General features: G+C 36.9%; 18 protein-coding genes, 2 long non-coding RNA genes and 2 pseudogenes across 37 annotated transcripts; 14 read left to right on the top strand and 8 right to left on the bottom strand.

The window, feature by feature from the left end:
• Positions 1–85,930: 85,930 nt before the first annotated feature.
• Positions 85,931–87,491, top strand: LOC131548607 (CD209 antigen-like protein C). Its single transcript, XM_058790047.1, has 5 exons — positions 85,931–86,142; positions 86,223–86,477; positions 86,766–86,893; positions 87,115–87,218; positions 87,330–87,491. The coding sequence occupies exons 1-5, from the start codon at positions 85,998–86,000 to the stop codon at positions 87,478–87,480; spliced, it is 783 nt and encodes a 260-aa protein (XP_058646030.1). The 5' UTR covers positions 85,931–85,997; the 3' UTR covers positions 87,481–87,491.
• A 1,528-nt stretch (positions 87,492–89,019) lies between these two features.
• Positions 89,020–89,966, top strand: LOC131548743 (CD209 antigen-like protein A; annotated as a pseudogene).
• A 15,318-nt stretch (positions 89,967–105,284) lies between these two features.
• LOC131548346 (uncharacterized) lies at positions 105,285–109,173 on the top strand. Its single transcript, XR_009273123.1, has 7 exons — positions 105,285–105,389; positions 105,466–105,530; positions 106,598–106,635; positions 106,720–106,771; positions 107,115–107,216; positions 107,312–107,367; positions 107,562–109,173. It is a non-coding gene; the product is annotated as an uncharacterized LOC131548346 (long non-coding RNA).
• A 1,656-nt stretch (positions 109,174–110,829) lies between these two features.
• LOC131548742 (C-type lectin domain family 17, member A-like) lies at positions 110,830–149,364 on the top strand (annotated as a pseudogene).
• Positions 149,365–150,889: 1,525 nt separating this feature from the next.
• Positions 150,890–305,488, top strand: gbe1a (glucan (1,4-alpha-), branching enzyme 1a). Its single transcript, XM_058790245.1, has 16 exons — positions 150,890–150,987; positions 167,554–167,723; positions 180,362–180,477; positions 191,313–191,438; positions 195,652–195,787; positions 200,716–200,806; positions 203,485–203,694; positions 236,522–236,637; positions 238,092–238,219; positions 239,217–239,315; positions 252,460–252,570; positions 252,718–252,889; positions 269,116–269,300; positions 273,008–273,138; positions 286,135–286,252; positions 304,404–305,488. The coding sequence occupies exons 1-16, from the start codon at positions 150,890–150,892 to the stop codon at positions 304,464–304,466; spliced, it is 2,070 nt and encodes a 689-aa protein (XP_058646228.1). The 3' UTR covers positions 304,467–305,488.
• A 4,722-nt stretch (positions 305,489–310,210) lies between these two features.
• Positions 310,211–322,620, bottom strand: inpp5kb (inositol polyphosphate-5-phosphatase Kb). Of its 3 annotated transcripts, none has more exons than XM_058789340.1 (14): positions 322,485–322,620; positions 321,776–321,830; positions 319,794–319,898; positions 317,929–318,037; positions 317,243–317,359; positions 314,774–314,949; positions 314,574–314,685; positions 314,316–314,425; positions 314,142–314,168; positions 312,431–312,638; positions 312,125–312,262; positions 311,918–312,001; positions 311,635–311,739; positions 310,211–311,551 (listed from the first exon to the last, which is right to left on the bottom strand). In XM_058789340.1, the coding sequence occupies exons 2-14, from the start codon at positions 321,820–321,822 to the stop codon at positions 311,483–311,485; spliced, it is 1,407 nt and encodes a 468-aa protein (XP_058645323.1). In that variant the 5' UTR covers positions 321,823–321,830; positions 322,485–322,620; the 3' UTR covers positions 310,211–311,482. The 3 variants fall into 3 exon arrangements, with proteins under 3 accessions (XP_058645323.1, XP_058645325.1, XP_058645324.1); XM_058789342.1 differs by having other exon boundaries at positions 314,804–314,949; XM_058789341.1 differs by lacking the exon at positions 314,142–314,168.
• A 985-nt stretch (positions 322,621–323,605) lies between these two features.
• Positions 323,606–345,650, bottom strand: pitpnab (phosphatidylinositol transfer protein, alpha b). The gene is made up of 12 exons (XM_058789343.1): positions 345,455–345,650; positions 340,910–340,940; positions 332,511–332,656; positions 331,826–331,917; positions 329,942–329,949; positions 329,627–329,701; positions 329,458–329,541; positions 329,307–329,384; positions 329,052–329,162; positions 328,069–328,191; positions 327,373–327,457; positions 323,606–326,624 (listed from the first exon to the last, which is right to left on the bottom strand). The coding sequence occupies exons 1-11, from the start codon at positions 345,469–345,471 to the stop codon at positions 327,410–327,412; spliced, it is 813 nt and encodes a 270-aa protein (XP_058645326.1). The 5' UTR covers positions 345,472–345,650; the 3' UTR covers positions 323,606–326,624; positions 327,373–327,409.
• A 1,177-nt stretch (positions 345,651–346,827) lies between these two features.
• Positions 346,828–356,717, bottom strand: slc43a2b (solute carrier family 43 member 2b). Its single transcript, XM_058790432.1, has 13 exons — positions 356,558–356,717; positions 352,836–353,130; positions 352,618–352,673; positions 352,434–352,510; positions 350,679–350,771; positions 350,461–350,594; positions 350,174–350,367; positions 349,944–350,087; positions 349,295–349,427; positions 349,041–349,173; positions 348,521–348,594; positions 348,285–348,408; positions 346,828–348,198 (listed from the first exon to the last, which is right to left on the bottom strand). The coding sequence occupies exons 1-13, from the start codon at positions 356,715–356,717 to the stop codon at positions 348,037–348,039; spliced, it is 1,779 nt and encodes a 592-aa protein (XP_058646415.1). The 3' UTR covers positions 346,828–348,036.
• A 3,837-nt stretch (positions 356,718–360,554) lies between these two features.
• Positions 360,555–369,001, bottom strand: hephl1b (hephaestin-like 1b). Its single transcript, XM_058790397.1, has 19 exons — positions 368,819–369,001; positions 367,204–367,448; positions 366,905–367,117; positions 366,088–366,276; positions 365,685–365,939; positions 365,144–365,315; positions 364,900–365,039; positions 364,653–364,784; positions 364,357–364,562; positions 364,049–364,193; positions 363,269–363,481; positions 362,574–362,775; positions 362,366–362,505; positions 362,152–362,277; positions 361,852–361,958; positions 361,441–361,660; positions 361,073–361,212; positions 360,786–360,948; positions 360,555–360,685 (listed from the first exon to the last, which is right to left on the bottom strand). The coding sequence occupies exons 1-19, from the start codon at positions 368,983–368,985 to the stop codon at positions 360,612–360,614; spliced, it is 3,249 nt and encodes a 1,082-aa protein (XP_058646380.1). The 5' UTR covers positions 368,986–369,001; the 3' UTR covers positions 360,555–360,611.
• Positions 360,586–362,580, top strand: LOC131548828 (uncharacterized). The gene is made up of 4 exons (XR_009273245.1): positions 360,586–360,725; positions 360,825–360,933; positions 361,080–361,141; positions 362,109–362,580. It is a non-coding gene; the product is annotated as an uncharacterized LOC131548828 (long non-coding RNA).
• A 1,900-nt stretch (positions 369,002–370,901) lies between the features above and the next one.
• LOC131548815 (E3 ubiquitin/ISG15 ligase TRIM25-like) lies at positions 370,902–381,944 on the top strand. Of its 2 annotated transcripts, none has more exons than XM_058790408.1 (6): positions 370,902–371,527; positions 372,161–372,256; positions 372,375–372,491; positions 372,801–372,954; positions 373,105–373,164; positions 380,366–381,944. In XM_058790408.1, exons 1-6 carry the CDS (start codon positions 370,949–370,951, stop codon positions 380,893–380,895), a joined length of 1,536 nt encoding a protein of 511 aa, XP_058646391.1. In that variant the 5' UTR covers positions 370,902–370,948; the 3' UTR covers positions 380,896–381,944. The 2 variants fall into 2 exon arrangements, with proteins under 2 accessions (XP_058646391.1, XP_058646390.1); XM_058790407.1 differs by having other exon boundaries at positions 372,375–372,608.
• Positions 381,945–382,228: 284 nt separating this feature from the next.
• On the top strand, positions 382,229–394,024 carry paxbp1 (PAX3 and PAX7 binding protein 1). Its single transcript, XM_058790431.1, has 18 exons — positions 382,229–382,650; positions 383,099–383,227; positions 383,542–383,724; positions 384,006–384,224; positions 384,434–384,538; positions 385,139–385,361; positions 385,794–385,983; positions 387,575–387,698; positions 388,513–388,615; positions 389,335–389,450; positions 389,541–389,740; positions 389,834–389,984; positions 390,079–390,200; positions 391,026–391,102; positions 391,246–391,312; positions 391,421–391,567; positions 391,700–391,854; positions 393,272–394,024. Exons 1-18 carry the CDS (start codon positions 382,371–382,373, stop codon positions 393,387–393,389), a joined length of 2,709 nt encoding a protein of 902 aa, XP_058646414.1. The 5' UTR covers positions 382,229–382,370; the 3' UTR covers positions 393,390–394,024.
• A 1,406-nt stretch (positions 394,025–395,430) lies between these two features.
• Positions 395,431–419,679, top strand: slc7a1a (solute carrier family 7 member 1a). Of its 3 annotated transcripts, none has more exons than XM_058790402.1 (12): positions 395,431–395,609; positions 403,222–403,716; positions 403,944–404,102; positions 404,335–404,503; positions 405,091–405,224; positions 407,080–407,302; positions 409,500–409,639; positions 415,182–415,284; positions 415,368–415,573; positions 415,654–415,805; positions 416,752–416,860; positions 417,074–419,679. In XM_058790402.1, the coding sequence occupies exons 2-12, from the start codon at positions 403,344–403,346 to the stop codon at positions 417,256–417,258; spliced, it is 1,953 nt and encodes a 650-aa protein (XP_058646385.1). In that variant the 5' UTR covers positions 395,431–395,609; positions 403,222–403,343; the 3' UTR covers positions 417,259–419,679. The 3 variants fall into 3 exon arrangements, with proteins under 3 accessions (XP_058646385.1, XP_058646388.1, XP_058646387.1); XM_058790405.1 differs by lacking the exon at positions 409,500–409,639 and adding an exon at positions 409,943–410,079 and having other exon boundaries at positions 395,436–395,609; XM_058790404.1 differs by lacking the exon at positions 395,431–395,609 and adding an exon at positions 400,937–401,262.
• Positions 419,680–419,751: 72 nt separating this feature from the next.
• On the top strand, positions 419,752–495,218 carry mtus2a (microtubule associated tumor suppressor candidate 2a). Of its 4 annotated transcripts, XR_009273244.1 has the most exons (16): positions 419,752–420,086; positions 452,844–454,907; positions 455,212–455,479; positions 458,958–459,164; positions 473,445–473,606; positions 481,171–481,269; positions 484,566–484,840; positions 488,249–488,315; positions 488,413–488,627; positions 488,710–488,815; positions 488,900–488,973; positions 489,055–489,153; positions 489,239–489,358; positions 490,305–490,405; positions 491,248–493,384; positions 493,475–495,218. XR_009273244.1 is itself a non-coding variant. In XM_058790395.1 (15 exons), the coding sequence occupies exons 2-15, from the start codon at positions 453,123–453,125 to the stop codon at positions 491,594–491,596; spliced, it is 3,924 nt and encodes a 1,307-aa protein (XP_058646378.1). In that variant the 5' UTR covers positions 419,752–420,086; positions 452,844–453,122; the 3' UTR covers positions 491,597–495,218. The 4 variants fall into 4 exon arrangements, 3 of the variants coding, with proteins under 3 accessions (XP_058646378.1, XP_058646377.1, XP_058646379.1); XM_058790395.1 differs by having other exon boundaries at positions 490,308–490,405; positions 491,248–495,218; XM_058790394.1 differs by having other exon boundaries at positions 491,248–495,218.
• A 905-nt stretch (positions 495,219–496,123) lies between these two features.
• On the top strand, positions 496,124–501,945 carry LOC131548818 (solute carrier family 46 member 3). 2 transcript variants are annotated; one of them, XM_058790415.1, is made up of 7 exons: positions 496,124–496,239; positions 496,381–496,576; positions 498,010–498,669; positions 499,971–500,217; positions 500,312–500,395; positions 500,640–500,729; positions 501,762–501,945. In XM_058790415.1, exons 2-6 carry the CDS (start codon positions 496,394–496,396, stop codon positions 500,702–500,704), a joined length of 1,239 nt encoding a protein of 412 aa, XP_058646398.1. In that variant the 5' UTR covers positions 496,124–496,239; positions 496,381–496,393; the 3' UTR covers positions 500,705–500,729; positions 501,762–501,945. The 2 variants fall into 2 exon arrangements, with proteins under 2 accessions (XP_058646398.1, XP_058646397.1); XM_058790414.1 differs by having other exon boundaries at positions 500,573–500,729.
• A 123-nt stretch (positions 501,946–502,068) lies between these two features.
• On the bottom strand, positions 502,069–508,248 carry stoml3b (stomatin (EPB72)-like 3b). The gene is made up of 7 exons (XM_058790427.1): positions 508,155–508,248; positions 506,632–506,735; positions 506,108–506,180; positions 505,730–505,812; positions 502,907–503,110; positions 502,665–502,799; positions 502,069–502,528 (listed from the first exon to the last, which is right to left on the bottom strand). Exons 1-7 carry the CDS (start codon positions 508,207–508,209, stop codon positions 502,340–502,342), a joined length of 843 nt encoding a protein of 280 aa, XP_058646410.1. The 5' UTR covers positions 508,210–508,248; the 3' UTR covers positions 502,069–502,339.
• Positions 508,249–509,357: 1,109 nt separating this feature from the next.
• proser1 (proline and serine rich 1) lies at positions 509,358–518,705 on the bottom strand. Of its 2 annotated transcripts, XM_058790400.1 has the most exons (12): positions 518,161–518,705; positions 517,961–518,026; positions 517,814–517,882; positions 517,621–517,715; positions 517,433–517,526; positions 517,213–517,323; positions 517,029–517,112; positions 515,769–515,847; positions 515,491–515,583; positions 513,117–514,557; positions 510,514–510,661; positions 509,358–510,359 (listed from the first exon to the last, which is right to left on the bottom strand). In XM_058790400.1, the coding sequence occupies exons 1-12, from the start codon at positions 518,203–518,205 to the stop codon at positions 510,234–510,236; spliced, it is 2,451 nt and encodes an 816-aa protein (XP_058646383.1). In that variant the 5' UTR covers positions 518,206–518,705; the 3' UTR covers positions 509,358–510,233. The 2 variants fall into 2 exon arrangements, with proteins under 2 accessions (XP_058646383.1, XP_058646384.1); XM_058790401.1 differs by lacking the exon at positions 515,491–515,583.
• On the top strand, positions 518,206–528,263 carry vps36 (vacuolar protein sorting 36 homolog). 4 transcript variants are annotated; one of them, XM_058790422.1, is made up of 15 exons: positions 518,206–518,310; positions 519,110–519,197; positions 519,440–519,508; positions 519,639–519,709; positions 519,808–519,922; positions 520,132–520,221; positions 521,569–521,655; positions 521,999–522,031; positions 522,136–522,213; positions 523,583–523,717; positions 524,432–524,497; positions 525,405–525,469; positions 525,790–525,874; positions 527,348–527,424; positions 527,513–528,263. In XM_058790422.1, the coding sequence occupies exons 2-15, from the start codon at positions 519,138–519,140 to the stop codon at positions 527,592–527,594; spliced, it is 1,113 nt and encodes a 370-aa protein (XP_058646405.1). In that variant the 5' UTR covers positions 518,206–518,310; positions 519,110–519,137; the 3' UTR covers positions 527,595–528,263. The 4 variants fall into 4 exon arrangements, with proteins under 4 accessions (XP_058646405.1, XP_058646406.1, XP_058646404.1 ...); XM_058790421.1 differs by lacking the exon at positions 518,206–518,310 and adding an exon at positions 518,852–518,870; XM_058790423.1 differs by lacking the exon at positions 519,110–519,197 and having other exon boundaries at positions 518,267–518,310.
• Positions 528,264–528,396: 133 nt separating this feature from the next.
• Positions 528,397–535,047, top strand: LOC131548811 (thrombospondin type-1 domain-containing protein 1). Of its 2 annotated transcripts, none has more exons than XM_058790399.1 (5): positions 528,397–528,868; positions 529,645–529,764; positions 531,037–531,996; positions 532,620–532,778; positions 532,868–535,047. In XM_058790399.1, exons 2-5 carry the CDS (start codon positions 529,707–529,709, stop codon positions 534,304–534,306), a joined length of 2,616 nt encoding a protein of 871 aa, XP_058646382.1. In that variant the 5' UTR covers positions 528,397–528,868; positions 529,645–529,706; the 3' UTR covers positions 534,307–535,047. The 2 variants fall into 2 exon arrangements, with proteins under 2 accessions (XP_058646382.1, XP_058646381.1); XM_058790398.1 differs by having other exon boundaries at positions 529,640–529,764.
• A 36-nt stretch (positions 535,048–535,083) lies between these two features.
• Positions 535,084–538,496, bottom strand: fgl1b (fibrinogen like 1B). 2 transcript variants are annotated; one of them, XM_058790424.1, is made up of 9 exons: positions 538,361–538,496; positions 537,099–537,236; positions 536,808–536,878; positions 536,472–536,706; positions 535,993–536,152; positions 535,784–535,881; positions 535,622–535,710; positions 535,357–535,547; positions 535,084–535,267 (listed from the first exon to the last, which is right to left on the bottom strand). In XM_058790424.1, the coding sequence occupies exons 3-9, from the start codon at positions 536,862–536,864 to the stop codon at positions 535,084–535,086; spliced, it is 1,014 nt and encodes a 337-aa protein (XP_058646407.1). In that variant the 5' UTR covers positions 536,865–536,878; positions 537,099–537,236; positions 538,361–538,496. The 2 variants fall into 2 exon arrangements, with proteins under 2 accessions (XP_058646407.1, XP_058646408.1); XM_058790425.1 differs by having other exon boundaries at positions 537,117–537,236.
• Positions 537,939–544,596, top strand: tpte (transmembrane phosphatase with tensin homology). 3 transcript variants are annotated; one of them, XM_058790411.1, is made up of 20 exons: positions 537,939–538,542; positions 538,734–538,775; positions 538,996–539,072; positions 539,258–539,335; positions 539,421–539,468; positions 539,625–539,786; positions 540,153–540,272; positions 540,365–540,464; positions 541,440–541,503; positions 541,685–541,749; positions 541,837–541,897; positions 542,013–542,094; positions 542,190–542,278; positions 542,359–542,420; positions 542,503–542,583; positions 542,679–542,784; positions 543,742–543,839; positions 543,960–544,055; positions 544,158–544,228; positions 544,320–544,596. In XM_058790411.1, the coding sequence occupies exons 3-20, from the start codon at positions 539,023–539,025 to the stop codon at positions 544,420–544,422; spliced, it is 1,536 nt and encodes a 511-aa protein (XP_058646394.1). In that variant the 5' UTR covers positions 537,939–538,542; positions 538,734–538,775; positions 538,996–539,022; the 3' UTR covers positions 544,423–544,596. The 3 variants fall into 3 exon arrangements, with proteins under 3 accessions (XP_058646394.1, XP_058646392.1, XP_058646393.1); XM_058790409.1 differs by having other exon boundaries at positions 538,634–538,775; XM_058790410.1 differs by having other exon boundaries at positions 537,939–538,775.
• Positions 544,597–545,827: 1,231 nt separating this feature from the next.
• smpd1 (sphingomyelin phosphodiesterase 1) lies at positions 545,828–551,011 on the bottom strand. Its single transcript, XM_058790406.1, has 6 exons — positions 550,521–551,011; positions 549,092–549,867; positions 548,287–548,458; positions 547,727–547,803; positions 547,260–547,405; positions 545,828–546,882 (listed from the first exon to the last, which is right to left on the bottom strand). Exons 1-6 carry the CDS (start codon positions 550,743–550,745, stop codon positions 546,485–546,487), a joined length of 1,794 nt encoding a protein of 597 aa, XP_058646389.1. The 5' UTR covers positions 550,746–551,011; the 3' UTR covers positions 545,828–546,484.
• Between the last annotated feature and the right edge of the window lie 1,983 nt (positions 551,012–552,994).

Raw genomic sequence — 552,994 nt, 5'->3', positions numbered from 1 at the left:
ATGCACTCACAAATCTGAGTCAGAGTCCTAAAAATGCCTTAATAGCCCACTCATTTAAGCTATCTTCAAAGTGCAGATGTGAGGAGGCAAGGGACCTCGCTTAAGCCACATTTTGGAACTTGTAAAACTCAGACAAGGGTAAAAACCAGATATGTATCCTAGGATTCAGAGAAAATTAGGATGTAATTGTATATAAATAATGACCCAGCAGTTTTATGTATCTCTGAGAAAGCATATACTGTATATAACAAACTTTTTCCAAGTTTTTTCTACAATAATTGTTCCACTGGAAGCAAACAAGTAACTACAGTAGGAGTACTTCAACAGACGCGACATCAGTGCCGTGTTAAGCCTTCGCAGGGGCCCTGGGCTAATGCAGCTTTGGGGGCCCCCCTAACCCCCCCTCCGTTACATGCCAATCAAAATAAAAAATGCGATCAAACACTGTATAAAGACGCGCGCAATATACTATATTAAACAAACTCAATGCGCACGTCAAAAGGCAAAAAATATTGTACATAAATTAAACAATATTATCGAGTAATAATCTTACAAATCAGCAACAGCCTAGTAAATAAAATTAAATATCACTCACCACTAAAAGGGCTTCTTCCTACTCTTCTTATAATGCGCTAGAAGTTATAGACATTTAAAAAGATTTATCATTTTGTTTCTCTATTTTAACAACAATAACTTACAATAGTGAAAGACATCTTCCCTCAGGTGTTTGCTTGTATTTGTATCTATTAAGCACCAATAAACAGTGCTGTACAAATAAAAAAACAGTAAAAAAAGAATAACATCAGTAAACTCAAAAGATAATTTAACATACAAAGTTTAAAAAGCCAAAGTAAGAAAATAAGATTTAAATTTAGTTTTAAACTCATAGACAGAATTTGAAGCTTTCACAGATAAAGGAAGGTTATTCAATAGCCTCGCTTCAACTATTGTAGTCAAGTCACCTTTATTTATATAGCGCTTTTACAATACAGATTGTGTCAAAGCACTTAACAGTATCAAATTGGAGGATAGAGTGTCAGTAATGTATAATGATAAGATTAAACACTCAATTTTCAATTTTCAGTTAAAGGCATTTCATTATTGAATTCAGAGATGTCATTGTCTAGCTCAGTTTAGTTTAAATAGTATCTGTGCAATCAAATCGGCGATAATCGCTAGAAATTAAGTGTCCCCAACTGAGCAAGCCAGAGGCGACAGCGGCAAGGAACCAAAACTCCCTCTGTGACAGAATGGAGAAAAAAAAACCTTGGGAGAAACCAGGCTCAGTCGGGGGGCCAGTTCTCCTCTGACCAGACGAAACCCGTAGTTCAAAAGTTTATATTTCTATTTTAATTTTGTTGCAATTTCTAACAATAGTAGTATTATGTAGTTAGGTATTTTATTATATTTTTGTTATTTTGTTATTTTTGGTTGATATATCTGGGGATATATCTCTGGGGTCATCTGGGTGTCCTGGTCTCCGCTGACGATCAGGGCTGTAGACATCATCTCTTGGTGCTGATCCACCATCTGATCGGATACGGACTGAGAAACAGACTAGGAAAGAAACAGACAAATATTAGCGTAGATGCCATTCAACTTACGATGTAACGAGTACGTCGTGTGTTATGGGGAGTGTTCCCGGTTCCGGTTGATCTAATTAATGCAGCCTAACAATCCTTTAACGGATTTGAATAATAGAAGCGTATTAGTGTGTTCGTGTAAGCCAGGCTAAAGAGATGGGTCTTTAATCTAGATTTAAACTGACAAGAGTGTGTCTGCCTCCCGAACAGTGTTAGGTAGACTGTTCCAGAGTTTGGGTGCTAAATAGGAAAAGGATCTGCCGCCCGCAGTCGATTTTGATATTCTAGGTATTATCAAACGGCCGGAGTTTTGAGAACGCAGCGGACGTGGAGGACTATAATGCGATAAGAGCTCGCTCAAGTACTGAGGAGCTAAACCATTCAGGGCTTTATAAGTAATTAACAAGATTTTAAAATCTATCCGATGCTTGATAGGGAGCCAGTGCAGTGTTGACAGAACCGGGCTAATATGATCATATTTCCTGGTTCTAGTAAGGACTCTAGCTGCTGCATTTTGGACCAACTGTAGTTTGTTGATCAAGCGTGCAGAACAACCACCCAATAAAGCATTACAATAGTCTAACCTTGAGGTCATAAACGCATGAATTAACATTTCTGCATTTGACGTTGAGAGCATTGGTCGCAATTTAGATATGCTTTTGAGATGAAAAATGCAGTTTTACAGATGCTAGAAACATGGCTTTCAAATGACAGATTGCTATCGAACAGCACACCTAGGTTCCTGACTGATGAAGAAGAATTGACAGAGCAGCCGTCAAGTGTTAGATAATGTTCTAGGTTATTACATGTGGGGTTTTAGGTCCGATAATTAACACCTCTGTTTTTCAGAATTTAGCAGTAAAAATTACTCGTCATCCAGTTTTTATATCGACTATGCATTCCGTTAGTTTCTCAATTTGGTGTGTTTCACCGGGCGAAGAAATATAGAGCTGAGTATCATCAGCATAACAGTGAAAGCTAACACCATGTCTCCTGATAATATCTCCCAAGGGTAACATATAGGCGTGAAAAGTAACGGCCCTAGTACTGAGCCTTGAGGTACTCCATACTGCACTTGTGATCGATATGATACCTCTTCATTCACTGCTACGAACTGATGGCGGTCAGATAAGTACGATTTGAACCATGCTAAGGCACTTCCACTAATGCCAACAAAGTTTTGTAGTCTATTCAAAAGAATGTTGTGGTCGATAGTGTCGAACGCAGCGCTAAGATCCAGTAGAACTAATAAAGAGATACAACCACGATCAGATGATAGAAGCAGGTCATTTGTAACTCTAATGAGAGCAGTCTCAGTACTATGATACGATCTAAATCCTGACTGGAATTCCTCACAGATATCATTTTCTCTAGGAAGGAATATAATTGTGAGGATACTACCTTTCTAGTATCTTTGACAGAAAAGGGAGATTTGAGATCGGTCTGTAATTAACTAGATCTTTGGGGTCAAGTTGTGGTTTTTAATGAGAGGCTTAATAACAGCCAATTTGAAGGTTTTGGGGACATATCCTAATGACAATGATGAATTAATAATAGCCAAAAGAGGATCTATGACTTCTGGAAGCAGCTCTTTTAGTAGTTTAGATGGAATCGGGTCTAACATACATGTTGTTGGTTTAGATGATTTAACAAGTTTATACAATTCTTCCTCTCCACAGTAGAGAATGAGTGGAATTGTTCCTCAGGGGTCTATAGTGCGCTATCTGATGCGATACTGTAGCTGACGGCTGCAGGGATACAATTTTATCTCTGATAGTATCGATCTTGGAAGTGAAGTAGTTCATAAAGTCATTACTGCTATGCTCTTGGGAAATGCCAACACCTGTTGATGCTTGATTTTTCGTTAATTTAGTTACTGTATTGAATAAATACCGGGGTTATGTTTGTTTTCTTCTAGAAGAGACGAAAAGTAATCAGATCTAGCAGTTTTAATGCTTTTCTGTAGGATAGGTACTTTCCCACCAAGCTAAACGAAATACCTCTAATTTAGTTTTCCTCCAGCTGCGCTCCATTTTCCGGGCTGCTCTCTTTAGGGCGAGTGTGCTCATTATACCACGGTGTTGGACTCTTATCCTTAATCTTCCTTAAGCGTAAAGGAGCAACCGCATCTAAAGTGCTAGAAAAGAGAGAGTCCATAGTTCCTGTTACATCATCAAGTTGTTCTGAGCTATTGGATATGCTGAGGAACTGAGATAAGTCAGGAAGATTATTTATAAAGCAGTCTTTTGTGGTAGAGGTAATGGTTCTACCATATTTGTAACAAGAAGTTGGCTTTACAGCTTTAGCTATATGGAATATACAGGAGACTAGATAATGATCTGAGATATCATCGCTCTGCTGCAAAATTTCAACGCCACTGACATCAATTCCATGTGACAGTATTAAATCTAGAGTATGATTTCGACAATGAGTAGGTCCTGACACGTGTTGTTTAACACCAATTGAGTTTAGAATGTCTATAAATGCTGATCCCAACGAATCTCTTTCATTATCAACATGGATATTAAAATCACCAACGATTAGGACTTTATCTGCAGTCAGCACTAACTCCGATAGAAGATCAGAAAATTCTTTAATAAAGTCTGTATGGTGCCCTGGTGGCCTGTATACAGTAGCCAGTACAAACATCACAGGGTATTTATCATTAACACTTGTTTATTTGGATAACGTTATATGAAGCACCATTACTTCGAACGAATTATACTTGAAACCCAACCTCTGAGAGATACTGAAAATATTTCTATAAATTGTAGCAACACCTCCCCCTTTACCTTTTGGACGCGGTTCATGTTTGTAACAGTAATCTTGGGGTGTAGACTCATTTAAAGTAATGTAATCATCTTGTTTTAGCCAGGTTTCTGTCAGACAAAGCGCATCTAGTTTATGGTCAGTGAACATATCATTTACAAAAAGTGCTTTTGAAGAAAGGGATCTAATATTTAATAAGCCAAGCATTATCATGTGTTTATCTGTATTATATCGTTTTTTTATTTGTTGAACATCAATTAAATTGTTACTATTACTTTGGATGTTTTCTGTATTTTCTAGTTCGGGGAACAGACACAGTCTCTATAGAGTGATATCTAGGTGAAAAAGTTCCTATGTGCTGAGAGTTAACTGACTTCTGTGGCGTGAGGCGGCTAGCAGACGGTCGGTTTAGCCAGTCTGTCTGCTTCCTGACCTGGGCTCCAGTTAGTCAAGTACAAACTCTAAGACTATGTGCCATATTTCTAGAGAGAAGAGCGGCACCACCCCAGGAGGTATGAACACCATCTCTTTTCAACAGGTCAGGTCTGCCCCAAAAATTCTTCCAGTTGTCTATAAAGCCTATGTTATTTTGCGGGCACCACTTAGACATCCAGCCATTAAGTGACGACAGTCTGCTATGAATCTCATCACCCCGGTAAGCAGGGAGCGGACCAGAACATATTACAGTGTCTGACATCGTACTTGCAAGTTCACACACCTCTTTAACATTATTTTTGGTGATCTTCGACTGGCGAAGTCGAACATCATTAGCGCCGACGTGGATAACAATCTTACTGAATTTACATTTAGCATTAGTCAGCACTTTTAAATTTGCCAAGATGTCAGGCGCTCTGGCTCCTGGTAAACAATGGACTATGGTGGCTGGTGTCTCTATTTTCACGTTCCGTACAATAGAATCGCCAATAACTAGAGCACTTTCATCAGGTTTCTCAGTGGGTGCTTCACTGAGTGGGGAGAACCTGTTTGATGTTCTGATCGGAACGGAAGAGTGGTGTTTTGACCCGCAACTATGCCGCCTCACTGTCACCCAGTTGCCCTGCTGCACGGGCTCAACCGAAACCGAACAATGTACAGGACTCCCTGAGCTAGTCGCATCCAAAGCAGTATCTACAGCCCTCACATTCTTACTGTCCTCAATTAAAGTTTGGATGTGTGTCTCTAGTTCTAAAACCTTCTCTGTCAGCCTAACTATTTCCCTGCATTTATCACATGTGAATCCCTCGCTGCTGACAGAGACAGATAAACTATACATGTGGCAAACAGTGCAAACAACAATAGCAGGAGAAGAAGCCATTACTCACCGTGATTGATGAATGATACCAACTTAACTTACCACTTACCACTGTTGTTTGATGAGCTCGTGAAAAACGGAGCGAGGAAAAATTAAATAATAATAGGCGAATAGAATGCAAATGGAACCGCGAGTGACAAGCTAACGGGCTAACAAGCTGCACTCGCGGTTTTTAAAGGCCAACGATCAAATTAGTTAGATTAGTTTGAAAGATAACACCAGAAATATGGTGGGAATTAAGTTATATATTATCACTTTAGACAAAAGGGATTGAAAGTAAGGTAGAGATTCAATAAAAAGCGAAGGTACACGGAGCTACAAACACAAACCTCTCAGCAGCACAACAGACTGAAGCAATCGAACTCAGAGAGAAGAATAGTATTGTAAATAGTAAAAGGTAGATAGTATGTTTTCTAGCTGTATGTTGTGCTTACGATCAATAATCACGTCTTTGCATTCAACCAAACTGATTTGCAGAAATCAAAACATGAGTCCCACTCATTGTGAAGCGGGAGCGACTAGGCTTCTTAAAGCTTTCCTTGAGAGGCTACATTCGCAACTCAAACAATGCTTTGAAAAAATAATAATTTATTTGTTATTTTGTATGGTCTAGGTGGTCGTATGGCGTATGTTTGCAAATACGGCACAAACCGATGCCTTAAATACGGGACGAGTCCGTATTATACGGAACGGTTGGCATCCCTATACAAAATGCAAAAGAGAATTGACTCGGAGGCCCCCTAGTGTTCGGGGCCCTGGGCTGCAGCCCATGTTGTCCATAAGGATAACGCGGCCCAGCGCCACATTAGTATTCCAAATTAGTGTAGCCTATTTAGGAAGTCAACTAATTTTAATTGCATAGCAAATGGACCATAGCTTTCCTGTATTCCCTGGTCTTCAAGCTGCTGATATTTACTGCACAAGTGCTGGACAGCCATTGCAGTGGATTGGGGAGATATGTTTTCCATGTAAGGAAATGTACAAATTTAGATTCTAGATTTTGTAAATAGGGATTCAATCAAGATTAAGCAGACTTATATTTGTTATTTGGAGTCTGGAGATGAAAGGATACACTTTAAATATCCACAGTCGTAGTACGTTCTTGCAGATGGCATTTGTGGCAGTGCAGTGGTGTGATGATGAGCTACAATGTACTTAAAACGGTAAAAAGGCACAGGTTGAGTTTAATTGAGAATCCTTTTATAAAGACTTTCATGATAATACACAACAAGACAATAGAAAACAGACAACATAACTGAGATATGAAATATGTATATGTACAGTAAAAAATAGACAAATGTATTAGAGCCTAGTTTTATTCACTGATGTGACAACGTTGTGTTGTTTTAAAGCTTTAATGATTCAAGAAACATCAAGGGATTCTTTACCAGACTTGAACTTATGTTAATAATGGATGACATACATTCATAAGATTTCATCACAGTAAATTTAGCAAAATCAAATCAACAACAATATACCAAAAACTAAACTACATCCACTAAAAATACAGTTGGGCCCATTCGAAATAAGGTGATATGACCTGACCTGAATATCAAACACAGTTTGATCCTGACCGAAGGGATGACAAAACTGTGAAAATTCTACTTTATCATTACACACTTCCCACATTCTCCTCACTGCACAAACACATACATTGCTCATCAGCAATCAGCACTCTTAGATTCAAATCAATTTCCTTCAAATAGCTATATAAAAACAAATGATGAAGAAATCACGCCCATTTAATCCTTTTCTCTGCGATTCCTGGAGTGTTTTTAAGCCATGCCAAATGCCTTGAGGCAATTCTTCAATGCAATTTGGCAGAAAGGTGCTGGACATCGATGCTGGAGCTCGGTGTGAAATGATTGGTCTCGCTAAAAAAATAACTTGCTGATGAACAAGGGGAGGAAATGAAAGATGCTTAAATGGTGTTTGGCAGGATGAGTGAAGGGTATAATGGGGGGAATGGGCTGATCTGGGCAGCTCTCAGATGCATAAGTGGCCACTCAGTGGCACAAGCACATGGTGAGAAACATATCTCCGTCCACCAGCTGAACTCAGCCCAGTTTTGCTCCTACCATGACTACTTAGTTTGTGCTGAATAGTTACGTAATGAAATTATCTAATAATTTCATTTTTTGCCATTTTAACACTCTAAAGCTAAAAAACAAAACAAATATAGTCAGTGGATATTATTTCTCAATATGAGATTTTAAATGTCAGCTCCACACTATGAGCCAAAAACATTCAAAGAATCCTGATTACGTAATTGCAACTGCATTTATATGAATAAATGACATACTCATCTGCTATTTGAAAGATAGTTTCCGCGCCAATGACGTCACCACACTGTGCAAAAAAATAAATAAATAAAAATACTAAACAGGTTTCACACACATTCCTCACTATGCCACTGACTTGACAAACAGATAGTCCTGCCTCTAGATTCACCCACTGGTTGAGTCAATGCCTTGTCAGTTGCTGTCAGCTTTGTTGTACACTTTTTTCAAGAAATCAACCTAAAAATACCTTACTTATAGTCATACATTACATTTGGATAGATATTTTAGTACACACTATGCCTTTAAAACTTACTGCTGTCCTATGTGACTGAAAATGCCTCCCATTCTAATAGATTCGCCTCCTCCTCAAACAAAAAGATGCTTTCCAAAATGAAAGTGATCAATCTGTTCCTTTATTCTATCATTTAGATTCCAGAACTGATGCAGGAACAGTACGCCTCAGTGATAATATGACCCATTTGTGGTGAGGGAAGCCGGCCGTCCTCCATATTTAACGAGCCAGCAGTGTTTCCCAGAGCAAAAGTGCCGTGCCAAGCAGATGGAACAAAGCTATGACTGAACCCTCCCAAAGTTATCGCCTACCAAATGGCAAAGCTAATGAATTCTCCTGACACCGTCAGGCTGTTCCATACTATCCTCAATATGCGAACCACAGCAATGTGGCATGAATTAGCCAAACTGCTAAACAGATTTCTCACTTAAGCTACAGACTGACTAAACATGTACTCTGCAGGTTGTTAAATGCAGTGTATAATATTCCATAAATAGCTAAATATGATCACTTTCCACTTGCTCTCAGCCGCAGTTTCATGTGGCACATAGCACAATGTGAGAAATAAAGTCTGATGGGGTCTATAGCACGTTGCAATGAGCTCTCTCTGCGTGCTCTTCTGGGACGTGTGGATATAAAAGCGTGACGGTCCACAGCTGGGGCTCAGGCGAAAGACCACAGCAATGGGGACTCTCCGTTCATTTCCCGAACATATACCGAGGATGTTACACTCGGTTTAACATTCTTGGCGAGTTTCATCTAGTTTTGCCACCATTGCCTTTTCTCACTTCTATATTATCTGCCACTGAAATGCCAGACTGTCCACCATATCGTCCCCTAAATGAGCTTTCTGTACCCCATGACACGGCAGTTCTAGTCTGCTGCTTCTGTCTACCTGAACGCAGCAGAAGTTGGACAATGGGCAAAATTGGTGTTCTTTCCATGGCTCTGCTTCATCTACCCTCAGAGATGTGTTGGACCTTAAATAACCCTGTAATCCTGGGGAAATGATATCAGATGTGAATGCCTCTCTGGACTGAATATATTCACCTTGCCAGTGTCCCTACTGGACTATACAGGCAAGTACATGTTATATCTTTAAACAAATTGGAAAGGATTTGCTATCTTTCCTAGTTCATTTTCAACACTTTGAGATTCTGACCCCTGGTACTAAGGGTTTTTGACGATCAGATGGACAAAACTGTGTAAACCTGTTCTGAAACATTTTAAACTTGTCCACCTTTGACCAGAGGTAGTCGAAAATACATTTTAACAGATTGATTTTGTAGTGTAAACGCTCATGTGGCTGAATGCATTTGAACAGTCACAAAAGATTGCCTTCTCTCTGCCTACTGACCTAATTCTTAAATGTTATGGGATGTGTTGTTGAAGTGTTCTGGCCTGACGGGATTTAAATTTTGCCATCTAAAATCATAAGTTTGACTTGAAGGTAAAAAAATATGTAAAAAGCCAATGTTCTCTTAGTCCTGATTCTAACACAAACCCACAACATTCAGCATAGTGTTATGGCTATCAGAGCAGAAACAAAAGCATTAAATATACTGTTTATGGTAGTCTTCTTTTGAGTTCATGGGTAAATTGTGTGAGCTTTCGCAATGTTAGAATGAATGATCAGCCCATAAAGCCCATACATACACATGCCCATAGACCCTCTATCAAATAAAATCAAGAAAGTTGTCAAAAGTGGACAATAGCACTAAAACACCAGGTGTGAATGGGAATGTGTCTCCTTCGTCTACTTATTTTCAAAATGACCAACATGCATTTTAATATCAGATGTAAACTGGGCCTTTATTTCTTCTTTGGTTCTTCTGTTGTCGTCAATACATTGAAAGTCATATTTTAAATATCCTCTTTTGTGGAAGAAAATGTACCTTTGTTGGTAACAGCAGCTTGTCACTGGGGCAATACTCTCAAAGGAAAATATTTGTAACATATAAGGGTACATACAGTATTACTCTTTACACCTCTAATATGCACCTATTAGGGGTGGATAAGGTACCTTTAGGTGCACTGCCCAAATGACAAGCTGCTGTACCCCCAATATAGAGTTATTTTTATTTATTTTTTTTTGACAATATACCACAGAAGAAATACAGGCATTCAGGATTGGAACTATCGCAGAATTCATATCCAGAGCCTCTGGTTAGCCAAACAGCAGGTGATTTATAATGCAATTATTACTAAGGTTGTGTCCAAAACAAACAAACAAACAAAAACCTTAAATGTAACTGGCCTTCTCTGGAAAAGCAAAATATAATTTACTATCAATAGTGTTGGTGTGCATTTACCCAAATACCAATATTCTCATAAAAAAATAAAATAAATAAATAATAAAAAAAAGAGTCTAGCTCAGCATTGTGCATCAATGCTTCTCTCACTCATTGTACTTCAAGACATGATGTATGGAAATGAGATGTGAAGTTTATGCCATTCAGGCTTGATGGAGTCTCCAGGAGCTAGTTAAAGCTGAGGCATGCATGAACGCTGTGTGAAGTACACACATCTGAAGCGCTCAAGAAGGCCTTGATGAATCCAAAGTACTTTTCAATACTGTTAGTTAATATTTCAAGGCACGACTTCCCGATACCTGTTTATGAGGCTCACAATGCCTGTATTTTTAATGCTTGAAACTCACTTCATCTCTGCAGGCCTTCTTCTGCTTTAGACAGGCCTAGTACATTTAATGCTTGAAACAGATTAAATAAAGAGTATAATGGTGCATTCCATTTAAATAGACACAAGATCTTGTTAAAATAACTTTCATCTTTTAAAGTCATGGACATATATTCCTATAGGCCTAGGCTATATGTTTATTTCTTTTTTTAATCAAGCAGTTAAGGTATGGTGATTGCAGTGAACTAGTCTAGACTGCTGATTGTCCTTGAAGCCTTCAATGTTAAAATACTTCCTCTTAACTACTGACTTTATATGCAGACTATAAGCAAACCATATGTTGGTTGATTTCCCCATAAAGTATGAACATTCACTGCATGAAAAGAGCTGTATACGGACCAGTAAACTCATGTACACACCGCAGAATTTCAGACAAATCTGGGAGTATTACTGACCAGACACGGAAATACCATGGGTCCGTATACTGCCAGTTATGCACCAATTCGGATGTATGTTACTGATGTATTCTTCCATGCAACAGCCATTTGTTGTCATGGCAAGTAATCCCCTAAATGAAGGGGGTGTTCACACCTTCGTGGCACTGTTTGCCCTTCCCTTTTGGTCATTCATGTTTCTCTATGGCGCAATGAAAACTTTGTAATGTTTGTTTGAATATCTGGACCAGCCCAACACAGCAACAGTGGCTCAGCCAATGGCATGAGCTTGGAGGCCTGGCTATCTGTTTGTTCAACCAATGGCAGATGGGGGAGTGTTTATGAAACCTGTTTGAAAACAAAAACCTCAACTTTAAACATTACAATACGAAGACCCTTTACTCCATTGGTCTTTTCTCTTCTTTACTTGCTAATTTGACTCCTATTCAGTACCCATTTCTTTCACTTTTTCTCTGACTCTTTTTTTGTCTTCTCTTCCATCTATTTTTAATTCATCATTTATTCTGTCTGCCCTCTGTACTTTCTTTTATTCTCTTCCCTGCTCTTTTTATTTTGAACGCTGCATGGCAATCAATTCTCTAGTCACAGGAGGGCTGTTCATTCCCCTTTGCCCGGAGAGGAGATTCATTGGTCTGTCAGTTAAAAGAGTGGCATAAATGTTCTCTCCAGCTCTCAAAATCCCTTTGCCAACTTAGCCTAAAGAAATAAATGCATGTCCCATCAGGAAACCTTTACATTTAATACCTGAGTATAAGTGAATTAAAGGACAGATGGACGGTCTCATCCATGCTTTAAAATGGACCTGTTTGTAATGGCTATCCTAAGTTATTAAGTGATTAATAAACGTGTGAACGAAGAATTCAGACCTGTTTTGTAGACTGGATCAAATGATTCATTAAATAAGATCTGACTCAAGAGAACGGCTCATTCATTCATGCAGTCATTTTATATGACTACTTTTCACATGAGTTCTCATGTATGTGCAGAGGAGAGCTAAAAAATCCCCAAGAAAATAGAAATTTTGATAGAAAAATTAGAGGAAAAAAAGTATTTAATTGGTAGAAAAAGTGCAAATACTTTAGAACATTCTGTTATTGATTTAATGTATATATATATATATATATATATATATATATATATATATATATATATATAATAAATACACTTAGTTTATGTAAAAAAAAAAAAAAATCAGTCGAATATTGTTTCAGACAATGAGAGAGATTGGAGTCCAAATATCTGAGAACCACCCTTTAAAAAATAAAAGAAATCAAGAGACAATATTCATGCAAATGTTGTTGTCAGTTTTCATATAGCCTACTCTAATGTCTTTGGTCTGGAAATATTGGCCAAAAATAAAAGAAAATTCCAACATCTGTGCCAAATCCACGCAGCGCTGCACAGATGACTTTTACCTGAAAACGTAATAAACAGAAACACAGCATGTGTAAGCCTCATTAATCTGATAACAGCAGAGACTAAACATGGCCATCCAAATTAATCCCATGTTACCTCACATCATAAGCCATCTGCTAGAGTCAGAATCATAACGCTGTCTCCTCTTGGCTGGACCTGTGCACATAATCGCCATTAGTGGAAGCCGAGGATCTAAATGTTTAATAGTACATTAGAGTCCCCATCGACCCTGCGGATGTGCTGAGAAAGACACTTTCCCTTCAGGCAGGCTTGAGGGTGAAAGCACAGGCTGTCTGGAGCAAACCTGTGGAGAATTTGTATTAAAATGTCGATACTGAGGTGACCGATGCTCTTTTTTAACTCTTTTGCTCTCCAAAGTGCCTTGAAACCTTCTTAGGTCCAGCCGAGGTAGAAAAACGGGAAAAGTCTTCTCTTGTAATGCAATATTAAGGCAGTTCTGAACCTTCCATGAACCGACACATATAAAGCTATTTTTTATGGATGCTGAACATTGGATTAAATTCTATGCTTACTCGAGGGTAATGCTGTCTATAGAGCTTTGATGTAAGAATTAATTAAATATTATGGAATTTAGTCATTACAAAATGCAACCATGCGTTTCTCTATGTAAACATACATTTTAGCATTTAAGTGGAGAAGCACCACGATATTGTATTCATTAACCAAGAAGAAAATTAATAACATTTATATAAATTAATAGTCATGCATATTTAACACCCATCCTTTAAAGAAATGTCTCATCCAAAAATAAACATTTAGGCCCAATCCCATTTCTACCCCTTAGCCCTTCGCACATCCTGATTTTGCCAAGTCCTAGTTGTCCTGAGACCAATATTTTTTATGATGACCTTGGGACAACAACTGCCTCAGCCAATCAAAGTTTATAATGTCATCACTATGTTCCCCCCCTGCAGAGTCCGCCAAAAAAAATAGTAATGCCCCTCTTGCAAATTAAAAAAAAAAAAAAAAGTGCACCTGTGAAGTTACCAGTGAAGAGCGCAAGTAAAAAGGTAAGACAATGGCTTTTTATTTTCTCCTATCAATTTACAGCAGTGTATTAATAATAGTAAAATTCATATTTGTTTTAGATTTGCATTTTTTTCCATCTCCGAAGTTTTAACATTAGTTTGCATTGGCAAGTTAGTCTAATTAGCTGTTCCTACCAGCCTAGGCTGATGTACTGTTAACATTCTGGCTCCAGTTAAAACAATCTAATAAATATTGTTTTGAAATTGATTTTTTAAATTTTTTAATATGTGCCCCTTTTCCCTACCCCTCTGTTTTGCGCATTCACGTGAAGAGGTGGGGGTGTCTCAATTCTCTTTTGGTTGCAGGGGTAGGGGTAAGGGGAAGGGCCAGATAGCCCTTCAAACGAAGATTTTTCGGTACAGCAGTTCAAATGAATGGGTATGGGCATAAACCAGCTACAGTGACAACATGGCTGCCCAAGTGAACAAAATACATAAACGTAAGCGTAAATGGCATTAATAAAGAATTTAATAAAGTAATCATTTGTTTCATGTTACATTCAATTGTGAGTTCATATTTATGGTCATGTTATTCAAAGAAATGTTTGCAAAAATCGCTAAAATTGCTAACGTCATATCATTACAGACTGCATGATAGTGCCACAACATATTTTCATATTTGATCAGGGCGATAACCACCGCGTAGACATTAAAGGGGGCTAGTTCCCCCTATAATTCGAAATTGCTAAACCTTTTTCTCAAATACTGCCTAATCAAGAGAGAGAGAGATGAAAGTTGCTTGTATACACGTCTGTGCGTATCTCTTTACAATGAGTGAGTTTACTTCAAAAACAGCGATTTTATCCTCTCCTTGCTGGAAAATATAATCAGTATTTAAACTGTTATTAATAAAAGTCGTGGGGCAGCGTTGACAAGTTTCTTTGCTCCTGGATGTGAGAGCTGTGCGATCTCTGATATGTATGTGTGTGTGTGTGTGTGTGTGTCAGTAAGCAGCGCATTAATATAGAACTGTAAGGCTCTAATGTACACCAGCACACCAGTATAGGTGTGTTTTTTGTAGGAGCTAGACGACATATGATGACATGTAACGGTATAGTAGTGGTGTCCCAATACTTAGGGAAATATTTTCACCCCTACCCCTTGACATTCTGTTTCAAGGGACAAGGGGAAGAGGTAGGCAGAGGGGTAGGGGAAGTTGTATAAAATAGAATTGGGATTGGGCCTTAATCAAACTCATGAGTGTCCAAAGCCAAAATTTTATATGCAATGAAAGTGAATAGTGACCATGGCTGTCAAGCACAAGTTTCAATGAATATTGACTTTGGTTTGTTCTTCACACAAAGCTCTTATGTCACTTCACTCAGTTTGAATATAGTGCACATAGTCATATGGATATGGCCCTCTCATTGATCCAACGTTAAAAAGAGAAGCTTGGACATTCTGTTTATGTCTTCATTTGTGTGTCACTGATGAAAAATGAAGTCATATGGATTTGGAATGACATGAGGATAAGTACATGATGATAGAACTTAAGACCTTTAGGTGAAATGTCCTTTTAAAACAGAATAATTTCCATTTACACTTGACCACATAAACGTGTCTCTCCAAAACGAATATAAATCTGACCTTCAGTTTCTGTACTCTACAGTATGCAAATTCAATGAGTTCACATCACTGAAAGCAAAAATGATGTGCTGCATTTTATTTATCATTAGCTGATTTCAAGATCAAAGACCGCAACAGTTGAGAGAGCATCACCTGCACTGCTGAAACATGGTAGCGTTTACTACTTTTAATGAAGATGACTGTTTTTGAACATGTGAAGATGCCACAGAATGAAGATGCAGTGAGATTCATTTGTGTTGATTTGCATATGCTTATTAAGAAAAGATGCTTATATCTGTTGGGCAATATCTCTCACACCTTTATTTTTTGCCATTTTGGGAGGAACAGTAAAATTTACATGAGGCTTCAACTGTAATGGTTTGTGGCTATAGATAAGCGCACGATGCAGGAGATATCCAAATCAACAGTCTTTAATTCAAACTTAAACTCAATAGACAGGAGAATAACCAGGAGAACTAACAACCACAAACACATCAACTCAAGATAATACGGGACCTTTCTTCTTGGTTTTTAATGGCGGCTGGCAACCAACGTAAATAGGTGCATTACCGCCACCTTCTGCTCCGGAGTGTGGAACAGAGATTTATATTCTATTTAGCAAACCCGTCTCTCTAATAAAATCATAGAAGGCTTTATTATTTACTTCACTTGACCATTTTATTAAAACCTTACAATTGAACTCCTGAATTCCATTTTTCCTTAATTCTTCTATCATTTTTCCTCTTTCTTGTTCATACTTCCTACATTCAATAAATACATGAGGTATTCTTTCTTCAACATTACAATGTGACCAAGGAACTCAGGAGAACACAGGGCTTAAATAATAGGAAACCAACGAGATAATTAACCAGACACAGGTGGAACAGAATGAACTAATCAGGGAACACAGCAAAATGACCAAATATGGAAAACCAGGAACAAAGACAGGGGTACAACAAGGAAAAACAAGTCCAAAACACTGACATCAACAACTAGATGCATTTACACTTGTGCATTTGTGTCTGGAATGCATCTCAAACCACCTCCTTAAAGTAGTCTATGCAAATGGTTTGCAGTCCACCTCAAAGGGCATTTACACCTGGCCTCTTCGTGATGGGATAGCTATCTGATCAAAGAAAACACATAAAGTGGCCAAGTGTAAATATTTGAACCTCATTCTTTATCTGATTCCTACTGGAGTCTTTTTCAGGAATTCCCAATAGTATGTCCTGAAATTCTGTAAAAATGAATGACTGTGACAAATAGTGAACGAGAGAGAGAGAGAGAGCACAACATCACAGGGTAATTCCTTGTATCATTGCAGTGAAACACTGACACTGCTGTTACTACAGCTCTACAGCACCAAAGCAGTTGTATACATGAGACTGAAACAAGACTCCTAAAATGGCCACTTTTACATCTACAGCCAGGATCTTGACCTTTAAGACTGGAACACAAATGTGTTGTTCAAAGCATAAATTCTGCAGCACTGAGCTGAAGGGTTTCTATTCAGAAAGGTTTTGGATCCGTAAAGTGTGATAGCATGGACTGGTGAATGATCTGAGGAGTATATGTGGATTAATGTCTTTAATTAAAGAGCTAATAATCACGTAATCCTTCTCTAGGACATTCGACTGACCTCTCAATAGGGCGGATGCTCCCATTTAATATTATGGTCAGAAAGCACGTACCATCTAATCTGTGCTTTAGGTCCCAACAGCAATTTAATTTCCTAGAATAGTCTGCAAGCCAGTTTAAATCGGTTTATGCAGTAACTTAAACAATGTGGGAGCATTCAAAATTGGTTTAAGACAAAGATATTATTTAATATGACTGCATCAGTCTGCCAATATCAGGTTGAAAAATAAATATAGCTTTATCTATTTATTTATTTATTTATTGTATATATATATATATATATATATATATATTTATTTACTGTCAGGATTTACTAAAGACTCGCAGTGAAGAATTGGCACTGAAAAGGCGTGTACAAAGTTATTTTTGCACCTGACATTATTGAATATGCATTTGTAGGAGTTTTGCTTTCAGATGCTAAATTTATGGGAGGGGAGTATTAAAATGAATTATGCAACGTGATTTACCAATGTTTGCTCTTGTCAAATTACTGGTATTTGTGCCTTTTTTGAACACCCCAAAAAAGCATGTTTTAAGCTATTTTGCAGCTGTTTCGTAAGTAGATGACCCGCACCTGATGAGCATCTGCTCTGCTATTTTTGCGACTATGCTAATTTGCGCTGGACTTGGTATGTTTCGTTGGTTGTTATGTACATGAGATGTTGCATCTGTGCTCTTTAAATTGAAATATTTCCATGCCCATCGGTACCAATTTGTAGTGTTTAGTAAACCTGGACCATATAATTAAAAAAATTTAATAAGTATATACAGTATTTTATTACATTTGTAAATTTATTTGAATTTTTTAATCAATATTTTTTAACATTTACAGTATTTATTATCATTTATTTCTGCTTTCTAAAGACTGGTTGGACATCAGAGATCAAAGGAAAAAAGTTAAAGAAATTTCAGATCATATTTTACACATATTTACAAGTTTTGTAACATATATAATATTTTATCACTCTTTAAATGGGTCTTTAGGAATAAGATCTACTGCATCTAATCATGCAATTTTACTCATTGTTGGCAACATTATCAAAAATATAAATGTAAAATATCCAATAAGATGCATTGTTTTGCCAGCCAGGTGGTCATTTCACCTGTCAAATTTTGTTTATGGTTTTTCCTATAACGTTTAATGTGATTTCTTGGTTGTTGCTAAACTTTAAGTCACAACAAACCAAGATGAAATCTCATGTGGAAACTAACAGAGGTTTAAAGCAACCACATCTCAGCTTAAATGCCATGTGTGGAATCATGCGCATTATTTTCAATGTTTCTCTTGGCACTGAAGTGACTTGTGGCTTATGTTTGTAGCTCTCTTGTTGCTTCAGGCAACACAATCAAGCTTGTTGACTGAGGCAGCATACCTGTGGCCTTATGTCTGCCTTCCCTGTGGCTATCAAAATGCTAAGACAAATACCAGAGCTGCAGTTTGACTGGCCTGCGGGACCAGAATATCCTGTAGCTAATTAAGTGACAAATAGCAGCCACGGAAAGCCAGGGGCTAGAAGGTCGTTCCCAGCGGACAGACATATTCTGATCATTTGCCATATAATAATAATGAGATGCCAGACTTATCATTCACTCTTGACGTGACATAATCCATTAACGGGGGACACCATGACACATGTGTGTGCGGTAGGACACAGCGTCCAGCTGCCTGTTATGCACATTTAGCTTGCTGCTGGTGTCCTCTCGCTTCAGGAAGGTTAAATGATATAAATCTTTGCTGCTTTTCCAAGCCCCAGAAAGATGTTCAGAGGTGAGCTAGCCTGAAGGCTGAAATTACCAACTGCACATTCATGCCCGTTAAAGTCTCTTGAGATTTGAATCCCAGTCTTCACAAACCAAATTAGATGACTCACTTCCTGGCTTTTTTTTTTTTTTTAGTAGATATATCACCTGCAAAGGTTTTCACATTTTGTGAAAAAGTGCCGTTATATTGAACATATATTGAAAGTTGCTAATATAGTTGAAAGTTGCTTGACATCCCGATAGCAATCACTATGTTAAGTGGTCTAAATGTCTAAATGTAGGCGTAGGACCATAAAATGTTCATCCAATCACATCCCTCGGTCTGAGGGCTATGATAGGCTGTTTTACCTGCCTGTCAATGTCTGTATTTGCATACCTCTGCGCACCCTGTTCACACAGACATGATACATCATTAGCACATTCCATTACGCTATTGCAGACTAGTGAGAAATGAAGGCGTTATTATAGTATTAAGCGATTTGTACTGCAATGTTTTCTCATTAGTGATTGAGAAATGAGGTAATCTGGCCACATTGCATTCAATCCTCCACCATCGCTGTCTCTCATTATGTCGCTGGTCAGCTTCTGGTCTGTTTGTGCGTGTTCATGTGTATTGGAGGAGGTGTGGCTTTGGAGAGTAATTATGCAGGGAGGGTGGGATCTTATGCAGTCAAAGCTAGCTTGCTATTGCAAGCGTCTCCAAAATCGCCTACCCTACCTTTAATATTTTCTACAATTTTGCATTAGTCATTTAATGGTTCATTGAAGTATCATCTTTGTCTCAGATAATTCTCTTAAAATCAGGAAAAATTAAAATAAACAAATGAGACAGTATGTATGTTTTCTGTATGTACAATGGCTAAAGTTATAAAATTAAATTATTATTAAATCACACATATCTTGAGGAATCAGATGGGAAATATTGATGGCTCTTCTTGACATTGCCGATTTTGACTGCAAGCTTTGGCATCTTTAACATTATTTTCTGGAGTTTTGGAAAGGAAGAAAGAAAGAATGCATGAATGAATGAATAGGGTTCCTATGAACATGGAAATGTGGCAATTGTTTTAGAATTAAAAAACAAAAACAAACAAACAAAAATGAAATATACATTTTTTTTTCTTCTATTTTTCCACTCAAATACTTCATACAAGATATTGACATAATTGTAGCATTTGGACCAATCAGACACACAATTTTGCATTTGATTTAACAAATCAATTAGTTATTAGATTAACAAATGGTCACAGACCCCTCACCCAATACACATACCTGGAGCCAGTAGGACTGTCAAGGACTTCAGGCCCCCCCTGGACCCATGGCAACCCATCAGATAACACTAGTTTTATTGCTCAAAGGAATGCAAATGGCTGAGCAACACTCACTTCATATCCCCTTTAAGAAAAAGGCATTATGCCATAAAATGGACTCTTCTCTAATTAATTCATAGAAAACCCTTTCTTTGAATGAGCACACATATCATTAGGTCATTGTGTATATTATTACTGTTCTTGTATATGTTTTTGTGTATTGTATACCGTTTTATGCATGCTTATAATAGATCACTAGTTAATATCACCCTAACTGTAACATGTTTGGTCTCTATCAATTCGTCTTCGGATGATCTAAGTGAGAGTGAATATTACATGTTGATACCTATGCAACATATTAATGTCCTAAGAATCTTTAATGGTTTGTATAACAACTATTAATCCAACCCCTTTGCAAATTAACATGCTCTCAGACAAAGAGTCATAAACCCCCCCCAGTACTCCCGCTTGGAAATTCAGCCTTTCTCATTGGTCAAGCCCATCCTGAGAGGCGTGACTTTTCTCACCTTAAAGGGCTCACGCACAGTTCCACCTGCGCTCTTCTGCAAAAACTCTACTGCCAAATCTCCGGACTGCTGCCCGTGTGGAGAGCCTGAGCCGGTACCGGCGTGCCCGGTGGGCTCCAACATATCTTAGTTTTGCGGTTCTGTTAGATCCTAGAAGGATGTGAGCTAGAACTCTTCTGAAACTAAGTTTTGCGCCAGGCCTTGCGGCCTTGACTTTCCATTCAACCAAAGCTCCGCAGATCTCAGAACCAGAATAACCTCTTTGGAATTCATCACTCTTCAACCTGAAAGAACGTGATTGCGAGTCCAAAACCTCGAAACCATCATGCATTTCAGATACACGTCAACAGCCGTGGAAGTGCAAGTATGGTACATCTAACTAAACTAAACAGAGATTTAGTATAAGTTATAGACCCCGTTATAAACGGCGCTGATGGTTTAACTCAGGTGGTTAACTGACTCTTTCCATAACTGCATTCTGTTTTCTCTAATGGCTTCATTCATCCACTTTAGCTCCCCTTTTGTATATACACGTGAGTGTATGTATGTTTGTTTGTTTGTTTGTTTAGATTAGTTTTGTGTGTTAGCGTTTAGTTAATAAAAGTTGTGTGCACAAATTACATGAGTTTCTGGTTCTGCCTTGCAAATTAATGTCCCTTTACGATTTTGACCCTCGCTACATGCTCTAATGCATTAATACTTAAGAAAGTATTTTCTGTGGCCACGAAAATATCCTTTCTTAGAGTTGATATGAACTTACACTGAATGGTCGCTGGACGACCAGATCAGCTGATGGCAATTTAATTCTGCTACAGTTATCACTGTCAGCCAATATAAATAATTGTAATTAATCAAAATTAATTGTAATTATTTATATACAATTCCCTTTTAAGCTAATTTGCTACATAATTATGTCTAGTTTGTGAGTAAATCACTTGTTTGAGTCAGTTATGTTCAATTATTTGGTGAATTGATTCACAAATCAGTCTGGGGTGTGTTTCCCAAAACCATAGTTAGTTAACTATAGCCGTTAGGTAACATTGAACTATATTGGTAATGACAAAACTTGCAACCGTAGTTGCTTTTGGGAAGCGCACCCCAGAATGATTGATTGCTGAATAGATCAAAACAAAACAAAAAAATCTTATCCAGTAATCACAATCGACTTGAAATGTCATTGAAATGTCATTGCGGTCCCAGTCCCTGTGATGAGGAGTGTGATAAACTCCATAGTTTATTTTAAAGGTGCCATAGAATGCATTGATACAATATTTTAAATTGTTCTCTGATATCTACATAGAAGGTATGTGGCTTAGGTGAGGGCAAAAATTCTCCAGAAACGGTTTTACTTGTGCATTTATAACCCTAGGATTTCTCCCTAGAATGAAACAGTCTGTTATTGACTTATTTGGAAGGCTCATGAATAATAATGTTGAGCTCTGCTCTGATTGGCTGTTTCACAGTGTGGCTCATTTCAGTAACTCACAGCAGGAAGGAAACACAGGGAAGAAAATGTATATTTCAATACTTTCTCTCGCAGTTATATCGGCAGGTAATTATACTGTATATAAAATGCGGGCATCAGGGAGCCGCTATTAATATGTGGGGCACTGAAACTGCTTTCGTATGCACAATCGCTTTTTACTTTCACTTTTGCTTTCGAGATTCGCAAGCGCACAGACTCTGTTTATACTATGGAGCGTCAGTACTTACCACACATTTTACAAGATCAGATGCTTATCAGTGGTGCTCAGGATCTGTAAATCATTCGCCATCATCCTCAGTCATCTCTTCTTACTTTGTTTATGTGGTAAGTGAAATCTTATGTACTGCAATGTAACAGGCTACAGCTAACCAGCTAACCATGTCCCTTTAGTGGCTCGTGTTATTTTATTAGAAAGCGTTATTTGCTTTCCGTGCCTTTCTGAATACAGACACCAACCCATCCCTGCACTTCACATCCCCTGCACAGCCTGGAACATAACATTTATTCCCATGATCTGCCATTTTCGCTGTTGTCCTCGCTTGTTTCTTCAGAACTTCTGATGGTTTGGCTGGCAGCTGGCCTAGAACAAGGGCGGGTATATGCAAATGTTGGGGGAGTAACTATTAGTGATCCCGACTGTTACGTCACAGTTGGTGTTATGTTCTGATTTGCCAATTTTTCAGTGGTCTTTTTTATTCACAAGATTTACATAAGAAGGAGGAAACAATGGTGTTTGAGGCTCACGGTATGTCATTTCCATGTACAGAACTCTTATTATTCAACTATGCCAAGGTAAATACAGTTTTCCATGTATCTATGGCACCTTTAATTGCTCCTGATGGGTGACCAGCCAAAACACATATATGTTTAAACTAGTCACAAGCTGAACTGGTTTAGCTGGTCCCAAATATTCAGTATTTGAGTTATATAAACATGTTTCTCCTTGCATCTCCTGCATCAAAGCAAGTGGCTGTTTTTCAACTGATGTCCATACTTTTGATTTTGGCTCTTGTTCAAATCTTACACCAGGGGAGAGTATCAGTTTCTCCGTATGATCTTTAACTGATATTCTGAAGAGGTTGTTACTCCTGCTGGTGGCCAAAAAAATTTCCTTCCCCCCCGTGTCTCTCTTCCTCTGTCTTCCTGCATGTTTGAGTGAATGAGTGAGTCTATGTTTAACCACAGGGGGGTATGTATTGCCATAGCAACGCTGCAGGTTCATCAAGATCTCTGTGAAATTCTCTGCAGAAGTTTCCACAGCATTTGAACAGCTATTATTAATTGTTTATTTCTCCATCCTCTCCATCTGGTGTCAGAGAACAGGAAACGAATGCCATGTTTTGAGTGGAGAGTGGTCTTGAAGGAGTTAACTATTGCTCATGTTCTAATAAAAGGAATAGTGCACCCCATTAATACACTGTAGTAAAAAAAAAAAAATAAATAAATAAAATAAAAACGTAGCTGTAAATAAAGATTATTGGAGTACATTTTACAAGAAAATACTATATTTCTTCATCCTTCTGCTTTTCAGTTTCACATACTTGAATGGTACATGCTTTTTCTTTGTAATTATTTGTGTAATTTACTAGCAATTTCTGAGTGAAAATTGTTCCAAAGCAAATCCAACATCTCTTTTTAGCACCTTATTTCAGTGTACATGGAAAAATAGTTTGTTCGTTTATTTATAGAAAAACCAATTCATATTGTTTCCTTTTTCTTGCTGACAATTTTTCCATTGTTAATAAAATGAAAAAAAAAAAATTACCCCGTATGCAACATGAATGTTTTACATGCAATACAGTCTACTTCACTAAACTTCCTTCACGGTATGTCTTATTAACAGTTTATCTGGTTATCTGTCTGTATGGATCATATTATAAGTTACAACCCTTATAATCTTTCCTTGTTTTGACTCTACACTATAAAATAAAACCCTGTAAAAACAGGTAAATAGCGTAATTTCATTAACTGATATAATGTTAATATACCAACCTATTGAAGTACTGAAATCTATTTTGTACCTTTGAAATACACTGATAACCACCAAATGCAGGTGGTGATGAGAAAGTCACATGATGAACCAAAACCCATCACAAGCAGCTTTTAAGTAATAATAATATATATAAGGTGAACAGTGTCATTTACACAAACACTAAACACCATCATGATGAGATTCATTAAACTGAAATATGCAATAAACATTAATTTAACAACATTGGATGTAACATACAACCCTAATAAACATAACTGATAAGAAAAAACTACGAAGAAATATAGTTATTTCAAAGAAAAATCTAATTCAAACAAAAATTTGAAATGCAACGTAGGGAATTCTGGGAACGTCAATTTACGGTTTTACCCTTTAAATTTTACATTCTTCTTCACTTCTAAAAACAGTATTTCACCGTAAAATTGTCTGAAATGTCTATTACAGTTTTTCACCGTATATATTAGGGGAAGTTACCGTTAACTATTTAACAGGTTTTTACTGTAGAATTTTCACAGTTTTTTACAGTTAAAATCACGGTCATTTTTTACAGTGTACCAGCTCTATTTATACATTACACAAAGAAACATGTATGCACACACAGGTATACAAAGAGTGAAAGAAGGAAGAAGATATAATTTAAAGGTGCAGTAGAAAATTTAGAAAATGCTAACTTTAGCCTGATAGCACTGAAAGTGAACTTCCCACCCTCCCTGCAAATCGCCGTCCAAAGCTACACCCCCTGAACGCTCACAGATCAGACGATCAGAGACAACATTACTACAATACATCATGTGTCATTCACCGGTGAGAAAACTTATAGTACAGTTAGCAAAAGTGCTACAATACCAGGAAGGAAGATTAGGTTGTTGGTGTTTGCCTGCCATTCCCGCTCTGTCTGCATAGCATATGTGAACGATGACGTATCCTGTCTGCACAACGAGAACGTGTTGGTCTGCGCGAACCAGGTGCGCAGAGGTATGCAAATACATATGTTGACAGGCAGGTAGGAAAGTCAATCAAAATGCTCGTTCCGAGCATTTTGATTGGACGAACATTTCTTGGTCCTACGCCTTCCACAGCATATTTAAATACATATAAATACATTTAGACCAATTAACTTAATGATTGCTATCGGGATGTGAAGAGAATTTCAACCAGCATGACAAAAAATGTTTCTGAAGATAATCACCTATTGCACCTTTAATGTTATGATTCAAACTTGGTCTTACTACTTGTTTCTATGGTGGCCCAGTAGTGCACAACACAACAAAATCTCCATAACACAAAAGAAGCAAGCCGCAAAACAACAAAGTTAGCACAACACAATGAAAACAAGTCGCAACACAACGGAAACAAGCCACAACACAACAAAACCATGCCGCAATACAATGAAATGAGCACAAAACAACGGAAACAAGTTGCAACAAAACAGAAACAAGCAAAAACACAACGAAAACAAGCTGCAACACTTTGAAATTAGCACAATAAAATGGAAATAAGCCCCAACACAACAAAATTAGCACAACACAACGGAAACAAGTCGCAATATGATGGAAACAAGCCACAACACAATGGAAACAAGCCGCAACACAACAAAATTAGCACAATACAATGGAAACAAGCTGTAACACAATGGAAACAAGTCACAACACAATGAAAACAAACACAACTCAACAAAATTAGCACAACACCACAGAAACAAGCTGCAACACAATGAAATTAGCACAACATAATGGAAACAAGCTGTCATACAACGGAAACAACTTGCAACACATTGAAGTTAGCACAACAAAATGGAAACAAGCTGTAACAGTCTCGACACAGCGAAATGAGCACAACACAGTAGAAACAAATCGCAACACAGTGAAATTAGCACAACACATTGGAAGCAAGCCACAACACAATGGAAACAACTCACAATGGAAACAAGCTGAAACACATCAAAGTTAGCACAACATAATGAAAACAAGCTGCAACAATGAAATTAGCACAACACAACGAAAACAAGTGGCAACACAGTGAAATGACCACAACACAATGGAAACAAGCTGCAACAATGAAATGACCACAACACAACGGAAACACCATATGTTTCAGATGGTTCAGTATAAATTCATGTAATGTTCAAATAATGTTAAATAATGCAAAAACAGGTGGTCAACACATGACCAGTATGAAGTTTCATCTTTGTTCATTGTCTATGCTGTTTCTCTCCAGAAGTGAGAGAAAATGTCTTTGTACGCTTTTAATCTAGAGTTGCGAGAAAAATGCGTAAGCACAAGCATAAAAAATTAAGTGTGCTTTAGGCTTAAAGGAGTTCCAAGCTTTAGTGAAATTAGACAGACTGTGCAAACAACAACTACTAAAAAATGTCGCATGACATCTTGCCATAAGGTCTGTGGGAGAGACTGAAGCCAGTTGGAAGAAAGTTACATGGTCTGATGAGACCAGAACTGAGCTATCAAACTAAAGTATCATCAGAAACACAACCGTCATGCTGTGTGGACGCTTCTACAGCAGGCCCTAAGAGGCTTGAGATGGTAGAGGGTGAATTCAGTAAAATACAGGGAAATTCTGAAGGAATATCTTGATAGGGTCTGATTTGGGAGAAGATTTATAATGGTGAAACTAAACAGGAATGGGTTAAAAACAAAGATCAAAATGTAAAAAGCAAATATGTATTTATTTAGTCATTATCCTCTATGATTCAGTGCTGTTGAACATGAAAACATCGAAGGGGGCAAATACTTTTAATAAGTACTTGCTACATGTTCAAGCAATCAGAAGGAAGTGTGAATACAGAAACATCTAATTTATGTATTTTATGCTGGTTTGTAATATAGAGACATCTCCAGTAGCTTCAGCACTATAATGTAAACATAATTAAGGTCCAGCAGTTACAGAAAGTTCACTAAGTAAGCAAACGACACTAGCAGAGATGTGAACGTGGGGCACTTGACCTCTCTCTCTCTGTGGAACTGCACCACAAACATGCTAATAAGCTAAACATGTTCTGTTTTCAGCGAGCTAAATTTGTTACTCTTATTTGCTGCTTGAGTTGTCGTCCTGCACACCATGTAGTGGTAGTAATTTATAATGCCTATTTGCGTCTTCCTCTATGAGTTTCCTGAGACAATGCACCTGGGGAATAGTAAACGGGCTCGTAAACTTTTACATGCTAGCGTGTGGGGGTGTTTTTAAAGCATGTCATTAATGACAAGCTCTATTAGTGAGGGATTTAATGACTAGTTTGCTTCCTGTTTGATGGGAGTACTCCTCACTGCATTATGAAGGAAAGGCGTAGTACCATTTTGGAGCACTTCATGCTTCCTTCTGCTGACCAGCTTTTTAAAGATGCTGATTTCATTTTCTAGCAGGATTTGGCACCTCCCCACACTGCCAAAGGCAACAAAAGTTGGTTAAATGACCATGGTGTTGGTGTGCTTGACTGGCCAGCAAACTCACCAGACCTGAACCCCATAGAGAATCTATGGGGTATTGTCAAGAGGAAAATGAGAAACAAGAGACCAAAAAATGCAGATGAGCTGAAGGCCACTGTCAAAGAAACCTGGGCTTCCATACCACCTCAGCAGTGCCACAAACTGATCACCTCCATGCCACACCGAATTGAGGCAGTAAAGTGGTGCGTGGACCACGGCTGATGCCTGTCACTGACTTACATTGATATCACTTCTGTGAGCCCATCACGGAATTTTCGGCGATTCCTTGATGCCACCACAGATTCGGGGGTTAAGAGTCCGTGGTCATTACACGGAATTCTGTGAGATTAGGTTGCAATGAACATACTTTCCAGAAGGCCAACAATTCACTAAAAATGTTTTTTTTTAATTTTTTATTGGTCTTATGCAGGGCTTAATTTGTGACGGAACAAGCCGGATCCGGATCCGGCACCTCGTGATTTCTACCGAGGGGAACGCTAGAGCCCTGCATTCCCTGGGCTTTGATCGGGCCAATTTTCACGTCATAGTTCAGACGCGGGCCGAGCCTCGGGCCTGTTTTAGGCTTCTCCTTACTTTTATATTTTAGACATCCATCAATTAGTGATGAAAAAAATTGTTTAGAGTCCCGCAGCAGCAGAGAGAGCGCGCCGTCAGCGCAGCTGAAAAGTTCTGCCTTCAAATGCACGCAATAGGCTGAAGCTTGCTGCAAAGCCCCAGCAAAAGTACCATGAATGTGTCGGGGGGAAATAGTAGATATTTTAATTATTTACTAATAAACTAGTGTTTTCTGTGTCAGTGTCGCAAAGATGAAGATGATGATCCTGACTCGCCGTCTCCTCATTAGATGCGCCTTTAGAGAGAAGTGGAATCTTAACGGAGTTAATGAAAGAGTTTTTGTTTTCGATTAGATTTATTTCGTTAAGTAGTAATTTAAAGATTTCTATAGATATATTTATCATGTCTGTGAGGCATGTATTCGCTGACTTTCAGTTCATGTTTGTGAAGCGCTCCTGTTCAAGACGAGACGGCGCATCATTGTTTTCTTTATTTTATAAAACTATTTTATTTATTTTATAAAATGTTTTTTTTTTTTATATATCGTGAGTGCACACAAATAAAAGTAGACCCTTTACAATTCCGAATGATGCATTACTCTTACCTTTATGAGCAAAAAATAAGTTGTTTCCATTTAAAAAAATGCAATTGATTGCGCTGGTGCCTCCATGTCCTGCGCTTTAACTTCAACTCTCTGCACAAACTAGGATGCAGCGCACATTTATCTAGGTTTAACGTTTAAACATTGTTATATGCTTGAACTGTTTTAGTATATCTATAGATTGTATTTTAGGCGAGTCGTGATGATTTGAGAAGGCTAAATTGATCAAACATGGCTAGGATCAGCCTGCCGGTCTGCCGCTGGCTGCTTGGTCATTACTAAGAAAGAATAAACGTATTTAATGAACAAAAAAATGCTCCAAACGTTTTTTTAAATTAACTTAATAAAAAAACGAAACGAAATTTCGAAAACTTGCCATAACATACAAAACTGAATTATTTTAATAGCTGAAACAGTATGACGCGATCGCGATTTCAACCGAGGGGGATTCTACCAGAACGTGATCTGTACGGAGGGCTCGAGTGAATATGCGGTCCAGGGGGCCCAGGATCCGTAGCGGCACCCCTGGCCTATGCGTTTTCTTTCTCAGCTGTTCACATTTACTTAAGAAAAAACCAACAACAAACTACGAAAAATAACTCAATATGATACTCGCTAGGCGGCTTTGGATGTGACTGTGAGCCCTCAGCCTTGAGACCGCCTCTGGAGCTCGCGAGTACCGATTAGCTTAAAAAGACGTGCATTTTTGTGACAATGCAACAATAACCCGATTAAGCAAGTGACAATTCTGTCAAGTGTCCCGGAATGCGAGCGAAAGTCTTGGATCAGCGTCGGCGTGCAGCAGCTCGTTGTATTGCAGACGAGATGCGCTGATGTGAAGCCGCTTTGAGAGAGTGAAAGAGAGAAGACGCGGTCCAGCTGAATCACTCACGCTGTTTTCAAATAACTGATTTAATCTGCTAGTTTGTGTGGATTTATTTACCCATATAACCTACTTGCTATATTGAATAAATGTTTGCAGGAATTTCCCTCATTATAAATTTGAAAGCTGCGGGGATTAGTAAAACTATGTGATATACACACAATCCCCCACGAAATTCTGGACAGGATTAATTATAACTCTATTACAGAGATTTGTGAAATAAAATTCCTTTATTTTTTTATTTTATTTTATTTTTTCCCCCAGGCCTGAAAATTTCTGTTTCAAAATTGTATGGCTTTTTCAGTTTTTTTTATGTACGAAACATAATACAAGCAATTTATGCACGCTGTTAATCACTTAAACTGGCCCACCAATGTGTTCGTGAGATTGCTCCGTTACCTCTCCCTCCTCTAATCACATGCCGGATCCGTCACCCCGCTTTGTTCCGGGACCTCCAAATTTACAAATTGAGCACTGGTCTTATGAAGTATTCTAATTGGTTGAGATAGTGAATTGGTGGGTTTTTGTTAAATGTGAGTCAAAATTATCACAATTAAAAGAACCAAAGACTTCAGTCTGTGTTCATTGAATTTATTTAATACATGAGTTTCACAATTTGAGTTAAATTACTGAAATAAATGAACTTTTCCACGACATTCTAATTTATTGAGATGCACCTGTATGTGCTGTACACCTTCCCATGAATTCCCATGAATAAGGCATATTTCTTTATTTATTTTCAAAATAAATAAAATATTTTAATTGAATTATTTATTTAGTTAGTTAAATAAAAAATAAAAGTCAATAATAAAAGTTTTTTAAAAAAGTCAAATAAAATAAAATTATTATTACGTAGGTCACCTAAATTCAACAGTCACTCAGTAGGGACTAACTAGATTGGAATCAAATGTTGTTTTGTACACTGTAAAAAAAAAAAAAAGTTGAGCCAACTTAAAATTTTAAGGCAACAAACTTTAGCAGATTTTTGAGTTATCTCAACTTGTTGTTTTAAGTTTATACAACAAAAATTTGAGAATCTCCCACAAAAACAAGTTGAGCAAACTCAAAAGTCTGCTGAAGCTGGTAAAAAATGTTTTTTTTAAGTTCGCTCAACTTTTTTTTTTTTACAGTGTAGTATCCAATAAACTGGGAAAAACATATTTCCCATATATTAAAGAGAGAGAGAGAGAAAAAAGGTATTATTTTTAATACTCTAATATTCAAAGGTTTGAGGTTGGTAAGATTTTCAAAAAAGTTTTTAATGTTACATGATTCTTCAGAAATCATTCTAATATGATGATTTTGGTGCTCAATCATTTTAAATTATTGTCAATGGTTAAAAAAGTTATGCTGCTTAGTATTTTTATGGAAACCGTGATGATGGGAACCGTTTACAGGATTCTTTGATGAATAGAAAATTCAAATGAACAGCATTCATTTGACACACAAATCTTTTGTACCATTATAAATGTTTTTACTGTCACTTTTGATATTTAATGTATCCTTTCTGAATAAAAGTGCTAATTTATATTAGAATTTATATATGTATAATATATTAAATGCTAATTTACATCAAGTGCTAATATACATTTACCTTGTTAACAGGGCTAAATTGTTGAGCTTTACAACACAGCTATATGTGCAACAACTGAGAAAAATGATCTACTTCTGCTCCCATAATGCTACTGAAAAGTTCCAAATGATGATGTAAAATGCACACAATTAAGCACTGTTTTTAGTAATTAAAATTCATTCATTAAACAAATTCATTCATAATATATAAATAACTAAATAAATCTAATTTGTGCCTTATGCTTTTAAACAAAGTCAACAAAGTGGACCCTATTCGTGGAAAGTGCCAACACTGTCAGTTAAAAGTCATTGCAGTGCCCTGCTCTGAATGAGCTCTGCACCCCACGGTCGTACGTGTGAAGGCCTCGTCCACAGCATATCTCAGGGGTACAGAAAATAATTACAGTTAATCGAACGCTTATGAGGCTTTTGTTTTGGCCAGAGACAGCGCTGAGTGGATAAACACCTATTATAGCAGTCAATGTCATACCGAGAGACATCACATGGCAGTGGTCTCCCTGGAGGCAGCGGGGCTTTGGTCAGGACAGGCTCAGCGATGAAGGTATTCTTACTCTAAAGTGTGTGCTTTATGTTCTGCTGTAGCAGAGAGATAGTCTCTATTGTGAGACAAATACAGTGTCCTGTCAAAGAAGCCAGTGTGTTCAGCGTCACCTAAACCATTATCAAACTCTAGTTTTTCAAAGACACAAAAAGGTGGCTCAGGTGTTTCGCTCTTTTAAAATGTAAACTGTCCCTTTTGTGACTCATTATGACCTTAAAAGGATAATTCAAATCATGTCACCTTTATTTATATAGCGCTTTATACAATATATCTTCAAAGCAGTTTAAAGAAATAGTTTAGGTAAAAAAAAAAAATAAAAAAAATAAAAAAAATGATGAAAATTTACTCACCCCCAGGCCATCCAAGCTGAGATTGTTTCTTCATCAGAACAGATTTGGAGAAATTTAGTATTACATCACTTGCTCACCAACAGATCCTCTGCAGTGAGTCAAAACTGTCGATAAAAACATGAATCCACATGACTCTCATTCTGACGGTACCCATTCACTGCATAGAAACTACCAGTATTGGTGAGCAAGTGATGTAATGCTAAATTTTTTAGCAAATTTTCATTTTTGGGTGAACTAACAGTAATAAACAGGAAAACAGCAATCAGTGATGCAAACTTCATCAAATATAAGACAAATTCAAATTCTGCGAAATAGCAGTTCTAAAACAACAGTGCTATTATTCAGCTTAGGTCGGTTCAATTTTGATTCAGTTCAGTTCAAAAGTTCATTATTTATGAAACAAGTTCAATTCAGCAATAAGCAGAAGACAATAGTGTCATTGTTCAGCTTGAGTTGGTTTAATGTTCAGTTCAGTAACAATGCTGTGAAATTAATCAATTATGAAACCAATTTGATTCAGCTAAAAAGCAACCCAACAAAAGACAACAGTGCTATCATCTTGCTTCGATTCAGCCAAAAGTTAAAATTCTGATATAATTTATTCATCATCACATTTGAAACCTATGTTCATTCTTTCTTCTGATATTTTGAAAAACGTATATTTTTTTTCTCATACAATGAAAGTCAAAGGAATCCAATGTTTTATTGGACTCTATAACTGTACGTCCAAAAATAATGACAAAAGAAGAAAGTAAGTCATACAGGTTTGGAACAATAGTATTTTTTCCAGATCATTTAGCTTCTCAGCCTGAGCAACTGTACAAATCAAATCAGTCAAAGATAGTAATTTAACTGCATGTTCTTTCAAGGTTTTCCTGAGAATACTTCATATGTCGGCACTGAGGTTTTCATTAATTATTAATCACCTGAGTTATTTGTGCGCTCTAATCCTGAATGACCATTTTGTTGGCAAAATGCTCTTGCCAGATTGTTGTTTGATCTGTTTGCAGTAGGACAACCGCTTCACATTCAGGCCGTGTTAGCGACAGATATCAACAGACTGCAAACACCTTGTCTAGCCATAGCATTTGCATACACGATAGTACGTGTCAAAACGTTTAAGAATTTTCTCCTTGAGATTATATGAACAGCCCCTGTTGCGTTCACCTTGTCTGAACAGTCTTTTAGTAAATTACACCCACACCCCCACACACAAAATCATCATCAATGAACAAAGAATAGGATTCGAACAGTTAATAGGCAGGTGAATGTCTATGAGTGCAGCTATTATAAATCGCTCTATATGGTGAAAAATGAATAATGAAGGTATCGATTGCAACCGAGGTCTTGGATTTCTTTTACACAGGTGAGAGGCTCGCTTTGCAGATTTTCAATTACATTCTCAAAAGCCTCCTGTGATTACAGATTGTTATGAACCCCACACGCACAGCACGTGAAATAAAAAGCTTCAGACGCACAATTACAGTGGCCGTGACTTTAAAGCCCCAAAGTCCCCGCATGTTTCATTGCCCAGGAGTTTTTCAGAGCCCAGGTCCCCTTCCCTTTCAATTAAAACACATGAAAGAAAGGAATTCAGCCCTCATTCACTCCTGGGAACGCAAACGGTCCTCTTGCTCTTATTCTATACAGGGTCTTAATTACCTGAGATAATTACTTTGTACATTGAAGCAATTATTGCCATTTCTGCTGGGACATGCGGGTGAATCTGAGGGAAGCGGCGGAGAAGAATCCAAGAGTAGAGATGTGAGGAGATCAGCTCCATGTGGTGGCTCAGGTATAATGGCTACAAAAAAGAACGGAAAAGAAACCGATTGCTAACAGTGCTAATTGCTACATATTTAGCCTCTGTGTGCCATTCTCTTTCTCTTTCTCTCTCTCTCTTCTGAGGATGGCTCACTTTTGGGTGTATTAGTTCAAATTGTAGATAAAGAGAGCTGTTCGATAACACCTCCAACAAAGCTCCATAAAAGTTAAATTAGCTCTATTAGCTGCTTAAAGGGAATGTAAGACCTCGACAGGCATCTCGGCCTCTTGTGTGTGTACCTCTGGAGACCGGCTCCCGCTCCTCCTCAAAGTGAGATGGATAAGTGTGTACTTTTAATACAGTGAAGAAAGCTCACTCTTAATGATCGCAGATAAATGGCAGAGGGATGAGTGTCAAAAGCAAAAGCATCAATGAATGGAGTGTTGGAGGGAGAAGTGGTGCGCCTGCTGTGTGTTGGTTTAGTGTGTGTGTGTCCTTCAAGAACAGATGCTGTTAGGTTTCTTTCACTTACAGGTGCCAGTGATCAGAAATACAACAGATCTCTCTCTCTCTCTCTCTCTCTCTCTCTCTTTCTCTCTTTATTAGTATTTCAGCATCAGCCATTTTAAAACCCATCCATTCATTCATCCATCCACCCATCTGTCCACTCATCCATCCATTTATCATCCATCAATCCATTTACCCATCAAACTTTCCATCCATCCACCCATTTATGCATCTATTTTATTTATGCATCCATCCATCCAGCCATGCATCAATGTATCCATCCATTTATCCATTCATCCATCTATCCATTCATCTATCCATCCACCTATTTATCAATCCATCCATATCAATGCATCTATCATCCATCCATCCATTTCCTCATCTATCTGTCCATCCATCCATCCATCCATCCACCCATTTATGTACCATTTCATGTACATACCCATTCATTTATCTGCTCATTCATCCACCCATCCATCTTGTTCATCTATCCACCCATGCACCTATCTTTCCATCCATCCATTAATTTGTTCTTTCATTCTTTCTTCCATTAATCTGTCAATTTATCCACACATCCATCCTTCCATCCACCCCTATCACTTCAATTGTCCATTAATCATCGATTCGTTTATCTTTCTGTCTATCCATTCATCCATCCATCCATTTATCCATCCGTCCATCCATTTATCCGTCCATCCATTTATCCATCCACCCATCCACCCATCAATCAATTCATATAAAATGACTTTATGAAAATATTAAAAACTTCAAAAGGTGCATGTCCTTCTAAAATATCAATTTATATGAAAATGAGGTTGTACTTCCAAAATTTAATCAAAAGATAAATCTAAATACTTGCAAAACATCAGTGAACATCTAATAAAGCCTTCATCTAATAAACAAATTACTAATTCAGATAAACTTTGCTACAAAAGTATTCTCAACTACAAAGGGCCAGAAAATCTTTTGGCAAACCTAAAAGAATGCAAAAAAGCAAAGACTCCAGGTGGTTTTCAAACTATTATTGTTCAGAATAAAAGAATGGGGAAAAAAACCTGTTGAAACTCTCACAGGCTGTGTATGTTCAGTGAATTTAATCCACACTGATGTCTGCTGCTATTCAGGGCACACACCCCATCACACTGCGCTTGTTCTCCCAGACCAAACAAGAGGCAGGTCGCCTTTGAAACCCGTTCTCCCTCCGAACCCCCCGTCACGTCCCACACCATCCGCACAACGCCATCAAGGGGCATATTTTATTGGGCTTCAGAAATACCACGTGTCATTAATATGCACACATGGGAGAGGCACAAAATGTCACGCACACAAATGCAGTCCATTCAGTCCCTTTGAGCTGTTGAGTGCAGGCACACAAAAGACATTCAATCCACTTTGTGATGTAGCACACACACTCATACATGCATCAGTCTCATGGTAAATGCTGCATTCCAATAGGAGTTTGATTCAGAGAATGTGGCAACATGAATTTCACAGAGGACCAAAGAGTGCTCGTCCGTTGCTTTCCCAACACGAAACTGTCAGCTGCACGCCAATCCTTGCCAAAACTTCAAAAGCGATCCGTCCCCTAAGATCTTGATTCGTACTAATGAGCCAATGTTCAATGTTCAATGTCAGTCAATGTTGACCAAGGGAAAAGGATTTAACAGCAGTGCCTGTGAGCATTAGGGGATATGGCATTTGGAACGGAGGGACTTTTTTTATTTATTTACTTCATGCCAGCTTTGGCACTGAAGAAAATGAATGCCGTTATTCTGCTGACTTTGAGAATGAGAATCCTGTGGTTTTATCACACGCCTCATGCCATGACCTTGACTGGATGTTCTTCGTTCACCAAAAAGGTCCTTTTGTGACCAATGCTTTTCCTTCCCTGTGAGAATGTGATGATGCCATTTTCATTCATTCACATTTCATTCATTCAGCCTATAGTTTATACAAGTTTGACTATAGACCTTATGCATCAGAGAAACAAGTGCACAGCCAACTTTTGGAATTTTGTCTTTGAACTTCCGTCTTTACAGTAGCTCTATAGCATCGCTGTTAAAGAGTAATGGAATGGAATGAAGTGGATTTACTTATTATAGAGTTAATGAAACTAAGTTAACATGTGCACTCTAATGTTTGAAGCATATTTCGTAACAAAGCTCAAACGAGCGGCTGATTCATAAATTCGTACGACCTTACCTTCATTCTGTGGAATGATAAACAGAAGACAGAAGACAACAGGTTCTGCACTGAAAAGAGCGGAGTTACATAATGTCTATACTTGTGAGATCCAAATTGCTAATTTAGTAATATCATGATAATCAACTTGTAAGGGCATTTTATGTTTTTTTTCTTTTTTCTTTTCATTTTAATGATGTGCTCGGGTTTCTTTGAGGGATTTGTTAGGGTAAGGGTCGGTTAGTACAGTACATAGAAAAAAAACCATTAACCTGATATAAAAACAATGGAAGTTCATGTCCTTACTAATATTGTCAAACAATCTTGTGCATGTGTAAGCAATATCACGCAAGCAAGACAGTGTGATTGCAAGTGTGACTTTTTAAAAAGTTCAATAAACAAGAAATTAGTATTGAGTTACTTACATTCTAACAATATTGCCAGTTATTTTATTTATTTCTGCTCAACCAAAGAAAAAAAGGCCACACAGTAGTGATGCTTCCTATTTTGCCATACTACACACTAAACTGAGTAATTGAGGCCTACCCCCCCCCCCCCCCCCCCTTAGTTACTGTTGCTATGTTCGACAAGCCATGCCGCTCTCACTCCACACATCATGTTCATACTCAGTGAAAAATACATTGCGGAGCAACGAGGACACTGACAACACACCGACTTTATGTCGTGTTAGATCGCTGAAAAGCCTCAGTTCAAGCAGCACATAAACCAGTCTTTTCGTATTTACTTAAAGCACGAAATAAACATGAATGAATATCAGAAGCTATTTTATTTCAACAGCAGAAGGACATCCATACACAGCATTTTTCAAGTTTATATCCGCCAAAATCTACTTTCCTGATTTGTTTGTCAGACAAAACAGCAGATTTCAGTGGCGGAGGGTCAGTTGTGTTCTTTAATATAAAATTAACAATATTTTGGATTTATTAGATGTAGATCTTTTCCTTGACGAAAATTGACCAAGCATAGTATTTGTCCAAGTGTAGTAACCATGTTTTTGAGGAGGATTGACTACCATTTGTACAAACACGGTTTTACTGCAAATATCATGGTTAAAATATGGTTAGGGCAGCAAAACCATGGTTAATTTGTGGTTACCATCGTTTTTTGTTTTATTTGTAGTAAAACCATGGTTAATTTTCATAAGGGATCTTATTTAACCGTAATCATGATATTTAAGTGTCGCATCTCACCCAACTTATACCCGCAAACAACCATGTACAAAACACATCTGAGAATTTTCTATTTCTTAAACAAAATGAAAAAACAGAAATCTAACCATTTCTCTTTATTTCTTTTTAAAGAGAAAATCAAATGACCAGAAGGTTACACTGACCTTTTTTTCGAGCCGCTGAAACCTGTCATTTAGGTTCAGAGGTAAACACGAGCGAACTTGAGTTGAGCACGAGCTTAAACTTACGTGTCAATAGCCTACCTGGAATTTGCCTTCTCTCTTTCCTCTTGCTCTGTTTTGGACAGGAATTCATTTTACACATTCAGTTTTGCTGTAAACAAGGCTTGAGGATAACAATTGAAGTGTCAATCCTCCAAGACAGCAGAGCTTCTTCCTATTATATCGGAAATACAAACATGATAACGGTCACAAAGAGAGGATTAGGACCCAACAAAGAAAAGACTGAAAGCTGACATTGGTGAAACTGACGTCGTTGAGACGGAAAAGAGGAGGGAGACAGTCGGAAGGAGGTTTGGAGTCGCCAGTTATTCAGTTCAATAAGGTTTGACGTGAGGGGGGTAAAACCACTTTGATTTGCACTGTCCAGAGTGGCCGGCCCTTTTGTTGAGTGTTAGAATAGCACAAAGGTATTGTGGCCACTTCGCAATTCTCTGCAGGCTAACATTTGTCACTGTAATCCTATAAAATGAAATATAGCCCACAGTACCGCGATCATATAAGGCCGCTCGGCAGTCACAGCGGGATAATGGTTTAAGCTGAGAACAATCAAATCACACCCGAGCAATAACTGAGTCAGTTCTCCATTTCTTTAAATATCTTTGTGTTTTATTATGTTGCTGTATATATACAGTGTATAACATTACTAACTGGGGTGGTATTGACACCCGCTGGCTATGTATTTGGGATTGTGGTCTATTTCACATTTAATGTGTCAATTAAGCCCCAATTAAATTTAGAAGTACGTGTGGACAATGTTAAATCTGTATGTGAATGCTTAATTAAATATTCCCCTGTGGTGTGAATTATTGAAGATGATTTCAGAAAATTTCCCAAGTAATGCCTTGGGCTACAGTTGTTTAATGTTTCTACATCTGTCAGTTTTCAGACTGATTAAAGAAAGTACAGATTTTACATTGGACATCAAATGGTAATCCAACATAGCACCAACACATCCTTTTCCATATTATTTGACCTATACAATGATATATTTCATTGTCTGATTTTACTTTATATATATATATATATATATATATATATACAGTTAGTTTGGTTTGTGCTTGACACAAACCATGTTTATATTCACTCTAAGTTTATGGGCTGTATTGTCTTTTACTTTGCATAACTGTCATGGTTTTTGAAGATGATGGCATGTCACACAGCCTGTCATGTTGGTACAGTATCTGGATATTTTTTCTTGATATTGTTTTGTGGGTATCTGATTAGTTGCACTGTATTTTTATTTTATTTTTTTGCATTTACAATTTTTTTTTCCTGCTGTCTGCAATCACAACAGTCCTGTGATCCATTTTTGGTTTGCAACTCGCCAACTAAGAACCTCTGATCTGGACTGTAGAATGAAACCACTGAAAATAGACTTTATCTATAACTTTGCAATGACTAACCTGTCATTTATTTTAGTTTCATTTGGTTCTTTCACAAGATGGCACAAAAAAACTATAGGTTTATTAAAAGAGACGCCTATAGAAATGAATTCAGCTGTAAAAAGTGTCACAAAATCAAAGTGATCTTACTGAGAGTGTAGCACTCACACTGGACTGGTCAAAGATGTTTTTTAACAATGAGGTCCCTGAATCCAAATAAGTCAAAACCAGACACAATGTTTCTCACTTTGAAGTGCCAGATAAAAACACACTGTGTTGACCCTTAAGGTAATTTTGCATTTACAAGCATTTGCATCAGCTAATAGAAATAGCAAAAACACATTTCAGCAGACACATTAGTTTGTTAGACAACATACATTTCTTTAAATATATTTTGATTTAACCCATTTGAATGGTCTTATATAATTCATACTGGACTTCTGTCCATAGTCCAACGAACTTTCTCCATAAAAAAACCTTGTGAACTGATACTTTACTTGCATCCAACACTGTAATATTAGCATAATGTTAATCATAATCACTAGTACATATAATGATTTCCTCTTATGAAGGTACAAAATACCTCCTACAACATGGCAGACTGTTTATCTCTCTCTGGGAATTACTGAGAGATACTGAGAAAAAAAGTTCTTAGCAGCAGTGAGAACAACTAAATAGAAAAGCACATTGAATGTGGATGTTTTCGCAAGTTAGCAGCTGTGAGTTGTCACTAAAAGCGTTTTAACTAATTATAGTGGCTAATTAACCTTATTAAATTTAAATCTTCTAGGAGTAATTGAAAACCGGGCCCAGCAGGTGTTCTATTTTGCTCTCTGTCTTTCTAGCACTCATTTCTCTTTTACCTTTTCCCTGTTCCCACATCATGGCAGTTTGTTCCATGCCTGAATGAGAAGCTCTTCCCCACCTTCCTCCTTTGGGTTCTGGGTGTGTTTTTTGTGCCTAAAGCTCCGACAGTGTGATACACGCCAGAGAGAAACTGAGGGACTTGGAAAATCAATGCTGGCCTCTCTTTCTCACGATCCTACTTAGTTTGTGTGTTTTTCCCCCTCAATAATTAATTAAATTGCCAGATTTATTCTTGCTCTCATTCCGAAAAAATCTATAAAAACCCAGTGTCTTGAAGAAATATTTTTTTCTAAGTTTACTTGTTATATAATTTATATAATTGTTATAATTTTTATATGCATTATTTCAGTTTTTTTTTTTTTTTATCTCTAAGAACATTATTTGTTTATTTTATTTATTTAAGATCAATATATTTGGCCTGTTTGTCAGGACCTCATAATTTTAAAATCCTTACAATCTGAACACATTAGACATTTTTAAATACTTTTTGCACAAGACCTCTCTGTAAACCACCACGACTAGAAGCAAAATTGTTGTCTTAGGTCCTTTTTGGCCGTTTATTGTTTGCATGAGTAGCGTGCCAAGACCAGCCCTGGGAGATTTCTCTCTAGTCACCGTCTCACTCACATCAGCTCTTTATTACAGACAGTGCAGGTGAGGAAGAAGCTAGAATACAGGACACACTGCACCTGTTTTGAAGGTTTCTCTTGGGCCACAGTGTGCCAGAGCTGACAGCTTTGTTCTCATTCAAATGCTCTCATCCTGTAAAACATGATTAGGCATGTTTACTCAAATTATTTATGGCCTAATTGCGCTCAATACCACAAATGACTTAAAGTAGTCATTTCACATCCAGCATTAATTTTTTTTTTTTTAAGTCCTTACAGTGACTGGGTACATTAGCGACAAGAGCTGTCAAGCTCATAAATGATCAAGCACTCTTACATAATCAGCAAAATGGATTACAAAACACTGCATTTTCAATATTCAAATTGGACTTCATTATTCACTGTTTTCAATGACCTCTCTACAAGAACCTGAGAGACGTATCTTTTATGAAATTACTGTTAATTAGTGGTACTTTGTAAGGCAAACATCACTATTATTATTGCTCATACTTTATAAGCCATTGAATGTGTGATTTTCACCTGGCAGACAATAAAACAGGCAAAAATACTATAGACTTATATTGAAGAGCCATATAGGGACCAGCATGACATAAAGACATCCACTGTCAACCACTTAGTAAACTCTTATAAGATATTATTTTATTCATTTTACTGGAAATTACCCCATTTTCAGACGGAACATGCCTACTGATTTGTGTTTCTTTAAAGGAATAGTTGAATGAAAATTTGCTGAAAATTTACTCACAGTCAGACCATTGAAGATGTAGTTTGTTTCTTCATCAGAACAAATTTTGGAAAATTTAGCATCACATCACTTACTTACCAATGGATACTGTGCAGCGAATGGGTGCCATCGGAATGAACTGCTGATAAAAACATCACAAAGTAATTGACAAGAGTTCAAACTAAATCTGCATTTACGTAATAAACAAACACATCATTGCTTTTATGTTTTTAACTTCAACCTTCTGCTTCCAGCTAAAATATGAGTACTGTATCCATAATATACATAATATTCTTCTCCAAAGAAAAAAAAAAAGAAAAAGAATCAGTCTGAATTAGGAGTAAAATATGCACAGATCAAACACTATTTTACGTAAAGAACTTTGAATTACCATTGTGTATGAAATGTGCTATATGAATAAACTTGCCTTGCCTGTAAGTGAAAACAGATTAAAACAGTTCTAAACAGTTCTTGGTGGATTTTGATTTTGAAGAGCACAACAGGGGATGGACTTTTTCACTGGAGGAAGTGTTATTATGGATTATGGACTCAAATTTTGGCCAGAAGCAATGGTTTAAGCTAAGTTCTAATGCCTTAATGTGTTCTTTGTTGCAAACATGAAGCTTTTCACTTCACAAGACATCAATGATGGACTGAAGTCGTGTGGATTATTGTGATGCTTTTTTATCAGCTGTTTGGACTCATTCTGATGGCGCCCATACAGTATACTGTAGAGGATTCATTGGTGAGCAAGTGATGTGATGCTAAATTTCTCTAAATCTGTTTCAATGAAGAAACAAACTCATCTCGGATGGTCTGAGGGGGAGTAAATTTTCAGCAAATTTTAATTTAAACCATGAAGTCTTTCAAATGCTCTGTCTTAGTATACTGGCCTTGCAAAGGTCATATTCAGTAATGCCTACTGAAATTAACACGTATTGAGGAGAAACACTCACTAGCTATGGTAATATAGTCAATAAACGATGTAATCAGAATTAATCTGGAAAGTGTAGCTGTTGTAATGGGACTGATTTGAAAATATAAACATTATTATATAAATTACCTATTTATTACTGGGGCCCTCAGAGTTTAAATTGGAGCCTCCTTTGAGATTGGATGAAACCTGGAGGCTGGCCAGTCAAGCGAGCCAATTTGCGTGTTGTCACATCCTGTTTCTGTTGTTTCAGCCAGTAATTAAATAAGATGGCAACGGCACAGAAGGAAGACCTTCTCTAAGAGTGATTCATTCTGACAGATGTTTTGGACTGTACAGTAGGGACAGGGTTAGACTGATATTTTACTCCAGTCATCTTACGAAGTGATTATAATATCCAATTCAGAGTAGGAACTGACTACAAACCTCAATTGAATTCACTGATGAAATTAGATAATCATGTGTGCTGGTCAAATGGCCATTAAAATGAGTTCTTTGACCACTTATAACATATAAAAACAATTTTGCAGTGCATAATTGATTATATTATTTACTGCTGACCAAGGGCATTAAAAAAAAGAAAAAAAAGAAAATGCATTTATGCATTTTGCAGACATTTTCAGAATAATAAAAAAAAAATTCTGAAAATGTCTACATATTGCTCATACTGCTTGTGGAAATGCATCTAAGTTATGAGAAATACTGTAAGAAATCACAATCATAAATATTACAATAATGACAAATAGTAAAAATGTGAGATGTAAAATATTTAATATTTTTCAGAACATTGTAACTAGTATTTAATGTGAAAAAGTCATAATTATGTGTTGGAAAAGTGGTACAATTACATTATATATATATACAGGTGTATCTCAAAAAATTTGAATATCGTGAATTATATTTCAAAAAGTCAAACTTTCATATTCTAGATTCATTACATGTAAAGTAAAACATTAAAACAAACATTACATTGTTTGTTTTAATTTTGGTTATTAGAGCTTACAGCTCATGAAAATCAAAAATCCAGTATCTCAAAATATTATAATATTTGCATTTGAGTTTCATTAAATGACCATCCCTACAGTTTAAATTCCAGGTATCTTGTTCTTTGAAACCACAATAATGGGGCAGACTGCTGACTTGGCAATAGTCCAGAAGACAATCATTGACACTCTCCACAAAGAGGGTAAGTCACAGAAGGTCATTACTGAAAGGTGTGGCTGTTCACAGAGTGCTGTTTCAAAGCATATTAAATGCAATGTTGACTGGAAGGAAGAAATTGGGCAGGAAAAGGTACACATGCAACAGGGATGACCGCAAGCTTGATAATACTGTCAAGCAAAGTCAATTCAAAGACTTGGGAGAGCTTCACAAGGAGTGAACTGAAGCTGAAGTCAGTGCATCAAGAGTCACCACGCTCAGACGTCTTCAGGAAAAGGGCTACCAAGCCACTTCTGAAGCACAGACAACGTCAGAACACAATGGATCAACACCAGCAGAGAGATCAGGAGGACATGGCGGAGCTGGTCCACTCGGCCCAGCTACTACAGCCAGAACCCTACTACCCTTCCCCAAAAAATCCTTGGGGGAACTTATGGGGTTGGACTCGGGAACTGGAGCCCTCCGCGGGTTAAACACAGGAACAGGAGCCCTCTCGGGCTATCCACAGGAACAGGAGCCCTCTCGGGCTATCCACAGGAACAGGAGCCCTCTCGGGCTATCCACAGGAACAGGAGCCCTTCATGGACTAGGCTCGGAAGCTGAGGCCCTCTCTGGGCATGACATGAGGTCCACAGCCTTCCTTGGGCTGCATGTGGTGACAGGGGCCCTCTCAGGGTTAACTCAGGAACCGCTTCCATAAAAGCAACAGGAGAAGCAGTTCTCCTCTGGCTAGACGAACCTGCAGTTCAATTCCAACTGCAGCAAAGTCAGATTGTGTAAAGGACTAATTTGATTCCTGTGGTCTTGTCCCGATGGCTGTCTAGGGGCCTGTTTACACCTGGTCACTTCATGCGTTTTCTCTGATCGGAAATCTATCTGATTTGTTCAAACGTTTCCAGCTACACTTGGCCACATATATGTGTCTTCGCAAAACGGATAAAAATCTGTTCTTATATTCCCACGCTATATAGTTCACGTCAATGAAAGCAATACATAGGCGCTGCATTTTATTAATTATCAGCTAATTTCAATATCAGAGACCGCAACAGGAGAGAGCGCGACATCAGCACTGGAAAGATAGGTTAGTCTCACTACTTTTAATGAAGATGTTGTGTGTTGAGCGTCTGCGACTTACGTTCAGTTTCGCGGTATAGTTTGCGTGTCAGCTTACTGAAGAGATGCTCAGCTCATCCGTGGTGACGCTTGTTGCATTAGCGCTGTCATATCTGACTAGAACATGCCATATAGCCTATAAAACGCTCTCACACGTTTATTATTTTAATATTTTGGGAGGAGTAAAATTAGCATATATGATTTCAACAACCCGATGCATTTACACTTGTCCAGTTTCGTCTGGAATGTGGTCCAGACCACCTCCTGAAGTGGTTTGAGCGATCGGATTTATATCCGTCTCGAAAGCATTTCGGAAGGCATTTACACCTGGTCACTTCATGCGTTTTCTCTGATCGAAATCTATCTGATTTGTTCAAACGTTTCCAGCTACACTTGGCCACATATATGTGTCTTCGCAAAACGGATAAAAATCTGTTCTTATATTCCCACGCTATATAGTTCACGTCAATGAAAGCAATACATAGGCGCTGCATTTTATTAATTATCAGCTAATTTCAATATCAGAGACCGCAACAGGAGAGAGCGCGACATCAGCACTGGAAAGATAGGTTAGTCTCACTACTTTTAATGAAGATGTTGTGTGTTGAGCGTCTGCGACTTACGTTCAGTTTCGCGGTATAGTTTGCGTGTCAGCTTACTGAAGAGATGCTCAGCTCATCCGTGGTGACGCTTGTTGCATTAGCGCTGTCATATCTGACTAGAACATGCCATATAGCCTATAAAACGCTCTCACACGTTTATTATTTTAATATTTTGGGAGGAGTAAAATTAGCATATATGATTTCAACAACCCGATGCATTTACACTTGTCCAGTTTCGTCTGGAATGTGGTCCAGACCACCTCCTGAAGTGGTTTGAGCGATCGGATTTATATCCGTCTCGAAAGCATTTCGGAAGGCATTTACACCTGGTCACTTCATGCTTCCATCTGCTGACAAGCTTTATGGAGATGCTGATTTCCTTTTCCAGCAGGACTTTAGCACCTGCCCACAGTGCCAAAACCACTTCCAAGTGGTTTGCTGATCATGATATTACTGTGCTTGATTGGCCAGCCAACATGCCTGAACTGAACCCCATATGGAATCTATGGGATATTTTTAAGAGAAAGATGAGAAACAGTCGATACAACAATACAGATGAGCTGAAGGCTCAATAGTGCCTCAGCAGAGCCACAGGCCGATCGCTTCCATGCCACACCTCACTGATGCTGGAATTTGTGCTAAAGGAGCCCCGACCAAGTATTGAGTGCATAAATGAACATACTTTAAAGAACTTGAACTTTTCTGTTTTGCAAATCCTTTTTTGACTGATCTTAGGAAATATTCTAATATTTTGAGATATTGGATTTTTGAGCTGTAAGCTCTAATCATCAAAATAAAAAAAAAAATAAAAAAAAAATAAAAACTTTTTAAATGTTTTACTTTACATATAATGAATCTAGAATATATTAAAATTTACCTTTTTGAAATTAAAACTTTTTGAAGTTACAAAAAAAAGAACTTTTTCATGATATTCAGATTTTTTGAGATGCACCTGTATGTATGTATGTATGTGTGTGTGTATATATATATATATATCACGGTGCACACAGCGGGGAGGAACACGGAGACGTAGAATAAACTTAAATAAGGAGGGGAAAGGGGGGGGGGGCGTTCTGGAGTTCAGGACAGACATGGACAGGCTACAGGACAGGGGCCTCCAACACGGAACAGACAGTTCTGGGCGGTGCAGAGAGATCAGGAGGGCATGGCGGAGCTGGTCCACTCGGCCCAGCCACTACAGCCAGAACCCTACTACCCTTCCCCAAAAAATCCTTGGGGGAACTTATGGGGTTGGACTCGGGAACTGGAGCCCTCCGCGGGTTAAACACAGGAACAGGAGCCCTCTCGGGGCTATCCACAGGAACAGGAGCCCTTCATGGACTAGGCTCGGAAGCTGAGGCCCTCTCTGGGCATGACATGAGGTCCACAGCCCTCCTTGGGCTGCATGTGGTGACAGGGGCCCTCTCAGGGTTAACTCAGGAACCGCTTCCATAAAAGCAACAGGAGAAGCAGTTCTCCTCTGGCTAGACGAACCTGCAGTTCAATTCCAACTGCAGCAAAGTCAGATTGTGTAAAGGACTAATTTGATTCCTGTGGTCTTGTCCCGATGGCTGTCTAGGGGCCTGTTTACACCTGGTCACTTCATGCGTTTTCTCTGATCGGAAATCTATCTGATTTGTTCAAACGTTTCCAGCTACACTTGGCCACATATATGTGTCTTCGCAAAACGGATATAAATCTGTTCTTATATTCCCACGCTATATGCAAATTTAACGGAGTTCACGTCAATGAAAGCAATACATAGGCGCTGCATTTTATTCATTATCAGCTAATTTCAATATCAGAGACCGCAACAGGAGAGAGCGCGACATCAGCACTGGAAAGATAGGTTAGTCTCACTACTTTTAATGAAGATGTTGTGTGTTGAGCGTCTGCGACTTACGTTCAGTTTCGCGGTACAGTTTGCGTGTCAGCTTGCTGAAGAGATGCTCAGCTCATCCGCGGTGACGCTTGTTGCATTAGCGCTGTCATATCTGACTAGAACATGCCATATAGCCTATAAAACGCTCTCACACGTTTATTATTTTAATATTTTGGGAGGAGTAAAATTAGCATATGTGATTTCAACAACCCGATGCATTTACACTTGTCCAGTTTCGTCTGGAATGTGGTCCAGACCACCTCCTGAAGTGGTTTGAGCGATCGGATTTATATCCGTCTCGAAAGCATTTCGGAAGGCATTTACACCTGGTCTTTTCAGGATCGGATAGCTATCCTATCAGAAAAAACGCATGAAGTGACCAGGTGTAAACAGCCCCTAGGTGACGACGTCCTCACTGGGGATCTGTCTCTGAGGATCATCTAGGTGTCCTGATCTCCGCTGACGTTTAGGGCTGTAGAAGTCATCTCTAGGTGATGATCCACCATCTGATCTGGATACGGACTGGATCCGGGTGACTGCAGTGACCATCTGATCTGGATACAGACTGGATTGGGTGGCTACGGTGATCTCGGAATAAGAAAGAAAGAGACTAATATTAGCGTAGATGCCATTCTTCTTACGATGTAACAAGTACATCGGGTGTTATGGGAAGTGTTCCCAGTTCTGGTTGACCTAATTAATGCAGCCTAACGATCCTTTAATGGATTTGAATATTAGAAGCATATTACTGTATTATGTGTAAGTCAGGTTAAAGAGATGGGTCTTTAATCTCGATTTAAACGAGAGGCGCGAGATGTAAACGCCCACATCACCTCCGTGTAAAGTTCTTCCCGGCTACTTTCTGTTTCTGGAAGAAAATCTGCTGAGAGAAATATTTCAGAGAAATATTCCCAAAATTTCAAAATGTTTTATTGTTTTATTTCCTTCAGAGCACATAAACAATATACACTATGGAAATGCCAGGTATGTGATGTTCATTTATATATTTTAACATGACACCCTACCAGTCAAATGTTTTTGAACAGTAAGATTTTTTAAGTTTTTGTAAAGAATTCTCTTTTGCTCACCAAGCCTGCATTTATTTGATCCAAAATACATAAAGTTATATTTGCTAAAGCAGGAATATTGTGAAATATTTTTACTATTCAAAATCTTGGAGTCAGTATATATAGAAATTAAAACTTTTATTTAGCACACAAGTGATGATAAAGACATTTATCATGTTACAAACGATGCTGTTCTCCTGAACTTTCTATTCATCAAAAAAAAAAAAAAAAATGAAATTTAATGAAAATTAATGAAATTAATGAAATCCAACAGGGCAAGACAAGGCAGGGCTGAGACATACAGGAACACAAGGAATGTAATGAGTAGACTAGAACAAAACTAACTGAACAGACAGGAACTTAAATACACAGGATGGAACTAGATAATTAATAACACACAACTGGAACATAATTAACTAATCAAACTAAACAAGGACAGGAAAATAACCAAATAAGGAAACAGGAAGAACTAAACACAAGACACAGGACTGACAATATATACAGTACATGCATACACACACACACACTTGTTCCTGTCTGTTGTTTATGATGATCAGATCTGATTTAGGTTTGGCATGAGGCGCTAAAAGCTCACAAACTGTGAGCTGTTACTGAAAAGTGTAAAGTCCACCCATTTTTTCTCTTCTCTATTTTTTTGACCAACTCTAGCCATACAATACCAATCCTCTCTTCTCTCTTTTATATGATTGAAAAGAGAAGGGAGTGTGACAAGGATTCTGTTCCTCATAGTGTCACATACTAAATACAGCTGTTTTGTTGCACGTCGTTTCACTTCAGCTGCTATTTGATTCTACTTTTAAAACAAAAACATGAAACTGCTCGAAGGTTTGACACCCGGTCCAACTCTTTAGTGAAAAACATTTAGTCAATTGTCTGTTAGACAAAGTGGCATTCCTCTGTGATTTCATATCACTTCTCACAGGAATTTCTTAAATAATTTAATGAAGAAAGCTCTTAAATAATTTTTTAATGTTACATGCAGCTAAAGGTAGCATCCATTAACTGAAGGCACACTGTTTGCTCCTTATGTGTTGACAGCTTCAATGCTGCAGACCATTTAAAAAATGTTACATACACAAATAAAATTACAGTCTTTGCTCAGAACGAACCAAAATGAAAAACAGGTTCCAGGTTCAGGTGAGTGAGTCTAATGAAATATCATTAACAAGGACAATCAGCCTAATGGCTCTTGTACAGCGTAACATAATGCTGAATGTTTTTCCTGTGTCGTTTCCTGTCCATGTTTGTGGTTTTTTGATTCTATTTTAAACATCAGTTAAAACAGCAACATGATACTAAAGTGAAGTCAAAGTGTGACTCTCAAATAATGTGACATTCGTGCCACTTTAACTCTATAGAGCATGTATCTGGGTAGCTGACATATAATATGTTGATAAACCTATTTTTATCAACAAAGATTTTACTGTAAATAAAACATGAATGTATAAGAGAAATTTTGTATTTGTGTATATCTTGTTTACTGGTTGGCCATTTATATGTTTTTTATTATTGTTTTCACCGTTTTAAATCACCTTTATATTATTATTAGTGTTGTCATTTGATTAAAAAATAAATAAAATGAATCCCACATTTTTCTATAATTAATTATGATTAATCTAACCTATACATTTTATTATATTTTTATATTGTAATAATTCCACATTGAATATCCAAATTAATGTCAAAATAACAAAGACAGTATTTTAAATATTTGTTTAATGTCATTTCTTTACTAAGTACTATGAAGGCCAGTATCACCAATATCAATAATGCTACTGTTGCCTCTTAAATTATTATTATTTTTTCTCAGCTTCTGGGGATGAAATGAGAATAGCCATTCAACATTACAGTATAACTGAAAATCATCATTTTTTTAACACTTAATAGGCTTTAAAAATGTCATCACTAATGGCATGTGTCTTCATTTCATGACATCTAAACAGAGTTTCACTATTTATTAGTAATACTCTATTGAATATTTGATGCTAGTACACTCTTAGCTCCTTTAGTCTTTTTGTTAAAGGGATAGTTCACCCAAAAATGAAAATTCTGTCATTAATTACTCTCCGTCGTGTTGTTCCAAAACCGTAAGACCTTCTTTCATCTCCAGAACACAATTTAAGATATTTTTGATGAAATCTGAGGGCTCTCTGACCCTCCCATAGACAGCAAGGGAACTACCACGGTCAAGGCGCAGAAAAGTACCAAGATGATGGGCAGAGTAGTCATGTGACATCAGTGGTTCAACTATAATGTTACGAAGGTACGAGAATACTTTTTTGCACAAAGAAAACAAAAATAACGTCTTTATTCCACATTTTCATCACTACTGTGCCACTTTTGGATACACGTTCATGATAGTACCATGACTTCAAGTTCAAGTTCAAGTTGAGCTTTCTTGTCATTCTGCTACATGTGTGGACATATAGTGGACCACAGTGCTACATACTAGTTAAACATGAGATAAACATACAACAATGCAAATATAGGAAAAACAATAGAGCTATACAACAGTTTAACCATTTGACTATACATATACTATAAATACTATAACTACTATACCTAGTTGACTACACATACACAAACTGAGACTTTACATAAATACTTTACATGAAATTTTGCTAAAGAGATATTTGTACATGAAATTGTGCAGAAAATATATATTTTGTACATTAAATTGTTCAGAAGAGAGATTTTGTGGGAAGCAGTGCATAGTGCAACAGATTTAGAAGTGCAATGCTCAAGTAAACATATATTATCTTATTGAGTCTTTGTAGCAGGGAGTGTTTATAGAAAGCGTCTAGTGTGCATATAGTGGGACGAGTGCGTTACTACAGGTGGTTTGTATAGCCTACTCACCTGTGTGTAGCACACTCAGAATTGCACTTAGGAAAATTGTCAATAGTTATTTGTGAGTTGGGGGGCTGAGGTGTTCATGGTTTCAGAGGGGGGACAGGGAGATTGGAGTTAAGAGCTTTCACAGCCTGGGGAAAGAAGCTGTTGAGCAATCTGACAGAACAAGCTTTGATACTCCGGTACCTTTTTCCTGATGGCAGGAGCTGGAAGAGGTTGTGGGAGGGGTGGGTGGGGTCCTTTACAATGCTGGAGACCTTGCTCAGTGCCTTGTGCCTTGTGCCCAAGTGTGCTGCACTAGTCCTCAAAAGTGAAGCCATCTTGTCTCGATTGCCCCCAGTCCCAGTATAGGTCCCAGTATAGGTCTCGATACAGAATTTTCATTTTTGGGTGAACTATCCCTTTAATGGCATTTACATGACTGAAAACAAGATAACAAATATGATACATTTGTAAGTTAGTCACTTCAAACCTTTGTTAATAAAAATGAGCCTACATATCTTGTAGCAAAAATGCTAAATGACAAATGTCATTCCACCCTGATGAAAAACACATAACACAGTTCTCTCTACTATTTCCATTGGGCTCTCCAGACCTCCAGGGGCCTGTACCATGATGGTGGCTGAACAAACTCAGGGTTACAGGATTAGTTTTGAGTTAACAAAACCAAACCAGTCCAATCCGGCTTTGATTGAATCATCAACTTTCTCTGTCAACTCAGGCTTGATCTTGAGTTAATGGAGCGCGTGCACATGTACGTGTGACATCATTAGTGAGCAGCCAATCACATGCCTTGAAACTGTGATTCACTTCTCGTGAGAGTCAGTGCGATTCACTACCAAAGATTAAAAGATTGAACAAGAATTTAAACACATTTACACAGCAAGATGAAACGATATATCCATGAAAGAGGAAAACTTGTCTTACCATATAAGTGCAAGTAAAAGTAGTAAAGTTTATAATATTTATAGATATAAGACTTAAAAATCTAAACTCATATGTAGTCATGGTTACAGCTATTGATTCTAAAACTTATTTCTATTGCATATTATCTATATGTTTATATTAATTTAAAATAAAAGCTTAATAATTACTTTTAAACTAAGCTGGGTTGCGTAATGGATTAAGGGTATAATAATTATATAAATAATCATCTCTAAAAATCAGATGATTTTATCTTTAAAAATGTCTTACTATGCAGCGTCCTTTAATTTGGAGTAAGAGAGACTGGAGGAGTGGTTTATTGCTTCACTTTACTTGAAGCTGATTGCTCAAATTTCGGTTTGAGATCTCTAAACCAGAACATAACCTTCCCCGGATCAGATTAGCTGTGGAGCGTAAGTTACTATGGCGATGAACACTGCTAAAAGCCAAGCCACTTTCATGGTACCTAAAACCCAGAGTTGGCGCAAACTAAACTGAAACTTACCTGGCTAGCCAGCTAAACCAGCTTCATGGTACAGGCCCCTGGAGCTGAAACAGATCAGCATTAGATGTTCAGTGCTGCTTTCTGTGTGATATGATACTGTCTGTGAGAATCATTTATTAGATAATAATCAGTGTTCAGTTCAAGTTCAAGTTCAAGTTCAGTTCAGTGATTTCTCACCCAGAGGTCAGTGTGCTACCATTTCCATCTGCCCTCAACGTCACTGTCAGTCAGACCAATCCAGACTCCAGAATTAACAGACTTTTTCATAACAAAATTCTGACAAGATAAAACAATAACACATTTGTATCATAGCAGTTAAGATGATTTCTTCTCACATAGTCTCTCACTCTCTCTCTCGTGCATGCTGGGAGTGAGTGGGCGGAGCGTGGTGAATGTGGATGAGAGTGGTAGTGGCTGGTAAAAGGTCTTTTTTTTCAAACTTTTTTTCCTTATAAGTGTTTTGTTTTGTGTTTCTTTTTCATTTTGTTGTATCTTTGTATGTGGATAGTCTGCTTCCAGCCTTTCACTGGGAAGTATGACGACTCCAAACACAATGGTTTTTGAAAATTTAACTTGGCGTCATGGAGTTAAAATTGATTCTAATGCCAGCGTGGAGGACGTATGTTTGGCTGTGGGAGACATTGTGAGTCATGAAAACGTTGTGTCGACTTCGCGAATGAAAAATGCAATTGGGCTTTTTCTTAGCACTATTGAGAAGGCTAATGAAATAGTGCAAAATGGTGTGGTAATTAAGAGTACTCCTGCCAAGAAAATAGTACTTTCAAATGTCCCGCCTTTCGTGAAAGATGAGGTTATTGTGCAAGAACTGTCACGATATGAAAAAATAGTTTCTCCCATCAAAAAAATTCCACTCGGATGTAAATTGCCTTTAGTGAAGCATCTTTAGTCTTTTAGGAGACATGTGTTTATGATTTAGAAAAATGGTGAAGACGAACTTGATCTGGTTTTCAAATTTAAAATAGACAGCTTTAATTATGCTATCTTCGCATCATCTGATACAACGATGAAATGTTTTGGCTGTGGAGAAATTGGGCATCTTATTCGTAGTTGCCCTGATAAAGTAAATAAGAACACAGTGCCGGTTGATGCAGATAAAGCGGGGAGTGCTGTTGCTGAAACCAGTGCATCCGTGGCTGCTTCGCTGGAGGTTGGAAATGGCATAACTGCGAATGTATCACTTTAAGGGCCGGTTGCGGGAGAAAGCAGTGCGGAGAAGTTGATGTCTGATTCTCCTCTTGTTTATGGAGGTGTTGCGGTAGGGCCTGTAGCGGCAGAGACATTGGTAGGATTGAGTAAGACTATATCTTCCGCATTTGTTGAACAAGACAGAGAAATTGTAAATGAAGATTTGAGAATGAATGATTGTGAATTGAACAAGTAAGTTGAATCGATCTTCAAAGTTCCTGTTAAAAGGAAAAAAAAAACTCTAAATGATAAAGTCAGTAAACTTTTTTTCAGTGAAGATGAAGTCATGGCTTCGGATGATGATTCTGATTCTAATACTTTGGTGTGTTCAGAACTTTCTGTTTGTTCTCAAAATGAGAATGTACAGGTTTTGTATGAAGCTGAGGACATTAGTCTCTTTCTTCAGAAAACAAAAGGGCTAAAAGGCGTAGAGGTTGAGCATTATTTTCCTAATCTTGCGCAGTTTATGAAGGATAACAGGTATTTGATGAAAGAAGGGGTTTTCTCTGATCTTGAAGTGCATCGTTTACGGAAGTTTGTGAATAAGAAAAAAAAAAAATCAAAAAAAATCTTAGAGATGAGACGAATGCCATGGTTTAAATCCCTACGTTTGTTTTTGGGGTTTTTTTGGACCATATGCATAATCTTAGTTTTTTTCCCCCCTCTTAGTTTCTTGTGGAACTTAAATAATACTATGAGTCAGCTAAAAATTGGAACTTTAAATTTAAATGGAGCTAGAGATGTTCGTAAAAGGATGATGTTGTATGAGTTTATAAGCCAGAAGTCTGTTGATATCATGTTTATACAAGAAACACATAGTGATAAAAGAAATGAGGTGGACTGGAAAATAGAGTGGGGAGGTCAACTTTTTCTTAGTCGTAAATCCTCTATGAGTGGAGGTGTCGCAATTTTATTTTCTTAAAATGTGACCCCAGTATCCTATGAATTTGTTGAAATAGAAAAAGGTAGTTTTTTTTAAAAGTTATAGTTAAATTTGAAAACATTGTTATTGTTTTTATTTATATATATATATATATATATATGCTCCTAATAATGGAGCGGAAAGGGTTTTGTTTTTTAATTTAGCCTACACTACTCTGAAAAGCTTAAATACGGATGATTTTTTAGTTTTAGTTGGTGATTTTAATTGCACTGAGAATGATAAAGTAGATTGTAACCATTTAAAACCACATGTTGCATCTCAAAAAGTTATCAAGCAGTTAGTTCACACTTTTGATCTTTGTGATATTTGGAGAAATATGTATAAGAAATGAAGACAATAATATTAAGATTAATAATAAAATCGCTATATAGGCGCATTTCAAGTGTTTATGAGGAGTGTGGGAGTATTATCGCGCTTACTGTATGATATGGAGGCGCCTGTGCAATCCCTCGCATTTTGGGTTTTTTTTCCCCCTGCGGAAATAACTTTTTTGGATGTGCCTTTTGTCGTCTCATGCAGCCTCCGTGAATAGAGTACATCACAACAATGAACCGGCTCATAGACAAGAAATAAATAAGAAAGAATCAATTTAATATAAACATGCAACTAGTTGACTAGGAAAAAATCTTTAAAAAAGAAAGTAGAAAAAATGAAAATATTACCAGCACAAACAAAGCACAAATAAACAAGATTATTTGGGGTAAATTTGGAGCATGACCTCAGAATGATCACTAAAAATATCTAAAAAACCGAAGCAGCACAAACAAAAAATTTTACGGCACAAAAAAAGCACAAATAAAACACAAACAAACGAGACTGTTTGGGGTAAATTTGGAGCATGTGGGGGGCTAAGAGTCCTCAGAAAATGACCATTAAATATTATTTTAATATCTTAAAAACTAAAGTAGCACAAAAAAAATAATAATAATAATTATGGCACAAACCAGCACAAATGAAATACAAACAAACGAGACTATTTGGGGTAAATTTGGAGCATGTGGGTGGCTAAGAGTCCTCAGAAAATGACCATTAAATATTTTGATATCTAAAAAACCGAAGCAGCACAAACTAAAGTTTTTATAGCACAAACCAGCACAAACGAAGCACAAACGATTGAGACTATTTTGGGTGAATTTGGAGCATGTGGGGGGGCTGGTGACGTCATCGCCTATAATTCAGTGTCTAATATTTTAAAAACCGAAGCAGCACAAACTAAACTTTTACTTGCACAAACCAGCACAAAGGAAGCACAAACAAACGAGACTATTTGGGATGAATTTGGAGTATGTGGGGGGCGGAGTGACCTCAGAATGACCTATAAATATAATTTTAATATCTAAAAAACCAAAGCAGCACAAACGAAAATTTTTACAGCACAAACGGAGCACAAACGATTGAAACTATTTTGCTGACGTTTTGCGTTGGGTGGGGGGCCAACTTCACGGAGGTCTTGAACCTTGAATACTTTAGAGACTGAGATAGTTGACTTACATAGTTTATCTGCATCTACAGGAAAAAAAGAGCATATTGAATCTCTTACAGCAAAGAAAACGTTATTGGCAGATTTGTTGGGCATCAAGGTTGGTTGGCTCACGCTTCCAGAAAGTTACACAAATGGATGCACCTTCTAAATTTTTCTTTAGTATGGAAAAAAAAAAGTCAAAGCAGAATAATTCATTCCTTGGTTTCTGATTCAGGACAGGAATTAAAGAAAACTTCTGAAATAAGACAAGCTGCTGTACAATTTTATAAAAGTTATATACAGCTGATTTAATTGAGGAAAAAATATTAAATACTAGTAGTTTGTTTGAAGGCTTGCCAATTCTTGATGAAGAAAGTAATGAAGATTTGAAATTACCTTTGACAGTGCAAGAACTTTATACAACATCGATGAGCATGGAGAATGGGAAATCCCCTTTAATTGATGGGTTACCCATTGAATTCAATAAAACTTTCTGGCCAATCTAAGACAAGATCTTCTCTAAGATTTCTTCCACTCAGTTGTAGAAGGGCGGTTATCACCCTGTTGCCCAAAAAAGGTGATCTCCAAAATATAAAAAATTGGAGGCCTGTTTCCCTTTCGTGGATTTTAGTATAAAATCCTCTCCAGAGTTTTGGCTACAAGATTAAGTAAAGTTGTAGGGAAAGTGATACATTACGATCAGACTTATTGTATACCAAATAGATACATTTTTGATAACATAACCCTAATAAGAGATGTGTTGGAAGTTTCAAAATTATTTGGTATTAACACCTTATTTCTTTAGATCAAGAGAAGGCCTTCGATCGTGTTAAACATCTTTATTTGTGGCATACATTACACATTTTTGGGTTTAATTCTGTTTTTATAGATATGATAAAAACAATGTATTGTGAAATTGAGAGTGTGATCAAAATGAACGGTAGTTTGTGTACCCCTTTTAAAGTACAGAGAGGAGTAAGACAAGGTTGTGCTATGTCTGGAATATTATATGTCCTGGCTATAGAACACCTGCTTTTTAGGTTATGAAATATGTTAAAGGGTTTGACATTGCCACAGTGTAATACTACTTTTTATTTATTTGCATATGCTGATGATGTTATTGTTTTTATAAATGACAATGATGATGTTCAAAAGTTACAACAAATTGTTAATGATTTAAAAAATATTTCATCAGCTCTTGTAAATTGGAGAAAAAGTGATGCTTTATTGATTGGGAATTGAGAAGGAGGAAATACCATTCTACCAGGGGGTTTATTATGTAAAAGAGATGGTTTGAAATATCTGGGTGTTTTTTTAGGTAATGATTTTTTCATGCAGAAAAATTGGGAAGGAATGGCAGATAAAGTAATAGGACGTTTGAAAAAATGGTTGCTTCCTCAGTTGTCTTTCAGAGGACGCACACTAATTATCCACAATCTTGCAGCCTCTTCCCTGTGGCATAGACTTGCATTTTAACAAAAATTCAAGCAGAAATAGTGGACTTTTTTTGGGACAATTTACATTGGATCCCTCAGAGTTTTCTGTGTCTGGCCAAAGAAGAAGGACGCCAAGGTCTAGTGCATTTGGCAAGTAGATGTGCTGCTTATCGTCTTCAGTTTTTGCTAAAATTTTTGCTGGGATCAGAAAGACTAGTATGAAAACCAGAAGCTCAATGTATTCTACGAAGAGTAAGTGGACTTGGCCTGGAAACTGTCTTGTTTTTAACGGACCCTAAAAAACTAGATTTTAGAGGAGTTCCTGTTCTATCGAAGCCTCTTTAAAATATGGAGTTTGTTTAAACATCAATGGATGGAACCATTAATGTCCTTGTAATGGCTTCTTGAGGAGCCCATTGTGTTTGGTGCACATCTTGATGTTTCTAGCGAAGAAATACCAGGTATCAAGGATTTGCTTTACAGAAGTGGTTTTCAATTGAAACATATTATAAATAGTATAAAGTAAAGTCTGTGCGATTCATTAAATGTTTTTTCGATAAGCTGCAAGGGGCTGTGAATCTACAAGAATTTTTTTTACTTGAGGAGTTCAATAAGAAATGTGTATTTCCAGATTGTGGAGATTTTTTTCCAGATATATGTATTGTACCTGATTCTATCTCATCAAATTACATTAACCCTTTGTTGAAGAAAGAAAGTGGTGAACAAATTGATTTTTTTAGGGGTGTCAATGTTAACGCGTTAACGCATGCGATTAATCTAAAAATTTTAACGTGTTAATATTTTTTTAACGCAAATTAATCATTTGATAAGGTTTGACCCCAACTTCTTGCCATCATCGCAGAGCGGAAGGTTATCTATCATTGTGTGATGAGGGTACAGTGAACCAGTGTTGCCAGGGTAGCGGCACAAGTGGGCTACTTTGAAAATACAGTCACGGGAAAAATTACAGAGCAGTGGGTTGAGGTTTTTGGGATACTTTTATAATGTACCATTGCCACCCAAGGTGTATATAGACAAATAAAAATGAAAATAGATCATTTTACTAATGTGTATTATACTTGGAATGTATCCCAGACAACTTAAGAACAGAGAGACGGTTATAACATCACAAACAACGTGAGTTTCAGCCAGATCATACATGTTAAGGCTTTTACACAGCAGAAATAAACTTGACAACAGCCACTATAGATTATATAAGTGTAACAAAGTTCGAAGAAAGGAAGGAAGAAGTCGGAGTTGGCGTGACTGAGAAACGTCCACAAAATAAAGTTTGTGCACTCAGGCACTTTCAAATAAACATAAGTTCACAGCACTTTGGTGAGTCTCTGATCAACAGCGATCGGTTGCCTCCCGAGTCCTCAGTCTGTCGCTCTCTCTCCCACTGTCCGTCCCTCTGTGGCTTTTGATCTCTCCACACCAATCACTGAAACGAGAAGCAGGTGAATGTCATCTTGTACTTGACCCACTTACTCACCGCTCGTTCTCCAGTCTCTCTCTCCCGCTGCAGATTCTGCTAACCACGCCCCCCTCGCCACATACCCCCACCGCCCGACTCAGGCCGGGAAGCTCTCCGGCCTGCAGCCCCCATTCCTGGAGAGGAAGTCCGCTACAGCCATCTGAGTCCCCGGCCTGTGGATTTTCACTTTCATGCGGTGGAGCCACTGCAGGGGCACGTGGTCCGAACAAAGGGTGAACTCCCGTCCCAGGAGATAATAGCGGAGGGTGAGAACAGCCCAGCGGATCGCTAAACACTCCTTTTCAATGGTGCTGTACATCGTCTCTCTCTTAGAGAGCTTATGACTGATGTACAGCACCGGCCGTTCTTCACCATCTATTTCCTGGGCCAGGACGGCCCCAAGCCCCCTGTCCGACGCGTCTGTCTGCAGCAAGAAGGGGAGAGAAAAGTCAGGAGAGTGCAAAAGCGGTCCGCCACACAGAGCAGCCTTTACCTGGGTAAAAGCCTGCTGACACAGCTCCGTCCACTGGACCAGATCTGGCGCTTCCTTTTTAGTGAGGTCAGTCAGCGGGCTGGTGAGGTCCGAATAATTAGGTACAAACCTTCTATAATATCCCGCTAGCCCCAGGAACTGCCTCACCTCCTTCTTGGTCTCGGGCAGGTCGCAACCGCTGCGGTTTTATTAATTTGGGGACGCACCTGCTCGTGGCCCAAGTGGAAGCCCAGATACCTGACCTCCACACGCCCAACCGCACACTTCTTCAGGTTAGGCGTCAGTCCGGCCCCCCTCAGCGCTCTCAGTACGGCCCGCAAATGCCCCATATGCCGCTGCCAGTCGTTACTATAGATGATAATGTCATCCAGATATGCAGCGGCAAATGCTGCATGCGGCCGCAGAATTTTATCCATGAGGCGCTGAAACGTGGCCAGTGCCCCGAATAACCCGAACGGAAGCGTAACGAATTGGTGTAATCCGAACGGCGTTGTGAAGGCTGTTTTTTCTTTGGATAAAGGTGATAAGGGGATCTGCCAATATCCCTTAGTTAAATCCAGTGTCGAATAAAATCGAGCTGTACCTAGCTGATCAAGCAGTTCGTCGACCCGCGGCATTGGATATACATCGAATTTCGACACAGCATTCACCTTGCGATAATCCACACAGAATCGTACAGAGCCGTCCGTTTTAGGTACTAAAACTATCGGGCTCACCCAATCGCTGTGGGACTCCTCTATTACTCCCATCTCTAGCATTACCTCTAATTCTGCCTGAACTACCTTTTTTTTGTGTTCAGGTAAACGATATGGCCGGCTGCGAACCACCACCCCCGGCTACATCAGCTTGGCTACATCAGCGAGCTGCGAGGGAGAGAGGTGGTCACCGCCAAGGGCCAGAGCGAGAGATTGTGGCTTGGTGCTTACCTCTGGCCCGAGATCCTCCTCTCCACTCACTACCGTCGCTAGCATCACTGACTCCGCCTCACTCCACTTTTTGAGGAGGTTGAGGTGGTAAATCTGATGTGCCCCATTCCTGTCGGTACGAATTACCTCATAATTAAGATCCCCAATTCGCCGTGTGACCTCAAAGGGTCCTTGTCACTTGGCGAGTAATTTAGAGCTAGACGTAGGAAGCAATACAAGTACTTTTTCTCCCGGTGCAAATTTATGTAGTCTGGTCCCCTGGTTGTACAGCCGGCTCTGCCGGTCCTGGGCCTGTAACAAATTCTCCATTGACAGCCGCCCCAAAGTGTGGAGCTTTGTTCTCAGGTCCAGCACATATTGGAATTTCATTTTGGCTATCAGAAGGCCCGTCCTCCCAAGTTTCTCTCAGGACGTCCAGCACCAGGTCAACTTTGTTATGTGTGTGTGCAGTTCCCATTGTGGATTAGCTCCTGAGTTTCCTTGATTAAAGACTATTGAACATTTACTCGTACCTCCTGCTTGCTTCCTCGACAACAATTGTGACAGAAGACCCGACCAACAACAGTTACCTCCGTGTGTTCCCTCCAATTTTGTTTCCGTGTTTTCTCAGTGTTTTTTCTTTCCATTGTGGTTCTATGGATCTCCTCACACGTCCAGAATTCCTCCTCCTCCTGATGGAGCAGGGGGACAGATCTCTCATACAAGACTGTTCCTGATGCTAGCTAGCGCCACCAGATACCCGGACGTCGTGCTCTGCTCATTCTATGATGCAAGTTTGTCATGGTCCTCGAAAGGATTTCGCCGCCTTCGTAGAGTGGACTCTTGCGAGAAACGGATCACCACCATCTGCCCCGAGGATAATCTCACCAGATCCACTCCAGACCCAGAGCCCACCCCACCAACTCCCTGCAGTGCGGAGCATCACCCCGAGCCCACTGGTGACGGAGAGACATTTCCCGCTGTGATCGACGAGCCAGGACAAAGCCGAGCAACTGAGCAGAAGATCGCCCCAGAAGTTGAGCTCAACATGTCCGACCAGGTGTGAGAGCCGGCGACAGTGCCCATGCCGTGGACGGTGAGAGCGCGGAGTGAAGCTCCACCACCTACATCGCGGCTGAGGGTGAGCTGATAGTGCATCTGGGGCTGCTGGACTTGGAGGAGGATCTGGAGGCTGACTTTCCCCCTCTCCTCTCTCCGTCGTCCCCACTGGTCCCATCCAGCCCTCCTTCATCTCCACTGGTCTCGGCCAGGGGTGCGTTTCCCAAAAGCATCGTTAGCCAACTATGATCGCAAGTTCCGTCGTTATCAGCATAGTTCAACGATTTGGTGTTTCCCGAAACCATAGTTCAAACGAAAGTTCGCAATCAGCGTCACAAACTTACGTGGTTGGAACTGCAGCTCTCGATCTGTGGTTAGAAGCATAGTTTCTTGTTAATTCTTAAATAAATATGCTCTTGGGCACAACACACAAGCTATCTTCCATTCTATCTAAATATAAAATGCATTTTAATTATGTATTTTTGCGCGTCCTTTGTAATCACCATTTTTGAAAAGTGCGCATGTGCAAATACCTAAGGAAACCCCGGAGTATGACGTATGAAGGAACCTGCGATTAATCAAACATCAAATAAAGCACAATGACAGGGAACAAAAAAATTGTAAATTAGTCAGTAGGTGCAATACAGTAGCATCTTAGAGATCTCTAATCAGTTAAATAGCATAAGTTATTCCTCCACCACATGCGTGTGATGTCATTAACAATGGTCCTATGTTGCTGAACCAATGTGGTTCAAACGACGGAGATGCGACCGTGTTTGGGAAACAGTCGCGACTTGCTAGTTCGTTTTCAAAACAATGCATCGTACTATGGTGGTTAATCAGCGAGTTACGTCGTTGTTCGGGAAACGCACCCCAGCTCCGATCCTCCAGAGCCCACGCCTCCAGAGCGCCCTCCAGTGTCGGCTCCCGTTCCTGAGTCCATCCCTGGAAGCCCGGAGGCTCATAGATGCCAGCCCTCCCACCCGCTCCTGCCTCCTCCACTGCTGTCATCTGCCGGCCCCTCAGCTCGCCCTCAGCCCCCTATCTGTACGGTGCGAGCCCCACGGGACTGCCATCTTCCAGCATCACCGGGACTGGAGTATCCCACCGTCTCCGTTGGGCTCCTTCCTCCCGCCAGCTCTACCTTGGTCCTTAGTCGCTCCGCCTCCGCCGCGGATCTCTGCCTCGGTCGCCAGAGCCCTCGGCTCCACCCTGGCTCATTGGCTCTCCTTCTCTGGCTCCTCCTCCACCAGCTCCGCCACCGTTGGTCGGCCCCTTGGAGTCGGCGGCCATTTCCTTTATTAAAGACTATTGAACGTTTACTCGTGCTTCCTCAGCAACGATTGTGACACAGTGGTGTTATAATTTTCTTTTTTTTTTTTCTTTTTTTTTGTACTGTGGTGGAGGAGGAGTTTCTTTGATCTTGTGTGGAGTTGAAATATTTATGTCTCTATGATTGAATAAAGTTTATTATTACATTTTTTTTTTTTTAAATCTCCTCTCTCACACACACTCTCACCTGTTCCTGGATTGATAGTAAATCTATCCATCTATAAACACAACCAGATTAACTATTAGCAGATTAACTAACTATTCCTAATCACATAAAATTAGACATTACGCAACCTGTTTGTAAAGGTTGTATGCTATTCATCAAATGTTGAGCTTTTATGTCATTTTTATGTAGTTCATGATGACCTGTTTCATTGAAAGTCTTCAACAGCTCATTTTTCTCATGTATGAACTTTCTATAACTTTCTATTGTTTCTTGTATTAGGTTGGCATTACTGGTTAATATCTGTTTTTTTTCTCTTCTGTAAGGTTGGTGATCTTGGTCAGTAGCTGGTGTGTCTCTTATGTGTAGTTTGTATGGATGTGGACACACAGTACTATGACTGCAGTCAGCAGAAGAACACACAGCAGCACCAAAAAGCTGCTCTGTAGTTTCTGATCTTCACTGAATCACTTCCTGAACAACACAGACATGTTGTTAAATGACTGAACATGTGCAAACTGTAATGTTTTATCCAAGAACTGAATGTGATTACCTGCACGCTGGAGTGGTTGGTGTGTGCTTGTCTCTGTCCTGAAGTCATGATCTCTCACACAATCTGCACTTGTTACAAATATGGTAGAACCATTACCTCTACCACAAAAGACTGCTTTATAAATAATCTTCCTGACTTATCTCAGTTCCTCAGCATATCCAATAGCTCAGAACAACTTGATGATGTAACTGAAACTATGGACTCTCTCTTTTCTAGCACTTTAGATGCGGTTGCTCCTTTATGCTTAAGGAAGATTAAGGATACGAGTCCAACACCGTGGTATAATGAGCACACTCGCGCCCTAAAGAGAGCAGCCTGGAAAATGGAGCGCAGCTGGAGGAAAACTAAATTAGAGGTATTTCGTTTAGCTTGGCGGGAAAGTACCCTATCCTACAGAAAAGCATTAAAAACTGCTAGATCTGATTACTTTTCGTCGTTTTTATTCTTCAATACAGTGACTCAATTAACGAAAAATCAAGCATCAACAGGTGTTGGCATTTCCCAAGAGCATAGCAGTAATGACTTTATGAACTACTTCACTTCCAAGATCGATACTATCAGAGATAAAATTGTATCCTTGCAGCCGTCAGCTACAGTATCGCATCAGATAGCGCACTATAGCTCCCCTGAGGAACAATTCCATTCATTCTCTACTGTAGGAGAGGAAGAATTGTATAAACTTGTTAAATCATCTAAACCAACAACATGTATGTTAGACCCTATTCCATCTAAACTACTAAAAGAGCTGCTTCCAGAAGTCATAGATCCTCTTTGGCTATTATTAATTCATCATTGTCATTAGGATATGTCCCCAAAACCTTCAAATTGGCTGTTATTAAGCCTCTCATTTAAAAAACCACAACTTGACCCCAAAGATCTAGTTAATTACAGACCAATCTCAAATCTCCCTTTTCTGTCAAAGATACTAGAAAAGGTAGTATCCTCACAATTATATTCCTTCCAAGAGAAAAATGATATCTGTGAGGAATTCCAGTCAGGATTTAGATTGTATCATAGTACTGAGACTGCTCTCATTAGAGTTACAAATGACCTGCTTCTATCATCTGATCGTGGTTGTATCTCTTTATTAGTTCTACTGGATCTTAGCGCTGCGTTCGACACTATCGACCACAACATTCTTTTGAATAGACTAGAAAACTTTGTTGGCATTAGTGGAAGCGCCTTAGCATGGTTCAAATCGTACTTATCTGACCGCCATCAGTTCAAGCAGTGAATGAAGAGGTATCATATCGATCACAAGTGCAGTATGGAGTACCTCAAGGCTCAGTACTAGGGCCGTTACTTTTCACGCTTTACATGTTACCCTTGAGAGATATTATCAGGAGACATGGTGTTAGCTTTCACCGTTATGCTGATGATACTCAGCTCTATATTTCTTCGCGGCCCGGTGAAACACACCAAATTGAGAAACTAACAGAATGCATAGTCGATATAAAAAACTGGATGACGAGTAATTTTTTACTGCTAAATTCTGAAAAAACAGAGGTGTTAATTATCAGACCTAAAAACAGCACATGTAATAACTTAGAACATTATCTAACACTTGATGGCTGCTCTGTCAATTCTTCTTCATCAGTCAGGAACCTAGGTGTGCTGTTTGATAGCAATCTTTCATTTGAAAGCCATGTTTCTAGCATCTGTAAAACTGCGTTTTTTCATCTCAAAAGCATATCTAAATTGCGACCAATGCTCTCAACGTCAAATGCAGAAATGTTAATTCATGCGTTTATGACCTCAATAAAGCAATTACTATTGTAATGCTTTATTGGGTGGTTGTTCTGCACGCTTGATCAACAAACTACAGTTAGTCCAAAATGCAGCAGCTAGAGTCCTTACTAGAACCAGGAAATATGACCATATTAGCCCGGTTCTGTCAACACTGCACTGGCTCCCTATCAAACATCGGATAGATTTTAAAATCTTGTTAATTACTTATAAAGCCCTGAATGGTTTAGCTCCTCAGTACTTGAGCGAGCTCTTATAACATTATAGTCCTCCACGTCCAATGCGTTCTCAAAACTCTGGCCGTTTGATAATACCTAGAATATCAAAATCGACTGTGGGCGGCAGATCCTTTTCCTATTTAGCACCCAAACTCTGGAACAATCTACCTAACACTGTTCGGGAGGCAGACACATTCTGTCAGTTTAAATCTAGATTAAAAACCCATCTCTTTAGCCTGGCTTACACATAACACACTAATACGCTTCTATTATTCAAATCTGTTAAAGGATTGTTAGGCTGCATTAATTAGATCAACCAGAACCGGGAACACTCCCCATAACACACAATGTACTCGTTACATCGTAAGTAGAATGGCATCTACGCTAATATTTGTCTGTTTCTTTCCTATTCTGTTTCTCAGTCCGTATCCGATCAGATGGTGGATCAGCACCAAGAGATGATGTCTACAGCCCTGATCGTCAGCAGAGACCAGGACACCCAGATGACCTCCAGATGACCCCCAGAGACATATCCCCAGCGAAAACCTCGATTAAATACAATAAAACTAAAAAATATAATAAAATAACTAAAATATAATAAAATACCTAACTACATAATACTACTATTGTTAGAAATTACAACAAAATTAAAATCGAAATATAAACTTTTGAACTGTGGGTTTCGTCTGGTCAGAGGAGAACTGGCACCCCGACTGAGCCTGGTTTCTCCCAAGGTTTTTTTCTCTCCATTCTGTCACAGAGGGAGTTTTGGTTCCTCGCCGCTGTCGCCTCTGGCTTGCTCAGTTGGGGACACTTAATCTCTAGCGATTATCGCCGATTTGATTGCACAGATACTATTTAAGCTAAACTGAGCTAGACAATGACATCTCTGAATTCAATAATGAAATGCCTTTAACTGAAAATTGAGTGTTTAATCTTATCATTATACATTACTGACACTCTATCCACCAATTTGATACTGTTAAGTGCTTTGAAACAATCTGTATTGTTAAAAGCACTATATAAATAAAGGTGACTTGACTTGACTTGACTCTCATAGATATCCACTGTCATCTTCACTCTCTCAGACTCAGTTCTGATCACATCGTCATAAATATCACCAGACATTTCTGCTTCTATAGTCCAGGAATAATTAGTGGTAATGTTCATTGTTTTTCTTCTGTAATTTTCTTCACATTGCCAGTTCTCCCCTGCTTTCAACTCTTATACTCAACTAAAATGGTAGTGAAAGTCTTTCACAAGTTCGGGGTTTAGCATGAGGCGGTAAACGCTGGTTCCTTTTCGATACTTCACTTGTACTGCGTTGCTAGACGCTTATGGGGAAAAACTCCTTTTTCTCTGAGGACTGAAGACTTTCCAATCACACAGAGTAACTTCATGGCCATTGGTTAGTGCAGTGATAAAACTGGTGCTGCACGAGCCTATGGTGGAGAAGCCCGCCAGAATGGACGGGACATCTGGCTATATAAGCGGGCATTTCGCCATAGGATACCAGATCAGTTCTCCTTCAGTGTCGACGATCATCATCCCTCGCTGACCTCGGGACTGAAGAAGCTCGCCATTGAAATGCCTTCGCTGTGGATTGAAGCTGCCTTTTTTCCTGTGATTGCCGCTCCACCTGCTTCCGGCTGCCTCGGCTAACCGTGCAGAAGCCAGCTTATCCCCTGCTGCCATCCGGCAAGCACTAAAGAGCAAATTTCTTTCTAAAAGAGCAGTTGTTGCAAATGCTGCGCCATCATTACACATCATGCAGTATTGCACTGCACGATGGTGACGGCCACTCAGAGTACGTTTCCTGCTTGGGCAAGCCCCACGTGGATGCTGCTCTGACCGAGATGGATCATTCACATTGCATGAACGTGAGTCTCACCACTCTACGCGCTTGGATAGCTTTCTTTTTAGAGAACGAATCCGTCCCTCGTGCCCTTCCGTTTTCTTCCTCCCAGGGACCTGAGAGGAAAAAACAGCGGGGCAAAGGGACAAAGTGATCCCGCACATCTCGCCCCCGCCAAACAGAGAGTATTCTCCCGTTCTCTTTGAGCACACGGACCAGCATCCCTCAGCTGAAGCGAACGATATGGTCTCATTTGGTGCCGTTGAGAATGAGCTGTTAGATGACATCATGTCTCTAATAGCATGAGACGCAGAGGAGATGTCGGGCTCACGAAGTTGTGGCGTGCTCCATATTCGGCCTACCTTCGCTCTAAATCTTTTTCTGCTCTCTCCTCAGTGGATGGCGCCGAAGAAAAGGGTTACACGAGGATGCCCCGTCTCGACGAGGCAGTAGCTGTGCACCTTTGCCCGCCTACTGCCATTGGATGGAAAGCGAAGGTCGCTCACCCCTCCAAACCCTGCAGGACTACTTCTGCCCTCGCTGGACGAGCTTACTCCTCCGCCAGGCAGGCCGCCTCAGCCTTACTCCTCCGCCAGGCATGGCCGTGCTCCAGGTCTTCCAGGCCAAACTCCTCCAAACCATGGATGAGTCAGGACCTGACGATGCAGCCTTCAGGGACCTGCGCAGCACCACAGACCTGGCTTTAAGGGCTGCCAAGGCCAAGGCACAGGTCATAGGGAGGTCAATGGCCAATCTAGTGGTTCTGGAGCGCCACTTGTGGCTAAACCTCACAGAAATTAAGGAGGCTGACAAGGTTCCATTCCTTGACTCTCCAGTCTCCCCTTCGGGGCTGTTTGGGCCTGCCGTCAAGGGATTTGCACAGCGAGAGCGCTCACGTTCTGCGAGCCGAGGTAAAGAATTTGCTGGTGAAAGGAGCTGTAGAAACACTTCCACCAGCTCAGAGCAAGTCAGGCTTCTACAGCCGTTACTTCCTCGTCCCCAAAAAGGATGGTGGCCCGCGACGCATTCCCCATTCTCAGACGTCTGAGCCAGGGCTGCATAATAGCCCTGACCCCTTGGAAAGACCCACAGTGGTTCAAACAGGGCGTGACCATGGGATTGATTTACAGAAGGAAGGTTGTCTCGACAGATGCATCCAACACAGGTTGGGGAGCTCTGTGCGAAGGCAGACCGACCTTCGGCTCCTGAGTGAGCGCGGAAGGCCAGCTACACATCAACTGCCTCGAAATGTCGGCAGTATGTCGAGCTCTTCAGACCTTCTCGCCAGTCCTGAAGGTCCTCTAGGCTCTCAATGGGAATTGGTAGATCTCCCTGAGAATGTCCTAAGTACTGTCTCACAGGCTAGAGCCCCGTCTACGAGACGCCTCTATGCCGTTAAGTGGTCTGTTTACTCCGCCTGGTGTGCATCCTATGGGGAGGACCCAGCTACGTGTGACATATCAGTGATATTGTCATACTTGCAGGAGCTGTTGGACAAGGGCCGTTCACCTTCCACGCTCAAAGTCTATGTGGCAGCTATAGCAGCTTCCCACAGTCCTATAGCAGGACAGTCGGTGGGCCGGAGCAACCTAGTTGTCCGTTTTCTAAAGGGATCCAGGAGGCTCCATCCGCCTCGGCCCCTTACAGTCCCTAAGTGGGATCTGCCCACGTTCCTGAGAGCCCTCAAAGGCTCCCCCTTTGAGCCACTGCAGTCTGCAAGCTTAAAAATGCTGCTGCTAAAAACCACCCTGCTATTGGCACTAGCATCGGTTAAGCGAGTAGGCGACTTGCAGGCTCTCTCGATAAATCCTGCCTGTCTTGAATTTGGGCCTAACGACTCCAAAGTCGTCCTAAAGCTGAGACAGGGATATGTCCCCAAGGTGCTCTACACACCGTTTAGAGCCGAGGTTATTACCCTCTCTGTGCTTCCTTCTTCAGAGGAGGACCAGGAGTTGGAACAACTCTTTGTATGCTTTGGTGGCCGCACCAAAGGGTCCCCGGTCATAAAGCAGAGGATCTCTCGATGGTTAGTAGACGTTATCGCGCTAGCTTACTCCTCCCTGGGCCTTCGGAGCCCCATAGGAGTTAGAGCTCATTCCACCTGAGGCGTGGCCTCGTCCTGGGCATGGTCTAGTGGTTTGTCCATAGCAGACATCTGTGTGGCGGCTCGCCGTTCACTTTTGCCAGGTTTCATAACTTGGATGTTCCAGCCTTACAGGCTCGGATCTCATCTTATCTTTGCCTGACTCTTGGGAACGCTCTCGGCCCTGTTACCAGTGCCGAGACTGTACACATGACCGTTGGAACGATTATCAAGGCTGGGCTGACCTCTAAGAGTTCACCCCTCTTGCCTCCTCTTAACTTGGTCCCTATGAGCCTCTGTTGCTCAAAGCCAGTTTATATCAGTCGTTGCTCTCCATGGCACGGCAGGATTGTATTTGTTCCCCATAAGCGTCTATCGACGAAGTACGAGTGAAGTATCGAAAGGCAACGTACTCGGTTACTTACGTAACCTCGGTTCCCTGAGATACGGGAATGAGTACTGTGTTCCTTGCCGTGCCATGACGCTGTACGACTCAGTGTCATCGCTTCAGTCGAATTTGACCTGATATCCTATGGCGAAATGCCCACTTATATAGCCACCATAGGCTCATGCAGCAGTGGCTTCCGAGCCATTGGTTCGTTTTTTTATCATTACACGAACCAATGGCTGTGCAGTTACACTGCGTGATTGAAAAGTCTTCAGTCCTCAGAGAAAAGGGAGTTTTACCCCATAAGTGTCTAGCGACGCAGTACTCGTTCCCGTATCTCAGGGAATCGAGGTTACGTAAGTAGCAGAGTACGTTTACTCTCACACTGAGAGGTGTAACGGCCGCCCATTTAATGAACTCACAACGGGAACACTTTACGATAAGGTGTCATTTGTTAACATTAGTTAATGTATTAACTAACATGAACAAACAATGAACAATGCATTTATTACACTATTTATTAAACTTTGTAAATGTTAATGAAAATACAGTTGTTCATTGTTTATTCATGTTAGTTCACAGTTCATTAACTAATGTTAACAAACACAACATGTGATTTTAATAATGTATTTGTAAATGCTGAAATTAACATTAAGATTAATAAATGCTGTAGAAGTATTGTTCATTCTTAGTTCAAGTTTACTAATGTTGTTAACTAATGAACCTTATTGTAAGGTGTTACGACATAGACTAATATTTTTCTATTTTATTTTTGCCTCCTTACTACAAAGATACAGTAAAAATGGGACAGGAAATGATTGAAGAGAGAAGGGAGTGGGACAGGGTGTAAAGATTCAGTCCACTGAAGGCGAGCATAATGAGAATCCAAATGCAGTTTATTTACAATAAATTTACAATTTATTGATCCAAACAAAGACTTGACCAGACTTGACATGGCATGGACAAACTAGACTCACCGACAGCGGGTTACAACTTCAATACATGACAAGGAACAATGACAACAAGATGGCTACTTATAGCAAACAATACAGGTAACATGACAAGAATCAACCAATGAGAGACAGGACACATGACTAAGACTACCAATCAGAACATGACACATAGAACAGAGGAACCAATAGCAGGAATATAAGAGGGCAAGGGAAGCATGACACTAACAGCATGAATCTATTACAAAATAAAAGACATGAAAACAGAACATGAAACAGAACCCCAAAACAGACCTTACACAGGGATTCTGTTCCTAGTGTCATATAGGCCTACTAAATACAACAGTGTTGTTGCACAGTCATACATTAGTATGTCACTGCACTAAAGCTGCTATTTAATTTAATATTTTTAACACATACTTCATTAGAGTGACATGAAACTGTCAGTTTAAAGTGTGACACCATGTGACATCCAACTTAGTGCAAAATATGTTTAACCAATTTTAGCACTTTTTAAAGGTCCAAAAACAGTTTCAGCAATGATTTTGTGTTAGTTTACATTGCATCTAATTACAAATTAATTTACAGTGTTTATGTTTACTTAATATTTAATATGCATATTTGCATGCATGTGTCAGGAGATGACCATCTGCGTAAACTCTTTTCACACTTAGCTGATCTCACTATTCTATGACACTGGTTGCCATTTCAGATTTCATAAAGAGGCCATTTCCTGAATGTCTGTCTAGTTCTTTCAGTTTCATAAATAACTGTTGCAGTGTCCAGATGCTAGATGAGACAAAAGGCTGGAGATTTATTTGTTGGTAAATCCTAACATAAAGTGTGATTTAACAAAATCATTCTTATTAATTTTTTGCATTGATGAAGCTGGTGCCTGTGGAATACAAAAGAAGATATTTTGAAAGGTTACATAGGGTACTTGGAATTTTTTAAATTTTTTTTAAATTTATTTATTTTTTTGTCATGAAGTACATTGAAAGCCAGTGGAGTCCGACGTCACTTGGACCCAAATGCTCTTCAAAATATCTTATTTTTATGTTGCATAGAAGAAAAAAGCCATACATTTTTAAATGTGGCACATGAGTTTATAGCAAATGCAGGCCTCTCAGACTAAGCTTATCTTGTGACAGATGGCTTTTGTCCAGATTCAGAGACAACAGAGTTTAAAATTGATATCAAATCAATCAAAATTCAACAAATTGCATTTGTAGGGCAGATTTGTAAAGGCTCAAATGAATCCACAGACAAATTAAAAACATTCCCCCTTAAACATCCACAGAATGTATACTAGTACCTTTTAGAACCCTTTCAATTGTATTAATATGCCCTAGTGACCTTTTTCTCTCTCAGTTAGTGTACAAGAGATCCGATTGGGACAGTACAACTTTCCGCTGGATGTATTCCTGTCTTGCTTGCATAGTTTGTCCAGTGTTTTTGAGGGGAGCGGGATGAGGCGGTGTCCAGTTCCTGGCATGAGTCCCGGGAACGGATAGAGGAAAACACTGGCTGGCATATGTGAGGTGTTTGGCACCGGGCCACACAGAATTGAGCATGTGAGTACTAGCACCTCGGACGCTGACCCATTCAGAAGCAGACAGGAAAGTGACGAGGCTGTGAAAGGCACCGGAGCAGGTGTCCTCTGACGGAGCACTCCACAGCAAAGTCATTTGTTTCTACATGGCCTCTGCAGTCAAAGAGACAAGGTGCCCCTCGTGTCCTTCACTAACTCCGTTTTAATTGCCTGGGAAGTTGAATGCGGAGGATAAACACAGAAGCTTATCTGAGAGGACAGAACACAGGAAAGTCAGACGAGTCAGACTTTCTTTTTGCCCCTGAAAGTGTAAAATATTTTGCATGTCTTACAGACAAAAAGCACAGGACAGTTACTTATAGCTTTTTTTCAGGAATAGTTTATCTTCCTGTCTCTCCTGTTCTCCTCCATGACATCATGGGTGATAGATTTCCTGAGCTCTGGTTTCCGGGAGCATTATTAACCTAAAAATATGTTCTCTTCATCATGACTTATTAAATTCAATTTATTCTCTTTTGATGTGGGTTAAGCTTGTAATCAAGGCTTACCTCAGTCATCTTGTTTCCTTGATTAAATTTGTATGGTAGTATAAATTATGCAATCTCATGCATAATGCAGCATTTAAATGCATGTTTTTTAATTTTCTTTTGATCAGCCTTTAAAAAAACAAAGTTTCTAACTTTATAACCCAGCATTTGTTCCTTTATTTTGTACATGTACACGTCAGGCTCCTTCCTGGGACAAATGATAAAAAGTAATTTTAGATTATGTTAATTATTGATAATTAACTATGTTTTATTCAGCATCTAATCTGTCATTCTTTCAAAATTATTCACTTTATATCTGTTGTGCTACATGCAATTATGGCTAAATGTATAAGCTTTGAGATCAGCTATATGCTACATTTTTACTTTTTAGCATTAGCATCCAGGAGAACAGAGCAGAAATATTGATGACTCATCCTGCACTGCACAGATTTTTTGTCCAATCAGATATTCTCTAGAATTAAAATGTCTTGCCCACTAGAAAGTAGCAAATGAAGTTCATTTTTTTATTGATTGATTGATTTATTGATTGATTGGTACATGTTGAAGTAAAGGATAGTTCAGCCAAAAACTGAAAATTTACCACTTGCAAATCTATATGACACAAAGACATTTTGTAGAGTGTTAGTGTATACCCATTAGGGGTGTGCAGCGGGGGCCATTATTTGTATCTGTATCTGTATCTGTGACAATCTCAAAATTATTTGTATCTGTATTCGGATAGATCCGGAAGTGGTCGTGGCTTAAACCGGAAGTTTGTCAAATTACATGAAATATTTTTTCTTTTGTATTTTGAGAGAATTTTTATTTATGCAATAATTATGATCAATTTGTCCCATTGAAAATAGTACAACATTTTTCCCCCCTAATATTTTTCAATTTATTCAGTATTTCTGATGAAAATAGACACTAGAGGCCCTATTTTAACGATCAATGCAGGTGCATTTCTGAATCCACTTTTGCTAGTATAGCGATGGGAAAAACGGTCAGCATGCCCGGCATGGTCTAAAAAGGTTGTCCCTATTCTCTTAATGAGTAATGGGTGTGTTTTGGGGCATAACGTGCAATAATCCAATCAGAGTCTCATCTCCCATTCCTTTTAAGAGAGAGTTGCGCTCGAGCCATGGCGGATTTGCTATTTAAAGCACTAGCGTAGCCAGAAATGTTTAAGTGGGTGGGCCTACATAAAACTGGGTGGGCCAGGTGTGTAGCATATGAAAACTGCATGTCAAATTGCCAACAAAAAATACAGCACCAAGGTTCATTACACGGTACTTCTAAAGCATGCATTAACATTAGTAATTTGTTATGTTAATGTTCATTTCAAAATTTACTAATAGGACATTATTAAAATTAAAAGTTGTATCTGTTAACATTTGCCTGAGCTGGTTAACAAAGATGAATAAACACGGTAACAAATGTATTGCTAATGTTAGTTAATGCATTAACTAAAATTAAGTAAAGGAAGTCTATTAAAAAGCATTACCTCAGTGTGAAACAACAGGGCTTTGCTGATGATTTCATAATCAAGCATCTCTGTCAGTTCACGCACATCGAGGACCGCAGAAATGTGCAGCTGCAAATTATGCAGTTAGTTGTGGCGACCAGGATCTAACACAATGTTTATGTATTTCTTTCCACAAAGGACGCATCTGTTTAGCGGATCAAACACTGCACCTATGCTAATATGATGTTTCAAACACTCTTGGTTCAGAAGTTTCCGATCGATAAATCCAGCACCCTCAGGTGGTCTGTCGGGTTTCATTTGTAGACGGTCCGGATTTGACTTTTAGTTTTTAAAAGAATTGATCTGATTTATGTTTGCTTCACTGGGCTATTTTCAAATTTAACTTCACAAATGCGCGCATTTTACTATTATATCCTTACGTCGTAAACATAAAATTGTGGGTGGGACTAACAGAAACGGACAAATCATCATTTTGACAAGCGTATGATGATATGCACCTATAGAAAGGAACTAAGAAACGACCTGTAATTGACCATGAAAACAAACATTTAATATTGTTAATAAATAAAGTTACAGTGAAATAAGACGTGTATTAGTATAATTTGATAAATTACATCCATTTTGAAAATTACAAACTTCTCAATGGGTGGGCCACAGATGAAAGTGGGTGGGCCCGGGCCCACCCAGGCCCACCCGTAGCTATGCGACTGATTTAAAACATTCTCAAAGAATACTTTTTGTCAAGGTTTATATATTGTTTGCATTATTATTATATAGGTTTTTGCATTATTATTGCTACAGACAACCCTGAACACAGAAAGCATTTTGTTACACAAAACATTAAAACTCTACAAAAATGTAACAAATATGAACAGGAATGCTTTATCAGAGCCTAATCCTTCTGGGTCTGATCTGATTTCAACCTCTTATTTCAGTCATTTTGGCTATATGGTTATAGCCATACCAGTTAATTTGAGTGTGTATAATTGTGTATGTGTGTGTCTGTGAGTTTGTGTGAGTGGATGTATCTGTTTTACACTTTTGATGTTTTAGAGTATAACCCATTACTTGCTGTCCACTTTTTTACTGCATTGTAGTTAAATTATTGATTTTATTTTACATATTTGCTGTGTTAAAGGTACACCAGTTCATAGGGGTGTGTGTGTACAAGTGTGTGTGTGTATGTGTGTGTGTGTGTGTGTGTGTGTGAGTGGATGTGTTGATTTTGTGTTGATTTTGCACTCTAAATGTTCTAGAGTTTCACCCCTTCATTGCTGTGCATTTTTTTTTTCTGCATTGTTGGGGATTTGTAGATTGTACACACAAAACATTTCTGTATTTTTTTCCCCCATTTCCCATTCATTTCCTATGGTCAGTCATTTTTGACTGAAGACCATGAGTGTGACTTTTTTTTTTTTTTTTTAAGACCACTTAGCTTTTTCAAATCATGCCCTCAATTATTTTTTATTTTTTCACATACCAAGTGCCATAAAGTCACAGAGTTTCACACCATTCTGGTGAAACTACGATTTTTAAAAATTCAAAATGTAAAATTCTCTGGTCAGAAATGACCGAAGACTGCACAAGCGTTAATTGTGTGGATCAATCAATCAATCAATCAATCAAGCTCAGACATTTCTCAAAATATATTTTTTATTATTCACAGATTATATATATATATATATATATATATATATATATATACAGTTTATATATTAATTTAAAGGTATCGAACAAATGTAAGTGCTGCACATTCAATGACAAAATGCGATGCTGTTGTGCATTCTGCTCACAGTTTCAGAACAGTTTCCAAATACACAAACAAACCAATAATAAATAAATAAATGAATAAATAATGTGTGTGTGTGTGTGTGTGTATATATATATATATATATATATATATATATATATATATATATATTGTATATGTTTGTGTGTATGTGTGTAATCTACACTGAGATATACATCAACAGGATCACATGCGGACGAAGAAGTGATATTCATTATACGATAGGTATACAGGTAATTCATAAGCTACAAATCATCAAACATATTAATAAAGTAATGAAATCCCTCTTAAATCTCTGAAAATGAGATGTACGATATTCTCGGCAGAATTTGATTTAAAGGGATCTGTAAGGAAACTTAATGAGACTGAATAATTCTTGATAACTATTCAACTTTTACACTACAATTTATTTATTTATTTTTTCATAATGCACAAAACCCTGAAAGTAGCTTTATGATTTCTTTCCACACCTTTTAAAGGTCAAAGACTTCATATAAGGCTTAGCACTTCATAACAAATCACAAAGATGTACTTTCACATTCTGCATCTGAACATTTATAAAATATTTTTGTTTCATCATAAAAACGATTTCCTGTGCCATTTGTGGAAAGCAAGCGCGCTGGCGGGTGTCATGCTGGCTGACAGAGCTGTTTGTATGGATGACGTGTTGGAGCGGAGCAGAAACATGGACAGGCAGCTTGACATTTGTTGCTTGTGAGGAAGCAGTGGTGTGCTGGCCACTCTATGGGCCAGGCCTGGTGGGAGACCAAGCCCTCATGCTGCTCCACTCACCCCCTGCTGCGCCTCCTCCACGAGCCCCTCCATCTGGAGGACCAGAGGGCCTCTGCTGGGGCTCTGCTGTCTGCTCCCAATGCGGACTCACGCTGGCTGCTGGTTGGGTGTTTCATTGGGGATTAATTAGGCACAGGGAGGCTTACTGGAACAGGGCCATAAATAATCTGTTTGGTACCGCTTTATTTTGCGCAAGTTCTCAGTTGCCACTGAGAAATTTTGGCGGTGAAGTGTTGTGATGTTTGTTTTATAAATTTTGCTGAAATATGGTGTCATAAATCTGCTCAAATAGTTCAGATTACTCAGAGTGATGGGGTTGAATTCAGAAAAATCGAGACTGGTTCAAGTACTGCAAATTAAGCCAATGATTGGTGGAAAATTGCGCCCAGCTAGATTAAATGGTCTTGTACTTCGTCATATCCTGATTTTTAATATGATTCCTATTTCATGGTCTCATGGGAGTAAAGTGTCTATTTAATGCGGACTTCAGAATCTTGGCTGAAACAGTAGGTCATCCGGGTATTTTATTATTTTTATTTTTTTACGAATATAATGTATTTTACAAGCCAGGCTCATTGGAAATATGTGACTCTGCCCACATTTCTACAAAACCTGAAGTATGTTACTCCGGGTACATTTCACTGCACTTTTTAGATGACACATTCACAAGAAGCGCTATCTTTTTTTTTTTTCCATTGCAGATGTGGATTTATTAAACAGTACAGTGGCATGAAAAAAAAAATCCATGTGGATACAAAATACTTGTTAAAGCTACAGTCCATAAGGTTTACCTCTTTGTCGCCATCTCTGTTTTAAAACCTGGAATTGCAGCTGCTTGCAGAATTATCTTCCTTGTGTGGGCTGTGTTCCGGCACAGCTCCATTGTGGATGAATCTAATGTTTTGAGGAGTATGTGTGGCAGTCAGTCACCGCACCGGTGTGGATGTTTACTGTACTTCGTAATCACAGATTCTAGTCTATGTCTTGGAATATATGACCCAAATAAGAATTTTCACAGTATATTGTCATCTGAACAAGTAAGTAACAAGTCTGCCACATTTGTTATGACCAACTGAGGAAAAAAGCATTACAATAAATCGCGCTACCAATGTTGATTAAATCTAATGATCAGTTAGCTCATATCACATCAAACCGTGCAAATTATTATTATTGTTATACTTTATTCTCAAATTATTAATGTTAACAACATCAGTGTTGCGTGACTATGAGTATAGTGTGTATTAATGTGTAGATTTCAGTTTCTGTACAGTCTAATCTAATTGTCATGCCATTCAAATTTCACATAAAGAAATTATTTTAAACCAAAAAGCAAATTATGCTCCCTTCGAACTGGTTTTCTTTAAAATATAAATCCTGTGTAATCCCAGGCTATCTGTAATCAGAAGCACATTTAAAACTGGAATATGATTTAATTTTATTCACATGCGTTTCATAAACACATAATCCTTTCTGGATTACAATTCACCATCCAAATTATACATTTAAATATTCTAGCTGCTGTGAGAAAAGTCTATAAACGATCCGCCACCTGCAGGATCCACACATGCAATAGCCTATTAGCCAGGACAACTTCTTTATGTTTACAGACGTGACGTAATGATGCAGTGCCATGCTTTTCCAGCGAAAGCCTACCCATACCACTCAAATTAGAAAACATTATTATAAGCTAACCGTTGTGAATCGGCCTAAAGTAAGGCGATAGTTTTGAACTCTGGCTGGTTATGTGCTTGCTCAAATATTGATTTTGGGTAATTTTTAACCAAAAGAAGTTACGGACTGCGGCTTTAAATTATATTGCGGTGCTTGTAGCTCATTTCACGGGAGTATTAAAGCAAAATATACATTTACCCATTTGCTGGAGCCACCATGCCATTTTAGCTTCATCATACAAGACTTTGAGCTCTTTTGTGGAGTGTCATTACTGGTGTCACAAGACTTGTACCAGAGCGCTTCACATTGCAAGTGCTATGTACCTGTACCAGGTGAGCAACCGAGCATGTTTACTATGTTAGAAAAGCTATACATATTGAATATGTATATGGAATGAATCGTTATATAGAATATGGCTGATTATGTCATGCAAATGTTAGTTTACAATTCATGCATTATGGTAAAAGTGTTTTGAGCTCATAACATAGCATTGTGGAAGGAACCACAAAAAAAATAAGCCTTTATTCATTGATAATGTGCCCCTATAACTATAATTTGTGTGAAAAGGAACAAAAGTTGTTGGTGGTTTACCACCTGGAAACTGCAGTGAAATGTATGTATAGGTAAGTTTTAGCAGTTTTGCAGAAATGAAGGCAGAGTCACTTATTTCCAATGAGGCTGCTGGTATTTGAAAGTACTGCTAATTTCACCACTAATACACTACTGTTCAAAAGTTTGGGGAATTTATTTATTTATTTATTTTAAAGACATCTAGTGAAAGCTGCATTTGTTTGATCAAAACATAAAATAAAAAATGAAAACAGTAATATTGTTATGTTTTATTACACTCTTAAGTAACTGTATTCTTTTATATATATATATATATATATATATATATATATATATATATATATATATATATATATATATATATATAAGAATACATTGTCTTATTCAACAGAAATGTGTTGGGAAATATTCACTTCGGTCTCGGGAATTGCCATACTCTTTCTATTCCATTTGCCAGAACTGAACTGGGGAAAAGGGCTTTTGTATATGCAGCTCCATTTGATTGGAATTTACTCCAAATGAAATTGAAATTACAAACTTTGGTGTATATGAGACATTTTAATTAAATCTAATATTTGGTCACTTGAAGAAGACTCAATGAGGAAGAAGACTCAATGAGGTGCAGTTGTTATTAGTTGTTTTAGTTTCTTGCTGTTTTGTTTTGTGAGTTTGTGATTGTAACTGCTGCCTATTCTTGGCCGGGAGTCTCCTGTGAAAGAGATTTTTAATCTCAGAGAGATCATCCTGGCTAAATAAAGGTTAAATAAAATAAAAATAAAATAAATGTCAATTAATTTTCAGCTGTCTTTAATCCAGTCTTCAGTGTCACGTGATCCTTCAGAAATCATTCTAATATGCTGATTTGCTCGAGAAACATTTCTATGTTGAAATCAGCTGTACTGCTTAATATTTTGTTGTGGAACATGTGATACATTTTTTTTTTTTTTTAAGGATTCTTTGATTAATAGAAAATTCAAAAGAATAGTATTTATATTAAATAGAAGCCTTTTGTAACATTATACAGGTATTTTTTCCAGTTTTGATCAACTTATTTATTTATTACTGAATACAATACAGTATACACAACATGGCTATACTGATATTTTGACCTGATGGAAATCATGAAAGCAGAACATTAATTAATTGTCTTACAGTTCATAAAGAAATGATAACAGCATATGTTATCAGATGATACATGAAAACATATGCGTTTGTTGAAAATACATCTTGAGACATAAGGAAAGAACTGCATTCCCACGCAGTCATCAAAAGCGATAAGACAAATATTTGTGCGGTTGTGTGGGTGCATATATACACTTGATCCAAAAAACATTTGGCCACTCAAGCCACACTCAAAAATATACAAAAGTCATTGCATTACATAAAAACAAGCACATTAAGCAAAATATTTCACACAAAAAGAAATAAGATGTTGCTCAAAATAGAGAAGTATTTGGACATTTCCTGGTTGCCAAGAGTGAACTTTTCGTACATCCACTAAAATCACTTTAAAACCAATAGGTTAAAAGTAAATGAAAAAAAGCAGTGCCCCGCTGTCAACAAGCTTTATGACCTTTATGAGGTCATCTAGCAACATTAAGTGACCAGTTTTAACTACTTTCAATTGAAAGATGTTGGCAACACTGGTCAGTGTTTTTTATTTTATTTTAATGGTTTAAGTGAAATGTGGTGTAATAAAAAAAAAATTAAAAAAAAATCCACACATCACTTTTGGCCACTGTTGTGTTTTGTGGGGTTAGTGCCACAATATGTAAGACCCTGCTTACTGTGTCATCACTGGTGCATTGCTGCAGTTTTCCAATTTTCCAGCCCCAAAAAAATTTCATTACTACTTTCATTTCTGCAGTTAGAGCATTGATTTGTAGAATACAAAAAAAAAAAAAAAGACTATCATGACGATCAAGTTTGTATCATTTTATCAACTCCATATCATCATATACTGTAACTCCAATACATCATATCTTCATTGGAAAGTGTGTGTCTCCTCCTCTTTGCTGCCATCTTGTTACTCCTAACTAGGTTAGGAGACCTCTCCAGCTCTCTTAAATAATTTAGGTGAGATCTAGTCTTAACACTTAGGAACCTTTATGAATCACTCTTATTCTTAAATCTAGGAATGAGAGTAAAATTACATCATTCTTAGAATTTTGACACACTTTAGATTAAAATTTTACTTTATACATACGGCCTCTGGTACTTAAGTAAAAAGACAGGCTTTTATGTGTAGTTAATAGATTACAGTATTAGGCTATACTTTGCCCATCGCCGATTATAGATCAACTAACATACGGTAGCTAATCTATAAAGGTGCAAAATGCATTTACTTACACACATTTGAGAATCGAGATATTTCATGATGTATTCTGGGGATATATTGAATAAAAAATAAAAAATAAAAAATAAAAAATAAAACCCCTGCTGAAAAAACCCCCAAAACAATAGACACCATTACAAAATTAGTAATGGTTTTACTGGTTATAATGGGACTTGTATTGGTTTTACTGGAAACTATATATTGTGGCTGCTGTGTGTCACATGACAAGCATGAGAGCCCCCAAATATATGAGTGCATGATGCCCCTGACACTACAATAAAAAATGATTTGTCAAATAAATGAAACATTCATTTTAGTTGAAATTTGTATAGATTACCTCTAGAGATTGCAGTGATACATGACATGGTGAAAAGTGACTGAATTAGTGACGTGACATACAGCCAAGTATGGTGACCCATACTCAGAATTCGTGCTGTGCATTTAACCCATCCAAAGTGCACACACACACAGCAGTGAACACACACCCAGAGCAGTGGGCAGCCATTTATGCTGCGGTGCCCGGGGAGAAGTTGGGGGTTCAGTGCCTTGCTCAAGGGCACTTCAGTCATGGCACTGAGGGTGGAGAGAGCACTGTACATTCACTCACCCAACCTACAATTCCTGCCGGTCTGAGACTCAAACTCACAACCTTTGGATTACGAGTCCGACTCTCTAACCATTAGGCCACAACTTCCCGAGGAAGGCAGTCATTTTAGCAAAGGGAGGGGGGTGACAGCCTCGTCTGGCAGAGGAGACGAGAGCATCGAGAAAAATGGCAGATGGCTTGATGTGTTAGGGGAACTCATCTGCAAGTGATTCAGGGGAGGTCCAACAGAAGCACACACACACACCCACTCATGGAGGCCAGTGGGTGGACAAAGAGGAAAGTAAAGTAAAAGAGGCATAGAAAGACAGAACAAGGGAGACTGAAAAGATGGCTTGGGAAGTGGACCAAGAAGAACTTGCCTCAGGATATTTCAGTCAGAACTGAATAACGAGGGTAACCACCAAGGGGCTGACAGGAAGAGAGAAAAAATGAAAAGTAAGAGCACATGGAGTGAGGCATTGCAATTGTCATGCATTTACCTATAGCTAGCCTATGTATGTATAAACATGCCTCTGCACACAGAGGGATCTTACTATGGGTCTCATAAGTGACGTACTACGAATATTGAATCATGTGACAAGGCACACCCACAAGTGGTGACATCATGCTTAAGTCAAGTGAACATTTCACCATAAGCTATGTAATAATCAAAATTGAGCATGTCATAGTTCCTAAATAAATAAACAAAACATAAAAATTTATATATTATATCATCAAATAATATCATTTACATTTTTATACATTTTATGTCTGGAAAGTTCAGCATTTGAAAAAGAAGAAGAAGAAGAAAAAAAAAAAAAAAAACTTAACTAACCCCAAACTTTTAAACGCTAGTGTATCCGTGACTTCTGAGAGAAAACACATACAGGTTATACAGACCAATAAGTGTGCACTTATAGTTAGAGAGATCCAGTGGCACACATCCATATAGAATGTGAATTTCAAGTATGGAACATTCTCAGTTGACTATACAGCGGCAGATATAATGGCAGTCCTTTGATCAGATGTGTTTTACCTCACCGCACACCATTCTGTGAACTCATTCCATATATGTTACATTTTATATGCAAATAACTGTATTATGCTAGATCGCCTGAGGTTCAATGCAAAAACACACATTAGTCTAATGAGACATCATGGTTACGCAGCAGGTGGTAGTAGTACAGAGACTGGAGCTCAGATCAAAGAAGGACTGGGGAGGTCGGACAACTGGAGATGGAGAGAGAGAGAGAGACATTTCTTTGCTGGAATGGTGATGGAAGTATCCAAGGGTCAGGACTGAGGGCTAATGATGCTACTCGTATGAAAACTAAGAGCGACTGATGAGGCAATCTATTTTTTTTTTTTTTTTTAAATACAGTGTGAATTGCAGTGTGTAATACTGATACACTGCAATTCAAAGGTTTGGGGTAAGTAAATAAGTATTATTCAAATGTGTGTATGTGTGTGTTTAATTAATACTTTATTCAGGAAGAAAGCATTAAATTAATAAAAAGTGACAGTAAAGACATTTATTGTCAGACTGTGTCTCAGCGTCTTGTGTTTTCCCCTCCTCTTGTGACCTTATTTGGAGTTCCTGTTCCTGTCCTTGTTTGTCACGACCATTAGTTAATTCGTCCCCAGCCCTGTGTCATTAATTATCTCGTTTACCAGTGTTCTTAAGTCCTGTGTTCCCTCACATCAGTGTTCAGTCTTACATTGCCATTTTGGTATGTCAGTTTGCTGGTAGTTTGTCAATAAAGAAACTTGTTCCATGTTTCCATGTCTCTGCGTTTCCCTGGGTCACGACAAACACGTGACATTTATAATGTTAGCAAATATTTTTATTTCTTTAAGTTCTTTGGAACTTTCTATTCCTAGAAAAAAAAGTATAATGTTTCCACAAAAAAGGCTGAAAACAATTGATAATAAATGTTTCTTGAACAAATCAGCATATCAGATATTTCTGAAGCATCATGTGACAATGAAGACTGGAGTAATGATGCTGAAAATTCAGCATTGAATCATAGGAATAAAATGCATTTTAAAACATTCAAATAGAAAACATTTTTTTTTTTTATAAATAGCAATAATATTTCCACAATTGTTAATATTTCCCACCAAAAAAAAAAACTGTTTTTACTGTAGTTTTGAGCAAATAAATGCAGCCTTGGTGAACATAAGAGAAAACATGAAACAATTTTACTGACCCCAAGCTTTTGAAAGGTAGTGCATCTTCCATGGAGGCATGTTTTCACTTTAGAATAATATGGAAAAATGGTACAACTACCTTTAATATATGTATATGTATGTATGTATGTATGTGTGTGTGTGTGTGTGTGAGAGAGAGAGAGAGAGAGAGCGAGAGAGAGTTGTCAGAGAGTTGTTTTGCAAACGTCTGGTATTTCTGATGTCTGGATTGATCTGACTTACATTGATGAAGAGGGCAGATGGAAATGGGTTGATGGCAGCACACTGACCTGTATAATAAACAAACAAACAAATAATAATAATTACTATTGCTATTATTATTATTATTATTTTCATTTTATTTTTTCATGGCACAAACATTTGTCTCACTTTATGACTATAGGCTATAGTTTGTGTGTAACAGGGAGACAGAGGCGTGAGGCATGCGGATCCATCTGCATCCATCCATCTCAGTTCTGATCACATGGTCATAAATATTTTAAAACATTTCTTCTGTTTTAAAGGCCAGCAATATTAATTTGTGCTAATGCTAATAATTGTTCTCTTCACATAGACTGTTACTATTAATAGTTTAATAATAATATAAAGATGATTAAAATGTATATAAAAATAAATAAATAAATCGTCAACTGAACATGAAATACACAATTTCTCTTATTCATGTTTTACAGTAAAATCTTTGTTTATAAAAATAGGTTTATAAACATTATGAGTCAACTACTCAGATACATGCTCTAGAGTTAAAGTGGCACAAATGTCACTTTATTTGAGATTCACACTTTGACTTCACATCAGTTTCATGTTGCTATTTTAACTGGTGTTTAAAGTAGACTCAACGAACCACCAACATGGGCAGGAAATGACACAGGAAAAACATTCAGCATTAGTATATGTTGCTACACAAGTGCCATTAGGCTGATCGACCATGTTAATGATATTTCATTAGATTCAATCACCACAGACTGAACCTGGAACCTTTTTTTTTTTTTTTTTCATTTTGGTTCTTTCTGAGCAAAAACTGTAATTTTATTTGTGTATGTAACATTTGTTAAATGGTCTGCAGCATTGAAACAGTCAACACAGGTGGCCAAATAGAGTGCCTTCAGTAAACGGATGCTTGAATTTTTCTTTCTTTTTTTTTTTTTTTTTTTGCATTAAAGAGTTGGACATCACATGGTTCATGTTGTTCTAATATAGGTGTTAAAAGTAGAATTAAATAGCAGCTTCAGTGAAGTGAAATGACGTGCAACAAAATAGCTGTATTTAGTATGTGACACTATGAGGAACAGAATCTTTGTCCCACTCCCTTCTATCTTCAATCATTTCCTGCCCTCTCTTCACTGTATCTTGATAGTAAGAAATCAAAAGCACAGAAATAAAATAAGAGAAAATTTGTATTGTATAGATTGAGTTGGTCAAAAAATAGAGAAGAGGAAAAATGGGCGGTCTTTACACTTTCCAATGAGAGACCACAGATGTATGTGAGCTTTTAGCACCTCATGCCAAACCTGAATGAAAACTGAAAGTAGAGAACAGTCTATGTGAAGAGAACAATGATTAGCATTAGCACAAATTAATATTGCTGGCCTTTAAAAGAGCAGAAATGTCAGATGCTATTTATGAAGATGTGATCAGAACTGAGTCTGAGAGAATGGAGATGATGGTGGTTACCTATGAGAGTGCAGATTTTGTGAGAGATCATGACGTCGGGACAGAGACGAACACACACCAACCACTACAGTGTGCAGGTAATCACAGTCATTTATTTTATAAAAATGTTGTGGTTTGCACACATTCAGTCATTTAACAACATGTCTGTGTTGTTCAGGAAATGATTGTGTGAAGACCGGAAACTACAGAGCAGCTGTAGTATGTTTGGGTCTGCTGTGTGTTCTTCTGCTGACTGCAGTCATAGTGCTGTGTGTCAACATCCATACAAACAACACAAGCTGCACAGAAGTGACAAAACAGCTTCTAACCAAGATCACCAACCTTACAGAAGTGAGAAACCAGCTACTAACCAAGATCAATAACCTCACAAAGGAGAGAAACCAGATGCTGACCAATACTACCAACCTCCCCGGTGAGAGAGACCAGCTACTAACTAACAACAGCAACCATATTCAATTAAACAAACAAACAGTTAAATCAAGTGAAAAATGAACTGTTGAAGTGTTTAAATGGAATGGGTAATCATAAGATACACTAAACAAACATTCAAACTACACTATACAAACATTTGATATTTGAAGGATAAACTATATATTAAATTGGTACAACAGTAAAAAATAGGTTGTGTAATTTATTTATTTATTTAAATTTTGTGTTAATATGGATAAACAGCTAATACTTGAACTGTTTGTGTTTACAGATGGATGGTTATACTATAAATTTAGTTTTTACTACATTTCCTCTGAGAAGAAGAGCTGGACTGAGAGCAGAAGATACTGTACAGAGAGAGGAGCAGATCTGATCATCATAAACAACAGAGAGGAACAAGTGAGTGAGAGATGAGTGTGTGTTGTGTGTCTGGTAATACTTGTATATTGATTTATGAGAAGAGGTAAAATGCAGTTTGTACAGTATAACAATTATTATTATGGAATGTCTGCATAAAATATGGAAAGTGTGTGTGGTGGTGTTTATTATTATTATTATTATTGTTATTTACATAAGAATTACCTTAAATTTGTAAATTTTATGATGCAAATGCTTTTCAGAATTTTTTTGAGACAGTGCCAGTTTCAAGATTCTGGATTGGTCTGACTGACAGTGATGTGGAGGGTAGCTGGAAATGGGTTGATGGCAGCAACATGACCTCTGGGTGAGAAATCACTGAACTGAACTGATTATTATGTATTAAATTATTCTCACAGTTAGTATAATATCATACTGAAAGCAGCACTGAACATCTAATGCTGATCTATTGATGCAGGTTCTGGACGTCTGGAGAGCCCAGTGGACAAAGAAAAGAGAACTGTGCTGTGTGTTATCCATCAGGGTGGCGTGACTATCCATGTAACACAGATTTTAAATGGATCTGTGAGAAGAACATTTTGGAAAGAACATTTATATGTAATGCTTAATCACTTAAAGACCAGGATCATTTTGTCATTTAGTACTTTTGACTAGTTATTTATTATATTGTAGGTTAATTTTTACTATTAAAGCTGTTAAGTTAACATACACATTTGTAATATGTGTCATCTTACTCTCAGTCGTGTAACTACCATTAATGAAGTAAAAGTTTTTCTAATGTCAAATATAAATAGTGAAACTCTGATTAGTGTGTCAGAAAATGAAGACGTGTGCCATTAGTGACGATGTCCTTCAGAGAAGCTTTAATAGGAATAAATATACAGGATGAACTGAAGCAGAAGTGAGTTGGAAGCTGCTGTGTTTTCATCTGATGGCTGCATTCACACAGCAGCAGAATACTAATCATACTAAACACGGTTTTGTTCACACAAAGTTCAGCTATGAAACTGAAGTCACTCCCTTGAATTTTCAGGACTACAGCTGAATTTTTAGAGTGAGTTCAGTAAAACTGTGCTGTGTGCAGGGGTGCAATTCAACATACAACAAATGCAGTACATTGCAAGTGGGCGCCACAGAAAGTAACATGATCAAATGTATTGAAGGTTAGTGAGTTGGTTTTAGGTCCAATAACATTGAAAGATATAGACTAATGAAAAAAAGTTTAGAAATTGGTTGTCATTTAATTGTATATTTATTAAGATTCCATCAATACATTTTGGACTTACAGTGCACGACTTTTGCCCAGATTTTTAAGTCTGCAGGAGTTTATGCTAGTTGCCGAAAGTCAGAGCCAATCTACAGATTTTGGGTAATCAGAGGTGATTTTGCAGAAAAATGCGTAGTGTGGCTATATTGGCACAGAGACAACTTTCTTGGCTTTAGATTTTGATCTCATCCAGTTAGAGAGTATCAAACATAAATCAATCAAATATAAAGAGATCTTTTAAGGCGATTGTAGAACACATATTGCAATGCGGTGCATGTTTCTGTGTGAGTTAGCCGCATTCTGAATGAACTGAACGTTTTTTCTCCATAACCATTTACAAAGTTGGCAAGTATATGATGCCTAGTGTTTTAAATTCTGTTCAAATATATGAAAAAGTCTTGTAGTGTATAACAGGAAAAAAAAACAAAAAACTAGCCAAAATACCCTAGCTAGAACACAACATCCTACAGCAGCAATGGTTAGCAACCACACATAGAATATGCATGCATGCAGTGAAGGTAAAAAAGTTATTAAAAACAACAAAAAACATAAAGAAATGGTGAAATGCACATGAAACACTCAATTTCTCTAATAGTCTTCTGTAGTAGTTTTCTGTACAATTTTGAAATAAATAAATAAATAACATTCATGGATGTAATATTTTAACGACCCAAGTATATGGCCACTATAAAGAAATGGCATGGATGCTTGAGGATCACATCCTTTTAGACTTCAAGCTTTGACCTCGGATCAGTTCTGTTTTGTTGTTTAATTCTAACTGATTAAAGCAGAAGGAAGAGCAGCTAAAATTGCAAAGAGAACTACACAGGAAAATCATTCAATACTAGCACAGCTTGTGTCTGACTGTAATTGAGCAGAAATGTCTCATGATATTTATGCCAATGTGATCAGGACTAAGACTGGGGGAATGAAGAGAAAGAGATGACAGTGGGAATCTATCAGAGTGCAGATTGTGGGAGAGATCATGACTTCAGGACAGAGACAAACACACTCCAACCACTTCAGCGTACAGGTAATCACATGCATTTCTTTGATATTAATATCATGTCTGTGTTGTTCAGGAAATGATTGTGTGAAGATCAGAAGCTCCAGAGCAGCTGCAGTGTGTTTGGTTCTGCTGTGTGTTCTTGTGCTGACTGCACTCATAGTGCTGTGTGTCAACATCCATACAAACAACACAAACTGCACAGAAGAGACCCCCCAGCTGCTAACCAGCATTACCGACCTCACAGAAGAAAGAGATGAGCTGCTAATCAACCTAACTCAATTAAATGGAGCATTAATTTAAAAAAAACATGAATTGTTAAAGTGCTTCAGTGGAACAGGTCATCATGAACTACAGTATGTAGAATCCACACATAAATTCAGTGTTAGTAAGATAAAATACATTTTTGTAATATAACTTCTAAAAATAAAAGTGAAATTAGTGTGAATAGCTGTATTAGTAGTAATTAGCTGTAATAGCTGAACTGGTTGTGTTAATAGATGGATGGAAAATTAACCAATCCAGCTGTTCCTTCATTTCCTTTGTAAAGAAGAGCTGGACTGACAGCAGAAGATACTGTACAGAGAGAGGATCAGATCTGATCGTCATAAACAACAGACAGGAACAAGTGAGTGAGAGATGTATGTGTGTGTGGTAATTTATGTGAGGTCAGTTCAAACTTGTAATTATTATTATATAAATGTGGTCAGAATTTTGTTAAGAAAATGTCTGATGGTGCTAAATTCTGGATTGGTCTGACTGACAGTGATGTGGAGGGCAGATGGAAATGGGTTGATGGCAGCACACTGACCTCTGGGTGAGAAATCACTAGGGATGGGTACCGAGAACCGGTATTTTTTTGGACCGGTAATTGGGTCAATACCGGACTTCAGGACAAGCTTCAGGACAAAAGATACTGGTCTCGATACTTGGGTTGTTTTATCTTCATATTCTTCAATGTTAATGACGAATTAGAAGCTGCTGCTTGTCATTTTCCTTCACTGAATGATGTGGCCGACGTTTGCTCGATGTGCGTGTGATATCCGTGTGCATGCGCTGTGTGTGTTTGCGGCAAGAGTGAAACATTCGAAAGTGTGGGCTCACGTTACAAAACTAAGCGACACCATTGTCAGATGCAATATACAGGTGCATCTCAATGAATTAGATTGTTGTGGAAAAGTTCATTTATTTCAGTAATTCAACTCAAATTGTGAAACTCGTGTATTAAATAAATTCAATGCACACAGACTGAAGTAGTTTAAGTCTTTGGTTCTTTTAATTGTGATGATTTTGGCTCACATTTAACAAAAACCCACCAATTCACTATCTCAACAAATTAGAATATGGTGACATGCCAATCAGCTAATCAACTCAAAACACCTGCAAAGGTTTCCTGAGCCTTCAAAATGGTCTCCCAGTTTGGTTCACTAGGCTACACAATCATGGGGAAGACTGCTGATCTGACAGTTGTCCAGAAGACAATCATTGACACCCTTCACAAGGAGGGTAAGCCACAAACATTCATTGCCAAAGATGCTGGCTGTTCACAGAGTGCTGTATCCAAGCATGTTAACAGAAAGTTGAGTGGGCAGGAAAAAGTGTGGAAGAAAAAGATGCACAATCAACCGAGAGGACCGCAGCCTTATGAGGATTGTCAAGCAAAATCGATTCAAGAATTTGGGTGAACTTCACAAGGAATGGACTGAGGCTGGGGTCAAGACATCAAGAGCCACCACACACAGACGTGTCAAGGAATTTGGCTACAGTTGTCGTATTCCTCTTGTTAAGCCACTCCTGAACCACAGACAACCTCAGAGGCGTCTTACCTGGGCTAAGGAGAAGAAGAACTGCACTGTTGCCCAGTGGTCCAAAGTCCTCTTTTCAGATGAGAGAAAGTTTTGTATTTCATTTGGAAACCAAAGTCCTAGAGTCTGGAGGAAGGGTGGATAAGCTCATAGCCCAAGTTGCTTGAAGTCCAGTGTTAAGTTTCCACGGTCTGTGATGATTTAGGGTGCAATGTCATCTGCTGCTGTTGGTCCATTGTGTTTTTTGAAAAGCAAAGTCACTGCATCCGTTTACCAAGAAATTTTGGAGCACTTCATGCTTCCTTCTGCTGACCAGCTTTTTAAAGATGCTGATTTCATTTTCCAGCAGGATTTGGCACCTGCCCACACTAACAAAAGCACCAAAAGTTGGTTAAATGACCATGGTGTTGGTGCACTTGACTGGCCAGCAAACTCACCAGACCTATGAATCTATGGGGTATTGTCAAGAGGAAAATGAGAAACAAGAGACCAAAAAATGCAGATGAGCTGAAGGCCACTATCAAAGAAACCTGGGCTTCCATACCACCTCAGCAGTGCCACAAACTGATCACCTCCATGCCACGCCGAATTGAGGCAGTAATTAAAGCAAAAGGAGTCCCTACCAAGTGTTGAGTACATATACAGTAAATGAACATGCTTTCCAGAAGGCCAACAATTCACTATTTTTTTTTTTTTATTATTGGTCTTATGAAATATTCTAATTTGTTGAGATAGTGAACTGGTGGGTTGCAACCCATTCTCACACCCAACTCGTCACACATTGAAGCTTGGTCAGGACCACTTGGCGTCGCTTTTTGACGCTCAAGGTACCCCTTAGCGTCATTTTTCGACTTGCAGGGTCCTCCGTTGCTTTAAATAGGAAACCCTTAGCGTCAATATGCCGACGCCAAAATGGGAATTTTATCGTCATAATTAAATTATATATTGGGTAATAACATTGCCATTATTGCATATATGTTGGGGTGTGATTTTTCAATGTAAACAGCCACAACAGTTTTATTTATATCTTACACATTTGTGAGCACATAACCCAACCCCTGCCCCTAAACCTACCATTTGTCAATAAAACACAAGATATAACAGGCAGATACAACTACCGTCATAATTTATTTAAAAAATATGAATATTCCAAGTCTTCCGAGGCAAAACATTTGATTTGTGAGAGGAATAAGCGCGATTTCCGTCTCCGTCCGCCGTTAAGCTCAGCCTGTGTGCTGCAGTCTGTGAGCGAATTCAAAAAATGCCGCCAGAAGAAGCCTTACGTCAGCCTTTGTTGTGAAATACTATTGGTTCTTGTGTGTCTCGTGACCGATTGCGTCATGCTGTTCTGACAGGCTATTGGCTCTTCTGTGTCTCGTGACCAATTGCGTCATGCTACGGGACTGGAGTATCTTATGAATGAGATGCTAGCGCGTTAACAAGAGCGGGATCATTTTCAGCGATTAAAACCTTGTTTTGCTCTCTTCTTCTCACAAAGACTTCGTATGGCTTCAGAAGACTTGGAATGCAACATGACTTGTTTGTAATGCTTTTATACTGCTTGTTTATGGTCAGTTTTTGCAATAAATACCTGTGACTGCACTTATATTTGCCTGTTACGTGTTTTATGTTGTTCAGAAGTGGGTAGGTTTAGGGTAGGGGTGGGGTTAGGTGCTCCAATAAAAGTATAAATGTATATAAAATGATTTATAAATTTTTTACAAATGCATGCAAACCATTAAACTAAGACAAACAACTGAAAACAACGGAGGATAACGTGTTGTCATTTTCCATAAGCGTCTTGACCTGACGCATAAAGCAAGTAACTGAAAGCAATGGAGATCCTATTTTGTCATAATGGGTTGTGGGTTTTTGTTAAATGTGAGCCAAAATCATCACAATTAAAAGAACCAAAGACTTAAACTACTTCAGTCTGTGTGCATTGAATTTATTTAATACACAAGTTTCACAATTTGAGTTGAATTACTGAAATAAATGAACTTTTCCACAACATTCTAATTTATTGAGATGCATCTGTATGCAGTAGTGTAATAGTGAACAAAGGAGGCAACACTAATAATATAATGAAACATTTACTAACAAAACAACATCTTCCTCAATCAATGTGCTGTATTTACTATGTCTCCCGGCTCCGACTCCAGCTCCAACTGCAACTCGCGAGACACATTGAGAATAGCTATATACCTATCATATATCTTGTGAACCCGTTGTTTTTCACCTTCATGTTTGGTATCATTTTAAAGGTGTCTGTGTGATTGGTAAAATGGTCTCAATTTCACAGTAGTCACTTATATTATGGGAAATATTGGAAACTTAAGTGAATTCTGTACCTCTGTTGTGGGGCGGTCTCCTTTCAAAACCTGATAAACATTGCTCTACAGGTGTGACCATTTGGGGCACGAGAACAGCTCCTAGAGAGGTTTCTCATCCCCCATACACAGATCTAATCTGTTTTGGGGCAGAGAATAAATGTTTATGGGCCTTTTGTTCTGGTAGTATTTAAGGGAAAGTTGTAAATCAGTCGATTCTGCAGCCAGATCAGCCCTAGTGTGGAGTATGTTTCATATGCTCCATTCTACGTATTTTCTTGAAGTCAGGTATACATTTTTACTCTTAGATTCATCTTTGAACAACTGATGTTATGTATTTTCTTATTTTTGAATTGGCTTCTTATTGTTTTATGTAATTGGCACGACACATTTACCTGACTAATAATAAATTGTTATATTTGATTTATTCTGAACTGACTGTGAGGAGGCTTTTGTTACCACAAATCTACGGCCAGGATAGGTCAAAATGAAGGCTCATGAATGAACGGAGCAGTAGGCACGTCATCGGAGACCTCAGATTTCTGTCTATCGCCGATGTTGGCAAGTTGTACGGGAAAAGACTAAGTAAACTACACTTTTGTCATAAGCAAGCAGTTGGCGGCAGACGATTAGGTATTAGTCTGCCTACATCCTCTGACTAACGGACTGGCGAATTTATGATTGTGAGACCGGCGCCTTCGGCCGACGCTATAGGCTCAAAAGAGACATTAGGTCCCCAGTGAACGGATAATTGAAAGTATGGGATGTCGAGGATAATCAAATATCTAAATTAATATATAAGCAATATTTGTGATCAGATTTTAATTAGAAGTACAGTCTAAATTTGATGATCACTTGGAATTGGAGTCAGATCAGAATTGGAGCTAGATCAAAATTTAAACTAAATCCTGATGAATTCAGAAGCGCAAGTAAAAGACCGAACATGCATTAAACATTCGAACAGGCCACTGGATTCCATTGTTTGGACTAGCAGGTGGATCCGTGACTGTCCCTTCCGTGATCTCCTGTCGGCGAAGGGTCTTTTCAGCGCGACATTCAAAAATGCTCAGAAAAGAGGTTTGAGCTTTTCCTTTCTTTTCTCCAGCTGCTGCGGTGAGTCAGTTCTTATTTACCTTTTTATAATTGTCGAGGGAAAGTTTAGACGCACCCCATATAGACATGCTTTTGTAGAGTGAGTCGGAATACTCATCATAAGACCGGAGACCGTAGAAATCCGGTGGGGCTTATAAGAATTAGATAAAACCACATGAACTGACAGGGACATGATAGCGGCAGAGTAGATGAGGAATGAAGTCTCTTGAACCAAAAGTAAAATTGGAATAACATTATCCAAATTTTATTCTGGTGCTCAACAGAGGGCTGTAAATTGCAACCTAAATTCTGATATTAATAATTTCCTGTCACTATTGTTTACTGGCTTTATATAACTTTGCCACATTTGAAAAGCAAACATTTATGTGCAAAGAATTTAAGAGAAATTGTGATTAGATGAACTAAAAAGATAATTAATTTCTCACTGGAATCTTTTGTATGTGAAAGTGAAGTTGGGCAAGATAGAGCAATGAAATTAAAAATTTGAGAACTTTAAAAGAAACCATAATCTGGTAAAAAACTATGTCTCAGTCTCAGAGAACTACTGCTGCCAAGCAGAAGTCCCAGTGACTGTGAATTAAAAGAGGAGACATTAGAAATTCAAAATCTAAAACTGTAATGCACATAATGGCAATTTTGATGATGCTTGTAACCAGGCCTAAAGGTGAAACCCATTTCAGAAGACATGCACAACTTCTCCTGGAGGAGAATTAGTCAAATAATCAAATTAGTCAAATTAAATGTATTGACAATCACTCAATAGTAGTAAAACCTCTGAGATCACAAGATTTGGCTCAACAACACTGTTCAAAGCTCAGTCTTAACAAATGCAGCCTATAGCTTGGTTTTATTTTAGATTTTACAAAAATTACTACACATTTGCTTGATTCTCAGTCTTTGTCTTTAAGCAGACAAACAAACATGAAGAGGCCATAAATCTAAAGCAACATGTGTACTTTGCATTTGCATTTGTTCTGGGTTTGCCCAACCCCCAAAACTTTCTTATACTCAAAGAGATTCTCAAAAGAATTAACTTAGTGATGTCTTAGCTCATAAACATAAGAAAATTGTGTTCAATCCCACGATTGTAGTCACAAAAATCTTCAGATTGAGCAATGATTTGACCTGTGCTCTCGGTATGTGCTTGCAGTTCACTGAATGTTTACAGCAGCAAAACCTATAACTGGCTTCCAGTTTGGCCTGCTGCTGTGCACACAATGCACATGTCAGGACTGCTGTAGCCACAGGACCAAATCAAAGGTGCGTCTTCAAAGAGATCAATGAGATGATAACCAGTCATTCTAAACAAGTTGCTCAGAAAGCCCTCCAGAGACCAGTTTTAAACGTATTTTAATTCATACTATTTTTAATGTAATATAATTCATATTATAACAACCTTATAATATATTATATTACAATGGCCAGGAATGGCCTTAATCTCATGATGATTCGACATTAATTTAGAGGAAGAAAGAAAGTTGTAGGAGAATAAGAGGAATGATCAGAATGTAGAAAGAGGGAATGTGTACGTAGAAAGAAGTTGGGAGCACTATTAGTGTTGGAAAATTGGAAAGAGAAACACAGAAGGTGATGAGAAGTAAGAATTGTTAGAAAGGAAAATGAGAGGAATAATGATCAAAGTAATGAGAAAGAGCTTCTTTATCTTCTATTTGTGTAAGAATCTTCAATGAGAAAAAAATAGCACGTCCAGAATTTGCTAATCTGATTGCAATATCTTGAATAGGCCAAATCCATCCAAGGCCATCAGATGTTTTAAATTTGATCACTGGTGTCAAAAGTATTCACATTCATTACTCAGGTAGAAGTATAGATACTAGGGTTTAAAAATACTTCTGTAGAAGTTGAAGTATCAACTCAAGCTGTTTACTCAAGTAAAAGTGTAAAAGTACTGGTTTCAAAACTACTTAAACTATAAAAGTAAAAGTAATGTAAGGAAAAAAATGCCATTAAGGACAAAAGCTTAGGCCGCGCCACAGGGGCCTATTGTGCACTACCCCACCTCCTCAAAAAAACATTTTTCTAAAGGCCATAATGCCTATAATGTTATATTAAAATGTTAATGTTGAAAAATTTGGGATGCACTAGGCTACCTGTTTCAGCCGCATATATGCCCATTAAAAATGAACGCATTTTAGTACAATGTAAATACATTAAAGAACCATATATGTGTACTACTGAGCATTAACGTGTTTCATGGAGTGGAAGATATGATGACTAGTTGCCTATAAGTATTGTAATGTTGCAAAAAGTCAAACTTCAGAGGCATGTCATCAATAACCTTTATTGGAATGTAAATGTACACCCAAGCTTAGCTGCAGGAATCTGTGAGGGCAACGGACAAGAAAATTGCTGTACCCAGGGCAGGCTTAGTAACAATTACCCTTGTATGGTTGTCTATATACAATAAACATTAGTGCTGTCAAAATGAATGATTAATCCAAGTGATTAATCAAAAAAAAAAAAAAACTCAATCCTGATACCTTGTACTATGCTCAATTCTATAGCTAATGGCAACAATGTCACATTTAACTAGAAGATGTAACAAACATTTTGGACTCAATCCTGTATGTACAACAACAGGGTAATCTACATCAGTTACATTTCGCTCGTGTTCTCTTCTTGAGTCTCTGCCACGGACATCTTCGTACTTGGCTACATACGTCTGCTATGTCCAGTGTTGGGGGTAACGAGTTATAAAGTTAGTATAGCCTACTTATGACAACATTGTCAATCGCAAACGCTAATTTATTCAAACGTCTCTCTACCGAACTACTTACTGTAGCTTAATTTGCGGAGGACGAAGAGAAAGCACCCGTTTGATAAATGAGCCAGTAGTGGAGAAATAATAACTTTTAAGAAATAATCTTTTTTGAGTAATGACCCCAACTGGCTATGTCCTTGCTGGAGTGTGACGTGATTTGTGTCATGTGCAGGTGTGATGGATCGCGTACAAATATGTTTATACTTCTCATCCAACCACAATCAAATTCACTCTATCCGGATGGTGAGATTTATCTGGATAGGTTTTTTTTTTTTTTCGTTTTTTTTGAACGATGACAAGCCGGAATGAAAACAAGCTGAAATGAAATAGGAGTAACGAGGCTATTTTTAAAATGTAAGGAGTAGAAAGTACAGATAATTGCATGAAAATGTAAGGAGTAGAAGTAAAAAGTCGGCTGAAAAATAATTACTCCAGTAAAGTATAGATACCCAAAATTTCTACTTAAGTAAGGTAACGAAGTATTTGTACTTCGTTACTTGACACCTCTGAATTTGATTTCATTGATTTGCAACCCAGTAACAAGGGAAGGTATAAGTTTTGTCTTTTCCCTTGCAACAGAACCACAAACACAGTGGCGCAAGTGTTAGCAAACTAAACCATTCCTCTCTGGGATGGACAGCGCATATGGAATCTAATCAGAGAACTCATTTTTACTGGACATGTGATTAAAGTTGTGTGTAATGTTAAAATCAGACAGAAATTCACAAGTCTTTACAGACTGCAGAGACGGAAATGGTCAAATTTATGAAGAGAATAGGAAACTATTGCTAAGCTAACAGTACAGCACCAAAACTGGCAAACTAATTCTCTGAACACAGATCGGACTAGTGTAAACAGTATCATTTAAAAGGTAAATTTCCCAGCAGATCTGGGTGCCGTGATGCCTGTAACACAGCAGACTGTGTAAACTCAGCTGTAGCAGCCGCTTAAGGTGCAACATGCTTAGATGGTGCTGAAACACTAGCTTCTAGATCTGACCATTAACACTCAGTTTATTTTGGCCTTTTGTTTAAAAGACATGATCATGATAATGATATACATGTATGTGTAAATTAAAACAAATTTGCTCCTGATATGCAATCACAACCATATGAAACAACTGTATGGCTGTGGCCATTACAGGAAAATTAAGATCCACCAGTCTTCAAGCAATTTGTAAAAAGGCTCAATATTAAGCTGATTTTCTCTCTGCATGTTTCCCCTTCAGATCAACTGCTGCAATTTCTGAGGGACAAACTCCACAAGGGTGCCTGGTCCCACCTACACCAACTTGCACACACACAACAAGGAGATGAGGATGTAGATACTTCAAGGGGTCATCCACAATACACACATAGTTACATGACCTCCCAGTGTAGTGCCGGAACTAAATTACACAACACAAATTATGGTAGGCCAGACATCACCCATCTCCTATACACAAACATACAGAACACACTTTCATTATTGCAACTGCACAATATACATACTTGGAATTGAACATAAGGACATTCAGGTCTAAATTACTCACATCATTCAAACCTATCAAGCATTATTGACTTCATACATATAGGTCAAAGGAAACATTTTTTTATAATTTCATTTCAATGATGGCAAACATTTTTGCAATTTTAAAACCTTGTGAAAATTGTATGGTCTTATGAACCACTTTTATGTAAATACTGTAATGTGCATAGGACTTGCATGGCTACAGTCACACATCAATTGATTCAAATTATGTTTACAAATTCTAAGATGAGACCTATTCAGCAATACAGCTGGTCTCTTAGGACAAAATATTTATCATGTCCAATCATTGGCATTGTTGTGAACTAGGGCGCCCACTAGTTTGCAGCATATGTCTAATGGCAATGCAAATTTATCTAAATAAATAAAATCTGATATGAACATTCAAACCTACATTATCAAGTGTGACGTAGTCTGAACATCAAATGCACAGAGAATGATTGAAAAAGTTGAACTACAGATTTTAAATCTCTATTTCTGTTAATATTATTCTCTGATTAACCTAGTTGAAACCTTAGGGGCTGCATTAATGCTTTGCAATTAAAACACTTAATATAGGCAATTTTATGATGGTAATTATGAAATTGTATATTTCTATATTTAATTATGTGACATATTTTAATTATGCATACCACTGGTAAATATACTGGTTATATTGATTTTGCTGCTTCCCTTTTATTTAGTGGTAGTAAACAATCTGGCAACCAAATGAGACCTGCCCACTAAATATTTGACTCTCACACTTTTCACATGATTGTTATTATGTGTATTTTTGTTTATCTTATAATCCTCTTTTCATCCCACAACATCACCAAAGTCATCAGTGTTTGGTTATTGCATGGTCATTCAGAAGTTGTTTAGATGTCTCGCACGCATTGGAGCATCGTCAGTGAAATGATTCCTTCGCCTATGGAGATCTGACAAGTTCGGCAAATCACACCCTCTACCTGAAGGTGACTGAAGGCTTCTCAGTGGGTCAGATAAATATCCTGGGGAGGACGGCACTGGACACAGATGTTTCCCCAGAATAGAAGGACACTTTCAACTCGCTTGATCTACTCAAAGCACCTGATACAACAAGTAATCCTACCGAGTGATTACCATCACAGCCAGTGCAGGTGGAAACACACCTGACCAAAAGACTGCAGCAACACAGGATGCCTATGCTCAAGGGACTGGGCGTGTCAATGATGTATATTTTGCAGTGCTTTCCTCAACCTGTCTTAATGTTGTCATTTCAGGTGACCACTCTGCTCCTGTATGCATCAACTAGTGCTGCCCGCTCTGCAAAGACTTCTTTGAAATCATCTGATTATGGTCCCTTAGGTACCACTCAACGTTTGTCCCAAGGCACCAAGGGAAGGACTGTAGGGAGCAAATTTATTTCCTTATAGAATTAATTCTGAGGCCAAAACTCAGGAACTCTCCCAAAGACAGATGCCATGCAATAAAGCCATGAAACTAACCTGGAGAAGATATCTCCAAAGACAACGAAAGATCTCCAAAGAGAACAAAATATCTTCAAAGAGAACAAGCACCACCCTGACCAAACTTATCTCGTTGATCACTTACGACCCCATTCTCCCCCTGCCCTCTCTGCCTCTCTCTCAAGTTCATTGAGAATAGCTATATACCTATCATATATCTTGTGAACCCGTTGTTTTTCACCTTCATGTTTGGTATCATTTTAAAGGTCTCTGTGTGATTGGTAAAATGGTCTCAATTTCACAGTAGTCACTTATATTATGGGAAATATTGGAAACTTAAGTGAATTCTGTACCTCTGTTGTGGGGGCGGTCTCCTTTCAAAACCTGATAAATATTGCTCTACAGGTGTGACCATTTGGGGCACGAGAACAGCTCCTAGAGAGGTTTCTCATCCCCCATACACAGATCTAATCTGTTTTGGGGCAGAGAATAAATGTTTATGGGCCATTTGTTCTGGTAGTATTTAAGGGAAAGTTGCAAATCAGTCAGGGCGATTCTGCAGCCAGATCAGCCCTAGTGTGGAGTATGTTTCATATGCTCCATTCTATGTATTCTATGTACAACTGATGTTATGTATGATCTGTAGCGCTGACGGTCAAGATGCGGAGAAACTCCGCCTTTGTTCATAACCACTCCTCTAGTCCCAGTTGGCCCGCTTTGGCCCAAGGTTTTCGTCGGGCCAGAAAACCCCGGCCGTTGGCCCTGAGGAAGCACCGACAAGGCACGTCAAGCCCCGGAAGTGACAGTGGAAACGCGACTGGCCCTGGCACGCACTAGCACGCCCGCTTTTGGCATTTGCCCACTTTTGGCTATTGACATCAAATGTTAATTCAGCAGTAGAGTTACACTCACGAGCAGTGTTGGGCAGTAACTAGTTACTAGTAATTTAGTTACTGTAATAATATTACTTTTTGCAGTAACTAATAGTGTAACTAATTATTAATAAGATTTCAGTAATAATATTACAGTTACTTTCCATAAAACAGCTTAGTTACATAGTTACTTTTGATGCCTCAACCCTGCTGATTTCAAATCTGACACTCAGATAATTCCTAGATTTATTTTCATAATTTTCACGACGCGCACATGCATGTGATGTCCCCAGTGCAGCAGGCAAGCTTGGAATATGGAAAAGCTTACATTCAGCAGATAGAAATATTGCATTATATTGATTTTGTCAGGAAAATAGATCTGTTGTGTAAGTTGTGGCTTTACTTTACTATGGCGTTGCATCCCTCTGATCAGCATGTGGTACATTATATTAATATAATTAAAAATATTTTTGGAAAATTTAACAGTTTCTTACAAACTCATGTGATTTGATAAAATGCATAACGAAATTTAATCGCATATGAGTAACAGAAAAAATACGTCAAGCTACACTTGACAATTAATGAGATTGTATGAGTTTGGTCCCCCTCAGCTAGGGGTGGGCAATATGGCAAAAATATCACGATTTTTTTTTTTTAAATATCACGATTCACAATATTATCACAATTCTTTGTCATGTTGGATTTTCTATTTTGCAAGCTGTTTGAGCAGTACAGCCAGACTAATTTCCCTATTATAAAGACAAAGCCTTTCAAGGTAACAAAATATAAAAAAGTATGGCGGATATTTAGGCCAAAGTGGGTGAAGATAAAAATCGTTGTCATTATTTTATCTTTGTTATTAAAAAATGAGAGCAAAGATACACATTACAAATACACATAATATACAAATAAAATAAACAGTGTTTTATTGTTTACAGCTTTCCTGTAGCTCAAATAGTAGAGCATGGCGCTAGCAACGCCAAGATCATGGGTTCGATTCCCAGGGAAAGCAAGAGCTGACAAAATGTAAAACTGTAACTTGAATGCAATGTAAGTCGCTTTGGATAAAAGCGTCTGCTAAATGCATAAATGTAAATGTATTGTAGTCTACAATAGGTGTATTTAGCAGGAGCATTCAAGAAATTGAATGAACAAATATAAAAATAAAACACTATGTAGATTGATTCCTATTAAAGCAACTGTATTAAAGTTTTTCAGTCAAGAGTAGTGAGTGATTTTTCTCTTTGTGTTTGGTGTTTTATTAACATTAAAGGAATGATTCACCCCAAAATTAAAATAGACTAGTGTTTGATTTTTATACCTTCATTTACTCACTCAAAAGTTGTTTTAAACCTGAACGAGTTTTTTTCTGCTGAAAATAAATGCTATTTTGAAGAATGTGGAAAACCAAACACTTGCTGGTCTACAGTGACTTCCATAGTATTTTTTTTTTCCTACTGTTAAAGTCAATGTGAACCAGCAACTGTTTGGTTACCCACATTCTTCAAAATATCTTCTTTTGTGTTCAGCACAAGAAAGAAATTAATACAGGTTTGGGACAACATGTGAGTGAGTAAATAATGACAGAATTACAATTTTAATAACTATCCCTTTAATTACAGTCGGTAGCATGTTTAGTACTGTCCCTTTAAGACCTGCACGCATCTAATATACAGGCACGCATGCGTTTCTCTCAGCTGTTTACCTTCATTTTAGACATAACCAACTGAGTCTATACATAAACCTTGTGTGTTTTGACAGTATTAGCACAAAACATAACTTAGTTCAGTAATCAGGCGCTGTTTGACGGGCTTTTTAGAGCACGCGCTTTGGGTGTATGTGCTCAGAAAAGGCGCTCGTCAGAACAGAACACTTGAGTGACACATTTAACCAGTAAGTCTTAGAAGCAGATGCAGATAATGTACTTTTGTGACTGCGAATAAGTGCAGTGTCCCGTGAGAGTAACTCTACCGCTGAGTTAACACTGATCTGAATGTATGTGGCGTTGTACAGTATATAGAGACGGCGGCGCCAGAACTGCAGCTGATAGAATGCGCGCTGAAGTACGATACTACGATATTTCTTCAAAAAAGCAAATCGTGGAGACATTTTTATAGTCCACGATCAAAAATCGTCATATCGAACACCTCTACCCTCGGCAGAAATCGCAGACCGGGGGCACCGGACCTTAAGGGCACTTTACCGTCGGACCTCAAAGGGGCAGGGGCAGGGGCTCGAGAAAAAAGATATTTTGAAGAATGTGGGTAACCAAACAGTTGCTGGTCCTCACTGACCATTAGGGGAAAAAAATATGGAAGTCACTGGGGACCAGCAACTGTTTGGTTTCCCATATTCTTCAAAATAGCTTTTATGTTCAACAGAAGAAAGAAATGCATTCAGGTTTAAAACAACTTGAGAGTGAGTAAATAATGACACAATTTTCATTTTTGGGTGAACTACTCATTTAATGTTAATAAAATAAAACACAGAGAAAAATAACTCACTGCTGACTAAAGAACTTTAATACAGTTGCTAAAATTCAGCAGTATTAAAATAACTTTTCACATCATATCTTTTAGCACCAAATAGTATCGATAACAGTATCGGTATCAGTATCAGTATCAGTATCAGTATCGATAAAATGTAAACGATGCCCATCCCTAGAAATCACTGAACTGAACTGAATATTATCTAATAAATAATGCTCACAGTCAGTATCATATCACACAGAAAGCAGCACTGAACATCTAATGCTGATCTGTTGTTGCGGGTTCTGGGGTTATAAAGAGTCTAATGGAAAAAGAGAGAACTGTGCTCTGAGTCACAAGTCATGGTGGTATGATTATCCATGTTCAGAACCTTTTAAATGGATCTGTGAGAAGAATATTTTAAAATGACTTTATTATATGCAATACATTTTTATTCTGAATATTAATACCTATCTTAGTTTTAGATATATACCTAAAATACTAGGATCTTTTGTCAGTCATTTTGACATTTAACATTTAAATAGTATTTATAATGTAATGGTTATTTTTATTACTAAAGCCTTGAAGTGATTACATTACTTACATGTGTACTATATTTAGCATCATGCTCCAGGCTAAAATAAAATTATGTAACTCCTCATATGACCAGATATAGAGATACATTAAATATTTGTACTTTTATGAATCCATCTGTCACTCAATGAATTAGTAAATGTAAATAATAATGAAAAGCTAGAGCAACTTGAATATGTGTAAACTGTGTTCATATACATTTTAAATTAACATTTTGAAAATTAACGTTGATAAAAAAATGTCATTTAGGTTGTACGGCATTGGGTTACCCAGGTGAAAAAGACGTAGTATTAAATGTATTAAAAATATACTTGAAATTCAAGTAGTATGTTTATAATACATTTGTATTCCCAACATGCTTATTTGAAGTGCATCAAAAATATATTGAATTGCATTTTAATATATTTCTAAAAAGTATACTAGAAGTACTTTTGTATTAAATATATGTTTAGTTATACTTCTAAGAAATATGCTAAACACAAGCATATTTTTAATTTATTTATAAAAAAGTATACTAGAAATATGTTGGTAATAAATATATGCTTAATTACACTTTTAAGGAATATGCTAAACAAAAGCACACTATTACTATATTTCTAAAAAGTATAGCAGAAATACTATGTTAATAAATATATTCTTAGTTACACTTTTAAGGAATATACTAAACACAAGCATACTTTTAGTGACATTTTAGTGTATTTACAGAAAACATAGGCTATGTTACCCTTACTTAAAGTATATTTTATGTGTACTTTGTGTAAGAACATAAAATGATTACCCTTTTAGTAGGTTTTTAATGTACTTTATATTGCAGTAGGCCTACACATGGTTATATTTTAAATATTTATGTATTTATAATTTTAATATTTGGAAAAGTACAATATTTTGAAAAACATTTTTAACATTTACAATGTACAAACCTTTGTTAAATATTATTAACCATTGCAATATTTAAAATATGTTGCTTAATATGGGTTATGCTACTTTGGTTGATTAGGCTGTTGTTCAGTATGATACATTAATTGTTATGAGCTAGGTGTTTTTAAATTTGTTCAAGCTTGATGTCTTTATTTTCTAATATATATGTAATGGGGTGGAGGTAGTATTGGTAGTGGCTCTATATTAAGCTTGTTTAGGACTACAAATGAGTTGGACTACAAATCCCATGAGTCTAGTTACTATAAAGAGGAAATCAAAGTTTATGGTCTTCCTCTTTGTGGTACCATGTGCTAAGCAGGAGAAGCTGTGTGGCGTGTTTTAAGGCTGTGTGATAACTGAAAAAAAAAACTAGTTACCTTGTGAGCAGTGTGGAAGTAATTTGTGGAGGTAAGGGTTGTGATTCTTGTGGTTATAGTAAGCGTGTTTGGTTTTAATGTGTTTGTTTGTTTGTTTTTATTTTTAGTGTGTTTTCTGGAGATACACTGATGGGTGTTTCAGAGAATTGAGTAGAGGTATTCAATTACACAGGTACCTATTTTAATTGAATTATTGGAGTATTTGAAATTATTTTTTTAAGCTTTGTTATTGTAACTTGTGTTATGTTTTATTGTCAAGTGTTTTGTTTCAATATTTTAACAGGGCAATCATGAATTGTATTTTCTTTGTTTTTACAGATGATGCATGATTGCCGTTTACTTTTATTGAGAATATTGGTGGCTTTATGTTGGGTCTCAAGATATGACTTTAAGTGTTACATTGTGATGAAGTGGCTTGAATTTATTGTGAGGGTGTGGTTTAATGTATGGTTTTGTTTATTTGTTTTGTTTAAACCAACAAACAACATTGGGGTTCCCAGTTTCTTGGTTAACTCCGCTAAGAGGAGGGGGAGTAATTTGTAGTGGTTTGAGTTAAGTGAGTGTTGGGTTTTGACACTTGTAGTGATATTTGGTTTTGTGTTGTGATTGAGTGTATATTCTCTTTTTCACAGAGGAATTGCCATTTTTATGACTGGGGAACCCTATGGTTGGTAGTGGGTTTAACCTTATTTGTTTTTTCCTTTTGTGTTTTTGCCACTTCTAATTATCTGTTGTGCCCAATAAATTGTTGTATTTGCAAGGAAACACACTGTGGTTGTTGCCCTTCTTTTATATCCTCCCCATCACTGGTGAGGTTACATATATTTCTGAAATTCCCACAAGGATTTCAACATATCTGAGAAAAAGCAAAACAAACAAAAAAAACTTTTATTTGTGTTTAAATTCAAACAACACAGACTAAACCTGATTGGTTCCAGAGCCATTGAACGGCTCTGATTGGTTCGTATGATAATAAGCTCGCAGCAGAGAGTTTAGTAAATCAGATATGTGCGTGCAAATGTCCCTTGAATGTGCATATAAGTCTAAATTTATTATATAGAGCGATTGTGTCTCTTTAGGGCGCTTGGAGGAAACCACGCAATTCATATGGATTACTTTGGCGATTGTTTTTTTTTTTTTGCGATTAACTTTTTGAAACGTGAACATCTTTGAATCTTTTCATCGGAGGAACATAAATCTCTCAGACTTCATTAAAATATCTCTGTTTTTCTTTCGAAGATGAACGAAAGTCTTAGATGGTTTGGAGCATCTTAAGGGTGAGTGATGACATAATTCAAATAGTTTTGGTGGAACTATGAAATTAATTAGAAAATATAGTGGTATGTTCTTATTTTTACCAGCTTCTGCAAGCGTGTGTGGCATCTGGCTGTTGGAACCTCATTGTGACTTCAGGTAAGATTTGTATTTAATTAACGTTATTTGTCTGTACCAGTCGTGTTTTTGACAAATGCATTGGCAGAAAAAAAAAAAATTAAATAAAATTATTCATTATAACATGTACAACATTAACAGTTTTTATTTGCAACGTGAAGTGTATTTATTTCTGATTTCCTGAACAATTTGGCTTCATTGTAATGAGGTTAATGATCTTTGAAAAACCATGATTATGAACATACAGTTACTTTGTTTTGAGCTGATCACCCAACTGTGGTAGTGTTGGTTGATTGGCGTTTATATTTGTTCAAGCTTGACAACCTTATCGACTTTATTTTCTAATATATATTTCTCATTACAGATAAGAACAAAGATTAAATTGTAAGAAGGGCTGCTTGTAAGAGCATACAGTACATCTGAAACTGCTGAGGCTGGGACGGTTTTTGGCTATATTTCCAACCAGGTACATTGTTCTGTCATTCTTAAATAGAAAACAAATCACCAGTCATTTGCCCCTTGTTGTGCGTGTGAGAAATATTGACATTTGTTGTTTTTCAGATCAGCTGCTATAGAAGACCAACTGAAATCTGAGTGCAGAGACAAGCAAAGGAATAGTAAGTATATTTTAATATCGTATCACCTCTGTTATAGAGATTTTTGAATCAGGCCTAATGGAGGATGATTCAGTCAATCTTGGAAGAAAAATGTTAGAAGTGTGTCCATTCCAGGTGGCTAATTTGTGCTTCCTTTCAGTCATTCATGTACAAATCCATTATCTAATTTTGTTTCGGTTTTGTTTTTTCTAAAGCTGCAAGGTACTTGTGCAAAATATTGTATGCCAGGACTACTAGGCTATGCCCAGGTCTCCGGAACCTGCGACGACACTCCACTCCATCAGCCCTCCATCTGCGCCTTCGGATCCACCAGCTCTGTCTCCATCAGTCGGCCCCCAGATGTCGGCAGCCACACCATCTACATCTTGGCTCCTCCCTCCCTCGACTCCACCGTGTATTGTCAGCACTGGGATGCTCTGGGTCTGTGCCATGTGCCAAACTCCATCCAAGCCACCAGGGCATCATCGTCATCCTCCCATCACCATCCCTTCACCACATCCTGCCATCATCCCGCACCTTTGCCTCTCACCATTCCTACAACATCTCCTCGTCCACCTCCAAAACCCCCTCCATCCCTCCCTAATTCTGTTGCTTGAACTTTATCATCTTCAGTCTTTGCACACACATCTATTCACTTCTGCACTTAGTTTTTCTGTAATTTTTTTTTTTCTTCAGAAAATCGCATTGTAATTTTTATTTATTCACTGATGTAAAATTCTTAACTTTTCAGTAATACAGGTATAACTGAAATGTTCTACAAATGGATAAGAGAGCTTTTCCTTAGCATTTCTTTTTTTTCATTTTTTTTTTTTGTATAATGTTTGTAGTAATAAACATTTCAAGTACATTTTTAATGCATTTAATAGTATGTTTTTTGTTTTTCAAAGTATATATGCTGCTGTACTTTTTTAATGTACTTATGAATATTTGTAATGTACACTATGTAATACGTTAAAGTTTTCTAGATGTCAAAGTGTACGTGTATATACTGAAAAATATGCTAATGCATTTCTAATGAGCTGAAATACAATATTTGAAGCACATTAAAACGATGCTTCAAATATACTCTACCTGTACTTTTAATACTTCATAAACTACATTTTAAATGTATTTTAAGAAATACACTTAAATTGCACTAAATATACTTAAAGTGGTTACAATTTAACACAATTTCAATATTAAATATATTACAAATAGGTTAAAATTGAACTTATATCTTGAAATACACTTAATATACGTAAAGTTGTTTCAAAAATAATACATTTAATATGCACTTAGTATAGTGATGGGAAGTTTGGATCATTTTACTGACTCGGACCTTTGAGTCTCGTTCAGCAAAATGAATGAATCTTTTTTTTCGAGTCATTTCGTTCATTTTAGCAAAATATAATTAAAATGTTACGTGCTACTTCCCTAACACATCTACTACTTATGCAAACGTTGATCCCACTACAAACTATAATGCTATAAGAAACCGCAAAGATTCATCGTTTACCTGGGTCTTGATTAGCTCACCTCACCTCTTATCTGACAAGTCTTCAGGTTTGAGTCGTGCGTTCATCACGTGACAACCCCATAAGCTAAACCAATGCAGTCAGAGCCGGAAAGAGAATTGATTAGTTCACCTGTTTCGAGTCTTGGGGTTTGAGTCGTTCGTTCTTTTGTCATGTGACCACTTGCCGGATCAGTAAAATACTATAAAGTAAAACTGTATTTTTTGTATGTTGGATCACATTTAAGAATTATCATAAAATTATCAAAATATGTGTAATAAGCATTTTCCTAGAAATAAAAATGGTTTGTTCACTTCTGTCAATGTTTTTGTTACTGTTTCTTGAGGATCTGTGTTATTTTATAAATAAATAAAACCCTCTTATAAATAAAATATTGATTGATTTGTCCTTTCACTGTCTTTGTCTATCAATAAACATATAATATAACTATATAATAAAAAATGCAAGCCTAAAATTACAAAGCACTTATAGTTTGTTCATTTTTACTCCAATTTTGACTTTGCTGGTATAATTGTGTTTCCTAGGCAGACTTGACATATTGATCTAATATTTGTATAAGAAGATTGGTCAAAAAGGACACAATGACATAAAGTGAAAGCAAATAACATTTTGAATATGAATGATTAATGTTAGTTTAAAATATTAAGGTTATGATCTGGCTCTGTGGCTTTAGTATATTTTAATTTTCTTGTATTTTTTATTTAAATAGTTTTCATTCATTTTGGAATAGTTATCCTCTTTGCTAAAGCTTTTTCTGGCACAAAAATAAACAATAAAAAAACAATTCAAGAGTGTGTACACAGTGTTAATGTCTAAAGTGTCATATGTTACAAAAGTATAGTAAGTAGCACTATAGTCTAATCTAAAGGGTTAACTCAAAAGACATAAATACAACAAGGTATTGTATTTTATGAAGATTAGATTTATAATTTAAATTAAAACATAACCAACTCTTTATCATCTTTATTACTACATTCAGTATTATGGAAAAGAACCATCATGACAGAAATTAAAAGCAATAATTTGAGACCAGAAATGCATCACATAACTGTACGAGTAAATAATAATAATAATAATAATAATAATAATAATAATAATGACTATGCACCCGTTTGTAAGGAAGGTTGTAAATTAACTAATTTCTCTGCCAAAAGCTGTCACATCACGTGACAAAAGAACGAACGACTCAAACCCGATGACTCGAGAGGTGAACGAATCAATTCTCTTTCCGGCTCTGACTGCATAGGTTAGTGTATGAGGCTGTCACGTGATGAACGAACGACTCAAACCCGAAGACTCGAAACAGGTGAACTAATCCCATTACAGAACCTATAGGATGTTGCGCATGCGCGACTGAACGAATCACTCCCTGAGACGACTCGTTCTTCCCGAGTCACATTAAAGATTCGTTCAAAAAGAACGAATCGTTCAAGAACGACCCATCACTAGTATAGTATAATATGAATATATTAAATGTGTCTGAAAAAGCACAATTTAAATATATTTCTTATTCACCTATTATTCAAATAACGTTAATTGTGATAAGACAATCAGACAAGTCAAAGCATGTCAATATACATTTTTTCTTAGAAATTCACAAGTTTTTAACCTAAATGGTGATAAAATACTCCCCACATACACGAACTCTATAGTCATAAAATGGGGGGGGGAGAAGTTTGTGCCATGGAAACATTGTACTTGATAGATGGATGTCATTTATTTTGAGATTCACACTTTGACTTCAGTTCAGTTTCATTTGTTGTTTTAGTTGGTGTTAAAAATAAAATGCATCAATATGGACAGGAAACTACACCAGGAAAAAACATTCAACATATGCACACTCACTCATTTTTAATAAACAATGCAAAGCTTTTCACGTACTTTCTTGTTTAGACTGTAAACTTTAAACTCAAATCAGTTCTGCTTTATTGTTTTATTCTAACATGAGATGAAAGTAGACAGGAGAAGAACAGCTAAAATAGTACAGAAAAGTACACAGGAAAATCATTCAACATTAGCGCAGCTAAAGTAGGATTAATTGAGCAAAAATGTCTGATGCTATTTATGCCGATGTGATCAAGACTAAGACTGAGGGAATAAAGAGAGAGAGTGGAGATAATAGTGGAAATCTACGAGAGAGCAGATTGTGTGAGAGACCATGACTCACGAGAGATCATGACAAAGACAAACACACACCAACCACTACAGCATACAGGTAATCAAATTCATCTCTGAATAAATAAGGAGAAAAGCATCAAGAGTTTGCACATGTTCAGTCATTAAACATCATGTCTGTGTTGTTCAGGAAGTGATTCAGTGAAGGTCAGAAACTACAGAGCAGCTGTAGTGTGTTTGGTTCTGCTGTGTGTTCTTCTGCTGACTGCAGTCATAGTTCTGTGTGTCAACATCTATACAAACAACACAAACTACACAGAGACACACCAGCTGCTAACCAGGAATACCAACCTCACAGAAGAAAGAAACCAGCTACTATCCAATATTACTAACCTGGCAGAAGTGAGAGACCAGCTAACCGAGATTACCAACCTTACAGAAGAAAGAGTCCGGCTAATAACTAAGCTCACTGATCTAATTCAACTAAATGGAGAGTTAATTCTAGAGAAACATGAACTGTTCAAGTGTTTTATTGGAATAGGCAATTGTAAACTACATAAAAATTGCATGAATATTCAGTGCTAGAAAGATTAACAGATGGATGAAAATTTTACCAATCCAGATGCTACTTAATTTCCTCAGTGAAGAGGAGCTGGACTGAGAGCAGAAGATATTGTATGGAGAAAGGAGCAGATCTGATCATCATAAGCAACAGAGAGGAACAAGCGAGTGAGGCATGCTGTATGAGGTGGTTTATTGCTATATGAAAAGAGGTCAGGTTAAATTTGAATATATTTATATTTCAACTTGTCAGAATGTTGTTAAGAAGATTTCTGCTAATGATGCAGTCTGGACTGGTGTGACTGACAGCGATGAAGAGGATCGGATGGAAATGGGTTGATGACAGCACTGACCTCTGGGTGAGAAATCACTGAACTGATTATTATCTAATAAATGAATCTGATATCACACAGAAAGCAGCACTGAACAGGTTCTGGAGAGCCAAATGGATATAGAAGAGAGAACTGTGCTGTGACTGTGTCATGGTGGTATGATTTTCCATGTAACTGTGTATGTGAGAGGAAAATTTTACAATAATTTTATTGAAAGCAATAGGCTATGTTTATTCTGAACCTAAATATCTCTACAAAATGTTTTTGACAAACATATTTGTCTGTCAAGAAACCCATCAAAATGTAATGCTAATTTTATTATTAAAGCCTTGAAGTGATTACAAGTCTTACATGTGTATCGCATTTATCATCTTGCTCCCAGGCTAAATAAAGTCAGTCCTAACATTGTTCCCTAAAGCGCGCCACTTGACACACACTCAGAGAGGAACTGTGTAAGGCTGAGAGCTTCTTCTTTGCTTTTTTTTTTTTTTTTTGCGTAGTTTAAGCATAAAAGATTTACACCTCACTTTGTAAAGATGAAATTCCCTCAGCTAATTCACTTTAACAGGGAAGCCAACAATTGCCTTTTCACACAGAAGATGAGATATTCTTACACTTAAAGAGGCTCCTTCCACTCTTTGTGAGAATAATCACATTAAAAATGAAGGTGATGGGCAGGAAAGTCGAATTGTTTGGACGTTGTATTGAATCATAGAAGTCTTTGTCAGATTAATTGGGCTGGTTTTTATTTTAAATAATTTAGTTGATAAAGTAAGGCTGCTTTTTTCTAATATTTTTCTGGGAAAGTATTAAATTATCTTCTGTGTGAAATATTAAAATGACAGATTTTTTTGCTGAGCGGTCATTAAAGCTTAGGCATGAATAGGAAGCTCCATGTCTTCTCTTTGCTTGAGAAATTAATAAATTGGCTGAGGTTTTGTTATTACATTATTTTAATTTAGGCGGCTCTTGAATCTGAATCAGTCTGTTGTCTCATATCGCCGATTCACGCGCTCTGGTTACATACAAATGCAACTGACAGCATTTTGCGTCTTATTTTTTTGACGATAGTTAAAATGACCTCACAAGAGTTTAAGAGGAAATTAATATCATTGTATACAATATGCTGCAGTCGTTTTCTTCTAGATTGTCCTTAAAGTGTAATGGATAATTTTCCTTAGAGGGGCCTTGCAGGTAAGATTATAAAATAATTTGAACTATCTCTTACATATCATATAGATTCACATAAATAGTGTTAACATGCTAGGGGCTATGATGTAATAATACAATTAAAAAATATATATATCAGGCAAGAGGGCACCTTGGCCCATAAACCTAAAATAGCAGCAAGAAAACGAGCTTCTATGCAAGAAATCAGGTCTATATAGTATTGGGAATTGGCTGTGTGTTCACGTAGCTCTGGTGCAGGAGACAAAAGGAATAGACAGCACTCACAGAGTCATTGGTTTGTAACTTCGGTGACTTCCCGTCCTCCTCAGGATTCATACAAACAGAAAGCCAAGCTTATTTTCCGTTTCGGGAGGGCACTGTTTTCTTCGTTGCTATTTATCAGCCTGTCACCCGGCAGGGATCAAATTTTCCCTGAAGACACCGTGAAATTACACATACTTTCCCCCCTTCCCTCAAGACCTCTAGGATAAATATCACAGTTTAAGCCTCTGGAGCCAGCTGAGCTGTGTGGCAGATAAAAATTTGACCTCTCCGTTCGCCCTGTTTGTCCTGACTATTGAACTCAGTGAGGAACTGCGTGATCTGTCACCTCTAATACACTAGACTCAAAATCCTTTTCTGCTGTTTTGTCTTTTCATTTTTAATATATATGGGGAAAATGGGGAAAGTTGTCACAATTTGAGGCCAGTTAATTCCTGAGGTGGGCTTATTTTTGAAAGTAATAGTCATTGCGGAACATGTTGTTGTCACACAATATGGAGGAAGTTGCAACAATGAAACCTTTTTTAAAGTTTTTCAGCCATTTTAATATTTTTATAAAAAAAAAAATAATAAAAAAAAATAGAAACTTAACTGTTTGGCCAACAAATATTGTATTTAGAATAAAATGTCTTCCAAAGTTCAACTTTTTGGTCAAAATCTACCTTTGTAGTCAGAATATAATAATACATTTAAACATCAACCATTGAAAAAACATACCTTGTGACCACTGACCACAGATATTATTATTATTTATATTACATAATATTACATATATATATATATATTACCCTTACCCTAACGTTTAAAAAAAATAATAATAATCATAAATAAAAAATAAACTGGGTTTGATTATGGACTGGATCAACCGGATTATCAATTATGGTGGTTATGGCCTTATATTCATATTTAAACAAGTATTAATATTGAAACACAAAATGGGTGGGTCCTATTAATGTCTATGATGATATGACGAAATAAAATAAAAAAAATTAAAAAATGCATATTTTCCATTTACAAAAGTGTTTACATTTCATTTTTTTCAATTTGATATTGGCACTTCAGTGTTTCTTGGCATTAAAGGGTATATTTACTACCGCCTGGCTCTTTGTGGTAGCAATATGATATATGATTTTATAAAAAAAACATCCCACCAGATCAAATTGTCAAGAACTTTCTCTTCGAAGTACATTGCATTTTCACCCATGAGAGGAAGGGTGCAGAAATAATATTCAAAATGTCACGACTTCTGACTCCGGATGTGGTGTTATGGAGGAGTCAGTTTCTTCACAACACTGGTAACATAAAAATGAAGCCGGATGCAATAAACATTACATTCAAAAAGTGCCATCTCTTTAAGTTTCCCTCGGTTGGCCTTATCTGTCCATTTTCAGAATGAGCTGGACATTATCATGAGTCAGCATTATTATCAAACAGAATTACACACCTGGATAAAGTCAACCGAGAGTGAGGCGACAGGATTATTTCCATATTTATTAGTATCTAATCTCATTCCCTCATTTGGATGCTTCATTCCGCTAGTGCACACTGTCTCAGACTTGTCTATGCAAAAAGACGTAATCAAAAAATAATTCTGTCCCCCGAATATCAAACACAAGTTTTATATTAGTTTTTTTTTTTCCTTCCTCCGCTCTCTTTTCAATGCCATATATAGCGGTGTGGTGGAAAACAATACACCCACATTTATAAGCAAATTCTGTAGGAAACTGCAAATACAGTGTCTATATCAAAGCTGTAGAACAGTACTTAACGCCTTTCTTAAAATAATTTCAGTTTGTGCTTACAGCTGGTGTTTATACAAATCATGTGGCAAAAAGTTCGAGAGAGAGGATATTTACATCTGCTGGGTTGTTTGCTGTTGCGCTTCTTAGTTCCCTATGACGTGAATCAGCATATAAACATGAACTCAAAAACTAGCAAAGGCCTTGATTCTTTAAACATTGGAGAACTGATGACTGACGGGGACACACATTAAAATGTAGCTGGTATTTTGAACAGAATCGCTAGGAAGCGAATTGAGACATGAGGGTGGATGGATAGGGAGTGTCTTTAGTGGTTTCCGTAGCGCATTGATTGAAAGGAGAGGGACATGTTGAATGGTTTGTGTTGTGACTGAGCCTATGTCCTTGTGTACATCCATATGTGTTTGTATCTGTGTTATATTTAGACTGGACCAGCGGGTCTCGCTCGGACGACAGCCGTTATCAGACATCTTTAAGACCGCCAGGGACCCAATTAGTAAGCGATCTATCTGATGACAAAAAGTCTTTGCTTGCTTCTATTCTTCTTTGTGTGTGCTTGCCAGACAGAATAAGAGCACAAGCAGTTCTGGGATCTCTTCTCTCTCAGCCTTTTTATTAGATCTCGGCCTCCATCTTTGAATAAGTACTTACTGCCGGGTTCATTGTTGCACAACCAAAAAAATATGCTTTCATTGACTTTTCTCTGTCTATCATCTGTCAAAAGTTTAAAGAACAATATATTTCTTTACTCTGATTTGATTCAAGCAGCTGGTGTTTGTGTGTTTTAGCCTTTGGTTGAATCGTTTTCCAATTTTCAAATTGCAATTGGTACAATTACAACAAGCAGCCCATTATAAATAATGAACTAAACTGCTAAAATAATCATAAAAGTATCCACCATCTCTATAGTTAGACGCATAAACTTGAAATATAATATTATGGCTGTTAATAGAAGAAAATTGTCATGATTATGTTAGAGAAATTATTTTAATTTAATAATTTAATTTAATTTAATAGTTTAATTTAATTTCATTTAATTTAGGTCATTTTGATTCAGAAAGGATTTTCTTTTTCTGGAAAATGCTAATGTTATCACACAGACCTAAAACTTTTGCTCACACAGCGTTTAACAACTTCCCAAAACAATTTGCATATTTTTTCTTCTTTTTTATGATTTTTCCGGCCATCTTCTTAAGGTGTCCCAGGTTAAAAACGGCCAGCCTTTCAAAAACTGCTTGTAAATCGCTCATTATGCTATATTATTACCAAATATTGGTTTCAAATTCTAGCATAAAGTGAGATTTACAAGCAATTTTTAAAAGGCGATCATTTCTGACTGGGAAAACCAAATTAGGTCGATGATCAGCACAACACAAGAACTAAAGGGATAGTTCACTCAAAAATGTCATAATTTACTCTCATGTAGTTCCAAATCTGTATATGTTTCTTTCTTATGTTGAACATAAAAGAAGATATTTTGAATAATGCTGGTTATCAAACGATGGTCCCCATTGACTTCCATAGTATTTATTTCCCTACTATGGAAGTCAATGGGAACCAACAACTGTTTGGATTTACACAATTCTTCTTTTGTGTTCATCATAAGAAAGAAACTCCTACAGGTTTGAAAAGACATGAGGGTGAGTAAATGAAGACATTTTAATTTTGGGTGAACTATTCCTCTAAATTAAAAACTTAATTATAATTTTACTGTACACCACTTTTTCACTGACTTCCTTGCTTTACATGGGCTTAAGTTTTAAAAATTCTGTATTAGACTATACTCACAATGATGATGCAATCATACCAAAAGTATTATGTGAAGAGACCTGAGGGACGGAACTATGGTGTTTGTTTTCCTTTAATTGCTAGTAACTAAACAAATGTTCCTTTGAACAACAAGCCTACATTTAATCTCCAAGTCGATACACACTGTTTCTGCCATTATACGCCTTTCAGATGAGTCATGTTGTTTCATTTCCTTTTTGGCTTGTGCCCTTTCTTCTGTGACACTTCTGCAGACCTGACCGCTTGCACTCAGCATGTTAAACAGTTTTTGATTTTGCAGACACTGCTCAGTGGCTTCATCCCTGAGACCTTTGTAGGACACCGCATGTTTGGAACCGCATTGAAAGATGCACAATAAGAGGCCCAAGGGATGGCACGGCATCACACCATCTGTGAAAATAAACAGGGCGCACGGTTTTGTGAGAATGAACTTGTGACTGGTGACTTTGATGCTGTTGTAATTGAATCAGTGTGGACTTCCCACAAAGGACTTTTCTCCATGTCCATCAATGGCATTGTTAAACGATCAGCATACTCAGTGATCTGATTCTGACACCACTTTCCGTTCAGACTATTTCAAGGGCTGAAGTTCAGCTGAAAGTTTGTGTCATTGCCACAATGTAGGGTAAACAGAGGCAGTGATAGCGAGGCAGACAGACAGAGCGAGAAAGTCTTGGCGTTTCCGTACACTCAGTTTGAGATGATGACCCTCCGGCATGGAGGGCATTGAGCACAGATGGTTCTTCTCTTTGGCTGGCTATCCGTCCCGAGGACGGCCACAGGTCGGGTCCGGTGGTGGCGGGGCCCATATGGCTGTGAGGGCACCCCGCTCTGCCTCTCTCTCTCGCCCTCTCCATGCCCTCGATGCCACCTTCCACCTTATGGAGCTTTCCCTCACCAGCCCTGGCACAAGGATCAACAACCCTAAGCTACGTTTTTCTCTGGATTTCTGTCTTGGATAAAGCAGAACTGCTGTTCTAGCACTCTTAAGAAAATTATGTATAGCGAGCAGGTTGTGCTTCATGTACACATTAAGTATACCATATATATTCCACTTCAGTTACTGAATTTCAATCGCAAGCAAACTGTATTAAAAGATCAATCAAAAGATTGACAGATAAACAAAAGGAAAAGACATAAACAACAATAGAACGAACGACAGATAGATAGACTGAAAGGACAACAGACCAATATATAGACAGAAAGAACGAACAAACGATAGATAGATAGATAGATAGATAGATAGATAGACAGACAGACAGACAGACAGACAGACAGACAGATAGACAAATAGACAGATACTTCCAAAACATGGTCTCTGAAAATTTCCTTGGTACATTAAAGGTGCACTAAGTGATTTTTGAAAAACGTTTTTTTGACCACAGTCCCAAAACACACTTGTAGCCAATCAGCAGTAAGGGGGCATGTCTTGAAATGATAGAGAGAAGAGAGCGCTCAATTTGAGTGCACAGGACAGATATTAGCAGATCGACTATAGATAGAGATGATAATTAAAAAAATTTAAAAAAGAGGAAAATATCAGGCAAGAGGTAGGACCCGCGTAAATATCGGAGCAGCTTTCCAGCGGTGGAGAGAAGCTCAAGGAGCGGGAAGGGCTCGAATCGGATGGCGAGGTTGCCTTGTTTTTCTTCTTGATATGCGAGTAATGTTGATTTTTATTTGTTGCACAACTTAACTGTGTTGGCTTTTGTTTGAATATGCTTGTGTGTCATCTTCACTTGTTTCCACGATCGTCGTTGCCATGGTTGCGTATGTACCTGTGGGGCGGAGATATCAAAATAGGGGCGTTTTCGTTTTGATTTTCGTTTCTCAAAAATCGCTTAGTGCACCTTTAAGCAGGTGTAGAAGAATGTGTAACATAGAAAATGACACACTTTGTCTTTAAACTAGAATTGCTAATGTGTACAGGAGGCGTTTTAATTCCCCTGATAATATTTCAACTGATGCTAAGGAATAAGACAGTGAGTTAGATGCATTTCAGTCCATTTAACAGTCCACTAACACCATATCTAACACCATATCTCACCCAGAATCTGAGAGGCTCCTAGACCGCTGAGAGCTCTAAAAGAAGTTTTATCCATCTCTGCATCCTCATCTACTGAGATTACACTTTAAAACAGCTTGCGAACACCAACGCTCTTAATTTCAACTCTCGACTCATTTCTGGTCTCTGTCTCTCGATAAAGTGCAACGAACGCCTCCACACGCCATGGTTTTATGGAAGGCATACACTAACGTGATAGGAGAGCTGAAGTAGAATATATTTCTCTAATATTTTTTTTTTTTTTTTTTTACAAGTAAGCACTGCACTGGGTTCATTCTAACAGATGTGATGTGTGGGAAGCTAGCGATGTGATCGGCAGTGTAACAGCTACTGTAGATTTCACAGAAGAGATGTTGGCAATACAGCAGACTTTATTTTTAGACTTAGGTGAGAAAACAGCTCCTGTACTTCAATTTAAGGTTACATTGGAAAAGGTTTCTATGATGAACTTCTGTGATTTGGGACAAATTTTTCACTCAGAAAATGTAAAAAAAAAAAAAAAGCTGCAGCTCACTGATTGGCCCATAAGCCAAAGTAGTGAGTCTTTTCAACTGTAATTACAGTCCGTCAATTTACACTAATTTGAGCCATTCATTCATTCCAGTTCCCCAGCTTGTAGAGCATAATGTTAACGGCAGGTTTTAGTTCCCAGGAAACCCATGTACTGTTAAAATGTACTGCTAAAATACACCGTCAGTTGCTTTGGATAAAAGTGCCTGTAAATATATATATAAAAAAATGGTTAGGCAAGGCAAGTTTATTTATATAGCACATTTCATACACATTGGCAATTCAAAGTGCTTTACAAAAAAGGAAGTAAAATAATCATAAAAAAATAATCACAACAATAAAACAAGGAATTAATTTTTTTTTTCAAATGATTTAAAACTTGATTTAAAATTAATTTAAAACAGTTAAAAATAGAAAATGATTATACATAAATGCAGTGCATTCAGTTCGGACGTAGCACAGTGCTCATTCAATAAATGCACTGCTAAACAGATAAGTTTTGAGTCTGGATTTAAATGTGGCTAATATTTTAGCACATCTGATCTCTTCTGGAAGCTGGTTCCAACTGCGGGTGGCATGAATAAGAATACAAGAATAAGATTTTGAGAATAATTGCAAAATATGCCTTTTCAAAAATAAATAAAAATTAGGAGAATAAATTAATAGCATTACTTTAGCATGAATCTCATTATTCAATGACTTTATTCTTGTGAATTTATTCTCATTATGAATTTAAAGTCATCATATGAGAATAAAGTCCTTACATTATGAAAGTCACAATATTATGAGAATAAAATTGTAGCTTTATGAGATTAAAGTCATTACATTTTAAGAATAATGTCTTAAAGGGATAGTTCACTAAAAATAAAAGTTCTGTCATTAATTACTGTCATTACCCTTATGTCGCATGCATCATGATGTATTCAAAAATATCTTAATTTGTGTTCCAAAGATGAACGAATGTCTTACAGGTTTGGAATGACATGAGGGTGAGTAATTAATGACATAATTTTCATTTTTGAGTGAACTATCCCTTTAAAGGAATTTTTTACCCAAAATATTTTCTGAAAATGTATCCACCCTCATGCCAAGATGTAGATGAGTTTTTTTCTTCATCAGAACAGATTAGCATCACATCACTTGCTCACCAATAGATCCTCTGTAGCAAATTGGCTTGCTTGACTGGCCAGCCAACAGTATTTCATCCAATTTCAACTCTGAGGACCCCAGTAATAAAAAGGTAATTCATATAATAACGTTTATATTTTCAAACCAGTCATAACAGCTACACTTTCCAGATTAATTCTGATTACATCGTTTATTGACCATATTACCATGGTTAGTAAGCGTTTTTTTTTTGTTTTTGTTTTTTTTTTTTTTTCAATAAATGCCCATTTCAGAAGGCGTCACTGAATTGCAAGGCGAGTACACTTGACAGAGACCATCTGAAAGACTTCAAGATTAAAATGGAAATTTGCTGAACATTTACTCACCCTCAGGCCATCTGAGATGTAGATGACATTGTTTCTTCATCAAAACAGTTTGGGAGAAATTTATCATCACATCACTTGCTCATTAATGGATCCTCTGCAGTGAATGGGTGCCATCAGACTGTCCTAATAGCTAACAAAAACATTGCAAAAAAACCACAAGTCTTCTGTACATCATTAACGTCTTGGGAAGCAAAAAGCAAAAAGCTGCATGGTTGTAAGAAACAAATCCATTAAAGCGTTTTAACTCTAACAAACCATTGTTTCTGGCTAAAATAGTCCTCAATCCATAATACTGCTTCCAAATTTGTTCTGATAAAAAAACACATTCCTCTACATCTTGGTTGGCCAAGGTATATTTTCAGAAAATTTTCACTTTTGGTTGAACTATAATCCTTTAAGGCAGGGTGTTGTGGATAGGGTCTTTAAAACAGCTCTGTTCATTTATACTGTTATCAGCACGTGTTGAAGTAGAGTCGTCTCTTGTCTCTGAGAGAATATGCGCTGTTAATGCAGCGTTAGAATACTCCGTCAGTTTTTTTTTTTTTACTTTCACTTTCTTTAAGACTGAAGTTAAGACGTTTACCAGCATAACTATTGCGCAAAGTTTGCACGTTGCTTGTGTGATATCCATTGGCTCGCTTTCATGGTTTAAAACAGAAATATTTACAGTATTGCGACGTAACCGCAAACCCCCATGCATATATATCTTAAACGCAGGGATACATGAAAGAGGAATCAATTCGGTATACCGCACTGTATACCGAATTGATTCCTCTTTCATGTATGACACACGTCTCTACGCTTGTGTGTGCTTCGGGTGTGTGAGAGTACAGCGCGCAAGTAACGAATTGAGCTCTGTTTCGATTCTTCTTGTGGTTTTAAATAGCTTGAATGTGAAAATTGGCAAATTAATCTGCGAATCACATGCCGAACGGACCTGGTCCGTATATCACGGATCAACTACGATCCGTTTAAGCCCTAATAGCCATGACAGATCAGAGCAATCTTTCTCGCGACCCGGTAGGAATTCTTCCACGGCGGTAGTGGGTCGCGACCCGGTGGTTGGGGACCTCTGCTTTAAGGACTAGAAAATGTTAAAAGAACTAAACAACCAAAAAAAAACAAATCAATAAAGTGTACCATTAAGAATAAAGGCCTAAAATAAACAAAATAAATAAATATTATTTTATTTTTACATTGTAGCACTAAAAGAACAATCACAAAAAAAGATGTTGCTTCACTCAAACTAGCTTAAACTGTTAGAAAGTGTAGCTTTAGAAAAATAAGTGATTTACACATGATTTGATCTCATATTTAGTAATATTTGCTTATTTTTTGCACAGTCACTTATTATCTCATCTGAATTTCTGTGCAAGCACTGGCATCTTTGGCACCCTAGGGGACGCTGCTGGTGTCTCTGTACTGATATCAAATTAGAAAGTTCAGGGTTGCCTTTATATTAACATCTAAATAATTTGTCTTCTCCCCACATCTCCCGTGAATCTCCTGAGAGTGTTTTAAACCAAAAGGCTGCAGCAGGTGTTCAGAAAACGGAGCTTATTCCCTCCCTCAGATCTTCAGCCACTCCGAGGTTTCGACTTCACGGAGAAGCTGCAAATCTAATGTACTCAGTGCAATTTGTAAAACTGATTACTGGGCAAAAGCGTACACAGAAGGAAAGACTCAAACGTTCACCTGGAGAAAGCAAAGCAGTACGTCTGCGATCGGGTTCAGGTTTCATATAGTCCGTGGTCACAATAAGCCTCTCCATCCAGAGCCAATAGCACAGTGTCATAACACAATAAAAAGAGATAAGAGTTTTTCATATCAACTGATATCAGCCTCTGCTCACAAATAAGGCCACTAACAGCTAGCCGGCTACATTCCCAAAATGCACCAGGATAAAAGTGGTTTGAAAAATACGTTTGAAAACGTCATCTATGGAAGCATATGTGTAGCTAAATTCAATTTGAAATGTAATATGCAAAATGGCAATGCAATATGTAAAATGGCAAATTTCTGTATTTAAATTTACATTTTCCCATACATATATGCAGGGTCGTAGCTTGCGGGGCCCCGGTGCAGGTTGTACCAGTGAGCCCTGTTTGAAATTGTTTAATTTGTATGTTTGTTCTATTTATTTCTTTGTGCTACTTACACAATGTTTAAGTTTTTTCAGGTTTGTAGGTTTCCAGGTACAGAAACTGAATAATCAAATGTAAAACAGCACTGCATAGTCTTCACTGTAAAAATTAAATATACAGTCAAATCAAAATTTATTCAGACACCTTCAATATTTCTCACATTATCACAGTTTGTTTGCTATAGTTTAGAAAATGGTAATAAAATATGACAAGAACTCAGAGTTAAACTGTGTCAGAACAAATTCATCTTGATAATGTCAGATAACTTTGATAGAAAGGTGTAATGGATTACAATCAACCAAAAATTCAGACAGCTGTTAGTATGACAATATTTAAACAACTATCAATACTTTTTTGACCAATTACCAAGCAGTGCTTCATTTTGTTCAGTCTGTGGTGTAAAAAGGTCTCATTGGCAATTAAAGAAAAAACACTTAAGCAAAACATGGTCAGGTCAAAGTGTCTCGATAATTTTTGGTCCCAAATTTTTTTAAATCAATTTTATAGTCCACTGTATGAGAATTTTGTTTCCCCAATTTCTTTCTCAACTGTTTACTTTCACTTAAGACATAATCGCTGGGGGGGCTCCCTCAGCCGTGGGCCCCTATAATCGTCACCACCTTTCACCCCACTAACAACGGTCCTGCATATGTGCAACATTTAGTGCAAAATGAAAATGAAAATTCAATTATATAACTTAAATTTGACATTTTCTACACTAGTTTTAATATGCAAATTAAAAACATATTTTAAAGCTTTATAAGTTGCAAAATGAAAATGTATTACCAAAATTGATTAGATATGTTTAACATGTCCAAGCAAAAACTGTAGCAAAATTAACATTTAAATGCTGTTTTTCCTAAATGCATTTAGACTTAGGGGTAGGACACTTGGGATTGCATTTTCATCGTGATACCGTGTGATAACTGTAGCAAAATGTAGTGAGAATTTCAAAATGCATTCTGAGCCAAAGGTGCAACAAAAGGGTAGCAAAATGGTGATTTAAATGTCTTTTTATTTTTCTTAAATGCATTGACACTTACATATGACGTTTCAATTTTATTTTCATTAAATAATGCATTCCAAGCTGAGCACGCCCCCTACCTATCAATCACTACATCAAGGCGGGGCTCGCCCCCTACCTGTCAATCACTACATCAAGGCGGGGCTCGGCAACAGGATGCACGATAGGTCAATATTCACCGTTAACCAAATGCTTCCCACCTGCCACAACATCTCTCACTGTTTACAGCCATCGAACACCGTGATTGATGCCCATGATTCTTACCTTGGCTGTGGCATGTTCCGTGACAGCTGCGCCTAGATCTGACTGGTGAACTGTCGTCTGGGGCAGGCACAGTGAAAGTGGCAGTGTTTTCTGTATGGTAACGGGCATCAATCGGAGTGTAAACAGTGAGAAATCTTGAGGCAGGTGCGATGCTTATGTGTCACGTGCGAGAGGAAATAAGTCAAATATGTCTACACCTGACGCGAGCGGCGTGGCAAAAGACAGCATTGAACCATTATAATCAGTGATGTTATTTACAATGGATGTGGCACGATGGACGTGACAGTTGTCGTGTCGCAATGTAGACACTATGCAAGGTGGCAAATAGGTAAATAAGTGTAGAATAGCACTGTCTGTTTGCTTATGTGCATCAATTGACCTATCGTGCGTCCTGTTGCTGAGCCTTGATGTAATGATTGACAGGTAGGGGGCGTACTCGGCTCGGAATGCATTTTTTAAATCCACAATGACATACTGTAAACTATATCCATAGAGGGGTATTTAATGAAAATGCAATGGAAACGTCATATATGTAAGTGTCAATGCATTTAAGAAAAATAAAAAGACATTTAAATCACCATTTCGCTACTCTTTTGCTGCACCTTTGGCTCAGAATGCATTTTGAAATTCTCACTACATTTTGCTACAGTTATCACATGGTATCAAGATGAAAATGCAATCCCAAGTGTCCTACCCCTAAGTCTAAATGCATTTAGGAAAAACAGCATTTAATGATAATTTTGCTACAGTTTTTGCTTGGACATGTTAAACATATCTAATCAATTTGGGTAATACACTTTCATTTTAATTTTGCAACTTATAAAGCTTTAAAATATGTTTTTAATTTGCATATTAAAACTAGTGTAGAAAATGGATAATTTAAATTATATAATTGAATTTTCATTTTCATTTTGCACTAAATGTTGCACATATGGTATGGGAAAATGTAAATATAAATACAGAAATACATTGCCATTTTACATATTGCATTGCCATTTTGCATATTACATTTCAAATTGAATTTAGCTTCAGATATGCTTCCATATTCATCAGGTGTAATACAGATGCTAAACAAGACTGAATACATAAATAACACTGAATGCCAACCAATCAGAATCAAGTATTCCTGAAGCCAACTAAAAATTAATTAGGGCTGAATGGCAAATTCAACTAATGGGTTGTCATATCAAATCTCAGTTTCTCAATCTTAAACTGTTTGTTGTTTTGTTACTCTGAGTTTGTTTTTACCCTGTAAAGTTCTGTGACTAACGGGAGCAATACTTTACTTAATGACTATGAAAATGTTACCGAACTTCAAAGCTAAATCTCCATAGAGTGATTAATAATTCAAAGCCAGACAAATAAATAAACACAGAGTAGAGAGGAAGAGTACTGGTTATTTTGGCTCATTAAATATGACTGGCTGTGCAATTTTAAAACAGGGTAGGGATGATGAGATGTAGCGTTTGAATGCAATCAAGGTGTTCGATCAGGTTTTAGGCATCGTAAACTTTCCCTCGTCCCCTGTTGTAACGAAATTACAGATGCATGTCTAACGTCTAACGGGAGAGAGAGGAACGATTCCCCCATCCCCACAAGGAGCCACTACCCGTGGCCCAGACACACTCAAAAGCCACAATACACATAGGAAAGGACATTGGCTCCATTTATCCACAATCAAACTGTTCCAAAATGTATATAGTGTATTCCTGTGTTGTATGCATGTTCCTAGGTTACAGTAGCTTAGTTATAACTCTGTAGTACTGTACTGAAGCTCCAATTACTTGGATCTAGACATATGAATGTATCACTGCCTTAATGTTTCCAAACCCTGGCATGTTAGGTATCAAAATGACCGTCTTCCGATTCCTGGATTAATGTATATTATGTCACCATAATTTGCACCATGCTCTTTTTACCATACTTTGACTTAATATTGGACAAATCCTCCAGACCCCCATAAACCATGCAAATAAGACAAAGGAACCTCTCCCGCTCAAAATTCACACCTCTACATTGGTCAATCTGCCAAAGATGGGTGTGACCAGGAACCGTTAAAAGTCCCTAACCCAAACCTATCATTGCTCATTCCCTTTGAGACACACTCTCCAAGACTCATCACCCTTGAGTCGGACCTTCCAGCAGTTTTTTTATCTTCAAGTAACTTTGTCGATTCACTGTGGACACTCTGATCTTCAGAAGAACCCGACGAAAGCCTCCAGCTCACTCCTACTGAACCTCTGTTGTCTACCGCATCTGGACACTTGTTCAGTAACAAAGCCAATGCAAGAAACCGTTTCCAACTAGTTCGATGTGTGTCTAAGTTTGGGCCCCTTTGTTAAGGTGATTTTTGGTTCTCTGATGATTCTCACTAGATTGTGGTTAATTGATGCTAAATACTGCCATTCTTTGTTATTCTCCGTCTCTCTTTCCTTACTTTCCTTCATTCTCTATATATATGTTTTGCTTAGTCTAGTTGTATGTTAGCTGTAGTTTCATTTATAAAATTCATTATATTCACAAGTGATTGCCTCTGTGTGCTGCTCACAATTCGGAGTCACTGAATGTTGATCTTGCTACATGCTTAATGCTAGTACTGTATGAAGTAGGAAAGTTATTCTTTCTTGGCCAGGAAAATAATCTTTCCTAGAATTGATAAATGATTATACTGTCGGTGGACGAACAGATTAAATCACTGTAATATTGATTCTGCTACAGTTAATTCTAAGATCTTTTGTAAATATTCATAGTTAATTATAACCAGTTATTATTAATTATAAATATTTCTCTTTCGAGCTAATTTGCTACAGAGATGAAGGCAATGATGAAAATTATAATTTTGGCAAAAATATTTGCTTGCTTGACTGAGTAAACATTTGATTTTGATTTTGCAGAAACACGTAAATATAACAGTGTTACATAGAGGTACTCTAGAAGATGAACTTCTTATTTTAGACATGAAATATTTCCTAAACATCCAGACTTTTGATTTTTGAATTATCATGTCTGGTGAACACTGTATGAATTTTCCACTTCATCCAGATACCTTAGCTTGGACAATGCATTAAAAGTATACATATATATACACACACACACACACACACACACACACACATACATATATTTATATATATATATAGTACAATTTCAGTATTTCAAAAAGCAATACTTTAAACCAGATTATTATTCAGGTAGCAAGCTATAAATATCTCGACAGTTTAACTTTAACTCAAACTTCAACTTTGTGCAGAATACTGAAGGCTTATTAGCAGAGATTTTCAAAGTTAGTATTAATCCACAAGGATAAGTATATGGCAAAATATTACCATGGCATATAATTGCATAATTACATCCCTTTATTGCATCCTTGCATAATATAATTATATCCTAAACACAATTGTATGGTTTTTCCTTCATTATGTCTTCCTGCTGTGCCATACAGTGTGACTGAATAATGGATCGTATAAAATAATGATTGTACTTTAATGCAATATAGGCTTCCTAGAACTACCAACATAATATTCACATTTAAAGCCAACCTAGGCTTTGACTTTTTAAGCTTTGATGAGAGCAGACACATATATGTATAACGTTAACGCATGCGATTAATCTAAAAAATGTAACGTGTTAATATTTTTTTAATGCAAATTAATCGCTTGATAAGGTTTGACCCCAACTTCTTCCCATCATCGCAGCGCGGAAGGTTATCTATGGACCTTTCTCACATTTCCGGGTTTCTCAGCAGCGGAAGTCGTCCTAGCTGGGTAAAATCCGACAGCAGTGAATGAGAGGGTACCACAAATATAAATATATTTGTACATTTAAATATGTAAATGTACATAAATTTTTTAAAATCAAAATATAAAAAACTTTCAAGGATTTATAATGATGATGACCGTTGAATCGCGTCATCACAGTCTTGTGAAAAGGGTCCATTATTGTGTGATGAAGGTACAGTGAACCAGTGTTGCCAGGGTAATGGCACAAGTGGGCGATTTTGAAAATACAGTCGCGGGAAAAATTACAGAGCCGTTGGTTGCAGTTTTTTTGGGCTACTTTTATAATGTACCACGGCCGTCCAAAGTGTATATAGACAAATAAAAATAAAATAGATCCTTTTACTAATGTGTATTATACTTGGAATGTATCTCTGGCAACTTAAGAACGGAGAGGCGGTTGTAACATCAAACAACGTGAGTTTCAGCCAGAGCAGCAGAAATAAACATGACAACAGCCACTATAGATTATATAAGATAATAAACACACGATTACGATAGATATGGTCTGTATGTGATTTTCTTGAGAATGTGTACATCTGAAATGCTCATTTGTGCAGCGATATAAAAGGCTATAAATAGCATATTTTAACAACAGTAAATGACCAAATTCCACATGTGATCGCAAAAGGAAGTTATTACAAACACTTGATGGTGGTTTGAAGTGAGTTCTGAGTAAAAGTGTACTATTAATCTCATAAATTGTCTTATGAAGCATGATGCTAATGTTAGCTCTAATGCACCTGCAGAACAGGTCCAATTCTTCTTCATAATGCATTTTGTCATAATACTTCATGTAAGGTCGCAAGAAAATGTTTTGTTGTATTTATTTAGAAATACTTTTGGTAATAGTTGGGTAAATGTATACTGGGATTGAATCGATGTGGCTTGGTAAACGTTTTATTACCAGTATAAAGGCTGATAATGGCTGAATAAAAACAAAAGAATAATGATAAAGAATAATAAGGATTATGTCTCATACCTGGCGGAAGTGTGAAAGGTTCTGTTTCCGTTGTTCCTTAAACTAGTTTGTCATGCATTTCTTTTTCAACTCATTTACAGGTAAATCCTAGTATTTTAAATTTGTGATTAATCATGATTAATCACAGTCCATGACTGTGATTAACGCGATTAAATTTTTTAATCAATTGACAGCACTAATATATATATATATACTGTATATATGTGTGTGTGTGTGTGTGTGTCGATCTAGGATACATTATCAAATACATTCTATATGTAGCATTTGGACCAATCAGACACACAATTTTTCATTAGATTTAACAAATCAATTAGTCATTAGATTAACAAATAGTCACAGACCCCTCACCCAATACACATACTGGGTGCCAGTATGTCTGTGAATGACTCCAGGCCCCTGGTTACCATGACAACCAGGACATTTCAGCCAGACCAGATAAACTTTATGACCTAATGGCATGTTGAGAAGTCTCCCTCACACCATCTTTGAACCTTGGGAAAGACATTATGCCATAAAATGGACTCTTCTCTAATTAATTAATAGAAAAACCTTTCTTTGAATGAACACACATATCCTTCAGGTCATTGTGTATATTATTACTGTTCTTGTATATGTTCCTGTGTATTGTATACTGTTTTATGCATGCTTATGATAGATTTTAATACTAGTTAATATCACCGCACTTATACCATGTTTGGTCTCTATCAATTCGTCTTCGGATGATCTAATTGAGAGGGTATATTATATGTTGATACCTATGCAACATATTAGTGTTCTAAGAATCTTTACTAGTTCGTATATCAATTTCTGATCCAGTTACATATGCAAATTACCATGCTTGGAGACAAAGAGTCGTAAACTTTCCCTCCAAAAGTTCAAGACATCATTGGCTCTTTGACACACGAAATGAGTGACCTCTATAGCAGATAAAGCTCTCACATCAGTGACCCGCCTCCAGTCTGTGGTTCTTTTAGATCCTAAGAGGATGAGAAGGATGCAAACTCCTCAGCAACCCTTAAGCTTTTGCGCCAGGCCTTGCGGCCTTGACTTTCCATTCAACAAAAGATCCTCGGATCTCAGCAGATCTCTTTCTTAGCTCTTTTTCACTTTCTTCCTGGGAAGAAACTCCCAATCACCATCGAGTCAGTACATCTTTGGAATTCATCACTCTTCAACCCAGAAGAACGTGATCGCCAAGTCCAAAACCTTGAAATTATCAAGACTTTTCATCCGGACACTCATCAATGACCAAGGCAATGTAAGTATCATACATTTAACTAAACGAAACAAAGGTTTAGTATAAGTTATAGACCCCGTTATAAACGGCACTGATGGTTTTACTCAGGTGGTTAACTGACTCTTTCCACTCTTTAGCTCCCCTTTGTATGTACGCGTGAGTGTATGTTTATTCGTTTGTTTGTTTAGATTAGTTATGTGTGTTAGCGTTTAGTTAATAAAAGTTGTGTCCATAAATTACATGAGTTTCTGTTTCTGCCTTGCGAATTAATGTCTCTTTACGATTTTGACCCTCGCTACATGCTCTAATGCATTAATTGGAAAGTATTTTCTGTGGCCATGGAAATATCCTTTCTTAGAGTTGATATGAACTTACACTGAATGTTCGCTGTACGAACAGATCAGTTGATATCAATTTAGTTCTGCTACAGTTATTACTGTCAGCCGATTTAAATAATTGTAATTAATCATAATTAATTGAGCTGATTTTCTACATATATAATAATTTAAAACAAAAATCATGGGATTTGTTCCTCTAATGTTCCTCTAATGTTCCTCTAAAACAAAAGGACTGTACAGTATTCATGGAAAGTGCCAATTGCTATCTGCTAGTTGTGCTGTTTGCACTGTATTTCTGAATTTGTGAGTGGATGCTGCTCTTGGCCTGTGTGCTAAAGGCCACAGACTTTTCCCTTCCCTTCGCTGCCCTTTTCAACAGGTGCCACAAAGGGGTCTGCAAACACAAATCAATTAGATAGTTCTTGATGGAGAATTCTGACATTTGCACTAGATGGCTCAAGCCAAATGCCATTGTGCTTATCCAGAGAGAGAAACTCTGATATAACGCGACTTAAAGGGACAGCTCTGTCCGAAATGAAAATGCTCATTTAGTCAGCCAAACCCGTATGACTTATTTAGATGACAGAATTGTTATTTTTGGCTGAACCATCACTTTAATGAAACAGATTGCTTGCCAGTACCTGCTATTAAATAACACCCACTTCCTTACATGTTTTATGTCCTTTCGCTATGCCTGATCGTTTTATTCTCAAGCAGAAATTGTTGAGTTTGCAGGAAGTTTTCATAGAAAATGAGAAAAAGTATATCTCTTGGAAGATTGCCTTCAAATGATACTCTCCCAATAGAGTTTTACTTAGCATGTGAAGATAAAACTGCTCTTTGTTTGAGTGGCAGAATTGAAAAAGTTGAAGACAGTGTTTACTTTGCAGCATGTCATACTGTAAACGACTATGAATTTTGTTCACTTTCAAACGCTATCTAGTTTTGATTTTTCAGTGTGAAAAAAGAAAGCCACTATTTCCAATGCATAATGTCTTTGTGGGCAGTTTTCTGACAGTTTTAAAATTCTGCAAATGCACAAAACATCCAGTGCTGTTTAATTAAAAAATGTACAAGGGTTATTAATAAACAATTGAACCTGAAATTTTAAGTGGGAGGTAAAAACATAAATCCTGATTTCGGCTGACTGTCTCTCCTTCTGAGAAGGAGTCAGTGACCCAAACAGACATATCATGCAAATGAGCTCCTTTACTGCACTGACGATACCACACACAGCTGTGGTTGTTAACAGTACTAATAACGCATGTTACATCAGCATGTAGTTGTGGCAAACTGGTGCATTAACATAACAAATGTTATTTGAAAGCCCTTAATTAAGAAAAAAAAAAAAAACTGAACAGGTTGTGAGTGGCAATAAAATTTCTCTATCACGATAATTTGCATTTAAAATGTATTAGCAGTGGTTTAATTATATAGAATGTTTAGCCAGTCATACATAATCAAGTGAAGCAGTTCAGTTCTAATAACTAAAGCACAGCATTCAAAAAGATTTGAAACATCAGAAAACTTAATTATTCAAAACAGACTGTGAGCTAATCATTTATAGAGGTATTAATAATCTAAAATAAGGTCTTTGAGGTAATGATTAATTTTGTTTTGATATGGGTCCATCACATAAATAAATCTCATCAACCATGCCTATTCAACTTAACTTATCAATATACAGCAACATTTGCACTGCTTTCACTTGATGATTTAGGCTATTTAACAACTTTTATTTATTAATTTATTTGACATCAGCTGTTGGTGGAAGCTAAACTACTTAAAGGGTTCATTGTATGCCCATTTTCCACAAGTTGATATGATTATTTAGGGTCTTAAAGAAAAGTATATAACATACTTTGGTTAAAATTTCTCAATGGTAGTGTAAAAAACACCTTCTTTACCCTGTCAAAATCAGCTTCCATGGAGTGTCCAGCAGTGCTGTTTACTTTAGCCGTGAAACTGTTATTAGGAGAGGTGGAAAGTAACAAATTACATTTACTCGCATTACTGTAATTGAGTAGCTTTTTTGTGTACTTCTACTTTTTAAAGTAATTTTTAAAATCTGTAATTTTACTTTTACTTAAGTATATTTTGTTTGAAGTATTGTACTTTGCTACATTTTAAAACACATTAATTACTGATTAAAAAAAAAAAAAAAAAAAAAAAATCGTTCCCTGGAAACTACTGCAGTAAATAAAGAGCAGGAGAACAAACTGGCGCTAAAATCAGAAAAAGACAAAGACGGACAAGACAGGCGTTAATGGTGCAAACCCAGCTGAAAACCAAACCCCGTCGTATTCTGCTGAAGTTGAACTCGAAGGAAATGAAGTGAACCCCTGGCCATGTTTATGCACTATTATGCAGTGTAAGCTGTTTGCCTAGGGAAACCAAACTAGCAGCTTATAAATATCGACATCAACCCTTCGCAAGCATGTAGAGGTAAGTATAAATACTTGCATCATTGCATTGGTGGTTAAAATGAAGCTTTGGCAGTTTAGCAAAAGGTTTTGCACAAATTAGCCAAAAAGACAGTGGTGCAAGGGTATGTGATATATCGTCTGCGATAATATCGTAATTGTTGTTCTAACGATGTGCAATTTGACATTATCAGTATTTAGCTAAAAACCAAACAAAACACTCCTACAGAGTGCCTTGAAGTCTAGTAGACCAGTGTGCGCGCGCATTTAGAGTGCGTTCTTTCACTGCGTGATTCAGTGTGTTAAAATGCATTTAAAATGATCACGGAATATTTATATCATTTCATATAGTAAATCAATATCACACGAAGAGTGCCGTTAAAATATAGATTTTTCTTCTTCATTACAACAGTTCAATAAACAAGAAGTTAATTAAGAGACTTGCGTTTTAGACACCATATTGCCTGTTTTAGCTCTATTTCGATAACAAAAATAACCCCAAACACAGCCACAGCACTATTTTGCGTCTCTGAGCAACATGAGGGTGTTTCGTTCCTGAATTAATCAACTGTTTAAATGATTCGGTTCAGTCTCAATGACTCACTTATTAACAGTTACTTTTTAAAAAATATATAATTTCAAATGAGTATTCAACATTTTATGTTATATATCAAAACATTATTTCTGCATTTGTAACTGCAGGTTAAATGCATTCATGTCCTGCATTAAACTGTGTAAATACATCTAAATGCCACTTCAGATGAAGCTTCTGTGTTTCCTTTGCATTGCAAAGATGAATTTTGCTGATATTGATTTAATTTGCCTGGTAACAGCCCAAATGTCTTATTATTCTAAATAACTGATTCCTTTAATTAAAAACAACTAGTTTGAGATTTATAGGCCTATCCCAGGGGTGTCAAACTCACTTCCTGGAGGGCCGCAGCTCTAACGAGTTTAGTTCCAACTCTGCTCCAACACACATACCATGTAGTTTTCAAATAAGCCTAAATGATTAGATTAGCTGGATCAGATGTATTTAATTAGGGTTATATCTATACTGTGTAGGGCTGTGGCCCTCCAGGAACTGAGTTTGACACCCACTGTTAACAAGTTAATTTTAAATTAGCTACTTTTTACTTTTACTTGAGTAGATTTTTAGACTGGTACTTTTACTTGTACTTAAGTAAATTTTAATTAATGTAATGGTACTTTTACTTGAGTAAAATATTTTCGTACTCTTTCCACCTCTGGTTATTAGGAAAGGCGATTTGCAAAGATTCATAAAAAACTGTTATACTCACTTCTTCTGTAGATGAAGCTGGATCATAAATGATTCGCACGAACTTAGACGTATTTAGACAGATCGGGATTGGCGCATTCCCTTCTAAACGAAAGTTACATTAATCCTCTGCATCTTCAGTGGCTCAGATGTCGCGAGTAAATGACGACTGCTATATTCATTATTACATCCAACAAAACACTTCAATCGCTCAATCTAAGACATTCCCCTGGACAGGAGTCGACACAATGGTGACTGATGACAGCTCTCTCAGGGCGGGTCTAAGGTAAAATGGTCTTGTCAATCAGTTATCGTGGGAGTGGTCTGTACAGAACTACGTCATTCTGACAGAAATCTCAGAACATTTGATAAAGGGGATTTTAAAATAGGGATTAAAAAAAAAAAAAAAAAAAACACTTGGTGGATTTGTACACACACTTCCAACACACATTTATGTTAAAAAACTTGAAAAGTGAATTTTGCATCCGATGACCCCTTTAATTTCCTTGTCTACCAAGAGAAGTCTCTTTACGGAAATGTTGCTGGAACGACTTTTGTCCTGCACCACCAAAAAGATCAAAAATGTCTGAAAACTTTAGATACTTTAATGAACTACACAAAGCACAAGGTGGGTGTAAAAAATATTGGGGAAAAGTACCTTGGACATTCTGCTAAGCTTCTGCTAAGAAGAATGTCGGTCATACATGTTTTAAACAACAGAATAAAATAAAATAAAATAACTCTAATCTTAAACCTAACCATATATTAAGTACATGTAGTTAATTATTATTACTCAGTACTTTAATGTAACAAGGACACCATAAAATAAAGTGTAACCGAAAAAAGATAATAATAATAATGAAATTTTCAGAAACAAGTTGAAATTGTTTATGTTGAAAATGCTTATGTTACGTTACGTTTTTCTCATGAGATTGGGTTGGATGTTTATCTAATAAGTGGGTGGTGGCCCACAACAAGAGTACCTTCTTTTTACTGTCCAAAGTTACAATATATCCCTATGAGGATAGCTTAATGAGAAGCGACCGTGTGCTATAAAAACTGCAACGCAAGCTAATTAATACCCAAGAGAAATGCACTCCTTTATATCAGTCTGTTAGAACTGTAATATACTAAACGGACATAACACAGCGCACATATACAGCTACATACATAAATCCAGACAGATAACACACTACACACATTATAGTAGATACTTAAAATTGCAGAGAATAACCATTAAAAAAGGTTAAAGATAATTATAGATAAACAAGAAAATGCAAAAGAAGAATTTCAAAGAAAAAGTGCCAGGTAACTGAATAACACCGGATAAAGCTTTTAGAGTCGATCTCATAAAGCCCTTTTGAGAGATGAGTTCTGTCAATGGCAGTACAATGACAGACTAATACAGAACAGGCAAAGGCTATTTGGAAGAGCAAATAATTGCTAGTGCTAAATCTTAATGAATCATTTACATAAATTCAAGATAAAAATGATTTTCAATTGCTCGCGGATAATTACATCCATTATTTTACCCAATATAGCCATATTAGAGTGAATGAATGGGGGTCTGAAGTATTCCAGTCCATCAACAACCTTTCTTTTCATCTCCTCATAATTGATACTCTCAAGCATGAACTCAAATCTATAATTCAAATACCTGTAAATGCACAGGCATTATGTTGTATTATTGTGACGTCTGAGTCTGAATAGTCTCATTTTGGTAGGAGTGAAAATTTTAGTTCTACATGATCACAGACTGAATCTAAGGTAATAATAGCAATAATGAAAATTAAAGTATAATTACAACCATTGATTTGTTACCTGTGCAAGTATCATGAATGTGATCAAATATTCAGGACTGCAGGACCAAATGTAAGAATTTAAAATGACAGTTCACCCAAAACTGAAGATTCTGTCATTATTTACTCACCTTCATGTTGTTCCAAAATTGTAAGTCTGTATGTATTTTCTTTCTTCTGTGGAACACAAAAGAAGATGTTTTGGAAAAAAAAAGTCTTAAAAATAAAGCTTCCAAAAGAGGGTTTTCGCACTGATGCCATAGAAGAACCATTTTTGGTTCCCTAAAGAACCTTTCAGTGAACAGTTCTTCAATGAACCATTTTTGTTTTTAGTGTGAAGAACATTTTAATAAAAACCTTTTGTGAAATTGAAACATTCTAAAAAAAGTATCTTCTCAGAACCATCAATGCCAAAAAAAGAAACTTTATTTTTAAGAGTGTACAATGAAAGTAAATGAGAACCAAACCCAAAGCTGGAGCTCTGCAGCTCTGATTTTTCTAGAACTTTCTTCATCCAAACTTTGCCTTTGTAGCCAAAGCTTTTGAGTATAAAAAATGGAGAGTAACCACAAAATTTGAGTAAATTTATCCTTTTTCGCAGTATGCATTCATTAGCAGTAGTTCGTCGGCTTTTGAGAGACATGTACGTATAGACATTAGGGCCCAGCTTGGGTGGATAACGAGGACAAAAATCTCAATTAAGGAGCCGAAGCAAAGGGGACCACAGGAGATCAAAACTCTGTGATGGCACTTTTAATGATGGCAACCTTTGACCTATGAATACGAAGCGCTCTGGGCAGAACGGCCCTCTCAGCACAGCTCTGTGGGCAGCAGACATTACAGCCACCTCCTGCCGAGAAGAAGGGCCTTCAGCTGGGGAAAAAAAGTTCAACAAGTTTAACTTTGGAATGAATAAGATATTTATAAAATGTAGTGCTCAGTAACTCTTGAGCCTTAGCAAGGTGAATTTGAGCTCTCAAATCCGTGTCGTACATTTCGAGGTCTCTGAGCTCTTCTTAATTAACACCGTCATCATCATACAAGTCAATTTAAACCCAATTAAGAAGCTCTTTTGATTGTGTATAATGTCAGAGCATGTAAAGAGGGTGCTGTAGAGAAGACTAGTTATTTTAAAGTTCACAAGGGACAGGACTGAGGAGGACAGAGAACAAGGTACGGAGAGGCAAGGGCATACAAGGCAAAAGGCATCTCAACAGGAAGCTGCTCGACAGAAGTCTTTGTGAACAAACAACAGAGATAGAAATCAATACATCTCCAGTCATCTAATGAAAATTACTCATTTGTTGGATAGAACCTGGTACTCCATAGGAATTTCTAAGGTAGTTGCAACTCTGATTGCATTTAAAAGCCTTTTTATCCATTTGAAATATTTTCAAGGTTTTTGTAAATAAGTTTGAGGCTATTTGCTCTTGAAAAGTTCCTGGAACCTTTTCATCTATCCTTTTTGTAAGTGCCGGAGAAAAGATATAGTTTGACTCCCTCCCTAGTGAACTTCATATAAGTACCATCTGCAAACCGCGGTTCTGGTGAAATTGATTACAGCTTGTCAAAAAGAAAATGTACACTAGATCTTCTCAAGAGACTTTTGCATTTGCAAAGGTAAGCTTTCAGTTATCTCCAACGTATAACACACCCCTGTTTCCATCGTTTCATTGACCAGAACTGACAAAGGACGCCTGTTTCAAAAGATCTGTAGATCTGAAATGGCTAATTTTATCCGCATTGTCTACAAGAACAATGCAAAGCCTAAGATGAGAGACACAACCAGTGTGGCCATTGAATTCAAAGATACTGGATTCATTTCATGAGACAGAATAACCTAAGGGAAATTCACTGCTAGATCAGCGGTGATTCTATTCCACTGTTTGTGCTTGGAGACTGACTTCTTTGATGTCCATATAAATGTCAGGAAGCTAAAAGGGGTTAATAAATATTTAAGATGATCTTTAAAATCTTTGAATTGGAGTGTTGGCTTTGTCTTTCACCTCTCAGATCTAAGCATCTGGAGAAGAATTTTGCCCTGTCAGGTTGAAAGTCCCTTTATATATATATATGGCAATCTCTGAACTGAACAAGGGGACTTGGACTCCTGTCGGTCTGTGGAAGGGGTCACTCTTACATCTGAAAGAGAATATATCTTGGAAAAATAAAGGAATATGGTTATTATACTTTGTGTGGTTTCTGATGTCATGGGTCATTCATTGCCGTTTTGGACAAAGGAAAAAGCATGCATTGAAAAAAACCTACTAAATTATATTCAGAACATTTTTTGTGCTAAAACAGTAGTATTTGATTTTTCTTTACCATTTTACACCCTCTCCCTTACCCTTTCAATTAAACAGTATTTTTATTTTTTTCTCACTGCTGTGCCTTAAAGAAATGCCTTGTTTGTATGTAAAATGGTTAACTGGAGCCACTCGCACATGGCTTGTTGTCAGATACAATATAAATATCTATCCCATGCTTCTTTGAACAGCTTATACAATACATGACAGCATCATACAACAATCTTCAGTCAAATGTACTAAATAAATAATTAGGATAAGAAAAAGGGAAGTTGTTAAAAATGAACGTCAACCACATGTCTTAGGATCCTTTGGAAGAATGTGCAGAGCAGCAGGTGTTACACACATACAGGAACAGGAAGGACAAATTTAAGTTAAATTAATTTCAATTAATGCTGATGTTTTTTGTTTTTTTTACTTTAAGCAAGCTATAAACCAAATAATTTGTGATATGTTTCAAGACTTTAAAAAAAGTCTGAAAAATACTTTGTTGTTACATTATTGTCAAAACAGAAGATTTATAGAATTTAAACCATCAACTGATTCAAACAAGAACTGGATTGTAGGATTAAGCCAATACTGTATACATAAACAATAAATAAAAAAAATGTTAGCTTTTAAATTCACATTTATTTAAAGCTGTCGTCCGTAACTTTTTTTGGTTAAAAATTATCCGAAATCAATATTTGAGCAAGTACATAACCAGCCAGTGTTCAAAACTATCGCCTTACTTTAGCCCTATTCACAAAAGTAAGCTTATAATAATGTTTTCTAATTTGAGTGGTATAGGTAGGTTTTCACAGGAAATTCGAGCATGGCACTGCATCATTACGTCACGTCTGTAAACATAAAGAAGTTGTCCTGGCTACTAGGCTATCGCATGTGAGGATCCTGCAGGTGGCGGATTGTTTATAGCCTTTTCTCACAGCAGCTAGAATAATTAAATGTATCATTTTGATGGCGGATTGTAATCCAGAAAGGATTATGTGTTTATGAAAAACATGTGAATGAAATTAAATTATATTCCCGTTTTAAATGTGCTTCTGATTACAGATAGCCTGGGATTGTATTTTAAAGAAAACAGGTTTGAAGGGAGCATAATCTGCTTTTTGGGTTAAAAGAATTTCTTAATATGAAATTCGAATGGTATGATAATTAGATTAGACTGTACTATACTATACACTATACTCATAGTCACGCAATGCAGATGTTGTTAACATTAATAATTTGAGAATAAAGTATAACAATAGTAATAATTTGCACGGTTTGATGTGATATGAGCTAACCGATCGTTAGATTTTATCACCATTGGTAGGGCAATTTATTGTAATGCTTTTTTTCCTCAGTCAGAACAAACTTGGCAGACTTGTTACTTACTTGTTCAGATGACAATATACGGTGAACATTCTTATTTGGATCATATATTCCAAGACATAGGCTAGAATCTGTGATTGCGAAGTACAGTTAACATCCACACATTCACCTCAAAACATTAGATTCATCCATGCTGGAGCTGTGCCGGAGCACATCCCACGCAAGAAAGATAATTCCACAAGCAGCTGCAATTCCAGGTTTTCAAACAGAGATGGCGACAAAGAGGCAAAACTTACAGACTGCAGCTTCATTTGACAGGATCCAAATTTTAAAGCTTGATTGAATGCCAACAAGTCTAAAAAAAGAGCTAAAGAACATTTAATATCTAGTTTTATTGTTGACGAACTATATAATTGAAATATAAGAGTCAAGATTCATAAAAACTTTATTGTCTGTCAACCAGTGATAGTACAGCATGTGACAGAACAGATGTAATATTTCTCCATTCAAATATATAAACTGTAGTTGGGAGTTTGTTGCTTGCATAAAAAATAGCTGCCTGGAGGCATAAACAAAAAGTGAACAGATTTGCCTTAAGGGGTCATATGATGCGATTTAAAGTTTTCCTTTCTCTTTGGAGTGTTACAAGCTGTTTGTGCATAGATAAGATAAGGATAGCATAAGGATCCATCTGCTCTCTTATTGCTCTCGAGGTACTTTGATTGTCATACACTGACCATTCTGCGCAGCGCCACTTCAAGTCGAACACACCTTACGTCACGTGTGGGGAGATTTGCAAAACACCGCCCAAACGTATACGCAAAGAAAGAGGGTGGGACTTTTATTCTCGCTGTAGTATTGTTGCTGCCGCCGGCGCCATATACTGGAGATGCTGTGTTTCCTTGTGAAAGCGAAACTACTTTGTTTTGGCTTCCAAAAGAGGACGCAACTAGAAATCAGTGGTTAAGTTGTATTTACAACACTGTTCCAGAACAGTTCAACCCAAATATTCGAGTGTGTGCAGCACATTTTACGGAGGACTATTTCCTGAACCTGGGAGTAGCCTGCCAGCTATGCTCAAAGACTGTTTCTATAAAGTGGGGCAATTCCAACGTCGCAAGGACAGTCTGGCACTTCTGACTCACAGCCTGTAAGTATGTCTTCATATTTAAAGAATTTGCCACTGACTATTCAAATGCGAGTTTTGAGCTGTGTAGAGTAGTGCTTGTTGTTTGTCGTTTCTCTGATCACAAATGCAGACATGGTAATGTTTACGTGGCACGATGCAATGCGATGTGCAAAAAGACAGTATAAGTCATTATAATCAGTAATTATGTCCCCACTGGATGGAACAAATGCTTCGTTTATAATGGGTTTTACTGTTTTTGTGTCATCGTGCCGGGACATGGCATCACAATACGGTAAGGGGCGTAACATTTCTGTCTCACGCTTGAGGTATTCGGTAGGGATGGGCATTCCAAGCAAAAATAATATTTGAAAATCGCTGGGTATTATTTGATTATTATTCGAAAATCGTCCCCCCCATGCATGCACAAACACCCATAAACAGAGAGAGAGGGAGAGAGACAGGATTCACGCTTTCAATCTGTATGATAAACTGTTTAATTTAGAAGATAGGCTACCTTAACTCAAGCCATATAATGATTTTAACATGTTAAAACATTAATATAATAAACATGACCGAATGAAGGCACTTATTAACATAACAGTCCCTTGATTCGCATAAATCAACTGCTCATAAGGCTAGGACATTTCGATTTCAAAAAATTGAATCCCTAAAGGGAATAAATACAAAATGGGAGGAAAAATATACTTCAATATCTTCTGTCGCAATTATATCGTTGGGTAATTATAAACTGCGGGCATCAGAGAGCCATTATTAATATGAGGGGCATTGATATCGCTTATGAATGCACGCTCGTTTCAACTTTCACTTTCGAGATTCACAATCAAATGTACAGGGCAGCACTGGCAGTACTTACCACACATTTTACAAGATTAGATGTTTGTCAGTGGTGCTCAGGATCTGCACATCATTCGCCAACATTCTATCAGTCATCTCTCCTTACTCAATTTTTATGTGGTAAGTGAAATGTTATGTACTGTAATGGAACAAGCTACCGCTAGCAAGCGGCTAACCATGTCCCTTTAGTGGCTCTGTAAAACGCGTTATTTGTTTTCCGTGCCTTTCTGAATATGGATTCAGCCACACCTTCAGGGGTGTTTTTGGTCCACACAGAGCTTGTATTTGACATCGTCCCAAATTACTGTAACCGTTATATGCTACACACATCTTTTTTTTTTATGCCACGCATGTCTACAGTGTGTGCGTGAGACAATGTGTTCTTCTGTTGTCTTTGACAGCTTTTAGGTGCATTATTTGCAGCACCACCCTCTGCTTACATGAACGCGTTGCCACCGCATCAGCACGGAAAACATGGGGAAATTTTTTTAAGACAATAATCGCACAACCTATTCGATATTCTATAATTAAATCAACTAATCGAATATTCGAAAATCGTGACCAATCAGAGCATGCCTCGCTTCTCAGAACGATGAGCTTTGTAAAAATCGACGCGCTTCAGAAAGGCGGGGCATAGAGGAGCAACAATAATGTACTGTATGTGGAAAATAATGTGTTTTTTTAACCTTAAACCGCATAAACACATTGCATTACACCAAATACACAAAATAATGTTCTTTTTAGCAACGTCATATGACCCCTTTAAAGGGACTGTGTGTACTCATAAAACCTCACTTTTGAAATCTCAATGTACATATATTATGGTTAATACTGTATAAGGCAGTTGAGAGTAATCATATAGCTTTACTTCAACAACAGTAGATAACTGGCACATCAATGCTGTGCAACTACAGTTTTTCCAGCATTAACAATTCTGATAAAAGTAATGTAAAATGTAAAAATGATCCAGAGAGACTATGTTTTAGGAAGTAAACTCTAAAGATATAAAAACAAGATAAATCTAGTTCACAAAGACCACCTTCTCAGAATGTGTCTGTTTCTGTGTGCCTACAACCCGTGAGAGAATCTGAGGTAATCTCATATTCATCTAAGAGCTTTGCTCGTCTCTGACACGCAAGCAGCAAATCAACCCCTTTGTAATTTCGCTTCGTAGCGTAACTGTGTGATAACTGCCTGAAAATGAAGTTAAAACCATGTCATGTAAAATATACACCATGTGCCTTGATAAAGGTCAAGGTGATCTATAGTTCAGCTCTGTGAAAGCTGAAGCATATTAAAAGACTCTTAATTGCTTTTCTTGAAGATTTTCCTCTGGATGTGTTGGGTTTCTGTCAGTACAACCTCAGTTTCCGCATGTCACCATGATTTTTCAGAGCCAAATAGGTGGCGAGCTAATTATTTGTAAGCTAAAGGCCATTCCACCACCTCGTTTAAAACTGAAGTGATTTTGTGAAAATTAAGTGAGAATACACACTTGAGAGACTGAGTCACTAATGGCAAACAACACAGAATCTTATGTCTGTATAGAGCTCTTGAAAAAGTTTTTTTTTTCTTTGTTCTAAATAAGTACATGATGAACTCAATTAAGATATATATTTTTTTACTTTGTTTCTTCTGAAGTCTGTATGGAGAAAATTATGCAAGTTTGTGTGACTAATGTTAGCTATTGTTTGTGTCACTAATGTCAAGTACTGATTTGTTAACGCCCGCACTTGTTTTTCATAAGTACAATTTTGTCTGATTAGCATGCATAGCTTATATATTGCAGGAAATATTTTGCTTTACACACGCAAACACATTTTGCAATACATGTAGCTCTGTTTAAACGTCTCACAACAATTCCATGATCATCCCATCAATCCCAGTACCATCCCACCATCATCTGAACACCTTCCCCCCAACTGCCAAGTCCCACCAACCCACCACCATCAATTTATTATTTACATTAAAGAATCACTCAAAGCAATTAGAATTTTTGGCATCTGTGAAGCAATTTAGTGAGCTGACCTGAGAAAACAATAATTTCAGTCTTTGCATAGTAAAACATATGATTCCAATATATACAGTACACAGAGCAGACATTATGAACTTAACTGCTTATATTACAGGAAGCATCTTGCTTTAATGAAGCCATTAATGCTTTAATGTAAATGCATTAAAACTACCTCAATGCTTATCTGCCCGCTCTATAATGTAGCTTCAATCTATGTAATCCCAGACCAGAAAACAGGATCTGAAACATCCATTAAACACAACAGTTCACATGGAGGCTGAGAGTTCCATCACAGTCAGGCGATGAGAGTGATGCTTGAGGTCACATGTGAAAATGTGTGGTAACATTAGTGAGATGTTCAATATTCAAATGTGACTAGAACTGTTGTGGAGAACATTAGAATTTCAGTACTGGCAAGCCAAGGTGTTTTTTTTCTTTTCTTCTTTTTATGTATTTATTTATTTTTACCAGGGAATGTATAGTGATAACAGGTAGCTTAGTAGGGTATAGCAATTTGTTTTAAGTAGCTTTGGATAACTCTGCCAAATGCATAAATGTAAGTCAATTGAAACAAAAATGCATAAACAGACAGAGCTCACCTTAAGCTTAAAGTTAATTAAGTAACTTTAACTTCTTTTAAAGAAAACAAAGACCTGAAAGAGCCCTTTACGCTTCTTTCCCCCTCAATGCCTTTTACTTGTTTTACTTGTTCTTTTAAATGTTTTTACTTCTGATTTAAATCGTCTTTGATTCAAGGGTCAAACAGACAGCTAATGACATCTTTTAAATGTACCACAGCAGACTAACAGAAAACTCTGAACATGATGGTTAATGGTCTTTAATGTCTAACATACAATCTTAGCAACAATTTTTTTAAAGTGCTAGAGTGTGTGAAAGAAATATTTTAATATTTCAACATAAATGTCCATCTTTATGATTTAACACAGTATTTCAAAGTACGCAAAAGTGCATCATAATTCTGCATGCTCCTGTTAGATTTTATGTAGGTGTATAAATTTAATGAGACAACACTTTTAGAGTTTTACAGTTTTTAATTGAACATATTTCAAGGTTATTAACAACATCGCTGTGCATAAAAATTGTGTCAGTTCTGTGCTATTAATATTACCAGATGGAGGTTAGAGCGTTGTGATAAGGTTGCTGTGGTGTAAGGTGGTATTGCTTTCTGCCCACCCATATGATTTTTTTCATGCAACTGGAAGTCCAATTGCATGCAAAAGTAGCATCATGCTGCTCCCAAATATGCTGCATGATTTGAGGCTTGGGTATCATCCATTCACATTGTTCAGTACTTTTTTATTTGATGTTTGTTTATTTAATACGGATATTTGTAATGGTTTAGTAATATAGAACTCTTCTGCTATAATGTATGATTTTATTATGTGCCAGTATCCATCTGATCTTCTTGCTTAGAATTTTTGTTAGAAAGCGTTGATGAAATGTGAAGTCCTTCAGACTTCTGCCCCGTGGCTTTTAAAAACATTTTCCAGTATGCATTGCTCATCTCATCCGTGTCACAGCTCCTCTTCGCCTGATGACTCAATACTAATGCATGTCTACTCAGAGCTGAAAGCTGCGAGGCTTTGTCAGTTCTCCTGTTCTCGGTAAAAAAATTTTTGAAAAAACAATGAAAGAAAAAAAATAGCTTTATGAACACAACAAGCTGCAGAGATTACTTGTTGCACACAATTAAAATGAAGCGTTTTTCCCAAACTTGAAGAGGAAATTCTTTCAGATATTAATTAAACTACCTACTATGAGATATAAACACCTGCTTGTTTTGATCAACCTGACTGTATTATTGGAAAGCTTAGCCTTAGCAGTTAATGGGAAATGTTATTTGGCTTCTTTCAAACCAGAAAAATGTATTAGAAAATAAATGCATCTATTGTACATGCAATGCCATTCTCATAACCAGTTATACAATAATTCCATGTGAAATCAAACATCCATTCACGTACATGCATGCAGTACATCTCCATTTATGACTCTGTTCAAGCATATTCACCCAGCATGCAAAAAGATGCTAAGGACCCAGGAGTCATTCCACTCTCATTATGGTCGAACACTTATGTCCTTTTGCTGCTTGAGTCTCAACCCACCAAGCACTCCTTCCATAGAAACACCACTGCCTTGAGAAACAGAAGTGTGTGTACTTGCATATATATGGAAAAAGACAGGGAGCTAGAAGGTAAAGAAATCTTACAGTACAGATTTTTACTGGAGAAACATGCTTTTAGGAGACAGAAACTGTGGTTATGGCATCTGTTTGTCTGGCATACTGTTTTGGGAAACTTGGAAATTTATGGTCCCAATTGGTGATGTGAATGGTTCAGAACTTGCATAATAAGCAAGATACTAGCAATACATAGAAATGGTATATTTTCACCAATTTAATTCAGATTCAACTGTAAAAACATCACATGATCGTGGCCTTTCCCTTGCGACCACACACACACACACTGAAATATGGAGATCGACTTTGCTGTCTGTCTTCTGAAATGCATCAGATCAGTGACTCACAGCACTCGTGACTGTGTTTGAAGTACGGTGGGCGGAAGGTGTCATGAGCTCGGTCCAAATCAATCAATACGCCCTGATCATCCACATCCTGTCTGTTTCATTCCAAGTCTCATGCTGGACCAGAAACTTGACAACATGTCCATATTACTCACACAAACACACTTCTCAAGGATGTATGAAGCAATCAGCAGTGATGACTATGCAGAGAATAGGAAGTATTGACTTTCTGTTGTATTTATTAAAGACTGTCAGTTGTAACATGGATGTCATGAAGCATCTGCTTTAAAAAGACTCAACAAACATATGCACTATTGAAGAAAAAAAAAGTAATTAGTGCTGTCAAATCGATTAATTGCATCCAAAAAAAAAAAGGTTTACATCTACACAATTTGTGTGTGGGTACTATAATGTTAATGTATATGTAATATACATTTATTTATTTATAATATATATATATATATATATATACATACACACACACACACACGCACACACAAACAAATATTAAATATACTAGTATGTGTATTTATATATACATATATTTATATATTCATATATTAATCAGAATTAATTGATTTGACAGCACTACTTGTAAATAAAACAAAGATTATTAGAATATGTTTTACAAGAAAACACTATTTCAGTTTTCCTGTTTCAAAACCGCATGTTTAATTCATTGTGTTACTTAGAAGTAACACAATATTTTTAATTGTTTGTAAAAAAAAAAAAAAAAAAAAAATTACTAGCAACTTATGAGTGAAAGTGGTTTCTACACCTATTTTTTTATGCATGTAAATTTACATTAAAACTCAAAGACAGACCATTTTTAAGTTGAATAACACAAAAGGGCCCAACAATTATTATTTGAAAAATTCCCCATAAAGTGGTTTATAAAGTGTGAATTATTCACACACTGTTCACTAAAATCAAGTAGAAGAAATAAGTCACAAAAAAAGAGAACACAATAAAGGTGCCAAATCTGAGACACTGATGATGTAGATCAATTACCTCACAGGGCTGATTCAACAGCGTACAAAATTCTGCTTAATCTTTTTCACTCTTGATCCCTTTGTATAAATCTATCCCAGCTTACATTTACAACCGCAAACACATGCAGCTCTAGCAGACAGTGAACACAAAATCCATGCATACCTCCATAGATAAACAATAAACTCCTGTCATTTCTCATCAGAGCTATCAGATCTTGTGATCCCATATTCCTTCTTCTTAAAACACATGGAAAGATGTGAAACAATAAATTCACATTATTTAAATGTGAAGTGTGTAAATTTGCTATCTATCTATCATCTATCTATCTATCTATCTATCTTATGATGCTCTGGTTTGGTAGCATTGCAACAGAGCAAAGAAAGCTTCAGGCTAGAAATAAATACAAACCAGTTTGATCATATTTTCTGATTACTGCAAAATATATATAAAGGTAAACAAATAAATAATGCAGTAAAGGAGGTGAAATGTTAGGTGGAGAATGAAAATGAATGGAATACTCCCCCTGGTGGATAAAGCGACTAGTGATTATTGTGTGTGTTTGTGGACCGAGAGGGATTTGACCGCCTTCAACCTGAGCCCCTGCTGATATTGAATTCATCACAAAGCAGTGAACAAAAGCACTGATGCAATAGAAGAGCTGAAATCCATATTTATAAAATGATATCCAGATCATACACTTTGTCTGATACTGGCCATACAAGCTGAAGGCCAAATAAAATGTGGCTATATAAAATTGTTGCTTGACTGATATCTACACATTTTACACATTATATATATATATGAAAGATTAAAATATGAAAGATTAGAAATCTTTAAGTTGTAAATTACAAATATTGTTTAGTTTCAGTTTAGTGTGGGAGATATTGACAATAGTTTGCCGATAATTGGCTCAGAAAAAAACAAAAAAACATTATGTCTCTTAAAACAAGCTACATATCTGTCGCTGACAGCAAAACAAACATGGTGTGCTCAGTGTTTATTAAAAAGCACCATTCCCTTGCAATGCATTTAAATAATCGAACACAAGTCTATGATAACATGGCTATGTAAATCTACGTCTCAGTTTCAAGGGGGACATGTTGGTTTAACAGCCTTGTCAGAACCTGATGTGAAGAATAAGTGACCCTCAACCACTTATCCACGGTTACGTATGTAAATCCAACCATGCGTATGCAAATCTTGACATGTAAATGCACCATTGAGCTACTTAATGTAGTGATTACAAAAATGGGATCCATTACAGAAAAAAAACATGTTATGAGATCTGAGAACTACTCCATTACTAGTCACATCAAACAACTTCAAGAGGGAGTCATTTTAAGAGTTCTTTTAATTTAAACTAAACTATCACAGAGGCTTGTCTGTCTGGATCGCTCATCCTCTATGTCTAAGGGTTTCAGTCTGTCTGAGTGAGTGAGTGTGTCTGGGTGAGGTCTTGTTTGACTTGTCTCTAGGGAAGATGCTGGAAGGAAATGTCTTCAACGCGATGTGGCGACATGGCCCCAGGGGTCATGTGACAGCTCTAAAATGGCCTTTTGATTCCGATTCACAGCCCATAATAACCCCACTACCAGATCTAAGGCCCTTTTATGTCGCCTCGGCAACCCTACCCAGGGAATTTGCGCTGCCGTCTTGTCCTCTTGCTGCATTTCACCAGGGAAAACTATGTCGCCGAGAGAAAAAGCAAGAAATGGGAGAGTGAGGTGCTTTGTGTGCATATCCTTCATAACATCATAACTCACTCTTCTTTCCCAGTCTCAGAAAAACAGTCAGGAAATACCTCGCTTCCTCCAGGCGAAGTTATTGCGGACAATAAAGGTAAGAATGTAAGGTAAGAAGGGGCCTGGGATAGACAAATCACAGCACTTCCTTTTTTCTTTTTTTGATCATTTAGGGGCTAAAGAGAGCAAGCGAGCGAGCCACGGCAGAAGGGAACAAGAAAAAAAGAAGCATATGGACATGTGGTAAAATATTTGTCTTGGGCCACAAAAGCAACATCAATTTAAGATTCTCTTTTCATTTCAAATAGCAACCCTTTACAAATATATAACATATAAGACAAATACGACTAATTTATGGCCTTCAGGCAGCATGAATAAAGGCTTACCTGGCTGGGGACTATGAAAAGTCTGTAGCCTGGAGCAACCATACAGCTTCATTCATCGATCATACCTTCTGAAGATTACAGAACTAATGCTTGTGGCAAAAGACATGTGTGTGCCTTTTCATTTTACAGAAAGATTTTTCTTCTTGAAGCATAATGGAGCTGAACCCCATTCTGTGCTTCTGAGAATATGTGGAGGAAATGTCTACAATACTCTTTATGTTCCCGAAGCCGTTTTCCCAGTGTGGGCTGAATAAACAGTGGAATGACCTATGACCCCAGGCTTTATGATCTCATAAACTCAAATCCAGTTCGTGGTTGAGCTGGCCATAGACTTGTGTGCATTTATTTCCAGCATTACACTGAGGTTTTATCTCACTGAAAAATGTCTAGAGTGCGACAAAGACAGAAAGTCAACAGAATATTTTCTCTGTATGTAAATCCTGTTTGAGTATGTGTAAGTGTGTGACTGTAAAAGTAAGTAAAAATGGTAGCAGAAGGAATATCATATTTTCTAAATTACAAAAATAAATAAATAATACAAGAGGGCAGTCTAATTCTTTATGATAAAATACAAAACCCAGTGGCAGAGTTTGTGCATGCACTACATTATGATGAGAAAAAGGGCTTAACTACCTTACTTTTCCCCCTAGTGAGTTACAGCATAAATGATAAGCCTATGTGAAGTTTTTGGTACATTAATAAAATATTTTGGCTCTCGTCCATGCCATGGGGCTTTATAGTACTACATACTACATCATTCTGACAGTAGTTTGCCTTTCCATCTCTGGAGGTTAGTTGGATAAGTACACATATTTTGAAAATCGGTTTGTAAGTCATTGACATAACGTATAAACATAACCACGAACTTCATGTTTCAGACATCAATTTTCAATAAAATGTATTTTAATAATAAATAGCCTACATGTATATAATACATATAACATATTTATATTATTTATAAGATATACATTAATAATAATAAAACTAATACCAAACTACTTTTGCTAATTCCCCTCTTAGAAAATAAATAAATGCAAAAATTGCCAAAAAACTATTTTGAATTGTAAAGCTAAAAACAAAGTGATTATGTATAATTAACTTAACAGTGAAAACTTTATTGCAATAAAATCAGAAAGAAGTATTTTTTTGACAGCACAAACACTGAGAGACAAGTGCAAGTTTGCTGCCAGCCAAGAAATGTGTTTTCTATGAAAGGAGGCCTGTTCTGCTCTGCACGCTGACTGGATTGCGAAACAGGCCAAGGTGGATTGGTCGTGTTTGCTAAGCTCCCAGAGAAGCTCCCCACCTCTTTTAAATTTGGACTACCAGACCCCTTTGAGCAAGAGATGATATATCGCTTCTATTAAAACTCTGAAAGCCACAGCAATGTCGGATTCAAGCACTGATGATAGTTTACCAAACCTCACCGTGTTTCTACAGATGGATCCGTATATCCGAAACTATGAGGGAGAGCTGCGCAGAAGGTAAACATGTCTGCTTACTTGGTTTTAATCTTTGTTTTATTAATTTACTCTTGTTTTTTTTTTTTTTTTTTTTTTTTACCAAAATGATGCATTTAGATAACTGTAATTCACACCTGTAGTCTTCTTCAGTGTGTGCGTCACTCAGGTGGAGTTCGCGGGTCTCTGCTAATCCAATCCTTATTACGCACTCTGTTAAAGAAATCTATGCTGTTTGCATGTATGCTGCCATGCCTAAATGCTCCAAATGTCAATTAATTAAAGTATTCTAATAATTTTAGTGGACAGTTCACGCAAATGTATAGTTTGTCATTTACTTGCTCTCATTTCATTCCAAACCTGTACAGAACTTACATAGTCAGGGTAGGTTTAATTTGGACAAGAATGAAAACCAGGCTGTGAGGGTTAGAAGTACAGTGCGTTCGATGGATTGTACTATAGTGACATATCCTGCTAATGAAAACTATAGAAATCATCACAGAATTTGTAATAGCTTTACTGGTTATAATGGGAATTGTATTGGTTTTAATGGAAACTGTATGGTCCCTGTGAGTCTCTGTTTGTCACCATCTATTGGTGGCTTGTTAAAACCCACTAAATCCTAATGTAATATGTGTCCAAAAACACACTACATGCAACCATTTTTTAATGATTAATAGTTGATGGTTTGTAATGTTTATAATGGTATTTGTAGTGGAGTTTCAGCAGGGTGTGACTGTTCAGCTGATGGAACTTTCCAAAAGACATTCAGTAGGAAGGATTAGATATAATTTTGGAAATTTACCATTGTGAAGAACCATGAGTCTATCCCTCAAAGCCTTGTTTTCATCTGTGTGAAATTCAATATGGTGTCTACCCTGATGTTTTGCTGATCTGAATTACCATTTTTGGATGAGCTATTCCTGTTTATTTCTTGTAAGAGCCAAAATGTTGTGAAACTGTGTAACTTTGGGTTTCCTGACCAGAATATCCCTCACCTTAGAATCCCCATGACACCATCTCATTGTCTCAACTCGGTTCCGTAATAATTTGGGATTGATGTCGTAGCATTTGCCATATACAGTGAGCATGGGCTTTACTGTGACAGTCATGAATTCCAGACTTTTTTGATTATTAATGTTCATATAGAACTCATAGTGGAAGATATGGGACTGTCAGCTAGTCCAGCAGACAGAGAAAGCAGCTAATTGGCCACAGCTTGTGAAAACAGGGTGAGATGGCACACAGAGAGACAGCGTCTGAGCTTGGCAGGTTTCCCCTATACCACCAGCCAGTCGTCATACCTTGTTAAAATTCACTTTAATGTCTAGAGCCTCTCAGACAGACACACACACTCACACTCATGCAGGCATGGGCACATGCACCTGAGACTTCCATGGGATGCTTTTTGTGGGGCTGGGAGACAGAAAGTGAAAATTAAGTCAGGCATTGTCAGCAGAATATTGTCACAAGGGGTTTCAGTTCATGACGACAATTTGACAGTAAACTTTCTTAGAAAAAATGCTTATGTGAACTATGCAAATGCACTTTGCCGTTCAAACTATCCATATCCCCACTCAAAATTTCACTTTTTCCCTGCAGCTTTATGCTTGTAGGAAAGGTTTTGTGAGGGAAGTTTTTTTTTTTTTTTAAGCTGGTTTATCTTATTTTTAGTTGTCAAATTGGTCACATGTGCATTTATCTTAATGGTGATTATTACATTTGTATATAATAATCATTTCATGTGACAAGTGACATTTCTCCATGTTTCAGATACTCGCTGTTTTTTAAATATTCTTTTGCATAAGGAAATGTAAGCAGGTTGCTATCCTGGGATATGAGAATGACTCAATATGAGAATAAATAAATGTCAAATAATATTTTGCATTTTAAATCTAGGGGCAAATACAGTTTACATTAATGCATACTTATGTAATGTAAAAATAATGACGTCTAGATAGGAAGTAAGTTTTTACTTTGAGTGAAAAAAGCTCTGGTTTTGAATGCCACAGAAAGTTTTGTTGTTTTTATTTTATATATTTAATTTTTTACAAAGCTGTAGACGTATGTCAGTGGATGTGCATCACTAGCAGGGATGTTTTTGTATGCATTTTATTTTGTGTATCACTGGAATGGAAAACAGACTGTGGATGAGAGCTGTGCGGGAGAAAACACTGCTGCTCTATAACAGGATTTGCCACTGATGACAACCGCAGCGAACACACAGCAACACATTAAAAACTTCAAATTCCAGTGTGACATCGCCACTCATTATATCACACCCGGCTGCTCCTGTTTGAATGAAAAGGCTCTGAGCCTGTGTTATGCAGCATGGAGTTTAAGGATCCTGACCATTTAAAGTACAAAGATCAAGTACAAAATTATAATGAAAATCATTAATATTAACAACAATTTTTACTATCTGATGGATTGACTGCCACTTCCCTACTATGGAAGTTTTTTTTTTTTTTTCTGTTATTTGTTACTGCTGAGGACCAGTAGAGGTGCGATCACTATGCTTCTACCCAAGTGAGAGTCATTACATCCTAATATCTCTCACTTTCAGCCCTGTGTGCAATGCCGTATTTATTGCTTCAGAAATGAAATCAGTTTGATTGATTGACTTCATCACTGATAATGGCCCCTTTCCTCTTGCGGGCCGGAGATGAAGCTGTTGGTACTTTTAAAGAGCCTGTCGGTCATAATTCTGACTGTACATAAAGTAGAGAGTTGAAAGATGGCGTGGCAGCATCATTATACGTATATTCAAAGTCTACATTTGATTCATTAGCCAGGCCTGAATCCACCTCTGACCTTTGTACAAAATTGGTCCAGATTCCATTTGTTGGACCAACTTGGTAATTGTGTGTGTTTTTTCCCCCCTTTTCCTCTCATAAGTAAACCTGTCATACCACCTTTGCCTTCTGCCAAAAGAGAACTACTAATTTTTTGCTGCCTCATTTATTCTTGCCTTCTTAATATTCCCTTCCTCAGACAATGTTTTTGATAAGGTTCATTTCTATTCAGAATGGTGCACCCAGGGGACTGGATAAATGCAGAGCTTAAATGGGGTGGGAAACAAAAAACAAAAGTAATGTTATTTAGAGTATAAGATCTGAATAAGATTGCATAGACCAATTAAGCCCATTCTGGTGCTGGTGGCACTCGCGAGGAATGCATAAAAGGGTTTCTTCCTGAACGCCTGTATGCATGCAAAACTTTTTTTTTTTCATTAAACTTCAAAACGTGCAGTCAGGCGTTCTGCGGGTCCATGCGGGGACTCAGAATTGGTTATGAGGTGGTCTCCGTCTGTGATATTTATGAGCAGCGCTTGGTTAGTAGGCACAGGTAGCAGCGTTGTCAAGCACTGTCAAGCCACACACACAGTTTTTCTCCCCCTGGTGAAACACATTTGTGAAATGCAGGTGGTGGTTGTTTATCTGTGAGCTTGTTCGTCATTTTAGAGCCTCTATATTTCAAATGAAAGATTGATTAAAACAAGGTGGGTTTGTGTGTTAGCATATTGCATTGTTTATAGGGAGGGCTGTAGGGGTGATTTTATAGAGCCTCACACATCCAGAGGGGCCCACAAAAATTAGAGTAGGGTTCATGTATAAATTGTTTAATTTACATAAATAATGATACCACAAACCTCACTTTGTGTTTTATTAGTTTTATTGATGATACTGAGAGCATTTTAAAATTTAAAATAAGAATAAAATCATATTGAGACATATAAAGTAACATATATGAGAAATAACAGTTGCATTATAAAATGTAAAAAGTTACATTGCAAGATTGAAATATTGCAATTACAAGAAAAAATTGTATTTATGAGATAAAGTTGATTTGCAAGATGTAAAATCACATAGTGAGATTAAAATATTACAAAGTCAAATTTATCAGATAAAAAGTTGCATTGCGAAATATAATGTCACATTATGGAATTTAAAAGTCACAATTAAGTATGAGAAAAATTGTGACATACAGTAAGTCAAAGTGCAAGATATTGTGAGATGAAAAACAAAGTCACACTGTGAGATATAGTTGCAATGGGCTTCCATACTGTATATGTGAATTCTCCATCATCCTGCCTTGCTTTATTGAAAAAGAAGTAAGTTTAATATGCAGTATAGGAACCCAGAATTCCTTGCTACAGTCCTGTTTGCTGTACTTTGTAAATATTTATAAGGTTATTGTACTATATGTTAGCATGACATTTAACCTGAAATTGTTTTAATTTAAAGGTGATGTAATGCACAAAATTGCCTCTTTCAATGCATTTAATAAATGTACAATATAGTTTACCCCATACTGTGCTCATTTTATTGTCCAGCCACCACCTTGAGAGTAGTCTTTGTGGGGACTTTGTTAATCAGTAGGGGGTTGATTAATGCTGTTTTGCTACAGGTGAAATTTGGAGTCGTGTGGTGCTTAGAGCGATACTAGGGAACCAGTGAGCTTATGAATTTATGAGGCCAGCTTGTCTGCAAGATTATTACAGATTTGTAACACCTGCTGTTGCAGAGTGTCTTTAAGATTGTCGACTAACTTATTAATCTCATTCTGTAGTGGGAACTTTACTTGTAGATCTGCGTGACCCGTTAGAGACTTCAGCTGTCCTCATTCATTGCAATTGCATGGAGAGAGTGGTACATTATTCCAGTTTTTTTGTATTCCAAAGACAAATAAGAAAGATCATAGTCAGTTTAGAAGGACATGAGAATGATTTTCTTTTCTGGAACCAAACTTTATTAACATGCAGTAGAGCGATGAGCAGTCTCTGTGATTTAGCAAAGCCACTGTGGTGGAGTCATGGGTGAGGGATGACAGAGACATTTGATAACATTGCAGGAACCCAGAGCAATTTTTGGATTTGAGTTCCTTGCTTAAGGGCTCACAACACTGGTGAGGGATAGACACTGTAGGATGCCAGCAGCCCTCCAGTAGTATGCTGGCATTCACCAGTATGCTGCTTCGCACCAATAATCAGGCCATGGATGCTGAGCTCTCACACACTGCACTGCACCATTATTATTCAAGAGCTTATTTTCCCTTTGTCTTTGCGGTTGCCTTTAAGAAGCCCCAGGTAAAGATTCACCTGGACCATTCCACTCTGTGCTGAAGAAAATAGCATTTGGTCATAAGATAATAACTTGGCGAACGATTTTGTATCATCAGCTTCCTGCGGTTACATCCTGATTGGCGGCTGTTTAATCCCTCTTGGACATTTCAAGGGCTGATTGTTTTTTTTGGTTCAGCATCATAGAAGTCATAAAATAATTTTTTTATTTTATTATTTATTTTATTTTTTAGTTTATTGTACTAAAAAACTAAATAACTTTGTTATCAAAAGAATAGTTTAGCCAAAAATGAAAATTTACCCACCCTCAGACCATCCAAGAAATAGATCAGCTTGTTTCTTCATCGGAACAAATTTAGCATTACATCACTTGCTTATCAATGGATCCTCTGCAGAATGGGTGCCGAGAATGAGAGTTCAAACAACTGCAACTGATAAAAAACATCACAACAATCAACAGGAAATTGACATGACTCCAATTATTGTCTTGAGATGTGAAAAGCTGTGCGTTTGTAATAATTCCATTGTTAAGGTGTTTTAACTTCAAAAAGTTGCTTCTGGCCAAAATATGAGTCCATAATAACACTTCCTCCAGTGGAAAAAAAGTCCATATGTTGTCCTCCCACATTAAAATTCACAGACATATTTCTTTAGAACTGTTTTGTTCTGTTTTTGTTTATAAATGGTGGTTGATCTGTGCATGTTTCTCTGCAGATTCAGACTAGATAACCTTTTCAATATTACGGATGGAGGACTTATATTTTAGCCTGAAGCAATAGTTTAAAGTTAAAAATGTCTTTAAAAAGAATTTTTATTGCAAACATTCAGCTTTTTGCTTTAACAAGGTGTTAATTTATGGGCTGTGTCACGGTGCACACAGCAGGAAGGAACGAGGAACATAATAGTCCAAAATAATAGTCTTTAATGTAGACAAGGCAAGGCAGGGCAAGACAAGACAAGACAAGACAAGACAGGGCTGACACACAGGAACACCGGGGAGTAACGAGTAGACCAGACCAACACTAACTGAACAGACAGGACTATTAATACACAGGATAATCAAAGATAATTAAACACACCTGAACAGAATAACAGACAATCACACTTAACAAGGACAGGAAGCAAACCAAATAAGGAAACAAGAGGTGGGAACACATGACACACACGACAGAGGACTGACAGACTGAAGTAGTGTGGATTATTTATGGATTATTTTGATGTTTTTATCAGCTGTTTGGACTCTCATTCTGACGGCACCCATTCACTGCAGAGGATCCATTGGTAAGCAAGTGAAGTAATGCTAAATTTCCTTAAACGTACAAGAAATTAAATGGAGAAAAAGGCTGACTTCTTATGAACTGACTCATAATAAAGGAAAAGGTCACACTTTATATTAGGTGGCCTTAACTATGTACTTACATCAAAAAAATTAGTACAATGTACTTATTCTGTTCATATTGTATTGCAAAACACTTTTGCTGCTATTGAGGTGGGATATGGGTAAGGTTAGGGACAGGTTTGGTAGTATGGGTAGGTTTAAGGGTGGGTTTAGGTGTGAGGGATGGGTCAACAGTGTAATTATAAATTTAATTGCAGAAATTAATTACAGATGTAATTACATATATTTATTTTTAAAAATATAAGTACAGTGTAAAAACATGTATGTACACAATAAGCGCATTGTATTAAATGATTAATTTAAAGTTAAGTACATAGTAGTTAAGGCCACTATATAAAGTGGGACCAAGGAAAAGTTTTTCCAGCTTTTTCGATAATGCCATATTAATTTTACAGCTTACACTTGTTTGTTTGGCTCATTTATTTTCTTAATTTTACAAAAGAAATGAAATCTCATCTCCCAAATGAACACCCCAGATCAATGCGTCTGGAGAATGTGTGCTTACCACTAAACCACAACTCAAGTAAAAGTTTTTATTCCAAGGTGTATCACCTTTAAAGACACAGTCAATATTCTAGACTGGATGAGTCAGGCAAAAGCTTAGTCCCTGATGGCAAATCCAGGAGACAAAAACAGGACTTGTGTCCTCATCCTTCTTCTTTAATTGGTTAAATTAACGGTTAAGATGTGGTTTGTGTCAGCAGAAGGTCAGCAAGGAGTTTTTCACTCTCTCTGTCTCTGGCTTTCTCATTCATGATAGTGTACTTCTTTAACACTCTCTTGACTATCTTGTTTGGAGCATTCTTTGCTGGGAAATTACATTTTGAATGTTTTAGAAATACAATTGCAGACTGTTTTGTAAGTCTAATTTCATTTCTAGCATTTTATGTATCCTCAAGAAAGAAAAAAAAAAACGTCTCTAGGTTACGTATGTAACCCTAGTTCCTCGAGGGAACGAGACGCTGCGTCCGAAAACGCTAGGGGAACGCCTTCAGCATGACCGGCTCTGAATACAAGTGTAATCTGTCCAATGGATGGGCGAGACGTCACGGGCGAGGTGACGTAATGACCAGCTGGTATAAAAGCATGTGCGATGAAACCAGCATCAGCTTCTAGGAATGAAGCAAGCGAGGGCAGGGATGCCGGAAGTGAGGCTGGACATGTCCTTGGTTTCATACGGATTACTTTATCACAGAATATTTGTTTTCGGTAAGACTTACTTCATTTAACAGTAGACATGTCAAGCTTTCTATAGATATATTTCTCATGTCTCTGTGTGAAGTATTTGCTGAGTTACAGTTCATTTTAGTGACGTGTTTCAAAAAGCAGATCTCGGAGACGGAGAAGACGGAGAGCGCACCCTGTTTGTTTTCTTTATTCTTCAAAAGCACAAAGTTTAGTTGTTATTATGAGTGTATACAAATAAAAGTAGACCCCTTACAGATTCGAATGGTGTATTCTCTTATCTTATAATCTTATCTGTACGATCAAAAATGGTAGAGTAATTCAAGCTCATTTCGGCCTTATCAGGAAAATCTGCCTCAAAACGCTTATACGCATTTGTCGACCCCAGAGGGTTAAGAGAAGAAATCGCCAGAAGAAATACAGTCTTCAGAGTGAGATGGCGATCAGAGATCTCCTCAATAGGCTCGAAAGGAGGCCTACAGAGAGCATCCAACACCACAGCCAGGTCCCATGGAGGAACACGGGACCGTACTGGAGGCCTTAGCCTCAGCGCACCGTGGAAACGTGTAACCAGGGGGTGTCTGCCCACTGACTATCCACCAAGAGAGGTGTGGTAGGCCGGAATCGCCGCCACATAAACCTTCAAGGTGGAGTGGGTTAACCCTGTGGTGAGTCGAGCCTGCAGGAACTCCAGCACTGTACCAACCGGGCAGTTGACTGGGTCGAGCTGGCGGTCTCCACACCATGAAGTGAAAAGTTTCCACTTCAAGGCGTACAGTTTCCTCGTTGAGGGAGCTCTGGATTGAGCTCTGGATTGGAGGATGGTCTCAACAACCTCGGTTGAGAGACCAGAAGCTATGAGCTGTGCCCCTTCAGGGGCCATACCCACAGCTTCCACAACTCCGGGCGGGGGTGCACAAGGGTGCCCCCTGCCTGTGAGAGGAGATCCCTCCTGAGGGGAATCTCCCATGGAGAGCTGTCGAGGAGAGAAATCAGGTCCGAGAACCATACTCGGCCCGGCCAGAAAGGGGCTACTAACAGCAGCCGGACCCCGTCCCGGCGCACTCTCCAGAACTCCGGGAAGCAGAGCAATCGGGGGAAAGGCGTACAGACGAAGCCTCGGCCAAGTCTGTACCATGGCATCCAGCCCCAGTGGAGCTGGATGAGTCAGAGAGTACCAGAGGGGACATTGCGATGTCTCCCAAGTCGCAAATAGGTCCACCTGAGCCTGGCCAAACACTCTCCAAATCTGCTTCATCACCTCTGGGTGAAGCATCCATTCCCCGGGTCTCGGCCCCTGTCTCGACAGGATGTCTGCTCCCACATTGAGATGCCCAGGGATGTACACTGCTCTCAGCGAGAGGAGTTTGCCCTGGGACCACACAAGGATCTGTTGCGCCAGCCTGTACAGGGGCCACGACCGCAGACCTCCTTGGTGGTTGATGTAAGAGACCACTGCCGTGTTGTCGGTGCACACCAACACATGGTGATCTCTTAGGTCTGAGAGAAAGTGTTTCAGAGCCTGAAACACAGCCAACATCTCCAGCCAATTGATGTGCCACGTGAGATGGCGACCACTCCACAGACCGCGGGCAGGGTGGCCACTCATGACCACTCCCCAGCCGGTGAGGGATGCGTCCCTCGCTAGCGATACGCGGCGACACGGAGCTCCCAGCACTGGGCCCTGAGACAAGAACCAAGGTTATCTCCACATGTCTAAGGCACGTAGGCACCGCTGCGTGACCTTGATCATGCGAAGTGGTCTTGAGCCACCACTGTAGGGGTCTCATGTACAGCAGGCCAATAGGTATCACGTTTGACGCAGCTGCCATCAGACCGAGCAGTCTCTGAAACTGCTTGATAGTGAGTGACTGGCCTTCTTTCACTCTCCTGACTGCCGTGAGGATTGACTCGATCCGAGCAGGCGACATACGTGCCTGCATCGTGGTCGAATCCCACACCACACCAAGATAAGTGGTCCTCTGTAATGGATAAAGCACACTCTTCTTGGCGTTCAGTCTTAACCCCAACACTTTCATGTGAGCGAGAACAACATCTCGATGTTGAGCTGCCATCTGCTCCGAATGAGCGAGAATCAACCAATCGTCGATGTAATTGAGTATGCGGATGCCTTGTAACCGCAACGGAGCTAACGCGGCATCCACGCACTTCGTAAAAGTGCGGGGTGAGACTACTAGGCCGAAGGGAAGAACCCAATACTGGTAAGCTTCGCCCCTGAACGCAAACCTCAGGAACTTCCTGTGAGTGGGAAGGATGGAGACATGGAAGTATGCATCTTTTAGATCGATTGTAACAAACCAGTCCTGGGACCTGATCTGAGACACAACCTGTTTGAGCGTGAGCATCTTGAACCTCAGTCTGCTGACTGAGCGGTTCAACTGACGCAGATCTAAAATGGGACGCAACCCTCCATCCTTTTTTGGAACTATAAAGTACCGGCTGTAGAACCCGGACTCTGTCTCGTGAGGAGGGACCACCTCAATGGCTTCCTTTCTTAAGAGAATAATTACTTCTCGTTCCATTACCTCTGGTGTAATCAGAGCGGCTAGTTTGGTGTCCTGGAACGGCACACCGGCAGGAGAAAACCGAACTAGCTGGTCTAGAGATCCCCGAAGGGGTGGCGAGCACCTCAGCTCCGCTACTTTTCTGGGCAGAGAGAACTGAGATATGTGCTCGCTGGAGATCGCTGCGCCCTGGAACACCGTACGTGGCAGGGTTAGCAGAACGATCTCCTGAGGGCACTGAGGAGAGACGGGCACCGTGTAATGCGGTGAACGCTGCTCTTCCCCAGCGGGGGCTACCCTCATAAGCCCTGGGCCATAAGCATCAGGACCTCTTGGCCGAAGACCTCTTTGCCTGAAGGACGGTCCGTAGATCCGGCTTAGGCTTCGAGGCCCCCGACTGAGAGCCTTTTTTACCGCCCCGGTAAATGGGGGGAGCATGGGTGGCGACACTCTCTTTCTTCGCCTCTCTATGTGAGGAGCCAGCACGCGGCAGGGGCTGCTCTCGCCCAGCAGCCCCCTGAGCTGGAGAGCAGCGAGGGAGAAACCGCTGGAACGCCGCCGCCTGCTTCCTGGCCTACTGAACCAGCCTGCTGCCGCGTACCCCTTGCCCACCAGCGCTGACGATGTGCGCAGCGGCTTGGTGGGCAAGGTCGGAGCCTTCAGAGACGATGCAGCGTCAGGGGACAGATAGCTCTTGAGTGTCTGTTCCACCCGAGGCATCGCTCTGTAACCGCGCTCACTCGAGGGGACGAAGAGGCGGGCCGAGAATGGTTTTCCCCACGACCTCGACATCTCGGTGTGGAAAAAAACGGCAGGCTCCGACGTGGAGGTGGAGTCTTAAACCGCAGAAAGCGTTCATCTAACTTGCTTCTCTGCGGTTCAACACGACACTCGGCCGGCCAATCGATGTTTAATCTGGCCACAGCACGAGTGACCACCTCCACAAGCTCTTCATATTGGGGCGAAAGAGAGGGCGAAACATACTCTGCGCTCTCCACGTCAACCTCCTCGGAGGAAGACAGGAGAAGTGCAGAGCCCGCTGCCTGAGGAGATGTAACCGCATGGCGGGCTTCCGATCTCGGGGAGCGGTCACCAGATCTAATGGGTGAGGATGGAGATAGAGACTCGCTCGTCTCCGATCCCTCCATCAGAACCCGCTGCGAACCCCACGAGCGCTGGTGAAAGAACCCTCCTGGGAAAAAAGGTCCTTTGGGGAGCGACGCGTACGCAGCGGGAGACACTCGCAGTGCGGGCAGTCAGCTCCCTCAAGAGACGACTCTGCTTGCCTCGCTCCCAAACAAACCACACACAAGCTGTGTGTATCACCTGCAGACAAATAGCGTTTGCAGGGAGGAACACACAGCTTGTATTGTGATCTGCTCTCGCCCTTCACATGCTTAGCCTTATACTGACTCTTTGACATGTTTAATTTCAAAGGACAGACAACACCAAATAAGACACACAGTTTAGACACAGAGCGCTAGCTGAATGACAGAAAGCTGATGCCGGTTTCACAGCACGAGCTTTTATACCAGCTGGTCATTACGTCACCTCGCCCGTGACGTCTCGCCCATCCATTGGAGAGATTACACTTGTATTCAGAGCCGGTCACGCTGAAGGCGTTCCCCTAGCGTTTTCGGACGCAGCTCGAGTTCCTGAAGAGGAACTAGTATTTTCACGCTTTTTGCGCAATTCGACAATTACAGTTTGATTTAAAAATGAAATGCAGTAAAAAATTCTGATTCTAAAGTTATATTTTAAAACAAAATTTTAAAAAGGATTTAAGATATGTTATTTTTCTGTGTGTGTTTTTTTCCCCCCACGTATCTAATACCTTGCTCTTTCTGTTGTCTCTCTTTGGTAACTAAGTGTGCTAAATTTTGAATATTATGGACATTTAAAAATGTTGGTATGATAGAAATGCTTTCATATTTGGGACAGTTGTAATTTGTGTAAAAAAAAAAACTATAATAGTTTATGGTTATTTCTATTCATTATATAATCCTGGAAGAAAAGAAAAAAAAAAACGTATCATGGTTTCCACAAAAATATTAAGTAGTACAACAACTGTTTTCAACATTAATAACAAGAAGAAATGTTTTTTGAACATCAAATCAGCATATTAGACTGATTTCTGAATGATCATGTGACACTAAAGATTGGAGTAATGACTGCTGAAAATTCTGCTTTACCATCACAGGAATAAACTCTATAAAATATATTAAAATAGAAAACCGTTATTTTAAATTGTAAGATATTTCACAAAATCAGTTTTTACTGTACTTTTGATCACATAAATGCAGCCTTACACCGTGTCTAGACCTGACGCAAGCGGCACAGTGCTATGCAACAAAATACTATAGAACCCATTATAATCAGTGATGCAGATTTTCCACAGTAAACTGCTGCCTCATTCTATTTATGACGTATTGACACAAAGTTCAAATAATTTGTAATAGTCGCTTTGTTGTGTCCAGTCTCGACAGACTTTAGCTGTTGTTGCGCAACACGACAATTGTCGCGTCCGGTGTAGACACGGTGTTAGTAAGCATAAGAACTTCAAAACAATTATAAATCTTACCAACAATGTGAATTATTAGCAAAGCAAAGTCTTAACAAAGTGCCCTGAAGTAAAATAAACACCCGATACATAACAAAAATGGCTACTTTTACCACTTAGCTTACCATCACACACTGCAGATATTAAAACATCAGCACTTCCTGTTTCTCTGGAGTCCCTCTTTACCTCGTTCCACTCCAAAGCTAAACTGCGCTTTTGAGTTTGGGTTTTGACGCCTCTGGGTGTACGCAAGAGAGCCTCTAAAGTGGTGAAAGACCCTCTGTGACTCTTTTATGGTCGTGCAGGGATGCCAGGGGCAGAAATGAGAGGTGTTTGCTGCTGTGTGTTTTCATCCACGTGTAAGTGAGCTATCCGTGTGAAAAGCGCTGTGTCATGATGAGTCAGCTCACCCTAGGGCTGTTAGCGTAGAAGATGAGACGTGCGTGAGCACCCTCGCTCCTCTAACAATCTCTCTCGAGCTACCCACGCTCACCCTCCGATGCGTCCCCCCTCAAAGAGCGCAGCGATTCACCAAAATGTGTTTTCAAGAGGACAGGATCGAGTGGTCAAGTGTAGCCTCCTTTAAAACTGACCGGAGGTGCAGCGCCCACTTTGCGGCCGCTCCTGGTTGCCTTGAATCATTGTTATTACAGAATGGGAGAAAGCTTGTTATTATATCCGCAATGGCAGGCTGTGATATTTCCCGCGTCCCCTCCCTTTCCTTGGCGCCTCCAGCAGGGCCAAGCTAAGCACTGATTCTTTCAGAGCTCAAGTCCGTTTGACCACCGGACTGTGTAAGCGATGGCCTGCTGAAAGGATTTGTTCAGGGGGTGATTAAGTTGCTCCGTCTGCTCCACAGGGGTCATATTTTCCCTTTCGTACATCCAGCCGCGTTGATAGACGTCTGGAAAAAGCCTTGTGGATCTCAGTGTGTGGCCCATCAGAGCTAACTCAAGGCTTAAGGCCTTTAAATAACCACTTTCAAAGCCTGATTGTTTTTTTTTTTTTCTGCAGCTTCGTGGAAAATTAATTCTACCTCTTTTGTCATCTCTTCAATAAGTGTCAGGTTTTTCGATCGTTACAGTTCAGGAAAGCTTGGAGAGTATTTTTGCTTATTCACTTGACAGGTTGTGACTGTACATCTGTGACTGGGCTGTTTACTGTCAAACCGGTAATCGGTCGAGTGGTTTGGTCGTTTGTGTTTATCTGGGAATCATCAGGAAGAGATTCTGCCTGTTTTTTCTTTCGTCTGTCCGTCTGTTCACTTTCTCCCCGTCTCTCTCGCTTTCTCTCTGTGTGATTAAGAGCAGCGTTTGAGAGGCCACTTGACGGCACCCATCACCCTGTTGTTCCTCAAGTTTTAATGAGCACTTTAAACTCCCAGAGGAACCCAAATGAGCGGTTCCCATCGGTAATTATTCCTAACACTGCCATGAATATGCACACAGAAGTCCCAGCTGGGCCCAACACTCTACATTCAAACACCAGCTCAAGCTCAGAGGTCTTGCATGCTTTTACCTCAGTTATACACCATTTAAAATGGATGGGCAAGCATGGCAAATGGCAAACACAGGTAATATGTTGAATAATCATCCATTTTTTTGTCTTCACTACACTTCACTGTAACACTAGGACAGGTAAGATTAGGCGTCTTGTGATTATTACATAAATGGTTGATCATTATTCTTTGTGATGTGTAAGAATATATATTTTTAAAAAATGAGAATATACATGAAAATTATATATTTTGAAATATATATAATTTAAACAATAATAATTAATAATAGAAAATATAATAACTAATATATTTTAATAAATATATTTATAATATTTTATATATATTATTACTTTAGTTTACCATATTGTATTTCTTGTAATATGCTGTTCTAATTTTTATTCAAATATTTTATTTATAGTATACAGTATAAAGTGAAATACAGCTGTCATATCGGTTATTTAATGAGGGAAAAGAAAGCCAAAAAACATTAAAAGGATAGTTCATCCAAAAATGAAAATTCAGTCATTAATTACTCACCCTCAGACCTTCGTTCATCTTTGGAACACAAAATAAGATATTTTTGATGAAATCCCAGAGCTTCAAATAGCTGCAAAGACAGCAGCGCAACTGACATGTTCAAGGCCCAGAAAGGTATTTAGGACATTGTTAAAATAATCCATGTGACATCAGAAATTGTTGAGTAAAGTCATTATTTTTGTTTTCTTTGCGCACAAAAAGTATTCTTGTAGCTTCATAACATTACGGTTGAACCACTGATGCCACATGGACTATTTTAACAATCTCCTTACTACCTTCCTGGGCTTTGAAAGTATCAGTTTCATTGCTGTCTATTAGAGGTGATTAAACCATGCATAGACATCAATGTTCATCTCCAAACTATAAACTTTCATCCCAGTATTTCTGTGATAATATGAATGACTGTAAGACAGAAATGATACTGTGTGGTTGAAAAGACTGTTTGTGAAGCTGTTTCTACCTAAACATTTTAACTGCTCTGTCTGTGTTAGCGGCAGCGCGAATGCAGATTTGAATGTTCCGGTAAGACTTTTTCAAAGGTTTAATAGACACTGGTGAATCTTTGTCATTTAGAAAGTAGATCGCATGGGTGTCTGAATTGAGATTGCGATCTTTTAACGATTAATCTTGCAGATATACTGACTATGCAGGGTAAGAAAGCTTGTGTTCTGAAGAAGTTTGGAACGACATGAGGGTAAGTAATTAATGACAGCATTTTCATTTTTGGGTGAGCTATCCCTTTAAGAATTTTTTAGTGCATCTTTGAAAAAAATATATCTAATTTGTGCATCACACACTTTAAGCATCACACACTTTTAATGCTCAGTTACAGATGTGCTATTGGGTATTGCCTAAAAATTCTCAAAATTATTTCCCAAATCAGTTAACTCCCTATTGCATCATTTGAGATAAATTTGTCTTCTCTTACAGCATGATGTGGGAAATTCCCAAAAATATTATTCCAACTCTTTATAATAAGGACTTGCATTAAGCCACTTAACCAAAAAGACGGTGTGCCGTTAAGCATTAGCACAATTAGAATATATCAGGTAGAAACGTCAATTAACAGAACGGAGGAGGACACAGATCCCTGCTTATTTTTCAGTTGAGTGCATAGATACAAACAGTGTTTTGCTAAAAAAAAAAAAAAAAAAAAAATTGGCAGAATACTTTAAAAAATGTCAAGCTACAAATGAGATTTTTGATGATTTGTTTTTTTCATTTTCCTGAGTATTTCACACATTTCAAGCAGACAAAACAGTGTTTTAACAAATCAGTTTGAGATTTTATTCAGTGGTTTAATTTATTCAACATTTACTCTATTCACTTTAAATATAGTAATTTGATCCACTTTCTAGACTGTCATCACTAGATTACGTCAGACTGAGATGTGTATCAAATTTATCATGTCTTTTTGGTGAAAGCAGCATGATTGAAGGAACAGATGAGCGAGGAAATCCTTTGAAAAGCCTTTCTAAAGGTTACACTTTTTTTTTTTTTTAATCACTGTGTGTCAGTACGACAAACTTTGTTGAAAAGAGTCGTGTGTGTATTTCTGCACCTGTGACTCATTAGCCGGATCTTCTGCGCAAAATAACTTTCAAATGAAACTTTTTTTCTGTGACGCAAAGCTGACAGAGAAAGCTGAATATGAGTGATCTTCTTTTGTGAACTGAGCAGAACAACTGTCTGAACTCTGGTTCGTGGAAGGGAGAGAAATGAAGCTTGGGTCCATAATGTCTTTAATTTGTATTTTCTTTTTGTATATTTCTGTCCCGCTCTCTATCTCTGTCGTGACTTCAGATACAAGCGGTTTGCCGAACGTCTGGCACAGCTGGAGGAGGCAGAAGGGGCCTTTGATTACTTCACAGTGAGCTACCAGTCCTTCGGAATTCAGCGGCGATCCGACAACGGTCTGGTCCTTAGGGAATGGGCACCGGGAGCAGAGGCCGTCTTCCTGACAGGGGATTTCAGTAAGTGTCACCATGCAGAGACCTCAGTCTGTTACATCCAGGGACAGACCCTTCCTAATGGAAAGATCTATGGAGCAAAGTACAAGCGCTTTATTGTTTCCAAGGAAACAGGCTTTAATTTTAGGCCGCCAATGCTTGAAATGCTCTTCACGTTTGCAGGGCGAGGAATCTGCGGGGTTTGCATTGAGTGATTTATTAAGCTGTAATGATGTGTGTTGCCAATTGTGTGCTTGTCTGGATTGTTTACAAGTCGTCTGACAGTATTGTTCTTTTAGAGACGTCGAGAGACACAGAGGAAGAGAGTTTTAAGTTTTACTCCATTAAAAGCCGATTTGGAGTCTGTTAGAAGCAGGGTTCAAGATAAGGCTAAATTCCCTCTAATCTTGAAGTAACAGGAACACATCCTGCAGTTTGCATTGTCCCGACTGCCAAACTTCACCATTGTGTCTGAAAATTAAACTGATGCCCTGGTGGGGAAAGTGTGACGGAGATCGATTGATTGGCAAAAAGTTGATAAATTTCATTCCAGCTTTGTTTACATATGGAAGAAAGTCCTCAGTTATATGCAAACTATTCATAATTCTTTGTTAACGTTGCTGGTCAATAATGGTCACAAGGGTGCTTGGGAGCGAATTTGCTAAACATTGTGGCACTGCAATAATTGTTTCCACGTAACTTTCTATAAATGATAATATTTAAATGACACTATTTTGTCTGAATAAATTAAAAATTTACATTTAGTCATTTAGCAGACGCTTTTATCTAAAGTGACTTGAGGACAATAGAAGCAATCAAACCAACAAAAGAGCAATAATATTGAAGTGCTGTGACAAGTCCCGGTTAGTCTAACACAATACACATGCAGATTTTTTTTTTTTTTTTTTAATAATAAATAAAAAGAAAACGGGTAGATATAAAATAAAAAAAGAATAGAGGATATTGGTGTTGGTGTTGGTGTTCATTTTTTGTGAATTTCACTCTTGGTGTCCATGTCTTTCCCGTCTTCATGTCCAGATGGTTGATCACATACATGCATTAGGCATGAAACGTGCGTGAGGAAACTTTGATGTATGATGTTCAAAGCTTTCTGCTTCAGTACTTGAATAACTGTCAGACAGAGAGAAGAAAAGACAGAACGTGTAATGAGAGGGAATGACAAAAAAGAAATATCATGTGAAAAAATATCAATGAATGAATGTGAAAGAAGTAATCTAACCAGGAGGATGATTGTAGCTGAATTAAATTATACAATTGATTTTGTGGTAATACACCAAAAATGTTAAAATTGTTGCTAATACTACTTTTTAAAAGAGCATGTAATGCAGTTATATTTTGCTATTTACAGGTAAATTTATTTATATATTTATTCATGTGATTGACTTTATGATTAGGAAAACATTTTTAAAAATGATTATTATTTTACTTCAGTTTTTCAACTACATTTTAGTTTAGTTTTAGTTATTTAAAATGAAATATTTTTATCAGATTCTTTCTGATTATTGTAGTTCATTATTTCACTTTGTTTCAACCACTGTTTTCAGTCGTTTTAGTTTTCATTTATTTTTAAATAGTTTTAGTTTTAGTGTTTTATAGTAACTCCTATTTGATTCGGTTTCTACAAACAGCAACACAAGACAAACTCTATTCTGAGGGAGCACTGCTAGCATTTTGGCGGGATTCTTGCTTTTCTCTATTTAATATTTTATTCTACTTTTGCTGAGAGCGTCTTTCTTCACCGTTTGTGTTTCCTTCACCTTGCTCTTGTACCTCTGTTCCTCACAAGCAAAGCATCTCAACGAATCCTTCACGCTCTGCCTCAGAGCTCAGTTTTTTCCTCCGAGAGAGTAGTTGTTGCGGGAAACTTTAAGTTGAAGTTGTTGTTTTTTTTATTCTTTTTTCTTTCCTCTAAGCCTCCATCTGTTTTGACCCATTGCTGTCCTTGTATCTCAGAGTGAAGCTCTTAGCTGTCAAATGCAGGAATGGGAACATCTGATACCTGTTCTGAGCTCACGGATCACATATTCTGTCAGTGGAGTCAGCCTGCAGTCCCTGTGTAGAGTCGACCAATAGGATAGGGACCACTTTGTGTCAGTTCATGTTGTCAGGAAGGGATCTTAAAGTTCCTGTTTAAAAGCTGCGCTGTGTCTGCTCTCCTGTCTGGCCCTTCCCTCCGACCTTCTCACCTCCTTTGGCTGACGGAAAGGTGTGACGTTGTCTTTAATATAACAGAAAGCCAGAAAACACATTCCTTGCTTCTGCACACACATATAAAACATAAGGACACATGTACCGGGACCATTCAAGGTGTGCTGGATATATGCAACAAAAAATATAGCAAGATTTCAAGGATTAGTTCACCCAAAAGTGAACATTTTATCATATATATTCACCCTCATATATACATATATACATATACAAAATCTAATCTTTTCATTGAATTGGTTGATGTCCACAAAACCAGTCACAATGACTCATTTGGACTCATTCAGTTCACTGACTGAGTGAATTATGACTTAAATTTAATTCTGTGTGTTATACCTGGTTCACAATCTGGTCTGAATGGTCTTCATTCGCAAATCAAACTGATTCACTGAATCACTTACATCTCTGTCTGTTTGCATTCACAAAACTGGTCTGAATGATTCATTCATGAATCAGACTGGTTCATTTCTTAAGTATATTTTGCAAAGTGAATAATGGCTTAAATTTCAGTCTGTTTTCAACATTTGATTCACCAAACCAATGTGAACAATTCATTCACAAATACAATTGATAGCCTACAGTTCTCAAGTTTAACTCACAGATTGAATAAAGGGTTTAAATCGCAGTCTGTTTGTCACCCCTTATGGAAATGAATCATGATTTTACCACAAATAAAACCAAAAAAACTATGGTTACTATAGTTAAACCATGGTAACCACAAATTAACCATGGTTTTGCAACACTAACCATAGTTTATCCATGGTATTTGTAGTAAAACTGTGGTTATACAAATGGTAGTCAATATGCCAAAAACAACAACAATGTTTACTACAGTTTTACTAAAATTAATAAAACCATGGTTAATTTTTGTAAGGGGCATCTGATTCACAAAACCAGCCTGAATGATTCATTCATGAATCAAACTAATTTTGTTGTGTTTATTATTCTTGGTTCACTTATACCTTTCTGAATGATTCATTCACAAATTAAACCGATCCAGTTCTCAAGTTCAACTTACTGACTCATCTTGGTCTGGTGGTCACATTTGATTCACAAAAATGTCTGAATGACTGATTTATGATTCTGACTGATTCGGTTTTCTCAAGTTCAATTCAAAGCTGGCTTAAGACTTCAGAAGACTAGGAATATTTTATGATAAGTGTATGGTCCTTTGTCCCCATTCATTGTAATTGCATAGAAAAGAGCAACCAGCACAGTACATTAATATACTGAAAATCAAAAGGCCTATATATGAGTCGGACAAACTAGCAGATATGTTTGTATTATATACACGTGATTGCAAAAATAGCATCTTCCTGCTCAGTGATTGCTAACTATCCTACTCAGTGTTTGATGAACTCTCAGTGGTCCAAACACCAGTGGGCCACATCCCAATGTGCTCTTCTCACTCCTCTCTCCCAAAACTGCTCATATCTCAGCCTCTGTACCTAATCGGAAGTCCTCAGGGAATGAGAGTGAAACTAGAAAAATGCACCAGATGTCTTATTGCAAAGCAGTCAAACAGCCTCTGGCCAGCTTCAGACTTCTTCTAATTGAGAGTTTGGGGAAACAGAGTCTTGGGAGTGTGACCTGTAAAAAAGGTTTGTATGTACATATCTATACTTTATGTATGTATGTTCACAAACATGAAACTTATTCTTGGAGCTCTACTTATGCAGTTTCAGCAATTATTGATTATAGCGGCAATACATGATGCATATTGGTGCAGATCCTCCCTCAAAGTCTTCTCTTAATACACTACTTACATGCCTTGAAGAGAATATTGATCTCAAAGCCTGAAGCACCTTTTAAAATGATAATTGATGATAAGGAGTGAATGATTAGCTAGCTTCATGGTTCTTCTCATAGTGTTGTCTTTGTATCTCAGCAGCTTCCTCATTAAGCTGGTGTTATTTACATATTCCAACACCTGATCAATAATTCGGCAGTCCTTTGGTCAGACAAGCACTTTGAAAGTGAAATATTTTTCCTTTTTTATTTGGACTAAACTGTTTAGATGGTTAAAGAGAACTGATTATATCGTTATGTTTTACATCATTTTCCTTTTGGATATGATATTATTTAGTTGCAGAAAAGCTTTGAACTTTGCATGACAGCTGGATTCCATCACTGAGAAAAAAAAAGAAAAAAAAAAAAAAAAATTAAAAGTTATTTCTGACTTCACATCTGACGTATTAGAGTTTATTTCCCATTATAAAATTATATTACTTTTTTATTATTATTTATAATTTTATTTCTTGCAATTACAACTTTATTTCTTACACTGTAAGTGCAATTTTATATCTCAGAATTTGACTTTATTTCTCATTTTAAAATGTAAATTACACATTTTATTTTTTACTCTGAGGCAGAAACATACTTTTATAACTTTGTCACATATTTACACACTTATTTCAATAATAAAAAAAATGTCTGTGGAGGTATTGTGGTATCATTTGGGAATACCATGGTATTTTGATATGTTCCATCATATAATGGTAATTATATAATACTACAAGTTCCCTCAAAGAATACCATGGTAGTACTATGGTTATGGTTAAAAAAATGTGTTCACTTTGGTCAGTAAATACATACAGTATGTAAACTGAGAAGACTGCTTTAAAAAACCCACAGTTCAGATGTACTCCATCATCAAGTACCTGGGAGTGTGTATGTGTGTGTGTTTGCTATCGATGCGTACACACCTTTCTTGGAGTTAGTGAATCCATACTGTCGGGTGAAAAGGGCACATTGTTCCCTCTGGGGAAGGAAGCTGTTTACTAGAATTCTAGATCGCAGCAAAATGTTGTCTCTCCGTTCGCTGTGACACTACTTATATCCGTATGACCAGCGGCTGCTCTCCTCCCTGACCATCCCCCACCTATATCACATCCTCCCCTTTTCTATTTATCCCTCTGCCTTTTTGTAATTATCTCTCTCTGAGACCCAGAGGCAGTGTCATAGGAAATCCCAACTTCCAATTTGGTGTGAGATTGCATTTTGACATGGCTCATATTATATGGTTTCAATTTCACAGTAGGAATGAGAGGTTTGAAAGAGAGGGGGAGAGAAATTTGGGTCTGGGGGAGCCGGTCTTGATCTGTGTCGGGGGGCTGCAGGTGGGTAGGCATATTGCACTGGCACTGGTCTTTTATTGATTTATTTATTTATATTCGCTTTCTGCTCTCCATTAGAGTATGTAATGTGAAAAGAGATACACAGAGGCGTACAGGGCAGAACGACAGAAATTATCCACAACAAATCAGAGCCTTTTTTTATGTGCTTTGAGAGGGGGTCACACGGTCTTGCGTGGCTTTTTTCCCAGAAACTGAATGAACAGTCTGAGGGAGATGGTAAAGTCAGCTGCTGTACGGCACTCTGCATTTTCACTACTCTCTGCCTCCATATTTATTCAACTGTTAAAGCCATGGATGAATGGATCTGGTTTTAAGGGCCATGTAAATATACTTTACTGTGCAAAAGTATGCAGATTCTTAGCCAGTTTTGACAGAATCTGAAATTGTGCTCTAAAATGTAGTTTTTTTTCTCTCTTTCTCTCTAAGCAGTGTAAGTTATTCTTAAAGTAATAGTTCATACAAAAATGAAAATTGGCGCAACCTATTAGGAAATCTGGCTCTAAAACTCAAGGACATTGTACACATCGCATGGAAATATTTACATGTCTGTGAACAATTGTAATATTTAATATTTACTTTTTACAAATGCAGACGCCATGTCTGAACATTTTATTTTTATTTTGTAAGTGTGGGCTGTATGTATCATGTGACATTTCAATTGATATGTTGAGTTTCAAGAGGTCAAGGTTTGTCTGATTAGCATTGCCCAATCACAAACATTCCATTTTATTTAAAGTGCCCCTATTATGCCATTTTTAAGGTTGCTAATATTGTTTTATATGAGTCTCCTAAAACAGGTTTACATGCATCCAAGGTAAAAAAAAAAAAAAAAACACTTTAGTTTTCTATGTCTGGTTTCCCCACACGTGTTGTACACGGTAGACCAATCACAAAGGACTGCGCCATCTGACCAATCACAGCAGTGATGGCTCACAGAAAGGAGGGAGAGAAATTTCTTTAGAGAGAAAATGAAAACTCTAAAAGTGCTGTTCTTTTTATTTGGTAATAATAAAATGTGACATTCTATAGTTTTGTCTCATATTCATCTTTTAATCATATTTGCAAATGTCTTGACTCCACAGCCAAGAGCAATTTTGTCTTTACTGTTCCAATACTTTTGGAGGGCACTGTATAATATCAAATTAAAGGGTCCTTATTTAAGTGAAGGAAAAAAATCATGTCAGTCAGAAAATATATTTTCTTGCGAGTATGACTACCCACATTGCACCTGGGTCACTATAGTAGCAAACTACAGACATGTTTCCACAGGACTCTTTTTGAGTGGTTTCTTTTGTGGCATCCTTCCATAAAGGTGTAATGAAGAGCTCTTGATATGGTTGACTGGTGCACATTTACTCTGTTTTTGAACTCTGTAGCTCCTCAAAGTGATTGCTCGTCTTTCTGTGACTACTCTTACATGTTCTTTATAATGACAAGTCTTTCTTCTTTCTTGGACTCTTAGATATTGTGCTCTTTTTCTTAGTTTATTTACTAGGTCACACTTTATTTTAAGGTCCAATTCTTGACTTGCTTTTAACAAACCATTAAGTACAACTTTTGCCTCAATAAACTCTTAATTTGCTGCTTATTAATAGTTAGTAAAGTAGTTGTTAAGTTTAGGTATTGGGCAGGATTAGGGATGTAGAATGTAGTCATGCAGAATATGTGCTTTATAAGTACTAATAAACAGCCAATATGTTAATAAAAGGCATGCTATTAAGCAACTAGTTAATTTTGAGAATTGGTCCCAATACTAAAGTGTTCACATGTATTAGTTTACTTCATTGTCAAGACAATTTAGGGAAACTCATAAGAACATGCCTTTTTTTTTTTTTTTTTTTCAAAATGAGTATTTCAGGAAGTCTTTATACTAAATTGATACAAATTATTTAGTGTGATGTATAAGCAATAATCACACTCATAGCAGTGTGATATGGCTGTATATCGGCACGGCTGTGATTCGACAGTTTGATGGCACGAGTGTGTAAATACAACACCAACTGAGTGTCTTTAAAAACCCTCTTTGTGCAGAGCTACTTCCTTCCACCATGGATTCAAATCTTAAATTGTCAGTTTAAGAGCTGAGCCCAAGCCTCCCAAATTCGAAATCGTCACTTTAGAGCTAGTAACGAAGGAACACTACGTTTACATGGACATCAATACTCTGATTTTAATAAGATTAAGACAATACTCTGATTAAGAGTCTACCATGTAAACAGAGATTTTTGATTACCTTAATCTGGCTAAAGTTATAATCGAAGTAAACACAAATCGAATTAAGACATGTGGAGTATTCCTATTTTAGCCGCATTATCGAGGTGCAGTACAGACATGTACACAACTTGGTCAAACTATTACCATCGTGTAGGACTTTTTGCCGCATTTTGCGACAGGATACACACACGGCAGCGATCAACCGTTTGACAGCAAATAAAAGAGCTTCAACATGGCCGTTGTCTGTATACGCACTTACAAATAATTAACTGCACTTGAAGCGTTCATAAAATTAAAAATTAAACACCCAAAACTGCATATGGCATCATCACGAAGACGAACTATATGTTTATAAGTGAAATTATGGAGGGGACTTCGGATGGCGTCATGTGGGGACGTAATGACGCATGCCATTAAACGATCTATGTACTGTAACATGTAAAACAGGAACATGAAAGGATTATTCTAAAAGCAACTCATGTAAACACCTTAATCATAATATTGTCTTTCCAGAATAAGGTAAATAATTAGATTATTGATGTCCATGTAAACGTAATGAAAGCTTATTTTATTACTGTATTAAAAGCTCACAGTATTATGTAGAGTAGAGTATTATGAGAGAGGACTGAGCGAGCGTGATTACCTGCAATCTGGTACAGCATTCATTCTTCAGCTCAATCCCATATTCGCAATAAAACAGTTTCAATGTCTGCTGAGGAAAGAGATGTCTTTGTCATACATCCTTTCATCTGCTAAGGGGGATTTCTGATGACAGCCCTGCTAAGTGCATTTGTTGGCTGCTTCTTACAAGCTGTTGTTGAAAGTAAAAATAACTTCACTGTTTACAACCCCGTTTCAGTTTCTTTCAATATAAAAGTCATTACTGCTGACTCATAACAAACAGTCACTTAGTGTCAATAGAATCCACTGCTATTTGCACTTACTGTAAATAGCATCCATCGCTATTTGCACTTAGTGCAAACAGCATCTAATTGCTATTTACACTTAGTGTAAGCCTCAGTTGCTATTTACACTTAGTGCAAATAGCTGCTTCCAATTTTTAAATAGAAGTTATCTTTATAACAAACTGCATATTGGAAGTCTAAACAAGTATTTTCTCACTTTAAAAAAAAAAAACTCTTAAAAAAACACATTTTGTGACACATATAAAATTATAGTGGATTTGGGTGTCCGCCATGTCACTTACTGTGAGAAATACCACAAGCGGACTAGCGGAGTGTTATCACTAGAATATCACTCACCCAATCGGATTCGAGGACAAGAAAGAACTGTTAAAGTGCCCCTATTATGCCTTTTCGACCATTACCTTTCACACAGTATCTGTATGTGAACATAAACTATCTGCAAAGTTGTGAAGCTTTATAAATAAAGTTATTGTCTATCGGAAAAAAAAATAATAATAAAAAAAGAGTCGGCTCGCAATCGCCTAAACTAGTCTCAGGAATTCGAATCTTATTCAGTTACGGCTGTACGTCACAAAGTAATAAATTTGCATAATGTCCGCCCACTTTCTCACGATCAACTTGCCTGTCCACAAACATAGTAAAATGTCCGTGTGATTAACATCATGTCGAGAAGATGCTGTATCCTACCTACGAGTAAATTTGTTTTATCTCATCTCATAATTACCACAAACACTTACCACTGAGAAATGTCCTGCTCCTGCTCTTGTTGATCAGCCACTTCAACCGTTTCATCATACCATTTTTCCTATATATTGACAATTCTCCCGTCATTCCATTATGGCAATGGGCGTTTCGTTTTCTTAAAATAAAGTGTGACCTAATAAATAAAACTAAGAAAAAGAGCACAATATCTAAGAGTCCAAGAAAGAAGAAAGACTTGTCGTTATAAAGAACATGTAAGAGTAGTCACAGAAAGACGAGCAATCACTTTGAGGAGCTACAGAGTTCAAAAACAGAGTAAATGTGCACCAGTCAACCATATCAAGAGCTCTTCATTACAGCTTTATGGAAGGATGCCACAAAAGAAACCACTCAAAAAGAGTCCTGTGGAAACATGTCTGTAGTTTGCTACTATAGTGACCCAGGTGCAATGTGGGTAGTCATACTCGCAAGAAAATATATTTTCTGACTGACATGATTTTTTTCCTTCACTTAAATAAGGACCCTTTAATTTGATATTATACAGTGCACTCCAAAAGTATTGGAACAGTAAAGACAAAATTGCTCTTGGCTGTGGAGTCAAGACATTTGCAAATATGATTAAAAGATGAATATGAGACAAAACTATAGAATGTCACATTTTATTATTAGCCGTTTCAACACATACATGTTTTACCAAATAAAAAGAACAGCACTTTTAGAGTTCATCCCACTCATTGATGTGAGCATAAGTATTGGGACAGCTGAACATAAGGCAGATATAAAAGATTAAAAGCTATTATTTAGTTGCAGATCCCTTGCACACAATCACAGCAGTGAGTCTGTGACCCATAGACATCACCAGACTCTTGGTCTCATCCTTTGAAATGCTTTTCCCAGCCTTTAATGCAACCAATTCCAATTGTTGCTTATTTTGGGGAGTTTTTGCCTTTACTCTCCTCTTCAGCTGGTGAAATTCATGTTCAATCGGATTTAAATCTGGAGACTGACTTGGGCAATCTAAGACTTTCCATTTCTTTGCCCTTATAAATTCTTTGACTGAACTGGCAGTGTGTTTTGGGTCATTGTCCTGATGCAATATGAAGCACTTCCCAATGAATCTGGTGGCATGTTCTTGAATATTGGTAGACAAGATGGTTTTGTACTCTTCCAAATTCATTCTGCTACTGTCATCATACATTAAGTCATCAGTAAAGTTGAGAGGGCCTGTTCCAGAGGCAGCCATGCATGCCCATGCCACGACACCACCTCCACCATGCTTTACAGATGAGGCTGTATGCTTGGGAGCATTTGCAGTTCCCTTTTTTCTCCACATTTTTGCTTTCCCATCACTTAGATAAAGGTTCATCTTCGTCTCATCGGTCCATAAACACAGTTCCAAAACTCTTCTGGCTCACCTTTGTGCTTTTTTGCAAACTCTAATCTTGCCTTTCTATTTCCGGTGCTGGTCAGAGGTTTGCATCTTGCTGTGTAGCATCTGTAATTCTTTGTCAGATTGTCAGAGCATCACCCCAGCTTTCTGGAAGTTGTTGGTGATTTTACAGACACGTCTTTTAGGGTTCATTTTCACAGCTTTTATGATTTGTCTGTCATCAACTACTGTTGTTTTCTCAGCCGATCAGGTAGTTGTTGGTTGCTGGTGTCGCTGGTGGTTTCCAATCTCTTGATTTCTCTGTGCCCTTTGTTTTTGCTATAGCTCTAATTGACTTCCTCTTTTCTTTTAGCATCCAAATTGCTTGCTTTTCTCTCAAAGTCAGCTCCCTCATCTTCATCCTGGTTTGTGTGTGTCATCATCGAATGCAAGATTCAGAATGCATAAGTAATGGATATAACTGATACAACACATTGCCTGCTTTTAATATCTGAAGAATTAATGCAGCAGGACACAGCTGACCACTTAGAAAGACCTGTGAGCAGGGGCGTAGTTTGTGGGGGATGGGGGTAGGTAACCCCCATTAACCAAAACTAGCAAGTACAACCCCCCCCCCCCCCTAATATTTATACCACGGTTAATGGAAACCCAGGATCAGGCTATTTATTAATTATTTGAATCACGTCTTCGGCGCTTTTATAAGCGCTAACCTCACGTGCGAACTGAACAGAGCACTTATCAGCACAACCTGACTGAAGCGCAGTTATTTTAACTGTGCACGGGCAGCGTGCGAATCACCCTATACTCCGTGCACGTTCACCAGCTTGCTCGAGAAGATTTGCGCGAGCTATTCCTATCCCGAAGCTGATGGTAAAATATGCAATCTATTTGAATTCTATTGAGAAACTGCCACTTTAAAATGCTATGGAGAAAGACGAACATTATCTAAAAAGACTGATGAAAAGAGGTGAAAACATAAGGTGAAAGCACCAGCACTGACATAATATTAAAATATTTTTAAACTACCCATGACCACCTTTACCATAATTTATCACGTTTTACTGTAGGCTTATTTATTGTGCTAAATTTTTTCCAGCTTGTAGAATTTATAATAGATAATCTGTTAAGGGAATAGATTTTTCCCTATAGATTTATATTACAACTGTGGCATGTTGTAGCCATTGTTTCTAAAGGCTGTTGTTTCTCATAAAAAATTCAATATAGATTAATAAAATTAAAAAAAAAAAAAAAAGTAATTATTGGCCTGGTAATGATTAATAGGCTAGCCTTATTATAACAAATCCTACAGTTAAGAACTATGGTACTTTTTCATAAGAGCAAGTACAAGTCAGAATCGAGAGCCAATGGGTTCCAATGATGAGTGATGGAAAAACCTGGCCTTCAGATATTCCAACGATGGCATAGATTAAATCATTAAGAGCCTGATGAACTGTTAAGGAGTAAAAAATAAACAAAATCAATATAAGAAAATGTTAAGTTAGATTGACTTCCCATGGCGTGTTGAATTAGAACATTCTGTCAAACTATAGCCTAAGTGTCTAAATAATATAAAATACATTATATATCCTATATAAACAAGTAATTGTGTGTGTGGTGGATAGCACAAAAGACCATTACAAAAATAAAACATTTAAGCAAACAAACAAATAAATAAACCTTAAGAGGAAGCATGACCCGGGGTCCACTTCAACGACCCCCCGCCCCCGCCCCATGTTCAAACCAAAACTACGCCCTTGCCTGTGAGGCAACTGTTCCAATACTTATGCTCACATTAGACAGAGGGATGAAACTCTAAAAGTGCTGATCTTCTGAGCTGGTAAAACATCTATGTGTTGAATCACCCAATAATAAAATGTGACATTCTGTAGTTCTGTCTCATATTCATCTTTCAATCATATTTGTAAATGTCTTGACTCCACAGCCAACAGAGCAATTTTGTCTATACTGTTCCAATACTTTTGGAGGGCACTGTATATTTGTGTGTGTGTGTGTGTGTGCCATAAATAGGCAAGCAATTATTAATCATTTAAATATGTTTACCTTCAGATTCCTGGGAAAAACAGTCTCACCCTTTCATGCAGAAAGAATATGGGAAATGGGAACTATACCTCTCTCCAAAAGTGGATAAATCTCCTGTCATCAAGCACCTGACCAAATTCAAGGTACTAAATACATCACACCACCTCACGGCATCATAATATTTGTATTGTATGATGCAGTTTATATGAATATAAACATCTAAAGTGCATCTCAAAAGATATGGGCTGGTCATTACTGGAATTTGAAAGTTGTTCTATGGGCCACAGTTTTCCTCTTCACAACTTGTGAGGTATCATTTGGATTAGTGAAAGGTTGTGTGTCTCTTCAACCTGATTAGGAGCTGTTAGCCGCTCTGCTAAAGCAGAATGGGATCTTGGCTCTCTCTGTCCCAGAAGACCGACGGTCATTGGCAGGTCTGGGTGGCATTTGTGGGGCAAAGCTGCTTGACTTGGCTCTTAGGGTTAATCTGGGGTTGATGGGAAGAGGGAGCAGATGGGAACATTGAGTGCCCAACAAGTTCCCATTTGCCAGAGTTGGCGGGGGTACACATGTCCAGCACAGTTTGCCGCAGTGCCATGTTATGGGTTTTGAAGCACCCTGACTCCGCCGGATACCGGAGGTTGAGCGGATCACATTAGTGCTGCTACAGCTGAGCTCAGATCAACTACAGTTCATTTTCATTTCAGGCCTTTTGGGTTTGTTTGGAAGACAGTTATTTTAATAGTTACACAATCAGTTATACTATTTGGTCTCTGAGTTAGGGATTGTGCAATATACTGTACTGTAACTGTACCATATCAATTGTCTGATGTTATTATTATTATTTTTAATTTAGCAGTATTGGTTGATATTTTTGTCAACCAATATTTTAATATTGGTAATATTTTCTTTACTTTTTTTTTTTCCGATATTTGATAAACCCAGGTTTCAAGTTTTTTTTGACATATTAAAGTTAAAGTCTTTTAATGAGGGGATTTTAGATATGTTTTTTATCACTCCATAAATCAGAAAATGCTGTCAACAGAAGAAAAATGTAATTTTTTAGGAATAAAATAATAAAAATTTGGTTTTACGATAGTCCTACTGAAGTGAGGGGGAAAACGTGTTCTGAAAAAGGGCCTTAAATGTATGTATTGTATTTTAAATCTACATAAATCGATAGACTACAGCTACTGTCCTGCAGATTTCAGTTCCAACCCTAATCAAACACACCTGAACCAGCTAATCAAGGTATTCAGGGCAGAGCTTGTCCTATTGGGAGATGAGAGGGTCTGTACTTACCATTAGAAAACTTGGATCATTGGCTAACTTGGATCACATGGGTCACCTCAGCCAATCATACAATGGCACTGACATCAGTGGCGGCTTTTACAGTTCTACGACAGTCAGTTACAGTTTATGTTGCTCAGTAAAAATGAGCATGAATTGCTGGTCATTTACTGGTCACTTACTGGTCACTGCAATTTAAAATTTAAGAACAACATGATTGGTCATGCATAACACTGATACTAGTTACTAGCTAATTTGTTGAAATCTTAAAGCCATACAAAGAATACCTTGTTATTTATTAAAATATTTATTATTATTATTATTATTATTATTCATGTCCTTTATTCATTAAAATGCATTATATCAACATAAGTCATATGGTCACATAATAGTCATTACAATTCAAGTCTATTTAAGGTAAAAAAAAAAAAAAAAAAAAAATGATATTTTTAGACATTACACAATATTACACAACATATATTATTAAATAGTAATGTGGCACGTATTTGCAGGTAATAATGCTGTAAATGAGTCCTACCTATTATGACACTATATAGTTCCCAACAAAAGTATTTTTTAGTGTAGAACTTATTAGTGATTAGTGAACAGGTTGTCGATTCATTAAATTATATGCTATTTATTGATATAAATGATATGAAATGATAAGACTCTCTGCCATTTACATCCATTCCAAAAAAAACGGCCTCTAGTCTGGTCTTTTTCCCTGCTTACCGCCAAAGCCGCAGCGTTAACATTAGCCATTATGCTTTTTTGGCTAAAGGTTGCTGGCTTGCTGTCCAGTGGCTTTGGTTCAGGGCTGCTTGATAATTACAGACAGGTGTGTTGGAGCAGGGTTGGAACTGAAGTCTGCGGGACTGCTCTCCAGGAGCAGGGTTGGAGATCCCTGGACCTCAGAAACAAAGTGTAATAAACGCTTAAATGTGTATTTCGGATCATTTCTTTCCATTAGTCTGAAAGTAGACATGTTTTGGAAGCAAAATCTCAAAATTGACTAGTGCATGAGAAAATAATAATAATAATAATAATAATAATAATAATGGTTTTACCTGTAGTGTCTCTCCTTAAGATCCACTTTTCAATGGTCTTTTTCAAAATTGATATAATTGTCCTTTATGCTTAATTTATATTCCTGTATTCCGTGAACTTATGTCATAAATCATTTACTTTAAGGGTGATTTTCATGTTACAACTGTGAGTCCTGCTTCCCGCAATTTTCTTCTCCTTACTGGGGTAAAGTGTACTGAGATTTTGTGTCCTTTTCATTTTTTTATTTATCTTTTTTATCATTTTTTATTTATTTAGGCTGAAATTAAAGGGTTGAGAAACGCTTTAATTTTACCCATTATTGAGAAGAGAAAATGAGAGGTGAGTGAGTCTTGGAGCAAGTGATTGAGAGCGGAAGAGAAGTCCATTTATGTCCATAAAAGCGGTCCGTGGCAGAATTTTCTCTTTTTCACTGGGTGTTAGGTGGACAGATGGAGTCCTGGGTCTGTGTGGAGGTTTCTATAAGGTAATTGGCTGTCATACACAGCTTCTTTAAGCCTGCAGAGGGGATCCAGGGAGAGATTTTAATGGGGGGTGAGTGGCCAGGTTTAACATATGGAAACTGGGGCGGCTGAACTTCAGCCAGGAGTGCACTTTTCTCTCTCTTGCCCTTCCTTCCTTTAGAATATCCTGTTGGAGTCTCTGATTAAATTGTATCTCTCTCACTCCAGTCATTTTTTCTCCCCTACCTCAAATTCTCCTTCAGGCATGCTGGAGGTGTGTAATCTGTGTGTATTGGCCTCTTTTCAAACCTTCTTTATATAAAATAATCAGCTGGTTTTGAGCAGAAAGCATGAACAACTTATTTTGACTGAACATGGAAAATTATCTCAAGTAATTCTAAAATAATAATATAGCTCTTTTTATTTGTTATTTTTTACAATACTACTATTTTATTATTTTTGTATTATTATTTTTTATTTATGTGTGTACTTTATGGTTCAAAAGGTTTTTTTTTTTTTTTTTTTATAACTTTCTGTTATAAAAGAATTCGAATGTATCACAGTTTCCACAGACATCTTAAGCAACACAATTGTTTTCAGCATTGATTATAATAAGAAAAGATTCTTGCACTAAATCAGTATATTAGAATTATTTCTGAAGGGTCATATGACACTGAAGACTGAACTAATGATACTGAAAATTCAGCTTTGCCATCATATGAATAAGCATCGTTTTACAACATTTTAAAATACATTCAAATAGAAAACTGTTTTAAACTATAATAATATTAAAGAATATTGATTTGATACTGATTTATTGTATTGTTGATTAAAATAAATGCAGCCTTAGAGAGCATAAAATATATGACTGCAAATTTAAATTTAAATATATATTGTTTATATTTTACTTTGATTACTTGGTATATAAATATGAAGGTATATAGATAATTATGTACCCCTGAAAATTTACTGACCCAAAAATTTTAAACAAGGTATATACTGTACATGCACTCTTAAAAATAAAGGTGCTTCACGATGCCATAGAAGAACCTTTTTGTCTAAATAGTTCCATAAAGAACCTTTACATCTGAAGAACCTTTCTGTTTCACAAAAGGTTCTTTGTGGTGAAAGAAGGTTTTTCAGATTATAAAAAGGTAAGAAATAGATGGTTCTTTAAAGAACCTTTGACTGAATGGTTCTTTGTGGAAACAAAAATGGTTCTTCTATGGCATTGTGAAGAACCTTTTGAAGCACCTTCATTTTTGAGAGTGTATATACACTGAAACATAGAAAAATATTCACGCTTAAAGGGTTACCCCACCCCAAAATGAAAATTTCGTCATTAATCACTTCGTCTTCGGAACACAATTTAAGATATTTTGGATGAAAACCGGGAGGCTTGTGACTGTCCCATTGACTGCCAAGTAATTAACACTATCAAGGCCCAGAAAAGTATGAAAGACATCGCCAAAATAGTCCATCTGCCATCAGTGGTTCAATCTGAATGTTATGAATCGATGAGAATACTTTTTATATGCGTCTCCTCCAAGTCACCATATCGCCATTTTGGAGAATATCCACATTACACAAACTGCGTACGCTGTTCTGTGTCAGCTGCCGCAGTTTGTGTCCAGCGGATATTCTCTAACATGGCACTACGGTGACTTGGAGGAGATGCAGAGGAGACGAATTGTTGAATAAAGTCATAATTTATATTTAATTTGCATACAAAAAGTATTCTCATCGCTTCATAACATTCAGATTGAACCACTGATGGTAGATGGACTATTTTGGCGATGTCTTTCAAGCTTTTACGGGTTTGGAACGACATAGGGGTAAGTGATTAATGACAAAATTTTCATTTTGGGGTGAAGTAACCCTTTAATATATTTAATTTCTAGTAAATTCACAAGTAATTACAAAGAAACAGCAAGTAACACTTGTTGTAACGTACAGATAAATGTGAAATTTTAAAGTAGGAAAACTTAAATAATAATTTCTTCTAAAATGTACTCTTATAAACTTTGTTGTATTTACATTAATACTTTTTACAGTGTATATACAGTGTGAAATTATAATTTTGTCCTTTTATGATTTTCAGTATTTTTTTTTCTTTGGAGTTGAACTAATATTTCATTTGATATTTATTTGATATTTAAATTAGTAGGTATAAATGGTATATAGCAGTTATATAGATAATTATTTAACCTTTAGGCTAATTTATAGAAACACCTCCTACTTTCTGATGCACAATAGGAAAAAAGACTGTGATTACTCATTAATTAATTTTAGCATCTCAATGACAATCAGTGCATGAGTGTATCGATCAGTAGACCTGATTTAGTGTAAAACTCTAAGCATATGATAAGAGAATGGCCAGGATTTGTCAGTGTTATTTCACACATGCGTTGTCAGGTGCATGCACGTGCTCTCAATGTTTCATGAGATTCCCTTTCATCGTCCCGATAATCAATGTTACCTAATGCATTTCCCACAAACGGCCTTCTGCTGGGTGCCAAATGAATTTGAAACCTGCTGTAAGCGATAGTTAAAATCAACTCAAGCTTCTTCTTTTTTTTTATCGCCGGGACCAACAAGCCTGAACCTCATTTATTCAGGCATGAATATTTCAGCACCCTGTGTAGTGATATTGCATTTTAAAAACACTGGGAACATTAGATGCTCAAAGACTTTTAGCAGCCGAAGGTGATCAATACAGATTCCCGGGTGGCTCAGAGATCTCCAAGCAAGCTCTCCTGCAAGGCCATGTTTAATTCTCTATGTGGGTACATTCTTTTTGTTGTGCTTCTGTTTGTTGAGAGATACCTCAGTGACTCCAGACAGCTGGTTCAGGGGTATAGCCGTCGTCTCAAGGGAAATCAAAACACTGTTAACTGGAGTCTGAAGGAAGTGAGGAGAAAGGAGAGTTTTCTAGGGGTTTCTTCTTGCTAAAAGTGTGTGGGAAGAGATATAGCGTCTGTGTGTGTGTGTGTGTGTGTGTGTGTGTGTGTGTGTGTGCGCATGAAGTGAGAAAAGTCTAAGCAACTTAAACCCTCCATATTTCTCTGTCTACACACAGAAATTTCCAGATGTTTACTCAGGAGCCCTATTAACACTTCAGGTCTTTTTCTTATTGATTGTCATGTGAGATTTGAGGCTGGACTCAGGCGGAGAGTGTTATGACAGATCAGAGGGAGGACGCTTTGATAGGAATGAAATATAATTAAAGGTCTGATGTCACTTTGAAGATGAAATGTGCCTAGGTGAACTTTACTCTTGCGCTAAATGCAGACGAGATTGTTCGTTCACTCTAAATTAAACTCATGCTAATCCATAAATGGTCCTGTCTGGCTCGCTCTATACGGCTGAGAAATGTACTTGCCAGATGCAGCTTCTGTAATTATATAGCACCAACACAAACTCATTCACTCTGTATAAAACTCAACAGTAATATTTTTTCAGTAACTTTGGTCCCGGAAGTACGGTATATTTACCCTATTTTTTCTATATGGATTTTAGGAAACTATTTGCTACAGAATAAACTGGCTCAGTTTGATTGTAGATTGTAGGTTTGATTGAAACCTTTGTTTGAAAATAAATATTTAAATAAACCAGCCTAAAGTGGTTGCTTGTCTTACCTGGTTTCATCTGGTATTGCTTGTCTTCTAGCCTAGCCAAGATGGTTTAGTCAAGTCTTGCTGGTCTTCCAGCTTCACCAAGCTGTTTTAACCGTTCACTACCAGTTCACTATTCTTTTCTTTAATGTTGGTGCATCCCAGAAAAATAGTAATGTCTAGCCTACCATTTAGGTATTAATATGTACACTTCAGGCACTAATATGTACCTTTAAGGTACTAACAGGCGTAAATAGGTACAGAGTAAAATAAGGTACAAAAGTGTACCTATTGAAAAGGTACCATCCCAGTGACCGTTTTTCTAACTTCTTTTCTGAGAATGTCCTAAAAGCCCCTTTGCCTTAGATATTAATGTCATTAGTGACATTATTTTCTTCCAGAACTCTACTGGTGAACTCTGTTCCTCTTGCTTTTCACAGTCACACTCTAAGTCACTCTCCAAGTCATCTCTCTCTCTATCTTTTCTGTCATTCTTTCTCAAAGTCACAGTGTTACTTCTGCTGTCAGAAAAGCAATGGTATGTTCTTAGCTTGGTAATAGTCTGTGCAAAGCCGAGCAGAGCGGTTTAAGGATGTTTCGTCCCGCCCAATGTCTCTCCAGAGCGTCTATCGATCTGTGACAATCTCCAAGCTGCCCCCCGAGAGATTGAAAGCAATGATGGACCTTCTTAAAGTGCTTTGTTTTCTTCTGCTCTTCTCCTCCCCTCTGTCAGCTCTCATCACCAAACACCTGTCCACCTGGTGTTTGTGTGTGTGTGTGTGTGTGTGTGTGTGTGTGTTTGTGTGTGTGTGTGTCTGTGTCTGTGTCTGTGTCTGTGTCTGTGTGCGCGGGCACATTTTTGTGACACATGAGGACATAAATTTGTATAATGGCAAGGGTATGACATAGGTATTACAAGGAGAAGGTGACTTTTCAGGACATTACCCCATGTCCCCACTTTTCAAAACGCTTATAAATCACACAGAGTGGAGTGTATTGAAAATCTGAAATAGCACAAAGTTTCCTGTAAGGGGTAGAGTTAGGTGTAGGGTTGGTGTAGGACAATAGCACATACAGTTTGTACAGTATAAAAACCATTACGCCTATGGGATATCCCCACTTTTCACAAAAACAAACGTGTGTGTGTGTTTGTATGAGTTTTTACTGAATCAGGTAGGCTTATGAAGAGAGGTGGGTTTAGAAAAGAGCATTGGAGGGGGAAGGGATTTTTAATCATTTTAATCAAATGTGGCATGGTTATGACAAAGAGCTGTTTGTAGAATCTAGATGAAAAGCTCTCAATATTTCCTTTTTAATAAATGGTGCTTTTAAACCATGGCAACAACTAGCAGCGCACAGGAACCCCAATGGAATTGCATGGAAAATATATTTTGTATAATATACAGCATTCAAGCTTTTAAAATGTATAAATGTGTGCATATAAATGCATATTAATTCAGAAGTTTGAGGTCCGAAACGTTATTTTTGAAGAAAGTCTCTTCTTCTCGCCAATGCTGTGTTCATTTGATCAAAAATACATTAAAAACAGTGAAATATTTTGATGAATTTTCCTACAAAAATCGTTCTAAAATGCTAATGTAACGGGGTGAACGAGACGTGAGACGTGCAGATCGATTCTTTATTCCAAGACGAGGTCAAAAATACAGGCATGGTCAAAACATCAGTAAACAGATATGTTGAGGGCAAGACTAAGAGTAATCCTAGGGCAAGCGCCGGTCTGTGATTGGCGAACAGTATCCAGAGGGCTTGAGAAGAGGGGTAGTCCAATAACATAAGCAATAATCCAAACGAGGTACAAACAGAGTCCGAGACGAGGGTTAATCCAAGATACACAGGCAGGAATAAGGGAACAGGAAACAAGGCAACACGAAATGACAAGACTAACTAGAACAGGAGACTAGACTCAGTAAAGCAGCAATCACTTGGTGAGTGATAAACGCAGAACAATACTGGAGATTAAACAGAAACACAGAATGGCTCTGTAAGGCAGCTAACACTAGGGGAGTGCTAAACGCTAGAACAATACTCTGTGATCTGACTGAGGAAGTCCAAGGCTTAAGTAAAGCGTGTGATGGGAATCAGCTGTGTGATCAGTGCAATGAGCTGTGTGTATGTCATCAGTGCAATGGATGATGGGAATTGTAGTCTGAGGGTGACGTGCAACAGTTAGTGTAGTGCAAGATAGAGGTCTGCACGGGACTGTTTTTTTAAGTCCTGCCCGCGCCTGCGAGGTTATATCCCGTGCTTTGAATAATTTTCTTCCCGACCCGACCGTTCCCGCTAAATTTAGATCTCGTTTCCAGAATCACACATTTAAATTTCCTCTACTGAAAGAAAGACAGATAGGCTAACAAATAAAAGTGTAGTCTGCACAAAATTGTATTTGTTATTTTATTCGTCATCAAGAGTCTTTTATTGACAGCAAAATGTTAAACATGTTAAACAACGTTTAACATTTTGCTGCCAACACAGTAGGAAAAAAAAAGTGTCACAGAGAAAATAAAAATGTACAAAAATTGTATTCCTTATTTTTATTCGTCTTGTCAGGATACAATTCGTTTAACCTTTACAACACAATAGGAACAAGTGTCGCAGAGAAAAAAAAAATGTAGGTTGTACAAAAATGGCCTTTTATAATTTTATTGGTCTTGTCAAAATACTAAATTCGTTTAACATCTTGCTGTAAACACAGTAGCTAGCCTAGGAAAAGTGTCGCGGAAGAAAAATAAATAAATTCGACATGTGTCATTTAAAATTATAGGCTAAGCAAAATATAAACAAAACCAGTTGAGCGCTCTTCAAGGACAGCGCATCCACACTTTGCTCCATCTTTATTCTGCTCTGTGACTCATGGACAACCTGACTGTTCTGTCTGCGGGCCGTATATTCACTGGTAGGCTACAGCCTGCTCTGAGCATCGTTATGCACATGCTGCACACCGACACTCGCAAATAAAACGAAGCACTGTTTCATGCGTGCAGCGCGTGCATAACAGTCGCATGCAGGCTGTACCGGTGCTTGAATAAAGCGCAGATATGTTGTTCTGAAAAGACGTCGGGAACGGGATATTGCTAGACCGCCCGCTCCCGTTCAAATTGCACCAGAGCTACCGACCGCAACCGCGTTTTATTCGGGAATTTAATCCTGCATCGCAAGAAATCTGGTCGGGTCCCGTGGGACAGCCGCGGGAATGCAGACCTCTAGTGCAAGAGTCAATGTGGTGAGCGAGTGACCTCTGGTGGTGAGTGAACCGGTGAGTTCATAGACCGAATTCGTGACAGCTAATTTGCTGCTCAAGAAACATTTATTCTTATTTTCAATGAGCTGCTTAATATCTTGTGAAAACCATTTTTTAAGGATTCTTTGATTTAATAGAAAGTTTTAAAAAAAACTGCATTTATTTTAAATAGAAATATTTTGTAACATTTTAAATGTCACTTTTGATCAGTATAATGTTTTCTGAATAATGGTTTAATTTCTTTCCAAAAAAAAAAAAAAATTGGCTTGATCCCAAACTTTTGAACGGCCGTGTAATAAAAATATATATATTTTATTTTTATTAGTGCTGGGCAACGATTGATTGAAATTAATTTAACACGTGTAATGTTTAAAATATGTGTACATGTGTGTAAGGCCTACTGTGTATATTTAGTATGTATGTATATATAAAGACACACATATACAGTATATATTTAGACAATATTTACATGTATATATTTATATTCATATAATTTATATTATATATCATCAGTATATTAAAGGTGGGGTAAGTTATTTCTGGTAGCCAATGTTGATATTTTAAATCACCAAAACAAACACGTCCCTACCCCAAAAGGGTCTCACCCCTATTTTGATAGCTCCGCCCCACACATACACAACCCAGGCAAAGAGTAGTTCTGTGAAACAAAGCAAAACCAATGTTACTCACCTATGGAGAAGAAACAAAGCAACCTCGGCGTCCGATCGCAGGCCTTCCCATTCATTTAGTTCTCTCCAGTGCTGGAAAGCTGATCCGATATTTACACGGGCCCTACTTTTTGCCTTATCATAACACTGTGTCTACACCGGACACGAGCGGCGCGTGACAAAATACTATAGTACTCATTATAATTAGTGATGCTGATTATAAATCCCTGACAGTAAACTGCTGCCACGTTCTATTTATGAGGTATTGACACAAATTTCAAATGATTTTCAACGGTCATGTCCAGTGTAGACAGACTTTAGCTGTTGCGACACCCCTTACTGCTGATTGGCTAAGAGTTTTTTTTGGCCCGACTCATATATATTTTACATATATATCTACATATTTTTCTTAAATATATATATTCATGTATGTATATTTCTATATACATAATAAATATACACAGTACACACACATACATATTATGTACACAAAACCTTTATTTTGGATGCAATTAATCGCAAATAATTGTTGCCCAGCACTCATTTTTATGTATATGTATATACTGTATGCTTCTGCTTTGCATCAAAAACTTAACCATGAAAATTTCAAGATGTCACATTTGTCGTTTCTGTCTGTAGCTTGTGGTCCTGACTAAAACAGGCAAATATCTATTTCGGATCTCTCCATGGGCCAAATATGTCACAAAAACACTAGATTCTGTCACCTATGACTGGACTCACTGGGACCCTCCACAGCCATACCAGGTGAGTGTACACAGCTGAATAGAAATACAGTAGAATATACACAATATAATTATTCTGGGCAATTATTCGAGACACTTTAGGACCCTCCATTGTGTTGGGGTCAATCTGACACTCATTCGATATTCAAACACTGGGTAAACTCTTTATTTCTTCTTGAATTTTTGTGATGATAAATTTTTCTCATTTAGGATGTGTAAGGGGTCAAATTGAACCCAATTGGTTTTCATGCAGTTTGCCAAAAATAAAATACTACTGAAAATAATATTGAAAAAAATATGGTAATAAATTAACCAGATTAATCACATAAGTCAATAAATAAAGAAAATAAGATGAATTATATTATATTAGGTAACACTTTATTTTAAGGTATCCTTGTTACACGTGTTACATGTATTTACTATTATAATAACAATGAATTATGCATAATTACATGCAAGTAACCCTAGACAAAACCCTAATCTTAGTATAGGGTTTTATTAGTATAGGGTAAGTACATGTAGTTAATTAATATTACTCAGTGCTTAAATGTATAATTACACTGTAACAAGGACGCAAAGACATATAATATAATATATTCCTTTTTTAAATTAGGTGAATAATATTCATCAAATTCATCAAAAAAACTGAAAACCTTTTTTTGAAATATATTGAAGTTATGAAATTTAAAACTCAGTTTTAAAGTTTACTGAAAATTCAAGACTTGGCAACTCCTCCATGGCAAATTTGCTGTTTCTTCATTTGTTTGAGATTCACAGTCAAAAAATAAAAACAAATCTGTGAAAGAATGTTTTTAGTTGTTGGATCTCAAATACTAAAATGTTGCAGCACTGAAATGAAGTGTGAGAAACCCATTTTTCCCTCACAGGGTTTTGAGAACCAGACATAACAAAAAGGCAGAAGCTATTTAAAAGATATTTGAAATCACCAAAACAAACACGCCTCTACCCCAAAAGGTTCTCACCCCTATTTTGATAGCTCCACCCCACACATACATATGCAAACCAGGCAACGATTAGTTCTGTCAAAGCAAAAAGAACAAGAGAAAAAAGAAAGAACAAGAGAAGGAAGGCACCAGGCCCAGATGGTGTGACACCAGCCTGTCTGAAAACCTGTGCTGACCAGCTGGTCCCCATCTTCACACAGATCTTCAACAGATCACTGGAGCTGTGCGAAGTCCCCTCATGCTTCAAACGCTCCACCATCACCCCCGTCCTAAAGAAACCCAAAATTACTGGACTTAATGACTACAGACATGTGGCTCTAACGTGAAACATGAAATCATTTGAAAGATTGGTTTTGGCTTATCTGAAGGAAATCACTGGACCCCCTGCAGTTTGCCTACAGAGCAAACAGGTCTGTGGATGATGCAGTCAATATATATACATCTAGACAGACCAGGGACTTATGTGAGGATCCTGTTTGTAGACTTCAGCTCCGCTTTTAACACCATCATCCCATCACTCCTCCAGCCCAAATTAACTCAGCTATCCGTCCCCACCTCTGTCTGTCAGTGGATCAACAGCTTCCTGACAGACAGGCAGCAGCTAGTAAAGCTTGGAAAATTCTCATCCAGCACACGATCAGCACTGGCGCTCCTCAGGGCTGCGTCCTCTCCCCACTGCTCTTCTCCCTCTACACCAACCAGTGACTGCACATCTAAAGACCACTCTGTCAAGCTCCTGAAGTTTGCAGAGGACACCACAGTCATCAGCCTCATTCAGGATGGTGACGAGTCTGCCTACAGACAAGAGGTTAAGGAGCTGGCCGTCTGGTGCAGTCTTAACAACCTGAAGCTTAACATGCTCAAAACTGTGGAGATGATCGTGGACTTCAGGAGAAACCCCCCTGCACTCCCCCCACTCACCATCATGAACAGCACAGTGACTGCAGTGGAGTCATTCAGACAATCACATTGAGTCCATTGTGAAAAAGGCCCAGCAGAGGTTGTACTTCCTTCGTTAGCTGAGGAAGTTCAACCTGCCACAGGAGCTGCTGAAACAGTTCTACTCTGCCATCATTGAATCTGTCCTCTGCACTTCAATAACTGTCTGGTTCAGCTCAGCTACCAAATCTGACCTCAGAAGACTACAGAAGGTAGTCCGGACTGCTGAGCAAATCATTGGTACAACCCTCCTGACTCTCCAAGAAATGTACTTATCCAGAGTGAGAAAAAGGGCTAGCAAAATCACTCTGGACCCCTCACATCCAGCACACTCCCTCTTTGAACTGTTGCCGTCTGGTCGACACTACCAGTATAGACAGACTTCAGCTGGTGCTGCGCGGCGCAACACGACAACTGTCGCGTCTGGTGTTTACACGGTGTAAGCCTTCTTTTGTTCCACAGATGTTTTCCTCTTTTGTTTTTTTTATCAGCCATCTCTATCTTTCGGTCATCGCTCGGCTCTGCTAATGTCCGTCCTGTGCACTGAGCTTTCTCACCCCCGCATCATGAGTAGACACGCCCCTTACTGCTGATTGGCTACGAGTTTGTTTTGGTACTCAGGCCCGACTTGTTTTCTAAAGCATTTTTGAAAAAATACATACCCCACCTTTAATCACTAACAGTGCTTCAGAGATGCTAATTTTGAACATAAAAATACGTGGGTCAATTTGACCCTACTTCAAAAGGGATAACCAGGTTTTTAACACAAAAGTATATTTCTAGACAGGTGTCTTTCTTGGTACTTTGCACATAAACCCAGTTCTTCTACGGTATCTCTGTGTGTTTCTCACACATGAGCACATGCTCTCAGAGGTTTCCAGAGTTACGGGTTCAGGCAGATGCTTTCTGAGCTGTCAGGGAGGAGGGTTTGAGTTATGGACTCTGGCATGGTTTAACCTATGACAGTCGGGTTTTGCCCTGCAGAGGGTCAGTGGAGAATTGTACATCACACCAGTCATCATCGACTGATAGCTGCTTCCAAGAACCAAGAGTTCCAGTTTCACCACACACACACACACTTACACACGAATCCTTTCACCTTAAATATTCTTATAAGATTAAAGATTCATAATTGCTACTTTTCATTGAATGTCCATAGGGCCAAAAGATTGATGAAACACCCATTTATTTTTAATATACTTCAAAAATCACTATTTGTTTTTGGGGTGGACTTAGTTTACAATAGAAGTCAAAGCGGGAGGGAATGTTTACAGGACCGTGATGTTGATCAGGCCTTCCTGTGGCTCTTGACCATTTATCATCAGCAGCCATTAGCATCTCTGAAGCACCCCGCTCTTACGACGACCCCTCTTCCGTGTTAGTAATGACACTCGAAACCGCCTCCTCTTAAGAGGCCCGCCACATTAAACAGGCAATTTAATCGGAGGCGATTCAACAATTGCTTTCGGCCTCTTGATGTCTTCATTTCGCCGAAGAACCATTTGCAAACGGTTTTGATATGGGTGGTTCTTCCACAATGGCAATGAGACATATTTTCCTTTGATATCTATTCATGGCATCAGACATTCATACAGCGACTGGTCAATGGCATCATGCTCATAATCCAGTTTTTAGGGGAGATGAATTGGTGACACAATGTCATCTGGCAGTTATAGCGGTTGCTGCATGATTAAAGGCAGGAAATATTGCTTTTTGCTTTCTGGAATGGCACCCTTTTCAGTGAGCCACAATTGGTTTAACTTTCTTTTTGCATTTCACTTCTGTGTGCCTATATATGTAATTGCCTATGTTATGTCTGGCAATAAAACCAAAAAGATTGCCATACTAAAACCAATATAATATTAAAATGGTATTGCATTCAGAACTGACATTTTCTTTTAAAATAGGCTAAACTGTCTTTTTCCCCCCCAAATTAATGAAATAATACAAATTAAGTAGATTAATCAAATAAATCAATAAATAAAATGTTATATTATATTGTATTATACTGTATTATATTATATTATATGCATTGTTGTAGATGACAAAACTTTGAATAAACAACTACAAAAAAAAGTTTACTCTTAAGTTGCATTTTCTACATTTTCAAGCTCCGAACTCTAGGCTTAGACTGAGAACTTTGTCTCCTTTGTATTGTTGCAAGCGTTCAATCAAGTCAAATATTTGTGTTGTGTTGCATCAGGATCTTTGAGGTAACCCAGATGCTCAGCAGAACCTTCTAGCAAAATGTCTCATCAAAGCTCACTGAAGAAGAGTGGATTGATATCTGGGCCCTTTCTCTCTCTAACCTTTCTTCTTTCTCGACCCCAGTTCCAGCACCCCAGACCCCCACGGCCCAGCAGTCTTCGTATCTATGAGGCCCATGTGGGCATCAGTTCGCCTGAGGAAAAGATTGCCTCGTACAAAAACTTCACCAGAGATGTGCTTCCTCGCATTAAGGATCTTGGTGAGTGATGAAATCTACAGAAACACTGCCAAAACACACACGTCAAAATAATACAAACCAAGCAAAGTGGAACACACCTCTCTTCGAGGGCCAGTCACTAACCCTGAGCTCCCAGGCCAGAAGAAATTTTTAGGCTTTATGAAAAAACCTACTGCTGATCAAAGAATCCATATGAGCAAGGTGATTTTGCTACATTGGATTTGAAAGAAGTACACTTAGACTGAGCATGTTTTTGTTTTGTTACATAGCGTGGTTGTGTTTATCTTATACTTTATTTATCACTACACTAGGCGTGCGAAGGAACAGGCAGCGAAGGAATATAACTAAAAGCTGTTGGAGAGTGTTACTTCAGAAACATGAGGGTCATTGCATGGCCCCCTATTTATTTATTAAAAATGCAATTCATGCACTCAAAGACTTTGATACACCACTTATGAGCATGTTTTTAATATCTGAATTAAAAAAGTATTTATTTATTTTTCTTTTAAATACTGAGTAATGGTGGGAAAAGTCAAAATGCCAGGTTGATACAACTTTCCTGATTTTATAATGAAGAAAAACTACTTATTAGTTTCACTGCTTATTAATATTTGAGCAAAAATTCAAAGTCCAAATTCTAATTCACGTAATTTAGCATGAGTGTTTGTCAAGGTCAATATGTCTTTCAAAATTTGTGAAAAGTTGGCTATTTTATAACAAGGCAAAGTTAGTTCAGGTTGTAAAATGTCATGTGGTGCGACTGGCAAAAACAAAATTATATTTAGAAATGAATAATTCATAAAATAATAAATAAATACAAACTTTAAAAACTTTTTTGTAAATAATAATTAAGTTCTGTACACTTGTATTCAGAGTATAAGGAAAATAATTTAATTTACCTAATGTTGCATCACATGACATTTTAGAGTCTTTTGTCATTTTTTAATAATTGTATAAATGTATATATATATATATATATATATATATATATATAATATAATTTTTGTTTTGCTTTGTTTTTTTGTCACACACCATTTGATCTCATATTTTGTCAAATTAATCATCGTCATCTTGTTAGAGAAATCACTGCCTTCCTTGCATCCTCAAGAAAACCCTATAGAGCATATTTCATAGAGCATATAAGAAAACAGCTCAAGATGCAACCTAAAATGATCATGCATACAGCATAGTGTGACACAAATGAAGCAAAAAAGGCAGGCACCAAGCAGTTCCACATGGAATATCATGCTAACTGTGGCAAGCGGAACTGTTAAGTTTAGTTAGCAGATGTGAGAACAGCTGCCGCCTCGAGTGATTCCATTACTGCACAGAGAGCCGTTTCCCATGATTGTTCCCTTATAGAGCTTTTGACATGGAAGCTTGAGAGAAAGCCAGCCTACAATTACTGTCAGAAGGTTCCAAATGAGTTTTTTTGAGCTGTGGGGATTACAGAAGTTACCTTAAACATTAGTGTTCATTGCATTGGTCTGATCCATAAAACATAACCTTCTGTTGTTTGTTTTCTCAAGTGCTGAAGTGTTAACCTTCGCCTGGAGCAAATCTGTTTGTAAGCAGAGTTAGTTAGCGTAAAATTATTTTTCACCCCTTAAATGGATGTTAAAATAGTGAGTCATTGTGGCTTCTTTGACTGCTCTCTCTCATGATCGGCACTCTCCCTGGGGTTCTGTGCCTCAGTTAATGTGCTCCTCAACCCTCCAGAAGGCAACAAAAGCAAAGCTGCACTTTGTCTCCTAATGGAAGAGCTTTTTGGCACTAGTTTTAGAAATAGTGGTGCCCTTAAATCCTTTCGGGTCTTGTTTTTCCCTGAAGAAAAAACTATTTTTAATAGTTGCGCAGAAACACACGTTGAAATGGACTTCTATTATAAAAAGTTAAATGTCACAAGCACAATACAGTACTCAAAGTCCTCTGAATCAAAAATTGCATTGAATATCAAAATAAATGTAATGAAAGGAACATTTCTTTTTGGAAAATAAGGTTTTCTTATTATACGTTACATATGGCCTTCTCTTGAGTTATTGGAATTTTTGTTGTGTACTGCATGATAAATTATTGCTTGACAGGTCTGATGTTTAAATTGATAAGAGATTTTGCGACAGAGGAAGAACTGAGTCAGATGAGTGGGACACAAAAGCATCCTTTATTCTGCGATTTAATCAACATCCACATGAAAAAGTGATTGACAAACAAAAGGAGTTAAACGCAAATATCTCAGAAGCAAAGGAAGGCAAGTCTAGCTTATTTAGGACTATGCTGTGAGAGAGCAAACAATCGTAACTCTCTCAGATGACTTCGGTACTGTCACGATCACTGCAAGATATGCAAGTGACAACACATCTATATCCAAAAAATGTTGTTCTTGACAATCACTTGTATTTTTAAAATAATAGATGAGCCTAGAATGAAACTTCTGTCATTATTTATTCACCCTCATGTTGTTACAGACTCTCCGTATGACTTTCACAAAAGAAAATATTTGGAAAATATTCTGCAGTATTAACTGAATTCCATTTGAATGTATTTTAAGTAGGGCTGTCAGTCGATACAATTTTTTAATCTAATTAATAACATGATATGTCGATTAATTAATCTAATTAATCGCAAATTGCATTTGGCTGTGAAAATACCCCCAAAATATTATTTAATGCCATTTTTGTGTTAAATGAGAAATTATTAATTAGACATTACAAATAGTATCTTTAGAAAGAATTATTTTATTTGATTCAACATAAAATTTACTAGGATACACACAAATGTTTGGGCTACAACGGCCCATCATAAACTATGGAACATAAAAGAAGTTAATCTGAGAAACATCTGTTTTTTTTTTTGTTTGTTTGTTTGTTTTTTTCATGCAATGGAATTCACTGGTAACCAAAACAGCTTTGGTACTAACAGTCTTCAAAATACCTTCTTTTATGTGCCACAAAAGAAAGTAAGTCATTCAGGTTTGAGTAAATGATGACATAATTGTTTTTTGGGGGGGTGAACTATCCCTTTGAAGTTTTTTTTTTTTTTTCTACTTTTATCCCCTTTTCTTTATTAAATGAAATAATACTCTAAATAAGAAACTAAAACTGCCAGCAGGTTGCGGTAAATGATTGATTCACACAATTTGTTTAAAACGTGGATTAATTCAGAAACTAAACACTGCTGTGATGCTCACAGATGCACAACAATTCTGCTGTGACTTTATAGGTAATATTTTTGTTGGTAAAACTCAGCAAAACAGACAATATTGTGTTTAAAATTTAATAGAATATTAACTTCTTATTTACTGAACTGTTGTGTAAAATCACATTTGCACTCGTTGTATTCGGACAGAAGCATCATTCGTGTGATATTGCTTTTGCTGCTCATGTGATATATCGCTTATCATGTGATATAAATTTGAGAAAAAACTCATACAGAAGCATTTTTTGCTCCAATATCTTGAATTTTTGGGCATAGGGAGTTGTTTAAGGAGTTGTTGCCCTGCATCATATTTGTCAGCAGTCAACTATTAGGGAAGTTGTGGCCTAATGGTTATCGAGTTGGACTCATAATCCAAAGGTTGCGATTTCAAGTCTCTGTCCGGCAGGGAACGTCACTTTTGCTTTTCTATGTGAAATGTAAGATGACTTACAGGTCTGGGGGCAGGGCCAGTGCGTTAACTGCGTTAAAATATTTTAATCGCGTTATTAAACGCGTTAAACTGACAGCCCTAATTTTAAGCAGCCATTTTCCAGTTTTCAGTGCCACGTGATCCTTCAGAAATCATTCTAATAATATGCTGATTTGCTGCCTTAGGAGATGGTAAAAATGTTTTATGGCACTAGCAGTACCTTTTCCTTCGATATGATGAACATACGTCATGAAATATTAATAATGTATTTTATTTTGGTGCTCAAAGCGCCTGCATAGGATTTAAAGATACTGATTTGAATCTTAGCTATGACAAATGCTTTAGTCATACTTGTTAAAGGAAGGGGGTAATAAGTTTAAGGTTGCCTGGCTTCACAGCAGTTCGATTTGATGTTATTGAATCCTGGAATTGGCCTTGTGCTATTGTTTTCATAAAAGGACTCATAAAAATGTCAAAATAACCTTTGTTGGGGACACCGTGAAGCAAGATTGAGTGAATTGAAATGGAAAAAAGCTTTTTAGTAATTACTGTTTCACCTCAGTTCTCTGTCCAAGACTAATTGCAGCACACAATTATTAAAAAGAATGGCACAATTCAGATAGAACAACAACCTATTCATTCTGTTCAATAAACATTTAGTTTTAAGTACCCATAAAAATACCAAAAGAAATGGTCAATTTATCTGAATCTTCTTACTCCCAGGATAGCTCCATTTATTTCATATTAAAAAATGTGTATTATTGAGTTGTTGAGCAGCAAGTCAGTTCTCTTTTAGGTTTATATGTGAGAGTGTGCTGACAAGAGTTTTACACAGCATTGGTTGTTATAGTAGTTTACAGGAGCTACTCGGAGGTGAACCTAAGCCTCGGTTCAAGAAGTTCTAAATCACGTGAAACTGGAGTTTCAAAACATCTTTGACATTCTTTATCAAAATCTTGCGATATAATTTTATCATAGGGCTATATTCACAGAAAGTGTTTACACTGTTCGCATATTCTTTTCATGAAAAGTATCAACTTAATTGTAATTTATCATGCTGTCGTTTTGCTATTGAAGATTCAGATCATGCTGCAGTTGACATTTATGCTTTGGTTTCACTCGTTTTTAATTATGTTTTTAATTCATTTACATTTTCCAGTGTGCAGCACTTGAAATTAATCCATATTGTTGAGATAACAATTTACACAGAGATTACGCCTTAGATGTGTTTCACTTTGAATATCTTGTTTTGTTGAAGGTCTTTTGACTGTAAAATTGATTTAAATGCTTTTCTACACTTTTTTCCCCTTGTATTTCATCTCAGGGTACAACTGTGTCCAGCTCATGGCAATTATGGAACATGCCTACTATGCAAGCTTTGGCTATCAGGTCACTAACTTCTTTGCAGCTTCCAGGTACATTTACATTTATGCATTTGGCAAATACTTTTATCCAAACCGACTTTTAAGCAGACTTTAAGCAAACTTAAAATGTAGTGCATATATCATGTTTCTGGCAATTAAAGGTTGCATTCATGTGTAGGTTGTGTGGCTTGGTGGATAAAGAATTAGGCTGGTAACTGAAAGGCTGTAGGTTCAAATCCCTCATCAGCTAAATAATGCGTTATTTGTTTTGGGGTGCTATAAAATTGTTTTAGTCATAAGTAAAGACCTCCAAACCAATATATTGTTAAAAAAAATTGTGTAGTCACCGTAGCAGTGTGTAACAGGAGTCAAAACCCAAAAATTGGTGGTTGGTCCATTCTGACCATTGCTGTAGATAATAACATAAATAGACTTCTTAACTTTTCAGAAGGAGGCAAAATCTTCCCATATCTTTTGTCATTGTGTAATCAGTCAAACTCAGTATTTCGTGCAAATTCATTTGTCACCTGATGCCATCATCCTCAAAACATAGTCAAACCTATAGATTAAACACGACCGCTGCTGTACAGGACACGTTTGCATTTCCCTCTTGAAGCTGTCAGATCACTAACAGCCTTAAAGTCGCCAAGGAGGTTGGTTATGGATTGTATTTTTAAGAATGAAGGTTAACACCTTTGTCCCGAAGGAAATTATATTCACCTCGGGACTTCAGATCTAGTTGTTCTGGATATGGCAAGAACATGCATTTCTCCTTCACCAAAACGCATTAGCATGCTGTGCCCTGGTCACATTTTATTTATTAGCATTATATCTACAAGGCCTGGTAGACTGAGTGTGTGACAGTATCTAAATGCTTTTCATTTTCCTTTAGAGCTCAGGGTTTGGTGGGGTTGTCTCTCAGCCCATGCAGCAGTAATTCCAGTCTTTAAATCAGGATGAGGTCCTCTGTCAAGGGCAGTAATCTTACTGTAAACACATTTGCCGCTAATCCCCAAATAGAAGAAAGCCCCGATAAATAACAATAGTAAAAAACAGAATTGGGTCTCCAAAATAAATAAACTCTCATGAAAGAAAATTGCGTCTTTGAATGTGGGGAGTGAGCAACTCCCTCAACCTAATAAGATATGACAGAGTCATTGGGAATCTTTATTTGGCTTTGGCTGACTGAGGCGGCCGGCACTGGTGGACCAGTCCAGATAAAGTGCAATGTATACAGAGTAATTTCACTCATGATTGATCACTCATGCACATTTAAGACCTATTTCTCTTTCTGCCGGGTGGAGGGAGCGAGCAAGGGAGGTGACTTGGAATATCATTAGCTCTCTTCTCACTTTACTTGTTCTTTGTCCTGATATCTTTTAACCCTGTGGAGAAGATATAGAGCTGCCTGGCACTAGGGCCAAAAGGTTTTCTTAACAAACTTATTTATTTAAACCATTAATTGATAAATAATTGGAGGAGCATGGGCGTACCATCTGCAGAATGCATAAACTTGTGTTCGATTTGAACAGATCAATAAATGTCTGACTTGAAGCAGTGTAGCTAGCCTATCAAAGTAGACTACTACAAGAGCGATTTGCGAGCAGGTATGGGTTATGGTCATCACAGTTTCTCCAGTGTGGCTGGCTGCACGAGCTTTAATGATGACAGCTAACATGTTCACATGTTACCAGACTCCTGTGCTTTAATAGGGTTACAAACTCTTTTCATGTTATATTAATCCTATAGCGTATTGTCATGTTTATCAAAATAAAACCGATAAAAAGGTGAATTTACACACAAAAGACTGTTCTACATTATTCCCCCCCCCTTCCCATCCTCTCCCATCCTTGCTGAACATGTCTGAAAGTGAACAGCAACTGCACGCAATCACAGATTGACAGATGCCAAAACTTGACAATTCTACTGGCAAAAATCATGTTTTTTTTTTTGTTTTTTTTTCATTGATGGCCATTTAAAATCATATATTTGTATTTTATATATACATGTAAATCACAAAAATGTAATTTGGTGATAATCAACATTGTTTTTCCCAGTATCCATTTTTATTTTGTATATGTATGTTATAATTGAATCATTAATACAGCATACTAGTAGTTAACATTAACAAATTTGAACAAAATATTATATTTATTAATAAAAAAAACAATATTTCATTAATTTAATATATTTATTTTCATAAAATGCAACTGATTGTAACAAAATGCATAATGCTAATGTAATGATGTAATTACCAACTATTTAAATGTATATTCATTTAACATTTATATGAATTGATATTAACTGAATTACATTTTTGCACCCTGTTATTAATATTATTATTATTATTATTAGAAATGGTTTTTGTTTCCCAGTCTTGAAGGATGTCCCCTTTCAGTTATATTATTTCTGAGATTTTTCATCAAAGATAAATGTCATAGCATGTGGGCAGTAGAATTGTATAATTAGCTGTTAATTAGTTAATCAGTTGACATTTTTATCCCGAGCAACATACAGTTGCATGAACAATCCCCGTGCAGTAAACTAGTTAAGTGTTTTGCACAAGGGCCAATTGTAATGATCCTGGTTCAACCGTTATGAACTTTTAACCTAGAACCTTTCGGTTTACCACTTAAGATCTTTATCAGCTAGCTAACACCACCTCATAACCTTCAACCCCTCAAACAGCACACCAATTCACTACAAACCACACATTCTCTTGCCCTCAGCCGCTTCGGCACTCCTGATGATCTGAAGCATCTGGTTGATACCGCACACTCCATGGGCATCACGGTTCTTCTGGACGTGGTCCACAGTCACGCCTCCAGCAACACAGAAGATGGGCTGAACTACTTCGACGGGACTGACTCCTGCTTCTTTCACGGAGGCTCCAGAGGAAACCACTCGCTCTGGGGCAGTCGACTCTTCAATTACTCCAGGTGAACCATTGCTAAGAAATATGCAAGCTGAATACATTCCGCTCACATTCCCAACTCTTGTCCTGTTCAATTAGTTCTCATTTGTGAATATCAAACAGCCCTTGAGTTTTCCACAAGCTTTCACATGCTAATGGACCCACTAATGGATCTTAATGGCATCTTAAGACGTTTAAGAGGTACGACGATGTTTCCTGAACCATCACAGCCGTTCACCTATGATCCACTTTGATTACTGGGCAAGTGTGGCATGCCTCGCATATGGTACTTCACGGTTTGCAAACAAGCTTTTTTGGTAAATCTTCAATCCGTGTCACCTTATCCTCACAATAAAAACCTTAAGAAATTTCTCCCATCCCTCGTCTTTCTTCTCCCCTCTCCTCATTTCTGAGATGACAGGCTCTCTTTACGCCACCTCTCAGCGCTGATCCATTAGAGGTCTCAGTGCTGCCCTCCGTTGCCCTCTTCTGTAATGGGATTTCACATCATTGTTGTTTGAATCTGAAGAGTCATGCCTCACCCACCAAAATGATAGTCCTGTCTAGCGGTTACCTCTGCGAATGAACATTGATTTTTGGTCATATCTTTGTTATTGATTCTGGCTGTATGCCTTTTGTTCCCTCTCTGCTTCTGTGTTTTTCCTCCCGGGATCCTGTTCGCCGCTGGCGATATTTTAATGTTTTTTACATATAGCTTTATAGAGATGGGATGGAATAGCTGCTGTACTAGAGTGAAAAATTTGCTGGTTATCATTATTGTAGAGATTACTGGGTTTTTTTTACCACGACTGAAAGAATGATTGATTTTATGTGCAGTATGTAGCTGTTTAGTCACATGTAAGTGTTGTCAGAGCTACTGCAGCTTGTAAATGTGCAAGCTACTCAATTTAAAATTATAAATGATATATTCTGTATATGTATTATAATAGTAATTAATTAATTGTATTTAACAAAATGTAAACTAAAATAAGCATATAATTATTTAATAATAAATATACATTGAAAACATTAAGAAACTTCAACAAAACATTTATTTTTATTAGGGGTGTCAACGTTAACGCGTTAACGCATGCGATTAATCAAAAAATTTTATCGAGTTAATATTTTTTTTACGCAGATTAATCGTTTGATAAGGTTTGACCCCAACTTCTGCCCGTCATCACAGCGCGGAAGGTTATCTATCATTGTGTGATGAGGGTACAGTGAACCAGTGTTGCCAGGGTAACGGCACAAGTGGTTTATTTTGAAAATACAGATGCGGGAAAAAAATTACAGAGCCATGGGTTGCGGTTTTTTGGGCTACTTTTATAATGTACCGCGGCCTCCCAAAGTGTATATAGACAAATAAAAATAAAAATAGATCCTTTTATTAATGTGTATTATACTTGGAATGTATCCCTGGCAACTTAAGAACGGAGAGGCGGTTGTAACATCACAAACAACGTGAGTTTCAGCAGAGCATACATGTTAAGGCTTTTACACAGCAGAAATAAACATGACATCAGCCACTATAGATTATTTAAGATAATGGTTTGAAGTGAGTTCTGAGTAAAAGTGTACTATTAATCTCATAAATTGTCTTATGTAGCATGTTAGCTCTAATGCAGCTGCAGAACAGGTCCAATTCTTCTTCATAATGCATTTTGTCATAATACTATACGTATGGTCGCAAGAAATGTTTTGTTGTATTTATTTAGAAATACTTTTGATAATACTTGGGTAAATGTATACTGGGATTGAATCGATGTGGCTTGGTAAACGTTTTATTGCCAGTTTAACCCTCTGGGGTCTGAGGGTGTTTTGGGGCCCCGGAGAAGTTTTGACATGCCCTGACATTTGTGCTTTTTTCAGTTGCTTATAAACATTTTAATAGCTAAAGTCTAAAAACACTGTATTCCGCACAAACTGGGCTACAATAATATGTGAGCAGCATGTACGTACGTGATTGTGTTTTTGAGAAAACAACGTTTATGCGTGGTTTGAAAAAAACTAAAATTTTAAAGTAACTGAAATAAGGCCATAAAACACATACAGAACATTTGTCCACAAGACTTTTGAGAACTGGATCTTGTAGCCTAGAATATTTGCTTCAAAATGATCTGAAAATAATCTAACTCACTCATTCAGAGAAAACAATATATTGATTTAAATTTTCTAAGTCACTTTTTGAGTAGAAAGGGTCTATGCGAGAGGGCGTGAACTATCCTGGATAATGCTGTGACTGACAGCTGAGAAGACAAAGGCCCGCATAATGAGCTCCATAATGAGCCATTCAGTCAGGTGTGTGACTGAGAGAGAAGAGTTACAAGAAAGAATGTGAAGAAAAAAGAAATGTGTATACATATAACTATCACATAAAATAACTTGAGATTCACTTGCGAGTGCAGTTAAACTGAAGAGGAACAAACAAACAAATAAACAACAGAAGAGTCAAGACATGTTGGGTGCAATATCCAAAATATCCAAAACAGTGGCAGGAAACTGGAACCCAGGAAAACAGGAGACAGCAGAAACTGCACGAGAAAACACAAAACAGACGTGAGCAACACAATGAACGGACAAAGACAAAGCAAACATGGTGACAATACATACACTACCAGTCAAATTATTTAAACAGTAAGATTTGTAATGTGTGTTTTTTTTTTTTTTTTTTTTTTAAAGAAGTGTCTTCAGCTCACCAAGCCTGCATCCATTTGATCCAAAGTACAGCAAAAACAGTACATTATATTTATTATAATATATAGGCCTACATATCTTTACTATTCAAAATAAATAAAGCATAGAACATATAACTATCCTCACGTCGTGCAACATTTAAATGCAATGAAAGGTTGCCTATCATATTTCAAATGTTGCACTCGATTTTACACATTTTATTCTGGAGTTATAGTTTGGGAAAAGTTCAAATTAATTGCATTGAACTTTGTCACAACAACACATTATCGAATGCCAATAAGAAACATTACTTACTGAAATGTAAAGTATCTCCTCCTCCGCCGGCTCCAGCTGCCTCGCATTCTGTTTGTGAGGTAAACAAAGCGTTTTCCTCTCAGCGCGTCTTCTGGCGGTAAATACAAGGCTTTTTCCTCTCAGCGCGTTTCTGAGGTAAATACAAGGCTTATTCCTCACAGCGTGTTCTTCAAAACAAAAGGCTGATAATGGCTGAATAAAAACAAAAGAATAATGATAAAAGAATAATAAGGATTATGTCTCATACCTGGCGGAAGTGTGAAAGGTTCTGTTTCCTTAAACTAGTTTGTCATGCGTTTCTTTTTCAACACATTTACAGGTAAATCCTAGTATTTTAAATTTGCGATTAATCATGATTAATCACAGTCCATGACTGTGATTAACGCGATTCAATTTTTTAATCGATTGACAGCACTACTTTTTATTTTGTACAATTATTATATTGTATTACTTGTTTGTGTATGATATTATTGTGTCATTACAAAAATTATGTATTATATATATATACTGTTCTAGTATTCATTATTTTGAATTAGTTTTTAGAGAGAGAGAGAGAGAGAGAGAGAGAGCTTTGACTTGTTTTAAAATGTTCACATTTTTATTAAAATATTTATGTATTTATTTTTTTAGTTAGTCGCCAAGGCAGCATTTCTAATTTTTGTTTACATTTTCATTGACATTTTCATCTAACACTTCTATCTTATTTCATTTCAGCTTGAATTACCGAAAGCGTTTTTTTTTTAATAGTTTTAATTTTAGTTTTTGGTTCAGTTAACAAAAACAAATCTTTGATTGCTTTAAGCTTCATTGTAATAGATTCCCAAACATTTTATGTGTGTAAGCTTACTTTTATACTTTCAATAACATCATTTATTTCTTGTGTAATTTCTTGGAAGTACTCTTAGCCATCAAATATTAAGCCTGGGATTTAGTCTTGTGCTCAAGTAGAAAAAAGTATCTTGAAACCTTGGAAACTGCATGTTGCAAAGCATAAAAAAAAAAATGATAAAAGAACAAGCACATTAAAACAGCACAGCTCTCATTCTCACAGTCCTGTAGAATTAATCTTGAAATAACGCAGATGGTTTTCAAATCATGTAATGCCATTATACTCTGCACATTGTTATTATATATACTTATTAAGTTTCAGCTTGTTTATTCAGACAAAACAAATCAACGGCTGCTTGGTGTTTGTTGAATGAAGCTCAAAAACAACAGCCTGTCTATTCTAATCTTGCATTTAATTAACTCACATCGCAGCTAATTGAGAGCTGCCAATTTATACCCATTGTTTTGACGTTCTTCATTTATCATGCTTTGATTTTAGAGTTGAATTACTCTGTTGAAATGGTGTTTTTATACTTTTTAAAAAATATATTCAATCTGATGATACTTTACTTGTTTCCGTAGTTCACCTTGCAACTTGATCAGAATGTGCAGGTTTGTTTACATAGATAAATTCGAGGATCATTTAATGATGGAATAAAAGTACAATAGACAGTACAGTTTCAAAGCTTTGTATTGTGAATATTTTTTTTTTAATTCTGTTTTATTTGTTAATCTGTTATCTTGTGGACTGTTGTTTAAAGGCTTTGATGTTGTTGTTTTTTTCTTTTTCGTTCAGCCCCAATTATTTTTGATACTGATGAGGGATTGGTGGAGTGGCAGTAATATATTGATTCTTCTTTAAAGTCTTTCATCTGTGGCCTGCTGCAGTTGTTGGCGTCTCTGTGGTGTAAATGAGCCTGTCTCATCCGCCCCTTACCTCTGTCAATTCCCTCTAACAATCTCCTCTCTCTCTTTCCTTTGCATCTCTTCATCATGCATAAATTCAGAGTGCCTGAGAATGAAGTGTCTAATGCTTCTGTAAAAGTTTTTTGGTTTTGTTTTGAAGTGAGTCACCCGTGATGAGCATTGTTCTTCCCGGGTGTTTACGTCTTTTGAAGGTGATTGTAAATGATAACTGTGTCGACTCCATCTCCTTCGACTATCCTTATGGATTTGACACGGCCCATCGGAAATAGCCGAAGGATGACCCTCTCACCCTCATTTCCATTAAAATCCAATCAGAGGAGACACGCCTCACTTGCGTGGGTCCGTAAACGGCCGTGACGTCCCCTGATCTGATACACTCCGTGTCCAAAACTGAACGCAGAACAGTGTTTTGTATGATGGTTTCTATGAAAGAATGGTTTCATACAGGCTTCCAAAACAGCATAATGTCGCGTCTAAAGATCTAGAACAAATTCCAATGTGCGTAACCAAGTATAATCCTTATTACTCAGAAGAAATGTAATAATTAAAAAGAACATAGCATTATATTATTAATAATAATAATCAGTGTTATTTTAGTATTATTTATATGCTGTTATAATAGATATATATATATATATATACTGTGTGTGTGTGTGTGTGTGTGTGTGTGTATATATAAATATATATATATATATATATATATATATATATATATATATAAATATATATATATATATATATATATATATATATATATATATATATATATATATATATATATATATATATATATATATATATAAATGTACCTGGGTGCACTTTTTAGCAAAACGTGAAATACGTACTAATAAGTACATATCACAGCAGTTTCCAAAAGAAATGAACACTAGAGGCAATAAAACTCCAAAACCTTTCATTCCTTTTGATTAATAAAGCGTAATTTTTGCACAATTACTTGAAGAATTTCATGTTCAAAACAATATTAATATGCTGGGAGATTTGAAAACTGATGCTTTTGAACATTAGCCTCACACATATCCAGTGTTGGGCACGTTACTTTAAAAAAGTAATTAGTTATAGTTACTAGTTACTTCTCACAAATAGTAACTGAGTTAGTAACTGAGTTACATCATTATAAAAGTAACTAATTACCAGGGAAAGTAACTATTGCGTTACTTTTTAAAAAATGTTCAAATGTCAATTTTGAGTGCCCCCCAATATTAAATATGTTAAATTAATGAAATGGACACTAAAAAGAATAAATTATTATTATAAAACATTGTACATTAATCTACACTATGTATCTACTGACACTTAGTATCAGTCAGTCAAGCATTATAATATAATATTATGATAATTTAATATTGTATGATGATAGTACTTTAGTAATTAGAATAACCACGTATGAATGCATATTTGTCATCAATATAAAACGCACTAAGGATTAATGAGCTGCTGGGTGCATGAATATTAATCACGTTGTCTGCGTTCGCTCGAACTGATTTGCTGAAATCAAAACAGGGACGATAATAGGTGAGCGCCAGCCAATGAGATTGTCGTTTGCGCATTAGTTACGCCCACTACAAGAGAACCCGGCAGTTCTCAAAAGCTGAAGAATTCCACAGGAACTTTGTTATTTTGACAGAAAAATACAACAAAGAATATCGTTTACATGTAGCGCGTCAATTCTGCATGTTATGAAAGACTCTCGTGCTCTGTATCTTTCTTTGCGTGCGTGTATGTGAGAGAAAGCGACGGCGAGTTTATGACACTAGAGTTTATGGTACGTCAAATACAGCTACACTGTGCATCCATTCAGATGAACTGAAAAATTAAATTCGAATAATATAATATAGTAACGGCACATTTTATTGTCAGTAACGGTAACGGCGTTGTAACGGGGGAAACAGTAATTCGTTTGATTACTCGTTACTGAAAAAAATAACGCCGTTAGTAGCGCCGTTTATTTATAACGCCGTTATTCCCATCACTGCACATATCCAGCTTCATATCTATGGGTTTTCATAGACGGTAGGTTTGTTCGGTAGCTCACGGAGTACGGAGACAAATTTGAGAAGCGAGGAGCCCCGGTTTGAATATCGTGTAACCATGGTTCGACAAAGCAGTTCAAATCTGCGTAAAAGGAAGTTGAAATGGCACAGTTGCATCTACAAATACGTTTTTATATCAGTTTTGCATTTGTTAACACTATCGGGTAGGTTTAGGGTTGGGTTTGATGTAGCATTAACGTTTAGCGACAGTCCCCGGATATTTGAATTCTGAACCGCCGCAATACGTACCTGAAACAACGTAATAAAAACACAGCAATACGTACCTATATCAACGTAATAAAAACGTGCCAGGGTTCACGTATTGAACCTGTGTTTTAGCGCCACTCAGTGGACATTTCTCTTTGAAACTGCTGCGAAACGTGCAGTAAGGTACGTAAAAACGGTGTTGCACAAAAGGTGCACAGAGGTACGTATTTTTATGAGACCAGGTTCATATATAAATATTTTGAATTTGCTTTAATTTTTGTAGTTTCAGTTCATTTTAGTTTGTGTTTTAGTAATATTGTTATTTGCCTTTTTGTTTTTATATAAATTTTTATTTAGCTTTGATGATTTTAGTGCTTCAGTTTAACCCTCTGGCCCTCTTCGGTCATTTTTGAGCGAAAAAGTTTATATTTTGACATTTTTAAAATCTTAGCTTCATCGGAATGAGATGACACTTGGTGACTTTTGTCACATTAGCAATATGAGAACACAAAAAAAAAAATCATGGACATGATTCGGATATGTTAAAGGGTCAAAAAAAAAATAGTCACACTTGACTTCTTCGCGGTCAAAAATGAGCGACATAGGAAATGAATAGGAAATACAAAAAAATGTGAAAACAGTGAATCTTTTGGTGGTACAAATTACAAATCAGCCACTGGTCAGAAAAAAGTGTGCAGCAATCAAGGGGTGACTCTCTAGAATAGCAGGAGTGCAAAATAGACACCCACACACGCGCACACACATACAGTATACATATATACGCAGAAATGAACTGGTAAGACTGCAACAGAGCAAATTTTGAAAATATGTTAACATTAACTGAATAAAATATCAATTAATTACAAAATGTTTGCATAAAGCATTTTGAATTATCACTATCTATTCCTTATTTTGTTGTTTTGTTGTTGAATTATCAGATACTGAGTAACAAAAAATGCTTTCTGTGTGTTCCCTTTCTAACAAGATTTTAATGTTTGACTGTAATCATAATGTAAAACCTGATACTTATCTAACCAAAAATATCTAAACCTTGACAAAAAGTAGTCTTTTAGAATATATATCTAATAGCAAAAATAAATTATGTCTAAAAAACAACAGGAATCCAAAATCCTCTGTATATATCTATATAGGGTGCTAATACAAGAGATTACGCAACATTACACAAGTTTTTATTTTTTAATGCCTCCAGATGGCCCAATTCTCACTTCAAAAAAATGGATTTTAAATGCCTTCACTCTATTTTAATGTGAAATATTGCATTTATTAAAAAAATTGTAAATAAATATATATATATTAATTCTATTGGAAAAAATAGCTCATTAAAATTGTATAAATATTGCATAGTATCATAAAAATAAAAATAAAAGTTACATTTCAAGGCTTCGGTCACTTTTGACCGCGAAGGAGGCAAGCGTGACTCCTAAACGAAGAGGGCCAGAGGGTTAAACTTATTTTATCAGTTAGTTGCTAACATTTCTAATTTCATTTACATTTTTAAGTTTAAGTTTTTATCTAATATTTATATATTTTATTTTATTTCAGCTTTATTTGAATTCTTTAAATAGTTTTAGTTTTAGTTAACCATACCAACATTAACAGTAATCATTATTATTAATTAATAATATTTTGTACCATTATTTTTAAATATTTTTTATCACAGTTAGTTGCTAAGGAATCATTTCAGTTTTTATCTATGTATTTTATTTTATTTTTTAAAAATAGTTTTAGTTAACCATGCCAACATTGATAATAATGATTATTATTAATTAATAATATTTAAATTTTAAAATATGTTTGTAATAATCATCTTCTTCTTCTATGATAATAGTACACTGTGTAAAAAAAAAAAAAAAAAAAAGGCAAATGGATTTAAATAATCAGTCATTCTTAATTTCATCATTTGTCGTTCTATTTGATATGATTTTCTGCAAATGACATCACATTTCAAAAACAATTTTGTTGCGGACATGCAAATTGTGCATTTTTGAATAGCAGATGTGCAACATTAAAAGTAATATTGTAATTTTACTGCAATTTAACTGGTTTTGTGAGTTGAAGTAGCTTTGATCAAACTCATTAGTAATTTTGTAGGCCCTATTTTTTGCAGAACATGGTTGAACTTAAAAAAAAAAAAAAAAAAAAGAAACTTAAGAAAACTCAAAATGTCTGGCAACTTGATGCAATTTCTCAACTTTATTTCCAAATACCTCGCAAAATTATAATGTTTAACTTTATGCTATCAGTACAACGTTCAGTGTTTTCTCTTCAGCATCTCTTTTGAAACAGCACCATTGTACCCCTATAAAAGACATGACAAGACATGAAAAACAAAGCCTGAAGACTGAAAGAGTAAACCCTCTGCAACAGATGCTGTAATACGCACTTGTTTATTTCATCTCAGACGACAGCTTTGTTAGTACTGGCTGGCCGTCAGCGTGTATTAGCAGCTGTCCTGCAGTAGAATTCACTCTGTAATTAACACTGTGTCTGGAGTTGTTTGCAGACTAATTACATGTTTGATGAGCTCTGTTTTTAATCCATTGACACTCTCTGTGATGGCTGGAAAGATAGTATCTGTGTCTTTTGCAGTCAGTCACAACAGCCACGAGTCAGACCGTGCGGGACAGTGACTGAAGGAATTGGTTTTTATGAAAGTGAATTAGTCGTACCCTTTGAGTTTTGCTCGAAAATGTTTCATCCCATGAAAATTTAAAAGGCATAAACCTTTTGAATCCTTTCATGCGTAGGCAGCAGGCATCATTAGATAGCGATTCATTTCTGAATTTGAAACAAAAGTACAAAGTAAAAAAAAAAAAAAAACATCTAGAGACAAAGCTAACGGAGCAAAACAAAAGACGCTGTATGGTAGATAATATCTAAGTACAGTAGACAGCTTGCACATAGCCATTTGGCATCTTGTGTGTATTTGCGTGCGTGTGTGTGCGCACAAATGCTCAAATGGAAATAGACCTCATTAGGTTTGATATACAAAAGGATTGGCTGTTGCATTCAGTCTGACACTTTTTTTTAATTTAATTTTTAAGATCTGAAAGAATGCCGCAGGGCACACTGGCGAAAAATCTTGTATTGATGAAATTTTAATTGCCTTAATGAAGGGCCCATGCACATCTTGGAGAATTTTTTTTTAAATGTAATTTTTTAATTATAAATGAATTATAAATGTAATTATAAATGATCAGCATCTCATAACTGCAATCAAAACACTACTAAATGCAATATATTATTATTATTATTATTATTATTATTATTATTATTATTATTATTATTATTATTATATGGTATTAATAAGACAGCCCAAAAGATAGACTTTCAATGATGCTGATGTCATGTGAAGTGCTTTTGTAAATCCAGAAGAAGACAACAAGAAGTCAGTATTTTATTGGTTGTGAAAGGAAGATAATCGGTGTCAGTAAATCAAAACATATACACTCACCGGCCCCATTAAAAGTTTAGCTAAAAGGCAGAAACAGCTGACTGAGCTTAGCAGGCTTACTCCACTCAAAGAAACTGAACAGGCTTATAGTGGTCCACATGGGCCCCCAGAGGCCAGGCTTCTGCAGGAGTGTTAGCTAACAAAAGCACATTAGTTCAAACAGTGTACTTGGCAGTGGATTTACTGTATGTGACACTCACAATCTGGGATGGCTCAAAAAGTATTGTAGGACAGAGACCAGGACATGCATTTGATCCTTGCAATAGTTGAACAGTTTAGGCTAATTTTTAAAATAAGAATTTAAATGAGAAGGTCAAACTTAATTACAAATTTAGACATAGAAGGCACTGTGAATACTCTGTATTATTATAAGCACAGGTGGAAAGTGGAAAGTGGACAAAAAGGGTTTTTAATTTTAGGAGAATATATTTTTTTATCCCTCTGTACCTGTATGCTTTTATCTGTACTTTGTACGAGTACAATTTTGTACAAGTTTAGTTTATTTTATTTAATGTCATTTATATTAGTAGTAGTAGTATACATGATAGTGCTGTCAAAATTAATTTTTTCAGTTTAACGCGTTAAAAATAGGCCTATTTAACGCAATTAACGCAGGGGCAGAGATAGAGTTGGCCACCCCTCTCACAACTGCTGTTTCTGTCTCTTTTTCTCTCGACAAGAAGTGCTATTATTCAGTCGCAGAACGTCTTTATGACCACATCAAATCGGAGATGTTTCAGACGCATGCTCTAGCTTCACTGTAGGGCCAGGCGCCAGTCAAACGAGTGCAGAAACGGTCCTGTGCTCGTAGCGCCTGCTCTTCAATTGCACACACAAAGGCGCCGGCGCGCGCTGCAGCCTTTATCATTTCATATCAAAGCGCGAAATAAACTACAATGTGATCAGTTAAGTCATGAAATTACCAAAAAGGCGATTAAAGCTGCCTTAAAACTGTGCATGCATGTAATATATGTGTCACATTTAAGAACATGTCTCTGAAATAGTTTTCAAAACTGTCCTGGTGCAGCCCAGCACTGTCTCCCTCATCTAACACACCCGATTCAACTCGCCAGTGCATTAGTAGAGACTTAAGAGCTGAAGTGTGTCAGAAAAAGTAAAGAGAGTTGAGAGAAAATACAATGCGTGTCAGATCTGCTTCCCGTTTAGCAGCGGCAGCTCTTAAAGAAAAAACAGCCAAATAACCTAATAACCAGGTGCCGTGGTGTCTGTTCATCAAAGAAAAAGAAAAGAAAAAGAGGAAATCAATCACTTTTAAAGGTTTAAGGATTCATCTATATTTAATTTAGAATTTAGTGTTTGATAACTTCGATTTCAATTTCTGTAGGCTATATTTCTGCTGAAGTGCACAGGTAAATATGACTTTTATTATAATGGGTTTATGTGAAGATTGTTTTAAGTTCACTTAAATTAGAAGTTATTTTTTTAAAGTCTAATAAATGTTAAAATTGATATCTCTCAATTATACTGTAATGTTGAATGGCTATAGTCAATGGTTAAATATTAGGAGGGAAAACAATTTCATAGAGACAGGTATTGGTATCATTGATACTGGCCTTCAGTCATTAAAAAAGATGCCATTAAAGAAATATTTTTAAAAAAAATATATATACTGTCTTTATGTTGTTTGTACATTCATTTGAAGATTGAATATAAAATTATTGCAATATAAAAGTATATTTAAAAACTTTAATGTTCTTAATGTTTCAATTTCAGAAAAAATGTGCGATTAATTAGTTCATTTATTTTAATCGATTGACAGCACTAATAATATACTTATTGATAATGATACAGTGGTGGCAACGTTTTGTTTATAATAATAAAAATAATTTATTATTTAACTAATTAGATAGATAGATAGATAGATAGATAGATAGATAGATAGATAGATAGATAGATAGATAGATAGATAGATAGATAGATAGATAGATAGATAGATAGTGATGAATGTTGGTATTGCTTATTGTTCATAAATCAGCCCTTGCAAGCTTTGAAACCACAACCATTCGGTTTCTTGTCCAGCTCTTTAAATACCAAGTTACAGCATCGCTGCGTCCATCTATTATTACACAGCACCAAAAGTGCTGTTCGGCCCTTGTGAGATGAACTAGATGACTTGTAATCATTCATCTCTCAGCTGAGTAAACACAAGGGTGGGGGGAAGGATTCAAGCTTTAATCTTGGTTTAAATCTTCCCCAGGCTTTACTGCATTTACACCCTCATTCAGCAGACCAAACTGAATTTCTGATGTTTATGTGGACATTTTTATGTTCAAGTGTTAATGTTTATGAGCTGTTAAGGAGTCTCGGTTTGAATCCAGAAGTGCTGTCTCATAAATATGTTTTCCAGCTGTGGTTCGAGTCCTTCAAGTTTGCACTGTATTTGAGCATCTGTGTACGTTTATGCATTTGCATTTGTGTGTCGTCTCTAATTTGCTCCAGTGCATTTGTGCTTATTTATGAAGTCTAATTGGAAGCTATTTTGATGTTGTAGAGTTCAAACCATTAGACATGCTGTTGCAGTCCAGCACATCTCACTTAACTGGTTATAATTGAATCCCAAAGGGTCCGCCTCTGCCTGTGAAGTGTTGTTTTGGGGCCAGAGAGACTGGTGGGGAGTTAGGGGAAGTTTGGAAGAGACTCATATGATCTGTCAGAATCACGCAGTGTGGGCTTTTTACTGGTCTGTTGCCTGCTAACACACTGCCCATCAAAGAAGCTTTTAATAAAGCTGAGATCCACTGCAAGGTCTGTGCTTTCTACTGAGAGCGAGAGCACACAGAGCTATCGGTACATGTAATCACAACACAAGCCCTGTTGGTCTTATTTGGTATAAACTGGGCCAAGCTGGTTTATATTGTATTTAGCTTAAGAATACACTAGTTCTAGGCCCAATTTTCACTCAGCAACCGTTTTCTAGAGATCGCCAACAAAAGGCCAAAATCTGAGGCAAATCTGTGCTTGTTCGTGTGAGTGATGATTGTGTAGTGTGAATTATCAAATACACTATCTGAGAGAAGCGCGAATGTGTCACCGATACCTGAGAAATATTTAGCCGGCTAAATATCTGGATTCTTTCACTGTGAAGTGTGTTTTGAATTGAAATGATATTTTTGTATCTTGCACATGTGATTTGTAAATGAGACGAGTTGTCAGGGATTCCTCAGGAGTGGGCGATGTGGCAAAAATATCATATCACGATTTTTTTTTTTTCAGGAAAATCACGATTTTATCACAATTCTTTGTCATGTTGTTTTTTGTGTGTTTTTTTGGTCTATTTTGCAAGTTGTCTGAGCATATACAGCCAAACTATTGTCCCTATTTTAAAAAACAAAGTCTTACAAGGTAACAAAATATGAAATAAAAAGAATGGCAGTCAATTAGGCCGAAGTAGGTGAAGATAAAAATGCCATTATTTTATATTTGTTAATAAAAAATAAGAACAAAGATTACAAATACTCATAATATACAAATAAAACAAGCAGTGCTTTATTTTTTTCAGAATTTAGCAGTAGCATTCAAGAAATTGAATGAACAAATATAAAAGTTAAACACTATATACACTTCACTGTCTAAATGATACATTTATTCTTATTAAAGCAACTGTATTAAAAGTTCTTCAGTCAAGAGCAGTGAATGATATTTCTCTGGTGCTTTGTTTTATTAACATTAAAGAGATAGTTCACCCAAAAATTAAAATCCTGTCATCATTTACTTGCACTCAAGTTGTTTTAAACCTGAATGAGTGTCTTTCTTCTGTTGAATATAAAAGTTATTTTGAAGAATCTGGGTAACCAAACAGTTGCTGTCAATAGGGACCAACAAATGTTTTGTTACCCACATTCTTCAAAATATATTTTGTGTGTGTTTTCAAAAGAAAAAAAGAAATGAATACAGGTTTGGGACAACATATATATGAAATAATGGCAGAATTTAAATATTTGTCTTTTTTGTCTAAATGGTTCCATAAAGAACCTTTCTGTTTCACAAAAGGTTCTTTGTGGTGAAAGAAGGTTCTTCAGATTATAAAAAGGTAAGAAAGAGATGGTTCTTTAAAGACCCTTTGACTGAATGGTTTTTTGTGGAACCAAAAATGGTTCTTCTGTGGCATTGCTGTGAAGAACCTTTTAAGCACCTTTATTTTTAAGTTTGTTGTTATTGTCTGTCTCCTCTATTTTCAAAAATGGTGCATAAAGAAACAATGTAAACCAATAATAACATTTACCATATTTTCCACTCTGCAACCATTCACTAAACAGGTTTAATAATTATGAAATGTAGAAACTCATTCACGCATTTTATTCGCTTAAAATTATGTGTAAGTTGAAGTGAACGCAGCATTAGATTCGGCTATAAATGTTACCTAGGTAAACAGCTCTGTAAGTTTTGGAACAGAGCCCCTGAGTCACTCTTCTCTGGAGCTTATTGATTCTCCGAGATGGCAGAAGGTGTTAGCAGTATGACAGAGCAATCCCGGCTGTGAGCTAAGACTCCGAAGGAGCTCATCGACTCTGCTCTGCCCCATAGGGGCTTCACTTATCACACCGAGGGCTTTTACTCAATGTCTTCAACACCCAGGGAGCCTCGCAGGAGGGAAGCGCTGACTCTGTCACCCACTCGCTCTCTGTACTAGCGCTGCAAACCTCCACTTAGGAGACAGACCTTATCTCTCATCAAGGGCAGCGTGCCAGAGTTTTGTCTTTAATCAATTATTGATGTGAGAAATAAAGCCGTATTTGGGAGGTACTTTGTACTCTAACAGGTGAACAGATTGCCTTGTCTGACAGGGCTTGTGTTTCCAGTCAGGCTGAAAATTGAACTTTTTAAGGGGGAGAGAGAGATGTAGAACAAGGGGCCACCGTGATGCCTGAGATTTACACACAAGCTGAGAGGAGATTCACCTCTTTTGCTTCATCTCTGCCTTTTTCACTCTCTCCTCTTCCTTTAAACACACAGAGAGACTCACACACTGGATTTAAAGGCATAGTTCACCCAAAAATGCAAGCAATAAACCAAACAGTTGACGGTAGCCATTGACTTCTATAGTGTCTTTTCCATTCTGTGGAATTCAATGGCTACCGTCAATGGCTACAAAGCATTCTTTAAAATATCTTCCTCTGTACTCAACAAAAGAAAGAAACTCATACAAGTTTAGAGCAACATGGGGGTGAGTAAATGATGACAGAATCCTATGATGAGAGCATTTTTTCTTGTTTTTTTTCTTGCAGTTGAGATTTTCTATACGGTACAGTATCGCTTTGTGCATTTACTGTATGCATGTTGATAAAATCAGATATAATATCCGATTTTATATACACAGCTGTGTGGTAATACATTTTTCAATAACTTATTTTAGTTTTATTACAGTTACATTTATTTTAATTACAAAGTAAATGTAACTGTAATCTATTACAGTTACTGAAAAAAATGTGTAGTTAAATTACAGTTACTTATGAAAATGTTAACGATTACAAAGGGGGTTACATCTGAATATTTCTTGTATTAATATTTACTATTTCTTATTATGATTTTAAATCTGTATTTAACCTCAGAACAATCTCACAGTAAAAAGAGGTGCTAAAGTCTGTTTTGTGGTGGCTTTGCTTTCAAATTAAATTATTCTTAATTCAAGAGATTTTGAACATGACATTAATTAGTGTTGAATAAGGTTTAAATGTTGAAAACATTTGATAGAAATTTAGAAAAGTAATCAAATGTAATCAGTTGCATTACTTTATTAAAATAATTGATATTACACTACTTAATTGAAGTTAAACTACTTATTACATTTTAATTAGGGTAACTTGTAATCTGTAACCTATTACATTTCCAAAGTAACCTCCCCATACTGAGATTAACTAGTATATATTGCTTTATATGAGTATACTGTATGTGTGCAATAAATACTATAGTGCATGACACAATGTTGAATATGTTATGGCTAAAGATGTTTACTGAATGAACCGCATATGTACAGGAGTAAGTGTATGGCAATTTCAAATGTTAACATGATTAAAAAAATTAACAGCTTTCTGTTGTGTGAGTAAATGAACTGTAATAACCTGAAAATGATTTATATCAAATCAATTAATTAGCAAAAGAAAACAGAACTCCAGCATTAACGTGTGATGGCATTAACAGTCGTATATATTTTTAACCAACAAGGTTAAAATGATGGAGGTGCGACCATGTTAGTCTTGTTTCGGGAAACAGTGGTGACTAGCTAATTAGTTTAATGGTGCATCATAAAGCAGTGGTTAAGTTATGTCGTTTCACAAGAAATGCTCCCCTGATGAAATTATGACAAATAGACATGAATAACTAAGCTATTACTGTTTTTGGTGCATGGAGCTTAGGCTAACATTATAAATGCCCATTTTATTATAGAAGTACCCATTGTTTTTGTTATTTTTACATTCTGTCAAGTTTGTTCTTTCACGCTGTCATTCTTTCTCCTGGTGTAAAATGGCCAACAAGCACGAGTCCATGTGGACATGCGTTTGTCTCTTTAATCCCTTCCTTTTATCAACTGTCTTCTTTTTTTTTTTTTTCCTTTGTTAGAGGCCTGTTGAAGTGTTACATTGTTGTCTGGTCGCTGATTGGCTGCTTTCTGAGTTGACAGTCGGATTAATTGAGCCTCTCCACTGAGTCCTATCAAATCTCACAACCAACACTGAGACCAAAACAATCAACGACGGCTCGCAGCCCAGCCTGAGATCCACAGCTAATTAAAGGGATTGTATGGTTAACTCTTAGAGAGCTGCCTAATGCTCTGCAGGTCATCATAACACGGTATGTGGGATATCAAAGCTCACAGTAACACTCATGAGGATTAGTTTTTTATGATTCCTGAGGCAGGTTTGTGTTCTTCTGTCTGGAGTTGAGCACTTTATAATTCATTTGAGTGGGTTCTGTCCAGCTTAATTTGATTCAATTCAATTAAGTTAAATTCAAAGGTGCTGTACTTGAAAAATTATGGCGTTTCCAGTTGTAAAAATGGTCATAAATCATGAAAAAAAAGAAAGAAAAAAAAAAAGAAAGAAAATCAACTGAAATACACCAGTACTGGTGTTTTGTTTTGTTTTGTTTTGTTTTATTTTAGAGATCTATTTGGAATTTGTCACATATCTCACATTTCTGTTTATCCTATGTACATTTAGGTTACTTTTACCATCATCTAACTCTTTAATCTATAAAACACCAAAAATTTCAATAATACTATTAAATGTAATCTTTAGAAAATCTGATACTGTAATCATGCTGTTCATTACAGTGTTGTGATGCCTAAATTCACTTAACAATTTAATTGATTTTAGTTTTTAGTGATTTTATTTTTAATTAATTTAATCACAGTAGAATTTTAACATCTGTCGTTTATTGTTACAGTATTGGCAATAACATGAAAATAATTATTAGCTTATCAGTGTCTTTTGATTTGTTGTCCATTAAGTTACTAATGAAAAGAGAAATGAGAAAATAATCAAATGAGATGTATTTTCAATATGTATTTTTGGTCCCACTTTATATTAGGTGGCCTTAACTACTATGTACTTACATTTAAATTAATCATTTGGCACAATGCACTTATTGTGTACATACATGTTCTTACATTGTACTTATATTTTTAAAAATACCTATATGTAATTACATCTGTAATTAATTTATGTAATTACATTTATAATTACACTGTTGACCCATCCCTTACACCTTAACCCACCCTTAAACCTACCCATACCACCAAACCTGTCCCTAATCTTACCCATATCCCACCTCAATAGCAGCAAAAGTGTTTTGCAATACAATATGAACACAATAAGTACATTGTACTTATTTTTTGATGTAAGTACATAGTAGTTAAGGCCACCTAATATAAAGTGTGACCGTATTTTTAAATGAGAAAATTCAGTAGATTATCTAAAAAGCCATCACACATGGATAGTTAAATTATTTACCTTTTTTTTTCTGGAATTTCCTGTGAAAATAACTATGTAGTAATATATACCATTACTGTGATATGAAAGTTTGTACTGGCCACCCTTACATCTGAGTGAACAAAGCATCTACAAAGAGTTCAGGAGGAAAAACAGGTCAGGAGGGTGAGAGATCAGTGCACAGGAAGATGAAATGTAGAGAAGTCAGAACATATCCTCCTTGTATTCCTGTGTGCCCTTGTGCTGAGTTTCAGAAAATCAGAGCAGTGCATTAAAACCCTCTTTAGACCTTTCACCCCGGCCCTCATTTGCAATTTGCAATTAAAGTTGTGCTGCTATTTTAAGCCTTCAGGTCTGACCCAGGGCTTGTGTGTGTGACTCATAGAAAAGTGCTGCCCTGGTCAATAATCTGATGTAATAGGTGCGAGGTTTACTGCCCTATGACTCTCTATCACTTTTGTTAAATGATTTGCAGAATAAATTTTCTTATAGTAAGTCAACTTCAAGATCTGCACACAGAAACATGTTTCTTTGTTTTATGTATATAGGGTACAACGGGGCTAAAGGCGCCCCGGGGGAAAAGGCGACTTTGATATTATTTTCATCTAAACCACTAGATGGCACAAAAACTTGGCGTAGCACTTTCCAAAACATTCGCTTTTCAAGATGCACGTGTATATTTGTCTGATCCTTGACGCGATCACGGGCAGCAGCGCAAAGATGATTCTGTGCTAACTTGATTTAATATTTTAGGTTTTTTAAAATGTTGTAGATTTAAGTAGCAAATTAGAATCTCTAAAATGAATGCATATATTTTGAGACAAAGGTCTTAACAATGTTCAGTTTTGTTTAAGATAATTAAAGCAACAGTTTTTAAATAAGGAAAGAATATGTAAAAGTATGGTATTTGGGGTAAAAAGCGCCCCTGCTGTTGAGGCTAAAGGCACAGTAATTAACATGATAATTAATAGATGGCTGACTTTTCCATTTGGTGACATGACATGGTTAGATTCAGATGGTAAATATCGTATATTATGTTGGGTTGTTTGCACATGACGTCATTGCTGTGGCGCGAAATGCAGCTGGAGGGCAGGAAGTGATTTTTCTCCATAGGAATCAGTAGCAGAAACTCAAGATGCCTGTGTTTTGCGTTGTTTATGGATGCTCAAATCGGTCAAACCGAGAAAACACAAGGAGATTTTATTGTGTACGACAATGTGTTGCTCATAAGGGAGGAAAAGTTAAGAAATTGACTGAAAAACGCTGGAAAAAGTGGCTTGTGAACCTGCGTTGGATAATGCTTGTGTGTGCAAATGGTTAATATAAGATATAATAATATATTAAGATATTAATACAGATATAAATAGATAATCTAGGGCTGCCAACTCTCAGGCATTCAGAGTGAGACAGTCAGAATTCACTCAATGCTAAACGCCACACGTAGTGTCAGACTGTGTCTCTGCGTCTTGTGTTTCCCCTCCTCTCGTGTCCTTATTTGGAGTTCCTGTCCTTGTCCTAGTTTATGTCATCATTAGTTAATTAGTCCCCAGCCCTGTGTTATTAATTATCTCGTTTCCCCAAGTATTCTTAAGTCCTGTGTTCCCTCTCCTCAGTGTTCGGTCTTGTTTCGTCATATGTTGAATGTCCATAGTCGTGATTGTCATAGTGTATGTTAAAAAGGTTATTGTAAATAAAGTAGTTCTTCCCGAAGCTCCTACGTCTCCGCGTTTCCCTGGAGTCAGCAACGTGACAAGTAGACACGATGTAAAAAAGATATTATTTGCAGTTCAGAGACCTTCATTGATTATAACGGAGCATTGTGAGATTGCAATAAATTGAAGTGAGTGACAGCTTTTTAGTGATTTATATAGAAGCGCTATTCTAGGCTATAAACAGTATATAAAGTTTTGCTTTACGTGCTGCTAGGACCAACATACACAAACCCTGTATGCAGCAATGTGTCAAAGTCTGGACTGTACTGGTTTAGGCGCTATAACGTGAGAAAGGTATAAACAGAAAAACACAACATATGTTACGTGATCCTTATGTTATAAAGAGGAGCGATTTTTAAACTAAATTGAAATACTTGAATGCCATTGAGGCGGTGGATATAGGCTAAGCAACTTACCCTGATTGCAAACAAGCTATTTGCAAAGTAATCCCGTATTTATATGAGGGATGTGGGATATACTGTATGTCACTGCTGAAACTTTGCTGTATGTAGGGTATGTGGCTGTTGGTCCTGTTAGCAGCACGTAAAACAACTTTTATTTAAATTCTGAATTGATTATAGCCTAGAAAGAGAGCAAATAGAGCTTCCATGTAATCACTAAAAAACTATAACACTTCAATTTATCGCAATCTCACGGTTGCTTTATAATCAATGAAGCTCTATGAACTGCGAATAATATCTTATTTACATCGTGTCTACATGTGGCGTTTAACATAACATTGAGTGAATTCACCTTGTATCTATTTATATATGTTTTTATTAATATCTTAATGTATTATTATATCTTACATTAACCATTTGCACACACGAGCATTATCCGACTCACTCCTCCCGATCGCAGTTGCAGGTTTACAAGCCAGTTTTCCTGCGTTTTTCAGTCAATTTCTTGACTTGCCTCACCCTTATGAACAAAACATTTTCATACACGATAAAATCTCCTTGTGTTTTCTCGGTTTGACCGATTTGAGCATCCATAAACAACACAAAACACAGGCATTTTGAGTTTCTGCTACTGATTCCTATGGAGAAAAATCACTTCCTGCCCTCCAGCTGCATTTCGCACGTGATTGCAAACAATCACCATGTTTAGAATGAAACCATCATATTTTAAAATATGATATTAATCATATCATGTAATAAAATATCCTTTGTTGTTAGTACTGTAAATATATATTCAATTATTATTGGATCTCCTTCAATGCTTTCAGAATCTTTACATATTAAAATGATTTTGTTTCTGTATTTTAAAATATATTTTTATATTAACATTTTAATGACAAAATGACAACATTCATTGAACATAAATTAATTCTTTTATTTTTCAAAATAAGCAGAAAATAAACAAACTTTGCTAAAGTGATTGTTTTGAACAAGTATTAACTTAGACATTATAAAAAAAAAAAACATTATTTTAGCTGAAGTATTTGTATCAATACCCCCGTGTGTGGGGTAAAAGGCCCCCATTGCCACCTCATACATTTATACGATTTTTAAACAAAATAAACAACTTGAATGATTTATTTTCACGCAAAATCTGTTGCTCCATTACTGTTCAATACAAGTGTATATATTTTCTTTCTGCAATTATACATTTTAAGGGGCAGTTATAGCACATTTTTTCTTAAGATGTGCCTTTAGTCCCATTGTACCCTACACTGTATAAAATTATTGCTGCGCTCAAATTTTACTAAAAACTCATTAATAATGGGTTGTTTCAACTTTATATTATTTGTGAAATTTATTAGAAAATCTGAATTAAAAATCTAAATGAAAATTGTTTTGAAGTAAATCCTGCAATAAATTATTTTATTTTATTTTAATACTTTAATTTCACAAGGACGCATTTTGAACTTTTGAATCATCAAAGAATCCTGAAAAAAATATCACAGTTTCCACAAAAATATTAGACAACATAACTTTTGTTATTTGTGAAATTTATTAGCAAATCTAAATTAAAATTCTAAATTAAAAATGTTTTGAAGTAAATCCTACAATAGCCTACATTATTTTAAAAATAATATTTTATTTTACTTTACTTTACTTTAGTTTAGTTTACTTTATTTTGAATTCTGCAAGCCGCATTCCGCAAGGACGCAATTTGAACTTTTGATCCATCAAAGAATCCTGAAAATAAAATCACAGTTTCCACAAAAATATTAAACAACACAACTTAAATCTAAATTAAAATAGTTTTGAAGTAAATCCTTCAATACATTATTTAAAAAAAAAAAAAAAAAGAATTAATTTATTTTATTTTAATTTATTTTATTTTAAATTCCGCAAGGATGCATTTTGAACTTTTGATCCATCAAAGAATCCTGAAAAGATTTCCACAAATTTCCTTAATCTAAATAATATTTAATGCTACAATAAATTATTTTATTTAAAAAATATATATATTTGATTTTATTTATTGTTTTATTTTGAACTTTTCACCAAAGAATCCTCGAAAAAATTTCCACAAAAATATTAATCATCTGTTTTTATTGATAATAATAAATGTTTCATCAAATCAACATATTTCATTTTAAAATATATTAAAAACAGTTGTTTTAAACTGTAATAATAATTTCACAATATTTAGTTTTTATAGTTTTTAGTGTCATTTATTCAAGCTTCTATTTTAGTAATTGTTTTTACCGTGATGTTGATTTTGAATCTTGCTAGTTTTTCTCGTCATTTTGTCAACTGTATCTTTTAATTTAAATCATTTAATCTTTTTTGCTTGCAAAAATGAAAAAAAAAAAGAAATCCTTCAGCAGTGAACTTTTTTGACAGTAGATTCATAGACGAGATTCTGCACAGCAATTCGCTAAACATTCTCCGTCGCTGTCTCACTCTGTTCTCTGTAAATGAGGATACTTTTGACCTTGACTGCTCTTCCTGCTATTGATTGGCCACGTTAGCGCAGCCCGTTTTTAATCAGTGGCCTGTTTTGCAACATCCATTCACTCTGCTGGGAGAGAGCGACTCCTCCAGTCTCCCACAGCAACAGATGGTAGAGAAGTCGGGTTGTTTGTGCGCAGAAGAATCTTTTTTTGAACCCAAACATAATGAGCCCATATTCAGCCTTCAGTCTTTCCTGCATTTAGTGTTTGGCAGAAAGGCGGTGAGGAGACGGGTTGCCAGTGTGTGTTTCTTTCTCTCTAAAATCAGTCTGGTCATTAGTCACTGCACATATACAGCATAAACAGTTTCCTCGCACCCGTCTTTCGGCCGGCCTACAGCGCGTTTGGCTGATCTAATAGTTGAGGACAGGCATTTTATTTTCAAGGAATTGGATTGAAGCATTTCGTATATGTTGTTGATGAAGGATTTTCTTGGCAAGTGTTTGTTGTGTGGACCACAACTCAAAGCACAAGATTTTGTGCAGTATTGAGGAAGCTAATTTGAAACTGTAGTTAGGCAAGCTATTCATTACTCATAGTAGTTCAACTACAGTAGAGTAAATACATTTTCAGATGCACAACAAGATAATTGCAAAGCGCTGAAGTTTGTTAGGCTAATATTTAGCAGTCTGGCACAAAAATAATGAGGATCTCAATTAGTAGAACAGTATTAAACTTAAGTTCGTTTACACCAAATATAGATAATTAAACAAGAAAACACACTGATTTATAAAACAAAGTCATAAACTAAATATTTCACTATATTAAAGGTAAAATGCAATAGAAATGTTGTACACTTTTAATTGTCAAGAAAATCTACTTTTGAGCTGCTTCACATAATTGAAAATTTAGTTGTGGATATATATTTCAGTATTTTTTTCTGATTATTTAAAGTGCAATCATTTTGAATATCAAGTCATATTTAAGTATGTACGGTACATTAAAAAGGGGGATGTTTCTAGACAGCTTTTTGACATTATGCTAATAAATAACTGTAAAGAGAAAGTACTTCTAACGGAGTGTAATCCAGAAAGGATCATGTGTTTATATGAAACACATGTGAATGAAATGAAATGATATTCCAGTTTTAAATGTGCTTCTGATTACAGATAGCCTGGGATTACACAGGATTTGTATATTAAAGAAAACCAATTCGAAAGGAGCATAGTTTGCTTTTTAGGTTAAAAGAATTTCTTAACATGAAATTCGAATGGTATGACAAATAGATATTAGACTGTACAGAAATTTAAATCTACACGCTAATACACACTATACTCATAGTCACGCAATGCTGATGTTGTTAACATTAATAATTTGAGAATAAAGTATAACAATAATAATAATTTGCCCGGTTAGATGTGATATGAGCTAACCGATCGTTAGATTTAATTACCATTGGTAGCGCGATTTATTGTAATGCCTTTTTCCTCAGTTGGTCAGAACAAACATGGCAGACTTGTTACTTACTTGTTCAGATGGGAATATATGGTGAAAATTGTTATTTGGGTCATATATTCCAAAAGGATTCCAAGTAGGCTAGAATCTGTGATTCCTGAGTACAGCATCCACACCGGTGCGGTGACTGACTGCCACACATTCACCTCAAAACATTAGATTCATCCGCGCTGGAGCCGTGCCGGAACACCGGACCACAACCCTGCGCACGGAAGAAAATTCTGCACAAAGCTGCAATTCCAGGTTTTCAAACAGAGATGGCGAGAAAGAGGCAAAACTTACGGACTGCATCTTTAAATTAAGAAAAAGAGCAGTTGTTTTAACATCTTTTACTACACATGAGATTCCCGGATTGAATTTTGAGGTGTTTGATGTTTATAAATGGACTAGGTTTGAAGATTTTACTCTTAGGCTTGTTTTGATGTTTTCTTTATTTTCGATTTCTGTAGTGTTTCAAGTTTTTGTAAGTTGTTTGTTTCCATTGTACTTTACAGTTCAGAAAATCAAAATCTTTTTAGCGTTTCAAGTAATGTTACTGCATATGCAGCTTGATATTTTCTAGCAAGCAAATGTTCATGTTTAAGACTTTGTGAGCATTTGAAAACAAAAACTGAAGTTAAAAAAAAAAAAAACTTAATTAATCATGACCTTCAGGAACATAATCCACAAACACGTTGAGTTGTACTATTCATTTGGCTTCCATACAAAGGAACACAATTATGTCTTATCTGCAGATGAGAGTTCAGCAAACCTGCCAGTGTTTAACCTTGGGAATCAACTGAAAGAGAGAGAGAACGGTAGCACTCAAAGAATAAACACACAGAGAGCTGAAAGAAACTTTTGTAGCTACAAATATTATGGCTCTGAATATAGTAAGATCAGTTTTACTCAACAACCTTTTGTTATACTAACCCATGGGCCCTCATTTTACATTTTAAACTCATAACCAGCACAAGAGCTCTTTCTGTCTAACTTCAAAACCTGTTGTTCTTTGGCATTGAGGGACCATTTGTGTAGATTTTGTTTGGTTTGTTCAGATCCCCTAATGTTTATTTGTGCCATTCCTGTTATGCAATACTTTTTCTTTTTCTTTTCATTTTGTTTAACAAAGTTTTGAATAAATATGCTTTTGCTGTTTTGTTGGACATATGGTTAGGTATTAAAACTATTAATCTTAACTTGATTATATACACAATGACAGGGAAAAAGATAGAAATAAAGAGCCTTTATTAAAGAGAGTTAACTTGTATGAGAATGTTAGAGTTTTTAATCATAATGTTTTCTATTATATTTTTTTCTGCCATTTTATCAAGGATGGAACAGTAAAGTAAAATAAAGAATGAATTCGGAAAGGCAAATAATAATAATACATTAAATTAACCTAAATTTAAAGAAATTTAATTTAAATAATAATTTAATTTATTCAATATAATTAATTATAATGACGAAATGGTTAGAATATTATTCATAAATAGCCTGCTCATTTCATCTACTCAAAATAGTGAAGTTATTCAGTTAACTTGATTGAAATTGAAAATGTGCAGTATTGTATTTAGACTTAAAATATAAGTTAAAAGTTTGAGGCCAGTCTTTCATTCTCACCAAAGCTGAATTTATTTGATGAAAAACATAGTAAAAACTGTGAAATATTATTACAATTTAAAAGAAGTGTTTTCAGCATCATTAGTTTCATCTCCATCATTACATCATTCTAATATGCTGGTGCTTCTTATTATTATGAATGTTGAAAACAATTGTGCTGCTTAATTTGCTTCATTTGAAAGATGTCGAGCTTCATAGTGACTGTTTTATACTAGAAATGTCATTTTGATTATGTATTATCAATGCACAGATAAATCCAGTCATGGAAATTTGATCATTTTAATGACAAAGGTTAAGTAATCAACATCCATTAAAAGCCAGAAGTGTTAGTTAACATTTCTTTAGGGAGATGTATCATTCATGTCAGTTTGCCACTAAATAATTAATTGTGAGAAGTGTTTCAGTGGAAAAACAGCCTCTTACAACGTGTGTCAAATTCATACGAGCAGATTGAGGCTGCTCTCGTAGTTTGACTGTCAGATTGAAGTGTTTAACTGTGTATTACACATCTATTGTGAACATGTTTGTCTGATCTGTTAGTTCAAGTCCTGGTCAGTGGCCCGTCTGACCACTACCATCACTCTCCTGAATGATTATCCCTCACAGGCTCCAGCGTCTGCCCTGCGCTCTCACCTCTGTTCTACAGCACAAATACAGGCATGTATTAAAAGATTTCAATAAGAAAATCATATTAAATTGTTTGATGTCATGACACATCAGCAATGCCCTACTTTGCTGGAGTGCTTGAGGTTTAAAAGGGCTGATTTGTTTAAAAATGGTCTGAAGTTGAAGGATTGTGGGAGTTTCAACTATCACAGCCATTCATCAATCATCTCTATTTGGCCTCTGTGGGAATCTTATTGTGCTTCCCACCTTTTCTCTCTCTCGTTTCTTGTCAGTTTGAGGTGATGGTCGTAATCTGTTTATGGTGAGGGTGGAGGCAGGCCTGTGGGTTCTGTAACCTTATCATATCAGAGCAGCTTCCCGTTAGATTCCACAGATGCACAAATGCAATCTGCCTCTGTTTATGAAAGCTTCATATCGGGATAATATGCATGGCTTTTTATCAGTGTGCGGCAAGTCTCTATCTCTGCACTGAAAGACTGGCTATGTGTGTGTGTGTGTGTGTGTGTGTACCTACCTAACCATATTTTGGGGACACATTTTTACCTAAAAGTGAGGTAAACCTGACAAAATCTCCAAAAACCTCCCTTTTGGGATGTCCTCATTTGTAAAATGGGTTTAAAAATAAACTAAACAAAGTTTTTTTTTTAAATTGTAAAAATGCAGAAGGTTTCCTGTAAGGGGTAGGGTTGGTGTAGGGCGATAGAAAATATGGTTTGTACAGTATAAAAACCATTACGCCTATGGGATGTCCCCATTTAGATAGCTAAGTAAACGTGTGTGTGTGTGTGTGTGTGTGTGTGTGTGTGTGTGTGAAAGGGGAGGATGTGGCAACGGAGAGTGCATTTGCTAAGATTGAATTGTTATAATGGCCATTCATGTATTCGCAGATGCACAGCAATAGATGTTGTGGATTTTTGTGCATTTATATTATAGTTTATGTATTTATTATTGTTAGTATTAGTATTATTATTACTATAAACATTTTCATTTTATTTTAATTAATGTTTTATGAATGATTGCTTATTTTTATGTAATAATTATATTTATATATAATTTATATCTAATAAATAATATATAGTATTAAATATTTATATAATATAATTTACAAGTATGTAAAGGTGTATATAATAATAATATTATTATTATTATTATTATTATTATTAAATGTCCCTATTTTATGTAAAATAATAAAATAAATAAAAATATTGTATTAACTCTTTATGTAATATAAATATTTCTTGTTGTTGTTTAATGTTTTCTTTTAATGTATTTGCATATTTTTAAAATAATTTATATATAACAATTTATAATTTTATTAAATGTTTCTATAATATAATATAATAAAAATTAAATAAAATAATAATAAAAATAATAAAATAAAAATATAATCTAAATTTGTATTAATTATTTATGTAATATAAATATTTGTTGTTCTTTAATTAATGTTTTCATTTAATTTATGTGAATACTTTATGAATCATTTTAATATATTTATAGATTACAATTTATAATTCTATAATATAATATAATATAATATAATATAATATAATATAATATAATATAATATAATATAATATAATATAATATAATATAATATAATATAATATAATATAATATAATATAATATAATATAATATAATATAATATAATATAATATAATTGGGTCGGATGCAGACCTTCCAAATTTAGCAGTATACGGTTAGATCAGGTTGGGATCTCAAGGTTTCAGAGTTTAACTATGAAGTGTGAATATGTTTTGTTGTTTTTGTTGTTGTTGTTTTATATATAATGCTGAATCTTTACTTTGGCCAGAGTCCTTGATAAGACCCCTGCAGATTCCCTCATCTTAAATTGATGATACTGTTTATTTGCTGTATTGTTTGACTTCTGTAGGGGCAACGGTTCTTTAGGCCCACAGCTATGCACTCCTGGGTCAGTCCAAAAGTTATACATCTGAAACCTACAGGTCTGAACCGAACACCTCTAGGGTTTCCACAAAGCCAAGGCAAAACTCCTTTTAACCACCCCTGGTGACTCTCTTACCAAGGCCTGCTGCTATGTTCTGCAGTGAACGCTCTCGTATGTATTCATACAAGCATGCAAGCACACGATTATGGCTTCAAGCACATCTCTATATGTGTGGACTGAATACATCAGCGCCTGCTTGGAAATATAGCTGTGGTTGTAGATATTATTTGCGGACGTGACACGAATGTGGTCAGTGGTTTTAAAAAAGTAGTGAAGTAACTCAGTTGTGTCGAGTACTTCTTAACACTGTGGCATGCTAGAGGTTCTTATCGCTTTTTAATGAATTGAATGCTCCTGCGGTGAGTCTGAATGCTTTTACGACACTGTTAAAATCAAAGAATTAAAAGCATAACGTTGTTAGGATTGAATCCCTGCTGTTCTACCTAATCACATGTTTGAATGCACACGAGACGGGGAATGGCGAGAAAGTTAGATTTACTTTGGGATGGCTTCATAGGCCCACTGTTGAAAATGTGGTACTTAGTTTAATTGCGGGAATAAAGAATTGAGAGAGGAGGAGAGACCGTGCAGGGGCCTCATCCAAAAGGTTAGTGGGATATCAGGGCTTATTTACACTATGATGGTTTCACTGTGTGCATCCAGGGGAGACATTCAATTTACTTCAACTCTGAGTGGGTTTCTATGTACTAAAACTTGAATTTTATATTTTCTGAAAAAAAAAGGTGAGTGGTACCTTTCGGTGTAAAAAACTTTGGAATGTTTTTAATGTCTTTTTTATGCAGTTGTTAGGGTGTTTTGTAGGAAAGCAGTTTTAAACTGGGGTCTGAGACCCCTAGGGGTCAGCATGGAGGTAATTGAGAAAATCTGAAAATTAAAAAAAAAGAAAGAAAAGAAATACATTTTACAAAATGATCTATCTATCTGCATATATATATACATATATATTACATTTTTGTCATCTACAACAATGCAAATATATATATATATATATATATATATATATATATATATATATATGAAAGCTTCAATATGTAACCTGCTGTTTCTTTGTAATTATTTGTATATATATATGTGTGTGTGTGTATGTATATGTATATATATTAAATTATATATAATTTTGTCATCTACAACAATGCATATATATATATATATATATATATATATATATATATATATATATATAAAATATGAAAGCTTCAATATGTAACTTGCTGATTCTTTGTAATTATTTGTATATATGTGTGTGTGTGTGTGTGTGTGTGTGTGTGTGTGTGTGTATATATATATATATATATATATATATATATATATATATATATATATATATATATATATATACACACACACACACACACATATACATGTATATATATATATATATATATATATATACATATATATTACATTTTTGTCATCTACAACAATGCATATATATATATATATATATATATATATATATATATATAAAATATGAAAGCTTCAATATGTAACTTGCTGATTCTTTGTAATTATTTGTATATATGTGTGTGTGTGTGTGTGTGTGTGTGTGTGTGTGTGTATATATATATATATATATATATATATATATATATATATATATATATATACATACACACACACACACATATACATGTGTATATATATATATATATACAGGTGCATCTCAATAAATTAGAATGTAGTGGGAAAGTTCATTTATTTCAGTAATTCAACTCAAATTGTGAAACTCGTGTATTAAATAAATTCAGTGCACACAGACTGAAGTAGTTTAAGTCTTTGGTTCTTTTAATTGTGATGAGTTTGGCTCACATTTAACAAAAACCCACCAATTCACATCTCAACAAATTAGAATACTTCATAAGACCAATAAAAAAAATTAAAAAAAATTGTGAATTGTTGGCCTTCTGGAAAGTATGTTCATTTACTGTATATGTATTCAATACTTGGTAGGGTCTCCTTTTGCTTTAATTACTGCCTCAATTCGGCGTGGCATGGAGGTGATCAGTTTGTGGCACTGCTGAGGTGGTATGGAAGCCCAGGTTTCTTTGACAGTGGCCTTCAGCTCATCTGCATTTTTTGGTCTCGTTTCTCATTTTCCTCTTGACAATACCCTATAGATTCTCTATGGGCTTCAGGTCTGGTGAGTTTGCTGGCCAGTCAAGCGCACCAACACCATGGTCATTTAACCAACTTTTGGTGCTTTTGGCAGTGTGGGCAGGTGCCAAATCCTGCTGGAAAATGAAATCAGCATCTTTAAAAAGCTGGTCAGCAGAAGGAAGCATGAACTGCTCCAAAATTTCTTGGTAAACGGGTGCAGTGACTTTGGTTTTCAAAAAAACACAATGGACCAACAGCAGCAGATGACATTGCACCCCAAATCATCACAGACTGTGGAAACTTAACACTGGACTTCAAGCAACTTGGGCTATGAGCTTCTCCACCCTTCCTCCAGACTCTAGGACCTTGGTTTCCAAATGAAATACAAAACTTGCTCTCATCTGAAAAGAGGACTTTGGACCACTGGGCAACAGTCCAGTTCTTCTTCTCCTTAGCCCAGGTAAGATGCCTCTGATGTTGTCTGTGGTTCAGGAGAGGACAACTGTAGCCAAATTCCTTGACACGTCTGTGTGTGGTGGCTCTTGATGCCTTGACCCCTTGTGAAGTTCACCCAAATTCTTGAATTGATTTTGCTTGACAATCCTCATAAGGCTGCGGTTCTCTCGGTTGATTGTGCATCTTTTTCTTCCACACTTTTTCCTTCCACTCAACTTTCTGTTAACATGCTTGGATACAGCACTCTGTGAACAGCCAGCTTCTTTGGCAATGAATGTTTGTGGCTTACCCTCCTTGTGAAGGGTGTCAATGATTGTCTTCTGAACAACTGTCAGATCAGCAGTCTTCCCCATGATTGTGTAGCCTAGTGAACCAAACTGAGAGACCATTTTGAAGGCTCAGGAAACCTTTGCTTTGAGTTGATTAGCTGATTGGCATGTCACCATATTCTAATTTGTTGAGATGTGAATTAGTGGGTTTTTGTTAAATGTGAGCCAAAATCATCACAATTAAAAGAACCAAAGACTTAAACTACTTCAGTCTGTGTGCATTGAATTTATTTAATACACGAGTTTCACAATTTGAGTTGAATTACTGAAATAAATGAACTTTTCCATGACATTCTAATTTATTGAGATGCACCTGTATATATATATATATATATATATATATATTATAATTCGCATTGACTTCAGTACAGCGACAGTATAAAATAAATTATTTAATGTAGTAAACAACATGTTGTGAGATGTAATACAATGCATAATGTTTTTCTCACAAAGAATAATTGGGTCTTGGCTGTATATGAAATGTATATAATTCTTTCAAGGGGTCCATCATGTCTTGGGGTCTTCAACATCTACATGAAAACCCCTGGTCTAGGAAATTATTAGGGTAATACTCTTCATAAGGGATTGAAACGTTTAAGAACAAAGGAAATCAGTTAGAGCAATAAATGGAGAGCAGGAGCCTATTCTCAGAGTGCTATTTCTCATGAAAGAATGGTTTCAGTCTTGAGTTAGTTTCATCTCCTCCTCATTCACACACTGTTCATCGTTCTCCTCAGGGAATCACACCACCACCAGCCGCCCAACCTGCTGCTCCTGCTGCCTGTTTCTCTCTTTCTCTCTCCATCTGTCTTTTTGGGCTGAATCAACCAACCTTGTGTTACAGCTACTATTTAATCAGAGAATGAATCCATTACTCAAATGTGTGTTTTAGCGCTGTCAATCAATTAAAACTTAAATGAAATCATTACATGAAATGCCAATTACTCAATCAAATTAAACACAATTCACAAAAATTACAATTAATTGCACATTTAAATATCGAAGATAATTCCCAAATGAAGATAATTCAGAAATATTATTATGGCAGATGAGTCAATCATTGAACTGATATTACAAGTAGAATGTGTCCTTTGCGAACAGCTTGAGATGTTTTTTTTTTGTTTTTTCTTTGTATTTATATGCACCAGAGTGTGTTCTAGTTGATTGATTTTTGGATACTTATTTCATCAGACAAGGGTCAGTTTTATGTGGAAGCTCTGGAGAAAATGTCTTTCTCTGTTTCCCATAGCTGGGAAGTGGTGCGCTTCCTCCTCTCCAACCTGCGCTGGTGGATGGAGGAGTATCACTTTGATGGCTTCAGGTTTGACGCTGTGACTTCAATGCTGTACCACCACCATGGCATCGGTCAGTTGTTCTGCACCTGTAAACAAGAGCTACCATCATTCATTGTAAAAACAAATCATTGTCTTAATAGTATTTAGTCTTTTGCTGTTTCATTTTTTGGTCTTTTCCTGTTAAAATATCTAAGTTTCAAGGTAAATTTACTTGAAAAGCACAATTGTTTAGGAATGAAGTTTTTCTTTCTTTCTTTCTTTCTTTCTTTCTTAATTATTTCATGTTTTCAGTTCCGATCCCTGATTTGGTCGATTAAAAAGAATCAGCTCATAAGAATCATTCAGGAATCAATCTACACTGGTTGTGCTATATGCTGATTCACTAAAAGCTAAAAGAATCAAAAGCTAAAAGAATCAGCTCGTAAAGAGTCATTTGTTCAGGAATCGGTCTACACCGGTTGTGCTGTATGCCAGTTCACTAAAAGCTAAAAGAATCAAAAGCTAAAAGAATCAGCTCATAAGAGTCATTTGTTCAGGAATTGGTCTACACTGGTTGTGCTGTTTGCTGATTGACTAAAAGCTAACAGAATTTGCTCATGAGATTGATTCGTTCAGGAATTGGTTTACACTGGTTGTATTGTATGCTGATTCACTAGAAGTTAAAAGAATCAGCTCAAAGAAGTCATTCGTTCAGGAATCTGTCTATACTGTTTGTTCTGTATGCTGATTCAATAAAAGCTAAAAGAATTGGCTCATGCGATTTAATTTGTTCAGGAATTGGTCTACACTGGTTGTGCTGTATGCTTATTCACTATGAAAACTGAAATGAACGTCATTCTGAATAAGAGCCAGTTTTCCAATCCTACCATTAAACTCATTCAATTGTTTAATTCATGCTTAAAATAAGAAAAGAAAAAAGGGAAAAACAGGCTTAGAAAAATAAATTACAGGTACAGCCATCTTTCTGAAAACATGCAATGTAATTTTGCTTTTGATTCTCAAGTAGGTCTAACATGTAAAGACATTGTTTTTACTGAAAACGAGACAAACATACTGATTAATTGAATTTATTTAATATGCATCGCCGTGTCCATGTGATGTTTTATTTACTTCAAGAAGAAAATGGTGTACTTCATATATGTCAAATGTCACTGTCTATATTGGTCTATAGAGAGAGCGAGGCTGTATAAGTGCCTCTGTACATCTCTGAATCAGTTCATCCAGATGAAATGTGAAGGCTTTGATGCATTGATTCATGAAGAGTGTGTCAGAGGCATGTCAACTGTGTCATTTCTGTTGTATTAATAAAGCTCTGAATCATCGCATGTGGAGGAAAAGTACAAACTGCATGAATAGATTTGAAAGGCTCTCTTAGACCATTATCGTAAATTATGGGAGACATTGGCTGCTCTGTACATATTACAGTAAAATGATTTCTTTGTGAAAAGATTGTGATGCCATTAATCAATATTCCACTGGACATTTTCTCTGAATCACACAGTCAATTGATTTGGTTTTGTCCAGGCACGTCGTTTTCAGGGAACTACAGCGAGTACTTCGGAATGCATGTGGATGAAGACGCACTTGTCTATCTGATGCTGGCCAATCACATTTTCCACAAGCTCTACCCACAATGCATCACTGTAGCAGAGGTGAGAGTCTCTACCTGCACCGCGGTGCATTTCTACTTTTTCACAGGAGGAACAATTTTTTCCCCTTTCCCACCAATTACAGCTCCCATTTTTCTCGCTCACAAGTGGAAATTTCATTTCATTCTTTTCTATTCTCCTGCTCTGTGCTGGTGCGTTTATTTAAAGCTGAGCTCCTGTGAGGTCAGAGCTGAATGCTGCGGCTAATGGATCGGTGTGATAATTGGGTGATTAAGGCCAAAAGATTCAAGAAAAGAACAGGAGAGATTTTCAGGGGTAGGCTCTGTATGGATCCATCTCGCGCTCTTCTTCGCTGGTCTCACATGACCCACAGGCAGGTTGTGCTAGAAGAAGGCATTTTTTAAATTGCTTTAATTCAACCATCTGCCGTTGTCATTAATCAAAAGTACAGGAGGAAGGAGGAAATGCTACTGGAGGGGAGATATACAAAACTTCAGAATACTTGGAAAAAAATTAAATGGAGCCCTTTTATGATGCTTTTAGGGTCATTTGTGGCTTTTAGTCCTCATTCACTTTAATTAAGTCTCTTCCTCTGTATTCTTGTCTTGTTTTCCAGTACAAATATCTTAACATTCTTAATTCAAGATACATTTACTTGGGAAGCAAAGTGACATAGGATATAAGTCTTTTTTCTGATGAAGTGAGTTTATGATATGTTTGTGGTGGTGCAAGAAAAACAAACAATAAAAAGGGAAGTAAGATTATTTTTTATTACTTCATTTACTGATGTTTTTTCTTGTGTTAAGCAAAAACTAATTTAATTTTGGTCAGTTGTTAAGAAAACAAGGCTAAATATCTGATGTCATTTTGCTTCCCAAGTAAATGTATGTTGGTTAAAGAATGGTTAGATATTTGTAATGACCAGCTTGGACCAGGTAGAAGCCAGGTGTTCCAAGACACAGCTTAATCTGCATTTTTCCAGAAGGCAATGCACATTTTCACACTTTTCTGCTCTCCATTCCTCATGGATTTTCTGTAGGATGTATCAGGGATGCCAGGCCTGTGCAGGTCCATTGAAGAGGGAGGACTGGGCTTTGATTATCGTCTGTCCATGGCCGTGCCAGACAAATGGATCCAGGTGAGCTCCCATCTCCTGTGATTTCTCCCTCTCCACACAGATGTTGCTTCTTTGTGTTTGGTTCTGTGCAAATGATGTTGTTTGATGTTTGCAGTTCACCGTTTTGGGGTCATCTCTCTTTATGAAGCTGTGTATTTGTAGCCTTTGCGCAGCGGCTGTCGCGCGTCCAAATCTACTGCTGGCTCGGCTCTATCTGCGCATGTATCAGCGTGGGCATTTCCGCTTTAATTCGAGCCAGGTTTTTGCATGACCGTGCCTTTTTAAAATGACAAAAGGAAGAGTATTGATTGAGTTTGCTTCGTGAGTTCAGGGTGTAATCTGAGATCTGGCACAGCCTGTTTAGATAGCAGCCCCCTTTTTTTCTGTTGGGCTTCTATTTCAGTCCCACTTTGCCCATCTTTCATCCGTCCTTTGGCAGCATTTTGAATGCCATTAAAAGGTTTGTGTATTGATATCCCCATCTCTATCTCTCTATTACAGCAAGCCTTTGCCTTTGTGTGATTTTTTTTAAATTTATTTATTTATTTATTTTGTGCTTGTTCTGTCTCTCACACACACACTCCTCTCTTTCTTCAGGCTTATTCAATATGACTTCCAAAACTCTAATCACTTTCAAGTCTTGCATAGGAAAGTCAAAATTTTCACGCTTCGCACCAAACCAGAACATAACCCTCGAAAAATAATTGAAAACAAGTGAAACAAATCGTATTCAATCATATAAAAAAGAGACTTGCAAATTGTATTGCATTTTAGCTGAGCACAGAATATCAAGCGTATCCCTGTTACAATCTTAAAGGAACAGTTAAACCCAAAATGACAGTCCTGTCATCATTTACTCACTGGTTTCAAACACGAGTGACTTTCTGAAGTTTGAGAAATGTCGATGCTGCTCTTTTCCAAACAACAAACACATACAGAGATCATATGTGTTCTTTGTCAGGTCTTCCAAAGACATTCAATGACAATGGCACTAAGTTTTACATGTCTTATAATTAATTATGTTGTGCCAACTTTAAACATGAGAAGGCATTTAAAAGAAAAAAAATTAGAAATGAAATACACTGCTAAAAATCTTAATCATGCTAGAATTTCTGCTAATAATGAGTGTTTTTATGTAAAGAAAAATAGCAAAATATCACTGAGAAGCAAAATTGTATAATTTTAAATCTATAATGTTATAAGATTTATATTTCAAATGAATGCTATTCTTTTGAACCTTCTGTTCATCAAAGAATCATGGTTTTCTCAAAAATAATAAGCAGCATGACTGTTTTAAACGTTGATAGTGAGAATAATACATTTTTATTAAGCAGAAAATTAGAGTGATTTCTGAAGGATCATGTGACACTGAAGACTGAAACTTCAGCTTTGTCATTACAGGAATAAATTACATTTTACAAATTTTTAAAATAGATCAAATAAATGCAGCTTTGGTGAACATAAGAGGCTTCAGAAGACTTTGAGTACAACCCACAACTCCTTTGTACCAGTTTTATTGTATACTTTTGTGTTATTTTTAGATGAAAGTCATATGGGTTTGGAAGAATGGGGGTGAGTAAATGAATTTTCATTTTTGGATGGACTTTTCTTTTAATCCCTTGACAAACTACAGTAACCCTGAGTCTGTGACCCCCCTCAGACAAAGAAATTTATGTCCACACTTCACCTCTCCCTGCCATAACTCTCGTTTTCACAATGAAGTGTTCAAAAGGGCAAACTCCCTCCTGATTTACTGCTGAATTCCACCTCTTTCTCGCTTTCTGTGTCTCTATTCCTCTCCGCCTATGTCACAAACAGCGCTAGGGCTTCTCAGCTGCGCGCTGTGCTGTGACGGAGGTCGGCTGAGCGTGGCTCACTTGTGAAATTAAAATGTCCGCCGCTCTGAATCGATAATGCAGATGATGAACAGAGTGGAGAGAAACAGGAGGAGAAGAGGGCCACGGTCCGTAATGAAACCTCCCCAAAAGCTAATGAAATCTTTAGAGATTTCCATAAAGAGAGCAGCTGTTCTCTCTCCCTCACTGTATTCGGTGATGAATACATTAATATGTGGAATCAATAGGTTTATTAACGATGCCGTTTGATTTGCGGGGCCCGAGAGGAGAGCGAGAGTTCAGTTATACTTCCCGAAGAAGAGAAATGGAAATGAATTTATAACTGAAGAGCAGATTAGATCACAATGTGAGCGAGTTTCTGGTGGCCTGTGGCGGGTGGCGGTTATCATGTCTGCTGCTGTCTGTTGGGTGGAGAGGTCAACTTTAACTGACACATACAGTGTCATATAGGTGTTTCAGTGTGCATTACCACTTAAATTCATATTTCCACATAAGCATCATGGCATTTTTTTTAATATATATATATATATATATATATATATATATATATTTTGTATATTTGTTTTTCCATTTTATGGTTAATTTTATCAATTTGCTTAATATTTTACTTATTTCACTTTTTACTTATTTCACATTAATATTTTAATTTAAGTTTTGTTTTGTTGTTTCATTTTGTTAGTGTTGAAGTTTTGTTTTGCTCATGTTGAGGTTGCCCATGTTTTGTTTTATTTCATTTTTTCTTGTCTAGGTTTTGTTTTGGTTGTGTTGAAGTTGTGTTGTGCTCTGTTTTATTTCAAATATATATATATATATATATATATATATATATTTTACTTAAATATTTTATTTTTAATTCAGGTTTTGTTTATGCTTAAGTTTTGTTATGTTGTGTTCTTTTGTTTTGTTTCATTTTGTTAGCATTGACATTTTGTGTTGTTTGTGTTGTGTTGGTTTTGTTTGTTTTCTTGAGGTTTTTGTTTTGTTTGTATTGTTTGAGGTTTTTGTTTTGTTTATATTGTGTTGAAGTTTTGTTTGTGTTTTTTGAGGTTTTAGTTTTATTCGTGTTGTGTTGAAGTTTTTTGTGTTGTCTTGAGGGTTTTGTTTTGTTTGCGTTGTCTTGAGGTTTTGTTCATGTTGAGGTCATTTTTGTTTTATTTTTGGTTTTGTTTCATTCTTTAAGTTCTTTTCTTTTCCTTAGGTTGTGTTTATGTTCTATTAAAGTTACATTTTGTTCTTGAAGTTGTTTTTGTTTTGTTTTATTTTTTGAGTTTTTGAGATTGTTTTGCTGCTCATCAGCTTTGCTAAAGTGTACATTACATAGCAGCTATAACACATCTTCACCATATGGCTTCAAAGCAACCTTAGAATTACAAAATGTTACTGTGTGATCTTCTTTTATTCTTATGCAAAATGTTTATTTTATATAGTAAGCATTAAAGCAATAAACCCATCCACTGCACTTCATGGCTAACATGGTTATATTAACAATACAGCACAACCTCTCATACCTTATTGTATTGTAAGTATTACGCATATTGTTAACTACACAAGCACTTTAGTCTGTTATGAGTTTGATCATTTATTTTATCTATGTGTAGTCGTGAGCATTTATTTACGTGTGAGTGTATGTGCAAGCCATCTCTTGTGTGCTCTGGGAGAAAGAGGTCATGATGGCAAATAAAGCCATCGTGTGTAATTACCAGCAGTGCCACTAGAAAACAGATTAATATCCTTCTGGCCTCTCTGGCTAAAAGCACTCCACAACCCTTATTTGTTTAATTCATATCCTGGTGCTGAGCTCCATGTGGCTGTTGATTTGATTAATTTGCTTAAGCAAATTAACTCGAATTATCTAATACTTTTCCATTACCTCCACCCCCACGTCAACACCCCATCCTTGTGCTCGTCTGCTCTCAAGAGGAACAATTAAAGCTCGTAACGCATAATTGTAATGGGAAGTCACTCTGATTTTGGCTTCCTCATTAGAGGATATTGGAGTTTTAGTTCAGCCTCCGGTGGATGAATTATGTATCGATATACTTTTATTCCTTTTCCTGTGGTCTGAGGAGGAGAAATGTGGGAGGGAGAGAAAGATGGAGTGAAAAGAAGGTATGATGATCGCTAAGGCAGATAACTGTCTCTCTCTTCCCGTCAGACTGCACTGATTGTGTGTGATTGCAGGGGAGCTGTGTTTGCAGTAATTAAGTCTACGGTTTAGGCATGTGCATTTCCTGTTTGTTTGGTTAAATTTCAGATTTCATGAGATGTGGAATTATTGTAAAGGTATGATGAGAGAGAAGATGATATGTTGTGCCAGCAGTACTATTTTCTCAAGCTTCATGGCCATTGAATGTGTTAGCAGTGAGTTTTAGAGGAGAAAGCTTCCTGTAAGCATTTCCATTTAATTCAATGGCAATTGTTCTTCTGCCGAATGATCCCCAGATTTGAAATCTGTCATCTTTGCTCATGGGAGCTCAACTCTTAATATTTAACTCGAGACAGTTTTTAGAGAAGTCCTCACAGTTGTCCTTGTCCTAAAGCTATGTCTGAAGTTTATGTACTCATTCCTCCCTCTACTGAATAGTTGAGGAATTACACATATGACAGCAGGGAGGCACAGCTGGCACCGTGCTTGTGCTCAAAAACACATTTGTTTTTCACTTCTCTTCGCTGTATCTTTAGCAGTTACATTTTATGGCACGGTCATATTCAGAGCCATGGCACAGCGGTAGTTTGCTTTCTGTGTGATGTGTATGTATGATGCATCATGTGGTGCTCTTACATGCACACAATGCATTGAGTCCAGCCAGCATTATTTTATTACATTTTTTAAATTAAGAAATCAAGTTTGTTATGTTTGTGTTTATTTATTTATTATGTTTGTATATTTATTTATCCATTTATTTATTTATTTGCATCTTTATAATTTGTGATTTATTTATGCCAGTGCTCATCATGAATTTTCTCATATACTGTACTTTTATTGTCTTTAAATCTAATTAGAATTACTAGACTAATAAAAAAAGTTTGCTTTTTCAGAATAACAACATGCTATTCACTATTAATGAGAACGTGCTTTTAAACTACTTATTCATCAAAGAAAAGGTTCCAAAAAAAATAAGCAGCTCAACTTTTTCTAACATTGATAATAAATCAGCATATTAGAATGATTTCTGAAGGATTATGTGACATTGAAGACTGTAGAAATGACTGATGAAAATTCAGCTTTGTCACCACAGGAATAAATTATACAGAGTACGTCTATTAAAACAGAAAACCATTATTTAGAATTGTAATAATGTTTTACAATATTACTGCTTTTACTTATAAATGCAGCCTTGATGGTCAGACACTTAAAAAAAAAAAAAAATCATTAAAAATGTGTGTGAGGTTTTGTGAGATTTATCACACTTCTGTGCATAACTGTAGCTAAATAAAACCTGCACCTACTCACCAAGATTTTTTTTTTTTTTTTATATAAAGTAGAAAAGTTTTCTAGAAAAAAAAAATCCTCAGAAAACTCAGAATATTGATTGGATTCAAAGGTGTTTAAAGACTTATGTAGCGTGTGTGCGTTGACCTCTTTGACCTCTGGGAGTTGGCCAGTCCCAATGAGATGACACAGCAGCTTATCATCTATTGATTTGTCTATTTATGCCCTTCTTCTGCTCATAAACACAGACACAAGCGCTCCTGCATTTCAATCCGCCATTACAAATTTAAATTTAAAACGCATATATGATTTACAAATGATGCGGTTTGCTTATACATAAGTACAGCAAGATCAAGGGGTCATTTTCCAGGAAAAGCATAAACTGATAAAAATGCAAGCATTGAATGCACTCTTGGATAGAAGTCTCATCCAAAGGCATAAATGTAAATTCATAATGTACTTTAGCAAAAACGCATAATATCAAGCAAATGTGCTGTGTGCAGGGTAGTTCATATGTTACGACAAAAGTTGACCTCTTCTTTTGAAAGAGCAAATGAACTGCTAAATGAGAGCTGATACCCATTGTAAAGACGGATTACAGTAGGATCTCATTCTTGCTTCACAAAAGACTCTTCCCAGACTCCCGTCGTCTCTACATCATCTAAGAATCTCTGTGTTAAAGCCATCCTACCGGGACTCGTGTTTCTAATCCTTTCCTTACATCCCATGGCTCAGAGGCACCGACGTTGTGCATCTCTCATTGCTGCTCAGTTTGGCATATTTATTTGAAGACTGCATTCGCATTCTGAAGGCTTGCAAGAGCGAGAAACTTTGAGTTTCCAAAAGCAGTTTGTGGTTTATGCCTCCATCTCCTTTGTGTCCCTTGTATTAGTATACTAACCCTGTCTCAAATATGGAAAACCTGCTTTTTATCACATAAAAGTGTCTACTAAAAAAAAATGAGGAATGGTTTCAGAAAGGAAAACCACTTTGCTTTGAGATTTCAGTTCTGCTGCTATTTTTCTTTTGTTGTTTCGCCGTATATTTCGAGTTCCTTTTTATTCCTGTTCCTCTGTTGTTTACGTCTTGGTTTTTCATGTTGCTTATCTGTGTCCTACAGTTTTTAGCTTCATCGCACATGTGCTTGGTGGACAAGGAAGTTTTGTTTAAAAATCCTGACAGTTTTTTTCCCCTCTGCTTCTTCTTAATTTCTCTTTGTGTAGCTTATATTAAGAGGAAATGTGAGCCGAAGTTCTTGTCACATTCAGTGAACTGTAATGAATTACACAGCACAATACAACAAAGAAGGCAGACAGGCAGACTGCAGCATATTTCGACCGGAAAGATCTTCACAGATTGCCTTTGTAAAGCAGTGTAAGTCTGCTGGCAGGGCATGTAACACGCTGGCCTGATGCACTCCCTCCACAGGAAACCGTTCCGTTCTTTTGATTTGATCTTTTTTTAAAAGAGGTAAAATAAACACAGCTTCTAGCTTTGGCTTTGAATGCATGTGATTCAAACTTCTGTCTAGGGAAGGAAACTTTTCTGAGCCAAACTCTTTGATTCTAGCATGAAGCGTACTTCATAATGATGTTATCATATTTAATGGGATAGTTCACTTTAAATGACAATTTTGTCATCATTTACATCGTCATTCCAAACCAGTAAGACTTTATCTTCTGTCAAACACATATGAAGCTATTTAGTAAAATGTCCAAGCTGCTCATTTCCATACAGTGAAGATCAAGTAAGATTTGAAGTGAATGGCTTTCATTTTTACTATGTTCCTCATGTAAATCTGTTGTATAGCTTCAGGAGACTTGGAATATGTAAAGACCACTTTTATTGTGCTTTTTAATTATTATTTTTACAGCTTGATGGCCACAATACCCATTCACTTACATAGTATGGAAAGTTCAGTTTGAAGTTTCTGCCTTATGTATTTCCAATGGTGGGGGGGATCACATTAAATGATAAATATTTTTTATGTTTAGGTGAACTAATTATAGACTAATAATGAAGACAGCTTGCTTGCATGTTGATTTAATATTTTTGTTGTGCTGGACTATCCTCTGTCCTTCTGCTGCATCAGATATAGAAGCATGAATAATCGTGCTTGTAAAAATGGCAAATCATAAACCAAAGCCTTACAACAGAAGTTCTAATTAAATATATAAACAGCTTTCTGCAACTGTGTAAATCAGTTTGAAAACGAACGTGAATCTGAAAGTGACTTTATGTGAGTATAATTCATTTTTGTTTTGCTTTCCATGCATGGTCACCCTTCCTTTATGATATAAGGACAAGGGCAACGAGGCAGTAAAATCGTTAATGAGTGTGCTGTCCCTCTCCAGCTCCTGATTAATGCTGTTTTTCAGTTTTATAGGATTCTTCTTTTGGTTCTTAAACATCAAGATCAGTGGGAAGGATTTACAGCTCATTATCAAATACTGATCTGCATCTGTGTTGGTGCTAAAAAGTGTTAATGTGGTTCAAAGAACACTGAATGTGCAGTTGTGTAGTCTCAAGATTAGTCTTTAATTAGGCTTCACAATAACAGTAGTTATGTCACAAAAGTACTAATTATTCATATGATGCACACATAAAAAAGATATACTCTAAAATCGTCTTGGGAATGTAATTTTAAAAAGCGATTCGGCGAAACCTGTTTAACCTAATGTGACCAATTCCAGGATGAGTCGACGAGAAAAAAAAAAAAAGTAAGATTAGACTTCGTACAAAATGTGCATTCCGTATCAGAGCGTATGCAGACAGTGCTTAAATGGCTGTTGGTTAACATTAACCAATAGCCCGTGTAAATGCAAAAACAGAAATTAATTTAAGTGGCAGAGCAAGTCATTACATTTTATAAAGGATTATGGAGACACATTTTGTGTTTAGAATAATGTGCAATGATGAATCAAGGATAATAAAAACTTGTGTTAAGGAGTTAATCAGGTAAGTTCTGAATAAATGGCAACGTGGCTGCATTTGGATTTAATAATAGCTTATTATGGACAGAGCGAGATCAACAGGAAGGAAAATTAAGAGATAAGAAAATTAAGAGAGAATGTATAGGACCGTTTACTCCCCAGGCGAGAGACTATGTGGGAGGAGACTTCTCTAATCTTAGTGAGAACTTAAAAAAAACATGTGAATGTAAAGGAAAAGACAGGCAAAACAACCAGCTGTTAAAATGTCACCACAGCATTAATGCATCTTTCCTCAGAGGAGCGATTCTATCACAGGCCTCATCCTCTATCTGTACGCATTGCTGCTAATGACAGAGTGAAAGTCGGTCCCATCAGGGAGAGCAGGGAACGCTTCTAATAAGCAGGAAAAGTACTGTTTAAACAGAGAAGTTTCAGAGGAGCAGTTGTGAAAATGTAGGTGGAAGATGTCTCCCCTTCCACTGACAGAATGAGAAAGCGGGAGAGAGATGGAACAGATAGGGAGTGGGAGGCTAGGAGAAAGAGTAGATGGCAGGGCACAGCCGCATTGATTGGCTCCAGCTCGCCCGTGGGCTCTGTCGATTGTGCCCCCTCTTAAAAGGTTGCAGTGTTATTAAAAGGTTTCCTTTATCTGTCCGTCACCCTTCTGCTCTAATGATGGTGAGCAGGAGAGGAGGAGCGGAGAGAGATGGGCCTGTCAGAGTCACTTCCTTTCTGTCTCTTTGCTCCCTGCGGTTATTCCCTCCACAACCGTGCTATCATCCTACTGGTGTTACATTCTGGATGTGCCATTAGTGGATTATTATTTGTGATAATGACTTAAATGCATCCTAACTGTATCTGTGGTGCTTTAAAACATTATTATGATGTATACTCCGTTGAAAAAAAACAACATTCTAAACTAGCCTAGTTGTTGGTGTAGATATTTAGCTGGTCATCCAGCTGGCAAAATACCCAAATCCATTTAAAACCATGTAAACCACTAGCTTGGCCAGGCTGGGAGACCAGCTAGACCATCTTAAGAGCAGATTCCCAGCCTATACGGATAGACTGTTTTGCTTTTTTGGAGATGGCTGGCCAGCTGAAAATTTCCCAAAACCAATCCAAACCAAACTTTTGGCAACACTTTATTTCGATAGTCCACTTTAGACGTTCTTCTAACAGTAAGTAACTTTGCAACTACATGTCAACTAGCAGTCATCAGAGCATTAGTAGACTGTCTGCTTAATAACTTCTAACACTTTATTTTGATGGGTCCACAACATACTGACTAGGAGAAACTTTGCAAGTATATGTCAACTTCTTCTACTAACCCTAAACCTACCCTAACAGTCTACTCTGAGACTTAGTAGACATGTAGTTGCAAATAAATGAGAATTAGTTTACATGTAGTTGACATGTAGTTACAAAGTTACTTATAGTTAGTAGAATGTCTAAAGTAGACTAGCAAAATAAAGTGTAGCCAAAATTTTAAAACCAGCTAAATATATCAACTTGACTAGCTTGGCCAGGCTGAGAGACCAGTTAGACCATCTAAGAACCATATTCTCATAGGTTGGTCAAACCAATCTAACCCACTTGGCCAGGCTGGAAAGCTGATCTTTCAAGGTCTAGCTGGTTTCCAAGAGACCAGTGGCTGACCAGCAGGCAAATGGCCAAAACTCCCCTAAAAGTGGTGAAACAGATTGTCCTAACCAGTTAGACCATCTGAAGACCAGATTTCAAGCTTATAAAGATGGTATGTTCTGCTATTTTGCTGGTGTCCCAGTCTGACCGGCTGACAAGAGCCCAAACCCCTCTTAAACCAGAAAAATAGACCGACCTTCACTCTTAAAAATAAAGGTGCTTCACGATGCCATAGAAGAACCTTTTTGTCTAAATGGTTCTATAAAGAACCTTTAACATCTGAAGAACCTTTGTGTATCACAAAAGGTTCTTTGTGGCGAAAGGAGGTTTATCAGATTATAAAAAGGTAAGAAAGAGAGTGAATGGTTCTTTGCGGAACCAAAAATGGTTATTCTATGGCATTGCTGTGAAGAAACTTTTAAGCACCTTTATTTTTAAGAGTGTTGACCAGGCAGGGAAGCTGATGTTCAAATGGTCTAGATACTAGACACCAGTGGCTGACCAGCAAACAAATGGCCAAAACTCAAACTAAAACTGACAAAATTGACCAGCCTAGCCAGTTTTGTCCAGGCTAAGAGACCAAAACCTCTTTAGCCTGGTTTAAACTTTTTTTCACAAGGTTCATCCAGGGAAAAAGTATTTGAAGTATTAACGTTTTCTTTCTGTCTGCATGTTTCTCCTCACCCTCTCACCTTAAACTTCCAAACAAACTCTAAACAAACACCAACCTCCTGACTAGTTATCAGTATGCTCTGAAATGTTTATAAAATGAAATGATGTGCCAAATGAATATGCTCACCAGGGGAAAAACATCCCGAGGTAAATACTCATAATCAGAAACAGGTGTCTCGCAGCAAGCAGGTGTTTATGTTCATTAGAGAGAGTTCGAGCAGTACAGAGACTTTAATCCTGTGTTCTGATGGAGGGTACCAGACTTGCTCTAGTATCCAGCTGTGCTCGTTGACCCTTGGCCACTCAAATCGTGTCCGATCAACACGGAGCACTTGCAAGCTAGAAACAGTTTGGGAGGTCACCTTTTTGCGAACAGAACTTTCATCTTTCGCGTCGACTCTTTCAAAGTGTGAGCTCGTTCTCAAATAAGTCATTGGAGGACAACATAGAGCACTGATCCAGTCAATGACCTGAACACTGCTCCACTGAGTCTAAACATAGCCATCGACCCGCTCCCGCAAAGTGCGCCAAATCACCGACCCAGAATTACAGTCGGTATTGGCAAAGTCAATGGGATTCACCAGCTCCAACCATTAATGTGGTCAATGAGCCAGTCTTCCAATAAATACAGATTCAGCTTCAAGATGGCGGTTCCAAAACACTGGACGTGGGAAAGACAGAGGACGGGGGACGGGCATCCGAATGCAGAGTGGCAATCTGGGATTTCACACATGAAGGATCCCACACCTGGTCTGTAGAGATCTCTCAGGCCATTGAGCTCGCTACATTGAGTTTTGTCCCGAGTTGACTCTCAGATGCAGCTCTGACCTCAACTTGACACGGTAGAAAAAATCTAGCCACCCAAGGGGTTTGCTTGTCATTTCCCATTCAAAGACTCATGTATCCTACCCCAACTAATTCAGTTTGCATCCTTTCATGCAAGTGCAGAGGATATAGCATGCAAGTCCAGGGGTCAATGTGTAAACTTCGGTATGGGTTCATTTTCAGTTTGGAGCTGCTAACAATGCATATAATTCTGCAGATCCAGATATTAGATGCAAATTTTGTTTTGTCCATCCAAATATTTTTGAGTTATTTAGAATAATGGTCTGTTGTTAACAAGTAACTATGCAGGAAGTAATAGGTAATACTACATTAATACTGAACTTAATTATTATTATAACCTTTATTTTACCAGGAAAAGAAGTACATTGAGATTAAAAATCTCTTTTACAAGAGCGTCCTGGCCAAGATTGACAATAACACAGCTCACGTGGGTTAATACTATTAACTACTTATATGGAGGCAAGATTAACGAAGCACTAAGTAGTAGCACATTTAGAACAAAGGAAGTTCCTTATGTATTCAATAATTACTAAATAAAAATATCCTTATTGAGAACTACTTGCTAACTGTGACCAATTAATAAAGAAAAAGTCAATTAATTACTACTTACAACAGTAACATGTCTAAAAACTTATTAAATTACTTGTGAAATCGATGTCAACCCTTCACTAATTACTCTAGACTATTATTGCAAAGTGAAAAACAAATTAAACCTTCAGTAATTACTCAAGCGTGACATTGTCAGCCTGCAGGAACTACTAGTGATCTGGACTATTATTTTAAAGTGAAAAATAATTTAACAATTTAAACAACTTAACCCCTTACGAATTACTCAAGCGGGCTGACAAGTTAACGCTTAAGTAATTAGTGAGGGGTTACCGTGTTACACTTTAAAATAATGGTCCAGATCAGTAGTGGTTACTGCAGGCTGACAAGGTAACACTTGAGTAATTATGGAGGGGTTGACATGGATGTCACAAGCAATTTATTAAGTTATTTAATATATTTTATATCTGACATATACTGTACAGCCATATTTCTGAGGCACTTTTGATATTCTGACAGACACTGTAATCTGGAAAATGTGGTTTTGTGCTTAACGTAATATAAATGCAGTTAATGTCTTCATTAAGGATGCAAATTGTTTTTGACCAGAGAACATCATTGTTTATATTCATATCAAGATAAGTCCTCTCCAGGCTACTGCCAATAAAAACAGGTGTTTTAGAGTCGGAGACTTATGAATAAAGTTCATAATAGTGAACTAATCCAATCATGAGCTTGTCACCATCACTTCCTAATTATTTAAAATTTGTAACGAATTATTATCATTATTATTATTCTATGTTTAAGTTTGAAATAAACAAACAACATACGCCCATCCTTTGATAAGATTTGTAGTTACAATCTCAACATGTAGCCAACTTATTTGGGGGGATATAATATTCATAAATTAGTTTTCGCAGAGAACTCATTTGAGGTGCAAGCTTCTGAAAAAATAATATAGTCATATAGTTAACAAGTACTTATCAATAACAATATTTTTATTTAGTAATTATCGAATACCCAATAAGGAACTTCCTTTGTTCTAAATTTCCTATTACTTACTGCTTAGTTAATACTGCTTCCATATCAGTTAATAGTATTAAGTTCAGTGTTAATGTAGTACTGTGTATTACTTCCTGCATAGTTACTTGTTAAAAACAGACCATTATTCTAAATTGATACCTAAAATGATAATAGCACTTGCTTATTATCTTTTTGTTGTATATTCATCAAAGGTCCTGAAGGATGTTCGGGATGAGGACTGGGATTTGGAAAACATTGTTCACACCCTGACCAACAGAAGGAAAGGGGAGGCATCTATCACCTATGCTGAGAGCCATGACCAAGTTAGTAATTTATCAATTTGAAACTTTCCAGAACATTCCTTTCTCAAGAAGTTCTCAAGTTTTGCTGGTCACCATTCACAAACACTTCGGTGTTTTACTCTCATGATATAAGATTACACATGCTCACATCTCTACACTTGTTGCTAGGCCTTGGTTGGGGACAAGTCACTGGCGTTCTGGCTGATGGACAAAGAGATGTACACCAACATGAGCGCTCTTATTGCCATGACGCCTGTTATAGACCGCGGCATCCAGCTGCATAAACTCATCCGTCTCCTCACTCACAGTCTAGGAGGGGAGGGCTATCTCAACTTCATGGGTGAGTCTCCTTGGAAACCAGTTTTCCTGGATACTTGGTGCTTTTCTTTAGTGTGCCTCCACCAAGGAAGAGCGATTGTTGGCGTTCTTGGCAGGCGTACACTAGTTTTGAAGTTGTATAGGCATATTGAATCTAAGGCTGATCATGTGCTACTGGATCTTCCTCCTGAGGATTTTTTGAATGGATTTCAAATGGCTAGTTCCCAATACTGGTGTGGTTGCGATTGGCATTACAATTAAAAAATAGATGTCTATAATACCACTGTAAAATAAGGCAATGTCTCAGACAAGTGGCCAAAAAGAAAGCTAAGTAAGTGTGTACACACGTCACAACACAGGAAAGAAAACATTCAGTCGTGCCGGGCCTGAGGCAATAAAAGATTGCTGTCTGGATGAGTAAAGATGTCTTTCATTACAAGCGCACTTCTCTTCTATCAAACGCATAAAAGCATTTCACTTTGTCTGCTCATCCATGTCTGTGCAACAGTACTGAAAACAGTAATATGTCCAAAGGTCACCATCTTTGTATCTCTCCATCTGCAAATAGTAAGTAAAGGCACTCTGGCATAATTGCACACAAAGGCGAGTGGCAGAGCACATTCAGAGAGGAAAAAAGGAATGTATGCCAGAGACTCGAAACAGTGAAGGCCAGACGGCAACAGCAGTGCCATCAGATCGATGGCAAGGCCGTCGTTTAGCCCGTGTTGAGCGAGAACAAATTGTTCGAGCAAAAGAATCAATCTGACATGTCAAGCCTAAAGCTCCTCATCCTAGAAAAATTCCTCTTAACTCAAAGCGAGAGAAAGGCCAGCACTGGGAAAAAAACATTTGGTGAACATGGAAAAGGACATACCTGCATTTCAAGAGGTAATTGTGTTCATGACGTCAAAACTTTGCTCCTTTTTGGAAAGCAGAGAATTTTGTGTGTCCACTGTGTTATGTATAGTTCACTGTTTATATATTTTAAATTAATAGTTCAGCTTCATATTGATATTTTTTTATTATTTATAGAAGCTGTTTTATTATTTATGGAATCGTGAGTAAAACATTTTTCATAATTTGCGACTTTATTTATTTTATACATTTATTTTAAACTTTACCTCACAGTTATTTATTTAGGTGGAAACAGGCTTCTGTAAGTATGTATGTATGTATTTATTTATTTGTTTATTTAGTCTTGTTTTCCAGTAAAATAAAATAAGACAAAATAAAATTAGCAAGGTTGTGTAATATAGTTAGATAAACAAAAACATTTTAGAGTACACAGAAGACTGGGGCTAGTTTTTACACACATCACTGAATATTTCTCAGGGTGAAATTGTTTATTTAACTACATTTCTATATTGGAGCAAGCCTGGACGTCTTACAAAAAAGCAATTGACCATTTCCACGTATATTGTACAGAAGGAAAAAAAAAAACTGTTTAACAAACACAGGTCAGCTTTTTGTGTGCATGTTGTCACATTATTTGGGGTTAGTTGTCATAATGAAAACTGCCAAACGGTCTAATATGGGTATTAATATCTAATAAGGGGTAGTCGTGGCCTAATGGTTAGGGAGTCGGGCTTGTAACCTGAAGGTTGCTGGTTCGATTCTCGCGCCAGCAGGAATTGAAGGTGGGGATTGTGAATGAACAGCACTCTCTCCACCTTCGATACCATGACTAAGGTGCCCTTGAGCAAGGCACCGAACCCCTAATTGCTCCCCGGGCTGTGTGTGTGTGCATTTGTTCACTACTCACTGCTGTGTGTGTGCACTTGGATGGGTTAAATGCAGAGCAATACGTCTTAACTTAATATAGGCTTTTCAGAAAAACCATAAATACAAATAGGCTATTTGGAGATGTAAAACATATGTGATAACAGTCCCAAATACAATGTGACTCCCAAACTAATTTCTAGTGATTAGATATAGAGCAGAACATGGTCAATTATACTTTTTTAAGTAACTGAATTATGAGATAATATAAACTGTGTAAAGAAGCACTTGGTGGAACAGAGCAGGTTCATGGCTTTTCAGGTGAAAGACTAGACTGCACTCCTTCTCAAATCAATGCTCAGTTTTTCTCAAATCCATCCACACAAACACATCGATCTCTCTCCCCACTAACACTGTTAATTAGCATGCTGCAGCTACATCATCTCCTACACCAGCCGACACGTTAGCACAGCGCTGTAAATATTCCAGCCCGTTTCAGAGGTTGCAGTTTGAACTGTGAGAGCTGCTTCAGGCTTGGCAGATTAACATCCGCTGGTTCATGAGATGGTTGTGGTGCACGTCCATTCCTCTTTGCCCTCTTTCTCTCTGGATCATTGTGCTATTGGACATTGATGTTAGCAGTGTTCCTCCTCTGATTAGTAGTTCTCTCTCATTGACTTTGGCTCCTCTCCGAGGGAACTAGAGAACTGATCAAAAATCGTTATGCCTGTCTGCCTCTGCTATTTGTTATTACAACCATCATTGCAGGTCGGTGTTATTTAGGCTATGCATGTACATAGAGGGGCTAAATTGGGATTTTGAAGATGGGAGAACATTCAAATCTGATGTTGATCCTTGTGCTCTGCCTCATAGATAGATAGAAAGATCAGACTTTAGAACCTATTTTTACTTTGAGATTGTTCTGAGGTTAAATACAGATTTAAAATCATAATAAGAAATAGTAAATATTAATACAAGAAATATTGTATAAATGTGATTGACACAACGTGAGGTCTTATTTATTTTTTAACATGCGAAAATTTCAGATGAAAATTTCAGACTTAGTGTGCAATGACCTTAACAGATTACAGCTAAATTTAGTTTGTAATTAAATTACATAATGTCAAGTCTCAAAAAAGTTGGCACGGGGGCAACAAAGGGCTGAAAAAGCAAGACATTTTGAAAAGATTCAGCTGGGAGAACATCTAGCAACTAATTAAGTTAATTGACATCAGATCTGTAACATAAACGGGATGTCTTAGAGAGGCAGAGTCTCTCAGAAGTAAAGATGGGCAGAGGCTCTCCAATCTGTGAAAGAGTGCATAAAAAGATTGTGGAATACTTTAAAAACAACGTTCCTCAACGTCAAATTGCAAGGGCTTTGCAAATCTCATCATCTACAGTGCATAACGTCATCAAAAGATTCAGAGAAACTGGAGAAATCTCTGTGCGTAAGGGACAAGGCCGAAGACTTTTGTTGGCCGAAGACGTCACTGCATCACTCATCGGCATGATTTTGTCATTGACATTACTAAATGGGCCCAGGAATACTTCCAGAAGCCACTGTCGGTAAACACAATCCGCTGTGCCTTCTGCAGATGCCAACTAAAGCTCTATCATGCAAAAAGGAAGCCATATCTGAACATGGTCCAGAAGAGCCAAGGCTCATTTAAAATGGACTATTTCAAAGTGGAAAAGTGTTCTATGGTCAGACGAGTCCAAATTTGACATTCTTGTTGGAAATCACGGACGCCGTGTCCTCCGGGCTAAAGAGGAGGGAGACCTTCCAGCGTGTCATCAGCGTTTAGTTCAAAAGCCAGCATCTCTGATGGTATGGGGGTGCATAAGTGCATACAGTATGGGCAGCTTGCATATTTTGGAAGGCACTATGAATGCTGAAAGGTATATAAAGATTTTAGAGCAACATATGCTCCCCTCCAGACGATGTGTATTTCAGCAGGACAATGCAAATCCACATACTGCAGCTATTACAACAGCATGGCTTCGTAGTAGAAAAGTCCGGGTGCTGAATTGGCCTGCCTGCAGTCCAGATCTTTCACCTATAGAGAACATTTGGCGCATCATTAATCGAAAAATACGTCAAAGATGACCACGAACTCTTCAGCAGGTGGAAACCAATATCAGGCAAGAATGGAACCAAATTCCAACACCAACACTCCAGAAACTCATAACCTCGATGCCCAGACGTCTTCAAACTGTTTTGAAAAGAAGAGGAGATGCTACACCATGGTAAACATGCCCCCGTCCCAACTATTTTGAGACCTGTAGCAGGCATCAAATTTGAAATTAGCTCATTTTGTGCATAAAATTGTAAAATTTCTCAGTTTAAAAATGTATGTTATCTATGTTCTATTGTGAATAAAATATTGGCTCATGTGATTTGAAAGTCTTTTAGTTTTCATTTTATTCAAATTTAAAAAATGTCCCAACATTTCCGGAATTCAGGTTGTAGATTGATTGATTGATTGATTGATTGATTGATTGATTATTTTTCAGTGTACGTTTTAAACAGTAATTTTTGATATTCAGGTTTATATTATCTACATGTAATTTATCATTAAATATAACCATTAGATATAAAGTATGTTTTTAGGTGATAGAGTACAAAACACTACATGAATCTTAAACGTCTCTTTCTTTTTCCCAACATGCCAGCAGAGCAAATAATCCACAAATTTAAACCTGTTATCTGCACACATCCAAGGATTCGGGGTTAGCGTGGGAGAAATAAGAAGAAAAAGAATGAAAGTTTCAAGTAAAAAGGAGGTTAAATAAAAACAAGAACAAATCAGTCTGTCACTGGAGTATGTGGAAGTGGAAGCAGGAAAACACCAGTCCTGATTAATAGAAATTTCAGCGGGAGATCAGAGAAGCATTAGCCTGACAGCGCGGAGGCTGCCAGACAAGGCCTGAGAAGCACACAGGAAGGCAATGTGCCTGAAGAGGCTTTAATTGAATTTGAAAGGGGTGCCATTTTCTTCACGCAGCGAAAGAGTTTCGTTTGTGGGCGGGAAGTGTTGGCCTGTATTCATTTACTCTCTGTTTTAAGTACCTCTTCAGTATTTTTCAATGGAAGAGGGAAGGGTGAGAATTCGGAAACAGGGAACAGAACATGCCATTCCCCTCTGCTGTTTGTTTCTGCTTTGTTCTTGTATATCTCTTGTTAGTCTGACTGCTCTAGCAGTTGTCCATTTGTTTTACGAACATTACGTTCTTTTCCTGCTGGGTCACTAGGAAGTACTTTTGCAGTTGGAACATAGAGTTCGATTTTATTTTGTTGACATTTTTTCTGAAGTAAGACAAACATAAATAGGGCTAAAAGCCATGTCATGGATGCTTTACGGATTAATTCACTATTTTGTCGAGGGAAGTCAAAATGACAATTTTCAGTTGAGATTTGGAGCCAAATTACTGGGAGAAAGAAAAAAAAATGATAGGAAGGAAGATGGCTACAACATTATTTCATTATGTCACTTGAGAAGTATTAAAGGTATCTTAATATCCTTTTAGATACCGGTTCTTAACAAACTTTTCTTTTCATTTTTATGGCCCTATTTGGTTCAGTTTCAGAGATGCTCTCAATATGACTCTGAGAGTTAATTGTTAAACTGTACACATTTTCAGTGGTCAAAAACCAAATGTGAATCATTTTGACAGAAAATGACATTTGAAAGGTATCTTTCCCTCTATCAAAACATTTGCATAGGACATACCTATCTGAGTGCCAAAATAATTTTCTTCCAAGGTTTGCTCAAGAAATATTAAAGATATCACAGTATTCTTTTAGAATTTGGTTCTTAAAGTTTTCTTATGGAGTATTCATTTATAAGGCCATATGCTTCAGTCCCAGAAATATGGGGATTTCAGTTTAGTTCCATGTGCAGATTGCTGAATTTGACCAATTTGTTGATTAACTAAATGTGGGTCACTTTGCATACAAATGATTTTGTTTCTATAGAGGAATGTCGGAGACCTCTGACTGAGTTGACATGGAATGACCCAGCTGCATTACTCATAAACTTGAAGATGATCCTGAACTGGACATTAGCTGTTGACCAGAATGTGTTCAAAGAGCGTGAAATATTTTTCTTGAGAAGTGTGCTTTGCAATTGTTCCTTACATAAATGCCACTTGTGTTTTATTTTATCTACTGCAATGACATTTGTGCTTTTTAAGGGTGGCTTAAGTAGCAAAATACGTTTTGGGGCTGGTGTATGTGTGTGTTATTAGATTTGTGGTGAAGTAAAGGCATATGTTTGCTCCTACTGGAATAGAAATGGAGTTATTCCTCCCATTAAACAGACTCCTACTCCCCCCTAATTAAGACAGGAAGAGGCAGACAGCAGGCGAAATTGCACACTAAACAAAAGCATCCAGACACACAGACTATGTTTAAAAGCATCCAGTAGAGTTGGCTCCTGGTTATTAAGACAGAAGTTTGGAGTGTTATTTTGGCAGAAGACTTAACCAGCAGAGAAGCCGCAAGGTCGTGGCCTTTGTGATGCAAAAGAGTCTCGATCTTAATGTTTTGTTGTCTGAATGCACCTCTTGTGACTGTCACAAACACAATGCAAAAAGTAACTTTTTGTACATATAAGCATATTTTTGTATAAGGTATGAAATTAGCATATTCAGTGGTGCTTGCCAAGGCAAACGCTTTTATTATTGCTTAGAGATTTGGACTTCAGTTCATAATTTGTCCCAAGTCGTACCTCAAATTATTATTATTTTTATTTTGCTATGACATTTCTAACTAAACATAAAATTTTTGCCTGGTAGACGATAAAATTGCCAGAAAAATCCAGCAGAAGTGACCCAGAGAGAACTCTCTTGAAATAGGATGTGGCATAAACTAAACCGCATAACTATGGTTGACATTCTTCTGCTGTGATGATGCAATGAAAGAAACCTGCATTCATTCCCTCCTTGTAAACAACCCCTTTAAGACATTAACATTTTCAAAAATCCTCAGAGTTAGAAATTGGTGTGACACTTTTTGGAATAAATAAAATTTAAATGCTTTTATATTCATCTGAATTTGGTTTCCAGATACACTTGACTGATCATAGTATCCTACAGAGCCAATTAGATGTGTGGAGGAAGATGGAAGCGTACAATTAATTACCTGTTGTTTGGTAAGGTAATTCAAAATATAACAGGTAGCTTTGAATGAGGTTAATTACAGCTGAAAATGTAATTTCTCATCAAGTCACACTTCATTTATCATCGCATACTTTTAATATTCCTCACCTAATATGCATTGAAAATGCACATCACTATCAAAAAGCACGTTGTACTGTTTGAACACTATTTGTCTGTTTTTTGTTTTTTTCTAATTCTCTGGCCATAATCCAGATTGAGCCTCCGTTAGTCTCATCTGTTAGTCTCGGCTCTACAGGCCGCATGCAAGTCACATTATCTCTAACAGTGAAGGCAAGAGCTTCTTTCTTTGACTTCAAATTGACACTGAACTCAAAGACCATCTAATCTCCACCTTGCAGCTTGTTACACATGAAAGAGATGGAGAGCTAAAAAGAAGTCCATTTCTTATTTATGGGTTCATTTGGAGGGCTTTTCATGCAAACTATTTAAATCCCATTGCTGCTCACCAGGATCTTTGGCCTCACGCTATAGTAACCAAAGAGAAACTTGACTTCAAACATCACTGCACGTCAGATCAGATTATGGGCTTAGTGAAATCTTAAAAGGGAAGTGTGTGTGTGTGTGCCATGCATGCTCTCTGTGTGGTTACTTGAGTGTGGACTGCCTAATCAAAAATGAAAATATTATGCTTACACTAATTGACAAATCTGACTCTGTCCTATTCAGAAGGTCTCTCACTGGGAAACCGCATAGTTGTGGCCCGAAGCTTTTGATCATGCTGTTTTGTTGTCTTAATGCACTCTTGTGACTCACACAAACAAATGCAAAATGTGACTTTTTATATGCATCAGCATTTTGTAAAGGGGTAAAATTAGCATATTTGTGGTGCTTGTTAAGGTAAACACTACTGCTCATACTTACAGGACTTTGACTTAGACTTCTTGGACCATTTGTTCTATAAACATGAATAATACCTGAATTTGTTTGAATTCTTAAGGAAATGCTAATACCTTTCACAATGGTCGGACTAAATGATTTTCACCTAAACAGCCAAAAAGAGTAATTTGTTGCTGTATATCATCTATCTATCTATTAGTGCTGTCAAACGATTAATCGCGATTAATCGCATCCAAAATAAAAATTTTGTTTACATAGTATATGTGTGTGTTTATTATATATATATATATATATATATATATATATATATATATATATATATACTCACCCATGCATGTATATATTTAAGAAAAATGTTATGTTTATATATTAAATATATTAATATATAATATAAATAATGTGAATATAAATATATACATGTAAATACATGCTAATAATTTTCAAAATAGATATTGTATGTGTGTGTATTTATATAAACATAATAAATATACACAGTACACAGATATATTATGTAAATAAAAACTTTTATTTTGGATGCGATTAATCGCCATTATCCATCTGTCTACCTATCTATCTATCTATCTATCTATCTATCTATCTATCTATCTATCTCTGTCTATTTATCTATCTATTAAGAAATTCATACTCATTTACATTGTTACAAAATTCTATTTCAGATAAATGCTGTAATTTTTTTACAGTTAATTTTCAAATTAATTTTTCTATTCATCAAATAATCCTAAAATGAAAATTATAATACATTTTCCACAAAAAAAAAAAATATATATATATAATATATATATTAACCAGCCATTTTCAAAGAATTTTAATAATAAGAAATGTTTCTTGAGCTGCAAATCAACATATTAATCATTTTTGGAAGAATCATGACACTGAAGACTAAAATAATGTCTGCTGAAAATTCAGTCACAGGAATAAATTACATTTTAAAATATATTAAAATCGAAAAAATATATATTTAAAATTATACACAATATTGCTGTTTTTATTTTATTTTTTGTAAATATAAATATTGCCTTGGTGAGCATAAGAGACATGAAAAACATAAAAAATATCATGCCAACCCCAAACATTTGATCGGTAGTGTATAAACCTTCAAACCTATAATGGATTTTAAACCTTTCCAAAACTATCAAGGCAGTTTCAAATTTTCCAGCATTCAATGTTTGTACTGATTGTCTTTGCTTTAAGTTAAAAATGAGCAATATGAATTTAAATTTTAATTCGTATTGCAATTCTTCATCCTGTTTGTCACCTCAATTGAAACTGGAATTGAAAAGACATTCTCAGTTTAGTTCTTCAAACTACTTGGCAACCACATAGCAATACGTTTCAAAATAGTCAGAACACCTGGCAACGTCCCACAAAACCTTACTGCTGCATGGTTGATTTTTGCATGGGCGTCTTCTTCAGAAAATGTACAGTTCCACTTTTGCTTCTGTAACTTTTCAATCTATAGATTGTAGCATCTGCTACCAGCTGTAAGAAAAAAGAAAATGTAGCTGTTAACCTGCACCTGGACAGCAGCAGTCCTTCTGGCCTTGATAAAATCCATCTCCCCATATGCTGCCAAGCTATAGCTCCCATATTGATCTAACCTGTGAAAGATACAGTTCGATCCCTGTTACCTGTCAATCAACTGGTGTAATGAAGTGAGCTTTATATATCTCTCAAAAAGACTCATGCATACAACTGCAAGATTTTGCACAGGCAGTGAATCTATGGAGCATCGCAATTCACTCAAGCTAAACTTTCGCTCAGGAGAACCATCCTGCCGAAAACAGCGGATGTGTTGTGCTTAAACTGCTCTTTTCAGTGCTTTCCCATAACTTTCAAGAGTACAGCGTCAGTGCAAGCATCGAATAATTTAAGATTATCTTAATATATGTGCAGGTGGAGAGCAGTGGACGTCCCTTATCGTTGTGTCTGTATTCAGTGCATGGGGCGGCAGGATAAGGCGCATGACGGAGGCGACAGGGGCAGTAAGAGAGACAAAGTGTCTCGTCTTCTTCACTCTCTTCGTTTAATTATGGAGTCTGAGCTGCCACGGTTCTTTGTGCGAGCGTCCGCCACTGCTGTGTCTCTCTCCGGTTGACACATGATATGACTCTATCAGAATTATTTGCCACAGAAGGTCCCAGTGCACATTAAGTAAAGTTCAAGTGGAAGCTGAGGGATTTGATCGCTCTGATACTCTCCCTCTTTCTTTCTCTCTTTTTATTTCTTCTTTCTGCCATGGATCCTTCACTGTCTCAATATCCTTTTCTGCTGCTGCTCTTTTTCATTTCTTTTTAATCAGTGAATGTCTATGAAAGGACTCCTTAGTATAAAATTAGCTAGATGATTTAAATGAGACAGTAATGTTGTTTGGATCAGGAAGAGAAGAAAGTTGTGGCTGTTCATCAAAAAGAAAATATTTATTTTGTTGAAAATAAAATTACTTTAACCCTTACTTTTACTATTAGTATTATTATTTATTATTATTACTTGTACTTTATATAATTGTCACCATTTTTCTCAGTAAATATATTTCTAAAGGTGCTGTTGACTTGAAATTTTCACCAGATGTCGGTAATAACCAAAGTAATCCGTACATACAAAGAAAATAAAACAAGTTCAGAAATTAAGTTATGTGTAATAAAATGGAATGAGACAGGGGAAAAGTATTGAACACATGAAGAAAGGGAGGTGCAAAAAGGCATGGAAAGCCAAGACACCAGCTGAAATCTATCAGTAATTAGAAAGCAATCCTGCCCCTAGTCAGTGGAAATTAATATTAGCTGGTTCAGTCCCAACACCTACAGTACCAGGATGATGAAGATGAAACAAGGGTGGACATTTCAGCAAGACAATGATCCCAAACACAGCCAAGGAAACTCGCAATTGATTTCAGAGAAAGAAATAAAGCTGTTAGAATGGCCCAGCCAATCACCTGACTTGAATCCAATAGAATATAAGAACTAAAGATCAGAGTTCATAGAAGAGGCCCACAGAACCTTCGAGATTTGAAGACTCTGTGGAAGAATGGACCAAAATCACACCTGAGCAATGCATACAACTAGTTTCTCCATACAGGATGCGTCTTGAAGCTGTTATTACCAACAAAGGCTTTTGTACAAAATATTAAATAAATTTCAGTAGTTCAACACTTTTTCTCTGTGTCATTCCATTTTATTACAAATATCTTAATTTCTGAAATGTTTTGTTTTGTTTTCTTTGTATGTACGGATTACTTTAGTTATTACCGACATCTGGTGAAATTTTCAAGTCAACAGCACCTTTAGAAATATATTTACTGAGAAAAATGGTGATGTGTTTAATACTTATTTGTAGCATTTGGACCAATCACACTCTTTGATTTGATTTAACAAATCAATTAGTTATTAGATTAACAAATGGTCACAGACCCCTCAGCCAATACACATACCCGGTGCCAGTAGGACTGTCAAGGACTTCAGGCCCGCCCTGGACCCATGGCAACCCATCAGATAACACTAACTTTATTGCTCAAAGGAATGCAAATGGCCGAGCAACACTCACTTCATATCCCCTTTAGGAAAAAGACATTATGCCATAAAATGGACTCTTCTCTAATTAATTCATAGAAAAACCTTTCTTTGAATGAGCACACATATCATTAGGTCATTGTGTATATTATTACTGTTCTTGTATATGTTTTTGTGTATTGTATACCGTTTTATGCATGCTTGTAATAGATCACTAGTTAATATCACCCTAACTGTAACATGTTTGGTCTCTATCAATTCGTCTTCGGATGATCTAAGTGAGAGTGAATATTACATGTTGATACCTATGCAACATATTAATGTCCTAAGAATCTTTAATGGTTTGTATAACAACTATTAATCCAACCCCTTTGCAAATTAACATGCTCTCAGACAAAGAGTCATAAACCCCCCCCAGTATTTCCAAACTCCCGCTTGGAAATTCAGCCTTTCTCATTGGTCAAGCCCATCCTGAGAGGCGTGACTTTTCTCACCTTAAAGGGCTCACGCACAGTTCCACCTGCGCTCTTCTGCAAAAACTCTACTGCCAAATCTCCGGACTGCTGCCCATGTGGAGAGCCTGAGCCGGTACTGGCGTGCCCGGTGGGCTCCAACATATCTTAGTTTTGCGGTTCTGTTAGATCCTAGAAGGATGTGAGCTAGAACTCTTCTGAAACTAAGTTTTGCGCCAGGCCTTGCGGCCTTGACTTTCCATTCAACCAAAGCTCCGCGGACCTCAGAACCAGAATAACCTCTTTGGAATTCATCGCTCTTCAACCCGGAAGAACGTGATTGCGAGTCCAAAACCTTGAAACCATCAAGATTTTTCATCCGAGACTGCATTCCAGACACACGTCAACAGCCGTGGAAGTGCATGTATGGTACATCTAACTAAACTAAACAGAGATTTAGTATAAGTTATAGACCCCGTTATAAACGGTGCTGATGGTTTAACTCAGGTGGTTAACTGACTCTTTCCATAACTGCATTCTGTTTTCTCTAATGGCTTCATTCATCCACTTTAGCTCCCCTTTTGTATATACGCGTGAGTGTATGTATGTTTGTCTAGATTAGTTATGTGTGTTAGCGTTTAGTTAATAAAAGTTGTGTGCACAAATTACATGAGTTTCTGGTTCTGCCTTGCAAATTAATGTCCCTTTACGATTTTGACCCTCGCTACATGCTCTAATGCATTAATACTTAAGAAAGTATTTTCTGTGGCCACGAAAATATCCTTTCTTAGAGTTGATATGAACTTACACTGAATGGTCGCTGGACGACCAGATCAGCTGATGGCAATTTAATTCTGCTACAGTTATCACTGTCAGCCAATATAAATAATTGTAATTAATCATAATTAATTGTAATTATTTATATACAATTCCCTTTTAAGCTAATTTGCTACATATTTTACCCACTGTGTGTGTGTGTGTGTGTGTGTGTGTGTGTATATATATAGAAAAAATAGTTTGATCCCCTGCTAATTTTGTACATTTGCCCACTGACAAAGAAATGATCTGTCTATAATTTTAATGGTAGGTTTATTTTAAGTGAGAGAAAGAACAACAACAGAAAATCCACAAAAACGCATTTCAAAAAAGTTATAAATTGATTTGCATTTTAATGAGTGAAATAAGTATTTGATCTCATATCAATCAGCAAGATTTCTGGCTCCCAGGTGACTTTTATCCAGGTAAGGAGCTGAGATTAGGAGCACTCTCTTAAAGGGAGTTAGCCTGGTAATACCAAACTCTGCTACTTCACTTTGCTTTGTAGACAGAGTCTGGAAGGGCATAATTGACAAGCATTTACTTTCTCGTGGGCGGGCGCTTGTCTGAAGTTTAAAATCATCGGTGTACCCGTAAACCAATCACATAACAGTTGGTTATGACGTATGTTATTCGCCGACTCAAACTTCCGCTGTAAACACAGGTATGCAGCGAAAACAAAACCATCGAGCGAAATACCTGAGTGAAGATGGCTGTGAACGACTTTTGCAGATTATGTGAAGTAAATCTACGCATCCACAATTATCGCCTTACCAAACTTTGTCTGACGTAGTCAGGCTAAAAGGGAGTGCTCCTAATCTCAGTTTGTTACCTGTATAAAAGACAATCTGTCCACAGAAGCAATCAATCAATCGGATTCCAAACTCTCCATCATAGCCAAGACCAAAGAGCTGTCCAAGGATGTCAGGGACAAGATTGTAGACCTACACAAGGCTGGAATGGGCTACAAGACCATCGGCAAGCAGCTTGGTGAGAAGGTGACAACAGTTGGTGCAATTATTTGCAAATGGAAGAAACACAAAATAACTGTCAATCTCCCTCGGTCTGGGGCTCCATGCAAGATCTCACCTCGTGGAGTTTCAATGATCATGAGAACGGTGAGGAATCGGCCCAGAACTACACAGGAGGATCTTGTCAATGATCTCAAGGCAGCTGGGACCATATTCATCAAGACAACTATTGGTAACACACTACGCCGTGAAGTACTGAAATCCTGCAGCGCCCGCAAGGTCCCCCTGCTCAAGAAAGCACATATACAGGCCCGTCTGAAGTTTGCCAATGAACATCTGAATGATTCAAAAATCAGTGAAAGTGTTGTGGTCAGATGAGACCGAAATCGAGCTCTTTGGCATCCACTCAACTCGCCGTGTTTGGAGGAGGAGGAATGCTGCCTATGACCCCGAGAACACCATTCCCACCGTCAAACATGGAGGTGGAAACATTATGCTTTGGGGGTGTTTTTCTGCTAAGGGGACAGGACAACTGCACCGCATCAAAGGGACGATGGACCGTCAGGGCCAGGGCCAGGGCCAGGGCATTGAAGCCAGCCAGGGCATTGATAATGGGTCGTGGATGGGTATTCCAGCATGACAATGACCCAAAACACACGGCCAAGGCAACAAAGGAGTGGCTCAAGAAGAAGCACAATACATTCTGGAGTGGCCTAGCCAGTCTCTAGACCTTAACCCCATAGAAAATCTGCGGAGGGAGCTGAAGGTTCGAGTTGCCAAACGTCAGCCTCGAAAGCTCAATGACTTGGAGAGGATCTGTGGGACAAAGTCCCTCCTGAGATGTGTGCAAACCTGGTTGCCAACTACAAGAAACGTCTGACCTCTGTGATTGCCAACAAGAGTTTTGCCACCAATTACTAAGTCATGTTTTGCGAATGGGTCAAATACTTATTTCACTCATTAAAATGCAAATCAATTTATAACTTTTTTTTTAATGTGTTTTTCTGGATTTTTTTTGTTGTTATTCTGTCTCTCACTGTTCAAATAAACCTACCATTAAAATTATAGACTGATCATTTCTTTGTCAGTGGGCAAACGTACAAAATCAGCAGGGGATCAAAAAAAAATATACTACTATAAATATATATTATTTATAGTAGTAGAATTTACATAATTTAAAGCATTATTTATGTATTTTTTTAGTACTGTCAAATTTAGCGCGTTAACGGAGGCGATTCAATTTTTCAGTTTAACGCGTTAAAATTATTTAACGCAGGGGCGGAGCCGAGGGTTGGCCACCCCACTCATAACTGCATTTGTGCATTTATTCAGTCGCAGAACATCTTTACGATCACATCAACACGCACTCCAGCTTCACTTCAGCGGCAGGCGCGAGTCAAACAAGCGTGGAAACAGGCGCGCTATAGCCTGTATCAATTCTTATCAAAGCGCAAAATAAACTACGTGCATGTCAGCTACTGACCTCCCTCATCTAACACACCCGATTCAACTCGTCATTAGTAGAGACTGAAATGGGTCAGAAAAGGTGATGAGAGTTGAGAGAAAATAGATGCGTGTCAGATCCACGTCACGTTCAGCAGCGACATCTCTTAAACATCTCAGCCAAAACAACCTAATAACCAGCTGCTGTAATGTCTGTTCATCAAGAATAAAAAAAAAAAAAAGAAATCAATCATTTTAATATAGCTGTAAGTATTTATCTGTATTTAGTGATCAATTTCTGCTGAGATAGCCTAGCTAAATATAACATTTATTATAATGGGTTTATGTGAAGATTGTTTTAATTTCACTTAAATTAGAAGTTATTTTTAAAGTCTAATAAATGTTAAAATTGATAGCTCTTAATTATAATGTAATGTTTAATGGTTAAATATTAGGGGGAATTTTTTTTATAGGAAATCAGTATTAATTGGTATCAGTGATACTGGCCTCCAGTCATAAAAAGATGCCATTAAACAAATATTAAAAATATGTTGTTTGTACATTAATTTGAAGATTGAATGTGAAATTATTGCAATATAAAAGTATATTTAAAAACTTTAATGTTAGGTGGGATTAATCACGATTAATTTCAGAAAAAAATAGTTTAATTAATTAGTTGTTGTTTTTTAATCGATTGACAGCACTAATTTATTTATAATGTTATATACAATGTGTAGTAGTGTTTACATAGCTTAAAGTGTTGAATACTATTTATTTATTTATTTATTTATTCATTTATTTATATGTAATGTCTAGTAATATTTACATAGCTTAGAGTATTAAATACTATTATTTATTTATTTATAGTTATTACTTAATTTATTTAAATAAATTAATTTATTGTTAAATAAACTCCAACAAGACTTCTTTCAACAAGACTACAGTTTCTGTCACTCATATCAAATATATTATTTGTATCAAAACTAAAATTCCTAGAGAAAAGGAAAGAATGAAAGAGAGAAAAACATTTGAACCTCCCTTGGAGATCTTTAGATAAGGCTGATTTTCTGCCTGTTGTTGGCCAAGCATATATTGTAATGCTGGTAAAATTAAAAATAAATCTTATTTAGTTAAAAACAGTGCAGTGTAAGAAAATCTCATGAGAAAAGGACCTGCAGGGGATGTACGTTATAATATTTCCATAAGACACAAAATTATCTTAAAATGCTCTGGGGTGTGTTTTCCTGTTGGTGATAAAAGCTTTTGCAATCTTAATTTTTCAAACTTTTCTTTCTCCAGGTAATGAGTTCGGCCATCCGGAATGGCTTGACTTTCCCAGGAAAGGAAACAACGAGAGCTACTATTATGCCCGTCGCCAGTTCAACCTTGTGGACATTGAGCATCTGCGATACCAACAACTATACGCTTTCGACCGTGACATGAATCTTACAGAAGACAAATATGGCTGGCTGGCTGCCGGTCAGGTGAGATGAACATACACACATTCCTAAACGTGCACATCTCATACTGGCTTTCACCTACAGAAGAAAGCCCATGTAAATCTCCTTGCTGGATCTGTCCTTGCCATCTGTTAAACTGTGGGGAGCTATTTATCTGCCATAATAAATGGGATGTGAGATGCAAGGCCCATATGATAATGAAATTGCATAATACCGCCAACCAGGCATGACTCTCCATAGCAGGAAGTCCATTTCACACACACACCTTGCACTGAAGACAGCAGAAATAAGATTACAACCACATTAAACTGTATAAAACCCTGTCAAACCACAGTTTATGTAGGCCTACAATATATTTATCAGCACAATCAGAGACTCATAATGTATTTAAAGACAGAGATTCATATTAAATTAACAATCACAGAGATGGATGTCACTGTCTGACATTGTTAATAATCTCAATATGAATTAAAATATATATTATTGAATTCTTCCAAGAGAAAATGATCTAAGCTATTCCATTCAAAAATAGCTTTATACTATTTTGAGAAAGAAAAAAGAAAATCTTAAACCAGCTGGCTCAATTGTTTTAGTTGGTTTAAGATGGTCTCCCAACCTGTCCAAGAAGGTGTTTTATTTATTTATTTATTTATTTAGTCATATTAATATTATTGCATTCATTTTATTTATTATTGGAAATATACTGATTGGCTGGCTGGCTGACTGACTGACTGACTGACTGATTGGCTGTCTGACTGACTGACTGACTGACTGACTGACTGATTGGCTGGCTGACTGACTGACTGGCTGGCTGGCTGACTGACTGACTGATTGGCTGGCTGACTGGCTGGCTGTCTGACTGACTGACTGACTGACTGATTGGCTGGCTGACTGACTGACTGACTGACTGATTGGCTGGCTGGCTGACTGGCTGGCTGACTGACTGACTGACTGATTGGCTGTCTGACTGACTGACTGAGACTGACTGATTGGCTGGCTGACTGACTGACTGACTGGCTGGCTGACTGACTGACTGACTGATTGGCTGACTGACTGACCGACTGACTGGCTGGCTGACCGACTGACCGACTGACTGACTGACTGACTGACTGACTGACTGGCTGGCTGACTGACTGGCTGGCTGACTGACTGACTGGCTGGCTGACTGACTGATTGGCTGACTGGCTGACTGACTGACTGACTGATTGGCTGGCTGGCTGACTGACTGACTGACTGATTGGCTGGCTGGCTGACTGGCTGACTGACTGATTGGCTGGCTGACTGACTGACTGACTGACTGACTGATTGGCTGGCTGACTGGCTGGCTGACTGACTGACTGATTGGCTGGCTGACTGACTGACTGACTGACTGACTGACTGACTGATTGGCTGGCTGACTGACTGACTGACTGACTGACTGACTGATTGGCTGGCTGACTGGCTGGCTGACTGACTGACTGACTGATTGGCTGTCTGTCTGACTGATTGGCTGGCTGACTGACTGACTGACTGGCTGGCTGACTGACTGATTGGCTGGCTGGCTGACTGACTGACTGACTGATTGGCTGGCTGACTGACTGATTGGCTGGCTGACTGACTGACTGACTGACTGATTGGCTGGCTGACTGGCTGGCTGACTGACTGACTGACTGACTGATTGGCTGGCTGACTGACTGACTGACTGATTGGCTGGCTGACTGGCTGGCTGACTGACTGACTGACTGATTGGCTGTCTGACTGACTGACTGGCTGACTGACTGACTGATTGGCTGGCTGGCTGACTGACTGATTGGCTGGCTGGCTGACTGACTGACTGACTGATTGGCTGGCTGACTGACTGATTGGCTGGCTGGCTGACTGACTGACTGACTGACTGATTGGCTGGCTGGCTGACTGGCTGGCTGACTGACTGACTGACTGACTGACTGACTGACTGATTGGCTGGCTGGCTGACTGACTGACTGACTGATTGGCTGGCTGACTGACTGACTGACTGACTGACTGACTGACTGACTGACTGATTGGCTGGCTGACTGACTGACTGATTGGCTGGCTGACTGACTGACTGACTGACTGATTGGCTGGCTGACTGATTGGCTGTCTGACTGACTGACTGAGACTGACTGATTGGCTGGCTGACTGACTGACTGACTGACTGACTGGCTGGCTGGCTGACTGACTGACTGACTGATTGGCTGGCTGACTGACTGACTGACTGACTGACTGACTGACTGGCTGGCTGACTGGCTGGCTGACTGACTGGCTGGCTGACTGACTGACTGATTGGCTGACTGGCTGACTGACTGACTGACTGACTGATTGGCTGGCTGGCTGACTGGCTGACTGACTGATTGGCTGGCTGACTGACTGACTGACTGACTGACTGACTGATTGGCTGGCTGACTGACTGACTGACTGACTGACTGACTGATTGGCTGGCTGACTGACTGACTGACTGATTGGCTGGCTGACTGGCTGGCTGACTGACTGACTGACTGATTGGCTGTCTGTCTGACTGATTGGCTGGCTGGCTGACTGACTGACTGACTGACTGACTGATTGGCTGGCTGACTGACTGACTGACTGATTGGCTGGCTGACTGACTGACTGACTGATTGGCTGGCTGACTGGCTGGCTGACTGACTGACTGACTGATTGGCTGGCTGACTGACTGACTGACTGATTGGCTGGCTGACTGGCTGGCTGACTGACTGACTGACTGATTGGCTGTCTGTCTGACTGATTGGCTGGCTGACTGACTGACTGACTGATTGGCTGGCTGGCTGACTGACTGATTGGCTGGCTGGCTGACTGACTGACTGACTGATTGGCTGGCTGGCTGACTGACTGACTGACTGACTGATTGGCTGGCTGGCTGACTGGCTGGCTGACTGACTGACTGACTGACTGATTGGCTGGCTGACTGACTGACTGACTGACTGACTGACTGACTGATTGGCTGGCTGACTGACTGATTGGCTGACTGACTGACTGATTGGCTGGCTGACTGACTGACTGACTGACTGACTGATTGGCTGGCTGACTGACTGACTGATTGGCTGACTGACTGACTGACTGACTGATTGGCTGGCTGACTGACTGACTGATTGATTGGATCATTTATTTATTTATTTGTTTTTTAAAATGTTCCTACATGAAACGGCAACACGTTTCTGCCACTTCTGTCAAGTAGAAGTTATTCTTTGTATCAAAACATGTATTATTTTATTTTTTGTTTTATTTTGTTATTCTTATTCTTATATGTAGTAGTAGTAGTAGTAGGATTTATTTGTTTGTTTGTTTTTAAATGTTTCTACATGAAACAGCACGTTTCTGTCACTTCTTTGTATCAAAACGTTTGTTTTGTTTTGTTTTGCACAGCTTTATACTCTTTTGAACATAGACCAGACTAAGCTGTTTCACTGGTTTTAGTTTTAGCTGGTCCACCAAACCTGGCCAAGAAGATTTGAGCAATCTGTCAGTCTCCTAGCCTAGCTTAACCATCTAAAAAACCCAAAAATCAAACCAAGTAAGGGCAGCAAAACAGACTTGTTCACATCAACAATTGTTTAATTTGTTCACGTTTTTATTTCTCCTAAGACATTTTAGAAAAAAAAAACATCTGAGAACTCATGAACTGTGAGCTACATCTGAACAATATCAGCTTTCTCTGAGTTTATTCATGTTTGACAATCATTTGCATCATTTGCATCTTGATTTGTTTCTAACAGGCAGCAGTCACGACTTTGAATCAAGCTGACAAAGTGATCGTGTTTGAACGCTCAAACCTGCTGTTCATATTCAACTTCCATCCCTGCAACAGCTACATCGACTACAGGGTGGCAGTGGAGCATGCTGGGAAGTATCCTTTCACCAGAGATCTCCAGAAGACTAGCACATTATAGTAATGGAGAGTGTTTATATATGTGTGGGAGTGAGATGATATATGTGTATGTGTGTGCATATGAGCTGTGAAATATACAGTATGTGGGAGAGAGGTTAGGTCACTTATTATAAATGCATTATCCACATATAATACACGCTTGATGAGACTGAGTGTGTATTTACAATGTTTTGCAATTTCGTGTGTGTCCTTCAACCCTTCATGGCTCTTTAGAGGCCGGCCTGCCATTGGTTGTGACACATTCCCATTGATGTGTAAAGATGAGCTTGTACACTTGGGAGGAAGGGGGAGGGGAAAACGATCTGACAAGTCTTGAAAACACATTTAATTGGCTGCAGAGATGCTAGAGGTGACTGTCATCACACAAAACGAGCTGTTCGTGGCTTTGTATGTGCGTGTTTGTGCGTGGGTGTGCGCATGTGATGCTGTGTTGGGGCATTCGGGTTGCACCAATGGGAGTTTGTGTTTGTATGGAGACTCCAATTAGGAGAAGAGAACGAGACACCCTACGACGAGAGAAACTACGGCTCATCAAACATCACCCACTCGCATATATTTGCGCACACAAATACCCTCACTCACCAAAAGTGAAGGCCTTAGCCCGGTTAAAATCCACAAAGATGAAACCAGTGCCGTTGTTGTTTTTGATTGAAAGAGCTTTTGGCATATAGCGGAAGACAGCATTACCTTAAGCCAGAAATCAGGTCAATTAAAGGCAGAGGGATTGTTGAAACTTCCAAAGAACTCTAAAAAATGTTTCAGATTTATGTATTTGAACATAGAGTGGAGATTAAAAATATGGGGTTCAAAATAAAATGTATTAAATGTAAACATTACGTTTTAAGGAACTTGTAAAAGAAAGAAGTTTCTCATTATAAAAACATCATATTTTATGATATGATATTGATATTATATATATATATATAAAATACAAATAATAATCAAAGTAACAGACGGACAAACCAAATACTAATCCAAATTCTATTTCAAATGTAAAACAATATTTTGTATGATTATTATTGTTATTATGTTAAAAATACACATACTACTACTTCTATTAATATTGATAATTAAAGCAAATGGGAGACAAACCAAATACTAAGTCAAATACAGTCAGTGAACAATATTTTATATTGTTGTTGTTGTTGTTGTTTTATTATTATTATTATTATTATTATTATTATTATACAAAATATTCAATAATAATAACGCCAGTAATGATAACAATTTTTATTATGCTTCTAACTATTATATAGAATATTGTTTTACATTTTTAAATAGTATTTGGCTTAGTTGTATGTAGGTTTATCCCCATTTTACTTTAATAATAATTATTATTATTTTATTTTAATAATTATGTTATTATGCATATAGAATATTGTTTTACATTTTTAGTTTATAAGTTTATCCCCATTTCACTTTAATACTAATACTAACAACAACAATTATTGTTATTATTATTATTAACCCTTTAACGCGTACGATCACACCGGTGTGATCAGTCTTGGCTGGTCCCTGGAGCGTACGATCACACCGGTGTGATTAGAACGTTCAGTGCGTCACGTCATCAACTGCTGAATTCAAATCTGCTTTCTGGCGCGGAGCCAGATCAGACGCGCGAGCGCTTGTCATATTATCACTTATTCAGTGTTTTCAACCATATAATGCTTATTTTAGATTTCAGACATTTAAATACACATAAGTACTAGCAAAACCACACATTTATAGTTTGTAAAATATGCGCTGATGTCTATGGAAGCAGCAATAATGATCCTTACAAATATAATCTGACGACATGTTTTATTGATATCATATACACATAGTGTAGGTAACAATAAAGTTTACTCTGCTCTTCTCCCAGTTTACTGGAGACTTTAACGTGTTTCGGGAGGAGAGGATGAATTTACGTGGTGTAAATCCCACAGCTCGGATCCAGCGCGAACAAACATGGCGGCGCCCATCTCCCGGTATAGATCAACTAACACGGTCATTATAAAAGTGTTTAAACAACCAAATACATTTACTTGCACATATTTCAGAATCGGAATATCAGATATTTCGTAATATAGCGAGTATGTTTGTGAATATTAATAATAAAAAAAGGAAAAACGAAATAAAAGCAATCCATGTGTCGTCCAGCGCTATCGTGGCTGCGGAGTGTCACATGACAAGCATGACGCGTCGCCATGGAAACAATAAGGCTATAAGTTCTAAAATAACGGTCGCCTAAAAAAACTCACGCCGGGGGCTCAGCTAGATTATTTTAAACTCACGTGCGAAAGGGTTAATGGAAATATGGTCCAAATCAAATATTTTGTTATTAAATATTATATATTGTGAAATTCTTATACATTTAGAAGTTCATCTTTTCACTCAAGTTATTATGTTGCTGACAATATAAAACATAATGAAAACGCAACACAAATGCATTTTCACTTTTGGTCTCAGACTTATGGACCCCACGTTACTGCATAAATCTGCATAATTAGTTTAATTGTAGTCTTCATTCATTTTCAAGGCTCTTGTTTGTGTCTTGTCACGAGTCTGTGCTTGTGCGTGAGTCACTGGAAGCTTTGGAATCTTGTTTGTGAGCCCATCGAAATGGATGCACCTATACTTCAGATCAATAAAACAGCAAATTGTGGTGGCAAACAGACCCGGGCAGCCTGCCTCAGATGGGGTGGGATCTATTTATTTTGCCCCCAAGAACTGAGCTCTATGTTGTGGGAGGCTTGAGTTTCTGCTAGGGGTTCTCTGCAGTCTCCACGCTTCGAGGAAAGAGAATGCGATCAATAAAGTGCTGTAGGAGTATATCTCCAGACCTTTCCCCGTACCTCTATCCACCTTTATATTTCATTCAGTGAAGCAAACAGGGATACTACTCGTCTGTGATAGTCAACAATTGCTTAGGAGGCACACTTTGCCAGGCAAAGGTTTGATAAATAAGTAAAAAGACAAACAGTACGTGTGCATTACAAGGTTGCAGCTGATGCTAAGAGAGTCAGTCCAAGTGAGAGAGGTAACGACAATATCTTTTGTCAATTTTGTACATGATGAAATCTTAGATTTTTTTTACAAAATGGAAAAGTTTGGAATTGTATCAGTTGAACAAGTTGTTCAGTGTGCAATATTTATGTTTTGCAAGGATTTTTTATTCAACAAGGTAAAAAATAAAATGAATCAGTATTTGTGTCATTGTAAATTTATGAATTAGTTCACAATGTTCATTCACAGTAATATACTATAATGTGATATAACAAATTAAAATAACTGTTTTCTAATTTTATATATATTTTTTTACAATGAAATTTATTTCTTTGATTGCAAATATTTTTGTGGAAACTGTTAATGTTTTCCAGTATTTTCAAAAATAGAAAGTTCAGTAAGAACAGTATTTGTTTGAAATAGAAAACCTTTGTAACCGCATAAATGTATTTACAGTCACTTTTGATCAACTTAAAGTGTCTTTACTGTTAATTTGTATGGTTTCATATTAATATTAAGCTTCAAAAACTGTTAAACATTGATTATTATAAAAATCAGCATATTAGACTGATTTCTGAAGGATCATGTAACACTGAAGACTGGAGTAATGATGCTGAAAATTCAGCTTTGCCATCACAGGAATAAATTAAAATGTTAAATTAAATTAAATTATATTAAAATGGACAGCAGTTGTCTGTTTTTTTCTGTATTTCTTTTATTAAAAACTAGAAAATGTTTCAGATTTATGTAATTGAACATACACTGTAAAAGAAATTTCGTAAAATTTACGGTAAAAAAATGGCAGCTGTGGTTGCCAGAATTCTACCGCAAAAAATATGGTAGCAACATTTTAGGTTTTACGGTTTTAACTTATTAACTGATATAATGTTAATATACCAACCTATTGAAGTACTGTAATCTGTTTTGTACCTTTGAAATACACTGATAACCACCAAATGCAGAAGGTAATGAGAAAGTCACATGATGAACCAAAGCCCATCACAAGCAGCTTTTAAATAATAACATATATAGAAGGTGTCATTCACACAAACATTAAACACCATCATGGTGAGACTCATGAAGTCGTGACGTATTGTCAAGTATGGTGACCCATACTCGAAATTGGTGCTCTGCATTTAACCCATCCAAGTGCACACACACAGCAGTGAGTAGTGAACAAATGCACACACACACAGTGAACACACACCCGGAGCAGTGGGCAGCCATTGCTCCAGCGCCCGGGGAGCAATTAGGGGTTCGGTGCCTTGCTCAAGGGCACCTTAGTCGAAGGTGGAGAGAGTGCTGTTCATTCACAATCCCCACCTTCAATGCCGGTTCGATTCTCGCGCCGACAACCTTCAGGTTACAAGCCCGACTCCTAACCATTAGGCCACGACTACCCCTTCCCCATTAAACTGAAATATGCAATAAACATTCATTTAACAACATTAGATGTAACATACAACTCTAATAAACATAACTGATAAGAAAAAACTAAGAAGAAACCTAGTTATTTCAAAGAAAAAACATCAAATTCAAACAAAATTTGAAATGCAACGCAGGGAATTCTGGGAACGTCAATTTACAGTTTTTCCCTGTAAATTTTACATTCTTTTTTCACTTCCAAAAACGGTATTTCACCGTAAAATTGTCTGAAATGTCTATTACAGTTTTTCACCGTATATATTAGGGGAACTTACCGTTAACCATTTAACAGGTTTTTACTGTAGCATTTTCACAGTTTTTTACTGTTAAAATCACGGTCATTATGATTCACGGCAAAATTTATAAGCTTCTAATTTATTAAATTTAAGCCAAGTTTTAAGTAAGGACAAACTAACTATTTTATATACATATATAGCAAAAAGTATAGTAAAAGACAAACTAAATACTATTAAAATGTCAAATATTTTGTATCATTATTATTATTGTTTTTTATTATTATTAAATTAATCCAGCCTTGGTGAGCATAGGATACTTAATACAAAAAAAAATAATAATAATAATAATTAATTTCAAAAATCCTTACTATTCCAAAGTCTTAATCAGTATTTTTGTCTTGTCAGATCTTAGCCAGTATATATATATATATATATATATATATATATATATATATATATATATATATATATATATATAGTTTTTCAGTACAGATTTTGTCAACTTGCCAAATCAGCCTTGCCTTCACCTTCCAGAAAACTTTCAAACTCAATTATAAATGCCCCACTGTCAAGCAATAAACACCTCTGCAAGGCACAGAGCTACACGCGTTGAACGGCAAGTTTGAACCGTGTCGCTAATGCACTCTCCAGCAGCTCCAGACTCGAACGATCATCCTCTCATTATAGCAAACCCAGAGCAGCGGTCCTGGCCCACCCCGCAGCTCCGCTCGTACCCCCTAGCCTCCTCTTCAGAGAACAAGGGCTGCGGGGAGCTGCCGGAGATGAGCTGCACCAGCTGAAGGCCTCCCACCAGGGCCTCTATTTAATCACGGCCCAGGCAGCGAGCCCGCTTGGCGGGGAATAAAGACACCCTTCAGCCAGGGCCACTTAGGCTTCCTCCAGCCCCTGCCGCTGCCCTTTCTGTGTCTTGCTCACGAGGGGGGAGCCCTCTTTCCATGCCACCATCCGTCGGGCTTTGAAGATGAGAGGCGAGGGTGATAGAAGTGCGGGACCGGCGGATAGAACGGTAAATACGGCCGTTTGCGCCTCCCTGAACACCTAATCGTTTTGTGTTTGCCAGTGTTATTCTTCTCATTAAAACATCGCCTATAACCAGAGCCCGTGTGGGCTTTGTGAAAAAACATTTCCTCCATTCCCACCCCGAAGCCATAAGCCTAAATGTAGAGTTTGAAATGACACTCGTTGATATTCAAGTGGCGTTTTGCTTTTTTTGACCTGCCAGTAGATTTGTACGGTTCTCTTTCTCTCGACGGCCTGTCCTGTGTCTCTGATTCTCAGAGCTGATACTGTAGATGTTAAAGTGTGAATCCCACCAGGATGTCGGCTTGTTCTGTCTTTGAAAAACACATTTCGCTGTGAGTCACATCCTCATTATATCTCATGCGTAATACAGCGACACACACATCTGATATGAAGGTCTGGTATTGTTTCATATCTGCCATCCCTCGTTCCCATAGCTGTGCCGCTGACTGGCTGGAGCCGTTACTAATCGCTTAAAGCTGATCATTATGCCAGATTTCTTCTCCGCTGGAGTGTTTTGTTTTGGGGGAGGCAGGGATGGGGTCTTGGAGGACGATCAATCATTTCTTCTCGTGGGAGAATATCGATCTTTCCGGTCTCCAGGGCCATGAAGTGCAGAGGGGACGTTCAGCCAATCGGGCGGATCGATAAGAGCGTGGCTGGCTCACGCTGGCTTCTGAAAAGTGATCACAGCCACGCTTTCTGATGCTGGACAGGTAGGAATGGTTAAAATACTGGAAGAGTATGCAGGGATGGTGGTTTTCCCGTAGGAGAGATTGAATGACTCGCATAACATCAACAAAGCCTCTCAGAAAGACCAGAGATAAGCTTTTTTTGCTCCACTGGTGACACCAAAAAGAATGGCAAAATAATGTTTGTTTTCACAAAAGGAAGTACCTTCCGTAGTTTTGACAAATAAGCTGCATCCCAAATGACGCACTATATGCACTTATACACTATGTAATTATGCACTATGTACTCAGCCATGTAGAGTATGAATTGTATAAGGTTATTTTGTCATTTATAATCGGAGTCTGATAGCCCCTCCCCCTTCGCCACGTAATTAAAGCTGCGAAAGTTTTCGGTTATTTAAGTGCATCATCCGTGTATTTAAAGTGCATCATCCGTGTATTTAAAGTGCATCTGTGTGTGTGTGTGTGTGTGTGTGTGTGTGTGTGTGTGTGTGTGTGTGTGTGTGTGTGTATGTATGTGTGTATATGTAATATATATATAGAGAGAGAGTTAGTTGTTATTTACTTTTTTTTTCTACTTCATTTTGTACTGGACACCAAGACAATATACTGTTGCGTAAGTAAAATAATGAAGATATTTAATAATTATTTCTTATTATTTTTTATTATTTCATTTTTAATTAGCTAGTTGTTTACTTATTTACTTATATAGTTTTATTTTATTTATTTTTACTGGACACCAAGATGAAATAGGGTTAATTAAATCAAATAATGTTTTATTATTATTATTATTATTAAATAACAATGAAAAATCATTCTTAATTAATTAATATTTATTTTATTACTTTGTAGTGTTCCTGTTGGGTTCACATACAGGCTTTGTTCATGACTTCTCAGTAAACTTTGTTTGGTTTTGTACTGTAAGTGTGTCCACACTCAGAGAAGCATAAAACGAAAGAAGTCCTCCAGACTTTATCCCTGCAGAGAGAAGTGTAGAGAGTGCAGTCAGGTCTGTAGCAGACTTAAGGGTTCCCCAGTTAAAATGTGTCCGGGGGCAAGTTATCTTTAGATCGACTGGGGTGCTGAGAGAAAGGACCATCTTCAGTGAAGTTTCAGAGAGCTGTATATCCAGGACGGTGGGACTTAGTGCAGACTTGGGAAACTTTTTTCTGCATTATTCATGAAGACTAATGCACTAAGTCGAGGTGAAAGGCTACTGATTGTATAATGTTACATATTCGTAGGGCACGCATGAGGGACTTTTAATGATTGCCACTCGAACCGGTTTACAGGCAGTAAGCTGAAACTATAACATTAATTTGACAAATGCATGCTGTAATCTCTGCTTTTTAGTGCCTTGGGCTCAGTCTCATTCTCTTGCTGTGTTTTTGTCTTATTTTTAACTTCTTATTATAAAGTTAAGACATATTTACACAAAATAAGATGAGCCCCTTGAGACCCGAACATTGGTATTGTCTTTTTCCAGCTCATATGTTTTAAAGATTAAATAGTTAAAAATAGTGATATTTTTTATATTATATTATGGGTGATGCATTTTATATATATATACAGTTATAATTCAGTTTAGTATACGAGCACATGAGACACTTTTCACTTTCTTTCACTTTCTTGAGAGACTTACCCAGAAAGCTAGGAGACTGAATTTTGGATAATTTTATCCCAGAGCAGTCCTCTGACACTCTTTTAAAGGGTGAAACTTGTGTTATGAATATGAAACAGTATGTTCAGTTCAAAGAAACACTCACGAATCAGCAGTTTAATTTAGAATTGTTTAGCATAGTTTATTTGTAAATTTACTAAATGAGCTCTTTTGTGAATAATTAAACATATTTGAATTATCATTAAACATATTTTGTATTTGCTCAGCATTAGAAAAAAGCTGAACAATCTCTTGATATGGTGAGAACTGTAAAGAAAAAATGCAGGTTAGATTGTTGGAATATTAATTTTATTCAGATAAGTCAATAATGATATCAGTAGGCAAGTATGTTTCATGAATCGGAGATGCTAGGAGATTCAAATTGTAAATATATTTCTGTTGCTGTAATACATTTCAATGCTCATATTATTTGCCCATATGTGACCCTGGACCACAAAACCAGTCATAAGCGTTTTTCATCTTGAAGCTGAATAAATAAGCATTCCATTGATGCATGGTTTGTTAGGATCGGACAATATTTGGCTGATACACAACTATTTAAAAATCTGGAATCCAAGGGTGCAAAAAAATCTAAATATTGAGAAAATCGCCTTTAAAGTTCTTAGGCTTCTCAAATTAGGTTTTGATATATTTACGGTAGGAAATTTACTAAATATTTTCATGGAACATGATCTTTATTTAATATAATGATTTTTGGCATAAAAGAAACATTTATAATTTTGACCCATACAATGTATTTTTGGCTATTGCTACAAATATACCTGTGCTACTTATGATTGGTTTTGTGGTCCAGTGTCACATATGTGGTGGAAATAGGTGTTTCTGAATATTTTTGAATGAGTTAAAAATGCACAAAATAACCATTTATTAAAATGATTGTGTTATATCAAACGCAAAGTTTCTTAGGGGAAAGTAAAATGTTTTGTGAGAGAATGCAGAATCATTGAAATATTATTAAATAACTCCCTTTCTTTTTTTACTATCACAATATTACATGATCATTTTTAAAAATGTTTTATTAATAATAAAAATAATGAGAGAACAATGCAAAAGTGCAAAAGTTTTGCAAGGTTTTTTTTTTTTTTTTTATCATCATGTCCCCTTATAGGTGATCAGTAATGCACTGCATTTTAAAACACATCATTCAAATACTATTATAACAAACAGCAGTCAGTACCCTGTGTGTAGCAGTACACTTGTATTCCCTTCTAAACATAGCCTTTGATAAACAACAGTTGGACTCAAAACAAATTGGAGAGATTGATTGGATTGTCTAATGTTGATTTAATGATGATTGATTAAAGCTGTAGACACTATCATAAGATTCAAACATTAATCTCATTCACACAGTGAACACAGGATGGGCACACAGACATAATTTGTGTAGCCAAAGAATGAAAGTAACTAAAATGTTTATCTACACTGAGATGAAAGCAGAAATGAATCTTATAGAACGAGAGCTTCCAGGGCTGTTAAAGCGATGCGTTATAGTCTGGACGTTTTCCAGCATTTCAACAGAGGTGATTTAAGGGCAGAATTAAAGTAGGGAAAAAAGCTTTTAGAAGTGAAATAAAAAGGGCGAATTGGCTAGAGAGAAACGATAACGTGTGTTTGAAATGAGAGAAAACTTTCAAAGCAGATAAAGACAGAGAGTGAGGGAAGGTCATGCGGGTATAGATTTTAGATTTAGGATATTAGATTTTCGACAGTTCAAGGAATTTATGTGAATGACCCACAGGCGGTGTTGATTCCCAAAGTGATTCCTGTGGTGCCGAGACCCTATTCCTTCCCCAAGAGTCACTTAGTTCTTCCGTGAAAAGTGGAGGAGCCCGGTGGAAACTATGGTGCTCCGTTCAGAGCTGGTGGGGTGTAGAGAAATCAGCCACCTTCCAAACAACCCGGGGATAAGAAGAAAAGGGGAAAAACAGACATAACGGGAAAGGATTGAGAAATGCATGACGGCATGCAGGAAAAAAGACTGAAATCTAAAAAGTAGAGAGATTGCTTTCCCCCCGGCCTCCCCTAAGATGCAAAAATTCTCTGAAAATCAGGCAGCGGGGTTGCTTGGGAGGGTGCGGTTCTGCTTGTGCACACGCCATTGTTGTCTGTTTACTAGATTCAACCACAATCCCTCTCAAATCCCCAATTTTACACCGAGCCGTGGCGTTTTTATTGCCGATTTTAAAACTATCATGGCAAATCGGCGGATATAATCTCTCTCCAAAATGATGTGCTTGGCAATTACTGAACCTGATGTTTTTTCCCCTGCTCCGTGAGGTTTTGTTTGTTTGTGGAAGGAGGACAGGAATACGCCTCTTGGGAACGAGGAAGGCGGGTCTGGATCAGCTCCATAATTTTTGGAAGTAGAGATTTCTTGGTTTAATGAGAATAAGGTTGCCACCTGCCACCTTATTCAGTTCACAATTAAAAAACATGTTTGACTTTCTCTAATCCCTACAGCAGCTGGCAGCTTTTACAAGCATCGTCATATGAAACTCAGCAGTTGAGAACCACTAATTTAAATGCTGGTAATGTAAGTCTGTGAAAGGACAGAATTAGGACTGTCAAAATGATTAATCGCATCCAAAATAAATGTTATTGTTTGTGTGTGTATTTATATACAGTGGCATGCGGAAGTTTGGGAACCCCTTGCAGAATCTGTGAAAATGGGAATAATTTTAACGAAATAAGAGAGATCACACAAAATGCATGTTGTTTTTTATTTATTACTGTGCTGAGTAAGATATTTTACATAAAAGATGTGTACATATAGTACACAAGACAAAAAAAATAGCTGAAATTATTAAAATAACCCCCTTCAAAACTTTGGGAACCCTTGGTTCTTAATACTGTGTGTGGTTACCTGGATGATCTACGACTGTTTTTTTGGTTTGTGATGGTTGTTCATGAGTCCCTTGTTTGTTCTGAACAGTTAAACTGAGCAAACTGTTCTTCAGAAAAATCCTCCATATCCTGCAGATTCTTCAGTTTTCCAACATCTTTTGCATATTTGAACCCTTTCCAGCAGTGACTGTATGATTTTGAGATCCATCTTTTCACACTGAGGACAATTGAGGGACTCAAACACAACTATTAAAAAAGGTTCAAACATTCACTGATGCTCCAGAAGAAAACATGATGCATGAGCCGGGGGTGAAAACTTTTGAACAGGATGAAGATGTCCAAATTTTTCCTATTTTGTTGAAATATCTTTTTTTTTTCATTTAGTACTGCCCTTCAGAAGCAACAGAAGATATTTGCATGTTTCCTGGAAGACAAATTAAGTACAATTTACCTTGATCTTCAAATTCAAAAAGTTTTCACCCCCGGCTCTTAATGCATCGTGTTTCCTTCTGAAGCATCAGTGAATGTTTGAGCACAATTTAAGATGTTTTACCTTTTTAGCAGCAGTCAAATGTCAGAAATAATTTTCAGTTGTAGCATTTCACAGGATTATTGCAGCTGTTTAATGACTCAGATTAGAGTATGCATGCTAATTGTTGACAGACCGCCTATTTCTTTTCTTTTTTTTTGACACTGACCTTCAGGGCACCTTGTGACCGAAAAAAGTTGACTCTATGCTAATTGTAAGCCAGAAAGCTGTAAAAATATGTTTTATGCATTACCCTTGCAGGCATTGAAAATGTATGCAGAAATATTGTGAAATTATGCAGAAAAATATATATATTTTCTCTGTCTTGTTGTGTTAGATACAGCATAAGATATATAATATTAATGTAAGAAAAGCCAATTCATTTTTTCCACTTTGCCCTTCAGGACTTTTCTGTTCAGATGTATGCATTCATTTTCATCACACGTATTTAGCTGAAATTTGTTCGCACCAAAAAGTTTGCACTTACCAGTCTGAAGTGTTACTTCATTTGCATGATGCAGTGTTTTAACTGCACTTTGTGTGACTGTTACATTTGGGACGTTTGATAATAAGAATCCACTAACCTGTAGTATTGAATTTTTTTTTTTCTTCCCATAATGCCATAGTTTATATTAAGTGAGGTCTCCCTGGCTTCTCTCCTCACCATGTGGAGCCTGTTCACTGGTCTGGCTGTGAACACACACACATACACACTAACACGCCTCTGATGGGGGGTAAATTATGTTGTAGCTAATGATTACGTTTGCTAGCGGGGGGCATAGAGGATTGCCTGAGGCCCTCCACAGGAAGGCAAGGGTGAGATATGTTCCTTAGACACAAAGTCTTGACTACAGACTCAGATGGATTAGTCATTATAATTATAAACTTCCCTGTGACACATAACATATACTTACTGGCAATCACCGCTTCAACTCTTCCTACCATTTGCTAGAGATGTGAATCAGTATGTGGTGAACGTGAATTTGGGCACTAGCAGGGGTCTTGATCCACTAAACATTGGGACGCTGATGATTCAATTACATGTAACATGATTACAAGGTCACAATCTGGTATTTATCATCAAAACTGCTGACTAATATGCTTCCGGTATCATTTGTTTAGCATTTGTTTAGAATCTTCATAAATCAAACATTTAAGTATATGCTTTTTTTCACAGTTGATGACTCCAAATAATTATTTTTTTATTATTATTACTTTGATTTCTCTCTCAAACAAGTATCATGACTGCAAATGTGCATGTGTCTCACCTCAGAGATGTAGATAGAGATCAATGTCTTGTGTGTCATTTTTCTGGTGGCTTGACTCTTGTCTTGAGCAGTTACTCAACAGCACAGCCATCCATCACATCTCATGCGTTTATCATTATCCAACCAACCATCTGTCCCTGAGCTACTCCTGACGAGAGAGAGAGGGAAAGAATAAGAGAGAGATAAATGTCACAAGACCAAAGAGTGTTTCACTAGAGTCTCCTTACAGTTCCTTGATCATGTTTCGTATCAGATATAAGACCAAATTGAACTCGGACAAGCTTCAGTACGGGGGTCATGGGAGGCTTGTGCAGGACACAGAGTTCTTCACAGAGCCCCTGCCTTTCAATGGCCGAGCCCAGTCATTTCTGGTAAGTTTCATCTATATTACAACCTTCCATTCCTAAACCGTTGACAAGAATTGGATGTTGTGTAGTGCGCAACAGTCTGGGCTGGACCATGACCTCAAGTTTGCCCTTTAACAGAGCACTCGATGCATAGACATCACATTATCATATTGCCGTCACCATAATGGCTGGTTTTTCCTCGCCACTACTTGTGGCAGGGATGTATCTAAGCATCTCCATTGTTCAAGGAGTCTTCATTTTGTTTGTTATAATGAGTGGCGATCTGACATTGGAATTTGTTATCTCAGACCCACGTTCAATCGATTGCTTTTCTGTCCAGTCTACTGAAATCACGAAACAAAATGCAAACAAATGTGCTCCTGAATGAGTAACTCAAAGCAAAAACGTACAGCGAGACAAATAATTCAACGTGCAGTTGTGGATTAATGCATTTATCCTCTATCCTAAAGTAACAGATGTAGAAATTAAATTATAAAAGTATATATCCACTCGTTTGAGAATTTGAATTGGTCAGCAAGATTGATTGCTACCTTTAATTACCTTATTCTGAAAAGATTTGTTAACTACAAATTGTTCTCATTGACTGCCCTTGTCATCTGAGTTAGTGTTTGAAAGATATGGGTTTGCTTTTCCTCATATGCTGCAATGTGTAGTGAGCCACAGAACTTTTTGCTTATTTCATCTTAACTTAAATTATTGTCAGTATAGTACTTCAAGGTTGTGTAAGTATGTGTGTGTTTGTGATATACTTGCAGTTAAAAAAGGATCCTTGTTGTCTCTTGTGTCCAAAGCGCACACTGGATATGCTGTAAACAGAACCTTGATTTTGACCCTGGTGAAATGCTACAGTTACCTGTATAAAAACACATTATCCGAACTAGCTCAAAACAGCAGTGGTTTTAAAGAGGTGAGCGCAGTCGTATTTCATTATGCAATAGTAAGCTTCAGAGAGTATGGCGTTTATTGAAAAATATAGCTTTAAAGTAGAGCAAGAGATTGAATAAATCATGATCTCATTTCGGCCTCATTACAGCTCGTTGAATTTTATGACAATCCACTTTATATAGTCTATGAAATCTGAACTCTGAAGGTGAGCACTGCTGCCCTTCCCATAAATCAGCTGAAGATTTTTAAGTAATTTTTTGCAGAGCAGCCCAAACTGCTTGTTTGAGGTATATAGGCTCTTTAGGCAGTGTGAAGGTTCTTCGGTTATGCAAACATGCTTTTTGCTGTGTTAAGGCTGGTTTGGAGAGTTCTTTGTGAAGTTTCATCATGCAGTGTAAAGGCACTTTGTGCTGTTTTCTTAATGCTGTGTAAAAGAGACTTGTGCAGTTTGAAGGTTCAGAGGTTGTGTAGTGTGAAGGTTTAAAGGTTCTGAATTCAGTTTATCTTTATGCAGTGTAAGGGTTTTGTGCCTTTTTAATGTGTCCTAATGAAGTATAAATGTAGTTCATTTAGTGTTAAGCTTCTTTATACAGTGTAAAGTTTCTACATCTAGTGAAGAAGCTGTGTATAATGCAGTGTATTTCTATGATAGGAGCTCTTTGCTGATTTAAAGGTGCTGTATGTCATTTGTTTGACTGTATAAATGCATAAAAAAACTATAATATGTTTGCAGATATTTAGGAAACATGCTAAGTTCACAAGTTCACTTGTTTCTCTGAAAAACAATGCTACAGCCAGTTATTCTACTTTGAAGTGTGCATTCCTTGCCGGGATTTGTTTTAGTCTGTGTGATTCTGCACACTACCAATTTACCCAATACACCCTGGGTTGCCAATTGGTGGAAAACACAGCGTATTGCAGCAATGGACGCCAGCAAATGAACTGGGTCAGAGATCACAGATTCTACCTGACCTAAGAAGCTTCAGCATCCATTTAAAACTCAATGACCAGAGGCATATTAAAACATAGATAAATCATATAAGGCTCATTGCCTTCTATTGTCAAGTGCACTCATTCCTGTTGCATGTCCTCAATCTGGCAACCCGCATAAGCTGTCGAGTCTAAGGAGAAACAACCCTCTCCAATATTTTGAATCTGGGCTGCAGTACCCATTTCAACCGCTAGCTGTCAATATTACATACTCCACCTGTAAGGATGTGTTTGGTGTCCTAGTCAGCGCTAGCCTGGATACAGCAGGAGACTCCAAACACAGCTCTGGAGATGGAGATGAACCCTTGGGGAGGTTTTAGTTTGAACTTCAAACTGTTCCCCCATACCTGATTTATTTTCAGAGTTCGCAATCTGTCTCTATCTTTCCCTCTTTCCCTCCCTTTTCTCTACTGCTAGTAACTGCCCATTCAGTCATTTCCCCAGGCTGTTTTCTGATGAAGCGCTCCAGCCAGGGAATAAGGTAGGTCTGTAACGAACAGTTGAAAGTGCCGTCTCCAATCAGTTAGCCTGTGAAAGCCTTGGTAACTTTCTGTTCATAATATAAGCTTTCTGTTTAGCTCTCCTTCTCTCACTCTCAGTCTCTCTGTCGGGGCAGGTCTATAAACACACCCCCTTGGTTTCATATTGCTATTGATCTTTGGCTTCCCCTTATTTATAGGCTGATAAATGTATCATTTGTTTTCTCTGCTATAGAAAGGAAACTCAGCCTATTAGTTTCACAACGTCTTCCTCATATTTATCCTTTACGGTCTACCTCACCTTCTTTTTCATGGTTGGCTGGCTAGGCAGTTTATTAAAGGTATACAGATGAATAAAAAAGATGGATGAATAGGTGGAAAGCGAAACAAACACTTTCAATGTAACCACACATTCTTGGCCACATTAGATATTGAAAGCTAGTATAGATGGATGAATGGATGAACGGATGAAAAGTGGTTCATCCAATTCAGGATCAGCTGTAGCTTGCAATAATCCTTCATAACTCTCAAAGTGCTACAAATCTACCTACCATATTTTTGTACAAACATTTATGTCTATAATGTAATTTCACCATTAATAAACATGTAATGGTTATTTATTTATTGTAAAAAATACAAATAAAATAAAAATACTCACAAAGTGTAACAATCACAATATATTATTCTCAGACAGAAAGAACTGTACTGAGCGTGTGCAGAATAAATGTCATCAGTCTGTCTTATTTGGTGGCTTTTCAAATAATGTGAGTGTTACAATTGCCCCAGTCTCCCCTAGAGACTGACCTTTATACTTGCGAAAAAAAATTTTGTTGCTAAGAAACCGTGGCATTTTTAAAACCAATGAAATTCAATTTTCTTAGTTATTAATTCCTCTTTTATTACTTCTAATTACACTATCCAAACTCATCGTTTCTTTCAGTTCATTGCAAGTGCAAGCTATCTATCCAATGCAAACCTAGCTAGCAGTAGTGTTTTTCTCTCTGTCACCTAATGTTTACTTTTAAAGACCTGATAAAAAAGATAAACACCCTCCTTCTCTCTCACACATAAACAAGTTTACACACCACACACTCACGCTTTAGAGGAATGTCTGATTGTGACAGAAAATGAATTATTAAAAGGAGACGCAGGTGCCGGATGCAGCCTCCATTTTGGGAGACTCACAATATGATTTATTTAAAGGACTGTTGCTTCAAAGTCAGTTTAAAGTTTGTCTTTTCTCGCCATTTCTCTTTAATGGGACCCATCATCTCAATCACCGTTTTCCCCCTTCTCTCTGCCTTATCTCGCTCTTGTTCTTTTGCTATCTCACTCATTCTATTCTCTTTGTCAGAAACAAGGCAACATTTACACTCTGAATTTGCACTTCTTTGCTCACAGCTATCGCAGTTTAAAAGGATGAGCCGTACTGGATGACTAGGGTGTTTGTTCAATATTGCAGGTTTCACATGGTACCCTCAGCACTCGGACATAAATAAACATCACACTGGTTTCGATCAGGCCCGCTTGTAGGAAGCATCACCCGTTACCCTGAACAGCCCTTTCCAGAGGCGTTCTGCATGAATTACTCACTTTATCCCTCGTAGTTTTCATTTTGGGACAAGAAGAAGTACTTTATACACAGCAGTGTTCGCTCCAAAAAGCTCCAATTTGTCGGATCAGGAAAAAGGTTTTTGCTCCACTCCAATTTGGGCTCGATAGCAGGTGAGCTTGTTTCATTTCAAAGCAGTTTCTGACAATTTTAGGACACATTCAGTGCTAAATCAGCCATTGTGTTAACCTTCCACTCACAATGTTTTTATCTCCTCTGTTTTTCTTGTTTTCAGATTTAACCCACTAATGTAGGTTTATGGAAAGCATTGTTAAATTTTGATGCATTTTTATAGCATAACGTTTTTAACTGGAAAAGTGAATGGACAAGCTTTTGTGTATTATTGTTAATATGTCATTTGACTTTTCTGAATAACAATAAAGAATTAGCTTTAAAAAAAATAAAATGCAATAATTACTAAAATACTAAATGACTGCATAAAAGAAAAAACAATAAACAAAATAAAAACTGGAGATAGTACTGTAAAATGTTCATAGACGTAGATGAAATGTGATGAAATATGACTTTCTACCCATCCAGAAGTATCAAGTACTGCACTGATTATTTCCCAGACATAACTCCAAAAACTAATATATTGTTCTGCTCATGGATATCTAGTTGAATTGCTACCAAGTGCCTCAAAGAAAATTGGGAATATCTTTGAAAAATATTATGCCACTAACATGGCAAACTTCAAATCCAGTGATTATTTCATGTTCAAAAGCATAGTCGCAGCTCCAAATACCTGCCTCTAGGGCAGTCTACTACGGACGCATCATTTGAGGCTGAGACTATTTAAAAATCATCCTTTTGTTATTTACCATTTAATTTCCATCTTATGTGCATTGTTTGTTTCTGTGAAGAAAATAGTGGGTTAATAGTTCCTGTACCAGCTTTTCGTCACTTTAGAGGAGTTCTGAAAGAACACAGTTGTTCCTCTTTCCGGCTTTGTCTCTCTGAAGAATGGGCAATAGAAGGTTTCTTAATGAGCAGCAGGATTGAATAATTACAGCCCTTAGATGTTTTCTTGATGAGATCCTTGCAGCTCATGATGGGCCACGCAGCTCTTCTGACGATTCCTGAAGAAAAGAACAGAGGAAAGATACAGAAGTGTGAAGCTCTGTGATCAAAGGAACGAAAAAGCTCCCTTTCATTTCACTTTCTGTCTAAAGCAATATGAATCCTCCACATTCTGCCACACTGTAAGTATAATAAGGAAGCAGACTGGGATGGAGGGCGGGAAGAACAGTGGGAGTTTTCATACTAATTTATAACCTTCCGTCTGACCCACATTCATTGGGTCCCAGTGACCAGGTTGAGTGAGTGACAGCTCTTGGAAGGACACCTTGCAATTGGACAGTACATCGCAGTTTTATGGGTTAACTTAGTAACCTCTCATTCCACATGAGAATATGGCCTTCATTAGCAGGAGGAGCATCTCTGGGGTAAGATATATCAAGCTGTAAGCAGAACGAGGTGAAGAGAAAGAGAAAAACTGCTCAGGATCCTTAGAGGATAGACCGGGACACTCAAGGGGAGAGACAACCCTCCTTATTCTGTCTGCTTTATATGCTTATAAAATGTTGATCAGAGTGTTTAAATATATTATCTACCCAAAGGCATTGCACACCTTTTGAAAGAGAGGCACTGTGGGTGATACGAGCAGAGTGTGAAGCAAATGTCTGAAGGTTTGCAGTCATTTGACAGCTTTGTTCCTCTACTATGCAAGAGCACAAATTGAAGGTTTTTCCTCACAAGGGTCTCTGAAGTTCTGGTTTCGCATTAAGAGCAAGTTCATATTTGCACACAGGCACACCCTGGAGCATTTTGGGGTAAGGCCCTGCTGTAATCAAAAGAAGTCTTGGGACCTTTGAACCTGCAGCCCTCCAACACTGTGTCCACATCTCTTGGAGTCTTACCTGAGATACAAACCACCCACACTCGAGCTCAGGGCATCTTAAAAACAAATTTGAGTTTTAAGGATGTCTGGGTAAAACGTGCGTTGCTATGTATGCAAACAGTTTCTAGGGTGTTGCCAGAAATCTTAGCATACCTCATGCCTCAAAACCTGCTGCTTCGGTGTTAGTTTGTTGTGAGTGGTTGCCAGGTCTTTGCAATTAAAGGGTTAGTTCACCCAAAAATGTTGTCATCATTTACTCACCCTTGTGTCGTTCCAAACTTGTACGAGTTTATATCTTATATTGAACATAAAAGAATATATTTTGAAGAATGCTGGGAATCAAACAGCTGTTGGTCCCCATTGACTCTTTTCCTACTATGGAAGTCAATGGGGACCAACAACTGTTTGGTTCTTTACAATTCTTCACAATATATTCTTTTTTTTTTGTGTGTGTTCAACATAAGAAAAAAAAAACATATACAGGTTTGGAATGACATGAGGGTGAGTAAATGACGAAAAAAGTTTCATTTTTGGGTGAACTATTCCTTTAAGTCTATGGTATTTTTTAATCATTTTACCATCCACCAGACAAAAACTTAAGTCCAAACACTTCAATAGCATAAACAGTAAAGGACAAGTTAATCCTGTTTGAGCTAACTGTTAGCATTATAAAAATTAGGCAAAGCTTTAGCATGAGAAATATCCTTACGAAATTTAACCATGGTTTTACTACAAATAAAACCAAAAACAATGGTTAGTTAAAATATGGTAACCACAAATTAACAATGTTTTTGTTACACTGACCATAGTTAAACCATTGTAATAAAAAGGTGGTTATACAAATAGTTAACAATACGCCAAAAAAGAAAAAATGGTTGCTATACTTTTAATAATAAAACCATGGTTAATTTACATAAGAGCAGTAGGATGAAAAACAGTAGGCTAACCCTTATTGTGAGAAATAGTAGGCTTACAGTGATGCTTGCATTAGCAAACACCACTGATGTAAGTTACTGTCAGCTGAAGAGGTGGTTTTCATCAAAATAAGCTAAAATGGTTAAAGGGATAGTTCACCCAAAAATTAAAATGCGGTCATTAATTACTCACCCTCATGTCATTCCAAACCCATAAGGCCTTCTTTCATCTTCAGAACACAAATTAATATTTTTGATTAAATCCAAGCTTTCTGACCCTGCAGCAACACAACTACCAGACAGGCAGTAAGGACATGGTTAAAATAGTCCATGTGACATCAGTGGTTCAACTGTAATTTTATGTGCAAAGAAAACAAAAAATAACAACTTTATTCAACAATTCTTCTCTTCCGTGTCAGTCTCTGCCATGCATTCACGAGAGTACCACGAGGCATGCGTTCTAGTCGTGAACATGTAAAATGAAGGTTTAACCACTGATGTCACATGGACTATTTTAACGTTTTTAATGTCCTTTTTAATGACTATTTTAATGCCCTTATTACGTTTCTGAGACTTGAACGTGGTAGTTCTGTTGCTATGGAGGGTCAGAAAGCTCTTGAATTTCATCAAAAATAATCTTAATTTGTGTTCTGAAGATGAACGAAGGCCTTATGGGTTTAGAACGACATGAGGGTAAGTAATTAATGACAGAATTTTAATTTCTGGATGAACTCTTTAAAATGAGATATAGGCCTAAATGGCAAAATGTGATCCATTTAAACATGGATTGACACTGAAGCTTAAAGAAATACATTAAAACACCCACAGCTCATAGGTCTACCTGCAATTACTATTAAGCACGAACTAGCGTAGAGCACTAATTTGTGAGAAGTCGAGACGGTGCGTGTGACACGGTAAGCCAGCTGGGGCACTAGCAGCAAGTGTCGGGGAGTTCATGCTGTCCCTACTGAGCCCAAAGCTCCTGCTGCTATGTTTGCAGTCTCGCTCTCACTGAGGTGGCTTCGATCAAAAACTAATGCCTGAAACACTTCACACCTCTCGTCGTTTGTTCTCATTCTCCTCGCTCTCAGTACCTCTCTTTTATCCCTGCTAGAAAGATTAGCTTAGCTAGTCAGCAGCATGTTGTGTTTTGGTTGCTGGTGTGCTGTTTTTTTCCTCAGCAGGCTGTTAAACTAGCTTAGCAAGTGAGACTATCATGATCATTCATCTTGAAAGACTTTAGTTTTTGACTAACACCACATGTTTTTCAACCAACCTCATGTTGGTTTCAACTAATGCCTTTGAATCTAATGTTTTTGAAGTTCTTATATTTAGCATGCTAGCACTGAAGCTAAGTATCACTTCAGGATTCTCCAAAATTGACTAGTAGGTGAGTTGCCTGAACTAATTGGTCTTAAGAAAGCCCTCAAGACACTTTTTTGTTTTTTAATTAGTGCTGTCAAACGATTAATCGAGGGTGACCATAAATGCCATTTTTCCCGGACGTGTCCTAGCCATGATTTCTAGATTGCCTAAAATATCTAGGTTTTGGCTTTGTTTGCGTGTGCAGACCGATCGGTGTATGACATCGGTTCTTTATGTTTTCGAAACGCTCTCGAGGTACTTTGAATCAAAGCAATATTCTGGCCAGGACGCGTCCGGGAAAAATAGCACGTATGGTCACCCTAATTAATCGTGATTAATCGCATCCAAAATAAAGTTTTTGTTTATGTAGCGCCCCTACCCTCCTAGGATTTAATTCTTCCCAAGTTCTGGGTGGAGCACCGGGTTCTGGTAATAAGTCTCTCGACAATTTATTCAGTTTATTATTCCCCTCTAGCATTAACTTTACTTATGATTTAAGCTATGGTTTATCTGCATGTTACAGGATGGGATGGATGCTGTAAATGGACTTACAGTAAAGGATCTCACCACTCCACGTAAGTATATGGAAGTACCCTTTGTATTAGGTGTAAACTATAATAATATACAAAGAGCTCACCCAGAGGTAAGTACAGGTAAGTATGAAATTTAAGTGATATATTAACACAGATAAATATTTAAATAAATACAATCAATAAATAAGTCAATAAATATATATAAGTAGGCAAATAAATAAATAGTGTATAGAAGAAAATAAAATTGTTCACTGTTTATGACAAGGTCACATGAACCATTAAACCTCCAAATAAAACTGTTCACCTTCAGAATGTCTCTGTGTGACTTATTTCAAATATCAGTATCAACTGTCATTAAATTTGTAGATTCTGTATACGATTTACACCAGATACTGTAGAAATATCCACCACTCCGTTAATCTATACAACTCCTTTAGACAACTATTCACCAACCTATATAAATGCTGAAATGTGGATCACAGACTATGTACATAATGATTAAAAATGGGCCCACACACACGCATACACAAACCCCACCATTGCAGGCCTGAATCGTTGCTCGTGTGCGTGGTGGCCGAATCAAAACACAATACTGGCCCCTTCACTCTATAGAGCAAAACAAAACAATACTGAGTACCTCAATCTCGGTGTCAGGAATGCAAACAAGCGTTACGTGCTGTCCGCTCTGGTTCCATCAGATGCTGGTTGCAGATGCTTCCGATCCGCGGTCCTCTCTGCCGATGCCAGAGGAACTCCGAATTACACAGGAATTCAGAGCGCTATCTGGTTCTCTAGTAAAACATCCCTCGGTGCCAGAGGATCAGAGCGCTAACTGGGTCTGTCCACCAAGGATGTCATCCTCCCCAAAAAGAAACTAGATGAACTCACAACGTCCTTAGCTCAGTCAGTCTCTGTTGTACAACCGACGTTAACAAACTTTTTAATTTTTATTTTTTTTTCAAACATAAATAAATATAAGCATAAAAAACAAAACATATTAAAAACTCATAAAGTGAATTCCTGACGAAAACACTCACAAAGTAAATAAAACAACCCCTTTTCCGGTGGGTTTGACTAGACGCAGTGGTTCTCAATTCCAGTCCTGGGGCCCCTGCTCTGCACATTTTGCATGTCTCCCTTACTTAACACACCTGATTGAGATCATCAGCTCGTTAGTTCAGTTCATGGATCTCTCCTAACGAGCTGATGATCTCAATCAGGTGTATTAAATAAGGGAGACATGCAAAATGTGCAGAGCAGGGGGCCCCCAGGACTGGAAGTGAGAACCACTGGACTAGAGGACAACCTAATGATCACAGCTCTACCCCGCTCATTCACCTCTCTTCCCTCATCATCCAATAAGAATCCTCCTTCCAGGGTGGGAGGCGGGACCATATCTTTTACAGCCAATCAGATAGGAAAGGCTTTTCTCAACCGTATTTGTGTACAGACTTTATAAAAGGGGTTCACACTCTTAATGAGACATTTGCATACACACTCAAACCAGTGTATATGTCCTATTGAAACAGGTATATAAAGATTTACTCTGGGTTACATTTACATAATATATGTGTGTGTACTGTGTATATTTATTATATAAATATAGAAAAATATGTTATTATATATTAAATATATTTATTTATAATATAAATTATATGAATATAAATATAGACATGTAAATATGTTTAAAATATATACTGTATGTGTGTGTATTATTATATATGAGCCGGTCTCATGAAAATGCGTATAAATAGTACGCCAAATAAAAACGAAAACTCGTGGTATTGATACGCAAAAATGGACTTTGGCGTATATGATACGAACATGTTTGGCGTGCATATAAAATGCAGTTTTCGCATGCATATGATACCAAATTTGTTGGCGTCCATATGATACGCAGTTTCCTCGTACATATGATACGCATCTACCCCACAACTCTAATCCTACCCATCGCATAGCATATACACGCCAAAGTCCATTTTTGAGTATCAATACCACAAGTTTTCATTTTTATTTGGCGTACTATTTATACACACTTTCATGAGATCGGGTTGTTATATATACATAATAAATATACACAGAACACACACATATATTATGCAAACAAAAACTTTTATTTTGGATGCGATTAATCGCGATTAATCGTTTGACAGCACTATTTTTAATGTCTCACTTTGTGTGTTTTTTTACATTTGTACTTTTAACCTGACTTAGCATACAAGCAGGGAACAATGGTTTTAAATGGCAGAATTATTTTAAAGGGGATAAATCCACCTTACTAATAAACGAGTTAATTGTTAGATGACTAACCAGCTTCCAAACTGAGGCCTAAATCATTGCAGCTGTGATTTCCTGAGGGAGTTCCATGTGTGTGCAGATGCAGAGCAGACAGTCTGGAGCCCAACTTCATGTTTCTGCTCTGTCTCCCTGTATTAGCATGAGTCCTGATTCAGCAGCCTTTAATGAATCAAATCATCTCCTTTACATTTCCGATGTTAATGTTGGCTTGCTTTGCATTCTAGCCTCAGGCACAATCCAAGATCTGAATGAAACATATATTGATCTACTTTTTAAAAAATGCTTTAGATGTAGGAAGTGAATAAAAAATGTTTTACATTTTAAAAAGAGGTAATTATTGATCAGATTAACCATGAAATAAATGGAATTCCTGCCTTCTTACACAAGTCATAATAATCAAGGAATTAATCTCTTCTTTCCTAAGTTAATATTAATTTGGAAGAGGAAAGGAACATAAAAGGTGCTTTTAAAGGGATTATCCGCAATGAAAATCAAATGAGAAGTCTGTCACAATTTACTCATCCTCATGTCTTTGCAAAACCATATGACTGACTTTCTTCTACAGAACGCAAAAAGATCAATTCTGATGCTGTTGAATCAATTTTGAAAAAGGATGCAAAAGCACCATAGAATTAGTCACTAGTTTAACTTTTACGCTAGCTTTGTGAATGGTATCGACTGATTTGTTTAAAAGATCTGACTCAAAAGAACAACTGGTTTATGAATCATTCACACCAGTTTTGTCAACTGAATCATTGAAAAGATCTGACTCAAAACAACTGCTTCAGAAATTGCTAAAGAACATTTATTAGGCTGGATGTCAAGTTTAACTTGAATTTAAATTTTGACCTTTTCTTCACTCATAGATACTTCTAGGGCATTTGGACCAACATAGGAGTGAGTAGTGACAGAATTAGACCTTTAAGGACACCAAAACCTCACCAAACCCAAATCCTCTAGAGTGAGAATGAACAGTGATGGTGTCTGTTATCAGCTTAGATCTTGATTCTTCATGTTTCTGGAGCCTGGCCAGTCGCATGAGGTCCCCTTTCCTGCCCTGCTTCCTCCAGGGCCATTGTACCTGAAGATAGCGTTTTTGTCTTAAATGTCAGTGATGGATTAGCCAGCTGGTCAGGGGTCACTGGCAGCCATGTAGTTTGTAATGGCCTGAGTTGCGTGATTACCGGTGCTGATGAGCCGACTGAAAGATGGTTATGCCAGGAATCAATGAGCCTGTTAATACCGTTTTGGCTCAAAGTGCCTTTTAAGAGATCCAGCTAATCGCAGCAGGCATTTTAATTGAGCAAGATATTAACGCTGGTGTAACTCAGACGGAGCTCTGACAAAAACATTCAGTCAAAGGTCTGTCTGTCCAAGACTCTGGCCATAAAGTGAGATTTTATCTCTTTTTCTTCTCTTCTCTCACATCACAAGCTTTCTTAAGGGAGAGTTTCAGTTCAGTGCTTCTCTTAAGGTAAATCAGTAGTGTGTGTATAGACTTCGTCCTGCTAACATCAAGCCTGAATGTAAACAAAGCAATATTAGATTCTTTTTTTACTCATTCTCCTTCTCAGTCACATAGACTGAGACTTTCTTAGTCAGATCATCTTACATTTTACATTAGAGAGTGATTTAAGTTTCTTCTTAACTAGTTATATTTTTATACAGTATAATATAAACTGGCTTTAAGAAAACACCCAAAACAAACTTTGAAGTGAACACCTATTCGTGAAAAGATTGAGAACAATCTTCAGTACATAAGAGTTTGCCATTTACCAGAAGAATAGCTCAAACTGCCTACAGCCTCCATTCCTTTGAGAATCCCATTTCCTGTTTCCAAACTGTATCAGTGACATCTAGTGGTCAGGTGCAGAACCACACATATACATTGCTGTGCCCTGAGATTAACTTCAGTGACTCATGAATCAATGGTTACTGCTGTGTCTGATGTAAATCTCAGAAGACAGAGATGCATGATTCTAGATGCCTCTTAATATAATCCACTGCAGCAGGTTTATAATATAAATCCAGGGTTTTTAACCCCCTTGGGCTCCATAATGGTGCTGCAGGGGGTCAGTGAAGAACTTAAAAAGATTTTCTTAATTTTTTCATGACATTGCTAACTATTTGAATGAGCACAGTTACTGATAATGTAGTAATGTTGGTCATTGAAAGAAAGTTATTCTTCAATCTGATGGATGGAGAGATGCAGCACCTGACCTATGCATTTTGTGGAAGTTAGCTTTTATTAATTAATTATTAATAAAATTAAAATTATTTATTTATTTTAATCATTTTATTATTAAAATGTTATCATTGGTTGCATTTTATTTTATATATATCTCAGTGGTGTGCTGAGGTGTTCCAAAATGAGGAGGCAAAGTTTTTTTTTATTTATTTATTTTTTTTTTATCAAATGTAAATTCATGTCTCAGTCACATTTTCTTGGTTAAATAAACATTACTTACACTATCAGAATAAAGCAATATATTTTATATTTTTACATTAACAATGTAATCAATATTCTGTTAAAGCCAAGTATGAATCTCATCAAGTTAGTCTTTTTTTAAACATTTTACATTTATTACAAAATAATAACTCAAGACAGTATCAACTTATGTTCAGCTAATCTTTTTAATAAATAACTTTTAACTATTTTTGAATTTTTCGGATCATCAGTCATCAAAGCTCTGTAGGCTAAATATTGGTCACAGACACAGAGATTTTCACCAAGCTGATTACTCACTAAAAACTCCCACAGATCATGTTTTCGGGCCATTTCAAATCTTATTTTGATTTAACTAATTAAGTTATATCTAAGTGTGTGGGTTGTTTACTTACTTTTTAAATTAGTCTTTCCATTAACAACATTATATTGTTCATTCAGACTGATTCGCAAACATGGAACGTGCACAAACACAAGAGGCGGGATTTATCGCATGAACCAATCACAGCTGAACATAACCAGTCATATCCAGTTATATCGCGATGACTTTCCCCCACTCTTTCTCAATTACCCCCTACTAAACCCACCGCATGCTTTAAGAGGTCTGTTAAAACTCAATGGGCTTAGGGGAGGCGAGAAAGATGCAAAATCCCACTGTAACTTTACCTGCTGGTGTCACTGTTGGACAGTGTTTCTTTAGAAAATTATTTTGTAATATTTGCATTCATTTATTTTTGTATACAAATTTTTTTCTCATCCAATATTTTGAGGAGGGACTGCCTCCCTTGCCTCTTTGGAGGAAACACCCCTTGTACCTAGGTGGTTTAGTGTAAATATACTGTATACATGAGCTAGATGTTGTCAATGATGTTCAACAAGCTCAATGAACGATAAAACCCTCTGAAAACTCACAATACAAACCACTCACACAAGGCCACACACAGACTCTGATATCTTATTTCCAAAAGCTTCAGTAGGAGCACAGTGAAGCTTCTGGTGTCAAAACAGTGATTTTTCTATTTGTAATCATGGCTGTATCTTCTTGGCGCTCACACTGGGCGCTCAAGTCCAGTTCCAGCAGGTGAGTGCAGGCCCAGTTAATATAGCTCACGTCTGCTCCCTGTGGAAATCAACCACAACCTGACCTACAAGAATGACTCTGTTTCCTCTCCCTACACACAATGTTTTATTCATGAGAACTTTCGCTAGATATAGTCTCTGATTTCCTTTTTTCCTCTGAGAGAAACAAGTCTTTCTTGTCGGTACGTAGATGCCCGGACCCAATCACTTCTCAGGTCCCGCTGGACTGATCCCAGACCTGTAGCCTCATGTCCTGCTTTGTGAAGTGAGGTCAAAAAACAGTGATTTCACTAATAAAAACTGTATTGCGAATTGTTCCCAGGTTACATAAAGAATTGTTTTCACTCAGCAGATTAGAGCCCCTTTTAACAGCGCAATAACTTGCTTTCAAGCTTTTTTCCCAAGAGAAATATTGTTTTACCTTTTTTGAGCTAGGTCGGTGTATAGCCATGTGAATTGTTTTTTATATGGCACGTTTATCAGAGCAGCCACTATCCCCAACATTTTAAGACATGGTTTAGTTTATTCTTGGACTTACCTAGAAACCTCAAATCTGAAAACCCCATTTATATCTGGTTGTTACATCTTGGGTGATCTCATCAGTCAATCAGCACTAAATAAACCAAAACAAGATACAAAAAATCTTGTCACATGATCAGTCAACCACATTAGAAGGTATTGTGCTGACAGACATATAGATAGATAGACAGACAGAGACTTCTTACTATGTAAACTGATTTTTTTAAATGTTTCTTTTAGGGGTGTGCAATATATATCGTCTGTGATGATATCGTAATTGTTGTTTTAAGGATGTGCGATTTGACATTATCGAGTATTTTGTAAAAAAAAAAATTCAAAATACCCCTACAGAGTGCACGCATACATTACGTGAAGTCTAGACTAGTGAACGTTAGAGTGTGTTCTTTCACTGCATGATTCAGTCTATTACAATACATTTAGAATGGTCACAAATTTAAGACATGGGGGCAGAAAATGTATATATTGTAGGGCTGATAAGTGATTAAAATTTTTAATGCGGCGATTAATTAATCTAATCACATCAAATTTGGCTGAGAAATTACTCCCAAAATAAAATGTAAAGTCTTGTTGTTAAATAATAAACTAAAACTGCCAGTAGATGGTGGTAAATGTCTTAATGATTAAGTCATCGAGTCATTCATTCATTTGATTTGTTCAAATGGCTGATTCATTCAGGAGTGTAGTAAATGGTTCTTTATGAATGGTCCATTGAATCATTAGGCTTGTTCGACTTGAAACAGATCATCACCATCAGATCGATCGGTGTGTGACATCAAAGTACCGCAAGAGCTATAGAGAGCAGATGAGTTTTTTTTTGCAGTGAGAGGCGCCTTTTTTAAATTGTTTTCTGTTGGCAGTAAGCGTTTTGTGTGCCTCGCATTTTTGCAGGAGCGCTCTGAGCGTCTGAAGTTGAAAAAAAGCAACTATGAGCGGAAAAGTGCCCGACGACATTTGCGTTTTTTTCCATTGTCCAATCAAATGAATGGAGAGGTGGGCCTTCTGTTGTGGTGACGAAAGTTTACCGTTGCTTAGAAAGTCCGGAGACTGCGATGATGGAGGAGAAACTTTTGGTGTCTGTCGCAGGTTACCCGGAGCTGTATTTTTTTAAGGTTTTTGCTAATATGACAGTTTCCTTACAGCAAAAACCAAAGATTTTAGAGCGCTCCCACTATAATCCTTTGATTGGACTGACAGGACAGCTGATTGGGTGGTTGCCTAGCAACATAAAAAACCGCAGCGCACTGCTCTTTTTTAAAAGTCACCAAAAAAAGGCAGTGCGGTGCACCACGTGTTTGATCGGGGCCTTATGCTTTTGAATCGCTCTCGCAGCCCTTTGATGTCATACGCCGATCGGTCTGTGCAGCGCCGCTTCAAATCCAACGTGCCTATGGTCAGTGGTTCAACACGCCAAATGGTTCACCCAATTCATTCAAAACGTGCATTAAGAAATGAAATGCCGCTGTGTGTTGCTCAGAGACGAACAGTTCTGCTTTGTCTTTATATTTTCATTGGCAAAATTGAGCAAAACAGACAACAATGTGTCTAAAATAACACAATATTAACTTCTTACTTACTGAACTGTTGTATAAGATCAGTATCATATTTGCATTCATGTGATATTGCACTTAGCCTATTGCTCATGTGATATTGTTTAACTAGCCTATATGACGTAAATATGAGGCAAAAACTCAAACAGGGGCATTTTTGTCCTCTTGAATCTTGAATTTTAGGAACATTCTACGTTCTGCTCCATCATGCAGTGAGTTGTTGCCCTGCCTCATATTTACCATCAATCAGCTGTATGCAATGTTAGATGACCCACATAGGTCTGGGGCGGGGCAAGTGCGTTAAATGCATTAATAATATAAACACGTTATTTTTCACCGTAATTAATCTAATTAACGCGTTAAATTACCAGCCCTAATATATTTATACCACTTCATATAGCCTAGTTAATCAATTTCACACGAAGAGTGCCGTTTTTTTACAAATTTGATATTGATTTTTTACACCAGTTCAATAAACAAGAAGTTAATTAAAGGTCCATTGACGTGCTTTGAAACAAGTTGTTCTGTGTGTTGACGTCATTTCAACTGAAACAGGAAGTCAGGGCAGGACATATCAAGCAGTCCCACCCCCTTTTTAAAATAGCCAATAGCGTTTAGTTTATATCACAGTTACAATTTGTACCAGAGCCATTCACCGTACAGAAAATACAAATCCTGTGAACAAGTGACCAATTTGAGCTGCAGCTTCAGCTTCTGTTTATAGTTCAGGGGGTGGGACGCTTTGGGTTCTAGAGAGCATTTGATTGGACAGAAAGTTTGATGAGAAGCGAAGTGCAGTGTGATGTCATCAAAATCGCCGATCCATATTGGCTGTGAGAGACTGTAAGTTTTGAATGCTTATATCTTGTAAAAGTGAATTTTGTCATTGTTTTGGAGCACACTAGCTTATAGATAATCTTAAGCCTAACATACCAAAAGCCAAAAAAATTCAATTTTGATTTCATGGGGACTTTAAGAGACTTACGTTTTAGACACCATATTCCTGTTTTTGCGCTATTTCGACAACAACAAAAAAAAATTCCAAACACAGCCACAGCACTGTTTTGTGTCTCTGAGCAACATGACGGTGTTTTGTTCCTGAATCAACCGTTTAAATGATTCGGTTCAATCGCAATGACTCACTTATTAACAGTGACTTGCTGCCACCTACTTGCGGTTTTAATTTCACATTCAGAGTATCTTTGATTATTTAAATAATTTCAGATATCAGTATTCAAAAGATAATGGACACTTTTAGAAAAAAAAATGGCTTTATAAAGGTAAAAATGCCGATAAAATGTAAAAATCAGTTCAAACTTACTGGAAAAGATTCATTTCTATCACTGACCACCACACAGAATATCAAAAACTTTAGGAGTCAGCAGTCCACGGCAGTCCTTAAGGTACCAGCACAATAACACACTCAGCAAAATATTGTCTAATTATCATTATCAATAAAATCCCAGAAAATATGAAGATATTATTTTTTGTCAATATCGCACACCCCTAGTTTCTTCATATAAATATAAATGAGTGTGAATGAAGACTTTTCTCTTTCTTTCTAGATCTACATTCCTTGCAGAACTGCTCTGATCCTGGCAAATGAGGACATTGATTTCAGACATTGAGGACTGTGCGGATGAATGGAGCTGATTCTTGCATCATATCCCTGAGTTCTTTGCAATGCTTACAAACTCTGTTATTTGCCCCATAATATTGTCCCATATTTAGAGATGTAGTTTCCATTGTGCACCACAAAAGTAGTTATCTAACAGAATGTCCAAGCTGCTCTTCTCCATATAATGAAAGTTGTCTGTCACTGGTCCCCATCTGCTTTCATTACATTTCATTGACATTCTACTAAATTTCCAGTTTTGTGTTCTCCGGATTAAGCCATACGGTTTTGGAACGACGGATGAGTAAATGATTACTTTTTATTTATTCTCTTTAAGGCTCTTTTAGTTTTTTTTAGGTGAAATAATTTGTTATATAAGAGGGGAACTGATAATTTTGTACAAACCGAAGGTTATTGTAATTTTGGAGGTTAATGCATTACAAAAGCACAAAGAGCTTTTAATTTGCTGTTGTGAACATTAATTCTAAATGCATTCGGATTAATTGGATATTGCTTGTGTTATGACATCAGCAAGGTCATTTTGTTCTCTCTCTCCATGTCTCTATTCATCCTGCTTTCCCTATTTCACCCCATAACCTTATCCTGTCTTCACTTAGCCTTAAATGCATCCAATCCATGATTCTGATTTAGTGGGCCATTAAAAAGTTTTACAGCACCGGGTGACATCATAGGCCAGTTGGATGTACTGGGGAATATGAATCTCCTGAGCCTCGCAGAGAATCTAGTGTCCTCTCCAGGGAAGACGAATAATTCCCTTGTAACCGTTCCCTTGGGTGTGAGGTCTCAGCAGCTGTTCTGACACAACAGGAGACAAAAATCTTACCTAATTACTCTAATTAAATTTTTTTTTTTTCCTTAATGCATTTAATTAAATTGCTTCGGTTTAATCTATCACAGCACTTTAATTTTGCCAGAGCTCTCAGCCCAAGCTTTTAAACACTAATAAGACTGGTATATTAATATTGAAGACATTCATGTCCTTATAGTGGAGTTTATTGCTACCGCAAACAGCAGCCAAGGTGGTCAAATAAACATGAGGGGGAGGGGGGGGGGGGCAATTGTGTGCATGTATACGCTCATTTTGTATGCTGTAATTCATTTTCTGTTATAATACCTGTCCAGTTTTTCCTCCAGAAATGAAGCAAAATTTAAAAGTGTTTAAAATCCATCTTTCCTTGTTACGCCAAAAATAAATCACAAAAAAAAAAACAATGTGTGGAAGGACATAATTGACTGTCTTTATAAGTGATTCATTTAAATCATTCACTGAACCGATTTGTTCAAAAACACTTAATTCATTCAGGACATAGCAATTGAAGTTCGAGTAAAATAAAGACATTGAAAAAAACGTTGAGGCTCTATTGTTTTATTGAGTTTAATAGTTTAATTCGTCATGGATATATATATGGTCATTTATATTGTATTTATTTATGGAAGTATGCTATTATCATACCTCAAACTTCTTATTCTACTACTGTGTTGCTAGGATATCCGCAATGGTTAATTGTGCTGTCTCTTCGTTTGTAATTTTGACCGTGCTAAAACAGACAAGGTGACTGGCAACATGGTGTCTAAAATGTAACTGAACTGTTATTTTTCCTGTGAGAGTGGGCGTGGCCATTTGTAAACTTTATGTGTCTGTCTTCTGGCATTTTTTTTTTAGTTGTACATAACAGCTCGTTTTGCTGCTTGATATTGCAAATTGGTATGTCTTACCACATTATTTTAATCAGGGTTTGAATTTAACTTTTTCACTCACTAGTAAATTTGACTACTACATTTTTAAGTTAACGGCCATTCATAACTACGGAGCCCTTTACAGGACATTGTGGTGGGAAAAATTCGTGGTGAATGGAAAAAATTCAGGGTGGGAGGGAAAACATTTTTTCAAATGTTTTGCGTTCTCTCGCAAAACTTTTGCGTTCTCTAGCAAAACCATTTGAGTTCTGACAAACGCTTCCTGTTTACTTTGCAGCTTGCAGTGGTTACAGCTCGTATGTTCACAATGGAGCGGTTCATAGAGTTTTATTTTGAACTTGGACTCAAATAAATTAATAAGTCAGTGCTTGGTTCAAGGCACGGTTTTGGGACATAATAAAACGCTTAATGTGGCTTAGTGTTTTAAAACAGTGACATTGGAGGACTAAATTTGATAATAATAAATCCTGATAAAAATTATTAGGCTAGCATTAATAACCTTATTAATAATATTACTATTAATAAAGCAGAATATGAACGCAACGCCCTGCACGTTAAGCCTTTTCTTCCCCTTAGAAAACGCTTAAGGTAGGCTATAATGAATGGTTCATGCAGCTCATATGTTCACAATGGAGCGGTTCATAGAGTTTTATTTTGAACTTGGACTCAAATAAATTAATAAGTCAGTGCTTGGTTCAAGGCACGGTTTTGGGACATAATAAAACGCTTAATGTGGCTTAATGTTTTAAAACTTGGAGGACCAAATTCGATAAAGCTGATACAATTATTAGGCTAATATTAATAACCTTATTAATAATATTACTAAGCAGAATAGCCCAAAAAATGAACGCAACGCCCTGCACGTAGCCTAAGCTTTTTCTCCCCCATAAAACGCTTAGGCTATAATGAAAACAGTGATTTAAAAATACCAAATCCGTTGCATTCATATTCTAGCCTATTCTCCTTTATTAATAGTAATATTATTAATAAGGTTATTAATATAAACCTAACCATTTTATTAGTATTTATTATTATCGAATTTGGTCCTAATGTCACTGTTTTAATACATTAAGCCACATTAAAGCGTTTTAGAATGTCCCAAAACCGTGCCTTGAACTAACCACTGTCTGACTGTATGTCTTTATACTTGAGTCAAAGTTAAAAATAAAAACTCTATGAACCGCTCCATTGTGAACATACCAGCTGCATGAACCTTTCATTATAGCCTACCTTAAGCGTTTTCTATGGGGAAGAAAAGGCTTAACGTGCAGGGCGTTGCGTTCATATTCTGCTTTAGTAATATTATTAATAAGGTAATGTTAGCCTAATAATTTTGATCAGGATTTATTATTATCGAATTTAGTCCTCCAATGTCACTGTTTTAAAACATTAAGCCACATTAAGCGTTTTAGAATGTCCCAAAACCGTGCTTCGAAATAAGCACTGACTGTAGTACTTTTGAGTGCAACTTGCAAGTTCAAAATAAAACTCTATGAACCGCTCCATTGTGAACATACGAGCTGTAACCACTGCAAGCTGCAAAGTAATCAGGAAGCGTTTGTCCGAACTCAAATGGTTTTGCGAGAGAACGCAAAAGTTTTGCGAGAGAACGCAAATATCTTTGGGAGAGAACGCAAAAGTTTTGCGAGGGAACGCAAGAGAACGCAAATATCTTTGCGAGGGAACGCAAGAGAACGCAAATATCTTTGCGAGAGAACGCAAAAGTTTTGCGAGGGAACGCAAAGTTTCTCGAGGGAACACAAAAGTTTTGCGAGAGAACGCAAAACATTTGGAAAAAAAATTTTCCTCCCACCCTGAATTTTTTCCATTCACCCCGAATTTTTCCCACCACAATGTCCTGTAAAGGGCTCCGTACATAACTTCCACTAGCCAAACAATAAAAATAAAAATCTGAAATATAGCTGCAAGCAGCGATGGCAGGCCCAAGCCATCAGTGCAAAAGCCACCCGGTGGCATCAGGAAAATGTGCACAGCGGGCACATGCACGTGCATGCAGTAACCCTCTCAGTCTAATTTTAAGGGATACATTTTAAAGGTTACTCTATAACTTTAAGACTGCAAAACACACACGCCGATTAAAAAAATGGTTAGTTAATGCATTAACTAATGTTAACAAACGAAGACCTTACTGAAAATTGTTACCAAAACTTTAATTATCTATAAGCATTTGTGAAATAATTTTTCCTTTATTACAGCTTAGTATTGCAGACAAAATCACAGATGTAAATGAAGAGACTTTTTAACCAAGAGTGTAAAATAGACTCACACACACAAAGAGAATAATATATAAAACTTTTGTAACACTTTGAAGCAAATCGAGTAAAAATAAGATGCTGAATTTAAAGCATTTTGAAAATGACACACTTCCTGATGCCAGTTGGTGGCGCTATAACTTTGACTCCTAATAGTCACATCTATGCGATCAGCATCATACATCGAACAAACTGCTGAACTTTGATCAAAATCGAACAAAGTTGGCAAAAGTTATTAGACACTTCCTGTTTCTCATTTCTCGTCATAACTTTGTCTCCTCGCCACAGCCAAACTGTTCGAGATATCAAAAATCCCTTGGCAATTTTGCATCCCCAATGTCTTGAGATCATGTTGACCAAGTTTGGTGACAATCGGATGGAAATCCTTGGAGGAGTATATCAAATTCCAGAGCATGCGCTTTTTTCACAGCCCTGAATAGCCAACTTCCTGTTAGGCGGAGCCTATGACATGCAGTGCGAAAGTTGTTCGTCTCAATGAGATCTATATGTGTACCGAGTTTCATATGAATACGTGCAAGTATGTGTGAGATTTACTTTTCTCTGACTGTGTTCCAGGGGGCGCCATAGAGCTCCTGTGCCACGCCTGGGTCCCAGCCTCTGCGGCGTCCTAATGGCCGCAGATTCCAACGTGTGTGCCAATTTTCAAGAGTTTTTAAGTATGTTAAATGAACTAATGAGTGAACATAATTGACGAAAAGTAACCCACCAAAATGGCTAGTGATTTGACAGCACTACCCTCCAAGCTGATTTTTACCCCCGCATTTGGAGGATTGGCGGGTGTTGATTTCAAACCCTGATTTTAATGTATTAAATTGCAATTAAATTGCACATTGTTATTTTTTTCGTTATATTTCCCTATAACGTTAGCAGCTAATGAACCGGAAGTCTTGCCCATAGGCTTACTTCCACATTGAAGAATAAGGTGGATTATTTGAAGTTGATATCTACAATAGCCAACGCTATCGGTCAGTTATCTTCGGAGTTTAGACAGGCCTATTACACCTTCTCTCAATCTCAGAGTTGTGTGCCTTAAAAAAGCCCCATAGATGTTTTGGGTTTGCCATCCCAAATATAGATTTACTGTCGTCCCAAGAAGGAATTGTTCCAGTGCCACTGTCTCATAGCTCATGATCACTGGCTGACTCACAGTGTGTTTTTAGCGAGTTCTTTGTTCTCTCTCTGACGTGCTGACGACCTCCTCCTCGAAGAGTTCTGCAGGTGCCTCAGACAGATTTATAGCTGTAATTATCCATGAAAATGCACCTGGAGGTAAAACCACACAATATCTCCAGTGCTGAGCACTGTGCCTAACTGAGTGATGCTGTAATATTCTGTGAGTGAGTGAGTTTGCATGTACTGTGTGCATGCATGAATTTTACAAATGCAGTGCGTTTTGAACAAGACAGTAAGTAAACAGCGCCCCCTGGAGTGAGCTACAAAAACCATGTAAACCTACAGCTAGAAAGGGAAAATAATACTAGTGGTGAGAAGATTGAGGAGGAAGTTTGTTTGATTGTCACTCTGGAGATTGGATTTTGTTGGATGAAAAATCATGCTTCATGTCACACTAATTAATGTCAGCAATGCAATTAACCTTCAAATGTGTGTGGTAGACCTTAAAGGAATATTTCAGGTTAATTACAAGTTACCTCAAAATATCATTTCAACTCATCTCACAGTTGAAAGTATACGGATAGATATGCATTTACAGTACAAAGTTGACGCAAACAGATGTTCAGATGTTAATATTTTAATGAAATTGCTTCCAATATGTTCAACTGCTTGATTACAGAAACATTTTAATACATTTAACAAATCATGAAGGATCAAATCAACTCGTTCCACTTCCAAGAATACAGTTACGATAAATTTAACATGAACTAAGATAAAGAGAGGATAAATTATATATTCAACAAAAAAGATAGGCCAGGCATGTCACAATGGACAAATGCAGACAACAAGTAGTTAAACTGCCTCTCACTCATATAAAAGACACATTTAGCACTAATAAGAGTGATAAAGTGTAAACAAAATGGTATTTTTTTTTAACAATCAGATGGTGAACTGTTGTTATAGATACTGAAAAGTCACACACTATAATATAGAAATAGGCACTGACATATAAAACATACAGTGAAATACTGTATAAAGCACAGCACCATTGTTCAGAAAAACGTTAAGATACTGTAATCACTTTCAAATATAATAGGCAAAATAAATGCAACCATTTATTTAATATGCACATATATCATATAAAAATAAAAATGAATAATTATATTTTTAGAACTCAATTAATGTAAAATAATACTGAGTACTTTTTTCACAATTTATGTTTTGATTTTGGCATGAAATACAGGCCTATTTTAAAATTCTGAGAGTTCTACACTCTGATTGGTTTTACAGTCTTATTAGTATCAAATTTGATTTAGAACATGAGAGGTGTGAAACATGTGTAGAGCTTTACATGGTCAGTTTCTACATAAACCAAAAAGGCTTTCAAGTTAGCAGGCACAGATTCCATGGGCTGTATTACAGAAATTTCCTGTCTTCATTTTTGACTTAAAATTGGAAAAAGTTCTATTTCTCAGTTCATAGTCAAATTGCCATGGTTACTAAACAGATGGGATAAGATTCTGAGTAAGGATGTGCCTGTAATACGTTAGTGATTGCTTTATAGACCTCTAGTGGAAGATACAAGAACTAAATACTACACCATGTGTACAATGTGTGCCTTTACAGAAGCTCACAACAGATTTAACCATTTGAGAAGAACCACTGATAAAGAGAGAATGAAAAAGAGTAACGCAGTGTGTTCGGTGACTAGACTGAGTGTTTGGGAAATTTTAAAGCCTTAGATTTTAAATCACACTCATTGTATCAGACTGTTTCACAGAATCAGTTTTAACTTTTAAAAATCAAACTGAGCAAGGTCTGTTTACACAGGCAGATATGATCTCAAATCAGATCCTGCTGTAATTTTTACATACGTGAACATATGAGGTTAGAAGATATTCAGTTATTTCTCATGTCCATTGATGTTCTCAGGAACCAGACCCTCCATTACAGCTTGCTGAGACTCGAGAACCTGGATCCAGACAAAGCAGATGAACAAAAAGGAATAGCCAAAAGCTAGCACAGAGAAATATGTACAAGTTTATGAAAACTCACCTGGAAAGTCGGACTAAAGGCAATGAGGGTTTGCATGTTGGTGCTGTAATAGCCAAGAACATACTCCCCTGCCAGCAGGGGGAGCTCATTTTTACTCATCTGGACCTTAAACAGGAAGTGCATCACTTATGTTAGTCCTTATATAGCAACTTTTGTTTGCATCATGCAGTTATAATGCACATAACAGTTTCAAATTTCATTTTAGATTGTAAAGTAATATAAAATTCTATTATTTTCTCAATGCAGACCTGTTCTCAACACTAAAACTTTTAGTCTGCCATACCGTCACGACTTCGCCGTTGGCAGCCACTTCATCATCTTTGACCCAAGCGAAGGTGGAGTAATCGGAGGCACTTTTGAAGCCAATCTGCACACAGAGATATAAATCACCACTAGTTAGTGACCCGCTTTGTGATACAGATCTCCTTTTTGTCTCTTTCTGTGTTTATGTTCATCCATCAACCTCTTTTTTTCTCTGTCTCCTTCTCACCTTGTACAATCCGATCCAGTCCCAGGTTGAAGACTCAAAGTTTTCCAGAATGGTGTAGGTGAATGTGGCATCTTCATCTGCACTCCAGTGTCCCTCCACGGTTAGTGTGACTAGAGGAGTCTCCACCTTTTTTCTCATCTGCATCAAGAGATCAAGACCAATTTGGACTAAATGTCATATACACTGAAAGATAGATATATCTAAAATTATAATTATTAATGATTATTATTTAAGCACATTTACATCAATTTGATTAGCTCTTTATCATATGATTGATTAAATGTTCATGGAATACATAATTCATACCTCCAGACTGAAGGTTGCAATGACGGGTTTGTGGTCACTGACCCCATACGAGACATCACAGGTGTACATGTCCTGCGTCACCTTAATAGGATACTCATCATCGTCAACTGATGATGATGTCGAACTATTCTCATCCTCAGTCTCTATAGCTTTGGGTTTTATCCTCCACAAGATACGATCGGTCCAGGCAGGCTTCCGCTTTTTACCACTAATCATTGATCCAATGCCAAAAAAAAAAAAAAAAAGAAAAAAAGTGAAGGAATGCAAATAATACTGAAGTAATAAATGCAGAGTGAGATTGTAGTCTTGGAGAACTTAAACTTAATATATTATATAGGTTTATGCACACTAAAAAAGTTTTTTTATTTTTAAGAAATTAATACTTTTTATTAAGAACTTAATATTAATTATCCAGCAAGGATGCATTAAAATGATTAGATTAGATTAAATTAAATTGCTGTTCTTCTTTGCTGCCATTTCTATTCATTAAAGAATCCTGATAAAAATGTATTAGTTTCAGCATATCAGCATACTAGAATGATTTCTGAAGGATCATGTGACACTGAAACTGGAGTAATGATGCTGAAAATCCAGCTTCACCATAACAGGAATAAATTACATTTTAAAATATATTCAAATAGAAAATACTTATTTTAAATTAGAATATTATTTCACAATTTTACTGTTTATACTTAATTTTTTACTAAATAAATGCAACCTTGTTGAGTTTAAGAGTCTTCTTTTAAAACATGAAAAACCTTACCTACTCCAAACTTTCTAGATAGATAGATAGATAGATAGATGTGCTGTAGTTGTATACTGAGAATTCCATGTGTGAAATTCCCATTTCCATGCAGACATGCAACTGATATGCTGTGATCTACTTCTACAATATGAAACAGCAAATGCATCAAACACCAGAATATCAGAGTGAAACATGCTTTCTACACAGTGATGAGGTGCTTAGTGACATGTTATATTACAGGTGAAAAGCAGTTCTCCATGACAGCTGTTAAAAGCCCAATGACACACTGACAGCATTTCATGGATGTGTGGTCATGTATTAAATATGATGGAAGAGTTGGATGGATGAATAGAGTGATTGGTGTATACATGATTTCCTGCATTTTTCAGAAAACCTCTATTTCACTTTTTTCACCTTGACTAGTAATCTTGAAAATAAATTCAAAGTTTGGGCTGATCTTCCCATTGGAGGCACAAACTTCCTCTGCTTCCATTGCGGACACAGCAAAACACCATTTCCCAAACATATTTCACTACCCATATAACAATTCAGCAAACAGGTGACAGCTAAATGAGGAAAAGATCTGTGCTGAAGACCCAGACACAGATTACGTAAGACCTCCTATATTCAGCCATTCATGTTTGATGGGAAATACAGTTCCCTTCTTACAACACCCTACATGCCCATCTCATCTTCAAAGTAGACATACTACTACATACATGTCTTCAAAGCCGATTGCAACTGGCACACAGAAAAAACACCAATCACGACAATACATTTGTATAGACATGACTGAAATGCTTACTGGAGCATCTGACAGGAGATTATGCAAAGATTGAATACTGAGTGAGAGGAGTGCAGTGTTTTACAGGGATGCGGTGATGAGTGAAAGGAATTCTGGGTAACAGTGGTTAAGGCAGCGATGAGGCCATGCAACAAACACAAATATTTCTTATCAAATCTTACATAAAGCCAAACCATGTCCACGGTGGTCTGTGTGGAGAAAGAATGACCATGAATTTCTTCTAAGAAAACATGACAGACTTTCAGGAAATTCAGATCCAAGACTGTTTCCACTTTCATGCATTGAAAATAGTGCATTTCTATTGTGTTAATAACGTGTAAAGTGTGTCAACGTACCTTGTATCGTAAGTCTCAGAGAAACGGTCAAACTTATACGTGGGTTTAAAGCACAATGGTCCCTCTTCAAACTCCTGCAGAATAGGTTCTTTCTTCTTCATCATGGTCAACTAAGAGCCAGAAATCAGTAGAATAGAATAGAGTATTAATGCACTTTTTTGGAATAAAATATATTGAATTTATAATCAGCATATTAAAGAGCCATTGTCTTCAGAAGAGTGTGTATTTGTGTTGTCTTTGTTTGTGTGTTTGCCTGACCTGATCTTTGTTCCACAGCAGGTTAAATCGGCCATTGTTGATTGAGGAGCGGAGAAAGTGCATCCCATGGTCAGCAATACGAAAGTTCAGATCACCAAACCAGAACACTACCCTGATATGCGGAACAACAGCAATGTGAGAACCTTGAAGTATGTGAGAAAGAATGAACGAGAGCAAACTTTATCCAACTTAGCATTCACTTGTGTTCAAGAACTTGTGGTGTGTTGTACATATCGAAGTCTTGTCTGTCAAGTATATATTCAAATTCGTCCATTCGTTGCAGGGCGTAGTTCATATGAGCCGCCAGATGACAGTTCAGAAAACACAGCATGTGACCGTAGAATGAGAAACGCACAGACACACCACCTTTATTTCCCTGTGACATTAAATAAATATGCATTAGTTCAGCTGCAACTTATTACAGAAAAGCCCCATGTCATACTCACATATTCATACCTCTACAAGTATAGATTTTTTATTAGGAGGATTTGTATTGTATTATTTTTCAAATTTTTACTTTTTTAATATTTTTAAAGAAATTAATACCTTAATTCAGCTAGGTTGCATTAAATTGATCAAAATGACATTGAAGATTATGCTGTCATCACAGATATTAAAACTCCTTAAAAATCTTTTTTTTTTATCCTGAATTCCAATTAATATCAAGCAAACTGCAGTTGGGTTGTTTTGATTAAACAATAATAACTAAAAAAATACAGCTAACTAACACAATAAAACACAATAAAAACATAACACACAAAAAAAACACGATTTATGAAAATTTATTAATAAAGAGTGTTATCTGTTTTTGCAAATAAACTATATATATAATATACACATACATGTATATATATACACACATACATACAGTGGGGCAAAAAAGTATTTAGTCAGCCACCAATTGTGCAAGTTCTCCCACTTAAAAAAGATGAGAGAGGCCTGTAATTTTCATCATAGGTATACCTCAACTATGAGAGACAAAATGAGAAAAAAAAAAATCCAGAAAATCACATTGTAAGATTTTTAAATAATTTATTTGCAAATTATGGTGGAAAATAAGTATTTGGTCAATAACAAAATTTCATCTCAATACTTTGTTATATACCCTTTGTTGGCAATGACAGAGGTCAAACGTTTTCTGTAAGTCTTCACACACTGTTGCTGGTATTTTGGCCCATTCCTTCATGCAGATCTCCTCTAGAGCAGTAATGTTTTGGGGCTGTCGCTGGGCAACACGGACTCCAAAGATTTTCGATGGGGTTGAGATCTGGAGACTGGCTAGGCCACTCCAGGACCTTGAAATGCTTCTTACGAAGCCACTCCTTCGTTGCCCGGGCGGTGTGTTTGGGATCATTGTCATGCTGAAAGACCCAGTCACGTCTCATCTTCAATGCCCTTGCTGATGGAAGGAGGTTTTTACTCAAAATCTCACGATACATGGCCCCATTCATTCTTTCATTTACACGGATCAGTCGTCCTGGTCCCTTTGCAGAAAACAGCCCCAAAGCATGATGTTTCCACCCCATGCTTCACAGTAGGTATGGTGTTCTTTGGATGCAACTCAGCATTCTTTCTCCTCCAAACACGACAAGTTGAGTTTTTACCAAAAAGTTCTATTTTGGTTTCATCTGACCATATGACATTCTCCCAATCCTCTTCTGGATCATCCAAATGCTCTCTAGCAAACTTCAGACGGGCCCGGACATGTACTGGCTTAAGCAGGGGACACGCCTGGCACTGCAGGATTTGAGTCCCTGGCGGCGCAGTGTGTTACTGATGGTAGCCTTTGTTACTTTGGTCCCAGCTCTCTGCAGGTCATTCACTAGGTCCCCCGTGTGGTTCTGGGATTTTTGCTCACAGTTCTTGTGATCATTTTGACCCCACGGGGTGAGATCTTGCATGGAGCCCCAGATCGAGGGAGATTATCAGTGGTCTTGTATGTCTTCCATTTTCTAATAATTGCTCCCACAGTTGATTTCTTCACACCAAGCTGCTTACCTATTGCAGATTCAGTCTTCCCAGCCTGGTGCAGGTCTACAATTTTGTTTCTGGTGTCCTTGACAGCTCTTTGGTCTTGGCCATGGTGGAGTTTGGAGTTGGACTGTTTGAGGTTGTGGACAGGTGTCTTTTATACTGATAACGAATTCAAACAGATGCCATTAATACAGGTAACGAGTGGAGGACAGAGGAGCCTCTTAAAGAAGAAGTTACAGGTCTGTGAGAGCCAGAAATCTTGCTTGTTTGTAGGTGACCAAATACTTATTTTACCGAGGAATTTACCAATTAATTCTTTAAAAATCCTACAATGTGATTTTCTGGATTTTTTTTTCTAATTTTGTCTCTCATAGTTGAGGTATACCTATGATGAAAATTACAGGCCTCTCTCATCTTTTTAAGTGGGAGAACTTGCACAATTGGTGGCTGACTAAATACTTTTTTGCCCCACTGTATATATATACACACATGTATATGTATGTATATGTATATGTATATACACATGTATATGTGTATATGTATGTATGTGTGTGTGTGAGACTTAAAAAATATTATAAAATTTAAACCTTTGAACAGCAGAATAAATGTCAGTTTTGCAGGAAAATGCTATCAATGAAATTAGTGTATAACAGTAAGTGTCTGTGAAATGTAAAGATGTAAAGGCTAAACCATACCCAGTATCCAAACAGGCCTGTGCGAGTGTATGTACTTTGGATGTCTCTGATGAAAGGCAGGTGGACCTGCTTTGCAAACAGTATCAGCAGCAAACCCTGCATCCTCACTGAAGTCACCTGAGGACAGCAAAAAAAAAAAAAAACCTTTTCATATGTCAAAGCTTCAGTGTATTTCTCAGCACAAATGTCACACGCCACTTTGGCCTCCACAGCAAAACTGACAGCATCACAGAAAGAGGATTTTAGGAGATTTCTCTGCAAGAAAGCAATATTAGGCCTTACACAGTGAAAGAAAACAAGAGGAAACATGTATTTGAGCTTAGAATGGATAAGTGTTCTTGATACGTTGACGTAAGAAAATAAGGAGATTGGTTTTGGAAATTCCTGGAATTTTTTGATGAAGTGGAATTCAGTTTTGAGAATCAGAGCTAATTAGTCATGAAAGGCAGAATGGGACAAATCCGCGGTTACGGTACACAAATGTGCTGGTGTGAAACAATGCCTCTAGTGTTTTCAATGGCCTGCAGTGAACAATGGAGCTTAACAAGCTTAATGAGGAGACGGCTCATCCTGATTTTGTCTCTCTGTTCTTTTGTAACTGTTACATCTGCATATAAACATATGTAAGGACACTCAACAGTGTTGAATGCTGAGACACACAATGAGTTTTTTTGTTTATTCTGTACCTTGATATATCCCATTGGTGCCAGAGTATCCATGAGGAGGTGACTCCATGAGTCCTCAGAAATGAGATCAGTGATATATCGCACTGGAGTGGCATTCACTTCCTGTAGACTAGGGCACAAACACATCTGCTCATCTTATATCACATCACAATGTAAACTTACAGATAAATTCATTCTGTCTGATATATAGAGTATAGGCCTATATACTGGAAAGATATTTACTTTGAAACAATTTTAACTCAGAAAATGTAAGTAACTTTCACAGAAAAATATATATAAAAAAATGAAAAGAAACAACAAGTGAGAAGTAATGTGATTTTTTTTTTAAGTACAAAGAACATATGTGTGTACAGCAGACCCATAGCTACATGTCAACTAAGGCTGTGAAGATGTTTATGCATTCAATGATCTTCTCACATATTACCTATTGTTTGACAACCTGGTCACAAGCAAGTAATACTTCTCTCAAACCAATTCTCTCTCTACATAAACAAACTTTGAAAGTCTTAGATAAGAAATCCATTCATTTTAAGTTGGGAAAATTCAATTGTATATTCAGATCTTTGTCTTATGTATAAAATGAAACATGGTCTGGCTCCTCCTGTATTGAACCAGTTTGTAAAAGTAGCACCAAATGGTTACAGATTAACGAGAAGTGCAGTAAGAGGTGATTGCATAGTCCCTTTAAGAAACAGTGTATTTAGTCAGAGTGTTTTCAGTTAGGGCTGCTCGTGAGTGGAACTCCATCCCGACTTACATTACAAATTTTAATACTCATGCCTCTTAAAAGAAGTGGTTAATTGACAGTCAGTATTGTAAACATTAATTTTATAAACGAAATTCTACTGCCTTCTTGTCTTGTCTGTTTTACTAGTTGAGATTCTTATGCTATATACATGAGGTTGTTTGGTCAAGTATTAATTGAATGATTACTGCTACTGTTACTTGTCTGTATGCTTACATTATCTTTGCCTGCATATTGATATTAAGGATTAGTGATACAATGGTTATTTTGTCTGATAGTTGGATTGTGTGTGTGTTTGAGTGAGCTGGTATTGATCTGTTGGTGCTAGGTATAGTATCATTTTTAAGCAGATGTTAATTTTTTTAGGAATTGTATATGTACTTTGAAGCATGTATTTATTATATTTTGATTAATTGTTTTATATTTTTAGGGTGATAATTTTACCATCAATCCAGGGACTACAGATGCAAAATAGCCTTCTGGCTAATTCTGGCACATTGTACATTTATTTATTATTGATGTGCATTGTCCCTGTCAAATAAAATAAATAAATAAAACACACATACTATATATACATACATTTATACGTTTATGTATTGCTAGTAAATTTCACAAAAAAAAATCAATAACGAGAAGTATCAAGTGAAGTAATGTGATTTTTTTTAAATAGAAAGTAAAAAAAAAAAAAAAAAAACTATGTTTAAAAAAAAAAACTTTTATTCTATAAGGATGCGTTAAATTGATCAAAACCATTAATCATTACAAAAAGATTTATATTTAAAGCAGTACAACTGTTTACAACATTTATAATAATATAACATAATAACAAGATGTTTCTTGAGCAGCAAATCAGCATATTGTAGAATGATTTCTGAAGGATCATGTGACACTGAAGACTGGAGTAATAACTGCTGAAAATTACATTTTTAAATATATTGAAATAGAAAACATTTATTTTAAATCTTAATAATTTTTCAAAGTATTACTGTTTTTAAAAAAACATTTAAAAACTTTTAAAAAGTAGTGTATATATTAGTTACATGTTTAATTGAAAACCCTATATTTTTTATTTTTAGAGTGCAAATCTGCTGATTGTGTGATTCAGGTGATGTTAACTCACCCAATCACAAAGAGGTCAGTGGCCGGCTGCGGGTCAAGCTGCAGTAATGACCTCACATCAGCTGGTGGCTCCGCTGTGCCAACATTCCATGTGACCATGTGCAGCCTGAACAAGAGAAGAAGACACAAACAGAGCAGGAATCAATCAATCAATCAATTAGGTTCATATAAACTCTGAATTGAATATCTGAGAAAACTTGTCAGAAAGTATCAAATTAAAAATAAGAATGCAAAGAACTTGCTGGCAAACCACCAACAAAATCCACATCTTCTATTACTTCAACACAAGTCTATTCAAAACTCATTTTCAATGACTCGGTACACCTGAAGGACTCTCTGTTGGTGTATTTTCCACAGAGGTAAAAGGCTTCATCTAGCGTACGGGACACTTCCTCATTTGCCTCATCATCTGAGCTGAGATCCTCCAAGCAGACGAGCAACTGAGCAAGCCTCTGGCGAAGAATCCCTCGCGATGAAGTAGACGTAGTGGTGGACGTACTGTCAGAGCGCACACGTGGGCCATCAAATGTGTCTGACATCTTTTTGCTGTTCTCCCAAAACAACTGCTAATCTGAAGCCTGAATAATCCAAACCAAGCGATCAGCTGAAGTGAGTAGATTTATTATTTGATTCTCTATTGTATTGGCTCCAGATGTCCAAAAAAGTTCAAATGTCTAGGTGTCCAAGAGCCAGTTTAGGTTCAGCAGATGCAGATATCCCAGGTTTTGTTCAAGTGACACCTACGTTCTGTAGTTCCAAGGCTCATATTTCTCAGATCTTCTCAGAAACAGAAGTGTATCATGCCCTTTTGACACCAGGAAGCCTTCAGAAATCAAGTAGTTTGGGATTGCGCTAAATACAACCCTTTTTGTTGATCTACAGTACGTTCTCAGTGCATCTTGTTGCCTGAATGGATGTGTGTGAGTAAAAGCATGCGTTAAAGAGAGCGTTTGGGATTATGAAGTGTAATCTGGAGCAGTTGAGAGCCACGTGAATATGAGGTCAGGAATAGAAAATGCAAAAAAATCACTAACAGGCCTGATCTCCGTATCACTGCATGTATTGTTGCGCGTCTTGAGCGATGCAAGTAAATGTCAACAGATGCTAATCTGCTTTATGTAAGAATTGGCCTCAACACTGTTAATATTTCTACAATCAATCAGTCAAGATAACTAATTTGTCTAAAGATCTGGGGGGTTAATATGTGCAAAGAGCATAATGCCAGCCAAAATGTAAAAAAAAAAAAAAAAAGGCTGTAACTATGTCTAAGTTGAATTAACCTCCTATATTTTTAACAAATTAAACTACAATGTGTGAGGTTGTATTCCAGATTACTTGATGAACAGTTATCAACTGTGGGTATCTCTGTAATACCAAAATAATTGGTTTTTGACTCATAGTATTTTCGTTTATGTTATAACAAAATGTGTAAAATATATTCATAAATATAAATTATTTTTTTATATAATTTTATATCAAATATTTTATAATAAAATAAATATTTGTATTAAAGAAATTCATTTGCTGACTTTTTTTTGCCAATTTGTGCTACTTTTTCCTTTTAAACCAGAAAAAAATACTAATTAAACAAATACTAATGAGTTAAACTAAAATAACAATAATTCTCAAATGCAGGCTAATTATCTTTCTGCCCCGCTGCTCTATAATACAGTCACATGCAAATTCTTAGGGTCAAGGAAGCATTCAGCAGTAGAAAGAGAGAAAAAGAGCAGGCACATTGGGAAAAAGCAGTTGGTCTTGTGACAAATTGTAAAACTTTTGAGAGAAACACCAACATACAAAATTTAGTTCCATGCAAGAAATACAGCCAGTAGGCTAATGTTGCAATAAACCAAACTTAACTCATTAAACTCCTTTCACTTCTCAGTTCTCTCAGTCCAATTTCTTTCACCTCACTCTTGTCATTCTTGTTATTTTGAAGTGAAGAGGGGTTCATTTCATTGATTAAAAGGACGATGTTACCTGAAAGCCTGATGTCCATTCCTGGATCCAACATTTTGCGCGCTCATACTCAGACCTGTTCGCGCAAAAATCATGTAAACAAGCATGCATGGTAATTCAAACATTAATCTAATCTAAAAGAGTTAATCCTGTCTCATTTGATCTGAAAAGCTTTTTAAAATGATGAAATAAAAATCTGGAGGTTGACTGATTATTATAATATGGATCAGTGATGTAATGTTCACGGAAAACGCTCTGTTGCTATGGATACGGGCGAATTGTGACTTGTATTCACAATTTATTTGTTGTGACTAGCTATAACTTTTATGATTACCGAAATGTTGTTTGATAGTAAAAGAATACGCGACATAGGCCACTTTAGTTTGACTTGTTCAAGACAGGGACAGTAAATTTATAAACGTTTTTCCAAAAATCATAACAGTCTAATTTCTCCCTTGTTTATGTAACGAGTGCTGTTTGTCATACAGCGTTCAAATATGAAAAAGTGGGCTATATTCAGCCATCGAATGGGGATTTTCAGGTTAAAATATTACGGAAACTAAACTAATCTCCTCTAAAGCTACCGTGTAACAAAAGTAAAATTTTATGCTACTAAATAATTAAATACTCCTCTAATCAAAGTCCTCACTTTAAGTAAGAATAAGACAACGCAAATAATCTCATTCATCCTCGCGCAAAAACTTTATAAATATAAATAAATAAATCTTACCTTTCAGCCTCGGTCTTGTGGGGATTCTGCAGGTGTCTTGAATATCTATTCCGTACCTAACAGGTGCTATAGGACACTAAGGACAGTGTGAGAGTTTGGGGTTTGTGTTTACACCCCTTTACTTCCTCACTGTCCGGCCAATCCACGGAAACCTCTTAAAGCCGCAGTACTTTGTTTCATCGTATAAACGCCTGAAAGCTTTAGCTAAGTTATGAAAGACTTGACTGTGTCTAAATGATTTGTTTATATATCGCAATCCTTTTGATTAGGGCATGAAACAGAGAGTTCTCTGTTCATTGAAAAAATTATTTTTAGCTTAAAATCCATGAACTTTGGATCACTAGCCTATATCATAATGGCAATAATGTGGTTTACGCAGATGCAGTGATTTTAGTAAGAGACACATAAGGTCTTTTGTCAGTGTAAAGAATAAACTTGTCTGTAAACATTTCTTTGTCATCAACATGCCAGCCCATCAAAGCTGATCTAAATGTGGACTTCTAGGACTGGAGATTAAGGGTAAATTTCACTGCTCAAAAATCCCATGGTCCATTGCTTTCTTTAATCATATCAGAGCTGAACACATCGATTTACCTTACTGTTTTTATTATTATTATAATTGCTAATTAACAAATACATTTAATAAACAATTAAACATGTCACGTACAAACTGTGTAACTGTGAAAATGAAATCCAAATGTCTGAATCAAACACATTCCCCTTTCTGAAGGCCTCATAAGAAGGGGTTAGTTTAATCTGGCTTCATCTCTTCAAATCCTGATTAGGCTGAAAGTTTCATTTAATGAAGGGAGGGTTTGCAGTGATCCTTTTTCTTGATGATTTGTGCATGTTTATGTGTGTTTGTGTTTGTCCTGTGTGGGGTCATTGCTTTTAGGTTAAAGCAACTAGACATGTTTACTGTGGAAAGTAGATGAAGAAATGGGTTTTATTCACATAATGAAGAGAATAATAAATAGAAAAAAAGGGGGAGGGGGTCTGAGAATGTTGCAAGCCAGACTCAAACATACGTCACTGTCATGAGCACCATAGCTCAACGTGTCAATGTGCTGCCCTCTAGGGGAACAACCCTGATGTTAAAGGAATAGTTCACCCACTCCGGTGTGTTGAGGACAGTAAAGTGTTTTTTTTTTTTTTTGTTGAACCACTGATGTACCTACCTTTCTGGGCCTTGAATGTGTCAGTTGCTTTGCTGTCTATGCAGGGTTCTCGGATTTCATAAAAAATATCTTAATTTGAGTTTTGAAGATGAACAAAGGTCTTGCGGGTTTGAAACAACATGAGGGTGAGTAATTAATGACAGAATTTTTGGGTGAACTATCCCTTTAAGCACACAACTGAAAGGTGTGTTTGATCAGAGAAAAAAATGGAGTACAAATTTACTGAAAAAATTCAGAACTTAAGTTTTTTAGAACTTAAAGACATGTAAACCAGTAAAACACTACTTTTTAAAAGTTTATTTATTTTTTTCACATCTCCAATGTAGTTTTATTGGAAGATAAGATGACAAAAGGCACAAATTCACAGTAAAAGAAATAAAATAAAAAAACATGACATGACAGGGTGGGGTGAAACAAATTCAAAAAACATTTTTTTTTGTATTTCTAGAATCATTGGGTTTTAATTTCGACAACAAATCGTGAAATCTAACAACAACATATCTATGAGAAAGTCCTGTTTACCATGATGTGCCTCGAATAATGGTAACACAAACTGTGGATGATCAGTTCATGTGGATAGTTCCCTTTTATAAGCCACCTGTCTGTTATTCAAACACCAGCTTGGACAAGTTTCAATCGCGTCTCCTGAGAGAATGGCAACCTAGTCCAAAGGTCAAAGGTCGTGGCTTCAGTCACAGTGTAAGCTTTGAAAGGAATTTAAAAGTGAGAGATTTCTACAGCTCACAGCAAAAATACAACAACAATCGATGAATGAAAACATATTTAGACACCATCCTGCCAAAGATGAGCGGCCAGGGATGAGGGGCGGGGCCAGTGACAGTGATGGGCGGAGTTATCTGAAGGTTCCGTTATAGATTGTTCAAATCATTAGTTCAAGTGTAATTTTTAATTTCCTAAACCACCATAAATCACCACATTCCAGTAACTTTTCCCACAGATAACACCCAGCCATTACTAAACCACTTGATATAATTACTCTGGTTGGGTTGATGGAAGGCTGTATGTGCTGGCAGGATAGTCTGAGCTATATTTATATAGTTATATATATATATATTTATGTGTTCATCTACATATATTTATATACTATATACAATTCAATACATACATCCATACATCACTTTGATTAGACTCAGGACCAACATAGTTCTGGTGTATTGTATTATGACGGTAAAGATGTTTTAACGCGCAATCTACACCACAAAACCTGCATTCATCTTTTAAGAATTCAATGGAATTTCTACGAATTTCAAAGAATTCGATATAATTCTACAAGAATATTTAACTCTTGTCAGAGTGAATTTAGGTGTGCGTCAATGGGTCCTGAGCATTGGCGGAAAGAAACACAAGGGTGTAAACCTCCATTTTAGTTACATGTCGGATGTCCCTCACGCGAAAACAAGAAACACTGAGAACTTCAAACGCACATACATCCATACACACATCACGTTACTAAGAAAAGACTGATTTAAAAACCCATACTCAACCCATTTCACCTTCCTTACCCGATTCCATATCAATAAAACAAGGAGCGATTGGAAGTGAGAGTATATTTGTATTAAAGTCCTAATGACGCAACATTCTGAGAGGGAATGGATTATACACTTCTAAAGTCACTATCTCACATCATGTATGTTGGCTGGAAGGTTTTGTCAAAGGAGGTATTATTGCTAATATCTGGATAAATGTGTCTTTATCCTCAAGACGTGTTATAAAAGGGGAAGTACGACAATCAATCCTTCAATAAAATGGAAAGGAGGTGAGATGAAAATGAATAATACATTTATAAAATATGCACATAACATAAAACATCCTCCTTGAGCACCTCATCTTGTAGCAACAAAATAGTCAGGAAGAAACTTTTTCTATATTAGCAATAAACCTTTTATGAAAGATGTAAAGACTTAAAGGTTTAGCGTCGCCTCTTCAAGTTCTTTCAAAGACAGTCAGTCAGATACTGACTAAAGAAAAGGGCGGAGCCTGATCTTGTAAACCAATCAAAAACAACCGAGGGAGGGAGCGCTACACCTACTGTACACCTGTCTTTTTTATAAAAAAAAACTTGACTAAAATAGCACACACAAGGAAACTGTGAAAGAAATGACAATGAAACCAATAATATTGACTGATTAACAAACAACAATACTTTTAACTTCAGCTTATTTCAAGAATGCGATACTGTTCCATCAGCTGATTATAATAAACTCTGTTTTGCATTTAAATATGAACTGTACTTGCAGTCTGACATTTTAACGTGACCGAGCAGCTGCCAGTCAAAAAGAGTATCCACAATGCATGTTACAAATAAACTAGTGGTCAGGATGACACGACTGTGATTGTACAGTACTACACTATAAAGAGACACACTTCCACCTCGGAGCAGCTGGTAAATAGGTTAAAAAGTGGGTAAAATGAAATTGAAACATACAGCAACAAAAACAAATCACTACAGATTGAAACAAAACAAGGAAAACCAGCTTGGTCTGCAAAAAAAAAAAAAATAGAACAATTACTTAAAAACCCTGTTTATGCATCTGTCACAATAATTCCACTGCCAATAGATTTTCTGAATATATATATATACACACAAATATCATCTGCTTTACGTTAAACTCATCTTAAAACACAATTCTGCCGAGCTCCATTTATTAAGGTAATGATCTGACATCATAAATGACGAACTGCTGATCGTCCCTGTATTTGTTTAAGTAGGTAGACTTCATAAACTGGGCATGACGTTAGAACCAGTATAATAGCCTATTTAACAAGTCAATGTGCTCCACTGTCAGACTGAAAGGAGGATATGAAGGATGCTCAGGACAAACAACCACCAAAAGGGCTGGATGAAGGACTTTGATTACGATTAAAAAGACATGTTGCTTTGATTTGATTGAGGGGAGTGATGCTGCTGGTCTCCAGTAGTTCAGGTCTGATCTGAGAAATACTCACAGGAAATGACATGACAGAGAGAGAACAAGAATATTCAATTACTTTAAGGGTTAAACTCCACAGTTATGTTCAAAATAGATTACTAACATGCTACTGATTGAATAATGTCCAGTACATACTACAATTCAAAGGTTTGGTGTCAGTAAGATTTTTTTTTTAAAGAAATTAATACTTGTAAATAGCAAGGATGCATTGATAAGTAACAGTAATGATTTTCTATTGATCAAAGAATCTTTAAAAATGGTTTCAAATCAGCAAATTAGAATGATTTCTGAAGGAGACTGGAGTAATGATGCTGAAAATTAAGCTTTGTCATCACAGGAATAAATTATTACATTTTAAAATTCATTAAAATATAAAACTGCTATTTTAAATAATAATATTCCATATTGCTGTTTTGACTGTATTACTGATCAAATAAATGCAAACTTCCAAAAAAAAACAAAAAACTTTGTCACATGACCTTATGTTGCGAACAGTTATCAATATTTTTATTAGATTTATTTTAAAAATTATTTTCATTTTTGGCAGTCTACTCAAACAGCGGGTCAACATAGAGATTGTGGTTAAAAAAACATGGTGGCTGCAATTACATCTGGTTCATTCAAGTTCAAGTTTCGTATTCTATGCATACTGTACTCCCAACATAGTTAATGTGAATATGCCATCCCAAACATTTTTTTAAGTTCTCACTTGCTGTTGTAGATAAATGACGTTAGGGGGCGCTAAAGATCGTGAATTACCTTCATGAACAGCAGCATCCAGGAACACAGAGCAGCCTCAGTCTTCAAGAGCCACCATGCCTTTCACTGGATCCTTCACTCTCATCTGAAAGACAGCAAGGGAAAAACAAGCATGTGTACATAAAGTGAACAGCTCCTTGTGGAAGAAGAACAGGCTACAAATGTGATTCAGATAATATGACTTATCCTGATTTTTCCTATATCCTCTGGGATTACAGATCACTTGTGGGAGTCTGGGATAGTCCTGCAAAGTATGTGAAACGGGGGATACCGCCAACACATGATGTCACTCATTCCCTGGACGGCACCTGAGAGCACTGAACTGTGACCTGCTCCGCTCTACTGCCCCTTTTGTTCGCAGTGACTGGACCTCATTATGGGCTACATTCAATTATTCATCTGCCTTGTTACACGTAATTGTCTTTGTGTAGTGGGAAAATTTGTGCCAGGTCTAAGCCGACACTCAAAACACCAGACAAACACAAACAAAAACTCAATCTCGCAACAAATGAATTCAGCTGTTGTAATTTCTACTACAACAAAATATCTCCGAGCAATTAGTTTGTTTGGCTAACTGGCTAAAATCCATTATTACCATATAAAGGCTGGTTCATACTGAACAACAGAGATGAGAAATAACTTAAAGTGGACAAAAACAGGGTAAATGTAAATTTGCTGGAGGGCATCTCGTCTGACCTCATCCAGTTCCTTCCTGGTCTCTTCCTCCATTCTGCGGATGTCGTCCATGTTCAGCTCGATCCATTTATCAATCCAACAGAACAGCTGCCTGTGGAAATTAGTGAACAAGCGCTTCTCTTGCTGTTAAGGGGAGAAAGAGGTACAAAATTCATTTTGGAAGGTGAATTTTAAACTGATTTTATTTACATAATAAAAAATTAGGATGGAACTTAATTTTATCAGGAATTGGACGACATGCAGTTTATATCAGTTAACGGTAACTGTAACCTTCTGATGGCATTTGTCTATGTGTAGAAAAAAAAAAAAAACAGAATTTAGTCAGACTTCAAACTATTTAAAACTTTGAGGTTGATAAGATTTTACGTCACAAGGCTGCATTTATTTGATCAAAATACAGTAAAAACAGTAATATTTGGAAATTTTAACATTTAAAATAACCGTTTCGATACGTTTAAATGTATCATTTATTCTTGTGATGGCAAAGATGATCCGCAGCGATCACTCCATTCTTCAGTGTCACATTATCCTGATTTGATGCTCAATAAAAAGGATAATTGTGCCGCCTAGTATTTATGTGCAAACCGTGACACAATTCTTTTCAGGATTCTTTGATAAATATAAAGTTCACAAGAGGATCATTCATTTAAAATATTTTTTTCCATATCACAACAAAATTATAAATGTCTTTACTGTCGCTTTTGATCAATTTAATATATTCATTTATTTACGAAAAAATAGAGTTGGTAAACAACAGATTTTGGTTTTTGACTACAAGTAACAACTAAATCAATTTGAGTCAAAGCAAATATTGCAGCCTTTCCCAACAAAGCATTTATGACAGGTGGCCAAAAAACCTCCAAAAGTCCTCTCGGTAAACCTTTATCTTGCACAGATGAATCATAGACAATCAGGCCAAGAAATATGGTCAAAATTTTGATTTCATGGTAACTTTAATAAACTCTTTAATCAATCACACTGACCTTTTGAATAAAGTTTTCCACTTTGTTTTGCAGGCCCCACCACTTGAACTTGACAGTAACCAGTTTGTAGGCACACATGTGTGGGCAGTCTGTCTTTTTAGGTAGCTCTTTCTACACAGACCCAAAATCCATTAAGCATTTGGATATAATTTGCCATTAATAAGCGTCCCACTCATACATCAAGCATGCACTTACTACATTTACTCAAATTTTATACAAGCACACAGCCATTAGAGGTGCTTTAAAATGTATCACCTTCCAATCTGGACCGAGCGGCCCTCTTCCAGTCTTTACAGACTTATACTTAGTGGGGTCTTCATCTGGTTTATAGTCCTACAGAGAGACAGCACTGATCGGATTAGAAAGTAACTGGAAAAGGTAGCTATTTTATCTAAGTGAAGCTCACCTTTGGCTCCACCTGACTCCGGTCTGCGATGTCTATGTACACCACCTCCACCTTCTTCCAGGTGTCTGGGTCTAGACCGTGAACCTGTAAAGAAGAACATAAGTGTCAGGTTTGACACAAAATTGTGGAGTTCACAGTTCACACACAAATGATCTACTACTATACTCACATTATCCTGCTGTCCCATGTCGGGTTTGTGCCACGTCTCGATTTTGATGAGGAAGTTTTCTTTCATATACTCATTCTAAAATAACAGATAATCAATGAACAAACTGATAAACCATAACTGATGGACAGACTCCACAGTGACATACTGACATCTGTCCTCTCTCCTTTCACTCCAGCTAAAGGTACTGTCTCCTCTTTCACTCAAAGAGTGAGTGTTTGTATGTGCTTGTGCTGTACATCTACATGTTCAACATGTTTGTTCATTCATATGAATGAATATGACTTATTTTTGTACTTGCAAAGATTGTGTACTTACAGTAATTACTGAAGGGTGATGCAGGACAGACAACAGGGAGAAAAGGGATAATAAAATATGAATTAAACATTTATTTTTAAGAATACATCACATCTCATTTAAGACCATTTCTAATTATATTTAATCTCATTTTAGCCCATATTAGTCTGGAAGTAAACATACTGAAATAATATTCATATCCATATTCCAACTCAACATTAGTTCTATTCAGACCGTGAATCATTACTCATAAATTCTCATAGTACAACGATAAGCTTTGAAGGTTTCGTCACAATGGTGTGAAACAGTAAATCAGCTCAGTAATGTTCACTTCATGCAACTCTGTTAAATGCTTAAAGATGTTGTTTTACTCTAATTCTGTTTTTGAGGAAAATGTCATTGATTCTATATTTGAAAGCAGACTGACTTATTTTTCAAATGCATGTTATTTATCTTATTTGTGAACGATTAATCTGTGCATGCTTTATTATTGCTATTATTTAAATTTGACATTGTAATTTTTTATCAAAATGTCATAACTCAATCTCGACTTCAATGATTTAATCTTTAGAAGTTTATTAAACCTGTCCCCTCCACTGTCACGATTTCTAGGTGGAGTGCCCGCTAGAGGGCACTCCATTACAGACTCTTGCCACTTCACCCAGGACTCGATTTCCCATAATCCTTTGCCCGGACTCATCAGCACTCACCAATTGCAGTCACCTGTCTCTAATCACCTCATCTGTCACACACTATAATGACACACACACACTGTTGCACCGCTGATGATTGATAGCCTGTAATGTTTCCTAGTTTCCTTGTGTTTTCCAAGTTTCCTAGTTCTGAGTTTTCCTAGTTTTCTTGCCTTTGTGTTTTTGATCTTGAACTGTTTCCTTGTTTTTGATTGTTTTCTGCCTGCCCTGACCATTGCCTGTTTATTGGATTACTCCTTGGATATTACTGCTTTGCTGGTGTTTGACCCTGCCTGTCTGACTAAGATCTTAATAAAGCTGCATTTGGATCCTCAACTCCCTTGTCACATGACTCCACATTACATCCACAATCAACCCCACAAACTCCCACAACCTAAAATCCAATCAGCAACTGATGGATTATTTTATTTTTCAATAATCTGTAACAGTCATATGTACACCACAATACAGAAGAAAAAATCTATAATTTCATTGCAATTTTAAGATCTATTATTTATTCATTTTACAAGATAAGGTAAAATTAGGTTGCCAAATTTTGTAATTTGCAATGAATACAAAAATTGCATATTGACTCTTGAAACAGATGTTTGGACCTTTTCCTGTGAAGGAACTGTAGAAGCAAGAGCTCTTGGCTCTTAATTGAATACCTCTGATGCACTACAATGTTACTGTATCTGTAGACACCTTGATTTGGACAAATAGTGCAAAACAATTCTTTCTTCTAGCAGCTTGCTGACAGTTGGCAAATAATCTCAGACTAATTATTTTGTTATTCAATATTTATATTATTAAATAATTTAAATTCAGTACAGCAAAATACTTGCCATATCAACTTTTTACATTTATTCAAAAACTAAACTGTAGATTCAGTTTGTTTTAAGCACTGCAGTGAGATTTTGAAGTATCTTGATAACAGACTTCAGAGAATGGGAAGTCTATCGTCTATACGGCTGTGAGAATGATGTGAAGGGAATGTGTCAGTATAATCTCAGTTTCCTGTGCTGTAACTCCACTCCTGCTCAGCTCAAACAGTGAATTATTCAGTGCCCGCAAACACAGAGAAAGAGACGGGGAGAAACAGATAGGAAGACATAATAATAAAAAGGCAAGAGGAACATAGAGAACATGTGAAGAAATTTAGCTTCTTATGTATGAGTGTGTGTGTGTGTGTGTGTGTGTGTGTGTGTGTTACCTGTGCGGCAATATGGGTAGGCATTCCAAGCTTTCTCATGAATGTTCAGTGCTGATGCTGGTGCAAGCATTCGTACAAATGACGGGACTTTACTGAAAAAGCAAGAATGCAAATGATTAGTCAACTATAGACAAAATAAACAGAAATGTGTTTTTGTTTTTTATATTTTCTCCTAAACTTTACTCTGTTTGTTTGAGGAATTTAACCAGTTCAGCATAGCAACAGTGGCTCAACCAATGGTGTGTGTTTGGGGCGGGGCTATCTGTTTGTCTGACCAATAACAGACAAGGGAGGTAAATCTGTTTCAAAACATTCATTATGTTTACATATCTTTTGACTTAAATTGCACCCTTTCACCTTAAAGTCAAGCACAAAAATGTCAAAACAGCATCATAAAAGTGCACAGAAGTTGTCCAAATCATTCATATCCATATCATTTGATAGTTTTATGTGAGGAACACACAATAGACCATTTTTATGGTGCTTTTTGAGCTCAGGGAGTTAATTCTATGGAAAATAACAACCAGGACATTCTGCTAAACTTCTTTATTTGTGGAAGACAAAAGTCACACTGGTTTAAAATGACTTGAGGATGTGTAAATGACAAACCTATTTTTAGTAATCCAGCACTAGCACACTTTATTAATACATTCATGTGTCTGTGGGTTTGTGTAAGTGTGAGTACCTCTGCAGGTGGTAGATTTTGTGTGTGTACTGTCCCTTTTCTCCATCCTTCTCATAGGGTTCATTCTTCAACACCTCCACACCCTCTCCTCCACCTGTCTCATTCTTACTGGCCTCCGCTACGGAGTACAGCTGCCCGACCTGATACTGTGAGACACACAGAAATACATTCATAAGCATGTCTGTATTCAAATATGAGGCATGTTTGAACACTACTATCTATTAATTCTGTTTTGTCCTGTATCTCTCTCTACCTTCCTCTCACTCTCTGTGTGTGTGTGCGTGTGCATGTGTTTACTCCCTCTTCTGCTGATCTATGCTGAATAAACAATGACTTCTTTCATATCTTAATCACATATAATCCTGTAGAGAATATAGTTAAATAGTACGATATAGAATATAGTAGAATATAAACACACACATGCATCTTACAGATTAAACACTGCAAAAAAACTCTGCGAATACATAAGCACTGACCAATTTTTTCTGGATCTTATCAGCCTGCACTGGTCATGCTGTATGGATTCAATAAAAAAAAAAGAACCGGTTTAAATGGACCGGACCAAAATTTAATGTCAATTCAACGTCTAATGTCAATGTTAATTTGATGTCCAATACCGATGTCAGATGACATTGATATTTGTTGTTTTTAGGTTGTGTAACCAAAATCCAACGTTAAGTCAACGTCAAATTGGCGTCAAATACTGACGTCAACCCAATTTTCTTTCTCAACCAAAATGCAACGTCTGTCCGACGTTATGTCTGCATTGAATGTGTTGCAATAAAAAACCTGCAAAATAATGGAAAAAGAAGTCTTTCTTTTCAATCCTAAAGTGCTGCACGCAACAACAAACATACTAAGAGAACAGTTTAGTCAATTCCTGAACAAATAACTCTTATGAACTGGTTCTTTTAATTTAATCCATACAGTGTAGTCCCGAAACGAATGATCCCTTTGAGACATTTTTTTAATGAATAGTTCAAAGATTTCAGTTAGCAGTTTGAATCTGTCAAATCTAACACTGAAGTGCGGGTAATGAATCAACATCTCACTCACTTTCTGAACGACAAATCATCAATTTAGTGATGCCTGTATTGAACTGAAACATGTTTTGTGTTAGTATCGAATCATTAGCCTAATGACTGATTTTCCATATCACAAGGTGTTGTTGAAGTTTGGATTATTATCTACTAATGATGCTAATTTTCAATTTAAAAGGATGCAACTGAATGGACATTTAGACTTCGCTAAAGCAATTTAGATTTTTTATAACCCTACAATAATCATGCAGCTTAATTATAAGTATAAAGATAAACATTTGGCATATGCCCCCTATGTTTGAATGGGCATGACAATGTAAAAAGAGAAAACCAGCAGATATTGTTGAGTCGTATTATGCTGTGTTTTCTCAGCGATGCAATAGAAGAACCATTTTAGGTTTCTTTCTTAAATAAACCTTTCTTTCTGAAATATTTTAATAATGAAAAGAACTTTTTCCACTATAAAGAACATGGTTCTTCATGGAACCATCAATGCCAGTAAAGAACCTTTTTTAAGAGTGCAGATCAAGTGTGTTAGACTAAGAGATTTAGTGTCCTGACATGCGTTCACTGTCAGCAGCCTCTACTCATAGTCTAAGCTGAGCCAGCAGCAAAGACTCAAGCTAAAACACTTCCAGAATCTTACCTAGAAACAGCCCGACTGTTTAAATGTGAGCATTCATCCCTAAACACACCGTCCATCACATGTAATTGTGTGTATGTGAGAGAGAGTGTGAGAGAAGAGAAGAAAGAAAATGACGACACAAAGCAGACTGTCTTTTTATACCAGTTGGCACCAGAGAATGACAGACAGAGGAGAAAAGGGGAGAAAAAGAAAGAGAGGGAGGAGAGGGAGGTGACACACTCCATTCCATAGATAGACAGATACATACATACATAGTTGGATATATAAATACATAGATAATAGATGGATGGATAGATGGTGTGGGATTATGTGTGTGGTTCTGTATCTACATGCAGTATCATTATTCCTCTGCCAATCAGAGATTTCCTCTGTCCTCTCAGCCAATCAGAGGCTAGTAGCAGAATGCGTCATTTTGCAGCACTCTATGAAAATCCAACCTACATCACACATTTTCATCCCACTCTCTGCAGACCACACACACACATAGCATCCGACAGGGTTTCGTCTGCAGTGGATGTGCTATTTTGTATTAGTGTGCCATAAATCTATTTTTAAAGTGACATTGCATAAAACTGTAATCTTTTGAATGAGCAGCATGTGATGTGTGTAGGCTATATGAGAGTGTGGTTAAGCCCTGATTATAGTTCACTGATGGTGATGGACATACTAAAAGATGTGAGCTCAGACTAATCGACAGGCTAACAGAGGGAAAGGATAGCTCACACGCAGAGCCAGTCTACAATGACAGACAGCTTATGGTGTTTGTGTGTGTGTGTGTATGATTATAAACAGGAAGAGGAAGAAGGGTAGAAATAAGGGAGTGTCATAAAGGGGGCCTAAACTGCCCAGCTGCCCTTAAGCAAGTAAGCTTTCTTAATCCATCATTCCCTGCTGAATAAATGGACTCCAGGAATAGCATTTTGCCCTCTTGCTTTAAACAACATCCGCCAAATAAAATGTGTCTTTAAGGCTCCTGAAAGCAGATGAAGGATCAGGGCTTTAAATCATGTGAGCTTATCTGACAAGAGCTCTCTCAAGAGCGCTCAAAAGAAAGTCGATTGTCATTATTTATTTGTATCTGCAAACATTAAGACTAATGACCAATGGTGATTCTGGGAGTTGTATGAAAATGGGAGGCACAGAGGGCCAAAATTTGCAATGAGAGGAACTGATATCATATTGTGTTTTTGAAATATGGATTCAAGATTTCATCCTTGTTATTTACTCCTCAAGCAATCTTAGAAAAATTAGTCAACAATATAAATGACTGTCTTTATGTGTGAGTTTGAATCATTCAGTCAAACGACTGATTCAAAACTTTAATTCATTTTGCACTGAGTCATTGAATCATTCTCTCAACCGACTCATTTTAAAATTCATTCAGGAACGTAACACACTGATGCGTGTTGCTCTGAGATGTACAATGCTTCTGCTTTGACTTTGTTTGGGACTGTTACACTGGTGTATATAAGTAACTGATAATACTGTGCCTAAAAGTTACTCAATCCACGTTATTTTAAATATAAAAGAAGTTGCGGACCTTTTCACCTACAATGTGCAAGGCTTCTAGTGTCAGGCGATTCCAGTTATTTTTGGTGTGCAATAATATAGTTAAGTAATGTTTATTATCATAATCATAAAGGTTTACTGCACTGTTATTCAAATTGTTTACATATAACGGCTAAGTCTTGAATGAAATGTTAAGCATTGACAGGAAATAGCTTACTTCCACAATGAAATGAAAGTTGATATTAGCTTCTTTTTTATTGAACTGTTGAAATTATAATCAATTTTGTAATTACAATCTTGCTGAAACAACAACACTCTTGCTCATGTGATATTGAGCATGATTATTCTTTTATAAGAATACTTCACAGTTGTACAACATTTACAAATAATGCAGTGAAACTATACTTTTCAAGATTCATCTGGGCAAGAACAAAGTAAGCCTCTATGAATTATAGATCATCCTTTATAAATGAAGTGGCTTCCTTTAAATGTCCACTTTCCAGGAGGCACCGAAGCAGCCAATCACAATTTATCTGTGATCCCTTTATGTTAATGACAGTATTTCAACAATAACGATCATTACTCTGAAAATACACTAATCAATAAAGATGATGAAAGAGTGAAACTAGATATGTTCACCCACCCTTGGTTCATTCAACTCAATTGAAATCTAATCTGCTCAACATACTTTTAATTGTGCTGTCTTAATGAATGCAATGCAATGCAACGCAAAGGCTCCTTTTTAACCGTTTAAACTCCCACTGGGCGCTAGGAAGAAACTTTGACCTGACAGGAAGGGCTTACGCTAAAGGGGTGGTTCATTGCGATTTCACTTTTTTAACATTAGTTAGTGTGTAATGTTGCTGTTTGAGCATAAACAATATCTGCAAAGTTGCAGTGCTGAAAGTTCAATGCAAACGGAGATATCGTCTTTTAAAATTCTGGAAGTTTAATGCCTACAAAAACGGCTCGTAGGGACTACAACGAGTTACTTCCCGGGTCTGATACGTCACGAACCCAGATAAACCCCACCCCCGAGAATATATAACGAAGGGGGCGAGGCCATGTTGTGCTGCTTTAGAGAAGAGGAAAAGAAAAATAGGGGTGCATGTAAGAATCTATTCATATTTGAATCGCGATTCTGTCTTCTAACGATTCTAATGGATTCACAAGTTTCAAAATCAATGTTCTAGAGCAGCAGTTCTCAAGCAGTTCTGTTCCTCGCATCGCCCTCCTCTGCACGTCTCTCTCTTTCTCTCTCATTCAGATCGTCAGATCAGCTCCAACAAACTGTTCCAATTATGCACTTATTATCACATAGCTATGAGAAGTGTTATACAACCGTGTGCGGTTGCCGTACTGTATTAAAGCTTTAATCAGAATAAAACCGTATATTAGAAGCTAACAGAAGCATTTACAAATAACAGTGTACCTAAAAGTATGAGACAACAACAAACAAAAATACCATTAAGAGCCGTGCTTGCACAGGTTCTGTACGATCCTCTTCACTAATATCCTCTGCGTCTCAATGGGGCTCAAATTGATAAGCAATATTGACTACGCCATTGTTTACAATACAACCGCACATGCTGAGGGGCGGAATGTTTAGACGCGCACTAGAGGCGGTTTAGCCAATCACAACACTGAGCCAGCTAACCAATCTGAGACCATCGCGTATTTCTGAGGGAGGGGCTTCATAAAAACAGGAAATAATCGAGGCGTTTGTCAGAGAAGGGACAGAGCGGTGTAGAATAAAGGTAAATTATGTGAAAAATAATGCGTTTTTTCAAAAACGAAGCATGAACACGTTATACTGCACCCCATAAACACAATCAAGCCTAGCAAAAAAAAAACAGTCAACCACCCCTTTAAAATGTCTTGTCCTAGACATATTTTATGTGACATAACTGATTAGACTGTTATCCAAATGGATCTTGGCCGACAGTACTTTTTTGGAGAATATGCTGAGGTATGGAAAAATGAGTGAAGATGAAAAGAGGGGCCTCACAAGGTGGAAACAGCCCATTAATTTGCATAATCTGGCCCAGATAAGGGTTTGTCCCCCAGGGCAGATCCCACATGCTTATGTAGGTCCAAAGTTACCAAGAAATTACTAGGGTATGATTTATAGAGACATGAACAGCTGGAGTCAGGTAGTCTAAAGGCAGCTGAGGTGATTTATGTGATCAGATGGTTAATCATGTGACTGGATCTTAAAATGAATGGTTTATTAATAGCTGGAATTTGCTGAAAATTCACCCACAGGCCATCACTTGCTCACCAGTAGATGGTGAATGGGTGCCAACAGAGCTGATGAAAACATCACAATAATCCAAAAGTAATCCACATGACTCCAGTCCATCATTAATGTCTTGTGAAGTAAAAAGCTGCATGTTTGTAAGAAACAAATCCATCAAGGCATTTTAACTTTAAACCGATCCTTCTGTCCATAATTCATAGTAATGCTTCCTCCAGTCAAAAAGTCTTGTCCTCTCACATCAAAATTCACAGACATATTTGTTTAGAACTGTTTTCACTAGTAAACAGTGCTTGATCTTCGCATATTTCTCACCTGATTCAGATTAATCAATTTTTCACTGGAGAAAGCAACATTATGATAGAGGATTATAAATTTTGAACCCTTTCTGGAAAAATGAAACCTCCTTATGCTGATCACATTCAATAGCTTACATTAAAACACCATCCATTACAGTAGTGGCCATTTTGAAAAAGACAGTATTCCGTTGTTGTTGTTTTTTTCAGCTAGTCCTCCTCCAAAATTTTCCCACTTTTAACGAAAATTGGCTCAGATGATCTTTGGACCGGGCTGCACAGAAATGACTGAACAGAGTTTTGATATTCATCTCCGTTCAAAAGTTATGGTGTTTCGAACTTAACAGTGTTGACCCAAAATTGGTTCAGAGGCTGTATCTCGGCCAAATTTTGATCAAATGAAATGAAGGGTCCATGCCAAAGGAACAGCACCGCCTATGGATCGTGAGATACCAAAAATGGACATTCTTGCTTATAACTTTTGAACATGGTGTCTATGGATTCCTTGGGTCATGACGAATCCAAGGATACCAAGATGAACTGCCTGTCCGCCATTTTGAAATTTGACATAAATTGCAATAAATTTTGAACAATTTGACGTATCGGCACAAAAATTGGTTGGAATCATCAACATCATGTCCTGAAGGTACCTGGGAAGTTTGAAGAAAGCACCACCTAGTGTTCCAGCGATATAAGGATTTTTGCAACAAAAAAAAAGTTTATAACTCTTCAAAGCATTGTCCAAATTTTTTCTCTGTGTTAATACAATCCTTGGCTGTATTAACTAGTCTGATGATATCTCATTTTTCATTTTTCAAAATTTTGTTTATCCGCCATTTAGAGGTAAATTAAAAACTTTTCTTTGGTTTTTGCTGACCCTCCTACAAATTTTGTCCAATTTTGTTCAGATAATCTTTGCACCAAACCACATGGACATAACTGAACAGATTTTTGATATTCCCTACCGTTCCCGAATGCTTATTAATTAGTTAGCTTAGAGTGGTAATTTGTTAACATGCTGATCATTTGCCATTCTATGTAATATGACTCTTCAGCTATCAGACTAACCGTACAATATGTTAGTATAATAACGTATTTTAGCATGCTGGTCAACATGCTAAGTATGGCTTTTATGTGATCATTCTCACACTAAAAGCTCTCCTCAGGAGCCTAATGATTGTGCACTGACTGAGTGGCACACTCTGCCATAGGTCCCTCACTTCCCAGGTTTTGGGTTCAAATCCTGTGTGGCGCACTTATATACTAAATCTTATGAGTGTATTGTGCTTTTGAGATGCACATTTTGGAGCTTTTGTCTGTTTGGTGTGATGTGCTTTGATGAGTCTGCTGTGATTGTTATGCTGGCTGTACATGCTGTGCTTGCTGCCCGAATTGTTGCTTGCAGCTATATTCATGTATTTTCATTCATGTATATTCATGCTTTCCTGTAGCTCAAATAGTAGAGCATGGCGCTAGCAACGCCAAGATCATGGGTTCGATTCCCAGGGAAAGCAAGAGCTGATAAAATGTAAAAACTGTAACTTGAATGCAATGTAAGTCGCTTTGGATAAAAGCGTCTGCTAAATGAATGAATGAATGAATGAATGAATTTGTTTCTTACAAACATGCAGCTTTTCACTTCACAATATGTTATGTTTGTTGACTGGAGTGGTGTGGATTACTTGTGGATTATTGTGATGTTTTTATTTTTGGAATCTGGCAGCAAGCAATGCAAAATTTCTCCAAATCTCTGGCAAATCTGTTTAATTTGAAGGTGAACTATTCCTTTAAAGTTGCAGTATGTGATATTTGCAAAACTTGACAAAACAGCGAATTCCAACCGTCAGTCATCGTTCAGGCAAAAAGCATACTTATCAAATAAAGCATATTTGGATTCTGATTTGTGGTCAGAAATTACACACTGCATCTTTAATGCTCAAAATAAACTGATAGTCTTGGCAGTTGTCACGTCTCCATTTTGCCACCTCAAGCATAAATCTGAAAGTCTCAATTTTGTTTCTTTACAGATCACAAGTGCTTGAGCCTAGACAACGAGAAGAGCTAAGAGAAAGAGAAGCAGAAGGAAGAGGTATCAGGTAACTCGTTAGATATTCACGACCAGATCACTGAATAGAATGACACGCTAGAGGATCATGGGAAATGAGGAGACTGGGAGACACAGGGAATGCTCAGTCTGAATGGGGCCAGAGGAAAGAATCAGAGACAGAGAGGAAGCAAAAATGTGAGAACTGCTGACAAGGCCAAAAGCACAGCTATTAATATTGGCGCATACTGAGAGAAATGATGCATTAATGTTTCTGCACGGGCTCTATGAGATCAAACAGCATGAGAGGAGAAAGCTTCATCCTCTTGCAGAGATAAATGAGTCATAAGTGACTGAATGACAGAGCGGTGTGCAGATCTGTGGCTTAGTGCACATGGAGAGCATCACGAAACTACATCGTGACTCCTCTGCTGTCAAAACCAGCAAAGACTGAGTCATCCGAACTCAACACATGCAAATCAGCGATTGACACCGCACACATACATACAAAAACAATGTTTGGGTTCAGTGTCATTACCAGCGTTCACTGCTTGCTGTACACAAACACACTTTCACAAACACACACACACACTCAATTTGCACTTACCTCCTCCACAGAAATTGGTAGGATCACTCGACTGCAAGAGAACAAGAAAAACAAATTATTTAAAATCTACCAAATAATAAGCATGTTTGCTGTATCATTATAGCTATTACCATCATGTTTCTAAAACTCCACAAATGAATATAAATATAACCACAACATGCCACTACCAGTGATTTTTTTTTTTTTTTTTAATGGCTGCATTTATTTAATACAAATATGGTAAAAACTGTGAAAGAGTATTAAAATGTAAAAATATCTGTTTTCTGTTATATTTTAAATTTCAATTTATTACTGTTTATTACTGTTAATTAATAGTTAATTATCAAAAACAGTTCTGGTGTTTAATATTTTTGTGATTACTGATTTTTTTTTTCTCCAGGATTTATAGATGAATAAAAATTTAAAATAACAAAATTAATTTGAAACAGAATTTTTTTAACATTCTATTTTTACTGTTATGTTTAATCAATTTAATTTGCTGAATAAAAGTATTGTTTATTTTACAAAACCTTACTGACCCCAGACTTTTGAACAGTGTGTGTGTATGTATGTATGTATGTATATATATATATATATATATATATATATATATATATATATATATATATATATATATAATTCCATCTTTGCACTTCATTAGATTTTTGACATTTTATTTAATCACCAACAAAGATCAGAACAATTTCTCAGTGCACAGTGGAAAACAGTGTTTGGGAAACTGCCTCTAATGTTACTGTTTCACTGTTTCAAAGCAATTTTGTTGATGTTTTTCCACAGTCATTTTCAGCTATAATCTCATATTCCTAATAAACCATAACCTACAGCATTTACAGAAATGATAGCGAAACTATAACACAATCTCTGCATCAGGACCTTCTTGGCTTTGTCTCTTCAATACATGTTATATTTAGTGGCATAAAATATCAAAATACAAAATGAATCTGTTCATATTAGCAAACCTATAAAAGCTATTCCTTGTCAAGCACATCTCTGTGTACTGTTTCTGGATGGTAGTTGGCAGCGTACCAGACTCTGTGCAGCTCACATATATAATCAATACTTCTCAGGAGTAAGACAATACCACTACTGTGCTCCATTCCAGCACAGCTCTCTCATTATCTGCCTTATGACATGAACACACACACACACCTCCGGACTGTCTACATCTGACTCATGAGGGCTTCTCTGACATGAAGCATGAGCTTGTCAGGAAGTCAAGGACCAGGTTCACCTTTAATGTCTGACAAGATCATTGACAAAGAAGGCCATGCTTTAATGAGAATAAGTGGTTAGTTCTGACATTTTTACTAGAAAACAAGTCAAAAATACTGATTATGAACATGGTTTTGCAGTCCTTATAGTCCTATTGCGCTTGAGGGAGTTTCTGTCCTCGCCATATATCAGATGCTTCATGAACTCAGTGGGAAGTTTCACCATTTATCAAACACCATGGTCACACAGGTGTGTTTTACTGTTTGCTGTTAGCATCTGCTAATAGCAGGAGTCACCTTGCCCTCCTGAGTGCTGCCTGTGTCCTGAACAGGGACTATCGGTCACCGTGCTGGATTTGGTGTCTCATGTACTCTGCCTCCATGACACCCAGGCTACTTTCTGCATTATAAATGCATTTGCCCGCATGGCTGCATTTCGCTGTATAAGAAAGGCTTTACTTATTGTTTCGGTAACAAGACAATCAAGTTTACAAATAGATTCTGAAATTCAATATTCAGCTAAAAGGTCAGCGTCGCTATTTTACTAAATATGTGGGGGGGAAACTGCTAACTGCTACTGCTGTCTAGAGATTAAGACCTAATGTGACATTTTACATATTATGTTTAATGTTTTTGTGATTTTATTTTTTTTTTTTTATGAAGGTTGCATTTTTTTTTTTTTTTACTTTTCTACTGTGTTTTATTTATAGATTTCATGTTACCCTTGTCCTAAAGCTAGACTTTTAATTCTGAAATTAAATAATCATAAACCATTTCAATATTTATTCTGTGAAAAATTTTTTTTACACAAATTACAACTGTCCATTCAGTTTTGTCATCATTTCTACCACAGCCAACAATTTTTTATCAACTGGTAAAAATGTTTTTGTTTTTTTAAAGTTGGTGTATTGTTTATCAATGCGAAAACAGTATTAGTAAAAATGTAATATGAGACATGATGTGTGAAGAAAACTAAATATAAAGATAATTTTATAAATGGAACTTTCGATGACACTGTAATTTTTTTGAATAACACCAAAAGTGCAAAAATATTATTTAATTGTGTGTATTTAGGATACATAAAATATAGCTATCAAATTAGTTGACCATTTTATTCCAAACATATTTAACATTTAATTTCAGGAAGAAAAAAATAGACAAAATGACAGAATTGTTATTGTCAGTGAGACAAATTAAATAAACTAGCTAGAGATTATTTTCCAAAATTCCACAGGCCAGAAGTGTGTTTAAGAAACACCCATATAGATTGTAAAATTAAACTCACATTGAGCCAAGTGTGACTAAAATGGTCTTTATGGCAATTAAGATACGCAAGAGACCCAGCAGACACTGTGTCTGGATCCTGGATGTGCGCTAGATCACAGGAAAGTGTCACCAGAGCAGTGAGAAAGAGACACAGAACAAGAGGTCACTGCTTTAGCTCACATAAGAAAAGTAGACTACTGATGTCTAATATAAGCACAAAAATGTAGACAGTTTAATGCATAATGTCCATGGATTTTTTATTATAAACATCAAGATATAATTTTTTATATCAATCATTTTTAAACACCCTTTGCCCTCACTAATTTAAATAATAAATGAACATGGCAACTTAAGTTTAATCTTAATTAAATACAACTTATCAAAACTGAAACTCAAACCACATCTCAATTCCCATTAAAGCTCTAATTCTTTACCCAGGGGTATTTTTAGTGCTGAAAGTTATTTTTAGTGCTTTAGTAAAAGCACAAAGTACCATGGACAGCAAACCCTGAGGGTCCTGAGGTGTAGAGGCATCCACTTTAGAGCCAAGAGAACCTGATCCTCTTCGAAATGTGCCATTTGTTTATTGCAGTAGGCTAGTTTCTAAAATATGAAGATTAACCTGTTTTTATTTAAATTCATAAGCTACACATGCTGCATAACGGACACGGTTCTCTGCGGAACCCTCTCTACCTCTTAAAATCTCCGTGACGTGGCTGGAAGTGACGTCAGAGAGACGCCGGCGACATGAAAGCTAACAGGTTCGCGGCGCGTCTTTATTACACGCGACGCGTTGAGCAGATGCAGCTCGTGGCTGAGTCATTCAGAAGATGTGCGTGCGCGCATTCCTGCACGAAAGAACACCTCGACAGCGTAATTAAAGAGAAAGGGGTATTTCTGGAGGACAACATGATGGTTTGCCTGTTAACCGGTGTCCCAGTCTAACCAAGTGCCTCAAGTTTACACAGTAACCAAAGAAGTTTACCTTTACTCAAACTGAGTGCCCTAAATGTAACGCACGCGAACAGAAATCGACATTAGCTGTCTGTATCGTGTGCTAAATCAACAAAACAGTTGCCACATAGGCTACTGTCACATGTTTCACTTTATTAGAGTGGTTTTACACCTATCGCTAGTATTTGTCGAAAACGTCTTTGCCATGGTTTGACGATAGGGGCGCCAAAAAACGATTTGAGTTGCTAACAGATCAGGCTCCTTGAAATTACTAACATAAATTATTTTAAAGTAATTTAAAAAAATTTACATTACCAAAACCCCATCTAAATCAAATAAACACATCAGGCTAGTATTTTTTTCCACCAAGGACGTCAGAAAATATTCTGAATTAGGCTATAATATTATCTGCGCTGTTTGGAGATGAATAGAAAGCCTCATATGGTTTCAGTGACCTTTCTGACGGTGCCTTGTGTGTTTGTGGGCAAAGAAAGGTTATTAATATTTCAAAGGTGACTGGCGGAGGGAGTATGTTATCAAGTTGGTCGCGCGGTTCAGTGGAACGTGCGCAAGGTGAACGGATCCAGTTGTTCTGAAAAGCGCGGTTTAACTAAAATGTGAATATAGCCAATCTCATGGCCACATGGTGATGAATGAACGGGATGTTTCTGAAAGTATTAGTATAAATACACAGGCGCCATTTAATATCGGAACGCGGTGTGCTCAATTCGGTCCTTTTCACCTTCACGAGCGTATCAATAACGCAATGAAGAGACTATTAAACTCGGTTGATGCCAAAACATCCACTCAAAAGCGTTTAGTTGTATAAAAAATTTATATTCGGAGGTAACGTAATAATTGCACCCGTCAAAACGTCACAGGCACGTTTTTAACACACATAAAGTGTACTGTAGGCCAAGGTAAATTGATAAAAATACGCACCAAAGCCGCTTGCGTATTAAATGCTTGAAATATATTTTCGATCAAGGGCTTTAAATGTAAACTGTCAGAAAGTCAAGTTTACAATGTCGCCATGGCCTCTGGTACCTGCGCTGCACGGACACACAGAGGATGCTCCCATCACAATCAGATCAAAAAATAACGCTGCACTTACAATTCTTTAATCAGCATTTTCTCCGGTGCTTTATGCCTTCCAAAGATAACGTGGTTTTGCACCTGGATGAATCCAAATAGGTGTCGAGTCCTGCGTTAGTCCCGGTGTCTCGGTCTACCCCACCTCACCCGCTTCTATGTCATTCTAGGGACCGTTTTTCTATTTCCCACAGATTCACTTCCTGATCAGGGCCGAGGGGGGCGTCAACGACGAGCCCTGATGCTGTGACATAGCAGCGATGACGTCATGGACGGTGATGTTGAGGAGGGGGGTGATCGTGGTCAGGCTTATTGCTTTAAAAAAATAAAAAAATAAATAAAAGCCGGTAACGACCGTCGATGGATGGTCTGAGGTGGTCGCTTGTGTGCTGTAACAGCTGGTGGTCGCATAGCTCTCTGTACATCAGTCAGATTATAATCTGTCACAAATTATGTAACGATAAACTGGTGCAGTCTATTTATAGCACATCTGGAGACAGATTCCACCATCCGATTATTTTCATGTAGTTACAGTATGATCTGTCCTCCGTCAAAGCGTTTCTCAAAGCACATTAAATGCAGTGTCTCCCATTCACAGTTTATATACATTTCAAAACCAGATGTATCTGTTCAGTAGACTAGAAATCTGATTATGTATAGAGCATTTTAGATCTGATTTATAACATGTAGGCTAATTAATAGTCAGTTTATGTCATTCAAAGTTTTTTTATATAAATTTATTTTTTATAAATGTTCGTTTTAATTCAATTCATAAAGACCCATTAATATGTGAGAAAATTAAGTGGGATAATACAAATAAAATATTCGCATTAAATTAAATATAAAAAAAAATGTTTTAATAATTTACTTGTTATTGCTTGTACTAAACCCAAAATAAAATATTATCTTTTTTTTCGCCCCACAAAATAGGCAGATTTGTTTTTTATCTGTTACTGTTAGGTCTGTTCAGCCAATAAGTTATTCTTATGATTTCTGTCATAAGATTTCTGTTGTTTTATTTTGATTTGTTAAAAGATAAGTGTGATATTACAAATGAAGTATTCAGATTAAATACTATTTTAAGTAATTAAAATAACTAAATGCTTTTCATTGTTTTCATTTGTTACTGTTAAAAACAGAAATAATCACAATCTCATGATTTCCATTTTTAGAAAACAAAATTAAATCTTTGTTTTGGTTTTGTTTTGTTTTCCATTTTTCTCCACTGGTTTTAAAGACCCTGGGTAATATCAGATGACACTAACAATTTCATCAGAAAAAAACAGCTAAATGTTTTCTTAATTGATTATGCTTTTAAAAAAGATATTTAATCCTACAGTGAATGTAACAGACACTATTATAATGTTTTCACAGTAAAATAATACTTGACAAAAATGAGCAATAATTAAAAATTTTATTGAATATTATATAGTCCTCAACAGTAATGCCATATAGAACAATACATGAAGGTTTTTGAAAAAAAAAAAAAAACAAACAGCCGCTGAAACACTGAGATGTAAGTTAATATAAAAACCTTTGCAAATAAGGCAGCATTGTCCATATGGTCCGTTAGATTTTAAAGAAATAAATACATTACACACAACACCAAAACATTTCCACAGTACCCGTGGCTCCAGTCCTCCCATCAGCTATCATCAGTATCGCTAACTTCACTGTAAACCGCACAAAAGGCACATTTGTGAGTTAAGTTGTGCGTTCTATCATATTTTACTTCAGAGGTCCATTATAACTTGATCTTACAATCAGTGACACAAATGACTCTTAACACACTGAAATATCACTGAATGTTAGTGAAAGAAAGACAGAAAAAGGGAATTATGGGTCATGAGGGGGGTTATGGGACATGTGTTAAAAGTGCTGTTGTTGCCCTGACATCTGCGCCTCAGCTTTCAGCCATCACCTCGCAGATCATAGGCATTTCAGCCTCTTGTATGTATGCATCTCATGCGCATGTAGTGTAAAAACATATATACAAACTGAAATGCACAAATTGTGGCTTTCATAAAGGACCTATGATCAAAAGAGATCACAGATCTTTTTCATAAATACATAGAGAATTTCATAGAGAAAAGTAAAAAGGATCATTATAAGCGAAAAATATGGTCTTTAGTGAATACAATTGCATTGCACCACAACTATTACAGTGAAAACTGGGGCTATAATGGTTTACATTGAAATTCCTTGTGAAGTTTATTTGAATGAAAAGGGGTGTTTTGGGTGTTCCTGGGCAAGACAGCCAACTGGCATCATTACACTGTCTGTGCAAGCCAGGCTGGCTCAAAAACGTCCAGTTGGCATAAACGGTGTATATAAAAAAAAATATGCTGTATACTGAAATGCCCCTGGTTTTATGGAGAAACAGTCAGGGTTGAAACTTTATCACATGTGCAAATGAAAATAAAATGGCGAAGAAGAGGTTTGCTTTCTGTCTCTCTCATTCCTCTTTTTGACCATTGAGTTACTCAGTAAACCTCTAAGAAAGAGGCACGATAGTATTTAATCGTCTCTGTGTTTGTGTGTTTGTGTTTTTGTGTAGCTGTGATGATTCTCTCATGCCTTTGTTTTTCCCTTTATCTGCTTTCTTTATACAAATGCCTCTGGTACGTCAGTGCCATTGATTTTGAGATAGATTTTAGCATTGTTTTCTTTCTCCTTCCTCTTTTTGTGCAGGGTTTTCCTGAAGTACAGCAGGTAGAGTGGTAACAGGAAGCCCAGCATGCTGACAACCAGCAGACCAACATTCACCTACACCAGAAAAAAACATAAAGAGGAGGTCAAAACATGCCTAACGGGCATTTAATCCATTTAGTATTACTAAAGATGCGTCATACCCAGAGTGGGTCTCCCTTCAGTGGTCCCATCATGGCCATGAACAAAGGCTGCTGCAGCAGAGCGAACACAGCGCTAACCAATGACTGCATTCCTGTCAGACTGCCGAACTGAGATGATGGGTACCTGCAGATTATTTGTTATCATATTATATGATTTAAATGCAGTTATTACTGACAAAGGTGATGATTACAAGTGGTATTTAATCATGTTTTACAGATAATATTGATAAACTCACACAGCGGCGTAAAGTCCACCGATGGCGGAGTGGATGAAGCCTCTGACGATGGTGTGAAGGACAAACGAGAGCATCTGGAGAAAGATGACAAGGTTAAATCACAAAATCAAACATTAAAAACTTGTTTGTTCAGTTGTTTCTTATGGTAAAATCAGCAGGTGACATGCTAGTTTCATAATTAGGCCACTAGGGGGAGACGCTGTACAACTAAGCAGACACTCAAGGTACCAATAGCAAGTGGTTGTTGCTTCTTTTTTCTGTGTGTACATACTGGTCTTACTATTTCTGCTATATGGTATACTTGCATACTACTCCATATGGATGAAATATTAAGAGTACTATGCTATTCCAAATTTAGCAATAGCCGCCTTCTGCACATAAACAAAATAGCATGCTAGCATACCACTCTTAATATCGCTACAATATGTACATGAATACTGTGCACACTATGCAAATACATGCACAGAATAACCAGTAATAGTCATCATATTGCAGGATTAATTCCATAAGTAACACATACCTGAAGAGGGAGGTTGGGAATTAGGCAGGTGATCCCAAAGCCAACAAGGAGGATGTTGGTGAAGATGAAGGCCCGTGTGGCATTGGTGACTTTCTGAATTTGTTTGTCTCTGCGTTTGGGCTGGGGCTCGTCCCTGGAGACAAAAAACAAATACATTTAAAACAGCTGATTTTTTTTTGTATTTCGAGCTTCAAAAATGATTATTTAGGTCACGTTCGCACCCATAGATCATTTAAAAGTGTTTTATAACCTACTTGTTGGGCTCTTTTTCATCGTTTTCTCCATCATCACATTCTTTTAGCTTCCAGTCCATCATCTGACCAATGACTGGCGTCGTCATCAAGCACAAGAGTTGCATCACGCCAAAAATGGAGGTGTAGAGGCTCACTGAGAGAGAGCAAGAGAGAGAGATTATAACACTGTCTACTAGATAACGTCTGAGGTTAGTTAATAACTACTCTGGTTAATGGCTAAATTTATGGCACTCTACAGACTTGTGTATGCATTACAGCCCAGAGCACAGGTGGGCAGGGAATGTGTTACGCTTGACGTGAGTACGGGAGAAGGTTAAATGCTATAAAAACAAGCTTTAGGAAAGACATGCTCTACTGGTTTCTACTGTGCTACTGAAATTCTTACCCAATTCCATTCTCTCAACTGCAAAAATAGTTTAAAAAAAAAGAAAGAAAAAAAAAGCCATTTAGAGGGCAATTATAATGTCCATACTGACATACTGAGTTTGTTTTGGGGTTTTTTTTTGCTGTATTTACATATCTGAATTATCGTAATTCAATTGCTGTATTTCTTTATGAAAAGAAATATATATATATATATATATATATATACACACACATATACTTTTTTCCCTGTTTTTTCCACACATATTTAAACATGCTTATTCACCAGTGTTGAGATCTCCTCCACTGAGGGACTCCAAGATGTTGTTCATGGCTCCCATGTAGAAGATGAGACGCAGTTGAGTTACACACATGGTTACCAGACTCAACATGAAGAGAGGGCTGAGAATGCTCTTCATGAACGACTGAGCTACAATGAAAACAGAATTAGTCTAAATTAGTTATTGACCTGTCATATTACCATAATTTCTGATCTTGTGTCAGACCGTCACTTACTCTCCTCCTTGGCCTCACACTGCAGTTCCAGGTCCATGGTGGACAGGCAGAGTTTTTGACCCTCTTTGGCAAGCTCTTTCTGTTTCTGAGTGTTATCCACGCTAAGACGCTTGCCCACTGTCGTCACCTGCTTATAAAACTGCTTTCCTGTAATCTTATGGTCAAATCCCAGCCAACTGAACTTGATCTTGACACTGGATAGACAGAGAGACAAAACACATACAGAATGAGTTTCAGATATTGTAGATGTTTAATGCGTATGAGTTTTATATATGTGTGTTTCTTACGTGTAGTCCATGTCCTCAGGTCCAGGGAAAGGCTCCAAGGGCCAGTTGAAGAAGCAGTTGATGAAGACGAGGCCTGCACAGCCCGCCCAGACCACCAGAATCGTGATGAAGGTCACACCAAGGTCATAAATCACCTGTAAAGATAAACAGTTAGTATCTAAGAACCACAATGTGGCATTATAATCTTGTTTTTCACCAAATTGTTTAATCTAACAAACCTTGACCCCAGGAAAGGTGACAGCCGAGGAAGCGTAAGAACCAATCATGAGCGCGATGAAGGTGGCACGCAGGTCGCCAAACATGTTGGGCAGCTGGAAGGAAACATGGGAACATTTTTGGTTAAATTAATTGTTAATTAATGAATCTCATTTGTTTATTAATTTATTGCGTACTAATTTAAAATATATAAATTCATAATAATCCAAGCAAAAAACATATTTACTTAGATTAAAATTACATTTAATAAGTTATTTAAATTTTTTAAAATAGTGTTTTTTTTATTTTAATATTTAAATATTTCATAACAATCCTGGCAAGAAAGAAAAATGTTCAGATTTATTTTTATTTTTAATAAATACATTAATAAAGTAATTTTACTTTTAATTATATAATTATATATATTAGCAAAAATAATATTTATTTTATTTAAATTCAATTACATTTATTTTTAAGTTCTTTTTAAATTATATTTTAATATCCTATTCTTATTCACACTGTGGCTATTCAGTGGATTGATATGAAGACAACTGATCCACCATCTTTCTCTATAAATGGCAACAGGCAAGGAGAGATGGCCAACAATTATGGGCTGACAAAAGCACAGCAAATCAACAGTGAAAGCAGTTTCAGTTCAGAGGCACTGACTAGAGCCAGAGAACAAGGTTGGGAGATGTGAAAGAAAGAAAAGAGAGAAAGAACAATTGACAGATGATTAGAAAACTAGAACACTACCAGTGACACTGAAATATTTTTGAACACTTAATCCACACTTCCTTCTTACTTCACTTTCTGTTCCTCATTGTCAATAAAACAGGAATAACTGGGGCAGTAAGAACTGAGGAATGATCCGTCCAGTCTGAACCGGCTGAAGCCGAGTCTCTTTTATGACTCTAATTGGAGCACAGACTGGGGCAGCCTGCTCACAGTTATGCCTTGTTCCTGTGACAACAAGTGGATGAGCAACAGCGAGTGTCCCGTTATGTAAGAATGCATTTGAAAGTGTGTGATCAGGCAGGTTCGTGATGGAAGAGTTGTGTTTTGTAAGAATTACTGTCAGTACTGGTTAGAAGGTATTCTCCAAATCAATTGTAAAGCGACTTTGCTACCCCATTTACACTTCAAGGGGGAAATGCAACATGACAAACAAGAACAAACCTTTGCATTAAGCCATCAATGCAATCTTCACATTTTGAGGCAGGTGCTGTGTTTCATTTTCTCAAGTCTTGGCCATTAACATGTGGCAAAAAATTAATTTTGGTGTGAGTGTTGTTGTGAGTTCATGGTCAAATAGTTCCTCAGATCATGCTGAGTGCATGATAACCGCAGGCTATTCTTACTGGGTCAGCACACTGGATAGTACATTATCAGGAGTTAATGCATGGTTCCAGTGCAGTAACAAGAGCGAGTCAGCAGGAAAAACACTAAAGTAAGACTCACAGATGGGTCTAATGATTAATCTACTGCTCCATGCTTGAGAGACGCTCAAATAAGAGAGAGGAAAAAGAGACACAGAGACATCTAACTAGCCTGGATGTAGCAGGATCAAGCGCACCAAAAGTAACAACTCAAGAATCAACCACTGAAAAACCCTTTTTGGCTAATCTGAATATCATATGGGACATATGCCCTACAAATTTTATGCTAATTAGCAATGTAAATATCATAGGCAACTGGGAGTAAGCAAGTTCAACACACCAAAAAAGCTGAACAAAAAAAAAAAAAAAGTGTACTTTCATGAATAAGCTAACACGCACCGTAAGTGAAGTGAAGGTCATACACATTCCTCCAAAGCCATTAAAGGTCAAAGCAACGAAGATCAAAACGGACAGATCTAGAAAAACAAGCAGATGTTAAATGATAGAATATTATTGGTATCTGTTACAACATTGGTGTCTGTTTCACTAAGTTTCAGCTCAGTTGCATATATGGTGTTCTTACCATTTGGGTTGCTGGCTCCATAAGCAATCATAAGGCACGAGAGGGCAAAGCAGGCACTGGAAAAGAAAAGGTCGGTTATTAATGGAAAATTCAACACTTTTCTGGTCATTCGTCTTTATTGTGAGCTGACCTCACCACACTTTTCATTTCATTAATAATTTATCCATCATGTGACTGGTATAGTAATGGCATTGAAAAATTAAGCACATGCTGTTTACCTTCCAAGTAGGCGGAGTTTACGTGGGCCGTATTTGTCCATGACGATTCCAAGAGGGAGTGTGATGGCGCTGAGGAGGAAGGAGCCCACGGTGAAGGCCAGATTCAGCATCTCATCCTGTTCTTTACAGATGAGCCAGCCGTTCATCCTCAGATAGTCCTCCGGATGGTTTAGAGGGACCACCTCCACTCCGCCATCACGCTGGGCAGGCTCAAACTCGTTGTATTCATAATCTGCATCATTCGACAGTGATGAAGGCACAGCTGGTAAGGAGAAGTTTGCCGTCGAGCTGTTTCCTTTGGGAAAGGAGAAGAGGAGAGATGTAAGAGGCTAAGCTAATGGGACCCATGTTGACCATTACTAGCAGCAGCTACCATGTTCCAAAAATCAGCTTGAACACTGATGTGACCTGATATCCCACCCATTTGTGTTGCAGTACTCAACAGGTGACCATTTCTGCTAAATCATGTTGATAAAGAGTGAGAGTGAGAAAATTCAGATGTTGGTGTAAAAACCTGTCACGTGTGCCCCTGCTGTGAGCCCTATACTGTTACATAAGCATCAGTTACTTGTAATTCTGGTTGCTGTCCAATCATGCAGATGCAACACGTGTGGACTCCAACACCTCATGATAGTTCTTTGAAGTTCCTGACTGGGGTTTCTCAAAACATGCACTCTACGGCCTTGTCAACACACCATGGGTGGAACGGTCAGTGGATTAAGGTAAGGACACTGCTTCAAGAGTTTGGAATTGTCTGAGCATTTCATAAAAACAAGGACACCTGAGAAGGTCATCACTCACTCACCTTCATGTCGTTCCAAACCTGTTCAAAATACTTTTTTTCTTCTGTGGAACATAAAAGAAGATATTTGCAGAACTTTGGGGTCCAAGCAACATTGACTTTTGATGTATGGAAACTGAGACAATTCTTCAAAATATCTTCTATCTGTTCTACAGAAGAAAGAAAGTCGTGAGCTACCCCTTGTAGCTATGGTGTCCATACAGTCAAAATGCACAAAATACTTGAACTTCCAAATGACTAACCAAGTTTCACTAATGAACAGCATGGCTAGACCAGTATAAACCAGCCTGGAATTAATTTTGGTCTTCTCAGCAGTTCTCCAAAGTGTCTGAGATCAACCTTCACCCAGCAGTAAAATGCTTGGAATGAGGAATCACCATTATGCGGTCTCAATAAAACCTGAGATAAGGGCTGGGAATGATAGAAAGAAGAAAGCTGAACATTTGCTCTTCCTTTATCTTGTTCTGCTGCAGGAACATTGTTTATAATCGTCCTTTTGGACTATTGTACTTTCCTGTTCTACATTATCTCATCACATACATACATATAAGCTGATACTGAACCAGATGACACTCCATTAATAGCTGCTGTCTCACTGGACTGGAGACATATAAACTAGATAAATTAGACCTGACCTTAAACTGGATGTTTTTCCATCTCAAATGCTGATGGGTGATAAAAGTTTGATGTTTCTCTGAAAAATGCAAAATGTGGTTAAAAATAACTATTTTCTCAAGAAGTTTGAGTGAATTAGACCAAAATCTTTCTTTTCAAACCTCAAGATACCACCCATTATTGGTGTGGAAACAGTGACTTTGCTGTAATTAACCACTGTGCCAGTGTCATCCTGATGATACACGTGTCTTCCTTCCACAACAAAGAGAAGGTTTCCAACTCCAAGTGTGCTTTAGAACTGAGTGCAGAATGTTCTGACGTGTTTGGCACCCAGTCGTGAACTTTCTGGTGCTACACACGAAGGGTTGGGTTTTACTTCGACTGCTAGGAAACTTCTTTCCTAAACTGTGCTGATGTGTGAACAGCGTTCCTGCTGTAAACCATACTAAAGATGCACCAGAGAGGTTGTACGTAGGCCACACTGATGTGCAAGACACACCCGGAGTGATAGCAGTCACCTGGTCTCAGCAAAAAAAAAAAAAAAACAGGTCAGGAGTGTGTGCGTTTGATAGAAGGGTTGATAAAGGAGCATACATAAGCCTATTGAACCTCATTTGAGGGATTTATTACTTAACCTCACTGTAATAAGCTGTCTTCACTGTAACAATTAAGTAATTAATATTGCTTTTCATCTAATCCTTCACCTATTTTCTGATGGGCCAACTGCCACGTGATGCCTTTCTGAGTACGAGTGTCACATGGAAATTGAAATTCTTAAAATTCAATAAATTCACATTCCTAAAGGAAACTGTAAATATATTAACATATTAATACGAAGATTTGGGAACAGATTAGGGCAAAAGTGGGAGTGAAAACAAGGAGGGGTTGTTCTTTTCATTCACAGCCATTAGTTTGGTGGCCAGATCTGATAAAATGTAAAGAACAGTGAATGAGACACACACACACACACACAATACAAAGCGTCCTAACCTCATTTCTGACAAAGCTTGAACGTGAAACTCTTATCATGACGACTTCAGTGATTGCATGATGGGAAATCTCAGCTAGTGTACTAAACCACAAGAGTCCTCACATGCTTCGCATCATTTAAAATGGTCAAAGACAAAGAATTTGATTGCTGACTAATGTCTCATGACATTGTCCTTTGACACTTATCTGTGGACTTTAAACCTGCTGAATACTCTTGAACACTGACGGTTTTTGCTGAGACAGTCTTATTACGTCACAATAATGTGACTGACCGAAAGGACAGTCAATCAGCTGAGTAATGTCAAAAAACGAGAACTATGACAGCAGCAAAAAGGAAAGATAAGCACTTTCCAATGCAAAAATGGCATGCCAAGCAGACAGACAGACACGTAAGATGCCCACCACTCCACCCAGAAGAAGTGGTATTCCTAGATCTACCCAAACGATAAGCCTCCTACAGTTTCCTTCACAAACAACTCTTTTTCTCGTCTTCTGCTCCTCCTCTACCCCCTTTTTTCTTGTCTGCCTGGTAATTTCAAACCAGCTTTTGTGGTTAAATAGGTCTCAATGTCCTCATCTTTTATTAAATCAAGCCCAAAGTGCCCAAGAGAGAACAGGACAGTGATAAAAGGGCATCACCAGCCACAATAAGACCAAAACATGTTCTTATGTGATGCTAATCAATACCAAAGACAGTTCAATCAATGAAATATGAGATAATCAGCAGGTCTGAGGTTCTAACTGAGATGATAAACATCTTAATTTACATCTGACAGGCTGTAAGCCTCTCAATTTAAAGATGCACTTGATTAGGTCAGGATCCCTGTGGAAAGCCCTATAACATTCTTGTGTTTTACTGTGACTACCACCTGATTTAATGGAAGTCTGTGGTAGTGTCTATGGTTGTGAGGCTCCTGAGGGAAGACATCATTCCTCCTCCTTAGAGAAGGTAAGCACAAAAGTGTTTTGCTGCAGAGCGCAATCAGTTACACCACATAAAACGCTACTGTCAGTGATGCATTACTGTACAATACACATGTGACTTTAAAAGTAGGGTCTTTCAAGTACTATCAGATGCAGTATTTGTTTCAAGATCAGCTTGGAATGAAGGAATGGATGGAATTTGCCAATATCCGTAGTGACAAATAAAACACAGTCATGCGTTAAATTACATTTTTTTCAAAGGTAAGATCACAAGCTTGACTTGCACACCATGTAACCAAAATGTTCCTCAATGGCTCTTCTAATTTGCTAGTTTTTTTAGTGGTTGGTGTTACATTATATAAAAATGTATATATTTCAGAAGGATTCATACCTGGATCTGTGCAGAGGTATGAATAGAAACCCTCAGACTTCAGCATGATGAGTAAGGAGCCCCAACCCAGCAGAACGGCAGAGAAGAGCAGATTTTCAATGATGGCTGTTATTGCCATCCACCAGCGGCGAGCAAATGCGGTGGCTAGAGTGGGTGCCATGGCTGCGAGGAGTAGGATAGCAGACAGACAAGAGGAAAAGGGTGGTCGACCGTGTCTGGTGGATTCAGACCTCAATATCTGTGGATAAACAAGAGAGAGGTGTGTTGAAGTCATTTAAATGCAATGACCAAGTTAAACATTTCTGCATGTGATGATGTAGAAACATACTGTAGATAGAACTAAAATAAAGACAGTCCTAAAAATTATTGAGCATGCACTTTTTTTTTTTCACTTGAACTCTTAATTATTAAGATGTGTGAATGAGCCACTAAAGACTCACACCTTCTTTGTTATGCATATCACTTTCAGAGTTGGATCTTTCAAAGTCATTCAGGCTGTTTTGCAATATAAAATTCACATTACAACAGACTTCATACATTGCTTTAGATGCAAAATATCATAAAGAGAGCTTTTTAAGCTATATAACACAAGAAAGTTATTATCTTATCTTGGTGTGACATGTATATCCAACACACATGCCTTATTATTCTTATTTATCACTTGTAATGTAACTTTAATGTAAAAACTGTCAGTTTGTGAAAGAATAATATTCTTGGTTTTTGTTTTTATAACAAACCAACTGGTCATATAATACACAAGCATTTGTTTAAAATAGTATTTAGTTATAAATAAATAATAATAAAAAAACATACCTTTGAGAGGCAGGCAAACAAGTTCTGTAGCCTTTTAGTGCAGAGTGGTCTTCCCTTGATGCCTTTGCTCTCCCTCTTCTCCTCTATCTGTGCCTCCTGCTCCTGCGGTTACCGGCACTTACTGAGAATTTGTTTCAGGGCAGCTGACGAATTTATAGCGGTTTCATGTGAGAAAGCATCGAAACGTTTCTATTGGCTGCATCGGGAGGCTGAGTACACCTGTCAGCCAATCAGCTGCGAGTCTGACGCTGCACTGAAAAATCACGGGCCGTCAACAGGTGAGTTTTATATTTATCTGCATTTGAAGAAGCGGGTGAATTGAGCTCGATTTTGTACAGGAAATTGTTTTAGATTTGTCATCTCATTAAACGGGAGGACCTTTTATCATCAACGCTGAAATCAATATTTTCGACCGAGTTTATTGATTATAGAGTTATTTCCTAAACAGCAGATTAGAACTTGAATTATGAAGGTGGATGAAGTGAAGATAAATCAATCTCTTAAGACATTACAGCTTTTCAGGTAATGAGTTAACATAAAATCATTGTTTTATGTCACTGTTTCATGAACTTGTTTTTCTGTGAGGAGTGACGGACGAGAGGTGATATGCTGAATTGCAAAATGCAGATAAGACCGCAAAAACAAACTGTGTCATCGACAGAAGTCAACAAAAACAGCTCGAAGTGTCTGAAATAGTGACGTTAAAGGATGTGTTACTTAACAAACGATGCTGTTTCACTCTCAGACCACATCTACTGAAGAATAAACAACATAGTACCCTATTTTCTGACAGACCATATAGCTGCAAACAAGCTATGGCGGAAATTATGGTTACGATGCTGATTTTTGTCACATAGCGATAAAAGGGGAGATTTATGCTTACATTTTACATGCCAGAATGTGGTTTAATGTTTTGTTCGTGTCATAAACTTTTCTGCAGTTTTCGAGCAGTACACACCCGGTCACCCGGGCCACAGCAGATACCGGGTGTAAATCAGGTTGTTATTCTCGAAACACGTCGCCCTCGTGTTATTTACCAGAATAGAGACTTTGCGCGCGCTCGAAAACCCGCTCTGACAGGCAGTTACTGGGTATTACTTCCAATCTACTTTCGATCTAAATCTACTATTAAATGTCACATTTTCTAGAAAGGAGCTCTCAAGACAGCTGCACGCACAGTATTCTGGTGTTTTAGATTAAATCATTGCATAACAATGTTGTATTGATCAACCTAATCAGCAAGAACTGGTATTTATCACTGTTATATCAATATGACTGATAGCTGACATACACACACACAAAAAACGTTTATCATGTTAAATATACCATCTGTAAACTGTTTACAGTAGGATATATTATTTTAAAAAGTTATTAAAATTAATAAATCTATTTTCCTAAATAGTGGTACATTATAGGCCTACACTGAAGACAACCAATGATTAATGGCAAGGAAACAATGTGTGTCAGTTAGCTTGTTTATTTGAATGAGTTTTGCATTCTGTCCTATACTGAGCTGATATGCCTGTTTCAAGTATGTATCAATACTTTATCACTGTGAAGTGTAAACGCTTGATCAGGGGGTTCAGACCTATTATCTTTGCAAAACAAAAGCAGAGGTTTAATAAGAAACTAGGAACCATTCACAGGTGTTGACCAAGTATTCTAAGAAGTTCCTTGATGACTTTAAAGTCAAATGTTTACTGGCAAGGTTCACTTCTTTACATCATAATCCTCAACTGGGCACCGGTTACTTAAAGCCTACGTGATGAACTACATTCAGTTGAGAACCCAAAGCTATGAGCTCAAAACGAGCACATCAAACTAACCAAGAGGAACAAAAACAACTGCTCGGTTACATAAGCTCCAATCAGCTCACACTTGTTTTTCACTTTAACGCCGTCCTCTGTGATTTCAGTTCCTTCTCACATTGGTCTAAAGGAGCCTTGTGAAATTCATGATTTTACCCTTTAACGTCAGTAAGAATAAAGTAGACCTTTATTCCAAGAACTTCAAACAAAATTGAGAGCAAATTCTCATTAACATACGTGATCCTGGACCACAAAACCAGTCTTAAGTCGCTGGGGTATATTTGTAGCAATAGCCAAAAATACACTGTATGGGTCAAAATGATAGATTTTTCTTTTATGCCAAAAATCATTAGTATATTAAGTAAAGATCATGTTCCATGAAGATATTTTGTAAATTTACTACTGTAAATATATCTAAACGTCGTTTTTGATTAGTAATATGCATTGCTAAGAATTCATTTGGACAACTTTCAAGGCGATTTTCTCAATATTTAGATTTTTTGCACCCTCAGATTCCAGATTTTCAAATAGTTGTATCTCGGCCAAATATTGTCCGATCCTAACAAACCGTACATCAATGGAAAAATTGACACTTAAGAATGGTTTTGTGGTCCAGGGTCACATATCTTAATGAAGGTGTAAGGAAAAGGTACTGACCTCTTCTCTCTAGGTGGTCTTGCAGTAAGTTTCACATTTGAATGTTGGTAGTTGTTTCATTTTGATACATACAAACATTAGCTATCCATTATTTAAGCTTTCTTTTTCAAAACTACATATATTAATTTATATATTTCTTAAATTACTCTCACAAAATCTAAATATTATCCCTTTATTTATTATCATAAGATTTGTAAGCTAACAGAAATGTATGAAATACCTAGATTTTAACTCAGATATTCTTTATCTTGATGATGAAAATTGTGCCTTTATTGTAACTTCAGAAGTACAAATAATCAGCTTTTTTTCTTTTACTACCGTTCAAAAGTTTGGATTTGATACAATTTTTTAATACTTTAATTCCTGGATAAATGAATGCAGCGAAGGCGAATTCAATTTAAGTACACTGTTACAGAAATCTTTTTTCAAGATTGACAATAATAAGAAATGTTTAAGAAAATCAGCATATTTGAATGATTTCTGAAGCGTCGTGTGACACTGAAGACTGATGTAATGACTGCAGAAAATTAAGCTTTGCCATCAGTAGAATAAATTACATTTTTTTAAATAGAAAATTATTGTTGTTAGCTGTAATAATATTTCACAATACTTGTTTCTGTATTTTGATCAAATAAATACAGCCTTGGTGAGCATTAAAGACTTCTTCTTTTAAAAACATTAAAAAGTCCTACCGGCCCTAAACTTTTGAATGGTACAGTGTTGGAAATAAATCTGTTTAGAATGATTGTGGTCAAGTAGCATATGTCCACAGAAGATCATGTCAGTTTGAGCATGAATATTGTGAGCAGAAAGCAAAGGATGCTTAAATCTGTCCTCACTCTGCCACCACCTGGGGAAGAAAAAAACCACAGACATCATATCTCCAAACCGTGAGTACACATTTGTGAAATAAAGCCATAAGAGATAATGCCAATAAAACTGTAACTCACCTGATTGGGGTTTGACAATAAAAGTCGTCTCCATTCCAGCACGGATGTGGTTAGCAACATGACAGTGCAGAAGCCACGTGCCATTGACCTCTGCCACCATCTCCAATGTCTGAAATGTTCCTGGGATCAAGTCATACACGTCAGTACGGTGAGCCTCATCTGCCTGAGAAAAAGAGTCAGGATAATGTTTGCATTTAGTGTTAGAAAACCGCTTGCAGAAAACACTTTAGTAATTCATTGAAAAAAAAATCATTTTATTTTATTGAATCTGATTGCGTATTGTGCACCTTGTAGGTGAAGGTCTCAGCGTGGAAATGGACGGTGTGAATGTCTGCTTCATTGCCCATCCCAAACAGGTACCAAACCACCCTGTCTCCCTCCACCATTTCTAGACCATGAAGGTTTGCATAGAGCTTCCCGTTGATCCCTGTCAATAGTGGCAGAAAATAAAACTCTGAGACAAAATTACACTAATGTAGTTTCTACAAGTTTCCTTTTTACATTTATACTCTGATGTACAACACAAATAGTAAATCCCATTCAGTCCATCATATATCTAATAATGCCTCCTAGTGGTCATAATTAGACTTTTTTTTAGCATATCACAGCAAAATACTTAACTAGGGTTGGGTTGCATTTACTTGTGAGACCTCACCATACATCTTGTTGCTTTTCTGAAACTCAGCATCTCTCAGAAGAGGTTCTGAGCTGTTGTAGTAGGACTGAATGTTTTCCTCCAGGTACCAGGATTTATTCTCATCAAACACCATGAAGAGGAGAGCAAATTCTCTATCCACATCCGTTCTCTGTCTGTCCTGGTCCAGTACACCTTTCCTGCAGATTATTAATGGACCAATGAGACCGCTGGCTGTGTCCTATAAAATATTACAAATGCATAAATAAATATCGTTTATGATATTATTATTACTGTCACAATAAAGAAGGCAAAGTAAATAAATAAACAAACAACAATAACATCATTATGCAATATAAGAAGAAGAACTATTATTATAATATGACATTCAGCAAGGAATTAAAACTCTATTTATGTTATTAAGAGCTTTACCTTAACAAAGTCCACAGCTGAGCGGTAGGCAAATGCAATGCAGTTTGGGTCAGACACTCCTGGACCGGATTTCACTGGAATGATCCACCGGTACTGAGTCATATTTCCTGCAGTAAAGAGTTTCATTTGCATTCACAACAAGAACATTATGTGTCATCTGTGTTGTAATGGTAAACGTAGCAGAAGTCAGGTAATGCTCAAAACACACAGCTTTACGAATCCCTGAAGGTGTCTTTGTCTGTTTCTACATTTCACAGGTGAGATAAGGAGGCAAATGGTGGATGTTTCAACTTCCTCTACCTGGCATGACAGCCTCTGGTTTAGAAGAAGTCCTGACTCCATGTGCCTGTATTGAGTAAGGATGACCGGCTTTGTTCATGAATGTGATCAGCAAAACCTGACCTACTTCAGCTCGGATTATAGGTCCTAGAAAACACACACAGATTATCATTCATTAATTCAAATGAGGAAATATTAGGTGAAACAAACTTTTGAATGGCTTATATTAAGTCACCTAAAATCTCCAAGTGTTCCTCTTGAGGCTGTCTCAGTTTCCTTGTCCTGAAGGTGGCATCAGTGTATTCTCGATAAACTGCTTTCTTATATCTGGAGCCTAGTCTGTTCTTTCCCATTCCCACAAATAAACTGCCAGGACTGAGACAAGAATCTGATTACGAATGCCATTCAAACACCGCAACACTAACAAAAGCTGTTAAACCAACCTGTTGTCCTCGGTCGTGTTGAAGTTCTGCAGCTCCCAGGTGCGATCAGGTGAGTAGTCCCACTCTACCTCTTCAGCACAGATGAAATACTCTACAATCTGAAACTCTGAGAGGTCCTTATCTTCTGAGCCCATCACTCTATACAGCTGTCTCATCCCACCAACATAGTGATCAGAGACTAGACAGCTCACCTCAAATACACCTACAGTCACAGGAACTTATGTAAAAAAATTTGAGAGATTGCAAGGGAGCAGTAGATCCACTAGAGCGGCTTCTAGTGGAAACTGTGAAGTTATACATTGTAAAACATCATTTGCTCAGACTGTTCTCTCAGTGAAAGGTGTTAAAATTTTGTTATTGGTTGCCTGACTATGTAAAATCTATTGCAAATTATAATCATTTTTTAAAAAGCTACGAAATCTTGGTTGATACATCAACAAACTTGTAGTCATGTTTAGTTTACTTATATTGTAAATGTGTGTACTACTTGTTTTTTGTAACTGTAATTTATAAAAGCTCTCCTAGGGACAAGTGTTGCAAATTAGCTTCGGCTGCAAGCACTATGGTACATGCATGGGATGACTGTTATTTCAGTTTCATCTATGTTTATTGTATCTGTCCCTAACAAATAAAATATCAGACTTTTATTGCTTAAATGTGTGTTTGTGTGTGTATAGATAGATAGATATACTGACCACTGACATCTGGTTGCATGGACACTGTGACTGTAGTGTGTGGGAACAGGCCCAGCGTGTCACGAGTTGTTCCCTGTCTCTGGAAGGTGTTGCCTTGGAAGTAAATCCCATGCATGTCCATCTCTGTGCCAAGTCCCATGAGGTGCCATCTGACCTTTGACCCCTTATTCATCTCAAGGCCAGGCAGGTTCCCATACATAAAGCCGTTCACAGCTACATTACACAAAATCAAGAAAGATCTTGAATGGATTTTAAACTTTCAGCTGATATTTGACCAGTACTCTGGGTCATCAAAATTGGGCTTCTGATTTTTAAGCCAAAAATGTGCTTCATTTGTCTGTTTACCGCTATACTTAAATACGTAATCTGTCTGTGTATAGTATTGACTTAAAGCTGACATTTTAAGTAATTTAATAATTTGATATCATTGGATAAAGTATTAAATTGTGACGATCTTAAAAGGAAGATGAGCGTCCGGCTCAAGACTACGCTAGTAGGTGGATATGTTATTTCAAAACTATACTGTCTGACCAAAAACCAGACAGATTGCCACCTTACTAGTTGGGTCTTTGATTTTAAGAACTACTTACAAAAGATGGAAAATACTAATTAAAACAACAGAAGATGAATTATAGAGAAAGTATCACAAATTAGTCATAGCATGCATGTGTCAAGTTCGTGATCAGAGGTGTATACCAGAGACGGAACTTTGAGTATGTTCAGAAAGGCAGACAGAACTAAGCTCTGTGTGTGTGTGTGTGTGTGTGTGTGTGTAAATACCATGCATTTTATTGGTCTCCTGAAACTCCATATTCTCTAATTCCGATTCATTGGTGTCATATGTTTCAATGTTCTGATTCAAGTACCAGCTGAGATTTTCATCAAACACAGTAAACAGCAGAAAAAACTCCAGACTGACGTCTTTCTGTAAGAAGAACCATATCATACATGTGTACCTACATATAAAAAGTAATTATTTTAAAATACAATTATGGCTGATGTGCATATGGGTCAGGACGAGATTTAATATGCAAATTATTTTGAATATCTCTTTTCATGGGCCAATCCAGCACCCAATCTTATTTTACCTGAGCACCTTTGGAATCCAGTGCATCTTTCTTACAAATCAGCAGGGGGCCTATGAGACCAGAGTTGGTGTCTCTGACCGGATCGCTGGAGGAGAAGTACAGGTAGGAAATACAGGGAGGGTCACTTTCAGACGGTCCCTCCCTCAACTGCCACCTGTAGGTGAACGTTTCCCCTGGCTGAACCTGATATCCTTTCCTTTTTATACCTACAGTACATTCAAAGACATTTATCTCTCTAGAGCAGATCAAACCTTTTGTTGGCATAAGTTAGAAAGATGGTGTAAAACAAGTCTCACCATCTTGATAAAAGACACCCTCAAAGGGTTTGTCGTAGTGGAGGCCGTGAGGCTGGATACTGTAGATTCTGTCAGCCTTGTTCATAAACATCACCTGAAGGGTGTCTCCAACTTCAGCCCTCAGTACCGGACCTGCAGGCACCATGATAACTAAATGTGACTGAAAGGTTTGAATCAAACTCATAAAACACTTTTTAACTAACAGAAGTTTAAAATATTAGTGGCATTATAATGATTTAGATCTTACCCAAAATGCCTAGATGATTCTCAGCACTGGTTCGTCTTCTCTTTAAGGTGAAACTCTTATCTGTATATTCTCTGTAAACCGCTTTCCAATACTTTCCACCAAGTCGGCCACCACTCATCCCAAAGAACATCTCTGAAACACTAAGGACAACCAAGAATTATTATTATTAACTTTATACTCGCTTTCATAATGGTTTGAAGTGTATGTAAAGTGTGAGAATGTGAAATATAATCAGATATTAGACCTCCCAGGATTGGTCAGCGACTCATTGGTCAGTTTGTCCATCCCTGATGGTGCATAGTCCCACCGAATCTTCTCAGCAGCAATGAAATACTTCCTAATCTTCCCACTGAGATGAACTGTGGAGTTCATCTCATCCTTGCACGACGAAACTTTGAACAAGGCCTGCATACCAGCTGTGGAAGACAACATGGAAGAGCATGTTCCATGTAGGCATAGGTACAGTAAGTACAGCTCCTTAAAGAAACTGAAATTTCTAAAAATATTGGTCAATATTAGTTAATTTCTTTTTTGTTCTAAATCAATCAAATCTGACAATAATTTTAAAATGAAATTAACTTCTTTAACTCAAATAATCTTAAACATGCCACATAATCATCCTTAAATGAAGGAGCCCATGTTTGAAAACCTATACTATACCAATATAAATATTACTTTTTAATTTAGATTCTATTATGAACGTTTTTTCTACACTGTATAGTATTTATTTATTTATTTGCCCTTGTTATGTTGTCATGTTATCAACATGCTAGGTAAAAAATTACCTTTCAGATGATCGTTGACTTGGCAGTTCAAGAGCCATGTTCCTATTGTCGCAGGGACCATCTCTGCAGTGGCAAAGGTGGCAGAAAACAGACTCAGGACATCCACACGGTGCCCGCGGTCCAGGAGTGTGTGTCCGTGGAAATAAACAGAGTGAATGTCGATCTCGTTTCCCATGCCAAAGAGATGCAAAGCAACCGTGTGGTTTTGGCAAAACTCAATGCCTGGTAGGTTGCCGTACATGTACCCATTAATGGCTAAAAATGGGTGAAAAATTACGTAATGACTCAAACTGTGCAACTTCATGTGTTTCCACTGCAAAACAACTCACCATACCATTTTATTTTTGTAGTTAATGTCTGAACAGCGACAGTAGTACTTCAAAGTAAATAGTCAGGTATGTACCATGCATCATGTTGGATTCTTGGAAGTCTTCTCTGGCAGGGTCCACTCCATATGGATCAGAGCAGAAGGTCTGGATGTTCTCCTTCAGGTACCAGCTGATGTTCTCATCCACCACACTAAACATGAGGACAAGTTCCTGGTCCACATCAGCACGTTGATCTTGATGGTGGTCTGAAGTATGCAGGGTTCCTGAGAGCGAGATTTTGATTTGATATGCAATTCAATACATGCAATACATGTCTAATTTTAAACAAGTGACAAACAAAGAAAACAAAAATAACTTTATTCAACAATTTCTTCTCTTCTATATCAGTCTCCGCCACACATTCAAGAGAACACCACAACGCATTCCTCTGATTGAAAACAAGGTGCAGCGCATCCGGGTTGTGCATCAGAACACCGGCGCATGCATGTGTCGTGGTACTCTCATGAATGCATGTCGAAGACTGACACGGAAGAGAAGAAATTGTTGAATAAAGTCGTTATTTTTGTTTTCTTCGCACACAAAAATTTGCTTCATAACATTATGGTTGAACCACTACTGTCACATGGACTATTATAACGATGTCCTTACTACGTTGCTGGGCCTTGAAGGTGTCAGTTGCATTGCTGTCTATGCAGGGTCAGAAGGCTCTGGGATTTCATCAAAAATATCTTAATTTGTGTTCTGAAGTTGAACGAAGGTCTTACAGGTTTGGAACGACATGAGGGTGGTGAACTAATCCTTTAAAGCAACTCTAGTTGACCCTTATCTAAAATGTTTTTTTTTGTTGTTGTTGTTGTTTTCTGACAATGAGAATGTCTGCTGAAGCTTTACCTTTCTTACAGGTGAGAAGGGCTCCAATAAGCCCAGAGGAAATGTCTTGTGAAGCGCTGACGTGGGAGTGGTAGGCCCACGTCAGGCAGTTGGCGTCACCCTTTTGAGGAGCATAATCTGGCTTCACAGTCCAGATGTAGGTGTAATTTCCACCCGGTGGAACCCCGTCATCCTTCTTCAGAGTGTCTGAGGTTCCGTCTGGATACAGCGCACCTGGTGGAGACAGGAGGAAGTCAACACAAGCAAAAGTAGAATATTTGAAATATATAAGAAGCGAATGAGAGAGAAATAGGTTTTACCTTCTGAGTCCTTCGTATAGAAGACACCGTGAGGATGCATGGAGTAACGTCTGGAGGCAAAGTTCTTCAGGTGCACGATGATAACATCATGGACCTCAGCCCTCAGTATGGGGCCCAGATAGCCCAGCCAGGTGGGTTTGGGGATCTCTTGAGAATAAGAAGCATCTGTGTACTGCTTGTATAACGCTTTTTTGTACACACTGCCAATCCGTCGAGGCCCACGCTGCAGGAATATCGATGCATACCTGGGCAATAAGAAAAATAAAACTATTTTCCAATAAAAGACTAATGGGATTATAAGAAATGGAGGAGATTATTGTAAATTTTTAAAGTAAAATAAAATTAGAAAATAAATTGGCAATTCAAGGAAACGCAACTTCGAGAAATCCATTATAATGCATAGAAAATACACCTTTAAAGGTATTTTGACCATTAAACATTACAAATCCATCACTGAAATGTGTCAAATAACATATGTTGTGTTGTGAGCAATGTACCGTATATCTAATTACTAAACTCAAAAAATGCAGGGAGTATTTAAAAAAAAAAAAAAATCTTATAATATGTCTTTATATTCAATAGGCCTTTATTTGTGAATGAGTGAAAATAATTTTATTTAGTGTGTAAAATTCAAGGATGGTAGTGGAAATTTCCTATAGTGGGCACTGGTACCAGGAAAGCTATATCAGATATATTCCCCAAATGAATACAGTATATCAAATTACCAGATATTGTCTAGAAAAGGTCAGTCCTCAAAACTGTCTGTGTAAACAAGAAAGAGAGAACAGCAGAGTAAAGGTGCAGGTGGGAGGATGCCAAAAAAAAAAAAAAAATCTCTCAAAAAGAATCATGTGACGGCATGTCTGAGTTTCCAAAAAAGGCATAATAGCGTACCTAATTTTGTGGTCTGATAGTCCAAGATTTTTTTTTTTTTTTGCCAGTTAATGCCGTGTGTGGTGCAAAAAAAATACAAAATAAAAATGTAATAGATAACTATACAAAAAAGTAATGAATTAAAAAAAAAAAGATAAAAATATCATAGACAGCTGAATTTCATTGTATGAACTAGAAAAGAGTGAATATAGAATACAGAGATACTGGTAACACTTTACAATAAGGTGTCATTCGTTAACATTAGTTAATGTATTAATTAACATGAACAAACAATGGATACTACATTTATTACACCCTTTATTAATCTTTGTTAATGTTAGTTAATAAAAATACAGTCGTTCATTGTATGTTCATGTTAGCTCACAGTGCATTAACTAATGGTAACAAACAAAACTTGTAATTTTAATAATGCATTAGTAAATGCTGAAATTAACATTAACTAAGATTAATAAATGCTGTAGAAGTATTGTTCATTCAGGAATTTTATATATACTCAGTATATATACACTATACATCACACTATACATTTGATGGACTATTTTAAAGAAAAGCATAAAAATATATAAACATCTACTATTTTGTCCTGTTTCAATCAGATGTAACTAATAAAAAAGTTTATAGAATGTGTGTTTGTGTGTGTGTGCAGTGTGTGTGTGTGTGTGTGTAATTAATATATATAAATAATAATAATAATAATATAATACATAAATAGTAATCTCACTCGTCCACTGCAATAGGTTTCCCAATTATCAGATTATGGCCGCTCGGTGCGTAATTCCAATCTTCCTCTTGAATTCCAATGTAGAAAGTTCTGTTGATTCCAGACACTTGTACTATCACAGCACAAAAGATGCTCAAATTTCCCAGACAGGTCCAGAAGGTAACCATAGTCTCAGAAAAACACGACTGTCCTTGCTAAAGTCCTCAAATGATTCTCAGCAGGAACGTTCTGTGTGGCCCTGCGTTATAATGTGACAGCAAAGACATTAAGATGAGCAGTCATGAGCCATGATGACAGGCTTCTGGGATTCACACACCCATGAAATTCATGGGAAGCCCTTCCCTGCCGGAAGAATCCATCTGAGACGGCTTGCTGTAATATGGTAGCTGGTTTGTAGTTGGTCATTAGCTGATTCAAGCTGGCCATTAGCTGGTGCAACCTGGTAAATCATCTTGGAATAGCAATAACAAACCAGCTTGTCACACTAGTTTAAAGTGGCCAAGAAGATTTTAAACATGGACAACCAGTTAACAACCGGCTTGCACCAGCTAATGACCAGCTAGGAACCAGTTATCATGTTCCAAAACACAGCAACTGGATTTTAACACAAGTTTTAACAGAGTTTTAATATAAAATGGTATGGCTTGAATATTCATAACTGCATTTCAGTTGTATGAGAGTCTATATAAGAATTTGATTCTATCTGAATGATAAACTGAGATGTCTGCTATTATAGCCTAATTGTGGATTTGAGATTTGTGATACAAAAAATAATTATTGAGGGAAAGGTCCCATAAAACATTTTGTCCCAGGCCCCATGAACTTTAGCAATGACCCTGCTATCTCCAATATTACAAATGTTAATATAGTTACTATTGAATATTTTCTATAACACAAAAATATCCAATATTTTCTACAACACGTAATTTTTATGTTTATTTTAAAGTCACAGAACTATGGGAAGCACATTGCCGACACAAGAAAATAAAATCATATTTTGGTAAATCATAATTTTGAAATAAAAAAATCATAGTCATAAGTCATAATTATGAAATTAAAAATAGAATGCACATTTATGGTAAAATTGGAAATTATGCCATTAAAAGTCACAGCTATGGTATTAAAGTCATGACTTTTTGTCTTTTCATTTTAATTTATTTTTTCATATTTTGACTTTTTATGTAATAATTAGGATAAGTAATAATTTAAATTTTTTCCATTATTATTTGTAGTTGTACTACAGGTATGATAAAGATAAAATAAAAACCACATAAATAAAATAATAATAATAAAAAATAAAAAAACATTTTCATCATTTGTTTGACTGAAATAAAAAAATAATGTATTTTATGCATGCTAGTTGCCAAGGCAAAAATTCACAGTTTTATTCAGTTTAACTTGATGTACTAAAATAACAAAAACGAAAAATATATTAACTATATAAAAGTATATAGAAGTTTTAAAAAATAAAAATGCACAATAAAATGACTAAGATTGCAACTAAAATTAAAATATCTAAAATAGCATCTTAATAAATATGAATTATTAATTAATTTATTTTTTGGTCCCACTATATTAGGTGGCCTTAACTACTATGCATTTACATTTAAATTAATAATTTGATACAATGAACTTATTGTGTACATACATGTTTTTACATTGCACTTATATTTAAAACAAATACCTGCATGTATTTACATCTGTAATTAATATCTGTAATTACATTTATAATTACACTGTTGACCCATCTCTTAGCCTACACCTTAACCCACATTTAAACTTACCCATACCACACCACAAACCTGCAAAAGTGTTTTGCAACACATGAACACAATAAGTGCACTGTACTTATTTTTTGATGTAGGTACATAGTAGTTAAAGCCACCTAATATAAAGAGTGGCCTTTTTTTTTTTTTAAGTACCGCTTTTAAATCATCATTGTGATTTACCAAAGCATGAAAATAGTGACACCCTGTGGCTGAAATTCTTGCAGCATTGTAAGTACAGGCTGAGATACAAACCGCCTCCTACTGGATGACTCCTTACACTGAGTTTCATTTTTTCAGAAACAAAAGCAGGATACGGAAAAGAGGTTTTCCCGCGGATTCATCCCCGTGTGCACATAGTGAAATGGCAGAAGCCAGTATTTCAGTAGCTCCGGACCAGTTCTGCTGTCCAGTATGCCTGGATCTCCTGAAGGAGCCTGTGGCTCTTCCCTGTGGACACTCTTACTGTATGGACTGTATTACAGACTGCTGGAATCAGGCTGAAGAGAAGGGGGTCTACAGCTGTCCCCAATGCAGACAGGCCTTCACTCCGAGACCTGTACTGAGCAAAAACACCATTCTGGCTGAAATGGTGGAGAAACTGGGGAAGACAACACTCCTACCTGCTGCTCCTGCTGGTCCTGGAGATGTGGAGTGCAGTGTCTGTACTGGAGGAAAAGGCAAAGCCGTCAAGTCATGCTTGATGTGCATGAACTCCTACTGTCAAGTTCACCTTGAACAGCACGAGACTTTCTTCAAAGACAAGAAACACCATTTGATGGAAGCAACTGAACGGCTCCAGCAGATGATCTGTAAGACACATGACAGGCCTCTAGAAGTTTTCTGTCAAACTGACCAGGAGTGTATTTGTATGATGTGTATGCTGGACAAACACAAAAATCATAAGACTAGAACAGCTGCAGCAGAGAGGACAGAAAAACAGGTATGAACTTTTCATTTTACATTATAAAAAGTAAAATTTTCCATTGATTGTAGTTACTAAATAATGTGATTGTTTTTAAGAGGATGTACGTTGTTTCCCTCCTTTTTCCTTTTTTATTGATTAATTTACTTGTGGAAGTGAAGCCGAGCCATATTTGTTTGCTTTATGTATTGTATCATATTTGATGCATCTGGCTTTAGATAGCTTATAATGTAATGAGATCTTTATAGCAGAATACTACTACTAGCATACTACTAACAAAGAATACATGTAAATATCAGTTGTCACTCTATATCTTTCAATAATATGTCACAGTAAGATGATATTTAAATACTTAAACTTTCTGATATTAATTTTAGGGGGAAATAAACATAAATACAGTGGGGGTTCCTCAAGTTCCTCAAAAGCCTGATGTATCATATGATTTTCCTAATAAAATTATGTATGAATAATCAAGTGAACCTATGTTGTTTCAGTCCAGTAAATGTTCATCTTGAAACATTAATAACAATATAAAAGTTATTTGGCACCAGTGGTCTGTATGATTTACTTAGGATAATGATTTTTGAAAATCTAATAGGAACTGGTACTGAAGGACATTTCACAGTTAACTGTTAATTCTTTGTTCAACAGAGGCAATTAGAGGAAATACGCAGAAGATACAATGAGGAAATCCAGCAGAAAGAGCAAAAACTTCAGGAGCTTAGAAAGGCTGTGGATTCTCACAAGGTGAGTTTTTAGAGGAGAACTGCGTTTAACTGGAAAAGGTCAACATGGAAGTCCAGTGTCGGGCCAGTTTCCATACTGTCTGAGATGTTCCATACTGTGGCTTTGTGTGTCCTAACAGCGCTCCGCTCAGGCAGCAGTGGATTACAGTGAGAGGATCTTCACCGAACTGATCTACTCCATTGAGAGAAGACGTTCTGAGGTCACACAGCTGATCAGAGCTCAGGAAAAGACTGCAGTGAGTCAAGCTGAAAAGCTCTTGAAGAGACTGGAGTCATCAATTGATTTACTGAAGTGGAGAGACACGGAACTGGAGCAGTTGTCACACACAGACGATCATATCCATTTCCTTCAGGTTACAGGATCCTGATACTAAAGAGGACTTTTACTAAGTTTATTCATTGATAAATTCTTTAACCAATAATATAAGGATTATAATCTGTGTAACATTTATGTAGAGTAGAAGTATCATTTAAATCCTGCATAAAGTTGATTTCATTTATTTAAGCTTGATGTCTTTATTGTAATTCTGTTTTTGTGTCTGTAGAGTTTCGGGCCTCCCATTTTGCCTTATGTGAACGTACTCAACATCACTATCAGTTCCCAGATCTCTTTTGACAATATTGGAAAATCTGTCTCTCTTTTGAGAGGGAAACTGGAAGATTTCTATCAAGAGGAGATGGAACGTATTTCTGCTAGAGGTAAAATACTGTTTACCTGATGCATACTTTAACTTATATATGTGATGTATACAATATATTTTATAGTACTCATGTTGTATAAATGTTTAAACTGTATATTTGAAATATATTTGAATTAAAAACATCACACTTTTCCTTTGGTCTCCATAGTGAAATACATCCAGATCACTGCCACCAATAATCCCAAGACTAGGGAGGAGTTCTTACAATGTAGGTGTTCTATCCATCAGTCTGTCTGTCTGTTTATGTCTCTCTGTCTATGTCTCTGTCTTTCTCTCTGTCTGTCTGTCTGTCTATCTGTCTGTCTGTCTGTCTGTCTGTCTGTGTCTGTCTGTGTCTGTCTGTCTGTCTGTCTGTCTGTCTGTCTGTCTCTGTCTGTCTGTCTGTCTGTCTGTCTGTGTCTGTCTGTGTCTGTCTGTCTGTCTGTCTGTCTGTCTGTCTGTCTGTCTGTGTCTCTCTCAATTCAATTCAATTCAATTCAGCTTTATTAGCACGACTGTGTAGCACAATGTTGCCAAAGCATTAACATATATATAACAACAACATAACCCCCCCCCCCCCCCCAAAAAAAAAACACAACATAAATAATAATAAATAAAATCCATCTAAATAAATGAAAAGATAAAGTAAGTCAGTTTAGAGTTAATCATGTTTAACATCTAACATTGTGAATGGTTAATACATATTTAGCAGCGAGTGCAGCTGTGTTATCATCTTCTCCAAGTAAGAAGGGCATTTTCTCAGTATCACTAAGTTCAGTAAATGATGGAATCAATGCTTCAAATCTGGGGAGAAATGTTTCCCTCACATTGTGATATTTAGGACACATCAGCAGAAAGTGTTTCTCGTTCTCTATTTGCTGTAGATCACAGTGTCTACAGATCCTCTGCTCTCGCTCTGTCCATGTTTGTCTATGTCTTCCTCTCTCTATTTCTAAATCATGGTTACTTAATCTGTATTTGGAGAGGATTTGTCTTTCTTTGAATGGTTTGATCAATAAATAATTGGCAAATTTAGTGGTTCTGTTTAGGGTTGAGTAGCATTGGAGTTTATTTTGAAGGTCAAAGTGTATTTTTAGAGATTCATCATGAGTATCTTTCAGATTTTTGTCAATTTCTTTAATAATGGCTTTGGGGTTGTAGCTGTAGTCGGTGAGGAGCTGGGTTTTATGGACTAGCTGAAGAGCGAGCGTGTTTAGAGGATGAGGTTCTGCTGAGGTTTCATTGGCGAGGAGGGCTTTATATCGGATTGAATCAGGATCAGATCGATGGAGGTGATGCCAGAACTGAACACATCTCTTCTGGATCTCAATGTTCAGTGGGTATAAGCCTAATTCAGCTCTGCAGGCATCATTGGACGTACCTCTATGGACCCCTAAAATGTTTTTGATAATTTCTAGTTGTAGTTTTTCTATTGATGTTTTATCCCAATTTTTAAAATGTATTATTGGTCCCCAAATTTCACTCCCATACAGTAGAATTTGTTTAATGATTGCGTGATATAATTTGATCCATGTTTTAATTGGTAGTTTTAATTGGCCAAACCGTGATTTGATAGCATAAAATGCCCCCCGGGCCTTCTCATTCAAGGCCTTCACAGCCAGACCGAAGCCCCCTGATGCAGAGATCTCGATGCCCAGGTAAGTGTAGCTGGTGCTGTGCTCGAGGACTTCTCCTCCGTAACTGAACTGGTATCTGCTTCCCTGAGACCTGGCCTTCTTCTGGAACACCATGACTCTGGTTTTGTCCAGGTTGACTGTCAGTGACCATTCCTCACAGTATTGTTCCAGCAGGGCCAGGCTGTGCTGCAGACCCTCGGCTGTGGGGGACAGCAGAACCAGGTCGTCCGCATACAGCAGGCATTTGACTTCAGAGTGGTGCAGAGCGAGGCCCGGGATGCTGGCGGAGCGGTCCAGAGCTTCTGCCAGCTCGTTGATGTAGATGTTAAACAGGGTTGGGCTCAGACTGCATCCCTGCCTCACTCCATGACTCTGCTGGAAGAACGCACTTCTGAGATTCCCAATTTTGACCGCACATTTACTGTTTTTATACATGGATTGTATAACATCAAATGTTTTTCCCCCAATGCCAATTTGTAATAATTTGTATAGTAAACCATCATGCCAAATGGAGTCGAAAGCTTTTTTAAAATCAACAAAACATGTAAATATTTTTCTTTGTTTGCCCTTTAGATTTTTGTTAATTAGAGTATGGAGAGAATAGATGTGGTCGGATGTACGTTGTTTTGGTAAAAAGCCAATTTGTGATTTATTTAGGATGTTGCGTCTTGTAAGGAATGTCACTATGCGGTTGTTTATTATATTGCAGAAAAGCTTTGCTAGGTTACTGCCCACACAAATACCACGGTAATTACTGGGATCGAATTTATCTCCTTTTTTATATATAGGAGTGATCAGTCCTTCAGACCAGGTTTCAGGGAAGTCACCAGAGGATAAGATCAGATTGAATAATTTTGCCAGAGCTTGAATGATGTAAGGGCTGCTGAGTTTGAGCATTTCATTACTGATGTTGTCTTGTCCACATGCCTTCTTTAATTTGAGATTTTTAATGTGCTCTGTTATTTCTGATGATGTTATAATCATGTCCAATGGGTTTTGGTAATTTTTGATTGTTTTCTTTAAATCTTCTAGTTTTCTCTTTGTTTTTGTTTGGGGCTGGTTGAGGTCTGGTTCAAGTTTTTGGTAAAGAGACTGTGCCGCACTGGAGTAATGTGTTTGATTTGGGGCTTTCAAATTTTTTAAAGAGATTCCAGAAATTGTTTTGGTCTATTGATTCATTGATTTCATCAATTTTAGCTTCATAATATTGATCTCTTTTGTTGCAAATGAGCTTTTTATAGTTTTTCAAGCTGTTGGAGTAGGCGAGGTGTAGCGTCTGATTGGCCGGTTCTTTATGCTTTTTGTTAGTCGTCAAAGGTCTTTTCTGAGACAACTGCATTCATTATCAAACCACATATTCTTTTTTTATTTTTTGTTTGTTTGTTCTATGTTTGTTTGGTCGTTTAGTGTTAGATATAGTGGCCAAAGTTTGAAATATATAATTAAGATTGGATGTTGCTGAGTTTATTCCATTAGTATCTGGAGTGAAATCTGTGGACATAAGGTCGTCCAGCATTTTTAGTATAACAGAGCTGCTCATGTTTTCTTTGAATTGTTCAGCGTTAGATTGGTTCCAACTGAGTTTTGGTTTTAAAGGGAACAGTTTTTCATGTTTGAGGGGAGGAGTACTGACCCGGTCACATGACTGTTTCAGGTAAAGGACTGTTTGGCAGTGGTCAGAAATGGGAAGTTGAGGTCTAACTATAAAGGCATTAATAAAATTTGGGTCAATGTCTGTAATTGAATAATCAACTACACTGGCTCCTAATCTGGAGCAGTAGGTGAATCTGCCTAAACTATCTCCTCTGGTTCTGCCATTAATGATGTATAGTCCTAAACCTTTACAAAGTTTTAACACTTGTTTTCCATTGGTGTTGACTAAACTATCATAGCTGTTTCTTGGTGTGATAATTAAAGAAGAATGAAACGTGGTGTCGTTGGATATGTGATTATCTACAATATTCACATAATCAATTTCTCTTCCGGTCCTGGCATTTAAGTCTCCACATATGAGAATATGTCCTCTTGACTGAAAGTGTAAGATGTCGGTCTGTAGCTGTAGAAAGCTTTGCTCATTGTAATAGGGAGAGTCGTGAGGTGGAATATAGAGCGCACAGAGGTAGAGATTATGCTGTGATATGACTGATTTCACTTCAAGCCAAATAGATTAATTTTCAATTTTAAAAATTTTTATCAAGTGCTTCAAATTGTCTTTGTGCCAAATAAGTATTCCACCTGAGTCACGGCCATATTTAATATTAGAATTTTTTAATGAAGGAACAACAATTTCTTTGTATCCTATTGGACAATGTAAAGCCTCATTACTGCGACGCCACGTTTCATGAAAGATACAAATGTCCATATCTGTTACACTGCTGAGTAAGTCTTGGTCTGCAGACTTGTTACCGAAAGTAGAAGATTGCAGACCCTGTATATTCCAACAACTGATTTTAAGAGACTTCATGAATAGGTTTGTCTGTAAAGTGTGTGCGTGTATATGTAAATATGTGTGAGTTATATCATGAGTCTGGAGCAGACGTCTTATCTGGTTGAGTTCAGCAGCTGCAGGGTTTTGTGGTCGTTGAACTGCGGCTGCGTAGCTCTTGTGTTGTGATGGTGGTCCGGCGGCTGCTCTGGGCTCTGTTGAAGGATGAGGGGTTCTTGTTGGCTGAGAGCTTCTCTTGTTGTTGAAGTTTCTGCTGTTTTCCGGTCCGTTTCCAAGGGCTGTGCTTTTCATCACTCTGGCGAAGCCTTTCACTCCTTGCTTGTTGAGATGCACATGGTCATACATATGATGTAGTCGTATATCAATGTGATGGGCGAGATGAACATTAGGAATAAGCGCACAGCTTCTGGAGAGTTCCACATTATTTCCATGAATCACGTGGAATGGTGGTAGTAATGCGGACAGAGTTATTTTTGCGTCTGGGAAACGTTGAGTGGCTCTGATTGCCAGCTCTCTGATCACAGGAGCCACATGGCCCTTCATGGCCCTTAAATCATTTGTCCCTGTGTGAATTATGATGTGTTTATAGTTTTCATTCAGGTTTCTATCAGACAGGACCTGAAAAGCACTTTTTGTGTTTGGGCACCAGATTTTCTTGGCCATCATATTTGGGAATAGAAGTTTCTCATTGACATATTTCCCATTGGAGTCGATCAGGATAAGGGCCTGTGTTTCTCTCAGGTCCTCTGCAGTGGAGATATCAATCTGATTTGCTGGATCAGTCGAGCTGTGAGACTCTCTCTTCATTGCTAGTTGTTCAGCGTGAGGATTTTTCACAAGGATCTCTGGGCACATTGATGGTTCAGGAGAAGACTCTTTAAGTGCTGGAACAGAATTGAGTTTTTCTTTCAAACTGTTAATGAGTTCATCCTTGCTGTGGAGTATTGACTTCAAGGCAGAGAGCTCCTCTTGCGTTTCTGCTCTGACTTCTGTTAGCTGTTTTCCTAAAGTTGATTTTATTTCACTCACTTCATCTTTAGTTTGTTGAAGCTCCTTTGACATTTCTTCTCTGTCTCTTTGCAGATATTTAATCTCTTGTCTCAAATTCAATATGTCATTTGTAAGTTGTTCCATGTTGTTGTTGTTGTTGTTGCTTAGGTGGGAGAGAATGAATTCTTTTAGCTCTACTACCTCTGTCTGTCTGTGTGTCTCTCTCTGTCTGTCTGTCTGTCTATTTATCTGTCTGTCTGTCTACGTTTCTCTGTCTTTCTGTCTGTCTGTCTGTGTGTCTCTCTCTGTCTGTCTGTCTGTCTGTCTACGTTTCTCTGTCTTTCTGTCTGTCTGTCTATTTATCTGTCTTTCTGTCTGTCTGTCTATGTCTCTCTGTCTTTCTGTCTGTCTATGTCTCTCTGTCTTTCTGTCTATCTATCTATCTATCTATCTACACACGTCGTCAGAATTGTTGGTACCCTTGGTAAATGATCAAAGGCTGTGAAAATAAACGTGCATTGTTAACCCTTTAGATCTTTTATTTAAAACACACTAAATAAATAAATAAAATCACAAAAATCTAAGCTTTCATTGGAGAATAAGAATTTAAAATGTGGAGAAATATCACTATGAAATAAATGTTTTTTCTCAAATACACATTGGACACAATTATTGGTACCCCTAGAAATTCTTATAAGTAAAATATATCTGAAATATATTCCCATTCATATTCAAAATTTTGAGCACACCAGTGTGATTATGAACATGAAATTATCCAGCCATGGCTTCCTGTTTCACAGAAATATAAATAGTAGGGAAAAAAAAACAAAGGCCAAATTCCAAATTAATCATCCATCACAATGAGAAAAACCAAAGAATATATTTCTGATGTGCAGCAAAAGATAATTGAGCTTCACAAATTACAAAGTGGCTTTAAGAAAAGAGCTAGAGCAGTGAAAATTCCCATTTCCACCATCAGGGCGATAATTAAGAATTTCCAATCAACATAAAATGTTATGAATCTGCCTGGAAGAGGACGTGTGTCTATATCGTCCTAATGCACGGTGAGAAGGAGAGTTTGAGTGGCTAAAGACTCTCCAAGGACCACAGCTGGAGAATTGCAGAAAAAGGTTGAGTTCCGGGGTCAGAAAACCTTTTTAAAAAATGATCAAACAGCCCCTACATCACCACATGTTGTTTGGGAGGGTTTCAAGAAAAGAAAATGCTTTTACAAAAAAACAATCTCCAGCATATTCAGTTATCAGACACGACTGGAACTTCAAATGGGACTGGCTTCTATGGTCAGATGAAACTAAAAATTTAGCAGCAAACACTCAAGATGGGTTTGGTGAACACAGGGATAAAAAGTACCCCATGTGTACAATGAAATATACTGCTGTATTTTTGATGTTGTGGACCTATATTTCTGCTGGAGGTCCTGGACATCTTGTTTAGACACATGACATCATGGATTCTATCAAATACCAACAGATAAAAAATCAATAAGTGACTGACTCTGTTAGAAATCTTATAATGGGCCATGTTTGGATCTTCCAACCGGACAATAATCCAAACACAAACCTCAAAATCAACACAAAAATGGGTCACTGAGCACAAAACCAAGCTTCTGCTGGCCATTCCAGTCCTCTGACCTGAACCCTGTAGAAAATGATTGGGGTGAACTGAAGAGAAGAAGCACCAACATGGAGCTGGTAATCTAAAGGGTCTGGAGTGATTCTGGATGAAGGAATGGTCTCTGATCTCTTGTCAGGTGTTCTCTAACCTCATCAGGCATTACAGAAGAAAACTCCTATACTATTTTGGCAAATAGAGGTTTCAAAAAGTATTGAATAAAAGGGTGCCGTTAATTGTGTCCAATGTATATTAGAGAAAAACATTTATTTCATAATGATATTTCCCCCCATTTTAAATTCTTATTCTCCAATGAAAGCTTAGATTTTTGTGAATTTTTTGATTAACAGATCAAAAGGATTAACAATGCAGATTTATTTCCACAGCTTTCTTTGATCATATTTACCATCTATCTATCTATCTATCTATCCGTCTCTCTGTCTCTGTCCATCTAATTTTTTCAAAGAATTGAATTGATTAATAGTATAAAGTCCATTAATTCTTGATTTCATAAATTTGTCTACAGTTATACAAGTTTTCTTTCTTTTTTGGCTTACTGTATACTACTAATTAAAACATAGTAAAGCTTGAAATATTACAATCTTTTTCATTTTAATACATTTTAAAATGAATTAAAAATTAATTTTACTGTTTAATTCTTTAAGTTTATTTCTAATCTGTGCATTTCTTTATAATATATATGTATATTTCTTGTTTTATTTCAGCTTCCTGTCAACTCAGTCTGGATCCAATCACAGCAAATACCCACCTCCATCTATCTCAGAGGAACACAGTAGTTACTTATACTGACAACGGCCAGCTGTGTATTTCACATCCAGACAGATTTAAAGTCAGCCCTCAGGTGTTGTGTAGAGAGAGTGTGTGTGGACGTGCGTACTGGGAGGTTGAGTGGAGTGGGAATTGTTGGGTGGGAATATCAGTGTCTTATAAGAGCATCGACAGGAAGGGTGTTGAGGGTGAGTTTGGATGTAATAATCAATCCTGGACATTGCGAAATAGTAACTTAGATCTGTTATTCGCACATAATTCTGCACACAGTAAAATCACTGCACCCCTACAGTCCTCCAGAATAGGAGTGTATGTGGATCACACTGCAGGGACTCTGTCCTTCTACAGCGTCTCTGACACAATGACCCTTCTCAAAAAAGTCAAGACCAAATTCACTCAGCCTCTCTATCCTGGCTTTATGGTTTTAAGAGGATCAAGTGTGAAACTATGTGATCTAACAACATGAGAGATGAGACAGTGTGATTCAGAAAAATAATTATCATATCAATATTTATCAGTGTTGTTATTGTTAACCAAAAACTGTTAAAACTATTTTATTCATTATCTGACTGAAATAAAGCTGAAATAATGTACTAAAAAGTTTAATAAAAAAAAATACATTAAACCTAACTAACAAAAATACAAAATTACTAAAACTTAGAGTAAATTTAACATGAAAACTGAACATATAAAAACAAAAGCTAATAAATACTATAATAGCACTGAATAGAAATAATACTAAACAAACAATATTGTACGAGTAAAAGTGTCACTGCAGTCCTTCACAATCATCATGTGTGTTTTCTGGATATTTACTCTTCATATTTCACATATGGGTATAAATGATGAAGCACTGGTCAACGAGTGACATTATTAATGTATTGTATTTCAATCTATTGCATTATGACATGAGTAAAATTTTGTTTTGAGATAACCTTTCTAAAGGATGTTTCTAATATGTGAGCCTGGACCACAAAACCAGTCTTAAGTCGCTGGGGTATATTTGTAGCAAATAGCCCAAAATACATTGTATGTGTCAAAATTATCCATTTTTATTTTATGCCAAAAATCATTAGGATATTAAGTAAAGATCATGTTCCATGAAGATATTTTGTAAATTTATTACCGTAAATGTATCAAAACTTAATTTTTGATTAGTAATATGCATTGCTAAGAACTTCATTTGGACAACTTTCAAGGCGATTTTCTCAATATTTTGATTTTTTTGCACCCTCAGATTCCAGATTTTCAAATAGTTGTATCTCAGCCAAATATTGTCCGATCCTAACAAACCATACATCAATTGAAAGCTTATTTCAGATGACGTATAAATTTCAGTTTTGAAAAATTGACACTTAAGACTAGTTTTGTGGTCCAGGGTCACATATGACGTATTACGATATTTTTACGATTGGTAATTATGTATCATTGCCGTTATTGGTCATATGTTGTGCCTGAATATTTTTGTATACCTGATGAAGGTCATACATTGTTAATAAAGTATTGTATAGCCTATATTTGCAATCATTGATAGTGTGCAGGATTGTTGAGGTTTTTTTGTATTTGGCCTTGGTTTACCTACGCACATATCTATTACCTACAGGTGTGTGAGGTTAATTGTTAATTAATTAACATTTTGTTTGCCTTTTACTTAACCATTGGGCTTTTTACACAAATTCATTAACCATTTGTTAATGAAATGAATGCTATTGAAAAGACTACCAACACTCTGAAAACAAGTTGAAAATCGTTCGAGCACCTCTCATGCAGATGGCAGCAGCGAGTTCCCGATGCCGCTCAGCAAATCTAAACATCCACAGAGGTACATAAACGTTTCCGCCAAAGGCAAAATGGTGGACTTGTTATCATCATTGGCGCCCCGCAAAAATCTAAAAATCTGTCTGTACATACTATCCTAGAGGCTTTGCACACTATATCACCATGTTTAAGAAAGCCAAGAGGTGCAATTTCAGACGGAGGAATGACTCTGAAGACGAAGAGAAAGAGGAGGACCAACAGTCCGGCGGGCCCGGGGCTGAAGACTCGGCGAGCCCGAGTGAGTCCACCACCATCACCGGCCCCGCTCCTGCAGCAAACACGCTGAACAATCACGGAAACGGATTTCAGCCCGGTGCTGTCAAGTTCAACAAAGAGAAGAAGAGAAAGAATGAGAATCGAGAGGAACCGAAAGCGAGTCTGCTGAGCTTCCACGATGATGAAGGTGCATATTAACTGCCATGGAACTGCTTAACGAATACACGCATCAAAACTTAACGTTTCACAAATTATTCGAGTTTTGCCGTGTAGTTAACAGTTCGTGTCATTAAAGTGACAGTCACTAACCGAAAAACACGAGCTACTTGGCATATTATATTTGCTAGTAATACTGACCAATTAGGACTCTGCATTAGTGCATATGTGAATATAACAAATGATTGGCTGAAGACCAATATGGTAGTATTACAATGATTAAGTAAGAATCGGGATTTCAATGGTACGGAAATATGGAATAATTTGGAGAATTTCAAAACCGTTTTAATAAAAAAGAAAAGGTCATGTTAATTAATTGATCACAAAGTATGAGGACCCTGAAAAATACTTTGCAATGTAAATCCTAGTGAGTTGCATGGATAATTTCATGTATTTCACTATATATCTGTCACTATTAGATGAGACTGAAGTGTTCCGTGTGAAGAAATCCAACCACAGCAAGAAGATTGTCAAGCAGCTGAAGAAAGAATATAAAGAGGATTTGGAAAAGACCGGCAGTGTCATACCGGATCAAAACACACGCATTGGTACAAGACTTTATTTATTTATTTTTTTTATCATGTTGTCATGCATGTTTATAGATCAGAGTCAGGGGACTGCTTTTTATTTTGAGGAAAACATCCAATTACATTTTTTAAATTTAAAATAAAATGCATATGTGCACCCTCATCAGAAAGAAGCATTAATGACTTTTTCTTCTTTACTTATTTTTCTTCCATTGTAGTTTAGACCCTAAAAGTATTACAAACCCTCAGAAATCTTTACCTCTAGACCATCTAGCTAGTTAAAGGTTACAAAGCAAGTTTGTATTATTTATCGCTCACCAGTTTATTCATTCCAGGTGGACCTGCTCAGAATCTGTCAATTAAAGAGGAGCCCTTGGAGGGCAGCAGAGCCAGCAGTGAACAGGGAGAAGAAGAAATGGAGGTGGAGAGCAATGAGGAACAGGAGGAGGATGGCGAGCAAAGGCCTGCAGGTGGAGCATTTAGCCAAACTCTGTCGGCTCTCAGCTCGCTCAAACCAGGTGAGAGCGCCCATCAATCTAGACCTGTAGAGCAAGTCACAAGACAAATCAGCATGATTAGGCTGTTTTTGCTTATTTTAATTGCTTCAAGAACAGTCATGCAGGGCTGGGAACCTGCTTATGGTTAAACATTGAATGTTGTTAAACACTGCATTTGATCAAATCCACGTTTTTAAATGGCAAATGCTTTTAGTCCATTTAGGCTCTCTCTGTTTAAACTAATTCACGTGAAAATAAGTCATTGTGTTTACACCAACATTAACTGTCGTGCATTTCAACAGGCGAGATCCCTGATGCGGCCTTCATTCATGCTGCTCGTAAACGTAGGCAGATGGCTCGAGAGCTCGGGGGTGAGGCTCCGCTGGTCGAGAATGAGGCTACAAACAAGCGCCTCACTCATGAAGATGAGAACGGTGGCAGTGACGACGAAGATGAGAAGAGAATCGTCTTCAGTGGAGTCAAGATGAAGAGTCAGAGGCAGAAAATAGCAGAGGAGATCGGTCAGTGAATGGAGCTCTTATTTATGTAGAATTATAGGAATCCCCATTCACCAGATCTCCAAACGGACTGTCATTGTTATAAATGTCATGTCACGTTGAATATGTCACACAAAAAAGACTGAATTACTATGACTTTTGAGGGAAGTCACATACTGGAAAAGATGTGCAGTGAACCAAGATCTGACCTTTGTGTGTGTGTTGTGGTTCAGGTATTGAATGCAGTGATGATGAAGCTCTAGATGATGGGCAGGATGAGGAAGTGAGTCGCTGGGAGCAGGAGCAGATCAGGAAGGGCATTAGCATCCCACAGGTGAGTTGGCACACTAACAATATTTCTCACATTTATATTACAATATTCCAACAAATTTGACACTTATTTTAAAAAAATAAACTATGGCATGTAGCTTTCAAGTAAAGAAATTACGATCAGTGAATATTTTTAGCAAATTCTGTCAGTATTGAATAATTAATCAGTAACACAATAGACAGTCTCCTCTTCTCTCTCTCTCTCTCTCTCTCTCTCTCTCTAAACGGTGTATACATATTAGGGGTCAGTAAGATTTTTTTGTTTTAAATATACTTTTATTCTGCAAGGATGCATTAAATTTATCAAAAGTAACAGTAAAGACATTTTTTACGAAAGTTTCCTATTTAAAATAACACTGTACCAAATTAACATTAGAATGTGACGCATTCAGCTTTGACTTTGCTTGAATAAATTACATTTTGAAATCTATTGAAATAGAAAACACTTAAAAGAGTTTATAGTTTGTGTTTTCAATGAAATAAATGCAGTCTTCAAAAAAATGAAAAACAATTCTGACCCCAAACTTTTGAACGGCAGTGTAAGTAACACACAGAGTATGTTGACAATCTGATCCTTTAAATGGCATGTACTTTCTTTGATATTTTAGGTCCAAACCCCCAATCCGAGGATCCAACTATGTATTACCAAGGCAGTTATGATGCACAGCCATATGGAGCATCCTACGCCATGCCCTTTAGCTACGCTGCCACAGTTGGAGCAGACAACAGCAAGCCTTTGAAAGCAGATCCCTCAGTTCCCAGTTATCCCGTTCCCTCTTGTGACCTGACCCCTATAACCACAGATCTGGTAAAGAAACGACTCAAAGACAGGTACGGTCTGAACTGCCTGCTCATCGGCGGTCATTGTAACCCCTCAAATTGCAAGTTCAGATCTGTCCAGTTGGATTTTCCTTGGATTTTGAATTTACAAACACTTGTTTGTTTTTCCCAGATAAATTTGATGCACATCCCATAAATGTTCACGATTCTCATATTGCACTTTGGACTTCCAGCATAGTGCCAAGGCACATTGATCTTGGTTAATTCTGGCTAGCGTGTGCAATATTTCAGCTCCATGTTAGGCTGAAGTGTAATGTTTCATCGTAAAGGTGGCGTAATTTGCAGATGCTAAAATCTGCAATCGTTTTACAGACTACATTGCGTATTTTTGACAAAACCGTCTTCATCAGGACATGTGCGGCCATAGTGACGTCCCCATACGTCACTAATAATAAATCTCTCTTTGACTCCCCTGTGTGCCAGGCTGAGCTTCATGCACAATGGGCACGATTCCAATGCCCGGCGCTTTGAGCAGATCCAGGAGGAGCTGGAGGCCTCCAAAAAGACCATCCAGCTCCTGGAGGGCTCCTCACAGGAGGCCGCAGACAAATATAGATTCTTGCAAGAAATGCGAGGGTATGTTGGAGACTTGCTTGAGTGTTTCAGTGAAAAGGTAAGAATGAATGCATTTGTTTTTAATGTTGCTGCTGTTTTTTTTCACTGACTTGCTTTTTTGTTTGTTTTATTTATTTTTTTCCCAATCTTGGTACTATGTTTCTTTGTGATCGATTTTGAAGTTTATTGAATGTTGCCTGTCATCATCGTGTAGTTAATTAGACCTTAAAAATATTTTAAATTAAAATGACCTTACTTCATATACTCATAGTTCATGTTTTAGACGATCATTTACAAAACTATGCATTTTCAGCAGTCCACCAGGTCATGTTTTTATCAGCTCATAGATTGTGGTGTAATCTTCCATTTTTTCCCACAGCAAGATGCATCAAGAGATGGTTTTTCAGTGATTCCCTAATTTTTTTTTTTTCAGCTATAAAAAGGCACTATATACACAATTCATGGTGTCTTTGATGGGGCATGGAGAACAGATCATCAAAAGTGTTATTAGTTGGGAAATTGTCACTTTATTTGGAAAGTCATAGTTCATATTTCCTTTTTGTGTGAGACTTCCAATTTGTTAGATGCTAGGTAGCTAACTAACTAGTTGGCAGTGTCATTGGACTGTTTTTAAAAATACTGAAAGTAATAAATGGTCAAAAAGGTACATCTTTATCAAAAAAGACTATACTGCACTTACTGTAAAGCTTACTGCCTTTTAAAGTCATTAATTCTGTCATTAATTACTCGCCCTCATGTCGCTCCAAACCCGTAAGACCTTCGTTCATGTTCGGAACACACATTAAGATATTTTTTATGAAATTAGACAATAACGTAACTATCATGTTCAAGGCCCAGAAAGGTAGTAAGGATATTATTAAAATAGTCCATGTGACATTCATGGTTCAACCTGAGGACTGACATGGAAGAAAAGAATTTGTTGAAAAAAGTTTTTTTGTGCACAAAGTATTCTCGTAGCTTCATAAAATTACGGTTGAAGCACTGATGTCACATGGACTATTTTAACAAAGTCCTTACTATCTTTCTGGGTCTTGAATGTGTCAGTTGCATTGCTGTCTATTCAGAGAATGAAGGTCTTTTGGGTTTGGAACGACATGAGGGTGAGTAATTAATGACAATTTTCCTTATAAGGTTAACCCTTTAAGCTATCAATTAAATCTGCGATGATAGCTTAATGATTGCATTAGCTTAAGGTTAGCTTGTCCAAATATCTACATTTAATTTTTGGTACATGTCTCAGAGAACTGTAGAATCAGGTTACAGAAGTAAAAAATCCCATTGATTTTCTCCATAGTGGAATATTTGTACTATTACATGAAATAATAAAAAAGCATGTTTGTCAAAAATAACCAACAATGGCTAACTGGAAGTCTTTCACAGAAGTTTCAAACTACACTCAATTTTTGGGGCTCATAAGGTAAATAACATGAAGATTAACATAGGGGGAAGCCAATTTTGTTTCAGCTCTAATGGGCTTTATGTCCAGAGCTCATTAATTATGGCTTAATTTGGTCTGGTTTTGCTGCTTACTTTCTCCAATGCCACAGCAGAACACACTGATCCCCTCGTCTCGGTCTCCAGCCCCTTGTCTTTGGTTCAGCTGTCACAAAAATCATCATATCTTTCAGGTGCCTGTTATTCTGGAGCTAGAGGTCGCCATGCACCAGTTACTTCGGCAGCGGGCGTCCCGTCTCGTCCAGAGAAGACAGGATGATATTAAAGATGAATCGTCGGAGTTTTCCAGCCTTTCAAGTCAGTCCATCTTGAAGGTTTTTATTTTTTATTTGAATGGCCTTATTGTTTTTTTTTCTTCACGTTTTTGCTATACAGTTATTAATTGCACATCAGAATAATACACAAAGAGACTGTCCTGTCTGTGTGTGATTTGAGACAAGTGAAAGTGTATTTGGCTTTTGGATGGTGAAAGCTCACTGGCTTCTTATTGGTCAGTGATTTCACTGAAACATTGCTAAGATGCTGAGCAGGTGAGTGTTTTGGAGGAGAGTTTTTATCTCACCCCAGGAAAATTGAACAGGTAGATCAAAATCAGCTTTTAGTTGGAAATTAATTCTGATGAGGGAGAAAACTTGACTTGTTAAAGTTCAACCAAAAATTAAACTTTTGTCACTCTTGTGTTATTCCAAACCTGTATGATTTTCTTACTTCTGTTGAACACAAAAGACAATATTTTGAAGAATGTTGGTAACCATACAGTTGCTGGTAGCTATTGACTTCCATTCTTTTCCATACTATGGAAGTCAATGGCTACCAGTAAATGGCGAAAATGTTGTCTTTTGTGTTCAGCGGAATAAAGTCATACAGTTCTTTATCTTGAGGTAAATGATGACAAAATGTTAATTTTTTTTGGGTGAAAAAATCCCTTCAAGCACTGTGCATCGAGTTCAAATTGTAACTAAATTTTTATTGAAATTTGTGGGTTAATGCATGAACATCTGTGATATATTAATGAGTAGGTAATAATGAGTATCTGATCTGTCATTATAAGCTGTAACAGGGCTTGTGAGCTCAGCTTTACTGTGAGTTAATACTGGTTTTTCTGTTTCAGGTAAGGCTGTTATGGCCCCTAACTTGGATTCATTCGGTAGAGATCGCACAGCCTATCAGGAGCTGGCCAAGCAGAGGAGGATAGCTGAAAGAGAAGCCAGACGGTATACTTTCACATACATTCATACATACGTACACACACACCTATACATATACATATCTTTGGTGTAAATATATTTATGGTATAAATTAGTAATCTCTTGTCATTATGCATATTAGTTTTGTACTGTAACTTGTAATGGTCAAATGTTTGGAAAAGAGCAGCAAGGTGGTACGCTTTCAGCTTTTTGAATGTATATCAATACAGTACATTACCACTTTTAATAATTACTACTTTTGGTATACAGTAATGCATATACGGAACATTGTTTACAAGCAGAGGAATGCACACACATGCATTGTGGTACTCTTGTGAACACGCATCAAAGAAAAGTTTTCTTGCACAAATATTCTCGTAGCTTCATAACATTCATAACACAATGACAGAATTTTCATATTTGGATGAACTATCCCTTTAAAGGGGTGGTTGACTTTTAATTAATTTTTTTTACGCTTGATTGTGTTTATGGGGTCTAACGTGTTAATGCTTTTTTTAAAAAAAAAAAAAAAAAAAAAACCTCATTATATTTCACAGAATTTTCATATATTCCATAATTTTCCTACACACTAACTAACATTAAAAAAGTGAAATCGCAATCACCCACTCCTTTAAATAGACTCCAAATTAGATTTGAATCAGAAAATCAATACCCAGATCTACTCTACTCGAGTTTCTGTGATGTATTTCAGTTCTAATGAATTCAGTTTCAACATTTCCTAACAGAACTCGTCGCAGACAAGCTCGAGAGCAGAACGGCAAGAGAGCCGAGCATAAGGAGGGGCTGTCCAGTGATGATGAAGAGACGTCGACTGACATCACCAGCTTCAACTTGGAGAGAGGTGACCAACTTAACTTAAATATGGGAACGACTTTAGCTGATCAATTCTTACTCTCTTTCTCAATTAACAATTTATCTTTTTGATTTCCAGATCGCATTTTAACAGAGTCAAAGAAGGTTTTTGAGGATGTTATGGAGGATTTCCACTCGCTGGACAACATAAAGGCTCACTTTGAGACCTGGAGAAAGCTATATTTTACTTGCTATAGAGACGCCTACATCGGACTTTGTCTGCCCAAACTCTTCAACCCCCTTATTCGACTACAGCTCATCTCATGGTCTCCGCTGGAGGTACAGAAAACACGTTTTTTTCCCACATTTTTATGATCTGCTTTGCATTGCCTGAACATTTTTGTCTTAAAGTGCCAAAATTATGCCTTGCAGGTGGTGTGTCCTAACTTTGAGTACATGCTGTGGTTTGAGTCTTTGCTCTTCTATGGCTGTGGGGAGCAGAGCGCCCTAAAGAAAGAGGAAGACATAGATAACAGCCTGCTTCCTGCTATTGTGGAAAGAGTGCTGCTTCCTAAACTAGCAGGTTAGTCTATCCCATCATTATGGCTCAATTATTTCTTTTAAACCCAAATCGCACCTTTAAAACTTGATTTTTGCCCTTCCTGTTGCCCCATCAGTACTGACGGATCAGGTGTGGGATCCGCTCTCCAGCAGTCAGACATTCAGACTGGTGACTTTCATGCAAAGGCTGATTAAAGACTATCCCACTGTGATGCTTGGCGACAACCGCAACACACAAGTGAGTGAACAGATGAGATTGGAACGCAATGAAGCCACAGGCTCTTATTTTTGTGTTTGATCTTCATTTAGCCCTATCAATCCAAATGTGTATTTATATTTGATGCTCAAATTCTAAGGCCTCTAAAGTATTAACATGATACTTTGCTGGAAAACCTGTTGTGTACACTGTTCTACATGATTGATTCATACATTTTAGCATGTAACAGGCCTTTTAGTCCCCCCCCCCCCAAACTTATTATTTTTATCAAACAAACTAAACTTTTATATTAAAAGAGTAGTCAACATTTGAAGTGGATCAAAAAAGTTAATCAACATTGTCCTAAGACAAGAACGGGTATTGTTTTGGTTTTAGGACAACTTTGATGAAAGGTTTTGATCCACTTCATATGTTGACTACTGTATTTCAAGATGAATATTTAATATTTAAGGTTATTGCGACTTATCTCATAATTCTGACTTTTTTTCTTCTCAGAATTGCGTGATATAAACTCTCAATTGCGAGTTATAAAGTCAGAATTACTATTTATAAAGTCACAATTGCAATTCTGACTTTATAACTCCCAATTGCGAGTTTATATCTCAATTCTGAGAGAAAAAGTTTCTCGCAATTGCGCGTTAAAGTCGAGTTTTTGAGGGGGGGGGGAAGACTGCTCTCAGAATTGCGAGTTTATCACGCAATTATAAGAAAAAGTCAGAATTGTGAGATGAAAAGTCGCAATTTCCTTTTAAATGTTTTATTCAGTGGCGGAAACAGGCTTTCATAGATTCTCATAGCGATAAGTGAAAATGTAATGTCTTAAGACAAGAATTTGTCTGTTTTCAGGAGCTTCTGAGGACCGTAGTCATACGAATTCGACGAACTCTTGATGATGACATTTTCCTGCCTCTGTTTCCAAAAAAGTAAGTGTAAAAGCTGAATCACTCCTGTTGTGTCACTGTTTGTATATGCTGTTCTTTGTAAACATCATTTAGTTTCCTAATGTGATTAAATGTTTTGTAAACCAGTTTGTGAGATCTATAATTTTAGTTTTCTCCCCTGACAGTGTAATGGAAAACAAGAACTCTGGTCCTTACCTCTTTTCTCAGAGACAGTTTTGGTCTTGTGTAAAGGTATGGCTAGTCATGCTTATGTATTCTCAAGACTTTCTGCTGTCGTTTGAATCGGCTAATCTTATTTTAACATTAAATATTTTAACTAAATCTCTTTCTTGTGTTCAGTTACTTGGGAATATCTTATTATGGGATGGGATCCTGTCTCCGTCTGTGCTGAAGGAGCTCGCTGTGGACAGCACACTAAACCGTTACATTCTTTCAGCCCTGCAGACTACAGATGTTAGCGAGGAACATGTGGAGAAATGCCGCAGGGTATGACTTGTCTACACATTTTTATGTGACAAATCAGTTGTGTAGTTGGGAATTAATATTCATGTGAACGTGGTGTTTATATATGAAGTCCTTCAACTCAAAGCACTTCATTGCTCTCACTGCTGCCCTCAGGTGGTGGAGTGTTTTCCTGTGCAGTGGTTCAGCAGTCTTAAAGGACAGCAGACTCTTCCTCAGCTGGAGAACTTCTGCAGATATTTGAAACACCTGGCCAGCAGTCTTTACCGCAGCTGCGTGGCTGGATCAGACATGGAGAAGAGAAACGTGAGGTAAAGATGGAAATAACAAATATTGTTGTAATTTGAGAAATTAATTTTACATTGCACTTTCACCAATAAGCACAAATCAATAGAACTCCATACACTTTTTTTTTTTTTTTTTTTTTTTTAACCTCATCTAGTGTACTAATTTATTATAGGCTATTTATTATATAATTAAATATCAAAGATTTAGATATGCTCTCTCTCTTTCTACATTATGAAAACCAGCAAAAACAATCAATTTTAACAGTGAAATTCCTAATAGTAATTCCAATTAGTGATGCACCGAAATGAAAATTTTTGGCAGAAGCCAAACGCTGGATACCGAACGCGGTTTTTCAAATTTTTCCCCCATGTATTTTGCCAATTTTCCTCACGCATGGACTTTGAACCCTGGTGCCGTGAGCTCGTGCAGCGCTGTCAGAATACATGCAATCCGTGCGTGTATAAGAAAACATAACATTCTGCAGTTTATTTGCTAATTACGGCCATTTTGTGATTTTTAATCATCATACAGTAACAGCAACAACCATCCTTCCTCTATTCATTGACATGATGCAGATGCAGCACTAAGCAGTCTCAATGAAATGAGTTTTCAATGAAAATAAAGAGATACATTGGTACTTTTTTTTTTAATTATTTTTTAATATACATTTTAGTCTCATCTTTTATCGTCAACGATGTTGCACATTGATATAGTCAGTTATCGTTTATTGACCATATTGTCGTCTCGTCATCGTCATGGGAAGAAAGCTTGTCAGCTAACACTTTCGTCATATTTTCGTTAACGAAATTAACACTAGTATGTGTATGCTCAAAATGCATTAATGTTAAATATTTCATTTTAAAAGAATGATTTACTATTTGAATTGGTGCTATCAGACGATTAATCGCATCTAAAATAAGTTAGTATGTGTACTGTGTATATTTATGTATATATAAACACACATACAGTATATATTTTGAAGATATTTACGTGTACAATACATTTATATTCTTTTATATTATAAATATTTAATATATAAACATATTTTTCTTAAATATATACATGCACGTGTTTGTATTTATATATACATAATAAAATATACACAGTATGCATACATTATGGAAACAAACTTTTGGATGTGATTAATCATTTGACAGCACTAATTTGAATATATTTTCAAATGAAATTTATTCCTATGAGTTTTCAGCATCATGATCCTTGAGAAATCATTCTAATATGCTGTTTTGCTGCTTAAGAAACATTTAAACTGACCTTAAACTTTAATCTTGGTACATGTTCACATGCTTTTTGGTTTCTTTGTAAAATTAAAACGTAGCATTTATATGTATGTAATATACTTGAATGCATTATATTAATGGCTCTGCAATGTAAGCATCAGCCCTTTATTTCTTAATTAATGCAATTATTGTTTCTCTATAGGGAACACATAAAGGAGGTGGTTAGGCTTCTGGGACGGCTCAATGCTTTAGACCACGTGATCGCAGTTGCCTCAGAACACGGAATTAAAGATATAAAGACTCTCCTGGAGAACAAATGAAAGGCAAAGCAATGGGATGCGTTTTTGGATGAACCACACCATGTAAATACTGTGAATATTGTACATTTATTTGTGCAGCTGAAGGGTTTCCTTTGGGGACATGTTGGTGGAATCTAGTGATGTTTCTCCTTCAGTAGAGTTGAAATCCAATGAAAGTGGCGTTTGAAGTGCACTCTGCTGTGTTAAGACTTTTGTAATCCCTTTCCTTAGGAGAGGTCACTTCTTTTTACTTCTGTTTTTTTAAATGGATGGATTCTCTTAATGCATCTTTTAAACTGTCCATCACTCTGCAGTATCATTACCTACACTTTGCAGCTCACACATGGGTTCTGTGCTCTTTCCCTTCCACAAAGACTGCACTAAAGTTGATCTCTGAAAGCAGGTTACATACTGCATATTGTAGTCGTTCAAAAAATATTTATGCACATCCATGGGTCGAATGATCCAGCATCTATGCTCATCTTAAAAACTAAATTTGAATCGCTCATGTGCCAACCTCATCCCTAATCAAATGAACATGACATGCTGGCAAACAAAACCACGTGCTACAGTAACGAATGTACTTATTTTTTTGTTGTTGTTTTCCTGGAACTTGAAATGTTTTATTTGCATAAATAAAGTGTTGTAAATATTCAGGATAAATTCCTTCCTTGATATATAACTGGGTTTAAAAGTATACTGGAAATTTGGGATTTAAAATATTGGTTTCTGCCTTGGTTAAAAGAAAAAAAAGAAACTGTAGTAATTGTGACTTTACACTTCACAGCTACATCTTAAAATATCACAATTGCAATTTGATTTCTTTAAAGGTATAGTTCTCATAATTGCAACTTTGTATCATGTAGTGCGACTTATTTATTGTAATTGCAACTTACTTGTAATTATGACTTGTTTGTATTTTTCCTCACAAGTACATACATTTTTTACTCTTATAGTGGAAACAAGCTTCCATTGTAATTAGTCAGTGCATATGAATTATTATTATTATTTGTAATTAGGTACGAAGTGATATTTACATAGATTCTATAGAAACACTTATTTAAACCCAAGCCAGAGAGCACAGCAGCATGTCAGTTTTTATGAATATGCAACTGTTTTCTCCCCTAGTGGTTTTTCATTAGTTTTAGCGCCGGTCACTGAAGGTATGGAGGCTCCTATTGTTTCTGGCTGGGAGTCTATGGCAGCCTATAAACCTTTAGAGGGAAATTTGGCATATTAAGAAGTGAGAGTCTAAACTGGTCTGGTATGGTCTGGTCTTGATTTCAAACCTGCTAGTGCCACCCTCTGCTCTTGAACCATGTGATCTTTTTTTTTTGATTTCTTGCTTCATTCTAAATCTCATGCATGTGGATGCCAATTTCTGCCACGAAAGATTAAAAACAAAAAGTCACTGATAAGTTAAAATCATGAGCTACTAAAAGGACGGTTACATAAATGCGGTTGACAAATATATTAAATGCTGAAAAAATATGAAAAGACTTGTCAGAATTATGACCGGCCTCATAATTTTGTCTCATAATACTGACTTCTCAAAATTGTGTATCATAAATATGACTCTTAATTAGACACTATCTCATGTTTTACTTTGTCATAATTGATTTACCAAAGCAAGATTATTTTCTTAAGTGGAAATACATGCATTCCTTATTTTGCCAGATTGGATTTTCTGTCTAATTTTGATGAAATTCTGCTTTTTCCAAACCATCCTCGAGTGTATATGAAATCTTAAGTCCTACCTAATTTAGCCTAGATCATATTTCCCCAACAAATAATAGCCCATTTCTACACCCAGCTAAATATTACTTGTATCTGAATTTGCTTTTAATATATTTATCTCGGATCGAATAATGTTTGGATCAAGGTTTTATTTTAGGCTACAACTTCCTCTTCCTTCCTTAAATTATTAAGTTGATTGTATTTGATCTACAAACCTTCTTTTATTGCTTTGAAGATGTAACCCTAACTTTGACACTGCATTCCGGTTTCTCTGCAGCAGCGAATAGTAAAAGTCGGGAGGAGCATGTACAAAACTGCAGTGAAACCTGATCCATGTACCTTACACATCGCAAATGACCACACACACACACTCACACCACCTGTCAGGAGCCCACATAACCACACAGACGCCTGAGTTGGAGGACACACACAATCCGAGGGAAGTTTTCCTGCAACACAAGTATCACTGGATCCGGTCTGTTCTTCTCTGAGACCAGCTGCAAGGTAAGACCAACATCTGTTACAGTTAACCCAGGTGCTTTCCGATCTAAAGCGTCCGTTATTGCTGTCTTACTACAGTTGCAAATCAATCTATGTGAAGCTGGCGCGGAAGGGCAGCACATGTTGGTTTAGTTCAATGCAGCGCTCCGTTGTCAGGCAGGGCAGGAAAACGTGGGACGGGGCGCACGGGGTCTCCCGCCTTGTAATGTGGTCTATCCTGCAGGGGAAAAGAGGGGTAGCTGCGGACAGTAGAATGTTTTTAGGTTAATGAAAACTGCCGCTGCTTAAGCCTGCGGTTTAGTGTGAGACGCTCGCGTGCAACTTCGTTGTTTATTTCAGTCGCGTCGAGCGCGTGCAGTACGAATGTGGCGTTACGCGCGTTTAATGGTATTTTATTATTTTGTCGTTGTGGATTTCGTCTGCTTTTTTTCTGTTATTTATTTTTCATAGCAATAACAGTCTTCTGTATAGTCAGAAACAAAATAATTTTAATGCGTTAGGTACGCAATCTACGCATGCATGTAAATATGAAATAATGAAACGGTTCATTTGCAAATAAAAGTAAAACAAAATGGACTGTAAATGTAATAAAGTAACAAAAAATTAACTCTTTAAAAAATTAGAACAGAATATTAGGAAATATTTTTGTTATACTTTGCATTAGGCTACAGGTTAAATAATGAAATGATTTTAAATGGTTTGCAGATAAATCTTTTTCTAATTATAAATCAGCTGTAGTCTCTTCTAGTAAGAGTAAACTGATCTAAAAGAGAGAGCCGCGTCACCTCATGCCATAAGTGTTGCATTAGCTTGTCTAAATTTATTTATTACTATCAGAATGTTTTTTTTAACAGGCAGATTTGAAGTTTTAAATTTTGTTTAAAAGGTAAAAATTAAGAGTCTGAGCCTCTGAGGGTCGTATAAATTTTTTTTCAGTGCTGATAATTAAATAATGTTATAAAATAATATAATTTTAAATGATTACATACTTTTTGATGTTATAAATGTCAGTAAACTTTTTTCTTTTTTATTGCAATCATGGAAAACCTTTTACCATCAACACTCACTAACACATGCCATACCATGAGCTGTATTTATATGTAAACGATTCGAAGGCGCAGCCACTAGGAGAAGTTTTCTGTTGAATGGGGCCAGTAGGGGGTCTTTATTTACTACAGCTGAGTCACTGTATGTGAAATGTTCCATCCTCAGACCAGATGCTTTCTGCAACAAAGAGGTCTTTTAATGCTACACACTGTTTCAGTAAATCCTCTGATTGCTGCTTGTAGGTCAGAGGAATTATTCATCATAAAATGTTTTTGGATAACTGTAGAATGTTTTTTCATATTACATAGATGACGGTCAAGGGCTTCATACAAGACAACTCTGATCTTTGACCATTTACACTTTTATTTACTTGTTTTTTGATGCTATAGATAGAGATACTACACTTAAATATTTACACGTGTGCGTGTCTGTTATTGAATCCCAAACTCAGTGTTGTTGACCCTTATAATATTATTACAGTCCTGGAAAGATTATTTATTTATTTTGTAATGGTGTAATGTGAAGTTCATAACATCTACAATTCTACATTTATTTGTCATTTCAAACCGAAAGCAGTTTCATTTTATTTTATGAGATTTACTGGCTCATTCTAAAAAAAAAACCCATGAGCTATCTATAGAAGGAAGTTGAAGTGTTTTGATTATGTACCTCTTGTGACTTCACGGAATCATTCTGCAGGTCTTCTGTGTTGTGTAAACTGATTGATTTAAACGTTTCTCATAACTGGGTCACAAGCATCTATCTACATCTCCAACACATAGCATGTTACCTGACACTCCACATAGAGACATGCTAAAAACAACACATTTCTGAGTGGTGGCCTAGTGGTTTAGAACCTGGGCTGCTGTCATAAAAGTTGCAGGTTGAGTCCCAGACATGTAATTAAAAATGAATGTGAGTGATTAACTCTCCATCAGCCAATTATAGTGTCTGTCAGTCCGCGTGTGTAACTTTAGATCCATTAGAGGCATTAAAATGCATAAGAAATGGTTATAAACTAACCGTTAGATTGTCAACATTTATGTCAATGTTGATGTTAGACTGATAAATCAGTGGAAAGGCAGTCATCTGAAATGGATTAAAATTGTCAGAGGCACCGCTTTGATGCAACTGCAGTGTCTAAATAGCAAGAAATTATATTGCACTTTCAAGATCTGAACCACAAATGTAATAAGTATAGCAGGCCTCTTATATTTGAGGCCCCAGGCAGTCAACATTTTTTGATTAATAATCAGTAACGAATGCATTAGTTTCCTTAAAAATTACAAGTTACAATGATTAAGCGATTTAATAATTTTTTTTAAATGATTAACTTTGCAGTTTATTTAATTTTCTAAACAATTTCACTTAAGCGTTTATTTATAATTCTATAAACCATTTTGAATTTGTCAATGTTAAATTTAGTCATTAACATAGCCAATGCATGGTGTTAGACTGAAAAGTAAACATAGCTGAATAAGAGAAATTTTGACAACAAAAATGTCATATGGACTGGTTTTTGTGCAATGATCATTAGGGCAAAAGTACATTCGTTTTATTAGATTTTTTTGTCTGTCCTCTTCAACCTATGCTTTAGTGGGAAGGTCGATGCAGTGTCACTGGTGGAGAACTGGCTTGTCTCCCAATGACAGAAAGCTGAGACTCTGTCCACCTTGGCTACCCTTCTGTCTCATGTGTATCGTCCTTTTGAAATGATCACACATCTTTATCAGGAGGAAGACGTACTGATTGAGTTGTTTTATACCGTTGAGTGAAGCTTCTTCATGTTGTCAGTATAAACAACTAAGGCATAAGACGTTAAGATGTACTTCCTGGTCAGGTATAAACTGGGTCCTGCGAGCCTACGTGCATCCATTTAAAAAGCATGTTTTCTTATAATATTGAGTTACTCAGGTGAAAGAGTCTTGAGGTATCTTTCTTGACATGCTTGTGGATTTGTTCATAACTGAACTTGTTTTCGTTTTCTTAGAGAGGTCAGACAGAGGGAGTTTTGTCAGACCGTCGGCTGGCTGCTAGCACATCCTAAATGAGTTTTTAGACATTCCTGCCAAAAACCAAAACTGAAGAATGTTTGTCACATACATTCCAACATAAAATCACAGTCACAAGTTTCTAGGCAAAGGGTAGTCGGGTGGTGCCAAGTACATTGTGCCCACTCTAAACATGCTCATATGATTGGATAAACGATGGCGAAAACACATCAACAAAACATGAGTCTGTTTTCTTTCTAGATGGACACTGTGCCCTTGACCCTGTTTCCTATCTTGCTGTTTCTAGAAGGGACTGGTTGTTATGATACACTAAACGTTTGTGACGTCAGCACTCAAGCCCATATTGATGCTAGCTAATATCTTGTTGATAATACAGTAATAAGGTTTTCTCTTCACACACTGATGAGACTTTATTGAAGTAATGATGTGGTTAAAAGCGAAATAAAAAGGCCCAAGCGTCCCAAGGCTAAAATTTCACAGCACTGCACTGCACATTGAACACCATAACAGAAAGTCGCCCACTGATTGGTGCCCAGTCAACACACCCCTGCTCAACCCACCTGCTTAATTTAGTCCGAAAAATTGCATGTGCGTGTCTATGATCACCTCGCCAGTTCTGACTGAGCTGGAATGTCAATCGATGGCACCGTTAACCTTACTCAACCCTGCTGTCAGAAGAAGCTATCAGGATTTATTTAGATGAGATTTTCCATTCTGTTTCCTGCCGACCAAGTGCTGCAAACACACATGACTGTCATGTGGATGATGCAGTTCAAGAAGAAAATTATCACTTAAATTATAGTGTTAACGGAGCTCTTAATTGTGTTTTATTTAAATATGAATCTTGTCTCAGATGTTTCTCCTGAAATCCATGGGAGAAATAAAAGATTAAGAATTTGTTCAGTAACATGAAGAATTTGTTTCCTTGGTTTATTAAAGGGTTGGTTCACCCAAAACTCACCCTTATGTCGTCCCAAACCCATAAGACCTTCGTTCATCTTCGGAACACAAATTAAGTTAATTTTGATGAAATCTGAGAGCCATTTTGTTACAGTCTTCCGCCATTTTGGAGAGTTCCGCAGAACGTAATGAACGTAATCAGCGTTGTTTACATTCAGCATTCACACGCTTTCTACTGAATGTAAACAATGCTGATTACGTTCTGGGGTACTGTCCAAAATGGCGGAAGACGGTAACTTGGGGAGAAGAATTGCTGAATAAATTGTTATTATTGTTCTCTTTGCGCAAAAAAAGTATTCTCGTAGCTGCGTAAAATTATGTCACATGGACTATTTTACCGATGTCCTTGCTATGTTTCTGTGCGTTGATCGTGATAGTATCCTAGCTGTCTATGGAGGATCAGAGAGCTCTCAGATTTCATCAAAAATATCTTAATTTGTGTTCCGAAGATAAAAGAAGGACTTACGGATTTAGAGCGACATGAGGGTGAGTAATTATTAAGTAATGACAGAATTTTGGGTGAACTATACCTTTAATTCGCTTCCCTTATTTGAGTTAAATGCAGTTTTCTCCCTGTGCTCTCTCTCGCTCTCAAAAAAAAAAGGTATTAGAGATATCATTATGAGATGTTTGTGAGTAAAACACCTCAGTTTCAAATTGTTTACAGTTGTGGTGTTGGTCTTTATGTGAGACATCTTGAAATCGTACAAATCTCTTCCAAAGTACCTTCATAGCATTTGCGGTCTTTAAGCATTCCTACAACATGGCATAGAGGCAGATCTTTCAACATGTCTGATGTCACACCAGTAGAGCAGTTTAGACCAGCTCACTCAGGGAATGCTGGGATATCTGAATGAGGTCCAACTGGACAGCAGACCCTCAGGAACAGCCTGTGCTTGGGTTACACTGATTCACCTCAGGACAGAAACCCAAATATAGAAAAATAAAAAATATCTAATTATTATCAAGCTTAATGTTAAGCCAAACAGCATTAATATAGGCCATTGTTATTATATAATTAATTTTATCTTGTATTAATTGAGCAAATGCATTATATTTAGCAGTGTATATATAGCAGTTATATATATATATAGTATATATTTTAAATACTTTCTCCTAAATATTGAATTTATCATATTTATGATATAAATGTTTAGTTATATATGTATACAATTAACACACATATGCATATGTATGTATTTTCATGTTCACACAATTTCATAAATTCGTTTGCTATCGGAGGCTTGTCTTGCAGCACATGCTCATACCAGTTGCTAAAGCCTGATCAGAAAATAATTGTGCATTTGTTTAAGAAAAAAAAAAAAAACACGGACACATTTTACTGATCCTGTCTTGTGCACAGCTTTAAACCTGAACTCTGGTTGTCTTTTCTCGGTCACACTGCTAATCTCATTTTAATGAACTTCCGGTGTTTAGATGTGAGAAATTTGGCTAAAGCTTGCTGCTGTTTCAGCAACAGGTTTGTTCCAGTCAGGCCCTCATGCCACGCTTGCGTGATTTAAATGACAACAGTTAAAGGTGCAGTACTGCTCGAGTGACTCCGCTAACCTGCTTCCACGTTTCTGAGATTCAAGACATCCGATAGCCCCTAAAGCACCCTGGGAGAGAAAGAAAAGGTCGCCACCTCTATGTCCATGGAACTTTCCATTTAAGTGTGGCTTGACAGGAAGTGACTCGTTATGTTCCCTTTGCTGTTTAGATGCGAGCTCCAAAGAAAGAAAACTAGGTCATGATTCAAAGTAGATTAATTTATAGACTCATATTCTGTGTTAAGGAACATACTTTGAAACCGGAGCCTCTCAAGATACAAGTTACACATAATTACAAGTAGATAAATTACACTCAAGCTACTATTTAAAGAAAAAGTGATTAGCTACGCGACGTGTTTCTAAGAAAATCTAGCTGACTATATTTGGTAACTACAAGGTATGTGTACATACATATATATGAGTGTGTTTATATATATATGTTAGTTAATGATTAAAAAAATTGTTTTTAATTAATTTTAATCAATTACCCAGCTAAAAATAGCTTAAATCAGCCTTTTTCTAACTCGCCGCTTTAACAGGCAGGTGTATTTTATAGGTTTAGGCTGACCGACCAACTGGTTATCCAGCTTAAACGAGCTACGACCTTAAGCAGAGCAGTTTTTAAACCATTTCACTACAGTGACTCATGCATCCCGATGCTAAGTTGCCATAACATATCTAAATGAAAGAAAAAAAAAAACGGCACATTTTTCTGCTATATCAATACACATTGGCAAAATTAGCTTTAAAATGCTGCTAAAAAAAATTTAATAGTGTGACGACTTTTAGTTATTTACTCCTGAAAGTTTTTTTTTTTTTAATTATTATTATTATGTGAGAAAACAATCAAATTTACTGCTTCACATTTGTAGTGTGATGGCTGCTTCACGCACAGAGAGATTCATTTACATTCACTTGCAAATGAACTTCTCAGAACAGGCTGTTCTCACAGAGAGCTTGCAAACATAGATCCTAGTTGTTCTTTTGCAATTGCATGTATTTTTGCCATTAAATTCCACTCTCGGTTACGTAACACATGTCAGTTTGTGTGGGTATGATAGATTATCCTCCGGTGGGCCTCTCCAGCTCTGCCACCAGTCACATTTTATGGATTTCTCTCTGTTACTCAACACTAAGGAAAAGAGTACAGGACGTAAACTGGAGGCAGCGCAGCTGTATGAACTTATTGACTGGAGAGCTGCCCCCCATTTGTTCGTACAGTACAGTACATTTTGACACTTGGCCTTTGGGAATCGCAATGTGCTTTTCATTCAAGTGGTTTGGTTGCGGTTTAGAATACAGCGTAGAGTTCCCTTGCAGTGTCATCAGATATGTACTGGGTTTGTTTTTATTGTTTGGCTTGAAGTTTAAGTGAATATGGGTCAGTGTTCTGCACGTTTTTATGTCCGTAAATAAATCACAGGACAGCTGCTATTCTCACCACAAATGTGCTGGTTTGTGTTCTGGAACTTTTAAAAAAGGACATAATGTTTGCAGTGTTTAAACACTCATATCTAGTGGAAAATATCTGGAATATACCCAGTTACTTTGGTCAAACTGGGAACGGGTAGCCACATTAACCACCACATGATTGCTGTACTTAGCATTTTTGTTCATATCTGGAAATAAAGTGTAGTGCTAAAGTAAAGTGTGATTCCTTAAGAAAAATAAAAAGTCAAAGTTTACTCAATCTATATCTTTATATCTATATCCAAAAATACATTTTGAAGAATGTACACACTGCTTTGTTTCATTTTTTTTAGGTAAACGATATTTTCAATGGTACAACTTTCCCTGGTTCCAACGGGGATTGGGCCCGTCAGTTTTTTTTTTTTTTTTTTTTGGTTTGGTTTCCAACTACATTTAATCATTATTTGGCTGTTCTTTATTGGTTTACTTTGAATGATATCAGTATATAAATATCATTAAAATGTGACATTTTACCAATAGAAAATACCGATATGGTTGTCATCATTTGACAGCATACATTTGACAAACTACCATTGCCACTTTCTCAAGTTAATTATTTAATTTTTTTTCCTAAAGGTAAACAACACATCATTGACAACATTGTGAATCCTCTGCGTTGGTGGGTGAAGCAGAAACATTGTGAGAGGAGAAACTTTGAAAAACGAGTCACAAAAAGAAGCTGTCGTCAAATCTAATCAATGATGGTTTTGAAAAAGCTTCTGCGTTTCGGGAAACAGCTGCTGAGGGTGAAGGTTGTCAACTGCAACTCGGAGGAATCGCGACTCTCCCGATGTCTGAACACCTTCGACCTTGTGGCTCTTGGTGTGGGCAGCACCCTGGGAGCTGGGGTGTATGTCCTCGCTGGAGCGGTGGCCCGGGAAAACGCCGGACCGGCCATCGTGCTGTCGTTCCTCATTGCAGCCCTGGCTTCAGTGCTCGCGGGCCTCTGTTATGCAGAGTTTGGGGCGAGAGTGCCAAAAACGGGCTCAGCGTACCTTTACAGCTATGTGACTGTAGGGGAACTATGGGCCTTTATAACTGGCTGGAACCTTATACTTTCATACGTTATAGGTGAGTCAACACACAAAATCACTTGGGAAAGTTCACCCGAAAATGAAAACGCTGTCATCATTTGCTCACCCTTAAGTCTTTCCAAACCTGTATGACTTACTTTCTTCTATTAAACACGAAAGAAGATATTTTAGGGAACTGGGTAACCAAACACTACAGTAGATCAACACCATAGTGTAGGTTTTTACATTTCCTTATGTTTTTCTCAATCTGTGAACCCTTCTCAGGTACATCAAGTGTTGCCAGAGCTTGGAGTGCCACATTTGATGAGCTGATTGGAAAAAAAATCGAGCATTTTTGTCGACAGTACATGTATATGAATGCTCCGGGCATTTTGGCAGAGTACCCAGATATGTTTTCCGTATTCATCATCCTCACTCTCACAGGTAAAACACTAATTACACAGGGAGCCATGACTGACCAATTAGAACTGAGAGTTCCAGAGTGTCGTACAGTGTACGACATATTTATGTATATAAATTGAAATATTTATTTCAAAATGGTGATTGTGAAACACTTATTTATTCTGAAAATGCAAGCTGTTGAATGTAAATATTTAGTGGATGTTTGTGTTGACTTTGTTCCGTAGTGTTTTGAACTACGTTTTGTTTGCTATAGGCCTTCTGGCCTTCGGGGTGAAGGAGTCAGCCATGGTCAACAAAGTGTTCACCTGCATCAACATCCTGGTGCTGTTGTTCATGGTTGTATCTGGACTGGTCAAAGGTACACTGAAGAACTGGCACCTGGACCCTGATGAGATTCTTAACAGAACCAATTCCACCGTTAAGTGAGTTGTTTTTTATGACATTTGGAAATTTATGTTTTCAAGGATGCCACAAAATTATATACCACTGAACAGCTTGGGGTCAGTAGTATTTTTTTTTTTTAAACAAGTCTCACGCTCACCAACAAAACAAAGCTAAATTAACAGCATCATTACTCCAGTCTCCAGTGTCACATGATCCTTCAGGAAACATTAATATGCTGATTTGATTCTCAAGAAACATTTGTTATTGTTATTATCAATGTTGAAAATGGTTGTGCTACTTTTTGTGGAAACTGCATTTTTGTAGGGTTTGTAGGAAAAAAAAAAAAACCCTGCATTTATTTGAAATAGAAATCTTTTCTATTATAAACATCTTTATTATCACTTTTGATCAATTTAATGGGTCCTTACTGAATAAAAGTATTCATTTATTTTAAAAAGGAACCTTACTGACTGCAAACTTTTGAAAAGTACTGTATATATTGACTTTTTTTTCTTAAAGTTTCCATTAGAAAACAAGTTATATATCAGCTTTTTCAGTGTATAGGCATTTTTGCTGTTTGGCATGTTAGCATGTTTAAAATGTCTACATTACTCTCTTTGAGCAGTGCCACACAGCCCCTGCCAACAGAAGAGATTCTCGGTGAAGGTGGGTTCATGCCTTTCGGCTTCACAGGGGTCTTATCAGGGGCCGCTACCTGCTTTTACGCCTTCGTTGGGTTCGACTGTATCGCAACTACAGGTAACTAAAGACTCTAAACTCCAGTGCTCTCAAATCTAATTTTTAATCTTTAGAAAGCACCAGTTTTCTCCTGAAATTCTGTTGAAAAGCTCAAATATATGATGCATGTCTACAAACATGAGGTTAGTGAGAGCAAATTGCGCAAGAGGCCAGTTTTGTATGTGTGTAAGTGTTAGATTGGTACAACAGTGAGGCTATTATTCTAGCTACAAATTTGGCTTGCATTCATGTCGCTTTGGTCAAAGTTATTTAGAGTTTCCTTTGTTTATAATATTATTGCATGGATATTCTCAGTGGATCTCTGCTTATGGTTTGCCTCTGGCCCCCCTCTTTTATGGCGGCTCACTCCCCCACATTCCCTTGCATTTGATTGGCTAGAGTGTTTCAGGGTTTGTCTAGACTCGTCTCTCGTCTCTCCCTGTAGCTGTGGTTCACATTCAGTAACCCCTCCTCATCCACATGCTGGTCAGGAATGGTAATATAGCCATGTTCCTTTGCTCTCTCTGGCACTGCTGGCATGAACACACTACTCCTCTGTTTTATGTAGTGTTCTGCACAAGGTCAAACCACAGAAACTTTTGCAGAAGCGAACATGCTCGTACTACTCACTGCAGCTGAGTCATTTTCTTACTCTGAGGCATTTTAAAATGATGGATTTCACATGCAGTGTGCCTTTAACTGATTTAATGGCAAGATTAAATGTACTGTAGTTGAATGAATGTCAATATATGTGCACTACTGTTCAAACATTTGGGGTCTGTAACACTTTCCAAAGTCTTTGAAAAGAAGTATTGTTCTCACCAAGGCTGCATTTATTTGATCAAAAATACAGTAAAAACTAAAATATTGTGAAATGTTATTATAATTTAAAATAACTGTTTTCTGTTTTAATTTAAAAAACTGTAATTTATTCCTGTGGTGGCAAAGATAAATTTTTGGCATCATTGTTCCAGTCTTCAGCGTCTAATGATTCTTCAGAAATCATTCTAACATGTTGATTTGATGCTCAAGAATCATTTATTATTATTATCAATGTTACTGCATAATAGTATTGTAGAAACTGTGGTACATTTTTTTCAGGATTCTTTGAGTAGACAGCTCAAAAGAACCACTTTCGATCATTTTTTTAATGCACATCCTTAATGAATGAACATTTTCATATCTTAAAAAAAATATTTCTTATGAACTTTTAAACATGCTACAATGATTAGCGTGAAATACAAAATATAATTGAAACAAATATCTGGATTTTGTGCATATTCATATACTGTATTTTATGGAAATATGTCTCAGATTTTAATAATAATATTATGATGATGAAAAAATTTAATTGTGCCTATATTCCTTGTAATGGCAATTTCTTAAAATTGCAATTTTATGTATTTTTTGTTATTGCAGATTTATATCTATATAATGTTAATTTTTCTTAAACTATCTCACAATTACCACTTTTTTATTTTACTTTATTTTACTTTACTTTACTTGGAAACATCCACAGTATTCGTTGAGCCACTAATTACGAGACAACCAACAATCGGTTTTCTATTTCACACAATAATGATCAGTCGTGTCATGGGATAGGATGGGACAAAATTAAACACCCACATATCAATAATGTAAAAGAGCTGAAAATAAACTGGTATCTTGTTACATTAATGTTCTCTAGGTAAAAAAAATATAATTTGATAGTCTGGGCATAGGTCTGTTTGTGGCCTCCTTTGGTTCACCCATATTATTTATTAGCTATTGACATGTTGAGCTCAGTTGCCTAGATGGATGATGCAGGTTTGAGTCCAGCCTGCAACCTTTTACTATTTCTGTTTAATAAAACACAATATCCTGTTAAATATCACAGGTGAGGAGGTGAAGAACCCCCAGAGAGCCATTCCCATTGGCATCGTCTCCTCCCTCCTTATCTGCTTTGTAGCGTACTTTGGTGTATCGGCCGCCCTCACCATGATGATGCCGTATTACATGCTGGATAAGAACAGCCCTCTTCCCGTGGCCTTTAAGTATGTCGGCTGGGAAGGAGCCACATACGCTGTGGCAGTCGGCTCCCTCTGCGCCCTGTCCACCAGGTAAGCACCAGTGATCCTTCCAGTCAGGGATTGTTTTAACACACACTACAGCCCAGTCTAGAGTAAACCGACCCTGCATGGTAGAGCACAAAAATGTACTTGAAATGAATAATTACCCATGTTCCTCGAAATGAATGGATGTAATTACCCGCAGGCCTGGTTGCAGTTTAAAAGACCTCAGTCATTTTGATAGTGCAAACTTTAGGAAGTTGACCAACCCAATCATTAAATTTTACTAAGTGAACTCAGACAACCCTAGGGAGGTTGAGAGAGTGCAATCTGGGACTGGATTGCGTGATAGCATGTGTATGTGTGTGCATGTGTGTGTATGTGTGCGTGTGTGTGTGTGTGTGTGTGTGTGTGTGTGTGTGTATATTTATCTGAGGCAGCTCATATGAGCCCCTTGCTAAAAATATAAAGGGAAATTTTATGAATCCTGTTTCTCAGTTATGCAACACTCAGTTCAGGCCATGAGTGGGAGTAAGGCTCTATGCCACATTTTTTCTATCCATAAGTCAGGCAGTAATTATTAATCTTATAGTAATGACCTACATGCATACACACCAGATGTTGTTGCTCAGAAATGTTCATGTACTATGAAGTATGAATTGTTTGTAATCTATCAAGTGAAAATGTCTTCTGCATGATCTGTCCAAGTCCTAAAACCTCTTATCCTTCTAACAACCCGCCTAACTTCTGAGTCACTAATGATAACGTCGGTAGCTGCAGAGTTAAATTAGATTTATTGGCATTTTTCTTTTTGGTTTCCAGTTAGTGCAGTATTTTCAGTATTAAATACTGTTTTGGAATCCATTCAAAAGTGAAGTGTGTAATTTTATATCTTCAAATATCTACCTACTTTTTGACTATCGGCATGAAGTCTGGTCCACTTTGCACCTTATTGTTGAGAACTGTCGCTGATTTAGACACAAACAGATTGTTTGACCAATGTGTAACCAACCATATTTCTTTCTTTCTTACTGTTAAGGAAGGGATTAATCTGATATAAATTATATATTAAAGAAAATATATAATATATATAATATAAATTATATATACATATAAATATTTTTTAAATATATAAATGTATGTGTATGTATTTATATATACATAATAAATATATACAGGACACACACATATATTATATAAACACAAACTTTTATTTTGGATGCAATTTAATCGTGATTGTTTGACAGCCCTAAAATGAATGAATAAATAAAAATAAAAAAACACAAAATACAAAGTTCTTCTAATGGATATCTGGTTTACATGCTACTAAACGCTGCAAATGAAAATTGTAGTCATAGTCAGTGTTTTGTCATATTTATTAATTTTGTAATATAAAAAGTTATATATTTACTATATAATATATATAGTAAAAAAAAAAAGTAATATATTTAATAATATTTTTATAATCTTTGTACTTCTATGAGAATAGGGAAGGCCATACCACAACTATAACATTAACGACACAGAGGAACAATATAGTAGGAATCGCTTTCAAAATGTTTTTTTTTTAATTAGTTTATTTTTTCCAGCTGATGAACTATAAAAATATTTAAAAATATAAAAAACAGCCAATCAGAATACACTCAACTTAAAAGCACTCTAGCTTTTAAAGCGACACACAACAAAACTGTAGCGCACTCTTATAATAAACTGAATGTTATTGTCCTTTGGTTTGTACTCTAGTATAGTTATCGTCTATAGTTAAAGCCCTGTGCACCTATTTCCCAGACATTGTGTAACACCAGCCTATTAAATTAGAAGTGTTTTGAAGTATTTGTAGGCTGATTTCCCTGAAGAGCAAACGCTGTGGCTATGTGGCGCTTTCAAAACATTTCTCTGTTTGTTTATGTGGTCATCTGAGGCAGAAGGGGTGGTAGATGCATATGGAAACAATCAATATTTTTGCAATGCCACTTGTTACCACAAGTACTGTACTTTGGAAATTGCATGCTTCACCTTTAAAATCATCCTTTGAATAATTCAAAATTCATGCCAAGAGATTGATCCTTATGCTCTTGCAATTAATTTCTCTTTTTTCTGGATGGTCTAATATCACTTCTGATTGGTGGGGGTGGCCTGTTTGTGGCATGTTTTTCTCTTATAATAACACCACAGCAGTGTATGAATGCACTATGTCTGTGTCTCTTTTTTGCATGGCATGGTTTGTTTTCTCCATCTCTCGCGGCAGCCTGCTTGGCGCCATGTTCCCCATGCCCCGTGTCATCTGGGCCATGGCTGACGATGGCCTGCTCTTCAAATTCATGACCGGGATCAACGAGAGAACAAAAACTCCCATACACGCCACTATAACAGCAGGCTTTGTCGCAGGTGAGCGAATTTTAATGCTACTAATCTACTGACGTCGCGTTACGTTCGCAGTATCGCACATCCGTCCACCTGGAGCATGTTGCATGGAAAAACAACGTTTTCGTAGCACTGAACCTGTAGCTGGAATGGACTGGGCGGCACAGCCTATCCCTGACAGCTACGACGGAATTTGTTTAACAGTTTTCTTCGCAAATAAACTGGATTTATCCCCTTTCTGCCTTTGACACCACCTCTGGGAGCTGCCCAGTTGGCTTATGTGTTTCTTTTCTGCTCTCTTCCTTTTTTTGATCATCCCATGATCAGTCTCTTGGGGTCCTTGTTCCCCCTCCCACGTATAATCTTTGCCATGGCCCGGGATGGTCTGCTCTTCTCGTTTCTGGCACGAGTGAGCGAGAAGAAGACGCCCGTCGTGTCCACTCTTGCCTCCGGGGTCATTGCTGGTAAGAGCAGAGGGCGTTGTGGGATTGAAGGGTTCAGCTCCAGTGGGCTGCTTTTGTTGCTGTTAGAAACATCAACCTGTACATATCTATAGGGAGGAGGTTGGAAACTCACTGTTTATGAAACACACAGCAGTTACATGTAATTGGTAGTGCTAAAGGGCTTTTTTTTTCCTTCTTTTCAAAATGATTCCAGTATTTTCCTGAAATAGAAACTTGTAAAACTGACTTTGCTGTGTTGGAATTATTTGTTTTATTGTGCAAACATGACATGTGATACCATGACGTCAGTTTTACCATACTAAAGAGTCTGTTGACATTGTGAATAGTTTTCTGTATTTCCGTTTCATGAGTTTAATTGCTCATGCTTTTAGCACTTTCCTTGAAGAGGGTATGCATATTTTTGTAAAATATTATTTTACAAAATATTATAATTTGTTTATAAGAAATTTTTTAGTAAATTTCATATTGCATATTGTTATATAATATCTGACAGTTGCCTGAGAATATGGCGAACATGGCGTTTGTGCCTTTTTTGCCCATGATTAACCCACGAATAAAAAACCTACATGCGTAAACTCCCCAAATTTAAACTTTTATGACAGAGACAGAATATTTCAGACATTTTTATTTTTATTATTATTATTATTGGCAAAATCATATCAAAAACCAACATGTTAAGTAAATCCATAGGAAATAAATACAGGTCATTGTGCAGTCTCGGTGTAGGGATATTATTTTCTTTTTTCTTTGAAGTAAAAAAATGACATTGAGGGTTTTTAGGAATTCCTGAAACATCATTTATCATTATTATTATTATTATTAGAAATGCACCCATGTATCGGCCAACAATCGATATCGGCCGATAAAAGCAATTTATTTCACTATCGGCCGATTGTTCAAAATCAGCTGATGATCAGAGCCGATTATATCCTGTCAATCAAAAGGTGGCGGAAAAACGTGTCAGACTGCAACTCATACTGTGGGTGAAGAAAATCTCTGTTGAATTTAGGGCTGTCAAAATTAACGTGACAATAAGGCATTAACAGTTAAAAAAAGCGACATTAAAGCAGGCTCTATTTGACCGGATGAATCACCCGTAGTTCAAGCCAATATTGCCAGATCCGCAGTTTTTCTCTACACCAAACATTTGTAGCATGCCTCGCATCCAATAATCACAAAGAGTTCTGTGCTTTATTACTTCTGATAAGAAACAAACTCTCAGCTTTCAAATCCTGTACATTCTATCACGAAATACAAACAATGAATGCCGTTTAGACGCTTTTAAATGTGACGTGACAGATCGCTATTGTACCTCAGTTCAAGTTCAAGTCTCTTCCAGTTTAATAAGTTATAGCACAAAATACACATGAATGTACGTCATAAGATGTTGAAAGATACAGTATGGCTTACCAAAATGTATCATGTCTGTCTAATGTAATTGCTCAATCAGTGTTTCAACTGAGGAAAGATGCCAATAAAACAGATTGTGAACAGTATGTCACATTTACCTCAGCAAAGTTATTCCGCTGTTCACAGTTCATTAGTCCCCCTCGGTCCGTTCGCCGCGGGGCCCAGTGCGACCACACCAGTTGCACCGCCCAAAGGATGGCCCTGTTTAAGTTTATGGTAACAAAAATGGTTAACATTCAACATGTTCTTTTTCATCAGTATTATTTGTGATTTGAATTTTGTGAACGGGAGTTCCTCTTTTGCTGTGCTATAAGCCGGGCTTCAGACGCTTTCACTTTCGAATTCAAATTCACGACCTTGTCACTTTTTACAAGAAGAGATAATTGTCCGTGTATGTTGCATTCATTCGTTTTATGATTTAAAATTGAAAACAGAAATATGAGAAAACGGCACCATTGATTTTCCGTTTTTACACTCGGGTAGAAAATGGATAAACAGCTTGAATGTTCGATTTCCACGTGTGGGCGGAAATTGGTCAAGCGATGATCAAATGGCTCCGTCATCATGTCGTCTTCACTTTTGTGCAACAGAATAAGAGTCCTCCTCTGTTACAGCGTTTATTGCAACTCCTGCGTTCATCTCCCTCTCATCAAACAACCAGACTAACAAATGGTTTGACACAAACCATACTGGGGCAGCGCCTAGACAGGGCTTACTTCTGTGTAGTAGAGGTCTGCAAGCCCGTCGGGTCCCGACGGAGCCCGACACGCTGAGTCAATTCGGGCCGGGCTCGGGCCATTTTTTTTTTTTACAGATCGGGCTCGGGTCGGACGCGGGCTCATTTAGCTTCTCTCCTTTTATTGTGCCCATATACGTGCAGAGCACACATGGCTACTGTATTAAATACTGATTATATTATAAATATTATACATCGCCTAAGCAATATGCAACGCATATACGCACACATTAGCATACAGGTGACCATGCAGAGCATCAGGGAGAAATTGGAGCGCGAGGAGTTACAAAAAGTTCCCAATGCTTCGGGAAAAGCTGCATTTTTGATCAGCCATGCATTTGATGATGATCCCGACTTGCCATCTCCTCACTGGATGCGCCTTTAGAGAGAAATGCATCTTTAGGGATTTTATTATTTCGTTTTAAAGTAGTAATTCAAAGCTTTCTATAGATACTATATTTATCAAGTCAGTGAGGCAAGTATATGCTGTGTTTCGGTTTTTCAGAAGCGCTCCGCTTGCTCAAAACCGAAACTGCTTTTTTTTCTTCTTTATTTTATAAAAGCATGTTTTGTTGATATTGTGAGTGCATACAAATAAAAGTAGACCCTTTACAGTTCCGAACAACGTAGCCTTACTCTTACCTTTATGAGCAAACATGACCGTGTTTTTCGAAATGTTTCCAATGCAAGTGATCGTTCTTGCGAGTCCTGTAAAGCGCGCTTCAGCTTCCACTCTCCACACAAATTACTGGATATGCATCAGTGCACATTTATGTAGGTCAAGCGTTTGAACTAACATTGTGGAGCCGTTTTATAATTATGGATTTAATTTTAGAGAAGTCGTGATGATTTGAGAAAGCTAAATTGATCAAACATAGGCTATGATCAACTCGCTGTCTGCCGCTGGCCGCTTGGTTGTTTCTTTAAAAAACAAAAACTTTCATTTAACGAATAAAAAAAAATGCTCCAAACGTTTTCTAAATTAACTTAATAAAATAACGAAACGAAATACAAACACTTTGCCATTTCATACAAAACTGAACTATTTTAATAGCTGAAACAGTAGTAGATAAGCTGTTTTGGGAGAAGGGGGAAAAAAGACGGTCTCGGGTCGGACTCGGGCCAAGAATTCTGATGAGCTGTCGGACACGGGCCGGGCTAGGGCCTGAGCGTCTCGGGCCAGGGCCGGGCTAGGGCCTAAATTTTAGGCCCGTGCAGGGCTCTACTGTGTAGGCATAGATTTTATATGGCAAATGTTAGGTGCTTATTGCAGAAATATGTATGTACCTCGGATCTGCAGCCACATTACCTTTTTAGTCTATTTCTTTGGCGCACCGCACATTTTATTTAGCTGTCCAGTTATCAAAATCTGTGTGGCAAAGCTGCGTGACATTTACATTATAGTGAAGTGCAGACCAGTACCGATTTTAGTGTGAATATAATCTTACCGCTTTTATTATTATTTCGAGTTTTTTTCATAGAGAAGTTTATATGATACTGTCATTATCCGACGGCATGTTACACATGTATATAATACATGCTATTTTTATAGAAAAGGGCATTTTTCTAACTTTATAAAATATGTCTGTCACCTTTAATATTAAATTCCTGAATTTAGTCAATATTTGAAAAATATGACATTATAAGTGTTACCAATTAAATCAATACCAACCAAAGCCATCATTGCACTGTGGCACAGAAGCTGCATCTCAAGTTGAATTTAGATGTATTTGCTAAATTAATGCTGCTCAGACGGCAGTAAATGCATTAACATAGCGATTGCATTATGGAATTAGGTTAATGTTTTAAATAAAAATTTTTTGAATAGCCTACAGAAATTTGAAATGAGTGACAAAGTGAAACAATTGGATACTTGAATTATGAAGGTTACATGGCCAGTAGGTGGTGACAAGTCATTGTGTTGATGAATGAGTCATAGAGTCATCAATTCAACCGATTCGTTCAAAATACTGATTTGTTCAGGAGCAAAGCAAATGGGTCATTGAACAATCACTCAAACGATTCATTCAAAGACTCGGATTCATTCAAGAATGAAATGCCTGTGTTTTAAGTCAAATAAAACACACTGTGTTGTGTCTAAAATGAAATCAATTTATACTCTTTATTAATGAAACTGTACTGTCTAAAATAAAAGGTAGGACTGCTGTTTCTGTTTTCGATATTAAATCAAAAAACGAAAGAATGCAACATACACCCTTGTCGCTTACATCTATTCACTGTTTAAAACTAAAACAAATGATTTAAAGATGGATTCATTCTTATTCTTAATTGAAAAGCACAACAACAATAAAACAGTAGGCTACAAACTAACATAAATAATGTAATTAACATAAACGAATAAGACGAGGCATGGCATAGGCTACACCAGAACGTTACCAAACACTGAGGAATCAAATAAATGAAGAACATTTAAAGAAAGCCTCCATAGCGTAACGTGAGATAAACAGCAAAGACAAAACCAACATGTTCACCTTCTCTGGTTTAAGAAGCAGTCTTTTATTTTACTTTCGCTTGAAAACCAAATCTCTAATTATTATTATTATTTTTAAATTGATAAAAATATTTCTAAACCCCCTTTATGCCTTCTAAGGTTAAATGTGGTATTATTTTATACCCTATTTGTGGAAAGTGCCTTTTTTCAATTTTACAATTGTTCACATCTATTTAATATTACATATGGGCGTTTAAACATGTTGATAAATATTTTATAACAGTTGATAATCCATGAATATTGACTCTTTTGATTGCAATAATATTGTTTTTTTATTTATGCATTTAACAGTTCACTGTAATGCTGGCCTAAATAGTGTTACAAAATATGCATGTTCTCTACATAAAATATATAGCTTTGAATCCTTATTAAACTGCTCACTGTAAATGTCAGTTTATCATCCAAACAGATGACCATAAATCGATCCTTTCCATTCCTGTGCAGCTATCATGGCTTTCCTGTTTGACCTGAAGGACCTGGTTGATCTGATGTCTATAGGAACTCTTTTGGCTTACACGCTGGTCGCTGCCTGTGTTCTAGTACTCAGGTTGGTAGACGCAAATCAAATGAATGAATTGAAATATTTGTGTCATTAGGCTGTTCATTGTAAAATAATATTGTGATCTACAGGTACCAGCCCGAGCAGTTTTCTCAAACATATCACATAGCCAACACACAGGAAGAGATGGAAATGAGTGAGACCATAAGTACGCCCAGCATGGGGATTCTTCCTGGCTTAGAAGAGCGGTTCAGCTTCAAAACGCTGATCTTCCCCGACATCACTGAACCCTCCAACCTTTCAGGCTTCACCGTTAACGTCTGTGCGAGTCTGCTTGGTATGAAACAATACGATACTAGATTAAGACAGATCCTGTTTTTTTTAGCACTTTATTCATATAAACTGCTTTTTTTCCAGGTCTGCTGATCTTCAGCTTCAGTCTGATGGCTGTCCTGGGTGGAACTGCAATGTGGAATATTATCGCTCTCAGCTTCCTGTTCAGCATGTGTGTCATTGTCACATTCATCGTCTGGAGACAACCTGAGAGTAAAACCAAGCTCTCTTTTAAGGTTAGTCCTCATCAAACAGAGTACCAGGATGTGGTCACACCTAATAAAATCAGTTGTTTAAGAGGTACAGTAGATTTACTATTTATAGTTTTAGTTTCATATAATTCATATAAAAGTTAGTATTAATTATTAAACACAAGAAGCCAAACACTGTTTTCTGCCATTAAGTGACACAATGCTTATTTAAATCTTTTCCGCATCTATTAAAAAAATATATTACCAAAATTTTTTAAAAGATTCATACGCAAAATTACTTGAATGCACCTTTTAAAATTATTACATGGACCCCCCCCCATTATACAACCATCCTGATATTATAATGAAAACTATATTGTTTTTGAATATATAGTTTTTCAATATATATTTTAACTTGGCCTTTTAACTTCTAAATGTTTTAAATTCATTTAAATACTTTTTTACTTTAATAAATAAGATTAAAATTCTTCTAAATTCCTTCAAAAAGGAAACCAACTATTGTTATTGTAAACTAAAATAGTTTCGGTAACTGAAATAAAGCGGAAATAAAATAAAATAAAATGTAAATGTTGGATTGAAAACCTAAAACTTGTATGAAAATAAAAAATGTTTAGGCAACTAATTAAATGTTTAAGTTGAAGTACTTCAATTACTAAAACTAAGACTGAAATAAAAATAAATTAAAGCTAAATCGAAATAAGAAAAAATGATAAAGCACAAAGTTACTAAAACTTAAACTAATAGTAAAATGAAAACGCAAAATTAAAAATATGAATAAATACTATAATAATACTAAAGTAACACTCAAGCAAACATAAATAAATTAGTACATTTCTAAGAACTTGACACGTGTTATTTTTATCTAGATTTTTAAAAGATTTTTCTATTTCTTTATTGCAGACGCTCACTGACTAATGTGCAATGTCCAGTCATTTTAAATAATAGTCATTTTTTTTATGTCTTCCAACAGGTTCCTTTACTTCCATTCATCCCCGTGGTCAGCATGTTTGTCAACGTGTACCTGATGATGCAGCTGGACAGGGGTACCTGGATCCGATTCGCCATCTGGATGTCTATAGGTACAGCACATTCTCCTGCATGAGCCAGTATGCTTGTCAAAACACCTTTGAAATATGGTCCAGCCACTCGTAAACAAGTTGTGCTACTTGTAAAGATCAAATAAAGGCTTTCAGTCATTTGATGATTACAAATGTCCTCTGGTGGGGCTCCCGAAAAGCACTTGGCACATATGCGGTCAATAATTTGTTCCATTATCCCTCTGTTCTCTCCAGGACTCATAATCTACTTTGGCTATGGAATCTGGCACAGTACTGAAGCCGCACTGGCCCATTCCAGTATGGACGAGGAACTGAGTGTGTACAAACCCGCCTGCAGCCTAAACAGGGACAGTGTGACCCCGGAAAAGGAGGCTTTCCTCTGTAACGGATCACGGGTTGATGAGGATGGAGATCTCTAATATTGAACAGTGTTACATTATTTACTCAAACTTTACATGAAAGCACACCGCCGGGAGGTTGTGAGGAGCACAGGCCGTTGCAATCGAATCAGATGGAGCTCTTTGACCCATTTAACAATGTCACTTCCTTGTCAAGACGTCTAAGAGCTTTAATTGCACACTACATGGGTGGAAGTATTTGAGTATTCTCACAACTCGAGGGTTTCGTTTCCTACTTCAGAAATCTTGAAGAAACCAAAACAGGCACAGGACCTTTTTTTGAGTGGTTGTAGAATAAAAACAAAACAAAAACAATGTAGGTATCTGTGAGCTGCAGTATTTCATGTTGACGGCTGCTTTTGTTGAATGATCTAATTGAACTTGTGCCTTTTGTCTTACTATTGCAATTGAAACTAAATCATAGTTGCTTGATCTAAATCTTGGATGTCAGTGTTTAGGGTTTTACGGATCTGAACATGCCTTTACAAAGGAGGAAATCAAATCATGCTTGGCTTTTCTGCTGAATTTGTAGTACTCTCGTGTCTGAGGTCCCATTTAGAAACATTTTCTGGCTGGTTTGAACTGCCCGGATCCAGAATTTGTAGGTTTTTGCTAGTCCACCTAGTTTAGACCTTCAGATAGTACTGCCACCTGGTGGTGTGGTAGGGCAGTCACCAGGGTTAGTTGCTTTTACCTGTCACAGTGCTGGCTACTGTGTCCTCTATGCAGATGGAGTCTGCCTCTTCGCTCGCGGCTTAATGTTGCATAAGCAGGCATTTTTTTTAGGATATTTTGAGAGAAGTTGATAAATAGGGGTATGTTTAGGTCATTTAAGGTGTTTGGATATAAATCATTGTGATACACCATTGTTGTATCATTCTCAATGATTAATGGTTATTATTATTACCAGTGTAGAAAACAGCTGCTTAACATTTTTGTGGAAACCATAATAATTTTTTTTCAGGATGATTTGATGAACAGAAAGTTAAATAGAATAGCATTTATTTGAAATATAATTCTTATTGTAACATTATAAACACTTTTGATCAAATGAATGCATTCATATAATAATAATCATTTTTAAATCTTTTTTTAAAACACCCAAACTTTTAAGTAGTAGTGTATCACGATTTCTACAAAAATCTGAAGCAACACAACTGTTTTCAACACTGATGATGGTTTCTGAAGGATCATGTGACGCTGTAGACTGGCATAATGATGCTGAAAATGCATTACATTTTAAAATACCACGAACAGTACAATTTTAAATTGTAATAATATTTTACAATATTACTGTTTTTACTGTATTTTAGTCAAATAAATACATCCTTGGTTAATGTAAAGACTTCTTTAATTTTAAAAAAAATTTTATTCCAAACTTCTCCAGTAGTGTAAATTTATTTACGCTAGTATTACCAAAAGCAATCGCCAATGTTAGTTTTTATTAGTCAGATTTTTTTTCTTTTTTTATTCTTTTGACAATGGCCTTTGAGTTACCGCCGTCATAACTTGATGATAGTAGAATAGAGGTAAGAAAGCTGGTGAGTATAATCTTGGCAATGTTAAATGTTAAAAACTTTGCATTATTGCACAATGGCATCACAAATGTTTAGAATTAAATATAGATGTTTTTTCATGTATCCCAGATGAAATACATTTCATGTATTTTCTCAGTAGCATGATTGCCATCTCTGATAACCAATCAGATGTTTTAAACTTTGTTTTAACGCTCCATCATCCAATCTGACCTCGGGAGTATTTAGTCCATTATGAATTTATATTAAGAATATATATTTATATGTTCTAGTTAAACTTCTTCATATATTCTAACCTGCTGAAGTAGTAAATTGATGTATCATTCAGACTATGCTTCTCAATCAATCAATCTATCAATCAATATTCTATCTTTCTTTGTTGATATTCCATGAATTAAGTGATTTGTAAATGACTGAAAACAGTAATGTGCAGAGGCCTTGTTCACATTTTTGGTTACAAAGGTTTTAGTAGATTAAAATGTTTATTATTTGTGATTGTGGCGGAGTTGGTGTTTGAACGTGAATTTCACATGGTTGTTTTAAACTCTTGAAACTTGGCAGTTACAATTTAGAATGAAATTACATACATACATAATGTATATTTATAAATGTTCAGCTGCTTAAATAGTTGCATAACACATTAATAAATAATATGAATAATATTTTTGTAATGAGGCAAGTAGTAAAAATAACAAAGAGCCAGATGATCTAAGATTTACCTAATATTGCATAGGGTGTACTATTACAAAAAAAAAAAATAATAATAATAATGCAATTAAAAGGTGTTGAAGTATTTTGTTTTTGTCATTTTGTGTGTTCATTTTTGGACCAGAATGCATAACATAGTAAATGACTGTCTACCTACTGTTTCAACTTGATGCTGTAAATAAAATACATTTTATTGTTATTTTTATGTTTTATAATATTTATTATTTTAAGTAAATTACATTTAGTTTAATTAATCAATTTTAAGCTTTTAAAACACATTACTTCAAAACGTATTTGTGTTCACCGTATTGTTTATCGTTCTTTGTTGCCATGACAATAGCCGCTTGGTGAAGGCGTGTTACGCAAGTGTACTTTGACTGCAGTTCACCGCAGTGGCCTGCAGGGGTCAGAGTTAACAGGTACCACAGCAACCGCAGCATCCCGGATCAGAGAGAAAGAGAGAGAAGTGAGCACCGAAGCTGAAGAGAGATGCTCCTCTCAAAGCATCGAGCTGAAGCGAGCTCGTTCAGTCAGCGGGTCTGCTGTGGGAGAGAGCGGGCGGAGAGTGGGCTGAATGAGGGCAGACTGAACCTGTGATTCTCGAAGGTGAGTGTTTATACAGAATTACGGGCTTTTGTGACATGCACGGCTTTTTGTTTACATGCACGGGTGTTTTGATACGAACAGATTGTGTATCTAGTGCTATTTTGCTGTTCAAGGACATTAACTTGATAAACATTTTTTTAAAAAGTCATGTGAAAGCAGATAACCCTAAAAGGTTGACTTTTTTTACACTAACTTTCAAATATGTATTTGCATTTTGTATTATTTATAGACACGTTTATAATTATTTTGAAAAATCTGAAATAAAAGACAAATGCTGCTGTAATTTTCCACATTAGTTGTGATTTTAATGTAGCTCTTCTCAGCTGATGATAGATAGAATGAATATATATATATATATATGTGTGTGTGTGTGTGTGTGTGTGTGTATACATTCCCTCAAAGCTCTAAACTCAAGACTTATGCACATATATGACCCTGGACCACAAAACCAGTCAAGGTTTTTTTTTAGTTTTTTTTAATTTATACATCAAAGCTGAAAGCTGAATAAATAAGCTTTCCATTGATGATTTTTTTGGAGGGTGGGGGGTATGACAATATTTGGCCGAGATACAACTATTTGAAAATGTGGAATCTGAGGGTGCAAAAAAATAAAAATATTGAAAATATTGTCCAAATGAAGTTCTTAGCAATGCACAGTTTTGATTTATTTGTGTAAGGAAATTTGCAAAATATCTTCATGGAACATGATCTTTACTTAATATCCTAATGATTTTTGGCATAAAAAATTTTGACCCATACAATGTATTGTTGGCTATTGCTAGAAATATACTTGTGCTACATATGACTGGTTTTGTGGTCCAGGGTCACATATATGCTTTCATATGATGAGATAAAGATGTAAACATCCCTCTAAAATGGTCTAGATCTGGTCTTTGAGAGCTGCTGTCTCTATGGGATGTATCAGAATAAGGCAGAGCCTCCGGCACAGCTTAGAACTGATTTAGTTAGCCTGGAAATGAACTTGACGATCGGCGCATCCCGGCAACTGCTCCTATAGGAATAAATGTTTTTGCATAATAAAGTTTTACTTACCGAAACCCCTTTGATCCATTTTTATGTGATTTTTTATTTTTTTTTGTAGTTGATAGACCGGGGTCACAAAAAAAATAGGGAAGTCGGGGGACATGTGATGAACCCTGTCAAGGTTACAGTATCACAAACACACATCTGATAAAAGCTGAAGTCTGTCTCAAGGGGTTACTAGACGTGTTGATCTGGTGAAGGAGGTTTGATGTAGGGGAAATGGGTGGAGAAGTATAATGAGATGTTTGTATGAGTTATTCCAATTGCCGATAAGGATTATAAAGGCTTTTGCCCCCAAACACAATTGTGATCCACTTGTCAGTCAATATAGATGGACGGGAATCAAAGTGAGACTTCTAGTTGTCAGTTGAAATGGGAAACCAGTGATTATTGACATACTAAGCTTTGAGTCTAACCCGGCAAAGCAGTGACGTTTTTCCTGCCATCAACTTGATTCCATCGCTCTACCGCTACAAATCCTCCAGTAACACAGTAGCACTTCTATTCCTTGCCCTCCAGACATGGATCATGGATTTAGAGAAGTCCTAGCCTGCTGAGAACATCGCACTTTCCACACTTTACCTGTCCTAAATCCCCCGTCTCCTGCAGAAAGGTCTAGTAAAGTGCCCTGTTCTCTGTCTCCTTAGCCTGTCTTCATCTGGCAGCTCTCAGCCTGTTTCCCTCAGAAGCCTGTGAGGGCTCTGATCTTTCAACTGGATCAATCTTCCTTTCCCTTGCGCTGCTATTTGGGTTCCTATCATGCTTTTAATTTATTTAGTATGGCCAAACATGCACGATTTGAGCTTTGCTTTTGTCACGCAAAGTCAGCCAGGAAGGCTAGAATCAAATATCGCTGTAGTGTTGCTGTTTTGCTTGGGATTGATTTCTTAATGTCACCACATGAGATGATAGATGTCCTTGAGACTGAGAGGAAGTGGTGTCTGAAGCATTAGCACTTTTTTGTGTTTCCTTCTGCTATCCTTGCTAGTTCTCTAGTTCCCTTTAACAGTCCTCTGGCTACTCATTGTTCTTCACCATCCCATGTTGGTTATTGAAATAGCTGTTTTATCTGCTTGTTCAGGCATGGAGCTTAGTGATAACAGCGTCATAAGGTGTTGATATTTGGGTAAATTTGGGTTGTGACGTCGGGTGTCCAAAATTCAATGTCATTTCAACGTCTAATGTCAGTGTTAAATTGATGCCCAATACCGACGTCAGCTGACGTTGATATTTGTTGTTTTTAGGTTGTGTAACCAAAATCCAACGTTAAGTCAACATCAAATTGGCGTCAAATACTGACGTCAACCTGAATTTCATTCTCAACCAAAATGCAACATCTGTCTGACGTCATGTCCAGCATCAACCTGACGTTATATTGACATCCTGTGCCTGCTGGGAATACATTTGCCAATATTTAGCTATTTTGGAATTAACTGTTTTGTAGAAAAATTTGCTTTTATTTCTGTGAGTTCCTTAGAAAGACTACCAATGGCTTTGTCAATTCACAATGCACAATTTTTGTAATCTAATATGTCAAAGATGTACTTTTACTGGCAGTGTGTGTGAGAATATCTCAACTGCTTTAATTGAATTGCATTAGCCTAATTAGCATTAGCCTATGTCTTCATTGACCCTACATTTTTCTGTAATTTTGGACCAACTTTGTTTTGTTTTTGTTCAAAACTTGATGACTTTTTCAGATATGCAATCTGAACAAACAAACAAACAAAAAAAACACATTTGATGACTCTAATAGAAAAAAAATATTTAAAAAATCACATCGGCTGTTTTGTGGTCAAAATTAAACGACCATAGAACATGAATGGGAAAGGCCCTAATACAGAGCAATTTTTTAAAAATATGTGTGGAATAGATAAAAATACCAAGAATTCTTCAAATATGAAGCTTATAAATTAATTTTAAATATATATATATACCAAACTTTGACAAACGATAGTGGGATTCTATGTAATGGCCACTGTAATAAAGTTCCAAAAGTTTGTATATTTATTTGCTTATACAAATAATGCTAAAATAGAGAAATTTACACATAAATAAGTAAATAAAATCCAAATGGCCTAAAATCCCTGAAGAAGTGCATGCTTTTATTGCTATTACTAGTTTTAAGTATCATTATTAGCCTTGGTTGGCAACTAAACTAATATTGAATGTGCAACTCTAGCATCAAAATTAGTAATAATCCATACGGGTAGTTGGCAAAATCATAGCATATTGTAAGAATTTTACTTCTGTTTATACAAATACTCAAATTACAAGGGCTATAATGGTACATCAGCCAATCACAATATTTTTCTGATGTTCTGCCTGTGCCTAAAGGTTTTTGTGAATCAGGCCTGACAATTAATTAATAAGTCACGATTATGTTATCTCATCAAACAACTGCTTACATTGCTTACCAGTCATATAGAGAAAAGCATCATCGCCCATCGCTTGCCTCAAACGCCTCTAGAGGCTTTATTATCTTAATTTTATGTGCAATTTAATGGTGTTGTTTTGTATTTTATGTAACTTAAAACTCAGTGTGGTTTGTAAACCAATTTGATGCATTGCGTTGCCTACAGCGATACTGGCTCGCTTGACTTTTACGTTCTGTTTTTTTGGGAAATGGTGAAAAATGACTCCTACGGAATGTGCTCCCAGACACCACGCTTTCATTTGCATGTGATGTGTCATTAAGGACTGGAGATGAAATAAAAGAAATGTAAAAAGGCAGTGATTTCAAGAGCTTGGGACCTTCTCTGTTTCTCTCTGCAGAATCTCACTATAGCCTTTCATCTATAAAACCCTGGCAAGAACCGAAGCGGGGAGCCGCTCTGTAATCTCTAAAACTGTCCCGATGAGTGGGCAGGACTGGAGAAATTACTCTTGAAATATGTTTTTAACGTTGAGCGTTAGAATCACTTAAACATTCTAATACACAATAGGGGGACTTGTATATTCTACATTGATAATTATATAGCATATATGTCGCGTTTGTTATCAGTTGACTAGATTATGTGCTTATGTAGCGCTCTGTTCTGTTCATGGATGAGTATTATGACTGTTTACACAGGTGCTTTGTGTATAATCTATAAGTCAAGAGTGCTTTGTTTGTTTGAGCCTTTTCATAGAGTCAGATTCATGTACCTTTGCCATCTAGGTGGAGTAAAGCCTGTCATTTCTCACCGAGGTTATTATCCATTGTCTCTTCAAAAGAAAATTGAGACTAGCCGATAAGTGGCGACTGAAAGCTTCCGGTATTTTCCCAGGGGCGCTTCGGTAATGGCAATCCACGGCTCACATCTCTTCCTCCCTCCACAGTGACCTTGATAGCTCAGTTGCACGTTGCAGTCGCAGAGTTTTGAGTCTAGAACTCACAGATCTTATTTCGCCCACAGAGTCAAACCGCCAACCCAGCCGCACACTCCTATTTCCTCGTGCTACATCCATTCGACACGTTCTTTGAGCGCGGCGTGGAGAATGAACTTAGTGAGAGCTGGAAAATCTGTTTTATTATATAAAACAGCAGGTCAGTTCAGGGTTATGGAACTTTTTTTTACCCCCTGAGGAGCGAGTTACCCCTCGTTCACCTCACAGTGGCATCACCCTATGGTTTCTGACTCTCCAAAGCTCTGAAGTATTTATAAGAATCTCACTCTTCCTCCCTCTCTCTCTTTCACACCATCACACTATCACAGATGGCCTTAAAGGGATGGTTCACCCAAATATTATTAGTTTTTTTGGTTATTATGTTCTCACTGTCATGTAATTTTGAATGTCATGAAGTCTTAGAATGGCAGTTTGTAGCTTAATATTAAAGATAAAATATATATATATATATATTAGGGCTGCAAAATGATCACTATTAATAATATCACAATTAATCGCATTCAAAATAAAAGTTAGTTTACATATATGTGTGTGTACTGTGTATATTTATTATGTACATATAAATACACACACATACATATACACATGTATTTATTAAGGAAAATTATGTGACCCTGGAGCACAAAACCAGTCTTAAGTCGCTGGGGTATATTTGTAGCAATAGCCAAAAATACATTGTCACTGTAAAAAGTGATAAGTTGACTTAACTTAAAAAAATTTAGGAAACTCATTGCCTAAGAATGATTAAGTAAATAATAATAATTAAAAAAAAAAAGTTAAGTGAACTTGACAATTCATTTAACTTATTTTTTTAAATTATAATTTACTTAAAAATGTTAAGGCAACGGGTTTCCTCAATTTTTTAAGTTAAGTCAACTTATCACTTTTTACATGGGTCAAAATGATCGATTTTTCCTTTATGCCAAAAATCATTAGGATATTAATTAAAGATCACGTTCCATGAAGATATTTTGTAAATTTCTTACCGTAAATATATCAAAACTTCATTATTGATTAGTAGTATGCATTGCTATGAATTTCATTTGGACAACTTTAAAAGCAATTTTCTAAATATTTAGATTTTTTTGCACCTTCAGATTCCAGATTTTCAAATACTTATCTCGGCCAAATATTGTCCGATCCTAACAAACCATACATCACTAGAAAGCTTATTCATTCAGCTTATATACACATACATACATATATACTGTATATGCATTTGTCCCTTCAAATCTGTCTGTCAATCATCCAATCCTTCATTTTTACACCCATTTAACTGCTAGTGTTTCTTTCTCTCTTTCTCTCTCTTGCTCACTAACAAATAATCTCTCATCTTTATATCTCTCTTTATTGTCACCATCTCATTTCCTTTCTGTCACTGCCTTGTTCTTTCATAGGTTCCTCATCTCCTTCGTCCTCATTAATTACAGCCTCTCTGCCTTTGCATCTGAATAGGAAGCTGCATCTCTCAGTCTAATCACTGTAAAGCTTCGTTGTCATGGTCCAGACGTCCGCTGAGGTCAGTGCAGTAATGAAAAGCTCACTGACCGCAGACACATTCATCTAAAACCAGTTCTGCTCATATTAAAGCCTGCCTTTGGCAAAGTAATGGGTGTGGAAGACATGATTTTAAGGGTATCGGATGCAAAACTGCTGATTTATGGGAGATTGTGATTGATTGGCTGTAATGGTCTCTGATGATGGTGAATTAGGGGTTAAAGGTGCAAACTGAGAGGTTAAACAGAGGTTGATTTCTCTTGTTATAGGTGCATTTGATGGCCAGAACATCGCATTCCTTTATAGTTTGTTGCCTAAATTATTTTTTTGGTGACACTGAAGAGAAGATGAGAAAGGACGCAGTGTGTTTTGGCGTGTGTGTGTGTGTGTGTGAGGCGGGGGTCTCTGCAGTATCCCGTCACTCCGCCCCTTCACGCTTTGTGTGTGTACTCAACCATGCCTTTCTGTTTACAAGGCTGACGCGTGATGGAGAGAACGAGAAAGAGTCAAAGAAAGACACTAAAGCTTGCTTGCATCTTTAAAAGAGGAGAAAGAAACAAAGAGAGGAGAATAAATAATTGACAGTGTGACAGAAAAAACGAGTCAGTATTTTCTTCATAAAATGTAATTGTTGTGAACTTTGTGGCTGAATATACCTAAAGACCAAATGAAAGCAAGGTGGCATAATGACAATGGAAGAATCCCAATAAATCTGTGCAGATATTGGCTCAGACCTGCTGCCAACCCCCTTTTCCTTCCCCATGACTCCCTAGATGCTCTGCAGAATATTTTAACCCTTTCGGGCAATCTGTTTTACATTCCACCTGTACTGAGGGAGGGATAAGCCTCTTCCTATCCTCCTAGGACAGAGTCAGGGACCTTTGTCTAGTGATTACTGTTTCAAATAGCTATGAAAGAAGATATAGAATCTTTTACCTCATTACTGCAAGCATTGTTCTTAACAGAACATGTATGCACTGTCTCTGTGACAACAGATTATGTTTTTTGCCTCAATATGAGGTGTGAAATTACATTTATTTGCAACATAAGGATATAGGATATGTTTTACAAGCAGTTTTCATTTAAATTATTGTTGCTTCAGTAATATGCTATATTTTGGGTCCCCACAATCTTAAATAAATCTGGAAATATCAGGGAATTTAACTGTGAAATTTAGCATTGTGAAATTGTCACATTTCTATAAAAAAAAATAAAAAATGCCACATTCAAATCTAATAAGATTATAATTATTTTTATATATATTTATTTATATATATATATATATATATATATATATATATATATATATAATTTATATTTTATTTATTTTAATACACAACCCTATAGAGAATAAACAGTTTAAAGAATATATAGATGGATTTTTATAATTTATTTTAATACATTTTGAATTTTAATATCATATTTTGTTTTTTAATAATGGATAATGTTCATGTATAAATATGCTATTGTTTCTTGTTAGTTCAACTTTTTTATAATCTATTAACCTATTCAATTTTTTTTTTTTAATTTTAGTATTAATGTAAAAATTACCATTTCTAACTAACATAAATACATGCTGTAAAAGTATGTTGTTCATTATTAATTTGTTTTTACTATTGCATTAACTAATGTTGTAAATGTTTACCCTATTGTAAACATATTGCATATAATAATATAAATATATAAATATGTAAACATAAAATGAAATGCCTGTAATCGTGAACTACTTGGGAAAAAAGCCGTGACATTGTTATATTGTCTGTGAGATCTGATTTCTTTGTTTTACAGAGTTTATATTTTGCACAGGAGTCTTTGTTGCAATGCAGTATGTGATCAGGGGACCTTGACTGACAGATGTGTGTGTGTGTGTGTGCTGGGATAGAGGACTCAGCATCAGGACAAAGATACAGCGCACATGGCAGAGATGTGCATATGCAGTAGCCCTGCACAGGGATGAAAACGCATGCTTGTGTGTGTTTATGTGCTGAACTCTCTCTATAGGCAGTCTAGACAAAGAGCCGAGTCGACCCTGTTCACCCCGTGACAGAGAGAGTGAGTGAGTGCATCGCTGCAGTCAGGGAGTAATAAAATGTGTCTGCTGGTCCAGGACAAAGCAGCCGAGGTGGTGTGGAGAAGAGAGAGAGAGAGAGAGAGAGAAGGAGGTAGAGAAAGAGAGGATGTTGGGGGAAGGGTTCCACTCTTTCTTTGTTCCATTTTTCATGAAAACCCCATTGTGTGCAGGGAGCCCTGTCCTGTCCCTACTGTAGGGAGATTGCAGGAGTAATTACTGTTTCAGCTTTTTTTAGAAGGAGAGGAGAGGTTTGAGAAGGAGAGATAGTGGGGTTCATTTCAAGCCCCAAGAGGATCAGCACAGTCCAAAATTCTTTCCGCCACCTGCATTGACAGACATGCAGTGTATACGTGCAACCGCAGATTCATAACTGAGAAATCTCTCTTGGGCATTAAAGGAATAGTTCACTCAAAAATGAAAATTCTGTCATTATTACTCACCCTCATATTGTTCCAAACCTGTAAGACCTTCGTTCATCTTCAGAACACAAATGAAGATACTTTTGATGAAATCCGAGAGCACTCTGACCCTGCATAGACAGCAACACAATTGACACGTTCACGGCCCAGAAAGGTAGTAAGGACATCATTAAAATAGTCCATGTGACATCAGTGGTTCAACCGTAATGTTATGAAGCTTCTTTTGTGTGCAAAGAAAACAAAAATAACAATTTTATTAAACAATTCTTCTCCGACGATAAATTTAGTATTACATCACTTGCTCATCAAATGGATTTGGAGAAATTTAGCTTTACGTCACTTGCTCATCAATTGATCCTCTGCAGTGAATGGGTGCCGTTAGAATGAGAGAGCAAACAGCTGATAAAAACATCACAAGTAATCCACACCACTCCAGTCCATCAATCTATGTCTTGTGAAGTGAAAAGCTGCTTGTTTGTAAGATTTTTTTTAAATTACAAAATGGATGTTAATTGATGGACTGCAGTCTCTTGTGGATTATTGTGGTGTTTTTATCAGTTGTTTGGACTCTCATTCTGACGGCACCCATTCACCGCAGAGGATCAATTGATGAGCAAGCGATGTAAAGCTAAATTTCCCCAAATCTGTTCTGATGAAGAAACAAACTCATCTACATCTTGGAGTAAATTTTCAGGAAATTTTCATTTTTGTATGTCATTGTAAATTTTCATTTAATAGCATAATAAATATTGATTTCGATGAATTGAATATATAATGTTTACAATATGAATCTTTACTGAGAGGCAAAGACTATGTTTGCATGAATTTGTTGGCCATCTCTGCTTGTTTGCGCATGATGTGTTTGTCAGTGCGCTTGTATTTGTGCATGCATGAAGTCTCAGGTTAAGTGTCGCCTTCTCACTGTGAGGTGTGGATGGGGTGGTAATTGTATGGCTCAGGGTCAGTATGTTTGTTTCTAGTGTAAGTGTGTTTATGTGTATGTGTGTGTGTGTGTGTGTGCTTGACTTCCTGCTCTGTCAAATGCCAATCACACCAAGTGTTTGTGTGTGAACCAGCTGCAATGCAATTAAGCACGGAGTGCTGGCGTGATAAGCTGCCGTGAGCTTGTGTATGATGTGTGAGGGACGTCTGAGTGTGTGTGTGTGTGTGTGTGTGTATTTGTGTTTTATCAAGCATGCAAGCATAATTGCTTCAGGATGGAAGCATAAACACACTGTATATTTGTTGACTTTAGAAGAATTTAGGCTACATGTTATAGTAATACCTCTGTATGTCAGTTTCCATCACTTTAAAGGATTTGCAGCCAGAAATGTCTCTGCTTTATATATGTAGCCACAGGAAATGTGCAACTGTGACCTTTCTTTTGCTATCTTTATGTGTTTTCTGTTATCAGATGTATGGCGGGATGTAAGGGGATAAAGATAGGGAGGTTTCAGAGATATACAGAATGAAGTCAATGGGTACTATAAGCTCAATAGCAGTCTGTCAGTCATTTGATTGGTTTTTAAGTGGGGTTTGTTCACTGTGTCTCACCATGTGTCCTTCGGTTTATTATGTTCATTGTGATTGGTGATATTGTGTGTTAATTGTGGCCTCTCAATTTCAAGGGCTTTTCAAGAGCTTTGCACTGTTTGTGGTTTCTGCTGTAAAAGCCGCTTAAATCAGCCTATGTTGGCTTTAGCGTGTCTCAAAATCTGGCCGAGCTGGTTCTTCCATACTAACAAGCTAAAACCAGCAAACCAAACTAAATAAAAGAACATAATTTGATTGTCATAATAATCGTTATGTAAAATGTACAATGGTTTGTATATATTTACTGTATATACTACCATATCATTAAGATCAGTAAGATTTGGTTTATTGTTTTTGAAGGAGTCTGAATTTATTTGATCAAAAATACAGCAACGACAGTAATATTAATTTAAAATAACTATTCCTGTTACGGCAAAGCGGAATTACTCCAGTAATTACATTACTCCAGTTTTCAGTGTCACATAATATGGTGATTTGCTGCTCAAGAAACATTTCTTATTATCAATGGTAATTGATGAGAGATTTAACATTCTGCTAAGAAGAGTGTAAGAGACTACATGCCCTTAAGAATTGTGATTGACAGGCTTATATGAACATTCTTCTCCTGAACTTTATTACAATACCTTTTATACCTCATTCACATCATTACTGTCAAAATACAACTGCCTAAGATGGCATTTAAGACATTTACACTGCATGTCACACATCTCATCAGCCTTTGGTTCGTCTGTAATGGCAAAGGTGGTAGCTAAGCAGATTTCCTCAGACCTGCGTTGTTACGGAGGGCGCGGGGGTGTTCAGAGAGGTGTAATGATTCTCCCGTCTTCTGCATATCTGCTCATTATTCACTTCTCTTCCTCAGTCCGCAGGATCTGTTTATCCCACCCAAATCTTATTTGAGAGTCACAGAGTAATAACTCTGTCTATTCTCCTCCGAATCTCCTGACCTTCTGATAAATGGATCAGAGATTATGCATCTGACAAATGGATTTACACGTGACATAATTAGGATGGATTTGGTGGCAAGGGGTGCAGTAGGCAGATCGCTCGTAGCCCTCGGCAGGAGGGATTCATTTAGAAACTGAAGACAGAAATCTTGTTAGAGACACCGGGAGGGATTGTTGTTGTTTTTTTGTTTGTTTTTTTATTCTACCACCGCAATGTGACTGTTCCCCAAATCTGAGCGGCACAAGAAGCTAATGAGGAGTGTGGGATGTGTTTTGCTCTCTGTTGTGCCAATACCTGTGGAGATTTGAATGGACAACGTGCTTCCAAGCTCTCAAGTTCCACCTGTATGTTTTGTAATAGTAGAAAAGGGGAGGGGTAGAAAAGTATTAAAGAGAGAAGGAAAGAAGCAGGATAGGATAGAGCCATATTCGAATCAGTATTTCCCACATGAGCACCACATCTCAACGTATCAATAAGCCGCTGCACTGGCGTACCAATTCAACAGCCCAAGAGTGGTTTAAGGAAACAATAGCTACACAGTCACCCATTACCTCGAGAGAATTGGGGCAACACTGAGCTGAATGTAGCCCATAGCTTCCTTCCCAGATCGATGAGTGCGCCTAGCCGCACTGCAGGTGCTGAAGCTGCATTTAGCTCTGTTCCCATGACTCCGTCTCTCTCTGACCCCTCTCTGCATCTCCATACTGCACTGGTTTAGCACAAGAAACACTGATATTATACAACTTACAAACCTACTGTAAACAAATTCACATTTAAGGTGGGAATCTGGGTCATTTGGTGGAAATTCTCCAGGGTTTTCTGCAGTATTGGGTCACCATTACACGGTTTCAGCCTCAGACGCACACCCACCCAGAGTGTTTCCCTAAAGTATCATTAGCCAACTATGGATTTATAGTTACCAGCATGTTCATATTTAAGAGTGGAAAACTTGACAACCTCATTAATGACAGTTGTAGAATAAAATAAGTTTCAAACTATGGATGTGCGACAAAGTTACGATGGTTTTGGGAAATGGTTTTATTTTTCTAACGATGCATCGTACTATGGTAGTTAAGCAAGTTTTTCAGAAAACACTGTGTTAATGGCTTCAAATGAAGAAAAGACAGATTGAAAAAATAGAGTTTAGTTTGAGCAAAGTAAACGATTCACAAACTGTGTATTCAGTTTTGTTTTGTCTGTGAAACAATTATGGACATCCGTCATATTTTTTAATATTTTTTTTATATTTCAGATAAACCCACTTTAAAATAACACTTAAAAACAAAACCAACTATGATTGTTCACTTTATGTGTCTGTCAGACAGAACAAGCTGGGCTAAGTACCAAACCTTATGCTGTATTTACATATACATATGCTGTTTATTACTCAAACTAATTGGGCTAGAAAAAGTAAACATTGTTGATTCAGGCACTACAGGGAGTGTAAAGATGTCCAGAGCTCCTAGATTTTGCACCAGTTTCTCGATTATCAGTGCTGCCAATCTGGTCAGATTTAGCAAAAATGTTTTGTGTGTGGAATCATGAACTTACGGAGATATGTATTTTTGCTTTGTGAGGCATTAAATGAGGGTCATATGGCCAGTTCTTATCCCAGAAATGCATTTCCTAACAGCCATATGCCACTCCTCACCCACGGCCTGTCAGCACAGCTTGCCAAATTGTGTCACATATAACAGTCAGACCATGAGCTGTAACCTAAATTAAACCTACATCATTTTAGGGGCTTGATGAGAATAAGAATGATTGTATTGTTTTATATTGTCTTTAAAGGTGAATATAGAAGGACTTTGATTATTTTTAAACCTTAAAGATCCATCTGTCAGCATTATGCTAGCAAAAAGGTGTTGTTTTTTTTTTTTTAATCATGGTTACCTTGTAATGGCCATCAATGGAGAAAGATGGTGTACTGTAGGACCATGGGCTAAACTTCAGCAAGCTAGCCATGCTAATTAGCCAAGTCTTGAGCCGTTGTGGTGCACTAATGTTTCATAAAGTATGCATTAATATGTGTACTTCTTAATAATTAGAAGGCTAAGTGGTTCTTTTGTGTGTGTGGTTCATGAGCTGTGCTATTTTTTTTTGGCAGTCTGTGTGTAGTGTGTTTGGTATGTCATTTGGAGAGAGTGGCATTGTGGGTAGACTCAGCAGGGCTTGATACTGCAGGTCAGGATTTGGAAATGATCTGCCATTGTTGGCCCAGCAGCTCTCCACCCAAGCGAGAATAAGCCACCCTGTCCCACTCACTGTTCATGTGGACAAATGCTTTTTTAGGGCAGAGTAATTTGATTTTGGAATCTCAATTCCTTCCTCTCTCGCCCCTAATTCAATCTCCCACCCCAAACTGTGTTTATCCTCTTTCTATGAGGGCTGCGTGATGAACAGACCTGACTTTCTGCTAAGTGGCTTTCTGATTCTTTCATCCGTTCCCTTTTTTCTCTCTCTCTATGTGTCCTTCACCCTCTCTCTTTCAATCTCTGTCTCTCCCCTCATCATTTTAAAGTAGTTTATGTTCATATTTCCCGTCAGCACATTTTTGCTCTGTGGTGCTGTTTATGAGTATTTGTTGTGGGTGAGTTGTCACTGTCATCTGCCATGTTTGTCTGAGACAGATTGAGTGCTCCATGCCGCCACGTCGGTTTCCTCAGTCCTGCATACTTCATCTTTGTCTCAGAATATTGCTCTCGGCCTGCCGGTCTGCTGCCATACTCAGCCTTTTGCTCTGGAGACGATCCTTTACCAAACACTAAACACAGATAAGAGCCCAATAACTGAGTGTTATTTAACACAGTATCAGATTTGGTTTCAAACTGGTCAGATAATCTAATGTCTTTTGTCTTTGTTTGTCAGGGACAGTATAATGTGAAATATATTGGCAAGATTAACACCATGAAGTCCATATGGTTCTATGAAAAAGTAATATAAGAATCTTATAAAATGGCTATCATTGCCAAATGTAGATATTATTGTCATGGTAGATTTATGTTCTCCAATATATCTACTTATATATGTCTATACATGGCATACTATATAAATTATATAAATTAGACTTGCGTATAAATTGTATATAAATATTATATATTTTTATATAATTTAATTTTTTCAGTTTATACATTTTATATATATATATTGTCACGGTGCACACAGCAGGGAGGAACGAGGAACACGCAGACGAGGAGTAACTTCAAAATAACAGTCTTTAATGAGGACATCAGGACAGGGCAAGACAAGGCAAGGTTGACACAGACAGGAACACCGGGGAATAACGAGTAGACCAGACGAAAACTAACTAAACAGGCAGGAACTAAATACACATGACAATAACTGATCATTAGACGAAACACGGCTGGACAACACTTAACTAATAATCACACTTAACAAGGACAGGAACAAGACCAAATATGGACACAAGAGGCGGGAACACATGACACACACGACAGAGGACTGACATATATATATATATATATATATATATACACTGTGTGCAGAATTATTAGGCAAGTTGATATTATGGTCATATTTTTTTGCCAAGAAAATTTTACCAATTCCAAACCACATCAATCTTAATAACTACTATTGATTTTGTATTTAATCATTTCTAAGTTATATATAATTGTCCATGAAGGCTGAAAGTCAAAAACTCCTTATTTCAGGTGTGCTGAATTATTAGGCAGGTTTTCTTTTACAGATAAAATGAGCCAAAAATAAGATTGAACTCAAAGTAAAAAAAAAAAATTAAATAATTAAATGCCCATGAGAAGGATGCAATACTAATTCAATAATAGAATTAGCAAAGTTAAGGCATGACCATTGGGCAGCAAAATGCTCATTGGGTCAGCACCGTCAGAAAAAACAGGTGGAGATGAAAAGACACGTTAACTGCAAAAGAATTAAGAATTAAGGTGAAGAATTAGCTGTGAAACCATCAGGAACCATTTAGTCTCCAGCACCATCATTTTCCAGAACTGCAACCTTCCTGGAGTCTCCAGAAGTGCAATGTGTTTTAGGAGCTCATTTTTAATCAATCCTGCAAGACAGACTTTTCAGGATAGGAGATGAACTAAAATGAGCTCCTAAAACTTACTGCCAGATTCTGGAAGATAAATTCTTCAAACTGTGGCACAAGAGGATGTGATGCTGGTCCTTCAAGAGTCACTCACAACTTATCTGTCCATAAATCCTATACAAAATCAGTCTTCATGTATTTCACAACACTTCAGCATGTTATTCTTATTAAATGAGGGCCATTTTAAAGAATTTTTTACCCAAGCAAGGTCTCTGAGAACCTGACACATTGCACTTCTGGAGACTCCAGGAAGGTTGCAGTTCTGGAAAATGGTGATGCTGGAGACTAAATGGTTCCTGATGGTTTCACAGCTAATTCTTCACCTTAATTCTTAATTCTTTTGCAGTTAACATGTGTCTTTTCCTCTCCACCTGTTTTTTCTGACCCTGCTGACTCAATGAGCATTTCGCTGCCCAATGGTCATGCCTTAACTTTGCTAATTCTATTATTGAATTAGTATTGCATCCTTCTCATGGGCATTTAATAATTTTTTTAACTTTTATTCTTGAGTTCAATCTCTTTTTTGGCTCATTTTATCTGTAAAGGAAAACCTGCCTAATAATTCTGCACACCTGAAATAAGAAGTTTCTGACTATCAGCCTTCATGGACAATTATATATCACTTATAAATGATTAAATACAAAATCAATAGTAGTTATTAAGATTGATGTGGTTTGGAATTGGTAAAATGTTCTTGGAAAAAAAATATGACCAGAATATCAACTTGCCTAATAATTCTGCACACAGTGTATATATATATTAGTGCTGTCAATCGATTAATAAAAAAAATTAACTTTTCAGAAAAAATTTTTTTTCTGAAATTAATCGCGATTTTTAAAAAAAATACTTCAGACTTTTCTGAAGTCCGTAAGATGTTTTCTAACCACACCAGAAGAAATAATGTAGATATTATGCCCAGAGGAGACATGCCACACCTATTAAGTGTTTTTGTGCCAAAAACAAAATTTGATAATCTGGGACAGGTCACTTTGTAATTCAGGCCTAAAAAAGCCTATATTCACCATACTTTATGCATGCCAAACACAATATCACCAATAGCTCCCTTCATTCTACTCTCATTTCATTGGTTTAGCTTCTTCGTATTTCTCTTATTTCCCTCTCTCTCTCTTCGTCGCTATTTCTGTTGCCATCTCTTTTCCTGACGCTGTGTTGCTATTGTATTTTGTAATACATTTCATTGAGTTAATTAAAGGCCATGGATATTTGCATATTTTAGCTGACTAATGGTGGGTGTGTGTGTATGGGGGGTGGGTGTATGGGTGTGTGTGTGGGTGTGTGTGCGTGTGCGTGCGTGTGTGTGTGTGTGTGTGTGTGTGTGCGTTTGTGAACAGAACATTGTGAACTGGCCTTGGCGCAGATCCCCCTCCTGTTCAGTGATTTGAACCGTTGTATATACTAAACTAACTAGGAGTTTGGGAAATGAAATTAACAGTTTACTTCATCCTGATACCTTTGCTTGCTATTGGAATACATTTCCCAGATTCCGTCTCTGTAGCATCTCTCTAGCTAGCTGCTAGCTACTGTGAACTTGTGCTAATGTTATAACCTCCAGCATTAACACCCATTTCTCATTATGGCATATATTAGCCCTTGTCATTAGATTTATAAAGTCCCTAAATGCATATTTTCCCCATTTGAAGACGTGTTTGATAATGTGGGACAACAAAAAAATGTTTGAAAGAAAAAAAACTAAAACACATTTTCAACACTTTAATTCATATTTTGTTGAATAGATCACAAACATAATTTGACAACAATTAATAACATTGTCTTATTTATGACAGATTTATGTCCTTAACATGAATCTAGTCAGAATCCTATGTCATTGACCTTGTCATGTAATTCCCAATTCACAAGTGCCCCGCCCCTTTCTGTGGACTCACCCCCATGAAGTCATGTGATTTCAGGCACATGACATCCATGCTAAAATTATAGTAAAAATCCTGTTGACTAAATTTTATTAGAACAGGAAATAAACACACTGGAGTTTAGGTGTCCCAGATTACCCGAATTCACCCTATATATATATATATATATATATATATATATATATATATATATATATATATATATATATATATACATATACACACACACACACACTATGTGTGTGTGTGAGTGTGTGTGTGTGTGTGTGTGTGTGTGTATAATGTAATATAATACATTACATTTTAATTTAATTCTATTGTATTGTTAATTTGTCATGACATATCAATGACGTTAAATCCTCATTTCACCTTCTTTTCACCATCCTTTCCATATTTGATGGTATTATCAGTAATTATGCAGTTTATGTTAGTTTCTGCAAATATAGTCATGTCATATCTGATTTAACAAGGAAACTTAAAAAAGATTTACAGAACTTTCAGAAATAAGTGGGGATTTCGGCACACTCAATAGAGCAACTAAGATACTCATCTTTTACCTTGATGGGATCATATTGCTTTATATCTCCTTGACTGAGTTCCATCAGCAGTGAAGATTAAGGTTTAGCCGTGCTGTACCTCTCCAGGTGACTCCTCCAGGACAGAATAATCATTCCACACAGATAAATAACCCCAGAATGGGATGTGATGCAGTGGGAATGGATTTGAATCACATAGCTGCTGCAAGCTATTTTCAGTTATAGGAAAAGTACAGCCGAGGACATGTGTGTGTGTGTGTGTGTGTGTGTGTGTGTGTGTGTGTGTGTGTGTGCAGACTGCAGAGCTGCCCAAACTGGCATTAATCACCTGTTTCTATCCCAGCCATATAATGTACCTGTTCACTGATTGGCCAGAACTCAGCTTTTGTCTCAGAATAATAATAGAGTGAAAAAATGTCACCTATTTACCTAAAGGGTCTATTTATATGTTCAGTTGTCCTCTTCACTTGTAAAGTGTCTTAGAACAGAGAAAAGGAATATAAATGTTGAGCAGTGATTGGGACATTTGGGCTGTCCCCTTACCTACACACACACACACACACACACACACTGAAGAAAGAGTTCTCCAGCAGTCTGTGAGATAAGGTTGTCATGGCAATGGGACTAGACCTGAAGTTTCCCAAGAATTATTTTCATAATGACCGTGTTACTGCATAATCTCATTGTCTGATATTATCCCCAACATCCTCCATGATGATAATATTCAGCTCAAGGAATTCATTGTTTCCAACTCAAGCTTTCTGACAATAACCCTTAATAAATGTTACTATGGTAACCACCAGAGTTTCCACCAAAATACAATAGTTATTGTTTTGTACAGTAAAACCATATTTAATACAGGATCTCATTTAAACGCTCGAAGAATTCTCTTAAAGGGACAGTTCACCCAAAAATGAATTTTACTACCCCTTTTGTCATTACAAACCTGTATGAAACCCAAAAAGATATTTTGAAAAATGTTGGTAAACAAACAGTTTTGGTTCCCATTAGCTATGTTTCCATCCACCTATTTTTGGGATATCACATAAAAAAATGTTGGATAGAAATGCCAAGATGTGCATAAATTCTAAAAATGTGCACAAGTTGGATTCACTTCTTATCCGGTAAGAAAACATGTGCATAAACTATGATGAAAACACTTTTACCAAATAAATACCTTAATTTACCTTAAATACCTTAACCAAAAAAGACATGTGACTTTGCAATGGGACAGCATAACTGGACTAACCAACGGACTGATCTCATGGCACAGCATCTGAAATGCTAGTTTTGTCATTCTAAAATTCTTGAGCAAAGTCTCTTCAAAGTGCTTCGTTATAATTAACTCCCAGAACTGCGTTCCCAAACAGCAGGCGTTTTGTCTGCGTGCTCTGAAGCTCATCATTTATTGTATACAAAAATTATTATATACACTGTAAAAAGTGATAAGTTGACTTAACTTAAAAAAAATTAGGAAACCCGTTGCCTTAAAATTAAGTACATAATAATTTTTTATTTTTAAAGTTAAGTGAACTTGATAATTCAATTAACTTATTTTTTTAATTATCATTTACTTAAAAATGTTAAGGCATCGGGTTTCCTCAACTTAAGTCAACTTATCACTTTTTACAGTGTACAGTGCCTTCTCCTACTGCTCCAAATTGAATTTTTCTTCATGATATTTAGCGCAAGTTATTCAGGAAGTGATGATTTTGTTCTCTTCAACTCACTGGATGGAAACAGTGCTTTTTTCGCAAATGTTTTATGCAATATTCCAATTTTGCGCATAAGTTTAATTCGTAACTTTGGATGGCTAATTGACTTCCATTGTGTTTATATTGTGTTGTATTTATATTCCACTGTATTACAGACTGTTTGGTTGCCAACATTCTTCAAAATATCTACTTTAGCGTTCAATAGAAGAAAGTAATAAGCCTTGTTCAGACTGTTAGCCCAAATCCGATTTTGTGCATATCCGGATGGAATCTGATTTGAATAACTGACTGTCCACACAGTGTATCGCAACACTGTTTGCAATACTGATGCTGTCTTACATCACGCTGGATTATATTTCGTCTTATGAGGCAGCAGTAGAAACGCAGGAACCTGGAATGTGCGGCCTTATTCCGTGCTGCCATCTCCATTGGTTTCAAAACTCAAAGAGGTGCATATACCAGCAGCATATTTTCTTTTTCCGCTTGATTTGCACTTTGCAACAACACAAGTTTGTTTCTGCAAAGACATCTGGCATGTTTTCTACAAAAACGTCTGAAGTGTTAATGTTTTACATGGCATGACAACGTAAAAAACACTAAATCTGATGTGTCCGGTCAGACTGATATGGATTTCAAGGAATGCGATTTTAATAGAATTGCAAACCACATATGAATGCAACTCGAAATGGATTTGCAAAAATTGGATTCGGTGTAGGTTCAGACCATTTAAATATCGGATTTGCACAAAAATCAGATTTGGGCCGACTGTCTGAACAAGGTAATACAGGTTTGTAATGACAAGAAGGTTCTATTTTGGATGAACTATCTCTTTAAGAGACTATGAAATTTTGGTGGAAACTATGGTTAGGTTGTTGTATTCTTGTTAATTAGAAAATGTTTTGTTTAGTTATTTGATTGCCTTCTAGAATATTATTTTTCCTACTAACTTTCCATTGCGTCACATGATTTTCCTGCAAATAAACAACCATGTCTCCTTGATGAGTTTGGAGCCCATGGGATTCACACATGCAAATTAAGAATGCACAAAAGTGTGCACATACAAAACACACTCATATTATGCACATTTGAAACACCGCCAAGTTGTGTAATTTGACGTCCAGTCCTATCCTGTGTGTGTGACTGATAGCCTGTTTTAATCACTTTATATTAAGACTGGATGGCGTCATCCATCACTTGTGTTGTTAATGTGCTAATACTATTCCCCATGTTGCTTTTGCCTGCAGCTGTCTCCACCCTGTCCCTGACCTGTGACACAAAGACACCTCTCAGGAAAAAAATAAATACATGATAAGAATAAAAAAAGCTGTAGCAGATTATATTAAACTTTGCTTAAATTGTGTTTTGATTCTCACACAAAGCTGTCATATAACTTGATCTAGGTCATATGGAGTGCTTTTATGGTGTTTTTGGAGCATGACAGGCATGGGTAACTATATGGAAAAGAGCAGCATGAACATTTTTTTTTTTTTGAGTTCCTTAAACCAATATGTGAGAGAGCAGATGGTGAAAGAATCTTCAGTTTTGGGTGAATTTACCCTTTTGGTTCCTTTGATGAAATGCGTATAAATGTGAGTGTGTTTTAGCTTAGCTTTAAGATGAGGGCAGCTTGTTTACTCTGAGCTTCCTTGTCTGCGCCAGCAGCTCCCACATCATCTCTCCATAACAACCTCTCTCTCTCATTCTGTGCTGTTTAAGGTCTGCAGTTTAATTGGAGCTTTTTTGGGCTTTTCTGAATGGAGTTGAACTGAAGGTGCTTCATGTGCAGAAGGTGTGACAGCTCTGTGACTCTCACTCCTTTTTTCTCACCCCCTCCATTTAACACTTCCCTCCCGTTTCTCTGTCTATCCATATTTATCTCTTTTTTTCACATCTTTTCACACTATATCCCACCCTCCAGCACACCTTTTCAGCTCAAGTTAGCTGTCATGTTCTCGCTCTATTCCTCTCTCCCACTGTCTGTCTTCATCTCTTTCTCTCCCCATAGGTTTCAGCCTTGGCCTTTGTCTGTCTGCATGTCCCTCGCTCCGCCTAAACATTCCGGGCATCCTGGAAAAGACAGTGTCGCTGTTTGCCAGATGGCTTTCTTGGCAATCAGTATGGTTCAAATGCATCCTTTTAGTCAGCAAACTGCATGCGAATACTTACTCTGCTTTGTAACAGCACTCCAATTATTTCTGTTGTACTGTTCTGTTCTGTAAAGCAGAATACAGATGTGTGTGTCACAGCCGCCACTCTTGAGCCTGGTTTACACCTGCTGTTAAGATCCGTTTCAGGAGATCTAATCAAAAGAGACAGATTGCTGTGTCTACCTGGCAGAAACATACGTTTTAAGAGGAGGGTCTCTGATTTTTGTGAATGCAGAGTAGACTATTAATATTAACAGGAGAATATTAATTATATAAAAACACATTGTATGTAATGCTTTAAAGGGGTGATTGACAGTTTTTTTTCTAGGCTTGATTGCGTTTATGGGGTGCAGTCTAACATGTTAATATTTCGTTTTTAAAAAAAAAAAAGCATTATTTTTCACATAATGTACCTTTATTACACACCGCTCTGTCCCTTCTCTGATAAACGCTTCGATCATTTCCTGGTTTTATGAAGCCCCTCCCTCAGAAATACGTGTTAGACTCTGATTGGTTAGCTAGTCCAGTGTGTTGTAATTGGCTAAACCACCATCTAAACGTCACGCCCCTCGCCTCAGCGGTATGAGCTCTGGTTGTATTGTAAACAATGGCGTCGTCTATATTGATTATCAATTTGAGCCCTATTGAGATGCAGAGGATATTAGTGAAGAGGATCGTGCAGAACCTGTACAAGCACGGCTCTTAATGGTATGTTTTTTTTTTGTTTGTTTGTTGTTATCTCATACTTTTAGATACGCTGTTATTTGTAAATGCTACTGCTTCTGTTAGCTTTTAATATATGGTTTTATCCTGTTTAAAGCTTTAATACAGTACAGCAACCGCACGCGCGTCCATGTATAACACTTCTCATTGCTGTGTGAAAATAAGCGTATAAATGGAACAGTTCATTGTTGAAACTGATCTGATGAACTGAATGAGAGAGAGATAAGAGAGAGTGATGCAGAGCATGTGCAGAGCAGGACGAAGCGAGGAACAGGATTAAGTGCTGCTTTAGAGCATTTATTTTGAAACTTGTGAATCCATTAGAATCGATAGAAGACAGAATCGCGATTCATATATGAATAGATTTTTACGTGCACCCCTAGTTTTCTCTTCCTCTTCTCTAAAGCAGCACAACATGGCCTCGCCCCCTTCGTTATATATTCCCGGGGGTGGGATTTATCTGGGTTCGTGATGTAACGGACCCAGGAAGTAGCTCGTTGTAGTCCCTACAAGCCGTTTTTGTAGGCATTAAACTGCCAGAATTTTAAAGACTTTGCAGATATTGTTTATGCTCAAACAGCAACATTACACACTAACTAACGTTAAAAAAGTTAAATCGCAATCAACCACCCCTTTAAACCTGTTTACATGGTGCATTAAAAACTATTCGTAATGCATAATAAAGCTATATTTATTTAAAAACTTCATAATTTTATAATTAAATATACTGTATTAAATGTATATATGTTATTTTATAAAACAAAATGTTTTCTAAAATTATTATATTATATTATATATTATATTTTACAAACTATCTACATTTCTGCACTGATTACTAAAGATCCAGTCTTTAAAAGGATAATCCACCCAAAAATGAAAATTACCCCATGATTTACTCACCGTCAAGCCATCCTAGATGTATATGACTTTCTTCTTTCAGATAAATACAATCGAAGTTATATATATATAAAAAAAAAAAACGTCCTGGCTCTTCCGAGCTTTATAATGGCAGTGAATTGGGGTCGAGATTTTGAAGCACAAAAAAGCGCATCCATCCATCATCAAAAACTGCTCCACGTGGCTCCAGGGGGTTAATAAAGGCCTTCTGAAGCGAATTTGTGTAAGACAATTATCCGTATTTATAACTTTATAAACTGCAAGTAAAGTGCCAATGTTATTAGTCTGAAAATATTTTTTTCATCTGTGCATGATCTGCTAGCCAAGTCAAGTTTCATAACGCTATATGTTTTAGCCTTGAAATTGCTGTATTCAAAAGATGTTATTCAAAACCCATAATAATAACCTACGTGTTCTTCATATAGAATCATTATCATAAGACCGGTGAATCAGCGTCTTTGGAAATGAGGTTGAGTCTGATGATTGCTGAATGAAGTGAAGCAAATTTCCATCCATTCTGTAAAACGTATCCGGAATGTTTGTGACTACAATCTCACTCACTTGTCACAATGTTTTGAGGCGCTGTCAAATCCTGTCCCAACGGAGGAGTGAGAGAAACTTGACAAACAAACTAGAGCACGCTCAACTGCTGTAAAGTAGCGTCTTGCATCCCATTCAGTGGGAGTGTATCAACATTTTCTTGTTGCTGAGACATCAAGGACATGAATTTTCCATAAGCAAAGTCTCTCGGGTCATCTGTGAGAAGTGTTTTTCAATATCAGTGCAAATGTGTGAATAGCTCATCAGGTTTTAACTTCAGGGTCACCTGAGTGAACACATCTGGTCTGAAAGTGCTGTATATTACTAGTTGTACACACTCCAATAATCTTTTGCTTTACATACGACTATAAGGCTGGTAAACTCTGTAACATTCACATGACACATTTTTATATGGATGTAATGTAAGAGGTTTAACAAATATAAGAGCTGCATTTGTCTTTTAAACTCTCAGGATTTTCCCTGAATTATAGCCTGAAGTCTTCAGATTGATCATGTCTCATGTTTACAGTGGCATTACAGATCTGTACACCATGTCTGGGTCTCTTCAGGCTATGCGTAATGGACAAACAAGGTCAATTAATCAGACCGGTTATAATGTGCGCTTTTGAGAACTGAAGATTTGGCCAGAGACTAGCTCTACAACCAGGTCAGTGTGTCACAAGCCCTCTGTTGAGCTCTCGTCCTGTTAGGGGTTATAGCAGATCCACAAGCAGCAGCACTGTTTTTAAAACTATGTACATAGTCATATGTAGTGATATTGTTAAAATTCATTCATTCATTGATTTTTCATTTCCCTAAGGTCTATTAATCACATTTTTGTTGGTGATAAAAAGTCAGTTTTAGTCATTATTTAGTTTTTAGTTTTTATGCTATTTTACACATTTTATTTATTAATCTGTGGAACACAAAATTAGAATTTTTCATAAATCTGTGTGAACATTAATGATAGCTTATAGTGATCACTAATCTATTTATGTATTTGTTTGTTTGTGTGTGTGTGTGTGTGTGTGTGTGTGTTTCAGCATTTATTATTCAAAATATAGATTTATTTTTACACTTTCATTTTTAATTTTTTTTTTTTTAAATATTAGCTTTAATTTGTTTAAACTTTAGTGTTAATTTTAGTGCTTCAACAAACTTAGCTATTTATTTCAGTTAATTTCTAAAGCAATATTCAGAATTTTTTTTTATGCTTTAATTCATAATTATAATTTATTTATTTTTATTTATATTGTGAAGCACAAGAGTTGGTATTTTTCAAGAGTCAATAAACATTAATGATATAGGGACCAAGTCAAGCCCCCAAAAGCACCATAAAACACCATAGTTTTTGATTCTTTGCGATATGGCTCCTATAAATATTCTCACATTAGTTTTTACGAACTGATACCAAAGATTTTGTTCAGTTTGGCTGTCTTGATGTGCCCTGCACTGCCTGATCCCATTATAACTACCGTAAGAAACTTCATATTCATTCAAGCCTCTTATGTGACCACATGCGCTGTTGTGCTGAAATATTTAATTCTTCTCTCCAACTTTTACATTATTCACCTTGAAGCAGAATTTGGATAGCATCGCTTCTCGTCTTCATTGTTAAGGCCTCTTCTTTCACATGCTTCTTGTTTTGTCTCAGTGTCCTTTGATTTTTGCTCTGCACCTTGATTGACACACACATCCTCAATCCATGACAGGAGGAGAAGGGCTTTCAAGTACCATTAGTCTCGCTGAATTAAGCCTGTGTTCTGAGCCGCCGCTCGCTTCCTCTCCTCAGGTCTGTCCCAGATCGCCCCCGCCGTGGCCAAGCGACAGCAATGATTACCGCGAACCATCAATAATTCCCAAAGCAGTTGTGTTTTTGATTTTATTAAGCCCGTCTACTTGAGCTCATTGTCTTGACTGAGTAATTTGAGGGTGCTCGCTGTTCATTTTCTGTTATTATTAGGAGTTTAACGCTGGACGGGAGAGCTGGTGCCATGTCCGGTCACTCCACCATGCCCCAGTTTCACACTTGATAAACCCTCTTTTCAAGATTGGCTGGCAGGCTCACCCTGACTCAGGCATCTGTTCCTGCCTCGTCTGGCTGCTCTGAGGAGCCTCGTGGTGCTGTTTGGTGCAGATTTTTCTGCTTACAGAGCACATCGAGTCCAACACAGCACTGAGGATGCTTCTCCTTGTGGTGCATTGATTTCTTTTTCCTCAGAAAATAAATAAATATATAAATACATTTGTGCCAACTTGCTATGAAGGACTGATTTGGCTAGTATTAAAAGCATAAATCAATTAAATATTCATTAAATAAAAATAAATAATTAATGCATAGAAATAAATAGAATTTTCAGTGACATAAATTACTATATATTAGAGTATGTATACATATTTATGAAGTTTTTAATTTATTTTTTCCACATTTTTATGCATTTATTTCCAAACCTATTTATAATTTTTTAGGTCAACATTTATTTATTTTCACCTTTATTTTTTATTTATTTTTTTATATTTTATTCGGTGTATAATATTTCCACATTTATATATTTCTGTCCATTTATTTGTTTGTATGCTTGCTTTAATATTGTTTATATATTGATATTCCTTTAATTTTTACGTTTAATTTTAATTTTAGTTTGTATTTTATTGTGCATTTGTTATTTTTTATATATATTTTTTAAATATTTATCTTTAGCTTTAATTTTGCATTATTTTATTTAAATTTTAGTTTTAGTGATTTTGGTACTTCAACTTGTTCATGAACTTTTTTATTTCAATGAGTTGCCAAAGCAACATTCCTCATTTTTATTTAAGTTTTTTAAATTTATATTTTTCATCTACTATTTGTACTCTATTTAAGCTTTTTTTATATCAATTACGGAAATTATTTTAAAAGGATTTTAAGATATATATTTTTAATATAGGTTAAGAGATTTTAATTAGAAGGAGTTTAATGTTTTTTAATACAGTAGATAACAAAAACAATATTTATGCATTTAATATTTTACACATTTTTTAGACTGTGTATTAATAGGGGGGTGGATTTTATTTTTCAGCCGTAAATGTAAATTGTTCTAGATTTAAATGAACTAGATTTGAGGGAATAATACACTGCTAAATGAATGTGTTGTCAGGACTGGAGTGGAAAACAGACTCTTTGGCTCGCGCTGAAGTCGTGAAGTCTTCTGTGCTATCTTTAGGCCAAGGTTAATTAGCTCCAAAGGGGGCTTGAGAAACACCCGTTGGCCCAGAACAAGCCTCCAGACCAGGCTTAAGAACAGAGCAAACCTGTCCGTCTGTCTGAACCCAGCTGTCACTTCAGTTAACAACAGCAGAGTCACAGAAACACAAGAACACCACGTGCTATGCAACTGTCTACAACAGATTTTCCTGCTGTGATGTCCATTTTTTCTTAATTACTTGAACCGGAAGGTGTTAATTACTGTTCTTCATTTATCAATAGGCTACGTTTACACTTCCTATTAGCATTTAGGAATTGATATTTAATTGGAATTAATAGATTGCCATTTACACCTGGTGTTTAAATGTGTGTCATTATTTTTTTATTTATTAATATTACTATTATGTAATATCTAAGTAGAATTATATAGGCCTACTTAAAATATATATATTTTTATTATTATATAGAATTAAAAGAACATTAGACTGCATTGCCAGTACACATGACCTAAGTGTCTGGTGTCTCTTTTTGTGACACTGAAAGTGAACAATATAAGAGTAAAATAATAAAATGTAAAATTAAATTCTAGATTCTGTACCTTTGTCTCTAACAATATTCAGCACAAGACAGCATTGTTGGTTCGTTAGGTTAACAGATATCAACACACATTCTTTTTTTTTACCTTGTGTATCTTTTTGCAAGGTACAAAAATGTGTTCGAGATTAAAAGGAAGAGCTGTAGAAAGTTGCAGGATGTGAAAACCTGAGGGTAAATATGTCATTAAGGTTGTGCTGGTGTGTTTTTACCCTCTACACAGAAGGCTGATACACACCGCTCTTCAAAGGTTAAGCATAGACCCGGGTTGTCATTCACTGTTACTGTGTTCTTTCATCATGGGTGAATGGGGGTGTTCACCTCACACTGGGGTGAATTCAGCTCACTAAGCTTAGATGATTTCCTTTTTTGAGACTTGAGAATCTCTTGTTGCATTACTTTTGAAAGAGCTTTGCTGCTGTCGTGCATATCTACATTTATAGAGTTACATGGAAAGACGCATTCTACTTGTGTGCAGTCAGACACATTTTTCACATTCACATTTTTAGTGTTGATTTAGTCATGCACAACCTTATGAATCAAAGACTGTGGACTAGCATATGTACACAGATAACAGATGCAATAGTAATGCGAGTACTTATATATATATGATAGGTCACTATTTATAGTATACATTCCGAAAACTGAGCTTTCAAAAGACGCTCTTGCAATGGTTAAATTTGAAAATGTTATTTTTGCATTGTAGACTGTTCAAAAATTATGCATATTTAGTCGTGACACATATTGTACCCATGTGTATCTATGGCATTGTGAATACTATTTATTTTAATAATGTTGCTAAAGATAAATGTTACTTCATACAGTGTTCACAATACATTCCTGCAAAATGACTGCATATTTTCTTGCAATTGCTGCCTGCTGTGGCAAAAGGTGATGACGCGTAGACTTGGATGAATGCGTTTTAGACCATGCATGCGATGGCAAGCGAGTGGTGGGATATTTTGCTATTAAAATGATCATGTCAGATGAATTGCATGAGAACTTTATTATTTCTGCTCTCTCAGTATCATCTTACTGAATATTTATGACATTTTACGCATGCGCAGCACTGTGATTAAAACATTTACAGATGTGTCTGTGTGGACAGGAAAACACAAAATGCTGTAGTGTGAATGGATAGCGTTTTAGTTAAGAAGCTTTTCTAGTGTGCTAACATATTGTATACTTAAGTTAAATTATAGTGAATTTGGAAGAAGCAGAAGACTGATAATGAGCATGCAGGACTAGAACATTAGCTACAAACATTTAATAGATTGTTTGTCTTGACTGCTGCAGCTTTGCAGTGTTAGCATTATGTATGTAGCTGTAATAGCCTATTAGCATTATCAACGACACCATCAGGCTAGAATTATCAGGTGGAGTCATGTTACTGGTGTTAATAACTGGAATGTAAATCCTAGAATGTTGCTACTTCCGAAGGCAACCAAAGATCTTGATACAGGAGCAGGTCCTATTTGTGTTCTGTAGAAAAATAGCATGTTAGCTCAGCATGAACTGCTTGAGTGTTTTGTAAGAGCTAGAGAGAGCAGGCTTGGAAGTTTGTTATCAGCTTGAAGGCAGAGTGTGTTTAAGTAGAACATGGTCTCAGGACAGAGTTCTCCTTCCTGTCTTTCATCTCCCTCTTGACCAGGCCTTGCTTTTTAGAGTCAGCGTGTCAGTGGAAGACAACCTGAGGCGTTCACTCACAACCACGACCTTCTGTTTTTAAAATGGAATATCTATCTATCTATCTATCTATCACAAAAGAAGATATTTTGAAGAATTTTGGTAACCAAACAGTTGATGGTAGCATTGACTTGTGAAAAAAAAATACAATGGAAGTTAAAGGTATAGTTCACCCAAAAATGAAAACTCACCCTCATGTCGTTCCAAACGCATAAGACCTTCATTCATCTTTGGAACACGAATTAATTTTGATAAAATCTCAGATCTCGGACCACAGGACCTCCTTTCTGATCCTGCATAGACAGCAACGTAACTGAAATATTCAGTGCCCAGAAAGGTAGTGAAGACATCATTAAAATAGTCCATGTGACAGCTGTTGTTCAACCTTAATTATATGAAGCTACGAGAATACTTTTTGTGCGCAAAGAAAACAAAAATAACGACTTTATTCAACGATTTCTTTTCTTCTCTGTAAGTTTTCAGTGAAGACCTACCTTTCTGTGTCTTGAACATTTCACTTGCATTGCAAGCTCTCGGATTTCATCAAAAATATCTTAATTTGTCTTCCGAAGATGAACGAAGGTCTTATGGGTTTGTAACAACATGAGGGTGAGTAATTAATGACAGAATTTTCATTTTGGGGTGAACTAACCCTTTAATAACTACCGTAAACTAGGGTTGTGCGATATCATATCGTCCACGATAATACCGGTATAAATTTTTACATGATAAAAAAGCGTCATATCGCGATATCAATGATTTCTAATACATGCATGAATTGCATTCAAACAGCGCTGCAGGAGCTCGCGACTCTGTCTCGTTAGCCAGGGTTCAAAGTCCAAACAGCGAGGGAAATCTGCACTGAAACTGTATTACTCGTCAGTTGCTCAGTAACACTTTTATGAATTTTTACAAGGCATGTGACAATGTGATATGTTCATCTTCCCAAATTAGTAATGAGAATAATTTATAAATCTGCTGCTGTCAACAAAAAAAAGCACTGAGGACTTCCTGCGGGTTTCCGTCAAAATAAATGCTCCGTCAACATTCATAAATGTTAGTATTGTAACATTACTGTTGTTCTGTTAAATAAAATTAAAAAGTAAGACAATAATAATGTTTAATGTTCTGCTAGAATGTTATAAAATGTTCAGTGTTAAATAAATATTTTTAAATTGTTGTTTTGTATTAGTGTACAATGTTTAAAAATAATAATCTATTCCATGTAGTGTCCATTTCATTCATTTAACATTTAATATTGGAGGCATCCAAGTTATTTGACATATTTGAACATTCTTTTAAAAAAAGTAACACAATAGTTACTTTCCCTGGTAATTGCTTACTTTTATAATGATGTAACTCAGTTACTATTTGTGAGAAGTAACTAGTAACTATAACTAATTACTTTTTTAAAGTAACTTGCCCAACACTGGTCACTACAATTGCACTATAATGCTGCTTCTGCCACCTCTTGACAATAGAGTTACGCTTCGAATTAGGTAGTCTGTCATCAATGACAGTAGCTCATTGGAAAAGGATGGAAATTGCCCTTCATTGTGTTTGCACTGCCAGCTGCAATCACCAATAAAGCTTTGTTCCACATTTTTCCGCATATCGTCATAAATATCATTATCGCAAATATTCTTGAAATATCGTGATATAATTTTGAGGCTATATCGCCCACCCCTACCATAAACTGTTTGGTTACCAACATTCTTCAAAATATCTTTTTTGTGCTCACCAGAATAAATAAACTTATAAACATAACATTTTTCTTTGATTATTATGTAAGTAAACAAGTTTGGGATTATCTAGCAAAAATGTAAATCTTACATTGTAATCACAGCAATAATTTAATACTGGTGATTATTTTTTGCACTTTTATTGTAGAACATATTATGAAGTTTATTGTACACAATAAATGTGTGGAAAAAACAACCCTTTGATATGTTGTGTCAATACCGCTTATATTTATGTATGTTTGTGCAATTATGGGATTCGCTGTATGAAGTGTACCTTGATATCAGTCTTAATTTGCTGGTGGGTATGTGGGTAGGTGATTTTAGCACTTCGTCAGCCTGCAGGATTGTGGGTGGAACTATGTGACAGTCTGGTGCCGCAACGTCAATATGCTTGTTCTCGGATTGTTGCCCATTTAACTGACTGTGATATGGATTGTATGGGCTGTCTCTTTTCCATGGACCTCCTTTCTGATTTCCTGCACAAGCATGTGCACTTGCATCTTACACTTGAAGTGATTTAGTGGTCACTTCTTTCTGTTATTCCAGCATAAATTACTCAAGTCTGTTGGAGCAAAAATCATTAGAATTGATGTGGGGGAAAAAGGCAACCTCTCTCTTCTTACAAATCTATGTTGTGATTGATTGTAGCCCACCTAAGTCACTGGCCACCCACCCACCCACTCTACCTAGTCAGCACATGAAACAATCCCAACCCCCTTTTCCTTATTGGGAAAATGTTAGAATGACCTTGCTTTGTTCCTTTTTCTGGTTTGGACCATATCTACATAACGAAACAGCATGGGTTTTCTGTTTGCATGTCATAATCATAATTATAGGCAAACAGCTGTTGTGTCAATGTTTTATAGAAATGCAAAAACCCTACCTTTGATTAATGGTGTATTTTCATCATTTCTACCCCCTAACTGACTGTGACTGCTTTTTTTTTTTTTTTTTTTTGTCCCACGTGAGCAGTGTTGTTAATTACAAGCCGTTTCACACTCTCCCTAATTGTCTTTTTTGTTTTTTGTTGGGCAAACTTGCACAGTAAGAAGCCAACACATGGGGAAATGTTTCTGTCTCATCTTTTTTTTTCAGCAGCACATCAGTCTTCATTTATTCAAATTGCCTTCCTGATTTGGCCATACATAATTCTCAGCAGTGGAGATTTGAAAATTTAATTACTAGAGAAAAGGAGGTACTGCCATCTGCCATTAAAGGACTGAGCCAAACATTTTACTGCTTTGTGTCAATAGACTTCCTATTCATTACACTGGCTTGTCAATTTGTGGTTCTTTAAAGAAAAATGAATTAGGTGTAGCAAACATTACAATGCTTTATTTTTGGTTTTCACCCACATACTACTGTTCATAGTGGCATGATGGTGGATGGTGGAGGCATGATATTACCTCTTTAGGGAAATACTCATAATTCATATAAAATGTAGCCTAGTAGCTTACTGAAAACAACTAAAAAATAAAATAAAATCTGTCTGAACTGGGCACTAAGATTGAGGTCTTAACAGATGATGCCATGAAACATGTGAAGAAACCTGAGGAAAGAGTCCATTGAGACCCTTCATTTTTGAGGAGCCTAAATTCTAACATTGAAAATGTTGCCAAATATGCAATATCTTTTTTCTTGTCTCCAACATTTGTAGCTTTTAGTTGAGTCTAATATGTTTTATGCATTGCTCTGTCAAGAAAAGGTATAACTGTAAATGTACACCTTTTTACGTTGTTTACAGAAGTGGTGCATGCCTTTAAGCTGTTTTATATTAATTGAAAACGGCAATGAAACAGCAAAAAGCCATAAAATCTTGTTCCTTACCTTCGATATAATAAGAATGATGTTTTGCTTTAGATTTAGGAGTCTGGAAGACTAACCTTTAGTAAAATAAGAATGAAGTTTTGCTTTAGTCAGGAAAACCGAGAAAGTAAACTGTGCATTTTTACCCCAAAGGCTGAGAATTTAAAAACTCATCTAAATAAATGCAAATCTTGTGATGGAAATTAAACAACCCATCTGGGATAGTTTTTGCTGAAGCACACACTGCACTGCTTATAACATGTAATGTCTTATTTATTTTCTGTGCAGGTTTGCCACCAGATGAATGAACAAGGCATTTCAAGGTCCTCAAAGCTGATGTGATGTCATCAAGTGCATTGCCCTGTTAAGAAACAAACAAACACAGCTCAGTTCTTTGGCGGTATCTTGGAACAGAAATGGAAATAATGTGAGATTAGGTTGTGATTCTGCACTCCATCCAAACTGTAAACTTTGAAAGCCTAGGTACAGGCAAGTGAGAGAACAATACATTTGATGGATCCAGGATTATTGTGGAGCTTTTGAGAGGGAAGCTCAGACTTATACAACATGAATGTGCAAGGAAAGATACAAGCCAGTGAAGTCAACCAACAAGAAGAAATACAGAACGACGACAAGCAGCCTTTACTAGAAACAGTGGAAGACGCCAATGCCAATCAAATCACCAAAGAGAACATTTATTCAGATTACAGAGAGCATGGCAGCCCACTACCCCCTCTGGTGTCGCACTCCGAAGCCCAGGAGAGGATCATTATCTGGGGAACACATACTCGAAGTGAAGACCCTGAGCTTGAAGAGTTTGAACTGCTGGAGTGTCAAGAGCTAGAAACATTTGTAGTGGAAGAAGAAGAACAGGTAGACATGCAGAGTGAAAGAAGCAGGAAGGGAGCAAAGAACTTCAGTGACAAAGAGTTGTCATCTACAGCCATCAGCACCACTTTTGGCTCCCCTTGGAAAGACCACAATGAAAACCATAGTGTGGATGGAGATGTAAATGAGAACTCTCAGCCCCTTGACCTCAGGACCTCCAGCTCTCGCTCTGGTGCGAACCGGACCCTGAGAGATGCACGAAGTGGTTCTGAGAGCAATGTCTTTTCATCTTCTCTTTCTGCAGTGACCAGCCTCAGTGGAAGTTTAGCCAGTGCCCTGGACAGTGCAGGCCGCACACAGCCTCTCTCTTCCCAGTCCACCAAGTCTACCTCAGACAAAGGCAGGAACCAGCATCCAGCTACTACCGAGTCCTACATCCACTCAGAGAGAAACAGGGAGCTTCCCAGGGATTTGGACCAAAACCATAACTCTACCACACTGCCTCAGGAACCACAATATGACCGAAGTAAGCTAATGCATCCTTCATTTGGAGCAGTAAAACTGCAAAAATTCCAAATGGAAGCAGAGCAGAATGCTGGGAAAAGGATGTCAACCGAGGTGCCGAAAGGTATGGTGAGGGTGCTGCCTTCTTGCAGGCAGCTAGTCCGCCCTCTTTCTACTGAAAAACGACTAACCTCAGGATACCCCAGCATAGACACCCAGGCAGACCAGCAACAATCCCACTTCTCAGAGACAGGTCAGACCCATCCACAAGTGCTGCCGACTACAGAAGTCAACAGCAATCCCATCGCAGACTCAGAGACACCTTCCAACCAGACTTTTACGCAAGAAGCCCAACGCTTGAAGAGGCAAAGCTCAGCAGATCGTGCTGCAAGTCCCTCCAGCCTAGAAAGGAAGACTCACTTCAGCCGACGGGCCTACAGCAGTCCGACTAGACCTTCAACACCTCCATCTCCCAAGACCATAAGATCTCCTCAAAGACAGCCTCCTTCCTCACCCATCAAGACTTTACCTTCTCGAGGTCCTCAGTTGGGTTATGCTGGGTATAGCTCGGGCTTAAGAGCCCCAGTTAAAACCACAATCAACACAAGCATCCATAAAACTCCTCCACAGCAGGCGTCAATGGAGACTTCCCCTCCAAGCAAGTGCCTGCCAAAACCGAAAAGCGTCCGGCCCAAAATCATTACGTACATTCGGAAGACACCCCAAGTGAAACCCCAGTCTCTTGAGGGAACTTACGAGGTGTCGTCCTTACCTACGAGACTCTCAACATACAGCAGCACACAGGCCAAACCAGCGGTCGGAGATCAAGGGGAAGCCACTGTGCTGAGTGCCTCAAATTTACTCTATGATAAGTATCGTCAAGAGATGCAGAAGGTTCGGTTCTTCTCGCCTGGACTGATGGTGTCTGGGATTAAGCCACCCAGCAACACCATGCCCCATAAAATGGCAGGCAGAGCAGACAGCTTCTATGGGTCTCTCAACAAGCCTCTGTCTGCAGCGGTAAGGAATGCTCTAGACAATATGCTGTTCTTTGGTTAAATGCTTTTATGTCTATTTCTTTGTAAAGCTAATTACGTGTAAACTCTATTACATGATTATGTTGGTGAAACTGAGTGCTTTGATAATGCAACAGTGTATGCATGTTATGGAGTATTAACAGACTACTCCCTGAATGCCTTATGGAGGGAATGTCAATATTTTAGTAAGCTTTTAAATTTTAACACTTGTTATCTTCAGTAGACAAGTTTATGAACCACTGGAAGAGATTATTGACTGCAGTTTAATTTTTTTTTTGTCAATTTAGATGGGCAGATCTCCATTAGCCCTTGGGTCTCCAGTTTCTGGAGCCGACGACCCTTCTGGACCCTCTATGGCAGCACAGGATATGGGGAGTCTTTATCGTCCACCACGGGGCCTAAGACCCCAGCTTGGTGTTGGTGCTGTAAACAGGACTCCCTCTGCAGCTGTCAAGAACAGGATGGTCCTAACAGGTCAGCCGAAGTCACCACTGACCCTCAGTCAACCAATGCAGGCAGTAAACCCAACCACTCAAACCCCTCAGGAACCTCAAGGTAAGATCAATGGTTCACTTTGCACGGCAAAATGAGTCAAATGGTCTTGTTTTATACCTTTCACGTAAAAATTGAATGCTTCACATGCCACACTAAGGGAAGTTGAGAGAAAACCCAAGCCAGTCTTAGAAACCAAAGCTTCATCCTAAGGGCAGAAGTGACTCTGGAGTATTTTGAGATGAATAGATTTAAATGGAAGGAAGGAAGAGAACGCCATATGAAGTCTTTTCATCCCTGTCAGCAATGCATTTGTAATTGTTACAGATAAACTCATCTCAGCCGCTAGTCAGTGTAAAATACACTTTACCTCCTGGCATTCAGTTGAATATAAATAAAATTCACATTCATCTTTTGCCATGAGGGAGTTCTGTCTGAGCTTAAAAGTTCCCCTCCATTTCTAAAGCGCACTTCATTTCCGACAACTTTGCCTGCCAAGGTGAAGATATGAATTATTTCATCTTAAATCCACCACCAGCATTGCCATCACCCTCCATGTTTTTTTTTCTAGAGGGCATCTGTCTATCTGCATACTGTTATCTCACTGAAAACCCATGACAGTCTCCATTAATGCATGCGGATGCCGATTTCTTGCTGTTTGGCTCTGTTTGTGATGCTTTGAAGTGCAAAGCAATTAACAGTTAATTCATGCCAATAACTATGCCTGGTCATTATTATTAACTGTAGTTGAGACATGATATGATTTTTATGGTGTAAAGATGCTTATGCTACAAAAGATAAAGAGACAGTCTAGTGCGTAGGCTTGAGTTTTACTCCTGCAGCAATATAGAAGAAGTCAAGAGGAAGGTTAACCTCTCCTGGTATGACTAGACTTTTGCTTGTCTTGCTAAAGTTGGAAAATAATTTCCCATTGTAGTTATCGTCATCTCATGCTACATTATTTATTCACACTCTCAAACAATGAAAACATTTGATTCTGGTCACTGGGCTCCTTTGAAATGCTGTCTTTGATCTTTGTGGAAGTTGTCTAATGCAATGAAGTACAATAAACTGAAGAACAATATCAAAGAATCACTGATTGCTAGTTAGGGTTCATGTCATGTTTTTAGATAGCAATCACTAAAATCAGAGGTTAACTGACCAGCAGAGTACCATCTTTTTTTATTGTGCAATGCATGTTCGTGTTTTTATCAACATGACATACAGTTTTAGAAGTATTTCATTTTTCATTGATGTGGTTTATCATTGTTTAAATGAGGGCTTGTTGAAAGTGCTCTAGTAATGTATTCATGCATTTTAACACTCAGTAAGAAATCAATGGGTTCTTGTGCTGCAAGCCATAATAATAAATTTGCATACAAACACACACACACACACTTCTTATTTATTCCCAAAACAGATTGGGAAAACGACACCCCTTTGGTGTTAAAGGGACAGTTCACCCAAAAATGAAAATTGTGTCAATTTCTGATTAGCAGAATGTGCAAGCTTCTCTTTTCCATACAGTAAAAGTGAGTTGGAACAGCTTTGGTCACCACTCACTTTCATTGTAGGAAAAAATTTAAATAAACAGTGAAAATGCTAAATCAAAGCCATGATGGATGACTATTTTGTGTGATCTGGGCAAGTCTGGAAATATGGGGAACAGGAAGGAATAAAGACGATTGATGGAGAAAAAAAAATCGGAGAGGGAGAACACCAACACATTTATCTTTAATGATCACCCTCACATGGAGGAGAAGCTGCCTGCAATTTCATTAAAGACCTTGATGGCCTGGGGTTGGGGTGGGGGGGTCGCTGGGGGAAGCGATGGAGCCGGGGCAACTTTGATTAGAGATGAATGGATGAGAGGGTGCTTTGTTGTGTGCATTTGCTTGAGTGTGTATGTGTGCATTTTCATTTGTGAAGAATGCGTATCTGAAGCATACTGCTGACACTGCAGTCTAATAAACATTTGAGAATGCGACAGACGAAATGAGAAATCGTAGATTGTCATTTAGTATGCGCTACGCTTTGCTGCAATCGCAGGGACAGAAAGTCAAAGTGCTTTATCTCAGAGAGCAGGAGGGGATCATTCTCTCCACCTGCCCCAAATTACGACCATGGGTTAGGGGAGTCTGGGAGTTCAAAGCAAGCCTTGAAGTGGGTCCCTAAATTCACCCTGCGGTAGCTCTTTGCATGTGGATATTTATGTATATTTTTCTGCGACTTTCGTCTTCTTCCTGTTCTTTACGAAATCATAATTTTTTGATTCGACAGCAGGACAGTCTCTGTGGTCCAGCAGTACAGGTATCTGATGTGAAGACCTACAGTGCAAAGAACTGATAGGGAAAGCAAAAGACAACAGATATTCATATTAATCCTTCTTAATTGTATGTAAACAGCTGTTATCATGTTTACTGGTGTAATAATAAGCACATGGGGTAAGGAAAACCCATTACTTTATTCAGTTGAGGCCTTTATTAAGCACTGATATTGTAATAATTTGTGCAGAGCTGGTTTTAGAGGAACCAATGGCCTCTTAAACGATTGGCCTCCTGGACTAATTAAAAAAGAAAGAGCTTTTGCTAGTGATTGTAAGCTCATGTTAAGCACCAGACGCTGAAATGGTTGTTTTTAATGGGAAAAAAGGTTTTAAAATGAATAAATTACATTTTTAATATATATATATATATATATATATAACGTTTTGTCTGTATTTTTAATTAAATAAATGTCGCTTTTGTGAAGACAGTTCAGAAAATAATTGAAAATACAGCATATTTTGTTTTTAGGCTTAAGTTTCCACATATGTAAGGGATTTCATTTGTTGGACAGTGTCTAAAATAAAATAAAATAAAATAGTTCATTATGCTCAAAAATTGCAAAAGCCTAAAACCATCCACTTATATTGCACATAATTAATAAATTAATAAATTATTACTCCGTTCAGTTTTATATTAACACTTTTCAAGCTCATATAAGGATTTTATGAGCCATCTAAGATGATATGTTTTGGCAAACATTTTGTATTAAATTAGACTCCCTAAGTGGATGAGAATTGTGACTCATCGCTCTTCTCCATGTGAATACTACAGTGGTATAGATGTTGATGAATGGCCATGACATGCTGTGGTCAGAGGAGGCAGACAGCCGCCAACCTCTTTATGATTCTTTCTTTCAGCTTTTTAAAGCAATCTTTACCTCGCACCAGAGAGAGGTCGTAAAACAGTTTCTCTCTCTTTCTTTCCTACTGTGAGTCTCTTTTAGGCTAGTCTGCTTAGAAATAGTTCATTTCGGGACACCACACTCACTTTCTTTGTTCCTTGTGTTCCATCTGTTTCTCAACTGAATCAGTCATGTGACCATGTATGCCTCATTTTGTCACAGCAGTATTACAAGAATATGTTATGCATAGTTGACCCCCATATTGACATATACTAGAAAAGCAGTGTGTAACTTTTATTGCCCAAAGCTCTATTTTACAAATGGTGTCTTTTGAATTAGTTTGAGTACTAATCATAGTTTTATTCCCCCTCAGATCAGAGAAAGCCAGTGGCGATTGGGTTAGCTGCTAAATCGCTGCTGCCGAAGCCATCTCAGTCTGGCCTGCGTCCTCCCGGTTACTCACGCCTCCCGCCGGCTCGTCTGGCCGCCTTTGGGTTTGTTCGGAGCTCTAGTGTCTCCTCTGTGTCCAGCAACCACTCGACCGACAGCACACGGAGTGACCCCTGCCGACCCACCTACCGTAAGTTACTGAAGCACAAATACTATACATTCAGATTAATTAATGCAGACTTAAATGTACAGTGGGGTCTGAAAGTCTGTCCAAATTGAAAATGTTTTGAAACATTTTTACCACTTAAAATATGTTTTCTTTTTGAATATTCTAAAATGGAATTTATTCCCATGATGGTAAAGCTACATTTTCAGCAGTTTTTCTTTACTCCAGTCTTTAGTGTCAAATGAAGTCTTCAGAAATCATTCTAATATGCTGATTTGCTGCTCAAGAAACATTTCTTATAATTATTAATGTTGAAAACAGTTGTCCTGCTTAATATTTGTGTGAAAACATCTGTTTTTAAAGGAATAGTTCAACCAAAAATGAAAATTTTGTCGTTAATTACTCACCCTCGTGTCGTTCCAATCCCGTAAAACCTTCGTTCATCTTTGGAATACAAATTAAGATATTTTGGATGAAATCCGAGAGCTTTCTGATCCTCCATAGACAGCAACGTGTTGTGTTGTAATTTGTGTTCCGAAGATGAACGACATGAGGGTGAGTAATTAATGGCAGAATTTTCATTTTTGGGTGAACTAACTCTTTAAGGATTCTTTGATGAATAGAAAGTTTAAAAGAACACCATTCATTCGAAATAGAAATCTTGCAACATTGTGAATGTTTTTTTTTCTGCCACTTTTAATCAGTTTAATGGATGAATAAATATTAATTTCTTTAAAAAATCTAATAAAATCTTACTAACACTAGTGTTTGCAATTTTTTGACACTGATGATGTAAAAGCCTTCATACAAAAGGTCAGCTGTCATTTAAACAAAAGATATTGATATTCATATTTTTCACTCTAATTGTAGTCCTAAAAAATGTAAATGTGTTAAAAATACAAGCCCTTTTGGGCCACTGAACGTCTGTACACTACTACATCTAAAGTGCTTGTAGCTGAGTGCATTGTTATGCGAGATCCCTAAAGTACAGTTTACATAAAAGGGTAATGCTCCACTTTTTAGAGTTAATTATAATGCAATTTGCATCATTTTATTAACTCCGCCTACAAGCAGCGTGCAGGTCCCCTTTCATTAATATATTCTGCTCATAACTTCTTGCTCTAACATGGAATCATAGGATATTCAGCACAATAGATGAAAAGCACGAAAAAGTGCAGTAATTAAATTTTTTTTTTCTTAAAATCAGACTTTTTTGTTGGCCTTTGCTTTAGGTCACGAAAGAAACTTTGCGTTTGATCCAAGCGGGCTTCTTTCATAACTAGCTCCGTGAGTCAACACGAATAATCCTCAGTATGATCAGAGCTGCTCTGCTCAGTTCTGCTGAAGTAGATTCTAGTCTGCTCTTAGAGGGGGCCGTCTTTGAAAATTGGCATCTGCGTGTGCCGCATGTGTTTTTAATGCGACCTACATAAGTGATGTTGGCCGGTCTTCTCCTGGTAACAGTTGACGTGGCTGCAGATTCAGGCATCCGGTGTTACATGCGTCACTGGATGAGTTATGTCATCAAGTCTTTTTATCCTGAAATCACTTTGGGAAGAGGAATCCCTCACCGTTCACAGTCCTGTATGTATGGAGCAAACAGATGCAGGAGAAAAATGCAGAGGGAAGGATTCGGTGTGCCGTGTTCTGTTGCGGCCGCCCCAATAGCAATTTTGTATACATTAATTTTTTACAAATGAATTTTAAAGAAGGACAGCACACTTGTGAAAATGATAAAACATCAGATAAAATATTGGTAACACTTTTTTTTTTTTTTATACAGTGTCCTTTTACACATGTATGTACTTACTATAGTAATAACAGTATATTATGCATAATTACAAACAAACTAACCGTAAATCAAACCTAATCCTAGCCCTATAATAAGTATGTTAATTAATATTACTTAGTAATTAATTGTATATTTACTTATTTCAGCCAAGACAACAAGATGAGTGTGTATTAATTTAAATTTTCTTATTATTTTAATGTGTTAGTACTTTTACATAAAGTGCTTTTATCATTTTATTAGTATTTTATATATATATATATATATATATATATTTCTATTTTAATATTAAAAATAAAATATTTCCATTTTATTTCTATTTCAAAATTTTATTTTAGATTAGGTAATTGTAGTACTTAAACTTATTTATTTCAGCCAAGACAATACATTTTTTAAGTTTAATCTAATATTTATATTTTAGCTTTATTTTTGTTACCAAAAACAATTTTTAATAGATTCAGTTTTCATTTTAGTTAACAATAACAACACTGATGCATATGCTGTACCACTGAATTTGGAATATTGTTATCTAAAGAATAACATGCAGACATTACTAACTGTCAATTATAATTTTTGGGCCACTGCAGATATAATTGGGGTCATTCCAAACTGTTTTTTTTATCTACAAAATTTCTAACATGATTTATCTCACTATAGTCATGTCCTGACTTACTGTGTGCCTGTTAATATAGAACTCATTACTGAAATTTCCATAGCGAAGCTCATTATTCTTCTTTGAAATTAGGGCTGTGATTCACTCAGTGTGCATAATATTCAGTACAGCCGTGCGATCATCCATACGTGCAATGCCTGTACGTATCAAATCTATTTATAGTCATCGTATTTTCACAATCCTTCCACACTATTTAATATGAAAGTCAGAGGTGCAAATGAGTGTTTCTCTCTCTCTCTCTGAAGTGTTGAACGTGCTACAGGGCTGATTGCAGATCTGATGGTGTTTCGACTGCATATTGACTGTCTCGAGGCCTGGACCCAATACAAAAAGCAGTCAAACACTAGATAAAATGATTAGCCTTTAGATGTAACTGAGAATGTGACTATTATTAGATCTTTGGGTGTGTAAATAGTACTGTGTAGTATTATGGCACAAGACTTTTCCCCATGTGTCGTGACCACCTGTGCGCTTAGGTAAACAAGGGCATTTGCAGGACGTGTGTATTTGTTACTGGTGTAATGACTGGCTGTTGCTTTAGGCTCTGTGCTGAATCAGTGTGACATATTGACCTAGGATTCCTGTAGATACCAGAAATCTCCCGGCGGGACTGGGCGTCACAGACAGTTGATCGATTTCTCAGGTCTGACTGATTGAGGCTAGTCCACTTGTAATTGGCTGAATTGGAGAGTGTGAATGATGGCGGCAAATGCTACTGGACTTATTAAGCTGTCATTAGTGTTTGAGCTGCCAGATAGGTGGAGCGGACAGTCAATATTTGGCTCTCATTGTCATCCTCGTGTAGAGGCAGTATGAGATCTGATCTGTAGAGGGAGATGAGATCTGTCACATGGCCTTTGTTAGTCTAATGTCATGGCTTGATTTTGTCTGAAATATCGGAGGAAACTCTTAAAGGGATAGTTGAGGCAAAAAAAACAACAATTCTGTTTTTCTAGTCATCTAACCCTTAAATGCATACCTCGGGTCTTTTTGAAGTCATTGAAAATGATAATTTTGAGAATATGGTTAAGATCCCGAATATGAGCCAGATGGGGAAGTGCGCTCTGACGATGACAGTGATGGTAAAATCATCTGTTCAAATTGAACCCTTCAAAGTTTCTAGAAATATGCTTTATTTTATTCTTTCATAATTGTTATTAAAATATCAGGAGAGTTTTATGTTGTTGCAGCAATTAGAGATCTGTCCATGTTGGATATATAGGTCCGGGTCACTAAAGACCCATATATGTAATAATGATTGGCGAAACATCCATGCATTTAAGGGTTGATCACTTTTATGTCATTCCAAACACTTTCTCACATTGAGAACAATAATAGATATTAGGTAGAATGTTAATGCAGCTCTTTTCCATACAATGAAAGTGAATGGGGACTGTTGAGCTCTAAAAATGTGCATAATAAAAGTGCATAGTCCATACAATTTGTGTGACATGTTATAGCAGTGGTATTAGTATTATTTGTATACCTTTATGGTTTCATTAATATTTTCCATTTTTATTTTTATTTTAGCCCAAAGTTTAGACATTTTGTTATGTGCCTTTGTCATTTTTTAAAATTACATTTAGCTTTAATTATCTCTTTTTCTGTCTTAGTTTTAGTGATTTTAGTTTTTAACTTGTTTCAGTTAGTTGCCAAGGCAACATTTCTTTTTTTATTAATTTTGTTACAAAACCCCCATGAACACTGCAGAATATCAAATTATATAACATTACAGAGTATACTTTCCCACCCCTACATTTATCAAACAGAAAATAACATAAAAAATAATAAGTTATAAAATAAATTAATATATACAAATACAAAAATGAAATAGAAATAAAGATAATGAAATAACATTCACTGATGTATTTTTAAAATATAAGTAAATTTATAGTACATTGGATTTCAAATTACAGTCATCATAATAGTCATAACATTCCACTTTATCTATCTATTTACAAATTGCCTAAAAGGGGACCGCACCTTTTAAAAACCTCTGCTTTACCTCTTATAGCATATGTTAATTTTTCAAGAGCAAGGTTGTCAGACATTTCTTTAATCCACTGTGAAAAAACAGGTCTTTTGATGTTTTTCCATACTAAAGCAATAACACATTTAGCTTCTTTTTGCTTGCATTTACTGACATACTTTCAGGATATGCAATAACAAAGTTTTGATTCCAAAGGAATATTTTCTCCGATCATTTCACAGACCACCACACCCCAAGACAACATTTAAAATGTATTTATTTTTTACATTTTTAATCTATTAAAAATATATAGAATTGTTATAATATTTTATTTCAGCTTTATTTCAATTACCAAAAAATAATTTTTAATAGTTTAGTTAACAATAGCAACAGTGTGGAGGACAGAAGATTTTTATCAAAAATACATTAAATTATAAATTGTCTCTGTTATACATTTCATGTACAGCATTAGAAAACTTGGAATATAGCGCACAAGTCAGAATTGACCATTTTAATGTTCGACAGCATTGGTTCCCATTCACTTTCATTGTATGGAAAAGAGCTGCACGTCCTATTGCATTCCACAGAAAAAAGAAAGTCTTAGAATTTTAGATGTGTGGGTTAGTAAAAAAAAAAATTATTCCTTTAAGAAAAATTGAACAATTATATCTAACAGGAGTAGCTGTTATAACAAGTTGTAAATGAACTTTGCTATGAAACCAAATAAAACAACAATTAATTGATAATTATACGCATTCATCTCTTTGCGTCTTTGTCTCTGACTTTGTCCTCTTTGTACCAGCAGGGAGTGAATGGCTAATAGCAGGCTTATATTAGCCACTGCTCTGAAAGGCAACACTCTGTTTGAAGCTGTTGGCTTCTGACTGTGAGCTTCTGAGAAACCCAGCATCATCTGACCTTAACAAAGACCCAGACAGAGTTTCTTTATATAGAGAGATCACAGTCCCACCTTCACTCTCAGACAGAGCACAATAAAAGATGCAGTTTTCAGCAATTTCAAATATCACACTTCTTATCCTTCTCTCCGGTTAGAGAAACATATCCTCTTTTTTATCCTTTTTTTTAATCTGTCTGGGTGTAATTCATCTTTAGAGATTGCTAACTGTCAGTTTGTTGGTGTGAGCTCCCAGCTTGCATGCAGGATTGATGGATGCGATCTCATGCTGCAGCCTGTTGGGATTATGCCAAAAACTCTTAATTCTTTCTTTTTCTTCTTCGTCGGAGTCTCGGTTCATTGTCTGAAGGGGGTTTCTTCAGTGACAGTCGCTCCTTGAACATGACTCATCCTCTGGTCTCTGGGATATTTCTGATCTCCTCAAGTAAAATCATCAAGAGTCTGGAAATTCAAGTCACAAGTTTGAAGTTTTTCTAGTTGAGATGCTTGTAAAAAATACATTTCATATAGTGTGCAGTAACACTTTTAACTTGAGGCACGCTAACAAGCTGGAACATCTCAGATGTGACCTTTCCAGCAACAGCAAAGTAAAGAACAACCCAAGGAGATTACAAACACAGTCACATATACAGTATATAAATGCCTACACTCTAAAGCAAAGACAATGACCTTCAGTCAAGGTGATGTTGCTTTTATTGATTTTCATTTCGTCCTTTTTAGATGTGACTAAACATCTAAAGGGTCTTTCTGTAACGATATTGATCTTGTAGACCACCCTGGTTTCTATTGAAAGGGTTCGAGGTCTGTTCTAATGTGCCATAGATCCCTCTTATACAAGTGTCTGTGTACTCAAGGTGAGTTATGTAACATCTAACTCCCACCTGGACAGGTTTTAATCTGAGAAACAATCTCTGAGGAGAACATGTGTGAATATTGTCTGAGATCAGCATTGTGTTCTGCACTTGGGAACTTGCACCACTTACACAGCTGTTGACAAAAAATAGATAGGAGAAAATGAGAGGCAGAATATCAGTATTGTAGTGAATATAGCCTACCTGTTTTTATAGTGGAATGTCTAGTGCTACCTGCAGTAGTGTGCTTGGATTGGTTTGTAATAGACACTACCTAGTCATCCACAGCTGAACTTCTCTGCCAGGTGAGCTACTACCTAGTTCTCTAGTTTTGTAATACACACTACAGTGCATTGTGTATGTTAACTGTGCAGTAGGTCTACATTATATATTAATTGATGGGGCACTACCTTGTATTCCAGTTTTGAGATAGAATATGAATTGTGGTAATTCTGTAGAATGTTACATGTACCTATGCTCATTTTGTAGTGCATGTTACCATTTGCACACTAAGTAATGTTGGCTCCATCTCAATTTGCGTACTTATACTAGGGTTATTACAGTTAACCTAAACTAGAACTGTAAAAAAAAAAAAAAAACATTTTGTTGCTTGAAATAAATTTTAAATAAAATAAGAATAATAATTAAAAATAAATAAATAAAAGCTTAAACTTATTTTATTTCAGGTAGTTGCCAAGGTAACATTTCTCATTTTTATTTAGTTTGACTAAATGGCTAAAATAACTAAAACTGAAGGGGGGAAACTATATTGGCATTTAAAGAAAAAAACACATCAAAATAACTAAAATTAAACTAAAAATAAAAATGAAAAATATAAAAATGAAAACTAATTCAAGATGGTCTTTAAAACTATAATTGTATCTTAATGATGAAATGCTATTAGGCTACAGTTTTTTTTAATGTAATTTAAACTATTTACATTATTTATTATTTGGAATTAGATTTTATTTGTATATTTTCAAGTTTCAGTAATTTTTCTGTGTTTTGTAAATTGTATTAGTTTTTTATTAAATGTCTATATAACTTTAAGGAATTTATTTTCTATTTTATTTATTTTCAGTCATTTTAATACTTTCAGTTAGTTGCAAAAAAGTTTCATCTAATATTTATATTTTATTTTATTTTATTTCAGCTTTATTTGGATTACAGAAAGTGATTTTGTAATAATTTTAGTTTTAGTTCATAATAACAACACTGGTAGTAAGTCAGTAGATTAGAACAAGTTCAGAAAAACTATAAAAGTAAAGTATCCAAGCACCATTTGCATACAGTTTTAATGTAGTGTACATTATTTCCAAATTCCAATCTCACATATTATTTAGGACAAGCGTAATGCACGTCTCATAATTTAATACTACACAGTATGTAATTAAAACACAGTTACCTATTGTGCCACTTTGTACTCACTACCTAGTGCACACTGCACAGTGTAGTCTGAAAGGAAAACACATGGAAGAGAAGTAAGAGTAGGAAGTGAGGAGAGGTGAAGAAGGGGGAGGTGTGAGAGCACAGATGCCATCGCTCCAGCCCATCTCTGACTCATGCACACTGCTGAGAACAGATGGTTTCTCACACAAACACACCACAGCAAATATGCACACTTACACACACAGGAACATTCTCACACACTGAAGTATACACTGCTTCACTACAGGTTTGTAGCGTCTCTCATTGGTATGTTTAGTGAGTGTACTTCTAAATCCCGCATCTCTCTGACTGTCAGATTTTACATTGGGCAGTCTGTGCTCTGGGTACTGCTGACTCACGCTCTCACCAAACCGCTGAGCTCTGGTTGATCCTGCTGCGCAGAGAGATGCTAATGAACTTTTTCTCTATTTTTACCCATATGGGCTGTCTGTATCCTCCTGCCTTCGCATTACGCAGCTGTGCTTTGTAAATCTGAGATAGGTCAGATTTTGATGTATGTGGCCTAGAACTAGCTGTTAAGTATTACTCTTAAATATTAATATGACCGTGATTTTGAATGGTAGTATGTCTACCTGCATTAGCATATTAGCATTAGCACTGACCTGCTCACTCCTCTTTGCTAACCTCATACGAGCCTGATAATGATGTTCTGATTACCTCATGTCTTAATCCCATTCTGTCTGTTTCCCTGAAAGCTTTTATGGGTTTTTTGCTGTGGATGAGGAGTCAGACCAGGCTTTTCTTCTGCAAAATCCCAAGCCATCTCCAGTTCTCTGTTTCAGCTAGCTTCCTTTTCCGTTATCCCTCTTAAGCCTCCCAGAGAGAGAGCAAGAGAGAGTGTGTTTCTCAGGGTGCTGCCAGGCTGTTTAGTGCTGTATCTTCTGATATTCCAGTACCTCCTGGCTCAATTTCTTAATTTAATACATTAACCTTCGATAGTGTGTTCCGTGGTCAGCCTGATATGTAAAAAGTATCTTCTCAGAGTATATCAGTGGTTAAAACATAAAGAAAAACACAAACAATTGTGCACACTAATAGTTAGATAGTCTTTGTGACCTTTGTTGGATTCATTATTGAAATCAAAATGTCGACCAGTTATGGTTTGATCTATTTTTTGGCCTGAAAATGAATACCATTGTCCCTGTGTTTTAGTGCAAACTTCCCTGTGTACTAGATCTACTAGTACTACTCAACATCTAGTGCACACTTCCTATGATACTGTTTTATTGCCACTTTTTGATTTTGATACTGTATTATGCTACATTGTGCACACTACCTAATGTTGTAGTGCACACTACTTTTTGTACTAGTACTGTATTATATAGAACAGTGGTTCTCAATTCCAGTCCTGGGGGCCCCCTGCTCTGCACATTTTGCATGTCTCCCTTACTTAACACACCTGATTGAGATCATCAGCTCGTTAGGAGAGAGATCATGAACTGAACTAACGAGCTGATGATCTCAACTAACGAGCTGATGATCTCAATGTGTTAAGTAAGGGAGACATGCAAAATGTGCAGAGCAGGGGGCCCCCAGGACTGGAATTGAGAACCACCGATATAGAAGACACTGCCTAGAGCAGTGGTTTTCAAACCTGTCCTGGAGGCACCCCTGCCCTGCACATTTTGCATGTCTCCCTCATCTAGCATACCTGATTCAAATCATCAGCTCATTAGTAGAGACTGCAAGACCTGATTTGGATGTGTCTATTAAGGGAGACATACAAAATGTGCAGGGCAGGGGTGCCTCCAGGACAGGTTTGAAAACCACTGGCCTAGAGCACAATATCCTAATGTTTTGTACTATACTTTCTAGTGCACTCTGCATAATATTAGCATATTAGTGCACACCACTTTGTGATTTTGTACTGCACTACCTGATGTCCTACTGCATGCTACTTTTTGAACTAGTACTCTACTACATAGAGCACACTACTTAATATGCTTGTGTTTTAATGCACAATACTACACTACTTAGTGCACATTACATTGTCTTGTTATGCCTTGTGAACACTACACTACCTAGTGCACACTACATTTTGTGAATTATTACTGTATTACGTAGAGCACACTACCCAATATGCTTCTGTTTTAGTGCACAATACTTTGTGCATTCGCACTGTACTGCAGTACTTTATATGCACATTATGCAATTTCTTGTGCACACTACCCAGTTTACTAGTACTTGTAGTACACTACCTAGTACACACACTACATAATAATGGTACTTTTTAATGCAAACAAGTTTGTGAACATTACGCTACCTAGTGCACACTATGCTACCTAGTGCACACTACATTTTGTGTATTAGTACTGTATTACATAGAGAACACTACCTAATGTTTGTTTTAGTGCACAATACCTTGCGCATTCACACTGTACTACAATACTTTGTGTACATTATGTAATTTCTTGTGTGCACACCACACAGTGTACTAGTACTTGTAGTACAATATCTAGTGCACACTATATTATAGTACACTATAGTACTTTTTTAATGCAAACAAGTTTGTGAACACTACGCTACCTAGGGCACACTATACTACCTAGTGCACACTACATTTTGTATAGTAGAGTTTTGTATAGAGTTTATGTGTTCAATACTTACTTCAGTACTTTACTACAAAACAAGTACTTTATTGTACTAGTTTTGTACTACACTATCCAGTGCACATTGCACATAAGTTTGTGATTATATTACCTAGTGCACACTACCTAATAGGCTGTCAAAATGGCTGAAAAACTAAATTTGAATTTTGTACTTAAATACTATCAATATTCGAATTTAAAAGGCATACGTTCAGTTAGAGGGAAAAAAGCTTTTGGCTTCTATCCTGAAGCCACAAGAGGGCACATAGAGCAAAATATTACTAATGCACGTTTCTTCAAAGCAACAAAATAACACAACTATCTTTGAAAAAAGTGCATAGTGTGTAAAATAATGTTTCTAAACCATATATAATTAAGTTGCTAAAACAATTAGAAACAAAACAGCATCATGCATGTATGTGTACACTGTAAAAAAAAAAAAAGGTGAGCCAACGTAAAATTTTAAGGCAACCAGCTTCAGCAGATTTTTGAGTTTTCTCAACTTGTCGTTTTAAGTTTATACAACAAAAAATTGAGAATCTCCCTTTTTACAGTGTAGTTTAATACAAAGGACCAAAAACCAATAACAAAGAGTAAATTTTTTCATTTCATTTTCGCATTTTGCAACCATTTTTTCTTCTGGTGCGACTAAATTTTGTGAGCGTTCACACTGGCATGACCACTGCGTACGCTGCCATTTGTGTTGTATATGAGAAACATCAAACGGCAAACGAAACAAAAGCGTAACAAAATCTCACTACTCGTTTGAGCTGTTCAGCGCGGACCGTTAATGAGCTCAGACCGCGACGCAAACAAACTGGTCCGAGCTCAGAACATCTTTATACTTTTCTCCGCATTGATGTTCTCTTTTTCCACAATATTTTGAATGAACAATGTAGCAGTACCACATCCAGTGGGTTCAACTGGATAGGCTAAAAAAAGCATTAAAATGCAATGATGTTTTTTGTTGTTGTTGTTCATTTTGGCCCATCTGTCCACTTCGGGCAAGCAGTTCTGAGCAGTGAGTCAGTATTTCTCAGGTCCTTATGGTATTAGTACTGAAGTGGCAGCCATCCTGACATGTGGCTGTGAGTTGGATTTGCATAATGTTTACTTCCAGACATCCTCAGGAGCACCTCTGATGCTCTGTGCTTAATAATGCATTGCAAGCTCCATCTCTTAATGGGTCACTGCTGTGTTCACCGGGCCTGATTTTTCATTCTGATTCTCTCTTTCTGTGCCATCTAAATGTTGCTAGATGGGAAATAACCTTCTGTGCTGGAATAACATCTGCTCCCATAACATTTCCTCTGTCATTTTATAAGCCATGCCAATCCTTATGCTTAAGGTGAGCTCCTGCCTCCCAGATATTGTCATTCTGTTTGGATCCCTTTGCTTTCTATTTTCACTTCTATTTATGTCTCTCTCTCTCTCCTTTTCTCTCTAGTGGTCTTGTCAGCAGTGATTTAACCGACTAGCCTTCTTTTATCTCCTCCCCAGCCTATCATTTATTTCTCTAATAGTGGCGCCCAACGTGGGGTGCATTCCTATCCTCTCCTCCTTACTAACAATGTTTTCCTCCATCTCTTCTAAAATACTTTCTTTGCTTTCTTGTCCTGTCGCATTACATATGTCTCTACTGGCCAGAAGACCAGAGAAGAAGTGCTGATTGTTTGGTTCTGCCTGCTTCACAAGCTAATTTTTTTTTTCCCACACCAGCACTGCATTAAATTAATCTTCTATTATATTTGTATTCTCTTCTGGTGCATTGTATGATAAATTATTCAGCTCAAACTGAATTGTATATTTTTATTACTCATGTTGGCTGAGAATTTGTCTTTATTATGATCCAAATGTCAGCAGCATTTTAAATTCAGCATGTGTGAATTGCTTCACTGTATTTCCTGGGCCTTAAATCTGTGTGTGTATGTGTGGCTTTTTATTTTATAAAGCTTGTATTTCTTTTTTAAGAAAGACTAATGTGATCTTAGTCCATTTATTCCATGTTTGCCAGTGTATTTTTTCTAAACTAGACAAACATTTAAATCAAATTCATTTGAGATTTCTCTTAATTAAAAACATTAGTCAAAACGAGAAAAGCATAATGATATAAACACACCTGCAGATAATAGTTGCAGTATGCAAAAAGTATTTTGCCTGTGTGAATGGAAATGTTCAGTGAACTAGAGAGAGAGAGACAGAAGCTAAATCCCTTAGCGTTATAAATCAGACTGTAAATCCTGTAATGCTGTGTCACTACAATGCACTGCCAGTTATTTATGTCACAGACAGAATTTTAAACATTCAGAGAATATATTTCTAAATTTAAATAAAACTTTTGTTTTATTGTTTACTGCATTTGTCAAACTCAGACATTTTACCAAAGTTATTGAGAGATTTTATTTTATTTTACTTTATTTCATTTTATTTTATAGGACATATAAACTATTCTTTTAGGCTAAATCTTGCAACCTGTTATTTTAAAATGTTGAAATTATTTAGTTTTTATTAATTTTATTTAGTTGTTTATTTTTGTGTGCAAGCAATGTTTATTAATTAATTTAAATATAATATTTATTTAATGTTCATTTCTGAAAAATTACAAAATCATATAATTTTTCCAAATTTTGTAATTGAGATGCAAACTTTACAGACCTGTTTTCTGGTCATTTGCAGAAAAGGAAAATACATGATAAATGAGATAAATATTTTTTTTTCATATTTATTTTAATTAATTAATTAATTTGTTTTTATTACTAAATTTAAACCAAATTTGATATCTTGTTCATGAAAGTGATGCATATAGAATGTGACGCTTTCTACAGACGTTTAACTGTAGATATTTTAGGTGTGCAATGTGATCCAACCCACACAAGTATAATGCTCCCATCATTTGGGTGATTATGTAAATCCGGAGTGCTGATGAAATTGGAAAAAAATCTTAAGGATTGAGTCTCTGTGCTACTAACCCAGTTCCACACAATGCAGGCAGTTAACTGGTTCTCACAGAGATTTGGAAAATAATCCACCAATGAGCAACGAGGTTTATTTCCCAGCAGCCAATCAAACGTGTCTCTCAGCTGCTCTGCACCTTAACATCTCCTGCTGCGATAACTGGAGGGCTGTATAGCACTTCCTACTGTTTCCGAAGCTCCATCTCTACAGCCAAAACTCCGTCCCAGATCTTTACCCTAATCAGATCACCCTCAAACTGCATTTACCGCAGTATAGTCTTACCATAAATGAGAATAAGTGATTCTGTTAGTGTAGCTGTGTTTAATGGCCTTGGAAAGGCTATATATATCATGCTAACAAAATCTCTTTTAATTAATGGCAGTTGTTGGCTGCTGTCTCTAAATATCTCCTCAGGTTACATGGTAGTTATAAAATATGGTATTTAAAAGCACTTATGACAGTGTACTGTCAGCATTTCTGCATCTGTCTGCTCTTTTCTGTTCATGGAATCCTCTCTCAGCACTTCATAAATCAGAGCGATAACAGTGGCAGAGCAGAGTTCTATACAGGCTCCCGAGAATGGTGTCGCCTTACAGTCTGAAAGTAAGCTAAAGTAGAGAGGAAAGTGTCTTTCAAAGGACCCGTTATATAAAAGTACCTGTGTGATTTGTGAAATCGGCTATGGCTCATTGAATAGATGCTATGTCTTGGGTTTTTTTCTTTTACATGGCAAGCAATTCTCATTTTATTGCAGAGTTTGGTCTTATCAAGCCGGGCTGCGGTTATTGATCAAGCATAGAGTGGGATGAACGGCTGGTCTGGGTTCAGTTGTGGGGTTAATGAGCAGTTAGATGAATTCTCATCCACCACAGATGATGAATAATGTAATCAGGTAGAAACCAGGTGAGATGAGCGCAGTCTGATTTAGCATTCACAGTAAATCAGGGAACTAGACAATAATCCGCAGTATTCAGACTACTGTGTAATGCGCAATGAATTAAATGCAATTCAACTGATGAACATAAAAGTCCACTTACAGAGATTTTTAAAGTGATTTGTGTGGATGTGCTGTATTTTTGGTGATGAAGTTTGGCTCTTTTTGGGTTATTTTCAGGTCCCAACAGTGTAAATGATGAGCCGCCACCGCTTCACCGTGTCACCACGTCACCTCCTGGAGATGGATCCAGAGCACCGTGCCGTAACACCCCTCAACCCCCCAACACCCCTGCACCCACACGCCGCTCCCTGCTGCCCCCTCCTCGAAGCTCCCCCGTGGGTAAGTGGACCAAACCTTCATATTTCCAGCCATTATGCACTTCAACAAGTATGCACTACAAGAGGTATGCCCTAAGCAAAGCTAACTGCATTAGAATACAATGTGATCTTCAACCAGTATTACAAGAAGCTTGTGTTTCAAGAAGTTTTGCAATACTAGAAGTATTTGTTTCAGCTAGTATGCATTACATAAATATGTACTTCAGCTAGTGTAAACTATAAGGCCCCGATCAGACAGAATGCGTTTTTTGCAGTGAGAGTCGCCTTTTTAAAATTGTTTTCTACTGGCAGTGAGCGTTTTGCACGCCGTTTATGCACCCCGGGCTCTTCATGTTTTATCCGCCTGTTGCGTCTCGCGCCCTAAACGCACCGTTTTTTTCCATTGTCCAATCGAATGAATGGAGAGGTGGGCCTTCCGTTATGGTGATGAAAGTTTAAAAAGTCCAGAGTCTTTTTCGCGGGCTATCCGGAGCTGTATTTTTAAAAATGTTTTTGCTTATATGACAGTTTACTTAACAACAAAAACCAAAGATTTTAGAGCGCTCATGCTATAATCCTTTGATTTGACAGACAGGACAACTGATTTGGTGGTTGCCTTGCTACATAAAAACCGCAGCGCACTGCTCTTTTTTTTTTTTAAAGTCACCAAAAAAAAGACAGTGCTGTGCACCTCGTGTTTTCAGTCATTCGGTCTGATCAGGGCCTAAGAATGGACTTTAAATAGTTTTTATTAAAGGTTGCTCTCTGATAAGTATGTACTTCAGCTAGTATGCACTACAAAAAGTATGTTTCGATACCTGTACACAAGACATATGAACTTAGTATGCCAGTGTGCACTTTAATGAGAATGCATTATGAGTATGAAATTCAGCTAGTATGCATTTCAGTGAATATGACTTGGAAGAAGTATGCTTTATACAAGATCGAATTCAACCAGTATGCAGTACAAGTTGTATACACTACAACTAAAGTGATCTTTTGATGGCTAAAGAATATGTTAGCGCTACCCGAAGTATGTTTCAACTAGCATGCATTACACAAATATGTACTTTAGCTACTGTAGTATACGCTGTAAGAATGAGCTTCAGATAGTTTCACTATACTTTCTTGTAAGTATGCACACATATGGACTTAGTATGCTAGTATGGGCATCAAAAATAATGTACTATAATGCGTATGAAATTCTGCTAGGATGTATTTCAGTGAGTATGCATTACAAGAAGTATGCTCTAAACATGATTCATTCCAACAGAATGCACTACAATTAGAGTAGTCTCGCGTAGCCAGACCTTCAGACTGACGGCTGAACGTCTGGGAACTTTGGCCGTTTTGAATGGCCAAGGCCCGCCCAAGAGGCCATATGACTGACAGGTAAAGCAACCAATCACGTTTCGTTTTGTGCCGCGTAATGTTTAGGGGCATGGAAATGCCGCCACAATAACAGACCGATGTGTAAAACTCTGACATATTTTAAAGATTCTATGCCACGAACTTTAAATTTTTCACATACTTTTGAAAATCCAGCGTTTAGTTGATCCTGATAAGCGCTCATGGTCACAGTTGTAAACACGGTGGCTTTCTTCTTTTGTGAGGGGTTTTGGCGCCACTGCATTTTTGTTTTCAGGCGGAATGTTAAAGAACGCGACACACACATCTCCCGGAAATCCTGTATAATCTAACCAATCCGATGACGACTTTGAAACTCCTGAAGTGTTTCCAGCTAAGTGTGCCGAATGCATCAGACGTTCAGCCAGAGGTCTGTGGCCGTGATGTCTGAGGCTGAGACTACAATTAGAGTGACCTTCAAACGGTACTACAACAAGCATGTGTTTAAACAAGTATACACTACAAGAGGTATGCACGACTAGAAGTCTTCGTTTAAACTAGCATGCATTATACAGATATGTACATCAGCTAGTAAACACTTCATAGACTTCAGAAAGTTTACATTACAACAAGTTGCACTCAACTACAAGTAGTATGCTATAAGCAAATCTAATTGCATCCAGTACTACAAGAACCTTGTGTTTTGAAAGGTTTGCAATACTAAAAGTATGTTTCAGCTAGTATGCATTACACAAATATGTACTTTAGCTAGTGTACACTAAAAGAATGGACTTCAAATTGTTTCAAATTACATGTTGCTTTCTGATAAGTATGCATACATATGGACTTAGTATGCCAGTATGTAGTTCAAGAATGTGCTGTAATGGATATGAAATTCTGCTAGCATGCATGTCAGTGAGTATGCACTACAAGAATTATGCTCTAAACATGGTTCATTCCTTTTTCTTTTTTTTTTTATTGGAACATGGTTCATTCCAACAAAATGCACTACAATTACGCCTCTTTCACACAGAGATTCCAGAAAATACACGTGTAATGTGTTCTGAGAATCATCCCGGGATCGTTTGATTTTGGTTCATTCACACTGCCAGTGATTTTCCGGAATCTGTGCATATGTTCACACACAACCCGTAAAGATCCCATAAAGACATGTGACATTAGGATGTGATGTGTAATGCGACGCGTACCATTCCGTTAAGCTGGCAATTGATCTCGGCTTCAGCGCAGACAGTGAGGAACTCCCTGATCGCTGCTTCATTACAGTTTGCACATATTTTTTCATCAGGAACACTGATCTGCCTTCAAAACACCCGGTAAATGTGCGTCATCACTTCGACACACCCTTTACGGCATTGGTTCTGGCTTTTGTTCACACAGCTCATTCCGGGACTGAACCCGGCAATGTTACTAGGTCCCCAACCCGGGATCGGTCCCGGAATTAATCCCGGGACGTGTTTGCGTTCACAAAGAAGGCACTCCGGCAATTTTCCGTGACCAACGTGCAGTGTTAAAGGGGTTATAGAGTGATCTTGAACCAGTGCTACAACAAGCATGTGTTTAAACAGGTATGGACTACAAGAGGTATGCACTACTAGAAGTCTTTGTTTCAACTAGCATGCATTATACAGATATTTACTTCAGCTAGTAAACACTGTATAGACTTCAGAAAATTTACAAGTTGCACTCCAATAAGTATAAGCATTTCAACTAGTATGCACTACACTTTTTTTTGCTTGTTTCCTCATAATTCAAGTTGAATTTAGTTCAGTTGGTGCAACGAAAAATACAGAGGTTACATGCTTTCTCTAGTGCCAGAAGTGAACTGTCAAATGTCATGATGAATTCTCAGACAGTGGTTTCAGTTTGAAGGCAGACCTCCACTGATGCACCAACACACAGCTGAGAGTGTACTTGTTAGGCATAAGTAAACAGCACTACCTCCCTGTCCATGCCCTCTACAGAGTCATTAATCTCCTCTGCGTGTGTGAATAATGGGACAGTCCTGTTGGGGGGGACGTCGCATCCTATGTTTAGTCAAGATTGAAATGTAGACTTTGCCTTGAGAAGAAACACCCTTTCTCAGGAAGTAGGCCATCCAGACTCATTCATCTTAAGCCCAGAACATGGAAAGAGGCTTGTCTACTTTGTGTGTTGTGCACACCTATTGAAGCACATACTTTTTATAGTGCATACTATTTGAAGTGCATACTTCTAGTAGTGCATCCCCTTTCATAGTATGTACTTGTTGAAACACGTGCATGGTTGAGTACTGGTTGAAGATCACAGTAGTTGTAGTGTTTTCTGCTGGATTTGTTTAAAGCATACTTCTTGTAGCACATACTCATAGAAAAACATACTGGATGATTTTCATACTTATGTTGCATTCTTACAAAGGTGGACACTTTTTGAAGCAGAAACCTTTTGTAGTGTAGTTTGAAGTGAATAATTATGAGTGAATAATTATAATTGGAGTGCCAGTGTAAGAGCATTAACTCTTTATTTCTTATTGGTTATTCACGGTCACGTGGGTACAGGTGATCACTTCCGTTTTTTCTTAATTGTTTCCTCTGCCGCATTGTTTGTCAGGTTGGAAGGGGTGAGGAATGGGAACCAACTTTCTGCTGACCGTATTGCATTGGTCTAATTATGTTTCATATGCTTTAATAAAATTCGAAAGCAAGTTAATCGCCAGTCTTCCTTTGATGAGACAATGACCAAGGGCGAACGAGTCACGAACCCACTACCTAGCCTCTATGTGGCTATTGGATGCCACTAATAGCCAGTAATTGTAAACAATTTGAAGTCCATTACTTATACTAGCTGAAGTGCATATTTGCGTAATGCATATTAGTTATGGCATTGGAGAAAACATGCAACCTTCTGTATGCCAACTGAATTAAATTCAACCTGAATTATTAAGAAACAAGCAAACCAAATTGTAGTGCATACTAGTTGAAGTGCATATTTGCGTAAAGCATACTAGTTCTGCATCAGCGAAAGAATGCAACCTCTGTATTTCCGTATGCCAAATGGACTAAATTCAACCTGAATTATGAAGAAACAAAACTGTAGTACATACTAGTTGAAGTGCATACTTATTGGAGCGTAATTTGTTGTAATATAAACTTTCTGAGGTCAATACAGTGTTTACTAGCTGAAGTATAATGCATGCTAGTTGAAATAAATACTTCTTGTAGTGCATACCTCTTGTAGCGCATACTTGTTTAAACATGATTGTTGTAGTACTGGTTGATGATTACTCTAGTTGTAGTGGAATTAGTCTTTTTGAAAGCATACTTCTTGTAGTGTATACTAGTTGAATTTCATACTCATAGTGCATTCATATTGAATCACATACTAGCTGAAGTCCAAATGTTTTAAATTGCACACTTGGAGTAGTGCATACTTACTGGAGAGACATGTAATGTAAACTAGTTCATTCTTATGGTGTATGCTAGCTACATATTTGTGTAATGCATACTAGTTGAAAAAATACTTCTAGTAGTGCAAACTTGTTTAAACATGATTGTTGTAGGTTAAAGACCTCTTTAATTGTAGTGTATTCTGGTGGAATTAATCTTGTTTAGAGCATACTTCTTGTAGTAAATACTCATTACAGTGCATACTAGCTGAATTTCATACTCTTGCTTACAATCGCTTATTTATCTCAGCTCAATTAGGCCGATCATTAAGAAGCAATCATCCGATTAAAACAAGTGATGAACCATTGTGTATGTTGGTGACATTATGGAAGAGCCCATCCAATCAGAGCTCATCTGTGTCCATTTAACCAATCATTTTCCCCCTGCCTAAAGGATAATGAGGCTATTAAGATGCCCTCTTTCCTCCTCATCCTTCTCTTTTTTTAACCTGTCCCCCTCTCTAATGTTGTTATCAGTTCTGTCCCATTTTCAATGCCACATTTGCTGATCCTTAACCACAGCTCTGAGAGTCTATACTGTATCTCTGTCTGCGGCTCCCCTCTTTGTCATCCTGACAAAATCTCCAGCACCCTGGAGGGATAAAACGGCTGCCAGGGGCAGCTGGCACATCATGGACTACCAATCTAGGGTTAGCATGCTGTCTAGGTAGTGAGCAACGACAAAATTCATGAGACCCTGCTGCTGAAAACAGAATTTATAAAACAGCGGCTTTAGACCACCATACTTGAGTCAAACATCTTCACATGCATGCACCCACCCATTATGCACCGGTGTTTTTCATGCCGTAGGTGCTGTCTCAGCATGGGGGGGTGGGGTAACAGTGGGGTCCAAGGGAGGAGGGAGTCCATTGGGATTCTAGAGGGGTGTCTATGGCTGTCTGCTACATGTCGAAATGAGCTGGCAGTAATTAGGTGCCCTGGGACCCCTGTTGCAATGTGATGTTTGTGTGTGCGCTCTGTTAGGTGAAAGTAAGCCAAAAGCAGCAACCCCAAAAACATACGCACACCCTTCTGTTGTGAGATGGGAGATTTGAAACAAGCTCCAATCCCAGCAGCATCTTCAATCATTTCCTCTAATCCCATAGGCAGCATCTGTGTCTTCATATCTGTTCGGGTAACGTTAGGCGGTAAAATTAAAATATAGTAATTAATTTGTTATGAGGATATATACAATATTTATACTTGTATTCTAAAAGCTGTTTCTGTTAGTGCACTTTCTATCATAACAGTTCGTTTCGTTCAGCGTCACGTTTCGTGCGTGGAAATGTCGCCACAATAACAGACCAGTGTGTAAAACTCTCGGATGTATTTTAAAGATTCTATGCTGTGAACTTTAAATATTTCACATACTTTTGAAAATCCAGCGTTTAGTTGATCCTGATAAGCGCTCGTCGTCACATTTGTAAACACGACGGCTTTCTTCTTTCGTGAGGGGGTTTGGCATCACGGCATCTTTGTTTCCAGGCGGAACATTAAAGAACGCGACACACATCTCCCGGAAATCCTGTATTCAGCAATCATGTCTATGAATCTGATGACGACTTCGAAACTCCTGAAGTGTTTCCACTTTCGTGTTCAATATGCATCAGACGTTCAGCCAGCGGTCCGTGGGCGTGACGTCTGAGGCTGAGACTAATAAAACACCACTGATTAAACATGATAATTTTTTCAAGATTCATTGATGAATAGAAATATATATGTATTGTATGTATGTATATATATATATATATATATATATATTTGTGTGTGTGTGTGTATATTATATATATACATAGAAAGAGAGAGTGTGTATATACTCTTCATGAAGAGTTCATTTGCAAAAACAGATAACTCCGTTTTTAACAATTCTCAAAAATGTTTTTTCATTGTCCATTCCAATTAATCTCAATCAATCTGCAGTTGTATTTTGTTTTTGTTTTTTTGTTTTTTGACTAGGTTAAAAAATAACAAAAAAAAACAGCTAACTAACACAATAAGACACAATAAAAACATGACAACATAATAAAAACCATGATTTTTGCAAATAAACTCTTCATATATATATATATATATATATATATATATATAGTAACAGTACACTGTAAATTTCAATGTTAACGTTACTTGAAAAAATCTTGCAAAATTATTGCCTCAGAAAAATCTAGTTAAGGTTGCGCAATATATTCAGGTTTACTAAGACGACAATTTATGAATAATTGAATATACCAAGTAATATTAACTAGATTTATATTAGGCAATAATTTTGCAAGATTTTTTCAAATGAAGTGAAAAATTTAATTTACAGTGTAAAAATAGTAATATTTCTCCATTTTATATTATTATTTACATCAGGGTTATTTCTAGAACTATTCTCTTTTCTATTGTCCTGCTCTGACCACAGATCTGAGATTTGTGAGATGGAATCTTTTTTTTGTTATTATTATTTTTCTTTTTCATTTAATATATTTATACTGTATGCTCTGGTCCGCGAATGCCTGCAGCCTCTCAGAATGTCATTTCGTCCAGCCCGTGTGGCAGGCGGACCTTAGCAGCTGTGTTATTTTGTGGTTGGCTGCTTCTTATTGGAATCGATCCACAGACCGCTGAGACCATATTATGACTCCGTGGAAGAGGAGAGCGATACGAAAAGAGACGGAAAAGGGGGTGATGGTTAATGTTGTGAATGCATTCATGGCTTTGCACTCCTGTGTGTTCCCTGAGCGAATATCCTTTAATTCAGGTAACCTCCTGAGCACTGCCATTAACTCTTGTACCGATGTCTTTTCTTTATCCATAGCATCCCGTAAGGAATTCCAGAAGAGTTCTGATGGCATCCGATCATCTCTTTCCTCCCCAAAGAGACTCGCTGTAGTGTCTCCAAAACCGCAGTCTCCAGGTAACCAACCTGAACAAAGATCAACCCAAGATATTTCATTCCTTTCATAGCTGTCCCCTGCTGCTCTCCATTAGACGATGTCACACTGTTGGATAAATCTCATCTGAAGCTCATATCTCCACTGTAACCCTCTTTATTTTTCTCTCCATACACTCACAAACATAGAATGAGTGAGAACTTCATATAAGACGTAATCAGTTTGGCCACTAGGGCCAAGTGCAGTTGTCATGTTGAATTAATTGAAATAATACTCCGTATTCAGTTGCCCAATCTACCTCCCTAGGGTGCAAATTATGGGTTTTAGAGGGTCAGACACCCTCATTAAAGCTTGAGTTCTCCTGAAGGGCATTAAAAGAAAATGTTGGTTGTCTTGAAAAATGGTAACATACAGTGATAGGAGGCTTCAGAGTGTGTCTTGCCCTCTTGTTGTCATGGTCTTTCTGATGAGCAGGGAATCGACTATCTATCATCAGTTTCGCCCACCTTACTACCTGAAAAAGCAAATTTTATCTTTGTTGTCATAGAGACTGATTCTCAAGCTAAAGATTAAGCCACTTTAGGAGGCTGGTGGTTGGTTGGTTTGTGTATGTGTGTGGTGGACTGGATTGTGTAATGAATAAAATTAGTGCTGTCAATTAGGGGTGTAATGGTGCACAAATATGATGGTTTGGTTCACACCTCGATTTTGACGTCACAGTTCTGTATGGTTTCGGTACAGCAGGAGCAAAAAAACTAAACATAAATTGCTTCTTTTTTTAATTAAACAGTGGTTTACTGAACAGATTGCTCTTTCTTTAAATAAATGAAATATATAAAATTTTCTCAGGGATAAAAATCTACCTCAGCTTCTGCCCTAGGGAGACCTTTTACATTACTAAATTGTTACAATTAACAACAATGCCCAAACTTAAATTCAATTACTATTTATTTTTAACTATAATAATTAAAACTCAAATTAAAAAATTGAATGCAAACATGTTTTTAAATTAACTTCTAAATTATACAATTTCTATTTGTTGTTGAAATATAATTTACAGAGTGGCTGTCATAATTTGTTTCATAAAAAATTTATTTAAACATACATTAAATAATTAAGACATCACTAACAGGTAAAGTAAAATACAATGAAGTATATAGTCTAATATTTCGCAAAATGCTCTTAACTAGACTTCATTTCTCTAGCAAATAATGAGCTGTAGACACTGATGACTTGCCTAAGGTAAATTAAATGCTATGTGACATGTGACATGTTTTAATGACATCTTTCTGCGGTTGAAACGCTAATTGAGCGAGTACATGAGGGATGAGATGTTAATTCGTGTTTTTTTCACGTTAAAAGTAGTAATAAAGAGGCAGGGGTGATCACGCTCGCTCGTGCTCCTTGCTGCCGTTAGAACTGAAGTGTTTATACAGCAATCTGTCGCACCATGTCAAAGAGCACCAAAACGGCAATTATTGTCTGAATTTCCTGAAAAAATGTAATGATTTCATACAGAAAAACCCATACAGAAAATTTTCAGTACAAATACGTTTACCGTTACACCCCTACTGTCAATCGAAAATAACATTAATCACAAAAATTAACTAATTAATCACACATTTTTCCTGAAATTAATTGCAGTTAATCCAACACTAAAGTTTTTAAATATACTTTTATATTGCAATAATATAACATTTAATCTTCAAGTTAATGCGCCCTCTAGAAGCTTGCGTTCTGCAAGTGAACGACGCTTTATTGTGCCATCCCAAAGAGGTACAAAATCACTTTCACAGACTTTTTCATTAACTGTTCCCATCTGGTGGAATGACCTGCCCAACTCAATCCGAGCAGCTGAATCCTTAGCCATCTTCAAGAAACGGCTAAAACCACATCTTTTCCATCTTTATTTGACCCTCTAACTTTAGCACTTTCTATTCTAATTCTATTTTATCAATCTGTCTTCCTTTTATTTAAAAAAAAAAAACACACACACATACACACACACACTTGACCCTCTATCAATTGCAAATGTATTCTCTTAACTGCTAGCTTTTCTTGAAAAACTAACACTAGCCTTCTTTTTTCTATTCTACTATTCTATTCTATTCTATTCTAACCCACTAGGTTTCTTTTTTCTATATTCTATCTACTTGTTTTCTTTAAAAACAAAACAAAAAAAACAAAATAAAAAACCTTGCTACGTGTACTACGTTAGGCTAACCAAGACTTGTCATAGCACTTGCATGTTGTTGCTCTTTTGTTGGTTTTGATTGCTTCTATTGTCCTCATTTGTAAGTCGTTTTGGATAAAAGCATCTGCTAAAATGTAAATGTTAATCAAGGTTAATTCAAACCTTTGAATGCTAGTGTATCTCCACATTCCTATACAGTATGCCATCTCCACTGTACATAGGACAGCTATAGCTTGCAAAGATGTATACAGAGGTTAATTCAATACCTAATACGTCAGTATAAGCCACTGAAAAAAAATTTTTTGCTTGCCATTAACTAACAAATTGCTTTCACACTCAGCACCGAGGACAACAATGACTCCATCATAGCAATTAGCAGCTCTGAATCATTCGGCCTTTCTTCTGAAGATTAGTTTCTACAGTAATGATAGCTGTAAATCATGCTGTCATTCCATCTGGCTCAATGTGTTTATCAAATTCATCATGGAATGAATGCTAACACACAGCTGCAGTAGGAACAAAACATTAGCAGCTATTAGCATTAGCATGAATGTTTTGGGTTGCTTGCTCATCTTGAAGCACATTAGGATATACGGCTTGATTTTACATTAATGTAAAATCCTTTTATGCCAGTTTTTTAGCGGTTTGTCAAGTATACATTTATCTGCATAGCATAATAATTGATAATGTCTTTATGTAACTTCCATGAGGGCTTCAACTGACTTGGTGTAACTAATCTGTACATCCTTTTTAATCCATGCATTGTGAATTGGAAGTATATAACAATTCTTCCATTATTTTATTTGAACTATAAGATTTGATGTGGTTTGTTTTAGCCACTGTTCCATTAGCTTTGGGTCACATACCTCATTTTACATTACAATGAAAACAGTCTAGTCTTTGAATAGTCCCTTTGCTTTACTTATAGTGGATTCAAGTAATCCAGTTAGGTATAGAAATTATGGTAAAGCTTTATGTAAATTGTTTCATGGTTGTTAAGCGTGCAGGACTCCCTGGGGTGTCTTAGCTTTATAGAGGCCATTTTATTCACACAGGGCCGTTCTGAGATGAGTTTAATGAAATTGATTTTTTTAGTGCTTTTTCTCTTTGTGTTTCCCTCTTTAGTCCTTCAGAGGCAACAGAGGGCAACAGTGGCGGTCCGAGGCTCAAGCATGCAGATTTTGCCTCGTACTGGCTCTCCGGGCCCAGAGAAGAAAAAAGAAGAAGAGCAGAAGAAAGAAAAAGAGCGAGAGGAAGTAGAGAGGCATGAAGAGATGCAGCTCTTGCAGGGTCGCTGTGAAGAACAGGCCAGACAACTACAGACTCTTCAGACAGAACTAAAGAAAACCAGCATGAGACTGGAGGTCTTTGTGATCTGCACTCAGCACTTCTCCCTCAAGGTATAGTCAGCTAAAAATGTATTTGGCCAAACATACACATTCAATATTATTGTTACTTTACACATTTTAGAATTATAAAAAATCATCACAACTGAAATAAAACAGTTGTTTTATTTTATTCTATTTTATTATTTTTATTGTTCACAAAGTCATAAAAATTTATTATATTATTTTAATGGTTATATTATATTATATTATATATTGACACACTTTTTCATTATTATTACTTTATACATTTTAGAAAAAATCATCACAACTATAAAATAAAACAACTATTTTATTATTCAAAGTCATAAACACCTACTATATTATATTGTATTGTATTGTATTTTATTATATAATGACACATACTTATTTATTATTGTTACTTTACACATTTTAGAATTATAAAAATCATCACAACTATGAAATAAAACAACAATTTTATTTTATTATTAAAAGTCATGAACACATTATATTATATTATACTATATTATATATTGAAACACATACTTATTCGTTATTGTTACTTTACACATTTTAGAATTATAAAAAAAAATAAAACAGTTGTTTTATTTTATTCTATTTTATTATTTTCATTGTTCATAAAGTCATAAAAATGTATTATTATATTATTATACGTCCATGCTTATTCTTCATTACTACTTTACACACTTTGGAATCATAATAAAGTCATCAAGACTATGAAATAAATATATATTCTATTTTGTTATTTTCATTATTCATAGTAAAGTCATAAAAATGTCATCAAATCTATGAAATAAACTATGAAATAAAACAATTACTTTATTTTATATTATTTTTGAGAATTGATCATTCCAAAGATGCATTTTTCTAGTTTTTCAGCTAATGCAGTACGTTCTATTCAACATGATTCACAGTACACTAACTACATCCACATCCCTTGTGGTACAAACCCTGCGATCAAATAATTTGCTCAAGGGCACTGTGATTTTACGGCCTTCACATGTCACAACTACATGAAATGTTTGTGTTACCATGCCAAAGCCTCAACCACCAGGAATTCACTACCGTTTACTGACATACTGCCTCCTTCAACTGACAGATCCAGTGTATCTCAACCGCTAGAAACTGAGCACTCAACAACAACAAAAACAAAAGCGAAACACAAATAACAGCCTTTATCTAATCTGTTATAAATGTAAGGATGAGGTAACTGTATGCAAGACCAGACCGTTGAGTCAGTGTTTGCACACAGAATCTCAAGCATATCGCTGTCTCCTTAGGATGAATCACATATGTTGCCATCCATATTTGTAATTCGCTTTGGATAAAAGCATCTGTTAAATGAATAAACAATGTAAATAAAGACATTTTTAGAAGCATAGTGCCCTCTGCTGTCCATTAGTGGCTTTAAGATTAACAGTTGCTTCTGAAATGTCTCTGCATACTAACTTTACTAAATTTAAAGCGGTCAGTGGAGGTCAGAAACACAATGGCTTAAAATATAAATCCAAATCTAAAAACCTAATCTCCTCAACGTTCCAGCTTAATGCCCACACATACTACATTAATATTAATTGCATTCCTCTCCTCCACATGCACTCCTGTTGGTCTGTTTAGCAGTAAAAGCGTTTACATACAGAAGCGGTATGTCAGTAACCTGACAACTTCTCCCACGCCTGCTGACTCCAGCATGAAGCAAGACACATTTTATTAGTTTCTATAGTGCATGTGTTATTTCTAAGTGCTTTTCATAATCAGGGTGGTACTGTATACTGTACATTTTCTGTACTGTTAAGTGCACACAAGAGAGATAATGTTGCTGCGGCACTGCATCATTATTTCTTTGTTGTTTGTTGCTTACATTTACAGACTATCAGTCTATGTGTTTAGTTAATAATGTTTTTCAGTTTCAAACACAACACTGTTTGGGTTTTTATCATTTGATGTTATTTAGATTCCACCAAAGAGCAAAAAAACATTTTCTATGTATCCAAAAAAGGATTACATTACGCTTGTTGATTTTAATATGCACTGAGCACTTTTTTACACTTTGTAAGAATAAAGAAGATTGCTGTTATCTCAGCATGTAGTCCTTTTTTGGATACATTGCAAACGAATTTCAAGGATTGCGTTTTTTGCTCTTTGGTGGAATCTATAGTTGACTTGAAATTGTGTTATATGTGGATGGAAGCGAGTGCAAGATCCTCCTTTTTTTATTTTTTGATGTTATTTAGGTCATAAAAGTGATACTAAATGCAGTATTTTGTACTACGTAGTCAACACTAGTTAACTACAAAAGCAAGTATGCACTGAAAAAGCAAGTACGTTTTTGTGTAAGGGTACATTGGTACACTGTTTACAGTTGTGATTATTTAATTATTAATTTGTAAAACTATGTAAACCACGAAGTAATTGGTCATAATATACATTTCTAAATGTTATACTTGTATTTTATATTTATACTTGTACTTATATTTGTACTTATATTTACTTCTAAATGTTCAATACTTGATATTGTTGGGACCAAATGTCCCTACAAAAATGGTAAACCTGAAATCACTTCCATTTTAGAAGGCAGAAATAAACAGCTTATAAATAAATGTAATTATAATATTATTACAGTAAATATACATATTGATAATAAGTGTATATAAACAATGAAATAATCCAGAAATAAATCATTCATAAATAATGAAAATAGAAAAATGCTAAATAAATTGGGAATTAGGAAACAGATATAGAATTCAGTGGAAAATCCCCACCATGATTAAGAAAAGAAAAAAAAGAAAACATTTATTTGCGTAATATTGTATTTAGTTGTTAGTAATGGAGTGATTAGGACATAAATCTGGAATTCAATAGAAAATCTCCACTGTGATAGAAAGAAATTGAGTTTTATTTAACTGTTAATAGTGGATCTATGGTCTAATAGTGGACCCCACAAAGATGGCAATATCCAAAATCGTTGTCCTTGTGGGGACATTTTTTTACAAACAAGCTTGTAAAAAAGTTTTGAAAATCTAAAAATGTGGAAGTCTTTATAAAACATGGAAACCTAACAGGTGTGTGTCACGGTGCACACAGCAGGGAGGAACGAGGAACACAGAGACAAGGATAAACTTCAAAATAACAGTCTTTAATGAGGACATCAGGGCAGGGCAAGACAAGGCAAGGTTGACACAGACAGGAACACCGGGGAATAACGAGTAGACCAGACAAAATCTAACTAAACCGGCAGGAACTAAATACACATGACAATTACTGATAATGACTAAAACACAGCTGGACAAGACTAAACTAATAATCACACTTAACAAGGACAGGAACAAGACCAAATAAGGAAACAAGAGGTGGGAACACATGACACACACAACAGAGGACTGACAGTGTGTGTGTGTGTGTGTGTGTGTGTGTGTGTGTGTGTGTGTGTGTGTGTTTCAGAGTGAAAGTGCTGAGGAGAAGGAGAGAGAGTTGTCCCAGGAACTCAGTCGGATTCAACATGAAGTGGGTGAGTTCAAAGAGGTTTATGTGTGCCCATAAACTACTAAGATAAAGGCAGGTCTGCGTTATTTAAATCCATCCTCTCTTTTCCTTAAATTGGCCAGCCTTTAATGCAGCTCGCTGGGAGCGTCTTCAGAAGGAGAAGAGAGAGCTGGAGGAGTGTTTTGAGAGGGAGCTGAGAGAGTTACAGGTGCAGCAGGAGTCTGAACTCGCTACCGTAGAGGAGAACCTGAGATTACGGCACGCTTCAGACAGAGACCATCTCAGAGCAGAGCACCAGTCAGAGGTGGAGGAGCTGCACACACAGCACCAGGAACAGGTCAGATCGTCTGGCTGAGGATGGGGGAAATAAATTTGAGATAGCATGAATTTGAAGACTCAACTGTGTGTTTTGTGTTTAGATTGAAGAGTTGACTGCCAACCATGAGGCCGCCCTTGAAGACCTAAAGACCATGCACAACATCACAATGTCAACACTGCAGGAAGAGCATGCCAGGACCATGAGGGGTTAGTGTCTGATTAGTAATACCACTACTAACCAGCTGATAAAAATATGGAGAAGAACTAAAATTCTGTATTCATTTATCTTAGACTTAAGGAAAGCCCATGAGCAGCAAAAAGCCAGTCTAGAAGAGGACTTTGAGAAACTGCGCCTCTCGCTTCAGGTGATTGTTGAGTAAATCAAGGTTTGAGATTTTTGCAAATCATCCAAATAGATTCATCAGTAACAGTACCATTTCCTTTAGGACCAAGTGGACACTCTGACTTTCCAGAACCGGACTCTGAAAGACAAAGCCAAGCGTTTTGAAGAAGCTCTGAGGAAGAGCACTGATGAACAGATTGTGGTATGTTTCTTTAAGACATTTATAAAGGGATACTTGAATATAGGCACACGAACACTGAAAGTAAGTATTGTAAATGTATTTGCAGGATGCACTGGCGCCATATCAGCATATCGAGGAGGACTTGAAGAGTCTGAAGGAGGTTCTGGAGATGAAGAACCAGCAAATTCATGACCAGGAGAAGAAGATCTGTCATCTGGAGAAAGTGGTAAGCTCCAAATGAATAGGTGTGCAGGATAAACACACTGTTCAGAAGAATTGTGCAGTCTAGCGTGTTCCTGTATGCGGTTTAAAAATAAAGAGGAGGACAGAGGTTTCCCTCCACTCTGTCACAGAGAAAAATAATGCTGAAAAAAAAACCTGCTGCAGTAAAAAAGAAAGCAGTGCAGGTAAAAGAAAAACACCTGCTGAAAAAAAAAACTGCAAATAAATAAAACACCATTACATTAAACAATAACTATAAAAATGATAATAAAAATAATATAAAACTGTATCTGAAAGAAAGAAAATGTAAAAGAAAAACTGCGGCATAAAACAATGCACATAAAAGAAAAAGGCTCCAGGACAAAAGAAAATACAATGAAATATTTATAGTGCAGAATGTTAAATAATCATTCATTTCTATGATAAAATACCGATTTGATCTTATAGTGACATGCCACATTACATTCCTTATTGAAGCTCTTACGCAAATATCAAAAGATATTGTACAGAAGTACTTTACAAACCCTTAAAACTTCCAAAAAGATCACACCATAATAAACAATAAAGAAAGGAGATGAATTCATTTCTGAACAGGCATGACAAACATCAAGAGTGTTGTATATGATGTATGTTTTGTATATATTCTATACTGTGTTTAGAAAGTCCATTTTATTGTGATGTTATAGTATGTTATTTATGATTTGGATATTGAATCAGTTTCCACTTTACAACTTTTTTTTACTTCTTTTTCCCTTCAGCTCCTTTGGATGTTATATTATTTATGATGTGGAAATAGGGCATGCATTTTACTCCCTTTTCCTTTCAGCTTTTATGAATTCTCATTGTTTTTTTTCCTCACATGAAGCACGTTTCAGACCCCTGATGTCCAGGCAAGGGGAAGTTTGTGTAAGAATTTAATGTCGAGCTCTGTGTTCACTTGATTCTTCGAGCAGGCCCAAAAGAACCTGTATCTGGAGGAGCGGGTCCAGGTGCTTCAGCAGCAGAATGAAGACCTGATGGCCCGCATTGATCGCCATCTCACAGTGTCGAGGTAAATACAGTATTTGAATTAAAGTAGTTCACTTAAAAATTACAATTAGCTGAAAATATATTCACCCTCAGGCCATCCAAGATGAGTTTGTTTCTTCATTGGAACAGATTTTGGAGAAATTTTGCATTATGTTACTTGCAGTGAATGGGTGCCGTCAGAGTCCAAGCAGCTGATAAAAACATTACAGTAATCCATAACTAATCCACATGACTCCAGTTCATCAGTTAACATCTTGTGAAGTGAAAATCTAAGTGTTTGTTAGAAACAAATCCATCAAGACATTCAAAATACTAAAATATGAGTACTATATCCATAATATGGCTTTTTCCAGTTGATTCAGGAGAGAAATGCACAGATCAAGCACCATTTATAAGGAAAAACAGTTCAAAACCGTTCTAAACAAATATATCAGTGGATTTTGATGTTAGTGGACAACAGGGCATGGGCTTTTCCTTTTCCTTTTTGGAGGAAGTGCTATTATGGATTATGGATTCTTTTTTTTTTTTTGGCCAGAAGTGATGATTTAAAATGAAAAAAAAAAAATTCTACAAACACTTCAATTTTTCTTCACAAGATGTTAATTGATGGACTGGAGTTGTTGGATTATTGGGATGTTTTATCAGCTGTTTGGACTCTTATTCTGATGGCACCCATTCACTGCAGAGGATCCATTAGTGAGCAAGTGATTTAATACTACATTTCTCCAAATCTGTTCTGATGAAGAAACAAACTCATTTATATCTTGGTGAGTAAATTAAAGCAAATTTTCATTTTTGGATGAATTACGGTCTTGCATAGCCAGACTTTTGACTAACCCTGACTATTTCTTCCTATATTTATAGACAACTGTCTGAGGAGAACGCAAACCTTCAGGAGTATGTGGAGAAGGAGACCAACGAGAAGAAACGGCTGAGCCGCAACAATGAAGAGCTGCTCTGGCTTCTCCAGACGAGTCCCCATCTGTCTCCTTCCTCTTCTCCCATCCACAGAGCCTTCTTCCCCAGCCCTGATATCCCTCCTTACCCTTACTCTCCGGGTCCTGGGACCCCCACGCACTCCTGTTCTCCTGGCCCCTGTACGCCTTCTCACAAGGTGGCATCTTCAGCACCAGGGACGCCCACTCTCAGAGGCTCACCAGCAGCACGCTCGTCCCCTGCCCGGATCCCAAACGCCAACACTTTACCCAGATGAGCTGTTTTATTGAATCCCAGCCCATTACTGTCCATTGTAACAGCATTGTATCGTTTTGGCGTGCAGACCGTCCAGATTTTATTTATTAAGATAATGTCAACTCCAATGGCCAGACAGCCTTTGTCACTTCCGTTTGTTGACGCAAAAGGTTTTTGTCTCAGAGAATCAGACTTCGTAAATGCGTAGCATCAGAATGAAAGAGCTAATGATGCTAATGCTAATGCTCATGATGTGCTGCCAACAATGCTTGGTCTGCATGGAGGCAGGACCGTTTTTGTGTATAACTTTGACTCTAAAACATGCTGTTGGACTCCAACACAAATGTCTGTAGTTTCTTCTGAATGACATATGAGAACTTTATACAACAAAAAGCACTTTAGGTTCCTGCCCTACCTTCTTCCTACAGATAAATGCACCAGCATTTTTTGTGGTCTGGTTTATTTTTTTATGCGAAATGTCTTCTGATTTTACAAATCTCCCAAGTTCTGATTTAGAATGTTTCGAATTAGTCAAGACACATATACTGCAAAATGTCATTTTCTTAATTTTTTACATACAGTAAAATTATCAACATTTATTTATTTTTTATCCTATCCCCATGGGCATTTTTTAAAGCATAACTTTAAATATATATACATATATACATACACTACCATTCGCAAGCTGATCTCATGACGAAAACGTACCTGTGGGAATTTTTCCGCAAGACGTGAAATACGTAGCGCCATGTACGCTTCGTGTCATATTTGATGTGAAATGTTTCAGGATTCCCAAGGATTCCGCATCTTAAGTCCATGTCGGCTGAGCTACCAAACAAGCTTGTTACATCTGGAAAGTGAACCATATGGAGCCGTAATCATAACTGTACGAAAACGATTACAAGTGCTCAATGTTTTACCGCCTCTAGTGTTCATTTCTGTTGGAAACTGCAGCGATATGTACTTATTGTTACATATTTCACATCTTACGAAAAATTTCCATCAGGTACGTTTTCGTTTTGAGATCAGGTAGACCATTCAAAAATATACAATAAAAATGGTAACATTGTGAAATAGTATTACTATTTAAAATAGCTGTTTTCTATTTTAAATAACTGTAGGGGTAAACAAAAATGCTTATTAAGAAAACGATTTTTGCAGTATAAAGGCCTTTTCACATTGTCTTAACAAACTGCAATGCCTTCCACCGGTGCAAGAGCAGTTACAGTCCTGGACTCTCCAAAAGACTAATCCAGCTAATATCAAAACCAGCTTTTTTAAGCAAGTGTTTCTTCATACACAGATCAGTTTGTTGATATGACAGCTTCGCTGGCACGGATTCATTGTGCCCGTTTTTACTGGTTGCTTGGTTAACAAGACAAAAAACTCTTCAGCATCAAGTCTGTTCTTCCTGTTCTGCCTAACTTATCTGACAAAAGCAAGTGCTCTCACTTCATGCATGACATAAAACAGGGAGATCAAACAAATGTATAGGTACCGACTACAGGAAATGTTGTTGTAAATTGTAGTTGTAATTTTTATTAGTACTTTGTAATTTAATGGACATTTTGCTACTTGATGTGCATGTGATGTAAGTCTTCCATTCTTAATGTGAATCCTAGGATAGTTGTCATGTTAGCGTAGATACTCGGACTCCTGAGGATGATAGCTTCCACCTCTGATTAGTTTTTTTTTTTAATGTTTGAGGGCGATATTTTACCCATAACTACTAGGACAGTAGTACTAGGAGTTTCTTCTTTATGTCACACCTGTCAGAGGTGTGTTGCAGGTATGTTATAGATGTGTAAAAGTTTTACAGAGGTACAATATGGCAGTTAAACGTATGTTTGGATTTATCTTTATTGTAATGCTGGTTAACTCTTGTATTACCTCTGTAAAGTGTAGCATAACCTAGAGAGAGATTTCTCTGTATGAGTGAACTAGAAAAGAATGTAACTGTGTCTTTAAATGTTGTATGATAAAGTTCAGGGAAATAATTTTGCTCTGTTTTCAAGGCAGTTTTTGGTTGTTTTTTGTTTTGTTTTTTAATGAAAAATAAGAAGACATTCCTCTTGCAAAGTGGGTTTTGATATTTCAAAACAAAGTGGCCATTTCTTTGAATTTTTTAAAATTTGGATTTTTTTTTTTTTTTTTTTTTACGATTGATACATCTTTCAATGGTCAACCTTTGACACTTTTGATATGAATGAGAAATTTTGTACTCTTCACTGATAATATTTTTCTATTATCAGTTGGTGCTTGTACAGGGTATCATACACAGAAGTACAATAATCTGCTATTCAAGACCAGCAATCTACAAAAAAAATCCACACACACACAGCAAGTATGTATTTGCAGATGTTTTTCTTCATTTGAGACACTATTGTTTACAGTTTAATTTTTTTTTATTACTGTGAAATGTATTTTTATTCTATTTCTAATGCATTTTCAAATTATGTAGCTTTGCATTTTGAATTAATTTCATTTGCTTCTGTCACTGTGATAGAAATGATTTGTCGTTGTTCATTTTTTGCTACTCTGGCACAGATTCAAAGGAGTTTCCTGGATGTTTCCTGTCAAGCACAATACTGTTATATACCACACCCAAAAAAAGTTGAATATTTTAAAAGCGTGTTTTTTATTATTATTAAAACATTTTATTAAACAACAGCAGATCATTTTACATTAGTAACTTGTCTATAATTCTGAATAATTTTGATTCACAAGAAGTACATAAATGTTTCAGCAATGTGCCTTCATTTATTGTGCAAAGTAGCAAAAATGAAATGGTTATTACATTATAGCCACCTAACAAACATGCTTCTAATATCTGGTTTAATACAAAAAAAAAAAAAAACATCTTTTTAATATTGGTTTGCTTATTTTATTTATTCGTTTTCGTTTTTGTTTTTTTTTACTGAATAATTTTAAAACTAGATTGATTTTACTAGTATTTAATTTAATTTTCCATTTTAATTTTGTTTTACTTTTTTCATATTGTGTATATTTATATTTATGTTCTAATTGTCTCAACAAAAAAACCTCAGCAACCTCAATCTGCACCTGCTATGGTTTATAACAAAGTACAAAATTGTTACTAATCTACATTTACTAAAAGCAGTAAATATGTATTTAATTGTATACTTAAAAATCCTGTTTTTGTTTTCTGTATGGCCCTCAAGATGACCTTCACTATGGCATTAGTCCATAGATTATAATGAATGACATGAAACAGCAGAATCCTGATCTAAGACACTGACACTTTGTCCTGTGGACATCTAAACTACTGAATGTTAGCTTATCCCTGAAAATACTGACACAGTCAATGTAAACTGGGAGTGGTGGAGTCACTTATTGGACTGAATGAAATTTGTCCATCTGTCTATTTACTAACATTTGACTTCTATAATGTCTTTTCTGACTGGATTTACAGTCATTTGTAAGCTATTTATTGTGTTGTAGTGTACAGTAATCGATGCATGTTTGTCTTGGATGGATCATTCCTTCCCCTTGTTCGTTTTCAACTTGTGATGGTTCACTCTGTAACTGTAGCATAGAAAATATAATAAGGAATGGAAAGAATTTATATATAACTCATTTGTATTCACTACGGGGGGTGGGGATGAATATTAAAATGTTTCAAAAGAAAATGCTCATGTGCTTTTTTGCTTATTTGTTGTCATTCGCCAGCTAACAAAAATATGTTTTTAGAATGTTTTGCTAACATTATTTTTGAAAGTTCTCTGAACGTTTAAAACGTCAAATGTTTTAATCGTTTAAAAAACATTTTTTCATTTAATGAATGAATGTTACTTTGAATGTTCTCGAGTCGAAATCATTTGAAAGTAGAAAGTAGTAAAAACATTAGATGAATGGTTAAACTAAAATGTTTCAGTTAATGTTCCACAAACGATGTTTAATGGGTGTTTTTGTGTCAGCGATTTGAGAATGTTATTAAAGACCTGATAACTTTGAATTACAGCTGTCAAATCGATTAATCGTGATTAATCGCATCCAAAATAAGTTTGTGTTTACATAACATATGTATGTGTACTGTGTTTATTTCTATGTATATAAATACACACTCATACGTATATTATGTAAACACAGACTTTTATTTTTGATGCGATTAATCACGATTAATTGATTTGACAGCCGTAATTTGAATGAATATTCTATTACCATTCCTGGAGGAATGTTTATTCACCTTGCCAGAATGTAATACAAACAAAGTGCTGAGAATGCTCCCTGTCAAATTATACTGACAAACTTATTTCTTTCAAATAAATGCCAACTGGTTTGGTATTTTATCAGATACGATGACATTCTAACATTTTTAAAAGTGTCCAAATGCATTTTGTACCTACTGTATTCCAGTTCTCCTCTTTACTAGTTTCTACTCCTTCCTTCTTTGTGCCACACAAACACACATATGTGTTCTGAGGGTGTGTGTTCCTTTGAGGATTTGTAGTCTTGACAAACATACACGAGGAGTGGAAGTCTCTGTCTTACAGGCTCTAAAGTCCCAGATGAATAATCAGATCGGAACACAACATGCTATTAAGTGATCTTTCTGTTCACTGTGTCCTGTGACATTTGAAGAGGATTTGAAGAAGGAATAAAATGCTTTAAATATGGAAAGATTTCTCTTATCATAACTTGCAGGTAAGAATCACCAAATCTATCTATCTATTTATAATTAAAAGACTTTTTTATGATAAATGATTCCACTCTTCTCTCACTGTTATTTTGTTTAATTGTTTTATGTCCTCTCAAGCACCTCTCCTGTTGTTTTTGCCGGTGTAGAGCAGGAAGTAGGATGGGTCGTGTGCTTCTGATAGAGCCGGCGGTTGGCCTGTATGCGTTTGCCATGTTTATGATCTACCCTCTGCTGCAGCAGTATGTGTACCGTAGGCTGTGGTTTGAGCTGAGCGGCACAACCTACCCTTCTGAGAGCCTGTCTCACTGCTCAAACAACCACAGCTACATCACCATACACCAGGTCAGAGCCTTTAGCTGCTTCAGTAATGGCCAATTCTGACCATGTTTCAATGTGAAGGCATTTAGCACATGTCCTGTAGATCTAATGTGTGATGGTGTGTGACAGTTAAGTAACACAACAAATGAGCTATAATTAACTTTGAATCTATAACTTTAAAATGTATAAAAATGGAAAAAAAAATGTGATTGTATCTTATTGTTATTGGATTGTATCTTGTATTGTTATGACAATGATAGCTAGGCCTATTAGGACAGTAATTATTTTGTTTTGTTGTTTTGTTTTGTTTTGTTTTGCTTTGCTTTGCTTTGCTTTGCTTTGTTTTGTTTTGTTTTGTTTTGTTTTGTTTTGTTTTGTTTTGTTTTGTTTTGTTTTGTTTTGTTTTGTTTTGTTTAGTTTAGTTTAGTTTAGTTTAGTTTTGCTTTGCTTTGCTTTGCTTTGCTTTGTTTTGCTTTGCTTTGATTTGCGTTTTTTTTTTGCTTTGCTTTGCTTTGTTTTGTTTTGTTTTGCATTTTGTTTTGCTTTGCATTGTTTTGCGTTTTGTTTTGTTTTGCTTTGCTTTGCTTTGCTTTGCTTTGCTTTGCTTTGCTTTGCTTTGCTTTGTTTTGTTTTGTTTTGTTTTGTTTTGTTTTGTTTTGTTTTGTTTTGTTTTGTTTTGTTTTGTTTTGTTTTGTTTTGAAATTGATTTACTATATACCAATGGACCTTAAATTATTCTTAAGTTCCTAGAAAAGACACTCTAAATTAATTTTCCCTAAATTGATCATATAGGGGAAATAAAACATCTGGACACCATCTATAAAACAAACCATTAAAAAAATGCTAAAATGCCAACATGGAATGGGAAAAAAAACAATACTCAACTAAAACTGAAATTAAGAAATTAACCTGATATATAAAATACTAAAATTACAAATTGAAATGATAATAAAAAATTTAAAAAAGCTAATTTAAAATATTAATCAAAATTCTAACAGTATAAATACTACTAAAATAACATTTAAAAATAAATACCAGCAAATACAATAGTTCACAGAAAGTTGAAATAGCTCAGTTAAAAGTTTAAATAGAATGAGTTTGTTCAGAGACTAAACTGTTTGCTTTGTTAACTAGGTAAAGTTTACATTGATGATGATGTTTATATCTCAATAAAAGAGTTCTGGAGAACAGGTTATATTTGTAGAAGTTGAGCTCATGTTTTGTACTTGTTTCCGTTTGTGGTCATTGTGTGTGTAAGAAAATTCCTTTTCAAATAACAAGCTCTGTGGATCTGCTTGTCATTTGATATATTTGAATTACCAGTGTCCTATTTCACACTCACTTTCACTCCCTACATCGCTCACAGTTAACTACACTTCACAGGCATAACAAGACAGAACTCTTAAAAATACTTGTACATTGTTTTTGAAAGTTTTTTTTTCTTTCTCCTCTCTCAGGCAGTGCAGAAGGAGACATCAATTTTCCTCCTCAAGAGTGAACTGTGCTTCCTCATTCCCAGTCTCATATCCACGCTGCTCCTGGTGTCATACAGTGACCACTCCGGACGCAAAGTTGCCATCGTTCCTCCTCTGGTGGGCGACGCTCTGTTCGCACTCTGCTATGTTTTGATCAGCAGATTCTCCTTCAGTCTCAGTTACCTGTTAGCTGCCTCATTCCTGTCAGGCCTGATGGGCGGCCCCACCACTCTGATCGGCGGATGCTTCGCTTATGTGGCCGACCTCTGCGGAGAAGATCCGGAAGGACAGAAGACTGTCCGAATGGCTCGGCTGGACATGATTTTAGGGGTTTTGACTGGCTTAGCTTCTCTGTGCACTGGATTCTACATCAAAGCGGCTGGCTTCACCTGGCCCTTCCTCACTGCGTTCTTTCTGCATCTGATAAATCTCTTCTATGTGCTGGTGGTCTTGAAGGAGTCCCTGGTTCTTCCAAACCCCGGTCTGTCTTTGTCTGGCCCCTCAGCTGCCAAAGCCCCTCGACTGCGCCAGTCTCATGCTCTTACCACCCGTCTGCAGGGCGTCTACCTGCTCTTTGCGGCCTCTAAACGGAGAAGGAATGTGGTGCTGTTGCTCATGCTGGCTGCTTTTGCCTTTTTCAGGGTGATTATGATAATTCTCCATCAACAGCGAAGTATAAGGTGTTGTGCCTCTAGTGGCACCGAACGGAATTTCAAATATTAAGAAATAATGGATGCTTCCAAACAAGTTACATTAACAGGTTGTATTGTAAGCCTTCTCAAGTTGATACAGCGGAATTCACTTAAAAATATGAATGGATAATTACACATAACTCACAGTGTGGTTGTAATCGTGCGTGTTTCTCATGATTGCATCTTGATATTTCATTATAGTTTAAAAAAATTTAAATATAGAAATAAAGATGAACACTGAAAAATATGTCAAATTAAAAATAAATAAGAATAAGTATATAAGGCTTAAAATAGGCCTGTATACACTACCATTCAAAAGTTTAGGGTCAGTATTTTTTATTTTTTTTTATTTTTTTTTATTTTGACAGAGAGAGCTTTTATTCAGCAAAAATCTATTAAATAGATTTTTTTTAATTGACAGTGAAGACATTTATAACTTGTCAAAATATTTCGATTTCAAGTAAATGCCACTCTTTTAAACTTTCTATTATTCAAAGAATCCTGAAAAATGTATTATTATTATTAACAGACCAACAAAAATTACAAAAATGAACAGACCAGCTATTTCCAACATTAATAATAATAAATGTTTCTAGAGCAGAAAATCACCATATTAAAATTATTCCTGAATGATGATGATCATCTGTGATCATGTGACTCTGAAAACTGGAGTAATGATGCTAAAAATTCAGCTTGACAACACAAGAATAGATATTAAAATATGATATAAAATCAGTTATTTTAGATTGTGATAATATTTCACAATATTACTGCTTTTACTCTGTTTTTTTATGTAGTCTCATGGTGAGCATAACAGACTTATATAAAATATAGACTTATATAACTTATATAAATATGCTGTGTGTATTTATTATGTAAATATATGCATGTATATATTTAAGAAAAATATGTTACGTATATATATTAAATATATTTATATATGATATACTTTATATGAATATAAATGTATACATGTAAATACATGTAAATATTTTCAAAATATATGCTGTATGTGTGTGTGTGTGTGTGTGTGTGTGTGTGTATATATACATAATAAATATACACAGTACACACACATATATTATGTAAACAAAAACTTTTATTTTGGATGCAATTAATCATTTGACAGCACTAATATACAGTACGTGTATATATATATATATATATGTATTATATTATATATCGGTAAGTTATTATATAAGAATTATAATTATTATTATTTCATTGTTATTATTATTGCGTCCTTCACAGGTAGCCCTGCAGGGTGGCATGTCCATCTTCATCTTGTATGAGCTGAACACTCCTCTGTGTTGGAGTGAGGTGTTGGTGGGTTACGGCTCGGCTCTCTCCTCTGCCATCTATCTGGTGAGTTTTGCCGGTGTGGCGCTGCTGTCCCGCTGTCTGCCTGATGCCTACATCATCCTGCTGGGGCTGACGTCTGTGGCAGCCGGCCTCATCATGGCAGCGTTTGCAAAGTCTACCCTGCTCATGTTCCTGGGTAAGACTGAGTTTGGGCATTAATGGCATTTCTAATGGGTGGCTGGATGGTCTGTTTTCAGGAGGAATAATGGTTTATGTTTTATTCATTGCAGTGAGGTTGCCTTTGCTGCTGTCCATCATGCCAACTCCTGTCCTACGATCCATGATGTCCAAAATAGTGTCTGGATCTGAACAAGGTATCAAGAATCTCAACAGAATAGAATTATTTTTCATTTCATTTGTTAGTTTTTTGTTCATTCCAAGCAAACAAATTCAAGAGTTCCCCAAAAAATAGAACATTCCCAATTCACATGAACTCTGAATTATTGATGGCTGTGTAAGGTTGTTCCTTGTGGCTGTGTGTTTGTGTACAGGTGCTATGTTTGCGTGTGTAGCCTTTGTGGAGATGTTGAGTATTGGTGTTTCGTTTACAATGTTCAGCAGCATCTATGCAGCTACTCTCTCCTGGTTCTCCGGGTTTAGTTTCCTGCTGGCTGCAGGCCTAACTCTCATACCAGCCATCCTGATCTGGTGAGTAGCCCACCTCTATATACTTCCTAAACTTGTGAAAACGTCTGTTTTTATTAAAGAAATAGTTTAGGCATAATCATAAATTCTATTATTTATGTCAGCCCAAAGTGACTGATTTATTCAAAGACTGACAAGCCAATAGCATTCGAGTAAGGACTGTGAAGGAGCATATCTTTGGTTGAACGAGACATACATCTGTGACAAACCATAGTATAATACAGCATATTAATAACACATACACACAAAAAAGCACACTATATCGCCATCTACTGGAGTAACGATGTACAGTAACCTGACAAGATTGATTACTATAATTTAATTTTAGTAATCAATACTATAAAAGTAAAGTAAGGGATTAATCTGAATTTTTCTGTAATTTAATTACAGCTACTTCTCATTTACTTGCATTAAATGCTGTATAGGCTATAAAACAATAGTGGATTTAACACCAAACATTTTACATCTAATGTTATAATGTAAGTTTTTAATGTTGCCTACTTAAAATACTTCAATCAGTTCAAGAATAACTGAATGTATTTAATTTTATATTATTTATTTAAACTAATTAAAGGAGCAGTTTCATGAATATCCCTGTATTGTTCAGCTGGTCAAGGTTAAGAAAGTATTTAGTAATAAGTAATGCAATACATTTTAGAGAGATTAAGACAATATTCAAATACACTTTTGAAGATAAGTAATTAATTTTTTTAGAGTAATTTAACCAACACTACTCACCGAACTAAGTGAATACTTCTGAGTCCTTTTGGTAATTGGGTTGAAAAGATTCTAGTCACTAGGATGAATCTATTTGATCTAACTTGCCACTAAAAAAGTAGTCCATGTGACCTGTGCACTATATATCATACTTTCTGAAGCCATAGTACTAACTGAATCTAATGCAAACCTAATGATCATTTTTAAGTGCAGTAAGTGCTAATAATTCCAAATGTTGCTATTATGTTTCATTATATTTAAAGTTTTGTCACAGATGAAATTTTAAATGTAACACATTTACACATATTTTCCCCTTAGTGTTACTCTTTGTCTCCGTCTGGATGTGTATGAGGAATCCATCATACTGACAGAGGAGAGGATGGAAAACACAGAAATCTTTGAACTACCTCCATAACATGGGCAGTGGGAGCAACACTTTGGCACAATAGTGTCCTCCAGTGGAAAGTTAGAAAATACTTAGAAACCAAGTACTCTGATGTGTGTAGACATTTCTTGGTTTCTTTTTGGGCTCTAAATGAATGGTTGGGTTGTTTATGGTTAGATGAAGAATAGCTGAAAGACACATCGGTGAAAATGACTATAAATGTTTTAAAAATGTAAAATCTACTTTTTATTGTAGTTTATTTAATTTCATGCATACTCATTGTATATAAGAATGTAAAATTGGCATTTGAAAGTTGTTACACTATGTTCTAAAATATGATATAGATATTGTATTTTTTTTTTTTATAAATAAATAAATCATTTGTAAACCTTGTCACTCTTTCTTGTAAAAGATAAATGACAAGAAAAACATGACACATATGAAGAAAATCATGTAAAATTTCTAAACGAATGGCTTGTGAGCATCTGTACACTTTGTGAATATTCAGCGATCATTTCTTCATGAAGTGGCTTATGACGTCCATGGGCAGAGGGAAGATGATGGTGGAGTTCTTCTCGGCTGCGATGGTGTTGAGGGTTTGGAGGTATCTGAGCTGAAGGGCGGATGGAGACTCTGAGATCACCAGAGACGCCTCCTTCAGAGCCCTGGATGCATTCATCTCACCCTCCGCTGCAATAACCTACATTATCACAAACCATTCTATTAGGGTGTGACATCACAAATTGTACATTAAATGTGCTGTTAATTATTATTTTTTTGACCATTAAAATACATTTAGACATACATTAGTAATGTGTGGTGGCAGTAATACTAACCTTCGCTCTGGCCTCACGAGCCGCCTCCGCCTCGGCTGCCATTGCTCTCTGCAGCTGCTTTGGCAGTTTAACATCTTTAATCTCCACCCGCTCCACCTTGATTCCCCATGAATCTGTAGCCTCATCTAGAGTCATCTGCAGCAGGGAGGAGAATTATGGAGCTACTATCTGACCTGCAAATATATCCTTGATGCACAAGCAGGAATGCCAAATTTACCTGTCTTTTTCACTATCACACTCACCTGCATGCTTTGGGAGATGCCTTCTCGGTCAGAAAGGACCTCAGACAGGTTCTTGGTGCCCAGGACGTTCCTCAAGGTGGTCTGGGCCAGTAGGCGAGTGGAGTAATCTGCACTAGACACGTTTGCCACTGAGGCAACAGGGTCATTTACACGGAAGTACACAACACCATCCACAGAAATTGTCACGGAGTCTTTGGTCAAGATCTAAATGCAAACAAAAACGAAATCAATATTTCAGGAACAAAACAAGTGACTGTCTTGATGAGTAGAGTAAATCATGTAGTCCTTTATGCTATTTGTTCAAAAACATTGACTCATTCACAAACTAAAATAAACTAAACATGACTTGTGTTTTGAGTGAATCGTTGAATCACCAAAACGATTTGCTTAAAAACACCAGTAAGGAGACTTTATGAGTGAGTCATTGAATCATTTACTGAAGCGATTCATTCAAAACACTGATTCATTCAGGAACGGATAAGTAACCCTGCAAACATGCACCTGCGGGGCCCATGCTGGCTTTTTGCGAGCACAGTGGACTAGGGACTAGGGCCAGCCCACACCGAACCTAAACAGGCCCAGAGCAACTTTTGTACCTTTGGGCCCATGCAGGTTTTTGTGTATAGGCAGCCCTGTACTAGGAGAATACAAACAACATTGACTGGCCATTCTGGGGGTGCTAGGGTGTTTTAGGTTTCCTTAAGTAAAGTCATGTGAGTAGAGGGAGTAACAAAATATTCACTGATGGATCTAAAGATTCAAGGAATGATCATGTAGGAGTAGGAGTGTTCAATACCAGAGTTTGATGTAACTATATGTAAAAGAATTAATGACAATTTGTCCGTATTTACAGCTGAAGTAGTAGCCATAATTTTAGGGTTGCAATGGGTAGAAGAAGAAAGACCTCAAAGAATAATAATCTGTTCGGACTCTGTTGCAGCTCTTAATAGTTTGAATTCAAGTGAAACAATAAGAGATTATTTATTTAAAGAGATATCCGTGATAATGTTAAATATAGAGAAAATTGGAATTAATCTTCAGTGGTGTGGAGGGCTATGAGATAGCAGATTTGACTGCAAAGAATGCACTGAAATTAAAGCACGAGGAAATAATGAAAATCCCATTTGGTAAAGGTGAGGCCAAATCGTTAATTAAAATAAAAGTGAGAGAATCATGGCAGAAAAAGTGGGACATAGATAACAAAGGGCGGCATTATTATAATATTCAGAAATCGATTCATGTCAAGATTTTAAAGGGAAATGCAGAAGAGAAGAAGTGATTATATCAAGATTAAGATTGGTTTAAAATCAACCCTGTTTTTAATGGGAAACTGCGTATCAGATAATTGTGACGAATGTAATGTTCCAGAAAATGTGGAGCATATCATTATGAGGTGTAAAATATATAATGCAGAAAGGAGGATCTTGCAAGATAAGATATATGAGTTGGAACAAGAATGGAGTTTGAAGGGGATTTTGGGGGCAGATGAGAAAATGTGGGAATGTATTAAGGCTCTATTTAATCTTCTTAAATATACAGGGTTAGAGGACAGTATATAGTGTTTTTTTTTTTTAATTTTTATTATAATTATAACTATGCAAAGTACATGAAACCCTGAAGTTGCACATCCTGGTACAGTAGGTGGCGGTATGCACCTGAACAAGTTGGTTGCTCATTTCAAGCCCAGTCCAAAGTAAGGTGTTGATGTTTTTTTGCAGAGATGTTACATGTATGTATGGCCTATGTTTGGATTGATGCTAAGAGTTTAAGACAGTGTATTTGTGTGCATTTTAGAAGGACTCTTAATTGGTGAGGTCACCACATCATGGTCCAGTTTGAATATGGATTAAAAGTTCTTTTCGATGTGGGACAATAGTCTGGACTATTTTTGACTGTTCCTGGTTAGGAAGAGTCTGGTGTTTGAGAGCTGTGGCGTGTTTTCAATGCAAGAGGTTGGATTATTCATTTGCTATCAGTAACTTCAACTACAGACAGCGTTTGGACATTTATGCACTACAGAAAAGACTTTTGCACACATCAACTTTCACATGACAAAATCCTACAATCTTACATTGCTTTGTTTGCTTTCTTTTGTTGTTTTTTATTTGTACTTTTGTGTATTTACATTTTTGGCTGTATGTAGCTGTATTAACCTGAATTTAATGTTTTCTATTTTGTATTTAATAAATTGATTTGAAATCCCTTTGTCTACTGTACATATTTGACAATACAGACATTAGTTATGTGGTAACTGCATCCATTTCAGATGTATAATAACTGTTTTTCCCAAATACTTAAGTTATAATAGCTGGAAAGTATTGATAGTGAAACAGATGTATTGTTGTTGATTAATAGTGCGGGCCCTGTGTGGGCCTAGTGAGGGCTTCCTGGGCGCTAAGTGAGGGCTGCCCATGCAGGGCCAGTGCTAATGGGCCAACGTTTTGCCAATGAGCAAATTCTCAGGGGACAATTACACGGGCCGTAAAGGGCCACCGCAGGCTTGTTTGCAGGGAACGTCTTCATGAGTGAGTCACTCAGGCTGAATTCAAAAAAGAATACTAGCATTCTGTTTATACTAGCATTACTATTTCTCCTGTATATTTATGTGGCACAAACAGTAGTAATATTTAAAATGCTATTCCTAATTCAGCCTCAAACTTTTCAAAAACACTGACTCATTCAAGAAGGAAACGACTGTCTACACGGCCGAGTCATTGCAGCACTTGATTCAGCTTTGACTTCGCTTGCTGGAACTATTCACGTGTTAAATGTAAGTTACTCGATATTAACGTCTGGTTTATTGAGTGTTTATTTTTAGTTTACCTCCTGGGGAGGGATGTCAAATGAGATGGTTCGAAGATCCACTTTAACAAACGAGTCAGTGCAGGGGATGATGAAGAAGATTCCTAGACACAAGTAACATTTTTTAATTATATTTATGTTATAATATGATCTGGTGTCAAACATTATTGATTTGTTATTTGAACTAAACTGACTCCTTGTACAGGATTTAGCTAGTTGGCTAAGTTATGTCACATTTATTGTTTTAAGAACAAGTTCTGTGAAGTCCTCAGCTGTTGTAAACAATTGGTACCTGTGCATTAGAGGAACTTCTATGGCAAATATTGATTTGCCTTTGACAAAAGATGGTGTTAACTAAGTATTTGTTTAGCTTTAACCTACTACAAATTGAAGTATTACCTGGTCCTTTGGCTTTTCGGTCTGTTATCCGCCCCAGTCTAAATATGACAGCACGCTCATACTCTTTCACAATCTATAAAACAATTATCAAACATATTAAGTGGGTTATAAAACATCTGAACAACAGCTGCAGGTGTAAAATGTCCAGGCATTGATGTAACTTCCTGTTAAAGGGCAAGACTTACTAGGGAAGTATTTAGATATATATTGTTTTGTTTTCAAATTAATTATTATAATTATAGTCACATGAATAAGTGTCCATCCTCAAATAATGATTTGAGTTCAAATATTAATCAGTTATTTTATTTTATTTATTATTTGAAAAGAAAGGCAGCTGTGTGATATGAGAGTCATGAAACCGGTAACTATGATAAACTTTAAAATATTAATGGAAATGAAAAATATAAAAATAAAATGAATTTAAAATAGTAATGAAAACTACTAAAATAACTCTGGTCCCTGAGAGTCTAGTAATTCATATTTTTCAAGATTATTTGTTTTGTTTGTCCTGTTGTGGTTCATACCTTAATGCTTATGAAAACGCTGATCGGAAATATCAAGATGGAGAAAAATGCAGAGATAATCACAAGGATCCACCCACAGCAGCCCAGACCCCCGTTATTTTCACCTGCAACCACAGAAAACGGTGTCGTTTTCAAAAACAGCATTTGACTAAAAGTTAAACAGGTTCTTGGGCTGTGTGAAAGAACTCAGTGCTAATTATATGTTTTATCCAATGCATACGGCATGTGATTTGATGCTTCACATGGACGGTGTATTGCTAAAAGCAATTGTCTTGTGGAAAATCTGAACCATGCAGTTTCCAGTTTCTTTCCACATCCTAGTTTCACTTGACTTTAGGATGACCACCAAAAAAAAAAAGTGTCATAGTGTAACTATAGTATTGACTACTATACTTAAAATTATTATTCAATTCATTTAGATAGTTTGGTTTGCTAAGAAACTAAATTCTCTTTCTAAATAGCAACTTATCAGTAAGACTCATCTTAACCCTTACTAACAATCAAACTGTAAACCACATCTTATCTTTTTCCTTATCTTTACCCTGAATAGAAACAAATCGTATATAAATAACTATCTCGGCCCCTCACTGGATCAACAGTATCTCAGATAAACATGTCACCAGGGAGACCCTCTTCATCATAAATCACCTTTGGGTGGTCCTTTATGAGTGGGTGGGTAGTGAACATTGGCCCACAACCCCTAAGTGTGACGGAAAAGGCTACGCTAATTTTTCCACATACACCCAACAATTTCAAACCAAGGCCATATTTTATTCTTATGACCTGTCTATCATGCTCTTCTAAAGGAAAGATTAACGTGTTTATATGTATTCGCATGTGGTGTTTTACTGTACTGGTCAAAAGTCCTAAACTATTGTGTTGTACAGAGCAATCTATTAACTTAAGAGAGGAAATCAACAAACTATAATAAACTCTTCAGGTTATTTATGATCTGATGTGATTACACAAATCAGGATAATGGGCCGACTCTAAAACCACAAAATGATGAAGGTTAAAATGAGTAGTTGACAAATACAGAACTTTCAGTGAATCCAGCATCAAGATAAAAATTGTGTATAGTTTAGGTTCTGTGGCTGTCACTTTTTCCCCCACCATCTTAGCCTATTGCGACATACCATATGTAACACCATTAACTTCAAGCTTAGTTGTCCTTTCCTGTCTGTTCAGATTATAGGCTCTCTGAAAAATTTCTCACTAGGAATATTAAAAATAACACAAACAGCTATGACTTCATACATGTACTGTACATACATTTCTTTCTTCATGCAGGTACTATTGTGAACTGGTGTGGAAAATTGACTGCTTTGCAAACCAAACACTAATGCAAATGACAAATCTAACTGATCATAGCTGAACAATACAAACTCAATCGACCTCGACACACAAGTCCTGTTGTAGTTGTAGTTAAGACATTTACTATTATACTCTCAGAAAATTACATGTTAAAGTCCAGTGTTCAGAGACAAAAGGGTTAGAGTGAACAAAAAGTGAGCTCATCTTACTGATTAGATTCTGCTTGCTCTGGGCTCCTCGTTCTATCTCAGACTCCATTTCCATGTGGGTTTGTTGCTACACGAGATGTGTAGAAGACGGCACTGGCTTTGTGGGTAACTGAGAGATCTATTTGTACTGCAAAAACATTTCCTATGAAGGGTGTGGCCTTGTCTACAATGCAATTAGAAGATCATTTACAGACTCTAATGGTCTTATGGCATCGTCCATTGTGCAATATGAAGCTGGTGTTTGTTAATGAAGCAGTTATGATGATTGTGATTTCTCTGAAACACATCTGCTGTGTTTGCTTTAGGCCAAGATGCTTTATTCCTCAGACAGCCAGTGTGCTTCTCTCTATATAGATTTCCAACTGTTTTTTAAAAACATTTTACGCTTAGTAAAACTAATAACAGTGAATTATAAAACAGTCTGGTAGCTAGATCAGTATAAGAATTCAGTTATTTCAACCTGCATAACAGTAAAGCATGATTTAAAAAAAATAATAATAATTGAGGCTAAATTGTTTTTAAATAGAATTTTGATGCATTATTATTTCTAATCCATTTATAACTATTTTGTATTACCTATATCTAGTGAGGAATTACATTCATGGCTTACATGCAATAAACTCATAGTATTGCATAATGTCAAGTAAGTGAACAAAGGGTCAAGTGGAAACTAGTAATTGCAGAAGTCTCGTGATTCATGACGTGAAAAAGATTAAAGTGGTGATTTCACTCCTTCTATGTGACCAAAAGTATGGGCAGGGTAAATCAATGTCAAAAATAATCTGAAATATTTTAGAACAGTTCTCCGAATAAATTCACCAGCAAAGACCTCAATATGGACTTTGCCAGGTTTTCTCTAACAATCAAAAGGGGGAAATCAGTAATACAACAAACTTCCTTTTAACACATTATGTATAGTAAAGTAATATAACTTTTCTATTTAAAAATAAACAAATAAAAAACAACAATAGCAGCCATCTAAAAACTAATTTCCATAGTCTTTTATAATTAATCTGGTATCAGTGGAATGCAACGTTTTGAATTTGGTTGTGTTTTTCTGTAGTGACTGCCTACGTTGCATCTCATTTTAGAAAGCCGCTGAGGGTTTTGTGGTCATTCTGGAAAGTCCTGAACAGGTGAAAGGTAAAGTGACATTCACTGCTAACCAAAAAATTCTGAATAAAAACAAAAAACAAGATAATCTAAGAAAAGAACTTTTATTTCATGTTGTTAGAACATACTAGACTAAACCTACCATATTCTTTATTATATTTTATAATATATAATGAACATAAACGTGATTATTGTAGACTCTGAGATCTACACATTGTATACATGCAAAATTCATGGTTCTGACCTTAATATCAGCAAAACTGCACAACTGTAAAATTTGTAAGACTAAAATCACTTTGGAGTTGAAAAGCAGCTCCTTTAAAATTTGCAAGGTAACTTAGGAAAATAATAATAATTAAAAAAAAAAAACAGAAAAACTACAGTACAAAGAGCAAACACCTAATTTACCCATTCTCAAAGGGTATTTACATGTACAGTATTTGACAGATATTTGAAGAAAAGGTCAGTTAACTCACTACTTTCATGATACAGGGAAAAACAGTTTAGTGAAATTTAGACACCCACGCTATTCACATTTCCTCTACTGGTGTATATTTAAAATTCATTTTAGTATTAATTTTTAAAATTATGATGCTTAAACAGAGTTAAGCCCTACTACAAACCAAAAAAATAAAAATAATAATAATAATAATAATACTAAAGAATAGTATTCATTCAAATGCATATAACAAACAGTCCAGCCCAGCCCTCAAAAGTCAATAAAAATGATGTTCTACTAATGCAGAGCTCTAAACCACAAGCTTGTCTTGATTAGAGACGTGAGTGTCTTCTACAGGAAATTATTGGAGTAGAGCTGCCACATAAGTTTTTGAATTTACCCATAATTGCGTTATGACACACCTTTTTCCATCAGTACAGTCCAAAATGTTTGTCATTGTTTACACATACTACACACACTAGGTCGTATAGTTTTCCATATGCCTGCCCTCTGTAACTCACAATGAGTTATTGCCAGCCCAGTGGCGGATGCAGGCCCGGCTGCAGAGGGAAGCTCGAGCCAGCGGCTGCAGGGTAGTTTGTGTATCCATTCGGTTGGGGAGGGTAACTGTCAAGCGCTGATGCAGGGCGAGCCTGCAATCACACACACAACATTTGCATAGAGTAGCAAACCTTTCTAAAAAATCTTGCTCGTAATTATAATAGCAAACATAATAATAACAATAACATCCAGCGGCCCTATAATGATCAAACAAAGAGCCGCGGCATCCAATGAATATATAGATACCTGCAAAAGAGCAGATTGCATGGCAGAGTTGTGAAGACCAGAGAGGGCAGCAGGAGATGCTGTCGTAGAGAAGCTGGGCATCCCTGGGGGGAAAGACAGCAACCCTGGGAAAGCTGCACCTCCAGGGGCCTGGAGACTACCAGTTAGCCTGAGTAACACATTAAACAACATTGCATAGGCCTATTAATAATGCTGTTATAATGATTATCTTACTAACATAAATAGATTTCACTTGTTTACTTAGTTTCACAATAATCTGTAATACTAAATTCAAAGGCAACCGTACTTGAAAAGCTATCACACATGTGCTCACTACAATAACACTTTTGACAGCAATTCACATGTGTTATATGTTGCTGACAGACTTGGTAATTTAATCAGCCATATGACCATAAAATATTTTTTGTGGCTATGGTTTACTTTTGACATGTAAACCCATACACATATGGTGACGCGATGACAAATTTACTAGGGATGCACCGATTGTTTGATTTTTTACAAGGCATGTGACAATATGATACGTGCATCCTCCCAAATTAGTAATTCATAAGAATAATTTATAAATCTGCTGCTGTCAACAAAAAGAAGCACTAAGGATTTCCCGCGGGTTTCCGTCAAAATAAAAGCTCCGTCAACATTCATAAATGTTAGTATTGTAACATTACTGTTGTTTTGTTAAATAAAATTAAAAAGTAAGACAATGATAAGGATAATAATTACAACAGCTCTATTAATACATTTATTATAATGTGCACGCATAGTGTTCAAATTGGGATCTGTAATATTTTCCACAGTTTTAAAAGAATTCCCTTCTGCTCAGCAAGGCTGCATTTATTTGCAAGCCTGATTCAAGAAGGGGGTCTCAAAAATGGCCACAAAATATTATTTTACTAACTTATTAATTTTAAGTTAAATTGTGCTTTGTTTGGTATAATGTCTGCTAGAATGTTAAAAAATGTTCAGTGTTAAATAAGTATTTAAATAAATATAAATTGTTGTTTTGTATTAGTATACAATATTTAAAAATAATAATTTATTCCAAGTATTGTCCATTTCATTCATTTAACATTTAATATTGGAGGCATCCAAGTTATTTGACGTATTTGAATTTATTTTATTTTTTGAAGTAACACAATAGTTACTTTCCCTGGTAATTGGTTACTTTTATAATGAAGTAACTCAGTTACTATTTGTGAGAAGTAACTAGTAACTATAACTAATTACTTTTTTTAAAATAACTTGCTCAACACTGGTCACTACAATTGCACTATAATGCTGCTTCTGCCGCTGCTTGACAATAGAGTTACGCTTCGAATTAGGTAGTCTGTCATCAATGACAGTAGCTCATTGGAAAAGGATGGAAATTGCCCTTCATTGTGTTTGCACTAATAAATGCTGCTGCCTGCCAGCTGCAATAACCAATAAAATGTTGTTCCATATTTTTTTTTATAATATTTTATATATCATTTTATAATTTTTTTATAATATTTATTCGTCATAAATATCATTATCGCAAATATTCTTGAAATATCGTGATATAATTTTGAGGCTATATCGCCCACCCTTATTTCACAGTTATGACTTTTTCAATATCTTCAAGGAACGCATATCACTCTGATAAAATGAAGAATAGAAAATATAGACTTTAGACTTTGCAGAGAATTTCAACTAGAAAATGTTTGACATAACCAGTTCAAGAACCCAGTGACCTGCCTTGCTGGCTACTACCAACATAGCCCTCTTAAGGCAAAATCCTGAGACAAAACTTCAAGTTACTTAATACTCATTTGATTCCAATAGGTTTTCCCATTACCATGTTGCTAAGCTTTCAGTACAATTAAATATGCATAAAATACATAACACACAAGCAGTGGATAAAACAGTCCATTAGTGATTTGACTGAACTGTAGTTGTTGATACTTTTTTCAATATTAAACGAAATATACACATAATCAAGCAAAATTATGCTTCCTATATTTTAGAGAAGCCCTTGTGTTGTGGACCTATAATGCTGGCTAAGTAGGCAGCTCACTAGGTTTTGAAACTGTTATTTCCATAGACAATTCAGATTATACGTAATAGTTTAGCACAGGGGTGCTCAGTCCCAATCCTGGTGATCTACCTTCCAGCAAAATTCAACTCCAACCATGCTCCAACACAAATGGGCCATCTTATTAAGATCTACAGGAGCACTTCATAATTATAGACAGATGAACTGAATTATGCAGGTAGGTAGATCTCCAGGAAAAGGATTGGGCACCCCTAGTTTAGCACTTTCTGCTTATTTTAAATAATCCTAAATCAAGGGTAGCCAACTCTGTTCCTGAATGGCTACCATCCTGCAGAGTTTAGCACCAACCTTTTTTTAAATACACCTGAATCAGTTAATTAAATCCTAATAAACTGGGCTCAGGATTTCTTGAAAATAACAGGCAGGTGTGTTGGAGCAAATGGGTTGGAACTAGAGTCTGCGGGAAGGTAGTCCTCCAGGAGCAGGGTTCGCTACCCCTGCCCTAAATCAACCCTAGAATAGTATACTCAAACTTCTCTGCTTCTTAATACTTCATGAAGTCATGAAACATAATTAAATAGAAAAAATTTACCCAGCCTGGCCAACAAGGGCGGGGTTGAAATTAGAGCTGAATGCAGAGGCGAATCCAGGAAGCACAGGAGAAGAGGAGGGAACTCCTGCTGCCGCGGCTGCTGCGACTGCTGCTGCCTGGAGAGGTGCAACGGTGGCTACTGAGCAAGAGGCTCCTGGAAGCCCCATTAAGGAGGACAGCACTGGACTACCTGCTGCAGTGGGCCCTGAGCCTCCAAAACCTGGGAAAGCAGGGTTTGGGCCAGGAGGAAGACCCGAGAACACGGAGGGAGCTGTGGTCAATCCCAGGCCAAAGGGGGAAGGTGTGGGAGCGCTAGAGTGAGCCAGGCTAGAATATACAGATGAGACTGGAGGAGTAGAAGTGGATGGGGAGGAAATGGAGGACTGGGTTCCAGGGAAAGGAGACATTGTTGGAAAATGAGGAACAGGGCTGCTTCCAGATTGAGAGGCTAGAGCTGAGGAAAGACTGTGGAGTCCGGCTACACCAGCAGTGCTGGGTAAAGAAGATTGTGGCGAGGCAGCACCATGGGCCATGCCCATGGGTCGGGCAAGAACAGCAGAGTTAGGCATTACTAGAGAGCTAAGAGAAGGGGTGCCGGAGCGGGAGGGACCTTTGAAAGCGGAAGGAACAGGACTGTTGCTTCCACTACCTCCGCCGTGCCGGGCCATGGAGCTGGCATGTTGCTCGTTAAACAAAGCTCCAACAGGGCTACTCATGGCTGCCTGGGAGGTCAGTCCAGGAGAGGGCTTAGGACTTGGAGCCGCAGGCGCCACTGATAATCCACCAACACTTTGCATGTTGGGAGTGGAGCGTCCAGGAGTGAGAGAGGACATCCCTGAGGGTGTGTAACTACGGATAACCGAATGTGACTGGGTAGAGGGAGTGCCAGGGAGTGAAAGTGCTGACTGGGCATCTGAGGAAGGTGGGTAACCCTTCACTGAGTGTAATCCCATAGCTCCATGAGGAGTCAAGGGGTCACCAGTTGCCCTGGGAGTAGATATGAGTCCACCGGAAGGTGTTTCTGAGCGGGGCGCACCGTGGAATGGAGAAGGAGGGATGCTTGTACTTGGCCCGGGTGTTCCACAGGGTGTTCCAGATGGGGTATGACTTTTGATGACGGAAGGGGTGTTTCGACCAGAAGGGGGCATGCCAGGGTACGGAGAAGGAACTGGTGTGGTATGGCCACTGGAGTTTGAGGCAACTTGGGGAGAGCCAGCTGGGAGAGGAGGCCCTTTGATGACTGAGGGTGAGGGGGCAGGAGAAGGGGAGGGGGTTAGAGGGTTTTGGGATGGGACCATGCCAGGAAAAACCGGAGTGATTGGTGTGGTAGGATGAGGCTGGGAGGTGACTGGAGTAGATGCTGCAGAGTTATGAGGAGAGATAGCAGGTGTGCCGGAGATGTTGGCGGTTGGATTTTGTTGACTGACAGGTCGGCTGTAACCTGAAAATATGAAACAATAAGCACAATGAAATATTAAAAAGAAGAAAGTCCTATGAAATGACAAAGACAAAGGCACCATATGCATTTAAGTTTATTAGTGTTGGATTTTAAAGGCGCATTAGAAAGAAAGCGAGAGAATTCAGGAAATCTCCCAATCCTCTATTTGCACCATAAGATGCATAATGCAGCAGAGCAAGCATTCACGGTCTAAACATGGACTGACAATATATGACATAGCGCCCCCTTGTGATAAAATTAGTTAGGCAAAGTTGTTGGAAACCTATATTAAAGAATTTTCTGGGTTCAACAGAAAATTTCAACTTGTCCCCTAGGTTTGTAAAAAAAAAAAAAACAAGCAAACATCTTGAATGTAGTGAGACACTTACAACAGATTTAAACTATTTAAGGTAATGCCAACAAGGCTTAAATATTATGTGTGTTAATATGAGACTTTCAAACATTTGTGACAAGATGCATAAGAACCTTTCACAATAAGAAAAATTCTAATGTCGATTTTAGGCATTTTACTAAGTCAAGTCTAAAACATTAGTCTCACCACAAAGATTTAAGAAAATTTTTTGCACATTTGTGCTCTAAAACTTGAAAGTGAATAGCGTAGTTTACTTCTATTGCAAGTGCCTTAAAGTAACAACTTTTTTTTAGAACATTACATTCACACACACTCTGGAAAATCTAATATAATACGCATTCTAAAATTTGTGCTCTCTATTATCATCCGTGACATATGGAAATGACCATATTAGCTCAGTTAGATCAGTAAAAGAAACCCCAGAGTTTTAAGCATGATCAAATTGCATGCTATAGGTGCTGCAGGCAGATTTAGAGCATGCCGTGGTGAGGTAGCGTCTACAGACAGCATTGCAGTCACAGCTGTTAAAGGCAGCACACAGCGCTAGCAACTGCACGTTGTACCTGCCGAATTGGAAGTGGCTCTGTAGGGTGGGGGTGGCACATTGGCGGTGATGACCCCACCCACTGACACCAGACCTGCGTTGTTGTACGCACCTGGGCAGCATTCGGAGAAGAGGGTAAGAACATTCTGAATCCAGTCCCCCACATTAACTTTCATATTGCACACAGACACATTGCTGGCATATGCATGGTCTACTGTTTCTTGTACATTAGGGAGATTATTACCCATACAATTTATTCTTGATCATTTTATTCTAATCTGAAGAAAAGGGTCTTACTTGGAGCGATGGTTGCATGTGGCCTACATGGCGGGATAGGGTATGGCACAGGCCTGTGTGGATTGTACGTTGATGGTGACTTGTGGGAAAAGAGAGAAAAAGATGTAGGGTAAACGTACCTATTAAGCTCACATACCCATTAAGCACACTTCCATTTTTGAGATCAGATTATAAAAAGAAAAAAATAATTTATTATCCCACTTGATGTCTTAACCAATTGATATGTTTGTTACTATATACCTCCAATAATTTCAAGTCGATCAGATCACTGCACACTGAGATATGAGTCTCCATGTGTTCACACTGTCTTGGCGGCCATTTTGAAATGTGCGGTTTTTAGATGTTTAAGCCTTTATTTTGGGTAAATTTCACTACTTATTGTAAACTTAAGAGATTAATGTTCTGACTTTTGCATATTATAACCTGGAACTTAGATGTGGGAAATAATTACATTAGATCCAAAAGATAGTTTTAGCAACACAGCACAGATGCTACAGAACACAGTTAGCTGACTAGCTGTATAAGATTGTGTGCTACGCTAATATATTACTTCACAGGCATTACTGGCTTGTACTTTTACATCCATAATATTATAAATTGACAGATTATTGCTGGCTCTGATCTTTGGCAACTAGCATCAACTTCTTCAGACTGTAAATCTGGAAAATCGGGGCAAAAATCGTGTAGTGTATTCCAGCCATAAGAGACTTTAGGTCCACTTTAGGCATTCTACTAACAGTAAGTAACTTTGCAACTACATGTCAGCTAGCAGTCATTAGAGTATGAGTAGACTGTCTGCTTAACTTCTAACACTTTATTTTGATAGGTCCACAACATACAACATACTGACTATGAGAAACTTTGCAAGTATATGTCAACTTATTCGACTAACCCTAAACCTACCCTTACAGTCTACTCTGAGAGTTAGTAGATATGTAGTTGCAAATTAATGAGAATTAGTTGACATGTAGTTACAAAGTTACTTATAATTAGTAGAATGTCTAAAGTGGACTATCGAAATAAACTTTTTGCATTTAATGATGTATATCTTAATTGAAATGCTTTTGTCATTTAAAATAAAATTAAATATTTTTGTGTGAGAGATTAACATTTTATTTTAACAACTTTTTGTACTGAAACCAATATCTCGTGCACTAAAAATGTCTCAATGTAGATTTTGGTGAGCTTAATAGGTACGTTTACCCTAATGTGTTCACTATTCAAGATGACACGATGAGATTCCTGTCCAATAAAACATACCGGTTTGCTTGGTCCAAGGATGCGTGCAGCAATGCCCTTTCCATCCAGGGTTGCATCATCTCCATCCTTTTTGGCAGGCAATCCCTTAAAAGTTCCAATAAAGCCACAATTAATTTGAAAGAACTAAAGGAAACGATATGTATTTACAAGGTATTTAATATATTTATTAAGTGAAGGAGCTTACAGGGAATGTTCCAGTGAGCTGGCTGGGTTTGCCTTTGGGGTAAGGGTTGCCTGGGATCATCCCACAGGATGAAATCATCGCCACTGGAGCTTTACATCCCACCTTACACACCTAAACAAATTACCGACATGTACTGCATTTAAATCCCCATTCATTCAATATAGCCTACACTTGGCCATAATGCACAGTTTGTAAATTCATGTGAACGAGTAAGTTGTACCTGCTCTAGGATTCGTCTTGCACGCTTCTTCTCAGCGAGGTGAGTACGGAAGGCATCCTCCACGGGACGGTAATTTTGGGCATCAGAAATATTTCTGTAAAGCATACATTACATATTGCATTGTTGCATTATATTTAAGTTGTTTGGATATTTCCTGATGTGCATAATTTCTGTGGAGTGTGACTTACAGAGCAATGAGTTCTAGTACAATAATTCTGTCCTTTGAGAATGTGAAACAATTAAGGATGTTTGCAGCCTTCGTTGTTGGAATTGCAACCATTTTCTGGAGGAAAAAAAACATGTTATGCAATTAGATGAAGTAATTTAGCTCAACTAACAAGACTGTAGATGAATAAAATCAATAAGAAACAGAATTCTTACATGTTGCAAGGCTTTGACTGCCTTTACTTGTGGCTCCGCCCAGGAGAAGTATTTCAAAATGTCAATCACCTGAAGAAGGAAGTTTGACAGGTAAGTAGAAACAAGTTACAGCAGAATTTGTTCTCTACTGTTACTACGTCAACATACCTGTTCACTGGAGAAATACCCATGAACCTGCTCTATAGCTTTGATTCGCTGATCTGTCAAAACACACTTCAGAACAAACACAAATTACAGTATTAATATTATCCTCTGTTGCTTACTTAATAACCATAATCAGCCAAACTGATCACAACTGCCTCTTTACAGAGCAGACAAGACGATTTTACTGCAAATATAAATGATACCTTTCTAATTTCGTCCAAGACGATATCAAAGGATTTCTTGTCCATCTTCTCTGTCGATGCTCTGATCACTGTATTGATTACCAGTTCCTCCTACAGCATCTCAACGACGACCCTTCATTCACCTGCTGATGGGATACTTCACGCAGTAACGTTAGTCTTGTTACACTTATTCACAGCATCAATATTTGAATTCATCAACTTTTTTGCAAATTATCTATCCTTTTAGTGAAGCCAGAATCATTTCAGAGAGGTTCAGCAGGTACAACAGAAGGCTGGCGGTCTCTTTAAGTTCAGGCTGGCATCATGACATGAGGAACAACAATAGTCCAGTGCTAAATTCACACACTCCTCAAATGCACCATTCTTCACATATATGCATGTCTTTTATCATGTTTGCACGATTACAAATTTTGCTGACGTGATTAAAGATCATAGTTCACGCGGTAGTTTTGTTTATTTTGATAGATCGTCGCTGTTTGTTGGGGTTTAGCAGAGATGCTAAGGGCTGTAGTTCGTGTGCGACTTCCTTTGTCAGGACCCCGACATGAAAGAGTCTGTTTCTAAATACGCCTCAAGAGGAGTTGACTATATTTCGAAATAAGTGGCTTTTTTTTTGCTAAACTATTTATAATCTATTTTCAAAAAAACTTATATTTATGGTAGTTTTTCGATTTGTCATACATTTTGACAATTCTTTGGTATCAATTTAGGTAGGTATCACATTCTCATAATGGGAAAATTTAAATAAAATAGACATTATTAAGTCTATTTGTATTACTTTCTATAACACACATTAAAAGCAATACGGAGAGTGAAGATCTGAATGGATTGTCGTATTTTTCAAACAGGCGCATTCCCGGACACCTAGGCGGAAGTAAACAGCTTCATGTAAAATATGTTCTAGCTCTGTTATTCACTTTTGTTTTATTATTTTGTTAAAAATGGATAGGTTTGCTTGGACAAATGGGTTACTTGAGATGAACGAAACGTTAGTAATTCAGCAAAGAGGAGTGAGACTTTACGATGGGGAAGACAAGGTATTTTTTTCGTAGATAGTATGGATTCATCTGAAAGTTATGAAATGACAACCATGTGGAAAATACTGACCTGACAATCATGTAAACATTACAGCTAAACACATTTTATGCCGTTTACATGTTGTTTATTAATGCTGTTAGAAAGAAATTGTAGAATTAGAAATGTGGTAATACAAACTACAATAATGAGTTATGCATTACTTGAATAGATAGTGTATATAATAACGTTTCCATATTGACAGGCTAAACTTGATATGGGAGTCGTTCTTCTTAGCACCCATCGCCTTCTCTGGAGAGACCAGAAGAGTCATGTATGCCATCTTCAGAATCCTTTTACTGCCTTTCCAATTTTTTTTTAACTTGTCAAACTTTTCTCTCACTCTTAAATGTCATTTTGCTTTAAATGGAGAACAATGTCTGAAATATCTCATTCCTCTGTAGGAATGCTGTATATGCATACCTTTGTCACAGATCCTATTCTTTGAGGAGCAAGCAGCCGGCATTGGAAAAAGGTGACTGCATTTTAACATCAGCATGCAATTAATGCATCTGACACGCCCTTTATTAATCTATTTTATAAAAAGAAACTGTTACCTTTTCAACCCTGCAGTGCCAAGATTGTCATTCACCTGCATCCGGTCCTGGAAAATAAGGAGCCAGGCCCCTACCAGCACAGCAAGTACTCTTATATAAAGCTGTCCTTCAAGGAACATGGGCAGATTGAGGTCAGTAACTGAAGGAGTGATGTCACAAATATTTCAACTGAGATGATGCTTAGATTAATTCTGCTTCCACGCACATGGAGCTTATTACTCCACTAAATCTGGCTTAATACAGTTTGAAGCATGCACTATAAGCAGTCATGACATTTAGAGAGGAACGGAGCAGAAGTGTTAGAAAGGTGTAAATATCTTGTTTTGTGTTTGGTGTGTAGTTTTACAGACGTCTAACTGAAGAGATGACTCAGAAACGATGGGAGAATACACCTGTCTCACAGCCCATCCCCACAGGAATAGCACCTAAGGTTAGCGTAAACTGAATCTTTGAATGATACATTAACAACTACATTTTGTTATATTATTTCTATTCATTTCTTTTTTTTTATATAATAACACATTTTATTTTGTATATATTTATGCATTGAACAGTTATTATAATTATCCAGTGTCATTTTAGTATTTAAATGAATATTTATTAGTATATTCTAATTATTTATATGATTTTATAATATTTATTAATATTTTGGATGATCTTTTATTATTATACTTTTAAGTTTCATTTGAATTTTAGTTTGTTTTAGCAATTGTGTTATGTACTTTAATTATTTTAATTAGTTTAATTTTAATATTTCTATTTGGCTTTCAATTTAAATTAGTTTTATTATTTAATTAAATAACATTATTCATATTATTATGTCAGTTTTAGTAATTTTACTAAAATAAGTTTTACTGAAATAAGTCAGAATTATTTTAGTACTTCAACATCAATTTATTTATTTCAGTTAGTTGCCAAAGCAACATTTCTAATTTTATTTTTTTTTCATCAGATATTTATATTTATATTTTTATTTCAGCTTTAAGTTGCAAAAATAATTGTTTTAATAATTTTAGTTTTAACTAACAATAACTGTAGCTATATATATATATATATATATATATATATATATATATATATATATTTAAAAAATATTATTTTGTGAATAGCTGAATAATGTAAGCATTAGAAATTTATATTGTTTACAATTAATGACATGATTTATTTAAATGATTTTGATTAATTTGAGTTTAATAAATTGCTAAAGCTTTTAAGCTTTTATGATTTCTTACCATATAAATAACTAAGTCGCACCAGCAACAGATACAACTGTGTCAGCAATTGGGAAAATAGCATTAATTATTTTAAATAAATATTCATACTGGTGGCGGCTAGTCAGTTATCTACTCTGGGGATTTGATGACACTTCAGAATAAAATAAATATTTGTGAATTGCCAGTTAATTCTGTTTTGAATAAAAAAAGATGCATCCTTATTACAACCTCAAGGTGGCACTGTAATAATGTTGCTTGCCATTTGTAATTTGTGATATCGTGCTGTTCAAATATTTACAAAATGTTGTTTTACCTTTGATATGTTTTTTTAATTATATATTATAGATATCATGCAACATTTGTATAGCTGTTTTTTTTTTAGGTTTGTATCTTGTAAAGAACAGGCCATGGCCCTGAAGCAGTAATCCCTGGGCAAACCCTTTCCTTCCTGTTCCTTTGTTATATTTGTTTGCACATTTTTTTTTTAGTTATTGTTTGTACGTGTGCATGTTTAACAGAGCGAGGCTCATTTTTTTTCTCTCCTGCTCTCTGTGGTTCTGTAGGCAGGAAGAACACGCGCAGTGGGGATTGTGGGTATTGAACGGAAGTTGGAAGAGAAAAGAAAAGAGACAGATAAAAACATTTCTGAGGTAAGAAAGAGAAACAGACTGACAGGTAGTCATATCTAACATACAGCACTGGGATACCAGCCTGAGATAATCAGGAAAGCTGTGGGCGCCATGGCCCCCTTTTAAGGGGCCACTAATGTTGAAAGAAAGCGGGACCCTGTTTTTAATGCCAGATGACCTCATAGCTCTGATTAGCTTCCTGGCACAGCTATAATGGAAGATAAAAAGAGAGTGCACAGCGGTGGCATATCCTGTTAGGTGTGGGCACGCCCTCTGATTTACAGGTGATTTTGGCCCTTGATAAAAGAGGTGTTTTGGATATCATTCCTTTCATGTTTCTGTTCTAACATCTCTATTCTTTCAGGCCTTTGAGGATCTCAGTAAACTGATGGAAAAGGTCAGTCACTCAGTAGTTCGGTGGGTCGGCCTGTTACCCTTCACAATACAGCCACGGTCAAGTTTATCTGTCTTGATTCAGCGAATCACTGTCTTTCCCTGCAGGCCAAAGAGATGGTGGAGCTCTCCAAATCCATCGCCAACAAAATCAAAGACAAACAGGGTGACATTACAGAAGATGAGGTGAGCTTAAAGACCCTGAGGGGCTTGGTTTCTGAAGCACCAGTGTTTCATCATGTGATTGGCTGAGATATTTGACATTAGCCAATCATTAATCAAATACTGGATTTTATACATTACTGCTCAAAAGTTTGGAGCAGTACGATTTTTTTATGCTTCTGAAAGAGGTGTCTTATGTTGAGAAATCCCTTCAATATGATAATACAGTAATATTGTGAAATATTATTACAAGTTTTCAATTTGAATATATTTTCAAATGTTTGTTTTTTATTCATGTGATGGCAAAGCTGAATTTTCAGCATCATTGCTTCAGTCTTTAGTGTCACATGATTCTTTAGAAATCATTCTAATATTCTGATTTGCTCAAGAAACATTTCTTAAGCATTTGATAATTTTCTTATTATTATCAACTTTGATAACAGTTTTACTGATTCATATTTTTGTGGAAACTGTGATACATTTTTTTCGGGGTTCTTTGATGACTAGAAAGTTCCAAAGATCAGGATTTATTTAAAATAGAAATCTTTTTAAACAGTGTAAAAGTCTTTATCACTTTTGAATAATTTAATGCATCCTTGCTGAAAAAAAAAAAAGTATATATATATATATATATATTTTTTTTAAAGTTACTTCCCACATTTTTTAAATAGTAGTGTATACACATATGAACTTGTAAGAAGAGCCTTTTTATAAGGCTGTTTCCTCCTCAAAGTCTATTACTGCTTTGATCCTGCTTAAGTTAATAGGCTTTCTTAGATTACATGTAGATAACAGCTGTTATATTTATTGTTATAGCTAAATGTTTTGATTTATTTGGCCTCCATATGCACAGATATGCTTCTAAAAGGTTAGATATCAGTCCTTCTATCTTCAATAAAAAAATACATTTGATTATGTACCTTTGTGTCGTGTTCTCTGGCTCATTGGAGTGTCTATAAATCCAAAGCTTGGCAAACATTGGCAGTGTAATCCACACAGAGCTCAGAAATCCCGGTCGCTCGCAACATACACTATGTACAGGGGCATCGAGGGCAAGGAAATGAGACAGTGACATAAATAGTACCTAGAACTGAGTTGAAAAGCAGCCAGGATTGAGATCCACCATGTTTCTTAAGTGCAGCATTGCATCCAAATAGACAAGTATTTATTGCACAGAAAATTACCAGTTGTTACAGAAGTCCACAATCAGATCTAAAAATGAGTTGATGTGTTTTGTTCCATCTGTAAAAATTTTGAAGTTCACATGCTAAAACTGGAATTTCTCAGCATTGATGGCAGCCTATAACAGCCAGGCTTGCTCATTTTTCTTATATTTAGTTAGTGTAGAGCTGCAATTAAATTTGTGTTGTTTGTTTTGTTTGCCATCTGACAGACTATCCGCTTCAAGTCTTATTTGCTGAGTATGGGTATAGCCAACCCAGTGACCAGAGAGACACACGGCTCAGGAACACAGTACCACATCCAACTCGCCAAACAGCTGGGAGACATGCTGCAGGCCCCACTAGAGGTAATAAACTGTGTGTTTTTATATATTTCTAATGCTTATCAAGCAGCTTTGCATGGCCACCTGCATATATATACACAACTGTTCAAAAGTTTGGGATCAATAAGATTTTTGATTGAAAGAAATTAGGAGTCAATACATTTATAATGTTACAAAAGGTTTCTATTTCTGGTAAATGCTGTTCTTTTGAACATTTTGTTCATTAAAGAATCCTGAAAAAAATGTGTTACCGTTTCCACATAAATATAAAGCAGCAGAACTGTTTTCAATCCTGATTCAATTCAGCTTTGCCATCATATATTAAATTATATTATTTTATTCTGAAAAGTCATTAAATATATTAAAATAAAAAGTTATTTTAAATTGTAATATTTCACAATGTTACTATATTTTTGTAAAAAAAGACTTTATCATTTTAAAAATTCTGACCAACACCAAACTTGTGAACAGTACTATTTAGGTGTGGCAATTTCATGTTTTGTCTTCACATCTGTTTCTTCTCATTATGCAACTCAAATAAATATTTCATATCTATTTGTTGATTTAAAAAAAAAAAAAATTTGCAGCTTATTAATTACTTATGATATTGTAAAGTTAGCTCATCATTATCTGAAAATGATCACCTTGTTAAGGTTTACTTTGCAGTAATAACCAGATGACTATACATTCCGTCTTACTTGGCGATATTATCTTCTTTGTTATTCTGTCTCTCTATAGGAGCGTGGAGGAATGATGGCCCTCACTGAAGTGTACTGTTTGGTGAACAGAGCCCGTGGTATGGAGGTAAGATGAAGCTGGACTCATCGGTGTGTCTTGTCATAGAGTTAATCAGATCTGATCCTGATCTCCTTCCCAGCATTAAGAGTGAAGCTGATGATGGCACAGCCATCTGGAGAGTAGAGAGCAAGCTCTCACTTTAAATGCGGTTTAAATGGTTTGCATCTATCAGAATATTGACAGCAAGGTTATTTCAGGTTCTAAAATGTCATGTGGTATAATCCCCAAAAACCTAATGATATTTATGAATTAATAATCCAAAATATTTTGGGGAGTTTTGAAAAACACCACCATTCAAAAGTTTAGGGAAGATCAGATTTTTAAATGTTTTTGAAAGCAGTCTCTTTTGGTCACTAAAGCTGCAGTTATTTTGCTCAAAAATACAATTAAATTTTAAAATAATCATTTTTATTACAGTATTTTAAAACGTGTATTGTCATGTAATAAATAATGTAATTTGTTCCTGTGATGCAAAGCTGTATTTTCAGCATCATTTATACAGTGTCACATGATCCTTCAGAAATTATTCCAATAAGCTGATTTGCTGCTCAAGAAACATTTCTTATTATCAATGTTGAAAACAGTTGTGCTGCTAAATCATTTTTGTGGAAACCATGATTTAAAAAGTTCTTAAAACATTCTAAATATCTTTACTGTCACTCTTCAACTGAATGCACCCTAAATAAAAGTATTATTTTAAAGTATTTCTTTAATAAAATAATCATAATGACATTTAAAAACCTTTTTAATGTGAACACACACTTTAAAAAAAGTGTAAGAGAAATATCTTTCAGGTTATTTTTTTGAAATATACATAAATATTTATGTAGTTCTGTGGTGATTTTTTTTTTTTAAACATTCTGGATGGATCTTTTCGAGGCGTATAATCTGTCTTTCACAAATTTCTTCACAGCTTCTCTCTCCAGAGGACTTAGTCAATGCCTGCAAGATGTTTGAATCACTGAAACTTCCTCTACGGTAAGGGTGTGAGCATTTTTATTTGTGTGTGTGTTTGCGTGAGTAAAAGTGAGAATGTGAATGTGTCTGTGTAAGCTAGTCTTTGTAGGCCAAAACAGGTCAGCGTGGGATCGGTCAAGCCACTTCCTGGCAGACTTCCTGTTTTCAGGACCCATGTCCGCCCTCTGTCTGTTGGCTGCATTTTCCACCTTTCAAAAGAAAACAACTATTTGACTCACAAACCACAATTAGGTTGCATACGATTAGATTACGAAGCAATGATATCTTGTTGGGTTCTTAAGTAGTCAGCAACATAAACATAATTTCTCTTTCCGTGTCAGGTTGCGAGTATTTGACAGCGGGGTGATGGTGGTTCAGCTCCAGTCCCACAGTGAAGAGGAAATGATTGCCTCAGCTCTAGATAACGTGAGTGCCGTGCCATCATATTCCCCCATCTGTGAAATCACTTATGTGGCCATTCAAACATCATGCAGCAACTTCCTGTCATGTTTAATTACAGGTTTGTAGAGTGGAAATTGGATCAGATTTATAACCACAAACTTGTACAGCCAATTTCTTCCTCTTCTATTAAATGGTTGTGGTTAGGAAAGTGAGAGAAGTTTCCGTTTCATACTCCTAGAAATTGCATGAAATGAACCACCTTCAAAGTGCTTTTGGACAAGACACAGCTAGCAGATGTGATTGGGGGTGGTGTTTTAGGTCAAAGAGCTGGAATGAGAGGCGTATCAGATTAGAAATTTCCATCCCTGAAGAGTCCAATACAGATGTGGTAAAGGAGAGGAATGTTAAAAAAAACAAAACAAGCATATTTGAAGATCATTTGACATGAGTTGGCAATTATTGCTCTTTTCATATTGAATCAGCCATTAAATTTGGTATATACAGTAGCCAGGTGAATCTCACGAAACAAGTCAAGATCACACCTGGGTCATATTTTGCAATGAAATAAGAATAATAAATTAGATTTGGCTTAAATAAAGCATATTTTAGAACAATTAAAATATTTTGCAATGTAGAATCATTTGAATAAAAATTAAGCAAGTTTTCCACCAAAATTGTTGTTGTTGTGATGCAAAAAAATTACAAAATCTCATTGCAAAATTTGAAAAATGTTAATTGAAAAAAATTTTTTTTTTAATTGCGTATGATTTGGAAACATTATTATGATTATATAGAATTTAATATATATTGATACTAGTGCTATCAAACGATTAATCATGATTAATCACATCCAAAATATAAGTTGTTGTTTACATAATATATGTGTGTGTGCTGTGTATATTTATGTATATATAAAAACACACACATGCATGTATACATTTCAGAAAAATGTTATGTATGCAATATATTTATAATATAAATTATATGAATATAAATATATGCATGTAAATATTTTCAAAATATATACTGTATGTCTGTGTATTTATATATATATACATAATAAATACACACAGTACCCACACATTTATTATGTAAACAAAAGCTTTTATTTTGGATTAATCATTTGAAAGCAGTCACAGCACTAATTGATATAAATACAAATCGAATGAATTTCATTTGCATGTAATTTATTTTCTTTAAGAAAAATAAAATAAATAAAAATGCTTAAGTGCATTATTATCATGAGTATTTTGAGCAAGAAATTTGCTTAATTGTCATTTAAAAAATGAAATTCAAAAATAATTCATGAAAATTCCTTTTTTCCTTTTAATTCTAGTGTGAGAAATTTGCTTTATAAACTCACTGTGCCACATTTATCTAATCGAAACATAGTGTTGTATATTTTTAGCTTTGGCCATACCCCCAAACACAGAGCGGTGGTTTTGGTGGGCATCCATCTGGTTTAATTGAGGTTTCCTTCTCTTTTTCCTCTCCCAGGTGTCTGATAAAGGCTCCCTCACAGCCGAAGAGTTTGCCAAGCTGTTGGGACTGTCAGTTCTCCTTGCTAAAGAAAGGTACAGGAGATATCCTTTTCCTTATTTCATCAATAATTCATCCCTCAAGTGTCTTCTCACTATTTTGATGTATTGCTCTTCTTTTCAGGTTGTTACTAGCTGAAAAAGTGGGTCACTTGTGCCGAGACGATTCGGTAGAAGGTCTGCGTTTTTATCCCAACCTGTTCTGACGCATGAAGCCGATATGTTATCGAACCCGGCTGGCTCTTAGCTCCCGCTGGCCCTGGATCCCTCTCAGAACTGATAACTGATTTGCTGTCGCTCTGGGCCCAAGTGGGCACCTATTTTCCACTGTGTTTGTCAATAGGGTCTTTCATGAATGTTGGTTAAGATACTTGCATACGTTACAGTGTCTTTTTTTCTTTCTAACATGTTTAGTGATTTCCACAGCCTCTAATGAAAAGGGGATGACAGAGGATGCAGAGGACAGAGTTTGTTGTTGAAATGAGTTATGTTGATATTGTGTGTGACTCCAGCACATATTCAATGCTGTCAGATTGTCCATATGTGTGCATTACATGCGCATCAAACTGTAGTGTAAACACATGAGAAAGAAGGAAAGGAAAATTTTCTATTTAAAATTAAAAAAAATGCCAGAATAACCAGATAATTTGTCAAAACATCAAACTAATTCAGTGACACTTTTGTTGAAAGCAATCTGCTTTTCCCCTTATGGAAGCACGAAGTCTTCCATACTTATTTTGGACTGTTGTGTAAAAATAATATTTTTAGAAAAGCATTTTCTGTCTTTGGGTTTTATTTCATGTTCATTTATCTTTCTTGATTATTTCTAGTGTGTTATCACGTTTCATTCTGCTTTATTATATCAGATGCTTCACCAGCGTTGTTTGTCTTTTATGGCACTAATTGGTAGTACTGAGGAATTATGTTCTGTTTTTCTAAGGTCTTTCCATGAAAGCATGTGAGCCAGTAATGACAACTGCGATTACAACGAGTAGACTGTTCCTAAATGTAGTTTAATATATTAATTAACTTAAAAGTTTGCCTGAAATGCCAAGCTCATCTTGAGACAGACCTCCCCATTGTGAGGAGATTTATTGAGGAGAGGTTTTTTATTAAGCAGATGATTCACCGTCAACCTCTGACATTTCTGTTTGGTAACATACTATAGTAGCTAATTGGCTGTATTAATAGAGCGCCTTGGATTCACATTGAAAATGTATAATATGTACAATTTGTTGGCTAGACCCAAATACTAAATAGATTTTTGTGGAGACCAGACCGCATCCTAACTTAATTTCCCTAATATCGCCGGTAGAGGAAGTAAGGGAGCGCGCGTTCACTGTCGCTCAGTCTGGAGCGTACCTCAGAGTGTGACGTTCATTCATTTAACGCTTAAAAACAAAACTCACGGTAACGTGATGCCTTTCAGCCCGACCAGGATACAAGAACATAACGGTATTCATCCGACTCGATGTCATATGTAAGTAAAACACTTTTATCATCTACCTCTATGCCTTTATTTACCTTTAATTTTAGCATTTAAGTGAAGGCTATCGACAGGCTTTGTTTATGCCTGTAAGAATTGTAATGCATGAAGGGGTTTTTTATTTTATTTTGTATAAGTTCAAGAGTACAGATATCTGGACAATATGAGTAGTAAGTTTACAACATAAAGTAACAGGAATTTGAACGTTTTCAAATGTATTGTGCCCCAGCAACATTATAGCATTTCTATTCATACATTTATTATACAGAATTTTATTTTATAATAGAATAATAGTATGTAGTATTTTGTAATAATTCTACATTTATAATAAAATATAATGAATAGAAATTATGTTAATATACAATGTAGCCTATATTTATATTTTCTCTATATTATCTATAGAGATTGTGTATATTCTTTATAGGCAGGCTATTATTTATACATAACTGTCTCAAAAAACTTAACTAAAGCCAGAAATCTTTTTTTTTTTTTTTCACCCATAACTAAGCCTTGCTCTATGTTTGGATAGATAATACAAATCAAGAAAAGCCATTAAGTGTTAGTGTAGCCTATATATGTATGCACTGAATAGTGTATGTGCTATGTGTTAAAATGTGAGATTATCAAGAAGATATTCAAATTCATCTTTCCACCTTACCAATTGATAGTCCAGTGAAAGAGTCAGGTGATTGCCAAAACAAAAAGTGTGGTATGGAGAATGAACATATTCATATCTTGTGTCTTATTGAATTTTATCTGTGTCAGGACAGAGTGAATAAAAGCGGATTGGGGTGATGTGGACAAAGAAAGATAAGAGGCCGCAGAAGTCGGAATGACACAGGGTTTTCCTACAGCGACCCTATTTGTGCTGCTCTTCCTGATGGGATTTGGTGAGAAGATGTCCTTGCATTTTAAAGAACAGTTTATCCTGGAACTTAGTCAAGTCAACTTTATTTGTATGCCGAAGCAGCTTTATGGAAAATCATGCTTTAATGCCGCTAGTATACAAACCATAGGTGACTGTGGCAAGGAAAGGAACTCCAAACCTGCAATGCAACAGGTGTAATAAAAAAATGTAGTTCTCATTACATCCGCAGGAATCATGGAAACAGCACAAATGTTCAGTCATATAATCCAATTTTTCTGCTTCTCATGCAAAATAGAGTTTAAATGAAGGTTAGTGAAGGGCAGTTTCAAGTGCACCGTGGTGAATTGAGTTCAGTTGGAGAGGAAAATGGAGGGAGGGGGAAGGGAGGGTCACTGACTTTTCCTGCACTCTCTTCCCCTGGATGTAGTTGTTTTTTCTGCAGGAAGTGACCCACACACACAGCATTTGTAAATCACAATGCCTCCTCAGGAATAGACAACAGTACTGTGCAGCAGTAGAACTTGAAAAATTCTGTGAGAACTTATGTTTCAGTGTTGCATTATTATTAAATATAACGTAGTAGTATAGTATTTACATATGGCTCCGAATGCACAACCTTAAATCTACAGTAATATTAGAGAAAAACCATAAGGTCTAATCTGGGTCTGAAAAAAATGACCATTTAAAATGACCAATTTAGTTGAAGTCATGACCTAGTGGTTGGTGTGCTGCGTCACAATGGGCTGTGGTGCATATACTGGCGATGGTGAGTTTTTGCATTCTAAAGAGCACATTCCTCCCTTTTCTCCATATTATTTTCTGTCCTACAGACAGTCACTGTTAATAAAAGTAGCAGAAATGCCAAAAAGAAGAGAAGTTTTTCTTCCAGGCCTGTAGTTGGCAGTCTTCTAATGTTTTTAGCAATCAGACTTAGTTTTATCCTGGCAGAAAATAAGAGGGGCAAAAAACTCCTAAGCCAGAGAAGGACCACTACCATAGAGACCACCTAGAAACCACACAGAATATTTGTGTAACTGCATAAAGGTCTACATGCTAACAACCACTCAGAATCCATAGCTAAGGAAACCACTCACCCAAAATCATGACAATGAGTTTAGCATGGTTCAGTATCACTCACATTTTCTTTAGCTACAGGGAGTAGATGCATCACTCCTGGCCACTTTATGCTACTTGAGGGAGCATAGTAATAACAAAGATCCAAACTGTTCATCAAATCAAAAAAAGTTTTAGGTCTATTCATTTGATTTTAATTTATATTTTCTTTCTTGTATAGCAATGGCTGGTATCCATCTCTGGCCATCAATGCACATCGCCTTGAGCAATGCCAGTGTGTTTGTGGATTACAGCACTGAAAGCAACTTCACTGACCACAGGCTGACAGTGTCATTGATTGACATGGACAGGAATGTTACAGTACTCTCCAGGTCGCTTCCCTTTAACCAATCAGAAGGGTCACTGGAGTTCAACTGCTCTTGCTTCCTGTATGCAGGTAATTTCAGATTCCGACTGGAGCAGAAGCACAACCTTGGCGTGTCTAACAGGAGTGCCATCTGGTGGTGGAGTCCAGTTCTGCATGTGCACTGGCCCACCTTTCACCTGGCTGTGGATCGTGGCAGCAACAACCGGAGCTCTAATGACTTTAGGATTGGAGTGTACACTAACGACAACTTCCATCCTTGTTCTAGCAGCAAAGACTCAACTCTCTTCCTTGACGTTAGCTACCTGGAACAAGTCCAGGTAGGGAGGAACACCTTTGAGAAGATGCAGAACCGGATAAGACACGATATTAAAGTAGTTAAGTCACAGCATCTGGAGATGCCATGTGCATCACCTCTGACAGAGCGTGGCTTCATCCAGATTTCTCTAAAATCCCCTCACATCCAGCAAGACATCAAATCCTCTGGTCCTCTTTACCTGTCCAGCATCTTCTCTTACAAGCTTTTTGTGGATAACATTTACAAAAGTGGCTGTGAAGGAGCCGTTTCTGTTCGTCGAATCGCTCCTCCCTGTACGGTCACAAATGGAAAAGTTCTGCTTTATAAGGAAGAGAGTAATGACATGGCTGTTCCCTCTCAACTAGCCTTCAATTTCCTCACACAAGGGGAGAATGAGACTGAGTTTAACTGCTCCATCTTTGACCCCGGCAGGAATAAGTACTGCTTCCATTTCACACTCGTCTACAGTAAGGCTCCCAGTTTAGCCCACACCTGTGTGATTGTGCAAAGACATACAAGTGAGTCTGCTTTTATCTGTTGAACATGTACAAAAAATAGCTAATTTAATGTGGAATTAGTAGCACCACTGATTTGTTCTTAATTATATGTTTTAGGCCTGACAGAATCACACTAGGTTGAATAAAGCAACCTAAATGCAAACATTCCTAATTATTTTTATTTGCTAATTAATTTGCTAATTTCACTAATTAGTGGGCATTTATCACTATTGCTGTTGTTTATACTTAGGATTAGTGTTTTGAACCCCAAACCCAGGGGTGTCCAATCCTACTCCTGACCGGCCACTTTCCAGCCAAGTTTGCCTCCAGCCCTAATTAAATTTACCTGACCAAGCTAATCAAGGTCTTCAGGATCACTAGAAACGTCTTGGCAGGTGTTTGAGCTAAACTCTACAGGAAAGTGGCCCTCCTGGAGCAGCACTGGACACCCCTGCCCTAACCTCTAACCCAACATATTAAACTTAGTATTGCAACCAGCTAACAGTTACCCAGAACACTCTGAAAATGGATTTTGATAGGAAAGCATCATATACATTTTCTTGAGACAAAATTTACATTAATGTATAATACAATAAATATTTTTCATGTATTTCTTCTCTCTGATATGTATCATTGCTCTAAAGGAATGTGGGGACCGTGGCAGCCATGGAGTGGTTGTAGTGTGACATGCGGAGAAGGGGTGCGAGAGCGTGTTCGTGAATGTCTGCTGCCCTCTAGTGGTGGGATGCAATGCACTGGCATGGTTAGAGAGCAGTCACACTGTTCACTAGAAGATTGCACTGGTAAGCAGTTTACTGTTTTTATCTATTTAATTTTTTGTTTTCGGAACAAATTATTTCAGAAAAAAACATCCTGTTTTTTCTTTATGTAGAGCAGCTTCCACCTCCACCCCTCACCCCTCCACCAGCTGTGAACTCACCCCTAACTGGGAATCTAGTGGTAGTGGCGGGGATCTCCCTGTGCCTGGCTGTGATCCTGGCCACCATCATTATCACAGTGTGGAGAAAACTCTGCCGTGCTCCAAAGTGCAGCTCCATGCGCCGTGGCTCTCTGCACTCTCCCAGCGGTCGGAAGAACTCTGATGAGGCTTCTATCTGTGGTCACAGCATACAGAGACCCAGTTTCTCAGAAAGTCTCCAGGCAGCTCCCCTCCAGAAGGGACTTACCTTGCCTGCAAAGCAGGGACCTTTTGACCGAGGTGTGTTGGCTCGTCAACAGAGCATGTCCCTTCCTCTTCCCCTTTCTCAAGACCCGGAGAGGATGTCTCCCTCTGGCCAAAAGGTGCTTCCACCTATTTTTGGCTACCGCTTGGCTCAACAGCAGCTCAAGGAGATGAAGAAGAAGGGCTTAAAAGAGGCCACTCAAGTCTACCATGTGTCCCAGAGTCCAGTCGACGACACCATGCTAGAAGCAATGGCTTCAACCCCAACTGGTCTAACTCCAGTGCCCCAAGAACTTGACAGCCCAGAAGAGTCAAGCAGCAGTCACTTCCGCATAAGGTCTCCCTTTCCAGAACCCACGTGGCCTCCCAAAAACAATGCTTTAACAGACAGACAAAAGGTGGACTTGTTGCTGAGTCCCCGGAAGTCTTCATTCAGTGCCAGCTCCCATCGCCTTGAGCGTACGGCAGACTGGGTGGAGATGGTAGAACGCAGTAGACTGCCAAACTCCAAGAATCCCAACTTCAGGAGAACTTCAAGCTTCCATGAGAACAACCAGAATCAGCTTCCCCCGTCCCGACCCTACCGAGAAAGAAGCATGACCCAGGTGACTCCTCGCCAGCTACCAGAGGGGAGCTGTAGAAGCAGACCTTGGGAGCATACACTTCCTGAACTTGAGGTCTGGTCTTGTTCCAGTCCTAGAATACCTGATAGCTCAGTGGACCACAGGAGAAGACCATGGGTTGACACTCCCCCATCTCAGTCAAACTCGAAAGATTCAGTTCCAGTGACACCAATAAAAGAGCCCTTGGTGGACCGTCATCGCATGGCTCGAAGCCCATCTTCAGCACTGGACCGAGCTGAACGGGCAGAACAGAACTGGAGCAGAAGAGGTCCTTCACCCATCCAGAGGAACATACTAGCCAGGAAACTACGAGAGGCTAATTCATCAACCTGCCAAAGGCAACGCAGTTCCACATTTTCTACCTCAGAGCAGCGCAGGGGACGCTGTCGTAGCCTTCCTCTCTCTGCGGACTACAGCAACTCCCCGTATAGTCTCACAGAGTCAGAGCAGCACATGATAGACATTTCTGGATACTTGGGTGAGGATGATGGAGTAGAGGTTTTGACTATTCATAAACTCACCTGATCAAACCTGTGTTTCTGGGAGGTTCCTACACTCTGCCGAAGCAAACTCAAACTTAAAAATAAAAATCTTAATAGAATAAAGCACTTGTTTTTTTAATAGTAGGAGGTTATTTTTGCTCCATGTGGACATGCATATCAGGTTTTGTTAGCTCTTTGTATTATATTAATGTTTTCAAGACTTGAAATGAAACCTATGATCAATTCTCTTTTTATTTATGCGGTTTTGACTATTAATTTGAAAAAAAGCCATTTTGATCTTATGCAAACCACCGTCATGGACTTTATACAGTATCCATTTCACAAGAATATTTTGTACACATTTGGATTTGTTTGTACACTGGAAAATGTAAATTCTCAGGTTTTTGGAGAACAGGTGAAAATATACATACAGCACATTTCTTTAATGAATGTTTGTTTTACTGTCAACCATGTTAAAGACACACAATGTAAGATAAAATAGTTTGATACAAAATTTTAATCAAGACTTTCAGTATGTTTGGATGCTGCTTTATTATGGTATGCATACTGTATGCTATTGCATGCAATGCTGTATTATTATATTTACCCTTTTACACAAATAATAATAAGCATAGTATTTTACTTAATATCAGATCGTAATTGTAATATGTAAGCCAGTGTGTTTATTTGTATTACCGAGATAAGTCTTTTCTTTTGTCCCTAAGATCCTTTCTTACTTTTGGCACATACCTTGTAAATCTTATAGTTAATACACTGTAAAATACACAAATGTGCATGATGAGACTGTTTAGCTGTCGTGCTACTCAATAGGTCCTATTCCGCTCCCTAAGTTGTCCATGTAGGAGCTGGGCCGGACCTTCATGGCTGTGCGTCTGAGAGAGTACCACAGTCCTCTCCAGGTGCCCCAGACCACACCATTATCATGCTTGGCTTTGTACTCTCCACCTCTGTAAAATCTCCCATTAAGATTGGCAGCATGACACCTGTAAGTATGCAACAGGTAACATAAAATTTGGTGTTTAGTATACAAAACAATCTGTGATCATAAAGTCCAGAAAGCCCTCAGCATCACCTGTTATACCACCAGCCCCCCCTGTTCTCAACAGCACAGTTTCCCTGCAGATAGCGATCGTGATCCTGGTCCTGGGTGCTGAATTGCATGCCGTTATGAGAGGCTGACCACTGCTCCACCATATTGGCCCCTCCGGACAGGGCATCTCCTGCCTGACCACTGTACATCCCGTAGTGCAGCCTGTACTTATCCTGAGGATAGATGAGGAATGATGTGAGCAAAGAGGAATTTGATGGAATAGGAGACATTAAAGTGTTAACCATACCTTTTCATCTGACACTCTGAAGTTGTCATACATTGCATAGGATCTCTCTCCTTTCCAGTCCGTCAGTTCAATTTTCATCACATTTTCACCTACAGAGGTGAATTTTAATTGTGTTATTGTAGAGTAGAAAAGCAGAGTGATCAGCTTGTATACCAATCTTACCATCATTAAGCAGGGTATGAATATGATCATTCCCAAGCCAGAATTCATCTTTGCTTGACTGAAAATCACCAAATCCAGTTTTATAATCTTCCCACTTTCTGTGAATAGAAATGGCAATTTGATCATACTGATCTTTATGTGGGTCTGAATGTAAGAATGTAAACTTTACGCAAAAATATTGATAATTAGTACAAAGACATTAGACTTACCTGTCAAAATCAAGTTTCCCATTGATTCGTTTCTGAATCACAGTCCAGCCCCCACCATCTTCCATGTCACAGTAGACAAGGAATGGTTCAACTGAGAGTTTGGGTTTAATCCTGTAGAATCCGCTCCCTGGTTTTAGTCTGTCATACAACTCAGAACAATCTAACAGACATAAATTACAGAAAAGAAAAAAAAACATTCTGTTATTTTGAAGTACTCTGTTTTATCACAAATGTACTTTTCTTTCCCTTCTGTATGTCAGTTTAACCCCAGCAATAACACAGTTTAAATTCAAGAAATACAATAAAATATAAAACTTAAAACAGACTTGAGACCCCAGACAGATATTTAAAAAAAAACTTAATATACAGATTTTAAAACATTTCAAAATTTGTTCATAATCAATTCTCATAAAATAATGAAAAGGTTTAACTGCAAATTAACAACGTGCACAGGTTTCTTATAAAAGTATAAACATTACCTTTGTCGTGAACTAATAATGAACCTCCAAAACTTGGCAGGGTGGGTAAAGGTTCAGTGTTGTTTTCAGGGGTCGTCTTGAGTTCCAGTGATAGTTCCAGGTTGGGAACCAGCTTGAAGCGTCGGTGATTACGCAGATGCATAACTTTCCATTCCCCAATCAGCAATTTATTATTCAGCGTATGAATCTCTTCCTTCAGCTTCAACACTTCAGATATTTGGCATTCTTCCCCTGCCTCAATAAACCAAAGACAACATTATTCTTCTGTTTGTGGTTCTTTTTCTATAGGCTGTTATTCTAATGTGTAGATATTGTAGAACGTCTGGTCAAACTTACTGAGATTTGAAGAAATGTGAGAGCATGAAACACCAAGATAAACACCAGCTGTGACATGACTATCTGATATTCTTTACATGAAAGTGGAGAAATGTGTTAATCTTGTCCAAGAATAAAAACACATAAAATGTAGCAAACATAAGCTTCCATTTAATCTGCATTCAACACATAATGTTTTGAAATACAAGCATTTAAAATGTTTAAATGCAAGTAAGTAGAAAAATAAGCAATGTAGTCATTATTTGTAAAAAGATATCAATAGGTTAATATTAAATATAAACCTATACTTACAGAACACGGTGTTCTTACCCTTCTCCAGATTAAGTGTCAATGAAATGCCCTCCAGACTTTCATTTCTAAAATTTATAGGCACTGCTGGTTCCGCATGGTCCACATTAGTCTGTCCACTGGGTCAGAAAGTTGCTTCATCTTCCCCCATTCCACACATACCAGAGGCAACAACGTAAAATTGTTTTCTTTATAATTTATGTGGTATTTCTGTTCCACATAAAACACACTAAACCTTTAATATTATGATTAGCAATATAGTGAGTAGGCTAACACCATCCCTACTGAATACTTAGGAGAGGCAGCTAAATAATACCTTTTCGTCTTTAGATAAAAAATTTCTATATGCTACTTTTGACCCTAGACCACAAAACCAGTCTTAAGTCGCGCAGGTATATTTTTAGCAATAGCCAGAATACACTGTATGGGTGAAAATTATCGATTTTCTTTTATGCCAAAAAATCATTAGTATATTAAGATCATGTTCCATGAAGATATTATGTAAATAGACTATATCAAAACGTAATTTCTGATATGTATTGCTAAAAATTTCATTTGGACAACTTTAAAGGCGATTTTCTCAATAATTTGATGAGGGCCTATAATTGTCTTTTTTTTTTTTGGGCTTGATTCCAGATTTTCAAATTGCATATCAGACAAATATTATCCTATCCTAACAAACCACAATACATCAACGGGAAGCTTATTTTATTATTTTCAGCTTTCAGATGATGTATAAATCTCAGTTTCAAAAAATTGACCCTTGTGACTGGTTTTGTGGTCCAGGTTCTACACAGAAAACAAATACTAACGTGTTTGGAAAGGCGTGAGGAAATTAAGTAGCCTAAAGAATTGTATTTTTGCGTGAATTGCTCATTTAATTCTGACGACTTTTAGATTTTATTCAAATCATTACTTCGTTCTTTTACGAAGTAGTTTTCACAAAAAAGGTCTCCACAAGGATTTACAATTACTGAGGAGATTATTTGGCCCCTAAAAAAACATAATAGCCTACAAACTTGTATGGCGCGTGCGCGCGGAAACGCACTTTAATTACAACCATATTTCATTAATACTACGAAGTATAATACCTCAGTGAATTTAAGGACCGCATTTGTTTTATTATCACCACTCGCCATACTTATTTTGTGTGTATGTTAACTTAAGCGCACGAGGAAGTTAAAAACCGCTACGTCTGCAGTAGGAGTGAAGGGGGCGGCGTGAATGTGGTTGTGGATGGAAGACATAAGAAAACTACTGCAAACCTTTGAACCTCCTTCCTTTGTTATCACAAAAAATCACGGGACAGTCACCGCTCGTAAAGACAGTCATGGAGACCTGACACAGAAAGAGGGTTTGAGGAACATGTGATTGTTCAGAGAGCAGAAAAGCTGCGAGTCGAGCAAAGGGAAGGGAAACTGTTTTTCCCGGATGCGCTTTCTGACTGGTTTGTATCGGTTTTCCCAAAGCTGGCATTCCTTTGCTATGATCTTGTTCAGACTGAAACAAATAATTTCTTGTTATATTTCTTTATGCAGATATTTAAGGGCTTCATTCTTGATTTCGAAACTTTATGGTGCTGACAATTTTCGGGATCAGTAATCCATATTAATCAGAAAATCTTTTAATCCACCTCAGAAACCTTGAATTTGGGGGTCTCTGAGGATTTATTGGTCTAAAGTAAGTACATCTTTTGTCATGTTTTGGTTTGATAGACCTAATTCTGCTTTATTTTTCAATGTTGTTTGATTGATAACTCATTAATAGATTCATTTGTGTTTGTAAGAGTGCAGCATCTGTTTGTATTTGATAAACTCATGATAAAATTATTTAATATAAGAGTCTATATGCTATCTTTACGGAAACTGCAGTTTATTTTTATTTATTTAATTTTTCCCAGAGAGAAACTCAAAATTTTCCTGTAAAAATGACATCTGTGCATTTCAACCCTGGGTTGGATTCAAAGGAAGTTAATAGGTAAGTGAATAACATTCTGTTGAAGTTACTAACACTTCACATGCATAATGACCTTTACTCCCCCAACTTTAAGTAATTCAGCTCTACTCCCAGAAGAATTACGTTTAACAAATGACTCCGTCTGATGTTTTGTAAGCTTTACGTTTTTAAAATGATGCATCTTTTATCCATGTATGTTGGAGCAGTAATGGGGTGAAAGAGGAGGCAGAGGTGCGGATCGATGATGGAAAGGAAGAAACTGAGGACCCAGACACCATGTACCAGTAAGTAAGCTTAAAATTTGTTGACATTGTGATGTTGTGAGATTTATATTCTTATGTCTCATACTGCATTTGATTTGTTTTGCAGTCATGTCCGTAAAACTATAGCTCCTTTTGTGATGTCTTTTGGTTTTCGGTGAGTGGGATCATTTCATTTCAGAATGTCATAAAAAGAGGCTCATAGGACCTATAAAATCCAATAAAAGTGGTAGGACCTATAAGGTCCAATAAAAGTAGATTTTAGACTATGTTTGTGTGATTTATAATAGGTTGCTTCTCTTCTTGTTTGCAGTGTTTTTGGCCTGGTACTGATCATTGTGGATATTGTTCTGGTCATTGTGGACTTGTCCCTTTCCAACGGTAGTGACGATGTTAGAAGTGCAATGGAGGCCGTTTCTCTTGTCATCTCCTTCTTTTTCCTCATTGATGTACTGCTCCGTGTATATGTGGAAGGGTTAGTAGTTTTTCAAAGTAATTTTGCTAATTTAGTTTTTTGTCTTGCATCACATTTGAACATAATTAACAAAAACGCTTTAGACTGACTGACAGTAACCAATAGTGTTGTGTAACCAATGACGAGTTGCTCATGATAGGAAATTATCTGCAGGAAACACATTTCCGGTTTGTTTTTCCACTCTGGACCAGTTTCCTAGAACTCAAGCACAAAAATAAGTTAAATGGTCCACAAGCTCTGCAATAATATTGGTAATATACAGTATGAGCATTATCAAAAGCTGGTGCAAAGATATTATTTTACATGTGCAGGATCTGTTCCTTAGCAATTTCTGATCAACCATTCTTAAATCATCTTCTTTTTCAGATTCAAAGTGTATTTCAGCTCAAAACTGAATATAGTAGATGCTTCTATTGTGGTCGTTACCCTGGTGGTCACCATGATCTACACATTCACCGATCTCTCCGGAGCTAGCCTGATTCCCAGGTACAGCAGATTTAACAGAACACATTCTCAACATGCTCACATTTCACCCAATATTATAGAAGTATAATGATATTAAAATGGTGTGTTTGCAGGTTGGTCACTTTCCTGAGATCTCTGAGGATTTTGATTCTGGTACGTGTCTTCAGACTGGCCTCTCAGAAGAAAGAGCTTGAGAAGGTCACCAGGAGAATGGTGAGTGACTTAAACACCAAGAAATTGTTGTTCGTCACAGTTTGTGGTGTGGTCATTATAATAACTGTGATTGTGTCTCTTTAGCCAATTAGGTAATGAGTGGGATTTCTGGCATCTCTGCTGGCAGAGAATGAATTTTGCTTTTTTTAATAACCACGTCTGCTGTTTTTGTTCAGACAAAGTGAAAATCGAGCCGTATTTTTTATGTTTTGAAAGTGAACTTGTGAATCGACAAGATAATGCATTATAAAAATATGAACAATTAAAATAGTAAAATATATTTAGATGTTATTTAATTAATATAATAATTGATTGATACTAGTTGTTTAATTATAATAATCGATACTTCTGACTCAACTTTTTTCTTAAAAATGGTTTAAAGGCTGAAATGTGAAGTTTATCATTTCATAAAACTTCTTGTTGTTGTTGAAAACCTGTATCTGAACTGTAAATCATGCTTTTTTCCATCATTTTACAGTTCAAAATGTTACCATAGACACTGCTTAACCCTTCTCATACAGTATTAATTTTATTTGTGCAGGTCTTAAAAAAGCTCTTAAAAAGTCTTAAATTTGAGCTTAAACATCCTGCAGATACCCTTTTTCAATCTGTTTGTGTTTCAAAGACGCATGAGCTCACAAAGGCTTCATGCGTTTGATCAAAAATACAGTAAAAAGGGCAATATTGTGAAATTATTCAAAAAAAAAAAAAATATATATATATTAAAAAAATCTTTTTTTATATCCAAACTTTTGACTGCAATGTATGTACTTTTCATTCTTTTAAACTTTAATCCATTTTTAAACTTTTATTTCTGTTCCTTATTTAGTTTTTAGTCTCCTATTTAGTCTTTTTCTTTTCTTTTGTTTATATGTTCTTAAACATATGTTCTTTCACATGTCTCACTCTCATGTAAAGCGTTTTATGTTGTATGAAATTGCTATATAAATAAACTTGATCTAATAATTTTCATAGGTGTCCGAGAACAAAAGACGGTACCAAAAAGATGGATTTGATCTGGACCTCACTTATGTCACAGGTTTGATTTACTATTTGTAGTAGTTGGCAGAAAAATAGCCATTTCATTTCGTCTTCATGTTTTTCTCTTTAATTTTGCACCAGGTGTATCATTTTAAATTCATTTAAAACATTATTAACAACATCAAAATTAATGAATTTGCAAACCAAAGTGATTCATCATTGATCTTCTGTCTCTTCAGAAAGAGTCATTGCCATGTCTTTTCCATCCTCTGGGAAGCAGGCGCTCTATAGGAACCCAATCAAAGTAAGATACATAGTAGTAGTTTACATTTTAATAGTTCAGAAAACATTGCAAAAATTGTATGATAAATACATAAATGACACATTTCAGGAGGTCGCTAGATTCCTGGACACCAAACATCTGGATCATTACAAGGTGTTTAACCTCTGTAGTAAGTAGACGATTCTCTTTATGATTTCTATCAGATTATTTTACCTCAATTGCCCGTACAGATCACTTCTAAAAGAAATGATAAAGAAGGTGGCTAATCCGACATCTTGTTTCAGGTGAGAAGGGTTACGATCCAAAGTTCTTTCACTATAGAGTGGAGCGTGTTATGATAGATGACCATAACGTGCCGTCACTTGAGTAAGTGTGCTGTCACCTCAACTGAACATCAAAATATGAATTTTTAGCAAGGTTTGAGGCTTGATTGGAGCTCTGTTTGTTATTAATGCTGTCAGAGATATGCTGCGGTACACGGCCTGTGTTAGAGAGTGGATGGCGGCAGACTCCAGAAATGTGATCGCCATCCATTGCAAAGGAGGAAAAGGTCTGTCGTTTTGTCAGTGTTGTTTGTGAATACAGGCTGTCTGAAGTGTGTAATGGTTGGGGTTTTTTTTCTTTCAACAGGGCGGACTGGGACTTTGGTGTGCACGTGGCTCATTGACAGCGATCAGTTTGAGAGTGCGCAGGTATAGTCTGCTCATCCATGTTTACATTTAGAGCCTTTCTCATCTAAGAATGAGTTACATTTTTCTTTAAACCATCTTACAGGAGAGTTTGGACTACTTTGGGGAGAGACGGACTGATAAAAATATGAGTTCGAAGTTCCAGGGTGTTGAAACTCCCTCACAGGTGTGTGTGATACCGTATTGGAAGTCATCAGTGAGCAGTGAATGCATGTAGTCTTTTTTTTTTTTTTATTGATAAAGTTTGTTTCGCGCTTGCAGAGTAGGTACGTCGGTTATTATGAGATCATGAAGAACCAGTACAACCGTCAGCTACCACCTCAGAAGAGCCTGAAAATAAAGAGCATTCGAATCCACTCCATCGCAGGTAAGACCCAGCCTGTAGTCACTTATTATAAATACGATTATTATAAATATATTACTTGTATTAATATATACATGAGAAATAAAATATTTAGATATTGAATATGAAAAAAGTAATATATGTGACCCTGGACCATAAAACCAGTCATAAGTAGCATGGGTATATTTGTAGCAATAGCCAACAATACATTGTATGGGTCAAAATTACCGATATTTTTTTTTTTTTTTTAGTTAATGCCAAAAATCAATAGGATATTAAGTAAAGATGATGTTCCATGAATATATTTTCCTACAGTAAATATGTCAAAACTTCATTTTTGATTAGTAAATGCATTGCTAAGAACTTAATTTGGACAACTTTAAAGGCGATTTTCAAATAGTTGTATCTCTCCCAAATATTGTCCTATTCTAACAAACAATACATCAATGGAAAACTTATTTATTCCGCTTTCAAATTCTCATTTGAATCAGATTTTCAAAAAAACAAAAAAAACAAATCTGGTTTTGTGGTCTAGGGTCACATATAGAACTATATATATATATATATATATATATATATATTAGTTCATACAGTACATTTGAAATACATGTAATATCCATGCATATTTATTTTATATTCATATTGAATAATATATTAAAAAATGTATGATTAAAAAAAAATAATAATAATAATAATAATATAGGTAATACATATTACCTAATAATTATATATATATATTTTACAAATTATATGGACAAAATATATTTTATATACAAATTATATTTTACAATATATTGAATATATATTGAATGTGAAATAATGTTGCATATATTCATACTGAATTATATATTTAATATTAAAATGTATTTTCATGCAACTTAATATTTAGTAACAAATTTTCACTTTAAGTAAACCAAGGAAAAACTATGGTAGATTGTATGGGAGCAGTGTAATTTTCCTGTGGCTGTGGTTGTTGTTCAGGTGTAGGGAAGGGGAACGGGAGCGACCTGAAGGTGAAGATCATAGTGAAGCGAGAGCTCGTCTTCCAGTGTGTTTGTGCCAAACAGGAGAACTGTGCGGTATGTGTCTAAATATAATAAGGGCAAAGCAAGCAATTTTACTACTGCCGTACCATTAGCACATTACTATGTAGCTACATTCCACGTCAATCTGATCGTCCTGTCATTTTTTTTTTCCAGGTGTTTCCTGACACTGGTAACAATGCGGTGGTCATCAGTTTACAGGAAGGGCCTGTTGTGACTGGAGATGTGAAGGTCATGTTTGAGTCCAGTGCTGTAAGTCTCCACTATTTTAGTATTTAATTGACCCATGTATTTATGAAGAAAGTTTAAATGAGGTTCGCTGTTGCTTGAACTTCCTTTTTTCTCTCTCTCCAGGGTTTGCCAAAGGGTTACGAGGACTGTCCTTTCTATTTCTGGTTTAACACCTCTTTTGTTGAGAACAACAGGTGGGTTTTTTGTTTTTTTTTTGTCAGTAGTTTTGGAAGTTTTTTTTCTCTTCTGAGAGTTGAAATCTTTGTGTTGTTGTTTGTTTTGTAGCTTGTATCTCTCGAGGGAGGAGCTGGACAATCCACACAAATCAAAGACCTGGGACATCTATAAGGAGGACTTTGGCGTGACGTTGTATTTCACAGACCCTTGAGAAGAAAATTCTCTGACTGGATATTGTTTACTATTTTAGTCCTTTTGTATAAGTAGATATATCTCTTGAGGTATACTTACGATAAGCTGCAAACTGAAGCCAGTGTAAACACTCCACATAAACCTACAGATATATAAGATTTGAATGTGTAATAAATGTTTTCATTTCATTGTATTTCCATGGTTGTTTTTGTGTAAAAAAAATATATATATATATATATATATTAGAAATTCTTTTGTTTTTGTTCTTGTACTGTGGTTCTGTTTATCTTTGGCAGCAGTTAAAATTATTCTGTGAAGGAAATGATTCAAAAAAGTATTTACATATCAAACACCTGCTTCCATGGAAAATATGCATTTAAGTATTTCTTGAGTACATACTGTCATCAGGCATAATCTACTGACTCCTAGTGGTTCTGTCCTGCACTGTGTCACATTTGACATGAGTGGGATGCTTTATAGCAGGGGTGTCAAACTCAGTTCCTGGAGGGCCCCGAAGCCCTGCAGAGTTTTGTTCCAGCCCTCCTCCAACACACAAACCATCTAGTTTTCAAATAAGCCTGAATGACTTGATTAGATGGATCAGGTGTGTTTAATTAGGGTTGCATCTAAACTCTGCAGGGCTCCGGCCCTCCAGGAACTGAGTTTAACACCCCTGCTTTATAGGTTTCACTGAATACATTTATTTTCAGCTAACTCGTTCCTAGAATGTTGTTCTTTTCCTCAATATTCAAATAGAAAAGAATCCTTTCTGGTTTAAGTTCTGAATTCTTTAGAATATTTATATTCGATGAAACTGAGTAACAGAGGTCAACTCTGTATTTGTAAATTGAATGCCATATCTTGCAGTTGGGTTCAATTAATTCAAAAGGAGGAGACTTGATTAAATATACGCAACACTACCATTTAAAAGATTAGCATTTTGATTTTTTTTATGCATTTTTAGATTTTTTTCTCAAGACATATGCTCACCAATGCTGTATTTATTTGATCAAAAACACAGTTAAAAAAAAGGAATATTAAATAATTACAAAATAACTTTTCTATTTGAATATACTATAAAATGTAATTTATTCCTGAGATGAAAGCAGAATTTTCAGCATCATTACGCCAGTCTTCAGTGTCATGTGATCCTTCAGAAAGCATTCTGATATGATTTGATACCTAAAAAATATATATTTCATTTATTTCTCTTTTTTTTCTTAAATTGAAAACAGTTGTACTCAATTTTGTGGAATCTGCAATACATTTTTTTCCCAGAATTATTTTATTAAAGTTCAAAGGAATAGCATTGATTTGGAACAGAAATAATTAACATGGCACTTCTGATTCATTTAATGCATAGTTGCTCAATAGTTGACTTTTTCCAACAACATTACGGCACAAGGCTTAAGTCCATAAACAAATCACCTTGCAAAATAATTATTTATTGAGCAGGAAGACCTTCAGACAATCCATTTCGACATTCATAAAATCCCACAAGAATTGCAAAATCATTTTTAGTTCACACAGAGAAACAATCACATGATCATCTTTTCATCATTGCATAAGCAATTAAAACAAGTTTAACGACTTGTGGTTGAATCAAACCATTTTCTTTTATAACAGGCCTTCAATGGGCTCCAGTGTGCAAACTACAGGTCAATGCAGGAAGTGATAACAAAACACTTCTAAAGTGACAGACCACAATCCGATCAAGAGTGACGTAAATCACACTGAACCACATGAGTGAGAATGAAGACTGAGATGTTTGAGCAGTTGTGGTTTTTATGAGGCACTAAGACACCACATGATTCAGTGAAGTCACAACCTGTTCCACTTTCAACCAGTAATACTTCACTTTGGTTCTCTGCTCTAAAGGCCACATCTTTACAAGAACTGCGGATTTTGAACCCCATCTTGGCCAGACACCTTACAGCTTTTAATACCAACAATGTCTATAACAAGTCAGCTTTTGACGATCTCAAGTAGAAACGTAACATACTACAAAAAGAAGTTCAAATGAAAGTTTCTGTGACGTTGGTGTGGTATTAAACCCATTAGAACTCGAGTTTCAGATTTCCTCAACACATTGTCTTCTTAACAGAGTGTTTATCTCCGTGTAGGACGTCACACTGTGTTAGAAGGTCGTATCGTCCGCTGTGCAGAAGGCAGATTAGTGATGTCTTGCAAGTGTCTGTGCAGGGTTTTGAGACGTGGCCTTTATGAAAGAGGTACCAGAAGCGCTGGAAGACATGGTCATCATTCTTCATGACTTTGATCAAAGCGTCCATGTCTGATGGGAAGAGTGTGGACAAACCGTAGGCCTCAGACGCGCGGTACAGTAAGGTCCAGGACGGGTTGGGGTCAGGTTTTGAGGGCTGGTTGTTGGCCAGAGTTAGGTTAAGAATAAAAGTCTCGTGATCCAAAACCATGCGACTGCTGCCTGGATAGTTTCCATCCATGTAATATACGCGATATCCTGATCATAAAAAAAAACAACAAAAAAAAACATAGTAATAAGCCACGATTTTGTGTGAATAACTAAATGCTAAAATAAAAAAAATTAATAAAATTAAACACTAAAATAAAATGTAACGACTACATAAAACAATGATAAAATTTAAAATAAAATGAATAACTACATGGTTAAAAAAAAAAAAAAAGTAATAAAATTAATTTAAAAAATATTTTGTAGAAAGCACTATACAATTAATTATTTTATGAATAAAGAACAGAATTTAATTGAAACTTTATAACATTAAAAGTCTTTGCACAGCAAGTCCAAAATTCTCATCTGAAATTTTCAATTAAATTAAAAAATAAAATATCTATGAACTAATATGGTACAGGGAGTACCTGGGTTCAGGTTAACATAAGTGGTCACACTTGGGGCGATGAAAGCCACACTTAGTGGACGGGTCAATGTATCTTCATCATAGAACATCTGAAACTCATCAACATGCGTGTGCCCAAAAAACTGACCAGTTATGGTGCTTTCATATCTGTAAAATGAAAGAGAATTATAGAGGAAGGAACCAGACTGCTTGCTAAAGTGAACCATTAACCACTGCATTACATACACCTCCCAGTACATATGGCAAATGGCAAATACAATTATCTCAAAGCCCGGTAGTTACAGTCAACATGACCCATTTTTGCAACTGTATGACAATTGTGATCATAAAAGACACTGTGGAGCGGTCATAAACCTTTAGTGCAGTCACGCAGTTGTGTTGATTCAGCCACGGGTTACAACAGATGAAAGTGAACTCTTGTGTACGGCAGGACGGCCCATACTGTGTGTTCACAGAAAAGTGACTGACCTGTTCACTATATGATAGTAATTCCAACTCCAACTCTTCAAGCAGAGTCCCGGGGGGATGTGACCGATGATGTGGACCTGAGAGAGATCAGCAGAAACAGACCTTTGGTTAGATCTGGTTATTAAAAACTAAACGGAACTAAAAAACAAAACAAAACAAAAAAACACCAAAACCCCAAACAACAAAAATTCAAGATAAAAAAATTTTTGGTTTTGCTTTGAGAAAAATCAAAGAATTGTGGACCCTCTTATAAAATAATTTGAGTAACATTTAGTAGTAGAAGGATCATTGGTATCTAATATATAATGTCCAAATACAAACAAACGTGCAACAGCAAAATTGCAAGTCAAAAACTGAAATGGTCACACATCCGCTTCTAGCTGGTCTGACTCGTGATCAGTTGCCTGGATGTTTAAACACCTCTAACCCACAAACACTAACATTGCTACTTGTTAAACTGCTGCAGCGAGCAAAAGGCTTCAACATCGTTGTTTGTTTTCTTATGTTCTTAATACAAAATAAGAGGTTTTCAGTTTTCTCTGATGTTTGTAAACTAGTACCTTCTCTCCCTTGTTCTCTGACTCTTGTAGTATATTAATGAGCCACTGGAGCTGACCCGCCGGGTCTGTGGAGTTCACCATCAGCCAGTAGTTCTCTCGTGCACAGAAGTTCATGTTCAAGGACACCACCCTTAAACCACGCTCAACTTCAACAGTGTAAAACCCTCCACGCCTAGAGAAGACAAAACACTTTATATATAAATAAAGTGCATGTTGACGATAATAATAATAATAATAATAATAATAATAATAATAATAATGATAGGAATAATAAAATAATAAATAAATTATATAGTAGCAAAACCACCACAACAACAACATGTTAAAGAGGACATAGATGTCTAAATAGCCACATTATATTATATTACAAAAAACAATATAAACAAACATAAATAAATAAATGGTTACATCAAAAACAACAACTTTAAAATTAGATGCATTCCAGGAGGCAAAAATATCAAAATTGCCACGTGTGTTAAGTAAATAAGTAAATAAATAAATTATGATTATTATTATTATTATTATTATTATTATCATCATCATCATCAACAAATAAGATACATATCAAATATATAATAAATAAAATTCATAAAAATAATTCAATTAGATAAAAATAACTTGCAATAACAATAATATCATGATATTATATTACAAATAAAAATAATAAAATGTAACTAACAACAACAAGAAGAATAAGAAGAATAATTTGTGTATTTATCAGTGACAATACTCCAAAATGTGATGTTAATTAATGTGACAGATTTAGCCAAAATAACTTGGAAAGTCTTTTTCATCAGTACTTTACCGTATCGTCTCGAGGGCTTCCTTTGGCAGCCAGGGTGCCCACTCCTCAGCCATGGTGTCATAAAGCCAGCGGGACGACCGATTCCCATGTATAAACGGAGGAGGGAAACTATTCACCGGAGTGCTCTCGTGATTCCCAACCGCTGGGTAAACGGTTACATTAGGCCCCAGGTGTTTGTGTATGAGTCTAGTGATGGTGACGAGCTCGTTCAGCTGTTGTGCCCGGGTCTGAGACCAGATGTTGTGTGCTGGAATGTCTCCTGTCCAGTAAACCCAATCCCATGGGCCAGATTTGGCTACGTTTTGGAGAAGGTTCTCCACTGTGCGCAAAGGCAGGTCACAATCGCCATACGTGCCCCAGTATCCGGCTCCAGTGTGCTTCCAACTGGCCCTTCCAGAGTCATTTCGACAGCACAGTGGCATCTTACAGTCCACAAGACTGCCTTCGGCGTACTCCGCATCCCAGTGGATATCCGTGAGGAAGAGGATTCGGCTCTGTGGAGAGCCCGGTTTGGGAGGGGTGGGCGGTTTAACTGGGGGCTTGGGGACCCGCGGCAGCGACACATTCCAGGGGGCATAAATATCAAAATGGCCACACGTAGGTCCAACCAGTACAGCGCAAGCCTCCGAGGGCCAGAGGAAGGACTCCTGGAGCGCACGGATGACATCATCTCGGAAGAGCTCAGTGATTTCTCGGCATACTTGCGCCTCGGCCAGATGCAGTCGAACACAGGCTTCTCCTAAAGCACGCGCCACACGCTCCATGTTTGAGTCACTCTGTTAACAAAGATTTAGGTTTAAGCATAAAAAAATAACAAATAAATAAAAAAATCTAAATGATAGAATACATACATATAAAATTATATAATATAAATTCAGATATTATATAAAAAATGTAATATATTCAATAATTTGTATATCTAGAAAACTAGTATATTGACAAAAGGTATACAATAACAAATACATTATAATATTTAAATAAAATACATTAAATTAAAAGCATAGTTACTTAGATTATATTCATGAATGTGTTTATTTAAAATAACAGTTCGCATGTCTAAAAAATTAATAAAATGAATAGTACTACTAATAATTTATATATACTGCAATAAAACACATGAATAAAAAGCATAATTTTCATGTTATACACACTTAAACATGGATATTTTAAAATGATAGTTTGTGTAAATGCTAAATGTATATTTATATGTCTCAGTCTACTACGACAGCATTTTTGGCCACTGTCAGCTCGCACGCGCATATGATGCCAAAAAATGCTGAATAGTTAGGCTGCTCAACAAGTTTAGTCACAGGCTCCATCGTGCTGAGCAAAAGAGACTGAATCAAGTTTACTTTTAACTCTACTAAATAAGGCGAACAGTTATATCAACAGGAAAGCCAGGGGAGTCTAAAATAGACAATTGTCTCACCAGCAGCGCGATGTCAAGCGTGGCGAAGATCGCTTTGCACACCGCGCAAGACATGTTGTGCCAGCTGAACCCGAGCTTAAACCGATCAAACTCCTCCACCAACCTCAGCTGGGGCGAATCTGTTCCTCCCTCGAGAGGGTGTGAGGAACACCACGGCACCGAAAACATTGTCCAGACAATGAAAACAGCGCAGACGGTGGATAAGCACAACACTGGACGCTTCATGCTGGACGCGCGGCGAGCTACACTGCGGTAAACTCACTCAGTCCCTTGTCATAACAAAGTCTCGTGCCGACGGCTCAGGAAACCGTGTTATCCTTGAATATAAGTAGTGTTACGCTTGGGCTGTATGCATGAATAAAACAAGAATCAGAAAAACGCGATTCCGCGTCTCTTTAGGCGGTTACTGAATTGTGTTTTGAAGAGTCCGTCGGTTGTTCGTCTGCTCTGACAGTAACATTGTACCGCGTCCCGGGCGACCTGACCGGGTTATATTGCGTCACCTGACTGATCACGTGACATGCTGACAACGCAGCGGACAAATCACGTGCCCTACCGCTTTGTAAACATGAAAGTAAAGTAACACTTATAATCTTTTATATATTAGAATATAGTACAATTATTCGACGCTTATTCCGTTAAATTGTTCAAAAATACATAAACAGAGAAATTGAAATTAAATTTCTATTTTATAACACAAAAAAGACAGAAATTGTTCTGTTGGCTGTGGAGTCAAGACATTTACAAATATGATTAAAAGATGAATATGAGACAAAACTACAGAATGTCACATTTTATTATTGGGTGATTCAACACATAGATGTTTTACCAGCTCAGAAGATCAGCACTTTTAGAGTTTCATCCCTCTATCTGATGTGAGCGTAAGTATTGGAACAGTTGCCTCACAGGTCTTTCTAAGTGGTCAGCTGTGTCCTGCTGCATTAATTCTTCAGATATTAAAAGCAGGGAATTTGTTGTATCAGCTATATCCATTACTTCTGCATTCTGAATCTTGCATTCGATGATGACACACACAAACCACACTGTTAGACATTTCTGTAATTTCTGCAGTTATTTACTGTTTATCACCCAGTATAATACTGCAAATTCCCTTTACAGTAAATAACTGTAATACCCTTTGCATCATGGGAATTTTCTGTGACGTCAGACCCCACATACAGAGACTTAAGCCCAATTTATACTTCTGCGTCGGACCTACGCCGTAGCCTCTACACCGTAAACTGTGCGTCGGTTTTCATCATAGACTGTAAAAAAGTCTAAAGAGAAAAAAAGGGAACTGCAATGATCCCAAGCATACAGCCTCATCTGTAAACCATGGTGGAGGTGGTGTCATGGCATGGGCATGCATGGCTGCCTCTGGAACAGGCGCTCTCAACTTTACTGATGACTTAATGTATGATGACAGTAGCAGAATGAATTTGGAAGAGTACAAAACCATCTTGTCTACCAATATTCAAGAACATGCCACCAGATTCATTGGGAAGTGCTTCATATTGCATCAGGACAATGACCCGAAACACACCGCCAGTTCAGTCAAAGCATTTATAAGGGCAAAGAAATGGAAAGTCTTAGATTGCCCAAGTCAGTCTCCAGATTTAAATCTGATTGAACATGAATTTCACCAGCTGAAGAGGAGAGTAAAGGCAGAAACTCCCCAAAACAAGCAACAATTGGAATTGGCTGCATTAAAGGCTGGGAAAAGCATTTCAAAGGATGAGACCAAGAGTCTGGTGATGTCTATGGGTCACAGACTCACTGCTGTGATTGTGTGCAAGGGATCTGCAACTAAATAATAGCTTTTAATCTTTTATATCTGCCTTATGTTCAGCTGTCCCAATACTTATGCTCACATCAATGAGTGGGATGAACTCTAAAAGTGCTGTTCTTTTTATTTGGTAAAACATGTATGTGTTGAAACGGCTAATAATAAAATGTGACATTCTCTAGTTTTGTCTCATATTCATCTTTTCATCATATTTGCAAATGTCTTGACTCCACAGCCAACAGAACAATTTTGTCTTCATTGTTCCAATACTTTTGGAGGGCACTGTATGTATATATATATATATATATATATTTTTTTTTTTTGGGGATTATAGAAATTAATACTTTTATTTAGCAAGGATGCTTTGACCAAAAGTGATAAATACATTTATAATGCTAAAAAAGATTTCTATTTCAGATAAATTCTATTCTTCTTAACTTTATATTTACTATCATATATTTACTATATTTACTATTTCTTTACTATCAAAGAAACCTGTTTTTAAAATAATGATAAGGATAATAATGATAAAAATGTTTTTGAAGCAGCAAATCAGAATATTAGAATGATTTCTGAAGGATCACGTGACTGGAGTAATGATGCTAAAAATTCAGCTTGAAGTCACAGGAATAAATTACATAAAATATATAAATATATATAAACATATATTCAAATAGAAAGCAGTTAT

This window comes from Onychostoma macrolepis, chromosome 10, assembly GCF_012432095.1.
Source record: "Onychostoma macrolepis isolate SWU-2019 chromosome 10, ASM1243209v1, whole genome shotgun sequence".
Taxonomy (NCBI): Eukaryota; Metazoa; Chordata; class Actinopteri; order Cypriniformes; family Cyprinidae; genus Onychostoma; species Onychostoma macrolepis.
This window is presented reverse-complemented; position numbering and strand designations above follow the sequence as displayed.

Coding starts and splice junctions, on each gene's coding strand:
- LOC131548607 (XM_058790047.1), top strand. CDS start 85,998: ATGTCAGATGCTATTTATGAAGATGTGATCAGAACTGAGTCTGAGAGA. Junction 86,143..86,222: donor CCAACCACTACAGTGTGCAG/GTAATCACAGTC, acceptor TGTGTTGTTCAG/GAAATGATTGTGTGAAGACC. Junction 86,478..86,765: donor CAATACTACCAACCTCCCCG/GTGAGAGAGACC, acceptor TTGTGTTTACAG/ATGGATGGTTATACTATAAA.
- gbe1a (XM_058790245.1), top strand. CDS start 150,890: ATGTCGGATTCAAGCACTGATGATAGTTTACCAAACCTCACCGTGTTT. Junction 200,807..203,484: donor AACTTCTTTGCAGCTTCCAG/GTACATTTACAT, acceptor TCTTGCCCTCAG/CCGCTTCGGCACTCCTGATG. Junction 269,301..273,007: donor GCTGGCTGGCTGCCGGTCAG/GTGAGATGAACA, acceptor TGTTTCTAACAG/GCAGCAGTCACGACTTTGAA.
- inpp5kb (XM_058789340.1), bottom strand. CDS start 321,822: ATGAGCGCGCAAAATGTTGGATCCAGGAATGGACATCAGGCTTTCAG. Junction 317,360..317,928: donor CACCAATGGGATATATCAAG/GTACAGAATAAA, acceptor TGCTGTCCTCAG/GTGACTTCAGTGAGGATGCA. Junction 314,950..317,242: donor CAGGCCTGTTTGGATACTGG/GTATGGTTTAGC, acceptor TTAATGTCACAG/GGAAATAAAGGTGGTGTGTC.
- pitpnab (XM_058789343.1), bottom strand. Junction 332,657..340,909: donor TACCAATTTCTGTGGAGGAG/GTAAGTGCAAAT, acceptor TGTGTCTCACAG/TATCAGGTCGGGCAGCTGTA. Junction 327,458..328,068: donor CCAGGAAGGAACTGGATGAG/GTCAGACGAGAT, acceptor GCTGTCTTTCAG/ATGAGAGTGAAGGATCCAGT.
- slc43a2b (XM_058790432.1), bottom strand. CDS start 356,717: ATGGCACCCACTCTAGCCACCGCATTTGCTCGCCGCTGGTGGATGGCA. Junction 349,174..349,294: donor GATGAAAAAGAGCCCAACAA/GTAGGTTATAAA, acceptor TTTTGTCTCCAG/GGACGAGCCCCAGCCCAAAC. Junction 348,199..348,284: donor TGAAGGGAGACCCACTCTGG/GTATGACGCATC, acceptor TTTCTGGTGTAG/GTGAATGTTGGTCTGCTGGT.
- hephl1b (XM_058790397.1), bottom strand. CDS start 368,985: ATGGTTACCTTCTGGACCTGTCTGGGAAATTTGAGCATCTTTTGTGCT. Junction 362,776..363,268: donor CATGCAACCAGATGTCAGTG/GTCAGTATATCT, acceptor CTGTGACTGTAG/GTGTATTTGAGGTGAGCTGT. Junction 362,506..362,573: donor AACACGACCGAGGACAACAG/GTTGGTTTAACA, acceptor TTCTTGTCTCAG/TCCTGGCAGTTTATTTGTGG.
- LOC131548815 (XM_058790407.1), top strand. CDS start 370,949: ATGGCAGAAGCCAGTATTTCAGTAGCTCCGGACCAGTTCTGCTGTCCA. Junction 372,257..372,374: donor AGGCTGTGGATTCTCACAAG/GTGAGTTTTTAG, acceptor GTGTCCTAACAG/CGCTCCGCTCAGGCAGCAGT. Junction 373,165..380,365: donor TAGGGAGGAGTTCTTACAAT/GTAGGTGTTCTA, acceptor GTTTTATTTCAG/CTTCCTGTCAACTCAGTCTG.
- paxbp1 (XM_058790431.1), top strand. CDS start 382,371: ATGTTTAAGAAAGCCAAGAGGTGCAATTTCAGACGGAGGAATGACTCT. Junction 385,984..387,574: donor TTGAGTGTTTCAGTGAAAAG/GTAAGAATGAAT, acceptor CATATCTTTCAG/GTGCCTGTTATTCTGGAGCT. Junction 391,103..391,245: donor CTGCCTCTGTTTCCAAAAAA/GTAAGTGTAAAA, acceptor CTCCCCTGACAG/TGTAATGGAAAACAAGAACT.
- slc7a1a (XM_058790402.1), top strand. CDS start 403,344: ATGATGGTTTTGAAAAAGCTTCTGCGTTTCGGGAAACAGCTGCTGAGG. Junction 404,103..404,334: donor CATCATCCTCACTCTCACAG/GTAAAACACTAA, acceptor TGTTTGCTATAG/GCCTTCTGGCCTTCGGGGTG. Junction 415,574..415,653: donor CGTCTGTGCGAGTCTGCTTG/GTATGAAACAAT, acceptor CTTTTTTTCCAG/GTCTGCTGATCTTCAGCTTC.
- mtus2a (XM_058790394.1), top strand. CDS start 453,123: ATGAATGTGCAAGGAAAGATACAAGCCAGTGAAGTCAACCAACAAGAA. Junction 473,607..481,170: donor TCCTCGAAGCTCCCCCGTGG/GTAAGTGGACCA, acceptor CTTTATCCATAG/CATCCCGTAAGGAATTCCAG. Junction 488,628..488,709: donor ACACACAGCACCAGGAACAG/GTCAGATCGTCT, acceptor TTTTGTGTTTAG/ATTGAAGAGTTGACTGCCAA.
- LOC131548818 (XM_058790414.1), top strand. CDS start 496,394: ATGGGTCGTGTGCTTCTGATAGAGCCGGCGGTTGGCCTGTATGCGTTT. Junction 496,577..498,009: donor GCTACATCACCATACACCAG/GTCAGAGCCTTT, acceptor CTCCTCTCTCAG/GCAGTGCAGAAGGAGACATC. Junction 500,218..500,311: donor TACCCTGCTCATGTTCCTGG/GTAAGACTGAGT, acceptor TATTCATTGCAG/TGAGGTTGCCTTTGCTGCTG.
- stoml3b (XM_058790427.1), bottom strand. CDS start 508,209: ATGGAAATGGAGTCTGAGATAGAACGAGGAGCCCAGAGCAAGCAGAAT. Junction 506,736..508,154: donor GAGCAAGCAGAATCTAATCA/GTAAGATGAGCT, acceptor CTGTGGTTGCAG/GTGAAAATAACGGGGGTCTG. Junction 503,111..505,729: donor TTGACATCCCTCCCCAGGAG/GTAAACTAAAAA, acceptor GTTTGCATTTAG/ATCTTGACCAAAGACTCCGT.
- proser1 (XM_058790400.1), bottom strand. CDS start 518,205: ATGGACAAGAAATCCTTTGATATCGTCTTGGACGAAATTAGAAAG. Junction 518,027..518,160: donor TCTTGGACGAAATTAGAAAG/GTATCATTTATA, acceptor TTTGTTCTGAAG/TGTGTTTTGACAGATCAGCG. Junction 510,662..513,116: donor GCCCTTGTTGGCCAGGCTGG/GTAAATTTTTTC, acceptor TGTGTTACTCAG/GCTAACTGGTAGTCTCCAGG.
- vps36 (XM_058790420.1), top strand. CDS start 519,102: ATGGATAGGTTTGCTTGGACAAATGGGTTACTTGAGATGAACGAAACG. Junction 519,923..520,131: donor AGGAACATGGGCAGATTGAG/GTCAGTAACTGA, acceptor TTTGGTGTGTAG/TTTTACAGACGTCTAACTGA. Junction 527,425..527,512: donor GTTCTCCTTGCTAAAGAAAG/GTACAGGAGATA, acceptor TCTTCTTTTCAG/GTTGTTACTAGCTGAAAAAG.
- LOC131548811 (XM_058790399.1), top strand. CDS start 529,707: ATGACACAGGGTTTTCCTACAGCGACCCTATTTGTGCTGCTCTTCCTG. Junction 529,765..531,036: donor GCTCTTCCTGATGGGATTTG/GTGAGAAGATGT, acceptor TTTCTTGTATAG/CAATGGCTGGTATCCATCTC. Junction 531,997..532,619: donor GATTGTGCAAAGACATACAA/GTGAGTCTGCTT, acceptor ATTGCTCTAAAG/GAATGTGGGGACCGTGGCAG.
- fgl1b (XM_058790424.1), bottom strand. CDS start 536,864: ATGTCACAGCTGGTGTTTATCTTGGTGTTTCATGCTCTCACATTTCTT. Junction 536,153..536,471: donor ATTATTAGTTCACGACAAAG/GTAATGTTTATA, acceptor TATGTCTGTTAG/ATTGTTCTGAGTTGTATGAC. Junction 535,882..535,992: donor GGGAAACTTGATTTTGACAG/GTAAGTCTAATG, acceptor TTCTATTCACAG/AAAGTGGGAAGATTATAAAA.
- tpte (XM_058790411.1), top strand. CDS start 539,023: ATGACATCTGTGCATTTCAACCCTGGGTTGGATTCAAAGGAAGTTAAT. Junction 542,421..542,502: donor ATCAGTTTGAGAGTGCGCAG/GTATAGTCTGCT, acceptor ACCATCTTACAG/GAGAGTTTGGACTACTTTGG. Junction 542,785..543,741: donor TCGAATCCACTCCATCGCAG/GTAAGACCCAGC, acceptor GTTGTTGTTCAG/GTGTAGGGAAGGGGAACGGG.
- smpd1 (XM_058790406.1), bottom strand. CDS start 550,745: ATGAAGCGTCCAGTGTTGTGCTTATCCACCGTCTGCGCTGTTTTCATT. Junction 547,406..547,726: donor TACTATCATATAGTGAACAG/GTCAGTCACTTT, acceptor TTCATTTTACAG/ATATGAAAGCACCATAACTG. Junction 546,883..547,259: donor TTATGTTAACCTGAACCCAG/GTACTCCCTGTA, acceptor TTTTATGATCAG/GATATCGCGTATATTACATG.